The 576,716-nt window shown below is 40.9% G+C and overlaps 1 protein-coding gene and 1 long non-coding RNA gene across 10 annotated transcripts; one reads left to right on the top strand and one right to left on the bottom strand.

The window, feature by feature from the left end:
• Positions 1-147,528: 147,528 nt before the first annotated feature.
• LOC144306261 (uncharacterized) lies at positions 147,529-153,285 on the bottom strand. Of its 5 annotated transcripts, none has more exons than XR_013373340.1 (3): positions 153,029-153,285; positions 147,916-148,012; positions 147,529-147,725 (listed from the first exon to the last, which is right to left on the bottom strand). It is a non-coding gene; the product is annotated as an uncharacterized LOC144306261 (long non-coding RNA). The 5 variants fall into 5 exon arrangements; XR_013373339.1 differs by lacking the exon at positions 153,029-153,285 and adding an exon at positions 150,427-150,690; XR_013373333.1 differs by lacking the exon at positions 153,029-153,285 and adding an exon at positions 150,256-150,297.
• On the top strand, positions 150,655-508,654 carry LOC144306243 (cadherin-8). 5 transcript variants are annotated; one of them, XM_077885704.1, is made up of 12 exons: positions 150,658-150,741; positions 165,326-165,777; positions 269,398-269,692; positions 309,664-309,783; positions 344,433-344,600; positions 348,009-348,196; positions 351,411-351,664; positions 373,886-374,022; positions 440,972-441,093; positions 454,210-454,327; positions 504,960-505,211; positions 508,097-508,644. In XM_077885704.1, exons 2-12 carry the CDS (start codon positions 165,526-165,528, stop codon positions 508,588-508,590), a joined length of 2,400 nt encoding a protein of 799 aa, XP_077741830.1. In that variant the 5' UTR covers positions 150,658-150,741; positions 165,326-165,525; the 3' UTR covers positions 508,591-508,644. The 5 variants fall into 5 exon arrangements, with proteins under 5 accessions (XP_077741832.1, XP_077741830.1, XP_077741834.1 ...); XM_077885706.1 differs by lacking the exon at positions 309,664-309,783 and having other exon boundaries at positions 150,655-150,741; positions 508,097-508,646; XM_077885708.1 differs by lacking the exons at positions 504,960-505,211; positions 508,097-508,644 and adding an exon at positions 468,842-468,990 and having other exon boundaries at positions 150,663-150,741.
• The last annotated feature ends 68,062 nt before the right edge of the window (positions 508,655-576,716 follow it).

Below are 576,716 nucleotides of genomic sequence, written 5' to 3'. Positions count from 1 at the left end.
GCACACGTTACTGTGTACAGCATGGCTCATAAAGCCTAATGAGAATAAGTTCATTAGATTAATCCCAATAATTAACAAACTTGCTGCTTGCTTCTCAGATGTCTAATTTGTGACACAAACTTGGCAAATGTTTTCGACTGTGAAAACAGAATTGAATCCAAAAAACCTTTTTGAGGGAAGCTGAAATTCATCTTTATTAGAATTTCTTCATCAAGTACACAATTCCTGATTATATATATCAAGAGAGAGACATATCTGCAAATTAAAGATAAAATAATACAAAATGTTGATCAAATGAGAGAGGGTTAATGATAGTGATTTTTCCCCTCCTGGAGGGTTCTTACAGTGGAAAGAAATTATTTTGTTTTCATCTGTCAGTAATTCTACTTTTACGTGCAAAGGCTTAATTCTTTTTCATTCCCAACTGCCACCTACTTCCCAAATTGCCGGTTCAAATCCTTTCCTAAAATGTTCCATTTATCCAAGTTCTGTGTTGATATGACCAAAGTAGGACTGTAAGTACAATAGCAGATCATTGGTAGTTTCTGCAGTCCTAAATCAAGGGGCAGATTCATTCCTCAAATGACCCTAAGATCATAGATCTGTTAAAGCCATACCCCACTCAGATGAAAACCCACAAGTAAAGCGTGGAATGCAATTTAACCCTTTGCTTCCTTACTCTTGTGGCTTATTTTAAGTTCCTGGGGTGTGGGAAAGATTCTGGTGTATGGTAGGCTCTCATCCAAGTCAGTTGAATACATTAGAGGGTAAATCAATAATATTTTTAATGAATTTATTCTAACTACTCTGTTTTTAAATAAGTATCTTTTTCTTTAAATTTTATATATACCTTAAATGTGGTACCATACCCCAGAAATATACTATCTCAATACGTCCTAAGCTGATAGTAAAATGTATTTGAATCTCTCCTGTCCAGCTTCTCCTCGAGGGCCCTTCCCTGAACTAATGCTTTTGGGGTCATAACTGTAATTGTGTTTATCGACAATCCTATAGAGCCTCTTTCTTTCTTTTTTTAAAATTATTTTCACTTTTTATACTCAGCGGGAATATATAAGACCTGGTCATATCATGGGATACTCGATGGGGCTCTGACTCAAGGAAGAGCCCCTTGACATGCATAAATAAAATTTACCACCTACTAGAGCAGAGTAGAGGTTAGATGACAATGGCATATCTGTTTTAGTCCCTTTTTAAAGATAAAGTTGTTGCCTTTGTTTATTTATTAGCATCCTACAGTCCAGTTTTGCATGACTATAATGAACTTGAAATTTCTCCGGGGGCCTTTGTCTATATCTTTGTGGACTGGCTTTGCTTAAAAATTGGTATAAGTGCTTAAGAATATGGGCTTTGTCATCAAACAGGTCTCAGTTTGAATCCTGGTTCCTCCATGTGATCTGCATAACCCAGCATCTCTGATCATGCACCCATAAAATGGGGATATGACTAATACTGAGCTTGTGAGGTAGATAAGTTATTATATTTATAAGAAAGTGCTCAATCCATGTAACCATTTTTAATATGACTATTTAATAATGAATCTTGGTCTGTCGTAAAAGAATGATGGGGGCACTCCAATCCTATACTTCACCTACCTTTGAAAAGGGACAGAAGAGGGGACTGTAGATTGTAAAAATAAATCATGGTGCAAATCCCAGTTTCATACTAAGCAGGAAGTCCCTGGTTAAACCCCAATTCACAAAGCCCTAGTGTTTTATTAGATACAATATAGACAAAAAGAAACTTACTTAAATATAAGATTTAAGAAAACTGGTGAGAAAATCAGCTTAAAATCATTCATGAAACATAGGCTGTGTAAACCAAGGGATATAGTGTAGCTGTATAAAACATGGTCTTTGAAGTCTATGTAACTTTTATTAATATTCCAGATCTTAAAAGTCCATGGCCTTGGGCAAATTATCTGACGTCTGAAAGCCCGAGATGTCCCACCCAAGGAATCAGAGTAGAATATGCCTTTTCCACTGAAATATTTGAGAACAGAAAAAAAAAAAAAAAAGGACCTCCAAATAGAAGGAAAACTCTTACTTGGTAAGTGAGATTCATACTTTATTTCTGAATGAAAATTAAGTAACAACTAATTTGCAAAATCTAAAACCGTAAGATTGCTAGCAAAGCACTTCTGAATAGACCTTACCTCATTTTATTCAAACAAAATTCTTTAAAATGCCATAATGGTTCGCAACTGGGGGAAATTTGGCCCCACTGGGGACATCTGGCAATTTCTGGAGAGACTTTTGGCTGTCACACTGAGGAAAGCTGTTGGCATCTTGTGAGTAGAAGCTGGGGATGCTGTTAAATATCCTAAAATGAATAGGACAGCCCCCTGCAACAAAGAATTATCCAGCCCAGAGTGTTAATGTTGTTGAAGTTGAGAAACACTGATCTAGAAGAACAGGAATCTTTTTTTTTTTTTTTTTTCCAGAGAGAAAGAGAGGTGGGAGAGGGAGAGAGAGAACCTCAAGCAGACTCCACATCCAGTGCATGATACTTGATCTCATGACCACCTGAGCTGAAATCAAGAGCGAGATGCTAAAAAAAAAAAAAAAAAAGAGTGAGATGCTTAAATGCTGAACCACCCAGGAGCCTCAAGAACAGGAATCTTCTTAATACCGATCTATTTGCGATAAAAATATGTTCTATTTCCTGTGGTCACCTTTTGTGTTTGCCCTAGTATCAGTCTAGCAGAGAAACAGAAATAATACTTAGGTGTTTGGGTCAGCTGTATGAACTAATTCCACCACTTGTTAGGAATGTTTTTCTGGGATCCCTGGGTGGCGCAGCGGTTTGGCGCCTGCCTTTGGCCCAGGGCGCGATCCTGGAGACCCGGGATCGAATCCCACGTCGGGCTCCCGGCATGGAGCCTGCTTCTCACTCTGCCTGTGTCTCTGCCTCTCTCTCTCTCTCTCTCTCTCTCTCTGTGACTATCATAAATAAATAAAAAATTAAAAAAAAAAAAGGAATGTTTTTCTGTTAGACTACTAAACGTACATGGACAAATAACTGGAAAGGCAGCACTGATTTAAATTCGGATCTTTATAGAATATTCATAATCAAGCACTAGTGGTCGTATTCTTCAGAATATTAATTAGGCATAAAAAATAAAATATATTTAGTACTTGTGAATTTGCAGAAACTATCTTCATGCATTAAATGCTGGCATCTATGTTGAAGTAGGCCCTGGCGATAAAGGAGGTAACGGGTAGGAGGCCGAAGATAATCCTGTAATCCTGTGGTACGTAAAGGACTATTTAGTGAGTATTCGGGACATCTAGGATGCTACCTGGACCACCTGGACCACTGCCTTCAAATCGGCGCTTCTCCTCCTGTAGGATCCAATGGGTAAGTTTTGATCCTTCCTGTTGTTTTCATGGCTGTCACTCTGCTTAGAAACCAAAGCTACCTTCATCCAACGCACCTTTCTCAAGTCTCTGTGTCCCTGGGAAGGCGCCTTCTAGCTTTGACTCAAACTGGGGTTCACGTTATACTCTACTCTGCAATGGTTGTGTCCACAGTAGGAATGTCACCTAGAACCCACTGGTCTCAAGGCCCTAAATCCTGCGGCTGGGTTGTGACCGCCCTCCAGTCTCCTTCACCACATGGCATGCTGCTAGCTCTGTTTGGATAGACTCCACATGCCACATCGGGGCACAAAGGGTAGCCAAAGGAGGCCACACCTCACGCCCCTGCTGAATTTGACTCATTAGAGAGATGTTGAAATGTTACCGGATGATGACGTACAGGTGGTTGTGGTTTGTGATACTGATCATATCAAACAGGAAAATGAGAGAGTAAAATCGCCCCTTTCTAAAGCCCCCTTTCAGGACAATATGAAGGGAAGTGTTCTGAGCTCTTTAAGGAGAAGCAGAAAGGGCACAGCTGAGGAAAGAGGGTCAGATATAGATCTCCGGGCAGATCACGACAGAGGAAACGGTGTGTGTGCAAATGCACAAAACAAAAAGCACAGGTTGGCAAAATATTTAAAATTGTTAGAGGGCAAACACATGTCAGCTGGTTTGGAAAAAAAAAAAAAAAGAGACGAAATAAAGGAAGGAGAACCAATTCCGAATAGTGTGGTTTTGTTCCTAAGAGGGAATCATGGCAAAATTTTAAAAGGAGAGTTAATGGTTTGAGGTAGTATTTTCAAAAAAATCTGTCTGATACGTATATGAAGAAAAAGGGATCAGAGGGAGGTAAAGCTAGTTCCTGGAAGACGGGTTAATAAGGGAAAAAAGAAATTGCGGAGTTTTCATCGAAGATTCTTAGCAGGAAAAAAGAAAGTCAAGATAAATAAGGAATACATTAGTTTCAAATAAATTGTTGAATAGTCTTTGTTAGAGTACCTGAGGGATTGGACTTAGCCTCGGATGTTGAATTTTTTTTTTTTTTTTTTTTAGTACTATCTGTTGATACTGTTGCTAAATCTCTAATACTGACTCTGACATTTCCCCCATATTCTGTCTTTGTTTAGAACTACTAACAGACCGTGCTCACAAAGATAGCGGGGACTCACCAGGTCTACTTTTCACAGATGGTCAGTGATACCAGGAGTGACCACAGAAAGGAGAAAATATGATGATGTATCTGTATTTTGGCAAAGAAAGGCAGCATTGATTAAATTCTTGCAGTTGAACAGAATATTAACAAAAACTCTCTGGCTCATTTGGAGAGGACGGGATTAATTCACAAAGGAGACGGTAGCTATAGGCAAGATTCCATGGACACGGAGAGAGACAAAATGCAGATTATGGTTTAAAAAAAAATTAACTAGTGAATGGGATGTTAACCTCCAACTGGGGAAGTAATTGTGTTATAATGGTGATGGAAAAAGCTATCAACCAAAGAAATGAACCTGAACCGAAATGTCTCTAAATGGCAAGTAACTCTGGTTACCTTTTTCAGTTCGCGTGTGTTTCATTTTGTAAACCACCACCCTATGCTCTAAAATCGCAGCAGAGAGTAGAAATGGGAACTCTTCAGATTTCGGCCTTACTAACTAATAAAGCTTTGTCCCCCGATATCTGGCTTAAGCTCAAAACAGGAATCCACACACAGTAAAATCCCTGCGTTCCGTGGTGGTTCCAACCAAAGCACCTCACTTGACAGATTGAAAGATAAGAGAGAACTTTGAAATACCCTGGATGTTGCCTGACACGTTGCAGGTTTTTCCAAGTCTGGTTCTTTTTCTACCATGCTGAGCCCGTGCAAGATTACCCTAAGTAATGAATCTGAGAGAGAGAAGGAAACTTTGACAGGCAGGGGAAGAACATTCTGGGCTCTGGAGCTCGGTGACTCCAAGCGGTAGTGATGAGAAATAAGTAATGTCACTTCTCCTTTGGTAGCTGTCACGACTAAGGTACAGGGAAAATTGAGTGGTCGGGGCTTCCTGTAAAATACACCTCTGAGTAACACTATTTAGGGGAGGCCCTCATGCCTGGAACTGTAGGATGATTTATTGAGACCACAAACTGTATTTTGAGTATAAATGCATTTTTATGCACTTTCCCAGTACATGAAGGCAGCTGTGTCCTTTGTCTTCTTGCCCAGCGGGATTCGTGTTTGAGAACGTCAAGTTGAAGGACCCTTCAAACAGGACTATTCCTCATTTAACGTTTTGTTCTGTGGAAATTATGCTAGTGTATGTCACATAGCAAGGTAAAATAGCTAAAATTTTTAATGGACCTCTTTTTTTCTAGAGTGGTTTTAGGTTTACAACAAAATGGACTCAGGAGTAGTTTCCAAATGACCCTGGCCCCATATAGGCATAACCTCCCCCAAATATCAATATCCTGCCTCATATCAGTACATTTGTTTGCAATCAATGAACCTACATTGACCCAACATTGTGGGATTTTTTTTTTTTTTTTTTAGTAAAATAGAATTTTTAATTATGTTTTCTTTTGGTGCATAGCTCTACGAATTTTAATACATGTATGGATTCATGTAAACACCATCAAAATTCAGATAAGTTCCCAAAGACCTCCCTCATGCTGCCCCGCTACAGTCACACCCTTCCGTCACTCCGAGCCCCTGACAACCACTGATTCGTTCTCTGTGGCAATCATTCGTCTTTTCAAGAACATCATGTAAATGACATCATGAAGTATGGGATCTTTTGTAACTGGCTTCTTTCATTCATTCATCAATGATGTCTTTGAGATTCATACAGATTTTTACGTGTTTCAATCATTTGTTCTAGTTCACTGCCGAACAGTATTTCACTTTATGGATGCCCCTCAGTTTGTTCTTCTATTTTACCCGCAGAAGAACACTTTAATTATGTCCAGATGGGGGCAATTATGAATAGAGCTGTGGTAGGCATTAGTTGACAAGTTTCTGTGTCAGCATTGTATTCATTTCTCGAGGGAAATACTCTGGGGCAAAGATTGCTGGGTAACATGGCAAGACTATTTAACCTTGTGAGAAACTGCTAACCATTTTCCAGAGCCGTAGTTCTCTTTTGCATTCCTGGTGGTTAGAGATGAGAATCTCTAGTTCTCGGGCTTTTCAGCTTTTGTTGGTATGTTTGTTTGTTTCCAGCCACCCTAATGATGATATATGTGGGACCTATCAAGCTTTTTGTTTTATTTCTTTAATGGAAAATGATATTGAACATTCTTTCATGTTTATTTGCCATCTATATACGTCATTCCCAAAGTCTGTTCAAGGTTTTTATCCATTTTTTGTTTGTATTCTTGGTGAATTGACTCTCTTAGTCTTATGCAGTGTCCCTCTCTATTCAGTTATTCTCTGACGTTCAATTGAAAGGTTGGACCATTTGCATTTGATTATGAATATGTTTGAATTTAGGTTTAATGCTGTTATGGTTTTCTGTACGTTACTTCTGTTTCCCATTTTTTTGCCTTGTTTGGGCTTCGTCCTTGTTCATAATAGGGATAGAGGTTTGGGATACAGCAAACTGAGAGTCCTTATGACCTTCTCCCATTTATCACCTCTGGGAGGGTGAAGATTTCAGAGAGTAATGGCCTTCGATGCATTTTGAGAGGCTGAATTTTAGGTCATTGGTAGTACAGAATCAGTGTGATTCCTATTATATAAGTTAGCAAAATCTGAAGAAACCTCAACCATCAGAATATACACTTCTTTCAATTATGAGCATATATCAGTGGTGGCTGGCATGGAATAAAGACTTGAGATATTTCCCGAATGTTCTATTTAAGACCCACTGGCTCTTCAAATGACCCCAAAAAGAAATAACAATTACTGCCAACCAGATACATTTCTGGCACAAACTGCATGTAGATTGAAACCCACACCCAACTATTCTTGCCCAGTAAGGAGGAAAAAAATAAAGTGGATCTGAGCAGAGCATTTTAAAAGAGAATGCTACCCTTTAGCCTCTTCTCTGTCTGGAAATAATTATTCTGGTAATAAATTTTATCACTGGGATGTGACTATTTGCTAAGGGACATTATTGTACTTTAAAATGGGGGGGGAAGAACCCTAAGATTTGGGGGTGGCCACAGATTGTTTATTTGTTTTTCTATTTCAAATTCATTATTTAGTTCCATTAAGAGAAGATTTACAAATCCTCTGCTTTATAATAGGGGTTTTGTCAAACATTAGAAGATAGACATAAATGTGATATCTTCATGTTTTTGGAGTACGGTATAACTGAGAAACATGTATTCACCCAGTATATTGTTTTACTATCTCCTGCAACAAAAACTTCTGACCATTCAAGGGAGTTTAGGTACAAACCTAAATGTACCTAATTCATGGCTCAGAGTCAAGGGGAAATGTGACTTGACTGTGCTTGAAACACTAGTGGTTTAGGATGAATATAGAAGGTCACAAAAAAAAAAAAAAAAAAAAAAAAAAAGAAGGCCACAGCTGTTTCCCCATTTTTTTGAAAAAAAAAAAAATGTTTCCTCCTTTGCTTTGCAATGCTTTAGTCTCAAACACATGTCCCTCCCCTCGGGAGGAATCACGGGCACTGGTGGCGTCAGCATCACATGGTGGTACTTGAAGTGGTAGCGGATAAAAAATAGTCTTACTCAAAAGGTTCTTCTTGAAGAACCAAATTAACCCAAATGAAATCAGATAACCATCCCTGGAATGAGAGGAAATTGAATGAAGAAGCCATGCTTCCCCAGTGGATGAGATGCTTGTCATCAACTAGTAAAAACAAAATGCATTACAGATTTATTTTAAAGATTTGAGAGCACTATGGTCATGGTCATGAATAATCCTATACAGATTTCTAAAGGAAGTTTCTACCTGCATATAAAAATATCCCCCAAAGAAAAGGGGACATTCATTTTATCTTACAATGTGCTCCAATGAATATTCCTTCCAGCAATCACAATGTTATTATTTTCTTCAGCTTCATGACAGGGCAAATATATCCTTAAACACGTAAGCTCCATATGTCCTATTCCAATCCACTAAGCTGTAATATACATCTGCACTTAGTGATAAACACCAATACTCTTATTTCAGCTTTAGACAGTTATCGCTTTCGCCTTGTTTATCTGACATTTAAAAAAATCTAAATCAGAGAACTTGATTTAGCAACATGATTATTCTCAAAATTATATCAGAGCAGTAACACTGATTCACCAGGTGCTATAAATTACTCCAAGAAGAACTACCTTCCAAATATAAGTCTGTGCTACAAGGTGCAATCGTGAATCATGTGTGAATGTCAAAAGGGCAGTGATATTTTAATATGTCAGGGGTGGACAGGATTAATGCAATGTATTATGTGGAGGCTGCGGAGCCATTCCTGACCAGAAGGCTGGTTTGTCATATGATAATGTCTATTTCACATGGTTAACATATACATTTTTATATGGGAAGTGTAAAATATTCAGAAGCTCTGAGCTTCTTTGTATGATACTAATTGGTTAAATGAAAGCAATCTATTTAACTCCTTTAGAAATGTCTGTGGAACATGGAACGAACACACACACACACACAAACACACACACACACACACCTAACCAGAAAAGAGAATGTAGGAAAAATCCTGTAATAAATGAATGTCTTAAAATCTATGAACACTCAAGAGAAAAAGGAAATGACTCAATTTCCTGTTATGAAATAGATATATTAGGTTACCAAATATTATCTTACTCTCAACACAATATGTATTAAGTACATCTATGAACTAACAAATTGGCCTGTTGTATCCCAAAAATATGGCTGACAGAGGAGAGGGAGAGGAAGGCATAAATAACATTTGTTAATAGTTGGCATTTGACAAAGGAGTTGACATCATTTTATACCTTTTAAGAATCGTTTAGATATTTGACTCATACATAAAGCCATGTGTTTCTTTTTGTGTACTTGCAAATATTTAATCATCTTTTACCTGCCAGGCACTGAACCAATTGTAGAAGATCAACAGAGACGACAGTCTTGCCCTCATAGGTCTTACCACACAGTGCACAAATAAGTCAAAGTTAGCTTTGTAATTTTTTTTTAAGATTTTATTTACTCATGAGAGATACAGAGAGTGAGGCAGAGACACAGGCAGAGGGAGAGGCAGGCTCCCTGTGGGGAGCTGGATATGGGACTCGATCCCGGGACCCCAGGGTCACGCCCAGAGCCAAAGGCAGACCCTCAAACACTGAGCCCCCCAGGAGCCCCAAGTTAGCTTTGTAAATTAAAACACACACACACACACACACACACATATTTTTATTGACTTACAATTAACATACAGCATTGTATTAGTTTCAGTTGTACCACCCAGTGATGTGACATCTGCGTGTCCTGCAGGAGGTCCACAGCCAGTCCAGTTACTGCGTGTCACCTTACAAAGCTCATACAACGGTATTGACTATGCTCCCCATGCTGTCCATGGCATTCCCATGACTTACTTCTTTTAAAACCCAGGTTGGTGCTTTTTATCCCTTTCACCCCCATTTCATGACACCCCCTCCCTCTTCCCTTGAGCAACACCGATCTCTTCTCTGTGAGTCTAGGATTTGTGCAGCGTTTAGATTCCACATATAAGGGACAGCATATGGTATTTGTCTTCCCCTATCTGACTTACTTCACTTGGCGTAATCCTCTCAGGGTCCATCCACGTTGTCACAAATTGGCGAGATTTCATTCCTTTTTACGGCTGAATACTACTGCATGGTATTAGATACCACCTCTTCTTGATCCACGCATCCAACCAGGGGCACTTCGACTGTTTCCATGTCTTGGCTACTGTGTATGTATTTTCATTGCAAGAGGATGTGAAGGATTCTGAATGATTCATCCTTAATAGTGTTACTTATTCTATACCTGAAGCCAGTGGAATGTGATCTCTCCTCTTTAGCTACTAGTCAATACCCGATGGCAATGAATGAGTTTTGAGCTAGTATTTGGGGGAAGCCTTCGGAAGTCTCTCAAAAGCTTCTCTCAAGACTCAAGCCTCCTGGAAATGGGGTCTGCATCGTGCTGTTGTAAAATGTTCGTCCCCTTCCATGCCTGCTCTGACCTGAACACCCTAGCCTGTGAACTTGCTCTTTGTATTGCACTTGTTCTTTTCTGTTGTATGAATGTTTCAGGATATTTCTAAACCTCTTGTGCTTTGTTAAATTCAAGGACAATGAAACACATTAGTTGTAACTTCAGTAGAAAGCCTTGATATAAAAATTAAAAAAAAAAAAGAAAGCCTTGATATATCTTTAAAATATATATATTACCCAGAATATTAATATCTCTCTCTTTCTCTCTCCCTCTCTCTCTCATATGTATATATGAGGAAGAAAGTAGGGAATGGTTACCTTATCACCAGATACTTTACAAGTGGTGGCTAATTTTTCACATACTTCAATCTGTAACACCAATAAGAGCATCACATTGTTCCTGTGAGCATTGAATGGCATTCGAATGGCATTCAGAATTTCACCCCAGTTCATTGGCTAGAGGGTTGTAGGACAGGGATTGAACTCCAGCTTTGATTTAGCATGATCACCTGTGATGGATTCTGCTGCCATAGCAGTCTGAGATATTTTCTTTTTTTTTTTTTCTTTTTTTTTTTAGTCTGAGATATTTTAAATGGAACAATTAAATGGAAAGATTTACCATGAGCCCCAGGAACTAGACACCCATATGGCCAGAGCAGACCACTCCCGGTTCTTGCTTAGCCTCTGTTGGTCAAGATTTTGATTTTTTTCTTCTGAGATATGACACAGCGTATGGTATTTTTCTCTTCTTCACCAATACCATCAGACTTGACTATTACTTTGATGTTGTGTTGAAGTACAATATTTATACAGACAAGTGTATCTGTCAGACATCTACAGATTGGTATATCTTCATAAACGAACACACTTGTGTATCTAACGCCCAGATCAAGGAACAAAACATGACTGGTCCTCCAAAAGACTTCCTCATGCTCCCTTCCATCATTTCCCCCCACCTCCACAATAAAGTTTTTTCTAACTTCTAACAGCATATGTGAGTTATACCAGTTTTTGTACTTCATGTAATTGGAATCATCCAGTATCTGGCTCCTTTTACTTAACATTATATTTCTAAGAATCATCCATATAATTGTGTAGCTGTACAATATTTATACTAAATCGCCGTATTCCATTAAACACCTATATCTATTTACTTATTCAATATACAGATGATGGACATTTTGGTGATTTCCAACTTTTAGCTATTATGGAATGGCATTATGAACATTCTAGAATATATTATTAAATAAATAGTTCACAATTCTAAGGGGTATATACCAAGGATTGGAACTGCTGTATCACAGTGTGAGCATATGTTACATTTTAGTAAATACCATAAATGACTTTCTTTAGAATTGACTTTTGTTGTGTAAAGATGACATATTTTTCGACTCTTCCTTCCTGCTTTGAATATAATGACTTTTTCTAACATACTGCCTCTCAATAACATACAATTCATTTCCTGCTTGGCCAAGCTCATAGTTCTAGGCTCTTAGAAAGATTTTAGTCTCATTACATCCCACTCCACTGAGTATCTTGCTGATGTTGCATTGGTTTTATTTATGCATAGAGAATTTGTCTGCTGTCCCAATAATGGGCTGTGTATGGAAGGCATTGAATGGCTGAGCAAGACAAATGAGGCTGGAAAAAGCTTGCTTATTGAATTACAGTTGTTTGGTCTTAGAATTATATCCTACTTATTTTCCAAAACTTCCTTTGCACCTTGATTCTTTCCTGGTAGGCAGCGACTAAGCCTCAGAGAGAATACAGCTTGCTAGGTAAACCGCAAAATTGCATGCTGGGTTGTGTTTCTACAGACTGGGAAAAACTCTGTAAATATCAGCTACTTGAGTCTTCCTGCAATTGAACTTGAAAAAAAAAAATGTGCTTAAAAACATGCAGTGAGGGGCAGCTGGTTGGAAGTCACCTTTCATCACGTTCAAGGAAAGGCTATATCGCAGCAGGTGGGTAAAAGCATTGCAAAGTAAAATTTAAACCAGTAAATCACAAATATACAGTAAATTGTACCTTGGATTCCTTCTAATTCTCACTCTCTTCAACTCACATGCTAAGAATTAAAGACAAATAACATTACATAGCAATAGCAATTATAAATTAAATAATCTTGACAAATTGATTTGAAGCTGTACTTTATCTTATAAAGAGACAGATTAAAGTTACTTAATTCAAATACATGGGGTGTTTTTAAGATTTTATTTATTTATTCATGACAGACACAGAGAGAGAGAGGCAGAGACACAGGCAGAGGAAGAAGCAGGCTCCATGCAGGGAGCCCGAAGTGGGACTCGATCCCAGGACCACGCCCTGAGCCAAAGGTAGATGCTCAACCGCTGAGCCCTACAGGTGTCCCAATGCATGGGTATTTTTAAAGATTTTGTTTTATTTTAGGGAGAGAGAAAGACTGAGCAGGGGAAGGGCAGAGGGAGAGGGAGAGAACCTCAAGTAGACTCTGCACTGAGCCCCATGGACCTAGCGTGGGGCTCCATCCCATGGCCCTGAATTGTGACCTGAACCAAAATCAAAAGTCAGACTCTCAGCTGACTGAGCCACCCAAGGTGCCCCTATTACATGTTTTTTGAGGAAAATGGAGATTACTGAAATACATGCCTTCAGATAACTTCTCATCTAGCTCTGATAGACCAAAATTCTAGTGTCTACATGACTAAGACTGTTTGAATTAAAGATGGGATGCAAACAGATGTTATAAGGTAAAATACTATGGCATAATTGGAGCACTCTTCCCGTATAATTTCCAAAATCCTTTATATGAAATTGCTAAAAAAAAATGTCTGTATTTAATATATGTTGTCATTTAATTCCAGAGATAGTATATGTAAACCTTGGGTTCTGATGTCAATTGCTTGGGTGTAAATCCAATTCCTTAAGTTGTTTAGGCTCTCTACTCTCAGTTTCCATAATAATCTGCCTATTTGATTGTTCTTAGGTATTGAGCGAGGCAATGCAGTTGAGCGGTTTAGCACAGTGACTGGCACATAATCTTACTACAGTCATGAATGACAAAGACAAGAGCAGCAGGGAGGATAACAGCCATCCAAATATGGGGATGTTCAAGTGAGAGCCTATTTTTTTTGAAAAAATAGTACTTAGCATAACGTGGTGTGGTATATTGTTTGTTATTGTTTTGATGTTGTTTTGTCGTTATCATTACTTCTCTTATAATTTTTGAAGTGTGATGACTAGAGCGTAAGAGGAGACTCTTGGGCTATGGACATTGTCCCCCTGCCCCGGGGGTGAGCTAGGGAGAAAGCATTCATAGCCTGAAGTTTTATACCAGTCCTTCTTTCCATGACCAGGATTCTGGCAATTATACTGCTAGGATGACTTTGAACGGAGTTGTAAGGCTTTTTTTTTTTTTTTTTTTACCACTAATATCTAGCATACTCAATGAATCAAAGTACCCCCTATAGACAAATTATAATAGTGCAAACAAAGTTTTGAGCAACTTCCATGAGCTGAATGTAATACAAGGTATTTCACATTAAATATTCCAGCTCTCACATAAACTTGCAATATTGGCATTATCTTCATTTCTCAGATAAGAAGTCTGAGGATCACAGAGATTAAAAACTTGCCAAAGCATGAGATGAATCCACATTGTTCGCTGAGTATTTTTCCATTAGATACACTAGACTTAGCTTATCTATCCACCAGTTGACATTTGGGTTGCTTCCAGGTTTTTGGCAATTATGAATGACACTGCTATAAAAATTCAAATACAGGTTTTTGTATAAACATGAGTTTTTATTTTTTCTTTGGTATGCCTTTTTCTAAGTGAAAGAAGCCAAACTCAAAAGACTACATGTGATTTATTTTATTTTTTAAAGATTTTATTTATTTATTTATGAGAGAGAGAGAGAGAGGCAGAGACACGGGCAGAGGGAGAAGCAGGCTCCATGCAGGGAGCCCGAAGTGAGACTCAATCCCAGGTCTCCAGGATCACGACCTGGGCCGAAGGTGGCGCTAAACTGCTGAGCCACCTGGGCTGTCCTACATGTGATTTAATTTAAATGACATTTTTGAGGGGCGCCTGGCTGGCTCAATTGGTTAAGTGGTGGACTCCTGATTTCAGCTTGGGCCATGATCTCAGGGTCCTAGGATCCAGCCCTGCATCAGGCCCCATACTCAGGGGCAAGTCTACTCGAGTTTATCTTCCTCTGCCCCTCCCTGCCCTCACCCACGTACGCTCTCTTTCTCTTCCAAGGAAATGGATAAATCTTTTTTTTTTTTTTTAATGACATTTTGGAAAAGGAAAAACTACAGAGATGGATGGAAAACAGGTCATTGGTGACCAGGATACGAGAGAGGCATGGACTACCAAGAGGGCAGTACAGTATTTTGGGGTGATGGAACTTTCATATATCTTGATTGGATTGTGGTGGTGGTGGTGGTGAAGTCGCACTAGGCATTTGTCAAAACTCACAAATCTGAATGCAAAAAGGGTGAATCTTACTGCATACAAATTTAAAGATTGATGAAGAAATAAATAAAAACTTTGCCAAAAGACACGCCACGTGGAAATGGCAGAGCCAGCTAGTAAACTTGGGACGGTTCGTCTCCATAACCCATGCTCATTCTGCTACTAAGATAGTCCTTCTGTCAAGTTTGCATTGCCTTATCAGGGATTCTTACAAAGTGAGCTATTATTAGAAGGTTCCTCTGTTGGCATTAGGACTTCCAAAAGGGAATATTTTATCTTATATACCATCAGATAGAATATGTCTTAATAAAAACAGTGTATCTCTATTCCCATGTATAAATCCACTTTGAGGGGCATCTGGAGTACTACTTGTTTTCAACGGGGACTTGAATACATTAATGCCTTGGATTTGTTAATTTTTTTTAGAATCAGAACTTTTTTAACATTTAAAAATATTAATGAAATCTATTCCAGTGTTCCCATCTGTTGCCCAAATCAGACTCTCTTTAAGATAGCAATTATGACTCTAACTCCGTAATGCTTTTCTCTCCAAGAATACGGGTTGATATATGCACCATCCCTTCTTCTAGTCCATTAATCAATAAGCATGCACAGGCACTTAAAGTTAGAGTGATGGGGAGTCCTGTTAATACTAAAAAAGTTAATGGTCCTTTTCATCAAGTGCAGGTTAATCAGGAAATTATTCCCCCCCTCATAATTGATGACTATTATAATTCTCTAGAGATTTACTGACATTAATGGGTTGAAATTCCCTGGTTCTATGGAACAGCAATTTAGAAATCTAAATAGTAGAATAAAAACATGGGATCAGAATGTAACAATGTTTTCTATCATAAATTGTTTAGTAAATGAACATGCAGATTATTCCAGGCTCACATTGCTTACTTGGATATTTAAAACCACTTAGAAATTCAGTACTTACAATTTATCTATAAATACATTAAACTCTCAAAGAACCTGCAGTATTAATTGTTGACTGGGGATTTCATCAAGCAAACAAATTATTCAGACAGAATAATGTGTGTCCTTGTTTGCTGTATTTCCCTAGGAGGTAAAACAATAAATCCCAAACCTTAAAGCCACCAAATTTATTTATCTTCTGGAATAAGTACTTTTTTTTTTCTTTTCTGCAGTCACCCAGATGAACCCTGCAAAAAATAAAGTGCACTAAAAATTTGTTGTTATAAAAAGAGAAAATACTTTCATAAGTAGAATTTGAATACTCTATTTCAAAGATATTGAAAGTTTTGTTTTTTTTTTTTTTATCAATGAAAGGGTTTATTTATATGCCAAAATATTTGAGCATGAGCATACTGGAATGAGTTAAAAAAAAGTATTGTCCTGTTTCAAGATCTGCTGTGGGAAATGCGAACTTGTAATCGAGTGATTTATTTATTCTTTCTAAAGATATTTACTGAACATGCACTATACGAAGGATACATTCAAGAATCAGGAGTCACCAAGACAACATGGACTAGAACATACCAGAAAAGACAGAGAACTTCACCAGGTTGTCTGCAAATATCTGGGGCTCAAATATAGTTAATGTCCAAGCCAATACTGGAAACCATTTTTCCTGCACTTTCCCAGGAATTTCCCAAAATACTTTGATGCCACAAATTTCATTCAGCAAATGGCAGGTTCCATCAGAGTTTAATATATTTACTGGTTAATTCGTTAAGTACTGTATTTCTGAGTTGTTTTAAATATACTGGCAAGCAACATCAGACTTGACCAGACTAGAGAGACATTATTGCCAAGGGTAGGTGCTCGAAGATTTGAAAGGAACACAATTTACAAAGAATCTTGAGAAGGACATTCTCACGCTGTCTAGCAATTTAGACAGTGTTGTGTTGAGAAAAGTGATAAGGCACTTGAATTAGACAATTCTTAATTTGAATCAAAGCTGTGAGATTTTGTAGGGCTGTGACTTGAAGCAAATTACTCGATGCATATGTTCCAGTTTCTTTATCTGGGAAGTGGGATTAATATAACAGTAGAGTTCAGTAAGAGTTGGCTAATCTACTGTATTAGTCACAAGCAGAAACACCTCATATGCAATCTACACACCTATTTGTGATGTAGATAGTATTATCACCTTTTTACTTTTTTTTTTTTTTTACCTTATTGACCTTGTTGTCTTTTTATCTTATTACCTTTCTGTTGTCATTGTTGTTGTTCAGACTGAGGCTCAGCGACATTCTCAAGATTACCTGGTTGTGAAGTGATAGGGATAGGATTGGGACCTAAGCCGTCTGGGGCCACAGTCTGCACTCCAGACCATTGCACTGCACTGCTGAACAGAGGGCGCTAAATAAGACCATTGATGGGTCTGCCTAGTAACCCTCCTGGCATATGGCGGACATGCAGTCCACTGGATAATATAATAATGAAGGTAATAATCTGTATGTGGGATGGCTAAGAGACTGCAAAATCAGCTTGAGGAAGAATAATTACGGGATAAAACTGGTCTGAATGTTTAGAGACACCACAGACCCATCTTTTTATCTATGCCAGTGATTCCCAATGGTGAACGTTTCTGCCTTCCCCTCCAGGGGACATTTGGCAATGTCCAGAGATGCCTCTGATTGTCACGACTAGGGAGATGCTGTTAAAATCTCTACTGGACAGAAGCCAGGGATACTGCAAATCATCCCACAGTGCACACATAGTAGCCATCAACCCTCAGAGCAAAAAAATCGTGCAGTCCAAAATACCAATTATATCACTGTTGAGAAACTCTGATATATGTCATTTAACAATTTTAATTTGTCATGCTAGGTTAGATGCAGGCCCTTGTTTAAGGGAGAGTTTATCAAATTTTTATATTTACCAGAATTGTCTCAAAATTGTATTAACACAGGATTCCATCAGGGATTCTGATTTTAAAGACTTGGGTCCATTCTAGAAATTTACGTTTTCAGCAGTTCTCACCTTCAGGTAATCCTGATGTAGGTGGTTTCATTGGCCCCTGTTTTAGGCGGAAAATCTCCAGTTGTAAGTCTGCTCTATCCACACCGTGGGCCAGGAAGCATAGAGGTTCCAGAAGTAGTCAGCTTAATAATAGCTACCGTCATAAACACCATGCTTCTGTTTTGCCACGCCTTTGGTTCTTCTCAGCCAGCTTCCGTATTAGGCTAGCACCCTGCGGTGGAAGAGCAAAGACATATCATAGGCAAGGAAGTGTGAGCTATGGTCTGACAAGGAGGTGCTAATAACTCCGCTGAAACTCCGAATCATTCCCCTCTCTCTGTGCCCAATGGGGAGGGGAGAGAGTGGAAACAGGTGTTAAAAGAATTCAGTGTGAAGCCAAAGTCTGTAGTAACGCCAAGACAGTATGTGCTTGAGAAAGAGGGACAGCAGCTGGCACAGAGAGGAGCATGGAAGGAGTCAGAGCTGCAGAGAGTTTAAGAGTCTATAAGGGGTAAGTATGGAGAAGGATTCCAGCTCCATGCATTTGAAAACTTTTCAACAGGTTGCTTCAACTCTCCGAGGCGGTAGTTTTCTATGCCGGCTCTAAGTTGGAATCACCTGGGGAGCTTTAAAATAAATACCAATATCTGGGCCTCACCGTAGGCCAATTAAATCATGATTCCCTGGAGGAGCGTGCAGAGTATCAATATTCTTACACGGTTCCCAGAGTTATTCTAATATGCAGCCAGGGTTGAAAGCCACTGCTCTAAATGTTATTTTTGTTCTTGTGCGGAAACAACCACACAATCAGACGATGCACGTAAAGATTTCGGCAAGAGATCTGGGGCTAAGCACATCAAATGTTCGCCGCTGGTGCTATTTCTGATTGTCATTACTGTTGCTGGCGATGCTATTGTTTTCTTACTACTATTTCTTATTTTATGATCTCAAGCACCTTCTTCATGTCTGTGTCCTCATCTGTAAAATGGAAATAAGTAAGATTTATAGCCCAAGTTGCTATAAAAAATAATGTGATATGATTGTTTTTTTGGGTATACAATTCTCATAAATACTAGTTTTTTTTTTGTTAGAAACTACCGCATTAACTTGCATTAAAAGGGAATTTGAAAATCTCCCTAATAAAGATGATATCCTAAGGTGCCAAATGCACAATAATGTCCTAGGAGGGAAGGAAATAGTTCATAAAATAAGCTATTATCACTATTATTACCTTTACAAGGAACAGTGTGTGTTTGTGTTTATCTTATTTAAATTTCTGAACAATCTTATGAGGTATTATGTTTCCGTTGAATAGATGAAGAGGATTGAACGCACAGTAAGTGATAGGATCAGAATTTGTACCCAGGTCTTTCATGCTGAGTCGTTTCCTCTCAGCAGCATTCTTAGTATTCAGGAGAATAATGGCCCCTGAGACAGAGCTGAATGTGCAACTGAATGTGTGATCATCCTTTCTAAATGATTTGGCCTGGGAGCTGGCAACCCCACTCTGCAGGGATGGAGTTCTGGGATTTTGCGTGAAGCACCTGTTCTTTGTGGTCGTGGTGCACACAGCTACCACGAAATGGCTGGAAACGAGGCCCTGAAGTATCGGAGAACATAGGGTCTGAAGTAGGAAAGCGCATCATCACCTGGACACATTCCCAAGGCCACGTGCAGGTACGCTTGGCAATCTTCTGTTGCAGACAGGGCTACATAAGCCAAGTTGAGTTAATGGAAAAGAAAAGAACAGGTGATAGAATTTAGCCAGCTTTATTTTTCTCAAACATGATATCTCTGCCTTTTACATGTCATGGTCACTGGCATGGCCCTTGGTTAATGGATTATATCAGGAACTTCTGGTTCAGAGAAATTCTGAGTCTTATCTAAGATCTTTCAGTCAGCTGGCATTCAGGAAACTTGAGTATGGCCTTCTTTTCACTCTGACATGTAAGGTCCCGGGCTCTCCTTACGCAACCCTTGCACTTAGCGTTGAAATGTTATTTATGACAGCTGGGCAATATGCTAGGCCTCATAACCGTTGCCAATATTAGCTTAGTTTTAACTTGATTGAGATTGGACCAGGGATCCCTGCTGTTTTTTTTTTTTTCTTTTTTAAAAAAGATGATCACAGTCTCGGTGTCAAATATTCAGAATAGGGTCACCCAGATCCATCCAAATTTAAGAAAATTTGAGAATAGATAGTATACTTCTATACTGTAATATTTTTGAGGCCTAGGATACTTCTATCACATATCTAATACTAAGAGTGCCTCGGTCCTTGAAATTACTCTTGGAGGAGGACGAGATCCCAATCCCCATTTTGCAGATAGAGGAAGTTGAGGTTTCAAGAAGTTCAGTGACTTGTTTGAAGCTACTGAGCTTAATTAGAGGGAAGATAGAGTAAAAACAATAGTGTTTACTCCATGTCTGGAAAGCTTGTGATGGAGACACACCTGGAAGTGATATAGCAATGTTTTCTTAGTCATACAACACGTTTTTGTGTGTTATCTGATAAATACTATATATACCAAGGTGTGTGTGTGTGTGTGTGTATACACACAATATATATTTCTATTTAGCAGGAAGGCTAGGGAGGTTACCTAGTTATATCTATATCAATTATTCATCTATTCTTGATTTTCCTCAAAAAAGAAGAAGGGCATATTAGCCAAAATAAATAATAGCACCGTGGACAGACATGAGGAAGAGATAGTAAGGTATGGGTACTGCTATTTTGCAATTTTTCCATTTCCATGCTTCACCTGCCCTTTATTGGTACACAGATGCTTGCATCTCTGTCTCTCTCTTTTTGATCACCACAATAAGTTAATTAACATTCCTCGTTTCACATACTTACAAATTTTTTTTTCCCCTAGTGGTGAGAACTTTTAAGATCTACTCTCTTGGCAACTTTCATGTACGACGTAGTATTGTTAATTATAGTCACCATGCTACTTACATGGACATTACATTTCCAGAATTTATCTCTTTTTTTTCATTGAGGTATAGTTGACACACAATGTTATATTAGTTTCACGTGTATAATATAATGATTTGACAATTACGAACATTATGAAATACTCAGTGTGATGAGTGTAGTCACCATCTGTTATCACACTAAGTTATTATGGTAGTTTTGACTGTATTCTCCATGCTGTACATTTTTATCTTTGTGACTTTTTTTTTTTAATTTTATAACTGGCAATTTATACCCTTTATCTCCTCCACGTTTTTCATGCATCTGGGCACCCCTCTCACCTTGGGCAACCACCGGTTTGTCCTCTGTGTTTATGAATCTGTTCCTGTTTTTTGTTTCTTCTGGTATTTGTCTTTCTCTGTCTAGCTGACTTAGCAGAATACCCTTTGGGTTGATCCATGGTGGTACAAAGACTAAGACTTCATTCTTTCTTATGGCTAAGTGTATATATAGCACATCTTCTTTATCTGTTCATCTATCAATGGACATTTATGGTTATCTCCATGTCTTGACAATTGTCAGTAATGCTGCAATGCACGTAGGGACACATGTATCTTTTCAAATTAGTGTTTTCATTTTTCTTTAGGTGCATACCTGTAAGTGGGATTACTGGGTCATACGTATTTCTATTTTTAAAAAAAAATTGAGGAACCTCCACACTGTCTTCCATCGTCGCTTCACCAGATTTACATTCCCACCAATAGTGCCTTGAGGGTCCCCTTTTCCCCACATCCTCAGAAGCTTGCATTCTTAATCTTTTATGTTTTGGAAATGTTAGATGGTAATAGCCATTTTAAACTGCCGCAAGCAGTCTTTTAAAAATGTATCTCAAACCCAATTCTCTCATCTCTCACGCTAGACCCGAGAAACACTCATATGCTTAATGGCGTCGATTTGCAAGGATGATAAATGGGCCCATCTGTCCACACCAACTGGTTCACAAAATTTAAGTGGGGAGTAAGAAAAATATAAAGGGAACGCAGGAGGCAATTGTTTCTACTTTTTGAGCTTGGCAGACATTTTCAAGAGGGAGTCCCATATCACAACGAAATCTGACCCCTGTTAACATGTGATATAAATGTTATGTCCTTTATGTGAGTGGTACAGTCCCAACTCCAAAATCTCAGAGAGTTCTCAAAGTACTTTGGATGTGTTATCTCTCTTAGCCCTTACAACCAGGGTTAAGGCTTGAGGCTGCTGTGTATCGGCATTTCTAATTTACAGAGGTTTTCATACTGGAAGTCCAGAGTAGTAGGTGAACTCTGGAATCTCTAATATAGATGGACTTTGGTCCTTAGGAGAGAGCAACAGCTAACATGCCTCATGTTGGCATTTTCCACATATTTTAGTTCATAGGTTGTAATTCTTATTCCTCCCACACAACTTTCTGAGACTATGCGTCTGAGGTGTTTGTGTGGGAGGGAGGGTCATACCCTTTTTTTTTCTCATTTCAGCCAGGGCATGAACTCTACTTTTCAGGCCTTGGAAAAGGCTCACTCAGCAGAGGGATGGGTACTTGAGTTTGGAACCACCTGCATTTATACAATTGAATTGCATTTCACACTCCAGGGTCAGGGTACGGTCTCAGCCATATCCCCCCCTGGGACCACCCATGGTGTGTGCCTCCCAAGCTACCCCTCTGCAACCTCCTGGCCTCCCGACAAAAGATCTTTTGAGGACGGGAAGCATCTGAAGATGAGCCTTTATAGCCTTGCATTGTCTACCCACCATAAAATAGTCCCGGAATGTTCTTTACACTCCAATCAATAGGCTGAGCCATGGTAAGAGCTGACCAGATAGAGTTTTTGACCTCCATATGATAGCAATCATCTGCGTGTGACACATGGTGGTTCAAGGAAGTCACTTACTTATTTAACCCACAAACTTTGAGTAGTTTCCTAGGTGACAATTACAAGACTACACAGTGTTATGTTGGTTACATAGAGTAATCAGGTAGGTTTCCTTCCCCTGAGAAGCTACAGACCTATTTGTAGTGTGTGTAAGTGTGTGTGTTGGGAAAGGGAATGGGATATTCGTAGCTGAAACATCATGCCATGCTATTATTTTTAGGTTCATGGACCCAACCCTAGCATACACAAGGGGCTTCCCCACCTACCACCAAGCAGTTCTCAGACTCCTGCTGTTCGCCCACTCCTCTGGGTGTGTTTGAGAATCCACCTCAGTCTTTATACTCTTTACCTGGAGACATATCCCACAATTCAAAGGCTCAGTCCCACGAGGCTGCCCTCCACTCTGTTCCAGATGGCATTTGCAAGCCCAGGTTGTCACCTATGATTCTGCACTACCAGCCACAATCTGGCAATTCCAACAAACCCCTCTAGCTTAGGATGCAAACTGGTTCAAGTTGTGACTCGTACTTCTGATCAACTAGCTATAAATCAGAGGTTCTTATCACCCCCTCGTTGGTTGGATTAATTTGCCAGAGTGGGTCACAGAAGCCAGAGAAACATTTTATTGACTAAATTACTGTTTTATTATAAGAAGATAGAACTCTGCAACAGCCAGGTCACATGGGGCAAGGTATGGGGGAGGGCCACAGAGCTTCCTTGTCTTCTCCAGCTATATACAGCTCCCCCCAAATCTCCAGGTGATTGCCAGTGTGGAAGCTCCCCAAATCCAGCCTTTCTGAGTTTTTATGGAGGCTTCATAATAGAGGCCTGATTGATGAAATCATTGGCCACTGGTGGTTGAACTCAATGTTTAACCCCTCTCTCCTCATAGAAGGTTGGGGGATGGGACTGAAACTTCTAATCTTGTAATCACGTGGTGATCACCAGACTCCACTGGTGACCTGCCCCCATCCTTAGGCGCTTTCCAAAATCACCTCATTAACATAACAAAATGCATCTTTATCATTCTTAACACCTAGGAAGTTTCCAGGGCTGCAGGAAACTCTGTGCCAGAAAACAGGGCAAAGACCAATATATATGTTTTGTATTATAAATCCCAATATCACAATTGTATGATCTCTTTCTTAAAAAGTGATGCAGGAATGGGGAAAGGGCATTTCAAGCAAATCAAACAGTAAGAAAAAATAGAGGTGCATAGGTATGAGGGGCACAGAAGACTTTGGGGGAGAAAATAACTCTGAGCTGAGTCTTGGAATTCAAGTGGTATAGATGGCAAAGTGTGGCCCAGCAGCAGCAGCAGCAGCAGCTACTGGGAACTCACTAGAAATGCCAAGTCTTAGGTTCTACTCAGGACCTGTTGATTCAGAAAATTCTGGGAGTGGATACCAGCCATCTGTGCATTAACATGTTCTACTAGTGATGTTAATACAGGATAGCAGGTGAGAGCCCCTGGGACAGTAGATGTTCAAGAGGCAGGGAATAAATACATGCTTAGAAATTGGGTGTTAGGTTCCTCAGCTGCAAAATAATACCACCCTACTTGGCTTTTGTTAGAGTGGAAGTGGATACTGTAAACAAAAGTCCTTAATTCAGACCTCTCTAAAGGATATTTCCATAAATACTACCTTGATAAATTATTTCATATGGATCATATTATAGATAGCATGCCTACCATGTTTTATTATGCAGAGAAATACTCAAGAAAATGCAACTATAGATAAATGAGCAAATATATGTGGAGATAGACATATTTATATGTACGCACATACATAGATTACAAAGTAATCACCCAGATGAATATTACCTCCTTCAAAGAATAAACACTTATAAGACTGCATGTTTGTCTCCTATAATTGTGTTGCCCAAAAGCCCAGATACCTACAGAGCTATTTATAGAGGTAGGTAAGAAGGTAGGTGGGTAGATAGGTAGATAAATAGGTAGATAGATAGGTAGGTAGACAAACAGACAAATAGATAAAAAAAAAAGCACATATAACAAAACACTAGCTTCTGAATTTAGTTGATGGGCTATGGGTATTTTTTTGTGAGTCTTTATTTCTGTATGTTTGATGGTTTTCATAATAAAGTTTTAGAGAGAGAAAAAAAAGCCCATTGATTTCATCTTTGGAAGCTATCTCCAGAGCATTTTTCTGTGATATAAAAATCAAATTCACTGCCTCATTTTTTTTTTTTTTTTCAGAGCATTTAGGTGTTGTGTAGTGGCAAAACATCCACACAAGTCCTACAGCCCTACTACTTAGGGCTTTCAAAGGATACATCATAAACCGTTTATAAAACAGTGATTCTCAAAATTGACTTCATGTTAAACCACCAATTTTAAAAGTTTCTGATGCTCAAATTCCACCCAGAGAGATTCTAATATATTCAGTCTGATGTGGAATTCAAGCATTGCTTCTTTTAACCTCCCCAAGTTATTCCAAAGCATACTCGGTGTGGCAAAACATTGCTCTCAGTGCTATCCAAAGGCTATTAAAGTGCTAAAAAATAGAACGCTTCAGTTAAACACTAGGTTCTAGAGATAAATACTTCAAAATGAGTGTTAGGGAGTGCTCACTGGGAGCAGGGTTGGTCCCGCCAAGTAGAATGAGGGAGGGGAGCCATTCATTGAAGAGAGGTCATCCTTTAGATTTAAGACAATAGCCACTCCATGCTATGGTTCTTCCTCTACTGGATGAAACATTGAGTAGAACAAAAGATAGTTCTAAAAGGAATTGTTATGTCAAGAGCTCAAAAAGGCTTTAACAAGTCCTCTTGGAGCAATAAAGTTAAATATCTAAAGGAAGAAAGGAAAATAATTGTCTAACATAGTTTCAACGTCTTTCATATGCATATAAACGTAGAAACGCACTTGGCTACACCCCCCTCGCCACTTACACACACACAACATTGACTTATAGAATGAACATTTCCATTTATTCTTTTAAGCACTACTTTTGGTTAAATCTTGGCTCTCATGTGTATTCTTTAACCTGGAAACCATTATTTTTTATATAGCTTTGATTCAAAATTCTTTGAAGCAAAGATGTAATTTATGAGCTCTTCTGGGTCAAAAATATTAGCAGCACGCTAAAAGGACACACCTCTTGATTTTAATTAATTGTGCGGCATATAACATGACATTGGTTGTACACATGCAAGCTTTGTTCCATCTATTTTTTTGTTGTTGTTATATCGTTAGTTCCCCTTTATGTGAAGATTCTGAGCGGTATTCAGTTGAAGCATATTTTAGTACTTGTAGTGATACATTTTACCAAAGTTATTAATACTTCATCAAAAATTAGCAAGAAGATACAGCTTTGGGTAGTTTTTTACCAGTCATTCACACCTTCTGCTGAAGTATAACACTCCTGTACATTCTGTTGATAGTAAAGATGCCCAGTCATGTTTAAACCACTTCCTGTAATATGGAAAGATACAAGAAAATCTTAAAAAGAACAGAGAGATCACTTCCAAAAATATGACCACAGGGAACCATTCTAGGCAACACTTTCAGCTATTTCAGGAGAGACATAGTTTGGGATATTACAAGTAGCAGGAGAAGAAAATGGAGTGCAGGTGAAGGAGGGGAGACAATTGTGATTTTAGGAGGCAACAGAAAAATGCCATCTCCTCCTTCCCTCCTTTCTTCCTTTTTTCCTATCTTCCTTCCTTCCCTCCTTCCTTCATTTTTATTCAAGATTATTGAGGTCATTCTTTGTCAGATATTAAATCAGGTGGTCTTAAAAGTTTGCCAAAATCATGTCTAATATTAGCCACAGGTCACATTCTTTTCATAAGTGTCTACTGAGCCCCTTCTATGTCGTAGGCGTGAGAAGGTAGAGCGTATTTGAACCCACACACGATGCCTTGGAATCTTTGCTATGGATCACCCCCAATTGCAAATGCCCCCAAATGGGCATTTTCAAAGGAGAAATGCAGCTTAAAATTCTGAGATCACATATTCCCCATATCAATTCAGGAAGGATTACATACATGAAAAATGATTCCAAGAAAATACTGATGAGCTCTGCCACTAAGGATCTCCAGGAATATGTTGTCTTGAGTGACGCAGTCCTAGGTACAGTTTGCTTACTCCCCCCCTTTTGTTCATAATCCTTTCTTTCCACTGTCTTATGTTCTTGCCACTGTAAAGTATCTATTTTTAACCTCAGCCTTCAGAAGGTTAAGAGGAAAAAAGAAATATGAGACCATTTCAGGGTAATTTTGCCCGTTGGAAGAATTTTAACACCAAACTTTTAATCTTGATCCACTGAACAAATATTTAATTATAATAATAGCTAACATTTAATATGTGGTTACTGAGTGTCACACAATTTACATGCTATATTAGTTTTCTATTGCTGTGTAAAAAATTGCCATAAACTTAGTGGCTTAAAGCACACCCTTAGATCAGCTCACAATTCTGAGGGTCGGAGGTCTGGGCAGACTCGACTGGGCTCTCCACTAGGCATTCCCACGGGCTCAAGTCAAACCCGAGGGAACACACAAAGCTGTTGGCCAAACCCAGCTCTTTCCATGTGGCCGTAGATTTGAGGTCCCTATTTTCTTATTGGCTTATGGCTGAAGGCTTTTCTCTGCTCCTGAAGACCTCCTGAATTCCTTCCTATGGGGACCCTGTTCATCTTGCTGCAATAGGGTGTCAAACCCATCGCATGCCTCAAACCTGCCTGATTTCTCCTGCCAACAGTAGGAGAAAACCCTGCTTTTCAAAAAGCTCATGTGAGTAGATTAGACTCTCCTCCACACCCCCAATAATCGTTCTATTTTAAGAACAAGTCATTAGTAACCTTAATTACACCTGCAAAATTCCTTTGTCACGCAAGGTAACAATCACGGGGGTAGCACCAGAGAGTAAAAGGCGTCTAGATTACTAACGACCACACGTTTGTTAACTCTAGTCTTTATCACGACGCTATTAAATTAAATATCACTGTTCCCAGTTTTCAGAAAGATCCAAAGTCATGCAATTATTCCATACCATAGCAATGGTCTGACCCCCCGGTCTTTTCAATTCTAAAACTACTGCTTTTTTTTCACAATTGCACCATCAACAAAACCCTTATGAACACCTTCCTATGCTGTACTGTAATCTAGGGCTAAAGAAATGAGTAATGCTTTCCCTTGCCCTCCAGGAGCCAAAAAATGAGCCAAAAAAATAAAATTATTTAATCACTTAACCGGTAATTAAATAATCCCTAATGTTTACTATGAGCCCTTCTAAGAGCTTTGCATGCATTAATGTGTTTAATCCTCACACAACCTTATGAAATGACGACTGTTAACATCCCCAAGATCAACACACTTGTACCTGGCAAAGTTTAATTTCCATCACAGGTACTTGGGCTCCAGAGTTCATGTTTTTAACCACAACATATACTTCTTTTGAAGGATCCATATTTAAGTTCTATATACAGGTGCCGATCAGATAATACAAATGGATGTTCCACACACCACACTATATTTTGTTCGGGATAAAAAAAATCCGTCTTTATGTTATATTTTAGTGTAAAAGGTCCTTATTCTCAGTATGGACTTACGCTTAAGAATGATCAATAATTGGAACACCTGAGACCTTAACATTCTTTCATAGCTACAATCCCCTAGAGCCAGAGTCTTGTTTCCCTGCCTGCCCCTTAGATAGAAATCCTAAAAAAAAAAAAAAAAAAAAAAAAAAAAAGAAATCCTAATTTTCCATGATCCCTGCCACTCTCTATTGTATCCCATATATTAAAAGGGTTTATTACCATTAAAAACCCCGCTAATGCAGTTGTTTCCTTCTAGTAGAGATATTTTTTTTTTCTGTACTTACTAGAAAGTGGGAGATCAGAAAGTGGAAATCGCCAACAGCAAACTCTAAGTCCTCCTTTGATTTTGTTAGTTGCCTGGTGACCTTAGACATTTACACTGGTGGGCAACCTTCTGTTTTACCTAAAGGCCATCCTTTAATTGGTTTAAGAAGTCTGTACCATCAAGTCACAGGACTTGAAAGAAAATATTGGAATAAGCTCCGTGATTGTAGGGTTTAGAGAGACAAAGGAGCTATTTTAGTCCTATATCCAGCCACTAGGAGGAAGAAAACTGCTCTCCCAATGTAATTGTATGTTATTATATCTCCTTTTAAACTCAACTTTACATTTTAAACGTTAAATTTCAGCTCACGAGTACTCACCTCCTCTGAGTCTGCGGTGATGTTTATCATTTGTCTCTGCAATGTTGCTTTGTGAATTAGTCAATTCCCCTACATGTCCTCCTTTATTTCTAACACTTATGTTTAATAATCTGCGCGTTGCTTTCCAGAAAGCATTTTGCCCATGAAATTTGAGTCGCATTCAGGGAAAACAGAGGTAGTAACCCAGTGGCAGAAGCAGTAGGCTTCGTGGCTGAGAAGCCCACGCATTTGTGTTGGATAAATGTCCCCCTACCTGGTTTTTGTTCAGCCCGTCCACCGATAGAAAACCTCACAGCAGCCACATCTGTATTCAGCCACAACTCTGTGAAAGGGACAGCTGGAGAACCTATTAAAAATACATTGTTACTATGAGTATTTTGTTCCTCTTTGCTATATAATAAGCTGAAAACTACAGTAGGTGAGCGTTCTACGGGGAAGACCGCTGTTCCTTTTATTGACTTTCTAGCCACACAAACTAATAGAAAATGCATTTTATATCACACAGCTGAACTCGGTCACGCTGAACTCAACAGGATGGAATATTTTCCCCACGTTTAAGTTGTAAATGGCAGGCTGGTTTACAATAAATATTGGGGACAATAAAATGTCACTTCTTTCCAGAGTTTTATTATGAAAAATACCTACGTTGCAAATAATATTTGGTATTTTTGACTATAAAGCTAACGTTCATTATAGAAAACTTGAAAATTCTTAGAAGTCAGTATCTAGAAAATGTACATTTATTTTTCATATTTGCATAAGCAAAGATCTTTGTCATTACCATTTTTTCAATAATTGTCACTATGTAAACATAAGATTCCATGATTTACTAGCATAAACGTAGTGAATACTTTTCCTACTCGAGACATTCAAAGTTTTTTTTTTTAATTTAATAATATGCTTTCTTTAACCAAGACATCCAAAATAGCATCCCACCATGCAATAAATATTCACATTATTAGGCATATGTTTACATTCTTTATTTTACCTAGTCTTTGCAATTAAATGGTCATGAAAATTGCAAAACGATCTGTGAAAATTGTGAGAGATGTGATGTTAAGAGAAAATATAGGCACAGATGTAAATGTAGACTGTGAATCTAACTATGTCAATCTATTTTTCATGTATAGGGCAAAGGACTAAAATAGAAAATGAGCAAAAGGAGCAGTGATTGGTTGAGGTGCTAAGATTGTGAGGGATTTATTCTCACCATTTATTAATGTGATAAAAAAAAAACCCAGATAACATAAAATTTGCACCTCAACAGATCAGCTGTATTAACTACGTGCCCCTTGCTATGTCACAGGTCTCCAGAAGTGTATTTCATCTCTCAAAACCGAAACTCTATACCCATTGAACAAAACCCCCCATCCCCATCCAGAACTTGGCAACCAGGTCTCTGGTGGCGACGGCCTCCAGCTACCTCATAGGAGTAGAATCATGTAGTATCAAGACATTTAAAGTTTTTATTGAGTATCCTGATGCACTTACTTTCTTTACACTCTCTCTTCTTTCCTGTCATTTCCCAATCCTTTTAGAAAATATTCACTGTGATTCACATTCCCTCAAAAAACTCCTAGTGTGCTGCTCTGTTTTGTTTCTTCAGTTGAAATTCTAGATAAAGAGCTATATGCGACTGGCTGGTCTTGCTTATGTTGCTGTTGTTTGATTAAGTATTGATACTTATGGTCATTCCAAAGGAAAAATGATCATTCCAAAGATAAGTGCTGAATGAGGAAAATAACTGTTAACTGAACATTCCTTCTGAATTAGATTCCCATGCATGTCTTTATATAGTTCATCCTTTTATTTGAGGCTTTAATATTTTTCTAAATAGTCATATTGTAGTTTTTTACACCATATTTTTAGAGTCTGTATCAAAACATTCCTGAAAAATCAGTGAGGCAGTTTTGTTAGGGTGACTACACAATTTATAGTCCAGAATTATGAGGGAAAGGGGACACCATCATTAATTACACCGGAAAAATAGACATAAATCAAAATTCTCCCAAGATGGTTCATGCTGAAGAATGATCTCCTTCACATTTGCAAAAAAAAACAAAACAAACAAACAAAAAAAACACCCTATTATGACCTTTGCTTTCTGGTGTTGCTATTTTTCAATGTAAGAATTTTTGCTGCCCCCCAGCCCGTCTCCCCACTTATCCCACCACACCTACACTGATCACGTGACACCCAAGATCCATCGTGCAGACACGACTGCAATTTCCAGGAGAGATAACAGACATGTACATTCCACAAGATTCTATAAAATAATTATTCTACTGTTGGCATTTAGGTGATTTACATTTTCTTCCTATTAGAAAATGTTTCTAAAAAAAAGAAAATGTTTCTTAATGAGCAGAAGAATTCACCACAAAAGTAGAAAACTCTGTAGTTTCTCCCATAAAAAAAAAAAAAAAAAAAAAAAAAAAAAAACTGAGATAAGATCCATATGTTAGACAGAATTATTTAAAAGCCCTGGCTTTGGCTTAAATTCACATCTTCCATTGATTTAAAGTAACTCTTTATGTCTTTTTCACTTTTAGCTATAAACATACTCTGATAGGGACCTAGAACCAGATACACAAACTTTTAGAACCAAGATTAAGATCTTGATTTCAAAGAGTCTGAGTTTCCTGAAATAGTGTTTAGAGGCTACTATTTCACACTGATGTAATTAATATATGGCCCCAGGAAAGATGAACTATAAAAAAGTCCCACACACCACTTTCTCCCCTTAGATTTGTCATATTTTTTGTAATATGAAATAAGGGGAAAAAAGAATAAGAAATGGGTGGATATTATATTATTATCATTATATTAAAATGATATCATTATATATTATTATTATCATTATATATAATTTATAAAAATAATATACATTATTATTATCATTATATACAGAAAATATTTTATATATATCATTATATAAAAACATATCTTTATCCTTTTTAACAATAAAATTCAATGATATAATTGAATAGTCATTATTACTCTCTTCATTCTGGATTGTCATTTTTTTTTTAATTTATTTTTTATTGGTGTTCAATTTACTAACATACAGAATAACACCCAGTGCCCGTCACCCATTCACTCCCACCCCCCACCCTCCTCCCCTTCTACCACCCCTAGTTCGTTTCCCAGAGTTAGCAGTCTTTACGTTCTGTCTCCCTTTCTGATATTCCCCACACATTTCTTCTCCCTTCCCTTATATTCCCTTTCACTATTATTTATATTCCCCAAATGAATGAGAACATATAATGTTTGTCCTTCTCCGACTGACTTACTTCACTCAGCATAATACCCTCCATTTCCATCCACGTTGAAGCAAATGGTGGGTATTTGTCATTTCTAATAGCTGAGTAATTTTTTCATACAGAAGTTCTCTACCCTATTTTGGGTGTCTTGAATTAGACTCATCCATCAGTTAGCTGGAGTAAATATTTCAATTATCTGTTGGCTTTTTATGTTTTATCAAACATATTGATAAGGTTTTCTGAGTTTTTGAAGGACTTAGAAATATCTTTGTATCACTACTGTATGTGAATTGAAAATTTAGGGCAGCCCAGGTGGCTCAGCGGTTTAGCGCCGCCTGCAGCCCAGGGTGTGATCCTGGAGACCTGGGATCGAGTCCTACATTGGGCTCCTTCCATGGAGCCTGCTTCTCCCTCTGCCTGTGTCTCTGCCTCTCTCTCTCTGTGTATCTCTAATGAATAAATAAATAAAATGTTTAAAAAAAAAAAAAAAAGAAAATTTAGCTATGACAAGACTTGGAGTCCATAGCTTTTGCAGCACAATAATCAATAATAAAATAGTCACTCCATTATATTGTGACACGTGGTAGTGCAGACGGAAAGTCTGAGGCGAGATTTTTTTTGATATCTAATATTTTCTACATAGTTGATTTCAGATCATTCTTTCTACAAATTGGCAATTTTCTTTAAGAGGTACACACGTGGAGGAACCTGGGTGGCTCAGTCGGTGAGGTGACCCACCCTTGGTTTTGGCTCAGGCCGTTGCCTCATAGGTGGTGGGATCTATCCTAATTCCCCGGGGCTCTGTGCTCAGCAAGGAGTCTACTTGGGATTCTCTCCTGCTCCTCCCCCTACTGGTATGTGGGCACACGCGTGCCCACATAAATATATGAGTAAATAAATATATGAATCTTTAAAAAGAGAGAGAGAGAGAGAGACTGAATACTCTTGTTTCAGTAGTGTTACCAAATAGCCTGTGGGATCTTTCAGTCTGTCTATTTGAGTTTGCTGTAGCAAAGGAACAATCTACTCACTACCCTTCCAAATAGTGAGAGTTTTTTCATTTTTTGAGTATAATTGACACACGATGTTATATTAGTTTCAGGTGTGCAACATGATAATTCCACTTCTCTGCACTTTATGTCATATTCACCGCAAGTGCGGCTGCCATGTGTTCAATCAGTGAGTTTAAGTAAATTTACTTTATTCTATTAAGTGAGATAAATTATGAACTATTTTTTTCTGTCTTCATTTCTGATTATTTTTTTCTCCATCTAAGCTAGGTCCTCAAACTTTTTCTCCATATTCCAAAGTCAATTATGTATAGAATTTGTGCCACCTGTAAACATGTTAATGTACAGTAAATATAATGTTTAATTCCTTGGTGTCTTTTTAATCTGTATACCTCTCATCTAGATCTTTTTATATCTTACTATATATTATCTTTTAATTCAAATAAGCCATGTTTTATTTATGTTTTATGGAATAAACAAAACAGACGTGGCTGAACTACATTTCTATTCCCTGCAGACCTTTTTTTAATGATTTTTTTTTCATTTTTTGAACTCTACATTCATTTTTATGCTAAACATTTATTTTCCTTTTTTACATGGAAGTAAATATTAGATCTTAGTTATCTAGGTCTTAGTGATCTAGAATGTTTACGAAATAAAGAACTTTGATCTGTTTTTAATCATTTCATCTCACTTGCATGTTGTTGGAACATGTTGAAGAGTATTCTTAGTACTCAGAATAGAAATCTATTTATAGAATAAAGATGCCATAGATCTTGGAAAGCCAGCATGGCTTGTTACTTCTTTTCATGTATATTTTTGTTTTTGTTTTTTAATATGTCTGTTTATCATCATCATCTTCATACTGTCTGTGGATGGTTGAACTGCAACCAGACAATGATGTCATCCATTCATCTAGAATGAAATTATACCTCGATATCCCATCAAAGAAATGTCTTTTTTTTTTTATAATCTTTGCTGATGCTGTGATCAAGCATGATCTTTTTGTGAATTCTTTGTGTCAAGTGCCTGGCTAGTCATCTCTCCTGCTATTAGGATAAGACTGCTCTTTCAGATAACTTTTACAACATTCGAATTTTAAAAAAATAGTTCTATCATTTCCCAGTTGTTTCTTCTAAAACCACTGCCATGATGGCTATCATTCTAGCTTGGTGGCAACCAAATCTCTTTGAGAAACCACTTCTCAGGAGCCCTTGTCACCAAAATGGTCTCCTTTTCAGTGTCATGCACATCTCGGCCTTTTTTGGCTTGGCTCATTCAGGCAGCCACTCCTCTGACAAATGACATGCTCTCACAAGCCATTCAGAGCAGTTTGTACAATGTCCTAGCTCCTTATGATCATCTCACAGATTTCAAAGAACTGTAATGACCAAAGGAAATGCAAATATATTTTAATTTTAAATCCTAGCCTCAACTGTAGTCTTCATTTGCCTGTGGCTGGGTGCTCACAGCTTTCAGAAAGTCTTCTGTTTACATGTACACTGTCCAAGACTCTCTTTCCCTGTCTCTCCTTCTCATTCTTTTCATTGATATATATTTGACGTGTATATAACATGTTGATTTAATACATTTATATATTGCAATATGGGATTGTCATTGTAATGTTAACTAGCACTTCTATCAAGTCACACAATTGAGGATAATTTCCTAGTTGGTCTTTAATCTGATTTAATCTGAATGAAGCTGAGCTGAATATTGTTGGATGAATCAACCAATTCAGTTAGAATTGGTGATTGGGAAGGAGAACAAATTCAACCGTTAATGATTTAGAGACTTAAAAAAAAATCTGGTAGTGTGTATAAATGTATATCTGTGAATATTTGTGCTTTCCTTCTGCTAGTTTCAAATTTCTTAAATTACTACATATTTTTTGAAATATTCTATGCTGCTCTTTTCTTTATTAGTTTTGTTCTGAAGAACTAACAGTCAAATGTGTATGTTGCGCAGAACACTTTGACAGGCATTCTTAAAATCTGATATTCTTGTTGCTTTTACCATCCATTCTAATGATTTGTATTCCCTATTTATGACTTTTTAAGTTAGTATGTATAGATGTGGAATTGATTGTACATATCCCTAGACATCTTCAAATAACTTACATAAAATGGGTCACAATTAAATAAATTAATATTACAAATAATTTGAAACATATTTTTATTAAAAGAATAATCTGTCCCTTAGATTCATAGATTGTTCCAAAAGGAGGATGCTTAAGAAAGGACTTAAATTATTTCTTCCAATTTCAGCATAGATTCCCATTAAATAAATCAGAAAGCTAAAGCCCAAAGAAGAGAAATACCTCCTCCATGTCTACTAACTTATAAATTGGAACACATTAATCTTCACTACTGATTTATCATTCATTTTATACCTGACATTAAAATGACTGTAGGAATTACAACAGCCAAATAAACTGCGGTATATATTATTGAAATATATGTGGTCATTAGGAGGGGACTCAATAAACCTTTATACATAAATCCAATGGAATGCTATGCAGAAAAATAGATGCTCTAGCTAGTTACACCCTGATAATTTAAATTCAATCTATATTGTAGATTAGACATATAAGATATGAAATAGTACATTAGTCTAACCCCATTTATGAGAATCATGTGTTTTACACACACACACACACACACACACACACACAACACATAAATTCTGATATTTTTATCCTTAACATTAGTTTTTCTTTAGGGGAGTATGAAAGAGAAAATAGTTTACTCTGCTTTATTACTTAATTGCTTTTTTGGTTTTCTTCCTTTTTTAGAGCATTTCAGGGATTGTCTTTCTTAGTTTTCCCTGAATCACCACCGCTTGCATATGGTAGCATTTCAATATTGTTTTGCATTGAATTAATATATATCAATTGCAAATAAAGTGCATATTTGGGAATTCTGTGTGCATATTCACTCTGTCGTCCAAAGTTTATAATGAACCTCATTTTGGAAGAGAACATTAGGTTTTGAATAACAGAGTAATGTATAGTGTTTGTAAGAAGAGGTTATTTATAGGGGAAGTGTGCTTATCTCCATACTTTTGCAGTTCTTAAGGGGGAAAAAAAAACAGAAGTAGGTGAGCTGAGTTATTTTAAGTTTTATGTCATAAGCCATCCATTGGATTTACCCTGGAGATTAGCACTTGCCAATAGCCATCAGTTTAAATTAATGAGTCCGTAGAACTACTGGCTTTGTATGTAGCAGGAGAAAACTTAGTTTCCCCTCAATGATGTCATCTTGTGCTGTAGTAATATAAGGACCAGCTTAGCCCTACGGACGATTGAAAATCATGGAAAGTATCAACTCTGCTTTCTGTGTCTGTGTGTGTTTATGCATTCATATTATTTTTATATTTAGTTATCTTTAATTTAAAGTGGTTGTAAAATGCAAGTAATGAATTGCACTGGCTGGATATTCCACAGTGATCATTTTTGTTGTTACATCAGCCTTTTCTATAATTTCCATTGCAATGCATGTTTCCCCCATATTTTATGCCAATTTTTTATCTGTTGGACATCATAGACCTTATCATCAGAAAACATTGACAGTTATACAGAACATTCACCAAAATATCAGATAATGACATTATTTCTTCATATGTCTTTATTTTTATTGATCCTTGTAATAAAATATTATTTCTATAAAAGACTTTCCATTTTTATAGAGCTTTACATATTATAAACTATTTTCTTATGTGGCATCAAGTTTAATCCTCAGAAACTCTGTAAGCTTAATAAATCAGTACTACTGCTGAATTAATGAGGTTATAAGAGCTCAGAGTATGACTCGATGAAAGTTATTCAACTCACACATCAGGAAAACTGGGGCCACGTCTGTGCTTTTCTGTAATTAATAACCACCATCATTTATGCAATACTTAGCACTTTACAAAGTCCTTGGCAAAGATCGATTCATTTGGTTCAAAACTACCCCATGAGGAAGGAATTATTAGTATCCCAATTTCATAGGAACTGAGGCCAAAGTACTTTGCCTTTGGTCACAGATGTAATAGTTGAAGGAGCCAGTGTTCAATCCCAGAAATCCTGCTTTCAGAGCCCACTGTGCATAAACAGTAAACTATAAGCTTACACTTGTAGATTTTTCAGTATTCAATACTGATCATTGGTTAAAACAGTAAATAAGTAAAAGCTGTGGTGGTACACTACTCTGATTATAACATCATTTAAGAAATAAACAGTTACTAAAGTGAAGCATAAATAAAGAGAAGTACAACAATCTTAAAATGTGTATCTTGGGAATTATTCACAAAAGAAAAACACCTGTATTAATATTGCACTGAAAAAAATTAGAACATTATCACACTCCACATCTCTCCTTACCATCCCTGGTCATCATCATCTCTCTTGAACAATAACTCCTTTCTAACTCCTAATAAATGATTTTGGCTTGATATCCATGGACTAATACAGTATTCTTTTTTTGGCTTTGGCTTCTTCTCTTCAATGTTTTTTTATTATATCTGTGCATATAGTTGCAGAAAGCCATGCTTTTTTCATTATCCTTCTTGTATAGTGTACCAGCATGTGAATAGTCCATAATTTATTTATCTGTTCTATTGCTGATGGACATTTTGGACATTTTCAGTTTAGGACTATTATGAATGGAATAGTTAGTTCTTTTCATGTCTTATTTAATAAATATAAATCTTAGAATTCACATTATGTACATATAGAAATATATAGTTAAATCTCTATGGCTATTGACTATAAAAGTAGTAACTATATTATTCTAATTATTGTTATTATTTTTAAAGCCAATAGTCTCGGAGATTTCACTGTATGTTTACTCTTTTTCTCTCTCTCCAATCTTCATGCATTTGCATACGTCCCCACTTCTGACCAAAGGATATCTATGAGTATTTCTTTCAATTCTCTGGCAATCAATTCTATGTTTTTATATGTCTGGGAATTTTTAAAAATGTTTTTCTTTATGTATTGAAGACATTTTATCTGTATACACAATTCTAGTTTGCCAGTTATTTTCCTTCAGCACTTAAAATATAGCAACCCATTAAATGGCAGCTCTCATTATTCTATTTAGAAGTTAAATGTCAGCCCTTTTATTGCTCTACACGTCTCTCTTGCTCCCTTCCTGTATCGCTTTTAAGATTTCCTTTTTGTCTTTGGTGCTCAGCAGTAGACTGTGCTGTGATAGGGAGTGTTTCTTCTCCAGTTTATCCTGCTTGGATTCTCTGACTTTCTTGAACCTGTAAAGCAATGTCTTTAATCAATTTTATATTGGCAAATTGAATTTAAATAAAAAAAACTAAAAAGGGAAAAGAAAAAAAAAATCAAATTTTAAAAAATATCATGACCTTTACTTCTTTGAATAAAGTTCTTGTTAATTTTTTTTTTATACCCCCAGATGGGCCTCCTATGACATAACATCTGTTAGAGCTTTTCACTGTATGCCATAGCTGTCTTACACATTTTTGGATATTTGCTTTTCCCCTTTTGTTCTTTCTCCGTGTGAGCTTTAGTATATGTATATTCTACTAGTTTTCTTTGTATTCACTCATCCTCTCTTCAGGTGAGCCCAGTAAGCTGTCATTGATTTTGATGTGAGAAAATGTGCCAACTACATTACCAATAACTGTTTCTTCATTTGTAAGAAAATTCAGTTTGAGTCTTTGTTTTTTAAGGACCCCAGTACTTTGATAAAATTCTCCATCTTATTTCTTCCTTGTCTTTAATATATTAATCAATCACCTTTTAAAGTTCAAGTTCATTATCTGGATCACCTAGCCATCCATCTTTTGGTTGTTGTTGTTGTTGTTGTTGCTAAATTATGGTCCTGTTTTCTTAAGCCTTGTAAATTCTGATAGAATGCCAGACATTATGTTTAAAATGTTGTACAGGATTTGAATATCATCTTTCTACACAGAGGATTTTATTATCCTTGACTATTCTCTGGCAAGTAGTAAACAGGAAAATTAATATAGTCTAATGAGGGACTTAGCAGGCTTACAGCAGTAATTCAAACTTATAAAGAAAACATGTCTGTCAACCACTGGTCCATTCCTACTCCCAGCACATTTATCTGGATCTACCTTCACTGACAGAACTTGAGCTCCAATGATTGTCCTAGCACCCTGAGATCAACCAAAAGCCCCACTGCATTCCTCAGCCCTTCTTGGCTTGGTCTCTGTTCCTGCTCCTCAGTGTAGCTAAAGAATAATCAAATGTCTCCAGGTGGAACCTGAGACAGAATGAATGACAACAAGGCAACTGTTGACTCCGAGAGTCTCCCTTCTCTCCTAGATGTTCCCCTCTCCAATTGTGGGTGTCCCCAGCATCTTTATACAGTTTTTTTTAACCTAGTCTTTCAATATTACCAGTAAAAGTGTTGATCTTACCACGTATATCTGGTAAGAAGAAGATAAGGAAGTCTATGGTATTACTTTTCCTTTCTTTTGTATTGAAATGTAATTGACATAACGTTATATTAGTTTCAAGTGTACAACGTAATGATTCAATATTTGCTCAAAACGATCACAGTAAGTTTAGTTAATATGTTTCATATGGTATAGCTTTAATTGCAAAGCTTGTGCAATTCTTATATTTTATTTCATATGATAAATGAAATATCTATTATGTATGCAAAGGGTTGTCTTCATAGTTTGTGTTTCTATCATTTTCCATACAAAAGTAAGTTTCAGACAACCGTATTTGGCTATGTCAAAGTTATGATCTGTGAACGAGTGGATGGAGGAAAAAAAAAGACCTATTAAGTTCTAAAGGAGGGCTGAATTGGGGATTTTTGAACGTTAACTCCTAATTTTAGTTAAGCTCTAAGACACTGCCACTCTGTGGTAACTGTGAGACATAGCAGCATCCTCTAGATATCTAGAGACCAGGATGCCCCAGCAAGTTGCTTCTTAATTCCCTTCCTCTGTTGTTCAGGATAGTAAAATTTCCCCACTCGGTGAGCAGTGTAACTCCTTTATACTCACTTCCCTCCCAATCCAGTGTTCCAAGTCTGGAGTCTAGCCATTGGGTCTTCTTCTTTGCAGAAACTTGAGCAATAGTGGAGTGTGAAGGTGCCTGAGTCACATGAGCCCACATTTAGACTCCGGCATCTGTGAGTAGTATGGTCTTAGGCTCGTTACTTTCTCTCTCTCTCTCATCAGTGTTGTTATATAAAATAAGAATTTTAGCAGGCATGTCCCCTCTGTAAAAATCTGTTGAACTGTGCACTTCACACATATGCTAGATTGTAGAGGAATTAATTTTCCAAAGCAGATTAATAATACATATGTAAATAGGTCTCTTAAAGGATTGGCCTCTGCATTTAGATGTACAATGTTACTTTCTCAGTGGGGTCTACACTGACTTTCCTTTACAAAATCCTAATCTTCCCTCCTACTATTATCCATACATATCCATACATCCATCTCTTTTATTCTGTTCAGATGTCTGGGTTTTTTTCTATAGCACTTAGCATTGACTGGAATGTATAATTGACATAATGTACATCTTCTAATATCACTTTGTGGACTGTATCTTCATCAAAGCATGATTTCTGGGGGGTTGGTTTCCTGATTTACAACAAGTGCCTAAAACAGTGTCTTGCACATGGCAAGTGCTCAAAAGTATTTGTTGAATGCGTGAATAGGAACTGAACATAGTTATTGGCACCTAGTGATGACTCATGTTTAAAGAAGTTTTGTTATGCTCAGGGCTTCTGATGGAGGCTTTTGTTCTCAGATTTTTAAATATAGCTTGTGGATGAGAAAGGTGCTGATAAGCATGTGCCATGGATTCAGATATGGCAAGGAAGGGACAGGTAAAACTTGTGAATTGTACACTTCAACAGGGTAAATTCTATCGTTTGTAAATTGTATCTTAACAAAATGGCTATTTTTTAAGTAGAGATTTCCCTCTTCAGAGGGAGAAACATGATTAGCTCCTGGTTCTGACACTGACTCCCTTTTTGACCTCAGATAGGCCAGTTTTCTCTAGTTCTTAATCTTCCATATACAAATCGAGTATATCCATTAACTGAAATTCTAAAATCACCTCCAATTCTTACATTCTGCGTTTTAAAGAATACAGACTTCAGCAGAGATGAAGAGAAAAGAAGGTAACGTGAGCATCGTATGCACCATCATTGTATGGCTCTGCAACCTGATGCACGCACAATTCAGAAAGCATGGAGTTTAGAGGCTGAGCCCTGTTGGCATCACTTACACGTGTGTATAGACATGCAAGTGTGTGTTTTCACGCGTGCATATAAACATTATCTAATTTTCTTGGACAGGAAATAAGACAATGAGTACCAGTTTCTTGGTTTCCAAAAGACTTCCCAGGAAGCTGTTTTCCCAGCCCCCACAAGTAGACGACAGATCACAGAGACACTGATTCCTCTGCCTGCTTACCGGAGTGTACCTTGGGGGCCATCTGGTATCTCAACGCTTCACAAAATTAGCTTGGTTTAATTTGAGTGAGTTAGAGAACTCTGTTGTCACAATGAGAAAATGTTCCTGTTACCTAATTAACTGGGCTTATTAGGAGAGTGGTAACTACTGAAGTCCACTGAACACCCAGCCATATGGGCATATGAAGTGTGGATCAAACAGGTCTTTTTGTAATTACGTTAATAGTTACTCTTTTAGCTTTCCCTCATTTTCATCTAAGCCCAATGCAAAACACATTTCCTGGATTTTAAACAGAGTGTCAAATAATAGGCCCTGTAAATGGATTTGAGTTATCAGGGCCACCATTTACTGGACACATGTCTGCTGACCGGTGACTAACCCCTTTGCCACTTCCCAGAATGTCCTTCTATATGCCTCGTCTGAGACACCGCAGGTCATCTGCTCTATTGCTGTGGCCTTTTCTCTGCCATATGGCTACGCTGCACCCAATTCCTCGTGGTAATATGCTCCTTTGATATACCTTCAGCACAAGAACCTTCTAAATAGGAAGGTACAGCATGTATAATTTCCTCATTAAATCAAGAGACAAGGTCATTCTGTGTTAAATGGAATAGGAGACACATTCCCACATGTTATGTACTGGCAGGGAAATATGATGCACTGACCTTTCAAAATCATCCAAAGGTCACTTCTTTAGCTCTCTTGAGTGAAAGAATAAATGGGTGAATCTTAAATTTTAGGTTGACATAGATTAAGGGACATGATACTTATTCAGGTTCCCATAGTATAAGGAAAAAAAGGGCATCAAAGGAGGCACTGACCCTTGATTTTGCACACAAAGAGGTGACCCTTCCCTGATAGCAAGTCCCACAACACCCACTATAGACAAAAAAGTATTTAATAACATGATCACGTATTTCCCTCTTAGTAGGTAGTGTACAAAATGGTATGCATACTCTCAGAATCCTGGAAGTCAATCATGTACTTTTTCCCGCATTTTAAAAGTAAGAAAACCAAGTTTTGCAGAGAGCAGGGAATTGATCTCAAGTCAGACACACTTTGGTGTCTTTTAAGGGCTGTCAGGCTCCTGCAATGTAAGAATCAACTCTATGACTGGTGAACAGCAGAGATTCAATGAATCTTTTTTGTTTTTTTCAATGAGTGTCGTTGCAACCCTTTTTACATAGGTTGATCATTTATTCAGAGTGTTGACTTAACAAATAAATGTCTGATGAAGTCTGAGGAAGGTAAATCCTAATAGCTGAAAAGAAGATGAACTTATAATATAGATTTGTAATTAGAAAACAAATCTTCCTGCCCAATGCGTACATGAATGAGCTGTCAGTAAACTGAAAGGAGCACAGAAAACAAGTATTTACAGTCCCTTGGGGTTACTGCTATACACAAAAGGGAGAGACATGGATTGATCCTTATCTGTGTAATTCAGATCCAAATACACTCTTTCCTGAAATATCCAAAAATTGGGGAGAGTGAGGAAATAAGCTCTGACTCTACTTGCAATGTGTAAAACACATCTGCACATCTTCAGAAACCAGGATCCAAAAAGAGATAAAAAAAAATAAAGTTCATATTTTCAATTTGAAAATCACAATATTAAAAGCAAACTCTATATGCATGAGTCTATCTTGACCTGGGGAGTCCTCCCTTGCTCTTCTTCCATCCTGATACCCAACTGGAACCAATAAATATCCCAAATCTGGTTTTATACCGAAGCTCCTTCAGTTGGAGCAGTTGTAATGAGACCATTCAGTATCAGCCATCAGTCAGGTTCTATCTTCAGTCAATTGCCTATGTGACGAGTCTTCTTTTCCATTTGTGGTTGGCACATATTCCAAAGACAGGAGCCATTGAGTGTAAGAAAATATTTAGGACCATGCTTACAGTTTGGGTCACCGAGTCATCTTATTTGTCGAGTTGCATCACTTAATATTCCTCTTAAGAAGAGAAAATCTACATTTTTTAAAATGAAATACACTGACTTATCTATTAGTACTTTTGTCTTAAATAAATGTTCATTAGAAGACTCTGAAAAGGAGGGGCACCTGGGTGGTTCAGTTAGTGAAGTGTCTGCCTTCGGCTCAGGTCATGATCTCAGAGCCCTGGGATCGAGCCTCATTTCAGGTTCCCTGCTGGGTTGTAAGTCTTCTTGTCTCCCTTTCTTTTTGCTTCTCCTCCCACTCATGCTCTCTGTCTCTCTATCAAATAAATAGATAAAATCTTAAAAAAAAGCAGACTCTGAAAATGAGAGATGAGAGACCTGCTGGATATACAGATGGATCCTAAATGGAAACATTACTGCTTCTTCTTACAATCAGGATAGCCATGTGTGTATTTCTCTAGTCTAGGGGTCCCTGTCTATAGAATTGTACATTTATTACATTTTTAAACAGATGATTGTAAAAAAAAAAATCTTGAGGGATAATCTTAGTTTATTTTTTACTAATTTCCATAAAGGACATGGTTTAGTGACTGCCAGCATTATTCTAAACTATAATTTTCCTCCCGAGAAGGTGTTCCTGGATTACTCTTCTGTAATCCCATGTCATTCCACATAGAGAATTTCTCACACTTTGCCATAATTATTTGCTTAAGGATATATCTCTTGGGGAGTTTCTTAGCATCAACGACTATGTCAGATTCACCTCTGAATCTCCAGTTCCTGCGACTGATGGGCCTTGAGATATGTTGAATGATTAGGTAGGTTTTAATGAGTTACCACATCTTGAAATTTAGTTAACATACATAGAAAATCACCTAGCGCTTGGTTTAGAAAAAGAAATAACTCACAAGAAGATGTAAATTCAATTAACAAAGTAAGCTTTCATTTGTTTATACCCATATTTCAACAAAACTATCATCTGTTCAGCCAATAGTCAAGTATACCTCTTCTCAAAACTCTAGCTTATTTAAGAATGCAATGCCTCATTGCACACCAATTTGATATGGCCCATACCCTTCAAGATACAGGAAGGAAGGGCAATGTTATTATATTTATTTTAAATTATGTATACTTATTTTGGGAATAGCTAAATTTAGATGGTTCAGACTCTGCAATGTGTACAAAGAGATATACTGTAAAAGTCACCTATCCACATCTGTCTCCTGCCACTCAATGCTTGCTCCATGGAAAGCAGTGTTACCAATATATTTTGTATATTTATAGAGGTAATCTGGGCAAATAAAAGCAGATATATATATATATAAACATATATATTTTATACAGTTTATTCATTTTCTATTGCTGCTGTAACAAATAAAAACAAGGTCAAAACAGCATCTACTTATTACCCTACAGCTCCTTAGGTCTAAGTTTGATACGGGGCGGGGGGGGGGGGGCACACTAAGCTAAAATGAAGGTGTCTGCAGGGCTGTGCTCCTTTCTCAAGGTGCTGGGAAGCATCCATTTCATTGCCTTTTCAGGATTTTAGAGACCGTCCACATCCCTAGATTTGTGGCCTCCTATCATCTTCAAAGCTGGCAATGCTGGTGGAGTCTTTCTCGTGCTGCCATTTCTCCGGTTCTACAGCCAAGGAAGGTCCTCCTTTTACGGATTTATAGGATTTGATTGGGCACAGAGAGATAATCCAAAATAATCTCTGCATCTCAAGGCCGTTAATCTTATCACATCTGAAAGTTTCTTTCATTATGTAAAGTAGCAAATGCACCAGTTTCCGGTATGATTAGAGCATGGACACCTTTGGGAACTGTGCTTAGCGCAGTGTTTCACGTACACACAGAAACACAGCGTTTTCCTCATGGAACAGCGCACTATGATGCTATTCTGACCTTTGCTTTTGTTATATAGTTTTGGATAGTTTGGATATTTTTCCATACTTCTATATAAAAATTTCTCATTCTTTAACCAGCCGCATACCTTTTTTTTTTATTAAATGAATGTACCATAATTTATTTCACTAGCAACATTTTGAATCGTTGTATATTTTAAAGTTCATGTGTCTTTAGGTGGGCCTTCCTGGCTAGACAGTCACATTTGTGCAATAATTATTCCACTTACTACCGTCGGTTATTCGAAATATCATCCTGGTAAATGCCTAGATTTTGTTATTAGTTATCAATTCCCTTCTTAAGTTCTGATGCCGTGTGATTTAACCACTTGAAACGATACCATCTATCTTTTCCTATTTCAAGTATTCGCTGCTTTTCATGTTGGGTTCTTTTTACCCCCAGAAACCATCTTACTGGGTTTGAGGAAGTGTGGTGAGCGTACCATCATCTTCCTTTTTCCTTTCTCTTCTCATTCTGGTTCCACTGGTCCTGGCACCCTCTACAGGTCACTGACTTTATTGTTTTCCTCTTTTCTTGCGGGCCATGGGGGAGGCCGTTGTTTTTTCTACATCACTTCCTTCCTCAATAGCAGGTATCGCTGCACTACATACATGTGACTCTGTCTGGTGTACTGAGATCAAGGCTGCTGATCAGTACCCACAATGCTATGATTGATTTCTTATCAATTAGCTTTACATAATTTTCCTTTGTCAAAATGTGAAACTATATGGGAGCACAAAACAAATCCTTCCTATCATTGTGTAAAGAAGTTTGGGCATTAGTCACCAAATTTAATCGCCCGACGAAATGTTATCATGTGGAATTCATAGACATTTTCCAAGATACAGTTTTTTCAAAGTTTCTTGATCTGTGCTAGATTTGACCTTTGATTATTATTTATGAGATTTATCTTTTCTACCGTTGTAGGTTTTTTTTTTCTTCTCTGTCATTTGTTTTCTGCATGAGTCTGTTTAAAAAGCAGTTATACAGTTTTCTGGGTTCTTTTTTTTTTAATAATGCAATAAAAATACCACCTTCTCTCAATAAAAACCATAACAGAAGCAGGAAAGAGAGAAAGAGAGACAAGTTTCAGGAGAAAAGAGGGTATACAATTATTTCAAAAACCTTTCTTAAACCACTTATTTGATATGAGCAAAGAGGTACCAATAAATGTTAGACATTTTCATACATGGTTTTATGCCCATGTGCGCATCATATCCAAAGTCTGTATTCTCTTTTTTGAAATTGCATTTAAAAAAACATTGCATATTGAGAAAATACCATAAATCGAAAAAGACAGGCTTTTGCTCTGAAAAAGAAAAATGGAATCCAACTAGAACATTAACTGCTCCATAGGACACTGAGGTAAAAATGGAATAAAGGAATTTGTTAAAAAGCCAACAACTGAACATATAGCTACAGTATTTCTTCGCCATAGATGTAGGGCTCATATTGTTTTCCTTTAATGGTGTTTGTTTTCAAACTGCATGAAGTCTGAATAGACCCAATCTTCAAATCCAAAACACATATTTCTATAAATATTGCTTCAGGTTGATCGTATTTCGTTACCAGCAGGAAGAAAAAGCCTCCATTTCCATGTGCAGCGAAATTGTGCCACAGGGGATGGCTGAGTACAATTAAGGAAGCTGGTGTCAGTTGAAACCAAGAGCTGAGGTGTCTCAACCACCAGAGAGCTGGAAGGGGATTTACATAATAGGCAGGAAGTGGCAGGATCTGTGCTTCCATTAGATCCCTGTTCACAAATCTGTGTCCACATCACCTGACACGTTCATGAATGCACCATGGCAGGGTGTGCAAGAGGGCATCTTGGGATGAGGAGATGACAACTTTCTGTCTTTAAAACAACGAGCCCGGCTTGGCAAGAGGCTCAGAATTTGGTTCAACCTCGTATGAAAAAGTCCAAATTAAGGAGATTGTCTGTGAGTTGTGTGCACTTGCTGCCTTCAGCATCTGAAAGCTGTTTTCCACTAAAAGTCTGACTGCTTAGAATTCAAGCCCTATGCAACTAAGAAACTCCAAAAGAGGTAATGAACCATAAATTATTGCCGTTAGATATTTAATACTCAATCAGTATGTGCTCTCTCAAGCATATCCCACCGGCATTGCATTCATTCTGACAGTGTGGTACTGGTTCAATTACTTTGCTCATTTACAATAAAAGATTAATGAAAAGAGGTATATTTTAGTTCACAGAGATTAATTGCATCCCGTACTTTCCCTACACTAGAAATATTCAACCCATAATCCTGATAGCTTTTGCATCAACAAGTGCATGGAAAATTAATAGACTTTCTGCTGCTGGAAATCTCAGAGGGTTTTCAGATAGAAATATCCAGGGAAAACAAGATTGAAAGTTGGCTTTGGGCTGCAAATGAATTAATTTACCTGCTTCTTTAAATTTACTTCTATGACATTTTTGAATTAGCCACCCTAAAGATATGTGTGCTGTAAGTATTTTATATCCGCACATTTTTTTGTCAAGTATTTGCAAAGCAAATTCCCCTTTGAGATCTAATTCTACTGGATAAAGCCAGGTATGTCTATAGTTGGTAGATGTTCCAACATTTGGGGAGACGTTGGCTATTAACATTTGACAGGTTTTTGTTTTTTCCTCAGAGGAAATAGATGCCAAGTGTGCTAGCACATTCATTCTGAGTATTCTTTTAACATAAAGTTATTTGCCACTGGGAAATCTGGAATTTAAAATTTCAAAGTGCCTCCCTGGTAAATAATTCTTAAGTTCTTACTAACTTTGCTAAGTGAGGCACTCTATCTCCCGCTGCCTTGAAGATAACAGACACACATCTTTGCCCGGTGGAAAGCTGGAATAGAAAATGAATTTAAATTTAGTGGGTCTTATTATATTCAGGGTTTTTTTTTTTTTTTTTTTTTTTAGATTTTATTTGACTTGACCCTTAAAACCATTTGATCGTATTGATGTTTCCATTTCTAAAAGGATAAACTGGGGCTCAAAAGAGTGACGTTACCTGCCTATGATCACACAGTGGCTAGAACTGGATTTGGGGTCTTTCTGTCTCAAAGGTCCATATTATGTCATATAAATCAGATTAAAAACAAGAAAACTTCTGTGGCCCAGAATCATCTTTTCTCTAAGCCTACTTTTGTTTGTTTCTCAAGTGGTGGCCATACATTTACTTGATACAGATACTTAGATGATGCAATAAGGCAACCTTTACAGATGAAAACTAGGAAAGCAAACGTACTCTATGTGCAGATGAAAATGAAATATGGTTGGATTGGGGTTGGACTGTGCAAACCTGGCCCTTCAGTCCTGGGAAAATCAGTGCCTTGACAGGTCTGTGTCTGAGATGCTTCCCCCAGTCCAAACGGACAGTTGAGGGGCTCCTCTCTTCCTGTCTACAATGCAGTTTATTAATCTCTTTCTCAGTCAGAGCTATTCAGAAAACTTCCAACTGCAGAGATTTCTAGTGTGTTCTCTGCAGATTGTTTTCCTATTGTTACAGGAGGGATGTGGGCCCTTCCACATGTCCTTAAGTTTCTTTCTAGAGAGAGGAGTCAGAAATTAGGCTAATTTCTGTTCCCCATCTCTTAGGCACTTTCCAGGAACCCTACCCCAAAGTTCAGTGACCTCAGCCTTGAAAACTAAACTGCTCAGCAGACCTGCCATTTTTTTTTTCCCAGTGGCTTGTTAGGAGGGAATTGGTGAACCAGAGATAAATCCACTACTTCTGAAAACATACATAGACATCATAAAAATTAAAGACGAATAAGGCTGAATTAACTCAGAGCAACAATCCATCCTCTTGGTTATAAAGAAAATAACTGCTTTTGTAGCACCAACCAACCTGTTTTTCTGATCTATTTCACTGAGTTTATTTTATTTCTTGGTAGTAGTTGTATTTTCTTTTTTTTTTTTTTTTTTTTAGTAGTTGTATTGTCTCAAAAATAACAGAGCCCATCCTTGTGTTTCCATGAAGTGGAATATTTTGTAGCAGTTTTAAACTGAAGTGGTTTTGTGGTCTCCTAGTGAGCTCATTGGGAAAAAAAATACATTCCATTTTAAGAAGGCGGGCTAGAAGCAGTGACCACAGAACAGGTGTTTTTATGTTTGTTTTCATACTTCTGGGAGTTTTGGATGAGAAAGAACTGGTTGCTTCCCAGTGAATTTGTTGTTTGCTTTACAAATGATGATTATGTTTCTATTCCACATAGAAGCCACTGCTATTACGAATTCCTTACATGTTTTGCACCTGTACAAATAATTTATCTTAATACAGACTTTGTGGATTGTCTTTTAGAACTTTCTATTTAACAGCTATTAGGCCTAATAACCCACCTGTGTAACCCTGGGCCAGTCTTTTAACCCTCTTAGGCCTTAATTTCTCCATTTATGGAATAATGGAATTTGGACAGAGCCTGAGCCAACAAACACTATACCTCTATTAGGATGTGTTCCAAAGGGCCTGGAGCTTAATACTTCATAAAATACAGACTGTGCCTTCAATAGCCTCCCCGCGTAGTGAGAGATGGAGGCAAGCAACGAAGCAAGCACAAAACAGTCATCATCGCCACGCTGGAGAGATGCATGAGACTGTAGTAGAATAGGATGAGTGATGCTCGGGTGTGGGAGGTGCGGAAAGTCCGGAGAACCGTCCCACAAAAAGCGAATACTTGACTAGTTTGTGGGTAGATGTTGGGATGTGGATAGTCTAGAAAAGGAAAGGAACAAAATCAGTGAAGAAATTCATTATTTAAAAAGTCATGAAGAACAGCATAGTGCTGTTTGGGGTTGGCAATAAGCAGGAGGAAGTGTCGGGCACCTAGAGACTCTGGAGCGGGCCAAATCCTGCAAGGCCTTCGGCCTAGTGGGATTCCCGAGCTTTATGTCAAAACTAAAAGTGAATCACTGATGAATATTAAGCAGCATTAGACAATACCACAATGTAGTTAATACGTGTTAATGCTAAAGATTTCTCCGATACATTTGCAAACTGCTGAATAAAGGTGAAAGCCAACTAAAAGCATGAAGGAAGTAGGGTAACAGCCTTGAAAATGAGAGGGGTGCTCCGAATGTCTTCCGTCTCATGTTGATGTGGAATGACCTTAAATCTCCTGAAATCTGCATTTGGTACCTTTATGTTTGATTTGTAGCAAATCCCTCCCTTGACGCTTGCTGAAAAAATTAAAAATACTTGTTTTTGGCCTGTAACCTACTAAATCCTTGTGATAGTGTACAAAGAGCATTTACATAGATGGTGTTTCCTTGTTATAATCTCTCGCCATCGAGTTTGGCTAAATATAGATTCACTGAATTTTGTCAGGTCATCTCTTATCTTCAAATCCTAGGGTGAGTTCTTCATTTTGTCTTCTAAGGAAGATGGCTTGACTTCTTCCGTTCTCAAAAATTGAGCGGCTTCAGGCTCCCTTTGCATCTTTGTTCGGCAGATTGCTGTGGGTTTTCCCAGCCACAGTAAGAACACCTCAGGTTAGGGGCTCCTGGGGGCTCAGTCAGTTAAGCATCTGCCTTCGGCTCAGGTCATGATCCCGGGGTCCTGGGATCGAGTCCCGTCAGGCTCCCAACTCAGCCGGGAGTCTGCTTCTCTCTCTGCCCTTCTCCCCACTTGTGCTCCCTCTCTCTCAAATAAATAAACATCTTTAAAAAAAAAATAAGAGAGAGAGAATATCTCAGGTTATAGCTCTTTTCTTGGTGCCTTGACTTTGCTGTCATAATCATTCTCTTGGCGTTTCAATCCACTTTTGTCTGCTCAAAATCTCATTCTGGTATTCCTTTTATTTTTTTTTAATTAATTTATTTATTTTTTTTATTTTTTGAGTGCTTTCCTTTTAATACACATCCTTGTCTTATCTCTCTGGTGCTCAGGAGCCTAGCTATGGGTTTTATTTACCTAGCATGATACAGAATAGGGACTGCTAAACACAGACCCGTACATTGTAGATCCATCCTTTTCTCTTTATTTCCAGGGAGTTTTTCCTCTACAGCCTTCATTTAAGGCATTCGTTGTGATTCACAGTTCCTTTAAGTTAAAAAGAAACACAGTCTCTGGGCACCTGGATGGCAGAGTCGGTTAACCATCCAACTCTTGGTTTCCACTTAGGTCATGATCACAGAGTCGTGAGATAGAGCCCTGCGTAGGGCTGGAGGATGCTCAAGGCTCTCTCTGCCCCTGCCCCCACTCTTGTCTCTCTCTCTTTGTCAAAATAAATAAATAAATCTAAAAAAAATCCTCTCTGCTTGTTGAAAATACATTGTTCAAATTGGTTTTTAGAGTTATACGATTCCTATGGTAAACTGAACGGGCCACCGCAAGACGTGAGTTTTGAACATGGACAGCAAAACTGCCAATTTTCTTAGGGGAAAGTTGTGAGGTTATGGAAAAAAGATTCAGAGATCAACCCCTATTCTTTCATTTTTAATGATTCTGTGACTTTGGGACATTCAAAGAATCTTTTCACATAAGTACCATTAAATTGATTTATAAGCGAGTCAATGAAGTTTTGTTTTTTTGTGTTTTTTTTTTTGACAGAATATGTTTAAAAGGTTGAAAAAATATTTACAAAGCACCTTGTGCCCTATGCCTGACACATGTTAGGGACCTGATAATTGGAAGTTATAATAAGTCATGCCTTCACTCATCAGTTATCAATAGAGATCCCTGCTATATGAAAGGAACAAGGATATTTCTACCTGATGAAACGCTTGAACTGGAAAGTAAAAACCAGGTAGAAAGTTGAGGATTAAAATTGGAGAAATACTCTTTTAAAAATTGTTAATGGTTCTCTGGTTCATAAAAGGAGAAGAATGGTTCATATAGACTTCAATTTGCTAAGCTCTTTTTAGAACCTTCCAGAATATTGCTATAAATGAAGAAAAAAAGAGAACTCAGAAGTTTGATGACTTGAAAAGATTAACGCCTGCCCACCCCAATGTTGTTCCCATGACAAGCTCAAATCCCCTCCTCAGTGCTCATTAAGCTCAGCGCTGACATTTGTCCTCCAACCCTCCTCTGATTGCTCCTATGTGATGGAATGGTGAATCCAAGTCTGAGTCGTGGCTAATAACAATATTTTAATGCCACCCAGCATTTTAGTATGCTATGGTCTCTAGAAGAAAATGAACCTTCATTATAATATAAATGTCTTTTATACACAGCCTCAACCAGATTCTTGACTACTATTTCAATACATTTATTTCAAGCATAATCAAATTCTGAGAAAATTGGTTGGTATAGTGAGCAATGACTGAGTTATCCGTCCTGTTGAATTTTAATTCATTGTCCTAAGTAAACCTGAAATTGGCGATATGATTAGAGTGCAAAGTCAACTACTGAAATGAACGTGTATAATTTGGAATTATTCCTATCACAGTGTCTCCCTAAGAACATTATGGACAAAGCAGTTACCGAAGGATTTTACTTTTAGAAGCATCTGAGTGTTAAGAGGACTACTGCGTGCGGTTGATATGTGTATCCTTGTCAGGGCATTGATTCAATGATTCATTTTTATCAGATAATGGAATAAAAAATAAGTAGTTGTTATTTTGTTAGCATCAGGATGGCAATAATTTCTTGTGCTTAATTATTCACAGTATGCTTGCAGATACATTGTACCATTATAAAAATCCACGAGGAGAACCAATACGCTTACTTCTATTCATAGATAAGGAAATAGATACAGGGCAGTGAGGACTTCTCGAAAGGGATTATCAAACGGGGTGAAGCATGTCCCCAGAGGTGGGCAAATGCTGCTCTCCTTTTTTTCTAAATAGATGTATAGTTGGCACACGGTGTTACATTAATTTTAGGGATACGGCATGTGGCAGGGTTGCAGGGTTCTTGTACCGTGGAGAGGAAGAATGAACCTGGAGGACACAAAAGGATCAAGTGAAGTGAAAGCTTATTAAGTGAAGGTGCGAACGGAAATGAAAGAAAAGGCTCTCTAGAGTGAGAGAGGTCTTCAGTGGGTTCCTCCTGGGGGCTTTTACTGTCCATCTTTTATAGAAAACCGCCCCGGGAGCTTGGTAAATATCTTGTCTATAACATTTAAGACAAATAAGGTGGGGGCACCTGGGTGGCTGTCAGTTAAGTGTCAGGCCACAACCCCAAGGTCCTGGGACTGAGCCCTGCATCAGGCGCCCTGCTCATTGGTGGGAGGGGAGGAAGGAGGGGGCCCTGCTTCTTCCTCTGCCTCCCCTGGGTGCACTCCCCCTCAAATAAATAAATAAAAATTTATTTAAAAAAACAAGGTGGATTTGTGACTATCATATAATTATCTCATCTATATTTAGGACAAACAAGGTGGATTCTATGTTCCCTTCTCTCTGGTTACTATCTGGTCTATAACATTTTCCACGTCTGGGATATCTGTGAGGCTGTTGACATGGCCCCCTGCCCCTGTCTCCCTACCTAGCCCTGCCTGTCCCTTACTCAAACATAGTGATCTGACGGGTCTATATGTTCAGCTGTGCTCACCACAAGTGTACCTACAATCTGTCACCATACAGCAAACACTACTACAACGTCACTGACTGTATTCTCTGTGCTGTACCTTTCATCTGTGACTTATTCATTCTGTAACCAGAAGTCTGTGTCTCCCATTCCCCTTCACCCGTTTTTCCAATCCCTCTATCCTTCCCTCGGGGAACCACCGATTTGTCTCTGAAATACTAGCATATTGTCATAGGAAGCACTTGGATCAAATCACTCTTATTTGACCAAGACACGACTTGCAAATAATCACACTTGACTTGGACTCATCACTGTAAATAAAATAAAGCCCACATATCACTGAGGGAAATGACTTCTGCACTGCATAGCACTCTATCTCCAGAAAATTAACATCAGGGCAATAAAAGTGAAACGGTAATATTGCTAGAAAAAAGGGGGGAAAAAAGATAGGTTATATCAGATTGTTCTGACAACAGCCACAAGAATAAACGGATCAGAATGTACAATGTGACCTGTTACACGCCCCCGAAGTCCCACATTATTGACGTAGGCTGCACCACGTCTGAAAAAGAGATGTGTTCATAGTTAGTGCATTCATCTTAGCTCCTTACAGCGTCTGGCCTGTCACAGTGTAATACCCATCCGTTTTGATGTGAGGTACTTAGATTAAATGACTCAGTTCCATACAACGCGAATCAGAGCTTTGCTTCTTTCCATGCTGGTGAAAGAAGGGAAAAGACAGAGCCACCTTATAAATTAACCGGGTCATCAGGGGAAGGAAACGTTGAGTGATGCAATCAAAAGATTGAATCAAATGACCAAAAATGTTTTCTCCTGAGACATTTTACAGGAAATAAGAGATTTTAACAGGTTGTATGTTCTCAGTCTTTATTGTTTCATTTATTTTAGAACAGTAAAGAAATTTTTTTAAAAAAAGAAACTTTATGAGGAATTCCACAACTTGAGAAAATCATAAAAAGGAAAAAAATCCTGACAGTAAAGGAACTTAAAAAAAGAAACTTTATGAAGAATTCCACAACTTGAGAAAATCATAAAAAAGAAAAAAAAAATCCTGTGTTATGGCCTTAATGCCCTGCCTCTGTGGCTGTCTGTAGGTGGAACCTCGAGAGCCTGGTGGACCTCGGAGTCAGGAACCCAGGTTGGAGTGGAAGCTCAGTCACTGGCACGTTCACTGACCTTGAGAAGCTTTACTAAACCTCAGTGGGTCAGAATTTTCTTAACTGGAAGCCAGGGATAGCAACCGTGCCTCTCATAGGACCGTTTTGAAGGCTAGGTAAGCTGATATGTTTGAAACTTGGAACAATGACAAGCGTATTGTAAGAAAGATTAAAATATCTGCTAAATGTAATAACAATAATGAGAATAATAGTAGGTACGCTACGTTACAGGATCAGCACTTCCAACCATCCTAAAGATCCGCTCCTGAGTTGGGGAAGACGTTACTCATCCCCGCTCCCTGCCCCAGCCTGTCCTCTCTCCTGAGGGGAGGCAGGGCTACCCCACCCGTCAGAACTTGTTTCGACCAGTGAAATGTGAATAAGACCCTGAGAGGCATTGTGTGTTTATTCCAACTCTTCTTATTTATCCCTCGGTTGTGATAATGGCATATCTAAGATAGGGACAGCTACTTTGGCCCAAGCCCATTTCAGACCAAAAAAAAAAAAAAGAAAAAGAAAAAAAATAGTACTAAATAAATATTTGTTTTTACACATCACTGAGATTTTTTAAAGACCTCCGTTACTCCAGCAAGGTTGACTAACACAATAACTAAACAGATAAATAAATAAATCAACAAATAATAAGCTCTGTTAGCATTTATGTAAATTTTTAAATGTCATCCTTGATTATTTACATATCCAATTTCTGTAATAGTCTTCAATTACCTATATGTATAATTTTTGACTCACATTTTTTTTTTTACCTAGCTTATAAGTGTACTTTTCCCATATCATAAATAGCCTGGCAAACGTTAGAACTGATAGATTAATTGAAGTAGCCACCAAAAGCCTGTAAGTGAAAATAATAATAATAACTGTAGTAATAAGGTCGCTCTCAAATAATGAAACTATAAAATATGCACATGATGTACTTAAAGTCATGGAAAGCCATATTGTGATGTGTTATGAGGTAGTGGTGACTCTACGGTCCACACAATTTGATTGTAATAATATCAACTGTATTAACGTGGCTAAATAAAGAAGGACGGGGAATGCACAGAGGCTGAAATAATCAGCGCACAGCTAAGGGGTATTCAATGCTTATCCAATAGATCCGAGTATGACACTGTGTTTGGCAATTTATCCTGAGGATGAATTGTGTGCATCTAAGACCGGCTACTGAAATCAGCCATATATCTGTGGTATCAGTTAACATGGGTATAGGAAAAAAAACGACTTGATAATTTTATAGAGATAATAATCCATCATGGCATATTTATAAACTCATTATAATTTTTATTCTTATTTTACCTATGTGAAAGTAGAGCATATTATGCTCATTCGGTGTGTTCATCTCCTAAATGTCATAACACTCACTGAAAGCAATGGCATTAAGTACATCTGTTGCTATTAAATCAATATTTTTGAAGCATGTTCCATGAAACCCTTATGTATCACTATGTACATCTGTATCTATATATATGAAACTATGCATATGACTATATATGGAAAGATAGTCACATATGTAACTCTATGTAACTATGTGTATATAACTAAATATAATAAAATTATATATATAACTAAATATAACTATATAGAGAGGGAAATGAAATGAAAAAAATGAAAAAAATGGAATGAAAAAAATGAAAAAAAAACCAACAACTTACTGACTTCCTACTGTACGATAGGCACTGGCCATAATTATTGGATCATCAACCTCCATCTTTAGAGTCAGCATTATCTCCACTGGCAAACATATTAACTGAATCTCAGGGAGGCTAAACACCTTGGCCAAAATGCATCAGATAACTGGGGTGCCATCAAGATTTGGACATATTGTGTCAAAATACCCACAGCTTTTCCACTACAGTTATAAATATGAGATTTATACATAATGGCAACCTGAGAGACATGTCTTTTCAAATCATCAAATCTGGCACATTAGTGTGGAACCACTTCCTAATAGGAAAGAGTGTGAGGTGCTGCGATCAGAAAGTGTACACATCCATTACAATCTGTCACCTGCTTCTCCCAACAAAACCATTTTATTAAAGTCAGTCACGATTCTAAGTGTGTCTATCCCCATCTTTGAAGGTAGGCAAAGAAATAACAAGCTATGATGACCCAAGAACACGCTAGACTAAATAAATAAATAAATAAATATATAAATAAACTGATACAAAGATGGGGAACATGTATCCATTCTTCTATTTTTAATAGCTCCATTTGGGTTTGGTTTTAAAAAAAAAAAATTCCAACAAATAATTATCACCAAAAGTCATGCTGAAAATGTATTTGTGTGTGTTTTATACACAATACATTTGTATTATTTAGAGGAAGAATATTCCTAGCTTCTCTTCTGAGGCGTAATGTAAGTAACATGAAATTAATTTTTTTGAAGTGTATAATCTGAGGAATTTCAGTACATTTAGGCAACCATACAACCCTAACAACACTCTGGTTTTTAACTATTTCTGTCATCCCGCAACTTTTCCACACCTCCTTACAGTCTATACCCATTCATTCTCCCAGCTTCAGATAACCATTGATGGGCTTTCTGGACATTCATTTAAAAAATGAGGTTTATAGTATAGTATTCCTTTACTGTTTGGCTTTTCCAGTTAGCATGTTTTTGAAGATCCATTTGTAGAGTGCAGGAGTAGTTTTTTTTTTTCATTTGTATTGGCAAGTCATATTCCATTGTGTGAATATACCACATTTCATCTATCCAGTCTTTAATTGGTGGACATCTGGGTTGTTTCCTTTTTTTGACTCTTATGAATGATGCTGCTATGAATACTTACATACATTTCTTTGTGTGGACCTAAGTTCTTATTCCTCCCGGTTATAGCCCAGGCATGCAATTACCGAGTCGTATGGTAAATTCATGTTTAATTTATGAAGAAAAGTGCCAAACTCTTTTTCGAAGTGTCTGAACCATTTTGCATTCTCAAGAGTAAAGCATGAAGGTTCCCACTTCACATCCTTACCAACACTTGTTATTTTTTTTTTAATTTATTTATTCATGATAGTCACACGGAGAGAGAGAGAGGCAGAGACACAGGCAGAGGGAGGAGCAGGCTCCATGCTCCGAGAGCCCGATGTGGGATTCGATCCCGGGTCGCCAGGATCGTGCCCTGGGCCAAAGGCAGGCGCCAAACCGCTGCGCCACCCAGGGATCCCAACACTTGTTATTATTTGAGCATATCTAATAAAGATTTTGGCAGCTGTGTCATTAGAAGTATCAGTTTATAGTTTAGTGGTGATGGCTTTGTCTGAATCTGAGATCAGGGTAACGCTGGCTTTATAGAATGATGAGGGTAATGTCATTTCCTAAAATATTTAGTGAAGGACTATTATTATTTGTTTTTTAGGTGTTTGGGAGAATCCACTAGTAAATAGTGAAGCCATCTGGCCTGGACTTTTCTCTGTGAGTAGATACTGAATTCCTAATTCAGTTTCTTGAATTTTTGAAGGTCTATTCCGAAGTGGAAGAGTAGATGGAGGCATGAGAAGTTGAAGAGGTGCTTTCAAAATACGGGGGAAATCATGTGCACATGTCTCGAGGTAAGAAAGTACTTTACCTGGATTTAGCATTCCAAGTAGTTGGGTAGCCCATAAATGGGATAGAATAAAGTAAACCTGTTTTGTTCATCATCTAAATTAAAGACGTTGACAAAATATATTCGGTTATCTTCAGTTAGTGAAATATGTCACTTACGCGTAAGAAACGTATCAGCAGATCATGGCGTCCGAAAAATCCAAACAAGAAATGATTAGAGATTAATAAGTCACCATATTATTGATTATTTTTAATAATGAGAATATTTAAAGGTAAAAATATGAATGGTAACCCAAAACATTAAGTCATATTTCAGAAACTGGTAGGCCCACAAAAGACTGACCTAATCCCCAGAATTTATGCTTTCTTATGTGGCATCAGACACTTTACAGATGTGATTAAAGTTAAGGACCTTGAGGTGGGAAGATCACCATGGATTATTCAAATGGGCACAATGTAATCAAAGGACCCTAAATTTCTGACCTCCCAAACTGGAAGATCATAAATTTGCATTGTTTTAAGCCGCTAAGTTTGTAATGACTTGCTACAGTGGCAATAGAAAACTAGTATAGTGCTATTTTAGAACTATAAATATCAGTCAAGATGCTTCTAGATTTGTTGCTGAGAGTGGTATGAAATACATATAAAACTTGTGATTACTCAAAATATCAAATGCCATCAGCAGAATTTGTAGGATCTAGTCACATAAAGTGAAGCGTTTATTTGCCAGCCACTACCAAGAACATCCAGCAATAAAATTATGACTACATGTATGTCTATGTAGATATTTTGTCCCTTCTATTAGAGCAACAGTTTAGATCGCTCCTTTCACAGACTCTCCTTCCCTTGTTTTTCAAAAAAAAAGACTCATTTTCTTTTCTCTTTATCCATAGCTTGGGTTACTTGGGCTCCAGAGTGGACTGTGTATCTGCAACCTGACTCTGAAATATCTTTTAAGGTCAATTATAAAGTATACATCTTCTCATTCCAGTATTTCTTATTTTCCATTTTAAGATTAAGTTTCTTTGACCAAATTGTGAGATGCTGCCAAATACTAATCCCTGTACTGGTTTCTCAGATGTTCTTTCTCTCTCTCTCTCTTTCTTTCGGCAAAAAATCTTCCTCTGGTATCTCTTTTTTTAAAGATTTTATTTATTTATTCATGAGAGACACAGAGAGAGAGAGAGGCAGAGACACAGGCAGAGGGAGAAGCAGGCTCCATGCTGGGAGCCCGATGTGGGACTCGATTCCAGGACCCTGGGATCACGACCTGAGCCAAAGGCAGACCTTCAACTGTTGAGCCACCTGGGTGCCCCTCTGGTATCTCTTAGTTTTCTCTTGCTTCCTCTTGACCCTACTACAGTCAACTTAACCTGTGGTCACTTACCTTGATATCCTGTCTAATAATGTCACCCATGACATTTTGTTTTTAAAGTTTGCAATATATTTGTTTTTTGGATGAGAGATGGGACATGCCGTTCAAGCAGCACAACCAATTTATTGCCCATAATTCACATATCAAATGGGAATCTCAAATCTGCCAAATACTTTTTGAACCCCGACCAACAAAAAATGCTTGACATAGTTTTTGCCGCCACTTTCCTATCCAATATGTACATGTCCGATAATGTTATCAGATCAATAATCTCTTAGTGTGCCTAACAAATTGCCACAAGTTGGGTAGTGAAAAACAACAGAAATTGATTCTATCACAGTTCTGGATAAGTGTTCAAACAAATAAGAAAGTTTGAAATTAAGGTGTCATCAGGGCATGTTTAGGCTTTTGCTCCTAGTGTTTGCCAACAACTGTTGACATCCTATGACGCGGAGCTGTAACACTCAGTCATCATACGGCCTCTCCCCTCTGTCTCTTCTGTGTCTTCACGTCTCCCTTCTTATGAGACAACCTGTCACTGGATTTAGGGTCCACCCTTATCTGGTATGCCCACATCTCAACACTGCAAGAACTCTATTTCCAAATAAAATCACATTCACAGGGTTTTAATGATATACCTTTTGGGGAAAAACAATCCAACCCAAAAATCACTATAAGAGAGCTTTAGAATACTCAGTAGACTATTCCAAACAATAACCTGCAATCAATAGGATGGCATACAGAATCAAATGTGTTTGGGAAGGCAGTTTTGAGGGGTTTTTAAAGCACGGATTCTGGAATGAGATCGCCTTGGTTGGAAAGCTAGTGGGACTTATAAAGATGTGTGACTTTGTAAAAGCTGCTTAGCCTTTCAGTGTTTAGATGTCAAATATGCAAAATGAGAATCATTATAGGATCTTTCTCATAGGGTCGTGGCAATTAAATGAAATAATATATGTAAAAGCACAAGGTCTGGCATATTAAATAATAAATATAGGATGGCTATTAAATTATTAACTTTCCTGAAAATATTTTAATTGGTTTGTTATTATAAACACTATTTCAGCTGTGACATATGATTAGCCTTGTGAAAAATATCAGAGTAATGAAAACAGCTTTGACTTTATCTCCTAAAAATATATCTAGTCCATATTTTGTATAAATTTAAAATTTACAAAAAATTGAACTGCAGTGGCCTTTATTATTAAAGTAATAATTGTTCCAAAATATCAAGCACAATTCTTTTTTTGGTGATTTCTTTTGATCTACCCTTCGCCCTGTCACTGTTCCTTTCTGTTGGTCACTCTTACTTTCTCTCTCCCTCCTTTTCTCTCCTAATATGTAATTATATATTATATAAATATTTTTATATATGTATATAATTATAGTGTTTTATTATATTGAGATCTCCAGTATGCATAGTATCCTACATAAGCATTTTTTCTAATCTTTACAAACCTGGGAAGCATAATTGTTAGAATTTTGTGATATTCTATTAAGTGTACTTATTAAAATTCATTTAATTTTATGATATATTTAGCAGTGTATTCACTCCCATTTGAACACTATTTTAATGTTAAGATACCTAACACCTTAAGAAAAAGAAAAGTGATATGTTTTTAAGATTGAGTAAAAAATATGACATAAAACATAGTGAATAGGTAGGGGAAAAGTACTACTTAAGTACAATTGAAGTAACAGAAGTAATGGCTGCTAATTCTAGAGGCTTTGCACAGCAGATAAAGATCACATTTCACATGTAATAAGCAGTTAGGCTAAAGTTAAGCTCTTATAAGAATTTCTTCATGTAGGTTTTAAAATTTGTGAATCCATGCATTTTTTTCTATGTGGCATTGGCTATGATATATTAAGTAAAAGAGTAATGCTGATTTTTTTCACTGTTACATTAAATCAACTTACATTTATGCTTCCGGTTTATTTTACTGGGTTCTGGGTTTATGGACGCAGTATTCCTGTGGGTAGCAGTAGGACAGGCAAGAGCTAGATCTGCAAATTCCTTGTTTTTTTTTTCCCCCAAATGTTAAATTACTTAAGTATTTTTATTCAAAAATGAGAGGGAAAGGCATTGGTATTTATTTACATTTGCTAAATTAAACGTGATGATGCACAGAAGGAACTTGAAGCAGAGAAGGATCCTTTCTATTTTACTTTCTTGCTTCGGTTTGTATTTCCCCCTGTGCTATGGAACCAGCTTTGGACTTCAACATAAGGAAGGCCTCAGCATCAGGAAGAGATATGTTATATTTAGATACAAATTATTAATTTGTATTAATTTTGTAATAATTAAATTAAAATTTGTAATTAATTTTGTAATAATTTGTATTAATTAATTATTAACCATGCCAGGGGAAGAATAACTGCTCTATTATGGCAGACAGATACCTTGAGTTTCACGACTAACTTGATAGTTCAGCTGTCAATGTCATCTGACATTAAAACTTTACACTTGTCTCCGCTGCACCAAAATTATTGTTCAAGATTATTTTCCCTAAAAGAAGGTTATGTGAACTCTTGTATATACTTAAAAATACTTCACCTGTAAGTTTTCTAAGTATCGTGAGAATGAGTAAGAAAGAAACGCATTGATATATCGACTTAAACTTCTCAGATGAACTTGTGCTTTAAAGAGTCAATGACACTTTTGCCCCTGGGGTGGGGATGGGGAGTTATTTTTATGTTTCTCTTTAACAGAAGCATAATATCTGAAACCAGCTGAGCATTTCTTGTCACCTGTTCCAGGTATTTAAATTTATGTTGCTCTTTCCCTACCCCCCCATGCATAATATATATTTATCCACTTCAGCTGAAAACAACATCAGACGAAGGGGGGAAAAAACCACCAAACCAAATTAAACCAGCAGGATTAAGCCAAAATGTAGTTGGAGGCAGCTTGATCAGTGATGTTTTATTCATCAATCACCTGCACCTACATCGGATTGTTTACGCACAGATTTCAAGCATAAATAGCAAACGCGTCACTTCATTTTACTCGTGTAATATCATGGATTAATGTGGTGCCCATTAGTGTGTTAGAGTCCCCCTTCAGTGCTCAGGTGCTGCATAAAATGGCTTCCTATCAGTTGTATTAAACTTTTTTTTCCCAAACAAAATGAAAAGAATTTTCAGGTGTTTTACATAATGAGGCAGATTATTTAAGTACTTAGGCTACTTTAGGAAAGCGAGTTAGGCATGACTGGAAGCAGCATTAATGCATTTATGTCACAGAAAAATTACTGATGCAATTTATGTATTTTTTCAAAGCTTATGTGTCTTGTAGCCTAAGTATTTTCCAGTATTTCTCCAATTTTGTGATGGAGGCTATCGGAATTGGCAAGGTAAACTGAAAGTATGTGAGCAGCCTCCTTTAGACGGGCTGATCTGATAAAATGTCCACGAAGAGGGAATATTTAAGCAGAAATCTGCAAAGGAGTCAAGACTGCAGCGGTTGTAGGGAAGAACATAGCAAATACCCACAGAGGCATTGTCAAGGCAGAGACCCTGAGTGGAGGACACGCATGGCATGTTCCTGGAGTATCATTTAACATACCCAGTCCTGCTGCATTCCAGCCCAATGCAGTCCAAGAGCGTTCCACGCTCCTTTACACTACACCAAGGTGCCTTGACGGACAAACAAAATCATGGAGAAAGGTAGGCATGTTCCTCCTTCCTCTGAGCAATTGCTTACTCTCCTGTGAAGGGTACTAAGTCTCCACTGATCATGCTTTTCTCTTCTTCCCAAGGCCTTCACTTACAGATGATTCTCAGTTTTCCAGTTTAACATACTATTGCTAAATATTGAAGGGAAGAGAATACGTAGTTGACATGCTTTATGGGAAATTTCATTTCAAGGAAGGATGGGGAGGTAGATAGCTGGTAGATTATCCTTTAAAAAAAAAAAAAACTTTTAAGAAATCCATGTCCAAGAATTTTATTCTTGACCACTCCTGGGAAACTTAAATTCACCAAGACTCTATATTATGCATTATTATGCAATATTCATTTCTTTAGTCATGACTAATAACTTCTATCACTGGTTTGATAAATTGAGCCTATGAAACCTTTTTCCCTTATTATTGCTATTATTAGTAGGTTCAGTTGCTTGATTCAAGAATGGTACTATTCCTACCATTATTTCTGTGTTTTATTTAAAAAAAATACAATATACAGATAATAACATGAGTCAACTTTGTTGTAAAAAGTAAAGAAGAAATCAGAAAACACATAATTGGCCAATTGGTTGGTTATGAGATAGCTTGAAATATACATTAAACAGCTTATTTTTAAAAATCTAAATGCATTTTAAAAGGCATTGAGGGTGACAGAGTGCAACATTCAGCAGAGTGATATTATAAAAGACCTTTTATTTTCCTTTTATGCCATGTTTCTTATCACTCTAAGTAATTTAAGCTACATTTATAAGATATATAGATGTCTCTTTATAAGCTGTCAAACTGTTTGCTTGTTTGTTTAAATAGGATTAAATAAAATATCTTAGAGTAGCACCACAGTTTGATCCTAAATAATAAGACTGTAGGTAAATTCTAGTAAAGAAAGAAGCCACAGATGGAACAAAGGCTCTCATATTGAGAGGACTGAGGGAAAAGGAACTTGGTATTAGAGGATCCATACCTTATTCATAAATAAGTAGAATCCATTGTTGCTCATCATATAGATTTTTCATTTTTGTTCACTGTACAAAATAAATTGATCTTTTCCCTCATTTAAAAGGCAAAATACTATTCAAGTAATTTGACATGGAAAAAGAGCATCCATGTGGCGTTTGAATGTTCTTCTGTGTTCTAGGCATCATTTTCAAATTAAGGAGGGCAAGTGATGTAAGCAGGCGATCCCTGTGATCCTTCTAATTTTGACCTCCCCAGATTTTGTATCAAGCCACTCCCTAAAGAAACTGTCCCCTCAAACGATGACATCGTTTTGTTTTTGAGCTAGTGATTGTTCCTCGTCCATACAATAGGACACGTAGACGCGGGATAGAGCAAAATACCTTGGAGAGGAGTCGGGACACTAGGGTTCTTCGCCGCTGACGAGCCTCCTTATATTAGATATTTCACAAAATTCTTGCAGTCCTCATTGAAAAACTGAGATGACTCCCAATTGTCTTTCTCATAATAAATGCCAATGAGAGATAAGTAAGTTGCTCTTACAATGAATCTTAAAAATAATTATAGCCAACATGAAATGAAAACATTCTCAGCAAACAAAAGGCTCTGTAAAGTCTTCAAATCTTTATTTGTTTTTTTTCCTTTTTGAAATGTGGAGTGAGTTATGATGGCCACTTGGCATACTTGAAGCCCTTCAAATTGTCAATTCTTTGCTCTTTCTAAAGCTCTGGAGGTCTGTTTTCTCTGAAATGTTTGTTTCTCTCAATTTGTAGCTCTCTGTAGGGTCCCACACTCAGAGCATAAACCAAAAAAATACAAAGAAAAGTGAATAATCTTACCCTAAATTTATTACAAATAGCAATTTAGAAGACTCATTATCACAGTATGAGACATTAAAAAAAAAAGAAGAATCATAATCAAAGAACGTGAAAAATCATAGAAAATGTGTGGGTACATATCTATCCAGCTATCTCAACAACATCTGAATGCGTGATGTTGTGCTGCTATGCGTGAATCGATAAATACATTTCTGTACTCATTTAACAGTGTGTTATTGAAATTAGACCATAGTTATAAATACTAATTAGAATTAAATCATTAGAAATGAAATGTGCCCAGCATCTCCTGACAGGCTGCTGTAAATGAAAACACTTAAACTTGTTCAAATTCATCAATTTTTGTTTCATACTTTTATCAGGGTTTTATAAGACAAAAGTATGGGGGTGGGGGAGTCCCCAGGCTTCAAGAGACTATAAAATCTCATTGAAGTCGGTTTCCTGCAAGTCAAATAAAAAGAAAAAAAAAAGCCCCTTGGTACTCATGCACTGCTGAGTTGGTCGAATTGAGCCAATTCTAATTTTTCAGGGTTGTTGAACTCACCAGGGAGGACACGAGCAGCCAGACAAAGCGGAGTATGCTCTGTGCACCAGCTTCAGCAGAGTCCCAGGAACTTCCCAGCCTGTGCTTTTGAACCTCCACGTCGTGGGTCTGAGTGTTCGCTAAGGCTCTTCAGCGAGTACCTGTGGTGCCTCGCTCTCTCCAGCTCTGGGCTACAGAATCCCAGGCCCGAGGAAGGCTGGCCTTTGACTGCAGCATCTGCAAGGCAGGTAGGAGGCATTGGGGTCCAGAAGCTCTATGGAAGAGTTCGGTGTGTTCCAGGATGCAAGTAGCCACACTGGGAAACCAAGGAGAGCTGGGAGACACAGAGACAGGAGTCGAGGAGAGGTGAACATTGAAGAGTGGGATGGGAGGATGTTGCTGAGAAAAGTTACCTGGGTTCCCCAACCCCCGCACTATTGATGTTTGGGGGGCAAGTAATTCCTTCCTGTAGGAAAGTCGTGTTGTTGCGGGGCAGTGTGTGTTGTAGGATATGTAACAGCATCCCTGGCCTCTACCCACTAGATGCCAGTAGCACTCCTCCCGAGTTGCACAATTAAAAAAAAAAAAAAAAAAAAAACGTATCTGGACGTAACCAAATGTTCCCTGCTGTGGGTGGGGCTGGAGGCCAAGGTGACAAACTCTCCGATGGTTTAGAAATCTCCTGCGGTGCATTCTCCACTCCTATGGTTTGGATTAACTACTTCATACTTTAACTTTTAATAATTATGCCCTTTCATCCAGAAAGCTTTCCCTTACTCTCTGTGGAACTTCAGCGCTCACTCCCATGCACCTTTACTATCCTACTGTGGGTTCATTCAACAAAAATACGTTAGACACCTACTGCATACTCTGTAGTCCTAGAGTCACAGTAGTTAATAAAATTGACACGGCTGCTATTCCTATAAAGCTTCCATGTTTGAAGAGGCAAGAGACGATAACATGCATATCTACAAATCAGGGAGATATTTGTGGTGACCAGGAAGGAAATTAAAGAGATATGAAGAGGTTATGACTTAGGAAGTAGAGAGATGATTTAACCCGAGTGGCCATGAAAGCTGGCGATTGAGCAGACACATGTGAAAAGGAGTCCTAACAAGCCAGCCAAGGGGCAGCAAGGGTGAGAGCCCTGACACAGAGACCCGCTGGACTTACTAGAAGAATTACAGGAAGGCCAGGGGCTATGGTGCTACGAGCAAGGGGAAGGGCAGACCTGAGAAGAGAGAGGAGAGGAAGTCATGGCCAAGGGACAGAGCCTTGGCCATGAACTATGGTAAAGTGTTAGGTTCTACTTCAGTGGTCTATCATAGCTCTTAATATACTATCTCCATTTGTCAAGGGACTTTGGTCTTTCTCCCTTTTTATTCACGTGGCCTTAAACTATTCATTTTTTTTAAAGCTATTAAAATGGGTAACACTGTTTGCCTCAAATAATGTAGTAGAATTAAATAAAGTGTTGTGATACTAATAAGTGTTAGGTAATGAAATTGCAGTCACAGTGTGACATGCATTGTATCGCTTAATCCTCACAACGATATGCTTTATTCCTATTATGAGGATCAAGAAAAGACACTTGAACTCAATGTTGAAGGCAGGGTAGGAGATTGTTGTGCAAAAACGTGATGGAGAAAGCAAAGCACTTCAGAAAATGGGAGCAATATGTGCAAGGCACAGTTATCAAAAATCCTCGAGTAGGGAAACCTGGGTGGCTTGGCAGTTGAGCAACTGCCTTGGGTTCAAGTCATGACCCTGGGGTTCTGGGATCGAGTCCCACATCTGGCTCCTCACAGGAGCCTGCTTCTCCCTCTGCCTGTGTCTCTGCCTCTCTCTGTGTGTCTCTCATGAATAAATAAATAAAATATATATTTTTAAACTCCTCAAGTAGAGAGTGACGATAAATAATTAGATATGGTTGGAGTGTCAGGAACAAGGAACAGAAGGAGAAAATCCTAAAGAAATACATTCTTATTCTTTTTTAGATTATGTGATTTGCTAAAAGTAACTTTTCTCTTTGATCCTCAATTTCCTTGTGTATAAGATGGGGCAGCAATGCTTCTTCCATGGAAGTGTGAAATAATCTTCTATCATAGAGCCCAAAACAAAGTAAGTTTTAAAAATATTAGATGTGTAGCCAAGCTAAATATATAAAGGATGCTTATTAGTGTGCCAATGGCCTTCCAAGCTCATTTCCAGTAATAAGCTAGTACTCTGTTCTCAGATCTTTCCCATTTTACATCTTGATGAAAAATTTGATTGAGATCAGATTTTTTTTTAGATCGCCAAAGTTGGAATGGGACAATGACAAATGACAAAAATCATATCTTGACAGGCTGAAGTGATGAAATTTAACACAGATAAATGTATAGTCCTAAACTCATATTCAGGGAAAAAAAAAAGGATCTATTGAGATGAGACAGATGTGGGTGAAGAGCCATTCATATGATGTATCAAAGGGCATTTTTGGGTGAACGAACACTCATATGAGGTAAGAATGTGATATATTTGCTCAAAAATGCAGAAGCAATGGCATTTTAGTAGCATTCATAGAGGTATGTGTCCAGTATAAGGGAGTAATTAACTCAGTTCAAAAAAACCAAAGAAACTCATCATAATGACAGAAAATGGTTGGCTCGAATACATTGTTTGAATGATTGCATCTTTGAAACTAATGACTAAAGTGGTTGGTATATTAATGCTATAAATCTATCTCTAGTTAGTGTCCATTTAGGATGGAAAGTGTGAATGATTCCCTGAAAGACGTGAAAAGCAGTGCCCTGAAAGGAAATGGAGCCCATGATACTGACCTTCATCCTCTCTTTTGATTCCTGTAATTCCACTACTGTTAAGGAGGCCAGTAGACCAGTTGGCAGATCTTTTCAAGGAAGCTGACCCTGAATAGCTTGCTCTTGACATATGGCCAATGGAAAGTCAGACTGTAATTCATCTGGGGAGTCTGGTTGAAATGTGTAATGATGGGCATGACATGTACTCAGCAAGAGTGGCATGAACCATACAAGGAAACTGGAATGCTTACAAAGAGGATGCTCCGAAAAGAGGGTGCAGAGAAAAGCACAGCCCTCATTTGAAATATACTCTTAGTGAATTTCAAGAGACTGGAACATGTTTTAAGGAAATCTGGGCTTGCTTTCAAAAACAGGATCCATTTATAGTCTGAGGGGAAAGCCACAGGAGGCTAAGGGATGCTGGCTGAGATTTACTTTGAATTCCTTGATTTTCCAAATCTGAAGCTCAAAGTCAAGTTCAGGCCCTGCCAACTACTTGAACCATGACAGGAGTTAAAAGGTTTTTATAAGTGCTTGAAAAATGTAGCTATAGCCTGATGACTTCAATTCTACAACATCAATAATGGTAACTGGGTTGGGTAATCCTTGTGATACTACTCAGTTTCACTCCCTGGTGCAAACTGCATCTATTTCTTGTTTTGGAAAGGTATTACTCATACAGGAATGACTGTGAAGTGATTTATGTAAGACGATTCTCTTGAAGTCCTGACAGTCATGACTTGCTTGCATTCTTGGATTGGATTTGACCTTCTGCAGCCATGAAATTTTGCAAGAAACATTAAAAGTCTTGTTAGAAATAGGTACAAAGAATTCTACAGGGAAATGAAGAGCGCAGATTAAGGACAGGTGCACCGTATTGACAGTATCATATCTGGATTCAAGAGATGGTAGACAACAGATAGGTTAGATAGATAGAATGTTTAAACTGGATAGTGATTTCATTTACCAGTCCCTTTTTTGTTTTCTGTGGAATTCCCTCTTACATCACTCATCATTCATTTTCAGCTAATTAGCGCTGGCTCTCAATTTGAGAAAGACTGTTTCTGACTAAACTGGTCTTACCAAAATATTACTTTTCAGTTCTTTTCCGCGTTTCAATGCTTCTTGCTCATGTTCACTTTTACCCTTTTTATAACGCTCCGCTTACTAAACTATATGGCCTGGATTATGGTCCAAACAATCCCCAAATGCTGTTTGCATACTGTAAATGTATTTCAGAGGCATACCGTGTTATAGTTGCACCATCTGTGACGCTAGTAACAGTGACAGGGGAAGATAAATAGAGACTTGTGCAAAGGTTGATTAAAACCTCCTTCTAGAAGTGCTATAAATCAATTGTATTCATACCTCAAGGTTGGAACCCAACTGCCACCTGGCTGTCAAGGAGCCATTGTTCAAACTTGACCTGTGATGGACTGAGATGTGATACCATTAGACGGGACATACTAGCAAGAACAATTACCAAGGCAATTGAAGGAGTTGCAGAAGAGTAGCAAGGATAGCACTATAGGACAGTATGGTTGTTTTTAGGAAAAAATAATACACTAAGGGATCCCTGGGTGGCTCAGCAGTTTGGTGCCTGCCTTTGGCCCAGGGCATGATCCTAGAGTCCCAGGATCGAGTCCCGTGTTGGGCTTCCGGCATGGGGCCTGCTTCTCCCTCCTCCTATGTCTCTGCCTCTCTCTCTCTATGTCTATCATGAATGAGTGAATAAATAAATAAATAAATAAATAAATAAATAAATAAATAAATCTTAAAAAAATAATACACTAAATAAAATAAAAATAGGCTGCAGATGAGTAATCAATGATTGAAGGCTCAGTGAAAGCCAATGGATTGTGAAAAAAAAGCAACAACAACCCAGGCTTCCTTCTTGTGTTTCTCTTTTACTCTCTTGTGACTACCACACTCAGAATACTCTGACACCAGATGTGTGTTCCTGTTGGTTCCTCCTTCCTTCCCTACACCAAGCAATTCTCTGCAACATCAGCTGAATAGTCTACAATTCAACTCAATTCTGATGCTATCTTCCTGGCAATATCATGAGATCCCACAGATAAGGGGGTTCAGTCCCATAATATTGCCTTCCATTTCAGATTCAATAGCAAGAAATAGGTACCCAAATTACCCACAATTTCTGTCTAATTTGGCTACCAATTGGAAAGGTTTCCATGACCTTCTCCCCCTTAGATACAATTATTTCCTAGAACAGAACTCAAGGAAACATTTATGTCTACCAGATTGTTCTTAGAGGATATGATAAAGGATAGTGATGAAGAGCCAAATGAAAAGATGCATAGGGCAGGGTCTGGGAGGCATCTAAACACAAGAGCTTCTATCTCCGTGGAGTTGGAATGTATCACCTCTTTATAAATGAATAGGTTCGCCAACCTGGAAGTTCTCCAAATCCCATACTACTAGAGAGACTTCGTCGTCTAGGTGTGATCAATTATTAACTCCATTTCCAGCCCCTCTCCCATCTATAGAGAATGGGGGGTGAAACTGAAGATTCTAAGCTTCTAATTGTGGTTTGGATTTTCTGGAGACCAGCTCCTATCCAGGAGTCATCTAGAAGCCCATAACCATAGTCACCTCATTAGATCAAAAGATGTTCCTAGTGCTCTATCCCTTCAGAAATGACAATGGTTTTAGAAGCTCTGTGCCAGGAACCTGGAACAAAGATTATAGATGATATAGATGTGTAGATGTATAGATATATTTTTTTCTGTTATCTCATAGCTAGTGAACTTCCATGGTAGCATATAAAGAGACTCATTTTGTAAATTCTGCAGCCATAATATTTTGAAGTTTAGGGCCAGAGCTTATTTACAAGAACATCTCAATTCCATAGGAGGTTGAATTTTCCATTTTAGCTATACCAGTATCTGGTCCTAATTGGGAAGGAATAAAACCAGAACATGCAATGTAAATTTATGAGTCATTCATATAAAAATCTTGAATCCCAGGTCTTTCTGAAATCCCTGGAACTAGAGAAATCACCCACTACTTGTGAAAAGCTAGTGTTTCTTCCTCTTCACTTAAAGATGAGTTAAAAGACTTGCCTCACAAGAAAATAACCATATCCTTAAGAATACTCACCTACTTCTCATCTGACACCACCCATTAATCATGGTTGAGTCACAGATGGCTTGGTTCAATGTGGGGTGTGTGTGTGTGTGTCACTTAAACACTGATGGACATATTGAAAGGGCAATCAAAATTTACCCTCCCAGTGGATTAGCCTTAATATAGAGCAATGTTTGGGGGCCTAGGGTAAAAAAAGGATGGGAAAATCAAAGGATAAAGGCATAGAGATGGATTTATGGAAAGTATAAATGAGAATATCTTTATTTTTTTTAGAATATGTTTATACCACATGTTAGTGCCCAACAGAACATATCCACCTTTGAATTAGGCAGAATAATGCTCCCCCCACTACAAGATGTCTGCCTCCTAATCCCTGGAATATGTAAATCTATTGCCTTACATGGCAAGAGGGACTTTGCATTAAGTTAAGGATCTTGAGAAAGGGAGATTATCCTTGTTCATCTGGTTGACCCAATGTAATCACAAGACTTCTTATAATGGAAGGAGTAAGGCAGGAAAGTCACCATCAGACAACTTGAATGAATGAAGCAGTAATTGGAGCAGTGTGATTGCTGGCAGGTGGTCTTGAGTCAAAAAATTCTGTATCTCCTAGAATCTGGAAAGGGCTAGGAAATAGATCCTCTCCTAAATCTTCCAGAGAAAACCATACTGACACTGTGATTTTAACCCCATGATGGCCATTTCAGACTTTTGACTTTCAAAACTATAAAGTACTAAAGTTGTGTTAAGACAATAAGTTTGTGGCATTTGTTACAGTAGCAATAATAGACTGATACAACCACGGAAGAGGCCAACAAAGTAGACTGCATGACTCACCCAGTTGACCTTGGCCTGTTTCTGTCATACTATCCCAGCACTAGAATAACGATCTAATGAATTTAGACATAGTGGCAGAGGTGGAAGTAACATATGGACTCATTGACTCCCACCAACCAAAGCTGATGTAACTACACCATGAAGTACCTATATCGCCATTAATTGAGACCAGCGCTAAGCCCTTAGTGTGGCATCCATCACTCAGAACGCCAACCAGTCACTTAGTCACAAGCCTTCATATTAGATCCTTCTCAACATTGGAGAGGTAGCAGTTCATCTTTTCTGAAGTTGGCAAATACTCTGGGTATGGGTTTCCCTTTCTTGCCTGTAGAGCCTCAGCCAGCCCCATTGTCTAGAGCTTACAGAAGGTTTAAACCATCAACATGAATATAATGGAGTATTCCTCAGCCATTAGAAATGACGAATACCCACCTTTTGCTTCAACATAGATGGAACTGGAGGGTATGATGCTGAGTGAAATAAGTCAATCGGAGAAGGACAAACATTATATGGTTTCATTCATTTGGGGAATATAGAAAATAGTGAAATGGAATAATGGGGAAAGGAGAGAAAATGAGTGGGAAATATCAGAGAGGGAGACAAACCATGAGAGACTCCTAACTCTGGGAAACAAACAAAGGGTAGCGGAAGGGGAGGTGGGTGGGGGGATGGGATGACTGGGTGACAGGCACTGAGGAGGGCACTTGAAGGGATGAGCACTGGGTGTTATGGTATATGTTGGCAAATTGAACTCCTATAAAAAATATACAAAAAACAAATAAATAAACCATCAACATGCGATTTACATAATATTGCATCCAACCAAGGAGCCCATTTAAGAGCAAAAGTTATGGGGACACCTGGGTGGCTCAGGGCGTGATCCTCCCACATCAATAGTAGTATTGATGTAGTCCCACATCGAATTCCCTGCAAGAAGTCTGCTTCCCTCTCTGCCTATTTATCTGCCTCTCTCTGTGTCTCTCATGAATAAATAAATAAATATATATTTTTTTAAAGCAAAAGTTATGGCAGTAGGCAAATACTTGGGATCACTGGTCCTGTTACATGTGCACAGCACAAACTGTCAGACCGATAGAGCAATGAGAATGATTATTGAAATACAGCTTGGAGATGATCCCTGAGTATACAGGACAGCATCTATCAGCACAGAGTAAATACTCTAAATCAGTGACCATTGTCCTTTCCAGTGTTCCTGACAGACATAACATATAGGCCTGAGAAACATGGGTTGAAAGTAAAAGAGGTCACAATGTCACTTTTGGTGATCCACTTCGGAGGTTTGTGCTTCCCATACTACATCTCTTAACTCTATAGGTCTGGAAATTCTGATCATTTGCCAGATGGCAAATTTCATTCAACTTTTACTGTAAACATAATCTCATTCAACTTTGACTGTAGCTGTCATCCAGTTACTTCAAGATATGTGTGCCAAAAAATCAACAGGCAAAAAAAAAAAAAAGGAATTACTGACCTGGCTATGGTGATTTACTCTGATTATCAGAAGTTAGGGCTGCTTTCAGACCATGAGGTAGCAAAGAATATATTTGACATCAAAAGATCCATAGTTACCTCTCTCAGTACTCCCTTGCCCAAATTTCATAGGAAATTGACAAGCAAAGCATCTGTGGCCTGAGAAGGGTGTGGTGACTAGGAAGTAAGACCCCTCAGGATGATGGTCTGGGTCACTTGACTAAGTAAGTTACTAAGACAAGCAGAGATGCTAGCCAAGGCTGTGTGGAATCTAAACTGTGTAGTAAAGGAAGGAGACAGTGAGTATAAGTTGTAAACTCAAGATCTGCCAAGGTAATGGCAGCCATGGAACATCTACTAGCATTACTCTTATGAATCTACCTAAGAAGACAGACCAACCAGAATGCTGGAGGAGTTGTTTCCAGAATTAATCATATGACAAAAATAGATCTATTGGTACAAGGTATGCCACCCAGCTGCGTCCCCATACTTCCACTCTCCAATTATCATTTCAGGCCTGAGTCACACATTCTTGAAGCTACTGGAATTGCTGGTGGCTGAAGGCTCTTGGGTGAACCATTCTCTAGGAATTTCCCTCAAAAAAAAACAAAACAAAACAAAACTGCCTTACACAAACACATAATGTATCCCTGGGATATGCCACATACAGTGAATTGTTGAGAAGGAGGTATAAATATCTCAAAATAGAACAGGTATGAAGACCCATCCCATCTCCAGTGATAGCCTTGGATTGTGGTGACTGTATGCATAGGTCAATGTTTCTTGCTGTTCAGGGTTACCTCTTTGACTTACCCATAGATTTTGATCCAGAGCATATTCCCCAATAAATGCCTTATTCACAAATCTCCATCTCAGGTTCTATTTGAGTGAAAATCTAAGAGTCTTTATTCTAAGATCAATGAGGCAGCTACTGTTTTTTGTTTTGTTTTGTTTTGTTAATGCAATTATGTGAATTGGAGCAACAAGTATGATATGATCAGATTCCCATCGTGATTGGACCTTTCTGCCTTCAGGAGAGCAGCAAGAAAAGGTGAATACTGCGAATGGGAGAAACGGATGCGTAACCATAAGGGTCCAGGTAGAAGTCAGTGAGGACACACAAGGAGGGACATCTAACCCAAAACAGGATCATCATAGGTATCAGGTAAGGCTTCTCACTAGAAAACACAACTAAGCGAAGTGGGAAGAGCTGTAAAATTGGAGATTTTCAGGCAGAGGAGAGAAAAAGAGGTTTTTTAACTGACAGAAAATGTGTGAAAGCCTCTGATGAAGAGACGGCAAGCTTTGCCACTAGCACTGTAGCTTGATAGTTATGTGATGCTGGGAACAGGAGCACATGAGCTGCAGAGTTGAGAGGCCATTTCCTAAATGGACGTCTGAGCCAGAGTCTAGACACTGAAGTGAAGGCCCAGGGAACTCTTGCGCAGTGTTAAGCAGCAGAGGGGCGTGATCAAGATTCCACTTTAGAAAGATCTCACTAAAAGCACCTTAGAGGACAAAGTAGAGAGACTGAAGAACCACAGCGAGATTCTCACACAGGTAGGAGGAGTCTGTCATCTGACTAGAGTTTCAAATCAGGAGGATCACCCTCTCGGCTCTATGGAAGGGGGTTTCCCGGGAGTAGGATGTGGAGATTGATCACTAGAACCAGAGAAAAGATAGCACAACGACAACTGTATAGATTATGAGAAGATAAAGACTTCAATGCACATGGCGGTAGGATGTACATGAAACCCTTGCCTCGTGTGTCAATGGAATTTCCAAAGACTATGACACGTGTATCATTAAGGTACAGTGAGGTAGAGGAGGCTTCAGCTGGTCCTAAGAAGAGCTTTGGAGCTGGACTGGCCCTTCCAGAGTTGTCCCAAATTGAGGCACGGCGGCTGGGTATCAACTCTCCTACGTAGATCACTCCTTGGATTTCAAGTTGTCCCCAAAGAGGAAGAAGACACTTGGGAAAGCTCAGGGTTGATTTCTTGGTTAGGGACTCAGTCTGGAAGCCAGCGGGAGTCTACCCTCAGGTTCTCAGCAGCTGGAGAAACCATTGCCTTGGCCCTTACTGGCAGCATCGGGCCACACAGTACAGAATCCACTAGAGGAAGCGATTCTGCAGATGCTCCCTGGGAAGCTCCCTTCGGTTCTACAATGGGTTCCCGCTGCAACTCGCTCTCGAGGGGGACTTGCCAAGTTTTCAGTGAGCCAGCGCCTCTCCCGTTTTCTTCTGGTGTATTTTAGATGGTGTTACTCAGCTGCTTAGGAACACTTGAGTAAACACATTTCCATCTAGTAGCAAGAGAAGTGCATATTGGGTATCGGATAGATGTGCTGTTCACGTCTTTACTTAGACCTAGAAATTGAAGCTCCCCCTTTACTTGCCTGCCCTTTTCCTTCTGCCTCTGCCACTAAGGGAGAAACTTTGCCGAAATCCCAAAGCAATCTAACTGTGGAGAGCTGAGTTGGCCATAAAGCTTTCTCATTGCTCTGATACCCGTGACCTTTCCCTTTTGCTGTCACTTACTTCTGCCCCCTCCGCTTGCTTCTAAGGTACAGAGAAAGAACCAACTCTCCGTACTTCAAGGAGAATGCCTTTCTTCTCAAATTATCACTTGAAGAGATAAAATGATCCCTCTCAGACTTCAGGTTACCCAATGGGCTTCCAAATATGAGAGGAGGCACGGGATATGCCTTCCCAGGTTCTCGGCCTCCTTGTGCCCAAATGACTGGAAGAGAAATGCAAAAACTCATTGCTAATTAAAGGCATCTGGGGAATGTGTTGACGTGAATTATCATTGATACTATTTTAAGTTCACAAGATTTTATCGTTAAGGCATTTTATTGATATTGATTAAAAGCTTCAACTTTGGAGTCAGATAGTTGTGATCTCCAATTAAACTGCTTTTGTTTATTGGCAGTTTAGTTAATGATAAATAACCTGTATTATTCTGAGCAGATTAGTTAAAACACGCTGATCCTCAAATATATCATTTGTGCAAGGGGGTCTAGGATAGGAAGCACATTGTTGGTGCTCTATTCAACCCCCTCTTCCCTGACAGCAAGTCCTCCCCCTGCTGCAGGTGTTGACTGCTCCTAGCACACACCTGCACTTTCCTTTAGAGGCTTCCCCTTGACTTATGAGGTCTACCAAGTGCCTGGAAGGTCCCCACCCTCAACTCAACTGAGTAGTTACTTCTGAGGTGGGTCCATGTCCCATTCTGACCAAAGAATTATGAAAAGTATTCTACTGGCAAATTTTTCCTCATTAGGAAGATACAGTGTTTTTAATCCCCTGTGTGTTGTTGTGCTTCCATGTAGTTCATAGAACATCTGCAGTTATTAACACACTACACTGAAGATGAAACAAACATTGAAGTTGTCAGAACAGACTGAAGGGGGAAAAAACCATAGTGCTTGGTAACATTGGTATTTGAAGCAAACATTCTGGAGACTTCTACCCCTGTAGTTCCTACTGTGTTAGTTAATGCATGTCGTCACGATTTAGTGAGATTTAGTGAGTTGTTTCAAGAGTTGTTTTGATTGCAAGTAAGAGTTGTTTGCAAGCAAAAGCAAGTTAGCAGATACACTCTGTGTGTATGTATATGAGACAGAGATGGAGAGGGAGGGAGGGGAAGAGAGAGAGAGGAAAGGAGGTGAGAGAGAGAGTAGAGGGGGAGGGATGGTGATAAAAGGAGAGGGAGAGAGGGAAAAAGGTTGAGAGAGACAGGAGAAAGAAAGAAGAGAGATGCGAGCCCCGATATCCACCTTTATTCCTCAGTCTTGGTCCCTGAGGAAGCCTCACAGTCTTCCCCCATACCCTGTCCAGCTTTCTCTTTTACTTGAACTACATTGAATTGGGCTTCACTAAAGGGTACCTGAAAGACTAATATTGATTAATTCATATTTCAAAGTGCTTTGAACAGTTACAGTACAATAAAGACTGCACGACTACTAGCTATTTATAGCATCCTTAATTATCAAGATAATCATTATATTCTTTCATCTTTTCACTCCTTGTGAAACCAAAGCAATGGTTCTTAAAACTAGTTTCACATTAGTATCACCTACAAGGCTTTTAAAAATTAGCAACACTCCAATTTTCCACTTGTATAAGAGGGTAGCTTATTCGGGTCTTCAGTGTAGATAATTAGACAAAATATATAAAGCAACTTTTGTCAGTACAATAAGTGTATCTTTTGGTTTTCACCCTTGGTTGCTGGCATAAAGCTCCTAGAACACTTGCAATCTCCAGAGTGATAGGAACGCGTTTTGTTCTACTGCTCTTAATAGGACCCTAGATAGATTCAGGTTGGGGCCTGGTTGCCAGAAAGACCAAGGCATGATTACAGAACTGGACCTTTCAGCCCTACCCTCTCACCTCCAAAGCGGGAAGAACTGGAGATTGAGTTAATCACCAATGACCAATGATTTGAGCAATCATACACTCATCATGAAACCTCCCCCCAAACCCCTAAATGACAGGGTTCGGAGAGCTTATGGGTTGCTGAATACATGGACGTGCTGGAAGGACAGAGGATCCATCCTCTCTGTGCCCTCCTCTATTCCTTGCCCTGTAAGTCTTTCCCATTTGGCTCTTCCTGAGTAGTAGCCTTTATAGTAAACCCATAAATAAGATTCTTTCTGAAGTTCTTTGAGCCTTTAAGAAATGATCAAACTTGAGGAGGGGATAGTGGCTAGTTGCTCAGAAGTACAGATGGCAACTGGGATTTGCAACTGACATCTGAGTTTTTGTGGGGACTGTGATAACTTCCAGCCATTGGTGTCAGGATTGAACTGAATTGTATGACATCTGGTTGGTATCCAGAGAGTTGGAGAGCTGACTGGTGTGGAGGAAAAAAAGCAGCCCACATCTTTGGTGTCATAAATGTGAGTGAAAACAATTCAGTCAGACATTGTAGAGCAGGCCACATAGGTTGATACCTGAGAGAAAGGAAATAAACAGTTTCCCCCATTTTTAGTCTGGAGGAACTCTCTAGACCTCATAACAGCGAGAAGGAACCCCAGACATGCAAGTGGTCTTTTTGAGATTAGGAAGCAGATATCAGAGTTGACATAGTCTAAGGTAGCCGCTGTATTCAGAGTACTGGATAGGAGGTAGTTATGCAGAAAAAGAGCTGCAGATGTCTGCAAGAGGCCCCAGGAGTCTGTTATTGAATGCAAAATTGAACATGTGTAGGGGATGATTTCATAAGCCCAACGGCACATTACCAGAAAAGATATTAGATGAACGATTATTAGAGTTCACAAGTCTGGCAGTCTATTGATTTCTGACCAGTCAGATTGGAGATTGCTCATTGAACACCAAGAATATGATAGTCGTAGATGGTTCATGTCTTAATAGTAGGGAAAACCTATCTCTAGAATGAGAACTGCTATAGATCAACACTAACACAGTTTAAAAAGAAGCAAGCTGGAGAAGCCTCAAATCAACCCACAAGCAACTTAACTGCCAAACAAAACAAAATTTAGCATTTGTAAAATATGGCAACAGAACCCAGATACTAATGTGATGTCCACAATGCCTAACGCCTACCAAAAATTAGGCAGGAGCACTGGACGGCTCAGTCGGTTAAGCCACTGACTCTCAATCTGGGCTCAGGTCATAAAACCTCAGGGTTCTGGGATTGAGCCCTGTGTCACACTGTGTGCTCAGCATAGTCTCCTTGAGGCTTCTCTCCTTCTCCCTCTGCCTCTCCCCCTACTTGCACTCTCTCTGTCTCACTCTAAAAATAAATAAATAAATACATCTTAAACAAAAATTAAGCAGATAATTTTGGGTAGTCAAGACAATGTTAGGTATGCGAATTTGATACCCCCACCCATGTTCTCCGACAGATAAACAGTAAGGGACAAGAACAAATAAAATGACAGAAATCCAAGCTGTTAACTTCACATGAAGATTTGGAACAACTAAAATTAAATTGCCTGTAACTAGAAAAATAAACACCAAATAGTGGCCAACTTTCTGTGTGTATCCTCCCACAAAAAATTTGGAAAGCAAATACAGTTTGGAGAAAACTCTATTGAAGAGAAAGTAAAGGAGCTATGTTTGGGTCTTTTTCTTTTTTCTAAAACCATATCAGAAAGAGAAAGTCCACCCTCTGTTGAAAATGCTTAGACCAAAAAAACCGAAATGCTTAGAGCATACAGGTAGATCAAAGCAGGAAAAAGGCTAAAAATTTTTGTGTGTGGGCATGGAGAGAAGGGAGTGAAAACAAAAAGAGGCATTCTTTAAAAGTACATAGTAAAGGAAGAAAAAGCAAGAGGAGAAAACTGAGGATTCTGCAAGATAAAGTAAAAGATAAATATCATGCAACCACTCCCCACTTTCTCAAAAATAAATAGAAGAAAAAATGCATAATTTTCTACTCTGACAGAAGAGGGCACTCGTGAACTAGCAATCTTATAAACCATTACAAACTGGCAGATCTGACCATCAGATTGCAGGGTGATCTTCATCTATTGTGTGTGTGTGTGTGTGTATCTAAATAAATAAATAAATAAATAAATAAATAAATAAATAAATAACAACTTATGTCACACAACATTCAAAATTCAAATAATTATATGCAAACAAGCATTAAGGGATATGAAAAAATCTGAATCAGAATTTTTTTAAAGATTTTATTTATTTATTCATGAGAGACACAGAGAGAGAGGCAGAGACACAGACAGAGGGAGAAGCAGGCTCCCTGCAGGGAGCCCAATGAGGGACTTTGTCCTGGAAATTCGGCATCACGCCCTGGGCCAAAGGCAGATGCTCAACCACTGAGCCACCCAGACATCTTGTGAATCAGAAATTTTTAAAGTACAAATAGAAATAGATAAAAAAAAAAAAAAGAGAGAGAGAAGAATGAAATAGGAATGAATGATCTTTGGAAAGAAAGAGAAAAAAAAAGACAAAGTCATGTTAGAAATTATGACCAAATTACAAAGCACTCAAGGAAAAAGATATTTGAATGAAAGCATTAAAAGGCAAAATCAATGCAATGAATGAATTAGGTAAGTAAAATTGTATGAGGAAAGAATGGTTGAAATTGAAGAACATCAAAGAAAAAATAACATCTGTATAATTGGAGTGCCCAAGGAACCTATGGTAAGGGAACAAAATTCATATGAAAACTGTGGCGCAAGAACACTTCCAAGAATAAAATAAAACCTGTATTAACATATTCACAGGATCCATTATGTACCTGGAAGAAATAACCAATGATGATCAATTCTATGATATGTACTAGTAAAAATTATAGTCTATAAAAAATTTTTAAATGATCCTTAGGACTTCCCTCAAAAGGATACAATATCCCACAAAGAATAAAGAATGAGACGGACTTTAGACCTATCCAAAATAATATTTTATAAAAGGGCAAAATGGAGAAGCATTTTCAGTAAATTGAAGGATAAAAAGCATGAAATAAAATGGCTTTATATTGCTTTTTTTTTCCTTCAGTTATTTCCAAGAAAGCTATCCTTCAAATATCAAGGCTTTAAAAACAAGAGTTCCAAGAATTTCTGAAACTTTTTCAGAAGTCTACTTGAACATGAACTTTTTCCAACTTTTTCCAAGTATTCAACGAATTTATATCTTAATTAGCAGTGTATTTAGTGTTAGACCTTGCATTTGTAACTCTAAAACTAAGGCAGGCTGAGGGTGGAAGAATAATATGCTTTATGACATATAAATTATTCACTGTGGGTTTTGACAAATGGCAATATTGCCACTTAAAAGATGCAAGAGGAAAGCAAAGAATGGAAAGTGAAACAAACTGTTTTATAAGAAATGAGTGTGACTTAAAGTATGCCATTAATAAATGACAAACAAAATTTTAAAATACTTTAAATATAAAAACTTGGGGTAAAGGACATTTAAAAAGGTGTAAGAAAAAGGCATCCAGACAACAAAGCTTCCTAAATCCTGTAATAAATTAAAACTTAAAGAGCAAAGAAAACATATCATGCAAAGAAAGAAAGAAATATAAAATGTAGACACAAGTACTAATTATAAGATAAAATTATATAGCAAGGGACACCTGGGTGGTTCAGCAGTTAAGTGTTTGTCTTTGGCTCAGGGCGTGATCCCGGGGTCCTGAGACAGAGTCCCACATCGGGCTCCCCACAGGGAGCCTGCTTCTCCCTCTGCCTGTGTCTCTGCCTCTCTCTTTCTCTGTGTCCCTCATGAATAAATAAATAAAATATTTTAAATAAATAAGAATAGTATAGCAGAATTGAGACCAAGCCCATCAATCTTATCAATGAATGTGAATGGACTTAACTCATCTATTTTTTTTAAGATTTATTTAATTTATTTATTTATGATAGTCACACAGAGAGAGAGAGAGAGAGGCAGAGACATATGCAGAGGGAGAAGCAGGCTCCATGCACCGGGAGCCTGACGTGGGATTCGATCCCGGGTCTCCAGGATCGCGCCCTGGGCCAAAGGCAGGCGCTAAACCGCTGCGCCACCCAGGGATCCCAACTCATCTATTTTTTAAATATTGATTGATTTGATGATTGATTGATTGATTGATTGATTTAAGAGAGAGAAAGCATGAGACATCAAGGGGAGGGGCAGAGAGAGAAGAATCTTCAAGCCGACTATGTGCTGAGCTCCGAGACTGATGCCAAACATGATCTCAAGGTCTTGAGCTCATGACCTTAACTGAAACCAAGAATCAGATATTCAGCCAACTAAACCATCCAGTTGCCCCTTAACTCACCTATCTGAAAAAAAAAAAAAAAAAAAAGTCTCAATCTGACTCACAGAGACCTAGCTATACGTTTTTTACAAAAGGCATACTTAAACTGAATGCTAGGATTGGAAAATCCTAAGAAGAAAAAGTTGAATTAAGATATATATAGCAGGCAACAATCGCCACACTGTGGAAGGAGCCTCGGTGTCCATCGACAGATGACGGATAGAGAAGACGTGGTCTATGTATACAGTGGGATATTCCTCAGCCATCAGAAAGGATGAACACTCACCATTTGCTTCGATGTGGATGGACCTGGAGGGTATGATGCTGAGTGAAGTAAGTCAATCGGAGAAGGACAATCATCATATGGTCTCATTCATACGGAGAATATAAGAAATAGTGAAAGGGATTATAGGGGAAAGGAGGGAAACTGAGGGAAAAATTAGGGAGGGAGATAAACCATGAGAGAATCCTAACTCTGGGAAACGAACAAGGGGTAGTGGAAAGGGAGGTGGGTGGGGGGATGGGGTGACTGGGTGACGGGCAGTGAGGAGGGAAGAGCACTGGGGTTTATACTATATGTTGGCAAATCGAACTCCAATAAAAAAAATATAAAAAAAAAAAGATATATCAGGCAAGACAAACAAACAACAACAAAACAGTAAGAATGCTGTTGCAGTACCATTGATATTAGTTAAAGATTGTATTTACAAACCTAAATACATTATGCATGGCAACATATTTTGATGCTAAACATCACAATTCACAATGATTAATTACAAATATCTATGTATCACGTAACACAGAAACCATCTTTATGTAGCAAAAACTATAAGAGTTGTAAGGATTCATAGATATAAAACACTAATAATGAGTCTTAAATAAACTTTTCTCAGCATAAGACATATCTAGTAAACCAAAAAAATGAAGCAAAAATAAGGATGACCTATATCAGCATAATCAATACAGACATATCAACCCTTATACCCTAACAATAAAGAATATCACTTCTTAAGCATACACGGGACACTCACAGAAATTTAACATATTTTAAAATACAAAGCAATCAACAATTCCTTAAATATTACAAATATTAGTGTCTGATCATAATCTAATAGTTAAAAATCATTGGGAAAAAAAAACTAGAAATCAAGTAAGTTTTTGGTTTTTCAAAAGGTTCTATCAACTATTGGACATAGTACCTGCAACTTTCCATAATCTCTACTTCGAGTCACATGCGTCTGGGCTCAAATTCAGCCTGAAATTTTTGGTCAGATGCTATGTTAAGCGAAAGCCACAGCTCTACTAGTTTTCTTTACAACTCTGTTAGTCAGAATCAGATGATTCAACCTCTTTTAGCTGGTCTTGCTATGTCCCTAGGATACATAGCGCACAGCAGCCTGGTCATCACTTCTCCACCTGCAGCTGATATTCAGACTCCTAATGGGAAAGATGTGTATGAGCGAAATCTCTCAACGCGTACTTTTGGAAATAACAGTACATTGCAAGTTATTGAGAAGGAAGGCTTTTCAGCTCACTTCACTATCTTTGGGCGGGGAGGGGGAACACATTTCTTCCGAAATTAACTGAAAAGATCCTCTACATCACGCTTCTGTTGATAAGAAACTGACATTCCTACCGATTTTTGAGTAGGTTTGAGGTTCTCACCTTCCTTCTAATGAGGAATCTTGCCAGAACAGTGAGTAGCACATTGAATACCCAGATGGAAAAAGCACATCAAATAATAGAAAATATATGGATCCATGTAGTTATTCAATCATTCAGAAAAGCGTGTGTAACGCCAGCTACCCAAGGGGTGCTCTGACAGGCAGTGACCCCCCCTAGTCTTATGAGACACAACCCTTGCCTTTCAGGAACGTATCCTCTGATGAGAGAGATTCACAGATAAGATATTTCAGGAAAATGCGATGGATAGGATGGTGGGTATGGCAAACAGGAAAACGGTGCTGGGGATAGAGGAGTGCCTCAGAAAGCAGGGGAAACTGAGGTGCAACCTTGCAAATTAAAAGACAGTTTATTCAAATATAAACATCCGGATGGTTATCCGTTAGCTATTTCTGCAACACTGCTGCACAACAGGCGACGACAGCTCTCAGTGGCACGCGACAGGCCGCTATTAGGTCAGGTGCACCTGGGTAGGCCGGGTCAGCTCTGATGCTCTCGGCGGGCCTCCCCTATAAAGCCTCAGGCTGGCTGTGGGCCCGTGACCCGGGCCGGGCCTAGATGGGCAGCTGGGCCTCGAGCTCCCGACCAGGCCACCCTTGGCTCGTCACCGTGCGCTGCGGTTCAACCTCGCCCAGGTATTCGCTCTGGGACTCATGTCGAGGGACACCCGGAGAGGAGCACCTCCCTTAACAGGAGCTAAAGGGCCAAGGGCTGAGCAGAATGCATGGGGCCTCCTGGGCTGCAGAGCGATGCCACAGCGTCACTCCCTCCCGCATCCCATCCTCCACAGCACCGAGCAAGTCCTATGGACAGTGTGACTGAGGGGGTGGGAAAGCCAGTGCATTCCTCCCTGCGGGAAGTGTCTGAAAAGTGAGCAGAGAGAGAAAATGTATGATTCTTATGTAGGGAAGAAGTGAATAATTGGGAAAGAATGATTCAATCTACAAGTGTACTCAGAGCTGGTATAACAGCATGAGCCAGAATTATTTTTAAAAACGTCCAATATATAAAAATATATTAAGTATACAAATTACAAAAATATATTAAAAGGACTGCTATACATATGTTGTTTTAGGGAACCTTTAGTAGCTCCATTAGGTCAAATGGCATTAGGGGACATTGGCAAATGATAAAGAGAGAATCTGAGCTCTTTTTGCCCAAAACAAACATTTAATTTCCTTTTGAATTAATGTTTCTTTAATGATCAAATATGTTTTCTTTTTTATTTATCATCTGTCATCTCTTACCCACAATTACAACTAAGTCTTATTGTCTGAAATCATCAGTTTGACATGCAGGAAACACAGACTAGATTGTAGGTTTTCAGTAGATGGTGAATCCTTGCCACATCCTAGTTAGCATTGAAATTATTCTTGATTAAAAAAATGCTGCATATCGATTTGTACCTTACGGGATGCCATGGGGAAGACATGGACATAAATTGGAAATGGAGTAAGGTACAATATTTAGGATTTAGACAACAAACCACTTCTAGTATAGCAAACACTGCACAGCGTTCTGTGAAATGGAAAATTCTGACATCTTTACCTTTCATCAGTTGCTTACAAATGACACATGAGGAATGCTGAAATATTTAAAACCAGTATAAAATATATATATATATATAAAATTAAATAAAACCAGTATAAATGTCCTGTTTCACTTCATTTCTAATTTGCACCAATATACTCTACCTCTGTATCTCTCAAAATGAAACTTCGAGTTTACCAACCTGTGGAGAAAATTTGATTAGCGGTACTGTTAACAGGAAGGAAAGGAAACATTAACTATCTGAGTCTGTGGTTTAGGGAGTAAACATGACCCTACAAGAGTTCCCTGTTTATTGGTTCTACATGGAAATATTTGTGTTCAAGTGGGATTACTGTTCAAAATAGAATCTTGCATTGCCGTTTTTGCAAAATCTCTTCGTCTGTAATAATAACTTAAAGCCCTCCTATTTGAAGACCTTGAACTATTATATTTGGAAGCTGCTAACACATTTTTAATCATATGATTTATATAAGAATCCTCAAGAAAGCTAGCAAAGGGGCCTCTGGCCTCCTTCATCGTCAAAGCCAGTAACAGCTGGTCCATCCCTTCCCATTCCTTCAATCTCTCTTATTTCTCCTCGGTCTCATCTTTTCTGCCTGCTCTTCTGCTTTTAAGGATTTAGGTGATTATATTGGGTCCACCCAGATAATCAGGATAATCTTCCTATTTGGAAGTCAGCTGACTAGTGACCTTAATTCCACCTATAATCGGTAACCTTAATTTGATTTACAAAGCCCCTCGACAGCAGTAGCAAGATTCATATCTAAGACTGTGTTTTGGGGAGTGAAGAAGGTAAACTTAGATTCCGTCTCCCATACTGCCTCCCCGGGTTTTTTGTGTTTTTTGTGGGTTAAATAAAAGAACTCATATGAAGTGCTTTGCACAGTGGCTGACACATAATAAAATTTCCATAAATAATAGCTGCTATCATTGCCGATTAATCAATAGAAAGTCTAATGTTTGGGTACATTTGACATCGGTCATCTTACAAGGACTACAAAAAGGGAATTCACATTTTGAGGAGTGTGTGTAGATTAAAATTGTTGGGATGATCAGAGTTTTTAATTCATGCCAGATTTGGAGTAAAGCTCTCATTTTTTACTTCAAAGTTCAGACATGTCATTTTTTTAAAAAGCGTTTCAATAGATAAGGATGGCTGCAGACTTGGATACACCATTTATCTGTCATGTGACCCTGGACTATTTACCTTCCTCATCTCAGCACTCAGGGATTTCAGTCATTAAATGGGCATGATAATACCTACCAACATTTAAAAAAGGATAAGGAAAGTACTATGACATCTCCCAAATAATAAGTGCTCGATAAATGTGAGTTTCCTGTACCCTTATCCCCATTTAAAACAAAGGTTTTGGAATTAAGATAAATGAAGTCTTATTTTTGGTTCAGTCATTTATGATCTTTCATCTTCTTAGTCTGTAAAATGGTCTAATTGTTCATACCCGAGAGGGTCATTGGTGAATTAAATTAGAAGGCTCCATGATTTAGTGCTTACTTAAGTTTCCCTTTAAAAGGCTGAAAAATTTTAAAGCATTTCAAATCCTTTTGATTGACACACGTCCATCTGTCAGGTCAGCTGTTAAATGATATTAGTGTTCCAATTACTATATTAAGATTGATTGTAAAACAATTCCTTTTGGGAAACGTGCAGTTGCTACCACTGGGGATTCACCTCCTGTGCTTTTGTTAGAACACATTCACCTGTAAGCCTTTAGCTGGCAAATCTGAAACCGCAGTGGTTTGGCCCTACTATTTATTAATATGTGTTATCTATATTCTAAAAGGAATCTTCTATATCTGTGTACTTTGTGATCACTAACAATGCGGTAGGCAAGGTCATGGAAGATTAGCTGGGATTTAATGTAATTTGATGTTTGACAATGATAATGAAATGTGTAGTGTATTGAAACTTTGCTTGTTAAACAGTGATAGTTTTTAATCTGGAAAGTTTCATTCAAAATATAATTACAGGGATACCTGGGGAGCTCAGTGACTGAGCGTCTGCCTTTGGCCCAGGGCGTGATCCTGGGGTCCTGGGATCGAGTCCCACATCGGGCTCCCTGTGTGGAGCCTGCTTCTCCCTCTGCCTGTGTCTCTGCCTCTCTCTGTGTCTCTCATGGATAAATAAATAAAATCTAAAACAAATAAAAATTAAAAAATAATAATTACAATACCAAACCCTAAAACCAGAACATTGAAAGAGAAAAAAAAAAGGTTACTTGATCTATTGAAACATTTGCAACTTTGGAGAATATATATATTCTTTCAATGGTCCTAACAACCAGTGTGTGTGTGTGTGTGTGTGTGTGTGTGTGTGTGTAATAGTGGGTAAAAATTATACACCTCTAAGGAGTGCTATATATACATGTATGCGTAGGATTAGTAATGATATATATATATATATAAATGATATAGTATACATAAAGGAGTAGCATAAAACATAACATATTTATAATATGAATAAATTATATATATAAGTAATATATATACAATAAATATGTGTGGATGTGCACACAAGTAACAAATGGTTACTTAGGATAATGCCCTGTTACCATACTGTTAAAACTGCAGTTTCTTTGAGGGAGGGGACAATAGGAAAGTTTTATATATATATATAATATATATATATAAAATATATATATATATTTGGTCATTATATATATTCATACATATTTGGTCATTTCACTTCAGGGAGAAATTTTTGAGCATCCATAAATGGCCGATAAACTGTGCTCACGTACACAATAGGCTTCCACTTAGGGAAGGAAGACAAAAAGAAAACATGGAAACCCATAAGGACCCCTATCATGTGCCAAATAGGTCATTAGGTGCTTTCAGATGAAATTGCACACACCTTCTCATTTATTATTCCTGCCGAAACAGTGACATAAATACTGTCCTGACGTGGTTGATTATACTGATAATTTCCATACTGAGCTTACCGGGTCAAAGTGTGTGAACATTTCTTTGGTTCTTATGTGCAATACTTTTTTACAAGATTCATTTCCTTATTTAAGGGGGGGGAGGAGCAGAGGGAGAGAGACAATCCTCGAGCAGACTTCTCCCCTGAGTAGGGAGCCCGAGGAGGGGGGCTCCATCTCACAGCCCTGAGATCATGAGCTGAGCTGAAATCAAGAGTCAGATGCTTAACCTACTGAGCCATCCAGTCACTCCCTTAAGTGCAATAATTTAATTTTAGTAACTCCCACAAAGAAAACAACGAAGAAGTGTTTTTAATGTCACTTAGGTTATCTAGTGCTCTTCACTTCGGTTTTCTTTTCCATAAAACCCTTTGGGTGATATTAATTCACTTCTAGATAGCAGGGGTCTTTTCCATTTGATTAAAAAAAAAAGAATTACGAATCATTCTCCTTTTACTAGTAGATGTTGTCAGGGTAATTGGGTTTTACTGTATGTGGAGACACCTGTGGGTAAGGGCGAGGCTAGCACACCTTACAGAGTCAGCAGGCAGTAACTTGGCCTACACCGGGGCTTTCGATCCAAGGGCATCCCCGTTTAATCCAACAACCTGCTGTATAGAAAGTGTCTCCTGAGGTATTCTCACTTAAATGTGGCATCCAAGAAATGTCTCCTTGAAGTACAGCACCATTGTGTTTTCCTAAAATACTTCTCACAAGGGATGTGAATGTCAATAAATGAGAATATCCTAAGAAACTAGAGAAAGGTCTTATTTTAGAAAAAAACAAAATTATCCATGCATTCAAAAAGCATTGTATCCTAGACTGGTGCTGAGATCAGGGATACAGGAATGGAGAAATGAAGAAAATGTGGTTCCTTCCCTCAAGGAATTTGAAGTCTCATCAGAGAAATCGCATGTAAACGAGTCATTCTCACGTGGTGCTCATCAGCATTTAGGGCAGTGGTCTGTGTGGTCTGTGTGGTCTGGGTTGTTTGGTAATCACGATTAAAAGAGCAAGCATTTCCTAAGCGTATCACCTGTGCCACACCTTGAATTAAATGTCCACAAAACCCATCGGATGCTCACAACGGAGTGATGTGGCAGGTATACACTTTGATTAGCCTTATTTTCCTAGGGTGACCTGGGGTTGGAGACGCTGACTTGCCTGCCTGAAATAGTGAGAGGAGGAGGTCGCTCAGTCAGGAACAGGGCCTGACTACAGTCAGGGTGCCTCACTACGCTGCGTGGCCTGAAGGATGGTGGGATTATGTCTTTATTCAGCGGGGCTGGGAGGTGGTTAGTGGTGGTGGCAACCGATGATCCTTCAAGGAGGCACAAGAGAGTAAGATATAAAACAAACATTAAAAAATATGTATATGTTGGGCTGCGTGGCTGGCTCATTAGGAAGAGCATGCAGTTCTTGATCTCAGGGTCATGAGTTCAAGCCCCATGTTGGGTGTGGAGATTATTAAAAAATAAATAAACTTGAAAAAATGTATATGTTTTCCAAAGGGACTTACACACGGGAACTTCCAGGTGGAGGATACAGCATGTGCGCAACTGGAGAAGCCTGAGAAATCGTGGCTGGAAGAAGACAGACAATTCTTCACGGCTGGGAATGGGCTGCAAAAAGAGTAAGTGGCCTTATATGATTCTGGAAAGGTAGTCATATGCCATAGCTAAGGCTGTTACATCGTGAACTGCCATTGGGTGCCATAGGAAAGGCTCAAGCAGAAGAGTTCTGGAGTCGATTTAGGTTTCAGAGAGATCGCTGTTCAGACAGACTGAGGTATCTGAGAGGCAGAACCTGAAAATGGCCATCCCTAGTAAAACACCATTGAAAACATCTAGGACAAAACTTACAAACGGAGGCAATGACATTGGGATGGAAAGGTCAGGCAAGACTAGGGAATGCCTGATGGATGGGAGTCCGAATGGGGAACAGGGTGGATGAGGCTTCACATTTCTAACTCAGGAGTCTCCTTGAGAGAGAGGCTTGACTTCTGGTGTGGAATGGTTGGGAGGTAGGAAGAAGAATAACAATGGGGACATTTTGTTCCTGTGGGACCTTAGTTATGGCAGATTGTGGGGTTACCTCACCAGAATGAAACATGAGAGCTTTCAATCCATTTTATTTCCAAATAAACAGCAACAAACACCACCGCATAGTAATTTAGCAACTCTTCAAACTGTTGAACTCTAACTGATAAGGCATATTTTATCGAAGCCCTGTCTCCCGCTCAGTAGGTTGAGGAGCTATACCCAAATCTCTAAGTCTATACCTAAGTCTCTAAGTCATATTAGATGCTCAGGGGAAACAAAACAAAAAACAGAAGCACAGAAACAAAACAAAAACCCAGCAACAAGTTACCCCAGAAGCACATTTGCATCTTTTCTTCTCACCTAGACCTTATTGATGAATGATCTTCCCTTCTCCACTGTTGAGAAAACTCCCAGTCCACTCCTCGTACCCGCTGTTAGCTACTGTAGTTCTGTTCCTGGCTCCCATTCATGTTAATTCCCTTGACAGTAATTTCCTGGCCACCAAAAACTCATACAAAAGTTTTCTGAAGTTTATTAGGCATCAGTCTGCCCACCACCAGGCACCGTATAGACTGGTTGACACATGGCTCTGTAAAATTTTTTTTCACCCAAAGACATTTTGTTGAGAAGTTTTGAGAGCAGAAACCACAAGCTTCATTAGAAATTAAAGATACAGATAAAGAGTAAGAGTTATTGAGAATCCACTCTATGCCAGGTGCTGAGCTTCTATAACCTTTTATTCTCCTAACTCACACTACAAGATTGGTGTTTTATCCACATGTTTAAGGAGAAGGGTATAATGTTTAATGAGACTAAATACCTGTTAAACATGCCACATCTTGCTGGGATTCAACTCAGTCTTGTGAGAAGATAAAGCACCGCTGCTTTCGTTTGCTTCCTTCTGGGGAGATACTTAAGAATTACTGTGTTTCTTACCCCCTCCCATCAGTTCCACCACAATTTCTTCTAGGTATTAGAGATGAAAGGAGTAGAGAACTGTCCGAGATGAAATGAAGACTTTAAGAAAACATTTATTGTCTCAATTTTTTTTTTTTTTTTTTTTTTTTTACTGATACATTCTAAAGTGATCAGATTCTCTTGCTGTGGAAAAATGAGGCAGGTATTCATGTTGTCCTTTCTCATGGCCCCTCAGTCATAGTCCAAATATTTGCAGAAGAGTTTTAAAGATAAGTTACAAATGCTTAAATATATCTCCCTGCCTCTTACCTGAGGGAGAATGTGCCTTTCATCATATACCAACTACGTTGATCTTTTGGATTGTATGGAATTCAGATATTGATGCATGCATGGGGGCAAGAACCTTGAAATACATATAACAACTCAAGTAATCTACATAATAAAATGTTGAGCCAGAAAGTGAAGGAAGAGAGACAAGAACTCTGAGTTTGATTTAATGACCTTTTACATATTTGGGGTAAAGGAAGGGAAAAGTTTCAATGTAAGGAAAGTACTGTGGGGAAATGGGGAAAGCAAATTCTCTGTAAGTGTTTAGATTCAGAGATTACTGTATATCATTTAGTCGTCCTTTATTTTTTTATACAAGATTAATATCTTTTTTTGGTTGGCATCTTACTTAAAGGTGTTCATTTATTTAGTAGGTGTTATTAATTCATACAAGATCAAAGGAAAAGGAGGGGAAGTGATAATAAAACCCTTAGATACTAAATTTTAATTCAGATTTGACTATGATTTCTTTCTGTGATAATAAAGAAGACACTTTATTCTCAGAGTTTTAATTTTCACCAAAGAGAGAGAAAGGGAGAGAGAAAAGAAGAGGAGGAGGAGGAGGAGGAGGAGGACAAAACATATTCAAAAGAATTGCAGAGTTTTAGAAGTTAAGAGTGGGAACAATTTCATTGTGAAGCAAATTATTAAGAAAGAGATGCAAATGTAAGTTGATTCCCATTTCAAGAAAGTATCTATAAGCATCTGGACAAAGCATCATTTGAGAAAAATTGGGATATCTATAAAAATAGTGGAAACTGAGGTGTGGTGTGTAGAAGATGAAGATAGAAAGATAGTTTGGGGCCAGACAAGAAACATTTCTGGGCCCCTTAGGATAGCCTTCCTTTCCTTTTTATTCAATTCTGTGTGATCTGTAAGTTTCTTATTAGTGGAAACTTTGAATTACTTTTCAATACATGAATATTCTAGTATCTCCTGGAATCAAAAAGCAATATGAAATGATTCTAAGATAAAACCAAAATAAAAAAAAAAAGCGCTCTTTATTCAAGCCGACTTTGGATGGTATCCCTCATAATAACTGTAGACTCTTTACCTTCAAACCTCAAACTCCCTCCCTCCACTCTAGCTGTCATTTGTGGCTAAAGTGTTGCTGATTGGCTCAGCCATCACAGAGTCTCATTTTGCCTTTCTTCCCTGAACTAGTGATGTGATAAAGAAAATTAGAGTCTCAAGCTGTCTGTAAAAAAAAAAAAAAAAAAAAAAAAAAAAAGGGAGGATAGGGACATAGCCCATTCCAACCATTTTTTTTAAATCATGAAATTATCAGTATCTTATTGTTACAGAGGGAATTTAAAAAAAAAAGGCACAAAAATGAGAATTCTTTTTTTCTGCGTTCAATTTTGAGACAACTGAACATGGACACAATGGGAAATGCAATAAAAATTACATAGACTATTTTGAGTTTGGAAAGATTAAATTTTTCAATAGACCATCAGTTGAACATGTTAAGATTATTGTCCATGAACTCCCTGTTGTATTTTTTCCCCAAATGGGATGTTTGTTTCTTTGTTTGCATTTTCTTTTTAGCTTTTAGGTGATGTGTGTAAAGGGAAAAGCATTGGGGAGAAAATCAAAACTCCATCATTGTTTTGAACAATCTAAATTAATCTTGAGATTTTAAATAAACTACCCAATTCTCTGACCATGAGTCTATAGTAAAAAATAATTGATCAATATAATAAGGTGGTTAGTAACCTTATCTACCTTTATTTGGTCAAATATTGAAATTAAAAAATGTATTGTTCCTCTGCTAGCTTTGTCCACAAGTGCTAAGCTCTCTCAGTATACATCTCTGATGCTCTGGGAAATCCCAATCGCCCCAAACCCAAATCCTAGATTATTCTGCTCTTTCTGGGGAGTTTTCCATGTCAGCCCACTGATAGGTAGTGTGTCCAAGAGAGCCATGTTCAAGAATTGGACAAAGGGTGCTGACTAGATGCAGCAGGTCCAAGATGCCTTCACTTGACTTGCAGGAGCCTCCTTCCCTGTACTTGGGGCCCAGCAAAGGTGTCTTTTCTCTTTTCCCTGCTTCAACCCAGGACCTTAGGGTATCTGTCCAGTTATCTGGAGTTAACAGTGCTAATGCGCATCTGTTGACTGTGTTCATTCTATCAGTATGTTCCCTTGACTGTGTCTAAGTCTTGAGCAAGCCCACAAGTCACCACCAAGAGGAGAATATATGGGCCCCTGGGTAGCTCAGCGGTTTAGTGCCGCCTTCGGCCCAGGGCGTGACCCCAGGGTCCCAGGATCGAGGGGTCCCCACAGGGAGCCTGCTTCTCCCTCCGCCTGGGTCTCTGCCTCTTTCTCTCTCTCTCTCTGTCTCACATGAAGAATAAATTAAATCTTTAAGAAAAAGAGGAGAATATACAAAACTGAATACAACTGTAGTTACCAAGTGAACACTTGGTAGAGGAAATGGGCATTCATCACAGATGGTTAGCAGTGGCCACTGGAGAACAGAAGGCACTCTGCTGCCTCCAGAAGGCCGGAGACTTGAGCGATCGTTTTGTCTGTTTAACCGAGCATTGCTGAACAACACACAAAGAGGCAGATCATCTAGCTGTTTGAGGTCTGAAGTAGTGAGGCGGCAGCTACATTATCCATTGTTCATGCCTTGCTATAAGCTTGCTTTCGCTGATAAGCTGACTAATACTTGGTCTGAATGGCTCCATCTTTCTCACTTAGAATGGTTATGAGAGCTACCTTTGCAGAATATTTTGAAATGGCAAGATTGATTCAATGAGGACAAGCTTCTAGAAAATCCACATGACTTTATGGCTCTGCAGAAATGTCATAGTCTGTGATCTTCAGAAGGCAAAGCCAAGCCCTCCAAAACACACGGAGTATCATCAGAGACAATGATCTCACTTGTTATTCTGAAAAACTAATACATGTGAGGTTCTGGCATCTAGAATCTCCCCCGTCCCCCCAGCTGATTGGAATCAAATGAACTGAGACTTCATTTTGTGGGGGCAGGTAGAGGGCTGACCCCACTCATTCTGCTTTGAAGTGCTCAACAATACAGAACGTGTAGGGATGAATCCAAGAAACCCTAAAGACGGCTTGATCCTCTTTGAACTTGATCTACCTTAACCATAGCTGATGGAACTGAAAAGACGGATGTATAGGCAGAGCTAAGGTAAAATATTTCTTTTATTATTTTTTTTTCCTGACCAAGTGAGGTTTGGTCCTTGGGAGACATGGTACTATATTAATATGTTTCGCCATCGTTTTCTGGGCTGAAAACCGCACAATATTAATGAAAGAAATTCAAAGGCTATATGAAATAAGATATAAGGGGCATAGTACGTTCATTGATTAGAAGACACACTTAGTAAAAATGTCAGTTCTCCCCAAATTGATATACACGTTGGCCACAAGTCATATCCAAATTCCAGCAATTTTTTTTTTGTGGATATACACAAGATCATTCTAAAATACGTATATAAAGGCACAGAATCCATAATGGCAAACACAGTTTTGAAAAGAATACGGTATGAGGAAATCAGTCTAATGATTCCGAGGATTATTAGACAGCTACATTAGTCAAGATTATGGAAATGGTGGAGGGATGGATACATAGGTCAGTGGAGTAGAGAACCCGCGCCTACATGCATACTCTTTTTAATAATTTGAACTAAAAGAAAAATGTTCCTGAATCACTCTGATGGCGGTGATCAATTGATGAAGGAAAAATCACACACAGAGCAACACGGGAACCAGGATTACAGAAAGTGGAAAGGACAGACCAGAGATTTGGTGAGGTTGGGGGAGAAGAAAAGAATATGATTGATTTTTAGCTTAAGTACCACAGGCTTCTAGAAACTCCCCATTCCTTCGGATTAATCCATTTTATCCGGGAGCTGATTAGAAAGTATCTTATTGTCACCGCTGTTCCCGTTGTCCCACGCTACCAGCAACCAGCAAAGACAGCGAAGACAGATGTAGACTTGGAAACAGTTCCACAAACTCAAGAGTGAAGAGTCTATGAGCTGAGGTTTGCTGAGCATTTCAGGTTTCCAGGACAGGCTTTCATGCTTCCACGCAGAGAGCAAGAGAGCAGCAACCCCCCGGCCCACATCGGGACACGGAGGTACAGGACTTTCAGGCGCAGGATGAAATTTAGAATTCCGAGGTGGCAAATACGGGGCCGTAAAACCCGTGCTTTAGGGACAGGGCAGTGGTGAGGGTTGTTACGTGTGTAAGCGTCTCCCTGACCAGGCCTGGACACCAGCTCTGAGACTCACTCACCCTGGGCACGTCACTAAACCTCCCCAACCCTCAGTTAGTGGAATGCGCCTACAGCAATAGGTCTTCCACCGGGCAGCTGGAGAGTTAACCTACGGCACGGGGCTCCAAGGGCTATACTGAATATCCAGGAAGGGGTTCCTGATATTGACGTGGTGGTGCCTTAATTTTTGTTACCTGCCATCTGGACAGGCTGGAGAACATCTAGAGGTGAAGACACCAAAGCATCATTTGTTACAATTTCCCAAATGCATGTCCAACGTACAAGATGTCCTTTGACACGTGAGACCCTTGAAGTCCCATGAACTAGGGGGCGGGGGAAAGCCCACGAATGTCTCATGCTCCTGTTTCAGTGATTTGCTTGACGCCAACTTTTCGGAATGTGAAGTTATTAATGTAGACTTGTAGAAAGTAATGATTTGGTCCTCAGAGATGGATCACCAGGATGAACAAATAAAGTGCGCATTCAGTGATTTACAAGGTTTTAAATACCATATGACTATGTATGCTTACCTGTTTTATTTTTAGGTCCCTAAGGTGGTAAGGAGCTAAATGAGTCTGAAAGAAATTTTATTCTGGTAAACTAATACCTTCCACAGTTTGTAAGATCGAACTTCTCAGCAGTCATTTGGTTTACGACCTATCATCTGCATTAGTAGAAGTAAGAACACAAATTATTTATCACTATTAGATAGTTATTTGCTAACTGGCCTAAGGAAACCTAGAGAATATCAGGGTTCGAGGTAAGGAATCAAAATGCACTGACTGTCTTTAAAGGACGCAACTGTTTAGCTATCGACAGTTTTATTTTTTATTCTATTACGTGTTGTTAGACAGCTAGATACATGCAACTGATTCTGAAATAGTTAATTAAATTAAGCATAGCCCTTAAACTCGCCTACCATGAGTCCCCAGAATGTGATGCAATTGAAATCAAGGTTTCCATTTGCTACAGTTCACCGCGGGTGAGCTTCCTTGCAATCTCCGCCAAACAAAAACGAAGTGAATAGAGGTTACATATTCAAGGCCCCTTTTCTTTTATTCCCCAAAGCTCATCCATATGTAAACCCCCGGGGAGCTGGCTTTCTCAGTTTGTACAGGAGGCCTTCACTCCTGTGGGGGTCACAGTTCAGTGAGCTCTGTAAAAGGTCCCTGCCACCACTCCCCATCCTACCCTCCTACTTTCCACCCCCCAAGATAAGCTGATTAAATGCTTAGGGTATAAATGGGGGAGTGGTGGTGTTAGGAGCAAAAAGCAAGGCAGAAAGCTTAAGATGCAGCAGAAAGAGATAGGTAGGTAGGCGGATAGGTAGATAATTAGGATATTGGGAATATTTTATCTTGGAGATAAAATTCTATACCTTGGCAAATAAATAACATCACCGTGGACTAAAACCGACTCTGGGGTGGGGGGCGGGGAGAACTACACAAAGATTTTACATAAAATTCTAAATTGCAATGACTTTCTAGTCTCTTCTCGCTGATTCGAGCTACCTGTCCACCACTCACTATAATCAATCCTCCAAGTCCACACCTTGGACCATGTGTCAACTCTCCCGGTGCCCTAAATCCTAATTTTCATCACGTCTGTAGCTATTGCTGGTCTAATTTGCTCTTGCGAACCAGAGGCGTGGCTTCCTGCAAAGTTAACTTATTCACATGCTAATATCTAGCATTTATTAAAGGGGTTGGGATTGTTTAGATGCTCAGTAAAGATTGTGAAGCGAATGATTGCATAAACAAATTAATGGATAATAGATAAATGAATGGGTGTGGATAAACGGAACAAATGGACGGATGAACAGATGGATGATGGACAGATGGATGGATGGAAGCAGATGATTGAGTTTCAGTCAAACAGACCTATCTGGTTGTCATAAAAATAAAAACGTAAAGCACTAAAAATAAATACCCCGTATTCTAACTTTATTAAAGGCTTCTTCATCATCTACTTTGTTGTTCTTCAAATTCAGGATACTAAGGTAAAATGTCTTTCTCTATAAAATTATCAAAGAAGGAATTTGGGGGAAAACACTTTTTTTTTTTAATTCAAGAAATATTGAACATCCTACAAAGCCCCTACACAAAGAAAGAAGAAATCAATTGATGCTATCATCAGTGCATTTAAACATAGCTTCTAAAAATGAGACACTGATGAAAAGGAGTTTAAAAGCTGTTCTCTTTACACTATTCTAAAATAGTTGATGTTATTTCATTTTTTTTTCTCCTCTGAGCTTTCAAAATACTCATGCTGAGATACTGAGATTGTATTCAGTTTGTGAAATTAGTGACATAAAGCTTCTGCAGCCACCCCTATTATCTAGCACAAAGATGCTAAAGCAGAATTGAAATCCTATTATATATATTGCATTAAATTGGTTCCCAGCGGGGCATCTTAATTAAGATGTGCTTATTACCTGGGTCCAGATTAAGTGGCATGGACTGTATCACAGTCTTTATAATCAGACAGAAAGCAGGGTGAGCCCAGGCCCTGATTTGCTAATGAAGGCTAATGGCCCGTCGCCTTCCATGGTACAACTGTGGTGTGGGGGCTTTTTAATACCACACCAGACACTGTTTTAATTTAACGCTAAGAATGCACATAACCGGACTGCCCTTTCTTAAGTAAATACTTGTAGGTCTTTAAGCGTGACTCTCCTAAAGAGAGATTTGCATCAGACCCTCACCTTATGCTTTAGGGCAATAAAGTGGTTCTTCTACAGAACCTGCAGACACTGGAAATTCTTCCCTAGTTTGACACCCGGGGCTTCCTCCTCCTCCTCACTTCGTATATACGCTCTCCAGACAGGTCTTTACCTTCCTTTTTAACCCCAGAGCGCCAAATCTAGGATAGTCCAAGAAGCTATCTATGATGTTATAGTACAAGTCGGGGTACAATTTCCAAGGTCCAAACTGGCTAAGAGATGGAGTTCCAAACTTCCAAGTGTATTTAACGTGTTGTCGGTGACATCACCCAGAGATAGTTTCATCTGGACCATCCATACAGCTACGTATTTTTGCATTCCCCCCCTTTCCTTGTGCTAGAAAGTCATCTTTCTATTCTGAGATGCATCTGGATGCCAGTCAGGGGAGGAGCTCTCCCACCTGATTATAGGAAGTAGGAAAAGTAGCTGATCAAAGTAGCAGGAGGCCTTCCCGTCCAAGTGAACACCCTCCGGTTTATCCGCATCGACCTGCGAGTGAAATCTTACCGAGCGCCCTCATTTTCTTCACTCTTGAGTGCCTAGGAAACCCACATAGGAATTAGGTATTCAGCTGGGTGGCCAAGATCCCATGAAACAGTCCGCCAAACACATTTAAAGTCAGCACTGCTGAAAGAATCGGCCTGGGTACATAAATATTTGATGAAGGGTCCTCAGTTATTGGTGCTGCAATAATTATGCAGACTGTAATGCTAATCTCACCCTCCCTAATACCTTTGGAGGTAATGGCATTAAAGACTTCACTCACGGAGAATAATAACAGTATTAGCCCAGCACTGGCACTCGGCGAGCCGGTATCTCCCAAGCTGGGCTCGCTTGGCAATCGGGACAGCAAGGAACCTTAGCAAACACATAATTTTTGGCTGTCGTTCAGTTACTGGAGTGTCAGAGAATATTTGGCATTTAATGCTATGCAAAGTGTTGTTCCCGTTTGATTGTTGTATACTATATAAGCCTTGGAGCATGACGTGAAGTAATTTAACAACTGGAATAACAGGCATTTGGGACAAAACTAATTTCATAGGAAGGCTGATCACAGACACTTAACTTGTTCATAAAAATGTTACCTTGTCATATGATACAGAGCTGAAGATCAAGCCATGGGGGGAGGAAGCCGGAGTGAGAGGACGTCCCTCGATGCCTGTGACACGAAGTCTGTGTTCACCAGAACGTTCCCTTGGCTCTCAGCGCCCAGGGAGCGGCCTGCTCGCGCGCCCAGCACAGCAGTCACCCCGCCGGGCCGCTGCAGGAGGGGCTTGGGGTGTCCTCCTCATGTGTCACACGTGTGCACAGACACGGAGGCACCCACGCGGGGCGGAGAGGAGCCCCTCCGAGGCTGGGGCTCTGCTTCCCTTCCCTGGGCAGCTCAGCAGGTACAGTTCCTTCAAAGACCGGCCTAGTGCTTCTATTCTGAAATGCATCTGGATGCCAAGGATCAGTGAATCCTTGGAGCACAAAGCCCGCAAGTTCCAACCACTTCCGATACTGTTCCCCATACACCCGCTGCCCCCCACGCTCACTCCCGACAACCTGACTCATGCCACCGTCGCCTTTCCGGGGGATTGATTGTTGTGACAACTCCTCTTGGCAGCCCCCTTCTCCTGTCGCATCCCTTCTGTCAACGATCTAGCCAACAGCCAACGTGATCCGTAACACGCACACATGCACACACACACAGGTGTGTTCAAAACGCTATCAGGTGTAGACTAAATCAGTGCATGTTGGACACAAAGCAAGCCAGCGACGTGTACCGTATGCGTGGATGCACAATGTCTCTCTGTCCCCCGTGCAACGGGCGCAGGAAGGAACGGAGACCAGGGCCTCGGTCCAACTGACTCATTCGTACGGTCCGCGGTCACTGGCTCAGCTCCTAGCATACCGTAGGGGCGAACGCACACTCGCCCAATCCGTCAGTTCGGAAGCGTTCTGCACCCTGTCTGCTTCTCTGATCTCATAGGAAGTTCTGCGTGTCACCCTCAGTACTTGGGTCTTGCCCCGTGTCTTTCCTCCTATAAGGCTTCTCCCCATTATGAGTTCCGTGTAGTCCCCCCAAAACATCAAAACTAAAAACTCAAAGGGATCCCTCTTCTGGACGGTTCATCCGGGTTCTAGTGATGCAAGCTCCCCAGAAAGCTCCACCCTCGGTGTGCGTGCTCTGGGTCCCCCGCTCTCCAGGGGGTGGTTGAGTCACACACACACACACTCGGATGTGGATACTGACGGGAAGCTCACCTTGGTTCTGCAGAGAATTGGGAACACCCGGGGAACCGAAACATGACCCTACTCTGTCTTTCCCGTAGAGAGAAGAAGTCCAGCTAAACCTTTGAAACCTTCGAGGAACCTCATATTTTTTAACCAGGGGCTCCTCTTCCCAAATTCGGTTAGAGAAAGAAGATGTTTCTTTCGATACCAAGCAGAGTGTCAGCGTTCTAGTGTCCGATGCTCTCATATTTAAAGGGAGGTTCTGTACCTAAAATCACTGGAAGGAAATCATTCTTTGTGGACGGGGAGGGGGGTAAGTATATTTTGTTCAATTTTCTATGTCTTATTGACATGTCTCCTTGGACCACACAGACCTGGGGAGACATCACTCCCCCCCCCCGGGGTAGCTAATTGCGGGGAGGGGTACACGGCTTGCCTGGGACACGCGTCCCGAGTGCAGATTGGCCCACGGAGGCCATGCCCCCATCTACCTCCTCCTCTAACTCTCACACACCAAGCCAGTATTTCCTCTGCCCTAAATCACACCAGCGCCGGGTACCAGACCACCAGGAACAGCCTCTGCACTCTAGAGCCCATAGGGTTATTCAAGCTAGCTAACCCCAAGCTGTTTACCTGCCGTGCCCTGCCTTGCCTTTCCTCCAGAAGCTTCAGGGGAGCCCCTGCCCTTGCTTCCTCCTTGCTTCTGCTCCTGCCCAGCCAAAATGGGCGGAAATAACACTTTTTTTTCTGTCTTCCTCTTGCCTTACCTCTTTGTGTTGGCACTCAGTCACCTCCGTGAAGATGAGTCACCGCCTTTAAAACCCCACTGGCGTAATTTTAATCCAGGGGTCGATCTGGACTACAGGACCCTGCTCAGAGCACATTTGAAGGGATTCTTTAACGAATTAGATCATATACGTCCTAGACTTGCCCATGACTTGGCCAGGAAATTAAACTAGGGCCACTCTGTTTGAAACGGAATAGATAGTCCTTCTGCTGTGACCATTGAGGAAGGCTACTTTTCAAGAGAGGAAATGGGCAGGTGATGTTCATGTGCAATTCAGAACACTGGTTTTTGGAAGCCCCTTCTTTCACACGCATTTGGATCATTTTAGTCAATACACCTTTAACAGGACACAATACAATACACCCTTAACCAGAATAAATTCCTGGTCTCTGGATCGTGAACTTCATTTCCTATGTCTATTTTTTTTTTCTTTTAATAGCGCCTTTCCTTGCCCCATTAATTCCACTTTTGACACCTTAAAATAAGATAAGAAAAGAAGCAAGAACTTAGTTCTCCTGCCTAGTCATCGAGTGTTTCAGATGATTGATGGAAGGACAGAACTATTCATATGTGCCTGGCAGGAATCAGGTTTGTGCTCCAAGAATCAGGAGATTGAAAGTCAGGAAGGGCCTTGTGATTCATGACGGAGGGCGGCAGGTGTTTGGATGAGTGGTTTAAAAAGTGGGAAAACATGAGGCAGGGAATGGGAGGCTGGCGCAGTAACAATGTTAAGGACCAAGCCCTCACGAGAATAGTAAATGCATTTGTTTAAAGTCATCGTAAATAAAACACACTGCTTACATCCCAGGACTTGGGTCAACCAGGATATTAGCCGTTGTGCATTTGCAAAAGAAAGAGAATTTAATTATACAAGAGGAGCCACGTCTGGCTGGCACCAAGCGTTTCCTCGCGTTGCCGAGGCTTCCTACTAGCTTTAAAGGAACCGCCCGGCAGTCTAGCTTGACAGATGTGCTAACACAGATGGATGGGACATTACATTCTGGGTTTTGTTGGAGTCGCTGTTTTGGATGAATACAGACGTAGTTCTATGTGACTGATATCCTAAACTTTTGGTGTCCGGGGGTTTCGTAGATCTCATAGTAAGATAGACCCAATTTTATTTAAGACTTTCAGGCGGTTTGTCTTAATCTTTTCGCCATGAATGCGTAGAGCAGAGATGAAAGCTGGGACGTGGTCTTGACGACGGAGTGGGACGTGCAAAGGTGTGATTCGGCCCTAAGGCCTGGGAGAGGGCAGGGCCGGGGGCTGGACCCCGGGGCAGCTGAGAATCAGCTGATGACCCTGCGATGGAGAGCTGCATGCCCAAGGCTCCCTGGGCACCCCTCCTCAGGGCACCCCTGGAGGCCAGCGCTGGAAGGCGGACACGAGGACACGAGCGGAGAGGGGCTGCCTGAGGAGTCGGTTGCAACAGAAGCCTCGGGAGCCCACACGGGGCCGAAGCCGCACCTGCCCTTAGGAACTGGCCCACGGAGATTCGAGGCGTCGGGCCTTTGCATCCCCTGGGGCTGAGACAAGGCCCGGGGACAAGAGCCGCGAGCTGTTGGCAGCCGGCACTGCCGGGACCCAGGGATGGATGCTTCTGCCGTGAGCAGGGATCTGGGCACAGCGCCTTGGTGCCCACAGGCTCAGCCTGGAGAGAGAGCCAAGGAGGAAGTGCAATCAGGAAGCAGGGAGAACAACGAATTCCCAACGTGGGACGTCGACTTCCAACGATTGATGGATCCCAGGCCCGCGTCCAGCAGGGACAGTGAGGCGCCGCGGCGTGGGGACCAGGCAGGCGGAACTCGCGGGATCGTGGCCTGGATGAAGGGAGGTGAGTCACGAGCGGCGAGAGCCTAACCGCAAGCCTGTAAAGTCTCCAGCCCCCGGAGCTCTCTTATAGGGCGAATAGGGGATGCTGGCACAAAGCCGGGGTAAAACCAAACCGAACCAGATGTTTCAGTCCTAAAGAAGTGAAGGCTGAGTTCATCCGTGGTGATGCCAAAGGGGCAAAAGATGTATTTTCTTCACGAATAAGTATTCCCCGACTTGAAACCAAAATGTTTAAAAGAGACAAACTGGGCGGAGATGAACTTTGATCAAGGATGCGCAAAACCTTGCAGCGCACCAAAGCATTTTAAAAATTCCCAAAAAAATAAAAATAAAAATAAAAATAAAAAAATAAAAATAAAAATTCCCACCAAGGGTTCTCCAGAGTGGCCCTTATTGGCGTTCTGGACCGGGCGGTTCTTTGCCGTGAGGGCCTGTACCTGGTGTGTGGGACGGTCAGCGACAGCTCCGCCCCGAGCTCTCACATGCCCCGAGTCACGGCAGCCAGAAATGTCTCTAGACGTCATCAGGCATCCCCTGGGTGTGAGGGGCTTGGAAGAGGTGACAGTGCCCCAGTTGCGAATCACTGTCTAAATACACTCATGGTCTTTATTTCCAGTTAGGGTTACCAGCTACCCCAGGGTGCGCAGAGATGAGGCGTTTCTCCTGATATGAGAATTTTAGTGCTAAAACTGGGCAAGTCCCAGGAAAACTGTTCGAGCTGGTCACACTAATTGGCCTCCGTTTTGGAGTGCAGGGTGTTGGAAGGAAAACGCTGACATTGAAGAAACACACGCCCGAAGGTGTGTGCTACCCGTTTAAGTAGAAACAATATGCAGCAGAATTTCACAGCAAGAATGGTCTTTTGTTTTGTTTTTAAGATTTTATTTTATTTACTCTTGAGAGACACAGAGAGAGGCAGAGACCCAGGCAGAGGGAGAAGCAGGCTCCCTCTGGGGAACCCAATGCAGGACTCGATCCTCGGACCCTGGGGTCACAACCCGAGCCGAAGGCAGATGTTCAACCCCTAAGCCACCCAGGTGCCCAAGAATTGTCTTTTGCACCTAAAATGAGCTTCTAATTTCTTCAGGACAACACTGGGGGGTGACATTACTGCAATTCACAAAGGTGAATTCAATATAATTTTACCTAATCTGGTAAAAGATATTTCACTAAAATTTGATCATAGGTAATTTTTTTTTTTTTTACTTATGATGTATTGCACCTAAGTAAAAAATTCTATTTGTATTTTTTTTTTATTTTAGTATAGTTGACACGCACTGTTACATTAGTTTCAGGTGTACAAAGCAGTGATTCACCATGCTGTGCTCACCAGGGCAGCCGCCATCCAGGACCGTACAATGCTAGTACAATATCACCGACTACCTCCCTTTTGTTGTGCCTTTCATCCCCTCAACTTTACCATTCCATGACGAGAGGCCTGGGTCTCCTACTCCCCTCCACCCATTTTACCCGCCCCCCACCCGTTGCCTTTGACAACCATCAGTCTGTTCTCTGTATTTATAGATCTGATCCTGCTTTTTCGTTTGTTTATTCCTTTTTTTTTTTTTTGATTCCACATATGATTGAAGTCATATGGTATTTGGAATTGACATTCTATTTAAAAGTTCTTAAGAGAAAATGGTTTTCACAAATACGTTTTAATGTCCAAAATTCAAACGTTTAAGTAAAAATAAAAGTCCAGTGATTTGTGACTGACTTTTCGGCAGAGATTTCTCAAATAAATCACATATTTATCCACTGCATCCATTTGCCTCAGTAAATTGAGAAAGTTGAAGAGAAAATGACTTAGTCCTGGGCACACAACTAGCATTATGCTCTTAATATGTAGTCATTCTAAATATAGTAATGGAAACTAACTGAAAACTTACTAGTGAGAGTACAACTAAGTTAAATATTATCTCTGCTGTTGAAAATTCAATGTTTAATCATTATACAAGTCCTTATTGAGATCCTATTGTTTGCTAAGGGCACTGTTAGCTGTTGAGAGGGAAAAATTCAATAATACTTTCCCCGTAAGATAGCAACTCTGATGAGCACCAATAAATCACTGATTGCTGTACGTTGGATTATGAGCAAAGATTAATAACAATAATAACCTTTATTGATCACTATGTGTCAAGCAGTATGTTCAATACATTTGTATTTTTATTAATAATCAAAGTAGTCTTACAAAGTAGGTAGAAGCACTATTTAGATTTCAAATATTAAGTGCCATATATGCATATATATATATATATATATATATATTGACCCTAAGTTTTGATGTGTAAACTGTCCAAGGTCACATGGTTTACAAATGCCGAGTCTAGATGTAACCCTGGAAAGTACACTTTTAACTTCCTTTCTGATTTTTGGCAAAATGCTTTACTTCTATGATTTTATTTCTTTGTTAATTATGATCTATTGGTATTTTAAATGGACAACTATGCATTATTGCTTTCACGACTATTACGGCAGGGTGAAGTATGTGTGCAATAACCTTTCTTGGGTTTTCAAAATTAGCCTCAGTTTCAAATATTTCATATTGTTCTCAGACATGTTTCTTTATTTACGACTTTAAAAAAACATGAGTCCTTTAAGAAGCATCAGGACGGCTATTTGTAAGCCAGTGAAAGAAGTCCAGGGCACTTACTTGGCCAAAGTCTCAGAGCTGGTAACAAGGAAACACGAAGTAGAAGCAGGATATCTGATTGCAACAAGCACTGTATCAAGTCTCCTGCTTCATAAAGTCGTGAGGTGGAAGAGGAAATACACCTTCAAAAAAGAGCTTTGAGCTCACATCACCCAAAACTTTTCTCTTATGGCTTTATTAAAGATTGGAGGTCTTTTTTATGCTATCAATGGGAATGGTGTTGGACAACAAGCAAAGAAGACCTTCCCATGGACACTAAAATCCCTCCACCCTCTTGTTCCTTATTAATCAAGGAAAAACATGTCCAAGTTATCAAAACATGAAAGCCTTTTGTGTGGCTTCCCTTATTTCCTGGTACTCTTGGTATTAAATGCCTCTACTGAGTATAAATTCCAGATCTAGAAAACCTATCTATTGCTTTGGCTTTGATTTATGTTCAAATACAAATATTGTCTCAAATATCGTTTAAAGTGAGCTGCAATCTCTTTTGCTTCTCGCAGCTCCTTAGCCAGGTCTTCATAGGGAGGGAAGAAAATAGATCCTCCATGTTTCATGAGTTCATCGCTCATGGAACATCTTTTCAGAAAAGATTATTGGATGTAGAGGTAAGCAAGACACTGTTTGTCTTGTTTGACCACCTCTTGACCTAGCAGTTCACTATTGTATAGAGAGAGCAGAAATCCTGTTGCCAAACATCTGCTGGGTTTATTTTATTTTATTTTTTATTTTTTAATTAATTTTTTATTGATGTTCAATTTGCTAACATATAGCATAACACCCAGTGCTCATCCCGTCAAGTGCCCTCCTCAGTGCCCGTCACCCAGTCACCCCCACCCCCCGCCCTCCTCCCCTTCCACCACCCCTAGTTCGTTTCCCAGAGTTAGGAGTCTTCATGTTCTGTCTCCTTTTCTGATATTTCCTACCCATTTCTTCTCCCTTCCCTTCTATTCCCTTTCACTATTATTTATATTCCCCAAATGAATGAGACCATATACTGTTTGTCCTTCTCCGATTGACTTACTTCACTCAGCATAATACCCTCCAGTTCCATCCACGTCGAAGCAAATGGTGGGTATTGGTCGTTTCTAATGGCTGAGGAATATTCCAGTGTATACAGAGACCACAGCTTCTTTATCCATTCATCTTTCGATGGAGGTTTATTTTATTTTTAATTTTATTCTGGTTATATTACATTTTTAAAGCTAAATGAAAGTAATAGTCAAGGTTCTAGAAGATGTAATTATAAGACAAGCACATGTACTGTTGAGAAAAGGCACTCTCGAGAGGTCAGGAGTTTGGCTTATTCTCTGCGTCCTGGAATCCAGCTAAGTAGTTGCCACATGGTGAGCGCTCAGCAAACTTCAGCTCCAGTAGATGGAAATGAGTTTCACGTTTCACAGCAGAACCCGCTGAATTACGTGCGGGTAGAAATACTATCGTTACTCTGGAACTGCTGTTGTTAGAGTCCTTCGGGCTGTATGCAGGCACCTATGTGTGTGTGTGTCTATCTGTCCCCAGGTCACCCTGAGGTTCCTGCGTCTAGCACTGTACCGTAGCTCGGCCGTAATCAGAGGCACTTTGCATCTCTATTGGAAGGCACATTCCCTTTAACGAGTGACAGTGATGCGGAGCAGAACGGACGGGGACTTGCGTCTCAGTGTCCAGGTTCTGACATTTACTAGCCGAGTGAAGATGGCAAACCTTTTTGCCCAACTGCGCTTCGGTTTCCACGCTCGTACAATTTACCAGCGGAGGTTTCTTTCCAGATCTAAGGTCTTACGGTAGCGAACCCAGGCTCATCTAGTTTTATGATGAGAAACCAGTCAGACACTTTCTGACTCGAGAGCTTTCAAGAAAATTCTCTAAGCTCTTTATTTTGAGCTTGTTGTAGATGCAAAAAAAAAAAAAAAAAAAAGCAATCACCTCCATATTTCCCCCCAAATCCTCAGCACCATTCTGCAGATGGCACCATATGTTCTATTTTATAAACTCTGTTTTATTTGGTTAAGGTGTTTTTTTGTTTAAATGCAAAGTAGTCATTGCTCTCTGAGACCTTAAAAGGTAGAGCCCCTCTTTCACAGGGGCTTTGTATTTTAAAAATTAGGAAGAGGATATACGGTGCCACGTATGTCTAAAAATACAGAAAGAGAAAGAATGGGAAGGAAACAATCCCTCATTACGCATATCTGCCACTGGATTTTTTTCCCCCTCTTCTTAAGGCGTTCCAGTCCTCTGTCAACCTCCGTTGAAGTGACTGTCCCTGTCAATTGTCTGTCACTGCTTAATGTCATTCTTAAAAAGACTAGCAAACTTTCTGAGTGACACTGTAACTTCAATCAATTTGCATTCCTGCCACAGTGGAAATTATTTTTGAAAACTTATGCATCCTTCCTAGGCTCTTTGAGGCCCTAATTGCCTAGAGTGTCACTTGATCTGTAGACTTTCTGCAAGTGGTTCCATCTGAAAGGAAGTCTGTGTGAGCATAAGGAGCATCTTCCTTCACAAGACGTTTTTAAACAAGTTCTAAAATCTTTCCTGGTAGACATTGTTATGGGATATTGAGAGTGACCTATTGCCATAGTCTGTTGAATGATTTTCGGGCGTTCCAGACTCGGCAGAGGCAGCGCGGGACCCCAGGGTAGTCACTGCACGGACTTTGAAGCCAGACTGGGTCACAATCGCAGGATCCCCTTTTCCCAATCTCGTGGTCCACACAGTACCTCGCTTCAACTCTTAACCTTGGGTTCCACTTTGCAAAATTGAGGGTTGAAAGTGCCCAACTCACGAGGTTACTGTGTTGAGTGCGACTGTACTTCATACTTAGGGATTGGCGCCCTTCACGGGCCACTTTTCTTCCTCTGATGCCTGTCCCCAGGGACACTTGAAGGAGCACCTCCTGGGGAGCACAAGTCATAGGTGTAGTGATGAAAACACCCTGGATATTGCTACTACGTCCTGATTGGAAAGATTCTGTTTGCTGTCTTTGCATAGTGTGCATCCGCACCCCCTTCCGTCTTCCACCCCTTCCTCCCTGCCTTCCACGTGCGTGCTTCAGAAAATGGGTACAGGGAATTGAGGCAGAGCAACATATGTCTTGATATTTATGTTTTGCAGATGAAAAAAAAAAAACTGAGATACAGAGAGGGTTGGGAACTTGTCCAAGGCACTCAGCTAGAAGGTGCCAGGGTGTGGGCATGCCAGTCCCGGCTACTCTTTATCGGGCACCGGGCAGCTCCGTCACGGCGTTTCATGGCCATCCTACTAGTTTCTCTGATCGAGTGACACTAAACCTGCACTTTTGTTTCCCCCTCTCAGGGAAGGGCTGATTCCAAGCCTAATAGCAGCTATTAACATTCTCATACAAGGTCCTTTTAAAATGTGGGAATAGCTTTGAGATTAATTTCTTTTAAAGCAAACTTGAACTAGCTTTTCTATTGATGCTATGAAGAGGAAAATAGTCTTGCCCAAGGTCGATAAAGAATTGAAGAGTGAGGTTAATAATAAAAGCAGAATTAGAAGCAGTTTCAGTGGTGATATGTCATGTGCGAGCCTATAAAATAAATAGCAATTATCACATTAGAAAAACGAGTCTCTTGGAATGGGAGCTGTTTCTGACAACTCTATCTATGTACCACTCTCCTCTGCCTTGCTCACTTTGTGACTTTTATTGACTAAATAAAAGCATGATACTCCCCACCCCTGTACTTAAGATGAAAACTATTTTGTTCTGTAAAAACTCAATGACTAGAGACAAAACCATGCCATTCCGAATGCACCCCCTTACGTATTAGCTTAACGTATTAACAAATAACGTGTGTATTATGCTTCACTTGTATATGAAAAAATAGTCCTTGCATATATATGGATATTTATAACATATCACATATATAAATATATGCATATATTTATAACATATCACAATAAATTCTTACTAAATAGTAGTGGATATCACATACAAAGCAATACATGATGAGTGCTTATTTTATCCTCTACCTCTTAATCCTTACAGCAGGCCAGTTCTTAATTACCATTATTGCATTTTACAGAGCAGAAATAGAGTTGGCAATGTGTACTGACATGTTCAGGTTTATGGTGCTGCAGAGAGGTGGAGACAAAATTTAAACTTAGTCGTGCAGGACTTAATACTAAGTGTACGTCACCTCCTTAAATTCAGCACGTCAAATATCCACATATGAACTATGGTATTCACTACCCCTGGTGAAAATTCACAAACTGGTGTCTCTAAAGCTTGAGAGCATTATTTCTGAATTTTTAGTTAAATGAGATAAATGTCTACCTGAGTATAACTCGACGATCTCCACTCCTAAGTCGTGCCCACCAAGCACAAAAGTCCTGGCTGCTTCTTGAACCCCTTACGCGGGACCTGCTTATTTGTTCCGGAGCTCACGCAGCGGTAAACTTCGTATCTATAGCAAAACTGTAGCCCTCCAAGTCGGGCAAGTCTCCCATTAAAGACAGTCTCTACTCAAGCTCTTTTTCCACCGGATGTCCTGGTGTCATGACGGGCACCGCCAGACGGACGCCAGGGCGTGCTATCCAGGATGCAAATGTAAGTCTTCTGAATAATGTGACTCCACCGATGTCTCAAGGACACATCATCAGGAGAGATAAAATGGTTTTCCAGTGCTCAGAGATAAGTTCACCAAAAAATGCATTTGCGTAACGGAATACTTTCTGCAGAGCAACTGGTTTGGCAGATGGTTAGATGAGAACAGTGAAAGGAAAGTTTAGTGGTTGATGCTATTGTGGGAATTGTGATTGTCATTACAGGCTGCAGGCCCACCTGAGTATGTCTGGAGGCCACTGGAGCACTCGTACCTGGGAATTAAGTACATGTGGACCAAGAAGCATTTCTGGAAAAGCTTAAAAAAAAAAAAAAGTGAAAGCAGTAGAGTCAAGAACAGTGTCTCGAAGTACAGTTCCCAGACCAACAAGATTAGCATGACCTGTGTACTTACTTGTTCACGCCAAGTTCCCAGGCTCCAGTCAAGACCCATTGAATCAGGGATCCCTGGGTGGCGCAGCGGTTTGGCGCCTGCCTTTGGCCCAGGGCGTGATCCTGGAGACCCGGGATCGAATCCCACGTCGGGCTCCCGGTGCATGGAGCCTGCTTCTCCCTCTGCCTGTGTCTCTGCCTCTCTCTCTCTCTCTGTGACTATCGTAAAGAAAAAAAAAAAAAAAAGACCCATTGAATCAGAAATCTGGAGAATAAGACCTGGAAATCTGTGGGGTTGTTGTTGTTGTTTTTTAAAGATATTTATTTATTATTTATTTATTTGTTCATTCATTCATTCATTCATTCATGAGAGACAGAGAGAGAGAGAGAGGCAGAGACACAGGCAGAGGGAGAAGCAGGCTCCATGCAGGGACCCCGACACGGGACTCAATCCCGGGTCTCCAGGATCAGGCCCTGAGCTGACGGCGACGTCAAACTGCTGAGCCACCCGGGCTGCCCTGGAAATCTGTGTTTTAATAAGCTCCCCTGGTGATATTGTTGTGCCCTAAATGCAAGCTAATCTTAGTGCAGAGCTTCTCAAATGTGGTTGTATCCTTAAATCACTTGGGAAGGTTTGCAAGTGATTATAATTAAGTGAAAATATCTCGAGATAGAGCATAAGGATTTATTTGGTTTTGTTTGTTTGTCTGAGACTTTAATTCTGAACTTCTCTCAATCACTGTCCTCTTGGTAGAATGATTTTTTTTTTAACACGTGTTACGAGTCAGACACGAATAATGGTTTCGCAAGCCTATCACACCTTCAGCACATAGGCACTGACCCTACTTTGCAGACGAGGAAACTGAAGCATAGACAAATTAAGTCTTTTTTTTTTTTTTTTCAAAATCACGATGTGAATAAGTGGCAGAGCCAATATCTGAACTTGCCTTCTCAAGCTCAACGCCGGCACTGTGATCCGCTCTTCGGCATCAATCTAGACACTCAGCAGGTAACCAACACAAATTGGTTCTTTTCCTCCCCGCCAGCACATCAAGGTACATTTCTCTTCCCACTTTCTTGTTCTTTAGTGGAAAAACATGGAGCTGATGGATTTTCTTTGTGACTCTGCTTTGTAGGAACTAATCGCTTCTGTTCCCCGCCCCCCACCCCCCCAAAAAAAGAAAGAGACTATTTTCAGAAGAAAAGGAGGGAGGAGTGGGGACAGTGTGATTTCATGAAAGACCTTAGGGTTTGGGATTTCAAATGTAAATGAAATTTAAAAAAGGAGAAACTCTTAGTATTCTATTCATTATACACTGCCCTATAATCTTTTCTAGTGTTTTTTCCCCCTCTTCCTCAATAAACTTTCTTTAACATTTTTATTGTGAGGTGTAACCATCATGATGTGCAGCTGGGAAACAGCCTTAATGTGGGCAGAAGGATATTACTCTATTTGAAAATGTCTCTTTGATCCCATTTCTAAGTAATTGGCAGCGGTTAGCAGCTCAAGGTATTTCTATCCTCATCCCGCCGCACATACCCTTCACCTGTAGCCTACGGGTGGCTACTGGACGCTGCCACTGAAGAGGGGGCACTGGGCGCCCCAGACCTAGCCCATGAGGCTGATCTACAGGAGCAGCGTAAGAAAGAGGCCGCACTTTTTATGTCTGTCCTGGAAAAGCATAAAATTTATGGAGTGTTTACTCCATATGTCGTCTCCTCTTCTGTGCCTCCACCACATGTCATCTGATTTGATCCCACTGAAACCCCATTAGGATAGAATGGGATAGTTTAGGTCCCATTCTAAAGAAGGTTAAATAACTTCCCCGGAGTCGTTCAGTAATTGGGAGAGGTAGAAGTCAAGCCCCAAGGGTTTGCCTTCAGAAACTGGGCTTTCATCTTCTGTGTCGTACAGGCTTCTGGGATATCCTTTTCTATGAGACTGTTCTGCAGCTAAACTTCTACTTCACTTAATCGACAACAGGTTTTGAATGTGTATCGTGTGCTAGAGACGGCTAAAGGTCCTGGGAGTTCAGGGGAAATTGGGTGATACGCATCTTGAAGGGGCTCCTAACGTTTCATTTAACCTACTGAAAATTTCTCCTCTACCACACTGCCGATAAACTGGGCCTTAGGCAGCGCTGAACTCACATCTTTTAATGAATAAGTGTACGGACGAATACATGAAGCCAGCCTGGGAGCAACGGCCATACAAACACTCCCTGCTAACACATGTGCTAATGATCTCAGCTCAGACTGTTACCTGTTCCCCCAAATCCAGTCCTCTTCCTACCCCTGGTATTTGTGCATATTAGGGGTCACCAGGAACTCGGTTGCATTTCCTACTCACCTGTACAGTGAGGTATGACCATATAACTCCTTTAAGTTAATTCACTCGGTTAAATATTTTTAAGATTTAATTTTTTTTATTCATGAGAGACAGAGAGAGGCAGAGACACAGGCAAAGGGAGAAGCAGGCTCCCTGCGGGGAGCCCGATGAGGAACTCGATCCCAGGACCCTGGGGTCACACCTTGAAGCAAAGGCAGACGCTCAACTGCTGAGCCACCCAGGTGACCTCAGTTAATTAGATATTAATTAATATTAAAATAATAAATATTAAATAGATTAAATATTAATTGATATTAAAACAATAAATATTAGATTAAATATTAATTGATATTGAAATAATAAATATTAAATAGGTTCTGTGTTCAGCAGAGAAGCTCACTGTCCTTCACACAGTGGGACCAGTCCAGCTCTCCAGCCTTGCATCCTGCTTCTGAGCCGACTTGTATTTTATATGTATTTAATGAATTAGGAGAGTGACTTTTAACACGCCGTGCTTATTTTGCATCCATGCTGTTAGGGTTACCCAGAGTTCTTCTTTCCAGTTTCAAGGTCTGTCAAACCCTTTGACTCCACCTTCTCTTCCTCTTATCCATCCCATCTCCTCTCTTCCCAGATAACTCAGGTGAGACTGAGGAAGGGAGGTGTGCACGTCGGGTCCAGGCTTGCCGTGTGGTCCAGCACACTTTGTAGGAGTCCAGTCGGGTGGAGAAGAACATAAAAATGAGTCTGGAGCATCTAATATGAGAAAGCAAAGAGTCACTAATGGATGATGGGGCATTTCAGAGGAACAGAAGTCTCATTGTAGGGGCTCTGGCCGGTCGGGGAAACCTTGAGACTCGAAATAGCTAATAATAATAACAAATGGCAACCTATTGAATAAAATATAAAATAACTAGGGCAGCCCGGGTGGCTCTGCGGGTTAGCACCACCTTCAGCCCAGGGCGTGATCCTGGAGTCCCGGGATCGAGTCCCACGTTGGGCTCCCTGCATGGGGCCTGCTTCTCCCTCTGCCTGTGTCTCTGCCTCTCTCTGTGTCTCTCATGAATAAATAAATAAAATCTTTTAAAAAATTATTTTTAAAAAATATATGAAACAACTAATCTATGCTCTTATTTAACTGCATGAATATATTGGAAGTTTAATCAGAATTGGAGTACGTATGCAGTCTCAAAGGAGCTCCCCATAAGATACTTGTCAGTCGTAAAGCAAAACTGAATACAGCGGAGCAGCTTGCGAGCCGCCGTGTACCCGCAGTGTTCCAAGGGGCAGGGTCGGCCCACGTTAGGACAGGGAGCGTCTGGGCAGCGTGTGATGAGACGCAACGAGGACAACGCGGCACCGAGGTTGTAGAGCCTTTGCCAAGGATGCACAGACCGAATCTGATCCTAAGAAGTCATCACGTTAGCTCAGGTGGAGGCACATTCTCCAATGTAACTGGCTTGTAATCTTCAAAAGCAGCAGGGCCGTCAGAGGCCAAAGGAAGATTTAAGAATGCTTTTAGGCTATCTGGCTAATTGAATTTAAATTTAAAAACATTATATAATACTCCTAAGGGGGAAAAAAATAAAAGGACACAAGAAGTGAAGTCTAGACTGCTTCCCCTTGTTATGCTCGGGCGCCCCTGAATCTACTAGCGGAGCTTGAGGGGAGTCTGGTTCCCCCGTGTCAGTGTAATTTTCTGACGGGTGCCCCTTTCTGTGACCCTGGGAAGCATGTATTTCCTACAGGAAATGCACAGGAGGGTGCGTGAGGGTGTTGGGGCAACATCTCAGCGACGTATGCACACACGATTTTAGGAAACAGAAAAAATCCACACGTGTACATGCAGTTGTGCTGCAAGGTTGGCGTCGGAAGATTCGCTCAATGAGCACGCGGAAAACGGAGTGACCGCAGGTGCCTCTGGTTCTTGAGCATGTTCCCGGGGGCTGAGCGGCCCCTCCCGCCTCGGTTCTCTGGGCCAGACAGGAGCCCGGGCTCTGAATTCAGGCTGGGGAGGGTTTTAATCCAAGACCCACCATCTCTGCTATTTTCCGTTCGGCTCTTGGCGACTGACTAACTTTCTCGTCCTCCGTAACGATCTCTGCAAAAGAGGACACGTGGCAGTGTTTGCATTTCAGGGTCGTTGGAAGCACTGCACCCGCTGCAGCATGACGAGCGCCTGCCTGGTGCCTGGCACGGGGCGAGGGGCCCTCCCGCATCCTCCCGGGGACACCTGTCGCCCGGCTGCCTCGGCGGCGTCTCGCCCCCTGCGGTGGCCAGCGAGGCACCCTCCGGGAGGCGACATATCCCAGCCTCCTATGATGTGACCCTTTCATGTGCCTCAAGCTCTGAGATCTCAGGCGTCGGGTGCAAGCGCGCAGACCAGCTGTCGGGGGGGCTGACGTGCCATCTCTGGGCTCATTTGGTCCTCGCAGTCCTCCCCGGGAGGGACCGTCGCGGCCAGTCCCAGGAGAGGGGCCGCAGGCCTGGCAGGCCGCCCCCTGTGCCCCCCAGAGCTGGGGAGGTCGGGGGGCAGCACAGGAGCCAGGAGAGGATGGGAGGAGCTGGTCACCTGTTCCTCCACCTGCACAGGCTCCACCTGCACAGACTGGCCCGAGTCACCTGCAGATGCAGCTGGGCGGGAGGGGAGGGGTCACCTGGTGAGACATTGTCGTTCCCACGTTCCCCTGACCTGGATGCCTACGTCTGTGGGAGTGAGGCTGCCCGAAAACCACAAAGTGGGAGGAAAAATAGTGGAGGGTGTGGGCTCAGGATCCAGGAGTGAGTGACAGGCACAGCCGGGCTTGTGGAAGGACACAGGGGCGGAAGGAGGAGCGGTCCCTGCCTGTGGCTGTGCCCCTCCAGGCCTGGGCCTGGGCTCGGCTCCTGCGGCCTGCTCCTCGGATTTCCCGGGCTCCCCCGGCCCACAGCCCTGGCCTCTCCTTCTGGGGCCAGATTCCTTGGTGGGATGAGGCCGCTGGCCCCCCTCGAGGCCCTGTCTCCGAATACAGTCACACTCCAGAGCGCTGGGCGCCAGGGCGCCAACTCGGACTGCGTGGGGGCACAGTGAGCCCCGACTCGGCGCTGCCCCCGACTGTGTCTGTGCCCGAGAGCTGGCAGAGCTGGCAGAGCTGGCAGAGCTGGCAGAGCTGGCAAGCGCCTCCCCTTCCCTGCTGCTAGCGGAGCGCCCGGCGTCTCTGATGTCCCCGTACAACTTCACCAAGTGCCCTACGAGCCTTGTGGCCCTGAGGCCCCCACCGAGTTTCAGGAAACCGGTCATCGCCCCTGTGCACAGAGCAGAAACCAGCCACGGAGACCTCAGGGCCTCGGGCCAGGTTCTCCCAGCTAAGGAGGAATCCTAGCGGATATCCGGGCCCACGGCAGCCTCCTAGAGTCCTGATCGTACGCGTCCCTGCGGATCCCCAGGCCTGCGTGATAATCTGCTGACACTGGGCTCCCCGAATATCTGGTCGATGAGAGGTTTCTAGCTAAGGTCACGCGTCTGTGACCCTGCTCTTCTCGTATTTGATAAAAATACGTGCGAAACTACTAACGAATGAATTACACATGATCATACGTGCGTCCATCCATATACCTTCAAACACACGGTGATAGAACGTGCAGATGTTTATACCTAAGAATCAGCTGTCCAGGTGTCCCGTGCAATGCCTGAAGCCTTGTCAGAGCCCAGCACTTGTCCTCTTGCTGGATCTTCTTGTTCCTTTTTAGCAAAACAAAGAGCAACTGCAGTTATTATGAGAAGGCCTATAACTGACATTTATGGAGGCTTCTCTGTGCGCCTGGGCCTCTGCTCACTTGCTGGGTTCCATCCTCCCTGCAAGTCTTGGGGAATTAACAGCTTACAGGTAAGAAAATGGGTTCCTGGAGAAATCAAGTCACAAGGGTCTGCATCAGGGGACTTTACGGTTATTTGCAGCATCTCCCGAGAGATCCAAAGTAGGGAGGTGAAGAAAGCTGGCCCTGCTGGGAGTGGGCTGGGCGAGGGCCTCCAACCCCCTGAAGAAGTGTCTTCTGACATTTTCCCTGAAGAGGGCACAACAGGCTGCAGAATGAAAAGGGAGCTCTCCGCTGAGTAAACCTTGCATCCCGGGGGTGAAGACTCAGCATCGCCAGCCCCGCCGCTGGAGGTGGCAATTTCAGACCTTTGAGGGCACCGACTACCCACCTTTGTGGCCCACAGGCAGCAACGAGCAGGCTCCTTCCAAAATACTTGTCCCCTGAGCGCCCACTCTCAGAAACTGATTCAGTAAGTTTGGCTCGTGTCCTGGAATTAATATACTTCATGAACCACCCCCCGGGTGACCAAGGTAGTCAGCCCGATTCTAGTTCGTAAGGACGGAGAGTACATTTTGAGAAACATATATTTATATTAGCGGTTCCTCACCTGGCTCCCTAGTAGCATCAACTGAAGAGGTTTGGTTTTGTCTTTTTTTTTTTTTTTTAATTTTTTTTTTAGCTCTCATTGCGGTGGCCCATACCCAGATTCTCAGTTAATTGGTCTAGGATGAGGCTGAGGAATTAGGCTATTTTTTAAAGCTCCCTAAATGTTTCTAATGCTTCCCGGGAATCAGGAGCTGATGGCGGTTTTGCAGATTCAATGCAGTGGAGTCGGGAAGATCTCACAGACCGGCCTGATCCTCCCAGGGAAAACACCGTCGCTGAAGAGTATTTCCTCCAGGTCAGGTGTCTTCTCCAACCTCTACAACAGGATCCTGTTATACTTAAAAATGTCTTGTTAAGATTCTTACAATGCAAAAAGTCACAGAAATCTGGGGAGGCTGGGGCAGGGGAGTCGGTTTTTGTTGTTTACTAAAAGGGAACTTGGTGAAAAGGGGCCTCAAAGAAATTGTCCAGAGGAGATCATCACGGAAAATCATAGAAAAAGAGAAGAATTTGTGCCATTTGGAGCGGCCCTGCCAGGTTGTATGGGAAACTTTTAATGCATATCACATTATTCAATCTTTAAAAGAATACTATGGTATCTATATCGTTATTGAATACATTTTTTAAAGATTTATTTGTTTGAGAGAGAATGGAAGGAGAGGCAGAGGGAGAGGGAGAGGGAGAGGGAGAGGGAGAGCGAGAGAAGCAGACTCCCTGCCGAGCATGGAGCCCAAAGCAGGGCTCTACCCCACAACCCTGAGATCATGACCTGTGTCTAAATCAGGAGTCAGATGCTCAACTGACTGAGCCACCCAGGCGCCCCATGGAATGCATTTTTATAGCTAAGAAAACTGACCACATCTACAGAGAATATAAAATGACCCAAGGGGGAACACCTGGGGGGCTCAGCGGTTTAGCGCCTGCCTTTGGTTTAGGTCGTGACCCCGGGGTCCCGGGATCGAGTCCCACATCGGGCTCCCTGCATGGAGCTTGCTTCTCCCTCTGCCTGTGTCTCTGCCTCTCTCTCTGTGTGTCTCTCAGGAATAAATAAATAAAATCTTAAAAAAAAATAAAATAAAATGACCCAATGGGACTAGAGCTCAAGGTTCATGACATCAGATCAATAGTCTTCCTTTTGTAAGACACTATTATTACTGCGTAATAATATTCCCAGATAAATGTGTAGGGGTTTTCCACAGAGAAAAAAAAAAAAGGGAGTTGGGCTTTGAGATTCCAGGTGTGATGAAGATATTCACAGGAATCAAAGTAACAGAAAAGAACTGATCATGGGGATGTGAGTTCCATGAAACAAGACTTGTGGCCCAAATGGGAAAACCTTAACCTCCCCACCACCATCCCCACCAGCCTCCGGGGAAGAACCAATCCCACTGGAGTCCTGGTTCCAGCAGGACACGTAAGAGACATGTGGGTTTCCTGATCCTTGCTGTATTTTTGTTCTAGATTCACGTGTCGCTTTGCCACATCTGAGGTGTGCCGCGCACCATAGTCCCACTGAGAACACACAGTGGGATGCCTCCCTTGGAGTCACCGACATAACCAGGAGGGATCGACAAACGTGCTAAAGCAATGGAGTGTTTATATTAAGGACTATGGGTGAAAGAATGTTTCCTCTAGGGGGATGACAAACTCGGAGGGTGGAAGGAAAGAAGGAAGGAAAAAATAAAGGAAGCAGAGAGAGAGACAGACAGACAGACGGAGAAATTGATTTTAGAAACATAGAAGAGCTTTATGGGCAAAAACGCTGGACATTGAAAACAGGGGCCTGAAATATGACACTTCCACAGAGGATCCCCCAGGCCTTCCTCTTGACTTGTTGTCCTGAGCAGATAAAGAACCAGTGGCTTGTTAAGCCTTACTGATGACATACAGCGAACCTTCCCTTCTTCATACAACCACTCAATCCTTCAGAAAATTCCCAACGGGTAAGGAGTGCTTTTTAAACCACCTATTTTCCTCTGAGTGCTATTATCATGGGCCAATTTCTTTGAAAGTGTTTCCTAAAAAAACATGATCTACTGACTGGTAGGGACCAGTCGGTCAATAACAGGAGTCCCGTGGCTGCTGTCGACCAGGACTGCAAGGACACAATGCATATGCACCTGTTTTTCTCTTCTGGTCTGAATGTCACTTTTTCTGGAAAATAACAAAATATATACATACAGACCCCCCCACACACACACCCAGTCAGCTGAGGAGCTCTCTTCTTCCATTCCAGGAAAACATTTTCCTCGTTATTCCTGTTAGATTGGGGTGTTGAAAGTGCTAGCAAAAGTAGAAATTCTCTTCTCCTTCAATCCATCCCGAGACGTCTGCCATGGGGCACGAGAGCCCCAAATTGTTTGCTACTCAGCCGTGTACAGTTCAGCGAATCTACTCAGAAAACATACATCTCTTTATACATCTTCTATTTCACTATATTTTCATTTTGATTGATTTTTATATTTCTTTCTGAACTTTATAACTTGGAGATAAAACAAGCTTGGCACTGACCACTTGATATTAAAGAATGTACTGAACAGTTGCTCTTAACAGAAAATTGGATCCGTGATGTGACTATTTCTACTTAATGTCAGGTAGTCACAACTTGTTAAGACCTGCTTTTCTTAAAGCTCTGAAATTGCACTTATAATGAAAATGCATTTTCAATGTTTGGTGTATGCTTACAGCAGGACTTCATCTGTAAATTACCTATAATTTTCTTTTACTAGGCTGGTTCCTAATATAAAATCCTGATACTGCAATGTAGTTTGCTTGAATTTATATCGATATGAATTAATAGAAAAAAATAACAGTGACTGAATGATGTCTGTAGTGTAGCCGACAGTATCATACCAATGTCAACTTCCTGGCTTTGATATCGATGGGTTACATCAGATGTTACCATTGGGGAAGCAGAGGGAAGGGTACATGGGACCCTTTGTCCTAGTTGTGCACATTTCTGTGAATCTATAATTATTTCAAGCTCAGATTTAAAACAACAGTAAAAGGAGGAAACAGGGAGGCCTACAGAGTAACTGATACAGACTTTTTGAAATAATTAAATTTAGGCTCCTGTCTCCATCACTTAAAAGCTGACTTTGGGGGATACCTGGGGGGCTCAGCAGTTGAGCGTCTGCCTTGGGCTCAGGGTGTGATCCTGGGGTCCCGGGATCGAGTCCCTGCAGGGAGCCTGCTCCTCCCTCTGCCTGTGTCTCTGCCTCTCTCTGTGTGTGTCTCATGAATAAATAAATAAAATCTTAAAAAGCAAAAGAAAAAAAACAAAAACAAAAAGCTGACTTTGGGATAATTATTTGATGTCTCAAAGCCTCATTTTATTCATGTCTAAACTAGCAGCAATACTCTCGGTTATAAAAATAAATAAGATAATTTCTGTATGAACCTTGCCCGGAGAAGGTGCTAAAAATGGAATGAGCCATTGGTGATGCCAGATAAAATCAACAACAATAACAACAAAAATATATGCTGCATTTCTTAAGTGTTTATCTGTACTGCACACGCTGGGCCTTAGCCCAAAGGTGGGTTTTAAGGTAACCTGACCCATAAGTCCTTCTACATCTCTGAAGTCCCTACCATCTGTATCCCTGTCCTGTGGCTTCGAGGTGGTTGGAGGATACATGACTAATGCAAGGAAGAGGAATTTAATCTTTCTGGCTTCCTCTCTTCATCATAATACCTCCCTATTGACCATAGGGTCAAGACCCAGACACGCTAGCTAAACAGATTAGCACTCCAAGGCCCCCTGACATTGTTAAGGATGATCTTTCAAATGCCCTCTCCTACAATTAAAGCAGATAATCCATTGTAATCAAAGTAAGCAATCCATTGGACATCATCTTTTGCAGTGAAAGGGGGAACTGTTACTTCATAATCCCAAAGAGCTAAGAAGCCACCATTTTTTCCTTGTAATGGTAGGATATACCATCATCAAACACCAGTTGGAGAAAGACATCGAAGCTTCTCAGCCTTTTTTTTTTTTTTTTTTTTGCTTGTTTCTTTTCTGATATCGAGTATGCCAGTGCATTCCCAACGAGTATCAGAGTATCATCATTATAGACAGATTTCTCTGAAAAGTACCTTTGAAGCTGTAGTGCATGCTAACAAGGAACACTAGCTACAATAAATGGTCTAACATCTATCCTATAAATAACTTTAAAAAAAAAATTCTATGTACTACTGCAAACATGCATAGCACCTTCAATTTCTTTTTAAAAGAAGTCATCCCTTGCAGAAGAATGGATCCCTGCTCTTCATCGTCACCACGGAATTTTATGTCTTTGTGCAGAATTTCCATGTCACGGTTTCATCTTATCAAATTCTCAGTGAGGTATTCACAATCAGCTGCGGACCAGCGGCTGAAAGTTGAAATTGATGTGAGTCCAAGATGCACATGTTCTTGTAAGTTATGTAGAGCTCACTTCTAAATGCGTATTTTTGGCCTTGATTTCTGTAAGTGTTCTACACACATTGACAACTAGCTTCCGAAGTTTTAACTGAGAGGACCGCTGATGAATAAAATGATAGCTCCCGCACGAACAAAAGAATGCTGATGACATAATGAACGGCCAGATGAACACTTGTGATCTTCTCAGAGGACTAGTAGAAAGGCCGAGATTCCTGGAAAAAAAAGACTATCAGGCACAAAAGGGTGATGCAAAAGTCTTATCCAGCGTTAAAGAAAAAAAAATACTTTTCTCTGATAACTAACAACTTTGACAATATAACAGAATCACAACTGAGTCGCTAAAATGTTGACACCTGTACTTTCAGGCCTGTTTCCTGACTGGTCTCAAATAAGTTGTCTTTCCCCTGAGTCCACAGTTTCATCTGTAAAATGAAGGAAATTTTAAAATTTTGCCAATTTTTGTGTGGATGAAATGATGTCATGCTTCAAAACCATTCCATACGACTAATACTGTAAGTGAAGCATGTAAGTCTATTGTATTGTGTTTTGCCACTTAGAATTGTACAGTCCATCTCCTTTTAGGGAAGTAAATATCTGGGACTCCGTTTCCAAGTCTAGAACGAAGGAGATTCGTGTTGACATTTCGATGCTGGTCAATACTTTGACAAAACAGTAGCCAAGATATTTCTTCAAAACACCCTATGCCCAAGCATCCCTTAAATGAAAATGCCAGCTTGAATCGTTTCATCCCGTCTAAGCAAAACTATTCAAAAGGTGCAGAGCATCAGAACGGACTACCTGGGCCGAGCTCTGAAAGGCCGGCAGGAAGTCGAGGAGGTCAGAAGGAATAAAAGCAAGTTATTCACCATCGCCATAACCATCGCCACGGCCCCCCTGGGCTAACCTTTCCTGAGGCTCTGACCCCGCTCTGCCTGGAGGAGGTTCCTGTGCACATGAGGGCTCCCTCTGATCCTGGCTGTAGCGATGGAAATATATCTTTGGGAGAGATCCAGGAGGTAATGAAATGAAGAATCATAAATTCCATGGGTGCTTATGCCTGCTAACAGAGAAAAATACTGGAGCCTCTGAGTGTTGCAACTGTTTCCATCTGTTCTCTTTATGTGTAACTGATGTAAGGAATTAGTGACTGCCAGAAGTCGCTTGGTTTGCAATTACAGTGTTTCATGATATTAGTATAAACTAGGAAAATGAGCTACTCCATTCTAGAATGGAAAGCACAGATGAAGGTGAAAGCTGCTTTGGAGATCCTACATCACTCCCCGCATCCTCCGTCATTACCTAACGAAAGGGATATTCTCACTCGACTTGCAGAGCGGATGGAAAATCCCAAAGACACGCTGATAAAAATGTGGAGGAAACTTACCTAAAATCTCCTGAATTCTCATGATGGATCCTAGGGGTGGCTTTATTGGTTTCCTATGGGTCAAGTGGGTGGGTGAAATAGAGCTTGGAAATCACAAAGCCAGTCCTGTTACGAATTAAACTTTGACCCCCTGGTGCTTGTTCTGCGTCAGAGTGAGGCCCTAGAATATTCATCTTCGTTTTTAGTCTGACGCTAGAAGCGCACACACGTTCTGAGGTTCTGGCTTTCATTAAGCTTCCCAGCCAGAAGTATGACCTTCATGGTAATTCGGTTCGACCCTGGATAAAGCATTTCAGTAAAATGAGTCAGAAAAATGATCTGCGGAATGGGTTTATTAATCACTGTCCTGAACAATGCACAGGAATAATGCTACGGTAAGAAGGCGGAGAACGGTCTCGGTAAAACAAACACTTGCAAATTAAACTGGTCGAAAAACAAATAGTGTGTCTCTTAAAGCATAAGTGCAATAAATACAGAGTTCTCTGTACAAAATATTATTTAGTCAACAATGGGAGAAAAATAAAAATCCACAAGACAAGCAACTGTTTTAAATACATATCTTATCTGTGGGTGGCAGTAGATTTAGCAGAAAATGTATGCATTTTGGAGAAAGATGGATGTGAGTTTGAATGCCCAATCTGTCACTTACTAGCTATATGACTAAACAAATCCCAGAACTTCTCAAAGCCTAAAATTCACAATTATAAAATAGAAGTCATTCCAACCATCTCATTACACCACAGTGAAAATGATATGAATTAATGACTGTAAAATTCTGGCAGGCAATGGGGATTAATAAACGCCAGTCTGTCTCCTCAAAGCATCCTCCGCACCTTACATTTTAGTAAGATTTGAAGGCCCCCTGGAAGTCTAATGAAAGCTGTCTTATAAAAAATCGTAGACAAATACAACTTGCCATACATTTCTAAAGGTCCACAAATGCCATCCTTGAGCTATCCGTGGACCCCTGGCTTACATATGATTAATAGATGCAAAGAAGACGAAGGGCAGGGTGTTTTGAACATTCTTGAGAGAATTTAAACAAGAACTAACAGACTGTATTCTATCAAAATACTCAACAAAGTGTATTCCTTGGGAGTCTGGTCGTATGGCAACTATCACTTCCTTTCTGAAGTGAATTATAAGATTATAACGAAGAATCCAGATGCGCACGTTGGCAACCAGACATATTGTTGTGCTGCACATAGGTTAGTGTTGTCCAGGTTAGGATCACTGGCTTGCATTCCCAAAGGTAGCGATCCCCCTGCTGCCAAATGCACAGAGCATCTGGAAATGGTAGAAAACTGTGAAGCCATACAATCGGACACTTGGGAAATTCCTGCTCTTGAACCCCGAAACTGATATATGGCGTTCTGTTAAAAATGTGCACCACTGACGTCTCTAGACATTGAAAAATATCTTACTACGTGTGCGTGCTTACCTAGGGCGCGTAGTAATGTAAGGATCCTTCAATCATTGTTCCTTTTGAGTTATTATGAAAACAAGCACGGGGAAAAATAAGCCCATCTTTATATACAACCTAGTTTCACATTCATTGCAATGAATAATTGTATTATTAATAGCTATAATTGCTGCAGTTTTGCAAAAAAGTACTAACTTGGGGATTTACAGAGGATTATTTATAACTATCTTTTGGAATAAAATGTTTCCAACTTAATATTTATCTTAAAATATTAAACTATGCTTATTTCTCTTCCTCACAAAGCTTTGATATTTCTTAAAATCTCATACCCCAGGTGTACCTTTTAGCATATGGTAAGAACAAAAACAACCATAAACAAGTCCTTGGGAAAGAAAGGCATGAATTAGTTTCAGATTAGATAAACGGGGGTCACACATAACAAATATAAGGAAAAGATGTAATGTAAATCAGTGACATAAAGTAAAACACTCTTCTTCTTTGCTCAGAAAGTTGAGTTTACTCAACTTTCAAAATGAAAGTTGAAATAAGTTCACTCTCAAAGACCCATTTAGTCAAGTTGGTCATAGAAGAAGGTGCCGGGCACCCGGCTGGCTCGGTGGTAGAGCACGCCACCCCTGATCTCAGGGTTGTCAGAGCCCCACGGTGAGCGTAGACTACTTAAAAAAGGAGACGAAGAAGAAACCACCAACACGTGCATGGTCCTGCTACATCTTTAAGAGTCGATAGCAGGGTTGCCTGGTGACAGTAGCTACAGCTGTCGAGGTGAGCGCTGCGTGATGCATAGTTGTCCAGCCGCCACCTCGTACACCTGAAACTAATGACCTTTTATGTCAACTCTACTTCGAGAATGAAAATCTTAAAAAAAGAAGTTAGCTGCATGTGGGACGGCATAGAGCAGCACATGGCATGACGTGGTGGCCCAGGGATACTTTGGCAAAGAGAGGTTTTGAGCCCAGTCATTTTTAACATGTGCTCCTCCCAGTGATGGCAGTGTCGCGTGACAACGGCTCGCTGAATGGAGGAAGCCAGTCCTCGTGGAACACCCAGGGGCCCACTGAGAAATGAAGCCTCGCCCCACGCCTTTCGCTTCCCGTGTTGTGGGTGGCAGATTTTGTTCTGCACCGATCTTTCCGATTGCAGGGTAGATTGATATGTGTGTCTCTCTAGGGGCGCGGAGCAGGTAAGGACAGGAGCGGAGTCGTCCTTCCGAGAGCATGCGGGCGCCTCCAGCACGTTTGGCCACGGGCAGCGGGCAGCAGAGGCGGCACAGAACCCCAGCTGCACGGGCCCCCTCCTGAAAGAGTTCTGGAGAATTTGATGCCTCAGCATGTTTCAGAGGTGGAGGCTGGTGGGATGGAGGCTCCAAGCACTAGGTCAACTATCCCCACTTTGTCTTCCATGTCAGCTATGTTCTTCATTTATTCATGTTTATATCAGTGCACAGCATATATGTCGAGCACCTTTTATATGTCAGGTGCTTTGCTGAGAATCCTGGGCCCAAGGACAGATAAGGGAAAACCGTTGCCCATCAGGAAGCTGCAGACTTCTGCTGGAGGACTCGCAAGCCGACTTCCAGAGGCCGGCCGGTAGCAGTTCTGAGGGCGGCATCGCAATGGTGAACTCAAGAAAGGGGCCGGGTAAGTCAGCCTGGGAAGGCACAGGGATAGGAAGTGAATCATTCAACGTCAGGCCTTCTCTGGAGGTGCCCCTGGAAGACCCAGCTCACGTCGTCTACTCTGGAGAAATCTATGGTCTCCACGGCCACCACCGCCGCTCGGTAGACCATGGTGGTGGCAGGGGCACAGGACACACAGTACCTGCCAAGTCGACGCAGCCTCTCCAATGACCGCACGGAGCAAATAACCCGCACCTGTCTCCCTGGGGATGTAAGGGGGTGAGGGAGAGCCGCGTGGAATGGACTGTACTGGGTTAAACATGGAAGGATAGAAAGTGGCCAGGTACGAGAAGAAGGAAGATCATTTCAGGAAGAGGGAGGCCCGAGGGAACTGAGCATCATGTCTCTGTGGTTCCAGAGCGAGTGGCCCAAGCTGCCTGTCTCTGCAGGGAGATGCCGATTCCGACCCGGCGGGTTCACCAAGGGCCAGGACTGGGAAATGTGTCCACGGAAACAGCAACCGGTTTTGGAAAAAAATGAAGAGGTGTGACGGGAAAGACTCAGTGGGATGTGGATGCACCCTCCCTCAGGAAAGGGGGGAAATAAGACGTGATCCTTGTCTCTCCTACGAGGGAAAGGTCAATATTCCATCGCTCATGGGGTTTTCAGGAGAAGCGAATTAGATTAGCTGCTTCTCCGGATGCCTAAGAACTCGTTAGCACTTTCTAAGAACAGCTTCTCCTCTCCCTCACTCCTCTCCCAAGCATTTTTTTTTTCGTTGAATATGGTTTGAAGAGCTCATTTGCATGTCTGTAAACATCCTGAAAAAACATACAAAAACTGTCAGAAGTAAGATATTAAATACAAGAGTAGGATGTTGCTTGGTGTAATAGTTTCATTACACTCATGGCCCTAACAGCTGACTTAGGGAAGAAAAAAACCGGAATTTCTTGCCTCTTACCTAACTTTCATGCACGTGATACATCATATGAGGTAGAGAGGTGAATTGTGTGCTGGCTGGTTGTCTCTCTCTCGTTCATTTCTTCGAACCTTCTTAGAATTCCAAGAGCTCCGTCATTGTGTTGTGCAAACAAGACCGTGTTAATTGCATCTTCAAGATGAGTAAAAGCTTCACTGAAACGCTAGCTGGAACCCACGTAGCGTTTACCATTCCTGGGCGCTAGGAAACTGCGTCCACGTAATCTTCATGACTACTCCATGCGTTATGGTCTGTTATGGTTCTCGCTTTAAGGAGGAGCCTCCACAATTCTCAGATGGTCTCTCACTCATATGGGGAATATAAGAAATAGTGAAAGTGGTTATTAGGGAAAGGAGGGGAACTGAATGGGAAAAGTGAGGGAGGGAGACAGACCATGAGAGACTCTGGGAAGCAAACAAAGGGTCGCAGAAGGGGAGGCGGGCGGGGGGTTGGGGTGACTGGGTGACGGACACTGAGGGGGGCACTGGGCGGGGTGAGCACTGGGTGTTAGACTATATGTCGTGACAAAAGAGGAGTCACAATACATGAGCAGTATAGGGTCACGCATCAAATAGGCAGTGTAGTCGGGACTTGAACCCAGGCAGCGACGCTGGAGTGCCTGTGCTCCTGTCAACTATTCTAAAGGAAGAAACACATGGTGGAGGCATCGGCAGAGTGAATATTTTTAATGCCTCTCTTCTCTCCAAACTCAGACGACTGAGGTTAGGTCTGAAAAAAAAAACTGTCTAACACTCTCTAGGCATAACCTCCGGAAGAGTAAGAGACTAGGGCGCGTGTGTGCATGTGTGCGTGTGCGCGTGTAAGTGCTTGGCTGTGCACTGCAGATGCGGGTGTATCCAAGATAAAACAGCAAACACACGCCCAGCCTCATGTGCTTTCTGTCCCTTGGAGAGCACACGCGTCCACAGTGTGGATCGCCTCATCCCCACTCTTCTGGCAAAGAAACTGAACTCCGCGTGGCCAGGAGGCTTCTCCCAGGTGCAGGGTCGCGCCTGGCGGAGCCGGGATTGGAGGGCCTTGGAGGGCCGCGTGTTGACACAGAAGGTGAGACGCTGCTGTAAGGCACTTAACAGAAAGCATTACGTTTGCTGGGAACGAGGTGCAATTCAGAGAGGGCTTTCCTGACGAGAGTACGTGCACAGGCCCCAGTCTGGAGAGTGCATGGGATGGGAAGGGAGCAGCACTATTGCTCCAGTCGGAGAAGCGCGCAGGGGCCACAGAGGCAGGCCCAGGACTCCTCAATGACGCGGAGAAGCAGCAGGAGGCGGGTGGTGCAAGATGACGATGTGTAGGATATGTAGGTAGCGACCAGGCACCTGGGGTCCTGAAGGCATGGGCGGATGGTGCTGCGCTCCGCGCTGAGAGCAAGGGCAACACACAGGGCTGCACGGGCTGCAAGCAGAGGCCCGGGCTGGCAGCCAGCCACGCAGCTGCCCCGAGCACGTGTGCACTCGGGGGCTGGCTCTCCAGGCAGGCCTCTGGCACCGTGGATTTAGGGGGAGCATTGAGCAGACTCCTGTAACGATGTCGCCCCGAGACACAGGGCTGTTAATGGAGCAATGGCGAGCGACACCAACAGGTACACTTGAGAAATTCTAGAATCTAGCTGGGCTGGCTGGAAGAGCAGACGGGGGGGGGGAGCGTGCCCAAGGGTCCAGGCCTGACCTCCGGGCTGCACCACGTGCAACAGACACTGCCCAGGGGCCCGAGCAAGACGGGCTCGATCGTATTCAAACATTTTGACACAGCCACCTACAGCCATTCAAGAAGAGGAGAAGCATCCCGAAGCAAGCACGGCGACATCTGGGTGACCTGCTCCCCTGCGGTCACAGGAGGGTTACAGAGAAATATCCCCTGACTCCAGACTCTGAGCGGCTGATGCATGAACTGCCCTGACGCAGAGGTTCAGGAAGCACGAGTCCTCCAATCCCTCCAAGAAGTCAGGAGTTCTTTGTTTTTCCTTCTGTGACACTTGAACTCCCGAGAAGGAAACAGGTTAGAGATGCTCAAAATGGCATTTGCCATTCAAAATTACGCCCTCGTTTTGCAACCGGGAAAATGGAGGCATAGGGAGCAGAGTCGCATGTATCCAGGCCCCACAGCCTCCTTCCCCATCACAATCCTACTGACCTGTCAGCAGTCATGCAGCGCAGGGGCGGGATGTGAGGAGGATCCCTTATACCTTCCTATGCCATTCATCCCAAGGCCAAGCCACCCCTAGGAGCCAAATACAGTGTCCTCAAGCCCTGGCACCCACATGGGACACCTCCAGGAGCAGCGTTTTGCTTCCTTATGGAGTATTTGAGGCTTTCAATAATGCCCTGGGTGTGAGCCGATGCCGAGTCTAATATCCCATGATTGAACTTGTTCAAACTCATCATATCCAGTTCTTTAAACTATGATTTTTTTCCTATTATTATTTTCATTGTTATTATAAATCACAGCAATTGGATTTTGCTTAAGGTCAAGATTCATATCGAAAGGAAGGCGTGTTTATTTATCCGTCTCTCTGTGCATGTGTATAAATTCCACTTTAGGAAATTTAAACTCTTCTACATGATTAGGAACAGAAGCTAACATAGACCGTGGATATTGGGTGATCTAGCAGTCGAGTGACACTCGATCTGATGCGATTGGTCTTCTTCTTTGCACACTCGTTTTGGAGAGTCTGCAAAACCGAACGCTGAAAACTATGCAGAAACAAATGGCACAGTATTGCACTGTATACTATTGAAGATTTATTTCAAATTTTTGAAAGGGAAAACCTAGATACTCAGATGACAAAGCCTGTCCTTGTAGAGGGAGTTTAGTATCGACTGGGGTCTTGGTCCAAGTTTGGGAGAGAAGTCAGGAATCCTGGATTCCAGTCCCCATTATCCATGTCCATTCTGTGTGGCTTAGGGTAAAAAGCTTAAGGTCTCTGAGCCTAAGTCTCATCTGCTTTTTTTTTTTTTTAATAAATTTTTATTTATTTATGATAGTCACAGAGAGAGAGAGAGAGGCAGAGACACAGGCAGAGGGAGAAGCAGGCTCCATGCACCGGGAGCCCGACGTGGGATTCGATCCCGGGTCTCCAGGATCGCGCCCTGGGCCAAAGGCAGGCGCCAAACCACTGCGCCACCCAGGGATCCCCTCATCTGCTTTAAAGGGGAATAATAAATAATAATTGTTCCGACTTTGTGGTGCTCTTTTGAGGACTAACTGAACAAATGTAGTGAAGGGTTGGGTGTGGTTCCTGGCGTAAATGTTAGCTACGCTAGGGATGATGATGAATATATGCAATAAAAGTTGGGAAATATTGGACGGCTTAGTTAATGCTCCACAGATGGAGATAATTTGTCACCATGCTATCAGAAAATATAATTTCTTCATACGTCTGGGCCAAGCAACACCAGATCTGTGATGGTATTCTGAATAATACCTAGGCCACTTCTGCAAAGAATATCCAATTTCTTTTCAGGGCAGAGATTGTCTTCTGTATGTCTCTCTCTCTCTAGCCCTAGTTTACTATTATTGATTAACCTCAGGAAAAAATATAATAAAATATGTCTTAAAAACCAAATCATCGTATGTATTCGCATATCATTCATATATCATATATATTTAAACGTTCGTATTAAGATCATCAACCTTAGGGACTAGCCATTAACACTGGGAAAGCTGGCATAAGGGGACTAATTTTATTTTGAGCATTGTCATGGCCTTGCTTGGAAGATTCTGGCAGAAGAACAGTTTGGTGGAAATGATGTGGGTTGTTAAGTAAAACTAGGCCAAGCCAAATTCCAGGTCGTGTTCTGTGTCCTTGGGATCCTTCTGTGATCCTCGGTTACCTTGTAAGAACTAGGGTCCTATAACCTATCGTATCGCTTTTGAAGTAGATGATAAAATACATAATATATATCAAGTACCAAGGGTGCAGGAAGAGCTCAGTGCTGATACGCAACTCCTCGGAGTAAATACATGACACAAGGAGGCAAAATCACTTGTCTTTTCTTTTTAATCAGCTTGTTAACAGGCTAATTTGAGAACGTCAATAAAAGGGAAGATCTCTGAACTGGAAGTCAGGAGCCCCAGATTCTAATTTTGGCTCGGAGCTGTTGTATTTCCAAGCAACCATCACCGTCATGGAGTAGAAAGCACGTGACGCGAAACTTTCGTGCCAAAGCCCAGCCGGAACCAGGATTTCCAAACCCCTCGTGTGACCCAAGCAAGTTCCATGGACGACACAGATCTCAGCTTGCACACCTGTAAAATAAACCAGTGACCTAAGTGATCTTTAAGTGCCCTTCTAGCTCTGAAATGGTATCATTACTAACAACTAATGTATAAAAATACTTACAAACGGATCTCACCTTACTTTCTCGCTGAAAGTTGATGTGAAACTGGTACATAGAGGGGGTAGTTGGGAGGAACCACGAGGGCAAGCAGCTCCTCTAGCTTTCACTGGTGCTTGAATCCTAGTCGGGGGTGGATTTTCTATTAGAAAGAGTTACCTTGTAAGAGCCTGTGGTGATTGTGCATCTTTTTAAAATTTTTTTAATTTTTTTAATTTTTAAAATAAAAAAAAAATTTTTTGGTTGCGCATCTTTTAAAAACAGATCTTTTTTTTTTTTTTTTTTCCTTTCCCTGTCCTCAGTGAAAAGAAATGTATGTCCCGTCAATGGCTGTCAACCACCGTCGGGAGATTTGTCTGTGGCTCACTGTCCCTTTCACATTTGCGGCATCATGCATTTTAATTAGGAGCCCTTGCAACCAGGTGCCCTCTCTACCTGCCACGTATAAATGAACGTCAAGGTGTTGCAGAAGATGGTTGTCCGAGATGAAAAAAATCAAACGGATCTCAGAAAATGGACTGAGGTTCATAGAATCGGTTAAAAACCCGGGGGATGACAAATAAAGGATCTGATTTGCATTGAGCCAGCATAGATGCCCCAATGACAATGGCTCAGTTCCCATATGCAGTATTGATCAAAGCGATCGCTGTTACCATCTAACAGTCTTCCTATGCACCAGTTACATAATGCACATGTCATTTTTACTGATGTGGAAATTTGGATTCGGAGAAGTAAAGATATTTTTACCTAAAAATAGGGACTACTGTAACTTCATTCCCTTCCAACACATGGTACGGTGCTTACTGTTATGGTGGCCACATCATCTCATGGAGGAGGGAGATCTCTCTGAATAAAAAGGAGGAAAAAAAGTGAATTAAAGGAGAAGGGGAAAATACAAAATGTGGTGCAAAATTAAAAAAAAAAAAAAAGAACTCAAAGTAAAAAAGGCCTCGTCAAAAAAAAAAAAAAAAAAAAAGAAAAGGTGAAAAAGAAGAAAGAAGCAGAGAAAGAATATAGGATAAAAGGCAAACAAAACTATTGCAGAGGAGCTGTGAGCCAAAAGGAAAGTACCAGAGAAGGGATTTTGGGTGACAATGCAGAAGAGGAAAGAAGGAGCAAGGGGATCTGCCTGTACGCATGTTAAAATCTAACTGTTTCCCTTAAGGAGGGCGTAGTAGTGTCTCTTTTGATCAGTAAGTCAATGTCTCAACTGTGTTATCACTGCCTTCCTTGTGGCTTTTAATAATCATTCTTGAAATTGAAGTGTTTTTGCCGACATATTGGGAGACGCTCTTCTCACTTGACTGATTATTTGATCCACCCTGAAGCTGTCTGTCTGTCGGTAGGACTAGGTGTTCCTGCAGATGGAAAGCCAAGAGAGCCAAGAATGGCGCTGGCGTTTTCGAGCACATTAACTTACATAATGGCCCTGTCAACCCGCCCTCCCCTCCAATTCCGTCTCGTTGGTTTAGACTAAACTTGATCAGTCTCTTATTGGATTTGCTTTTCTTCCCGTACATCAGTCCGTGATCTCAGCCTCTTTGAACTGTACCAAGTGCTCGGCCTAGAGGAGTCGCCGAAGGAACCTAAGGAGCACCCCCGCCGCCGCTGCCGCCGCCCCCATGGGGAGTATTCGGGTGTTTTAGACCAGATGCTTCTGTCCTGCCGGGATCCGTATGGCGGAGCCCTAACTCCTGGTGTGATGGTGCTTGGACTTGGGACTTCAGGCCCTAGACAAGGTCATGAGGGTGGCGCCCGGACAGTGGGAGCACTGTCCCTACGCGAAGGGGAAGGGACATGAGGACGCTCCCTTGTGCTCTCTCCCTCTCACCTGTCGTGTGTCCACGTGCAGGCAAGGCCGTGTGAGCACACAGATGGGTGGGAGCCATGAGGACACCCCCTAGTGCTCTCTCGCCCTCTCTGTCCCTCTCTCTGCCCTTTGCAGCCTCTGGAGCCGAGCGAGGGGAGCGTGAGCTGCGCCCGCCTGTCCGTCCGGGCTCTTCTGCTCCAACCATGATGTTGGAGCCCGGGTCGCCGTGCCCCTTTCGGGGTGTGCTCTCCAGGCGCCCCGGCCTAGGCGACCTCGGGTGGAGCCGAGGACACCCGGGAGCGCCCCGAGGCGGGGACCTGGCCTTGCTCCTCTCCATGAGCCCCACGCAGCACAGCGTCCGCAGCCGGAGGGAGCACCAGCCTGCTGGGCACAGGGGCGATGCAGGGGCCCCACTGGGGCTGGTCTTCAGTGGCTGCGCTCAGTGTCCCCCGAGGTCCCCGTAGCAGGGGGTGCCCGCTGGGCCTCGGCGTCGACCCGCCCGCAGGAGGGATGGAGGCCCGTGGGGTTGGGCCGCGGCCATGGGTTTGCAGTCTCCTGGGAGCCGAGCACCAGGGTAGAGGCATGGACGGGCCGCCTTGCACGGGCCTGGATGGCTCAGCGAAGGGAGCTGGGCAGCCGGGGAGGGCGGGGGTGGCAGGCGGAGGAGGCTGTGCACGCGAGGAATCGTGCCCTCGTGTACTTGGCGCTCACTGTGGGACGGGTGACAACCCGGGCACCAGCCTCGCTCGACTTTAGCCCACGGTCTTCCGGCCACACGGTCTAGACGCTGCCAGTCGTCGATCCTTCCCGAAACGTTAACAGTCTTTGCCCTATTTTGTCCTCCCCCCCACCCCGGCACCGCCTTGCGTGCGGTCAGCGGTGCTCCGAGGGGCGCTCCCTGATGGCCCAGGTCCCCGGAGGGTGAGGAGGACAGCCCGGAGGGACCCGCAAGGCCCTGTGGCGCTCCGGGCTCAGCCGCCGGCCCGGCTGCCTGGTGGTCGAGCTGGAGCTTGGTGCCCAGGCAACATGTCCATCTGCACCAGCTGCAAGGCGGGGCTGGGGGGGGGGAAGAGGACATTGCCCAAGACGTCAGCACGAGCCGAGACAGGAGAGACGATGGTCGCTGCCGCCTGCCTGCCGGCGTGAGGTCACCTGTCACGGTGGCACGGGCCCTCGCGGTGGTACCCGGGCCCACGTGAGCCGCCGACCCCAGGACCCCGTAGACGATGATGAGCACCTGCTGCTGGCTGGGCCCTAGACTGGGCTCCGGTAAAACGTAATAAAAGTAATGACGTACGTGGAGGTGAGACGGCCTGTTCTGGAGCCTGTGGCTCTAAAGGAAAAAGGGAAAAGAACGACAACAGAAAAACCAACTTACTAGAAAGACAGCAAGTCCCAAATGGAGAGTCCAATCGAAAGCAGATTTTTATGGTGCTCGGGCTGGGTGCGAGGTGCGCGCCTGGTGGCCTGGCCCGCGGCGGGCAGTGTGTGTGGAGCCGGTTCGTGTGGTCGCCGGGTCGCTTGGCCTCTCCCAGCGTGTGGCCCGTGAGCCCCGGGTCCTGAGGTCGCCTGTGCTCCAGGGGTTGGGGCAGGGAGCTGCCCGGAGCCCAGCGTTTCACGTGCTGCTGCTGCTGCTGCTGCTGCTGTGCTCCCGTCCAGCCGGGTCCCTGCCTCCTGCACCCGCCACCCGGCCAGGCCCCCAGGTCCCCGGCAGCGCTGCTGTGTCCACGTCCCCGGGGCGTGCTCCCGTCTGCGGGGCTCGGGAGCTGCCGTCCACAGCTCGCTGTGTCACCCCAGGGCCCCCGAGCCCCAGATAAGCGTCGGCACACAGGCCCGGCGAGTGTCGCCCTGCGCTCTCCCCACACCCCTGTCCCTCTGGCACCTGAACACCCACCCCGGCCCGATGACTTGCCGCGTCCCTGGCCTGGTCGTGCTCCTCCCTGAGCACCTGCGCCGGGCTCAGCAGGGCGGCGGCAGGAGCGTGAACGCCTGCTGGACCATAGCAGGGGCCCGCGGGGGTCGTCCTGGGGTGGAGCCCTGTGGGTGCATGGCCCGGCCTCGTGGCCCTGAGACACGGCGCAGGGCCAAGCAGCATCCTGCCAGCACGTCGCGTGCCTTAGCCTGAAAGGGGCTCGGGGTGGGTGCTTACAGGGAGCGGCGAGCTTGACCAGGGTGTCCGCCCATCGGGGCGAGTCTGGACCCCACGCACACGGTGTGGGCTCCAGCCTTTCCCTCCGTGACCATGGAGGGGGCCAGTTAACACGTCAGCCTCAAAATTTCCATAAAACAGGGAGTTCTGCTGCTTCGTTTTCTTGACTTTGACCTCACACATTAACATAAAAGATCGTCACACGGTGCGTGTGCGTGTGCGTGTGTGCATGTGTGTAATGCCGCACTGGCACATGCATCCTGCAGCGCTCAGGTTTCGCTCCGACCAGGGACGACAGACGAAGCAAGAGTCGCTCCTCTCGGGTGATGCTGGGGACCCGCAGCCCGGGGAGCTCTGCCGAGGAGCCGTGGAGGTGGCAGGCGGGCCCGGAAGAGACGGGGTCTGCGCAGACGGCAGGGGGCACTGGCAAGGCCCCGTCACAGACACTCCAGAGGCCTCACCTTGCCCGGCCCGACCTGCAGGAGCAAACCCACGGAGCAGGTATTTAGCACCTGGCCTTAAAAAGAGACAGGTGTGTGCGTGTGTGTGCGTGTGTGTGTGCGTGTGTGCGTGTGTGTGGTTTAAAATCGCGACCATCCCCACAACGGTACGCAAATTCCACAGACCCGGCCACACCTGCAAACCCAAGGGTCAAAAGCATCTTCAGCAGGTAATTCCTTTTACTATTTTTCTCAATCTCTGTTTTTTTTTTTTTTTTTTTTTTTTGTCTTTTTGTTTTTCTCTCCACTTCTTTGTCAAGGGTTCTTCCCCCCCTTCACACGGTAGAGTGCTAGTCAGTAATTCAAACAAAAGGAAAACATAAATGGTGCTTCAGTATTAAGTCCTGGGGGACTTAAGTGATTTATATTCTCTTTCTTCAGCAATATTTGCTATAAAGCTACCGAAGGTAATATTTAGAGGAAGCGGATATTTTGCCACAATTCACCCCTTAATCCTTAGAGCATTTCCCTGATATCTATCAGCAGTTCATAAAGACGTTAACACTTTATGAGCGATATGTTGACTTCCCTTTACAACGGCAAGGAAAAAAAATAAAATAAACGCAAACTCTCACTGAAGAGGACTACAATGTCTCCTCAAATGAAATTGGGTGATAAACCAAATAAAATAGGCACCACACACACAAAAAAAATGGTAGCAAGTTTGTGTTTGTTTTCACATTCTCTGCTGCAAATGTGCACACTGGGAAGATTTATTTGATTTTATTTAGTTCAGTCTTTTCTGAAAGAAAAAAAAAATACGGGAGATTTTTATCAACCTAGGTCGAGGGTGTTAACCGAAGACGATGATCATTGTTTCAAAATATTAGTGGGGGAGGCAGAGGGAGACACAGCGATATTATACTGTTTGTACCTGAAACCTAAAAGCATCTCTGCAACGTCCACCGGAAGAGGTTATCCTGTTCCCAGTGTTTATAACTCCCAGACCTGACATCTATATTTTTAAGACTTGATTTTATGGGAAATCAAAGTAGAGAAATCTGGAACATTTGATATTGAATAAAAACTTTCAGCTCAGGAATAGTACTTGAAATGTGTATACATCCAAGTTTAAGGGGACGATTTACTTGATAATAGGACTTCCAAAGGCTGCTGATTGATGCAACGTGGGCTTTTCCTCTCCCCGAGCTGCAGTCACCTCTGTAGTTCTGATGTCGTTTTTTTCTAAATGTCTGTGCACCATCGTGTGACGTGATTTTTTGATCAACTACCTTCCTTAAGGACATAAACATTTGTTCTGAAAGGGAACTTTGCATCCTCACCTAAGAATAAGAAAATTATTTTCTCTTGCCATAAATGCGAGAGAAACTTGGAAATGCAACACACGAATGCAAACCAAGGCTGCCTCCTTCTAACCAGGCGCAGGCCGTGGGCCGGGGCCAGCATGCTGCGTGTTAGGGCCGCCGATGGCAGGGAACCCGGACGTTCCCCCTGGACCTAAGGAGAGGGCTGGAAGGAGAGGTGGCCAGCCAGGAGCTTGCCCACTGGGCCGCGGGGGACCTACCTCCGAGTCTGGGCCCATCAGACTCATCGCAGGGGTGCAGCACCTGCAGCGCGGCAAGCGCCCGGGGCTCCCACCGAGGTGGGGCACCCGAAGGTGCAACTCCTTTTGGAGTCTCACGTTCTGCAGCTGCAAATTGGAGGTAGGTCCGCCGTCTGAGCGGGGAGGGCCAGTCTGGACCCATCGCTCAACAGCTTCTGAGTTTCCATGGGCCTCAGTCCCTGTTATTCTTTCCTTCTCTCCTGCAAACGTCAGCCCCCATGGATTCCAAGCCCCTGACCTCGCTCGTTCCCTATCTTTTCCTCACCCAGACATCCTCTTAAACTTGTGGAATTCACCCCCTCGGGGTGGCTAGAACGTCCTGAGGCTTTTGTAGTCCCGAGGAAATCACGTATTTCCTCAGACAGATGCCGTAATGTTATCAGCCTGTTAGGGTGAAAGCAACGCTGGCAAAATACATAGAGAAATGGGGGAAAAATACTAGTAATATAATAAAATACACGGGAGGCATCTCTGTGTAGGGCAACGTGGAAAGATTTTGAGAGCAAATGAGACTTTGAAATCAAAATGAGACTATGAAATCACATCATTTGGGTGTAAGATCATGGGAAAAAAAAAAAAGCTCCTCTTCTTAAAGCAAAAACAGCTTTAAAGTCCCATTAGGCTCTTTTAAAAAGGCTTCTTGAACATCAAATATCTTTTCCAAAACACTTCATTGATTTAAGTGTAAATTAATCAGTAATGCATGGTTTCCATTTCCCTTAGAATACACATGGATTTTTACATCGGATGCAAAATGCCTTTCCTGTTTCTCATCTCTTCAAAATAGGGAAAAGGTGCTTTAGGTACTCAAAACGGACTCAAAAGTGCTAAGCCTTGCCCTTGATTCTTGCAGAGCGTTAAGTGGTGATTTGGGCGTGAGATGTCTTTGGTCCTCCGTGTGAATACTAAAGGCACAGGCTTTCTTAGGATTCTGAACAGAAAAGAAGCAACTCATAAGCAATGCAGCCTTGGCTATCTTCCTAGACAGTAGCCGGGCATCACAGGAAAAGCCGACGTGTTCAAAGATCTCCGATCGCCTTCCCGGGCCTCAACTCTGACTGCATATTTCTGGTTTCCTCATCTGAAAAATGGGGGTATTGGACAGGGTCTATGCATCCTGGCGCTTGCTGTGGGATAGCTCTGAGATGATAAATCAACACACATTTATCAAGCATCTCTTCTTTGCTAGTGGGGATTCAAAGATAAATGGACAAAATCCTCATCTGTGGTCTTCAAGGGAACTCCTGGCTCTGGAGGAAGAAAGCAGTCTGGGCATTTATTTTAGAGTTCTATCTTTGGGATGGGATGGACACCTGTGAGCCTAAAGGCTACGGAGACAGTGCCCAAGGGGTCACGCATCTCCCGCATGGAAATTTGCCTTGTAGACACCAGGTACTAAATTATGAAGCACTAAGGAGCAGATGGATTCTCAGGAATACTTGATGCCATTGTAATCTTTATTACTACTGGTATTACTACTATTATGCAAATCGCCAGTTGGGATGTGAATTATTTCCTGATGTTCACTCTTAATTGTGTCAGTTGGAAGAATTAATCCCTCCCCCCCCCACTTGTTCAGCCTTAGTCTGTTATCTTCACTGTTCTATTTCTGCTCTAGAAGATTGAGTTTCCTGATTTTGTTTCCTTCAACTGTGTTTTGCCATCCCCTTTTCTCTCTCTCTCTTTTCCAGTGAAATCTGTTATCCTTGTTGAGCTCAATCTGCTGAGCCATCTGATTTTTCTAACTCCAAATCTGGGTCTATTTCTAGCTAACTGTTGACAATAATACCATAGTTATCTTTGCAGTCATATTCAGTTATGCATTATCTTAAATAATACAATTCCTGGACACAGACTGTGTGTCAGGCTCTGGGCTAGGTTTGCATACACAGATAGGGATAGGCACCAACCCCGTGAGCAGGGCAGACACAGAAACGGAAAATGATAGGATGGTGTGTTCAGCCTCCAGATGTGGTCACGGAGGAGCAAAGGTATATATATGGGGAAATGAGTGAAGACCTAAGAATGCAAGTCACATCTAGACAGAAGAGATCCATCTGGAAAGAAAAGATGGTTACTATTTACTGAAGAGCTCCCCAAGAGAGGAAGAAAGCCTTTTCTCCATGCTTGGAGTCTGTCCAACAGGCAGATCCAAACCGCCTCCCCAGAGTATGGAGCCAAGCCTTGTGGCAATGCCAGGCAGCGTCTCTGGGGAGCTTGAACTCCTTTATATTTATCAGCAACACCTCAAGAACATGACCTATCATCTACGTAGAAACAGTGCTCCCGATGCACAAATTCATGTTCCAGGCAATTTCCCCCGAGGAATCATTCCATCTTACTCAGCCTGACCCAGATATTTCTCAACCCAGATTTCTTCCCCTGAGACCTTCCCATGTATAAGGAACTTCAGGCTCTAGTGTCCAAGGTCCATGGCTTCCAGATAGTTGGATCGATCGATGAAAAATCCCCAGAGTCCATCAATGAGGACACGAGTATGGGGTTGACCCACTGTTTGCAGGGTGCTTCTCCTCTGCAGCCCTCATCTGGCCAAGGACTCACAAAATGTTCTGAACACTACTATGAAGCCTAGTGGCCCACCCTTTCGCCTCTCTGGAAATCCCAACACCCTCCTGATGAAAACTGAGCTCATTTCACCAGAGAAGTAGGAGAGCTCTCCTTCCATTAGGACGTGGGCCCTCACCCTTTCTTTCCTCTCATTTCTGCCTTGAGACACTATTATTCCTCCTCTAACTAAATGCAAAATTTCAGTTCGTATTTATCAGATCATGAGATGGAAGTGGGCCTCTTTCCAACATTAGCCACCTTTCATCTCTTATTACTAAGGGGGGAGGGGAGGCAAACTAAAAAAAAAAAAAAAAAAAAAAAAAAACACCACCACAATTCTAATCTTCGAGAAGGAACGTAGTTGCATGAACAAGGTATAAACTGTTTAAAAAAATGATGATTTGAACATGCAGGGCTGGTTTGCCTGGAGCTCAGAATGTGTTGGAGAATAGCGGATGATACTACTTATAGGGTGGGCTGGGGTCTGACTGAATGCCCCGCGTAGCCCCAAGACAGCATTGTACGATTCGGAGGAGGAGTCTCACTGCAGAGATCTTGGAAGGATCTGATTCCTGGTCAACTGCTCTTCTTGGGTAGATATTGATAGGCTGGCTGGAGAGGAAATATATATGTATATCTGCTGAGAACTAGACATTTTTTCCCCACTGCATCCTTTACTGCTACAAGTCTGTGAATCAAACGCTTCATAAAGCATACTGCACCTCACGCACAAGGGCCCATGAGCCTCAAGAGTGATTTTCGAACTGGTTAACCAGCCTACAGAACCAGTAGTATGTTCAGCCAGGATTCGAAGCCAGATCTGTGACTGGTGTGTCCTACTCTTTCTTGCAGGCTTCATACCTCCTACCCCTCAAGGGTGTTAACATTTTCAAAGGAAGGAGAACCAGTTTAGCTAGCGCACGCAGGACCAATAGGTTGCGCTATGAAGTGATAGTGGAGGGATGAGCAGGGCCAATTGGGATTCAGAGAAGTAAAATACGCTTCCCTTCACAGCTTCTGCATCTGAAAAATCAGGAGGTGGTTGTAAATGATACAACATACGCCTTCCAGTCCCTAGAGTGCCCAGCGAGACATTAAATACTCACTGTAAGAACCCTTACCGCAACTCCTAGCACCACTTACTATCACTTTCTATTCCAGAAAAGTGACTATGTAATTTTGGGGAAGAAAACGACCGGGTGAAAAATAAGGTGTTCCCTACTCAGGCACGATGAGATAATTTGGTGGCAGAAAGCCAGCATAGCATCATGGAAAAAAAAAATATGTAGAAGAAGAAGGAGGAGGAGGAGGACAGGAGGTAATAGGCTCCTTCCTTTTGGCAAGTCACACACATTTGTTTCCTCTTCTTTTGGTTCTAGAATGCGGAAGTCCGTCTTTTAACGCCTGCATTCGAAATGAGTGGTTTCTGTTTGGACATCTATCGGGAGACACCAGAGAAAGGTTTAGGGTCCATCAGCCCCTAAGAGCACGATTGTTGTTTCACCTGATTCCCCAACAATCCTCACCCCTCAAAATCTGCATCACACAAGAGCTGCTTTGAAGGAGACCCTGGGGCTGCATCAGTGAGCTAAACTCCAGGGAACTAAAATAATTCAAGCAAAACGAGACAGATTATTAGGATGAGCAGATACTAGGTGAAGGGAGTGAACGTAATCTCACCAGAAAATGGAAGTAAACCTTTATTGGACTGCGTTACTTTGGACCTAAGTGCCTGAACTATTTTTTTTTTTCTCCAGTCTTCCAACTTCTTATCCTGAAGACTATTCAGATTGTTAGCTTAATGATTTTTCCCTGGACCATATTTACAGGGACAAGTGACAACCTGACATATCTTTTAATGACCAAAGACTTGGGATCTGGTGTTGATGGTCTTTTTTTCTTTTTTTTCTTTTTCTTTCCTTTTTTTCTTTTTTTCCTAAGAACTGGTTACATAAACTTAGGCTCAGAAGTCAAAATTCTTACCCAATTCTTTTCCTATAAAATGAAAAAGTTGAACTAGATAGTCTCTAAAGGACCCTTTTGGCTTTGGAAACGTGTGACTCTCTAAAACTGAGGAAATAATACGTCTTCTCGCCTCATCAGATTATTGTTGCAAGGATCAAATAAAAGAGCTGCTGTTTTTACAGATGTATGAAGTGCTACTCAAATCTAAAAAGTAATAGCAGAAGTAAGCGGGCCTTAACCTTGGACTCCAGTACTAAGGCGTAAGCAAGACCTTGGAGGCCATTTGATTTCATTATTCTTAAAAAGGTCTTCAGAATGGTGTTTGTTTTGCTGAATTGGACTCACCTTACTTGCTTTTTAAAAATACACATTCTCGGGAGCCTGGCTGGTTCAGTCGGAAAAGCATTTGACTCTTGATCTCAAGGCTGTGAGTTCGAGCCCCACGTTAGGCGTAGAGATTCCTTAAGTAAAGAAAACTTAAATAACACGCAAACGGTACAATACGTTCTCCCTGGAAAGCCACTTAAGTAAAGAAAACTTAAAAAAAACAAACAATACGTTCTCCTTGGAAAGCCTGATTTCGTTGGTTAGCCATGGAACCTGGGGATCTGTACTTACAAAACCACATGCAATGAAAGATGCTGATTTGGTGTGGGAGCCTCTAATGTTCAGTTCATCCTGCGTTGCGGTGTGCGGGTCCCTTCCACTATGGGATCACACGTGCCTCAAAAATAGTTTTAGTCACTCATCAGTGTTGTAATACTGAGAGGTGGTACTAAACTACATTTAAGATCGACGTCTCTGGGTTGAAATTGTATTCGTTCACTGGTTACCTGTGTGACCTTGAGCCGAATCACGTGACTTCTCTGAGCCTCAGTTTCCCCATACCTTAAAGGACACCAGCGACGCCCTTTCCGTTCACAGCGCCTCCACGGTAAAAGAGATACTGCAGGTAAAGAAACGGGTGGAGTGTGTGTGAGAAGGTCGGCTCACCTTGCTCTTGACTCGCCCCCTAAAATATGGGAGCAGTGAGGGGAGTGGGAAAGCACAGGCTGCAGAGTAATCATACTCCTAGTAAATAAACCTCTGAGTTGCATAACAGGCGCTCAGACATTCTAACCACCTGAACGGACGCCAACCTATAGGTTTGTTTACAGGTATCGGCTTCTGTCTCAGAGACGAAGTGTTTAGTGGGTGGCGTTTGGGTGAATAAAGCTACCTTCTGTCATTGTCAGCTTATTTTAAAATGTGCGGAGATGGGCCCGCGTGTAGGTCTTGCAGGAATCTCGCCTCACCGTCCAGCTGCATTCATTCACACACGGGCATGTTTGCAAAAGCAAGTACATTTGTCTTCTCCGAATAGCCTTCCCCATCTCCTACCATTCCAAGTCTCCCGAGCAAATCCGCTATTGACGACAGAGTTGTTTTAACGACACGTTTATGAAAATACAGATCCCGACCACAGCTTCCCTCTGGGCGACCGAAGAGAATTGGAAACCCTGTTAGTGGATGCGAGATAAAAGGCGGGTTCAACTGTATATCAAATTGTATCCGAGGAACTGAAATTGTTTTATAAACCTCAATTAGGCCTCATACCACCCCCCTGAGGCAAGAAAGGAGTATTATGCACTTTTATGGAGACACAAACCGAAAACCCACGGAGAGGTTAATCAATCTGCATCGCATATCTTAGAGCCGGGCTGCGGTGAGTCAGGAACAAAACGGAATTTCCTCCCAGGGAGCAACTTACCTTCTTTTATTTGCCTGATTACTACAGTGTATGAAACTTCTGGAAAATTATGATGAATGTTCAAAAGAGACCCCTGAGAAAGGATTAGCATTTGCTTCCCAGTTTAGTAAATGAGTGATTTGTTTTTCATGCAAAAGCAACAGCACCTTTCTTCGTTGTTTTGGCAAACACTTTGGTAGAAATGACCCCTTGGAGGAAGGAGCCAAGGAAAAGCAGAGCAATTCGGGAGTTAGGAAAGCAATCGGCGGGATATTTCTTTTTCTCTTTCTTCCTCCCGTCTCCTTCTACACAGCGACCTGCGCAGATACTGCACGCTAGAGGGCACTTGAGGTAGAGGAAGAGAGCCCGGACGGGCTCGGCCAGGGCAGCTGCCTCGGCAGGCAGGCGGGAGCGGCGCCCTGAAGGCGCTTCCCCTTTCCACAAGGCAGCGGGGCTCTGACTCAGGATCACCCGCTGCAAACGGAACCCCTCGGTAGTGGCGTGGCCTCCTGCAGAGATCCTCTTCCCCTTCCCAGCAACGTGGTTTCCTTGCAGCTTCTTGGAACACGTGTCAAATGCATATATGACATTCCTCTCTCTGACACCCAGCTTGACAGCAAGTAACCCGAACCATAAATTCCATCATTTTAGGCATAATAAGAGATGCCGACGTGCCCCCCCACCACTGCATCCCCCCATGTGTGATGATACATTAGCCTACGTGTGCAAATTGCAATGATAACCTCAACCAGTCTTAAGATAAAACGTGACTATCATATTTTAATACAGAACCTAATCCCAGACACCCAACAAGTGTCACCCCGTGGGGGGTGCAGGGAGAAAGTCTCCTTTCCATTTCTTCTTCTCTTCTTCTTCCTTTTTTTTTTTTTTTTTTTTTTTAAATCACAACGTGATTTTCTTTTTTTCCTCTTCATGGCCCTCGCTTTAACAAGAGGGGTCTGGGATCTGAATCTGGTGGCTGCTCCGTTTCGGAAAGCAAAAATGAAGAAAGACGCACCGCAGCAAAACCAACCCCAAAATGCTAAGTGTCTCATCCGCGGAGCCCGGTTGGCCCGCCTGAGAGCTTTGTACCAGTTGCCCTGCATCCATCTACTGGCCCCTCAGCCTCGGTGGGTGTCTGTGTAGAAGCTGAAAGGGAGCTTATCTCTCTTCCAGCACCTGGGAAGATGGGAGATAATGCCATTTTGAAAACCTTCTCCAAAATGCTCTCGGCACAGATGTGGTTTTCAGAAAGTGTTTACACCTCCATTTACTGAAGATATAATGGCAAGCTCAAGATTAGCAATTACAGTTAATATTAAGAGATCCAGGCCTAATTCCAGGGACAGCCAAACCCAGGCGGAGCGTCACAGGTCTGAATAGCAAGCTCACTGGTGATTCTACGCCAAGAATCTATCGCCACTTCTAGAGAGCTCAGTCTAGGTTTTCAGATCCTGTGATAGACATTGGTGGAGTGATCACATTATTTAGGGTGCACGCACTTTTCTTCTTCTTTATTTTATTTTTTTTAAAGATAGTATTCTGTCTTAGGATATTCCAGTACAAAAACAATAAGTATTCCTACGATACCCCACTTTATTTTTATTCTTCTCATTTTTTATATATACCACCTGAGAAAGGAATAGCCTAAGGCACTGGTTCTCAAAATACAGCAAGCAACAGAATCCCCTGGAGCATTTGTTAAAACCCAGATTGCTGAGCCCCACCCAGATGCAGGGTACGGGGATTTGCATCCCTAACAAGCCTCTGAGAACAGGGAGGCAGTATCTGGTCCAGAGATCAGTGGGAGAGCCACTGTAATTTGAGCACTAATCACATCTTTTCATGATTTTTAGCAAAGAGGCTGATTTAAAACAAACTCGTAAAGGAAAACTTTCCTGCATATACTTAGACATTTACAAACTTCTTAAAACTGCCTTCTTAATTTTTTTTTCATTCTTATGATCTGTGTTCCGATATCAGACGTCAAAATGAGACTTCAAAGTGTCTTTTGCTTAACGACACGGTGGTTATTAATGGCGACCCCCACCCTCCAGGAAAAGGGGACATGGTGGTTTTCAGATCTCTTCATTAGGATTTCGCAACATCAAATCTGAGGTAAGTGTGCTGCATTCCTGGAAAATATTACATATTAAGTCGTATCACACGTATGGTTTGGTCTTCTCCATATTTCAGATTCTTAAAGTACTTAAATCTTTATTGTAAAATACCCCAGGCAGGAATTACATTGTGATATATTTACATTGGTGGAATCCACACTTTCAACCTCACCTATAGGAGAAAGCCCGCAAATTCATCAATTAATCTAAATTTAAAAGCAAGCCAAGAAACCTCAAAGTTCTCACAATCCTATCATGGTGAGCACCTGTTTTTGTTTTTGTTTTTTTTCTGTGTGTGTGTGTGTTTTAGTTTATTTCAATTTTTCACTATGTACTGAAGAATGAGAAGAAGAGAAGTTTGCATTCTATTATTTTTTTTAAGTTTGCATTTTAATACAGCGGATAATAGGTTCCATTCTACCATTTTCTGCTCCAATGAGAGAAGGCGAAGCCTCCCTGTTCCCCCGCCTCCAGCCAGCTCATCCTTCGCTCTCCAAGAGCCAGTCGCCTGGTGTACTGTCTCCTTCAGTCACAATTATAACAACGAGCTCTACCTGTAGTAGCGGAGAATCACTGGGTTCCTCTCCGTGTCAGTCACCTGCAGTACAGTCCCCGTCTGCCTGTCACCGGGCTGGTCGCAATTGCAGGCTGGAGACCTCGTGGCCCACCCCAGCCTGAGCCGCAGCCCCCCTCCCCTCGGCACCCTCTCTGCTTATACCCCTGCCCTGCCAGGTCATTCCTCACCCTTCCTCCCCGCAAAGCTCCACAGCGCAGGCGATCTCAGTCTCCATTCTCAAAAGCCTGGGGAGCGCAGTCCTCTTCCTGCTGGAGGGCTGTGACCCTGGAGAGGATGTTGAAGAGAAGACACTTCCTTAAGGAGTTAGGCTCTCTCCGTGGTGACATGACACTGCATCCTATTAAGTGTGGGTGGAATTGTTAAAGAGGCAAATGCCTTGTCTTTCAGCATCCCTGATTATTTTAGAAATATCCTTATAGGGCTTTTTAACATTATCCTAATCCTCTTTCACACTGCTTAATCACCCAGACCTCTCCTAAGAATTAGGAGAAAATTATTAGGAAATTCCTACTGCAGTGCTTTGAGCAGAGATTAGCACCGGCAGAGAGGGCTACCTTGAGTTCCAGGTGCCAACCTTCAGGGAGGACGGGGCGGTGACTGCTCCCGAGAGGGCCTGTGGCTAGGGTGAGGCCGGGCGAGCTCAGCCAAGCCCCTGGGCTCTGGCTCTGTTCACTTTGTCAAAATAACTGCTGCTGTTGTTTTAGGGAAATGCGGTTTGGCGATGCCCCCTGTGTCCACCGTAGACCTGGCTTTCCCGGGAGGCGAGTTTGCTCCTGGAGCCCATGCCCAGCCTGAATTCAGGGGCACAAAACTTTGTGAGTTCTCATACATGTAAGAAAGTGCCCCGCGAAAGGTGTGGAGCGTTGGTTCACAGGGACAAGGAAGGCCCTAACGTCAAGCAGGCCCCCAACACCACCTGCTTCCTTGCCACTGGGGCTGCGGCGCTGTCTGCAGGCGGAGCCCTGCAACTCCTGGCACCCCGGCGGCCCCCGCTGCTCCCCATCGCCCCGCGGGGCGCAGGGGCGGGGCGGGGGTGTCTCTGGCCCTCTTCACCCCCCCCCCCGTGAGATGACCCACTAAGGTCTTTTTTTTTTTTCCCCATACGGGGTTAGAATGTGAGACCTGTTAGACCCACAGTTCTTTTAAGCGTCTCACAACGGGATGTGGGGTGCGGCACCGCCAGAGTCAAGTCTCCCAGAACCTCGGGAGCCCACGGGCCGCGCCCTCCTCCGTCCCGCGGGGTCAGGGTTTGGGTCGGCGGCGGGGCACGGGCCGCACCCACCTCGCCCGCTCCTCCGCACCCCGCCCCTCCCCTGCTGGGCCCGGCCCGCCCCCCCCACCCTGCGCTCTGTCCGCTCCGCCGGGAGGAAAAGTGGGGATGCAGGGGCCGCCCTGTGCCCGGGACCTCCTCTAGCGGGATCCGCGGCTGCCACATGCCAGATGCCCGCCCGCCCGGGCAACCCCGGCCTCCTGCTCCCCCCCCCGCCCCCCTGCCCCGCGGGGGCTGCAGCCCCAGGGCCCACCACCCGGCCCCGCGGGGGACCCGGACGACTCGGCTGTCGGGCACCCCCCCTCCGGCCTCCGGGACCCCGCAGCCCCCCGGGATCCCGCAGCCCCCCTGGCCTCCCGGAGCGCACCGCCCCCCGCGCCCCCCGCTCCCCGCTCCCCGCTCCGACGGGCGCAGCTCTGCGGGCGGGAGGCGCTCGCAAGCCCAGGGGAGACCCCCCCCCTGCGTCCGCCCACCCGGAGCCTCCGCGGGTCCTGGACTCGCCGTCCGCCTGCTCCCCCACCCCCTCCCCTCTGCTCCCCCCCTCCTCCACCCCCGTCCCCCCTGCTCCCTGTCCCCCTGCTTCCCCCGCTACCCCCAACTCTGCTCCCCCCGCGTTCCCCCCGCTCCCCCTCCCCCCCTCCCTCCTGCTCTCCTGTACCCCGTCTTCTCCTCCCCCCTGCTCCCCTCTTCCCCCCTCTCCCCCTTGCTCCCCCCGCCCCCTGCCCTCCGCTCCCCCCTGCTCCCCCCTACCCCCCTGTCCCCCCGCTCCCCCTCTCCCCCTTACCCCCGTCCCCCCTGCTCCCCCGCGGTCCTTCCTACCTCCCTGACCCCCGCTCCCCCTCTCCCCCCTGCTACCCCTCGCCTCCCTGCTCCCCTTGCCCCCCCGCCCTCCGTTCCCCCCTCCTCCCCGCTCCTCCTTACGCCCCTGCCCCCCTGCTCCCCCCTCTCCCCTCTTGCCCCCTGCCCCCCTGCTCCCCCCCATTCCCCCCGCTCCTCCCCGCCCCCTGCCCGCGCCCCCCTGCTCCCTCCTGCTCCCCCCTGCCCTCCTGCTCCCCTCCGTCCCCCCGCCCCCCTGCGCCCCCTGCCCCCCACCTCCCTGCCCCCTCCGTCGCCCCCCTGCTCCCCTCTCCCCCCCGCTCTCCTTCGTCCCCCCGCCCTCCCGCTCCCCCCTGCTTCCCCCTGCCCCCCGCCCCCCTGCTCCCCTCTCCCCCCTTCCCCTCCCCGCGGCGGCGCGCACCCAGCGGCAGGGCAGCGCCGGGGGCGGAAAGTTGGGCGGCCGCGGGGAGCGGGGAGCGGGGCGGGCGGCGGCGGCCGGGGGCGGGGGCGGGGGCGGGGGCGGGAGCGGGGAGCCGCGGCCCTGCCTCCGCGCGCCGCCCAATGAGATCCGTCGGGGGAGGCTCCGGCTCACTTTTCCACATCACTTCACAGTTGCGTCTGGCAGGCGGGCGGGCTCGCACAGGGAGCGCTCGGCCGCGGTCGCCGGAGCCGGAGCCGGAGCCGGAGCCGGAGCCGGAGGGAGCCGCAGGGAGCCGGAGGGAGGGAGCCGCCGGGAGGCCGCCCGCAGCCCAGCCCGCAGCCCAGCCCGCACCGCAGCCCAGTCCAGCCCGCGCGGCATGAGCCGGGCCCGCAGGCGCCTCGGGGCCCGCCGCCCCCCGCAGCCCGCCCCGCGCCCCTGCCGCCGCCGCTGAGCCCGGAGGCCCCCGCGCCCGCCGACCCCGCAGCAGTAAGTGGCCCCGCCGCGCCCCGCCCCTCCCGGCCCCGGCCCCGGCCCCCGCCCCCGCCCCCGGCCCCCGCCCCGGCCCCCGCCCCCGCCCCCGCCCGACGCGCACCGCCCAGGGCCCGGGCTCCCGCTGCAGCCGCGCCCGCCGCACCCCTGCGCGCCCCCCTCTCGCCGCGGGGCTGCGGGTCCGCGGGGGCCGGGGAGGGCCGGGCCGGGGCGGGGCGGGGGGAGCCCGGCGGGACGGGGCGGGGGCCGGCACCCTCACCCGCACCCGCCCCGCACCCGCCCCGCACCCGCACCCGGACCCGCTCGCCCGCCGCGCCGCCCGCTGACAACTTGCCGGCTCCGCAGCCGCCCCAAGGGCCCGGTGGCCCGGACCCCCCCCCCGTGCCCGCCTGCACCTGCACCTGCACCTGCACCTGCACCCGCCGGGCCCGGGTCGGGACCCCCCCGCCCCGCTGCCCACCTGCGCGCCCACCTGCGCCTGCACCTGCACCCGCCGGGCCCGAGCCGGGACCCCCCGCCCCCCCCAGGCCCCGCGCCCCGCGCCCGCCGAGGTCGCAGCCGGGGACCCCCGCGTGGCGGCGCCGGGCCCTCGGGGTGCGCTCCCCGCCGCCGTGCACCGCCCCCGCCGGGCTCTGGCTCGGGCTCGGGCTCGGGCTCCGGCTCCGGCTCCGGCTCCGGCCGCGCGTAACAGGTCGGGGCTCCGCAGGCCGCCGCCGAGCCGAGACGCGCCGGGACCCCCCGCCCGCAGGGACCGCGGCCGCCCCCCCCCCCGGGAAGCCTCGGAGCGCGGGGTCGGCGGCCCTGCCCGGGGCGCGGAGAGGCTGCGGGGGGCCCCGTGCGAGCGGCCGGACCGCGTTGAGCGAGCGTCGCGCCGCCGGGGCTGCTGGAGACGCGGGGTCGGACCGCTCAGTGCGCGGGGCGGGGGGCAGGGGCGCGGGGGGCAGGGGCGCGGGGGGCGGGGGGCTGCAACTTCACGCCGCTCCTCGCCCGGGGCCGCCTCGGTAGGAGCCGGAGCCCACGTCCCTGGCGGAGCTGCGGGTCCCGTCCTGGCCGCGCGGTGAGCAGGACCCCGCGGGGGGCGGGGGGCGGGGGGCGGGGGCGCGACCGGGGAGACTGGGGCGCCTGGAGCCGGGCTGCGGGGGCCGGGTGCGGGGACCGGGGAGCCGGGGTGCGGGGACTGGGCGGACTGGGGGGACTGGGCTGGGCTGCGGGGACGCGGTGCGGGGTCGGGGTGCGGGACCGGGATGCCTGGAGCCGGGCTGCGGGGACGGGCTGCGGGGACCGGGGACCGGGTGCAGGGCTGGGGGCACCGGGTGCGGGGACCGGGGACCGGGCTGCGGGGAGCCGGGCTGGGGGGACCTGGAGGGCGGGGGCGGGGGGTGCGGGGACCGGGCTGGGGGCCTCGGCCTCTGCGGTCAGCCGCCCCCGCCCCGCCGCGCCCGCGCCCCGGCCCCGCGGTGGGAGCTCTCCAACTGGGAAAGTCTCCGTGGGCAGAGCTTTACGTAAGATGCCGGAGCCGGCTGCCCGGCCTCCCGCCGCCCGCGCCCGCTGCGAGCGCCCCAGGTCCCGGCCCTGCTGCGCCCAGGCTCGCGGGGACCCTGCGGGGCGCGGGGCGCGGGGCTCGGGGGCGCCCACCGGGCCGTGGCCGCCGGGGACGATGCTCTCGGAGGGCCCGTCCCTCCCCTCCCCGCCCCTCCCCGCCCCTCCCGCTCAGGCGGCTCCCCGAGACCGCGCGGTCCAGGCACGTGCTGCAGCCCCCGAGCTCCGCGGCCGGAAGACCTGCTGGGTCCGCCCGGCCCAATGAATGATAAGATTCCGTGATTCCGCCTTAGCGGACTTGAAGCTGCCGGTCACACGGCCCTTGCACGCTGGAGCACTTGCAGGGCTCTAAGCCACCTTTGAGATACATACGTGTGTGTGTAATATGGGCATTTCCTCCCCCTGGACTCTGGGGAGGGCTTGGAGTTGGGAAGAATCTCTGAAAACCGAGAAGAGCTGCTCCAGCGACTGGGGGCATCGCTGCCTCCGGGGCTGCTCCATCCTCCCCCCCCACCCGCCCCCCATGACTACCTGCGCAGGTGATGCTCGCAGGATACCCTATACCTTAGGGACTGTGGCTAACGTTCTCCGAAGCGCGGGCTGTGATGCTGATATTGAAACTTTTAATCCCCCCCCCCAATCTGGAGCTCGGATTTCCAGTCATTATTACTCTTAAAAACCACTTCCGCTTTAAAGTCCACAGTCTCCCCAGACTCTCGGGATATCAGCCGGGTAAATCTCTTACCATTTTTTTTGCCTGCGTGTTTGGTGCCCAGGTTGCATGTTTTGAGTTCCTGGAAGTGTTCTGGATTTTGATGAACAATGTCATAGCAGCCCTCGCTAGAAGAGCGGCCCCTTTATGCCTGCTTGACACACACCAGCTCCAAAGGAAAGGAGGTCTTTAATCAGAAAGTGACTTTATCGGGGCGTTCTGTAGCACTCGGGGCCTGACAACTCCTCTAAGGCATCCCCTAGGCCAGTCCTGAACTCGCTTGAGCCAGCGGTGCTGTGCTCGGTGGAAAAAACAAACAACCCATAAAACATGCTCAGCAGGATGGAAGGGAGCACGTGAGACAGCATTTGTAAAGGCTGCCGTGTGAGCACACTCGTGGTACAACGCTTCCTTGTAAACTGTGCACAGATTTAAGGTCTGGGATTCCTGGTTTGCAGGGAGCATCGGATTTGGGAGCAAAGCAAGGGAACTCCAAAGAATGAGGGTACGGTTCTTTTCAAGACTGTACTTCAGGGCTTTGCTTTCCAGGTGCCGCTCATGGCACTGGTGAAGAGAAAGGAGCGATGACAGATAGGAGAGTTAGAATCCCTACGTCACCCATCGTTCAGAAAACCTTGTAAGGCAACTAAGGCTTTTAGGGAAAAACAAACAAACAAACAAACAAACACAAAACAAACCTTCATTCTCCTACTCCAGGTGGCACACCTCGCGGCTTTATCAACATTCCAGTCTGAGCAAACTCTACATGCAAAACCAGAAGCTTTTCAGGGGTAAAATGACATTCAATTTATATTTCCGACCACGCTTTCCTGGCCCATCAGCACAGCCTCTCATTTGACAAATCAGGGAACAGGCATAATCAGAGTAGCCTTTTAATTATGGATGGAGTCCAAAGTCTCAAGACTTTCTTCTGAAAATCCTGTGCTCAGTGATGCTGTTGGTGGTGGCTTCAGTCATTTTATATTGCTTACAAAGTTATTCAGAGAAGCAGGAAGAAGGCTTTTTTTCCCCCCCTTTGGTTGCAGCACTGTTGCTTTCATAGCCACAATGCACTGATTTTGCTTTTCAGTTTAGGAGACGGCTCCTAACTTTGGTATATTATGCAACACCTACGGAGTGTCCGGATTAAAGCACGGCTGGTCCTTGCTGCTCTGTGCCGTGTGTGGTGCACGCTCACCCTCGGAAGTGAGCACATATGCACACAGATACACAAAACTTCTAGAAAACCCTCAGAATGTGCCCAACTAACTCATTTGCTGGTTCAAGTCTAATCTTAGAGTTTTATTATGTTCCCTTTGCCATTTCGTCTGCCTTAGATTGTTTGATTTCCCCTCCTGGCTTCCTAAATCTGTATATTGACCACTTAAAAAAAAAATGTCGTGCTGGATTTTTTTTTTTTCACCACAATCCCATAATTGTATCTTTGTGGAATAGAATGATATTTTGATGGGACAAGGCTGTCATCTGAACTCGTGGGGCTCAATTAACCAAAGAGCTATTAGTCTTCTGTCATTCAGTTCCCATCGAAAGTTGTGATGAGCAGTATATTTCTGCTGAACTGTTGGTTCTTGCCTCTGGAACCTGCTTCAGATATAACCCTGAGGAGAAAATGAGTTGAACCTGGCAACTTCAAAAGGTCAGAAAAGAAATAAGTTCAAGGGATGCCATTCAGCCGCTTCTCCCATATGCTGCCTCTAGCGAAATCTCCAGTGCGACTTCGTGGCAAAACACCAGGGCCAACACTGTTTCCTTTTTCTATCATGTCCCAAGCTTTTATTTCCTGAGTTTTAAATGTCATATGCTCTTCCTTATCATAAATACCATCCATCTTCTTGCCTTTAGAAGTCTTGCTATTAAGTCCTATTAGTTTGTAGAAATACATAGATGTGGTTTTTCTATCTTTTTGGAAAGCGTCATGAAACAGTAGCACTTGTATTCGGAACCTTCATACTTTGCTACCCTTTTTGCCAAAGACCCGCCCACCGGGATGTTGCTTCGTGGAGGGCTAAGCCCAGAGTCGGTGCTCGGGATACATTTGTTCGATGCATCGACAATTAGCAAGTTAGCCCTCCCTGTCTACTACAGGATTCTCAATAAAGGCTGGGAGGGGTGGGATACGATCATATCCAAAGTCCAGTATTTGTCTACCTCAGTCTTCTCTACAGACATTGCAAAAATTCTCCTAGGTTGATCTTTAGATAGAACTCCTCTTTTTTTTTTTTTTTTAATCAATTTGTTCATGTTCCACAAAGCATTTTTTTTTCTCCCTCAAAGTCATTTGTTCAATAATATGGGAACATAAAAGCGGCATAATTCAGCTTTGAGAAGAGGAGAATCCTTCCAAGACCAGACTTATATCGAAAATGCTATTAAACTGTGTGGGCTGTAAAGCTGTGTTTTATGGGGGAAAATAAATTATGGAAGTGTCACATGTGTGACTCGGTGTCCACACCTTCCCTTGTTGGGGATGTATCAAATAACTGAGGGAAGGGCTTTGCCTTCTTTGCTCCTTCTCTCTCTCCCTCCTTTGCCTCTCTTCAGTCTATTTTATATTTGACTGGAACAGTCCACATTAACCTCACGTGAACTGAAGTCTGGGTGTCTTAGACGACAGTTCCGTGCTCCTCTATATTATCAGCAGGATCCCTGGCACTCACGTGTACACGCAGGAAAATAATATGTTTTCCATGATGAGGTCTTTCTGTGGATCTATTTATATTTTAAGCATGTTGAATATATTTGCAAAGGACTATTAAGCGGAATCTTATTCTTTCTGTGTATGTTATTAAGTGAAAATGTCATCACAGTATGTTCACGTTCTGTAACGTGCTATAAGGTTGTAACACGTTGTTTCTTCGTAGGTAGATTAATGCGTAAAATAAGATTATCGGGTTCCTGATGTGACACAAATAACACAAAATAAGCAGACGAGGGGGTGATAGAGATATCATAAGGGAATGCTTTTCTTATGCGTGCAAACTCCTCTCCAGAATTTGATATGAAAATTACAAGGATGCATCCCAATCCTTATTTCTCTATTGATGTTGCACCCTGACAAACAGAGTTTAGGTTTCTGTGCTCAGGTACCTCCATCTTCGTATTGGGGATGCTCAAAAATGCAAAAAAAAAAATGTGTACCTATTTTGGTCGAATGGGAAGACATACTTGTGTTTGTCTTCTTTTTGCATCTTACCAACATGTAGTAGGGGAAGATAGTATAGAACAGTATCCTGCAGATGGTTAGTTAGAATCCGTATGAGCATTTTAATTGGTTTTCATCACCTATGCATTCTGCGTTATATCTCAATATTATTTTTGTTACGTGATTGCTTGCTGTCTGTCTGTCCATCCGTCATCGGCGTCCGTAGTTCCTGGTGATAGTGTCAGTGGGTGGTTCTTAAGCTAGAAAGTCTTTGCAACATGAAAGGATGACAGTAGGATGCCCTCGTGAGGGTGGCTACTACGCACTATAATCCAGCTGGCAGGGTCTTGACCTATCAGGCCGGGACACTGGGCTGCATTTCAGTTTCAGTATCACAGGCTCCGTGGCCTCGGTTATGTGACACGCCTGATTTTAATCATTTCCACGTTACTTAAGAAGGGAGAGGTTCTAATTCTTAGCCATCATAGTAGTGCTGAAATTCATTAAAATAAACGGAAAACATTTGTTGAACGCTTTTGGAGGAAGGCGCTACCTGAACCCAATCTCTACTTAGATTATCTTCTCTCAGAAGCTTCCTGAATGGCGTTTAGGAATCATTTTGGCCTCATCCCTGGGTCGGTAGGGACTCCCTATTTGGGCCATTTCCTTAAGAAGGTAGATGAGTATGGAATGCAATGGGATTTTTTTTTTTTTTGAAAGTATCTAGCCAGTGAAATGTTTGTCATTGAGTGATTAAAACTGGGTTGTGGTGCTGTTGTACGATACGACGTAGCGGACCGTGTTTTCATGGTTGGGATCCACGTGGATCTTGAAGGCTTGTGCGTTGTCCCCTCAGCAGAAAACAGTGAAGGGCAATGCCACGTGTTCCATGGAAGGAGACATGGTTGGCTCTTGGGAAGGGGCTAAAAATACTGCCCTTTAGAAGCTTAATAAAACTATTTGAAGTCATTAATTGTGTGTTAGTTGTGGGTAGGGAAAGCTGTTTATGAAAGGCGTCATTCATATCCAACATGGTAACTGTCACTTAAACCACGAAACGAGAATGAGAAATTCTTTTATTGACCTGTCTAAATAGAATCCTGGGAGTTTCTCTAGTGACCTACACAGCAAGAAATTGAAATAAGATACTTAAAAAAAAAAAAAAAAAAGAAATCAAGAGTCTTTGTAAAGCACATGGAATAGTTGATAAATAGTAGCTGTTCTTGCTGCAGCGTAGAGTTTTAGGTAGCTTATGGGATTTTCCCACGACCCCTCAGGTTAGAGTATGGAGCGCAGAGCACCTGTTCTCTCGTCTACCCCCACTGAGATCCGCGTCCCCCTCTGTTGGGAGTGAGGGAACGGTGGCTCGAGCCACTCCTGACACCGGACTCCGTGCTTTCTGCCAGGGCGCCGCGGAGCCTCCCTCGGCCAAGGGTGGGGGTGATGTCTGCCGGTTGCTGTGATTTAGAGGCTCTTGGGTCCCTGGGAATCCCTGGGGTGGGCCTGGAAGCTGGCCCCGGACGCGCCGGGCAGCGAGTGACCAAGGAAAGGCAGGCTGGTAGGTGGCAGTTGTAGCTCACGAGGGCACTATGTGCTCACATAGTGAGCCTCTCCCTCGGGTGCCCCCAGGGTGGGGACATCTGCACGCCTCCCTGCGAGAAGCTCAGGGTTTTATCTAGAGGTCCCATGGGGTCAGGCACCTGGTCAGTCCGGGTGGTCTGCACAATGCCTGCCTCCTTCCAGGCTGAGGTCCTGAAGTCGCTCCCGGCAAGGGGCGGTGGGAGAATGTGGTGCCCAGGCCGGGGAGGGAACCCGAAGTCTGAGCCCTGGGGCCGGGCCTCTGACCCACTGGAGCTCCCATCCTCACCAGGACCCTTTCCAATAAAGGGCAGGCACCTTGGTGGTTTTCACTCCTTGGGTCTCTGACCATTAAGTTTTGAGCAGATTATTTAAAGACCATGAAGGATGTGGCTTTCCAAAGGAGAAGGGGGGATTTAGAGGAGGCCCGAGACTTCTGGCCTCGTGTTCATCTTTTTTGAGATGATCTCAGTCTAGTTGTGCCTTAAGGGAGCCCAATAGAATATTTATGTATCTTCGAGATCTTTAGGATTTCAAGAAAGTTCTCATAAATACTTCTGGATCTATGTTACTAGCAAAGGGGTCTTATTTTGACTTCGCCTTAGTCACAGACCTGGTCCCCCCGGGCCGAAATTTCTGTAACAAATAGAAGCGCTTCTATGGGAAGAATGAGGTTTTACCCCTTGGGAGAGGAGGAGGCATTTATGTTAGCCAAGGTCACCAAAACCTGTGGGGCTTTAAGGGGAAAGAGTAGCATGTCGGTCACAGAGCCAGATGGGCTTGGTAGGCATTCTGGGTGGCAAGTTTAGCAAATGATGCGTGCTTCTGGATGGAGGAGTAGCGGGGTTGAGGAGTCGGTGTGGCACCGCAGGGCCATGGTGTTGGGGGGGTGGGCGGCGCATGGTGCACAGGAAACCAGCCACAAATCCAGAACCCTGCCCTGCCCAGGGAATCCGATCGGGGAATCCCAAAGGCTTTGGGAGGCAGAGCTCCCTTGAGTCGCATCTGCACACCTGCAGGTGTCACCCCCCTCGGAACCCCAAACATATCCCTGCCGGTCGTATCCGAGTGCCCCAGAGCCTGGCGTGAGTCGCCGGGGGCCACGCGCGGAGCAGCGCAGGCATCTGTGTTCCTGAGACACCCCCTGACCCCCCCCCTGCCCTGTGCATTTTTCGTGTTTTGAGGCCGCCTGCTAATGGTTCTAAATTCAAGGTCAGAAACACGTCTAATGGAAACTCTCCGGGCCTGTGTGTCACTTTTGCTTCTGTGAAATAATCGTGGCCACTAAGCCCGCTGGATAATAAAAGCCTAATTTGCTGTCAACCACAGTCATCCGCTGGATTGGATCCTAAAGTGTCCGTAAGAGCCCGTTTTTATTTTGGGCTTCACCCACGGTGTGCGGCCGGCCCTTCACAGCTTCCATCCACGTTATTTCCCGAATCGACGGCGCGAGCTGACCTCGCAGAGCTGGGGCCGGCGGGGGATGGGACCCGTGTCTCAAGTGCTGGTGTGAAGGAAGGAAGAGTCCACGGCCGGGACGCTGCCCGGCGCAGGAATTGGCTCACGGGGACGAGTCCAGACTCCTCTAGTTGCGAGAACTCCAGAGAGGCTGTAAAACCCCTTCGTCTCGCTATCTGGGTGTGTCGGGGCCGCAGCATTATAATAACGTGCATCGCTTGGCCAGACGTACGTACTGCGGTTGGAAAACCTAAAAAAACATTTTTTTTTTTTTTTTTTTTTTTTACCCAAGCTTTACAACCCAGCTCAGAGTCTCCTTCCTTTCGTGGAGTCCCGCAGTCGGGGTGTGTAGTCTCTGTTCACGATGGCCCTTAATCCTGATAACGGTGACGGTTCCCATCGAGCTCTTTTCCGATCAGCACAAGGACACAGGCTCCCCATGCACGCGGTGTCCGTGGTGTGACTCTGATCGTCACACTGGAATCTCCTTTGTCCCGAGCGAGGCTCTCTGAGGGGACGTCGCCGGAGGAAGGCCCGGCTCTCAGCAGCCCCGGTCCCGCTCGTGCGACCCGCCTTCCCCGGGCACGCGAGAGGCCCACGTGGAGTGTGCAAATGGGGGGGGCATCACGGAGCATCCCGGGCATCCCGGGCACTCATTCCCGGCGGGGCGGCCGGGGGCCCCGGGTCTGAGACGCCCGTGCTCCTGTGCGCAGGGGGCGGTGGCAGCGCGTGCACCCACCAGGGCATCCCGTGAGGTCTCCGGGGAGAGGCCTGGGCTGGGGGATGAGCTGATCTGCTCACACCCAGGCTGCCGAGCCCTGGTCCCGAGGCCCGCAGCACGTCTCCCCCCACGGGGCAGAGGTCCGGAGACACAAAATCACGGCCCTGCCCCAGATTTTCTGGGTCATAATCTGCACTTTAGCGGTGTTTCCAGGTGATTAGTGTGCGCGTTAGGGCTGAGAAGCGCCCCCAGGGGCGTCGGGGGGGCTAGTGCTAGGTTTACGGGAGCCGCTGGGTAGGTTTTCAGGAACTGCCACAACTCGTTAGTGGCCACACGGAGGGCCTGGAATCGGTGCGAGTATTTACAGTATGGAAATTGGGAACCAAGCATCCTTTTTTCTTTTTTGTCTGAGACCCACTGAGATGTGTAACAGCGTGCCTCTGCCTCTAAGCTCTGCTGCTCTTCCTTTTTCCCAGAGAAGTGACCTCAGGCTTTGACAGTATCTGATCAAGTGCGAATAAAGCATCACTTAAGATAGCGTCTCTCTGTGTTTCAGTCTGTGTCTCCCTGAGATGGGAACGATGGTCGCAGAGTGACGCTCCCATCACGGTCCCCTGGGGAGCAGGTTCAAGGGCCCGGGGAGCTGCGCGTGTTCCTGCGACGTGTGTGCACGTGCTAGTGTTTCTTGGTGACTCGCCGTGTGTGGGCACGTGTGCGTGCATGACTCGGGGTGCCTGGGGGCTCGGTGGTGGGGCACCTGCCTCCGGCCCAGGGCGGGACCCCGGGGTCCCGGGATCGAGTCCCGCGTCAGGTCCCCGCAGGGAGCCTGCTGCCCCCTCTGCCTGGGGCTCGGCCTCTCTCTCTGTGTGTCCCTCAGGAATAAATAAATAAGGTCTTTAAAAACCCACCACCCAAACGCTTCCTAGGTGCCCACTGTGCATCTCCGTGTAACCAGCGGCTCTGGCTCCCCACTTTGGAATGGGCACTGAAGGAATAACCAGGACCTTGGGTAGCAGTACAGGGGATGGGAGAGGGCGCAGGGGCGGCCGGGGTGCCGGGGTGTGTGCGGGTCCTCCACGTCCGGCCGGGAGGCTGGTGTGGGTGAGGGGGTGTCCCCGGCGTTGGGGCGACTCCTGACCTCCGCAGCAGCTGCGGGACAGGAGCCCGTCCTCCCGTCCCCGGAGGTGAGGAGTGCCAGTGAGCGGGGCTTGCCTGGTCCGGCCGCCGGGCCCCTGTACTCAGGACCCCCTCCCGCCCTGGGGTTGGGGCGCTGGCACCCACCACCCATCAGGGTGCGCTCGGGTCGGGCAGGGCTCGGGGGATGGGCGGCCTCGCCGGGGATGGTTGGCCGCCGCTGCCCTGGGTGGGCCGGTGCTCGTGCTCCTCCGAGGCCTCACCTGCAGGCCCTTGCACAGCTGCCCCAGCGGCTGGGCGATGCCTCCTGGAGCCGGCCGGCCGCCACCTCTGGGGAGCCTTCCCTGGTGCTGCGGGATGAGCATCCAGGCGCGGCTTCCCTCGCCTCCCTGTCCCGCACTGACGCTGTGCACCTGCCCGGGCCCTGGGACCTGGGACCTGGGACCTGGCACTGCCCGCCTGGCACAGGCTTATGCTGCCGGGCAAGGGCTGGTGAGCGCAGGGGACCCTGGGTTCATCCCTAGATGCAGATGACGGGCTGTTCCCTGCCGGGGTGGTCATTTGTCCGCTCGTCCCAGCAAGTCCCTCGGTGGCTGGGCGCTTCGGTGTTGGGCAGGCCGCACGAGCCCTGGTGGCCCTGGGCCGTGGACACTGCACGGGGACCCCTCATGGCCTGTGACCTCTGGCTGCCCGGGGCGAAGTCACAACGTGCCATCACTTCAGCACCTGGGCCAGTGGTCGCTGCCGGCCCGAGCCTGCTGGGCTCAGCTGCAGAGCCAACCCCCATTGCATTCATCCCGTGCTGGGCACCCTCGGGGCCAGCGGAGGACACAAGCGGCGCGCGTGTCAAGCGGAAAGGAGTTTTCTTGCCCCAGAACCGCTAACAGCAGAGCAGAGGCCCCGTCGACTTGCAGAGTATGTGGCACAATTTAAAAAGAGCTGTAGGTTCCAGGCCTTCCGCGCTGCTTGAACGAGGTGACCCCTCTGAATGCTCAGGGCCGGCCAGGTGGGCCCACGTTGTGAGGCTGCTGCTGCTCTGCGGGGGGGTGGGGGGGTGGCCCCCGATGCAAAGCCGGCAAGTCGACCTCAGGCCCCCGGAGGCTGGGCTCCGCACCCACCGCCCAGGAAGGCCACGTGTGGCCCTGAGCCCCGAATAGGGCTGCTCTGTCCTACACAAGCTGTGCTTGCAGAGAACAGGCCCTTTTCCTTTTCCTTTCCTTTCCTTTCCTTTCCTTTCCTTTCCTTTCCTTTCCTTTCCTTTCCTTTCCTTTCCTTTCCTTTTCTTTTCTTTCTTTTCTTTTCTTTTTTCTTCTTTTTTCTTTTCTTTTTTCTTTTCTTTTTTTTTTATTAGATTTTATTTATTTATTCATGAGACACAGAGAGAGTCAGAGACACAGGCAGAGGGAGAAGCAGGCTCCATGCAGGGACCTCGATGTGGGACTGGATCCCGGGACCCCGGGGTCACGCCCTGAGCCGAAGGCAGCCGCTCCCCGCTGAGCCCCCAGGCACCCCTGACCCTTTTCCTTGAGAAGTGTTTGGGCTGAGGCTGCAGGGACAGGATCAGTTCCACGTTCCCATGCCCCCAGCACCACCTTCACCCACTTACACCACTGCTGGAAGACCTGTGAGTGCCCCATGTCACGCCTGTGCCTTGGGTGCTCCTCCTGTAGAGGCCACACAGCTTAACCCTCGACTCTGGCATTTGACTTTCTGTTTTCTGCCTCCCAAGGGCAGGGAGCCTGTCCCCGCCACCCTCCCAGTCCCACTTAGGAAAACCACAGGGCCACGGCTGGGGGCGTGCTTACTGTGTTCCCGCTGTTTTCCAGGACTTTGGGCTCTGACTCACCCTGGGGCCCGGAGGGAAGTGGGAATTACTGCCGCCGTGTTGCAGAAGGGACGATGGAGCTCAGAGAGCTAAGTGGCATCCATCACGACCGGGGCAGCAAGTGGGGCGCGCTGGGGTCCCGACCCAGGCTTGTCTGCCCCCACACAGGCCACGCAGCTACTGGGGTGTTCCCGCGGCTCGTCCCGGCCGCTTGTGCGGGACAGGTCAGGGCCCGCGGTGGCCCCGCTGCAAAGGCTGCTCAGATAAGTAGGTGGTCCTGGCAAGTCAGACAGAGATGAATACTTTGAGGTCTTTTCATGCAGAGCTTGCAAGCTTTGGTTGGCTTTAAATTTGAGGCCTGCGGAGGTCTGCTCTGCGCTGGACCTAGAGAGGTGTTGATGGAGATCTGCTTTAGGGACAGCTGGTCCTCTGTGCGTGGCAGCTCCAGGGGAGGGATGGGACGGTGCTCTTGCCTCTTGTACTTTCCTATTGAAAGCACAGGCAGGGATGCAGGCGGCCCCAGGGCCGGGGATGCAGAGGGGCCCAGGGCCTGGGATGCAGGGGGGCCCAGGGCCGGGGATGCAGGGGGGCCCAGGCCTGGGGATGCAGGTGGGCCCCAACCCGCAGATGCAGGGGGGCCCAGGGCCTGGGATGCAGGGGGGCCCAGGCCTGGGGATGCAGGTGGGCCCCAACCCGCAGATGCAGGAGGGCCCAGGGCCGGGGATGCAGGCGGCCCCAGGGCCGGGGATGCAGGTGGGCCCAGGGCCGGGGATGCAGGTGGGCCCAGGGCCGGGGATGCAGGGGGGCCCCAACCCGCAGATGCAAGGGGGCCGTCCCCGGGTCCCCAGCTGGGTCAGAGCAGAGGCAGCCTGCATCTGAGGCCCATTGGCTCCGCCTGCAGCTGCCTGCGCCCCAGCCCTGACCCGTGTTCCAGACGTTGCTGCAATCCTGCCCTGCGCCATGCCGGGCCCAAGACCTGGAGGCCAAAGGTTCCCTACCCCGTTACAGATTCCCTGAGCCCAACCCGTCCCGGTGGTGTCTTGAAGAATTATTTTCCCGTTTAATCTAATTTGGCAAGGCTTCTCCCTGGGATCTGCAGTGAGCATTATTTCTTTAAAAACAATTTTTTTTTGAGAGGGAGGAAACACATTTTGCCATGCTGAAGGTAAGCAAAAAATGTATTTGACACCTCAGGTAATGGGGGATTTTTTTGCCCATCCCTTTCTGGATCTCCTCAATTGGAAATTGTATTTTTACCATATTTCATTCCCAGAGGAGCTTTTCATAATTTAAATCTCCTGTTCAACTGTACATTTAGAATGGGAGCCCTGACACCATCCTGATTACAGCGTACATGCTGGACATTACCGAGTTTCTCTCTGGGAGCATTCTAATTTTATTCACTCTTTATTAGCATCGTGGCACAGAATTGCATCCTGTACCCTGAACGGGACCGTCCCTCCTGATGCCTTGTGGCAGCTAGGACTGTAGATACGGGAACTTTCCTTTCCCAGTCTCGTGTTAAGTATATATATTTTTAATTACTCATTAGAGGCTAGTGTCTTCACATAGCTCAGCAGAGAGTGAACTAGGAACCATCTTTACATTAGAGAGGGAGAGAGAGACAGAGAGAGGAAGGGTAAGAGTAAGGAGGAGGGGGAAGAGGGAGGAGGAAGGGGAAGAGGGAGGAGGAAGGGGAAGAGGGAGGAGGAAGGGGAAGAGGGAGGAAGGAAGGTTAAGAGGAAGGAGGAAGGTTCAGAGGGAGGAGGAAGGGGAAGAGGGAGGAGGAAGGGGAAGAGGGAGGAGGAAGGGGAAGAGGGAGGAGGAAGGGGAAGAGGGAGGAGGAAGGGGAAGAGGGAGGAGGAAGGGGAAGAGGGAGGAGGAAGGGGAAGAGGAAGGAGGAAGGGGAAGAGGGAGGAAGGAAGGACGGGTGGAAGGCAGGCAGGCACTTGCGTTCTCTAAGGGAATACAACAGGGCCCATGTTCCAATTTGCGTTACACTTTTTTTTGAAGATTTTATTCATTTATTCATGAGAGACACAGAGAGAGGCAGAGACACAGGCAGAGGGAGAAGCAGGCTCCATGCGGGGGGCCTGACGAGGGACTGGACCCGGGGACCCCGATCACGCCTGGACCCAAAGCAGATGCTCAGCCGCTGAGCCCCCAGGGGTCCCCCAACCTGCATCACAAAAAGAGAAAGAAGGGAGGGATGGTGACGGGGAGGGAAGGAAGAGAGGGCAACAGGGAGGAAGGACAGAACTTCTGGTGCTTAAGTGGGTTTTGATCAGCGTAGACCCGGAGCAAATACTGAAAGGCCATTAAGGCCTGACCGAGCGGGGGGCCCACGGGTGGTGATTCCTCAGAGGCCCCCCCACCGCTGGGCTCTGCAGAGGCGGCCCCGAGCCGGGGCCCTGCCGCGGGACCCTCACCCCTCTCGTCCTTGTTTTGCAGGGAGCTTCGATGCCAGGAGGCCCGCGGATCGGGGTGCTGGGGGAGCGGCCCAGGCGATGCCCGGTTCCTGAGCCCAAGGCCGCCGCGGAGCTGTGAGTGGACGCTGGGCGCGGCGCGGTGAGCTGGATGGCTGCGGGCCGGAGCCCCAGCAAGTAGTCGTCGGGCTGTGGGGCGCCTGCCCCGGCGGTGGCGGCGGGACCATGCCCGAGCGGCTCGCGGGGATGCCCTTGGATCTCTGGACCCCGCTCCTGGTACTATGGATGGCGCTGCCCCCTTGCGCTCCTGCGGCTCCCACGGGCCCGGCCCCGGTCTTCCTGGGCGGGCCCCCTCTGGAACCCAGCCGGCTGAGTGACGAGCAGCGGGTTTTGAACCGCTCCAAGAGAGGCTGGGTTTGGAATCAAATGTTTGTCCTGGAGGAGTTTTCTGGACCTGAACCGATTCTCGTTGGCCGGGTAAGCTGCGTGTCTAAGATCCCGATTTCGGGGTCTGCTTCTCCTTCTTAGGTCTGTGACATCGGACTCGGCCCACCCGGTGGCACGTAGCTGTGGCCCGTTGGCCCGGCGGCTGGTGCAGTTAGCCTGGGCCCCTCGGGGGTACGGGCAGCCCCACGGCCTCAGGTGTGTGCAGTGACCTCGCCGAAGGCCCGCTCCCCGCCCCGTCCCCCTTCAGGTGCCAGCACGTGCTCAGGCGCGCTCAGCTGGGCCTCTGCCCCCCTTTCCCCCCGGGGCGTGCGTGCCAGCCGGACTTGCCCTCTGGCTGGAGCGTCCGTACGTTTCTGTTCACTCGGAATTTCTGTGGCCTCAGGTCCTAAGACGTCATCTGTTGCATTTTGTTTTGAGGCCACGCAGCTTCCCGTTGGAGGAAGATTTGTCTCCTTTTTTGGTTTCAGTTTTGTTCGTGGCTTGTTGTTTCAGTTATTAACCGGGATGCAGAACGGGAAGTTCTTGGCGTGCGCGCTTCACAGAGCTGCGTGCCGTGGTTCAGTGAAGTTTGCAGTAGGAGACGAGCCCTTCGGTGTCCGATGGGGTCAGAGGTGTGCAGAAGGAATTTCATACGGGGCTGTGTGCGGGCGGGTTTGCACTTGTGCTGCTGTCGGCAGGTTAGACCAACCTTCCTTGTGTAGGGGAGTGGTCCCCCCGAGATCACACCACTGGTTATTGGCGCTCACGTGGTTGTCCCTCCGAAGCGTTCACAGGCTTCCCACACCGTCATCATAGGAGGAGTCCGAGTATTCGCCTGCACTGGCTGATTTTCCTGTCTAGATTTTTTTTATAATAAATTTATTTTTTATTGGTGTTCAATTTGCCAACATACAGAATAACACCCAGTGCTCATCCTGTCAAGTGCCCCCCCAGTGCCCGTCACCCAGTCACCCCCACCCCCCGCCCTCCTCCCCTTCCACCCCCCCAGTTGGTTTCCCAGAGTTAGGAGTCTTCATGTTCTGTCTCCCTTTCTGATATTTCCCACTTATTTTTTCTCCTTTCCCCTTTATTCCTTTTCACTATTGTTTATATTCCCCGAATGAATGAGACCATATAATGTTTGTCCTTCTCCGATTGACTTACTTCACTCAGCATCATACCCTCCAGTTCCATCCCGTCGAAGCACATGGTGGGTATTGGTCGTTTCTAATGGCTGAGGAATATTCCAGTGTATACAGAGACCACAGCTTCCTTATCCATTCATCTTTCTTTTTTTTTTTTTTTTCCATTCATCTTTCGATGGACACCGAGGTCTAGATTAAGAAGTGAACCGGGCCAATGGTACTCATTTCCCAAAAGCAGGGATTTAAAAGAAAAATAGGAAGAGCATTGAATATTGATCATCAAGACGTGGGTTAACTCTCTGTGTCTTGCTGGGAACTTGCGAGGGCCCTCCTACCTCCACCTCGCTGTCTTGCGAGGCAATTGGAGACCCTCCAAGGACTGTCTTCTCACCTCATGTAGTTGGTCTGCTTGGACACGGGAAGCCTGCATGAGGGGATGCCAGCAATCACCAGGATTCATCAGGCCCTCTCTTAGGCACACGGGAGTATATATCCGAGACCAGAACCATGATCTCCGCCCCCGTTGAGTGTGTGGCCCATCCTGGCCAGTACCATGGGGGCACCTGGTGGGCACCACCTTACTTGATCTTGATCCTAGCACTAGCAATAGCTTGCCCTCCTGTTTCTGCATATACGTGTGTGTGTGTTTGTGTGCATATACGTACATACGTGCGTACACCAATCATATGTGTAAAATAGGTCTGAAGACCTTTATCAATGTGTCTAAAATACAAAAATCTCCGAAAGTGTGTTTGTTGTTGTTGTTGTTGCTGTTGTGGGTTTTTTGGTGTTTTTCTTGTTTTGTTTTGTTTTGTGTTTTTTTGTTTTTTATTTTTATTTTTTTATTTATTTTTTTTTTTTTGCTTTGCCTGATACAAACTCAGGTAGCAGACTTGAGGTTGTTTGTAGACCTAGCGCGTCCCATTGCCACGACCGTGCTGGAACACAGGCCGCGGCCCAGTCGTACTGACGTCGTGGTCACGGTCCTGCTCCTCCTCGCCGTGCGGTGTACGTGCCTTAATGTGTGTCTTGGTGTGAAAGCTGCTCAATTGCCAAACACCTCAGGCCCAGTGGGCTTTGAATACGGGCGTCTTGACCAGCATGATGCTCTTTTTGTGTTTTAAGTACGGCAGCCGTGAGCCTTAGGAGGATCGGTAAAGCAAGAGCAGAGAGCTGGGAAGAGCTCGGGGTTTGAATCGCGTTGGGCATTCCCAAGGCCATGATCTTACCCACCGTATCCTGTTATGCTTTTGAGATGAGCTCCACGTGTTTGAACCATAATTTGCACTCAAGAGTTCTTGCCTACGGGGATGCCTGAGTCGGTCGTAGGACGTGAGCCGCTTAGATCTCAGGGTTGTGAGTTCAAGCCCCACATCAGGTGCAGAAATTACTTAAACATAAAACCTTTAAAAAGCAAATAATAAATAGTAAAGCTCAACCTTTTGTTTTTTTAAAGGAAGTATTGAATATTGAATTCAGAGTCCCTAAAGTCCTCCCTCCTGGATATTTAGAACTTGAGCCAGCCCCCAGGCAGTTCGTTTTCCTACCACAGGAAATTCTGGATCTACAGGCTCATGCATGTGTAATTGAGTATTTTCTTACCGTTTCTATTAGTTGATTCTTTATGGAAGTATATGACTGCAAATAGTATCTTATATAATATAAATAACTGAACATGCTATGCCCAGGAGAACTTTCCATATTTGTCTGAATAGAAAAGGTAATTAAATTGGGGTTTGTTTTGGATTCATAGGAGTCTGATGACTAATTTTAACTCTGTTCTTTCAATTAAGTGATAGAACTGGAAGCAAACAACCAGGCATTTAGCATCGATTTGTGATTTAGTAATGCTCAAAAAATTCTTGCTCGAGTGACAGAAATGTCACATGTGAACCCTAAGACTTTGAAGTGGCCAAAACACCCCTGAGTCTTTATGACTATTTTATTTTGTTTTATTTTATTTTATTTTAATTTAATTTTATTTATTTTATTTTACTTTTTTATTTTATTTTATTTTATTTTATTTTACTTTATTTTATTTTATTTTATTTTTTATGAATTAGCTCTTTCTCTCTTCTCTATCCTGGCCAGCTCAACTGTTAAATCAGTCGAACTAATTTTATGAAGAAATTCCAGCAAACATTTCCAATCCTACATATTTCCCCTTAAAGAACATTGCTCCTGAAATATTGTAGCTTCGGGTTTGAGGCTCTTGGGTCGTAGCGAAGCCAGAACTACATCTCGGGTGACGGCTTCAGATTCTGAGTCAGGCTGGGGGAGAGGAGGATCCGCATCAAGGTGCCCACCGGTGCTTCAGGTGTTCTGTCTCCGTGCACGCTCTCCCGTGTCCAGCTGCAAGCCACTTCATTGCCGAGCTTCCCCCAGGCTGAGGAGCATCCGTCACGTAGGACCATACCCGCTGTCCTAAAGGCCCTCCTGTGATCGCTGGGCTGGGGCCTCAGCACCCTGGGCTGTGCTCAAGCTCACGGCAGAGCCGGGTTTTGAGCGATCGGCTTTTCAGAGCTTTACGTGCACCCTCCCGTGATCCGTGTGTTTTCACTCTATCGCTAGACAGCTGAGTGCAGAGGAAGAGCAAGCCCTCGAGATGCACTCTCCAGAAGTCCGAAGTTTGGCTTTGTCACTTTCTGAATGTTAACTCTGCAGAAATTACTAAAAAGTCTTCAAACGCTCTCCAAGTAGAATAAATAAGAGTATGTCAGAGTCCATACCATCATGTATGCATAGTCTCTGTACATAGTAATTGTAGCCACGACTATATTCTTTTTTTTTTTTTTTTAAGATTTTATTTATTCATGAGAGACCCAGAGAGAGAGGCAGAGACACAGGCAGAGGGAGAAGCAGGCTCCATGCACCGGGAGCCCGACGTGGGATTCGATCCCGGGTCTCCAGGATCGCGCCCTGGGCCAAAGGCAGGTGCTAAGCCACTGAGCCACCCGGGCTGCCCAACTGTATTCTTTTTTTAATGGTTTATGTATTTATTTTAAAGCCGGGGGTGGGGCGGTGAGGTGGGGTGGGGTAGGGGCAGAGGGAGGGACAAGCACACTGTGCGCTGAGCACGGAGCCTTATGCAGGGCTGTCTCCCGGGACCCTGAGATCATGACCTGAGTGGAAATCAAGAGTCTCTGGCTTCACCGATGGGGCCGCCGAGGCGGCCCTGTAATGTGTTCTTAGTTACAGGTGTGTGTGCATCCGTGTATGTGGGTGTGTGTGTGTGTGGGGGGGGGGTGTCGTTGCAGTGATGGCCAGAGAGTTATGCTGCCGGGTGAGCACAAGACATCGGGAGCCCAAAGAAGGGTCCTTTCGGGTGTCCCAGGGCATGTTGCTGGAGGTGATGTTTCAGTGTGTTTGGAAGGATGATGCGTCACTTGGGTTGAGGTGGGGTGGACTGGAAACCCAAGCTATGGCAGCAGGACAGAGGGGCTGTGCGGTGTCGTGGGGACACCGTGGCCCTACTCAGGGTCGCCTTGCCTGGAAGCACTTGTGTTTCTGGCTGAATTAAAACGAGGTTGAAAGTCCCATTCACAGAGAAGCCTTCCCTGTCCCGTCCTGCCCCAGAAATAACTGCCCTCTCTAATATCTCACAGCCCCTGGCGGTGCTTTACTTTTTCGTCTTCCTGATGATCATTGCCTCACATACTCTATACTTTGTCTTGTTTGCGATTTGTTTCCGACGACAGTGCATGTTCCACGGACGAGACAGGTTTCCCCTCCTTTGTTTTTCACTGTTTCCCCAGAACCCAGAACACTGCCTGTAAACAGGGGGCGCTCAGGAAGCGTTGTGCTCAAATACCTGAATGGGTCACCTAAATAACGGGGGAATTGATTAAAAAGTATCATAAACCCAATAAGATTTCATACGAGTGGCTTTTTCCAATGAAGGGGGCTGTGCAATCCTTTCATGTTCCCCTTCAGCACTTAGAGAGAGCAGCTCGTAGTTTGAACATTGTTTCTACTTTGCGATTTTAAAGGTCATTCTTGGGGCGCCGGGGTGGCTCAGCCGGTTAGGTGTCCTGCCCTTGGTTTCAGCCTCTGTCGGGGTCTCACGGGTCCTGAGACTGAGCCCTGCCTGCCCTGGGGTCGGTGGGGGAGTTGGCCTGAGAGACAGAGCGGGAGAGCACGCGTAGGTGGGGCAGAGGGGCAGGGAGAAGCGTGGGGGCTGCTGGCCGTGGGGCCCCGGGGCCCTGGAGCCCCGTGACCTGGACGGAGGGCAGACACTCAGCTGGCTGGGCCACCCAGCTGCCCCTCAACTAAGTAGATCCTTTTTTTTTTTTTTTTTTTTTAATTAAATCAAAGTGTTTCTTTGCGTTCGTGCTAATGGGTAACTTGTTAACCCGGCTTTTGGAGGAGGCTGTGCCGAGCGCTCTGCAGAGGCCGCCCGGACCCCTGTGGGCTGGTTCCGCGGTTCCCCATCCATCTGCCAGCTTAGGTTTGTGCGGGCGGCATGGGTGCCCCCAAACTCCTCTTTCTGGATTTCTGTAAAACCAGTGTCAGCCAGAGACTCCGCTCCTGACTCTAGTTCTTTGTGGAACAGGTGGTGCAGAGCCCGCTGTCCGCGAGTACCTAGCGTGTCACGATCCTCAGGACCTTCACGTTGGCTTTCTCTGCCGGTGCTGGTGCAGGATAAGGTGGTGCCTGGGACTCTGTCCTATGTGCATATGTGTTCTTGTCTTAAAAAGAAGAGAGAGAGGAAAAAGAAAAAAATATGATGGTTTTCATACATCTTGCAACTAAGACCATAACAGTCATGTCCCTTGGGTGAGACGCACATGAGGCGACCCGCCCGCTGTTATCCTGGGAGCCCTGTGCTGGGTCACGAGAGTGTTAGATGAAGCCACCCGACAAATGCGCACTGAGCACTTAGGATCCCCCAGGCACCGTGGATGAGACATTGTCTGCCCTGAGTGAGCCCCGAACCCCGACACCCACCCTCTGTCACGGAACTGGTGGGGTGCTGTGGGGGTGGACAGGCAACGGGCAACGCCGCCTGCTAGCAACTGCCGCACTCGGATGGAGACAGGGACCCCGAAGTAAAGGAGCCTGGCTCCGTGAGGCACCTGAGCGGGACGGTGGTCCGTTGGGTGGGATGTAGGCTCCTCCCTAAGGAAACCGCCTGGGGGCCAGACCGTAACCGAGCTGGGAAGGGACGATGCTGCGGCGGTGGCCGTGGCGTGCAGGGTTGGGGGGGGGGCTGCTCAGAGGCTGGAGACAGGGCCTGGCACCCCGGGGGGGCTGAGTGGCCTTGGGAAGGTGGGGAGGGGCTCCTGGAGACCTGGCTGCCCTCTCCGCACCTCTGCCGCGGGGGACCCGTCAGAGAACCTCGTGCGCCTGTCGTGTGCGGTTTCCTCACCGGTGATGGGATCGTGGATCACGAAAGTATATTTAAGATACGAATGAATCCCCGTGGAGCCGGCAAAGAGGGCGATATGAGAGAAATGAGCATGGGGTCTATTAATTTTCTGCCCAGGTCCCTTTAGCTCTTGTTCTGTGGTCTGTGATCCTCGGCTCCTCATGTTGCTTTATTTTGGGAGAAACCAGTTTGTTCTGCAGGTGGTCAGAGTCCCACCCTAATGGGCTCTCTTGCGTCAGCTCCCTGCTCTCTCCTCCCTCTCCCCCTCCTACCTGGGCCTCGGAGCAGTTCCTTATTTGGATAGAACTCCACTGCTGGTGATGCTCCGTCTATTTATAATTCTCTCCCTCCACGGCTCTGACTCATTTTCTCTCTTTAAATTTGCCCTTCTAACCTCCTCTCTTCTCTGTAACTTGGAAAGCCTTTGGGTGGTGCTGAGTGCGAAGGCCCGGGTGCCAGGCGATGACGCTGTCCGCAGCCGGCGACGAGGTGGCTCTGGACAGGCCGTTCTGTGGCCGGCCGTGTGCACGCAGGGTGCTGGGCTACGCGGCCACCATCTGCCGTATCCTGGCCCGTGAGGCCCACTCGCTGTCCGGTGTGAGAACCCTCTGCCCTACGCAGCCCGGGCCCCAGTGACGTGGCAGGCACGCAGGTCAGCATCGCGTGTCCCAGCCCGGCCAAGGCCACGGGAAGAGCTTGCCCCTTATCCAGTGGCCCGGCTGGGACATAATGGGCATCCCGGAGCTTGGGAAGTTTTCCGACACTGATAGAGAGAAATGAAATGGTATCAGTCGCGTGGATCAGAAGAAACCCTAAATGCACACACGCGCGCAGACTCGCATGTGTGCGTGATCTATCAGCAGGGCTTGTGCACCAGTAAAATCCCTAATCACCTCCTGATCCCTTCTCTCTGGCCCCAGACATTCACCCTGTTTGCTTCAGTCCATACCCAGGGACCGGGTGAGCGTACCGAGAGTCTGTGCTTATCTCGCAGAACCCTCCCCGCCCCAAAATACACTCACTCAAACCTCTTAAAAGTCTTGCATATATTTTCAGTCTCCTTAAGGGTCATCTCGTTGAGGCGGGTATATTTTTCCCACTTGAAGCAAGTGATAGTAGTCCTATGGTAATGGATGAAAAGCCGGATCATGTCATCTACTTTATGAATAAATGACAAGGTAATCGGTATCAAAAAATTAAAAAAAGCAAACGCAACACTGATTTCGATCGCAAGTATGGAGCTGGAGCTCACGGGGAAGACTTGGTGAAGCGTAAATGCTACTCAACCAGGAAGGCCTTCCCGGTTTATTCACGTTAGCGGGATAGTCTGAATCATTAAAAATCACTAAGATTTGTAACACGGGGACATGGCAACTGAATAAATACCCGAAACAAGATGCAAAATGTGTGTAGACTGCGTGTGCGATATGAACAGAGTGCCTGGCGTATATTAAGACGTGTGTGCATGTGAAAATAATACATATATTCAGTCACTTACAAAAATAATGAACTCCTGCGTACTGATCCCCCGATCATTCGTATGCAGAGATGTTCACCATTCTGCTATTTGTTTTCTTGAGTTTTTCTCCTTTCACCCCTGAGAATGCCAGTACTCTTTATTTTAAAAATCAATGTAGGAAGAGTCCTATTCATATTTATAAGCACCACCCATTGTTTCTGAAAAAAAAAAAATTCCCGATTGAGAAAAATATAAGACTCAATGATAGGTATGTAACCCCCGTGAAAAACAAGTAAGTTAAATTGTGATATTGATGCATATTAATACGTCAAATATCAAGAAACAGGAGTCTGTAAGGAAATGTGCCATTACAGTCAACCTCCCCCCCCCCCATTTAGGTGATTAGATTGTCAGTTTCTTTTCTTTATAATTTTGCCCATTTTATTTTCTACGATATGCTATTATTACGTCATAACACATTGCAAAACAAAATGAGAGGAAAGTAAATGGCGATGTTATATCATTCAATTTTTCTTAGAATCAATGCTCTCTATTCATAGCATATTCTTGGAGACTGTTATTTAGTTTGAATCACATTTGGTAAATGTGATCTTATTTAAATACTTGGAAGGACAATCTCATCAATTAATAAATTAAAGAGCTAGAAATATTCGATCGTTTTTACAACACTATGAAGAGAGCCAGGGCAGCCATAGCCTTGCTGTACCGCTAAGTGTACTTAAACGACGTCCATTACCGTGGGACAGACCAAATATGAACCAGAAATAAAGGGTTTGTATCTGGCTTTGAAATGGGAACCTGTGTTTGTAATGTTCCGAGTATTATGGTCAGCCTGCATGCTGCCTGTAGCTTTTCAATAATTAAGAATAACCTAGGAAAGGTATTTATGGTCTCATGTTGTTTAAGAAAGATAACAAACGGTGCTGCAGCATTTCCTTCAGCCTGGCTATGTGTGTTTTCTAGACGGTAGTTTCTTTAATATTTTAGCATTTTCCTTCCATACATATCATTAACTTTAAAAATAAAACTCCCAGTTATTTCACCAGCCAAAGATGAGCTTATTGGAGAATAAAAGAGAATTGCCATCTGGGATAAGCAAGCTGCAGCAACACCATGGGGGAGTCTGGAGAAGGAAGGAGAGGTAGCTCTCATGGGGGGTGGGGGGGATAGAAAGGCTCTTGCAAACAGAACGTCCCTTGGAGTCCTCTGGGAGTTAAAAGCTTTCCTTAAGAGCTCTCCCTCTCATTGGCTGAGCTGTCGCTGGGACAGGAGACAAGCCTGCCTTCCCCTGCTGGGCCAAAGAGTAGCATCCGCGTGCAAGGCCCATCTCTTCCTTTTGAGTATTCAGTAGGGTGTAAACTCTCCCTGCGGAGCCTCTTGACTCCACTTTAGTGAGCTTTCCTTTCGTTGATTTTCACATCCTCTCCTTTATAGCTAACTTAAACTCGCCCTCTATACTCTTTCTCTCTCCCTCCCTCCCACCCTCCCTCACCCCTTCGCCCTCCTTGTGATCGTTTGACCGTGTGTGTTTCTGTCCCCGACTCCTTGAATGTCTTGAGATATAGTAAAGGCAGTCTTGTCAATATTCACGTATTGGAATATTTAGTTAAGATGTGGGTATCTCAGTAGCTATGGTAACTTTTCAATACTTTTAGAAGTACTTTTAGATCTTACAACTGGGAAGAGAAATAGGATTCGCTACATTCTTGGTACTAAGAGTGAGGGGTCTGCAGACCAGCAGCAGCCCCTGGGAGCTGGTCAGAAATGCGGAATTCCATTCACCACCTGTATACCTGATTTACTGAATCAGAATCTGCATTTTAACGGTTTCCCCCAGGTAATTCCTATGCACATTAAAGCCTCAAAATATAGATATATTCACTCAGTTGTCAGTCAATCCCAGGATAGCTTGACTCATGCTTTCCGTTCTCTGTATCCAACCTGAGTAAATTTGGTGTACCGCTTAATTAAAGAAATGGGTCATGGGCACTGATGTTTGGAAGAGCTCTAGGCAAGGTATAGGGTAGGAGCCACAGCTTATTTCATTTGAACCCCATGTGGTAGGTGCCGGGTACCATAGGCTGCGACATCAGTTTGCAGCTGGAACTCCTCCGTGCTGCAGGCGAAGGCAGAGGCAACAGCCTGTGGACAACCCCCCCCCCCCTCCCGGCTGGATCAGTTAACAGGAGCCACCCCTTGCTCAGACCCATGGAATCCTTTCTTTCTGCATGTATTTACCACAACATGGCAGATGTGCTCTGAAATCTGCAGAGTCTCAAATGTCACTGGGCTTCCATGGGAGGCAATAGCAGAATCCAAATGAGCCTGATGAGAAGGACTGAAGGATATTGGGAAACAGCAGGGAATAAAAGGCTAGATGCATACTTCTGCTGCTCTCTAATCCTAAAAAAGCCCAGCTGTGTTGCATAGATCTCTTTTTGTTGTGAATATATGTCGGAGACTATGAGATTGATGACATCGTGCAGAGAGACATTCGGGTGGGGGAGAGAAGGAGGTTTTTAAGTGACCGAACTAAACTGATCATATCTACTGAGTGTTTGCTGCATGGTAGGCACCTTATAAAGGCTGCTTGTTCAGTCCTCACAGAAACCCTGAGCAAGGCATCACCATCCCCGTTGTCAGGCCGGGAGAGCTCAAGGGAAGAGTCATCTCTGTTAGCAGCTGCAGGTTAGACACACGGTGAGTACTTGATGCAGCCCGGAGTCAGGCCTGGACACGGTGACCCCAGGGTGTGTCCCTGTAACCACAGCAGCACCTGGCCTCGTTTGAACCCCATATGGGAGGTGCTCAGTGGGCTTGGCTGCCACCCCAGTTTGCAGATGAGTAAAGTGAGTCTCGCTGAAGGTACAACCAAGTTAGGGTCTCATGACAGGCGTGTAAAATCTAGTAGGATTTGAATATACGTTTAGAGAGTCTAGCTAATTGCGAGACCACTATGCCTGTTCATCGGCAGGCATCTCTCTATGCCTCGCTCATGGGGGAGAGAGGCACGTATATGGCCCTTGAGAGAAGAAAAGTGTGCTGGAGGGTTAGGCGTATGGTGGCTCAGTTATATTTCCTTTACGGGGAGGTGAGATTGCGACAATGTGGGTCTGGGTAGAGCTGGAGCCGCGTACAAAGGGATTCATGGGAGAGTCTCCAGGTACAGGGTAGTGTGCCCTCTGTCTTTTTTTGCTTTCTCATTTAAAAATATACATTTCAATACTTACGATAGTGAAGTAAGAGAATAATGATGTAGAGGGAGTAGCAGGAGAACGTATGTCCTGACCACTTCGGGCCTCTTGCTTGGTTTTTAAAGTACATTTACAGGTGTCATTCTCACCGTTTGGCAGGTGAGAAAATTGAGACAGTTGCATTGACTTACCTTTTCATTGGTTGGGTGACGGTAGTGCAAGGTCCCGACTTTTTCTTCTGATCTGGGCAGAGTTCGGCATCACTCGAGCTGTAGCACTATGCTAGAGAGCCCGCTGGGACCTTGGGCCGTGACTGGGCAATTGCGTGGGCTCCTCTCAAACGGAGGGTCCCCAGACAACAAGAAGAAGGAAGAGGGAGGGTTGAGTGGGGCACAAACCCAAATCCTCTACTCCAGACAGGAACTAAACGAAGACAAAAAGCTTGTCCCCTCCAGCTGCTTGAACTAATTGTGTTAATGCTGAATAATTCATTCGCAATTCCCTGTACGCTTGGAAACCGAGCTGGTGACCAATATCCCAAAGGCTCCAGAGGTGGGATCTATAATTTACTTTTCTCTCCGCGGTGACTTCCCTGATTCCTCTTGCGACGCCGAGGGTCTTCTTCCAGAGGGATATGGGCTCCTCTGTTTCATCTCTTCCTTCCGGACTCTTACTACGGAGGGGGACGACCTTCCTCTGGACGGTTCTGGTCATGTCCTTTGCTACCGGCGCACTTTGGCCGCGGAGAATAATTCCCATGTGCCTGTGGCAGATTCTCCGAGGAGAAGTAATTTGGTGAGAAAGCAAACACAGCTATTGAAAATGACCAAATCCTATAACTCCTTGAAGCAAGTGAGACTCCCCAGCCACTCAAGGGCTTTATTTAGAATGTGGCAGGGTTATTTATAGTGGGGTTTTCTTTGCTTTTATTTTTCTATGTGCTTCTGGGAATCTAAAAGTATAAATGAATTTCTCATTGCAGTTTGCTTCTCTGTTATACTCGTGTGTGTGTGTGTGTGTGTGTGCTCACATGCGTGTGCGTCCGCGTCCTGTCGCGTTTCCCTTAGAGCAGGGCTGCTTCGGCAGGGCTCATCCTCTAATTATGTCCCTGCCTTTGCAGGAGCGTTTACAATCAGCCTTGTGAGGTGCTTTCAGAAATCATTAGACGTGTGCAATGGCTGTTCCTGTTGATCACAGCCACTAGTTCGCTCCTCTTCCCTGCTTTTCCTGTCATTAAACTCCTATGTAAAGTTCTTAGTTGTTCTGTTTGGTGGTTTGTGTTATGGCTGAAACCAGATTCCACATCCTGACTAGATTATGGGGAATGCATCTCAATGTTTGTGGCTTTTTCTCCATCCCACAAGTTGGATGAGAGACACAAGTTGAAGCCTGGGAAAAAAACCAAACAGTAAACGTGGAGACAGCCCCTCCCACCCACACAAATGGGTCGAGATGATCAGAGAGTCAGAGAGGGACAAACGACAGCGCCAAACAGCAAACGTAGCGTAAGACCAAAAATCCTGAATGACAGAGAGAAAGTCACGTTACAGATGTCACAACCTAGGAGACGGGTTTAGACACAGAAAGCAGAAACTGAGAGACTTTCACAGGAGCCAAGGATTCAAAAACCACACAGGATCAGAAACAATAAGAGAAAAAATAAGACGGGGTGATGACGAAGATGAAGAGAGAGTAAGGGAAGGATAGTGGAGGGACAGGGAAAAAGAGAGATGAAAGAGAGAGAGAGAAAAGGATTTGGGTCCACTGAGTGGCTTTCACCAGGAAGACACTAATTTCCTACAGGAAATCCTCTGGGCCCATCCTCTGGGCAGATGGTCTTCTGCATAGTTTCATGGCACTTCTGGTCACTCCGCTCTGCTCTCTCTTGACGAGGAGTGGGTTTTGTTGGGGACACGCGGCGTTCGCCGAGTAACCGAGGCTGGCACCACTGGGCATGAGGTCAGAACAATCTGGGTGAACCAGCAAGCCAAGATCTTCCTAACCTTTCCCAGAAACATGATTTTGGCTTTTAAATTGATACACTTCCTAGCACTTGGTGCTAGAACCCGAATGGGGCCCATGTTACGTGCAATCAGATACAATGAGTGAAGAGGGTCTTTATCACCCAGTTCCTCCTGAGGGGCGCTGGCTTCCAAGAGAAGCCGGAGAGTGGGAACGGATTATAGGTAAGCCCTTGGGACCATTCGCATCTCCTAACCCTCTTTGAAATTATAGAATGGGCTTTTGAAACACTGGAAGGACAAAAAATTCATTAGAATTTCTATTTCTTTTTTTTTTTTTTTTTAAGGTTTATTGATTTAGGTTGAGGGGGAGGGAGGCGTTCCCGTGTGTGTGGGTAAGAGCAGGAGCAGGAGGAGGGGCAGAGGGGGAGGGGAAGGGGGAGCTGAGCATGGAGCCGAATGGGGGCCTCGATTCCAGGACCCTGAGATCATGACCTGAGCTGAAACCACGAGGTGGACGCCTAACCCGCTGAGCCCCCCAGGGGCCTCTAGAATTTCTGTTTCTAGTATAGAAATGATCTGACTTATGTATTCAGTTGTGAATAATCTGAAATGTCCATGGAAGAGGCTAAGAGTGTTTTCTGTCTCTGCTACTTGACAAATGTATTTGAATCAATATATTCGTCATGGCTTAAGGAAAAGTAGGCAAAGTGAAAGTTGAAGGACGCATGTAGGCAGGAGCAAGGGGAGTATTACACGGTACAGACCCGATGCCTTCCGGGATATCCAAGGTCTGACTTAGCCTTCGTTGAACCCCGCGGGATAGAGCTGTTGACATCACTGCCCCCCACCCCACCCCTTAACAGATAAAGGGATGTGGGGTCAGAGAAAGGTAGCCACTGTCCCAGAATGACCAATGAAGTGGGGGAATGGGTCCTGGAATGCAGAACTAGCTGATTTCAAAACCTATGCTTCTTTCTGCCTACACTGTACCACCCCCACCCTCCCTTTATTTGGTTCTTCCTTATGTTTCTTTGCACATGGGTATGCTCTTATGGAATATGGAAGAGTTCTTATTTTTACACAACACAGTTTGCTCTTCCAAACACATATTTGGATCATTCCAACAACCCAGAGGCCCAAGTAGGATGACTGGAGTAGGGGAAACCCAGGGCTCCTGATCCTTTGCTCGGTGTTTAATATCACACTGCCCGCTCAGGGTCCTCTGTGCGTCACTCCGCGCTGAACGAGATGGGCATTTTCCCATGGTGACTCCTCTCTACTAGGAAGTGTGTTGAGATTACTACTGTAATTCCAGTTTGTACTACAGAACCTGACGCTTAAGACGTGGGCTCCTTGATCCTGTGACATGCCCCTGCCATGATGGGATGGGGTCAGGATGGCATTATGTTTTTGAAGACTACCACCCAACCATATGGTTTATGTGATCTCTCCTCTCTCTTTTTTTTAAAGATTTTATGTATTTATTCATGAGACACACAGAGAGAGAGGCAGAGACCCAGGCAGAGGGAGAAGCAGGCTCCATGCAGGGAGCCTGATGGGGGACTCAATCCCAGAGCCCCTGGATCACGCCCTGAACCAAAGGCGGATGCTCAACTGCTGAGCCACTCAGCTGCCCCTATGTGGTCTCTTAAATCTGAGGAGTCAACTGCTTTCCTACTGATGCTGCAGACGGAGACTGAGAACTTGGACTGTAATAGCCATTATCCCAGGGGATATTACACAAGGAGGCTCTCAGAAATCTTCACTGCCTTGTGACCTCCTCGCTTCACATTATCCAAGATGGTGTTCCTTACTACAGCCTAGCACCCCAGGTTCTGGATGATGCATGGTCCAGTCCAGGAGCCCAAGACTGTTGGATTCTGTTAACATTTGAGGAAGTCCTTCGCCGTTGGGTTTTTTCCTCTAGAAATACTCACCAGGTTTGGATTGGGGTAGGGAAAGGTAGAGCAGCTCTGTGTCGTTTGGCATGGCAAGCCCTGGGTTACAGTTTGATCCTATGACCTGGCAAAAAAAAAAAAAAAAAAAAAAAAAAAGCTTTGTTGTATTTGCAAAGGAAATCAGCATGCCTGGGGACTGCTGGCTGAGATGTGATAAGGAGCTGAAAGTCTGTATCTGAAGGCTCTGCTCTCAGGAGAGAACTTTTGAGGTAGATGAAGAAAGCACGCCCACCTTGGAGTGGAAGAGTCCTTGCAAATGCAAAGTCCTCAGCTCCGTTCCTCCTTCCTCCGTGAGCTCCCCGACCTTCTGGCCTTTTCTTTTAGATTTCATCCAAGTGTCAGCACAAGAAAAACTCCTCTAGCTCATCAAGTAGGGGGCTAAGTCTTTGCTCTCTCTCTCTCCCCACTGCCCCCAACTAAGCATGAAAGTGCCACATGCAGATTTTCAATTCGAATCTCCTTCCTCTTAAAGGATTAGAGTTTTCTATTTTACAATTTACTCTTCAAGGTATCCTGTTCCACCCAAGACGTACTTTCTATGAGCTATAGGCTTGGGTTTGCAGCTCCAGGAGGCATAAACGCTCACATAAATGCAGAAACAAACATTTAACACAAAATTAGCAAACCGTATTTAGCACCCGTCTCTGAAGCCTCTAGAGGGCTTTCAACCCAACTTCTGTCTGTCGGGTGATGACTGCATGGCTAGCTTGCTTTTCTCCTGTGGTTATTGCTTTTCTGGGGCACTACAGGCTGCAGCACCGCCGTCGAACCCTGCTAGTCCCAAGTTGAGGCTTGTTTTTGTCGTAGCTACAGACACGCTAGCCTGGACTGCTGTGGTCAGGAGCTCCGGCTCTCAAGTCGGACAAAGTTGGGTTTCAAATCCTGTCATAGCAGACACACTCCAGCTTGCAGCCTCGTTTAATTCTGTTAAGCCTCTGTTTCCTCATCTAGAATATTGGTTTGTAGGATTTTTAATTTTTTTCCACTAGGGATTCGCCAAGCCATGGGTGTGATCCGTCGTAGTTCACTTAGAGGGGACTAGATATAACGGGAGGTGTTACTGTCCTAAGCACTTTACACTTGGGAGTTCTGTTTGTCGTTAAAGCTCTAGCTGCCGTTGCCCAGAACTTTCTTTCTTAGGTTGCGCCGTGCTGCGCCCGTGTCACTCAGCCGCAAGGTGAGGTGGGTGACCGCAGGCCTCTCTCGAGCCTCTGCAATGCAGCGCCCTGTCTCCGGCCCCCGCGTCCCCTGCCGTGCTGGCCCGCTGAGCTCGGGGTGGAAGGGACGGCCCCGCTGGGAGGCTGCACCCAGTGGTGCTTGCCTCTCCCAGCCGGAGGAGGCCGATCGGAATGACACCGGGCATGCTGCGTCCCAGGTGACCGGTGACCTGGTGTCGACGCCTCTACGTGTCACGGGACCCAGTGAGGACCTTGAAGAGCGAGAGGCGGGAGAGGTTAGGGACGTTCCCCACCTTTGGGTGCTGACCCTCAGGCACTGCTGGGGCTGGAGAGGGGGTTTGAGTTGGGCCGTGAGCCCAGCACCCCGAGGTGAGCCTGGCGGGGGCTGATTCCCTCTGAGCCGCGTGGGGAGAGGCTCAGTGCGGCCTTACCTGGGCTCCAGGTGGTCAGGTGCAGAGCCCTCGGCCCCACGTTGCTGTGACCGGCAGGCGATGCTGCAGCCAGTGCACCGGGCTGGCCCGGGCGAGGACCGTCAGCAGACGTCCCTGGTGAGAACCGTAGCTCGCAGTAGCTTAGGGCTGCTCACGGGCTGTTTCCTTCCCTGTGAATTTTCGAAAAAGCTTCACCTACCAACTCTTGAACATGCAAAAGAAAAAAAATCATAATATCTGGAATTTATTGACATAGAAACACATTTTATAAATATTGAAGGGAAGGAACCTTTAGATTCATAATTAGATGAGCATTTTATACCCTTCTACACACGCATACCCCATACCTACTCAAATTATTTTTAAAATATTTTATTTATTTACTCATGAGAGACAGAGAGAGAGAGAGAGAGAGAGAGAAAGGGGCAGAGACACAGGCAGAGGGAGAAGCAGGCTCCATGCAGGGAGCCCGACGTGGGACTCGATCCCAGGACCCCGGGGTCACGCCCTGGGCCAAAGGCAGGTGCCAAACCACTGAGCCCCCCAGGCGCCCCCCAGACCTACTCAAATTATTACATTTCCCAGTAGTGGATGATTATTGTGCTGATAAGTCTGATAAGTATGTTTTTAGATACGATGATGGTTAAATCTGTGATCTAAGTTGTATCACTCTATACATTCACCTATGATTTGCCCTGAATGTCATTTTTCTGAAAATGAGGTGTTTTGTAGGAAGAAGGTCTTCTTTAGACTAATATTGTATCACGTGTATTGAGATTTCCATTCCAGGGTTCTCAATTAGGGAAAATAGGAGATGTGACTGCTGTTAATGAAACAAATGACTGTCATTTTGAACCCTTCCAAGCTAGCACCGGAATGAATACTGCCTGATACTCACAAAATCTGTATAAGGTACACACGGCAATATATTTCAATTTGTAGGCATAAACAGACTTAATGAGGTTGTATAATTTGCCTACAGTGAGCCAGCTGAGAGTCGCTGAATCACATTTCAAACATAAATGTATCTGCCATCAAATTTTGTCCCTCAAAAGTTTCCGATATATAGTCTCTTATAAAAAAAAAAGTTTAAGTTCTTAGATAAAGTAGTCACGTCATGTCATTTCATCAAACACGCGCACAAACACACACGGAATTCAGAAACTAGTATGACGTGCCACGGGTTTATTTACTTTTCATTTTCAAAATCAATACAGTTGACTGAAATGTTATTCTTTTTATTTTTTTTAAATATTTTTTTATATTTATTTATTCTGAGAGATAGAGAGAGAGAGGCAGGCAGACAGGCAGAGGGAGAAGCAGGCTCCACGCAGGGAGCCCGACGTGGGACTCGATCCCGGGACCCCGGGGTCACGCCCTGGGCCTACAGCAGGTGCTAAACCGCTGAACCCCCCGGGCTGCCCCTGCTGTGTTGTTCCAAAGTGCTGGGTAAAAGTAGATCAAAATATTTGTCCAGCAGCATTTATCGGGGACGTGCTATGTGCTGGGACCTTTGCTGAAATGAGGAAGACACGGGCGAGGGCTCCGGGTGACGTCGACGTTCACTTTGAAGAAACGAGGTGGGGCTCTTCGGGGTGGGGGGCTCTTTGCTCTGTGAAACAGCCCCCCCTCGCCCTCCTGCACGATGATCCATGCGTTTCCTTGGCGACAATATTGCTACCAGTTCACCCAAATTATCCAGATTTCACATCACCTCTGGGAAAGAATCAGGAATCAAACCAGCTTGAAATAGGAAGGATTTCTGTCTTCCCGACTCTTAACAGAGCACATAGCTGGAAGCTAGTGGAACTTTCCAGTCAGGAAGAGAGAGGCTCACTATGTAAATCATTATCGCTGACAAGTTAAGCCTCCAGTCAAAAGCAGAGCGTACAGTTTGTGTATTTACCTCAGGCTATTTGTCTCCACAGGGTGACTGTTTGAGAAGAAACACTTGCAGCAGGTTGGCTTCCACACACGTCCAGGCAGACACACACACACGCGGTAACACTCCCATGTCGCCTTGGGTCGCCCGAAGTCCAGGGTTTAAATTATCCTCAGAATAAATAAATAAAATATTTTAAAAAATAAAAAAAAAATAATAAATTATCCTCAGGACTCTTGACAGCCACCACCCTGTCCCAACCCAGGAATCCCAAGTCCGCGAGATCAACTGAGCGATCCGTAAAGAACCAGTTGGAAATTATCTGACACCTTCTGCAAGTAGGAGGTGGAACCCGCTATCCCCACCCAAACTGCCCCGTTTCCTTCCACTCGATTGTCTACATCTCGTAACTAGATGTGGTATTATCCTGCACGGAGCATTTCTGCGTCTCCGTCGCCTCGCGTAGATGGGCACAGAATCGCTGCCTAGCTCAGTGCATGGCGGTCACCCTTGTGTGACCTTGGGGGAGTCCCGTAACCTTCCACCGTGGGTTTTCAACATTCAGTGAGTCATAGGAAATTGTTGACGGTTGGGCTAGTGCAGAGTGGTGCCATCTAATTGTTAACTATGACAATGATGGTGCAACTAATTATTCATATCCACCAACAAATAGCTGTTACTACAGATACTACTAGAATAATTACCGTTGCTCTTAAAAATACCTCAGGATTTGTATCTCCAGATATTACATGAGAAAAAAAAATGTCAACTTTGCTCAGCAACCATGTGATGAGCTGAGCTCAGAGACTCGAGAAGTAAGATTTCAGCCAACTAATTCAACCAAGATGTGAGCCAAAGGCTTTATCTTTTTTTTTTTTTTTTTTCTGTACCATGTTGTCTGCAGCAGCCTCTATTTTGGTTTCTTTGACAGATTGGGGGTAAAACTTTATTAATTGAAATATCTGTGTATCATTTCTGTTGCAATATTAAAAAAAATACCCAACACTAGTAAATGCTAAATAAATGCATGTTTTCTTTTCTTCTGTCTGTCTCTCACACAACGTTTTGAAAAATTCATCTACTCTAAAGAAGTGAAGCATGAACTGTCTTAAGCCATGTGTTTCCAAGATAAGGAGGAGATTCATTATGACCTTATAATTATTTTGTTTGGAAAACATATTTAACTCGGGTCCTTACAGTTTACCAACAATCACAATAAGAGCATCAGAAACACATGCAAAGCTCTATGTATGTACATTAGCTTTTTTTCCAGTGTCTTGTTAAAAAAATTCAGCTGAGTAAATCTTAAAGATCTTACAATGCATGGCTTCATGAATTGGGCAGCATCCCATCTAGCAGATAGAAAGGAGCCCCAAGGATGTGTACAAAGTGAAAGACTTATGGGCAGAAGAGACTGGGACAAGGAAGACGCATCAGTAAAAAGTAGACTGGTTGTGGCAAGGCTGCTTTCCTTTAGGGGACGGCAGGGGTCTATAGGACAGATCACCTCACTAGTGCTGACCAGATGGCTCCCGATTGGCTGGTTTCAGATTCCATTTTTAGGAGAAGCTGAAACTGTAATCAGGTCTCCATTTGGAGGACGCCCGGGTGGCTCAGTGGTTGAGTGCCCACCTTCGGCCCAGGCTGTGATCCTGGAGACCCGGGATCGAGTCCCACATCGGGCTCCCTGCATGGAGCCTGCTTCTCCCTCTGCCTGTGTCTCTGTCTCTCTCTGTGTCTCTCATGAATAATTTTTTTTTTTTTTGAAGTCTCCATTTGGTGAAATGAGACTGAGCCCAAGTGACTCCATGTTGGGTCTGTTGTCTTATTTGTCATCACGAAATCATGATCTCTCCCTGCCACTCTCATACTTCTCATACCCACTTCTCGAACCTAAAAGTTAGAGGTTATTATCTTAATGTATTCTCAGTGATAAGAAACCCAGATGCACCAAGAGGTTAGGTAAATTCTCCAAAGAGAGATCTAGATCTGCTCATACCTGATATGCGTCTGTCTAGCTCCAAAGCTGTGGTTCAGTCATCAGGCTGAATATGCAGAACTAGCCTAGAACTTCCACGACTCTCTTGAACCTGTTACTGTGAGAGTTTTGGTCTCCAGATCTCGACCCTTCATTCTAATAACTTTCTGCTATTAGATGCAGTAACCTTATAAAATTTTGTTGGGGTTGTGTCACACCCCCAGATTCATGTGACCGTGAAAAAGCCTGTCCAATCTCTCTGAGCCCAGTTGTAATTTGTTGTTGTTGTTGTTTGTTAGTTTTCCATCTGTGAAATATTTCCTTATTTTACATTCTGAATTAAATGAAAATGCAGATGAGAAATACTAGCACCGCATCTTTACACAGTAGGCCCTCAGTAAATGGTAGCTTCTTTTTTATTTTTCTTACTCTTCTGATTATTATTAATAATCAGATCATGTAGAGGTAGCACTAATCATTATGAGTTTCATCCTTCTAAGGCTGTGCATTGGGCTCTGTTTGCTAATGAGACTCTTGGACTTAACTGATTTTATCTGCTTTGTCATGCCCCAGTATCTTAGTTTTAGCTTGATGTAATATTTTCTCCTCCTGATTTCTTAGAACCGAATCTCCGCGCTCCCTCTGCCCCCGACTATTGATTTCATTAAATCCTTCAGCACAATGAGTCATTCGTTTGAAAGATGTGGTCTTAGAGAAAACAGTCTTTGGAACCAGAAACTCAAAGTTTCAGTCCTGAGATGAGTAGAGGACTGGAAGAAGCAGGGACCTGAATTTCCTTTCCAGATGACAGGTAGCTTCTCTGTAGGTGTCGGTGCTGCTACCCATCGCAGACGTCCTTTGAGTCATGAACTCAGGTTGGGTATCTCAGCCTTCTCAGTAATGCCAAATAGATGATGGGCATGACTCATTTGTCTACAAGATGAGAGCTTATGCATGGCTCAAAGGAAGCAAGAAAGGGCTACACCGAAGTCTACACCAGATTTCTCTGTGCCTAGAAATAGGAGAGGCTGGTTGAAGGCCACATGATAGACTGGGAAGTCTTAGATTAAGACAGTGCTGGGTTAAAATTCTGATTCTGTCACGATATTACTCAGGGCTGTCCAGAGAAACTGAACCAGTAGGCTATGTAGAGATGTGTGGAAAGAGACTTATTATGAGGATTGGCTCATGCGGTGGTGGAAGCGGCAGAGTCCTACCATCTGCTGTCCATAGGTTGGAAGCCCATGAGAGTCACCGGTGCAGTTCGGGTGACTGAAGCCTGAAGGCCTGAGAACCGGGAGTCAGTGGTGTAAATACTAGTTCAACCCTGAAGGCCTGAGAGCCAGGAATGCTGATATCCAAGGGCAGGAGGAGCTGGATATCCCGTTTTAAGTAGAGAACGGATTTGCCACTCCTCCTCCTTTCTGGTCTTTTCCAGCTCTCCGTGGATTGGCGGATGCACAGCTACTTCTTTATTCAGTCTCTCCCAGAAACACCCTCACAGACACACCCAGACATGATATGTGTTCTGTTTGTTTTTTTTTTTTTAAACTGTGTGCCCAACGTAGAACTTGAACTCATGACCCCAAGGTCAAGAGTTGCATGTTCTGCTGACTGAGCCAGCCAAGCACCCCCAGGAATAATGTCTTACCAGCCTGCTATGCATTCCCTAAGGTATTAATTTCTTAAATAAAATCAACCATCACAGCCACCAACTAGTCCTGTATTCTTATGCAAATAATCTGATCTCTTGGAACTTCAGTTTACTTAACCTATCAAATGAGATGACACTTTGTAGAAGTTTGATGCACAGATGTAGTGATTATTTGCCATAGAGGGTCACCTTTTATTGTGATATAATTTCAATTTTATTAGGAAAATTAGCAGAATAATGCAAAAATCTCCCCCATATTTATCAGTTTTTGCATTTTGATCCATTTGTTTTATCATTTGCTATGCATATACCTATGCGCATTCTGTTATTCTTCGGAATCATTTGGCGGCAATTCGGGGACATTCTATTACCTTAAAATACTTCATTATATTTTCTAATCACAGGATAATTATCATTAGCAGGAAATGTAACATTGGCCCAAAACTATTATCCTATCCATAACTATCTAAAATTTCATCAGTTTTCCCAACAATGATTTTTTTTTTTTTCCAACAATGATTTTTATAGACATTTGTATTCCTTGGTCCGGGTCATGATGCCAAACTGCAGTTCATGGTACTATCTTTTTTGTTCCCTTTGATCTGGAACCACTGTTTCAGTTTTTCTTGAAATTTATATTCTTGAAGGATTCTAGGCCACTTATTTTGTTTAATGTTCTTCAATTCGTGAATCTGATATTCCCTTGCGAATACATACATGTTATGCATTTTTGGATGAAAAACCTGGAGAAGTGATACGGTGTTCTCAGTGCAACATATCACAACATGTGTGATACTGATTTGTCCCAGTCTTGATGGTGCCACTTTGCTCATCTGGTGACGTCTTTTCGAGTCTCTCCTCTCCTAGAAAGTGACTGTTTCCCCCTTAGTAATTAGTAATTTGTGGAAAGATCCTGCATAACAATTCTATTTCTCATCATACTTTTATCTAATAGTTTTAGCATCATTGGCGATTTTGTATCTCCATTATTGCTTGCATATTTCTTAATTGGCCTTCTACTCTAAGGAAGTTCATGATCATTTGACAGCTGCTCTCTATTAGAAGAAAAGCACAGTAGGCATATGAGAAAATATAGGGATATAATAGTGCATAGACCTAAGTGCCTACATAAATAACTGGTATATGGGTTTCTGACCAGTCATTTTGATGGCATGTGTAATATAATACAGGTAGGACCTCAAAGAAATATGCATTATATTCTCATTCCAATAGGATGTCTTCATTTTACTTCAGACAATATAAACAAAGCAAGGTGGTGGAGTAATGAGGGAATTCTTGGTAATCGGCAAAGTAAACGCTAGGAGACTCTACATTGGAGAGGGTTGGATTTAACATTCGAGATTATGACTACTATTATTTATTTATTTGAGAGAGAGCGTGCACAGGGCAGCGAGTGTGAGCGGTGGGGAGGGGCAGAGGGAAAATGAGAGAATCCGTAGCATACTCCGCACTGAGCATGGCCTGGTGCAAGGTTCGATCTCACAACCCTGAGATCATGACCTGAACCGATCAAGGGTCGGAAGCTTGACCGACTGAGCCATCCAAGTGCCTCTGTATTTGACATTAGAATTATGAATGCTTTTTTAGAAAAATCCAGATCTTAAGAACCAAGAGATTAGACAATTAGATATTATTCTTAAAAATATGAAAACCCTATGCTGGTGAAATACTTGTTTGAAGATATTAACTTCGTATATGAAAGAAAGTAAAGTGGGGATCAAACTACCTAATGTTTCAAGATTGTTTAAATTTTAGAACCCATTAGGGATCTAATCAACAACCTTCATTGCCATTATATATAATTCAGTTTGTCTTTTGGAAATCGTTCTATAAATTAAATTACCTCCATACTATGGATTTAGGTGAAAATATTGCCTGTGTCTTGGCAACAACCTTGTCTGGCTTTGTGTTTGTGGGAAGCTTTCAGACTTTAGAATGAAAGCTGTTATAGCTTTAGGAAATATTAATATTATATGACTTCATATATTCCCAAGGAAAAACTATTATAGATGAGCATTCTTAAGTGTGCTGTGTTATGTCTCCTAGGAATGTACCGAGGCTCTCTTAAGAAGGGAAAATTCGAGAGCGTGCCTTTGCTTCACGTGGGTACAGGTTGTCGGGAATCTTTACGTGTGGTCATTCTTGAGGAAAGCCAAATTCGCCTCCAAATGCGGTGTTTGCCACTCCCTGCAGTGGCAGTGAAAGAACTGTGTTGTTCAATCAGAATGCCTGGTTCTTCCCTTCTGGGTTCAACCTCAGCCCAGATGCTATTATTTTTATCCCTGCTTCTGGGGATTGGGTTTGGATGACCTGTCAGGTCCCTTCTAGCTCAGATATTCCAAACTAAGAAATAGAGAACCCACTAGTAAACATTTCCACAGGCCTTGAGTTTTGATGAATTTATCTGCAAGGATGGATTAGGTTTATTTTTCTTTGTCTTGAGGCGAAGGAGACATATGTCTTTGAAGCTGCCTAGCTGGACTGTCTCTCCAGCATGATTTGAGAACACAGGCAACTTTCACATAGGATTAGGGTCAGTGTGAGCCAATGAAAGATCTCACAAATTCTTTTTGGTGGGTGAGTGGATGAGGAGGCCAAGGGTGGATGGATTATGACTACTGAGTTGGGCAGGTAGGATGAGAGCTTGTGAGTTTGAAGCATGTTTTCCTCTATCTCTCTAACGTAATTTGAGTGAACAATAACGAGACAAGATACTGTTGAATATAATTACGGGCGCTCAGTCTGCCTAGCAGAAGCTATTCTGTTCCAGTTTATCGGAATGAAGAATGAGACGTGTGGAAAGTCAAAGGAAACTCCAACATGCTTGCCCCCAGCACAAGCCTGTCTTTGTCCTTAGAATCTGAGGATTAGATCATCTTTTGTGGGAAAACAGGAATTGCTTTGAGTAACCTCTCAACAATTGGTTTGATTTAGTATTTATTTATTTATGTATTTATGTATGTATGTATGTATTTATTTATTTATTATTTATTTATTTATTTATTTTTCCTTCTCTATTATAGTTTTAGGTGAGTTCAAACCTGGAACGGTATATCTCATTCATAATCATCTATCCTAAGAAGTGTTTCCGACGTCTTACAGAGCAGAGTGTTTCCTTTGTATGTATACGAGGCCTAGTCCCTCTTTAATCAAACGTTACCCGAGAGTGCCTTGGCTGGGAACAAGAGCGCTAGCGATGATTTCACATAGTAATCACCTTTTTTTGAAACGTGGTTCATTGTTCTTAATCTCCCTGGGACCCAGAGTTAACCTTCACCCAGTTCTGTTTGCTGGAACTAGGTATTGTGGGACACAATTAGAGCTTCAGTAGGATTCAAAAAGGGGAGAGGTGATATTTTGCTATTTTTCCCAATGGGTGGTTCCAATGTGAGGAGCAAAATGGCTGTGGGGGGATAGATGATGTGAAGAAATTGAGAATTGAGAAAAATACCTAACACAGTGCCTCTGAAAGTAGAGTGCACATCGGAATTACAGAGAGGGCTTGCTGCAGCCGAGTGGTGGGCCCTGCCTTCAGGGTTTCTGAAGGGAGGCACGAGAGTCTTCATTTCAGACGAGTGCCTACATGATGCTGATGGTGCTAGTCTGGAGATCATACTTTCAGGACCGGGGCTCTAAGAGATCTGTGAACTAGATTGATTTCAGTAGCTTTGGTCTGTAATAGAGAGAGCATTCAGTTGGAGTCATACAGCTTTGTGCATTTTATTAGTCATTTGATGAATTTTCCTTGGCCTGTAATAGGTAAACTGTGGGTTATGCCCTGTGGATATAGAGATTAATAAGACATAATCTTTGCATTCCTGGAGGCTGATAGTCAACTAGGAGAGACACACAGTAAGGAAGTCCATCCGTAACCTCAATACAGCATAATAAACAATCTAATGGAAGTCAGTACTGGTCACCGTGGAAACATATAGGAGCTGTGCCTGAACCCGCTTGCACCCAGGGCCTGCAGTCAGTGTAAGGTTCTTGGGAGCAGACCCCGAAAACGAGTTTGACCACCATGTATAAGTCCTATTAGATGGAGGGGCAATATCACAAGCAGAAAGAAAAGGGTTACAGGCACAAATGAGTGGAGTGACCATGCAATTTAAAAATAGTTCAGTAAAAGTAAAAGGTACTTTCTTCCTCCATGGCTTATCCCTACTCACTTCCCACCCCCTGACTTCTGACTGGTATTCTTAGGGGCTTGCACTCCACTGTGTATGTGACGGGCTTGGAGAGTGAAGTCGGGCATTGGAGTTATTATGCAGAGGTGCAATAGATTCGATTTCTATAATGAATGCCTAAATCAATTATGATAGTCCACTCTTTGGAATACTATGCAGCCGTGAAAAAGGATGTGGCCGCACCATATAGGCTGTGGACTGGTCTCTTAAACAAGATACAGAGTAATGCTCAGATTACTCCTGTACAAGTTAGAATGAAAGCAGTATCTGCATGCACAAATCTTTGTGCGTGCTTCGAATATTTCTTTGTGTGTGTGCACAGGTCCATGCACAAATGTGCAAAGTATGACTTGATAGCAGCACTTGCCTCTGGAGAGCAGTTGGAGGACAGGGCTCTGTATTGGGGAGGACACTTTATATGTCTTGTGACCTTTTTTGTGTGTGTGTGTGTGTGTTATTTATGTGACGTGATTTAACGCGCACGTTTTATTTCTGATATTATCACGCATATTTACTATGACTACAACTAATAACAGATCGTTTTAGAGTAAAAAGCTTACTATTATACATAACTTTAAAACGGATGCCGGGATGAAGGCTGAGGAAGGACCAACAGGTGCCTCCTCTTTTCCTTTATGCCCTGAATATATTTAAAGTTTGAAATAAGGTGGTGCTAGGGTATAAGGGAAGAAATTGATCTGGGAAAGTTAATAAATCCCAGCTGTTTTCTAGAGTCACTGTATACACACAGCAGTTTATGTTTGAACCACGTGTATGCACATGAAATAAAATCTGTCTTCCCCGTCGGACGGGATGCAACCTGAGGGCAAGGGATTTATTTTTCCTGTTCACTGCTGCATCTCCAGCACCTCCTGGGTAGGTGCTCAGTAAATATTGTTAGATGAATGACTCCCAGGGCTTTAATTCCTTGCCTCTACTGAATTTTTATCTCTGAACCACATACTAAATATATTTTCCCCCTCACGGTGGTGTAGAGCCCAAAACTTAGTATGTTTCTTCCTATTACGGAGCTTCTAAATAGGGGATATTGCTTCCTACAGTGGCCTCTCCTTGTCCGTGGGGGGATATACCTTCCGAGACCCCCGGTCAGTGCCTAAAACTGCAGGTAGTACAGAACCCTATATAAATCATGTTTTTTTCTTACCCATGCACACGTGTGGTAAAGTTTAACTTGTAAGTCAGGCACAGTAAGAGATTACCAACGACAGCGACTAATAAAATAAAGCAATTATTGCAATAAATTGTGATGAAATTTACGTGACTGTGGTGTTTCTCACACCTTCTGTACCATATGCACTCTCCTTGTGAAGGCGTGAGAGGATAAAATGCCTAAGCGATGAGATGAGACGAGTGAATGGCGTGGGCATCGTGGCAGCATTAGGCTGCTACTGACCCAGTAATATCTATCATATGCATCAGGAAGAGGCTTATGGGCTTTGGACCTCGGCTGACTGCGGGTAACTGAAACCGTGGAGAGCACAACCATGGACACGGGGGACTGCTGTATTTTGCTTCCTGCAAAGATGACACCACTACAAAAAGGCTTCACGTGTATTTTGCTGGAAGCAGGTGGTTGTAGAGATACGTTCAATATATTGACTGGCCAACAAGTGAGAAAAGCAAAGCATTAGGCACCCCAGTGTTTCTTAAGGGCAGCTTGCATCTCCAACGTGGTAAATACATTTTGGGATTGCAGTTTTAGGAATCAGGTTAGATGAGAAAGGCAGCGAGGGAGAGAGAGAGAGAGAGAGAGAGAGAGAGAGAGAGAGAGACTTGGGTAACTCCCAATTTTCTGACGTCTCTAAAATGGTTGAAAGGGCTTGAGCAGCATCTTTGGCTCTAACTTGGTTGCTTTGAGCAAAACTCCCATCTTCGTGGAAACCCTCCTGTCCTCACCTGTAACATAAATGATGATCTGTCCTTCATCTGTCTGCAGATGTTGTTTTCAGTAGCCAGGAAGGTGAAATGAGTGAAAACATTCTGTACACTTCTTCTGTGCTGCCGAGATTGAAGTCATGCCATTGTCTGCCTAAATGGAGTCTTTGCAAATTTGCATTCGGTGTTAAGAGCCACTAGAAGGTTATGATCACTTACGTTCCTGCTACTTTGGGTTTCTGTGGGGGAAATGAGAGCAGAAGTTTACAAAAAGGAAGATCTGTAGTACAGACGGAGTGCACAAAAGCGCCTCACACTCCGCCTGGCAGATGGTAGTGCCTTCATGGATGTGTTTCCTTCCCTTCCGCCCCTGCTTACCTAAAATGTCTGAGAGATGCTAACTCTGGCAGTTTGTAGAAAATTGGATTCCTGGACTTGCCAAGCTGGTTCAGGGTATGAATATACGATTTTTATCAGAGTATTGTTAGTGAAGACGTATTGTTAGTGAAGTCACAGAGGCAAGGAGTCAAGTCCTGACTACTTAGGATTATTCAGCTAACGCGTACCTGGACACTTGGCTCTCTCAGCTGTTCCTGTCTGTACAATGAGAATACCTTCCACTGTATCGGGATGTTAAGAAGGTTCGAGCAAAAATATGCAAATTGCTTGTTAAAGGATCTGGCTAATAATAGGTAAACTGACAAACAAGAGTGTGTGGTATTCGCCAAAATAACCTGGATTAGCGGCTCTCTTCCTAATCTGTGGGACTATCCGCTCATGAGAACGCCCACGGAGTAGGGACGTAGTGGTTACTGCTTCGCCGTGCCAGCCACTGAATCTTGGTTTCTGTATCTTGTGATGGAAAAATACTAGCACCTGTCAGTTAATCATGCGCTTTAAAGAGAGTGTCTACGCTGCTCATAGTAAAAAATCGAGTAGTTTGAAGCATAGCCGTTGGACCTATTCTCGTCCATCTCTAGAGACTTAGCTGGCTTCCAACTAGCATGTGATACTTGCGTTTTCTAAGAGCGTTAGAAGAAGGACGAGGAAGGCTGCATTCTGGGTTCCCTCGCTCTTCGAGAAGGCATGCATCGCAGGATCCCGAGCTTAAAACAGACAGGAAAAAAAAAAAAGTGTATCCTTAGCACGATCTCAACAGATGACGGGAAAGACCTAATTAATGTTTATGGAGGGCTTCCTTGTTGGAACAGGAACATGCTTTTTGGTCCCTGAGCTCTAAGGATCCCGTGCAGTTAATTTATCTCAGCCCCTCCCGGATCAGCCCCGGGGCTGCGGGTGGCCGGCCGGGGCTCACCTGGAGCTGCCTCACCTGGAGCTGCAGGGAGCGGGGCTTTGGCTACGCGAGCGCATCCCCGAGGAAGGTGTCCCAGAGATTGGGGATGGGGCCTGGCCCCGATGTCATCTCTGGGTGTGGACGCAGCTCTCCCAGGTCCCACATGTGGGACAGCGCGTTGGACCTTACTAGCCCCCGCAGCTTAGGGCCTCACCCTTCCCGCAAAGCTGGCTGTCCAAACGCTGACGTCGGCCCGTTGCCCCTACCAACGTCCCTGCATGGGGAAGCCCATTCAGCGGATCATGGTATTGATTTATCTGGAGTATTTTGAATCACTCTCTTTGTCTAAAACTAACAATGCATCAATCGCATGTAGCCCCACCTGCCAGAGGTCTCCAGATGTGTGAAATTACAGTCTCGGCCTCCCTTTTATTTTTCTTCTACCTAGTTTATCTTCCTCCATCTGACTTGAGGAGTTAGAACCAGTCTCCCCGCCCGTTCACTTCCAAGGGTTTGCAGAGATTCCAGTGACTTGCAGATCTCACATAACCAAAGGTCCTTTCCCTGCCTGTGAGCCCAAATACAGACCAAAGAACGAATTGCTGGAGTGTTCTTAGGAAGTCTGTCCAAGTCTCATCTGTACCCTGACTCTGTTATTATTTTTTTTCCTGCCAAAAAAGCCAATTCTTTTTGGAATGAAATTATATGGATGCTGTGCTTTCATGTGTGAATATCACTGGCCTCAGCAGCTTCCTTTATGTTGTGACTCAGCCTAACATTGGGATTTCCTAGATCACATTTCAAAAATTTAAAGGGTTTGGAACCACAGAGTTAAAGATTGCTGACGAATGATTGGCTGACAGCATTTACTACTTATTTAAACTAATAATAAAATATCATTTAAAAACTTTCCATCCAGGGATGCCTGGGTGGCTCAGTCAGTTAAGCGTCCAACTCTTGGTTTTGGCTCAGGACATGACCTCAGGGTCATGGGATCGAGCCCCAATCGGGCTCCGTGCTCAGCACAGAGTTGGCCTGAGATACTCTCCTTCTTCTACTCTTCCATAAATAAATAAAATCTCTTAAAAAAAAAAAAAAAACTCTTCCTATCTAAACTGTAAACTTCCCATCCAGTGTGTTACAACAACCTGTGTAATTTTTTTTTTCACATGTAGTTCATTGCATTTTGTGTCTAGAAGATGCTCCATTATTTGCACATGTTGGAGTTTCTTTCTTTTTTTCTTTCTTTCTTTCTTTCTTTCTTTCTTTCTTTCTTTCTTTCTTTCTTTCTCTTTCTTCTTTCTTTCTTTCTTTCTTCCTTCCTTCCTTCCTTCCTTCCTTTCTTTCTTTCTTTCTTTCTTTCTTTCTTTCTTTCTTTCTTTCTTTTTTTTTATTTATAGTTCTTAGAAACAGGCCAGGGATGGATGCTGGATTGTTTCTAACCGCTACATGCTTTTAGGAGTGGTTTCATTTTGTTATTACAAAAATATTTACAATTAAAATGCAGAGCTTGGTTTAAAGAGCACCTGTTTAATCAAGGGTAGAAGTCATATTTTGTATATGCCACTAGGTGAATAGCTGCTTTGCATACCAATTCTGTCCCCTGATGATGGCTTTGTTCTTGTGGAGTTTTCTCTCATTAGAAGATCATTCTTTGTAGAACCAGTGATTAAAATTTTAGGACAAATATTTCTGTACTGAAGGTTGCATGGGCACCAAGTCAGGTATTTGTTGTTGTTGTTGTTTTTAATATAACTTATGTGTAAGCTCCCTTTTGCCTTTAAAAATAATCTCATATAGGAACATCTTACCCAGAGGAACAAGCAGCAGATAACAGCAGTGTCCTGAATCTTCTGAGTGTTGTGATGATCGAATGTTTTTGTAAATTGAGCAGTATTGTTTTCTAAGAATAAACATAGAGTAAGTTGATCACAGCTTGGGCTCTTCATGTTATGAAGTTAGAGAGACTTGGGCCATTTAGTAGCAATGTAAACTTAGGAAATTTACTAACTTAGATTTTCCCTATTTGGAAAATTATGAAAATTATATTACATACCTCATAGTGTTATTGAGAAAATTAAATGAGGCAATTCATACAAAGTGCCTGAAATGAAGCTAACACTTAGTAAATGCTAACTATTAGTGTTATGATTAATATCCAAGCAAAAACTAAATAAGAGGAACGATTTTCAGAGACTGAGCATTTTTGCCAATCTAAAACACCAGACCGATTAGAATGTGAGTAATGGGGAAATTTGTGTTTTTGACATCATATTGTAATGAGAGAAGCAGAAGACTGTAAAACAGGCCAGATACTTATCTGGAGTCTGAGATTTACTACTTAATAGCTAAGCTTTACTTTTCTACCCTACCCAATGGGGGTAATAATCCTTGTCTCTGATGATTATTGTAAGGAATAAGTGACATGATATTTCCAAACTGTGTGACCTGTAGTGAAAACACAATCCATTTTCTTTATTTTTTTTTAAGGTTTTATTTATCTTTTATTTGGGGCCGGGGGTGTGTGGGGAGATTGAGCACAGGCGAGGGGTGGAGGGCTAGGAGAGGGAGAGAAGCAGACTCTCGGCTGAGCGCAGAGCCCAATGCGGGGGCTCGATCTCACAGCCCTGAGATCATGACCTGGACACCCAACCAACTGAGCTACTCCGGCGCCCCAACCCCAATGATATATTTTCAACCCCTTATGCATTCTCTTTTAAACTCTTAATTATTAATTAGTACCACAGAATAGGTTAATACAGTGGGAGCACCTTGTTTCCCCCCTCTCTTAAGTGACGTGGCTTTAACTCTGTGGGGGTTGGAAGCAGGATATATTGTTTTAAAAGCCCAGTGTTAGGTTACAATTTCCCAGCATTTTTCCACTGTTGTAAATGATAGGCAATCTACCTCACCTGAGATTTGTATCTGAAGACTCTGTCACAAAACCGGAGTTAGAAAACCTGCATTAAAATGCTTAGACAAATTCCATATCTTGATGCCTCTTCTTCATCCTTTGAATTGTAAATGGCCTTTCCAGACAAAATCATTCAATATGTGCTTGAAAGCTCTTTCTTAGCTAGTAGCCTACGGAATCCTCCTTTACCTGGTCTGACTTTCTAATCCATCTTCACATAGTCCTGGACTCCCTGCCTCCAGTGCACATAGAAACTTCACCTGTGCTTTGTGTAACCACCTCCAAACCCATTACTATGATGACTCGGTTTGGACACATGTCTCCAGTTTTTACTATGATTCAGTTCTCGTTATTTCAGGGTTGGGTCACGGAACACTTTTTGTTAAACCCCTGTTAAAGAACAAAATTCAGTTGAGTAAGTCATAACGACCTTGTAGGCTTTATTCAGCGGTTTGTGAATTGAGCAGCATCCAGTCTAGCAGTTAGAAAGAAGCACCAGTTGAGTTGTACGGTTCAAGACGGTTTCACAGCCCAAAGTGAGCAAGAACAAGAAAATACTGGGCATTTATTGATGGGTTGGAGCAGAATTACTTCCCTTATATGGAAATGTAAGTCTTAGAGCCAAGTTAGGTAATTAGTGCTAAGTAGGCAAGTGCTGATTGGTTGATGTAGACGTCTTTTTCTGGGAAAGCAGAACACTAAAGCTTAGTGATGTTTTTGTTTCCTGAAGTGGGGCTTAGCATGGGTGACCCCATATTGGGCCCAACCTGGTTATATTCAACACCTGAAATAGCACATGCTCTTCCTTTCGCTTTCATCTATATACGTATAATAGACCTTCTTGCCTTTTATAGCTATTGTAAGATGAATAGAGAACCTTAGAAGATAATGAGTTTTTTGTCACTAGGCAGGTTCAGAGATCACTTATCCTGTAAGTTACCCACAGATTCAAGTATCCAAAGGGTAAAAGAGATAAGAAAGTTGCATATCAGAACTCTGAGGTCCAACCTACCCTTGAGGCTATGATAATTTTTTTTTTCTACTCAGTACACCATTATTTTTCAACTGCTCATCTGTCGGATGAGCTAACTATTCTCAAATAGTTATATTCAGCAACAAACACATTACATGTGAGATTTTCGAGAAATCCAAAGTAGAGAGTAAGAAAAAAACACCGAAAATCAGAAGACCTTATTAGGCTTATTGTTTCAGTGTCTTCTTCAAAAACAAATAAATCAGCTATATTTTATCATTTTGTGTTAAGGGTGTGAAACAGCATTATCTGATAAAATTTTCTGTGATGATAGAAATGTACTATATCTGTGTTTTCCAATATGGTGGCACTAGCCACTTGAGGTATAGGGAGTGCAACTGAGTTAACTGAATATATGTATGTAATTTTAATTAATATGAAATTGTGCATGTATGGCTGGTTATAGTATGGGTTAGTTGTAGGTCCAGAATGTAAAATGGCTTTGTCAGAGAGATGTTTAACTCCCAGACAGTATTTCAGAACCCCCCTCACCCCCCCGCAGAGAGACTGCAAGCTTGCCATTTACAGAGGATAGAGGAGACATCCTTAAAAGTCTCCACATTTGAAAAAAATAATCCTTCTTGGAGAAGCAAACAAGGTAGGGGTAGTTGCACCAACATACATTGAGACTCATAGTGAAAGGAATATAAATTGTGTCATTGGCTCACTGATAGCCAAGTAGACAGTGAGGCTGGAATAGGGGTCCAGAAAGAGGCTGTGCATATACCAGAACTTGCTGTACAACAGAAAACAAAACAAAACAAAACAAACATTATAGGTCAGCGAGCAAAGACTGGTCCATACTTGATAAATAGCTCAGGAACAGTTAATTGTCCACAGGGAAAAAAAATGGTTTTCTATTTTAAACCATCTTCTGCAAAATTAATTTCAGATGGAAAAAGGCCTAAGGATAAAGGATACATTTTGGAAGGCATATAAGAAAATATCTTCCTGTCTTTTTAATAGGGAGGCATTTATTAAGCAACGAATAAGAGAAAAGCTATTTGTTACATGTAACTGTCAAGGGTTTTCATCAGAATACGTACCAAGTAAGATTAATAAGTAAAAGAACAAATAAAAATGAGCAAAAGATGCAGAAAAAGAGACAACGTGTGTTGTCTTTAAGCATCTTAAAAAGTGTTCAGCTCACTAATCATCAAATTAAAAATCACAGATAAGTAATGTTGTATATCAACAAATTGCAAAATTAAAAAAAGTTGAATAATATCAAGTGATGAAAACGTAGAGCAGAAGGAGTTGTCATAACTGATAAGTAGTGTAGGAGCTCATAAGATTGTTTCATGAAACAATGCGATACTGCCTTGTATGTATATTTTAAAGTAGGGAAATGGAAGCTACGGAGATATTTCTGTTCCCCATGGGTAAATGCTGTAGGAACCCTCTTGGGCATAGGCACTAGAGTCTAAGGCAAAGGTATAAATCAGCATTGTTGATATTGCTAAAAAATGGGGGAATAACTCAAATTTTCATCTGATGTGGAATGGCTAGACTTGGTATCATCTTTCCATAATTTCCTGGAAATGAATGAACAATAAGGTAAAGCATCAGCAGGAGTGAATCTCAACGACAGAGTTGAGCAAAAGGAAAGTCACAGAAGCATTTATGGGGCTGAACTTAAAAGAATAGAAAGGTGTGTTAAATGCAACATTCAGGGTACCAGTTGCCTTTATTGATGAAAGAAGGGGATGCTGTATTATTGTAGGGTCATATTTAAGGCTTCAAATATATTAGGATTGTTCAATTTTTAAAATTATTTGTGTATGTTTTTTAATATTTTATTTATTTATTCGTGAGAGACAGGGAGAGAGAGAGGCAGAGACACAGGCAGAGGGAGAAGCAGGCTCCATGCAGGGAACTCGACGTGGGACCCGATCCCAGGACCCCGGGGTCACGTCCTGAGCTGAAGGGAGATGCTCAACTGCTGAGCCACCCTGGCGTCCCTCAATTTTTTTTTTTTTTAAGATTTTACTTGTCTGAGAGAGACAGCGAGTGAGCGAGCATGTGCGCCTGACCGGGGGGTGGGCGGGAAATAGAGGGAGAGGGATAAGCAGACTCCCCGCCTCACAGAGCCCCAGCCTCACAGAGCCCCAGCCAGCTCCACCCCAGGGCCTCCGGAGGTCAAAGTCCTCCTGGGCCAAAGTCAAGAGTTGGATGTTTCACTAACTGAGCCACCCAGGTGCCCCATGATTGTCCTATTTCTTTAATCTGATTGATAGATTCATGAATGCTCCTTTTAGCATTATTTTTTAACCTGACTTATACATGTTATAGGTATAATTTGCATGTAGAGAATTTGTTTCACAAGAAAAGTGAACGTTAAAAAAAAAAAAAAGGAAACAGTTTTATGGCAGCATAGAAATTGCTTGATATACATCTACATTACTAACTACAGAAATGTTCTTGGCTCGCTCATTAGCTAAGGGTGTGCAGGTTCAGTTCTAGAACGTGAGGGCACGGTGACAAGAAAATTAAAAATAAGATAATACCTTTCTTTCCTGAAAGCCAGCAGTACTCAGGCAAAAGAGAGGGACCAGAGAGGGGGATGGAATGGGGGAGAGGGAAAGAAAGAAAGAAGGAAGGAAGGAAAGAAAGAAAGAAAGAAAGAAAGAAAGAAAGAAAGAAAGAAAGAAAGAAAAAAGAAAGAAAGAAAAGAAAGAAAGGAGGAAAGAAGGAAAGAAGGAAAGAAAGAAAGAAGAAAGAGAAAGAGAGAGGAAGGAAGGATGGAAGAAAGAAAGAAGAAAGAAAGAAGAGAAAGAAAGAAAGAAAGAAAGAAAGAAAGAAAGAAAGAAAGAGAAAGAAAGGAAGGAAAGGAGAGGGAGGAAGGAAGGATGGAAGAAGAAGAAAGAAAGAAAAAAAAGAAAGAAAGAAAGAAAGAAAGAAAGAAAGAAAGAAAGAAAGAAAGAAAGAAAGAAAGAAAGAAAAAGAGAAAGAGAAGGGGCGAGAGAGAAAGAAAACAGACAAGGGATTAGGAAGGAATTTAATTCCTTTGTGGGGTAAACGACCTTAATAGGACAGACAAGGCCCTTTATTTCTGCTTCCTCCTTACTCCATAACCTGAGATTCTTAATTCACCGTATTACTTCGCAATTCCCGACACGTTCCTCGGCTGCCCCTTCTGCCCAGGATACCTGTCTCGTTTGCCTTTCTGTCCCGGGTGCACACATTCCTCACCACCACCACCACCCCACACATCCTTTGAGAACTTCAGCTCGGAATGTATGTTTTTGTTTTTGTTTTTGTTTTTTGTAGTTTCCTGGCTCCCCTTGATCCCTGGGAAGGGCGGATGAATTACTGTGTTTACCGCATTTAGAGACAGGGAGAGAGACCGCCTGGCTCCCCGGAGTGGTCTGGAGGCCCTGACCCGCGCTGTATAAACCCAACCTTCGACCTTAGATCCCTCCAGGCGACCAGGTGCGAGCCCAGGAACTAAGAGATTTCAGCCTTCTTGGGAAACATAGGGAAGAAAGCAATGTTCACCGTGTTTGTGACAGTTAGAAGAACGTGCCGAGCCAGCCCAGGAGGCCGAGTCGCTGACTGTTGTCACACGATGCGGCCCTCTTGTCCTTGGCCAGCCGGCCCAGGGGTTTCGCTGCCCAGGGACCGTGAGCCTGCTGCACAGAGGCGCGCTGCTGCGGGTGCCGGCCCCTGGCCCCCCGCTCCCGGCCCCGACAATCCTGCGAGCCCCCGACGGGAGGACGCTTGCTCAAGGTGACCCAGCGGGCCAGCGCCACAGCTGGGGTCCGCGTCAAGATCCTCCCAGATCCAGCCTTCCTGGTGTTGCCTGTTTGTTCTGTTAGACACTTTATACCTGGGGGGGGGGGTGAGGGTACCTCTGGACTATGTAATCTTCTGGTCTGATTTGTTTTAATAAAAGCTTAGATAATAGACAGTGCTGTAGGCCGGGACTTCAGGAGTTATAGACTTTTCTAGAAAAGGCGAAATAGTAAATGTCCTAAGTCCTGTGGGCCAGGAAGCCTCTGTTGCAACTCAACTACTTGACTCCGTGTTGTCAACTGAAGGCAAACAGACATAATGCAAATGAATGGGTGTGCCTGTGTTCCAACGAATCTTTTTTTTTTTTTTTTTTTTTAAAGATTTGGTTTATTTATTTGAGAGAGAGAAAGAATGGGGGAGCAGCAGAGGGAGAGGAATAGCGTAATCCCCACGGACCGCAGAGCCTGACACGGGGCTCAATCCCAAGACCCGGGATCATGACCTGGGCTGAAGGCAGACTGAGCCACCCAGATGCCCCCCCCACTGCCTGCTCCCAAATCTTTATTGACAATACTGTTAAAAAAAAAAAATACGATTGATCATAATTGGCCTGAGGGTAGGAGAATGTGGACCTTGGTTTTAAGGGCTTTATAAATACCTTATAAATAATCCCTAAAAACAAAAACAATACACTTCAAGTGCCATTGACTCTTCAACTACACGGGTTTGAATCCACTCAGTTGTGGATTTTTTCCCCCCCAGTAAAAGCGGATCAGTCCTGCAAATGGGTTTTCCTTGTTACTTTCTGAATAGCATTTTCTTTTCCCTAGCTTACTCTAGTGTGAGAATGTAGTATCTACTACATGTCATGTAAACGATACATGGTCACTGATTCTTTGCGTTACTGGTCAGGCCTCCTGTCCACAGTGGGCCGTTAGCTACGTTTTTGGGGGGAGTCACAAGTTACGTGTGGATTTTGCTGTGCGTGGGAGGCTGGTTGGTGCCTCTAAGTCCCGTATTGTTTGGGGTCAACTTTATTACTATTATGATGGCAACCGTTGAGCATAAGAGGAAACTGAGGTAAATAGGTAAAGTGACCTGCCCAGGGTTACACACTTGGTAGTCAATAGAAGGAAGGTGTGGAGTCAGTGGGACTGCGTTCTTCGTCGTTTGCGTGATGCTGCCTGCATTTTGGCCCAGAGGGTCCTGGATCCTTGGATTTGGGAGGCAGTAGGAGTGACTCACCGTCTCTCCAATCCTGGTTCCCTGCATGAAATCTCCGTGCTGTGAGCCCTTCTAACGTTCATCACTGTTCCCGTCCTCGCCTTCTCCTCTTCCCCGGAGAGCCATGTGCTTTCCTTCTGGCTTCGACAAGGTTGCAACGCCTCATTATACAATCCCGAATGCCTTCTGCCACCTTTGTAGGCTCCTCTTTCAGCATCTATTTTCTAGTTCCTATTTTTGGGTCGTCTCTGGATGGAGTGGATCAAATGTTGCGCATCCTCCAAGTAGAATCTTTATAGGGCTTCAAAGGAGAAGGAAGGCACATTTCTGCCTGCTGGAATTACAATAAAGGAAGGCATAGATGGGTAAATTAGTCTGCCTTGAGGGTGGAATTTGACAAGATTCATCTCAGTTTCTCCAGCAGGTACTACAGGATCCGGCGTGAAATAGATGCTTCATATGTTTGTGGGATTAACTGACGGCTGAACGTCCCCTCTTATTTGATAGTCGTAAAGCATTTCTGAAACCACGGGAGTAGTCACTGATGAGAGCGGTGGCTGACTCTAGGAGTACCTGTAATTAAATATTGGGGACCCTTGAGAAAGTCCCTTCTGTTTCCACAGATGACTTCATCTATCTCTCATTTTCCTTTCCTTTTTAACAGATTTATCGAGGTATAATTAATATATAAACGCTGCACACACTGAACGTGTACAGTTTGGTGGGTTTGGACATATGCAGACGCTTGTGAAACCATCGCCGTAATCAAGTCAATAGAAATATCGGTCGCCTCCCAAAATGAAACAAAACAAAACGGAAGAAAACGCAGAACAGTGGCTGATGTTATAGAAGAACCTGAGGGTGAATAAAACAAGCAAATAAAAAAAAAAAATGCAGTCATCCATATCCCCTGTCTCCCGTGTTCGGGTTGGCCCGACGACTCTCTTCCTTTGTGCCTACGCCAGTCGATTGATAGAGGCTGCCTGGGATGGTAGGTTGAAAAGGAGGATGCTCTAGCGCTGCCAGGCCAAGCCCCCTGATGCGCCAGTGATGCCTGCGTGTGATGTTAGAGTTGAGGCCCCATCCAAGTGTCTGTTGATCTTCTCTAAAATTTATGTTGCTCTTTAATGAAGGTTTTTATTTTACTGATCAATGAGAAAACCTTTAATTTAATGACACACTATGAAATGGGCCTTATTAGTATTTGCCAAGTCTTTTTTCACTCTGTTTATGTCCCTGGATCCACAGGGGATGGGGCAAGTCTCTTACCCTACCCTAGTTCCAGAATTCTATATGATGTCCCATCTTTTCTAATATCTGATACATGTTGTCGGTAGCTGACATTTACTGCAGGGCCCACCTTACTGAAGACACTTGTACTTTGGGCCTGTTGTTCCTGGCTCTGGCTTTGGACTGGGACTCTTTATTTCTCTCAGCCTTTTTTTTTTTTTTCCCCCAGTTCCAAAGCAAATTGCTCTTCAAAAGTTTGAGGAGAAACCAGAGCAGTTTTGGATGGGTTAGAATTGGGGAAAATGGCTCATTTCATGAATAAATATTTGCCTGTGGTTCTCCACTTTGCAGCCTCAAACAGGGATTAAAAGGTAAAGATTGGCAGGAGGGAGGTGAGGAGGCTTTTAGGCAAAAACCAGCATGTGTGCTTCAGCTCCACACACAGAGAATGCAATTTTCCCTTTGTTATAAGTAAAATCAGCTATAAGTAGCCCTTTGTAGCTGCCACTACAAAGGGTCAGTCTACAGGTAAAAGCACAGGCTTTGAGCCCAAAATATCTAAATCTGGATCACTTGCAAGAGATGTGCACTTATGCAGGTGGCTTACTGTCTGCAAATGTCAGTTTCCTCATCTGTAAAATGGGGACCAATACATGTAAAGTGCCATGTCCAGAGCCTGACATGCAGTACATAATCACCAGTAAGACTTGATTTTCTTATTTTTGCCGTAAGGAAAAATTGGGAATTAATAGGATATGACTAATTATAGGAGCTAGTCAGAATTACTCAATTTTAGAAGAGTGGTGTGAAGCGAACCTCCTCAAGCATTTTATTTGGATAGTGTGTTTGCCATACGAAGACTTTACCATCACCACCATCATGACCACCAGCACCACCACCGTCATCACCATCATCACCACTACCACCACCACCACCAACACCATTACCACTAACATCACCACCACCACCTCTATCTCTATCACCACCACCACCACCACCACCACCTCTATCTCTATCACCACCACCACTACCATTACCGCCTCCAGCACAACCACCACCTCCATCATCTCCATCAGCAGCACCACCACCACCACCTCTATCTCTATCACCACCACCATCACCATTACCAACTCCAGCACCACCATCACCACCACCACCTCCATCACCACCTCTATCTCTGTCACCACTGTCATTACCATGACCACCTCCTGCACTACCGCCATCTCTATCACCACCACCATCACCTCCATCAGCACTACCACCACCACCACCTCTATCTCTATCACCACCACCATCACCATTACCATCTCCAGCACCACCACCACCATCACCTCCATCACCTCCATCAGCACCACCACCACCACCACCACCACTTCTATCTCTATCACCACCACCATCACCACTACCACCTCCAGCACCACCACCCCCATCACCTCCATCACCTCCATCACCTCCATCACCTCCATCAGCACCACCACCACCACCACCATCACTTCTATCTCTATCACCACCACCATCACCACTACCACCTCCAGCACCACCACCCCCATCACCTCCATCATCTCCATCAGCACCACCACCACCACCACCTCTATCTCTATCACCACCACCATCACTTCTATCTCTATCACCCGCACCATCACCTCTATCTCTATCACCACCACCAACACCATTACCACCTCCCATCACCACCACCACCTCTATCACCACTACCATCATCACCACAACAAAGCAGTAGCAGCAGCAGCAGCGAAACAGTCAGTGGGGAACTTCCCTGAGCAGGTATAGTCAGGGAGACACATCTTAGCCTTCTTATTAAATTGGCCAAGGAACTCATGATTTGTGCAGAGAGAAATTCACACACACTCACGCACACATACACATAATGAGAACATTGTGTTTCAGAACCACGAGCCTGATATACTCCCTAAAATGCTGGCAGAGCTTTTAAAGTTGTGTAAAGATTTTAATAGAAGAGCAGAAGAAAATTTTGGAGTAGGCAAAGATAGTATGGCTTCCTTGCCAAAAAAGAAAGAAATTATAAATCAATAGATTCTGGACTTAAACTGAGCATGGATGTAGGTGGAAAAGCTGTTTAAGGTATTGGCACATTTTACATGATTCTGTGCTGCAGGAACAATTAAAGCAACAACAAATATAGCTGTGATAAAAATAACGATCACTAAAGCCAATATGTCCTGAAAGCTTACTAGTGCCAGGCATGTGCCAAGCCCTTTAATATGCTTATAAGCACCTATGTGCTGTGGTTATGCAGGAATAAAAATGAGTTAATAAATATAGTTTGTCCGCGGACACACAGTTCGGACGTGGTGGATCTAGCCTTGGAAGGGAAGAGTTCAGATGTCATGTGGCAATGTTAAGGGCAAGCATAATCCTAAATGTTATTCTCCATTTCTGTACCTTTAACCTTAGATATGAGAAAACTTACCTTGATCCATTCACTTTACCTCCCCAAGTTTCTTACGGGGATTCTAGGGTATTTTTTTTCTCCCAAGGTACATTGTTTGGTTTCACACTAAGAAATGCTTTCATTATGGGTGTTGCATTCGTGAACTGATTTCAGTGATCCTTTACCTTTCTCATCAGGAAAAATTTATCATTTTGACAGTTAAGCCATCGTGTTTTTTTGGGAAACGAGGCTCGGGGAAGAGGCACTTCTCTTTGAAGTTGTTGGGAAGAAGCCTTTGAGATGAATGGTCTTGGAGAAATGTATAATAAGACCTTCTTATTATGGTATTTTTCCCCCAGTGTGTTTCAAGATTTGGCCTCCTTGGCTTCCTGCCTCTCCCTTTCTTTTGTTGCTTACAACAGACATTATTGAGCATTTATTATGCTCTAGACACTGCTTGGGGCTGGAGAATCAAAAACAAATAAAGTGTTTTTTCTGCCCTGGAGGAGCTGCCCTTCTAGCACTTCTCAGAAGGTTAACTGTTGCACGAGTGGGAGAAGATAGTAGAATCCTTGAGAAGAATTTAAGTGACTTAACCCCATAGCAGTGAGAAATCACGGTTTTGTTTTGTTTTGTTTTGTTTTAGATAAATGTTGCCAGAATTCCATGCTTGTGTTTTTTTTTTTTTTTTTTTTTTTTTTGCAGTTCAAGAGCCCATTAATTGCACGTGCTGTTAGGTGTTCTGGAAACTGATATTTATGCTGCGTGTCTGTCCGCATTCTTGACTATTTTCTCAAATGGATTCATGTGCATTTTTTTCTATTATATTTGAATTGTTTGCCGAGTGAAGCCCCCCAATGATAAAAAGAAAGTTACCACTGGCTTGGATATCAAGGAGTCATGCTTATGAACCATTCAGTTGCTCGTACTCTTCCAACTTTGACTTGTGATTAAGGTCTCCATCAAGGTCCGTTATGCTGTAGTTACGTGCTGTTGTGTTCTTAGTGTCACTATCATCAAATTATAAGCTCTCATTCTCAATACTGTTTCCATTCTGGAATTCCGATCGATAACAAAGTAAAATGCTTTCCACTGGCTTAAGCCTAAAAAAATGAGAGAATATGAGAAAGTTCGTAGAAGCCATGAGAAATCCATCGAATCTATCTCAGATAGCTGGTAAGCTTTGTAAGAGTCCTGCTGCTGCCCCCTCCACCCTCCTTGCTGAAGTCTGGGCTTCCCACCTAAATTCAGCAGTGGTGGTGGTTCTACAAGACATCAGGGGAAGACTCGGGAACTGTGCCACCTGAGAGAAAAGGACGGACAGACAGAGACGCAGAGACAAAGAGAGGAAGGGGGTGGGTCCTCTGCAGAATCAATCTGCCCTATTAAACTATGTACAGCTCTTTGAATTCACATTCCCAGCCTCCCCTGGTCTTTATAGATCAGATATCTTCCGGAGCCGCCTCATTTTACCGTCATGCACTCAATGGAGCTGGGCTGGCACAAGGACTTTATGGGCGTCAGATGACATTGGCCAGATGTTCTCCTTCTACTTGCTAGCTCTGTGACCTTCAGGAAATCAGTCTTCTACACCCTCATGGTACCCTTAAACAGGAAGGCTTCGTAAGTGCAGGGCCAGATCTAACTTTTCATGAATGTAGAACATTTAATGAATAAGCGAATGAATGACTAATTCATTTGTTAATTCAGTTATTCATAATACAGCTATTTACCACATTGAAAGTGTTTTGAGAACATTTGTGTCAATGATATACGGTTTCCATGCTGTTGTATTCACGCTATTTGGTCATTTTTCTTATTTCTGTACATTTATTATTTTCACCACTAGTGTTCCTTACAAATTGTCAACAACATGCCAGTCCCTATGCTTGGCCTATCGTATACACTAGCCCTCCTACGGGAAATGGTCCTTCCCCGAGCACCGAAGAACAAAGAGTTCACTTACCTAGGTATTAGGTGGAGCTAGAATTTAAGCCTATCTCCTGTATTCATGGTCACTTCTTTTTTTTCCTACTCCAGCATTCCATATCTGACGGTAAATGCCACAACAGTATAGATTTTCCACTTTGGATTTCCAGTGTCAAAATGCTGAGCAGCCTTTTTCTTGGCAGGAGGATGATCACTTTTTTTTTTTTTTTTTTTTTTACTTTTTCTTTCTTTCTTTTTTTTTTTAATGTCAGTGACACTTCCTACCAACTCCATAGACCATTGCAGAACCCTGATGATCCAAAGGAAGACAAAGAGATTTATGGCTTCTTGAGATTGTCTCCTGCTTCTCTGAGAATAAAATGAAATTCTTTGTACCACACTTCAATATACTTGACATCTTTTATTATTTTCAGGTCATACACATCTTTCTTCCTATAAAGAGAGTCATTCTACAAGCATTCATTCATTACTCTTAAGGTCATGTCAAAAAGAATCATAGACTTATTGTCAACATACTCAGTGTAAAAATACAAAACCTTTTTTCCCCCAAATCCTCTGTACGTTCTTATCAGGAAATCAATGTGCTGATGGGGCACTGAGGACTGGGAGACTTGGAGAAATTCAGTGCACTTTGCCATCTGCCCAAGCAGATGGAATTGGGATTGAGTGCTCTCACTCTGATCTCAGATCTGCTGGGTATTATCATCCTGGACGTCATAACTCCTAGACTTACTGCCCATGAAAAAGATACCACTTAAGATGCTGAAAAAATGTGTAGAGCATACTTTGCTGTTATATGGCTTCTGTTTTTTATACTATTTAACTTATTGTGTGCTTTGGAAGGTTTTTTTTTTTTTTTTTTTTTTCCAGGGAATATCTACAATCTCTTTCTTTTGAATCTGCTTTTAGATTTCCCGAAAGCTATGAGACCAATAGTAACAATGTCACATAATGTTCTGAATGGCTTAACACTTTTAGAACTGGGGGTCTTTGATTTCATGGTACTTATTACATTTTTTTCTCATATTAGTTCTTGATGTATGCGAGCCAACTGTACCCTGCATTCCCAGACTTAATAGCAGATGCTATTATATATCCAGACCCTTTTCCCTGACACAGGTTGGCACCCACTCTCATTTTCATGGTAATACCAGCCTGGTTCACATGGGGCTGTCTATGCACTTAATACAAAATTCCACTGTCTCATGGGTGGCTATTGTCAACCCAGTATACTCCCCATCCTTTTCGAAAACTCTGTTTTATTGAAAGCCAAATATATTGTCTCATTTCATGAATGCATTTCTTCATATGGTTGTGCTGTTCATAGCCTCTTGAATTATTATGTAGAGGTGTCAGCTAGACCCATTACTAGCTGCATTCATCAAGTTATTTACCCTCCCTAAACCTCAGATTGTTCCATTCAAAATGGGACTAATTATGCCTCCACCATAAAACTCTTGTGGTGGTTAATACATGCGAATTGCTTACTGTATTTTAGGCACTGGGCTAGTGACTCTCTAGATGATGAGTCTGAGAATTAGGCAAAACTGATGGAGGAGACTGAAGAGAAATAAGGCAACTATGTCCATTTTCATATTTGTGATGGAGGCGTCAGGATATATGGAGTTCTTAGTACAAACAACTTGGAAAAGTGTCATGTAAGTATAGAATGGTTGGATATCAGTTTACAAATTAGAAATCTGATGGTAATGCCACTACAACTTGAGACTGAAGAGTTATGGATATTTTCTCTAGGTCATTCAGGAAATTATATTTCTGGGTTTATTTAGTTCCACGACATGACACCATTTTCGTAGACTACACTTTAGTTTCATAGCAACCTGTGGATAATTCCTCTGTATTTTTGTGCATGTGGCTTTATGGGATGATGGGCTCTGTGGTTTGAAGAAGAGGTGGGTAGGTCTTTAGGGAATATCATAAATATATTTATGATCGTATATAAGCTCTTCCTTCAAACTCAAAAGAGTGGGAAAAATGATGTCCATTATCACTGAGCACTCATGTCATTCCATGGAAGGATTGTGGTCAGCCTTAATTGTGTGATATTTCTGCTCATAGTTAAATCATATCGTCATGGAAAAGGATATTCTAAACATCCTAGGAACCAAGCCCAATTAAGAAAAAAAAAAAAAAAACATGGAAAGAAACATGAACACACACACACACACACACACACACACAATGTTCTCAGAAAAAGTACCATTTTTCTTGCTAACGGAGTGGGGGAGGCCGGAGTTCACCATGGCATCACTCTCTGCGTCTACACCAACCCCTTCCATTGTCTGCAGGAAGAACACAGGAGGCTTACACTGTCCTCCCCAGACTAGATCACTACAAAAATAGAATCTTCTGCATGATGCTCCTCAGGGAGTTTAAACAGGTTGTCTTCATTCTCCTCTTATGTTGATGCGCTCCATTCTTCTTCTTTCTTTCTCGATTTTGGGGTGTCTGCATTTTTCCCGTTGTTGGTGCTTTCTTCCTGATTTTTCTATGACTTTAGTAATCTCTCTTCAAGTTCCATTTACAAAAAGAGACATTTTCCAGTATTTCCTGCTTAAATCTATTTTTTTTCATCCTTCCCTTGAATTTGGATTTCACTTAGATCAGGATAATACCCAAATATACATCTCTAAACAGATCTCGCTTTTAAGTTCCTAAAATACATGGCTAGTGGCTCCACCTAAACATCTACATCAATACATTAAGCTCAAATTATCTTGGTACAATTAAAGTACATGAATTATGGTGTCTTTTAGACTTTGTGTGGAAAGTCCAGCATCCTAAATTTAGTAGTGGGGCGACCTTGTAGAAAATAGTGTGTATTGTGTAGCATGCTTAATATCGTAATGTTAACAATAATACATGCCTTTAAGAAATACCTTGAAGATCAGAGATGCTTTATATAAGATATTGAGCAGATGACCTGGCATATGGTGTTAAAGGTTACCGATATCATTAGGGCCTCTTCCCTTTCAGGATCCACATATCAGTCCTAGGGAAGCACGTTAATTGGAGGCTTTGGCTCCTGTAACTCTTTCTCTGAGTCAAAACAGTGTTATTCACATGGTACATGGCCGGAGTTCACCATGGCATCACTGATTTACGGTCTCCTATCAGAGGCCAGGAAAGTACTTCCGTACACCAAGGTTATCCTCATGCCATTCCACACAAAGAGGATGCAGTATAGGGGCACCTGGGTGGCTCAGTCATTTAAGTGTTGGCCTTCAGCTCGGGTCATGATCCCGGACCTGGGATGGAGCTGCATCAGGCTTCCTGCTCAGTGGGAAGTCTACTTCTTACCGTCTCCCTCTGCTACCTACCTCTTACTACCTTCCCCTTGCTTGTGAATGCTCTCTCTCTCTCTCTCTCTCTCTCAATCTCTCTCTCAAATAAGTAAATAAAATCTTAAAAAATGCAGTAGAGAGTAATGGCATCAGGAGTGATATCACACACATCCTACCCCACCGTGGCCTGGTCCACGTCGTATGCTCAGTCTTTGTTAGTTAATAAATGCATTAGGAAACACACATATTTGGATCATTGTCCGGCTTGCAGAATTATAGTCTGTTAAAGCTAGAAGCAAAATCCGAGGTTATTCAGTACATCCTGCAGGCAAACCCATGCAGCATCTCTGTGCACGCGGCATATTCTTTTACAGATTTCAGGGTCAGTGCGGACAGTATATGAGGGGCCTGCTATGTGCCAGGACGACAGTGGCTCCAGGACCCCGAACACTGTTCCATCACGTGTCTCGGTCAGTGGTGCCTCCGGGTAAAGGGAAGGAGAACAGAGGCCCGCAAAATCGGGTCCGGCCTGAGGCTCTGTGCCGTGTGCCACCAAGTGTCCCCAGGTCACAGGGTGCGCTTGCTCTTAGCGCCTGGCACCGGGGAGCCCCTTTCAACATTCCTGGTCCTGGAGGGAAGATGCCTGCTGGGAGGGGTGCACCCAGCGACAGGGCGGTGCCGGGCACCCTGTGCTAGTGATTCTCTGGGTTTCCTGCCTTCGTGTCTGGGGACGTTGCACGGGCTCGAGAGCATCCTTGTCGTCTGCCAACCGTCCTTCCGACTGTGCGCGGCGCCCGTGGGGAGCATGCTCACCGGGTGCTTCAAGGCATCGGGGCGCATCGGAGGGCAGGGCAGGTCGGCTGCTGCCCCGGGCCACGCGGCCACCACTCTCGGTCGTCCTGAGTGCAAGGGCCCGTGTGGCTGGGCGGCCTGGCCTCGCCATGGCCTGCGGTCCTTTGCCTGGCACCGTCGGGCCCTGGGGCGGCCCCTGGAGGCGTGGGCCGGGCCGGGACACACAGACCCTCAGCAGCAGCTGCAGGCCGCTCAGTACGGACCACAGCGTGCCGAGCTCGAGCTCGGGGTCCCCGGCGCGGTGCCCCCTTCGGTGACCCCAGCTGCACGAGCCTTGTCCGAGTGTTAGCGCTGCATTTGCTCTGAGCTTGGCTTTTCCCTCAGTGACTCGTGCATGTGACCCTGTTGTCTTAACGCTTGCGACAGATGGAGAGCGAGGTTTGGGGCAGGCGGGCCCTGAGACCACAGCCGGGTAGGACTGGCTTTGAATGCAGGGACACCCTCGCGGGCTCTGGGTGCCCAGCGGCCCGGAGACGCTGGGTCACCCTCCCAATGGGTGCAGCCACCCGGCCGCCCGGCGCGGGAAGGAGACGAGAGGGCAGATCAGCAGCCTGCTATGAGCAAGCGGCACAGCTCATCCTCACAAGCACGTCTCAGCGGCCCTGGGCCACATCCCAGGACCCCCTTTCACTCATTCACTCATCCATTCATTCATGTATTCATTCACTTGGTGGGGAACTGATTGGAGGCATCTGCATGAAACCATCCTCCAAGTAACCCTAAGTCTTGGTCAAGAACCACTAACCTTAAAGCGAGGGTCTCCATCTAAATCCAACTGTGAAATAAGCAATGGGAGCATATTTTAACCCCAGCGTGAGAGTTCTCACTAGGTTGCTAATGATCAGTGTCAGCGCATCAGGTGGGAGGGAGTGTGGTGAGGTTGGAAATGGAAAACTAAAGTTTGGGATTTTTTTTTTTTGAGGGGGGGGGCATGTTTATTTTTCACTGACTATCTGACTCAGGCTAGTATTTCATTTCTTCTGAGACTAGTTTCCTCCTCTCTAATGTGAGCAAGTCCTTGTGTATTTGCATGATTGCTTTGATTAATAAATGAGATAATGCACGTAAAGATTCTAGCACAGAGTTTTGTACGCGACGGTCGTTTTAGAATGCCATTCTTCTCCCTACCTACATCCTAAAAATTAATAATTGCTCATTGTTTATATCTACAGTTCGGAACATAATTGATTTGATTGATTTAATTTTACTGGTTTGACTCAATGTCTTCTTGGGGTTCTTACTTGTGCACGGCTTTTATAATGATAAGTTAATTATACAGTTGGATATTTAGGTTCTCTGCGTGTGTGTTTGTGTTTCTGAATTATCGTACTGTTCTTTTTTTTTCTTTTCTCATTGCCAAATTCTATCAGTATACAAGTTGGTTTGCTCTCAAATTACTGCCGTGCCATGTTTCTATAAAAGAATCCCAAGAAATATGTGGACCAGGGCAGTGTTTTATGCTCTTTGGTTCAAAGCAACCTTTTCAATGAAGAGGTTCAGCCTAATAAGGCCCTCTGTGATAAAGCCGATGAGCGTGTGTTTTAATTGATAATTCTTCCTGAATCTTGCAAACATGGTCTTTCATCCTAGGAAGCCGATTTTGCTAACCCTTTAATGGTGTCACATATGTGATCAAGGCATAAGGTGTTCCAAGAACAATTAGCTGTTAGGATTCAGGTGTAAACAGAAGGATAAAATCACAAATGCATTCCCCATGCATGCGATGCTAAAAAGCCCCTGCAAATGAAAAGAATTAACATACGTTATGGCCCATTTTCATGAAAGTGCCCGCTTGCAAATTAGTATACCTAGTTGGAAATGTACAGTCACAGTGCTCCCCAAAGTGCACTAACACCACCTCTTATCCTCGTCAGCATGTTTCATCAGGAAGGCAAATGCTGTAAGGTGATCTTGTGTGTATGTTTGTTTTAGTTCTTACTTTTGTTCTTTGGTTTTCCTTTACTTGGTATCAAGTATGTTTGTTAGGAGGGAGGAGTTCTTTTGAGCGGCATCCTCCAGATGGGAGCTCATTTTAGGATTTTATGTTTAGGTTTCTGAGAGCCATGACTTAAAGACAGTTGGGTAGCTGAATACTCAGGATACCTTGCTGTTAGAGACCTTGGAAGTCATGAATGTGTCTTTCGCTGGAGACGTGTAATAAATATGTGGGAGACAGATGAGCCATTCAAGTCTTGTGCTGGCTCTGGAAGTTCAACAGTTACCACGTTGAAATGATTCTAGGCTTTTTGATCTTGCTTTCCCTACGAGAATGTAAGCACATTACTAAATTAAGCATCAGAATAGGGATAATAAGCTAAGCACCAGAATGAGACATCAGCTGAGAAAAAAAAGAAACAGGGTAGTGACAAGAAATAGCAGATGGGTAGGGAAAGTCTACTTGAGATGACTTGGTCATAAATCGACCACTTTTGATATTTAATTAAACCATGATGCCCACTTGAGGGAGTTCGTGCTTGTTGTTTCCTATATTTTGAACACTCTTGTCCCCAACTTGAACCCCATGAGCCAGAGAGAGAGAAGCGGATGTGGGAAATGGAAATTGTTTCATACTTAAGGAGCATCTTGCAGCAAAGGCCTCGAGGAAGATGGAGATGGGAAATAACCAGGTGATTTGAGGTACTGAACAACTGTGGTAGAGGTCAGGTTAGGCTGGCCAAGTCGACCACTGTAAGGAGTTTGGATTTTATAGTTTTTGCCCAGGAGAGCCATTGCAAGGTTTTAAGCCAAAAAAGGATACAAATTAAAAAAAAAAAATCTATCTTCTACAGAGCATCAAGGGAGTATGAGAAGAGAAAGGCAGCCGGTAAGACCATCTGGAAGGTCAATATTTAAGGCAGGGGAGCAGTGATGGTATTTTATAGAGAGGATGCGGGCAGACGTTGGATTCACTGCATATTTGGGGGCTGATTGAGGCCTGCGGAGGGCACTGATTTGCCTGCGGCCACTGACCCAGTCAAGAGTTGGTCTAGGATCGCAGCCAGGTATCTTTCGCCTCTAAATCTGTGCTCATTGTAAATAGGTGAGGTTTGAAGGACTTTCTAGAGAGAAATGCCCAAGGGTATTATTGTGTTGCCCTTAGCTACCTCTTGTTTGGTTGAGATAAGCAAGACAGGAAGGCTTAAAAATGAGTTTCTAAGTATTCGTTTCATACGATTTGTTAGAAGGTCCTCCATGAAAGAAAACAACAACAAAAAAATCAGCGAACGTTGCTGGTGTGTTTGGTTCCTTGAGTTTCAGAAAATGTAGGAACTTGGGAAATGCTTTGGACACTGGGTGGTTTGTTATTTCCCAGGGCATTCCCTCTTAGTTTTTGTTTGTTTGTGTTTGTTTTTGTTTTCCCAATCCTTATCACAATGGAGTAGAAAGTCTCAGTTTATTGTTAGTCTTTAGTCAGTGTTAAAAAGAGAGATTAACACTTCCCGGGGCCTGAGGCCCCTTCTCTCTTTCTTAGTGCCTTTGGCAGGCAACAGCATCTAGCCAGAATTTAATAACATTGCTTTGTTTTCATTGAATTTACTTTATGATTACATTTATTTATGGCCTGTGATATAGGTTTTCTGTTGTGGTAGTGATATAGAGTGTTCTTTTGAAATAAATTTGAGTAAAAAGTCAATTTAAAGACAAAAAGTAAAAAACGTAACGGATGGCACGTTACAAACGATGCAACATTTTCGATGCCTTTTGTCAGTTACCTCATGATGGTTATGGTGACCTAGTAGGGCCCTGGTGATGGGTGTGCTAGGGGCCAGCTTCCTAGATCTGCCCCCCCACCCCCAATTCCTTTCCCTCTGCCTACTTTGCTCTTCACTCTGGGGGAAAACTCAGTTTTCCTTAGTAACGCAGGGCGTGCAAGATACAAAACAGCCCTAATCTTCAGAAACCTACCTCTTTATGGGAGTGCGGATTGGGAGAGAAGAAAGACTTAATGCTGTTTTACACAATTTTATACCAGTGTCTCACTTTAGCACATTATACCATACTTTTTCTCTCCCAAACACAAGTAACAGCACATGTTCAACTTGGGAAGGAAAGGAGAAAGCAGTTATTTTAAGGCAAAGCCCTTTGAGTCCAACGGTGTGTGAAGCCCCCCTTCAGTCCAGCAGCCCCAGGCTACCTGGGCCTGCAGCAGACATGCTCCGAGCTCTCCCGCAGCAACAGGTGCTTGCACATCACGTGATGGGAGCAGGAAAGGCTGCATGTAGCACAGTCTCGGGACATCCTCCTGTCTCTTTCTCTCCCCACCTCCATTGAGGATTCAACGCTGCACCACTCTTAGGGAGATGCTCACTTAGGATTTGTATTTTTCTCGCTTTCAACGATGACATACTGAGTTTCTGCTCTTTGCTAGTCCCTGCTCCCGTTGTAGTGCAGGAGACTGCCTTACCTAACATGATTAGGGCGTGGAAGAAACAATTTACATTTGAATAGAAGAGAACCATACTCATTTACGTATGTGCTACATATAAGGCAGGGTTAGGAGATGAAGAGAGGAATACAGTTGGGGGATCCCTCTGTGAAGCAGTAACATCAGTGTGGAGACTGGAGTGAAAGAGTCTTGAAAATGCTCTCCCTGAACTGGAAGGAGCCAGGCGGGTGTAAGGGGAAGGAAGAGTATGGTGAGTGATCTTATGAGAGAGACCTAGAAGAGAGGAGCCGGAAATCCCCAGGGCCAGAAGCTCAGACTCCATGGATGAAGAATAAACTGGGAAGTGTGTGATGGGGATTTGCTGCCACTGGAGATTTTGAGTAGGAGAGTAACATGAGCCAATTTATGTTTTCTTAGGAGACCATTCTGTCTTCATTTTTTTCTTTCCTTTTTTTTTTTTATAAGATTTTATTTCTTTATTCATGAGGGACACAGAGAGAGAGAGAGAAGCAGGCTCCATGCAGGGAGCCCGAACGCAGGACTCGATCCCAGGACCCCAGGATCACACCCTGGACCGAAGGCAGATGCTCAACCGCTGAGCCACCCAGGCGGCCACTTAGGACACTACTACTCTTATCTTCTTTGAACTTTCATCTTAGAACTTTAAGGAATGCAAATTATCAGAGACTATGGAAAAGGAAAGAGAGCAAAATGGGGTGAATGATGCTAAAGCTAGCATAGAGAGCTCTGGCAATATATTTTTAAAAATAGGAAGTGTATTGCTCAGCTTGACCATGGCGACCCAGTCACTCAAGGCTGGGATTGATGATGGATATAATGAAGGACAGAGGATGCAGGGAAGGAGAAAAACAGGCAAGGCGACTCGCTTAAAAAACAACAACAACAACAACAACAACAACAGTCTGAATTAGCAGCAATTCATCCATTTCTTCAGTTATTTATATTGTGTTTCTTTCAACTTTGGAGTATTTCTGAACCCTAGGTTATAGGTTCTTTATACTATGCCGCACTGTTAAGAAAAATAATCTTTGAACATTCATTGCATGCTACGAAGTGATAGGCTCTGTGCTGAAGACAAAAAAAAAGAAAGAAAGAAAGAAAGAAAAGCAATATGGCCATTATGTCCTGGGAATTCATGTTCTAGAGAGACAGAGCTGGCTCCTTGTGCATGCAATTTGTGGGATTGCATGGGCATCTGCTGCTCAGAAGATCCCCATGGCTGGAGTATTGCTCTGCTGTTGTTGTCTGGAAATTCTTAATTTTTGTACGTGAAATCCAGTGAAACAAAGGAGCATGCACGTAAGTGGAAGAGTTACATGGGAGAATGGAAAACACTTTATTATATTTTAGTACCTAAGTGACACTTTCTTCCTGCCCTTTTTCTACATTTTCATTTTGCACAAGGCACCGCAAATTATATAGCTGGCCTTGCAGCCAGGCATGTGGATATAGAAACCAATAAGCTCTAGGAGACCATGACTTTTCCTATATGAGAGATGCCTGTGAAGAGGCACAGAGTAGAGGCACTTAAATCAGACAGAGGTGGGAGGTGCCAGTGGTCAGAGAAGGATTTCTGGAACCAGTCATAATGCCATTGGTTTTTGAAGGAAATCAGGCCAAATGGGAGAAAGGACTTCGGGTAGAGAGAGCAGACAATAGGTGTGAATGCGAAGAGTTGTGAAGAGGCTGTGCCTGGGGGTTCCCAGTGGTCATTAAGGCTGTAGTCCAGGGAATGGCCTGGGGGTCATACTGACCGGAGATGCAGCTGGAAAGAAATGGCTGGACTCCGACTGGGGAGAGCCTTCTGTTGAGTAGAGAAGCAGATTGTCTCTGAAATACTGCTCTTAGTGGAGAAGCTCAGGTGTCTACAGGGTACCGAAGGTGTTGGAGGAGAGTGGCAGTTGTTGTTACGAGGTATTATAGGGCACTCCTTGTGCAAACCTTTCCCTGTGCACTGTCTTCCTTCATAAGGTGGTTCTGAAGGTTCACGAATAATCTCTGTCCTGGATGAAGAAACTGACATTGGGCCTGAGTTACTCTCTAGACGGGTGTCTTAGGGATCCCTGGGTGGCGCAGCATTTTGGAGCCTGCCTTTGGCCCAGGGCGCGATCCTGGAGACCCGGGATCGAATCCCACATCGGGCTCCCGGTGCATGGAGCCTGCTTCTCCCTCTGCCTGTGTCTCTGCTCCTCTCTCTCTCTCTGTGACTATCATAAATAAATAAAAATTACAAAAAAAATATATTAGACAGGTGTCTTAGACCAAGTGAGCAACTGAGATTTGTGCAAAGTATTTTGACTCCAGAGTCCATGCTCTTAACCTTCCTCCTTCTCTTCCTCCTCCTCTTCTTCTTCTTTCCCCCTCCTCCTCCTCCTCCTCCTCTTCTTCCTCTTCTTCTTCTTCTTCTTCTTCTTCTTCTTCTTCTTCTTCTTCTTCTTCTTCTTCTTCTTCTTCTCCTCCTCCTCCTCCTCCTTCACTATGGAATGCTGGGTAAACAGCAATGGTGGTAAATCTGACAAATGGACAGAGCTGAGTCATAAGGATCTTAGATTATTATCGCGTTGTTATTACGGATGAATGTGACAATATTGCTTTCTTATATTGATACAGCCCTGCTTTGTTCAGCTGCTTTCCCCCATATCACTGCACTTACAGAGAAATTCAACTTTCAACTAGATCAAGAACTCTCATAACTTCAGACTTACATACTTGCTTTTCTTTTGTCTGGAGAGCACTTTCAAGCACTCTTTTACTTAACTCAGTCTCTCAGGGCCCACCTGAGCTATCTACAGCCTCTGGAATCTTCCGTGCCTCCAGCAGACTCGCTTGGTTTTCCTTTTCCAGATTTCCTTAATGTCCCATCTTCTTCTATCTCTTCCCTTCCACGTAGTTTGCTCAGATTTCTCACCCTCTCCCACAACACAGGAGGCTGTTTGATCTCTGCATACCCTAGTCAGTCCCTAGACCAACGTATTATGTAGTCGGTGCACAGTTACCTTCTGGCATCTGTTGCCATCATTTACCCAAGCGGAGTTCCTCATTGAGTAGAGCACCTAATATTAGCAGAAAACTGTACAATAAGTGCCTACAATAAGGCAGACACTGTGCTAGGTTCTGGAACTAGAAAGGTAAAGGAGAAGACATGGCCAAATTGAAAGGGGAAGAGGAAGAAAAGAGGATTTTAAAGATGGTGGTCAGCAAAGGTGGGGTAATGTTCCAACCGTACCCTGAAGGGCAAGAAACCAGCCAAGTGAAGATTTGTTTGGAAAGCATTTCATGCCCCGAGGAAATAGCAAGTGGAAGGGTCTGCGCCACGAGGAGATCTGCCGTGCTCAGAAGCCTGTGTGGCTAGAACAGAGCAGGTGAATGTGTGTGCACAGGTGAGCGTGTGCGTGCTTGCGTTCAGGTACCTGCATAAGGTCCTTCGCGCGTGTTGGAGTGAGTCCATCCGTTTCCATCCTTAAAGCCTGTGCTCTCCTCCTCTGCGCCTGTGCTGAATGGCTACTTAAATAGTTTGGAGTCTCTTGAAGTCACATTAACGGGTGTTCTTTTTCACAGAAACGGTGAACCTGACAGATAGGGAGGGTTTCCGATGTGTTCCTTTTAAACTACACTTAGCTGCTGCTAGTGGCTCTTAAATCGACATTCTCTCCGGCTTCCTTGAAGGGAACAATCAGATAGTCTGTAGGTGGTCTTGCTTAGACATTTGAAGCTTTATTCTTAGACAAATAGTGCCAGGATGTGCTTTGATTCCTGAGAGCCGCTAGAACCTTTCAAGGGCCGTGCGTGTGCGCCTGTGCGCGTGTGTCTGTATGTCTAAGGGGTGGAGAAAAGGACTATTAACTTGGATCTCTTGAGTCTCTGATTGTGTAATTAAGAATCAATTGGCCAAGACCTAATTTTGAACATTTAACCACTTCCACTAACTTGCTTCTGCTGAAACGATGTGCCGGGCAGGGTAGTACATTAACACCTAATTTACTCTGAAAGTCACAAATACTAGATTCCCCAGCTCGCCCCGTGTTTCCCAAGGAGTGTGCGTGTTGTATTAAACACCCACGTTGACTCCTCCACACTTACTCGTGTGAGAATGGATCCAGGAACGTGGACTGTTTGGGCCACGAGTGGAATGAAAGTGGGTGGGAGAGAGAATGCGGGCCCTCCTGTCACGTGCTGCTGTCAGGGTCCCCCCCCCCCCCACCCTGTAGGCTGGACCTCCCGCCTCAGGTACTCGCGTCTGTTCTTGGGGGCACATGGTGAGAAAGAACCAATCCCGGTGAAAACACTATTGAAATCGGAATGGGTCGTATAGAACTGAGCATCTCGCTTAGCTTCTACTCTTCTCTTCCCCCCTCTTTCTTCTTTTTCTGTTTTTCACTTGAGAAGTAAAATAACTTCTTCTTGCCAAGGAAGTACAGACTTGTTAAGCGGCATCATAAAAATGCTGTTCAGGGACTTGGTATTTTTACTGTAAAAATAGATACTGCTTTGTGCTTATGCAAACTAGGCTTAATTTGCCCTCATAAAATAGAATTTGCATTACCTTGGGTCTGCTGTTTGGAAATTAGATAACATTAGAGAATATAATAAAACACAATGTAAATTTACCTCCTCTCCATCCCTTTTTCCAAGATGAATTTTATTGGAATCTAGTGAATATTTGAGTCCGGCCCAGACATTTTCGCTAAGTTTACCTTAAGATTTTGCTGTGTGCGGCTTCTGCTTTTTCAAAGGCTGTCTTGCCTGCTTTAGAACAAAGTAAACAAACACTTCTGTTGTGCAGTGAAGACTTTCAAGGAATAGGATCAAATTAGATATACTGTTTTTAAGTTTCAGAGTGTAGGTATTTATAGTTAAAGAGTGTTTGCGTGTGTGATTGCACGTGTGGATGTGCGTGGATGCGTGTGTATGTTCACGTATTCCTTTCCGGCAACTAATTTACAGGATTGACGTTGTCCATCTAATGATTAAAGTACACATTTGGACGTGTGTATTAGAGAAAATCAAACGCATTTTATCCATTTGAATATTTATTAGTGTTCAGGTAAATATTTGAGCACAAATGTAACTTAAGTGAGCATGTGCAATTATTCCCATGCTTAATGGTGTTGGTGTAGGGAAAGAGGCTAAAATGCTCCTTAACACAGGACTCATTTCTGCTCGCGGGCTTGAACGTGGGCTAGCGTCTGCTCTGCGTCACATGGCCGCGTTGGTAACAGCACTATGCTTATTTGGGCGTTTATCGGTCAAATGGCACTTTCAGTATTTACATATTTGCCACGGAGTCCAATAATTTGGGGTCTTCAAGGAGCCTCCTGAGACACATCATTACAAGGTACTAGTGCTGTAATTGGAGACGGTCTGACCTCCTACAGAATATCAAAAAACTCTCCCCTCAAGGATTCTCCAATCCCAAGTTAACCATAGGTCTTTCTTTGCAGCCGCTTTGCAATCACCTTATGGTTAAATCTTTCTCTTAAGTTGCCAGTCAAAAAAAAAAAAAAAAAAAAACCACCACCACCAACAACAAAAAACAAAAAGCCCCAAACCTAGGCATTGGTAACCACAAAATAGAAGAAGGCAATGTGAGACAGTAGATGAAGGTCTTTGATACTAGGACATCCGAATGGCAAACTAGAATCCACTGGGTTCTGTGCACGTGAATATCCCGCGGTGCAGGATAGTGTGGTCTTTATCAGGTGGAGTTCCATTCCTTCGCCCCTGTGGGCTTGGTTTCCTAATTTCCCTAACTCTCTTTCACTTCCTCATCTGTGAAAGGGAGCCAGTAACCAGTTTAGGAAGTTATTGTTGAAATACAGTGAAAGTTATGGGTGAAATACAGTGATAGTTCCTTACGCGTTAGCTTTTACTACTGTTGCCCCCCAAAAGAGTTCATAATTAAAAACACATGCATTTCTGCTTAGACGTTTCACTTCCCATAGTTAAAAATTGGGACCAAATTCATAACAATCAGTTAGTTATGGGAGTTAAAACTGATTCTCAGAAGTATTTTTGTCGTGCAGATTCGTTTAGAGCATTTATCATGACACGAGTTTAGTCCTAAGGACTAGGGATACAGAGATGTTTCAAGCCTTCTCCTCGTCCTTGTAGAAAGCTTAGTGTTACGGTCGGTGTTGGCCGTGGAACGGGAGAAATTGTTTTAACCTGAGCTCTTGAGTAGAGAAGAGGATGTGTAACCAAGAAGGACAAACATCCCATCTTTTTTTTTTTTCCTTTTCTTTTAATTTTAGTTTCAGTAGGGTTAACATACAGTATTCCACTACTTTCAGGTGTATACTTAGTAATGCACACTTCCATATAACACGGATGGTCATCATGACAGGTGCCCTCCTTAATCCCCATCATCTATTTTACCCAATCCCCCCCGCCGCCAACTCTCCTCTGGTAACCATCAGTTTGTTCTCTACAGTTAAGAGTCTGTATCTTTGTTTCTCTCTCTTTTTTTCCTTTGCTCTTTTCTTTTGTTTCTTAAATTCCACATATGAGTGAAATCATATGGCACTTTTCTCTCTGACTGACTTATTTTGCTTAGCATTATGCTCTCTAGTTCAATTCATGGTGCTGCAAATGGCAAGGTTTCATTCTTTTTTTAAGATTTTTTTTTTTTTTTGAGAGAGATAGAGAGAGAGTGAGCGTGAGCAGTGGGAAGGGGCAGAGGGAGGAACAGTCCCTGCTGAGCAGGGAGCCCTGTGTGGGGCTTGATCCCAGGACCCTGAGATAATGAGCTGAGCTGAAGGCAGATGCCAAACTGAACCACCCAGACGCCCCAAGATTTCATTCTTTTTATGGCTGAATCATGTTCCATTGCATACACATACCACATCTTCTTTATTCATTCGTCAGGCGATGGACACTTGGATTGCTTCCAAAATCTGGCTGTTGTAAATAATGCTGCTATAAACATAGGTGTGCATACATCCTTTTGAATTAGTGTTTTTGTGTTCTTCGGGTAAATACCTAGCAGTGTGATTGCTGGGTCATAGAGTAGTTGTATTTTGAACTTTTTGAGGAACCTCCACACTGTTTTCAGAGTGGTTGCAGCAGTTTGCGTTCCCACCAACAGTGCAAGACGGTTCCTTTTTTCTCCACATCCTTGTCAACATGTGTTGTTTCTTAACACACACATTTTTTAAATTTTTTTAAAATATTTTATTCATTTATTCATGAGAGACACAGAGAGTGAGAGAGGCAGAGACACAGGCAGAGGGAGAAGCAGGCTCCATGCAGGGAGCCCGACGTGGGACTCGATCCCGGGGCTCTAGGATCAGGCCCTGGGCTGAAGGCGGCGCTAAGGCACTGGGCCACTGGGGCTGCCTTTTCTTAAACACCTCCTTTCTCCATAGTGGATAGATGAGAAGTAGACAACCAACTTAGAAACGTGCCCTCCTGAGTTATGCGAACTCTGCTAAGGAAAAGATTTGAGCCTAGTGGAATTGTTGAGAAAGTGTTCCAGGTTACTTCCTTCTGTCCGTCGGCCCCGGTTCCCTATCTGTACATTACACTTAATCATAGAGGTGTACGATTTGATTTGCACTTTGGAAAGACCATGCAGGACACTACCCCTCAGTTATTTTTCATTGCTTACAGGAGATTAAATCCTGAGGATCTAGTAGCCATTGCACGATTTTGCCCCTCAGCCTTCTGTACACCGCGCACCCTCCTCAGCGGTATCCGTGTCTCTCCATTCTGGCCTCTTTCCATTTCTTAATGTTTACATGGGTTGTTTTCTCTGGGTTTTTGTATAGGCTGTTTTTTATTCATTTGTTTTTATTGGAGTTCGATTTGCCAACATACAGTATAACCCCCAGTGCCCCCCTCGGTGCCCGTCACCCAGTCACCCTGTCCCCCCGCCCACCTCCCTTTCCACCGCCCCTTGTTCGTTTCCCAGAGTTAGGAGTCTCTGTGGTTTGTCTCCCTCCCTAATTTTTCCCACTCAGTTCTCCTCCTTTCTCTTATAATCCCTTTCACTATTTCTTATATTCCCCGTATGAGTGAAACCATAGGCTGTTTTTTCTATCTTGAATTCACTTCCTATGTTATCCCAACTCCAGACTCTTAACTCCTAGCCTTTTTGAAACTCTCAGTTAAATATTTATTTCACTTGGGAAACCTTCCCTAATACCCCTCCGTGAAGCCAAGTGTCTTTATTCATTTTCACATGATCTCCCATACTTATCTTTTATAATAGGTAACAACACAAATGCCAAAAATAAACACACATATAAGTACAGCCGTAAGTCTGTCCCCCAAATCAAACTGTGCATTATTATTTTCTTGGTGTTCACCATTATAGCTTTGCTACCTAACACAGTGAGGGACCTCAAAATATATTTATTTTTGAATTAATTATTGAATGGAATTCCCCTGTGGTATTCTTCAGCTGTGGTACATGTATTTTATTTCTGTGTAATCAGCTCATACAAGAAATTATAGTTTATTGGCTTATTTTAACTCATATTAATGAGAACAATTTTCACAAATTTCAAAAAAGATATTTTATTTCACCAGATACTTATTAAACATCAGCTCTAAAGAACTCTGCTTTGGAAACCACACAGATGAACAAGAAGACATGGCCACTGCCTTCAGGGTGTCTAATAATATTCAGTAACTGATTTGGGGTTTATTCAATTTCTCTCTACATCAAAGGTTTCTACTAGGTTATGCAATGAATGAATTCCAGCAAAGTTGGCAAATTCCTGTGAAGCAAATCCCATTTCCCATCGACTTCCATTATTAAATTGGAAATGCATTTCCTCTTGTGAGGGACCTGCAGTATTCTATTGCATAGCACAGTGGCTCTTTGGGAAATCATATCCCTTTAAAGGAGTAAAGAGAAAAGGAGGAGCGATAGGCATGGTAGGAATTGTTAACGTTCCTATAAAGGTGCCGCGGTTAAAGGATAATGGGGGTTTAGAAGCTCTTTCTGGCTTTTAGCTTCAGTATAGTATGATGTGAGGCTCAGTGGAGGAGATAAGCAGGACCTTTTGATTTTGGATCCCAGTTTTTCCACACTAGTTGAATGATCTAAGTCAATTTACTTAACTTCTTTGAGTTCCATATATCTCAAGTGTGAAAAGAGGACGATATGCAGTCTCTCACAGGTGTATTGAGAGGATTAAACGAGGTATAGGTATATTGCTTAGCATGATGTCCAGTACAAAAGGAAGCACTCATTCAAATATATTTCTGTTAATAAAGTAGTAGTAGTAATAATAATAATAATAATAATAATAATAATAATAAGCCAAAGACTGGAGTGTGGAGTTTTAGTGGAAAAAGATTTAAAGAATAAGAAATTATAGTTCAACTGGTGTTGGGGAAGAAAATAAGAAAAAAGTAATCTCACATCTTGATGCTGTATTTCTTAGTATGATCATTTTTGGCACTAAGCCATTTGAATCAAAAGCAATAGGGGGGAATAGACACCCAGTCACACTCCTCATGGTACTCTGCACTCATGTCATTTAATCTTTTTGACATCGATTCACTCAACAAACAAGTATTGAACTTCTATGCGCAGTTGCTAAATAGAGTAAATCTAGCTCCCACCTGCAATATTTCCCTAAAGGTGTCTTTCTTATGAAGAGCTGCTTCTCAGCTAAAAATATCCTATTCCCTGTCTTATCTTTACTACCTTCTCTCTACGCAGAAGTCAAAGAGGGAAAAAAAAATCCATTTGGGATCAAAAGGTCTTTCCTTCTGTATTACAACCTGTATCACTTACCAGGGAGTGTGCTGGGCTCATCCTTTATAGACAGAATGTGCTTTATCAATAATTTTGCTCTACAACCTCATTTACAGGTCCCTGGCTGTCTTGATTTCAGGATTATTCAGCCTGTACATGCTGTAAAAAGCCAGGCAGTAGCAAGGCACCAGTGTGATGTTGAGGTTCACTGAGCTTGAGCTGTCTTAGCTCTAACATGTCCCTAACTGCATCCTGTGAGGTATTAATACGTGTCATGTGAAATAGTCCCACTGTTGACCACAAAACCCATGAGTTCATTATATTTCAATGTGTCTCTTTGCTGAAGGGGTACTCAGAACTTTTAGCAGGCTGATTTGTGTATCTCCAAATTAGGGATATAGTATAAAGTCAAAATAGCAGATATTTTTTCCCCAAAAATTTGGATTACTTTTTGTACTTAAGATTATTTCTAAAAATAACCACTTTCTCCATGGAAGGAGTATAATCCCCTACCCCACTTTTCGTCAAAAATGTCAAGAGGGGAAAGAATTTGTCTAAAAAGATGCTGTCTTGAACAACTAGAACATACTCTTATCTGTAGCATATTCTCGAGAGGGATTAAAAATATGCATTTGCTACCTATGGTTGGACTGCTGACTGTTTCACTCAGCACGAGATAGGCTCTATGCCACTTGGAGCCCCAGCTGTATTATGGTTACACATTGGGAATATTTGGTGAATAATGAGTGAATAGCATGTCCACTGTTAGAGAGGCACTGTGCTACCTGTTAAGTTCTGGCTATATTCTAGACCCCCTTTGGGTGCTTCTTTCAATTTTGTGAGTTTTCGAGACCTAAATGATTTAATCAGAATTATCAGAAAATCAAGAGATCTGAAATTCTCAGAAGCTAATTCTTATAGAAAGCTTAACTCTTTCCTACATATCTTGATGCCTCCCTGTTTTATTACATTTTTCTTTACAGTGTCTGCTCTCCCCAAACATCTTCTTAGATCTCCCCGCAGTGTGATGTCGTGAAGCCTAGCTCACTTGGTCAGTACTGATTTCCAGTAATTATCACATGGCTTTCTCATGACATTGTCGTTATCCAAGCGTGGTTCTTAATGACCTGATAGCCAGGACGAGAGTGTGGACAGGGAAGATTGAATGGAAACTGTTAAGTCCATGTGAGCAGGAGCCTCCGTGCTTTCAACCACTTGGTTTGCCTGACTGCCTCACTATAATACTAATTTCATCAGATGAACATGTCCTTGGATTATTTTCCTTTCCTTGTGACATCTGTTATTTGAGAACAGAAGTGCAACAGCCTTGTAAGTTGACCAATACTGATTCCATATTGAAATTTAAGTACATTTTAACACTGTTTGACATTTATCTTAATCATCGACATAATTTGTAAGACTCTGGAGTAATGAGTAAAGCTTTTTAATGAATGAATTGAAATAAATATGTAGAATAAGAAAAAAAAAGTATACCCATATATCAAGTCTGAATAGGAGTATGTTACTTCGTTTAGAGGAAAAATGTGATGTATTTTCTCCCAGATTTATAATACCTGAACCTCAAATTCTATTCCACTTTTATTTTCTACTGAATCATGTATTTCAGGAGGAGAGAATTCAACCCAGAATGAGAACTCCTTGAAGGCAAGGGCCTTGTTTTACTCATCATCCTTGTATGTAACTCCTCTGGAAATAATATGGACTCAATATGTTTATTGCATCTGTATGACTAAAAAGGAGCTGAATCTATCCTTGAACGGGACAGTTAGAAAAATATGTGCTTGGGGAATGGTCAGCATTTTCCTTGACACATTCAATACACTTTTTATTCATACTTTTAAAATATTTACAAAAAATCCTTAATACCTTACAGAAAAGTCGTATTTGCCTGTTTCCTCATAATCATTGTAATAATAATCATACTCAAGCCTAAAGTCAAATATGCTTCAATTTAGAAATAATATCTATAATAGTATTTCTGCATGGGAAATAAGTGATGGTTTGGAGTTGTTTTGATACTGTAGTGATACTGTTTTTGAGCAATCTTGAAATTTATGGCTTTAAGAAACAAAGAGCTATTTCAAACCCCCTAGCAAGAGAATACTCAGTAAACAAGTGGAAAGACTGATTCAATCCCTGTGGAATATTTCACCCAGTAAATAGAGTCGAGCACTTATCTGGGAAATAGACAATGAAAGTTGGTCGATCTTACCCTATAGTGTGATTCTAGATTTCACCTAGATGATCAATCACTTGTCTTCTCCTCTCTGAATTCTTCACCTAAGATTTTTTTGTACCATCCGACAAGAGAAGTTTTGCCATTCAGTTCAACTCGTGTATATTAAGAGATACCAAATTGTCAAGATCTGGAGTCTGCAGATAGCATTTATAGGCCGTGCCTCCTTGGGCAAATTACTTAGTGGCATTGAACCTCAGAATAATCCTTGTTCTCCCTAAATTGCATCTTGTCTTTAGGGCCAACAGGGCTAATTTGTGTGAGAGGTAAAGGTGGAAGAAAACCGATACGCTGTACGTACTTACTGTGTACCAGACAGTGTCCCTTTCAAACCTTAGCTTCTAATCCAGTCAATAAGTATGCTGGTACCTGCCTACTTCAGAGAAAACAGATGCTTGAACAAGCATCAGCTGTTGGAGTTCTTGTGCCCTGGTTCAAAATGGTGAGGCAGGCCTTTGTGCTGGCTCGATGGTTCAGCCTTCAGCTGAAACATCAGCTGGGTGTGTGTGCTTGTGTGTGAGAACACACGTGTGAATATTAGGGATGCACCGTAGGTGGTAGGAGCTTCAAAGTAATAGAATGGCCCCAAATTTTTGAGAATCCTTTGACAGGCAGTGATTTTGAAGATGCTGAAATCCATTCTGCCTGTGACTTATTAAAATGAAGGGAAATCACAAAAGCATCCTTTGATTCAGTGGCGTTTCTTTTCACATTTTACAGCCATTTATTCTCCAGCCTTCCAAAGGATTTAGAAGAAAAATAGGAGGAAATAATGAAACAAAACAAAACAAAACAGAATCACCATGCCTGAGAAAGCTGTTAGAAAAGCCTCGTTCTCTGTAAACAGCTCGCTTTACCACCTTTTAGCAAGAGTTCTCTTGATTCACACCAGCTGCTCATTTCTGGTTTCCCCTCAGTGTCTTGGAATAACTACTTTTCCTTGAAGCAAATTATTCAGCCTTTGCAGATGACTCCCTGAGTTTGGAATTCCTGAAGAAGGTGTTAGACCTCGTCAGCTTCCTGCCCGATTCTGTTCTCAATTTGTTAACTCTTCAGCAAATTTGGCCTTCATGGCTCACCTTGGAGGAGGGAAGCTACCAGGGATTTATGCTGCCTGTGAGTTTGGGTGACCTTTGAGAGTAAGTATGGTGGCGTAAGGGGCTGGAAAAACCCGAATCTCTGACTCTCTATCCTGCACCTACGTACATAATGAAATGGACTCTTTGGCAGGACTGATGGAGGCCAGAGTACCAGGCCACCTACCACCTGTCACGGAGCAGTGACACCAGTTTTAATGGGGAAACTGACTTTATGGTGGTTTAGATGCAAATTCGGTTAACAAAGTAGAGCACATTTCTCATGTACTGTTGCATTTAATCTTTACAAGGATCCTGTCAGGTGGGTATTTTCATGTCTTCTTTAAAAGTAATTTTAAAAATGCTCAGAAAGCCTAAGAAGTTGCTAATATCACATTGCCTGTAGGAATAAAAATCTCATTCATACGCAGACTGTTAGACTAGAAAGCCAGATTTTTATTCCCAGTGAACAATGATGTCCAGTCCTCCGTGGGAATAAATCTGACGGACTTGCTGTTTTTTAAACCTATTTTTTGAACTTTTTTTTGTCCTCCCTTTGTCATTGGTAGAACTTTAATTTTATATGTACATAAAATTAAATATGAAATATAAATACGTAATAAACATATATAAATATATAACAATATATGCTTATGTACATATAATATATATAAGTGTGTGTACATATACACATATGCTTTTACTTGAGTTTTTGTTCTTGTATTATTGAAAGACTTCTGGAATTTGAGAATCCTTCTTTAGGAAATGAGGAAGTTATAACCCTGCCTGGTACATTTCTCTTATTTATTGTGCATTTAGAGATATCATGCTTTTTAAAAATATAAGTGCTTGACATATATTGGATTCATTTAATATAATTAATTACTGTATTTGCTATATTTAATCCTTATTACCTAGTAAGCAAGCTACTGACCTCATTTTTGTTTTAAAAGAAGAAAGGGAGGGGATCCCTGGGTGGCTCAGTGGTTTAGCGCCTGCCTTCGGCCCGGGGGCGTGATCCTGGGGCCCCGGGATCGAGTCCCATGTCAGGCTCCCTGCATGGAGCCTGCTTCTCCCTCTGCCTATGTCTCTGCCTCTCTCTCTCTCTCTATGTCTATCATTAATTAATTAATTAATTAGTTAAAAATAAGAAAGAGAGGGAACTTCAATAATTTGGAAAAGGTAGCACAGCTTCCAAGGCAATAGACCACCATACTGTGTATCAAAGGGACAGTGGCCCCTCCCCCAGCAGGAAAAACTGAACCCTTTGAATAGAGGATTATTTTTTTGTTAAAAATGTCTTAGCCTAGAGTCAGCAAGCATTATAGATTCTTTCGTAACCACTTTCAACTATTTTAACTCATTTCTTGTCACTGTGCATTTTGTTTGGTAGCATTTATTGGTCACTGGACATGGATGTTACGTGCTGTGTACCTGCTGTTGTCCCATTCCAACCTCTCAATGGTCTTCTGAGGTGAGGGCAATGCTCTCAAAGCCTTGATTGTTCTCCTAGTAGAAGGAGACAGTAAGTAACTTTCTCAAAGACATAGGACTCAAGTATAGTGAAGCTGGAATGCGAACCTCCTTTTGCCTGATCTTAGAGCATCTGCTCTTCACCGTTACGCTGTGCTGTGCAGACTCTGTCTACACCCGTCTACTTACGGTGTCCTTCGCAGGCTTTGGTGATCTAACACTTTTCTTTGGTTGCCGCTATCCCTGATTCTATTTTTCAGGATTCTCAGCTAACTTTTATGTGGCTTTGACAATTAGATCCGGTCTTCACTTCTTCAAAAGAGACCTTCTCTGATAGTCACCCTGTGGGCTGCATAACATTTCCCGTAATATAATTTTACTTACTATAGTGAAATATTTATATTCCATTGATTGTTTTGCCACTCCCATTAGAGTGTGAGATCTGAGAAAAGGGGCTTTGTTTTAACCATATTTATATTTACCCAATTCAACCCAATACATGAAAAATAGACTGTCATTCAATAAACATCCATTAAATGCCTTGTATGTCTGAATAAGTCCAATTCTGACCCAGATAAGGAGTGGGATTATTTGGCATTCATGTGAGCAACTGGGTTTTGAATGAAACAATATTAGAATGACCACTCTATCAAAGGCTTTGTACCATTTTGACATGAAATTGATCTGCAGACACTCATCTTGAATCCCAGAGTAATCCAAAGGACAGAAGATATCCTCTGAATTTTACCTTTCCTGTCCGGAATCTAGAAGATAGAAATCCATTGTATTACTGCTATGTTCTTTGCCAATCACCTATTCGCCCGTTCATCAATTTATTACATGGCACTTAATTTTAGTAAGATACTCTTCTAGATTCTGAGGCATAGACTGGCAAAGACAGATAAGTCCTGTACTCTCATGAAGCTCATGCTATAGTATTGAGGCTTGGGGAGTAAGAAAATAAGATGAAACAGTGATCTAATATGGAATTTTCGATGATTAAACTTATTTGGGTTGTCTGGAAAAGCTTTGCTGATTAGTGATTTTTTCTAAAAAAATAAAGAAATATAATTGACATACAAGGTTATAGTAGTTTCAAGTGCACAACGTGGCAGTTCAACAATTGTATACATTGCTCAGTGTTCACCATGGTGAATATAGTTAGTTACCTCTGTCACAGAATTGGTGATTTTTTTTTTAAGCCAATGTGTGAATGACGAAAAACCAGCCTTGGAGGAATTAATGGAAATGCCTTTAGCAGGAAATACAGTGAATTTGCTTTATTCCAAAAGGAATGTAGGGTGGCTGCAGAGTGGTGAGCTAGAAGTAGAATAGTATGAGACGAGGTTGGAGTATACGACCAAAGTCGGTAACAGATGCTTGTGGCCTGAGATAAGGAATTTAGCTTAAATTCTAAATGTGATGGACGGGTATTAAAGAGTTTTAAGTGAGGGGCAGAAGCATATATATTTTTTCTTTTTCTTTTTTTAATTGAAATGATCACCCAGTTTACAATATGCAGAGTGGACATTAGGGAGGTAAGAGTAGAAAAGGAAGATCATTTAGGTGGCCCTTATGTGGTCTAGTCAAGGGATGATATTTCATTGGTCTGAGGATTTGAGTCACAAGGGAGATAGAAACTAGGATAGTTTAGGGATATTGTTGAGAGAACAAGCCAACACTTTTTTTCATTTGGATGTAGGACTTATGAGAAAAAGGGTCAAGGAGGACTTGTTGGTTTTTGCTTTGAGCAAGTGGGTAAATGATATTACCATTTACTAAGTGAGGAGCAAGTTATCAGTAGGGAAGGGTTCAAGGTATGGAGAACTCTGCTTTGTTCATGGTAGCATTGAGGTTTCTTTGAAATATGCATGTGGGAATGTCAAGGAGAATATTGGATATATGAGCTTGGGGATCTAGAGGAAGGTCATTCGTTAAACATGCACATTTTTGTGTCATTGACAATGAAGATAGGATGAGATCACCTAAAAAAAAGTGTGAATAGCGACAGAAGATTGAGGAGACCACTGTGGGAACTCCAGCCTTTGAGTTCTGGAAAAGGTAGGCACATCAGCAGAAGAGAGGAAGAGTTTGGGTGTGGAAAATGACGTGTTCTAGAAAAAGAAGTGTTTCAAGGAGAGTATGACTCTTTGTTGTATTTGCTGGTATCATTATTTTAATTAAAATCATTTTGAGTCAGAGCAGGGAGCTATTTGAAAACACTCTTTGAAGAAATCTTAACTTCTTGGAAAAGGGGAAAAAAAAAAGTATTAGCTGCATTTATAGATCACCTCTTTGGAAATTTCACCGTACAACTGAACTGTCTTTTAAGTCTGCACATGCATAAAATGAGAACCAAACATGAGCGTAGTCTGTCAAAAGTGCTTATTTTTTTCTTGTGGATTATGCTATAATTATTTGAAAACAATGTTGTACTGTCAAATCATTGCATATTTTTCTCTGTGTCAAGTTCAACTTGACTGAATTTTGTGTGCCCTTTGATGGGATGAGCACTGGGTGTTATTCTATGTGTTGGCAAATTGGACACCAATAAAAAATAAATTTATAAAAAAATGAATTTTGTGTGCCTTTACAATGGCACTAGATTAATCTGCTCACTTATGGTTCCCATATCTCCCAACATTTTATCATTATTAGCATTATTGTTACTTTTCTGGTTATTTTTATGCATGTGTTTTGCTTGTCTTTAAGATGTGTGACTTCTTAAAACTTGGATTTGTAATTCTTGAAAGATTGACAAAGACCGGGAAAAGAGAGCCTCTCTTGGGGTGTTCAATATAGCATCTTCTTGCCAAGAAATTGTTGTTGAAGCAGCCGTGGTTACACTGGACCGAGGGAGACTTCAGGGATTCCAGCAGCCTGTGTTCTGGGCCTTTTTGAAGATAAAAGAACCCATTAGCACAGTTCTCCCAGCAAGGCTGTAAACTCTGGCCCTGGTAAGGAGCACACATTCAAAAGCCAATTTGGGCCAGTAATGAGATCTTTAATGTGCAAATAAATATTAGCTGGGGCAAGAAGCACGGTATGATTCCATCCTGTGGTGGCTCATTTATGTTGATGTGCACCATTTGACATAAGAAAGATGTAAAAGGAGATAAGAAGGGCATGTATTATTTTTAATGTATTCTTCATTTGTGTAAACAATCCATGAACTATCGAACGAAATATAACTCAAAGACTGAGTTTTATTTTCTCTTTGATGTTTATTATTTTGGATGTGGTAAAAATTGGTGAATAAGAGGCGAGGCTGAGCAAGGGAATGCACCTTGTTTATGTGATGTTGGAAGAGAAGTATTAGGAGGAGGGTGATTGGTGAGCCAGGCTTTTCTTGCTGGAGTCTCAGCCTCATCACTTAAAGTGTGAAAGTCTCTTAGACTCTTTGAGGCTCAGCTTCTCATTGATGAGAGGGGAAAAAAAAATGCTGATGTCCCTGGACATGGCAGATACTTACAAAATTTACAATATTGTTTCACATCTTTCTCTAAATTTCTAACCCATTAGCCTTTTCTTCTAACTTTATATGTAGCGGGAGAGGCAGATCTATTTGCCTAGCCCATCATTTTCAGATTATGGTAGGAGATGGTATTTAGCTTTTTGATATTAAAGTCAATTACAATTGATTTATTAGCTACTAGGAAGGTGCAGTATAAATAATAAACTTGAAGGTTATAGATAAATTATGTTTTTAATTGGCATGCTAATAAATTATAATGTCATGTTATGAAGAATGTAGATGAATTCTTCAAACATCAGAGTAAAAGTCACCTGATGAAAATGTACCCAGCAATGGCATAAAATTAAACTTAGCTGTCATAATAAAATATGCCAGGGAGGAAAAAAAAATAATCCTTTTCCATCTCTATAGATAGTTTATTTGAATTCAGAATGATGTCTACAGATCTATACTTTCATAAATCTGGAATCCAGAAATCATTTTTTTTTCCCGGTTAGGTAACAATAAACTTTTTCCCCCAGAAAACTGTTTTCTCCTTGAGATGAGTAAGCCATATTCTGTTTGTAAGTATCGCCCAAAATTGAAATGTGTGGCTTAACTCTTAGTAGAAATGACTTGAATTGTTACGATAAATGGAAGCATTTTTCTAGTACCTCTTCATGTTTCTGGATTCAATACCAATATCCATATTGAAGCAGGATTCTAAAAAGTGTTTGGTATTTGAGACGTAGCATCACCTCTGGGAATTGAGAAATTCAGATTCTGAAGAAGAGATGAGTACCTATGGAGCCTGGGCTTATTTCTTCACTTTCCTTGGCTTTCCTTTTCCTGAGTGACAGACAGAAATGTTTATGGTACAGCAACGTGTAAGAGTAGCACGACTAACCCTTACTAAATGCTGACTACCTAGCGTGTACAAGGCTAAACACTTCACATGTATTACCTCATTCAGTCTTCACAAACAACCCCGGGAGATCTGAACTAGCACCATCCCATTTTCAGATGAGCAAATTGCTTAAGGTCTCACGGTATGTAGCTAACAGAGCCCAGGGCAGAAGCCGTCTACCACGCTTAACCTCGATTCAGAACCTCCACTTTTTGATGAAAAGCCCTTGGAGACAATGATCTTTGGGCACTTGAGTGATTTTGCTCACCTGTGATTGTCTAAAAGAGGTTACCAGGCGGTTGCATTTCATATTTTTATACCCAGTTTAGCTATTTGCTATTACCTTACATTTTAATATTATTCTTCAGATGCGTTATTTACTAATTGCAACGTTTGGGAGATTCGTTTGCAATTCTTAGAGATGTGGCCAAGGTACAGAGCCTCTGCTTCTGTATCATGCAGAGCAAAACAGAAAACAGGGATATAGATCTTCTGCACTCAGAGAGAGATGCCAACCGAAGTGATGGGGCGGGGAAGGGGGGCTCCTCATTAATATCTAACTGCAAGGAGTGAATACTTCCAATTTTATGGTATTCTTCTCCCTGAATGAGCTTCTGCAGTTCTGAGATGACTAGTAAGAACATGGAAATCATGTATATTGTAAAATAAGTGTCATTTGGGATAACTGAGTAATTAATTCATTCCTCATCAACTTGTCTGTAGCTACTGATGTAGTACACAGATCTGTGCTTTATTAGGGAATCGGTGAGATATGCACTCAATGAAATCATTTTACATATGATTGGGGAATTTTTTTTTTTATTCTGCATTACTTTATCTCGATGATGCAATGTGAGGTGTTGCACTTTTCCAGGGCATCAATGAAATATGGAATTGTACCATTTGTCTCTTTTAAACCGATTTAATTCCATTACATTTAATAATATTTAGTACTTATGGAACATCATCTCCTTTCAAATGGAAACATTAACTGTTGTAATTAATTCTCCCAGTACTTCTCCAGGCTAAAAATATAAATAGACATAAAGAAAGCAATTAGGAACAGGTGTGGCCTTGATAAAGGAAGGGAACACAATTGGATGTTCAGCCTCAGGCTCAGGACTCCTGGGTTCAGTTACTGCCTGTAGTTTGTTTGTTCTTCAGGGAAGAAGCAGTGTCCTCCGTGGAAATTGTAGCACATACCCACCTGAACCTCGATTGGTTGGGAGCAGATATCTGGGTCCCTTTATAGATACTGTGAATAAAGCTCTATTGTGAGTGAAGAAGGTTCAAAGTAGGTAACGTGGGCTCGTCTCCATGCTGAAATGCTATGATTTTCTTTTATTTGTATGTGAAAAATTGGACCACCAGGTATCCGCTGTGCACTGTCTCTTGTGGCTTATGCCAGTTTTCCAAGATCTGACAAAAAGCGTGTGTATAGGGGGTAAGGGGACATGCCGGCCCGAAAGAATTAACCAAAAAATGTCATTTTCTTTGGTCACTTGGTGTCCCGCTCTGAGACTCATCATCTCTCAGTTGAACGATAACTCAAACATGATTGATTTTTTTTTTTATTCCTTCTAAAACGTGAACCTGAACATTCCCTATTGTCCTTCAGTGATTTCCTTCTGTCCTCAGGAAAAAAATCCCAGCTCCTTCTCATGGCACAGGACATGTCATAATAAACAACTCATTATTTTTTGTTGCTAAGTTTTTGAGGCCCGTAAGTCTAGAACCATGGTTTAAAGTTTCACACATATGTAAGTATGCTAGTTAAAAATTCAGATTTCTTGAAGAACACTGAACTAATTATAGCTGGGCAAGCGGCGCCCCACCAAAAAGCAGTGTGACACGGTTTTCAACCCGAGCAAACGTTAAAATTTCCTGAGAGGTTTTAAAAATACCAATCCCTCGGCCCCACCACAATTTGCTATTTCAGAATATAGGGAAAGGGTTCCGGGGCGTGGGTATTTTATAAAATCCCCTAGAAACAGATGCCTTCAAGTTACCTCCACATTTTAAAACCACCCCAGTATAATAAGGGGCAGTATTGCTTAGCAGTTAGGAATAAGGGCTGGGGAATGAGGCAACCCTGGGTTTCTCCGTGTGTTCCCAAATGAATTTGTAATTCAATATGTTTGTAGAGACTTAGCAGGACATTGAAAATGGCCAGAAAAGTAGGACGCCTGGTGGCAGGCTTCGGGTGGGTCTTGCTGGCACTACCAAGCTCCTGGCCTACACTGGCTTGTGCCTGCCGCTCAGCAGGACGAGAGCCTTCGCTTCACTGGGCCTACCGACCTCAGACACCAGTAGGGAGATGCTCCATTAATACTGGGAGGGTCCTCTTTGGGGGGGCGGGTCCCAACTGACTTCTCACGTTACTCTTTCCTGCCACAGTCATCCTCTTCCTGATAGAATTGTGATAAATCTGGTGTTTTCCCCATCTTGTTCCGAAAGCCAGTGATACTTTGTCAGTCCCTCTCTCCTAGCCCTCCCCGCGAGGATCAAATACAGCAACAGAAATATAGCACAGTGCCTGACGTTGTTAAATGTTAAATACACGTGGGCTGTTGTCATTATTTTTATTTTCAGCGCTGTGTATCTAATTACCAGAGTGCCTCATAACTGCGATTCTTTCATTGCTCATCATTTCTGAAATGCCATTTTCTTCTTTTACCAGGGAAATATACAAAGTAAGAGCTGGCACACTCTAAGTAGAATGTAATGGGCACTACTTTAAGTACTTAATATGTATTATATAGATTATATAAATATATACTTATATGCATAAAATATATGTAAAATATATTTACATGTATAAATATATGTACAAAATATATATTTATATATAATAAATTATACAAATTATATTTATATATAATAGATTCTAGATCATAATATAATAAGTTATATGTATTTAGCTTATTTAGTTTTTGTACCTATGAGGTAAGTCTTGCTATTACCCCCATTTTAGAGATAAAAGCACTAAGTCACCAGGGCATGTACCTTTCTTTGGGTACAGCTAATATATGGTGGGTCAAGGATTTGAACTCAGGAACTCTGATCCTCCTAAGATTTAGCTCCCAACTATTATGACTATGTAAATCCATCAGACATCTCCCTCCGAAGGACAACAATCCGTTCTCTCCAGTGTCTCTTAGACCAAAAATGTATATATACTGTGTGCATTCCTTTTTTGAGGAGCACATTCCTTTTGCAAGGAACATTCCTCCAGTAGAGGAGCACACGTGTCTAATTGAGTTGGGTGTCGTTGGTCCACAGTGAATTATCAGGCATATACTAGATGCTCAGCAATGTTAACAAATGTTAACAAGCGAATAGTGAACTCACAGGAAACAGAAAATGATACCAATATCCACGAAATAAGAGGTCCCTTCCTCCCTTTCTTTTTTTTTTTTTTTTCCTTCCTCCCTTTCTAATCAAAGGTGTACAAGTAGGAGTTGCTAGTCAGGATGGGGATGGAGGTGAGGAAATTTAAATATATATTTTCATTCTTTTTTTCTTAATTGAAGGATAGTTGATACACAGGGTTACATTTGTTTCAGGTGTAGAGCGTAGGGATTGGACAACTTTATGCTATGCTCACCCAAGTTAGCTACCATCTGTCATCATACTGTATTTTCATTCTTGATGATGCATTACCAAAGTCCAGACATAGTTCTAGTTATATATTTTCAATGATATGCCACTGCCATTCATCTACATACAGCTGTATTTGAGCCTAATGGAAATTTAATGAAAATGTATAGGTTACTTCATTTCATGAAAAGTCGTATGATGACTGTATTTTTCTAGTTATGCACCATGCATACACATCTTAAAGTTAACTGATGCATTCAAAATACAATAATTATATCCTACTCTTACATCCATCGTGCTAGCTTAAAGCATATAGACTACAACCGTTTTACTTTAGGTTCTTCTGAAGTTAGCCTGCAGAGTTTTGGCATATTGTCATCAATGATGTCATCTAAGGGGAAATCCGTATGTAATCATCACCCTCCCACCCCCCTGATGTCAAGATGGCATTCCCTGTGGCTACGGGATTTAATGCAAAAGATGAACAGATAGTTGATATCAGTGTTAACAAATTCAACATGTTGCCAGTAGGCAGTCCTCTCGGCAGTTTCCCATCTAGACTGTGTACTGGGGACGTGGTGCGGGATCTAACGTTAATACCATGACCTGAAGTTGTAATTATTGCACTGGAAGCTGAAGCTCACATTTTTATCCTTGAAAAGCTTCAGGTGACAATCCGACTTAAATTTTCTGGTGATTTGAGTGCTAGAGATCATCTGATAATTCTACAGGCATGTCTTGAATACCAACAATACGCTAAGTCTTACGTTCAGTGCCGTGGATACAAAGAGGAGTGGAATGTGGATAGGAGTTCATGTCCATTTTGGGGAAGGAAAAGAGTCATGGTACTCGTAGTCAGGGAATAATAACTGCAGCTTCCATTGGGTAATTGCTACGTGCTAGACGCTTACCTCCCAGAGTTGACGACAATGTGCCAAAATTCTGCAGGCTAACTTCGGGTCCAGTCTGGTCACAGGAGATGATTTCTGCCCCGGTTTAAGCAATGTTACTACAATCCCAGGCTTGGTTGTGTTCGTTGCCCTTTCCATTAAGAGAAAAAGCAAACCATACATTTAAAAATTGTTTTCTCTACACAACTTAAAATTAATTAGCCTCTCTCTCTTTGGGAAACACAGACTTAATACAAAATATGCTAGACCCCATAAAATCTTAAAGTAGGAGAAAAAGTATCCTAGAGTTCTGTCCCATTTGCTACATGCAAAAGTTGCAAAAAAAAAAAAAATACAAAGCAAAACCCCAGACATGTAGAGTTAATTGATATCCCCAATAAAATCTTATCCCAAGAAATAGTTCTTAAATTTTACCATGCCTCTCCATTTTTGTTGTCACCACCTTAAGCCATATTTCCATCCTTTCTCACCTGATGTATTTCACCATTTTTTAAAAAATTTGATATCTAAAAATTTATTTCCTGAGTTTTGGATCACACTCTTTCAATCAATTTTCAACAGCATAATGAGTGATATTTTTTAAAACAGATATCTGGCCATGTATTGTCCTACTCTAAATCCCTCATTAACTTCTCCAACCCCCTTTGGGTAAAAGTCTAGTGTCCTTAATGTCTATAAGATGCCCACTCGCATACCACTGCCTATAAATTTAGCCCTCTTTCTTGACACTCTCCTCATTATCCTCTGCTCCCCAACCGTATTAGACTTATTCAGGTTTCTTGAAACTATTCAACTAATATTGATCCCCTTACTTAGGTCCACAGTAGGGTTGGTTGTAAAGAGAAAGAGCTTTAGACCTAGATTTGAATTTGGCTCTACACTTTCTCTTGGTCTGTTTTCGTGTATATTTCAAGTGGAGATGAGGAGGGTCTCACTCTCAGTGTCATCATGAGTAAGAAAGAAGGCAGCGTTCTTAGTAAATGGAACCCCTTTCTTCTAAAGCAATTGTACCTTATCCTCACCTTCCAAAGAATAGGTTCCTGCCTTGCTCTTCTGAGTGTGTGTAATGGGTTCCCTAGATCATACAAGTCTCACCTGGGAGCTTCTTAGAAATGTAGAATCTCAAGCTCCATCACAGAGTTGCTGAATCAAAATCTGCAATTTAACAAGTTTCCCCACATAATATGGGTACACACTGAGATCTTAGTTTCCTGAGGAAGATTCTATTTCTTAACTACTATGTCTTCTTTTGGAGAATTCAAATCAAACTATCATGTCAGATAAAATATATGTCACTGAGGGCAGGAGATATGTCTGACGCATTCATTGCTGTAACCCCAGGGTTTGGCACGGTGCGATCAATGACAGTTTTTTTTAAAAGTGAGAGTAGTAGGGCCCAGAAAGTAAGGACTCAATTTTCATCACTCTGAACTATTGTTATATCTTAATCCTGATAGCTCGTGGGCATCCAGTGGCATAATATTCAAGGACCCTCTATATATCACAACTCAAACAACTCCAGATTAATTTCCCTCAGGACGTAAATATACTCCTGTGTGGAGAATATTTGCAGAAGCATTTACACACATATATATATATATGCCTCAAGTATATCTTTGGAGTGCAACATCCAAAACCCTTGAATTGCATTTTTAGACTTTATGGTGGTTTTTTTTTCTTTTTTTCAGTTTGTTTGTTTCTAGCATTCTCTCTAATAGCTCCCAAGTGTTTTCCTCTACATTAATAATATATTTTGTCATGGAGATGTTTTGTACCTTTTCATTATGTTTTATAACATCTCATTTCTAATTTAGTTATTGATTGGATATGTAAGTATTAATCTGGTTATTGATTATGTGTGTTTGTGTATGTGTGTGTGTTTTCAGCTCAAATCCCAGGACTGTACACATTAATACCGCTGATTTTTTTAAAGTATATTTTATCATTGCAGGTTTCATATTCATGCTGTTTTTTGTTTAAGGTTTACCACTATTATAGTAAGCAAAACCCCTCATGACCTTTCTGATGGACCCAAATGGCATTGTGGTTCACAGTTACTGACAGTGGAAAGTGAGTGTTTCTCGTATCCAGAAAAAAATGGCACAGCATTGTAATGAGAGCCCAGTACAGTTTGCATCCCTCCCTTAGCGTGCCCCTAGACTGAGTGATTCCTAATGATGTCTTCATTATTTCAGCTTTTGTTTTCATTTTGAATGAGACATATATATATATGTAATATTACTAAAAATATACATACATATATATATTTCAAATTGGTATAATTGAACACAGAGAAAAATATTGCAATAAGTACTGTCTTTGATGTAAGTTCTAGCAACTTTTAAATTTCAAGGGTGTGGTTGTATGTACATTTAGCTAGTCAGGCCCAGCAGGTAGCGAGTCGGGCTCTTTTGAAAGCTTGCAGTTTGTCTCTTGGGCTATTCAAACCAATGAAGAATAACACCAGGAACTTCATTGAGGGTGACATTTAGGGCCTTCCATTTTGTTTTGTTTTGTTTTGTTTTGTTGCACTCAAATACCTAGAGACTACTTTTCTTAACTAGACAAAATTGTAGCTAGAAAATCCTTAATGGTCCATGGAGAAAGGAATGATATAGTACAAAGTCTTGCTCTAGATGTTATTTTAAATCTGGACATTATTTTACCAGGATCAAGAAAGAGTTTATAGTTTGTTTTTATGGAATAAAAGGTCCACACAGTTCTCAATACATATTCTATGCCCAAAGCAAGTGTCTCTTATGGTTTGTGAATGATGACTCCAGAATTCCAAAGGTCAATGCAGGGTTATAGACTTACATTCTTTTTGGCATTAAAGAAATAAGCTGGTTTTAAACATTTTTCAAAAGTGCATTGACAAATAGGCAATCTGATTGTAGTGCAAAGGTCAGCAACTTAATGTGCTAATTACGAAGCATTTTAATCCTGTTCTCAAATTGGAATGAGTCCTAGCAACAGTTGGTTAACTTGCATCTAAAGATGATATGCATTTAAATGTAATAAAAATGAATTTCTCATTTAAAAATATATATGTAGAATATATATGTATATGTGTGTATGTCTTCTCTCATTTTGCTAATTAATTCACATTAGTGATTTTTTTTGAAAGAGATTTTTTTAAAGGTTCTTTTAAAATTTATTAATTAATGAGAGACACACAGAGAGACAGACAGACAGACAGAGACACAGGCAGAGGGAGAAACAGGCTCCATGCAGGGAGCCCAATGCGGGACTCGATCCTGGGTCTCTGGGATCACACCCCGGGCTGAAGGCGGCGTTAAACCACTAAGCCATTGGGGCTGTCCCACATTAGTGATTTTTACTTTCACTATTCATACTTCTTTCTTTTTTTTTTTCTTTTTACTTTAAACATTTCTCTTTGTTCTCAGTTCTGCATAAAACATATTTAAGTAAGCAGTTGTTTTTAGACACTCATTTATAATCACCACTGTGATATAAAATGATTAATGACTGCCTTTCTGTTTAAAACTAGCCCTGTAGGGATCCCTGGGTGGTGCAGCGGTTTAGTGCCTACCTTTGGCCCAGGGCGTGATCCTGGAGACCCCGGACATCAGGTTCCCTGCATGGAGCCTGCTTCTCCCTCTGCCTATGTCTCCGCCTCTCTCTCTCCCTCTCTCTCTCTCTCTCTCTGTGTGTGTGACTATCATAAGTAAATAAAAATTAAAAAAAATTTAAAACTAGCCCTGCAGCATATAGGGATATAGTGATAGGCATGTATTTGTTGTGGAACAGAGTCGTTGAGCACATGGCTAATTTGTAGATATTAAGCTGACCTATGAGTATACTTTATTGCATTTTAGTTTTTGTCTAAGTCATGTAATTGACATAAGTTTTATATGTATTAATCTATTGATTAATTAATTGATTCCTTTCTTATTAAAAATAAGGTATGCTTTTGATTAGATCTTTCCTTTGGTGGACTCATTGGAAATCTCTGCTGGCAAGCTCAATACAATGGGTTTCTTCCCAAGAACCTCTGGTTTATATGGGTGAACAACCAGCTGGTGAGATATTTGGGAATGAAAATACCTAGCTCAGAAATTTTTTGTTGTATTCACTTGGTTAAGAGCAGGAGTTTGGAAGCCAAGTGATTGGCTTAATATCAAGTCAACCAGATATGTAAGCTGAGCCCCACTATACCCATTTGGAAACTGAAACTCAAGATGCTTGTATGAGTTTATACATACTACATAGTACACAGTACAGTAGCTGACAACAGGTAAAAATCTGAAAACAAATAGGAAAAGCAAACATAAAACCAACCTGTATGTTCTATTAAGGAACTATTTAATGATTATAGCTCCAAAAATTGTTCTGCTTCTTCATAGATGCCCCTATTCTAAATCTACCAGGTGCCATCTTGGCCCCAAATATATCTGCCTGTTAGAGTATGGGCAGAAGGGAAATTTTGATGATGTGATTTCTACAACAGCACCGGTACCTTGAACGTCTTCAGAAAAGTCCTAACACTGATTTTCATAGGGTCTCTAAAATATAATGCTATTTTCATTTGCTCACTCAAAAGGATGCTAACCCTTTTTTATTGACCATTGTTAGGTTCATTAATACTGGGGTGGAATCAGAGTGAGGCCACTCATTGGGTGTGTAGTCTGTCTTCATTAGAGGTGGACAAGAGGTAACAGGAAGTAGTGGAGGAAAAGAGGTGTGTAGACATGCAACAGATGCAGTTACTTGGGACAGTCGAGAGTCCCGGTAAAAACAAGCTTTCTTACCAGTTTTTGAAATGACCAGGTTCCTTGATGGAGGAAATTATAAAATTTTTTTTAATTTTTATTTATTTATGATAGTCACAGAGAGAGAGAGAGGCAGAGACACAGGCAGAGGGAGAAGCAGGCTCCATGCACCGGGAGCCCGACGTGGGATTCGATCCCGGGTCTCCAGGATCGCTCCCTGGGCCAAAGGCAGGCGCCAAACCGCTGCACCACCCAGGGATCCCCGGAAATTATAAATAAAACATTTGTAATGTGCAGTCGCCCCTGCATGTGGTATGTGTGCATTTGAGTATCTGAAAAGCAAGTTTTCTGTATTCACCTAAGCATATTAAAGCTTACCATAGATGAAAATACAAATCTAAAGAATTTAACCAAAACCTAACATAAAAGCAATGACTGGCCTTCATAAACTTGTAATAGTTGAGAACCAAGTCATAAAGATGGAAAACAAATTGGAGCAAAATAGTTAGTTTAGCCAGTCCACAAAATTGCATAATATACTTCCTACACATTTGTTAGTTGTTGGGCCAACAGGCTGACTCTTGGCTTGCTGGTATCCATTGTGAAGCATAGAAGATGATTACTAGTACAAATCAGAGTGTCCATAAGATAAAACAAGCCAGTTCATCTGAAGAGATTCGGTTACCGGCTCAGCATTGGGAATAGTTATTTATACTTCAGTGTTTTCTCCCCGAAGGACATTAGGCAATGGAATGAGCAACATCCCTGATGCTAGCTGTGTAATATCACACTGAGGTGTTTCATAAGGCTTTTAATTTCTAGCATTCCTTAATGTAGGTCGCAAAAGTGCAACTTTGCATGTAAAGTACAATTCATTGGAACTAACTCTACTAACTCGACTGAAGGGAAGGACTGTTCATAGGGATGGTTTTGCTCTTGAAGCTGTCAAGTGTTCCTATATAGTTTATTTAGCCATAAGGTTTAGACTATTCAGAGCAATGATTTTCAAATATTTTTAAATTAACTCACCTTCTTGTCAGACCAGTTCTTAAATTAAAAAACATTTAAAGGTGATAAATTTGAGGCTTCAGCATTATGCTTTGGACCATGTAGGTCCACGTGGTTCCTCATGTTGCATCTCCTGAGGCATCTTCTAACGTGTCGCTACAGACCCTGCCCTTGACACAGAGTCATCCGTGTATTATGCATGTGTGTGTGTGTCTATCTATCTATCATCTATACCTATCTATCATCTATCTATCTATCTATCTATCTATCTATCTATCTATCTATCAATCATGCTTACAATTTAGCATTTGTTTGTGGGTGTGTACGTGCACATGTATGTATGTGTTTAATGACACATCTGTATTAGAAGAAATAAAAGAATGTTTGGCAATTCTAGACCCCCCAGTTATACCTTGCACATATATAATCAGTTAACAGACATCCTTCTAGTTAACATAAATCTCGCACTGCCTTTGGGAGATATTATTGTCCCTATTGTGATGTAGAAACTGAGGATAAGTAAAATGATTTGTTTAAAGTCACATGATGTTTAATTGCAAAGCCAATGTTGGGGTTGAGGATTGACTTCAAAATCCATATTATTTCCACTCGACTGTGTTGTTGAATTACATGGCAAGGCTAAATGGTGAGGCACTCAGACCACAGGTGCTCTTGCAATGCCTTCTAATGTGTCTGTTGTGTCTGTGTGTGTGTGTGTGTGTGTGTGTGTGTGTGTTTCTCTTTATCCTTGAAATTGTCATAAAAGGTATTAATGGCAGAGTTCAATGGCAGTAATTAGCCACTTGAAATAAAAAGTGCATAACAAATGAGACCTTTTGTAGCCATTTTCCTCTCCCATCTCACCATTAACTCAGCACACCCTAGATGCCAGTTTCCAGTGTGTGTCTACTATAGTTGCTATTACTATTAATGAGACTTATTTGAGCTCACAAAAGAAATAGGGGAATCTATTAAATCAAAATTATGAATCCTTTAATAATCCTTGTGAGGGAGCACATTGCATCCTGGTGATTCCTATTGCATAGCCAACAATTGTTTAAATGCTGGGTCATTTGTGGGCATATGCTCCATCTGTCAGGTGTCACAGAAACCTAAGGACATAAAAAGCCCTTCTACCACCTAATGGTTTTCATCTGGTGAATTCAAGAGTTGACCCTTTAGAAGAAATAGCTAACAAGGACACAGATCGGGGTGTTAATTTGGAAGGTGGAACAGAGACAGGAAGCAAAACTGTCTATAAATAAGTAAGAAAGGAATGTGAAGTATTGGAAATTAATGGGCCGATGTCAGGCATACGTGGGTTCAAATATCTGTTTTGTTGGTTGTCTTCTGATATAAATAACCTACCAAAGGATCAATTTTCAATAAGTATTCTATTTCCTTCTTATATGTAGGGCATAGATGCTATTTAGGGCATAGATGGTTTGTCCCCCCCTACTTTCCAGGAGGTATCAACAGAATTCAGGAGAAAAAAATAGAATATTTATTTGACATGAAGAAAATTGATTGAAAAATTTTTATATGTTTTTTATTGGAGTCGATTTGCCAACATATAGTGTAACACCCAGTGCTCATCCCGTCAAGTGCCTGAAAAGGAATTGTAAGGAAATGTATAGCCCCCCACACAAGCACACGTACCTTTGGAATTCAGGACCAGAACTCTATGATTCTGCTTCTAATTAGCTTGTGTGTCCTGCAGTAGTTGATTTAACTACTCTGTGTTTCAGATTTCTTGCCTACAAAATTTAAATAATAAAAACCACCATGGAGAGTAAGAATGAAACACTCCTGTTAATCAATTAGAACAGGTTTTTTTTGTTTGTTTGTTTTTGTTTTTTAACAACAGTTTTTTACATCCTATCAGCACATGGTAGGTTCTGTGTTCAGAACATGGACAGGTTCAGGTTCAACTTCTCCTGCCACAACTTGACCTGATCCTGGTAACAATCATCTTTGAAATAATAATGTTAGAGGTTTTTTACTGCTCTGCAGCGGCACCTGCCTCCCCCCTGCCCCAAGAATACTTCAAAAGCCAAGTCATTTATGGGGTAAACAAGTTATTTACTGTGAGTCTTAATGTTAACATTTCATTTCATGACATACATTTCCTCTAAGGAACAGTATACTGCACTTCTGTAGAAGAAAATCCTTTTAAAATTTATGTTTTATGATGCTTTGGAATACATGTGGGATGATTCCTCTGTAATTAGGTAAGATGCATTAAGTATTTCCTAATGAGGTCAAATGAAGAAAAAATAAAAAAACCAAGGTAAGGTAATATCACATTATTTTCTTTCCCTAACTAAAGCCATCAAAAACACATATCTAAGAAGTAGAAATACTTATTCTCCTCCAAATGGTAGCTTGGTCTGGGGAAAGGTGAGCCTTTTGATTTTGAGCTATTCAGTGTTATCTATAATAACACATGATTCCATTGAGATTTGGTCTTTCCTGGGATAAGGAAAAACTGTGACTCTCCTGGTTGCCACTCGCTCCTTGAGGTTCTATTAAAACAGCAAGAACGGGATCCCTGGGTGGCGCAGCGGTTTGGCGCCTGCCTTTGGCCCAGGGCGTGATCCTGGAGACCCGGGATCAAATCCCACGTCGGGCTCCCGGTGCATGGAGCCTGCTTCTCCCTCTGCCTGTGTCTCTGCGCCTCTCTCTCTCTCTGTGACTATCATAAATAAATAAAAATTTAAAAATAAAAAAAATAAATAAAAAAAAAATAAAACAGCAAGAACGACAAAAACTTCTTTGCTCTTTTTATTGTGTTTTGTCTTGTTATTTAATCAGCCTGGCCACGTCTGATAGGCACTTGACAGTGTTGCCGCCCCACCGTCTCACGGGCTTTAATTGGACAGTGGCAGTTTTCAATTAGTGTAAGCTCGGCTTCTTGGACTGCCTTTGCAATTTCTCTCACACATATATTGTAATTATGTGTGTACCTCAATGTGTGAGACTATAAACATATGCTATATATTTGAATAAGAGTGCTGTCAACACTTTATTTTAGAAGTGTATTAATTATGACTGAATAATAATGTGGATGCTAATGCAGAGCAATATCCTGTGCCTGGTTGATATTTACATTACCAAATGCGTCTCATTCTCAGAAGAATGAATTTTAAAGTAAGGAACAATTAGCAACTCTATGGAAATTGTGTATTAAGAGTGCCTTACAAATAATCCTTCTCAAGACAGCTAACAGCTTTTTATTTTAAATTGTTTCTTTGCCAAAACAGGCAGAGATGTTAAAAATAGAAGGTTGAATTGTATTTAGAGTTGCAGCAACTAAAGATGACTGCATGGCTAGATAAGATTTTTAAGTGTGTATAGCTCATTTTTTTAATGGAAACTAATATCCATTTATCTTGATTATATTGCTGCATCAATCACCAAGATCCTGTATATTTATGAGTGCAATTTTTGAGGACGATGCTCTTTGACCTTCACATGAGCACACAAAGATGATGCTGGGGAGATGATTATTTTCAGCAACTTTCGATAGAGTAGATGTCAGGGGTGGGAAAAGGATTCTTTTATTAAACATCTCAGGTACTTGTGTATCTGGGCGAGCTGTTAAATTTGACCTGATATTTAACTCTGTAAGAACACTATGAATCTGCTATGTCCCATCACAAGTGGTTGGGATTGGAACCTATGCACTGGGCATCTAGTAGAAACACTGTAGTTGTTGGCCATATTTCCCAATAGACTATAGGGACAAATATGAATACTCTATTTCTATATAAATTAAGTGTTTTAGGATTCAGGACATGGATGTCTGAATGTCCCTAAAAAATGTTTGGAACCTAAAATTGATTATTGCTGGCAAAAAAAAAAAACCCAACTTGAGCCGTTTATTAAAATTAGCATTTGTTGTTATTGGATAAACAGTTCCACTTAGAATTTTTCGGGATTTAAAAGAAAATCACAGAAATAAATTACTTTTTGATTTCTTAATCAGTGATTTTCAAAGCGTGCCTGGACCAGTAATATTAGTATCACGGGGAAGATTTTTAGAAATGCACTTGTTTGGACCCCAACCCCAAATTGCCAAATAGGATCCTGAAATGTGTGATTTACTTACAATTGTGATACTAACTAGTGTTTGCACTGCTCAGGTATATATATGAAAATATGTTCATTCCTCTTTCGTCTAGCCATGTGGATTGCCAGGGCTTTAGAATAAATAACCTGACATAATATTCACCTAAAATTTCAGATGAGTGCCCCGTGTCTCAGATAGATTGCTGTAATATGCAAATTATTGTTAAGTTTGCTCCAAACAAGGACATTTTGGGCAGGGAACTTGAATGTGCTAGCTTTGTGCCATGTATAGTATTTCATTTAATATTCACAAAATTTCAAATAGCTCATTTCTCCATTTGTGAAACTTGCCTCAAATTAAAACAAGATGAGTTTAATTTTCCTATGATTGTCCATTAAAACTTCCAAACCTAGATTTTGTGATGTTAACCCTATAATTTAAAAAATATATATTTATTTATTAAGATTTTATTAATTTATTTGACTGAGAGAGCATGCACAACAGGGTAAGCAGCAGAGGGAGAAGGACAAGCAGGCTCCTCACTGAGCAGGGAGACTGAACTGGGATCCATCCCAGGACCTGGATCATGACTGGAGCCAAAGGCAGACTCGACTGAGCCACCCAGGCGCCCCTGTTTATTTATCTCAGAGAGTGAGCAAGCAAGCAGGGAGTAGGGGCAGAGGGAGAGAGTATCCTGAAGTAGCTTCCCTGCTGAGCACAGAGCCCAGCTGGGGGCCTGATTCCAGGACCCTGAAATTATGACCTGAGTTGGAATTAAGAGTTGGTTAGCTGCCTAACCAACTGGGCCTCCCAGGTGGCCTGTATAATTTTCTTGTTTAATGTAATTTTAAGTTAGCTTTTTTTAAAAATAAACTTTGTTAAGGTAATTGTATTAAATTTAGATAAGTGGTTTTCTAATTTCTTTTGGTCATAGGATTAAAAAAAAAACTTATTGAGGACTCCACAAAGCTTTGATTTATGTGAAGTATATTTATTATACTTGCATGCTTGTCATTTTAGAAATTTACACTAAGTTTAAAGATTTAAGTCATTTAAAGATAAAAATAATAAACCTATAACATAAGTAACATTTGAGTGAAAATACTTTTTATAGCAAAGAATCCTGAGAAGAGTGTTACTGTTTTACTTTAAAAAGAAAATCTCTTCAATTTCTGGGTTTAATAGAAGATAGCTAGATTCTCCTATCTGTCTCTACATCCAGTCTATTGCAATGTGTTGTTTTCATTAAAAATATATGAAGAAAAATCCATTCTCAAACAAATATGTAGTTGAAAAGGCATGGATATTTGAATAATCTTTTCAGATAATTGTAGATATTTTCCTTTGATATCATATCAAAGTCTCCACAAGTGGAAATGTCTTAAATCTAGCTTTAGTGTGGAATCTGAAACCATATCAATACATTTTTGTACTCTTCTACACTAAGACTGTTGGCTTCCCTTGTGTTTAGAGTGGATCTTTGCCAGTTTATAATTTTCTAACATCATGCATTTGGAAAATATTGTTTTGCTGAGCTATAGAGATCTTTCCAATTTTATTATAAAATAATAAAAAAATTCACATCAAAGAGTATCATCAGATCATTAATCTCACAAAAAATCTTTAAGTATCCTGAACCTTCAATCTCACAGAGACAGATGCCCATTTTCTTATATTCTCAGATTTACTATAAAGCTCAAATTCTCTCATGGACAACAAATAGCATTGCTTATCTTTGAAGTGATGAGCTCATGTTACTTATAAATTTTTAAATTTTATTTTATAAATTGTAAATTTTTGGTAAAATATATGGTAAACACTCAACTCAGAATAATTTATCCATTCTCATAAAAAATGTGACTTTTTAGCTGGCAACTGAAATAATCATCTATGATATTCCTTGAGTCAGTCATCGTACCTCAGTATGGAGCAGAAGTGCCATATGGGTATTGCCCATTCCATTACACAGAATACTAAAAATGTGTGCTCAGATCTGAGATTTAATAAAATTAATATTTTGAACTGTCTCATCAAAGACATCCTTAAGTGAAACTGGCTTTGTTTAAAAAAAAAAAAAAAGTCCTAAAAGTATGTGGTAGTGAAGTTTGACTCTGACTCTTATAGTTTGGTGTCGCGGCCTTGATTGGTGCTAACATGGTGACAGTTTTGTCTTGATTATACTTGTACTCTCCATCCAAGTGTCAATACGGTGAAGAAAGCAAATAACTTTGACCACCCAGAAGGGGCTCAGACATCCCTAGAGGTATATGGACCCATACTATGAGAATTTCTGCTCTAGCCCTTCCTGTTCGTTCCAGTGCTCAGGTGGAAAGTGCTGACAGAGGTGTCCTCTATCCATAGAAGTAGAAGAGATCTCTTCACCAGCCTTGCAGCTTTGCTTCTTCCCAGGATTTTTCTGGTACTTTGACAACAAAGACTAGTTACTTTCAAACATAACTATAGGCTATTAAATGTGCCCACCAGGATTATAGCTTTCATTCCAATCTACCCATTTCCCCACCATTGCTCCTGAACTGCCAGGTTACACACACACACACCACACACACGCACACATATAGCGTAATTTGTGCAATACTGACCTATATGAAGTCTATCTCAGTACATAGTCACTTAAAAAAATTATTTATACATGAAAGACACACACATACACACACACACACACACACAGAGCCAGAGACACAGGCAGAGGGAGAAGCAACTCCCATGGGGCGCCCGATGTGGGACTCGATCCCAGGACCCCGGGATCAGGACCTGAGCCAAAGGCAGATGCTCAACCACTGAGCCACCCAGGCATCTCACATAGTCACTTTCAAAAAACCCTCAGTCTCACATCCAAAGATAACTGGAAAGCGATCTACTTCTTTAGTATAATCACTTCATAATACGCCAAAGTGAAATCTTTATTCTATTGTTAAGTGAAACCTCTTAGCAACCTGGTTCCCTTCTGGTATTTCTGGAAATCTTTCTCATAAGTGTTCCCAAATCTCTTTTCTCAAATACACCAAAATTGAAAGTAAATAAATAATACACAAAAAAGCTAATCTTTTCTTCTAACCCCTGCTCATGCAAACTCTTTGTCACTTTGATTCCCTCTCCTGTCCACATTTATTGCTTCTGTATTACTAGCTCTTGAACTTGCCATTGCAAATAAACTAGCATGTCTGATTAATAGGAAGGAGGTTAAAGGGACCATTTGATCTATTTTTAATGGCCAAAGACTCCACTAGGCTAGACACACCTTTTTTCATGATCAAAGAGGGTGAAGAAGTTATGACTGCGCACACCCATTATAGTTTCTTATCACAAATACATAGAAATAATAGGAAGAAGACATTAAGTGGGTTAGAATTTTTTCCCACATTCCAAATTACTCAGCATCCATTATGCACCTCAGTGCTGTTCTGTTATCAGTGTTGTTGAATGTACAAAGAAATATATACATATCTATCTATCTATCTATCTATCTATCTATCTATCTATACTTATGGGAGGTGTGAATACATGGTCATTTGAGAAAATATTTTCCATTAAGAGATTCAGAGTTGCAAAGTGTATCTTATAATTCTCTAGTTTGACACTGTTTTCTGCAAATTCCCCATCTCTTCTCCCTATGTCTAGCTCCTAGACTTGCTCGATTTCCCAAGAGCTAGGGCAAGTTCTTTCTCTTCCCCTGCCTGGGGAGGTTTCTATCATTAGGCTCCTTCCCACAGGGAAGTTGGGGGATCTAAGACTCTGAGGTGTTAATTGGATGTCATAGGTTTCCAGAGTTCATTTGATCTGGAACTCTGTTTCCTACTCGGTACTCAGAGTAGGACCCTTACCTTGACTATAAATCTCTTAAGACTCTTTTTAAGCAAACAGGTAATATGTGAGATGTGTGTTGTAAAAAAAAATCCCTATTTTTGTTTTGTGAACAGTGAAGTATTTGGTTCCTGGTATTTTCATTTTTCTTACCCTGTGTTTGGTTCTCACACACAACATTAAAACAATAAAATGATTATGAGGTTCAGAACCAGATAGACTTGGGTTCAGATCCTTTCTCCACTGCTCACTCTATATGATACTGAGCCATGACGTAAAAATCTAATCTTCAGTTTCTTAATCTGCAAAGTGAGGAATCTAGTATGAAACTCATAGTATATTGTAAAACTGAAATGAAATAGGGAATGGATGTAGCTAGTGGAAACTCATCAATGTTCTTGAAGAAATGGCTGGATAAGTAAATGAATAGGTTATCCCCTTATTTTTTAAATTAAGGAAGATATCATTAGAAGAGGCAAGATCAGTAGATATCTGATATTTAAACTTAACATTCCAACATTCCAACAATTCTGTAACTATATTGACCGAAATACAATATTAGTTTTCTGTTGTGGCTATGACAATTTGTCACAAGCATAGTGGCTTAAACTAAATGAGTGTATTATCTTATATTTCTGTAGGTCAGAAGTCCACTAGAGATGTCACTGGGCTAAAATAAAGGTCGCTGACTGTGTTCCTTTCTCTAGCCTCCAGGAGATTGCCTTTTCAATCTTCTAGAGCTCACCCACATTTCCTGTTAGTGGCCCCCTTCCTTCATCTTCAAAATCAGCAAGCTTGAATCTCCGACCCTTCTGCAGTCATGTCTCCCTCTGACCACAGACAGAAAAGGTTCTTCTAAGGATCCATGCAATTAGTCTGGGCTCACCTGGATAATTTTGAATAATCTACCTATCTCATGTTCCCAAAATTAATCACATCTGCAAAACCTCTTTTGACAGATAAGGTAACATATTGATAGGGTCTGAGAATTAAGATATGGGTATATCTGGGGAGGCTCATTTGTGTTCCACAACGGGATTCGCAGCACATCATTAGTACCATCCCAAGTCGCAGCCACCATTTTGGATAAGTAGGGTATTCGTAGATAAGTGGCTAGGATGCTTTAGGAAGACATAGTAGTTTACTAGGGTTGTCAAAATAAAGCACAGATCGCTGGGTAGGTTAAACAACAGGTCTTTATTTTTTCAGAGTTCCAGAGACTAAAAGTTTAAGATCAAGGTTTTGGTGAATTTGGTTTCTGCTACTACTGAGGCTTTTCTCCTTAGCTTGTAGATGGCTGCTGTCTCGCTGCATCCACACATGGTTTTCCTGTGCACAATATCCTTGGTGTCACTGTGTGTTTCTAAACTTCTTCTTATAGGGATATGAATCAGATTGGATTAAGGGTCATCTTAACCTTATTTTTAACATAATCGCCTGTTAATGGATCAGTCTCCAAATATAGTCACGTTCTGAAGTATTGGGAGTGAGGGGTTCAACATATGAATTTTAGTATCTAGTAAATATATTTTTTAAAGATTTATTTATTTATTCAGAGAGAGAGAGAGAGAGAGGGAGAGAGAGAGAGAGGCAGAGACAGAAGCAGGCTCCATGCAGGGAGCCCGACGTGGGACTTGATCCCAGGTCTCCAGGATCACACCCTAGGCTGAAGGTAGTACTAAACCGCTGTACCATCGGGGCTGCCCTCAGCATATGAATTTTGAAGGGAAAGAGTCTATCTCATAATACAGAACTTGAGAGGATTATTCTTGTTTCTGTTTAAAAGTGTAATAAAAAGGAGCACCTGGTTGGCTCAGTTGGTGGAGCATGTGACTCTTGATCGAGGGGTTGTGAGTTTGAGCCCCATGTTAAGTGTAGAGATTATTTTTAAAAATCCTTAAAAAATGTAATAAACCATTTTTATAAAAGTTTGCTATGTTGATGATGATGGGAAATTTACAGATTTCCAGCAGATCTATAGATCTGTGGTAGGAAAACTGAGGGCGTTTTGAGTTTTCAGATTTTCTTTCAAGTTTTGTTGTTGCTGTTTGGTATTTTCTCAGCTAATTTCTAGGTTTTGTTAGTGGAATGGAGACAGAGATGAGAGACACACATTTGGAGCACTGCAAGCTATGTTACTAGTATTTAATTCTGATAATTTTATTGTATATTGGGCTCCATTTTCAAATCTTTGCTATATAGATGATTGTACTTGAGAAAGGAAGAGTTTTAAAAAGGCAACTTTCACATACATGCTATCCTTATAACAATCTGAGTTAATTTTTTTGTAATATTGCTGTTTGCCTTGTTAGAATCATTTTAACAAGTAGAAACTAAAATAGAGAAAATGTATTATTTATTTTTGACAAGGTGTGAGCAAGCAGGGTTGGGGAAGGGGCAGAGGAAGAGAAGGAGACAGAAGCTTCCTTTAAAAAAATATTTAATTGGGAGAGAAGATGGGATGAGGAACAGAGGGAGAGAGAGAATCTCTCAAGCAGAACCCCCTACTGAATATGGAGCCTGCTGTAGGGCTTGATCCCACAACCCTGAGATCATGAGCTGAGCTAAAATCAAGGGTTGGATGCTGAGCTGATTGAGTCACCCAGGTTCCTCTAAAATAGAGAAAATTTAAATTAGTTGTTCAAGATAATATCTAGTACAGTAGTCTTCCCTTCTATGGGGGTCCATTTCAAGTCCCCCAGTGGATGCCCGCAACCTTGGTTCATACCAAACCCTGGATCTACTGTTTGTTCCTATACATAAATTCCGATGATGAAGTTTAATTTATAAATTAGGCACACTAAGAGATTAACAATAATAACAAATAATAAAACGGAACGATTTTAACCATATACCATAGTAAAAGTTTAGTGAATGTGCTCTGTCTCAAAATACCTTATTGTACTGTGCTCACCCTTTTTCTTGTGTTGATGCAGATTGATAAAATGCCTACACAAAGTGGAATGAATGGTATAGGCACTGTGATGTAGTTATAGGCTACTGCTGACAGTCTGATGATAGTTCCGAGGAGGATCATGTGCTTCAGGACTGAAGTTGACTAAAGGTAACAAACCAGGGGCACCTGGGTGGCTCAGTGGTTGAGCATCTGCCTTCAGCTCAGGCCATGATTCTGGGGTCAAGTCAAGTCCCACATTGGGCTCCCTGCATGGAGCCTGCTTCCCCCTCTGTTTATGTCTCTGCCTCTCTCTCTGTGTGTGTCTTTCATGGATAAATAAATAAAATCTTAAAAAAGAAAAGTAACAAACCATGGAAAGGGAAACTGGGATAATGGGGAGCTTCTATAGTTGTATTTTAGGTCTTTTGATTCTCTTCTGTCTGAAAGGAAGGGTATTTGGGAATCTGTCCAGGTAGCAGTCCTCTCATCCACTCTTTCATGCACCTATATATTGTCAAATAAACCATTTATCTACCCACCTTTCTTCCCTTAATTCTCTTATCAACACATTTATCCATTCACTCATCCAGCCATCAACCCATTCATCCACCCACTGAGTAGTCATGGATCAAACTTGAAATTATGATTATTTCTGTTAAATCTGAGCTTTGATCATGATCCTCTGCTTTCTTACAAGACTTTGAATGAGACAGTTTCCAAAGCTCAAGGGGTAATACCGGGTAACACAGCTGAGTTATTATTAGGCATTTTGATCACAGAAAAAAAAGATGATTTGCCAATGTCACACCCTATTTTATGACCCAGACTAAACTCTAGGTTCATGTAGTTCTTTTTAAACTTCAAATGCAATGTTCTTTCAAGGTCACAGCATTTTGATTATCCCAGTCACTTTATAAATATAGAATTTTGGAGAGAGGAGATGACTGTCATTTGGTTATCCACTGTGTTCTTTCCCACTGTGCTCTTGTCAGTTATTTGGATAACAAGATACATCCTGTTTAGCAAGTAATTGTGATTAGCACATCAGAAATCTAACTCATATTTTTGACTCCTCTTACTTCTCTGGTTAATCAAGTTCTTTTGAAACATAAAGAACACTGGCACAACGTTCTCTTAACGTTTTCCTCCTTTTTCACAGTACAACTGAACGTTCCACTGTAAATTGACCTTTTGAAAACATCCTGGATGTTTTAAATATCCATATCTGTTTAGAATCTGCTTGTTTTATATGACTAATAATCATGTTATTGTTTGTTTCATTTCTTTTTTACTCTTACCTTGCTTGTATTGTGTATTATCACATTGTATATTGATTTGGCACAAAATTTTCCCCTCCCATATCTCTATATCTATCCATCCACCATCCTTTTAAAAATATTTTATTACTTTTTTTTTTTTGAGAGAGAGAGAGAGAGAGCATGAGTGAGGGGAGTGGGGAGTGGCAGAGGGAGAGAAAATCTCAAGCAGACTCCAAGCTTGGTGCAGAGCCTGATTCAGGGCTTGATCTCAGGACCATGAGTTCATGATGTGAACTGAAATCAAGAGTCAGACACTTAACTGATGTAGACAGACACTTAACTGTAGCCACCCGGGCGCCCCCATCCATCTTTCTAATTGAGGTAGATAGGTTTTCCCAGGAGATTTGTGAAGAGTGATTTGCTAATTGTTGAAAATCATGTATGTGCCAAGAATCTTCATACAAGAATCTCTTACAATCTGTAGTTGAACTTCCAAGGACTATGTCTTGTTTAGTTTGAGACAGGGACTAGTAATCTGAGAGAGAATAATTTGTTATGTTTTTCCAAAATCAATCTTTCAGTGAGAAACTCTGTGGTCCTTTTAGCCCGCCCACTCACTAACAAGTCCATCTGTTCATTCATCCATTGATTCATAGTATTTACTGTGTATTGGAATCTGAATAGGGATGGCTTAGAATCTTATTCAGTCAACCAGTTCCTTATTCTGTTATTTCCTTTATTCATGAATTCTCCAATAAAACCATGTAGCTACTCATCCTCCTTTCCTTAATTATCTTATCAGCAATTCAGCAATTCATCCATCCATCCACTCATTGTGCACCTAAATCTAGTTTTAGTAATTGGTCCACTGTGACAATTCACCCACACTCTTGCCAACACTAGCATTTATTCAATGGCCCAAAGCACATCGACTACTGTCCCCCTACTTCTAGGCTTACAATTATCAGGTAACAAATTTAAATGATGTGCCCTTTAATTTTATTTGTTAATTATACCTCAATAAAGCTGGAAAAAAATAACTTCCATATGTATCTACTATTTTTGTTTATTAAATGAGTGAATAAGTATTAAAAAAGTGATTGTCAAGTGCCTTACCCAACGGAAGAGTGTTAGCTCAGATCTCATTATACCCAGATTATTTAACTCAAGAGGTGACATTGTTATTTTTACTATAAATCAATGTTGTATGTTGAATTCTGACTCAGAATATGAAGTTAGGTACATTTTTTCCTGGAAAGCATTTCTAGGTTGGGGACCACCTATCATTATGATTCCAAAATTCCATCTTCACAAGAATTTTTATTTTAATATTCTAATTCCTAGAAGATATCATGCCTTTATCAGCATTATTTTTGTCACATTTTAGTCATTACAAAAACCTACAGGCAGAGTGCTAAAACTATAATTAAAGCCCTTTTCAGATAAGAAAACTGAGTTTTGGGGATGGTTAAGTAAATTCCCAAGTATCTTATAGCTTTTTCTAACCTAGTTCTGTTCCTTATCGACCCCTCATTCTAGATTCCATAATCTGGACTACTACTCCATAAATCTTTGGTTGCCTTACAGAAACATATTGATTTCCAAGCTTCAAAGATCTAATATAGTCACCAGGCTGTTATCAGAATATATTAGAAAAAAATGTATCTAAGAGAAGGGAAGAAGGGAGTCAGTCCATTGTTTGGTTTAGTTTTTTTCTTATGATTGCTTGGTGAATTGTTGGACCTCCAACACAGTACTTAGAGGGAAAGAGAAAATCTGAGAATATAAAAGTCCATCCTGCTTAGAGCATTTTTAGACCATTTTTGGAAGATGAACATACTTAATAAGCTAGTTTTTGTATGACATCGTTACACAATTAATCCATCTAATTCTCCTTTCTCTGAGTGCTATCAGCACAGATAATTTGACTCCATATGTGTGTGGGTCTTTCTATAAAGAGAAATTTTGCTCAACATGATAGCTTAAATATTTGAAATGCTATTTATCATCAATACGTTGCTCTAAAAAAATGGGAACTTTCTTCATTAGGGTTTGGCAAAGAGATATGAATTTGCTCTGGGGCTGACACATCATGTCTCCAAACCTGTGAAGTCCAGAATGAAGATAGGAAATTCGCCAAGGTCATGAATGTTGGCTTGGGAAGTCTCTTGGCAAACAGCCTGCCAGCTTCCTGTTAATATGCTCCTTTTGCATTCCCATTTCATGGAGCAGCCTTCCTTCCTGTGTCTATGTCTATTCCATTTCAGACTTACAAGTTAGTTCATAAAATGTGCTTGTACTGTATAGTTTCATGCACATGACTTGTAAATATATATATTAAATATTGTCATTCAGGAACAAACCAGGGAGGCTTTCCCACTCTGCCTCTTTCCAGCTAGGAAAATGGAAGGTCCCCACCTAACTACCTATGCACTCCTGAGGATCTCTCTAGAATCCTGCTAAAGTGTATGTGCTCTGCAACCCGATTTACTAGGTTTCAGTTGGATCTGTCATTATTGATTATATGTGCTTGAGAAAGACAGATGAGCCCCTCCTCAATGTAAAGCCGTTGCCAAGGTGCAGGATGTTAAGATAGGTCTTGTGCAGACAAAAAATTAAAAGAAAATAAATAGACTTCAATGAACGTTTACTTTGTGCCAAGGATGATGCTTGTTGCTGGGCATAGTGTTGAATATTATATATATAGGTCCTTCCCTTGTGGAAATATCTGTCTATCTACCATCTAGGTCTATTCAAATGAGTAGTGTAGGCAACACATTTCCTTTTCTGACTGTATTTTTAGGTCCCGGCAGCCAAAAAGGAGTTCATTTGGCCTTGCTTCCAATTTTCTGTTCCTCTGGACACCGGTCCCCATGGCCAGGTCAAGCTGTTCATTGCTCACCCCAGCAACTGACAGAGAATGCAGAGAACACATGTTTGAGATACAGATACAGGTGCTTTAGGAAAAATAACATTTTTGTGAGGCAGGAATCATTTTCAGTGTGGGATGCTATGTTCTATTTAATCAGGGACTATTTCTTCTTTGGCTTTTTTTTTTTTTTACCTCTTAAGACAAACTTAATGGTAAGTTGGTTTATATGAGAATTCCTTGGAGAACTATTATTTCCCTGAATGCTTGTTTCCTTAAGGTGTATGATCACAAGGGTAACTGCATATTCCCAGCTTCATTTTATGAAATGTTGGGGTGCTATTCCGCCCATTACCTAACTTTAATCCCTGCTCCTTATTGGTGGAGAGTGACTCAGAAATATGAAAAGAATCTATGGCTTTTTGCTCTTTCTCTTCACCTGCCTTTGCAACCTCCCAGCAGCCTAAATATGTCTTTTATTTCGATTGAAGTCCTGCATTCTTATCATTTTGGAGACTTAGGCCAAAAACTTAGATTGTGTCAAAGTCCCTGATGCCATCTTTGCTATTGAAGGGTTATGACCCAGGATGAGAGTATCGGTCTGCTCGCGGATAGGCTCACAGCCGTAGCTCAGTTTCTCCTTGACACGCACATACTAGATATGGGGAATATATGCTGAGGTGTAATTCGACCCAAGAGCACTAAGCTTGCTCTCTTCTCCAGAGGTGAGCAGACCCCTGAAAAACAGGGACCAGTAAGTGACAGTTTTATGGTTCATTGATCCCTGTTAACCCCTTCGGGTTCCGAGTGATGAGGATTCTTTCTTAGCAAGCAACCTGGATACTTCTTGAGGGCAAGAGTGGAAATGAGACTCTCTTCCACGATGTCCTTCTGGAGAGACCAGACCTTCCGATTAAGCTCCGGTGCCAGAGCTGACCGATTTTCAGTTGATGAAGAAGTGATGAGTGAGTAATTTCCCTGCAGTTCACCGGATGTCATCCGTCATCGCTCTAGAGGAGAAGGTGGCAGAGTGGTAATTAAATATTCTCTCGCATTCAAATAGGCACTAAGAGAAGGATTTATCTTTTCTAGACTCCCTTGTCCCAGGAGAACTTCAGTGTCCTCAGGGGTCCTGTGTGAGAAAGTTGAAAAGTCCTCTGAACTGCTTATTGACAGCCACAAAAGAAACACAGGTGACATTGAAGACTGGGGGGCATGGGGGGCTCTTGTTCTGAGAATGGTGATTTCTGGGTTTTGGATGCTTATTATCTGTTATCCACGTAGCACGCGGCCAGTACCCGTCCATCCACCATCCTTCGGTCAGCATTCCCATGTGCCGTGTTCTGGATCTTATGCTGGATGCTAGGGTTGCACACATATTTAGGGAAGTCCAGGGCTTTGGGTTTAGAGCAGATTAGAGTTTAGGTCACTGGGCCTGATTTTTCTAAATTCCTTTCTCTGTCCTTTAAATCATTGTTTTGGAAATAGTTATTGTCTTCCTTGCCGTCACATTTACTTTATTCCACAAAATCTTTTTGAGCTTCGACAGTCTGACAGATGCCTTACTGAGCAGTGGGAATCCAAAGGACAATGCAAATGCAAGTGATTCTTTTCTTGACTTTCAGAATCTAAACTGCTTTTAATGGGGGGGGGGTATTATGCAAATATATGGAGGATGGTGAGGGTGTAATTATACTGATACTCAGAGTTCAGCTGGATTGTGCAGTGGTTCCATTATGGTCCCTGAGATGGAAGACGTCATGGGGGAGACCGAGATCACCCTCGCACCCTGACACTGCCTGCGGGGAGGGGCCGGTGGGGCAGTTTGGTCTGGTTGTGGATGTGACAGGCTATGGGCATCAGAACTTGAGAACCCAAATCAAAGTGCTTTGTGCGTTGGTGTGTAAGTGTTCTCCGTGACCTCCTCTCCTCTCTCTTTTGCCTGCAAGACCTTTGCTTATAGGCACACACCAGCCTCTGTGAGGTCACTGAGACAAAACCATGACAGTGTCAGGCTCCTAACCGAAGCCTTGTATCTAGGGACTCTTCCTACTGTTACAGTCAAATCTAAACTCCATCTCTTGTTTTTAGGACTCCATAAAATCAGGCCCCTGCCTTACTTTCTATTCTTATTTTTTTGCCACATTTTCTCTCCTTAACTCAGTGCTCTAGCCATATTAAATCATCTTTACTTCCTCTAACGTAGTAGGCCCTGTCTTTTCCCTGGATCTTTATCTGTGCCATTACCTGTGGCTGGCTTGCGTTCTCTCCCTTCTTTGAGATCTGAAGTTTTAATCATTACTTCCTTGGGGAGGCCTTTTCTGAGTTAAGTAAAATTTCTGTATGCTGTTATAGGCCTCCATATCATAGCCTTTAGAGCATGCATTTGAATCCAGGAAATTGACTCTAAAGCTTATGCTGTGAAGATTGCCACTCGCTGATAGTGCCTTCTGTGGAAAAGTTCCCTAAAAATCTCTGAATCGCAGTCATTTCCTTGGCAAAACGGAGAAATGCTCTCCAGTTTGCCATGAGGATAGCACTGCATTTATACCTGCAAAATGTTTATCAGAGAATAATGATGAGTAATAATACTAATAAGTCTGCTTACCCTAAATTTTCTGTTTGCATGTATCTCCCACTAACATACAGGCCTTTGAGAGCAGCGACCATACCTGTGTTGTGTGTAAACATCTTCTGTTCATATTTAGTAAATGAGTGGCTGAGATCTTTCTGTACCACAGCCAGGCCAACAAGCCCTACCTGTCAAGGAGAATTTGCAGGTGTCCCTTATCCTGCCCCTTCTTTCTTTCAGGAGCAACCCCTGGGAGAGGTGGTTTTCGCACTTCCAGATGATACACAATATGTGAAACATTTGGGATATATTGTGCATCATGATCTCACAGAGAGGGTCTTGAGGAGGATAAATTGATGGGAGCAGTGAAGTTGCATTGAAGTGAGCGGGTTCTGACAGACATATGTGATGAACAACAAAGAAAACAGCTTGTCTTCATGTACCTCGAGTCCTTTTGAAGTCCAGACCTGGAGTCTTATGAGCATTTGTTTGCTGCCCGTAAATTGTTATTCTTGCATACTCACAAGTCTTTTATTTGTAATGTCAAATTGATTACTTGAATAACCATATGCCAGAATGTGTGTGTGTGTGTGTGTGTGTGTGTGTGCGATACAAGCAATAAGATGAACCAAATAAGTAAACACAGTTTTCTGTTTCAAGAACACCATTAGCCGAGGGATCTGGATTTTACTCAGATTTGCTAAAAAATGAATTTCTGGAGGAAAGAAGGAACATACAGTGTTTACTAAGGGTTTTCTTTGGTTTGGTTTTTGTTTTGTTATTACCATTTTTTCAAGAGAGTCTTGGGAACTTGCTTTCACTGGAGTTGCAGCTAGGCTTGCTGCAAGGTTTTCAGAGAGCTGCGCATGGTTGAATATGACATAAAAATAGTTGTAGTTATTGTACGCTTACTCCGTCCATTCCTTTTTCACTATTTCTCAAATATTATCTCAGGATTCCAAAATTGAATCTGCAGAGTAGATGCTTTATCCCTAAATTATAGACAAAGTAACTGAAGTTCAAATAAATGCATTCATCTCTCCATTCCATATAGAGACATAAATATTAGCTTTGTTTTACTGTTTTAGAAATCTATGCTCTTCCCTTCCCCTTCTGTTACTTTTAAACACAAGAAACCATCAAAACCTAACTTAAGACCCTATGCAACTTGCGTATCAGAGGCTATGATAAATTAAGAAAATTATGACACAAATAAGTTTGAACATAAATGATGATAACCCCATTTTGAATGACTTGAGTTTTCATAGCAAAAATGGTGTGCACAAGAGTTGACACATACCAGTACTCCATGTCTCAGGATTGCCTTGTATGTGGATGGAAACCTCTTTGAAGGATATATTATTCAAATTTTCTTTTTTTAATAAAAATGCTAATGGAAATGTTAAAATGCACATAAATTAAAATGATCATAAATTAGGATTAATATCACATTAATGAATTATAATCCCACATTCATTAAGATAAAGTGGCATTTCAATATTTGCTCTTGTTAATAAATTTAATACAATAAATGAAAGGGATACATTTGGAGATTCAATAAATATTTGATGTAATCTTACGCTTTAACTTTTTAAAATATTCAAAAGTAAAGTAGGAGATCTAGATGCATTTGGATTCTTTGTTGCTATTTTATGTCTTTTTTTATATTCTTTTCTTTTCATTTATTGAAGCGCTAAATACAATTTAAATTGGCGAAGAAAGCAATAGAGCCTGTTCTGAATAAAAGTGATCCCAGGAGAACACAATGTCTTTTAAGTTTCTAGGAGTTTCTTTCCACACAGCATTTTTTTTTTTTAAAGGAACAAGTATTTGAAATTCAAAATCATATGGTGCAGTGACTGGTCCCGAGTCCTGTCCTCCACATGCGCTCCTTCTCGGCTGGGAGCGCCACATGGTCCTGAGCAGCCTCCTCCCCACCCCTGCCCTACCCCAGGGTAAAAAAAAAAAAAATAGATATATATTCTTGACTGAAGTCCAATTGGGAAATATCTCCTGTCTTTTATTTTAAGCATCAGATTGTTTTAGTTGATTTAAAAAGGAAAAAAAAAAATACAGAAAATAAAAAAAAAAAGGCTGAGGGTGTTGTTGAGTGTCTGTTTAATGTGGAGGGTCTTTTTTTTGAGGGTCTCCTAAAATAAAGTATTTTGATAAGCAAAAATCTATATATATATATATTTATGTATATATATATTTTTGTTGTTGTTGTTAAACATGTAATTCAAGGTTGGTACAAACAGCAACTAAAAATGTAATACCTTTTTTTTTTTTTTTTTCTTTTGGTGCATCCCCATGAAATGTAAAGTAGTGCATATTATTCCACTGGAGACTTCTTGGACATATAGAAAGTCATTTCATTAGCAGTGCAGGATGTTTAAAACACTTATTTTACAATGGGAAATGTATAACCCCTACCCTCATAAGGTTTTAGTTGCATGAGAAAGTTTAGCAGGTTGCCATGACTCTAATGCTATGGGTTTCAGACCAGTTTAATGTGATTACAAAGTTTATTAAATAAAAAAAGTTGAAAGACTTCAGCATTCATATATATATATATATAATATATATAAATATAATATATACCAAATATATAATGTATATATATGTGTATATATATATATATATATATATATATATATATATACCAAAAATATGTGCATGTAGGTACTATTTCACAGCCTAGTTCAATGATTTTTTCTTCGGAAAATGCAAGCTATATATATATATATATATTAATATATAATGTATATAATATATATATGCAGTTTTATTTTGGTTTTTAAACAGGAGTCAACAGAGCATAGAGAAGATGAACTATGTGTCAGAACACTCCTGTCTCCCTCTTGAGGGTAAACTGAAAATTTTAAAGCAGGGCTTCAGTTTTCCCTAGTACTTACCAAATGTTTCAGGTAGAGTAGGAGTTTAGTAAATTTTTGTTGCCCTTATAACTGAACTAACATGATTTCGGTCCTTGGTGAAGCACAGACAGACACTACACCAGGTGGTGTTGCCCAAGGGACCTTTGTTTGTGGCAGGTAAGGAGACCCTGGGGAGTAACCGAAGCTGTGACTTGTCAAGCAAGGGTGACTAGGTTCCTTTTATTTAGGGTTAGGATGAATATTTAGAAAGGGGAGCCTTGTCACTGGATGTAGAGGCAGACATAAAGAAACAGGGTTAGGCGGATATGTGTATGTCATGTAAATGAGGCTTGTGCTCCTCCTGGGGAGGAGATTTTACTATTATAATAAGGTAAAGGTAACTGTCAGTCACTCTGTGGGTCACTCCATGGTCCATCTTAGGTGTGTGTCAGGGATTTAGTTCAAACTGGGCTGGGTGGTCCGGGCTCCTGGAAGCTTCCTCCAGGCAGTTCTTACCATTTGAGAGAGTTACGGTTTTCATCATGGGATGTTATGCCCATAGGGTCTATTGCCCAAGCTAAGAGATAAGCTGGAAAGAGAACTTCAGCAAAGATGTGGAACAAAGGTCAGTGGATACAAGCAGGTAAGCAGTAAAGGTCAGGTCTTGGGGTCTAGCTGGTGACACCCCAACCTGAGATGAGTCTGTGTTTCTGCGGCAAAGTTTGGATTTTCCAAGGGGACCCATGTTTTTTGGCCTCGGTGCTCTTTGTGAAATGGAAATAAATTTCCTGGACAGAAGAATTGTACAAATCAAAGAAAAGAGGGTACTAGAGAATATATTATCTTAATATGCATCATATTGAGCATGTATTTATTTATTTATTTATTTATTTATTTATTTATTTATTTATTTATCGATGCAAATGTAACACATAGATCTGAGTTGAATTCTGGGTCTACTGCAGTTGATTCCATTAGATATGAACTTTGGAGAGGTTATTATGTGCCTTGTCAAGCCTCACTTTTCTCATGTTTCATGTGAACTACTGTAGCTCATCAACTTTTGGAAAAACTAAGAGAATTATCATATAAGGGAAGCAAATCCCTTAGTTCTTGGTGCACAGAGTGTGATCCATCAAAGGTAGCTAAGAAGAACTTTAAATAAATGTATTAATAAATGGAAAATAATACATACATTTTTGTGTTTTCCTCTTGATCTTTTTATCACTCTAAATGCACGTTAGTTTACACCAAATAAGTCAGAGTACTTCTTATGCCTGTTTTAACTGATTTGTATAAATTTCATTATATTGTGTTTTGATTGATGTGCACGCAGAGCAAAAACTCTTTGTGCAGTTACTCTTAGCGGAGATTGATGAAGTTAGGATGAATGTAGAAAGAACCAGCTTGATATTCAAACAGGAGATAGTTAAAAAGTAACTTTGCAAATTGCTCCATTGCTAACCCATGTCACTTTTCCTTTTAGCTGCACACAGACCTGGATCCTGGGAGCAAAAAGATCAAGTATATCCTATCAGGCGATGGAGCTGGGACAATATTTCAAATAAATGATATAACAGGAGATATCCATGCTATAAAAAGACTTGACCGGGAGGAAAAAGCTGAGTATACTCTCACAGCCCAGGCCGTGGATTGGGAGACGAACAAGCCTCTGGAGCCTCCTTCTGAATTTATTATCAAAGTTCAAGACATCAACGACAATGCGCCGGAGTTTCTTAATGGACCCTATCATGCCACTGTGCCAGAGATGTCCATTTTGGGTAAGTATGCTTCCAATTTCACAGAACTATTAAGAGTCATCTTTAAAATAGCTCCTGGCATCAGGGCTGGTGTGTTGCTGAATAAAAGACATTTATTACCGTCTTATCTCTAATTTGCATTTCCAAATCCCCTTTTTTGGCCTAAGTTCCACAGCTCAATAGCTTTAGTCCCTTAGTAATAGGAACTGACGAAGCAGTTTTTATTAAAATATGTCTCCTTACAACGACAGTACCTCAATAGGCTGAATTTGTATTCCTCTCCTAGACGTGGAGTTTGAGTATTGTTACTGAGATGGATTTATCAAGATTTGTTCCAACATGCCAGACTAATCCTATTGATATTTGCTTGATGTTTAATTATTTGTTTGTGTATATTCACATGCAGATGCAGTGCATAGAGAAATAGAAAACGGTCTAGATCTGTAGTCAGCCAGATATTGGATTGAGCTGATGGGTCAAGTCAGGAGTGAATTAGGAAATCACAGTTGCCAGAGACTTCTTCATAACTGAACTTTTTCTGGCAGTGTATATTTCAAAACATGATTTTCTCCCTTTCTTTCTTCCTTTTGTGGAGATACTTATCTATTCCTCAACCCCTGGCGTTGGTCTGGGAAAACCTTGTTCCCAGACTTTATACAACATGAGAAGAGGGGTTTTAGGGCTCTTCCTTATGGGACAAAAATAGGCAGGATCCAAAGTTCAGAGTATAAGACCACAAGAGAAAATAATAATAATAATAATAATAATAATAAAAGACCACAAGAGTTATTCCTATGTGTATAGTATGTACCCTAGTTTGTTTCAAATTGCATTTAAGACAAACTACAAGAATACATGTTATGCAGCAAAGTCACAGAAATTCAAAGCAGCTGAAATGATGAGGCAAATAAAAAACACAAATAAACATCTAAGTTGAAGGCCAGCATTAGGCAAATAACCTGGCTTCAATGAATTTTTTCTCATTTTACTTACAGTATAACTTTGGTAAATATATCCACTGCAGCGGCTAGGGAGGACTGATTTTAGGTCTTCACGTGTTCCCCATGTATTTCTCTTGTGGAGACTCCACTTTGCCTATCTCTTCTGCAAGGAATACTACTTGTTTTTCTTGTTGTTGTTTTTGTTTTGTTTTAATTTATTCATGAGAGACACAGAGAGAGGCAGAGACACAGGCAGAGGGAGAAGCAGGCTCCATGCAGGGAGCCCGATGCGGGACTCGATCCTGGGACCCTGGGGTCATGCCCTGAGCTGAAGGCGGACGAGCTGAGCCCCCCTGGCGTCCCCTTGTTTTTCCTTCTTATCAAAATTCAGTTGCTCTTCTACAGCTGGTGGAAATGATACTTTTTCTAGGGAAACTTCTATGGCTTTGGAGCAGGCAGTTGCCTTTCTACCATCATCATCACCACCAAAAGAAACCCGTAAATGAGCAAAAGCACCTCCATGTTTATAATCCCTTGAGAACCTGACATGCAGACAGGAACTTTTCTTTCTTTTTCTCCCCGCTTTTCTTTGATCAGTGCTTTAAGGGCAGAGAATTTCCCTAATTCATCTTTTTTTTTTTTTTAATCCAGATTAGAGTCAAATGGCTTTAAAGGACTATTGATACCTACAATAGAGACAGAACACTCTATCTTAATTGCCAATAAACAATGAAGTATTATTTTCATCTCATCACTGTGATTTCTGCATCATAATGACCAAATCTATATCCATTTATTGTAAATGTGTCAGAGGTTTCCATTTTTGTGTAATGTGAGTCATGTACCTGATAAATATGTTGAGATAGAAAACCCCAAAAACTTCTGCAGACTTCAAGGTCATTCAGCTAAGAAAAGGATATTAAAGATATTATTAGCTACCTAATGCAGTGTATAAATATCTACCTGTAAGAGTGTATATATATATATATATATATATATATATATATATGCATTTTCCCTCTATTAAAAGATTTTTCTTGATAAGAAAGTAGAAAGTAAAGGAAATAAACTATTCTAACATATACACAGTTATTTTTTTTTTAATATGAATCTTGTGACATCTCTTCCAAAAAACCTGTGGTTTGTGCTACAATTGCAAGTGTGGTTTTTGAAGTTAGATAGATGGAGTTTTGAATCCTGGTTCCATCCCTTATTATCTGGTTGACTTTGAAGTTCAGGGAGGTTAAATTACTGCTTATTTTCCTGAGCTACAATGCAAAGATAATAATTTCCATCTTGCTCTCATTGTGTGAGAATCGCATGATAAAATACAAGGTAAAGATATGCCATGAAGTAAGTAAGTGTTCAAAGTCGGTTGTTGTGGTTTTTAAAATTATTTTTATTAATCTACTTTCCACGTTACCTTTGGACCTTTCCTCATGTATTGATTTTATGCATTGGGTGTCTGGTTTCTGTTTGACTCCAGCCTCTCTGGTTAAAGGAAGCAGAGGCAGCTGCACTATTTTATTGTCAACTGTGAATTATTCCCTTCATTTCTCCTGAAGGTGAATATCAGGATGAAGGTCAGCTACTATCTCCTTTCTCTCCCCATTACCACTGTTCTCTCTCAGCCTGTCTCTTCCCTCCCCTCCTTAGTTCTTTCATTTTTCTTCGTTTGCTACTGCAGAAATGCCAGCACTTGCACCTGTACGCCCTGAGGAATGCCAGCAAGGACTAGGGATTTCATTGTGCAGAAAGTGAAGAATAAAAATTGTAATTGAGAAATTTACCAATATTAAATTGAAATGAATGTGATGTTCAAGAACTGTCTGCCAGTTGACAAGCTGTCAAGACAAAACACACATATATATTTGCCCAAATGGCAGCCAAATTATTTTAGAAATATCTTACTTGGAAGCTGGAGACACAGGTCTTTTTTATATTCTACTGTGAATTTCAGAACTTGATGAGAATTCACTTTTATAGCAATACCACATAAAGAGTGGCATGTGAGCCTGTCTGATTTTAACTGTGAATCCCAAACTAGCATTGTTGAAGTTGGTTTTCCAATGCACATTTGCCTACACTTATTGAGCTCCAGACAAAATAGATATTTTTAATGCCGTTGTACATTGGGGCGAGGGGGTGTTTAGCCCTGACCATATGCCTACACCTGTGCTCAGATAAAATAAAGTTTTTATTTGAGTTGAAAATAGAATCTCATATTATTTGGCTGCAAATGTGCTTTCTGTTTGTGTAAGTGACATAATCCATCTAAGCCTTACTTTATCTGTATAGTGTGCACAGTGATCTCTACCGAAATAACCGTGTTTGGAAAAATTCAATGATTATATTTAAAGTACTTAGCAGAGCGTAGAGTTAGTGACCAACATATATTAGCTTCTTTACAGCCACCCATTTGTAAATTACTTCTACTGGTAAGATTCAGTAAACTGTTACGAATGGCTTCGCCAATGAAAAATCTCTCAGCGAGCCTTACCTTTGTATTTCAAAAATGTACATGTTGGAATGAACCCCATTTATTCAAAAATTTACATGTTGGAATGAACTCTGTTTCATTATATTAGTGAAGGGCTGAGGAGCTAAGTAGTGCTTAAGCTGGTAGGCATTACTGTGTTGCAGAGTACACAGTTACATTACACGTAACACTGAAGGTTTTTTTAGTTTTCTTTGAGACTCAGAGCTTCTCTAATGATGATCAATGTGTATTGAAAAGTTGCTATATGGCAAAAGCCTTTAATATCCGTGACAACCCTGTAACATCAGTACTGATATTAACTTCCTTATATCTCATTATTTTTAACCAGAAAAATGGGGGAAATAATAGCTAATCCAAATCCAGATATTAAGTAGAGGAGCTGGGATTTAAATCCAGACATCTGGCTCTATCTCTCGTGGGTTTAACCAATATGCTGTACTAATCTTTGATAATATCTCTAGAGAATTTTGTTTATACGAGCACTCCGCTTCTGCTGCATATTTATAATAGTTCATATTTTTTCAAGGTGGAAGAGCACTTGAGGTCAACACACTTTGCAAATTAAATTGAAAACTAAGACGGGATTTGGAAAGGAAAAGTTTAGGTAAAGTATTACACAATTTTCAAGATAGGCACATAAGCACTTGAAAAATGTAAGAACAATACATCCCATAGAAATTCAAATAACAATAAAATTAATTAGCAGACATGTGGTGAACACTGGCATTGAAGTGCTGTTAATATAATAGAGATAAAGACTAAAGAGAGGAATTGAGATTGACTCTAGATTTCCCGGTTGTGCATGCAAAAGGAGAATTCACTATCCACAAAAAATTCTGCGTCAAAATATCAGAAAAAAGTTAATAGATGATTTAATAAGCTATATATTTTAAAAAGAGTATATCTGACTGCTTTCCAAAGGCTTATAACTGAAGTGGTTATGGAGGTCAGTGCACGATGCAGGTGAACCTACTCTCCTTGAACATGAACTCAGCCAAAGGGAAATGTAAAAATTTGAGAATATTTTCTATCTTCTTCTTTCTGTCTGTTATTCTTACTCTGTTTTATTTTGTGATTAATATTAAGCCTCTTCCTTATGAATATCTTCTTTTTTGATAAACATCCTCCACTCCTCTTGAAGGAAGGCCCGTTTAAACTACTTGTTATTTATTTTATATCTTCATTATCTTTGATTTGGAATACATTTAATCATGGAGAATTTCTCTTAGTCTTCAAAAAAATAAAGTGAAAACATTAAATCTTAGAGAAAAGGGGGAAATGTACTTCAAGTTTTTTTTTTTCCTTGAACCATTTGAGATTGAGTTGCTGACTTGCTGCCCCATCACCATGGAAAATCTCAGGAAGTCCTTCCCGCGTGGATGTTATTTTCCACAGCCATCACTATCAGAAATTCACATCAATGTACCATTGCTCTTGAAAGCACAGACCTCAGTCAAATGTTTCCAACTGTTGCAGTAATTTTTTTTATATTAAAAAGATCAAAGCCAAGGCTGTATGTGCATTACCGTTATGTCTCTAGAATGCTTCCATCTGGAATGGTTCTTTAGTCTTTGCTTTGCTTTTATGACCTCTACACTTGGAGATTATAGAAGAAATAACCTATAGGATTCCTTAGTTAGGATTTGTCTTGTTTCCTTGAAATCAGATCCAGAATATGTTTTTTAGGTAGTGCTGTCACAGATAATACTGATATTTATCAGGTGGTAAAGGATTTTGATTTATTCCATCATTGGTGATAATAATTTTTGATTGTTTCATTAAGTTATCCAACCATGTATGTCCATTGCAAAGTTTTTTTTTCTCTTTGTACTTAATAACAATTTTGTCAGCAGATACTTTGCTTCTGAGTAAATATATTTTTCTTTATCAAATTACTACCCCCCCCAATTTTAGCATTCATTGAAGCATCTTGGCTGAATTATTACCATGACAGCTGCCAAATGGTGGTTTTGCTAATTCCTTCATTCCATTTGCATTTATTGCTTGACATTCTTCTATAAGGAAAAGCTTTCTTTTCTTTCTATGTATTTGCTTGTGTATTTATTTATATTAGTTTGCACTTTTGGAGTTCTGTTTTATTTAATATTTGTTACTTTCACTATTTATCGTGATGGTCTTACAATAATTATGAATATCATTTATACCAGACTTGGCCATGTCATGCCCTTGAAGCTGATTCTGTGTCCTATTGACATGCCTCATTATTCTTTGGGTACAATCTTATCACTGGCCAAAGTGTTCTGGGCTTCTTTTGCACTTTCCCTGATCCAGCCCTGGGATTTGCCATCTATCTATCTATCTATCTATCTATCTATCTATCTATCATCTATCTATCTATCATCTATCTGAAGGAAAGCATGAACAGAGGGGAGGGGCAGAGGGAGAGGGAAAGAATCTCAAGCAGACTCCCCACTGAGCATGGAATTGGACTCGGGCTGGATCTCATGATGCTGAGGTCATGACTGGAGTCAAAACTGCCTTAGACAACCTACTGAGCCACCCAGGTACCACATGGAGTTTGCTATTTGTTCAAAGAAACCTGGTTCCCTTTAAGTGAGACTGGCATTTGGTAGCAAATTCAGGGTACTGGTGGTATTTATTGCTACCAGGGTGTTGCTACTCTCAAATCCTTTCAGTGGACAGGACAAGACAAAGTAATGTGTGGGAGCATGCACACATGCACACACACACCCATTTATCTCTACTGAGTTGAATGCTGTTCCCTCCAAATTTTGTCTGCCCAGTACCTTAGATTGTACCTTTATTTCAATATAGGATTTTTGCAGATGTAATTAGTTATATGGAGGCAGAGATTGGAGTTGTGCTCCCTTAAGGAATGCCAAGAGCTGCTAGTAGCTGGAAGGGGCAAGGGAACATCCTTCAGAAGAAACGTGGGCCAGTCAACACTTTGATTTTGGACTCCAGAACTGTGAGAGAATAAATTCTTGTCATTTATTCCCAAGAATAAATCAGCCCAATTTGTGATCATTTGTTATGGGAGCCATAAGAAGCTAAAACACTATCTATCGAAAACCATGAGTTGGTCTCTGAACCTCCAGTTCTAAAGCAACCTGAGGGGGTTCATTATGTACCTTTTTTTTTTTCTGCAACAATGAAAAAGCTGAGTTTCTTTATCCTGAATATATTTGTTATTTGGATTACCCTTTACGTCCTGTAATAAGGGATTTCTATTTACTCCTTCCGCCCAATCCCTGACCATTCACACGCAGGTTGATCTGCTGTCGTATCTCCCTCTATCTTCCTGTCTTACACAGATTCCTATCTTGCCCAGCCACACTGAATGGCTTTTGTACTACATTGGTCAGATGGTAGACAGGAATGGAATCAGGAAGCTCCATAATACTCTCTACTTTTATTCCCCTGTATACCTCAATGGTTTCTTATGATACAATAGACCTATAGCGACATTTTCCAATCTATATTCAAAATAGGTTTACTAAAAGGAAAAAAAATCAAATTCAGTTGATAAACACTGAATTAATGAAAATTAAATGCTTTTTGTGCTTCCTGGTCTTTAAAGTATTAATATATCGTAATATGATGAATTTGTATTTTATGCTTTTTTGGAGATTCAGACATTTATATGGCCACAGAAACTATTTTTAAAATAAATATCTTGCAGCACTAACATAATTTTACACTACAAAAGCTTTCCAAATGCATGTCTGATGAGAAGACATTTTTTGATTCTATGCAAGGCCACATGTTGGTTTAACATGCAGCTAAACAGTAAAATTTGCAATTTCTAAAGAGTGAATTAAAAATCATGATGACTGTAGCTTACATGGATTAACTTGTCATTCTTGTCACTGCCCAGTACTTACTTTAGTCCCATATAAAGAAGATTCCCAAAGTAATAAGGAGATTCATTTTCACATTCTTTTTTTATTAAGGAAACAATTTTTTGTCACATAAGCTTTAAAAGATCAAAGAATGTTTATACTAACAAACAGTCTTAAACCTAACCTTCTCTTTTCTTAAAATTTAGAGGTTGTGGATTTCTTTCTTTCTCTTGGCTAGATTAAAAAAAAAAATTGGTACCGTTTCTCTATTTTAAAGGAAAGAGGCAAAATGAGGAAGAGGAAACACATATCTTGATGGATTTGATTATATTTTTTTGTCTTGTTTGATTCAGAGTGATGAACAAAACTTAGATTCTTTAGGAAAACATGGGTGGGAAATCATGGGGATTGAAATAAATACTCTCAAAAGAAATCCAGCTGCTCTACCTGGTATGAATGCCTGTAACAGCTGTGGTTCCAAAGCTCTAGGATGACGTCAAGATTGTGTGGTTTGTGTTTTGCATAAAGAGTCTAACCTTCGTTAGGGATACATATTTGAAATACTGAAATATTCTCCTATCAGTAAGTCTGTATTTATCATAAGGAAATCTAAAATAATCTAGAAAACCTTAGTGTTATAGGCGAAGGGTTGAATGGCCAAGGTCAGGTTCCACCCAGACAATCCGATGATCCTGTTGTCTTCTTCGTCTCTTCGCCCTCATGTGAGAATTAATATTTTAGGACTCAACATATTTATTGATTCCAGAGGCAAAAGGGCAAATCCTCAGTAAGTTATTCAAGCCATGTTTGTGTCCAGAACTCTGTGAATTACCATCAATACCTACAGTTTTATGAGTATTTTTGTTACATTGTGATTATAGGAAATCATGAATTAAAAGGGACCAGAGAGTAAAAGCTCATAGAGTTCAGCCTTTGCTCACATTCGCCTGTTAGAGAAATGAATCAACTGCATGTCAGGGCAGCTCCAAAACACACATTTGTGAAATTCTGATGTCTTGGCCGAAAATGAATGTTGGACATCTTTGTCAATATATTTTTGGTGTCAGCATGCTCTTCACAGAACCTTGCCTCTTGGAGCTTGGGCCGGGGGTGGGGGTGGGGGGTGCAAATTCCTTAGGGTCTCTGTGCATGTATTAACATTATTTCTTTAACTTTGATGTTTGTGCATAACGGGCTTAATAATAGTACTTCCCGGATTCACTGGACTTTAAAAATTACCATTTGATTTTTTTTTTAGATCCAAATACCTTTATTCCTTGGTTGATTAGCAATCACAGTTGTATAAAATATGTCTTGTTGTTTTTCTGTACTTCTTACCAATAACTTCACCTAGAGAAAAACAGTAAAATTTATAGGGCAAGATAGCTACATGTATAGATAAGCACATAGATTAAGAGATAAAATATGGTAGAGCCGTTAAAAGAAGCAAAGGAAAAAGATATTTAGATAGATAGCAAAAATAACTGTGTGTGTGTGTGTGTACTTGATATAGAATTAGATATCCTAAAACAAAACAAAAAATAGTTACATATGAGGCTGTAGATGAGTATATACAGATTGTTTCAGATACATCTCCCATAGTAAGAAAACAAGTTTTCATCCCTTGTGTCTGTATTTGAAGAGTCAAAGTCTATATAACTATATTTGTGTCACCGTTGAAGATGATTTTATTCATTTTCTTTTTGCCGGTGAGCATGACACCAAGGAGTATTCCCTTTATAACCATGTCAGATTTTTCAGGTCCCATCATTATCTACCAATTATGAATCTTTGCAAACCACAAGAGTCATGCGAGTTCAAGAAATATATTCAGAGTGGCAGAAGAGGAGAGGGTTTTGGGAGGGGGAGACTACAGAAGTAAAGGTTCCATTTTCATCGCCTTGTATCAAGGGTACCTACTATTAATAGGATTTATTCAACTCTTGATGTTAACCTTGGCCACCTGGCTGAGGTATTATTTTATCAGGTTTATCTACTGTAGACTTACTCTTTTCCTCTCCTTTCCATGATATACCCTTTGGAAGGAAGTCTCTTTGTGCAGCATTTACTTGAAGAGTGGGAAGTTATACCCGCCCCCGCCAGCCACCACACCACATAATGACATTACTCATGTGGATTTCTCATTTCTCGTACATAGGAACTTTGTCTCTTTCCTTCTTTTTTTTTTCCTCTTTCATTTAATCAATATGTACTCAAGGGTTATTTATTTTACACTTTGGTTTTATAATCCAATACAGCTTTATTTTCTTGCTCAATGTTTTTTCAGTGTTAGCAACTGGCAGCCCTTTTGGTTGTCTCCAGTGTTCCTTTGATGTGCATCCATCATCATTGTTATCATGATTAGTATTTGGGTTTGGACTTTAGCACTTATTTACTTCCTTACTTTCTTGCACTGCATGATGCTGCAGGCTTATCGTATATAATTGTTGCTCCAATTCTAGAATTAACTCTTTATCCAGGGAGTTCTACTGGGGTATTGGAAGCCAAGATGAGTGTTGCTCCTGAGTTGCCTTTGCTTCTAGGCCCTCTCAGCTAATACAGGGAGAACAAATGAATGTGGGTATAGGAATTTATATGCACCACACATATATACATGCATGAATAGATATAAGAAGAATATATTAGTGCATGTACTCATAGTATACTAGTCCATATATTAGTATGTTAGGGTTTGTGTGTATATCATATGCTTCTACATACACACACTTAGATCTTCTCCTTCTCCTCCCACCACCCTCAGTAAGTCTTAAAATACATATATAAGATTATTGTATTATTTTGTCACAGTTTGCATTTTATCCTGAGAAACTCCAACTTCCTAATTTTAAAAAAATGTGTATATTGAGATTTACTCATTGTGCTATAAAGTTTAATGGTTTTAACAAGTACATTGTGCCATGGGCCCATCATTTCAGTATTATATAGGATAGTTTTAGTGCCTTAAAAATATGCCTTGAGTTTTACCTATTGAACTTTTGTATTTCCTTAACTCCTAGCAATCACTGATCTGTTTATTGACTCTATAATTTTGTCTTTCCTAAAATGCCATATAAAGGAATAATGTAGTATGGAGGCCTTTCACTTAGTAATATGCATTCACGATTCATCCATGTTTTTGCATGGCTTAAGAGTTCACTCCTTTTCATCCCTAGGTAGTATTCTGTTGTGTGGATGACCATAGTTTGGTTATCCATTTACCTGTTGAAGGATATTCTGATTGCTTCCAGTTTGGTGTGATTGTAAATAAAGCTGCGATAAACATTCATATGCAGGTTTGTGCCTAGAAGTAAGTTTTCATTTCAGTTGGATCAATATCTGAGTATGACTGCTTGACCACATGGTAAGCTTATATTTATTTTTGCAAGAAATTCAAATTGGTTTTGCCAAAATACTGACCACAAAGCCCTACCTATAACCTATAAAACACTGTCAAGATATCCCTCTTTGGTTATCAGGAAGCACAATGGTAGAAAACCTAGAACAGAAAGCAGTTAATATCGAGAGGAACGTAAGGACTTGAATGAGTTCCAGTGATCACATTATAAGCAGGAGCTATCTTAAAATGTTGTCAGACCTCTGGGATATGCTGCTTAAGAGGATTTTTTTTTTTTATCTTTTCTTTCTTCTGGTGAAATTGGGTCCCTGGGTTCTTTTCTTTGACAGTGTATTCATGGACACTGTTCACCAGCTTGCCACTAACATTACTCCGCCTATCCCTGCGTTTCAAAAGTTTATGTGAAAAAGGGGATGAGTATAGGGGTGAGTGTGTCACAGTCAGTAACCACCTCTAGAAAGCATACCTCCTTCCCGGTGGTAGTGAATACCCATGGGGTGTGTGCCTAACTCATGTTTGGTTAATTCTCTACCAACTGCCCATCTCCCCATTGATGGTGTGGATAATTCGTGGTCAGTTTATATAAGGTTGCTTCTGCTCCAACACAGGTAGACATTTCCTCAAATCTAATTCAGTCAGTCTCTACCCCAGCTATTTGCCATGAAGACTAAGAAGATATTGAAATAGTTTCTTTCCAAGTAGCTCAACATGGAAATGGGTGAATGTGGAAACCCTGAGGTAGACACCATCTTTTCACGGTATATAGTAGAGAAATGGAAAAGCTATACTTCACAGTGCGGGGAAGGAGAGGAGACAGGTAACAACAAGGAAAAAAAAAAGTGAGAGACTGGGAAACTTCTTTTTGGATTTTTTAGTCTCTGATTTTAGAAACATACTGAGCTTTAAACAGCTCCCATCTCTGGCTTCCATGATACTCCATCCATCCATCCATGACACCCCCAGAACAGGAGGGAGCATGGTGTATTTCTTAAAAACAATACCATCTCTTGAGAAATAGAAAATTGGCCTTTGCGTGCTGTCAGCACCTATGAAAAGAAGTTATTAGAAGAAAGTTTGGTCTATTAGTGAGGGCACATAGAAGCATTTTTCTTCCTAGATATGTAAACGGTGTATAAATATATGAAATATTTATGACCACTCAAATTGTATGCAGTTTTTTCATTATATGGACCTAGGGAATAGACCTCCTGTGTCTTCTCTTTGAAAGATCTTAGTCCTTTAGCACAAGGCGTGGTAGGAGTAATACGTAGTACTTATCTTCATAATATAATAAGAGTAAAAGAGGACGTTTTGTCTTTAGCTGGCACCAACTGCTGCCCATATAGAAACAATGAGCTGGAATGTTCTATTTTGGGGAATGTTTAAACCAGAATTGGGCAGGCATGCCCAAGGAAGGCAGGCATCCCTTCCCCCAGGATGTGTAGAGAGGATCATGCATCTCCTTGTCCTGGGAAAGAAAGAGAAAGTGAGAGAAGGAATATTCTCACTTCGGTAAGAAAAAAAAAAAAAAGACTCTTGATGCCAAGCTCAGTGTCACTCTTCCATCCATTTATATTCATAGATCCTATTAATGGATGTAAGATAACCTACAGTCTTCTGTGCTTTGTTCTTTTGAAAATTACTATTAAAGAAAAGCTGGATGATCAAGACTGAAAACAAAGGACAAAATTCATTCCTGAGTATGTCTTTATTGTCCTTTTTCTCACCTTGACAGAATCATCTGAATGATAATCACCCCAGGATCCTTTTTTTTTTTTTTTGTATTGTTATTCCTGTATAATTATTAGGGCTGCTGATACCATTAGGTGACAATGAAATAATATTAAACAATCCTCACACATTTATGTATATGTAACAAGTTACAATGTCAGAATTCAACGAAAGGAGAAGCACCAGGAACCCCCTTAGGAGCGGCTCTTGCGGCGTCTCACTGCTCCAGGAAATGCTCTGCAAGTACCTGCAAGGCCAGCACCTTTGAGGGGGACCACACAGGAAGGGAAGTGAGACCATGTGTCGCGAAACCCGCTTGGTCTCCCTTGCTTCACTGAGCGCTAAGGGCATTGGTGAGTCAGGATTATCGTAGGCATGGACAACAATTCTTGTTCCTATGCAGGCTTTTCTACATTCTCGCCTTTTCGTGTCCCTTGTACATATTTTTTACATTACGCATCAAAAAGGGAATATCCACACAGTAGACTGCATATGTCATAAGAGCACATGGTCACAAGCTGCACAGATTCATGTAATTAAGCACCCAAAAAAAAAAAATCAGAATAGTACTTGCCTTGCAAGATTCATTCTTGGGCTTCTCTCTTCCACCGTTCCCGTAAGGGTAACCAGTGTCCTCACTTCTAAAATGGTCACATTTTGCCTCTTTCGCACTCTAGACAAGTGGAATCATACCCTAGTTTTTGCTTTTGTGTCTGGTTTCTTTCTCTCAATACTCCAGTCGGGCTTGAAACCAGTTCTACCAAATTTACAAGATATGTGAATGAGTCAATGAATGTATTGATTTTTATATTCATTTATCCATTTATTATATATCATTTATTCATTATTTATATGGGTTTGGTAAATCTGCATCCATGGACACAGAAGGGGTCTCTAATCTGCGCAAAACAAATATTACTTATTTGTAAAAGGAATTTAGTTATTACAACTACCTTTGGGATCCCTGGGCGCTAGGCAGCGGTTTAGCGCCTGCCTTTGGCCCGGGGCGCGATCCTGGACACCCAGGATCGAATCCCACGTCGGGCTCCCGGTGCATGGAGCCTGCTTCTCCCTCTGCCTGGGTCTCTGCCTCTCTCTCTCTCTCTCTCTCTCTGACTATCATAAATAAATAAAAAAAAAAAAATAAAAAATAAAATAAAATAAAATAAAATAAAATAAAACTACCTTTATCCCAGGGGCTCATGACTGATTCAGTCAGTGGAACCTGCAACTCTTGATCTTAAGAGTAGTGGGTTTGACCCCCTTTGGGGCATGTACCTGACTTAAAAAAAAAATCTTTAAAACTACCTTTATCCTGCCATTGAGGGGGAAACAATCCTGCCATTCTGCTTTTATTTTTTGTGAATTATACCCCCTTTCTCTATTTTCTCTAATGTCGTCATCAAATACATTTAACAAACATTGATTGAGCACCTACATTTATAGACAGTGAAGTCACAGGAATCAAAACTCTGTGTGCAGATATAAAGACCCAGTGGTAGGGATTCATTCTCTGGAGTCAGCAGGCCATGTTGCAAATCCCCGGTAGTTTCCTTAGAGCACCAAACTCCCCTTAGTCCTTTGAAATCCACCCCTTGGATTTTTGCTCAGTATGAAATACAACATTAACCTCCATGGAGGCTATCATGTTAGAGAAAAGTATTTTAATTTTATTTATTGATATAAATTATTATTTAAAAAGGGGACTTTGTCACTACTATCACTTGCCACAAATAGGAGATAAATGCCAGATAAATATAGTGTTAGATAGATACAATAAAATATATACATAATATTAGGTAGACAGAATGTGAACTCTGTGTAAATATATAAAGTCAATGGCTTTCGTATAGACACTGTCGCCTGCCAAACGCTTTTACTTCTTTTTTTTTTTTTTTTTGGCTTTTACTTCTAAGCTTTCTTGTTCCTTGATATATAAAGGGATATTGGTGAATATCAGAAAGCTGTTAAACGCACACAAGCATAGAATGAGAGAATGCCGTCAGTATAAAAGAGCAGTGGAGTGGCTGTCCAGGTGCTGATTCCTTGTACACCCACAGCGCCCTGCTGGATCCCCCCTCCCCGCCCCATGTTGGAGACCAACAGGGTATGCAAGATGCATGCTCGCGTTCTGGTGGACGCCAAGCAAGGACTACAGAGTGGATGCTCTCTCTTAACCATACCTGGCTCCAGGGGCACATAGTTTGGCAGGGAAGGTAACCTGCTTCCAAGGCTTGCTGAGGGTGTGAAAGGGGTGTCATAGGAGAAACCATGGAGCAGAAGGACCCAGAGCTGCCAGGAGGTGTCAGTGGGAATCTTGTGCACCTAAGGTCTGCACGGCAGGGCATCCATCACACTTTCAGGTTTCCTTATGACTCAGAGGAGCTGCAGCCATTTCTGAAGATCTTTGGAGCCGATGAGAAATAGGCCCATAGCATCATCCGCCTAGAAGTCAAGTCCTGAGAGTAGGTCAGAGGCTGTGCTTGTGGGGCTGTGTGGGCTCTGCTAAAGGATCCCTTCCTATAAAATGGAATACATTTTAGCATCATTTCTCCATTCCTAGGCTTAAGCAATCCAGCCCATTCAAGCAATTAACATGGTTTCCAGTGACCAAGCAGGTGCATGACTTTAATAAAAGACTGTGATTGTTTTAAATATTTGGCGGGAGCTTTCACATCGTAAGGATCCAGTACCACACACCCGATCAGAAGATATTTCAAGGTGTCATGATAAAGATGAGCTATTGCTGTGCTATCAGCAATGGTGAAAAAGATGGCTTGAAGCTGCCCTGTTCCCCACCAGAATGGACATTCTGGCACATTCGACAGCATCTGCTTTGAACAGAAAAGATATCCCTGATTAAGTTTAAGATTTGCCTGACTCTTTATGTATGTCTGTCGCTCTTTAACATCTGCAGAGCTTCTGATACTGGAAAGGCCAATTTGAGCAGGGTGGGGAACGCTCAGATACGTGGGATTCAAGGTTAGGCTTAGGACTGCAGGGAGAATATAAAAATCTGCTTCCCTGTGTCTGATGTAAGCCTCCTTGAAATGTTCAAAGATAAATGCTCAGGCTTTGAAGCCAGACTGTGTTTGAATTGAGGATCTTCTCCTAACCACTGGGTGACCAGGGGAAGGGAATTTACCTCTCTGAATCTGAGATTCTTTTTCTTTAAAATGGGATCTAAAAGGGAAAATTATGTGAAAGGATAAAATACTCCGCCTGGCGTGCAGTATTCCAGTAAATGTCAGCTGGCCCCGGCTCCGAGGCGCTGAGCGTGTGTTGCAGAGATCACCCGCCCTGGCCCTCGAAGGCAGCAGGCTCCTTCTGAATTCTCCGAACATCAATGTACATAAATTTGAGTCCCCCCCTCCCCGTATTTTTTGGTTTGGGGTACATTTTTGGAATTAAGCTAGTTCATCTGTTCAAATAGTAGATCATTCTGTTACCTCTTCCACAGATCATATTTTTACCTTGTGTTTCTAGGATGCTGCCTACCCTTTAAAAGAACTTTTAACATCTGATTTCTGGACTTTTTGCCGAGTTCCAGGCCTATACCTCAGACCACCCACGTGACGTGGATGTGTGTGATTGGGGGGCGTTTTTAACAACCAGTACCTTCAAAACTAAATGAATCTGTTGTTTGTTGCTCTGTTAACAGTGTTGCCACAAACCTCATGGCTTTTCACAAGATTCATTTATTATCTCATATGCCCTGTGGGTCAGGATCCACCTGGGAGGTCCATAGGTTCTCTGCTTCTAGAACCGTATGAAGCTATGATCAAAGTGTCAGCCGGGCCGAGATCTCATCTGAGGCTCGACCGGGGAAGACTCCCGGTCCCAAGGCCTCATGGTGCCTGGCAACGTTCAGGTCCCGGAGGGTCTCCGTGTCTCTCCCGTCTGGTGACCATGCCCCCTTCCTCCCTGCATGGCCTTCCCATGTGGTGGCTCGGGTTGAGGTGGTGGCAGCTGGCCTCTTCCTAGTCAGCAGGAGAGGGGCTCCCGACCGTAGTCCTTATGGTCTCACGTTGCATGTCATCACTTGCTCCCATCACCTTCGCCGTGTTGTATGGGTTAGAACAAGTCCCAGGTCCTACGTGTTACCTCCTCCCCCGTGGCTCTACCGGGGCAAGAGTGCTCACCTCTAGAACAGGGTGTCAGGCCTGGCAGTCCCTTGCCGTGCACCCCCGTGCGCTGTCCCGTTCCTCTAAGGAGTGAACGTGGGCAGATGGTAACCGTCTTACTAGAAGGAAGGGCCACCTTCTACTTCCCAAATGCCGTGTCTTCTCTCACCGCCCTGGCCCAAGAAGCCATGATGCGTCATCCAAACCCCCGTTGGCTTCCTTCCTGGTTGTCAGGGTTCTGTGAGTTCTATGCGTCCTCTGGCCACCGTGCTTTACTCAGTGTCTCCCTGTGGCAGGCCTCTGTGGTGTCCCACCCGGGCTGGCCTCAGGGCCCCAGCATGTCCCAGGGGTCTTGCCCAGGACAGCAGGTGCCTCTTCATCTTCCCAGTCCCGGTTGCTCACCGCCTCCTCCTGGTGTATAGGGACTTCCTGTCGTGCTGTCTTTTCCTCGGTCCACTTAGAGCCGACCAACCAGCTCCTGGCCTGGGTGTCTGGCCAGTCGCAGGCCCCATGCAGGTGGCCATGCCTGGACTGTCGCCGCTGCCTTCCTGTGCCTGCCGAGGCTGCTGTGCAGCTGAATCAGGAAGTCAGTCCGTCCTGGGCCAGGAAAGGGAAGATGGGACTGAGTGATGAGCGACGTTCCCTCCAAGTATGTCAGCTGCAGTCGGAGGGACAGGCAGGGGGTCCAGGCCTGAAGGGCAGCCGCATGCTGGTGGCCAGAGGGCCTGCGGCAGCGGAGGAGCTGGGCAGCTCCCGAGAAGGGCAGCGGGGGGCCCGGCTGGTTGGCCCCCAGCCCCGGGCTGCAGAGACACAGGAGGCGTCCGGGGCTCACTGTTAGCAGGCCCCGTCCTGCCCCTCAGGCTCACAGGCAGCGGCCTTGAAAGGTGACCAGGCCGGAGCTTCTCCGACTCCACTCTTCCCACAGAAACTACACCGACATGGAAGTGAGGACAGTGCTGTCTTCACTTAAGAAAGGAGATGTCCACGGCCTCCCTTGTTGGCCTTTCTTTGGATATTCACATTTCTCCCACCTATTTAGGAGAAACTCATCTGAAACAGTAACATTCTTTCCTTCAATGACTCATTATAAATAAAGCTGATTTATATTTATTTCCTTTTTTAAAAAAGATTTTCTTTATGTATTCATGAGAGACACAGAGAGAGAGGCAGAGACATAGGCAGAGGGAGAAGCGAGCTCCCTGATGCGGGACTCGATCCTGGACCCCGGGATCACATCCTGAGCCAAAGGCAGACGCTCAACCGCTGAGCCACCTGGGCTTCCCTATTTTTTTTCTCTCTTTTTAAGATTACTTATTTTAGAGACAGGGAGATAGAGATGCACGTATGTGGGGGAAGGGTGTGGGGCAGAGAGTGAGGGAGGAAATCCAAGCAGATGTCTTGCTCAGTGTGGAGCCTGAGGTCGGGCTCAATCTCACAACCTTGAGGTCATGACCTGAGCCAAAACCAGAAATTAAATGCTTAACCGACTGAGCCACCCAGGCGCTCCTCTTTATTACTTTTGATTTTTGGTCATCACAGGCAAAGGTATTGTGGAAAGCTGGGGAAGAACAATGTGATAGTCTCCTTTCAAGGAAACTCATTTGTGTAGGATTTAGAAAATGAAATATAAGATTCACTGTATCGTCTTTTAGTTTTCTGTGGCTTTAGGAACTTAGGCAGAACATGGAGGTGAATACATTAACCTTACCCACGTGTAAGGGATCGGAAACTGCAGGTGGCAACTTAGCCTCTTATAAAGTAGGATTTAATGTGTAACATGAGATGCTAAATGGAGACTCCAGTGGGGCAGTGGGAAACATGTGGACTCTGGAGAGGAAATCCTGGATCTCGAGGCCACTCGCCAAACACGCACATTTGGATATATTGATTCCCTTCGCTGCACGTCCAGTTTGTGATTTTTAAAATGATGTTCTTCTACCGTTATTTAGAAAACTGACATATATGTTGCAATGACACTTGGTAGACCTTCAGTAAGTGTGCGTTAAGAAATAAAAACGTCACCCATAGAATTCCTGGGCTAGTGTCTTAAACACAGTAGGTGCCCAGTAAATCTGTGCTATTGACATCCTCATTATCAACAGCATTATCATTACTAGTCCCGGAGAACAACACTACACGAGGCAGTTTCCCATGATTTGATGCGCACACTGATCTTTGAGGTTTATTTATTTATTTATTTATTTTGATCAAGACAATACAGCAATTGGCTAAGAGTCTTTCAGCAAATATGCAGTGAATCTGGGGCTGTGTTCTTACCCGTTGTACCACCAACACTTTAACTAAAACATGATTCTCTGCATCCCGATGGAGTACATTGTATGTTAAATATATAAATAAATATTTATAAATATATATTTATATAAATATAACTGAATATTTATATATTCTATAAATATTTTTATAAATATCTTATAAATATTATATATTATATAAAATACTATATATTTTATATAAAAATATATGAATATATTTATAAATAAAATATAAAAATTAAAATATATAAATAAAATATAAATATAAATAAAATATAAAAATTAAAATATATAAATAAAATATAACTATAAATATGAATAAAATATAAAAATTAAAATGTATAAATAAAATACAAATTTATAAATATTTATAGATATATAAATACTATATATCTATATAGTATATACTATACTATAGTATATAGTACAATATAGTACATTGCTGTATGTTAAATATATATATATATATTTAATTATGAAAATCACAGCTGCTTTTAAGGTAGGTGTGGTTTCACTCACATCCCATCGTTCCCACACTAAGGCCTTTGCAGTTATACTGAAATACCTAAATCCAGGTGAGGAAGCCCAAAGTGTTTCTTCTATCTGGGCAAAATTATTCAGGGTACTCCTTGAGCATGTTTTTCGGGATGCTCTTTCTAGGAATAGAAAATGAAACTGAATACTCAGTCCTCCATCCTTCACTAATACATGTAAAGAGATCTTCAAAGGAAGATCCAAATTCTTCTAACATCTGACTAGGTGCTCAGCTCCGTGAAGGCCAGATCGTTGCTCACACACTTTGGCATGACATTTCCATGAGTGGTTTGTACGCAGCAAGCACTGATCTGTGTTTCTGTTTGCGATTATTATTATTATTATTATTTTTTAATTGCGATGAAGAAAAACTTCATTGTAACCCTCCTTCTTCTTAGTTTTTAACTTACCGTTTATGAACTGTAGGTTAATGCAGTTTCTAAAAAGAATGTTCTCTTAATCCTTGAAGGAGGCAAACATCTCTAATATTTTCCTTTTTCTGCACACCTTCTCTTCCTCCCCCTTCCCTCCTCCCCTCCTGCACTGTCTCTGTCTCTCTTTGTCTCAGGCACACACATTCCCTCACCCTTCACTCTCTCTATATGTTCCAGCGTGTGTGTTTGTGTGTGGATTTGTGTGATATATACTGTGTAAGTTGGAGGGAAAAGGCTGCTTTCTTTCCAAATCAAAGAGAAAAATGCGTAGAGTCTGGAACAGCAACAAAAATAGCTGGCTTGACTCACAGTCTCTCTCTACTCTGAAATATAAATTCTATCCTGAAGGGAATTCTCTTTGCTGTCTAGTGCAGTCTACTCTCCGTACATACGCACATAGTAAAATACGTGCAGATTCTAAAGTCTTCATAGGAACATGGGAGATCATTAATTTTGTATTATCTTGGCAAAAATGGGGGTGAGAAATTATTTATATTGTGGGCTCTAATTCGGGGCAGTCCGAGTTCCAAAGCATTGAGTTTCAGCAAACGCTGAGGAAGCCTCTGTTTTAAGAATCCCACATTGCCCCCTTTTACTTCTTCGTGAGTTTGCCAGTTCCAACCGTATTATGCCGTACGGGCTAGTCTTGTTCTGAGATGATGACATTACTTCTTTATGATGGCGCTTAAAGTAATTGTGTTTGATTTCTGCGGGTTTTATCAATGTAGTGGAAGGGGAGCTGAAACGGCCCACTGTGCTGGTGGCGGAGATCGAGGCTCAGATGTAAGGGGACCGGCGCCGTGCGTGTAAGTCCGGGTCACAGTTGTCTTTGCGGATTCCTTGATGTGCGTGTGAGACTTTCACATGTCAGGTGTTGCTGTTGTGAGCCCTTCGGATCCCATTGCTTTGCATTGCATTGATCCATTGCATTGATCCAGGGTAGCACAGTCATGTGAGGGAAGCGGGTAAGTATATATACACCCTATTCTCAACGAAGGGCTCCCCTCCATTTTCCAGATCTTTCTTGCAAACAGTGAAATGGCGCTAAGAGATTCAGAGATTTACGGTTTGCTTTAAGTCTGTCTGTTCCAGCTCTTATTATTTATAAGCCCCCCAGAGACAGATCATCTATGCCAATGTGCTTCCCGCCAAATCTAGGACAGTGCTCGGATGAGAAAGAAGGGGCAACAGGACAGACACAGAAGGGAAGTTGAGGTGAACCTGCTCTTGGTGGTTGGCCACCAGGTAGTCATCTAATGAAGAGAGAGGGGAACGTCATTACTGTAAGAATATACTGTAAGAGGATTCTTCTTTTTCTTTTTTTCTGGTCCACATCTCATAGTCTTGTTGCCTCTTTTGTTGCCCGCACAAGCACGTGCAGAGGAATGGGCTGAGCCCAAGCAAGCAGGGGCCATTTCTCTGATGATGGATTCAAGCGCGCTTAGACCTAGGTTTGAAGGCTATTTGAAAACTGTCATCTAAGCAAAATATCTAGATTTCTTAGTCACCCGAAAGCCCCGAGGTATGTGGGTGTCTTCTATAATAAATGGGGGCCAGGGAGTTGTCATCAAGATTCTGAAGTCTTTTAATGCACTATGGGAGCTCGGAGAAGCAATTTCATTTCTTAAGGGGTTTGTGAAATTATGCCTGGAGATTTATTCTTACTTAATTCTCGTTCAACAACTTTCACAAAATATATAATTTTAATGACTGTGCTTAGCTGTATTATATTAATTTGTAGAAAAAAGTATAATTAACATGAAAACTATACTGCATCCTCTATTTCTTAACTTGCCATCCTAAAAAAAAAAAATCTAGCCGTTCTGATCATGACACCCTACCATTTGGTGGTAAGATACCATAATTCCTGGAAAGCAGTAGATGAAAACAGGAGGATTTATTACTATATCCTTGCTGACACTAAACTAAAAATGTATCCCATATGAAAAGATTGAAAAGCACACCTACGTATATTCCTGGTATCGGTACTTCCCGAACCACTTTCGAACACAAGGACGTTAGGGGGATTGTTCAGTCTAATTTTCTATAAAATCAGAAGCTTCAGAATTGTCTTACTTTACTCCGAAGGTAGTGGGGTGGTCAAAAGAAGCTAAAGCATTATGAGCACGTTATATGAGGGGTTTCTTTTCTGACTCATAGACGCCAATGTTGATCTGATGTAATAGGACCGCTATTAATCTCTAATATGGGTTCCATCATCTGAGTGTGCATCATGATGAAGGACCTGGGGCGCTGGTTAAAATAGTGTCACAGCTTCACCCTCAGAGTCTGTGGTTCAGTAGATTTCGAATAAAGCTAGAAACGTACACGTCTAACAGGTTCTGGAGGAGGCTAATGCTGCGGGCCTGGAGACCACACTTGAAAACCGCGTGCTTGGTGGGTGGCTATCATGGCATGTGTCTCTACGTGGAGCCCATGGTGAGTGTGCCAGGAGATTCTGAACACAAAGTAGAGAGGTGTGACACATCTTTCTGAGGTGTTACCGGAACATTTGCAAGGCTACTGCATATTTTAAAGAAATATGTTGATATATTAGGGAATGAAGCGCAGCAACAGCATGACATATTCTGAGAAAAACACAAAAACTCGGCGTTGTTCCAAGCTTGCGATTGTCTGCTTCTACCTATGAAAGCTGTCACCCAACCTGACTCCCTACCTTGCCAGGGCTTTTCAAGCATGTCCACGCAAACACGGTAAAATCAGAGGTTCCATGGGGCAAGGACTGTGCCTATTTATCTAATCTGTATCCTTAGGTTCTGGCATCAGGTCTGGCAAAAAAAAAAAAAAAAAGAGGCCCAACGATCTGTGTGGTCTTAAGCAAGACTTCTTTTATTTTAACCTCTCTTGTGTCCAGTTGCTTCAAGATGAAAATTAAGGACGATGATAGAACCACTTCACTGGGGGACAATATCTTAAGTTGGGCCTGTCATACTGGTTCAAGACGATATTTGATATTCTTTATCAGCTACAGTAAATGCACTGAGAACTTGCTGTGTGCCCCACAGCTATGTAATGACAGTTAATAGGCAAGTTGAGGTGTGCTATTCCATGTGAAATTCTGTGTGGGGGGGACCTGAGGATTTCACGTGAACCAGTTCATAGTGCACTTCCTGACAGGGTTTGGAAGACGCCGCTATAGAGGTTTTTATTCCTTCTAGAGACAATGCCTGCCTGGGGGATATGCCAACCAGTAAAGGTCGGCTGAAGAATCCAGCCTCCTTCAGGCTTCTTTGTGTAAATTAAGAGTCTAGTGGACGCTTACAATTGTCTAAATGACTACTCTTTTTTATTATTTCTATATCAGCAACTGTATTCATCATTGACTTCCGTTAATAAAAACACATATTCATAGAGAGAGAATTAGAACCGTCTGATGCCTTCGTACTGCAGGAAAAAAAAAATTACAATATATAGGTTTAAATATTTACCAAAGTAAAGCGTAAGCTGTTATCTCTTGCAATTTGCTGGGCTCCCCTGGATGCTGTTCACAGGGTTTGACCCCCTATCCGTCCTACATTGTACTCACTGCTCTTTAGAATGCAGGTGCTAATTAACTTCTTAACACTTTCTGCACAGTACTAAAAGCCCAGCCTTCGTGTGTCTGTGGCTTCTCAGGTGTTTCTTTGAGTTACCTGCTAAAAAAAGGTGTATTTCCCACAGTGAGCATGTATTACTTTTGTAATTAAAAACTTGAAATAACATATAACTTTTAAAAGGGTTTTAGCACCCCTTCCTCTTCCTAACTCACAAATAGCTTTTTTTTTTTTTTTTTCCAGGGGCCAGCATGTGGTGGAGTGAATTCCTTGCTCCCTCCTCTGATTCTCTGATTCAGAATTGGTTTCCCAAGGGGTAGAACCTAGGGATCCATCTGCATTTTAAACACCACTTATCTAGAGATTCTGGTCCTGGTGAAGGAATCATTCACCCAGAGCAGAGCTCTTCTCAAACTAGATACGTTTATGTTTTCTGACATACAGTGCTTGGTTTGATAGTTTCAAAATATGTCTAGTGAGTGTCTCCACATTGGGATTCTCAAACAGCTGCTAAGTTCTGGGTGATTTTTTTTTTTTTTTGATCCTGTAGGAATAATGTAGTACGTGTTACGTAGTGTGCAGTACACAGCACGTAAGGCATAGCCTAGGACACGGTGTGCAGCCCCGGACAGTAGTGCACAGTACATGCCCTTTGCTGCCAGTCAGTCAGCTTCTGATTGTAGTTGGTTATGGAAACCCATGGTAGAGACCTAAACACTTTAGTTTCTTTTCTTTTCTCTTTTCTTATCTTCTTTTCTTCTATACTTTCCTCTCCTCTCCTTTCCTTTCTTCTTTTGCTTTTTTTTTTCTTTCAATAATATTTTTCTTTGGTTATTTTCATATTGTATATCCTACTTTAGCTTTAGCTTTTCATTTTCTTTTCTTTTTTTTTTTTTTTGGACTATTTTAAGGTTTGTTCTTATAACTATTACTGATGATATTCTAAATGTATGTATGTAGTTTTGAGTGAGAGAGCAAGGAGGAGGGGGGGGTAGAGAGAAAGGGAGAGAAAATCTCAAGCAGGCTCCACACCCAGTGCAGAGCTCAGTGTGGGGCTTGATCTAATGACCCTGAGATCATGACCTGAGCCAAAATCAAGAGTCAGGCACCGACTGCCTGAGCCACCAAGGCGCTCCTCTAAATGTTTATAAATAGGTATTCATTTGTTCTGTCAACATGTAGCCAAAAAAAGCTTACTCGTATTTTGGATTCTTTCTCTAAGATAACTTGAAAGAAGCGGAATTACTAAGTCAAATATTTTGACTATATATCTATCTACATTTATGCATTTATTTATCAATTTTCTATCTCCCTCCCTATCTATATATCAATCATTTGTTTTGTTTACTGTACTGTACTAATTACTGGAGTACTTGCTATTATAATTATGAATCAATTATCTGTAATTGAGCAGATGAATGAATTGAAAATAAACATTTATTGGGTATCTATTTATTCCTATTCTTTTTCAGGAAGCTAGAAGTGAGTTATTTATTTATTTATTTATTTATTTATTTATTTTAGAAGTGATTTAAATCTAAGTTTTAGGGTTTAAGTGAAATCTAAATGAGGTAATCCAAGTAAATTCTTGGGCCAAAATATAGTGGTTCTTCTATATTTGAAGGTAATTATCAGTATCTAATTAAAATAGAAGACAAATATTTGGAAGAAAAAGCCATTGACAATGAATGGGAAATAATGGTAGTTAAAATGATGTGGAATTTTCTAGAAACTTGTGGATTTTCCCCGTTATGCTTTTCCTTTGAAGGAATGCCATGAGTGAAGTTTATATTTAATGACCATCCAGATTCCCAATTATTTTCCTGGAGAATCTGGAGAGCTACTATAGGTAGCTGTACATCCTGCATGAAACAGTTTTGAAAATGTTTCTCTGGAGAATTTAAAAACAAGAAAAGCTCAGAGTCCGCTGTTTTGAGACATATCCCGGTGCTCCTCATTTCACACATTTATACTCAAACATGTACAAAATCCTTGCTGCCACATTTTTCTTTCTGCCTGGAGAACAGCTGTAAAGATATTAATTGTGCTTCAGTTATAAATGGATTGCCAAAAGGGACAGAACGGGTTGTGTATCTCATCAGCATGCCCTGTCTGGTATAAATAATGAGACAGGAACTTGGTAAATTGGAAATTTGTGATAAAAACGAGATGTGATATTATAAAGTCCCACCAGTTCCTTCTTTGAACACATTGATTTTTAAGGCATTCTGGAGGACTGCTAAATCAATGATGTCTGTCACAAAATGTTGGTTAAAAGGGCTCTATTACTGGGGTCAACTGCAAATTAGCCCAAAGGGTAAACACAAAGGTAGTATAAATGTTAAAAAGAAAAAAAAAGTCATAGATGTTGTAAAATAGAGTTGGAAAGGCACAGCTGTAAGAAAATGTATACAATCTTTTCTCCCATTCCACTTAAGTTTCTTAACTATGTTAAGTAGGAAGAATTGAAGAGTGGAAGTATAACTGAATTGAATGAGGTACTTTATCATTTCACTTGTTGTTTTTTTTTTTTAAACAAAGTTGGGATTTTCTTTGATGTTTCTCCAAATTCTCTTTCAAATCTGCTGATGTTCACATTTACCTTTTGTGAGCACCTAGCAAAGCTACTATTTCTCAGCATGATATCAAGATTAAAATTTAAACAAACCTAAGAAAATATTGATGTTTGTACAAATCCATTGTACAAATAAGTGATTGTGTCTTGACTTCTTATTTCTTAAATAAAACCCAACTTTGGGAGGGGTCTTACTTTAAAGTGGCAAAAAATGGGGGATAGAATTTAAAAAATCCTGTGGCTATACACAGACATGTATGTTCTTGTTGATTTCTTTCCGTAAGCTTAGAATTCTGAAATCACAGGGTACCCTTGAAGGTGAGCTGCCTGCCTGTCATGTTATGTCGTCAGGGGAGGTCGCATCTCCACACCTCCGGTCCGTCTTCCACCTTTCCCTAGGAGCCAGTCTCCTCTGCGCACACACTGCTGAATTGTAGCCTGTGCAGCGATGTCTCTTTCTATGACTCCCCTCCTGTTAGACTACGAGCCCTCCTCAGAGACTGTGGAAAACCTGTATTCGTTTTTGAAATCCCAGGGCCAAACATGGTTTGATGGTGTCCAACAACTGATAAACATCTGTAGAGCAAGAAGAAGGAACTAAGGAAGGGAGAATAGAGAGAGAGAAGGATACAAACAAAAAGAGAAGAATAAGACGAAAAGTTAATTCAGTTTCCTCCTGCTTTTTTGTTGAACTATTTAAAGGTATGGTCCGCATCAAAATCAGCTTCACATCTTCAGGACTAGAAGCATAATCAATCAGTTTCTGTCTCACCCTCTCTCCCTCTTTGTTCCTCTTTCCATCCTCTCAATTTGAAAAACACTCAAGATGTTGGCAGATCCTTAATCATTTTTTTTTTTTGTAAACTCAATGCCTAGTCTTTCACATATTCTTTTGTTTTTGCCAAAATTTTAATTAAGGCAGGTAGACTTTTCAGTACATTTCCCCCCACCCCCAACTCTCTCCAGGCTTACAGGTGTTGAGGTCCCAGTACATTCTTCTAGTATTTTTGTTTCCATGCTACAGTCTGCTTATTTAACATGATCACATTTAATGTCTTCATGTTCCACTGTGAAAGTCTCTTTATTTTTCTCATATATCGTTTAATATGAGCTAGGGGAAAGAAAACAGGCTCGTAAGTGCCAGCCACGAATTCCTGCATCCAGGAATGAGCTGATGGCACCAGAGCTACAAAGGATGGGGTTAGGAATTGACCTGAGTTGACTTGATTTCAAATCTGATGATTAGTTTTCCTCAAGGTGAAGTTTTCTCGCCAAGGCTGGTTATTTGTAAGGATTATATGTATGTGAATGTCTTGCTTGTATGGTTAGGTTTCAGCCACATGGCTAACCTTGACTATTTATGCTAAGGCGCTGCAACTTCAGAATTGAGTTCTTTGGGTTTGAGGAAAGAGGAAGAGTAAGTTAGAATAGTATCTCTTCACTTGCTGTCTGCCCCAGTACACGCATTTAGCTTTGTTGAGTGTCATTTCTCACACTCTTGAGTATCTCGGAGGCAGCAATATCAGCTTAATATGTATATCTGGAGTCTAAAAATGAGCAAGGGAAGGACACTGCATAGTAAGTATGTAGCACATAGTTGAAGATAATTAATAGCCATGCTGTCTCTGTCCCAACTGGAATTTGAAAATAGGACCAGTGATATCTAACTCTTTTAGATTGAAAGTCAAGATGTTTATAAGAAGTAAAGTTTAATTTAAAATATACGAGTACCAGAATAAAGATGCTGTATGCTTCCCTCCTCCCTCCCCTTTTTAATACAGTAAAAGAAGAGTTGGTTTTGGGTCGGATGGAACTGGACTTGAATTAAACCTGAACCCTGGTAGTAAGAGATGGTGATATTCTGTGTTTTATAGTCAGTTGGGACAATTAAAACAGATATCCGCAGACTGGGTAATAGCAAGCATTTATTTCTCGTAGTTCTGGAGTCTGGGAAGTCCAAAATCTGCCAGCAGATCCAGGATCTGGTGAGAACCTGCTTCCTAGTTTGCAAATGGCTGCCTTCTTGCCATGTCTTCACATGGTGGAGAGGAGAGAGAGAGGAGCAAGCTCTTTTGCCTCTTGTAAGGACACTAATCACATTATGAAGGGCCACCCTCAAGACCTTATTACCTCCCAAAAGTCCCATCTCCTAATAGTGTGCCTCTGGGGTTTAGGATTTCAACATAGACATTTGGGAGGAACACAAAGATGCAGTCCCTAGTGCCCTGTTGCTGATTTCTACCCCAGTAAGGATTGAAGAACTTCTCTACTTAATGGTAGTGGAACAGCAAGCGATGAGTAGCTAAGGTTCAAGACATGCTTTCTTTATTCATTTTCTCTAGTTTAAGTAGAATTTCCTTAAACACATTCTGGTAAGATAGGCAGAAAGTCCTTGTTTTTCTTTGTGAATCATAGGCAAATCCAGGAAGATTTACTTATAAGAGAGAAAGGCCTTATCAGACTTCAAGCTCCATCAGCAGGGAAGGTGAGGTTAGCCTTTTTTTCATCTGATGCCATAGTGTCCTCTTGCCCATCACCCATCCCTGTCCACTGCTACTGCACTTTACTGTCAGATGATTTCGTTGATTCATGCTTGATTGAGTCAAATCTCCTAGTCCAGTTCTCTGCTAGGACTACGCTTGTCCTGCCTGGAAGGTAGCTTTGAGGCTACTCATTTACTCCAGGTTAAGCTAGTCTGTGAGGTCTGATTTCCAGACCTGGACTCTAACAGATTAGCCTTCATGGGTCTGACCGCAGCCTTCCTCTATGCAGGGTTGTTGAACCTAAAGAGGCTTCATTTTGACATCCATGGAACTTAACATCATTGCCCTTCTTCCTAGTCCCTCGGAGGGATCTTACCTCCTCCTATTTCCACCTTTGCACCCCTGAAGTCAAGTCTAAAGGCCATCAGTTCTTCTACAGGAAGTTTTCATGAGCTCATATAAGGGTTTGATATCATATTGGCTTTGGTTTACAGCCACAGAAGTGAGCCCGTCCTAGGAAGACAAGATCAAGACTCGCCTCCTAAGAAGAGGAAAAATCCCTACTGTTTATTTTCTAATATATTTAAAATATGAAAATAAGATAAAACAGTGAAAACAACAAATCAGAATATCAACGGATCAACCTACTCATAATCTTTGAATATGTCTTCCTAAAGAAAACAACCGTTCATTCAATTAGTCATTTATCTATTTGACAAATATTTATATCACTTTCTGAGATGCTGGTGAGAAAAATAAAAATATTAGGCTATGTTCTCTGCACTTGAAGATCTAAAATCAGAAGCAGTATAGCAGTTATGAAGGTATAACCGGTTTTGGATATTAGTTTTATCCCTTTCTGTTTGAATGGAGATGATCTTAACAGATGTTCAAAAGCTTGTTACAAAGATTAGAAGAATAAATATTTTATACCAGGCACTGTTCTTAGCACTTGTACCACTAGGATAATGCGGAGGCTTGCCTATGATATAAATAAAGGGTGAGGCCACATTACAGAGGAATGGGTTAATTCTAGAGAGGAGGATTAGATGGGAAAGTTGAGGGAATAAGAAAAAAAATATTATTTTCCAGAAACTTTCAGTCTGCAGGGAAAAAATCTGTACCCACTGCAATTTATATATGAAAGGAAAAGAAGCCCCCAGAGACAGTCAAATAAAGTGTTTTCAGCATTGAGAAGAGAGGACAATTCAGCTTAGAGACAGCTAATTCTTGAACCTGGATGTGAACGAGTTAGGCAGATGTGTTAGGGAATCCTAGGAATGTACTTGCTTGAGCAAGTGTGTGGGGGGGAAAAAAGTCATGGGGAAGATTAGGAAGATTAGAAACCTTTGGTGTAAAAGAATGTATAATCCCTTTTCTAATGTTCTGTTTTCCTGAGATAAGCTCCAAACTTACCAACCTCCTTCCTGAGGGCTGGGGGTTTCCTGATTTGCAACCCTGCCTCTGAACTTTGACTCCAGATCATCCTGGTTCTTAACTGTCATCTCCCTATCAATGCTCTCTTCTCCCCGAAAACTTGCTTTCTCGGTTTAGCTGCCCTTCCCGGGTTACTCACTACCGGTTCTTTCCCCTACATCCAACACTTATCACATCATTTGTCATTCGTCATGTCATTTTCTAGCCTTCCCCTTGTCTGCCCTTTAGGAAAGCAAGAATCTAGGGCACCCGGGGGGGCTCAGCGGTTGAGCGTCTGCCTTCAGCTCAGGGCGTGATCCTGGAGACCCAGGATCGAGTCCCACGTCAGGCTCCTGGCATGGGGCCTGCTTCTCCCTCTGCCTGTGTCTCTGCTTCTCTCTGTGTCTCTCATGAATAAATAAATAAAATCTTTAAAAAAAAAGCAAGAATCTTGAAACTGTAAATTCTCATAGGTGCCTAATAAGAAGGCTTGGCACATAATAGAAGCTCAGTACAAATATACTGTAATAATTAAGTGCCCAAATAGGAGATACCCGAACTTTCCTCTATTTTAGCTACAGACATCATGGATGGTGGCACATATGGGATGGCATATTTTGTGTGAGTTAGTGAATGCTTTTAAAAAAAAAAAATCTTCTTGAAATCAAAGGTCTCTAATGATTCTGATTGCCTAATTAAGCCTTTTTTTTTTTTTTTTGTCTAAGACTTTGACTTCCCATTAGCTCAATGCTCAATGGCTCAGTGGCTTTTCACTTGGCCAGGTATGAAATTTGGTAAGAGATTTACTCATTTTGTCTCTCAGTTAGGGAGGGGAAAAAGTAACCATGTGAGATGAGGAAAATATATTAATTAATTTGATCGCGGTAATCATTTCACAATGTGTCCATATATCAAACCATCAAGTTGTAGGCCATTCTATGTATATATTATGATTTTTTGGTCAGTTGTATGTAAGCAAAGGTGGAGGGGGGTGGAAAGGAAGAGGTTGTAGTCACACTACCTGCCATTTTTAAAAGTCCTGGCTTTTAACTAGGGAATTGAGCTCATTCTAAAAGAATAAAAAATGAACAGCCGCTGGAGTGGTTATAATTTTATTCTCATGCCTCTCAAGCTCAAATTCATCCTTCATCAAACATACATAAAGTCGCATGCCATAGAGAGCCAGGGGCGCAGCTCAATGCAATGTCCCCGCACCCAAGGAATACCGACTGTTTATCCATGGGGAGCAGAGTAAGAATAGGATGTGGGTAATATTCCCATTTCTTACTTAGGAAACTGAGTCTCGTAGATGTAAAGAATAAAAAAGAAAATCCTTGCTGTGTAGCAGTGACGAGTCATTAGTGAAGAGTATTATCTCAGTCTAATAATAAGAGGATGTGAATTAAACCTCTGACGTCTTAAGTAGAGCACATACCTGTTTTCTACTACACCATGCCGGTGACTTCTAGAAACAAATTTAACAGAGATTTGCAGTTTCCTGTAGGACGGTGAAGCCATGTGAAAACAGTGCTGCAATAAACTTCCGACGCTCTTGGGACAGAAGCTCTGAGTACTGCACATCCCTGTACCTTCCACACCTGACTTAGAGCTCAGCACACAGTGCCTACGACGCAGATGGCCTTTGTGTGAGTGAACGAAGGAGTTCGTGTGATAAAATACAGTGAAGGAAGCTTCCACCCCCTGCAATCCTGACACACTGTAGAAGGCACCTGCAGAGCCACCGGTAGCATAATTTTGCAAGGTCAGGATGGAAGTAGCTGCCAGTCTAGAGCATAAATGATGCTAGTTCACTTCTTAGGTATTTATAGGATTTCATTCCATAGGTAACGGATCAGCAAAGGCTTGATTGCTGGCAATAGGCAGCCTAAGAAAAGAAAATACACTTTTTTGGGTCCCATTGTATGATAAGAATCATTCTGATTCTGAAAGGGTTTAGTCATGCACACGGAACTATCACACAGACAGCTTATTAGTTTTCACAACCAGGCCTCCAATCGTCCTCATTATCTGTTTGCAAAAGCAGTGGGTAGGCCACCGTACTGGCGCTGTTTGTGGGAAATGCAGAAGGTACTTTCCTCCGGTGCATAGTAAACATGGCTGAGGTTTTACAGTCACACATTTTCATACAGTATCTTTCACTTCTCTCACCCAGTGCGCATTACAGATGTTCGCTGGGATGATGCATGGGTGAATGGAAGACATCTGTGTGCTCGAACGCGTTTTCTGAAGTGTTTTAATTGTTCCAGAAAGTTTCGGGCTCGTTTTATAAACACGATGTCAAGTGTGGATGGGCGTTTCATTAAGTCACAAGACTGTTTATACCTCTGAATGCTCCAGAATGAAATATGGAAACGGGATTTTATTTCCCCGGTTTATGTCCCAACTCATAGAGCCAGAGAAATGACAGGGTGCATTTCGGTGCTGTCCATCCGCCTGACTGCAGTTAAGAATCTGTCCCGGTTCCCATAATAAATTCAATTTGGAGCATGTAGAGTTTGGCAGCCACGTCGTACTACAGGCTGAGAGCTGGCGCGCGAGAAGAACACCCAGTGAGTGATGGTTGGGCCTTTGCAGAAGATGATGGAGGGGGACGTGGTGGTTTAGGATTTCCTTGTGAGGTGTGTGTCTCAAAGACCAGTTTCTGAAGTGAAATGGCAGGCACGTGCTGCCTTTGCCTCCTGTCTAATTGGCTTTTATGAATCGCAGGATTGATCACCAAAAAAAGGAGAAGGGTCTGATCTTCTATTATCACCCTGACCGTAACTTCCCTAGTGAACCGATGGTTGTTCAGAGCAGAAATTCTTAGAAGGAGGTAAAATCCTGCCTTTCTGCTTATAGATGGAACATTTCACTCTTTCCCCTCAGAGCTTGCTTGAGAAAGAATGCTCCATAGGTAGGGTTAAAAAAGCAAGCCATGAATTTTACTGATCCACGTTTAATCCTCCTCATCCTCCAAAGATCCTCTAAGGCGTCCCTTGGAGGTTTGGCTATTTGGCATGTGTCTTCGATAATTAAACAGCAAAACTGAGGGGAAAAAAAAAATACTGGTAAGGATTTAGGCCATCGTTGCACTGGGAGGATTCGCTCGAGGCCCTTCCGGAGAAAGTACTGACTCCGGTGTCACTTGGAGGGATGCAAAGGGAAGTGCATTTATCGTCCGCTTTCCCGTAAGCATATCAGGTCTGTGTCCTCGTGTTACGGGGGCGGAGGTGGGGGGACAAAACAAACCAACGACCACCCTCTAGAAGTGGCCCGCCAGTCATGGACGGGGGTGTCCCAGAGCACGTTTCCATGAAAGTAAAAACCAATGGATTTGGCGTGTGACACGGCGACAAACATCCGGGGCCGGACGCCGTAGCTTCTAGTAGGCGATGATTTAAACGTCAACAAGTTACGCAGAGGCCTTGAGAAACCGTTGCTCTGCTATTCAGCGACAACCAAAAAAGGTTGCCATGGCAACACCTGGGCCCCACTACCTCCTGCATCGCCTAGTACTGGGGGAGCGAGCAAGGAGGATGAGCGAAGATGGGCCCAGGGCTTCGTTTCATTAGATTAACGAATGCCCGCTGCATCGCTGCTGTGGCCTGGTCGGGCGACGGTCTTTGGAATGTGTGAATGCTTAACTGAGACATCTTCAGATGATAATGCCAGACACTCTGTCCGCAGACGGTGCACAGCGAACTCGGACCAGGGTAGCCGGCAGGTCAGATCAGAAGTTTGAAGATGATAGCAGGAGGCCAAGAACATATGCCTTCTGAATTCCAGCTATTGCAAAGGTTCTGCTGCTTTATTTTCTCAGCTGCTAACAGAACGCTTATTCTCCGAAAACGTATTGCAAATGACTCTTTGCAAATGGGGTTTGTGTCGCTCTCGTCATAAGAGTCTTAGCTTTTCCAGTGTGCACATTTTCACGCTGCACCAAACCTTTGTTTTCCTGCTCAGGGTGTCAGCACCAGCATTTTTCTTTCTGAATAATGTGCAGAATTGGTGTGCTGACTTGCTCATAAAAAAGTATAGTCTAGCTAACGGAGCTGCACTACCCAGACCCAACATCTTATTTTCCCGAAGGCCTTTCATCTTAGTTTGTCAGCAAACTGGAACCTCTAACCTGACAGTGTAAAATTTTTGATGGTTAATTTTGCTTGTAGTGTTGGCTGTCATTACAGGGGGAAGATGTGTGGGTCCTGCTGTTAATGGGAGGGAACCTTCAGGTGTGGCAGGAGGCAAAGGATACCATGAGCCCTATATTAATTAAAATCCAAGCGCGCATTGGCAAGTCTCACTTACCCAAGAAGCTAAATGCAGAAAAATGGGCTTATTAAAACCAGAATTCACCTTGGAATTGACGTCGTCGTACTTGAATTGATACTAGCAGGATGCATTGTGGTGACAGGGATCATTTTTGTTGACAACAGCTGGAAATACAACAGCTATATTATTATAATTAGGATCAGCATCAAGTTGGATCATAATAGGGGCTTTCTTGGAGAAATGGCACAGTGTCAAATTTATAGTCACTGGCTAAATGAGTCTCTTGTATCCTCGACAAAGGGACAAAAACAGTTCCAAATGAAAACACAAACAGAGAATCCTGTTGTTATATTTCCTGGGTATTACGCAGGGTCCTATTTATCACACACCAACACTTGCCGCTTTGAAGGAACATTATCCTGCAAGGTTTACACTGTTCAATTTGCCTCTGTGGTCTGCATTCTGCATGCATTTCCACGGAGAAGCCTACACCGCGGCTTGCCTAGCAATCTTTTCTGCTGCAAGATTAACCTCAAAGCATCCATTTTCCCCCCTCTGGGTAATCACTTGACAAATGCATCCACAAAACCTCTCCACGCATCTCTTCCAGCGTACAGGTGCATCAACAGTCTTGAATCACTATTAGGAGAAATATTATCCTTGACGGGAAGGAGTGTTGCCTTTTCATTTCCAGAAGCCTGAAGGGTGAAGGATGCGGGTTTCCCAGGAAGCCGGGCATCGGGCAGAGATACGACGGGTGAGGATGCGGGTAAAAGTCCCCTTCGCCGGGCCGCGTGGCCCAGCGGGGCTCGTCAGTCCACCCTGGCCAGAGGGTGGGACTCGCGTGGGCTGAGACACCTGGCCTTCATCGGAATGCCGCCCCTTCAGCTGCCGTCGAGACACTTGCGCTGATGGGGCGCTCGGAGCCTGGCCTCGTGCTGGCTGCCTGGAGGCACGTTTTCTCTCCGAGCCCACCGCCGTTGTGTACCATCCAGTTGAGATGGCCTGGATGGGAGAAAGTGAGCTTGTGTGTGTGTGTGTGTGTTTTCTGATTGACTTTCTTATTAAGGACACGAACGTATTATTACATTTGGGAACATCTTTTTGTGTTTTCCCCTCAAATTTAAGGAAATCCACCGCGATGAAAGTAATTAGGCAAAACTACACCATCCACCTCCACTTAAAATGATCAGACTCTGGTTGTTATTCAGTCCCTCGTGTACACACACGTGGTGTCCGTGGGGTAACAGCGACAGTAGGCTCTCGGAAAGGTCCATGGTCAATAACTCTTCATTACTCTTTGCATGACTTATGACATTCAATTATCTCAGTCAGCCTTGGGAGGCAGCAGTTACCGCCAGCTTCCTTTTTACAGATTAAGAAACAAACCAAAGCTTAGAAAAGTTTTGTTGCTTTGGCCAAGGACACAGGACTGAGAGAAGCTGAAGACAGCTAGGAAGCCAAGTGTCCCAGGACCTTGCCTGGGAGGCACAGTCAGTTGAGCATCCGACTCTGGATCTTGGCTCGGGTCATGATCAGGGTCATGGGTGGGATCGAGCCCCATGTTGGGTTCTGCCCTCAGTGTGGTGTCTGCTTGCACCTCTCCCTCTGCTTCCCCCGCCCCCCGCCATAAGTAATAGATAAATAAACTCTTAAAAAAATAATACACGTTCCCTGGTTTAAGATAGTATGACTCAAGGCATATCTTCTTAGTCGACTCATCTCTACTTAATAGCATCATCTCATTTAATTCTTACACAGAACTTTGAGGTGTGCAAAGGAGAAGCAGTCGTCTTTGGATGTGTAAAAAAAAACCCTGAATCACAGAGCCTGGGAGTGTTGGAAATCTGGCCCTTTACTCCTGCCTCAGTGATTGGTAACGTGATAGAACAATAAGATAACATCAAGTTACGGTAAACGTTGATAATAGGATCATCCTCTGCCTTAGTAGTTTAAATAGTAAACTTCCCAGGAAGCATCTCCAGCTTCCATTTAAGGAGAAATGATCTCCATGGGGTTTATGCGGTATGAATGATTTAAAAATATATATTTTCCCTTTCACTATAGTAAATTGAACACCAATAAAAAAATAAATAAATAAAAAAAAATAAATAAATAAAAATATATATTTTGATATAGAAATATATCTTCAAAGTAGTTATGATAGAAATGAATGTTTCTTTGGAGAAGGGTGAAGTGACGTCTTAAAAATGTGCGTTACCCACGTGGTCATTCTGAACTATGGCTTTGCCTAAGAGTTGTCTGAGAAGACATCTCTGCGTCACCATCCCCGTGCTGCCGTGCTGTAGATCTGAAAGGCGCCCCAAAGACCTGAGTGTTTTTTGAGCTAGATTCCAAAATGTAGGCACAGTTGGTACCCAGGGGCTTAGCGTGTGGCCATTTGTGTGCTAGGCCTTTACGTATATTATTTGGTGTAACCCTCAAAATAATCCCGATATATATAGTAGATTAGAAGTTTGAGGCTAGGGGATCCCTGGGTGGCGCAGCGGTTTGGCACCTGCCTTTGGCCCAGGGCGCGATCCTGGAGACCCGGGATCGAATCCCATGTCAGGCTCCCGGTGTATGGAGCCTGCTTCTCCCTCTGCCTGTGTCTCTGCCTCTCTCTCTCTCTCTCTCTCTGTGACTATCATAAAAAAAAAAAGTTTGAGGCTAGAGCAAGTTAAACGGGTAACTCCTTCAGCACAGGCTGGAGGCATCCCATCTGCAGAACCGCGACCCGCACATCACTCTGCCCAAACGCGCCCGCAGCACACACACATGCAGAGAGTCTATCATTGCTCAGAAATCTGATTTCTTTTTTTTTTTTTTCTAAGTGAAGGTGTTTCTCAATTTCAGAGTCACCCACTAGTAGGTAATTTTAGTGATGATAGAAATTTCTAACTCCTTGTTCACCTTTTTGTTTCCGGTACCTAGACAGTGGCTACAAGAGAATGCTGACTTTATTTTTCTGATGATGTGTCATTCCATAATGAGGGGGAAATATTTCTCCTAAAAAAATAAATAAATAACATGCGAAGCAAGTCAATAAAGCAAAGCCGTTGTTTCACGGTCATCTGCATGGACGAGTTCACCCTTTCTCTTCAGTCTCTGAACTATGAGCTCTCAGTAACTCCTGAGTCTGTTTCTTGCGATTCAGTCTTTTTTTTTTTTTCTTTAAGTTCTTCTGAACTAATCTGAGACTTAAGGAAATGCTGCAAGAAGAGTTCCATTTACCTCTCAGCCAGTCTACCATCATTTGAACACCATATGGACAATTAGTGCAAGAATAAAAACTAGAAAGTGAGCGTTGAGATCCGTATTGATTGTTAATGGTTTATCACCCGTACCTGCCCTACTGCTGTAGCCTCAGAGCTGGGCCCAGTGCCGAACCCCCAATGTCTCTGCCTCCAATCAGATCCAAGGGCGCGAATAGAGGGGAGGCCCACGGCACGGGTCTGATCTCTAACTGAAATACCGTCTCTGTTTCCTACAGGATAAGCCAACATTCCCCATCCTGGCGTTCAGATGACTGCTGAATTCTGGGCTCCAGCTTCCCTCCTCAAAACTAGCTCGGTGACTGATTTTTTTTTTTCAATCATCCCTGCTCCTAAAATTTATTCCCTTCACTTTCTTCCTCTTACCTGGAAGATTTTTCTTCCAGTTCTTCTCCATCCCACACGATACTCCAATAGCTACAAATATTGTACTTCCCTGTGTTCATCTTCACCAGCTAGTTGATGAGGTATTTGTGAGGATGAGTCTTATTTTTTTTTTTTCTCCTTGATACTGTTCCCAGTGTCTGGTGGAACGTGGAATGTGTATTACATACCAACATTAGGTGCTTTTTTTCTTGCTTGCTTTTTTTTTTTTTTTTTCTTAACGGTAGATTTTGTAAAACCTCTGAATCATCCTTCTGAGTAGAAATTTCAATTTTACAGGACTATCCACTTCTCAACAAACATTATTACTCTGTACAGCGACCATAATTTAATATCCTTAAAAGTGTCTTGATTGGCACAATCTTGCAAAAGCTCTATTCTATTTCAGTAAACAGGGAGCTCTGCTGCCCAGACCCGCCTCCACCTCCATGCCCTTCAGGTTGGGAACACTCTTCCCCCATGCTGCTTGAGTGTTGATTGTTGACATCTCAGGGCTGATGATCATCCAGCTGAAGAGAGCTGCCTGGTAAAGGCCAAGGCTCCATTCTCAGAGGGGTTCCTACATCCAATAACTGGTCAGTATCCGAGTCTAAAGGTCAGGCCCCGTTTGCTCAGTGACCATCCCCGCTGTAGATTGTCCAGTGGAGTCTGTGAAGGCATCACAGCCCAAGGCCTCCTTCTGCCCAGTATTGACCTGACTCCCCGCAGACATCACTGGAAGAGACCTCCCCTATACAAATTCCTCAAGAGATCTATCTCCAAGTCTATTTATTAGGGAACTCGTCTGTGATGCTTACCCACCATTTCTCTTTAAATCATCAGATTATTCATTTGCCCACTCGTTCAGTTATCAGTATATCTGATAGTTATTATGTGCCTGGCACTTCCTGGATGAAGGACACTGGCCCTGCCCTCGCAGGACTTGAAGCCTGTTATCATACAAGACATCTTCGATTTCTCTTAGGTCCAGCAGTTCCCAGGATTTCACGGTGTCTCAGATGACTTTGCCTTTACTGATGCCTGACTTATTGCTTGGAGTCCCTTCTCTCCCCTTCTCTGGGTTAAACTCTATCCGTTCTTAATAATGTAACCTGGGGGACACCTGGGTGACTCGGTCGGTTGAGCATCTCCCTCATCCCAGGATTCTGGGATCTGGTCCCACATCTGGTCCCACATCTTCTCCCTCTGCCCGCGGCTCCCCCTCCTTGTGCATGCCCATGTTCTCTCACTCTCTCTCTGTCAAGTACATAAGTAAAATCTTTTTAAAAAAATAATATAACTCAAATGCAACACGTCTCCGAAAGCTATCCCTGACCCCACTCTCGGTGGAGTGAGTGAGAGGTGGGAATGTAGTGCTCTTGCATTCAGCTGAATTTCTATCTGCATGTGTGTCTGTCCCCTCCTCTTCTCTTTCACCAAAAAACTGCATATTTCTTTTCTTTTTTTTATGATAGTCTCTCTTAGAGAGAGAGAGAGGCAGAGACACAGGCAGAAGGAGAAGCAGGCTCCATGCAGGTAGCCCAACGTGGGATTCGATCCCAGGTCTCCAGGATCACGCCCTGGGCCAAAGGCAGGCGCCAAACCGCTGCGCCACCCAGGGATCCCCTGCATATTTCTTAAATGTAGATTTTATCTTAGTATATGTACGTCACATCAGGCAAGCTGTATGTGTTCAGTTGCTGAATGAATGAGTGAATAGCAAATAGAAAATGAATCTGGAAAAAGTGTTTTTTTTTTCCTGTTATCCATAAGACCTAATTACTTAAACATAATGATTAATTGGTGGCTCCAATCTAATTTTATATGCTGGGAATTTAGGTGAAATGGATAAGATATATTCCTCTGATATTTTCATGCAGCTTTTCTCAGCAGCCATTTTTTTCCAGGTATATTCAGTTGTACTTCTGCAAAACTTAAATGCTACATATTGTATCGTATTATTAACCTGGTGTTTCATGTTTCTCTGATATATTTCCTTTTCCTATTCTCCAAGCTCACATGAATCTGATATGTATCTTTAAAATGGAAACTACACAGGATTCTTAAGTAATACAGGTTCTAAAAGGGTTATCTTTATATGGTACTCCAGCCTAGCAGTACTCTTCTTTTAAAAGACTTGGATATTTCTGAAGTTATGACAGAGTAGTTTATCTCCATATTTTTGAAGAGATTTCTCTTTTTTTCTTTATTCCCACACATGGATTTCTGTATGATATGCTTGGCAAAATTTAGCTGTTGGCAAAGAATAATGTGTTAATTATTATCTTTTTCTCTCCCTCTTTTTTTTTTTATTTTCTTTCCCCCCCCCCCTTTTTAGGTACGTCTGTCACTAATGTAACAGCTACAGATGCTGACGACCCAGTTTATGGAAACAGTGCAAAGTTGGTTTATAGTATCTTGGAAGGGCAGCCTTATTTTTCCATTGAGCCTGAGACAGGTTTGTGGCCTAAATTTTGAATTCTATTACCATGTTATTGCTTCAGGGAAACACTTTTCTTGGGATTTGGATTATGAAATGTTATGGTTAAGTACTTCGCTGCCTGTATCAATAATATTTGAATGTGTTATTTCTGTGCAGTATGTAGTACATGGCAAGTCCAACAATCATTTTGATACTGATTAAAACAAATTGCAGACCCTTTGTAGAATATCACCTATTTAACAGATGGCCTGGCACCATTTCTCATCCCGGGGTGGTGGGGGGAATGTGCTTATACATCAGGCACACTCAACTATCAGAATGAAGAATAAAGTCAGGTGCTTATTGGTTGTGTGATGCTTGGCAGGAAACACTTATAAATCTTTTTTAATGGAATGGGAATGGAATCTACTTACTAATGTCATGATGAAGATCAAGTCAAGTAATAAACATCAGCTATATATAGTGCGTGGCATGTGGTAATTACCCAGTAGGTGGATATTACTATTTGTGCTATTAGATTCCTTATTTATAAATCAGGATATTGATATCTGCCCATTAGAGTTCTTCATGAAGATAGTAGCAGTAGCAAGTAACATTAAACCCAGACAGTATCCTGAGCCTGGTGGTACAGACTTTAGAAATCATTAAGGTATTTTAAAAAACAAAACTTTTTTTAACTGATTAGAAAAATAACTCCATAAATTATAGTTTTTGCAAATGAAGATATATCTCCCTATTGTTTGATTTTGACAATACATTAAGAGAATAAGTCCACTGTATCAGACTTTTTATAATCCTATGGGATTTTTTTTTTTGTAGCACATATAAAAAAAATACTACAAATAACATTATCCTTTGTGTGTCTTCGGTTTGGTCTGAAAAATTTCAAATTGAAAGATTCAGTATACAGCTGTATATACGTGTAATTTCTTCAATTCATGAGTTTCCAGTATTATTCAGATAAATTTCCATGTCTTACCATTAAGTCAATTATTAACTAAATTAAAAATTTAAAGCCTCTCTTTGTTTTTTTTTTTTTAATTCAAAGAGTAAAATTCTCATGCATTTAAAAGTGAGAAAAAGTGCATTTATATATAAATAGGTCATGGCTTAAAATTGAATTTAGATTTAGGAACAGGAAAGAACTCTTCAAAAACACATTAATTAGGGGCATAATTACATATTCGTCTTCAGTGAAGAAGGAAATCTGTCATAAACTTCATCTCATTTGGGCTCCTTGATGACCCTAGGGGAAGTGGCAGAGAAGGTAGTCAGCTGAAAGGGAGGGAGGGAGAAAAGGAGGGAGGGAGAGAAAAAGAGAGGGAAAGAGAAAGAGAAGAAAGAAACAAAGAAAGAAAGAAAGAAAGAAAGAAAGAAAGAAAGAAAGAGAAGAAAGAAAGAAGGAAAGAAAAGAAAGAGAAGAAAGAAAGAAAGGAAGAAAGAAAAGAAAGAAAGAAAGAAAGAAAGAAAGAAAGAAAGAAAGAAAGAAAGGAAACAGAAAGAAAGCCTGGAGAGGTTCTGATGTTCTTTTGGCCAACGTCACAGAGACAGAGTTGGAAACAGAACTGGGACTCATACCCAGGTCCTTAATTTCAAAGCCATCTTTGTACTTCACTTTCCCTAGGTAATAACTATGGCATAGGGGCTCCTGTAAAACAGAAATTGTTGATTGCTTAAGTGGACTTAAATCATTTTCTCCTTTGCTCCTTGCCTATTTGTTCACTTGGATCTTTTTGTTCACCAGGCCCACTGTAATCCTGCAAAAATTCACTCATCATTCACTGTGTGCCAGACATTGAATTAAATATAAGGGGAAAAATTCACAAAGGCTAATGTCAGCCTGCAAGTATCTCACAAGCCATTTTGGAAGACAGAGTTTTGCTTTCAACATAAGCACAAGGAAGCATGGTGATACCATTTAAATAATTTATATATCGAGAATATATTACCATGAGGTATAGATAATAAAAACCCCCACTAAGCCAGAGGATTTGGCTACTTTTAAGTCTCATTGACATCTATTGCCATTTGCTTAATCAAATGTCAGCAACATTTAATATTTGCATTTTTGCCCAGCATAATAAGTGTCTGTCTCAACATACATTTATTTTAGCTTTATCATTTCTGATTTGAAAGTTACAAAATTACCTGGTTTATATTTTAGAAGGTTTATTCTGATACTACTGTAGGAAATGTAATGGGGAGAAATGATACTCGAAGAATATATGTAGTTATTGTTTAATAAATATTGGGTGAGTGAAGTTGAGATTTTTAATTAAAGCAGACACAATGCTGAAGGAATTAGAGGAAAATTTAGTAATCAGTAGTCACCCTAAATTCTTTTGTTGCAACATAAATATGTACAAGGGAAATATAAATATTTGTGTGTGAATGCCTACACAGTTACACTTGAGTGTGTTCAGATGAAAGCAGAGTATAAGTCGTTCCTATAGAATCTAAATTTGACTCTATCTGTGAGGCCTCTCTTTTTAATTTTTTTTTTTTGAGACTGGTATGAATGTGTGTGTGTGTGTTTCTAAGTGTTCTGCATAAGTGTTATGCAGAAACAGATTAAGAGCACTTTCTAAAATTTTTACATTAAAAAAATAAAATAAAATAAGATTTTTACATTAAGAAAGTACAGGAGAAAAAAAGTGCAAAGACCATTGAGCATTTGGGTTTTTTATTTTGTAAGCAAGTGGAAAGTAAATATATTTTCTGGTGGCCAAAAGATGTGTATCAGTTACTGTGTCCTCTGGAAGACATTGAGACAGGGTTAGGAGAACAGGTGGCTTAGCATTTAAGGACTATAAAGGATAAAAGAGGCACTGTCTTAGTTCTGGCTGCTATAACAAAATACCTTAAACTGGGTGGCTTACAAGAAACAGCAATTCGTTTCTCCCAGTTCTTGAGGCTGGAAGTCTGAGATCAGAGTGCCTGTGTTGTAGAATTCCAGTGACGGCCTGACTCCAGCGTGCAGAGGGCTGACTTCTTGGTTCGCGTGGAAAGAGACTGAGCTAGCTCACTGGCTTCTTTGCATGTGAGCACTAATACTGTTTTTAAGAGATTTACTCTCATGATCACATTGCCTGTTAAAGCCACTTCCCCCAACTACCATCACGTTGGGGATTGTATTTCAACATATGAATTTTGGGAGGGACATAACCCGTCCATAAGAGGCATGAAGCACCACACTGTGATGCAGATCTGATACCCATGCAAGTTTAGAGGAGAGGAAGCAGGATAAGGCAATGCACGTATGACGACATCTTGGCCAAACTTATGGGGATCCCTGGAGCAAAGATTTCTCTTAAAAGATGTCCCGTATGTTACGTACATAGCCAGGTTTTAATGCTGTCATGCCATGCTCAGTCATTGGCTCCAATGTGCCTGGGAAGAGTGGTCCTTTACTTGAACAGTAAAACTAATCCTAAAGATGATTCAGCTGGGAGATGTTAACTAACTGCGCTCCTAGGCAAATTCTTTGAAACCCCAAGCACAGTGGGTCTCTGTGGCTGTCACAACATGTGGCAAACACAAAAGAGTAAATACATTTTTGCCCTATCAAGTCAGCAAATGTGATGTTTGAGACACTAGCATGTAGGATTAGTAGGTGTTGGCAAATTACTTTGTCAAAATCTGGTAGTTAAGAGTATTAGTAAGTACATTTATTGAAAGAATTTGAAGGCTATATATCAGAACCACTAAGAATGTCCACTAATTTTGACCTAGGAACTTAAATTCTAGCAAAATAAAGCAAATTTCAGGAACGAGCACAGAGTCATTACGAAGACCTGTCTACCTCTAAGACAGTGCCTGCAAGTGCTCCTCTTTGTGGTTGGTATGTCTGTGTGTTGAGCAAGTGACGTAAAGTAACTCAGTCAGAAAATGTTGGCTTAAATACCAATACGCATTTCTAGTGAGGTGGGATCATTCCTCAGTTCCTTGTTTTGGTTGTTATTATTATCATTAAAAGAACCAGGATAGTGGAACTTATATTTTGGTAATAATTTTGAAAGATTGTTTCTCTTTAAGTTCTCAAATTTCTTTTATGACTTGAATTTTTTAGAGCAGTATTTGGTTTAGAATATAAGAGGGGACTACAGAGATTTCTCATAGATGTCTTGCCCCACAAATGCAGAGCCTCCCCCATTACCAGCGGCCTTCGCCAGCTTGGTACACTATTTACCAAGAATGAACCTACATGGGCATATAGGAATCACTCCAAATCCACAGTTTGCCTTAGAGTTCATTCTTGATGTCATTGTACGTTATACAGGTTTAGACATGTGTAAGGATATATGTCATTATAATATCATATGTGGTATTTTTACTGCTCTAAAAATCCTCTGGGCTCTTTTGGTTCATTTCTCCTATACCCCAACAACCCCTGGTAACCACTGATCTTTTTATTGCATCCACAGTTTTGCTTCATAACATCATTTAGTTGGCTTCATAAAATATGTAGTTTTCTTTGATTCCTTTCTTTCACTTAATGATATATATTTAAGGGTCCACCATGTCTTTTCATGACTTGATCACTTACTTCTTTTAAGGGTTAAACCTTATCCTTTGTCTGGATATATCACAGTTTATTCATCCATTCACCTATTCTAGGACATCGTAGTCACTTCCAAGTTTTGGAAATTATGAATAAAGCTGCTATAAAATTCCATGTGCAGGTTTTGGTGAGGACAGAAGTTTTTATAAACACCAAGGAGTGCAATTGTTGTATTGTATGGTGAGAGTATATTTAGTTTTATAAGAAACTGCCACACTCTCTCTCAAAGTGTCTGGAGCATTTTGCATTGCAGTCAACGGTGAATGGAAATTCCTCACCTGAATTTGTCCAGATTCTGGCCATCCTAATAAGTGTGTAGTTGTACCTCATTGTTTTAATTTGCATTTCCCTGTTGGCATATGATGTAATGAATCTTGTTATAAGCTTATTTGTTGTCTCTATGTCTTCTTTGCTGAGGTGTCTGTTCAGGTCTTTGACACTTTTTTTTTTTGTTTTTTAATTAGTTCCTTTGTTTTCTTATTGTGTAGTTTTTAGAGCTCCTCAGTATTTTAGATAACAGTCCTTTACCAGATATGTCTTTTGCAAACATTTTCTCCAATTATGTGGTTTATCTTTTCATTCACTGAAATGTAGTACCTTTTACCCAGCAGAATTTTAAGGTTTAATCAAGTCTCACTTATCAGCCTGTTCATGGATTGTGCCTCTGCCATTAATCTAAAAAGTCATTGCCAAATGCAAGGTCATGCAGATTTTTTCCTATGTCCTAGGAGTTCTATAGTTCCTTGTTTTACATTTAGGTCTGTGATCCATTTTGAGTTAATATTTGTGAAGGATGTAATTTCCATGTTTAGATTCCATTTTGTTCTGTTTTGTTTTTGCATATGGATATTTAGCATCCTTTGTTGAAGACATTATCTTTGCTCCACCGCCTTGCCTTTCTTTGCTCCTTTGTCAAAAGTCAGTTGATCTGATTTATGTGATTCCATTATGGGCTCTCTATTCAGTTTCACTGGTCTTTTTGTCTCTCTCTCTCTCTCTCTCTCTCTTTTTTTTTTTTTCACCAATATCATGCTGTCATGATTACTGTAGCTCTGTGGTAAGTCTTGAAGTCAGGAAGCATAAATCTTTCTAATTTGTTCTCCTTCAGTATTGTGTTGGCTATTCTGGATCTCTTATGTCTCTATAAAACTTTGGAATCAGTTTGTTGATATCCATAAAATAATTTGCCAGTGTTTTGATTGGGATTGCATTGAGTCTATGGATCAATCTGGGGAGAACTGACATCCAGATGTTATTGAATCTTCCTATCCATGAACATGGAATATCCCTCCATTTATTTAGTTATTCTTTTATTTCTTCTTTCTTCTTTTTTTAAAGATTTTATTTATTCATTCATGAGAGACACAGAGAGAGGCAGAGACATAGGCAGAGGGAGAAGCAGGCTCCTCGTGGGAATCCCAATGTAGGACTCAATCCCAGGACCCTGAGATCACAACTTGAACCAATGGCAGATGCTCAACCACTGAACCACCCAGGCATCCTGGTTATTCTTTTATTTCATTCATCAGAAGTTTGCAGTTTTTCTCATGTAGATCTTGTACATATTTGTTAGATTTATATTTAAGTATTTCAGTTTTGGGGTTACTAATTTAAAGGGAAAGCATTTTTCATTTCAAATATATCATTGTTATGTAGGAAAGCATTGACTTTGTATCCTACAATCTTGCTTCATTTGCTTATAAGTTCTAGAAGGTGTTGCTGTTGTTGTTATTTCTGTGAATTCGTTTGGACTTTCCACATAGATGATCATGCCTTCTGTGAACAAAGAGTTTTATGTCTTCCTTCCCAATATCGAACCTTTTATTTCCTTTCCTTGTATTAGTAAGGACTTCCAATATGATTTTGAAAAGAAATGGTGAGTAGAAACAAGGACAGTGAAGATCATGTTTTGGATCTGATCTCAGTAAGAAAGCTTCACATTTATCACCTTTATATATAATATCAGTTGTTGGGTTTTAGTATATTCTTTATGGAATTGGAGAAGTTCTCTTCTAATTCTATTTTTTAAAGATTTATTTATTTACTTTAGAGAGAGAGAGAGAGAGAGAGCAAGCAGAGGGAAAGGGCAAAGGGAGAGGGAGAGAGTGTACCAAGTAGACTCCATGCTAAGTGCAGGACCCAATGGGGGGCTAGATCTCATGATCCCGAGATCACCTGAGAAGAGACCAAGAGTCCGACACTAACTAACTGAGCCATCAAGTACTCTTCTTCTATTTCTATTTATTATGAGTTTTAAATCATGAATGCGTGGTTAGATTTTGTTAAATGCTGTTTCTTCATCTGTTGATACGATCATCTGACTTCTCTTTTTTAATCTGTCAGGGTGATGAATTTCATTAATCGGTTTTTGGATATTGAACTAGCTTGGCATATCTGGGATAAATCTCACTTGATCATGACATCTAACTCTTCTTATACTCTTTTTTTGGATTCAATGACTAATATCGTTTTGAAGATTTTGCATCCGTGTCTCTAGTTACTGTTTCTTGGAATGTCATCTGATTTTGGTTTTAGAGTTATGGTGGCCTCATAAAATGATCTAGGCAGCATTTCCTTGACCTTTGTCCTCTACAAGAGATTGTAGAGAATTGGTATAATTTATTTATTAAGTGTTTGGTAGAATTTATCAGCGAACCCATCTGGGGCTGTCCTCAGTTCCATTTTATATCAGGATTTTGGCCTTAACAGTAAGAGCCAGACTTGTAGCTATAATGATCAATATTGTGACAGTAAACATTCTCTCAGCAGGCTATGGAACTTGAACATATTTATGATATTTATAAAGAAGATTGCCCATTGGCAACTGTCATCAAGTTCTTGATACTAGAATATTTTTAATAAAAAGAAACCAGAGCATAGGAGACAAAAAAAAAATCCCATATGTGTCTTATTTTATCCTCACAAGAATGCTAAGAACAGCTCTGGACTTTGGAACAGATAAGTTCTTCCATCCTCTTACTTGTTACATTTCAACTTAATAGAATTATTTTCTGTTGCCATAACACATCAATCTCTCTACCTCAGGGAGAGTTCCTTCTCTTGTTTCAAATATAAATTTAAGATTACAGAGAGATTTGCCATTTGTTCTGCTTATTATCTCCTTTGAGCTTATCATAGTCAGCAATTACCTTGCATATTGACTTGTTTATATTTTTATGTTCTAATGCTAGAACGGATAGTCCATGGAATGGAGCTTGTCAGGTTTGTTCCTTTTACAACCCTATGCATCGCAGAATTTTTGGCACCTAGCAGTCCTTCAATAAGTCTTTTAAATGTGAAGACAAGAAGGAAAAGAAAAGCAAGGGAAGGGGGAAGGGAGGAATGGATTAGTAGAGGGAAAGCAAAAGCTTGCCATAACTCATAGAGATGTATGATGAACCAGGTAGGGAATACAGCTTAGTTTCCACTCTGTATTTCTTCTGTTTGTTCCTGTGGTGAGAATAACCCTGCTGTAACCTTAGATGGAGTTTTGTGGTGGTTGTTGGTGAGATTCACTTAGAGCTAAAATTCATGCCATTTCCAAGTCTCATGCTATGTCTTAAGTGTCTAGCCAACACAATGCTATTCTTGTACTTGCAAAAATGAGCCTTGAGACTGTGACAAACTCTTGCTCAGATTTAGTTCTAGATCATATGTTGAGATAGAAAAGTTAATGGGCCACTGCACAAGGAAGGAATGGTTATTAACATATCTTCTTGTTCCAGAGGTCAGTGTGATGATGATAATAATAATAATAATAGCAGCAGCAAAAGGAAAATATTTTTGTGTTTCTACAGTTTTCTAGGTTTGACAAAACACTAAACCAAATTGTAGAGGGAAGAATTTCTGTCCCCACGCTGCAAATGACAGAACTCTGTTCCAGAGAGAGTGTAAGGCAAAATGCTTTCTCCATCTATAAATAAAACTCCTTGTCAAATTATAACGCCAAAAATATAAACAAAAAAACACCCCTTATTTATTGAATACTTATTATGTTCTTGGCATTGACTGGGTTTGTGTGCATTATCAAATTTCTTTTAATTTACTGCACACAATATTTTGAGTTAGTTTCTCACGTCGTCTCAGTTTTACTTATGAGAGAACAGAGGGTCAGAATTGATATATTTCTTACACGAAGTGCCTGAAGCAAGATTCAAAGTGAATCTGTCTAATATCAAGTTTCAATTTTTCAACAGTCTCCTATACCCCAACTTGACTTCCCAGTAGTGTAGCTGATCCCTTGGCTATCATTGGTTTAGAAGGGGACTTTTAAAACTTTGAAGTAGGTCCACGTATACTTTATACTAGACATAGGAGGCGGTTTGGTGTGAGAGAAGATGTATGCCTTAGTAACGGTAAAATGAATTTTCATTTTTTATGTATAGCTTTAAAAGACTAAAAAAGAGACTTATTTGTATTCTATAAATACATTTTTGGTTGTTATTTTCCCCTTCATGCCACCCCAATACCATATGTTTGCTTGTGTCATCTTGGGCACAGACAGGGAGAGATGTGGCATTTATTTTAAAAGCACTAATTTGAGGACAGCCGTGAGGAAACAGTTGCCTTCCATCCCAAGTGATTGAAGATGGAAAGTCTAAATGAAACACAAGGCAAGTGAATAATAAATGCTTAATTATCTACAGAAACCAGGATAAAGTTGCAGGACAGTCTAAACTTTGCTCCAAGCAAGAAAGAGTATGAAAAATGACCTGCTTGAAAATAAACTAACTTAATTCATTGACCTTTTTTTTGAAACTCAGAACATCATTCTTCACTGGATGCAAATAGCATTTGTCTCAGTAGACCCTGTAAATTGATCTAAGGAAAAAATACTCCTTGGGAAAAAAAAAATCCATGTAATGAATTGTTCCCTTTTAGAAAAATCACGGTAATACATGGGGGTCTTCATGGAATGCCTTCATGGAATTGAGTCATTTTTATGTATTCTGAGTCAAAGTGATAAATTGCAAACACACAGGATCTTGTGTTTTTTTTTTTGTTTTTTTGTTTTTTTGTTTTGTTTTGTTTTGTTTTTATCAGTATTGCATGGATTACCATTTTCACTGCCAAGGGGTCTGGCTAAAGAATATTATTAGTGAAGATCTTTGAGAAGAAATATTCAGATAAATTCAGGCAGACCAACAATGCTATGATATGCATTGATAAGTGAGAATGTCTTTGTAATTCACATCAATCAATGGAATATTACTCAGGCATCAAAAATGAAATCTTACCATATGAAATGACCTGGATGGAACTAGAGGGTTCCAAATATGAAATAAGTCAGTCAGAGGAAGAAAATTGCCATAGGATTTTGTTCATCTGTGGAATTTAAGAAACAAAACCAGATAACAGAGGAAGGGAGGGATAAATAAAGTAAGATGAAATCAGAGAGAGACAAACCATAAGAGACTCTAAATTGTAAAAAACAAATAGGGTTTCTGGAGGGGAGGAGGGTGAGGGAATGGGGTAACTGGGTGATGTAATGAGCACTAGGCATTATATACAACTGATGAATCTACTGACCTCTACCTCTGAAACTAATAATATACTATATGTTAATTAATTGAAATTGAATTAAATTTAAAAAGTTGCTAAACTTATAAAAAATTATATTTAGTCAGTGTCAACACTGACAAGTCATGTTCTTGGCATCAGGGGCACACTGTTGTATATGATAGATCCTAAAAGGAGATACATATGGGCAACTTACATGATGTGGTGACATAGAACACATGCCAGAATTTTTGTTAAGGGATGGAGTGAAATGCCAGCAAAGCAAACATGTAGAAAGAGAAGAACAAGGGAGCCTTATTAAAGGTCATGACACCAAAGGCCATATTTATTTTTTTTAATTTTTTTTATTATTTATTTATGATAGTCACAGAGAGAGAGAGAGAGTGAGGCAGAGACACAGGCAGAGGGAGAAGCAGGCTCCATGCACCGGGAGCCCAACGTGGGATTCGATCCCGGGTCTCCAGGATCTCGCCCTGGGCCAAAGGCAGGCGCCAAACCACTGCGCCACCCAGGGATTCCCCCCAAAGGCCATGTTTAAATGGGCACTTTAACGAGTGATCAGTGTGAGGTGGGGGAAACAGTTAAATAAAGCCTTACAGCAAGAGACAATCAAAAGGATAGTGGTCACAGGAAAAAAAAAAAAAAAAAAAGGACATTGGGGTCATATTGAGAAATAGTTTCCATTTACTCAGTGATATGAGAAGTTTTATTTTTGTTTTCCTTTTAAGAGGTTATTTTGTATAAAATAAATTTAGACTAGAATTTAAAAATGGAAGCCCCCACTAATATTCTGTGTGAATTTGGTTGGGTACTATCACCTCTTGGGACGAAGTATCCAGTCCTAAAAAACACTGATATAAATGCTTTTTCCAGCCATTCATAATATTGGGGGGACACAAGAAGCATATATTCCATACTTTGCTTTTGATCTTTGCAAAAGAATATCTTTAATAATTATTATTTTTTATTTTTATGGAATCAGGCAAAGTATGATTTCTTTTTTTTTTTAATTTTTATTTCTTTATTTATTTTTGATAGTCACACAGAGAGAGAGAGGCAGAGACATAGGCAGTGGGAGAAGCGGGCTCCATGCACCGGGAGCCCGATGTGGGATTCGATCCCGGGTCTCCAGGATCGTGCCCTGGGCCAAAGGCAGGCGCCAAACCGCTGTGCCACCCAGGGATCCCTGATTTCTTTTTTGATAGGACATTTTCACTTAGAATAACCCAAAGTGTTTGTTTGCATTAATGGCAGGTAGATAGAAAAGTAGGTCAGCAATATTAAATACAAGTCGCATTTCTATTAAAACTGTTGGATTTCTGAAAGTGATAATACAATACATGTTAATTAACTGAATTTAAATTTTTAAAAAAAGTATACATAAAATTTTAAAAGCCCTGCTGGATTTGTAGTTGAATGTTTGACTTCAAGGTCGGAGTGCTATGGAGAGGAGGAATGCTGATGTGACCAATTACCTAGGCAAGTTACATCATAGAGGATAAAGACCTCTTCTTAAGCGCTGGCCAAGGGCTGAGGCAGCTCCACCCATCACACAATTGACTTGCTTTCTGACGGGATGAGCACTGGGTGTTATTCTGTATGTTGGTAAGTTGAACACCAATAAAAAATAAATTTATTATTAAAAAAAAATAAAATTCCAGAGCACCCTAGATCAGGCTTCCCCGTGATGTGGGTGGCCAGTAGTGGGGAAGGAGCAGTGGGCAAGGATGGCTTCTTACGTAACACGTGGAGTCTCTTCTAGGTCTCCTGGAAGGACGCAGGCTCTCCCTGGAGAAGTCAGGCCTGAAGCCAGAAGACAGGAGGATTTGGACAGGAGCCACAGAGTGATTCTCTCACCTGGGGGGATATCCACCTCCTGTTGCACTCTTCTTCAGTTTATGCTTTCTTTGACAGTGAAGTGCATAGATTTCTATAATTTTGGAGGAAAGGATACACGCAGACAGACATCTCTTTTCAAACATAATGCATGCACACATGCACACATACACACACATTCGGAGCAACTAAAGAGGGGAGGAACATATCAGTGTGTGAATCTGCTTGTTTTAGGCCAAAAGAGAGGACGGAGAAAAACAGTTAGTTGCCTTTCTTATATTTCTTACATTTCAGGTAGAAGAGCCACTAGTGGACACAAAGATTTTCTAGGCAACAGCAGACTTTGTCCCGCTGTCTTTATTGTCTTATTTAATTCCTATATCATGTAATGTGGCTATTCTAAGATAAATTATTAAAGATGAGGATTATGGGGATTTTTGAGGTTTGATGATATGGCAAAATCAGACAGGTAAAGTGTTTCGTACATATAGCTCACAATAAATATTTGTGGAACAAATGAATGGATGAATAAATTAAAGTGTGTAATTCCACCTATACCTAACTTTATTTTTTTTATTTTTTTAAAAGATTTTATTTATATATTCATAAGAAACAGAGAGAGAAAGAGGCAGAGACACAGGCAGAGGAGAAGCAGGCCCCATGCAGGGAGCCCAACGTGGGACTCAATCCCGGGTCTCCAGGATCACGCCTTGGCTGAAGCAACGCTAAACCGCTGAGCCACCCGGGCTGCCCCTGTACTTAACTTTAAATCTCACAGTGTTGAGATTCCTGGGTGGCTCAGGGTTTGAGCATCTACCTTCAGCTCAGGTTGTGATCCCAGAGTCCCAGGATCGAGTCCCACATCGGGCTCCCACAGGGAGCCTGCTTCTCCCTCTGCCTGTGTCTCTGCCTTTCTCTGCGTATCTCTCATGAATAAATAAATAAAATCTTAAAAAAAATAAACCTCACTGTGTTGATAATTATGACAAAATTTAATTTTAAATATCTAATAGATCATTATTCTAATCTACTCAATATGTATAGATAGTATTCCCAACAAAATCATATCCCTCCCCAGTTTCACTGATGATTAAATCCTAATATCCCGGTGAGCATGACAGCTGGCTGCTTGCATATACTAACCTAACAATCATTTATTTTTCCTGCTTGGAATCTCCTGTGGGAGATAAAGTAGGTTGAGTAAGCGTTGTGGTCAGATTAATTGTTTTATGATTACTAAAAATAATCTCTCTACCTCAATGGCATAGAACAATTAAATATATTTGGATAATTAAAAGTAGTGCTATGTCATGTTACTTACACTTTTGGACGGTTTAAGTCCAGAGAGAGCTGTCCAGTGCTGACCGTAACGGAGGTTGAGGGATGCATTTTTAGAGAAAGCGAGGTCTTTGAATGTGCGTAGTGAACAGAAAGACTATGAACCACACAGACTCCACAACATGTAACATCTACTGTCACACTGGGTGCTTTGGGATGGGTTTAAGTGGAAGCGGAAGCAAATGCTTATTCTCAGTGGCATCCATTCAACCTCAGCAGATCTACTAGGATCAAGGATTTCCCCAGCTTACTATGTATCATGTCCCTAAAGAATTAAGTTGTAATCTCTATCTCTATGGTGATATCCTTTCTGTCCTTTGAAATAGAGCTTTGAGTTTTATTTGGACTAGTTCATAATAACTTGGTGAAGAAAGACAAAACTGCATTTGCATGGATCTTATGGTAGAGGATGGTTTATCTAAGAATATCAGAGATTAATCAACATCCAAGAAGAGTACATTTTGACAGCCCTTATATCAGAAGTGTGTATATATATTAGTATATATACACATATACAATCTGGTGTTTTATGGAAGGATAGCAGTAAGTAAGTCAGTATGGCATTGCTGATAACAGACCAGGGACAAAAGGTGTGCCCATGGGTCCTACCTAAGCATATACCACAACACCAGTGTACCTTTTTTAGATAATTTGTGTCTCCCCTTCCAGAAACAGTGATCTTTAACTCATTATAGTGGCACATAACTCTGGACATTATAGCCTGTTCAGAAAATCAAACAGAAGGTAAGTACCATTTATTGATCATCTAGTATATGCCATTTCTCATAGTTGTCTCAGTAACCAACCATGTGAAGTGGATGATAGGATCCTTACTTTACATAAAGGAAATGAGAGCTCTAGGCAAATTAATTTCTGGAAGATACCCAGATTGTAAAAGTCAGAGCTGATTTCCTGACCTCATCTGCCTGATCTCAGCTCTGCTACATTAAGCTATCTATCTCCTAATAGAGTTAAGGTTGGTAGGTGGGGTGAGGAATGATGAAAAGGCATTGTGTTCAGGAAAAAAAAAAGAAAGAAGGAAAAATAAGAGAGAGAGACTACAAACAATTTAATGCCCCTTTTAAATTATCATTTATTTTAAATTCAGTAAATAAATATTTATTGATCACCTCCACTCTCGGGGACAAAATGATGTATGAGGTAGACATGCCCCTGATTTCATGGAGCTTATGGAACAACTAGAGAGATGTCAACATAAATAATTATGTTATAAATACATCAATTGGATATTTTCTTATTTATTGTCCAAAGTGTCATGAAAAAAACATGTAAGGGAATGAGATAGTTGATTTATTATTGTTGTTTGAAAGATTGGGCTGAATTTCATGAAAGGAAAGTAGAAAAAATAATATTCTTGAATCATGAGAATAATTGGTTCAGATGAATATGATTATGGGTGGTTCTAGACTATTGGATAAGGGAGTCTTAAATAGAGTTGCTTGCAAAAGATAGTCTCAAGAGAATCAGTCTTTAAAATCAGGGGGACTTTCCACTTGGGGCAAAGCCCTGATTCAGAAGGAGCTTTGATTATAAGTGGTGGCCTTTATTCCCTTGCAGTCAGAAAAAATTTGTGGCTATAAGTAGGAAATAAATGGATATTTCTACTTCAGGTTTAGTCGATATTTATAGAGCAAATGGATTTTTCAAATTCGTATGTCCCTAATTTAACTGTGCTTAGATCAAGTGAAAAAGACACAAGTTTTGAGTTCTCATAGGCAGCGGCTAAGGAGCATGTGGCTACATAAATAAAGCAAAGATAAAACTTTTTTAATGGTTTAGGAGTTATACTAGAGTCACTTCATAATTTGTGATTATGTATAATTTCCCATTCAAAATCTTATATGTGATTCTTTTATTATAAGCCAGGCTGTTTTATATGACCACAAGGAGCAGCAATATGGAATCCAGTAAATTAGTAATTTTAGTGTTCATAAGGTTAACAGGGTTGAACTGGTTGGTAAATGTAAGTGTAGCCATGATTAGATTATTTATTTATTTATTTATTTATTTATTTATTTATTTATTTAACGTCTGGAAGGTTTCCTTAAAAGTAGCTTCCATGAGCGGTAAAATTTTATTGTGTGTGACAGAGTACTATTGGCACTTTATTTTCCATCCCATTAACTTTAATAACGTTGCTGTGGTATTATCTACTTTAACAGCTACCTTTGCACTCTGACACCTGTGGATCTCTTAAAGACAGGAATTGAAGTTGCCTAATTGTGCTATTTAATAACAAATACATTCAAGGGCTATAAATGGAAATAATAATAATGACTATATTTACATGATGAAGCAAAAATGCAAATTAGATTCCCTTGCTCTCATTCTCAGCAGAGTATAAATCAGCAACCCCAGACACAAATAGTAATAATAGAAAACACTATGTACTAGACCTTGGATAATAGAGGTAGGATGTTTAGCAGTGAAAGAGTTGGGATCAGACCTCACTGGCCCTCAGTTCCTCATTTTTACAAAGATGGGCTCAAACAAACAAGTAGCCCCATAGTGTTCTAATAGGAACTTACAGGAACTTGCAAGTTCTTCAAGGAACTCTCTCTAAAACTTTAGTTAAATCATTTGTGTTTAGATAACTCCAATCAAAGTAGCAATCTTAGTAACCACCTTCTAATAACTTCACAAAGTCCTATTTTGAAAATGTTTTTCCCTTTTGAGGTAACAAGGATTTGTTAATAATCGGGTATCAAGAAGATATTTAGAAGTGTGGTACTGGTTGTGTGCTTTTCTTACTGTGTGTACATATCTATAGTTAGTCTGTGGTAGACAGAGGGAAGCAACCTCACTCACCACCGTGTTCTATTTTCTGTCCACGAGGTACGCCAAACTGCAGTAATAAAACATTAGAATTGTCACAACGGAATCTATTCTGAGATGACATCACTTTCTATCACATTTAAAAATAGATAATGGGGGAAAACACATTTAAAAACAGCATTTGTCTTATTTACATTTCATATGAACTCTAAAGTAACGTGCCTCCTACACTCTGGAAGATAGCTATTGAAGGCTGTCATCTAAAGTAACTGAAAAATATGCTGAAAGAAAGCCAAGAGACAAACAAAGGCTGTGTTACGTATAAACATTTATTTATAACAAAGCTAAGCCTCTCAAAGGTCACTGTGTTTCTGAGAAAAAGAGATTCGAGATGGTGACAGTCTGGCTTAGAGTTTCAGGGGAGACAGCATGGTGTATGAAGTCCTGCGTGTGAACTTTGGAGTCAGATTTAGGTTCGACTCCCATCTCCAACATTTACTACTTTATAATCATCACACAGATATTTCATATCCTTGAGACCCTATTCTTTATGTCTCAAGGAGGATGGATGAGTGTAGCTACGTTTAGAGCTCTTACAAGATTCAGATGGAGACATCTGTAGTGTGCACAGAATACAATTTCCATTGAACTCGTTGAGTTGTCTTACCTGACATAGCTAGATTTTTTCTTAAAGTGCATTAACCCAACTACCGCCCCCTTGGATCTTGAATTTATCAATATCGTGTCACACCAACTAAAGTTTTTTGGTAATGTAGGCCATTGATTTGAGAATGAATTTGGGTGGTAAAGTGAGGTCTGTTTGTGTTTAATACACACACACACACACACACAGCCCCTCCCTATTATCTTGGCGGAGCAGCCCTAGAATGCAGGGCCAAGAGGCCCAGGTGTATGTTCAAATCCCCGAGAAACTGATGGAGAAATGGCATCTTCTGAGCCAGTTTCCACTCCATTTATGTGACATCCTGGTTTCTGCATGTTTTTTCCATCGCTCGTGGTTGCTGCATTGACAAAGGACTGTCTTCCTTCGTGCTGACTGTCAACACCTGTCTCTGAGTCAATTTGTCTCACTCTTCTCTGCAACCATTACAATAAATGTCAGGGTGCTGAATTTTTACGTGTGCAAATATTTATGTAAGAGGGAGCATAAGCACAACAGTAATTTGATCCTAAGGTATTCAGAATGTTTCATAGGCATAAATTAATTACACCGTGCAGCTCCCTGTTAAGTAGAACTGTACTGCTCTGGCTTTTGAGCATTCTGTGGGCAGAATTTTCCACCACAGAAAGGAAGAAGTGGAGAAAATCAGCTCTAACTAGGCCCCCGTACATCTTCAGAAAAAGGTCTTCAGATAGTCATTTACTTGTATGTATTTACTTTTAAATAGGATTCCTCACAAGTTCACATGGGGAAAAAATCATTCATGCATTGACTTATTGAAAAATATTAAAGTGTATTGAGAGACTTCTACTTGTCAGGTACCGTTGTAGGGCTGGGTGGACATCAGTGGACAAGACAAGACCATTTGTTTATCGTCTGCTCCCACTGGCTGGCATGTGGGCAGAGACTTTGATAGCCAGATAAGGAAGAAGGGGCATGCCAGCCAAGCATGGTGATTATTTTGTAAAGCTGGACAGGGAAGCCTCGCTGATAATGTGACGTTTGAATGGAGATATCACAAAAACGCTTCTATAAGAGGGGGTCAAAGAGAGGAAGTGACTTCCCCATGGTCATGCTACATATCACGTGTACCTGGGACATAACATTGTGCTGGAAATGACTTCCATCTGGTCTTATGGTATTTATCAAAGTGTTCAGGGGATTAAACAAGGAATTCATTGAATATATTTTGGAATGAAAAAAGATTAGAGCAGGAATACTTTTACACAAAAGAAGATTCTTAAAGCCTCAGTAAAAATTGACAGAGGGACAGGCTAGTTAGATGTTCAAATAAGAACAAAAAACACATTGAAAAAAATTTGGTGCGATGAGTGTTATGATAGAGGAATTCATAAAAGGATAGCAGGGTTTAGAATGGGAGAGGATGAATTTGCATTTTATAGCCATTTGCTTACGCCGGCCTCATCTTTTGGATTAGGAACTATTCCAGTGCAGAGAACTGTACCTCTCCTTTATCTTTGTGTCTCCAAACCTTAGGACAGTTCCTATTTCCTTAGAGGTTCTCTCTCTCTCTCTCTCTCTCTCTCTCTCTCTGTTTTTAAAAAGATTTTATTTATTTATTCATGAGAAACCGAGAGAAAGAGGCAGAGACACAGGCAGAGGGAGAAGCAGGCTTCATGCCGGGAGCCCCATATGGGACTCGATCCTGGGTCCCTGGGATCACACCCTGAGCTGAAGGCAGGCGCTTAACCACTGAGCAACCCGGGCGTCCCAGAGGTGCTCTCTCAATGGCCATTGATTTGAATGACATTATCCAAGGTTTTGCAAAGATGAGGAATTAAGGGCCTGGGAGTTTGGTGGCATGGCTTCTTTACTCTTGCCCTGCTGTGGGCATGCGAAGAAATTAGAGTTAAATTTGGATTTTTTTTTTTTTTTCAGAGTTAGCGTAAGTATGGAAGACCATTCAGGAAAAATGAAAGGTTGACTTTATTTATCATCTTCCTGATTTTCCCACATGAGGCTTCTTTGGATATTAATATCACCCACACCAGAAATGGACCCCTAGAATTTCTTCCTAATAACATATCATTTGCATATGTGAATCTAGTGAAGCTTGTGAAATATTATTCAAAATCACCTAAACATAAATGTCAGATTTGAAGACAAATTTATTCCTGTGTCCTAGTCCAAAAAGCTTTTTTGAATCATGTGGTTTCTCTTAAATACATTGCACTGATGCACACTCAGAGGTTACTTCTAGAGGTGGTATTTCATTCAGTATAACACTGCATAAAATGGCACCATGCAAGTTGCGATGGCAAATTTCTCAGAATCGGTGGCTTGCGTTCTTTGTATTTTTGGAAGATTAAAAACATAAACATATAAATGTGTTTCCTACTTAACTTACCATAAGCAACAGATTGAGAGTTTGAAAGAAGCCACCTTTCACCTACTGTGGGTACATCTTTAGAGAATCTCAGCGCAGGCCCTTTCACCAAGCCTTCTGCTTGGCACATAGGAGGTCATCACTGGGTGCCAATGGAATCGAACTGTGGGAAATGGAGATGTTGAGAAGGTGGAACTTCACCATTCGTTTATGCATTCATACCAAATATGTGTTCCCATGCTATGTATCTTCACTTAGATTTGTTGGAGCAAAGTCATTAAAGGGAATACATACAGCCACAAGGAGGAAGAAATGGAGAACAAGAAGTGATTGATAACCAGGAAGGGAAGGAGAGGGAGTGTCATGTAACAGTTAAGACTAGAGCAGGAAAAAGAAGACGTACTTATTTGTTAGCTTTTTTTTTTTTTAATTTTAATATAGAGAATAAAAATCGTGAGCCACTTAATGTATTTGGAGAAACAGTTCTGATGTATTGTGACAACTGTCATGAAGGGAACAATAGATCCATAAAAACCTGCTCTTACTAACCCTCCGTGTGGTAACTCTGCTAACTAGAACATCTACCTCACTTGCTGTTCTGACTGGTTTTGCCTCTGGCTTGCCTCCTGGGGAGGTCAGACAGCCTCCTGTTAATGCAAGTCTAATTATGTCTGTCCTGGAGGGACGCAGAGATCCATTCCCCTGCGCTTGCCTTTCTGTGATAGGCGATAATCATACGTGGATTTCAATACTCGACAAATGTTCTGGGTAATCATAGTTAAAATACGGCCTATGTATATGAGGACCACTGGTAATAGCTCCTGCGGGTGACATCTGTCGGTTTCGGTTTCTTTCCTATAAGACAAATTTTATTGTCCCAGCCTTACAAATTAAAAGACTGGGGCCCCGAAAGCCATGGGGTTGTGAGCCTGGTTGCCCTGCCTTGCGCAGCTCTGCACATTGCAATACGTTCCCCAGCCTTTATACTTGGAATGCAAGAATTGTGAAGTCAGCCTGCTTATCTGTCTTCTCCGCGGTATCCATAGTACCTGAAACAGTATTTGATATATATTAGGTCCTGGAGAAACATTTGTGCAATGACAGATTTATTCCTTGTCTGTTATTTTGTCCTATGACTTCTTCTCCCTTTTCTGTGCAGAATAGAGCCCAGGGCATTTTGTGCCACCTGCCTTCTTAGGTCCATGAATGGGAGCCGAAAGGTGTTGACTGCATGAGTACAAATCATTTTGGGTGGGGAAAAATTTTTTTTGGGGGGTGGGGAAAATTTCAAAATAAAAATAACAAAGCCCCTTATAATAAACAAGGGTGAAAAGGTATTATGCCCATGGAAGGGAGCTGATGGTGCTTCTTGCACAGACGCTGATCTGATTAAGAGAGAATCACACAGCAGTGTTTTTCGAGAAGACGCTGGAGGGGAGGAGGAGGAGGAGAATTCTATTTTGAGAGAGAATGTGAAGGCAGAGAGAGAAGTCACTCCGCTGGGAAGAAAGAGCTCGCATCCCCAAAGAAGGATGTGGGAGGATTTCAAAAGCAGACCTTGCAGAATGCAACAAAGAGGTCAAAGAGAATCTCGGATTGAAAGGCACAGAAGGAATGGTGGGAAGATTATCCAGGGTTAGTTGTGAGATCTGTGCCCCTCCAATGATTTTAAACAAATCCAGTTGTCAGAATTTTCAGTGATTCTCAGATGTGACTCCTCTAGGTACTTGAACACTTTTCACTCTGTACATCTCAGTGTTTCAAAGGAGCCTTTGGCTGACAAGGGAAATGTAGCAGACGCGCGACAGTGGTAGGAAGCCCTAGAATATTTCTTTGAAGCCCAATCTGGTTCCTGATTCTTACTTTAAAGGGAACTGAGGCAAGTTCTCAGCACATTTTTTGCCCATTGTGGCAGCCACCATGATTAAAGGAAGACCCACCCTTTGTGATCAAAGGTGAAGTTGCTGTGCTCCTCTGACCTGTGTTAAAGCAATGGAAGCAAATTGTTGGCCCATGTTCCTGAAGTCTTGGGTTCTGATTTTATGTGTAGGAACCTTAGTCCTACCTAGAAATCGTCCATTTGTTGTGAACATGCAGTGACCTCGCGGGGCAAAGGCATGGTTTATGAATGAGAAATTTGTCTAAGAATGTGCGTGTGAGGATTTAGTTAATTGGGAAGTATTCGCGACAGGCCAGTCTTACTGTCTGTAATTGTATAGATCCCTCAAATCAGGGTTAACGGGTCACTGGAAATCCCCTGAGGGGGATCACGGAGTTGGTTTAGCATCTCTGAGTTAGCGATCATGAAAAGAGGAACAACCCTAAGTATCACCTGAAGCCAACAGGCAGGCTTACCAAGCAGATGACTCTCAGTGGTCTAGAACCTCCAAAGTGCGGGGGAGACAGGTTGGCATACCGGGGAGTGCTGAGAGCAGCAGGAGGTCTATCACCGTCTCAACCATGTTGAAACTCACAGAATATACATAATTTAACCAAGACCGCAAAAGTTCGTGTTTCTTCATGTTTTAGTGGCGACTGTAAGTCACCTAACAGGACGGTCGCGAAGCGTTAAGATGAAGTGATGATGGTGATGTGATCGCTGTGCCGGCGGGTGCGCCTGCTTTGCCAGGCACTGCACTAGGCCCGTGTCTGTGCCTCACCGGTGTGCCTGTGGAGGGTCCAGCGCAGAGAGGGCTCACTGGGATATGAAGCGTTGCCATTTTTATTATGAGTGATCCTCATACTCATCCAGCCACAGTGTGGTATTACTGGTAGTTCTAGTAGGGGTAGCGGTAGTGATCAGCTAATTACTGTTTTATTATTGGCCAAATATTTGCCATCAGCAATAATCATCTTAAGGAAATAAAACACCACCAACAAAAAACCATGGGGTAAGCATTTATTTACATATAATAGATGTAACAGAGGAGATATTACATCTCATATGTGATGATGTAATACATCATCACATTTGAGCTCTCTGGATGTTAAGGAGCTCAAAGATGTTAAGAAGTCGCTCCAGTTACTTGCCGTGCTTGGAAGTGAAGTGGCCAGAAATCAACCCCATGGTCTGAGATCAAATCCTGAGCTCTAACAATGCCCGGTCCTGCGGGTCTCCATTGCCAGGCCTTGTTCCATGTGACAGCTGGATCTGACTGAGGTCTGAGGTCACAAGTTCCAATGGAGCATGAGCCGAATCAGGACCTTGAGGATCATATCAACTCAATTAAATTTTGTTTTGAGTGTCTGTGAACAGTGTTAGATGTTATTACGTATAATGTCTGTTAGGCGTTACTATTTCTAGTGCACTTATTCATGAGAGACACAGAGGGAGGAGGAGACACAGGCGGAGGGAGAAGCAGGTTCCCCGCAGGGAGCCCGATGGGGACTCCTACAAGGACCCTGGGGTCACACTCTGAGCCAGAGGCAGAGGCTGAACCGCTGAGCCCCCCGGGAGCCCCCCAGGGGTTACTCTTTCTGTTTTACAGATGAAGAGATAGAGGTTCTGGGTTGAAGAGTTGCATCACTTTATTTAGACTCAGGTCTCAGTCCTCGCTCCATTTCCTAGGAGGCAACTGTAAAGCCTGTGCTTCATTCGCCCCACAACCCTGTCCTGTCATTCTCATCTGCTTAAGTTCTCAATTGCTAGGAGAAAGCATCCATTTTTTTTTTTTTTAGCGACTTTTACTTTGCTTTTTAAAACCACCCATACTTATTATGCGTATAATTAGTTATTGGAATTATGGCTTAAGGAAAGAATAGTGCCATCATGCTCTTCACAGAAATAATTCCACTTGATTGAGGAATCCCTGGAAGTGTTTTCGTTTAGGGGAAAAGAAATTTCACCTTAATTCTGAATAGGAATAATTGCAAGCATTTCAGTGTAACTCAGAATTGGCAATTCGAGTAGCATCATTTATTGGCTAGCCATGTGTTGATGCTGTAAGTGGTGGCCTGTGCAGAATTATTTAATAGGAGGATCCAGGAGCAACAGAAGGGACAGTCCATACCCTCCAGTCACTCTGCACAGTGCATGTAAAATATAGAGACAGGATAGCAGTGTTAATTCACTCACAGCTATTTTATATGCTCTTCCATAAGGAAATGGGTATAGATGTGACCGCGATCCACACAGTGGGGTAATTAAGTGATAGTTATTTAGTCAAAGAACATACTGCTCTACAAGACAGGAAATTCACGTATAAGGACGCAATTTGTACACATCGAGACACTTGAATAATCCTCCGTGTTCTGATTTAAAGCTTTCAAGCTTGCTGTTCTCTAGAAATAGTTTTCAAACACAAATGGGGAAGGTCAACCAGAGGTTAATATATAAAATCTATGTGAAGAAGTCATGTCTGTCAAACAGATTCATGTTAAGATGCTGTAATAGCATAGGAGAAGATTATTAGACAAATGTCTCACTAAGTACTTTGTAGAGATTTTTTTTTTGGCAGAAGGATGGTATATGACTTTATTAACACATCATAACTAAGATTCTAGAGGCCGAGATGTGGGTCTCTGTTCAGCCACAGTCTGTGTGACCTGGCGTAAATCCATTTTCATTGCTGAACTACATTCGGAATCCCCAATATTCATGTGACAATAGATTTTCAGCTGTTTTCCTTTGAATTATTTTAGGAAAAATCAGATGTCATTTCTCTCCCCCCCCCGTAGATGATAGATAGATAGATAGATAGATAGATAGATAGATAGACAGACACATATGTGTGTGTATGCCAAGAGAAATAAATAATAATGCAGTTTCAGAAATAACAAGTATGACTAGAACATCATTGCTAGAAGCATGTAGATCCAAGCAATTGTCTCGTGAATTCACCCTCGATTCATGAAATGTTACTAGGATACATAGTTCATAAGTATCACCCCTTTTTCTGAGTAATCCTGGGAATTTCTGAAGTAGTAGAACACTGCACCACAAACATATACCGAGACATTTCATAGATATAAATGTCAATTATGAAATGGATAAAACATCTAGAGAAACAGTGAGAACCCCTACGTTCTTTAATCTGAAGAACACACTCTCCTCACCGGCCTTCACTCAAGTGTTGTGCCCATGCTCTTGGCACACTGATCATGACCCTTGAGATGGTATGGAGTAGCCCCTGAGCTTTGTAGGCAGCAAGACTTAAGTTCGAATCTTGACACCTTTTCCCCACTTAGTGGCTCTGCTACCTTATATTTGGCCTTTTTTTTTAATTTAAATTTTAAATTTAAATTTTAATATTTGGTAATTTTTTTAATTCAAATTCAAAATTAAATTAAAATTAAAATTAAAATTTTAACATACAGTGCAATAGTGGTTTCTGGGGTAGAATTCAGGGATTCATTACTTAACATACAACACCCAGTGCTCATCACAAGTGCCCTCCTTAATACGCATGACTCACCTAACCCATCCCCACCTACCTTTCTTCATCAACCCTCAGTTTGTTCTCTATCTTTAAGAGTCTCTTATGGTTTGTTTCCCTCTCTCTCTCTCTCTTTTTTTTCTTTTCCCTATTCCCATAAATTCATCTCTTTTCTTTCTTCAATTCCACATATAAGTGAGATCATATGCATTTTTCTTTCTCTGACTTATTTATTTCACTTACCATAATACACTCTAGCTCCATCTACGTCAGTGCAAATGGCAAGATTTCATTATTTTTGGTGGGTAAAGGAACATTCTTCCATTCCACGTCCTCTTTATCCATTCATCAGTTGATGGACTTTTGGGCTCTCTCCATAGTTTGGCTATTGTTGATAATGCTGCTATATACTTCGAGGTGTATGTGCCCCTTTGAATCTGTTTTTTTTTTTTTTTTGTATCTTTTGGGTAAATGCGTAGTAGTGGAATTGCTGGATCAGAGGGCAGTTCTATTTTTAACTTTTTGAGAAGCCTCCAGAGTGGCTGCACCAGTTCGCATTCCCACCAGCAGTGCAAGAGGGTTCCCCTTTCTCCACATCTTTGCCAACACTTGTTTCTTGTGTGTTAATTTTAGCCATTCTGACAGGTGTGAGGTGGTATCTCATTGTGGTTTTGGTTTGTATTTCCTTGATAGTGAATGATGTTGAGCATCTTTTCATGTGTCTGTTGGCCATCTGGCTGTCTTCTTTGGAAAAGTGTCTGTTCGTGGCTTCTTCCCATTTCTTAATTGAATTATTTGATTTTTGAGTATTAAGTTTGATATTTGATAAGTTCTTTATAGATTTTGGATACTAACTCTTTATCAGATATGTCATTTGCAAATATCTTCTCTCAATTTTAGTTCTGCTGTTTCCTTCACTGTGCAGAAGCTTTTTATTTTGATGAAGTCCCAATAGTTCATTTTTGCTTTTGTTTTCCTACCCTACAGTGATATGTTTAGTAAGAAGTTGCTGTGGCTGAGGTCAAAGAGGTTTCTGCCTGTGTTCTCCTCTAGGATTTTGATGGATTCCTGTCTCACATTTAGGTCTTTTACCCATTTTTAATTTATTTTAATGCATATGTAACAAACTGGTCTAGTTTTCCCAACACCAATTGTTGAAGAGACTGTCATTTTCCATTGGATATTCTTTCCTGCTTTGTTGAAGATTAGTTGACTAAACAGTTGTGGGTCCAATTCTCAGTTCTCTATTCTGTTCCATTGATCAGTGTCTGTTTTTGTGCCAGTACCATAATGTCTTGATGACTACGCTTTGTAATATAGCTTGAAATCTCTAGTTTTGTTTTTCTTCTTCAGAATTGCTTTGGCTATTTGGGGTCTTTTAGCTCTGCAAAATGCTGGTGGTATTTTGATAGGGATTGCATTAAAAGTACATATTGCTTTAGATAATATAGACATTTTAATAGTATTTGGTCTTGCAACCCATGAGCATGGAATGCTTACCACTTCTCTATGTCCTCTTCAATTTCTTTCATAAGTGTTTTATGGTTTTCAGAGTACAGAACTTTTACCTCTTTGGTTAGGTTTACTCCTAGGTATCTTACTGGTTTTGGTGCAGTTGCGAATGGGATCAATTCCTTTATTTCTTTTTCTGCTGCTTCATTGTTGCTGTATGGAAATGCAACAAATTTCTGCATATTGATTTTATATCCTGCAACTTTGCTGAATTCATGAATTGGGTTTAACAATTTTTTGGTCTTTTGGATTTTCTGCATACAGTATCATGTTGTCTGCAAACAGTGAAAGTTTGACTTCTTTCTTGCTGATCTGGATACCTTTCTTTCCTCTACTACCTTTTAACATACCTAAATGCCTCTGGTCCCCGAGACATGACGATTATTAACACTGAGTTCTTCCATAGTACGGTGCTAAGCCCCCAAAACAACTAGAAAAGCCCCCAATTACCATTTTAATTTGTCTTTCTTCCTCCCTCTTCACTCCCATCTACCTTCTCTTTTCCCCTTTGTATTGTTTTCTTCTGTACTACTTTTGTTCATACTATGTGCGAAGATTAGTTCTGCGCATGTGAGAAAGAATGAGGCATGGTTCCTGTCTACAGTGATTTGCTATCAGAACAGGTTGAAATCATGGGGGAAGTGATGAAATGAAGAAACATGAAAGTAAATGCTGTGCGAAAGTGGCTAGCAAAGGTGAAAAGCTCAAAAGGGAGAGAGTAATTATTTCTACCTGGGAAGGCTTATTAGCTTCTAAAACATCAGAGCTGGGCCTGAAGGGATGGGTGGGATTTTAAGAGGTCCAGGAAAAGGCAAGGATGGTCTAGATTGCATGATCCACACAGAGTAGGGAAGGCGCTACAGTCTGTGGAAGAATCTGAAGAAAGGTAAGTATCCAGGGATTCAAGGGCATATGCTATGCAGAATGTTGTAGTAAAAGAATGAATTTGTGTACAAATTGTACAGAGATTTGAATACAAAAACTAAATTTCGTCTATCACCTGGAAATCACTGTGGGGCTACTATTATTTTGAAGTTGATGAGGGATGTTCGTACTTTGTAGCATCGCTGAATATCATTGTGTTTCTAATTTTTAAAATAAGGTGAGTTTCTTTTAATTATTACCACTAAATTAACAACTAAATTTTACTTACATACCCGTTTATATGTATATACTTATAAAATATAAATGCAAAATTACATATATACATCTGTAAGTATACATATTTGTAAATATATGTAAAATAAATATAAAATATATATTTACATATATCTCTGTGAGAGTATCATCTGTATTTATAGCTATATATATATATATAAATATAAAGAAAGACATCTGGCTTTTTACTTTTCACATAATAATATTGACTTTAAACTGTTGTTTGGCAGTTAATAACATTTTACATATAATGTTGGTAAGCCTCAGAAAGTTTCAGTGATTTACCCAAGATCACGTGACTGATAATCTCAGATCAAAATAAATTCTCATCTGCATAACCTCAGAGTTCATGTTCTAAAACATACAGTCCTATGCTTTCCATAACAAAGTGCTGAAAAATATGAGGGAGGGGGCAACCTTCAACTCCTTTACAAAAACATGTCATGTCATCTTTGTTTATATTCTTTGCCAAATTTTTATAAGCACATTACAATATAGAATGATAATTTCATGTTATTTTTCAAATTTAAGGATTGTTATAAACATTTTATGTTGCTACAGAATTTATATAGCACAGTTTTTAACATCTGCTTAACATTGTATGCCTTTGATCTCTGTAACCTTCACACTAATTTAATATTTCCCAACTGTTGCATGTTTAAATTGCTTGGCTTTTTCAAAATATCATACAAAAAAGGGAACATCTTACTCTAAAAATCTGAGGTATCTGGAGAAAGGAAAATTTATAATTTCCTTAGAATAAGTTCTTAGTTTCAAAAATACTAAATCAAGGTGTATAAATAAGCTGATTGGTTCCTGGTACATTTAACTCACCAGCTTTATAATCACATTGTAATATTTTACAAAAGCATGAGAGATATATGAGAAATCTCGTTTTTCCAAATCCAGACCATTGTTTGTATGTCTGTCTTTCTATTTACCTATCTGTCATCCATCTATCTATCATCACCTCTCATAAGCTATAGTCACAAAGGAAGGGAGATGCACATTTTTGAACCCTAGAGAGGCTAAAGAGTTTTCTGACGATTTGCTTTCTCCTTTGTGATATATCTGTGCAAGTTGGACATTATTGCAGTTACTCTACTGAAGCTATTATTTAGGGATAAGTTGGGCATTTCTGGTAATATATTCTTTACCCCTCATTCATGGTAGCATATAGTACCAATCTCATGGTTAGCAGAAATTGTGGGTACAATATATGGTGCCGAAAAGGAATTTATCCTGGGTGAATTTGTATCATTTAATCTCATAAATGAGAGGCTTTTTTTTTTTTTCCGCAGATAGTAAAATGATAATTGCACATTGAATTGGCAAGAGTTTTGGGGAATGACAAAGCTAGTGGTTTCATAACTAGGATAATGTGTTCAACAAGTCTTATTCAAAAGCGGAGTCTAGCACAGCACTTTATATCAACTGCAATCTTTGAACAGCACAATCTGGGAGACCCGCAAAGAGTGAATTACAGTAATCAGCCTTCAAAATGACAAAGGAGTTAATCAGCAGCTCCTTGCCTTTCTCGTGAAGCCTCTCAATCTGGTGATATCACAGAAATTATAAAAAGAAGTCTTCATGACGGATACAAAATGCTTCTCAAATGATAACACCAAAGACAATGGTAAACACACACACACACACACACACACACACCTACAAGTTTTAAATTTTTGAGACGACTGAAACTGGATTCTAATCAGAAGTACTCCCTGGATAATGAGACAGAAGGAACAGCTGTTTAGCACGTAGGAAGACCTTAAGGCCAGCCTAGGACTTAAAATTTTAAACTACTGCAACAGGGAAATCTCCATTTGATTGAATAAAGTTAAGGTAAAAGCATGTCTTTTAAATACAGGAGAGTCTACTCACAGTAGGTTAATGAATGCCATTTACAGGACCAGTCAATTCCCTCTTTCCCTCCTTAGTTATCCTACTGGGGTTCACCTCCCAACTTACACACTCCCACCCCACTCTCCACGGACAAGTTCAAAATCCCCCATTGAATTAAATTCATGGAGAATGATTTGTTTTCATTCATTTTCATGAAATTTCTGATTAGATTAGATTTTCAAAATGAAGTTCCAGGGAAACTCTTCTAAAATATGACTGCTTATGTTCCCCTTTCTGAATTTACCGTTAACGGTATTGAGAAGCCAGCAGAATAGGCTCATCCTCCTAAACACCAACTATGTTTTTGTTTTGCTTTGCTTTGATTCTCTTTTACACTTTAGGGGCTCCTATTTTCAAGGAAAAAAACCTTGTCCCAAGGATGCCCCATGATTTATCCAAGGGTAACTCGGAGAGGATCTAAGTATAAATACTAGGACCGTTACTGAGTTGGAAATTTATAAACGTCAAAGACAAAAGATGTAATATTTTTTAATTGTATCAACTCCAAGTCAATCCTGACATTATTACCATGTTTAATCAGCTAAGCTGATTTTCTTTTTTTGTGAGGCTATTTATCAAATGCCTACATCAGAGAGTTTCACTGACTGCCCCAGAAGAAAGCATTTTGTCATACTGCTTGCCATAAAATTGAAAACTCTAATTTGTTGCCAAGCTGATATAATGGAAGTTTAAACATAATATTTAAGCTTCCAAGAACATTACTGGGCATTGAAAATGTGTAACTATGATCATGTGGGAAGACATGAGTGTTAATTTTGCTTCACCACTTTGGTGAAAAAAGACGGAGACAATTCTTGTCTTGAGGAGTGGGAAGTTGTTTAAAATCCGCACCATCGAAGGTGTTTTAACTTGGTTCATTTTAGCAGAAAGGGTGTAGGCATCTCCTGTCTGCTGTTTTAAAATGAAAGTTGGAAATGGATAAAAAATGCTATTTAACTGAGGATTTCAGTAACTTTTTACATAGGTCAAAATTTTTGACTTCTCGAATCCGAGAGGAAGAATAACACAGTATCTTCTGCTCTGCTCTGTGCGAGGTGGTATTTGATAGCAAACAATACTTTTAAAGTAAGGAAGTTCTTTCTTTTTTTCTATAAAATAAACAGCCTAAAGCATGGGAGAACATGTGAGCCAAAGCAAATAATTCAGGGAAGAAATAGAGGCAACTTTTAAGGAAATTTTAAGTTTCAGTATCAGGAGTTTATCATCGTATTGCACCATCTACGCAGGTGAAATGATCTGCCTTTGAACAGGAATTTTAAAAAATACTTTAGTGGCATGTATACATATGCTCCTAACATGAGGAGTGGCATGTATACATATGCCCTAACATGCACCATCTACGCAGGTGAAATGATCTGCCTTTGAACAGGAATTTTAAAAAATACTTTAGTGGCATGTATACATATGCCCTAACATGAGGCATATGTATACATATGCCCTCCCAATGGGAGGGCCAAGGGCACTTGAGGTTTTTTCTAGCCTGCTTTTATGGCTATAAGGTAGCTGGGAAAATGTTCCAGAAATTCTTACTTGAATTTTCTAATGAGTCATTCATTGCTAGTTGTAAGGTTGAGACTAGAGGCAGCTCAGGAAGCAAGAGCTGTTCATTATACAGTTTGTGCTGAAGCCAATGAAGTGCGCCACGTGCCCTAAAGACAACTTGGAGAGACTCCTTGCTTCCCTTAGAAATCAGAAAACCCACGCCCAGTGTTGTGTAAGAAAAGAGAAAGTGTGAAGAGTTCCATGTGCAACTTTCCAGCTGGGTCATCATGAGCAACTTCACTTAACTGGATACCTGTTCTCTTTTTACCGATGGGGAAGCACATACCTGCCCTGCCATGTCCAAGGGAAGTCCTCTGGGCAAGAATGTGTTATTGCACTCAAGACTTTGAACTGTGGATGTCTATGTAGGAGTGACAGGCTGGAAACATGTTTGGCCTTTGGATAATGAGCCAGTATCCTAATTATATTTTTTAGGTTCTTGGCAGGAAAAGGATCATTGAGGAGAGTTTAATGAAGGAAACATTGACAAATCTTGGCCAGATTAAGAGAGACCATCAATGGATAGAGATGCATCCCAGGGCTAGCAGCAGCAGAAGTGCCATCATCACCTCTAGGCTTGAGAACAAGGGATTGGGGTAGCTAGTGGACACTAGAGTTTTGCTCTAGCAACATCTGAAGGTCCTAACCATAAGGTGGCCTAACATATGACTGGGGTCTGTGGGGAGTCCAGAACCTCAGTCTGCTGCATCCTCACAGTCTTCTAGGGTAATGTATGTTGGTTGAGTCTAATGTAGAGACAGAAAGTAAGGGAGTTCACGGGTGCCTGGGTGGCTCAGTCAGTTGAGTGTCCGACTCTTGATTTCATCTCAGCTCAAGGTCTGGGAGTCTTGAGATTGAACTCCTTGTCAGGCTCCCTGCTCAGGTGGGGGGAGTCTGCTTGGTATTCTCTCCCTCCCTCTGCCTTTGCCCCTTCCCCTATTCCTGCTCTCTCTCTCTCTCTAATGAATAAGTATACAAAGAAAGAAGAAAGAAAGAAAGAAAGAAAGAAAGAAAGAAAGAAAGAAAGAAGGAAAGAAAGAAAGAGAGAGAGAAAGAATTCATTAAGGCAGTCCCTTAAAGGTCACTCTTCCATGTCAAGAGTAGGTGGAAAAGGCTGGAAAGTGCATCTGCAGGTGAAATTGGAGAATTCTTAGCACTCTATCGTTCAGGTAAACATTAAATGAATTCTGGTTGGGAAGGAAAATAGCATCGTTGAGTAACTAGTGTATGCCAAGGACTTTGCGTGAGTTATCTCACACACTCTTAGCATATCCACAGTGGAAGCCTGGTTACTGTTTCCATTTGGCAGGGCAAGATGTTGAGTCATGATGAGTTTAATAACTTGTTCGTGGTCACAAAGCTAGTCAGTGTGAGAATAACATGAGAAACCAAACTTGCTTGACTTCAATATGAAGCAGCATTATAAGGGGACTCAAGTCTGTCAATAGATTTGCATATTAGGTAGTAGGAAGCTGTAGACCTCGATGATGCAAAGCATAAACATTTCTGTAATGAGACCTGTGGAGCTGTTCTTGTCCCATTTAATCAAGTCCATCATAATGCTGCTCTCATATTTTGATATAAGTCATAGTCATTAAACCCTGATATGCTATTGTAACTGAGCCTCAGAGCTGTTTTAATTCCAAGTTGTCTGAGAGACATCACAGGTTTTTGTTTTTTGCTTTTTTTTTAACCTAATCCTCTCACAGTACATTTTTTTTTTAATGATGAGAATAATGCATATCACACTTTCTTGGGTCTGAGGAAATTGTAAAAATTCTTCCTCTGAAATAACCTGAAAGGACTCATGTGTAGACTTCAACCCATCTGCTTATTTGAAAACAAAACAAAACAAAACTGCTACACTCCTTGGGGGATTATATCAGTTTCCTCTGATTATTAGATGTTATGTGCCAAATTCCAAGGTCCAATGGATGGCTTTAATTCATGATGACCTTGGAATGTGATGGTGCCTAAACTTTACAAACACTCCTGTAAATATCACAGGAGTAAAACAATTTTCAAATCCTCGTTGAATTGGGCCCATAATGAGGATGCTCTGAGTTATGCAATACATATCCATAGCAGAGTAGCCCTATTGGCATTTCATCGTGCTAATGACGAGGTTTTGTTGTTATTGTTGGTTTTTGCTCATGTTTGTTTTCCCTCACAGGACTTTAGGTCTGGATGATTATTATATTTTTTGTTTTCTCTTAACTCTGTTTTTGTTTAGAGTCCTATAAGTATGGTCTGTTGAGTCATATTTTGATATGATCAAGTACTGAAACAAGCCATTTGACTGAAAGATATTATGTTACCATCGATATTTCCTAACAAGCAGGGTTATCTGGTTATTGCTCCCAGAATGAGAATCTCAGATGTAAAAGTGGTGTCAAGGTGTAATAAAGGACATCGGAACTCAGCTCTTCCTGGAGCCTGCCCACTGTCTGGGTGGATTAGATTTCTCCGGGAACCCTTGTGCCCCGCCTGCTACTTAAGTGATTCAGGGACTTGAACTCCTTGCAAACCTTTTACAGACAGATGATTTAATTAGAGCATCACAGTAAAACAAAACCAGAACAAAAGAAACCCCAACCGGGATACCAGCATTGCTTCAGAAATGGCCAAGGGAGTGGCTCATCTACAATTTGAAATGAACAACTCTGATGTCCCTGAGGTTATCAGTGAGGGGGGATTTATCTTCAACCCAGACAGTTTTCTTTAATTTGGGCCAGAGATGTAACACACATTCATTTAACAGGAATTTTTTTGGCTGGTCACCGTACTTCTTGTTATGGGCAATACGGTGGTGGGAGGTGCATGTTATGAGAAAGAGTTAAGTAAAACTGCAGGACACAGAAAAAATAATCGCTGTAAAATATCACGTTGTTCTTTGAAATGGGAAAACTGAAATAACTGCAATATCCATTGTTATGGGAAAGCTTAAGTTACTGATAGCGTATTCACAAATGAACATTCTACAGCCGTGTGAAGTCACGGGTTGGATGTCTACATGCTGACCAAAAAAAAAAAAAAAAATCTCAAAGATTTCCATTCTGTGATAAAAGAGAGTCGTAGAGCAGTGCCTATATCATGGCCACGTCTGTGGTTAAATGTTCATATGTACCTTTGTGTGCATGTCCCCGTAATGGCTTTGGAAATGTACCCATCCAAATGTTAGCAAAATTTATCCATAAAGAGATGTGAGAGTAGGGAGAGGGCTAAATAGAATTTTTTTTAAAAAATAACTTCAAAAGTATGTATCCAAATTTTGAGTCTTTAACAAGAATAATAAATTGCTGGTGAAACACATAAAGCAGCAGATGGATGAAACCCTGAAAATACTGCAAAAGAAAAAAAAACACGAACATTTTTGTGCTGATAATATTATGTTATTTTGTATGATTTTATGTTTTACCTCCTTTTTCTTCTCTCCGTCTTTTCATTTTTCTCCTAAATTATTACTTTTACAATATAGAAAATATAACAATTAAAATGTAAGTGTGACTGAACAGCACCTTAGTATATAGACATTTGCCTGTATTAATTCTGATCGGTGTTTTATTCATCTGAGTTGATCCTAATAATGCATCTATTTCTTCCATCTCTCTGATGTATTTGTGAGCTTCAGAATAATTTATCTTTGACCTCAGAGCCTTCAAGCTATTTATGTATTTACTCCTCTTGTAGGGGAGTTGGAGTCTGTGATAAATTGTAAGATTCTTTCACTTCCAGGGTTTTCCTGGGTAGATGAGGCTATGTTATGATTTATACTTTAATTTGGTAGGCAAGAGTATGCCATTCAGTTTACTTTCTAATGTATATTTTTGCAAGTTCTCTTTTTTTATACACTATAAAATGTATTTTTGCAAGTTAGCCACTAATGTCTGTGACTAACATCTTTCTCGGTGTTGGCATCACAGATGCACACCAGCTAACAGGCAAAAGAAAATAAAATTATCCCAGTGGGGACTTGACGTGTGCACGTGTATGTGTGTGTGAGAGAGAGTCACACATTCATGTCGAAAGAGCCGTCTGTCTGAAAGTCCTTCTCCCATTTTTCGCCCTCAGCGATTATAAAAACTGCCCTTCCCAACATGGACAGAGAAGCCAAGGAGGAGTACCTGGTTGTTATCCAAGCCAAGGATATGGGTGGACACTCCGGGGGCCTGTCTGGGACCACAACACTCACAGTGACCCTTACGGACGTTAACGATAATCCTCCAAAATTTGCCCAAAGTAAGTGAGTTCCCTGCACTGGGTGCAAATCTCTAAGTCCGATGTTTTCATTTGAACTTACGTTCTAATTTTCAGCCACATCCAAAAAAAATGGATAGCAGTCATTGAATGCTTACTATATGCAAGGTATGCCAATTTATATGTAGATATGAAACAATCAACTCTCCTGTCCTTTTGGTATTAGATGTATCCCCACTTTACAGACTCCAAAGAAGTCGGGAAAATTTCCAGATAGTAAATGTGTAAATAATGGAACTATTTACTATACATCGTATAAAGGAAACCAAAATCTGTAGTGCTGGAGGTGGGGGAAGCAGATACGCAGTATACTTGCTGCAAAAACAAGCGGTTCTCCTTCCTGGGACTTCCTGGGACTCCTCCTTCAGCCATCAGGAGTCACTGACCTTACTCATCCCTATGAAAGCCATGCTCTACCTCAGAAGCAGCTCAACAGAATTGTAGGCATCCACCATCCATGAATCAGGGAAACAAGTATTTTCCAACTTATTTTGTGCTCTCACAGTACACGTTCCCTTTCTTGTGAACACTTATCCAAATAATCTGACTTAGATGATTTGGGAGGACCTTTCCGGCCCGGAGACTCTTTAGTTGAGATATGAACGATGAATATGAATTGGCTGGAACTAGGTGAAACCAGGGGCGTGGGGGTGGACCCTGCAACTGGAGGAAGAGGATGTTGAAAAGCCCTGTGGAAGAAGGATGCATGGCCCTAGATGAGAATTAAGAGAATCTTACTATAATTGGAGTCTAGAGAGTCAGGTTAGGCAGGGGTTAGCTAGGCTTGGATTTGTAGGCCCTTTTAAGTACCATGATCTTTTTCCGAAGGTCACTGGGAAGCCATAGTGGTTTTACATTGTAGGGGAAGTAATAACGTTGGATTCCAGGGCAATCGGAGAAAATGAAATTGGGCGCCCTTCTTCCAACGTGTTCCCCACACTGCAGCCGCTTAAAGGATGTTCATAAGCATTCGTGTAAAAAGTGAAATCAGAGCTAGCGAGCAAGGGTGGGCTCAGTGGACCTGGAGAAAGTATACGGGTGTGACAGACACTTAAGAGTTAATGATTACCAAAAATTCAAGGATACCTTGCATCTTTCAATTGAGGAAGTGAGTTATCACACTTCTGCCTTAAGAGGTTACATACAGGCTGATGCTCTTTGCTGGGATAAGGAAGCCATAGGAGGAGCTGTTTTTGAAGAGAGAAGAGAGGGAGAGGGAAGGAGACGGAGGGAGGGGGAAGGGGAGACATATGCAGGACTTGAAAATGGCACATTTGAGGTATCTTTGAGGATTTATCTACAGAAAGAAATTCCAGGGTAGAAAGAACAGGAAGGATTCATTTTCATTAGTAATTTTAGAATTTTCACTTCTGGCCATGCATAAATCAGGTAACAAGGCCACCCTTTTTAACCAAATTATTGTTAACGGGGAGCACTATTTCTCCTGTCCCTTCCTCGGTTCTTTTATTTGCTTTTCAGTGGCCATTACAGTTCAGGCTCTAGTATGCAACTCTTCTTTCTCAGAGAATGATTGTTTCAATTCAGCAGTGGCAGGTGAGTTCCAAAAATGTCCCCTTTCTTAAGGATAATAACTATTAACTATGATCACACTGATAGAGATGATGAGTGAGCAGAATAGGAATGGATAAACGTTCCATTTGCTTGGCTTCCCAAGGCTCCCTGATGTAGGACTAGCAGTAAGGTGAAGCCCCTTGCTGGCTTATTTACTTAATAAGCATACCTAGAGGGATCGTCTCAGACCTTACCTGGGATATAAAGTTTGAAGGAAATAGAATCATTATGCCAATTATGAGAGAATTGGGAGACTTGCGTTTGACATGAGGATTTTCAGTGTCTACCTTACGGTGAAACTATTTGGAAAACATGTTTGTTCCCCAGTCCCATAATTTCATGATTCTGAGACATTTTTATTTCATCATTAAATAAAAGTCTGTTAGTGCTACAAGAAAATCTCACCCATCATCTGAAATAATCTTGTTAGATCGGGTAAAATGAGCCTTAGTTTGTCCAAGGGACTCAGTGATTGAGTTCCAACTACAATTAGGTAATGTTCTCCAGACTTAATTTTTCCTTTTGGTTTATAGCTCATCGAATATTTATCTTTTTTTCCCCTTGTTTTGGTTGCCATGGGACTGAAACTTCCTGGTTGTCTGGAGTTTGGGTTCCCCAGAAACAGGCACTGAGACAAGAATTTGATTATTAAGTAGGTTATCTTGGAGATGATCCCAAGACTTGCCAGTAGCGAGGTGAGCTGTGTGAGGCGGAAGGACAGAGAGCCAATAATGTGCATTATCAAGGTAGCCAGGACGGTGGGGAACTGGAGCTTTATCCTGTTGGGGAAACTCTGAAACCCTGTGAGTAAGCAAAAGAGAAGGAATAGCTCCATGTTACCCTATCAGAGAGGGAAGGAGCCTGGGATTTTTACCTCCTAAGTTGTGTGAGTCATTGAGGGCTGCTTCTGTGGGGACATTCATTTTCTGGTAGTTCTGGCCTGACAGGCGGTGGGTGAAATGGGTTCTGAAGTCCAGAAAAAAAGCCTCAGGCAAAGCAATGCGGGATTTGGCAGTTAGATGTAGGGCAGGTGTGTACTGAAGGGGTGATGGCCAGGGGTTATGGTTGCCTCCCTCCCCCCGTGAAATGAGTGACACCAATGCTCCAACTAAAGCCGTTTGAGTAAAAATGGGACTAATACCACTAATTAGACACGTTTCACTGGACCCATGGGAGAATAAGCGTATACTGTAATTGTGTTTTGCCTAGAGAGTTTTGGAGGTAGGATTTCTGGTCTTCAGAGCGATGAGGACTTTAGTAACAGGAGGGCTGTTTCATGTGTCTGAACAGCTTGCTGCAGGGCACAGCAGAAGTTTAGTAATTGGATTTTATCAAAAATGGTCTACAAGTCTGTAAATATAAAGGTAACTTCAAAAGTGACTTTCAGTGTGGTGCACATTGCATCTCTCTGTGCTGAAATTAGCTTAATATTTTATGTTGGGCAACAATGAATATCCCCACAGGCAGCCAATGTGATTATACAGCAAATGGGACAGAACATTCCACGTAGACTTTCTAATATCCTGATATAACTCTGCTCCAAATGTATGTTTGGTAAACATATGATTGAATAAGCTTCATATCTCAGAAGAATCTCGAAGGGAGGTCACTTCTTCTTCTGGGAACTCTTTGTCTCTGATTCATGTAAAGGACTGTACATTTTGCAGCAAAAGGGATTCTTTTGTCTTTTCCGTCCCTGTATTCTTGATATCGATAGGCTTGCTCAGAGCAAAGAAAGGGCCCGATAAGTATTTGCTTAAATGGATTAGTGGTTGAATGGAATGTATGCGATGCTCAGTGCTTCTTTCCTTTCCTAAGGTCTATATCACTTCTCAGTACCCGAAGACGTGGTTCTTGGCACTGCCATAGGGAGGGTAAAAGCCAACGACCAGGACATTGGTGAAAATGCACAGTCATCCTACGACATCATCGACGGAGATGGCACAGCACTCTTTGAAATCACTTCTGACGCCCAGGCTCAGGATGGCATTATAAGGCTAAGAAAGGTAAGCTGAGGAAGGGTGTGTCCATCCCCCGAATACCTTTATGAAACTTGAGTTATGAAGTTTGCAGGAGCTGGGTAGCCTTCCTGACATGATCTTAGGGCTGACCGACGTTCAATTTCCTTAACTGTGAAAAAGTCGAGTCTTTTCTGCACCTCATACCCTTGGCCCCACTTCCTATTTCAGCTGAAGCTGTGCCAGCCTGTTACCAGGCTGTTGGCGGCTTCCCGTCTCACCCATTATTTCTCTCTCCTCATCTGGTCCTAGTGTTCTTCCCTAAGCCAACGGAATTTGCTCCGTTCCTTGCCAGAGTGCTTCAGGCACAAAGGGAAGTCAACACTCAGAAGGGGAACTTCAAGCAACGAGGGGCATAGATAGGGAATTTGTATTCTTCGAAGACATTATTCAGAGGCATATTTTCTAAGGTTCTTAAGAGGCCAGTAGGAGGAGGACTCAGTTGCCCACAGAGGTGGCAAGTCCAATGGCTTTTAATCCTTCTCCTATAACTCTCCCCCTTCCTGCACGCCTGCTTCCTAGAATAGCTCCACACCGAAGATCCCGGAGTTTTTCGTGCAGGCCCTGCTTCCCGGTAAACTCAAGGATAGAGGACGCAGTCTGCCTCGGCTGCTCTGGCCAGCTCTAGCGCGGGAAGGGCAGGGCCAACCCTGCTTCCATCGCATGCTCCGAACCACACGTCAAAAGTCTGAGCGTTATGGTAAATGCGGCTCCTCTTTGCCGTGCTCCTGGGTGTGGGGCTTCCGTCGGAGAAAGAACTATCTCCATGAATAGAACAGATAATGTACAGCGATTTGCATCTACTTTTGCCAGCAGCCATTTCTTTTGTGATAGATGTGAAAAATTCTGCACAGCATTTTCCATATTTATCTATCATCATGACATACACATTCCTAAAAAATGTGTAGAACGCGTTTCATTATTTTATGGGCACTGGCATTTGCAAGGAAAATGTCCTTTAAAAAGAAAAGAAAATGCCCTTGTATCCTCATCATGAGTATCTTTTTCGATATTGCTCTTCATATCTTTTCCATGAAATACTACCAGTTAATTTCAATTAAATTGTTGGTTCGTGAATAAGAAGATAGATGGCACAGCACGCTCCCGGGAGCCAACAATTCTTCGGTCTCTTTGGCTCAGCATTGCAGTCACATGATTCCAAGCTTCCTGTCTAGTCCTCTCTGTCATGTCGCACAGGAATGTGCTCCCAGTGCTCATGCTCTTTAAATCCCCCATCGGAGACATAGTGACAATGGGAACCTTGAGTTTTCTGGGTGTACTTTTGTGTGCAAAATCAACTGTTTTAAGTGGATTTTGAGGGGGGAAGATGGCCGCCTTTACTTTGACTCTGCGCACAGGAACACCAGCTTCCTGCCCGGCTTGAGTTTAGGTTAAGAGTTGCAAAGCATTTAAAAACTCATGTTTAAAATAGAGTACAGTATAATTATACGTGAGTCAATTATTGAATAACCCAGAGCCACATTTTCCTTGGTTAATGATTCCTAATGTCATTTTTATTGTTATTATTAACTGCCATCCTTTGCTACCATAAGGTGCTTTTATAAACTGAAGCAATTAGCCGTGTGTTGTAGTTCGATTCACTGTTATTCATAAATATGGAACTATATACTACATGTTTTGACACCAAGAAACCCATGTGTTTTACTGTAGAGAACAATGTGTAGGGAGTCCTATTTCTACGACCCGTGGGTCTTCTTTCTCGTCTGATAAAATCCTGAGGACCCGGGGATGTGTTTGGATACATTGTCATTATGCGGAGCTAAGAAATAAACAGAACATAATCTGCTATACTTAACAGTGTTTGTGAAGAATTCGAAATTGCAGGATTGTTACAGTAGGGGTGATTGGCAAATTATGAAAATGCTGATGTTGAATCCTCTATTCATGGGTACATGTGCCTAGTAATTTCAGAATAGACGGGGAGGTGAGTATCTGCCTTGTTTACTAGAAAATATTTCCCCAGAAAGCCAAGTCCCATTAGAACGGAATTCAAGTAGAAAAATCAACCCCCAATTTTGAAATAAGAAGACATATTTAAGCTTGTACAGGGGCTCTGAAAGAGTTCACTGATGCCAGGTTGTCTTGCGATTTAGTTTTTAAAAATCTGCATTGCAGATTGAAAGTCCCGTTTCTTAGGAGGAATTGCAGCGCCCGCCTAAAGGGTCTCTCCGAACCTTGACAGACGTTGATTCTTGAAAAGTGGTGTTTTACGGGTTGCCAAGAATTGCACCTTAAGGGTTCTGCTATGGGGCGGGAGGGGGCTTCTGAGTCTTGAGGGGAACTCTTTGCTTCCACCTGCGTCTGTTTACGTAGGTCGTTAGCTGAAGTCTCGGGGGCTTTTAAGGGATGAGGTATTAATATGTCAGAAATGTTGTCAGTAATGGTGCAATGAGGTCATTTCAAATTGCTCTTAAGTGGCTGGTGGAGGCAAGGCCCGCCCCGGTAGTCTATACGTGCAGCGCTCCCACCGCCCCGTCTTCTAAATATACACACAGATAACCCTGCATCTGTATACATATTTCTTTAGATGCCCACCTGCTTCATAGCCCAGAACGTGTAATAGAGACCTTCGAAGAACGCCCTAAAAAATAAGAAGCCTCATTTTAGCCACATGATCAGTGGAGCCGCGGTGCTTTTCGACGCGGAATCAGAAAACCCTCTTTGTCGGGATTAGTGCTAAATGATGCTTTATAATGTCTCCTCGGACTAAACAATGATTATTTCTAGTTCCTTACATTTCACACACGGTTGCGGAAATGATAAAATATTCTTCCCAGATAGAGATTGTGTTCGATGCCGCCTTATCTCCCACCAGCAGAGGCCCGATTAACTGGCTGATTGGTATGCGGGTCATGCCACCACTAGTAAAATTTTATTATGACTCTGAAGTGAAATTTTGATGGCACAATTCATGACTGTGAATATTTTGTGAATTCCAAGTGAAATGAGCAAAACAAAACAAAACAATAGGAGATTAGATTCACTGAGCTTGTATAATAAACAGATATCAATAAATGCCTGTAAAATTTACAGGTCGAATCTGAGGGAATGCAGAGTGATCCCATTAAGGCTCACAAATGGCCTTAAATGCACACAACTATCATCCATCAGCGTTAGACTCATTTGTTCTTGCTGCTGTGGTCATTAGCGAGGGGCATTCATCTCTGTCATTTCCTAACAGCCTCTGGACTTTGAGACCAAAAAGTCCTATACGCTGAAGGTAGAGGCCGCCAACGTCCACGTTGACCCACGTTTCAGCAGCAGGGGGCCCTTCAAAGACACGGCGACGGTCAAGATCGTCGTGGAGGATGCTGACGAGCCCCCGGTCTTCTCCTCCCCGACGTACCTCCTCGAGGTCCACGAGAACGCTGCTCTCAACTCCGTGATCGGCCAGGTGACGGCCCGGGACCCCGACATCACCTCCAGTCCCATCAGGTACTCCTTCCTCTTAGAGGCAGGCGGGCCGCCGCCGATGCCCAGCACATCCCTACAGGACGTGCTCGTGTGTGCATGCTGCGTGGCAGCCTGGGCGCCGTGGGGAGCAGGGCGCGGGTGTGCACGGGTGTGCAAGGGCGTGCAAGGGCGTGTGCGGGTGTGCACGGGCCGCGTGGTCATGCTCGCCTTCCACAGGCCGTGTGCAGCCCCAGGGCCACGGTGCCAGGGGAGCAAAGCTCCTGCAGCTCTCAGACTCACTGCGAGCGCACCCCTATATTATTTCTCTGTTTGGTGTTTGGTTTTAAAATTATTTTCTTATCAATTTATGGGCATTTCTGATAGGTCAACATATCTGGGTTGGTGCCTTTTTCTGCCTTTAAACAAACAAAAAAAAACCTTCTGTTTATACTTCCCTTGCTCAGAATTTTTTTTCCAAGATGAAATAGTCCTTTATTAAGACTTTTCTGCCTTTTTTTATAAATGAGGCTCAATTCTTTTTTTTTTTTTTTTTTCTGTTGAGCTGTGTACATCTTTTCTCTTTTGCCAGTCATCCACATGACAGTGTAGGTGCTTGAGCTCAACAGCTTTCTTCCGAAAGATCACTGAAAATCTATACCTTGTACCCTGGTCTCCAAGGGTGAAGTGTTGGCTAATGAGGTGCCTGAGTGTGGATTTCAAATGCCGTCTTAGAAATGTTTGTCAGGAGAGAGACAGAGAGATGATGGAATATAGTTTTAAAGGGTTGTCCATTTAATCTGTGAACCAAATGTCAGTTCATCCCAACCTATTGAATGGAGGCATTTCCAACTATTTTCATCAAGGAAACTCTGGACAAGTGAGTTTTCTGGAAGTTTTATTTATTCACTTTTTTGTGTACTAAATCCCTGTTGCGAGTCCAGAATCGAAACCCACAGAACAGAGAGTGTCCTAAATAACTTTAGTTCGGACAAAAAATAACTATTTTGAGATGCAGAAAAGCTGGTGTTCATACCAGCCACTTCAGAACTCAGGCTAACGTTGAGTGTGACCCAAAAGGATACAAAGATCGTTTCCCTCAAAAGAGCCCAGCCTCTGAGAAGGTAAAATCTGGCCTACGGGTTTCGAAGACGGCCGGTTGTCCGTTGTGGGTTCTCAGCAGTCCGACAAGCTGCGGCCCGCAGGGTGCCCATACCTGCGAGGGGACTCCCTGGGCTCAGGGCCCTGGGTGGGTGCAGGTGTGCTCGATGCCCAGGAGACCACGGGTGCACAGCTCCCCATTGCCCGCCCGTCTGCGGAGGTTGAGAAGTGGCTCTGCAGGGAGATGCCGACATGTGGGTACAGGCGGGGTCCCCCGAAGTCACAGCTGCTGCACCTTGTGTGACAGGGCCCGGGACAGGACAGGACAGGATGCTGTCGAAAGCAGGGGGCTCAGTGAGGCAGCAGGGAGGGGCCCGGCCGGCCCGGGGGGAAGGATTTCTGCTCCTCCAGCAGGGGACACGCGATGTCCCAGTGGGGCTGTGCCAGGGCCCTGGGGACTGGGGTCAGTCCGCGGGGCCATGTCCCACGAGGGCCAAGTGTGGCAGCGGCAGCGACCCAAGCCCTGCCCCCGGGACCCCAACACGGCAGAGCTGCGGGGCCGAGGCAGGCGACTGGCCACGTACCCTACATCCATTGTCACCTGTCCACTTACTGGCACAGCCTGGAGGTCTCTGGACACTGATTCCAGTGCCCGGGCAATCGGGCGATGACAGTCATTGGAGCAACTCCTGCTGTTACTGCTGTTTGTATTTGTATTATGACCAGTGCTTTGCATTCATTTTATTTTAGGTTTTTAGAAAGGGAGGTGGGGAGGGGCCAAAGTGGGGAGTCCCAAGCAGCAGGGGGGGAGCGCAGACACACGCGGGGCTTGATGGCGACCCCAGAGCACGGCCTGAGCGACCTGGAGACTCGGATGCTGAGCCCACAGAGCCACCAGGCGCCCCGGCTTTCAGAAGCAGGTGGAGGTGGGGGGCCTAAAGCTGCTGAGCACCAGCTGCCCTCTTACAGGCAGCCTAGCGGGGACTGCGGCTGCCCCCAGGAGACACGGGCAGATAAAGCGCCTCCAGTGACACGCACGTGTCTGTGCCTCTGCTAGTCTGCGGGCGGGCGAGCGAGTGCTCCGGGGCACCCGGGGCCCCACCCAGCGGGCGGTGGACACGGTGTCAGGGCTACCACAGGGCCCTGCTGTGTGGGGTTCGGAAGGCAGGCCCCACCCAGGCCGGAATGCAGGCGGGGCGCTGCGCGGGGGAGGATGCCGCAGTCATCAGCTGAGCCGCCAGCACCGGTCTGCTGGCCTGTGGTTGTTGCCCCCCGCTCCCCCCCACAACCCCAGCTCATTGGGTTTTGGAGAGCAGCTTCCTCTCTCTTTACACAACTGCTTAATTTCAGTAGAAAATTAAATTTCCTGAGTAGCCAGAGCAATGCACGGTTCCTTAGGAGCCTAGCAGACAGATTTAGAGCCGTTTAACCTTTTTAAACAGAACTAGAGGACACAGATATTCAGGGAATTACTGAGTAACAAATAGCTAGGCCTCATGGCCTCTTCACAACTCTTGTATTTCGCCCATCTCGTAGGGGAATGTTTACCTGCCATCCAGCGGGAGACAGGCATTTACTGTGGCATTCGCCCCCTTACACGGCCAGTCCCATATGGGCTCGCCCACTTCCCAGACGACTCAACTTCTTTCTAGAGCACCTTGTCAAGCTGGAAACATCGTGTGCTTTAAAATTCTTACACTTAGACCTCTCCCTCTCCTTCTTCCTCTCCTTCGCCCTCTGTCTCTCCCTCTCCCTCCACCTCTATCTCTCCCTCTCCCTCTCCGTCTGCCTCTCCCTCTACCTCTATCTCTCCTTCTATCTCTCCCTCTATCTCTCCCTCTACCTCTATCTCTGACTCTCCCTCTCCCTCTATCTCTCCCTCTATCTCTATCTCTCCCTCTCCCTCTCTCTCCCTCTATCTCTCCCTCTATCTCTGTATCTCCTTGTATCTCTCCCTCTATCTACCTCTATCTTTGTCTCTCACTTTTTCTCTCCCTCTTCCTCTCCCTCTATCTCTACCTCTATCTCTCCCTCTATCCCTATCTCTCCCTCTTCCTCTCCCTCTCCCTCTATCTCTCCATCTATCTCTCCCTCTCCTTCTATGTCTCCCTGTCCCTCCCTCTCCCTCTCCCTCTTCCTCTCCCTCTATCTCTCCATTTCTCCCTCTCCCTCTATCTCTACCACTATCTCTCCCTCTCCCTCCCTCTTCCTCTCTCTCTCCCTCCCCCTCTATCTCTCCCTCTCCCTCTCACTCTATCTCTCCCTCTATTTCTATCTCTTCCCTCTCCCTCTCCCCTTCCCCCTCCCTCTCCCTCTGTCATCTGTATCTGTGTCTGTACCTGTATCTGTATATTCCCTTTCGGGAGAGAACAGACAGTGACATAGAGAGCCTCACCCCCCCCCCCCAGGAACATTTATTAAACATTTGCTACTTTTTTCAATATCATATATCTCTCAGTAATATCAAATAATGACGGGTAAATTATTTAAAAGATGATATGTTTTGAACTTGCATAGACTAAAGCTCAAATCCTATCATTGCAACTTCCTCCAACAGCCGTTCTCTGGACTTCTCTGAGACTCAGTCTCTTCATCTGTATTTTGGGATAATATTGTGTCCCTCACACGGTTCCTGAAATAAATGAAGTTACTGGATTTAAAAATGTAGCAGCTATCAGCGTTGCCGGCTAATAAAGCCACGGTCGATATATATCACAAATGTAAATGGAAAATCCAGTGCTTATTTGGACAGAGATTCTTCTCCTAGGGTTGCTGACTGTGCAGCATTATCTGTTTTCCTATAACAGTTACTGGCTAAAGAGGCTACTTAACCTCAGTTACTGTAATTTGCTGCTGCTGCTACCGTGCTGTTGTTACCAGGGAGTGCCCAGCCCGTGTCAAGGGTGTGCCAGATGTACTCATCGCATCCCCTAACACCTCTGTACAGTAACATATATACTCATTAACCTAACAGATGATGAAACTATGGATAAAAAGACCAATTGCTGAGTATCACACAAATAATCAAGAGTGGAACTTTGCTGCATGCCTGGGTTTTTCTGACAACACAATGCCTGCCCTCTGTCCCTCTGCCACACGCGCTCGTCCCCTCTGATCTCAGTGACAGTATCTCCGCTTGTTGGAACAGCTTAGCAGGACCGATTTTAATTGAAACTGTAAACTTCTCATTCTCTAAATGGCCTCATTCCATTCCATCAACAAGGAAGGAGAATATCCCAGGTCTGTGGCATTAACCAGAATATGGATGGAGTGCTCCTTGCTCATCAGTCTAGCGCCTTTGTATGGGTTTTGTTCCTACTGGCTGTAAACCCAGTTGTGGTTAAGGAGGTAAAAGAAGAAACAATGGTCTAACAATAGCATAAATTCGACATTGTGCTAAGTTCCTGCTGTGCATCATTTCACTTATTTTTCACACACACAAAAAAATGCTGTGAAATAGTATGATTTTAGTTTTAGGGAGAAGGAAGCTGAGGTTCTAAAAGGATGGATTCCCTGTGTATGATTTTACCGTAGGGGGTGCAGGCCCAGGATTTAAACCTAAATTTCTTCTAACCGTTCGCTGCCATGCCTGTGCATGCTTCGCTGTGCTCTGGCGTTTCCATGTGGAGTGGGATGATAACAGCTCAGGTTTCCTGAGCCCATACTTTGTGACAGACACTTTGAAATGCTGTTCTAAGCGGTTAACTGTTTATCTGTAAGGTAAAAATCCTCAGCACAGAGTAAGTGTTAAAATATAATTCAGTGCCTTCATGTCAGTCTTCTATGGTTCATTTTGTCCTTTAAATAAATTTATTTCAAGTGTGTTTTTGGTGTTACCATGGTGTTGAGATGACATGTGACTGGGCTTTTTTTTTTTTTTGGTAGTTGCTTCCTGTTTCTTTCATAGCATTCACCTTAAGTAAGACTACACGAGCTGCTTAAAATAAAAGTGGGGATGGTGGCCATTCAGCAGGCACAGTAGAGTGACACATGACCATGGCAGCCACAGTGCTCTGTTGTCCTAACTCCTCTTCTGAATGGAAGTGCCCACTTAGCATAAGAGAGTGCATTGTTTTCTTCCTACTTGTACTCGGGCACTTTTATGATTCACTGTAGTTCTCTGGCTTGCTGTTAATGAGCTCTTTTCCTGAAAACACTCTCTTTACAACCCCATGTCCAATGATGCAAATGTGGGAGTATTTCACACAGTGGAGAGCCTGGCACCAGGGTAGACTGTGTATTGACTGACTTTCTTCTCAGTCTTGTACTAACTCCCATTTTTGGTAAGGACCTAGGTTTTTTGTCTGTTTTAATTTAATATTAGAATTTTTTTTGGTGATAAAAAGACTACATAAATGCTACCCTTTAACAGATTTTTAAGTGCATGATATAGTACTGTTAACTCTAGGCACGGTGGTGTACAGCACCTTTCTAGAACTTACCCATCGTGTGTAACTAAGACTTTATACCCAGTGATTAGTGACTCTCCATTTCTCCTTCCCCCCAGCCCCTGGCAACCACCATTCCATACTTTTATGAATTTGGCTCTTTTATGTATGTATGTATTTATTTATTTATTTTGAATTTGATGATTTTAGATTGTCTCCTGTAAGTAGAGGCATGTGGTACTTATCCTTCTGCAACTGGCTTATTTCACTTAGCATATTGTTCTCCAGATTCACCTGTGTTGTGACACAGTATAGAAATTCCTTCTTTTTAAGGCTGAAAAGCGTTCCATTCTATGTATATACTGCATTTTCTTTTTTTTTTTATATATATATATTTTTTTATTGGTGTTCAATTTACTAACATACAGAATAACACCCAGTGCCCGTCACCCATTCACTCCCACCCCCCGCCCTCCTCCCCTTCTACCACCCCTAGTTCGTTTCCCAGAGTTAGCAGTCTTTACGTTCTGTCTCCCTTTCTGATATTTCCCACACATTTCTTCTCCCTTCCCTTATTTTCCCTTTCACTATTATTTATATTCCCCAAATGAATGAGAACATATAATGTTTGTCCTTCTCCGACTGACTTACTTCACTCAGCATAATACCCTCCAGTTCCATCCACGTTGAAGCAAATGGTGGGTATTTGTCATTTCTAATAGCTGAGTAATATTCCATTGTATACATAAACCACATCTTCTTTATCCATTCATCTTTCGTTGGACACCGAGGCTCCTTCCACAGTTTGGCTATCGTGGCCATTGCTGCTAGAAACATCGGGGTGCCGGTGTCCCGGCGTTTCATTGCATTTGTATCTTTGGGGTAAATCCCCAACAGTGCAATTGCTGGGTCGTAGGGCAGGTCTATTTTTAACTGTTTGAGGAACCTCCACACAGTTTTCCAGAGTGGCTGCACCAGTTCACATTCCCACCAACAGTGTAAGAGGGTTCCCTTTTCTCCGCATCCTCTCCAACATTTGTTGTTTCCTGCCTTGTTAATTTTCCCCATTCTCACTGGTGTGAGGTGGGATCTCATTGTAGTTTTGATTTGTATTTCCCTGATGGCAAGTGATGCAGAGCATTTTCTCATATGCGTGTTGGCCATGTCTATGTCTTCCTCTGTGAGATTTCTGTTCATGTCTTTTGCCCATTTCATGATTGGATTGTTTGTTTCTTTGGTGTTGAGTTTAATAAGTTCTTTATAGATCTTGGAAACTAGCCCTTTATCTGATATGTCATTTGCAAATATCTTCTCCCATTCTGTAGGTTGTCTTTGAGTTTTGTTGACTGTATCCTTTGCTGTGCAAAAGCTTCTTATCTTGATGAAGTCCCAATAGTTCATTTTTGCTTTTGTTTCTTTTGCCTTCGTGGATGTATCTTGCAAGAAGTTACTATGGCCGAGTTCAAAAAGGGTGTTGCCTGTGTTCTTCTCTAGGATTTTGATGGAATCTTGTCTCACATTTAGATCTTTCATCCATTTTGAGTTTATCTTTGTGTATGGTGCAAGAGAGTGGTCTAGTTTCATTCTTCTGCATGTGGATGTCCAATTTTCCCAGCACCATTTATTGAAGAGACTGTCTTTCTTCCAATGGATAGTCTTTCCTCCTTTATCGAATATTAGTTGCCCATAAAGTTCAGGGTCCACTTCTGGATTCTCTATTCTGTTCCACTGATGCATTTTCTTTCTTGATTCATCTGTTGATGGTCATTTAGTTTGTCTCCACATCTTGGCTCTTGTAAAGAGAGCTGCGGTGAACATAGAAATGCTAATCTCTCTTTGAGATCCTGGTTTCAGTTGTTTCGGATAAATACCCAGAAGTGAGATTGCTGGATCATATGGTAATTCTATTATAAATTACTTTTTAGGAACTCCCATACAGTTTTCCATAGAGGCTGCATGTCTTTGCATTCTCACCAATGGTATGAAAGGATCTGGTGCAAGGACTGAGTCTTTTTAAAATAATTAAAACTTGATCATTTAGTTCCTGCACACCCTTAGCCAGATAACAGTTTGACTGGTTCCCAATTCGGAAGTACCAACTCTTCAAATCATTGTTCCAAAAAACTGACTGTACTTGCTAATTCAACTATCAGTGATTAATGCATAAATTAAGTCATACATTTATTTAGTCAGATAGCTATTCAGTCATTCACACACATATATATGTTGAGCCACTTGCAGTTGGCTCAAAATTGCATCTTTCTATATATTTTCCATATAAAGCCTGCAAACCAATGTTTAGCAAGACATTTTTTTATTTTGTGCCGTGTGTTATATAGGGTTTATTTATTTTGTACAACTAATATCATTGTAACTCACACTTATCTAGGGAATTTCTGTGAAGACAAAGCCTCTGCCCTCATGGACCTTATTCTATATTAGGGAGGCTGGTGAATAGCTATGGAAAACCCAAGCTCTTCACATTTCTCTAATTAGATGCATGCTATCTAAAAATGATAAATAAAGATAGACAATGGAACTTTAAGGTCACATGTAGGAAGAAATTTCCAGTTTCATAATGGATTTGAATAGAAACAACTGTAGATATCTAGTGATGCTAAAGTGGAACTATCTCACACTGTAGAGAACCTCATATTAATTTGGATAGTGGACTATGTGTGTGTGTGTGTGTGTGTGTGTGTGTATAGATATATATCTATATATATCTATATATATATTTCTTTACTCTCATCCCTTCTTCCTCTCTCTATTTCTCTAAAGAAATGCTTTGGGTTGAAACGGGCTCCTTTTTCTCCTTGAGGAATAATAAATAACATGTGATGCAGGGACCTTAGAATCCTGGGACTAGCAGAACCAGATAATATTATTTATTAAAGCAGTTAGAGCAACCAGTGGAGCAATTAGAGGCAAAAAGCTGAAAACTTGTAGATGGAATTTTTGATACTAAAAGTGCATGTGAGAAAATGTTAATATGGTTTCTTTAGGCATAATAACAAAAGCTAGAATGAAATTAAGCAGTGAGAAAGAAACAGTTGGAGTTCAGTGAAATATAATAACTGATTCATAACTAAGGGGTTTATTTCATTATAAGTGGCTCTAAATAGCATCTTCACTTGCAGTTGGCTCAAAATTGCATCTTCCTATAAATTTTCCATATAGAGGCTGCAAACCAATGTTTAGCAAAATATTTTTTGTTACGTAAAAGTGCATTTATGCCTGTTAAATTTGAAAAGTAGATATACACTGCCTTTCTCCAAGAGCAGCATCTCCCTAACTGTGTTCTAACGGACACTATTGGGATTAAAGACACTGTGGCCAGATCACTTTGAACTCAAGTTTCTTTACACTAGGACTTCATAGGTACATTAATTTGCCTAAGTGCATTGCACTTTTTAAGAAAGAAAAAAATGAAAGCAGCACATTCAGTCTTCGAAGTCTGTGTGGTTTTCCAGAGCATCTGGAGCATACGGTGTGAGGGAGGGACACTCAGGCTCCGGCGCTGGTCCTTGCCCTAGATGTTAATGCAGTGAGCTTTGCACGGATCACAAGACTTATTCCTCCACGTGTAGCAAGATATGTATCTTTTTTGTTACTATATGAGGCTTCCTCCCCCCACCCCCCTTTGTTTTCCTTCTGTAGGACATGACTTTAGTGAATACTTTGACTCTATCCCCTTAGGCCAGGAGTCAGCAAACTGTATACCCCGTGTGCCTAAGCTGATCTACTACATTTTTTCTTTTTTTTACATGAAATCTTATTGGAATACAACCATCCTCATTCTTCTATGCCCGACAACTGCATGGTTGAGTAGCTGTGGGAGAGACAGAATGGCCTGCAGAGCCTAAAATACTTACTCTACAAAGAAGTTTGCCAACCCCTACACTAGACAAATAAGGGTTTGGATTCCCATCAGGAATTTAAATAATTGGTTCCCATATCATTCTGGGGTCTTATTCTATCTCAGAAACTCCCTAAAGATAAAAAGAGTTTTTTTTTTTTTTTTTAACCTGTAGCAGTCAAAGAAATTCTTTGTATGAGAATCCAGCTATATGTGACGGGAATTGGCATCTCCCACACTTTCCTGAGGGCACTTGGGACAACGGTCCTCATGGGACCCCCAGTGCTGTATACTCATGTTGAATCTGCCAGAAAACTCAGGTTTTGTTTAGTGCAGCTTTGGGGCCCATCCTCATAACTACCCTTACAGGCTACAAAAGGTATCCTGAAAAGTGCTGTGATGCTTGGAGTGGGGCATTTACTTGTTTCTTGCATGAGTTTATTATAAAACCCCATTTTTTCTCCATTCCACAGACCTCAGTATTGACTACAATACAGGGGTTTTCAGAAATGAGGTTGGTGACTGCCTTAGCCAAACCCTGGTCTCTGCATAGCAGTGTCTTGGAAAATTCTCTGAGTAGCAATGTTTCTCTATTTAAAAGTGTAAGACGGCATGAAGTAGAAATTCACTTGGACTAGACTGGCTGTGGTCCGCTCAACAAACTCTAACATGCAGGCTCCAATGCCAGAGCAGATACTCAGTGAGTGACACTGGAAGTCATCTGTGGATCTTTATCCTTGCCTATTTAGGAGTTTAGTATAGTGCCCTTCATACGTATCTCATTTCTACTTCATTAACTCTTTGAATCTTCACGTATTCTGTTTGCATGAAACAAATTGTTATAGATGGTTTTCCCTGGAAGTAGATGGGGTCTGAAGTACAGGAGGTTTGGTAGGCATCAGCACCTGTGGATGGAAGGAGACAAAGAGCAGGATGAGCGGGGGGGAGAAATCAGACTGCATCACAGACCCAGCAAAAAACCGTAGCCCAAAGCACTGGGTCTCTCTGGAATGGATGTTAGTCACCAGAGGAGTGCTGCATCATGCCAGAAGGGCCTTTATCCCTGTCTTGCTTCATCTCCAGATAAACTCTGAGCTTAGGCTCCCAGACTAAGGAGTGGATAGCTGAAGGCGGCCTACTGACTCCTCTCCACACCACTCAGGGACCCTTCCTTGAAGGAAGAGCTGCACGGCGTATTGCCATGTCAGTCGTGGAGAAGAGCACGAGGCCTCCTTATTAGTGAGGTGATTTGACTGGATTCATACTGCTAGCCATGTAGCTCCCAAACCCATGTTCCCACCACACTACGGCATCTTCCTTTAGGCAAATATATCTCTGCTCTGCATTTTGGGATGCAAACCTTGAGGCGCAGATGGCTCAGCTGAAATGCTATCGCTGTGGTAGGGCAGTAGGTATCCAACACCATGGAGCTGCATGTATTCATAAAATGTCATCAAATATTGTAAAACAAGTGGTAAAAATAGCATAATAATCTAGAAAGAATCATTGGAAAGTGCTGATCTTGGGTTTACAAGTTTCTCTGATTTTTTTGTTTGTTTTCGTTTTCTGATTGGTGAAGTCTTTGTCTCCTCTAGGGAACAAAATTTGATAATAATGTTTATATTCCAAGAGAGACAAAGATAGCAGTATTATCTAACATTGTTATAAAGCAAAATAAACCTTCTATTTTGCATCCCAACAAGGGGAGATTGACATCCTTATCTGATGTTCAAATATTTATGGGAGTCCTTTCAACCGAGCCATTATTTTTTCTTATATTTCTACACTCTGATTTGACACCGGGTATTATACAACCTTGCTTTTGATAAAGGACAATCAGATTTGACTTAGTGTTATAGAGGAAAACATTACATCGCATATTTTAGAAGAGAACATCTTAAAAATGGAGAAATGCCATTTCCATCCAGCTATCAGAAGTTTATTAGCTTTAGTCTATGTGTCTGGAGCCACTTGGCTGGGGAGTGAAATAGTTCAAGTTGAAGTGCCTTCCAAATGGGCCTTAGGGTTCAAATCAAGTTTTGGGATGGTCTGCTGAGGTGAGTAGCTTCACAGAAAATGAGAATAAGATTTAGGAAAGTCCTTAATGAGGGTCAAAGTAATGGAAAATATGTTTAATAGTGCAAATGAGTAAAAAACCTAATTGTCGTTCCAAAGCCAAAGGCCTGAAATTAGACATAGCAGGTATGGAAAGGGAGCAGGACCTGGAGAGTCCTGACGTGTGGGAGATGTGCTCACTGGAAAAAGAGGAAGCCTGTCTGGATCACCTCTATTAAACACCAAGTGTTTGATATTAGACTTTACACTTGCTTAGATGCGCAAGGCAGGCATTGTGTCTAGGGATGAGTCTTTTTGGTGGAAAAGACTTTTGTTTCCCTAGAGAGAATTACATCAGCTTGAGCAGTGGGATGGTGTGCTTGTGTTAGTACTATTGTATGACAGTTAGGTAAACAAGCTCTTTCAGTATAAATGTATTTTCAGCCCATAAGAGTTAAAGGCTGCATCTTATCTGCTTGTTAACTCCCAGCATTTACCCTAAGTCCTTAGCATTTCCTAAAGGAGCCTAAATGTACTAAATGTCCAATGAAATTTTCAATGCATATGTAACTTTATGACATTAAAAAAATACTTACTTTAATATAATTATGTACCACTCTTATTACTCCTTGGGCATGCATATTTCCCATAAACACTACTTTTGTTTTTCACACTGATGATTTTGCCCAAAATTGGACAAATATATAATCAAATACCACTATCCTTATAGCTGTCTAATGCTCAGTGTTAGATACTATGGTCAGGATATGATACTTAGTATCTAACTTTATGACTGAGGAAAAAATGGGTATTATCTGCATTTTACAACCACAGACATTGAGAGTCAGGACAATTTGTATGGGCTACTCGAGTCATTTATATGGAGGATCAAATAAGAAATTAATATATGGGGTTTAGCAGAGAAGCTGAAAATTAGGAAGTCAAAAGTGCTAGAGGAGGTGCTTTTTTTTCCCCACACTATCTCTGTTTTATTGTTAATGTAGCTTCATCAACTTTGAATATCCTTTCATATAGAGAAAAGTCATTATTGGCATGATGGGCAGCCCCAGAAAGGTATAGAAGAGAATTCAACAGATGTTCTTCACTCTGGATTCCCCCTGAGAAGAGGAAGAGGCTGTGAGCCTTCCATAAGGGCATTTCTTCAGCATTTCTCCATCTCCTTTACTTTCCACATCCAAATAATCACCACATTTTGTTTATTTTACTTTCTAAACTCCCAACACCATCATCTCTAATGTCAGCACTTACAAACATCCCATTTGCCTGCCTCCGACCCCTTGATATCCACACAGCTGCCAAACTAATCTCTTAGTCAGTGTAGATCTGTGTTGTCTGACAGATTAGTCACTAGTCACATGTGGCTCTTTGAATTAGAATAAAATTAATTTAAATTAAACAAAATACAAATTTCAGTTGCTCAATTATGCTAGCTAGGTTTCAGGGGCTAAGCAGCCACATGTAACAAGTAGTTAACATGTTGGTCAGCTCAGAGCATATTTCTACATCACAGAAAGATCTATGAAATTCAGCTGTGGCTTAGATCCTACCAGTTTCCTGCTATATTTCTTCAAATGGTTGACCATCCCTACAGGTACAAAAAAAAAAAAAAAAATCCCCCCCCCACACAAAAGGACTTTCTAACATCCTTCATGATTGATTCTTTTTTTTTTTTTTTAAGTTTTTATTTATTTATTCATGAGAGACACAGAGAGAGAGGTAGAGACACAGGCAGAGGAAGAAGCAGGCTCCATGCAGGGAGCCCAATGCAGGACTCAATCCTGGGACCCCGGGGTCACGCCCAACCATTGAGCCGCCCACGTACCCCCTTCATGATGGGTCTCTTGATGTCCTTCCCCTGTTGAATCTTGAACTTCAGCTACACCATGCTTTGTTAAGGTCTTTGAGCACAGTGAACATATTCCTAACTCAGACTTTTCACATTTGCTGCTGCTTTTGATATGAATAATTTTAATATTTTATGCATCTCAGCCTTTTTCTTTGTTGTCTTCATGAATAGTCACTGTAAGCTTTGAAAAGACTTACTTTCATTGTCTTTCTTCATCTATAGACTCAGTGACATGAGCATGAGGCCATACCTGTCTTTGCACCTAATACAATGCTGCCTTCCTTGTACATGCGATACTCAATAAGGAAGTAAAGGAAGGAAGGAAGAAAGGAAGAGCTGAGATGGAAGGAAAGGATGGGAATGAAATGATAGAACACTCACCTGTCGGACATGAGCTCTTCCCACACTTGTCCTTTAATTTCATAGATTCCTAGACAGACTTAAACTCAAGATTTTCTGCTTGCATTTCTTCTGCTGAGGATGCTGTGCCTGCATATCCTACCTAGAAGAGTCCTGCTCATTCTTGTGTCCCCAGACAGGTGCTGCACCCTCCTAGTGTCACCTCTAACTACACCTCACTCGGTCCCAGGCTGGCTTAACTCACTTAGCTCACTGCAGTGTGAACATTACTTCATTACACAGCTTGCCACTTTTCATTGTAAGCAATAAGGTCACACCGATGTGTCCAAGAAGAGAGTTTTTATTCAAACATTTAGCATCTCACTTGGCTCCATGAAGCAGCCACTAAATCTTTATTGAAATTTTAAAAAGGAATAAAAATGTTGCCTTTAATCCCTTCACATTGTGTAAAGCTGCATTCTACTTTTCCCCCATATTTTTACAATCATATCATGTTTAGAGTTTTCAGTTATGAATGATTATTTTGATGACTCAGACAATTAGAATTTCTCCAAAGAGATTATATAAATATTGAAGTATTAACCATGCATCAAATTTTGCCTGGGATTTACTCTAAAGAATTATTTTGTTGTTGTTGTTGTTCTTTTTGGTTCTGTGACTAAAGAAAGTTGTACACAAGACTCTGGCTTTTGGTCTCTATTTTTCCAAGATAAAAATGGAACTACAAAACAAAACACACACACAGAAAACAGGATCTCCTATGAACTGACAGATTTGGAATCTGAGATTTCTATATTTGACCCTAAATTAAGTAAAAGGTACCAGAGGATGATTGTGTTGGGTGCATCTGCTTCACTCTTTAGGTGAAAACAAGCAAGTCGAAATATGACAACATTGTGTCTTTCTCCATACCAACACCAAACACCAGAATCTTTCAAATATGTCGCTATTGTTTAAAAATACCTAGAGATTTGGCAGAGTCCCTTCTGGAAATAATGATAAAGGCTCAGTGTAAAACCACTTTTAAAAGGTGTGAGTAAATTTAGAACACGTTACCTAATTTGGGACTCACCTTAACCTTTAAAAAAAGACAATCGTGTTGTTCTCATTTTTAGATGAAGAAACTGAGGGTTGGCTATATCACGTGGCTTCACAGAGAAGTTAGGAATGGAAGCGCCATTTCCTGGGAAAATCAGCAGGCGTTTCACAAATATTATAGTGGAAAGAATACAGTCTGGGCTAATTTTTTTAAGGAAAACTGTTATCACTTTATCTGATTGTCAAGGTAATCGGTGGAGCTCCTTGTGTACACTCCACAGTTTACCTTGCACAGTTTGCTCATGTTGCACCGAAGTCACTGGCAGAGAAACGGAATACTCCCTGGCTTTGGGACCTTAGTTATAAAAATGCTTAAAATGTTCTTGCCATTGTTACAGACCACGGATCCACAGTTGAACGGGGGATAGAGGGCCTCTGTACATAGTGTTGGTGGTGCGATTGGTAAGAGGAGGTTGAAGATGCTTTAGATGAGCATGTAGGTAAAATATTTGGATATGGACAACAAAACACACAAGTTGGATTTTGGTGCCTAATGTTGGTATGGAGTATAAATAGTTGAACTGTGTTAATGGAGGAAACATATTACTCAGGTGATTTAATGGCCATTCAATATAAAACGGGAGCAGCATGCAGAATAGGATGCTGTTTCCCACACAAGGCTATCCGTTGTCCACTTTGATATATTCTCAGCCCCTTCACCATTGGTATTTCCTTATATTTACTTCTGAACCCTACAAGATCCCTTTAGTTGGATAAACTGGTGACACAGTTTGTGCTCATGGTCAGAATACTGTAGGTTGAATGAATCTCCACACAAGATGCTATGCATCTAGGTAAGTCTTTTCTTGCATCTGTAGCCTTAATTTCACAGAGTAAGATGATAGAAGTTCTTGCCATTTACTTGCAAGACATAGTACTGTAGGTTAGTGAAACAGTGCTGTGGAAGCAAACCAGGGAATTTGTTGGAATAAAATGAGAAAGTTTAAATAGGGCTTCTAAAACATATTCATTGTACTAGACGGAGAATGTCTATTTCCAAAACTTCCATCATTAGAATTGATGTTAACATGACCCAAGGAGCCCATTTTCTCACATGCCACTTCCCACTGTGTTAATAAGAAGTTCCTTCTTACTCTGGCAGGAAGATGACTCTCCAAAGTGTATTCTATTCTCAAAAAACGAGATCTTTTGTCTAACACATTTTAAGTAATTCTGCAAAGGAACAGCAAATCCAAAACATGCATATTTTTGAGAAATTAGAATGGAGACTTCAGTACCAGAGATACAGATCCTGTGACTTTGAAGACATGAATTAGGAAGCATTGAATTTTTCAGTAGATATAACATGAACAAAATAGTTCTTTCTCATTTTTCATTCTTTCCCTAACCCATGGATTCTTTTTCCTTACATTTCCTTAGCGCCATATTTCACACATAGTAACAATCCGTGCTTGATAGATATTTGTATTGTACATCCTTTCCACAATGAGTCATTGAGTAACTGCAGTGCAAGATCCAACCAACGTGATACTACAATACATGAATCAAAAATTTCTCCTTGTCCCAAGGAGAGTGAAAGTCCGGCAGATGTTTAACTGTAGAAAATAGAAAGGACATCCTTGAGGAGACAGTGGCTCAGGTCACATGCAGAAGCTCACATGTGGGTGAGCTGTGAGCTGTGAAACCCAGAATAGCCCTTCATTCCATCAGTCGAGAGCCTGTGCTCCATGGAGGTACTCAGAGGAGTAGCAGGTATCGTGCAGAGGTGAGGACTGGTAGCGATGGACATCGCAAAGGGTTCTAGGATAGCTCTCTAGTGTCACGTGTGAAATTCCCCCTTTCCAGAGGGATGTGAATGATCGTCCTTATTTATATATTTCCACTTCCAGAAATTTATGTCTACAGTTAAGTCTGGGCTTGAAGGCATCTCTTACAGATTGAAGAATTGGTTCATCATTTATTTTATTGCTCATTTATTTATTTGCCTAATGTGAGTCATATATCAACTCATTTACTGCAAAGCACCACTCTGTGAGGAAGATATTCCCTCCTATTTACAGAGGAGTCTGTGAGATTATGAATAGTTACATAATTTGAGTGAGATTCTGCTAGAGGTTCTCATTTCTCTGATTTTGCTTCTTCCACTTATGTGCTGCTGCTCAGATACTCACAGGGAATCCCAGGAAACAGAGTGGCTTATGGGTCTACTTCCCAGATGTCTAGCCAAAACTGTGGCATTTTGAGACTTTACAGAGTACACTGGATCCTCAAGTTTCAGTTGTTACCCCAAGTTTGCTTTCTTAATTCACTCTGGACTTTTTGGAATGATTTTCCATTAATCAACCTAAGGAAAGAGCCTGTATTAGTTTCTGATGTGAGTGTTGACCTTTATTGCTGCTGATGTGACCATATCGTATGGTGGAGTGAGTGGGTGGGAGGAGAGGCGATGATATGGATGCTGGGAGCTCAGAGGACCAGAGGCAAGCAAGCTGGTTCTTTGCAGCCAGAGATGCAGTGGGTGGCCCTGGAATGTGTGTGTGTGGTGGGGACGTAGGGTGGAGCAAGCACCTCCCGAGAACATTCCTGAACGTGGTGTGCTTTCGGTTTCTTTTTAGTGTGATCGTTAGCTATGTAACAAAATTATAAAAATGTCAAAAATGTAGTTAATCTTAACTGCCATTAAAAAAAGATCATATGTTGTTTGATGTTAATACAAAATTGAATGTGTCCAGGAAGTCTTTGAATCTGCAATGGTGAATTCATGAGACAGAGAAAAGTTGGTAAAAAAATAAACACCTAAACGAAAGGTGCCAGAGGTGCAGGTATGATGCCCCCACTTGCTCTCCCTTCTCGGCTCTATTTTTCATCCCTGAAGCTGACATCTTTTATGTGTTTGCTTCTACTGACATGAGAACCCGGATGAACTTGTTGAGGGACAGGAGAGCCAAGAAGTGAAAGGGGTGCTACTTTGGACCAGAGGGGGGATAGGGAACCATCAGGAGAAACTTATTATCATGTCCAAATAAGTAGTGAAACATTACAGATGTTTAAATACAGATTTATTGGGCAATTACTATGTGTCAGGTCCTGTAATAGTAAGTGCTTGGTATGCATTACCTCATTAAAACCTATTGTAATTCCCATTTTACAGATTAAGTAGCAAAGACACAGGCAGATGAATGGCGTGACTAACTTCCACCTATGCAAGTGATGAGATCAGAACATGAACTCAGGTAGTGAGACGAGGGCCCATGTTCTTTATGATGAGATGATGAATGGGTGTGGACTTTACCACCTTGGACCGTCTTGGTAGCCTAAGAATAAACAGCTAGAAACTCAGGGCATGCCCTTAAGCGGCAGAGCAGAGTTTTCTAGAAAATAAAGTGGGTTGAACACTTATCAGGAGGTTTTGGGGCATCTGGGTGGCTCAGCCGATTAAGTGTCTGCCTTTGGCTGAGGTCAGGATCCCGGGGTTCTGGGATCGAGTTCTGCATCAGGCTCCTAGCTTAATAGGGAGCCTGCTTCTCCCTTTGCCTGCCGCTCCCCCTACTTGTACTCTCTCTCTCTCTCTGACAAATAAATTAAAAAAAAAAAAAAAACAGATGGGAAATGGAGGCTTCTTATTCCCTAGCTTCCTGGAGAGATCTAATTCTTTATCATCTTATTTAATAAATCATATTTCCTTAGATATATTTCAGTATATGAAATCATATATATTGTAATACATATATAATATATGCTATACTAAAGAATTCTATATATATGCATATATATAATGTAGACATCTGTAAGATGTTCAAACTGGTTGCATTCTAAAATAAAAATAATCACAATTTTGGGTTCGGAAAATTGAGTACACAGGTGACATTCGATGATGTCACTGTTACACAGAGGGTGTGAGAGCCCTTGATCCCTGATATTTAGAGGTCCACACACACAAGTGTTGACAAAGCATGCCACACTAACCATCTCTTCCCAGTCTTCACAGCAATCCTATTATCTAGTACTAATATCATCCCTATTTTTTTAAAGATATTATTTATTTATTTGAGAGAAAGAGAGGATGAGGGGAAGGAGGGGCAGAGGGACAAGTATACTTCCCACTGGGAGGGAGCCCAATGCAGGGCTTGATCCTGGCACCCTGAAATCCTGACCTGAGCCGATGCCAGATGCTTAAACTAACCACCCAGATACCCCATCACCCCTATTTTATATGTGAATAAGGTCGGCCCTTCCTGTACTAGCTGACGTATACATGGACTTCAGAGGGAATCAAACATGAATATTCATTCTGGTTCTGGTATTTACTAGTTAGGTTACTTGAAATGTCCTCTAAGGGTTTCATTTTTCTTTTCTTCATTCTATAAGAAACCAGAGAGAGGAGGACAGAAGAAGGAAGAGGCATCTAGCCTGTGCCTGGTCTACACTTGGTGTTGAATGCATTCTTGTTGATTCTTTTTTTTTTTAATTTATTTTTTATTGGTGTTCAATTTACTAACATACAGAATAACCCCCAGTGCCCGTCACCCATTCACTCCCACCCCCCGCCCTTCTCCCCTTCTACCACCCCTAGTTCGTTTCCCAGAGTTAGCAGTCTTTACGTTCTGTCTCCCTTTCTGATATTTCCCACACATTTCTTCTCCCTTCCCTTATATTCCCTTTCACTATTATTTATATTCCCCAAATGAATGAGAACATATAATGTTTGTCCTTCACCGACTGACTTACTTCACTCAGCATCATACCCTCCAGTTCCATCCACGTTGAAGCAAATGGTGGGTATTTGTCATTTCTAATAGCTGAGTAATATTCCATTGTATACATAAACCACATCTTCTTTATCCATTCATCTTTCGTTGGACACCGAGGCTCCTTCCACAGTTTGGCTATCGTGGCCATTGCTGCTAGAAACATCGGGGTGCAGGTGTCCCGGCGTTTCATTGCTCTGTACCTTTGGGGTAAATCCCCAGCAGTGCAATTGCTGGGTCGTAGGGCAGGTCTATTTTTAACTCTTTGAGGAGCCTCCACACAGTTTTCCAGAGTGGCTGCATCAGTTCACATTCCCACCAACAGTGTAAGAGGGTTCCCTTTTCTCCGCATCCTCTCCAACATTTGTTGTTTCCTGCCTTGTTAATTTTCCCCATTCTCACTGGTGTGAGGTGGTATCTCATTGTGGTTTTGATTTGTATTTCCCTGATGGCAAGTGATGCAGAGCATTTTCTCATGTGCGTGTTGGCCATGTCTGTGTCTTCCTCTGTGAGATTTCTGTTCATGTCTTTTGCCCATTTCATGATTGGATTGTTTGTTTCTTTGGTGTTGAGTTTAATAAGTTCTTTATAGATCTTGGAAACTAGCCCTTTATCTGATAGGTCATTTGCAAATATCTTCTCCCATTCTGTAGGTTGTCTTTTAGTTTTGTTGACTGTATCCTTTGCTGTGCAAAAGCTTCTTATCTTGATGAAGTCCCAATAGTTCATTTTTGCTTTTGTTTCTTTTGCCTTCGTGGATGTATCTTGCAAGAAGTTACTATGGCCGAGTTCAAAAAGGGTGTTGCCTGTGTTCTTCTCTAGGATTTTGATGGAATCTTGTCTCACATTTAGATCTTTCATCCATTTTGAGTTTATCTTTGTGTCTGGTGCAAGAGAGTGGTCTAGTTTCATTCTTCTGCATGTGCATTCTTGTTGATTCTATTGAGTCAGGATTCTGGGAACATTTGGCAATTCTTAGGAACCGTTATCATAAAGTCTACTAGGCAATAAAATGTCTGAAATGTCTACACAGGCAGCAAGGGGCTGGCTTCTTGAAATAGTTGAGGTAGATTTTAAACTGAATCTCAACAAAGCCATTTTTCCCCCATCAAGTTCTTCCCATTGTGTAATCTCATAATATTATGACATTCTTACCTGTGATCTTACTAAAGGGCTGTATTTATAGCCTATTTTATAAATTCTCATGACTCACCCCATAAAATCAGTCATGAACTGGAACTTTAGAAAATGGGAAAAATATCTGCACCTGTTAGAGTTATGAGACTTAAACGACACCCAGATGTTTCTCCAGTTTTATGCTATTTACAAGCTGTTAAAAAAGGGGCCTTCTCTACCCCCTCCCAAGTAGGAAAGTTTGTTAAAGTTTCATGTAATCTGACATGGTGATTCCAGTGAGTGTGATGATGGTAATGATAAACACATCTCTGGTCCTTTTAGAACGTATCTTAGAGGTTTATTTATGCTTATTTTTAGTCTGTAGCCATATTGGATCAGTGAAAAAGTTGAGGTTCAGTGAATCTATTAATTATCCCCCAAACAGCAATACATAAGTGATAGAGATAGAATGACTGTCTTCTCATTGTATCCTCATTGGTGGAGAGCAGAGACATCCTGTGCCTCCTCCTTTTTTTCATAAAGGCATTAATCCTATCATGGGGCCTACCCTCATGACCTCATGTTACCCTGATTACCTCCCAAAGGCCTCATTCCCAAATACTATCATACTGCGCATTAGGAATTTAACCTATGAATTTTGTGGCGACACAAACCTTCAGTCCACAACACCCTTCCTTCATTCTATGAGAAAGCAAAGAGAGCAGGACAGAAGAAGGAAGAGGCATCTAGCCCTGTGCTTGGCCCGTGATAAGTGGTCCCGTTTCCATTCTATCCTGTGTTAGTTTATTTCACTGCTTATATATGGGCCGTTTTTTTTCTAAATATGTCTTGTGTTCCTCAAGACGCTTAGCTTACTGGATTCAGCATTGCATAACCAAAACACAGATCTTGATGTATAAAGAGGATAGCTATAAATGTTGGGGAAAAAATAATTCCTGTGTTATCTTGATGCCTAGTGTTCATGAGAAGCCATTGGTTCTAGACACAAAATACCTTAATGGTGTCTTATCTGAAAGAGTTTCCTCAAAAGGGGAACAACTAACCTGTGCACTTAAAAACTGTTAATTTCATAGACTGTAGTGTAACAAAGATGCTCAAATATCTATTCCAAACTTCAAAAATTCTTACTAGAGAATCAGCCACCCTCTTATGTCTATGGACAGAAACTAGTAGAAATTCTAAATATGTACTTAACGTGAAAACAAAACAAACCAGCAGCCACAAGAACAACACATACATGTTGTCTAGTCAAATATGTGTTTAACATAAACACACATTTCCTTTGAACTGCCATAAATAAAATGCTGCCCAGCATCATCCTGCTTTGGGCTTGAGTTTATTGTTTTCTGTGATAGTTTGTGGCAACTGCTAATTATCATAAGCTGTCCAATAAATGTGATGGATTGTCCAATTAACTCTTCATCAGCATCCGTTTTTGAAGATGCTACCTATTGAAACTGATGGCAGTTTATGACCTCCACGTGGCATATGTGGCTAATTACTCCTTGGACAATAATTATTAAGTTTCTTGTGCCTCATTCAGTCATTTTATTTCACAAATTATGATGCCACCGAGTTTCCCAATCCATTTGACTTCACAACTATGACTCTCCAAGGATTACTAAAGGTCTGCTGTGGAATATATGGATCATATAAACATTGAAGTAGATTACAGATGTATCTGTTTTGTAGGTTTTCCATCGACCGGCACACTGACCTGGAGAGACAGTTCAACATTAATGCAGATGATGGAAAGATAACGCTGGCAACACCACTTGACAGAGAATTAAGTGTATGGCACAACATAACAATCATTGCTACTGAAATTAGTAAGTGCCTGGATTTAATTTCTTCCTTGTGTGACCGGGTTCAATTTTTGCCTCCTGATCACATGGTTAATGTGATCCCTGTTTCCATCAGATATTTTGACATTGGAACCTATTTTATTGTTCCCACGGAGACTTTGAATGAAATATCTCAATAAGAAATAACTTGCCCAGTGGTCAATTACCAAAGGTCGCAATGTATGTGGGAAGGAAACATTCTTATATCCAAATAGTCTTATATCATGTATCTATTATTCAGCCATTACAAGTAATGTTTTGGGTATTGAAATACGGGGAAAGATTTCGTATGACAGGGTAGGTAAAAAAAAAAATAGAACTTAAAAACTGTACACCACAATTTAAACAAATGTACCAAACATAAATGTTATATACAGTATAGAAACTATTGTTTGTTTGTTTGTTTGTTTATTTATTTATTTATTTATTTATTTATTTATTTATTTATTTATTTATTTTGGTTCACGTATTTAGACCACATGCCTGCATATGTGCCTAGGCAGACAGAAAACCCAGAAGGAAACTTTGTACTATTGATACATATTATTTTGAAGAGATGAAATTATAGATGATTTTTTGTTTTGTTTTTAGGGCTTAATACACAATAACCATGGACTATTAAAACTGTGACTTCAATATAATTGCTTTCGTAAATTACATGTGAAACTGTGACTTTTTCTATTATTTTTTAGAAGGATGTTCTAGGGTTGTTAAAATAACATGTTAGCCTTTCAGTCAATTTTCAGTGAACACACCTTCTTTGCCCGGTAATGGCGTTTCTGTTGAGTCTCTAAACAATAGCTATATGGTGGAATTTAGGGCTAAACCATCTCTGGGAATCTGCACTCTGTCTGCCTCACCAATATTTTATTATACCAAACATGCAAAAGGAACATAGTATTCATTTTATTTCCAAACAAAATACATTTTGCATATTTTCTGATGTTCTTTCCATAAAGGACCTGATAAGACCTTTACAGTCGACACCGATTCAAGGGAGACAATACATTCTTAAAGGAGTTGGAGATATGAATAAGGAAATAAAAATCAACATTAAGAAAAATTCATGGGCATACATATAATATAGAGTGTAAAGATGACAAATGTAAAATGTGGGACCTAAAATCTGCTGTTTATTCTCTCTAAAACCTGCTCTGTTTTCATAGGTAATGTGAAATCAGGGCACACATCTCTGAGACACCCAGTTAATTTTGCTGGACATACAAGAGTAATCCATGCTTTGAGGAAGAGCACAGCTTTTCCTTGTTCTTGGATATGAGGGAAGTGTCCTCTAGGGAGCCTTATTAAAAAACAAACAAATAGAAACACTGTGCAAAAAAGTAAAGATTTAAGAGTTAAAAATATATCTTTTTTATAAGAACCTTGCATGCAAGCAGAGAACATGCAGTCAGGTTGATTGGTAACTTCAACTCTACCAAGTAGAGGGTTGTAGAGAGAGGATGCTCTTTGGAAACTGGTATCTTTCCTGGTTTAGAAGTGGTATTCTCTTCCCTGGCGTGTTATTCTGGTTGCAGGTTCCTCTTGATAAGATTAAGGGATAGAACAACCTGTTTATTAGAAATGTTAACCCCATCTGGAGAGGGACAGACATGAAATTTTTGTAATTTACAATGTTGAAGACATATTATTGCCTTATGCCTCTGAGAAAAACGGTATACATTTAGATTACTTTAGAGCTTTATACAAATGCTCTAAAGGATCACTTTTTCCTTAAAATATGTAGGCAGTAATTACTTTTTAAAGAACCTCCTCGTATTGAATACAACCTAGGTGAGTTAGCCTTAATCCGCGACACTTTTTTTTTTTTTTAATGAGATGGATGCTTTTACTTAATATTCATCGAGGAGGTCGTAATTATAAGGATCTATAGCAGTCCATCCTGAGGAGTAAAAGTAAATGAATATGCAGAGCAGGTGGGTAAGACACATCTCAGGGACAATCAGGAAACTAAAGACTCATTTGCAAGGAATCATAGACCAGTAAGAGGACAGACACAAACGCAGATGCTCCCAGGGAATGAGCTGTTAACTCCAGGGTGACAGGGCACCAACCCAAGTCTGAGAAGACATCCGCTGGCTCGTTCACTCCATAATTATCTATTGAGTCTGTACTACTTGCCAAGCACTCTTCCAGTGACTGGGGATATAGCAGCGAGCAAAAGAGACAAAATCCCTGTTCCTCTTGGAGTTTTCCTTCTTGTAGCTCCTGGAAGCACCTGCACATGAAAGGGTAAGTGGAAATCTGCTGAGATATCCGTAAAGAAAGACAGAGGGGTGAGGAAGATGACGCGTGTCGGGACCACAAGCAGTTCCGTGTGGAAACGTACGATGATGGAACGCCTTCCATGAACGTATGATCACACTTAAAAATGGATCATGATAAACATGAAAAAGGAAAAACAAGCCTCCATGTGTACCAGTAAGATAATTAGGCAAGGTCATTTTTAAAGTAGAAATGATTTTTGTCATTAATAAATGCACTATAATAATCAGATTACAAAATCTATCAAGTGTAGACCGGTTAATTTTCTTTGTGACTTGAGATAAATCACTCAAATATGTCCCAGATTCAGTTTTACAGGTGGTTTCACGTAAGCAGCAAATACAGAATGGCCCTGCCCACGTAAAGACCCTCGGCTTGTCTGTGAACCTCACCGGGTTTAAAATATATCAGACTCTGTTGAAACAATGAGAGTCATCGCCAACTCTTAATTCATGACCTAATTAATTTTTACCCAGAGACTGAAAACTAAACAAACCACATAGGCATATTTTGGCCAATAAGGAAGTTTAACTCAGGAGGTCAAATATCTCAAGAAATGTGGGTCTGTGAACTTAGATATCAGTCTGCTTTCCTTGGAATGTTTGCCTGTAACCTCTTTAGCACCAGCAAGCAAGAACATACCCCCCCAAAAAAATAATAATAAAAAAAATAAAATAAAAAAGAAAGAAAGAAAGAAAGAAGAAAAAAACCTTTAATTATTAGCTGTAATATATAAGCTGAGGTGAGCATAAATCAAGGAACTTTAAAAGCACAATTAAGCCATTTTTTCCCTCTAAATCATAAAAGAAAATAGAAATAAGATCACAGAGAACTTTAGGACAAATTGGAGTCACATGAAAATGGCTTAGAAACTTGTTTGATTTGGTTTTTAGTGTTTAGCCCATCATGTAATGTTTATCTTCCAAAGCCGCAGACCAGGTCTTGGGGTAAAAAAAAAAAAAAAAAAAATTAAAGGGAGATTTATTGTATTTGGACAAGTCAGAGATTAAAATCACCGAGGACAACAGAATCTATAGGGAGGAGGTCCTAATAAAGAAAAAGAAATAATCATTCCCAGGAGAACAATTTAAATCATTCTCAGGATGCCATCTCATCAGACAAAGATTTAAGCAAGTGAAATTAAGCTTAAAAAGAAAAAAAAAAAAAAAGGATCCTAGGGAAGTCCATCTGTTATCTCTTAATGAGAATGGAGATGTCGTGCTTTATCCTCTTGTGTCAGATGCACTTAACCAAGGCTGAGATGCTTCGCCGTGGCCCTCCACAAGCCCCTCAGTGCTAACAGGCCCAGCTTGCCATCAGTCGACGGGCACAGCTCCCCGCGTGAGCCGGCAGGGAGACGTCCTTGGGCTAAGGGGGAGATCGGGCCTGCGCGGCGTGTCTCTGCTGCTAGCAACCCCGTGCTCTGCGACTGTGGTGCGTGGCTGCCGTTGGCCATGGTGGGGGAGGTTGAAGGCAAACGTAGCTGAGTAACTAAACACTGGGAAAAGGATTATGGAAGTCCTATGACGCATTAAATTCTCACAACACTCGGAGAACTTAGGTGTCCCTCAACAACACGGCTTATGCCGCGCAGGTCCGCTCGTATGCAGACTTTTTCCAGCAAATATAATACTGAAAGTGTGTTTTCTCTTCCTTCTGAGCTCCTTAATAACAGGTTCTTTTCTCTAGCTTACTTTATCATAAGACTATGGAATACGATACACATAACCTACAGGACGCGTGTTAAAAGCTGTTGATGTCATCATAAGACTTCTGGTCAACAGTAGATTATCAAAAGTCGAGCTTTTCGAATATCTGGATTTTCAGCTCTGCAGGATCGGGGGTGTGGCTGGGACCCCGTAACCCCCACATTGCTGACAAATCGACCATATGCATTTTTCAGACGAGGAAACTCAACACAGTTAAATAACGTGCCCCAGGTTTCATCGCAAGCGGGTGTTGGGTGAAGGGGCAAGACCGGCACCCATGCCACTGAGCTGCAGACGGCACGTTCTTGGACGCCCTCACGGAAGACACCTCTCTCAGATCTTCTTTCCTTTCCAACTCATGCTCTAATGGAGCTTCCAGGACGGCCACGTCGTTTGCTGAAGCAGTGAAGGAGCAGGTCCTGGGTGTGAAGCCGAAGGCCGCGGCCTGGACGGGCTGCGGTGGAGGAGCGCACACTGGGCCGCAGCAGCCCCTCGACTCCAGCCCGTGTGGCCGGGGCTGGGCGTACTGCCTCGGGCGCACAGCAGGGCCCTGGGGTTGCTCACACTGCCGTTCTTCAGCTGTTTCAGAAATCGGGGAACAGAGGAACAGAGAACCGAGGACGGTGCACAGTAGTGTGCATTAGGGCACAGCGATCCTCGGTGACCACCGCAGAGAAGGCAGCTCTTGCAGCAGCCCTGAGTCCCCTACACTGGAAGCCTTTGTGTGAGGCCATCGCCTGCCGAGTCACACGCTCAGGTGACAGCTCAGGAGCCTACTTTTCTGAACAAAACCGCATCTTCTCTCCCCCCAGTCAGTGGTGTCTCGGCGCCCTACAGTGCCTCGGAGGAAGATGGAGAAAGCCCAGGTGTTCTTTTGTAGGTTTTTGTATCTGTTTGTCGTTATTGCTGCAGTGATGAGGTTATATCTCGGTGAGCTGCGGTGGGCCTGGCGCCCGTCGGACAGACCGAGCATAGGTTTCTTCTAGGTTGAACGGGGTGCCGAGGCCTACCTAGCAGAGCGGTGTGCTTCACAGGAGGGGACATCAGGAACACTGGGGAACAGGAGGGGAATCCACTTGCTTAGAAGGGTCTCCACGGGGGCTTTTTCGGAGGCACCGAGTGCCGGTCTTAGGGCGGGGAGACTGGTGATGTGAGGGCACAGTGCGAGGGAGCTGGCACTTGGCACGTACAGGAAGCACCCCCGTTGCTTACCTGAAAGCATGTTAAAGCAGGAACGTGCAGTTGCTCCTGGGTTAGTGATGATGCATCGCTCTGGCCCGCGACGGTGGGCTGCACACGATATTGCAGACGAGGCTTTTCACTAAGGACGGCCGACTGTCCCGGGGAAAGCGCTAGCTCGGTGGCACTCGAGAAGTGTTCCTCCTGGCGTGGGGCCCGGTTGCCAGGATAATCACTGTGTCCGACCCAGGATACCGAGGAGAAATCTACCTTTGTAGCTCGTGCTTCAGAGAAATCTCGAGTCGTGGCGCTGGCCTTGTTCGATGGCCATACAACTCTGGCATCTTAGGTCTCCTCAGTCGCTCTCAGTTTTCTCATCTCCAAAATGGGAATCATAATCGTTCCGTAAAAACGATTGGGTGTAGTGAGAATTGAATGAAAACTGAGAGTCGCGAACCACCTAGCTCAGAATGCATCTGAAACCTCTAGAAGTTGATAGACTGTTGCTGTTACGGCAGCCCTAGTCCTGGGCTTGGAGCCACTGCTCAATTTAAAATGGTTTATTTGGTTTATACCGTGTGTCCCTCCATCTCCTGCCACGACAGCGAGGCTGGCACTCAGGGGCCGCGTGTCCCTGCGAGCGGCTGTTTCTTCCTTGTGCTTAGATGCCCAGTGGCGAAGGAAAGGCCCTCACGATGAAGCGCGCGGATGTTCGTTGGTCCTGCTTGGACCCCAGACACTTCAAATTACGTCTGGACCCCGTTCAAAGTATTGAATCTGTCTTGCTGTTGCCCGAGGCTAGAGTTCCATGGCGCTCAGTGCCACTCTCCAGTGTCCGAGGGATGGAAGCACATGGACGGTCGTGGTTGTTCAGTTGTCCAGCTAGACGACTCGGACAGGGGGAAGGGGTGCTGGGAAGCAGAGGGGGCCGTGGCACCCAGGTGCAGGGTGCGTCAGGGGCTCCCAGGGATCGGGGGCCCGAGGCCATGTGGACACCCGAGCACTAGGCTCCACGGGGAACGAGCTCAGCAGGGCTGCTAAGAGCAGGGGTGAGAAGAGGTTGTGGGTGACAGGGTGCGTGCAGGCCAAGGAGAAGCTGCGGCGCCTGGGGAAGGGGCGGGCTGGCCCCCGGGGGGCCTCCAGTCGGTCCTCGGGGGCCCGGAGGCGCCGATGACCTTATTTGCTTACGGTTCTGAGGATACATTTTGCAAGGAAGAAGCCAGTGGAGTTCCTGCTCCCATGAAAGGTCTTATCACCGCCTGAGTGCGGGCCAGCTTTCCATCCGGGGAGGCCGCCAGCGTTCCTGGCGCGCCCAGCAAACACCTGCTAGGTCAGTGAGGGAGTAAAGGAATGTGTCACCCCACTCTAGAATGCCCGATGAGCTCCGGCTCCGAATGGACACTATTCACTGCTGAAGGGGAGGGATCTCTGCCTCAACACACCCCCCTCCGCTCTTTGTTAGAAGTCGCAGGCAGAAAATAAATAAATAGATAAATAGATAAATAAATAGATAAATTAAATAAATAAATAAATAGCAAGCAAGCAAATAAATAAATAAATAAAATAATATAAAAATAATTTTAAAAAGTTACAGGCAGGGATCCCTGGGTGGCGCAGTGGTTTAGTGCCTGCCTTTGGCCCAGGGCGCGATCCTGGAGACCCGGGATCGAATCCCACATCGGGCTCCCTGCATGGAGCCTGCTTCTCCCTCCTCCTGTGTCTCTGCCTCTCTCTCTCTCTCTCTGTGTGTGTGTGACTATCATAAATAAATAAAAATTAAAAAAAATAAAAAATAAAAAATAAAAAGTCACAGGCAGGCCGACCCGCGCGCTGTGGCTCGTGGGTTTCCAGAAGTCGCTCTCGTCGGTGACTGAAGCCGAGACACGCAGGGCGGGAAGAGCTGTGCTCGCCTTGCATGAAGGTGCTGGGCCGTTGACTGTGCTCGCAGGGAGGGGATCCCACAGAAGATCAGTCGATCTTCGGAGCCGGTGCCAGTGAGAAAGGTGCTGGCAGAGAGGAGCCTCGCGGCCCGTCCGGTCTCCTGCCCCAAGGAGCCCTGAATGGCCCAGCCCAGCTGCATCCCCCGCAGGCCCCTTTCTCACTTAATCCGACCCGATCCATCGGATCCGTATTGAGCAACCGGACGCAGGTTACTCAGCAGCGAAGCCAAGAATGAAAAGGCGGCGGTGTGTTTCCTGATGGCAGGACTCCCCCATCCAGAGCTTGGAAACTGTGCCTGAAAATAGGCACCGGTTGTGTCCCCCTCACCTGGGGTTTCAGTGCCAGCTCAGGGGACCCTTGAGCCAAGTGGTAGGCGACGCTCAGACTGGGCCCCCTGGCTTCCACGACGTTGGGGTGGTAGGCCCTCCCCGGCTCCCGCGGGCCCTGTGGTCACGGATGCACCTGCCGTGTTCCCCAAGGTCAGAGGTGGCGAGTTTTCCCCCCGAATTCGTTGTGCCTGTTCCTTTGACGCCGTCCTCTGTCTCCCTGCGACCTCAGATCAGCAAGAAGCAGGGACCCCCTCCTGCGCCCCCGGGCCCGAGCACGTGCTTCACCAGCACTCATGTGGGGCCTCCGGGAGCCCCGGGAGGGTGCAGGCAAGTCCCCGAGACGTGTCGTGAGCGTTCCTGGCCTGCAGAGCCCGAGTCCAGGGAGGAGGTCTTGCCAGGACACAACGCTTGCATGTTCTCGTACCAGTGCCGCTTTTCTAAAGTCTCCAAAATGAAGAGACACCCAGCGCCCCAGGGTGCAGCTGCTGTCAGCAGGTGCTCCGCGGGCCCCGCCACGTGGGGGCCCCGGGAGTCAGCAAGGCAGGACTCCCTTCTCCTGGCGCCCCGACGGGGTAGGGGGGAGGCCTTTGCCCCAGGCTTGCGAGAGATGCCAGCACAGCGCTGCTGGCAAGCAGGCGCCCGGGAGCGGGTGCGGCTCCCACTGCACGGGAAAGGCCCTGTTCAGGATCGCGAGTGACCGCAGGCTTTCGGTCAGGGATCTTACAGACACACATCTCGAGCAAGAGGGGAAGAGCTTCGAGTGTGTCCCGCGGTGCTGAGGGGGACAGAGAGGGAGGAGGACATACGGTTGGAAAATTAGAGGCAAAGCGTGGTCGCCTTCTGGTGACAGGTCGAGGACATTCTCTTACTCTGTGTCACAGGGGCCCCTCGTACACCTAAAAAATATTAAAGTAAGGGGAATCTAGGACACAAACATTCGGATCCAGATTTAGAAGAGGCTGTTGAGCGGACAGTCTGCATAGGAGAGTGAGGGGGAGGCAGGGGGAGGCAGGGGTGGTGCTTTTCATTCCAGTACAGTCGAGGCACAGAGCTAGGCCAGGTTCAGGTGCACGGCGTGCTGGCTCGCTCCAGGCGCTACTCCGTGCCCGGCGGGCTGTGCGAGCTCCTTGATCCGTTCTCCTGTTTCACCCAGCTCCCCCCATACCCCCGCCCCCCGCAACCACCAGCTGGCTCCCTGCAATTAAGAGTCTGTTTTTCTCTTTTCCCCCTTGGTTCATTGGTTTCTTAAATTCCACATATGAGTGAAATCACCGAGTATTTGTCTCTCTCTGACCTATTTCACTTAGCGTTACACTCTCTGGATCCCGACGTGTAGTTGCAAGGGGCACGCTTCCATGCTTCATTATGACCAGTTAATAATGCATCGGACCCACGTACCACACCTCCTTATCTACTCATCTATTGAAGGACAGACCCGGGCAGCCTGGGCGGCTCAGCGGTTTAGCACCTGCCTTCGGCCCAGGGCATGACCCCGGGGCCCGGGATCGAGTCCCACGTCGGGCTCCCTGCATGGAGCCTGCTTCTCCCTCGGCCTGTGTCTCTGCCTCACTCTCTGTCTCTCATGAATAAATAAATAAAATCTTTAAAAATTAAAAAAAAATAAATGAAGGAAATAAAAAAGGACAGACCCTTGGGCTGCTTCCATAATTGGGCCGTTGTAAAAAAAAATGCTGCAATACACATAGGGCTGCATGTATCTTTTTGAATCAGTGTTTTTGTAGTCATGGGATAAATACCAGGTAGTGGAATTGCTGGATCATCTGGTGATTCTAGTTTTGATTTTAGAGGGACTTTTATACTGTTTTCCACAGCGGCTGCACCAGCTTGCATTGCCACCGGCAATAGACAGGTATTATTTTTCTTCATTGTTCTCATGAACGCTTGTTGTTTCTTGTGGGTTTTTGTTTTGGTTTTTTGTTTTTTTTTTTTCTTTTTATTTTTCTTTTTCTTTTTTTCTTTTTTCTTTTCTTTTCTTTTCTTTTTTTTTTTTTTTTTTTTTTTGCCATTCTGACAGGTGTGAGATGATACTGTGCTTTTGATTTGCATTTCTTTGATGAGTGATGCTGAGCATCTTCCCACGTGTCTGTAGAGCATTTGTATATCTTATTGGAGAAATATCCATTCATGTTTTCTGCCCTTTTTAAAAATGGATTACTTATTTTTCTTCTTTCTTTTTTTTTTTTTTTTTTGTGTGTGTGTGTTGATTAGTATCCATTCTTTATATATTTTGGATACTAAGCCTTTATCAGTTATATCATTTGTAAATACCTTCTCCCATTCCATAGGCTACCTTTTAGTTTTCTTGGTTGTTTCCTTCACTGTGCAGAAGCTTTTTCATTTTGATATAGTTCCAGTAGTTTATTTTTACTTTTGTTTCCTTTGCCTCGGGTGACATATCTAGAAAAATGTTGCTACAGCCGATGTCAGAGCAATTACGGCCTGTGCTCTCTCTCCTCTGGGATTTTTATGGTTTCAGGTCTCACATTTAGGTATTTAATCCATGTTGAGTTTCTTTAGTGTGTGTGTGTGTGTGTGTAAGGTGTAAGAACGTGGTCTGGTTCCATTCTTCTGCGTGTTGCTGTCCAGGTTTTTCAACATCATTTGTTGAAGAGGCTTAATTCCCCATTGTGTGCTCTTGCCTCCCTTGTCGAGCATAAATTGATAAGATCATGCATTTATTTCTGAGCTCACTATTCTGTTTCATTGACCTACATGTTTGTTTTAGTGCCAGTACTGTAATGCTTTGATTACTGCAGCTTTGTAGGATGTCTTGAAATTGGGGATTGTCAAAAAATAATAATAAATTGGGGATTGTAATACCTCTAGTTTTGTTCTTATTCAAGGTTGCTTTGGCTATGTGGGGTCTCGTGTGGTTCCATATAAACTTTAGGATTACTTGTTCCAGTTCTGTGAAAAATGCTGTGGTATTTTGAGAGGGAATGAATTAAATCTGCAGATTGCTTTGGGTAGTATGGCTATTTTAAAGATATTTGTTGTTTCGATCCATGAACATGGATATCTGTCCATTTGTGTCAGTTTCTTTCTTTAGTGTTTTCTAGTTTTTGAAGATCAGGTCTTTTACCTCCTTAGTTGAGTTTCTTCTTAAATGGGATTGTTTTACTGTCTTTCTGCCTACTGCTTCTTTACTAGTGTATAGAAAGGCAATAGACTTCTGTATATTGATTCTTCTATTCTGTGACCTTAGTGAATTCATTTATCAATTCTGGTGGTTTTGGTTAGAATCTATAAGGCTTTCCCAAATATAGTATGATCTCTACTTCAAAGAGTAGAAGTTTTACTTCTTCCTTACCGATTTGGATTCCTGATTTTTGTTGTCTGATTACTGTGGCTAGAACTTCTAGTACTATGTTGAGATACAAGAAGACATCTTTGTATTGCTCATGACATTAGGGGAAAAGTCCGTTGTTTTCTTTTTTTTAATATTTATTTATTTATTTATTTATTTATTTATTTATTTATTATTTATGATAGACGTAGAGAGAGAGAGAGAGGCAGAGACACAGGAGGAGGGAGAAGCAGGCTCCATGCCAGGAGTCTGACGCGGGACTTGATCCCAGGACTCCAGGATTGTGCCCTGGGCCAAAGGCAGGCACTAAACCACTGAGCCACCCAGGGATCCCCAAGTCCGTTGTTTTCTTGTTTAGGTGTTTGGGTTTTTTTGGGTTTTTGTTTTGTTTTGTTTTGTTTTGTTATTTTACCATTGAGTATGATGTTAGACTCAATGATGAGTTTTCATATATCGTCCTTATCATGTTGAGATATGTTCCCTCTAAACCCACTATGTTAAGAGTTTTCATCGTGAATGGATGTTGTACTTTGTCAGGTGCTTTTTCTGCATCTATTGAAATGATCATGTTTTATTTTTTTTCTCTTGGTGATGTGTTGTACCATGTTGATTTACTTGCAAATATTTACCCACCCTTGCATCCCAGGGATAAATCTCACTTGATTGTGGTGAATGATTTTTTTTTAAGTATTGCTGGATACAGTTTGCTAATATCTTGTGGAGGGTTTTGTAAACATGTCAATCAGAGATAGTGGCTTTCAGTTTGTTTGTTTGTTTGTTTGTTTGTACTGTGTCTCTGTTTTTGACATCAGGGCAATGTTGGCCTCATAGAATGAATTTGGAAGCCTTGCTTTGTCTTCTGTTCCTTGGAATAGTTTAAGAAGAATTAGGTAGTATCACTTCTTTAAATGTTTGATAGAATTCACCTGTGATACCATCTGGCCATGAACCTTTGTTTGTCTGGAGATTTTGTTTACTGATTAAATTTCATTGCTGGTAATTGGTCAACTTAAATTCACTATTTCTTCTTGATTCAGTTTTGGGATGTGATAGATATAGGTTATTTCTGCTCTTTTCTTTTGAGATTTCTTTTGGAGTCCCCCATCACCACTTTTTTTTTTTTTAATTAGTCTAAGGATTTATCAATTTTGTTGATCTTTTCAAAGAATCAGTTGCCAGATTCATGTTTGTTTTTTCTGTAAGTTTATATTTGGATATTTCTACTCTAATCTTTCTTTCCTTTGTTCTACTGGTTTTGAATTTGTTCTTCTTTTCTAGTGCCTTCAGGTATAAGATGTATGGTATGACTATGACTTTAGTCTTTTTTTAATTTGTTGAGACTATTTGGTAGCCTGATATGTGATCTCTTTTGGTGAAGGTTCAATGGACACTTGAAAAGAATATGTATTCTGCTGTTTGAGGATGGAAAGTTCTGAATATATCTCTTAAATTCATCTGGTACAATGTCATTCAAAGCCACTGTTTCCTTGTTGAGTTTTCTGCTTGGATGATGTGTCCATTGGTGTAAGTGGGGTGTTCAAGTCCCCTACTATTTTTGTATCACTATTAATTACTACATTTATGTTTGTTATTAGCCGCTATATATAATTGGTACTCCTGTATTGGAGCGAAAACATTTACAATTGTTAAATCTTCTTGTTGGACTTTCCCCTTATGATTATAATGTTTTTCTTTGTCTTTTATTAAAGCCTTTGTTTAATTTTGAGACCCATTAAAACAAAAGTTTAATGGAAAAAAGAGAAGCCTTTGTTGTAAAGTCTGTTTTGTCCAATGTAAGTGTTATTCACCTGGATTTCCAATCATTTCCATTGCATAATGAATGCTTATCATGCTTTCACTTTCACTACATGTTTGTCTTTAGGTGTGAAATGAGTCTTTTGTAGGCAGCATCCATGAGTTTGATATTTTTATCCATTCCATCACCCTGTTTCTCTTGGAGCATTTAGTTCATTTACATTCAAGTTATTGGTAGGTATGTATTTATTGCCATTTTGTTTGTTTTTTGTTGTTTTATGGCTGTTTGGATTCCTTTCTCTTCATTTTTTGCTAGCTATTATGGGTTTTTGATTTGTCGTTACCATTAGGTTTATACATAACATCTTACACATCTAACAGTCTGTATTAAGTTGATGATCACTTGAGTTTGAACCCACTGTTTACTCCTCTCCCCATTATGTTTTAGGAATATGGTGGCATATTCTATATTATTTTGTGAATTCCTTGAGTGATTTTCATAGATACACTTATTTTTAGTGTTTCTGTGTTCCTACTTTTTATTCCTGCTTATGGTCTTTTTCCCCAGCTCAATATGTCCCCTTTAACATTCTTGTAGGGCTAGTTTAGTGCTCAAACTCCCTTAACTTGTGTTTGGGAAACTCTTTATCTGTCCTCCTTTTCTTTTTTTTTTTTTTTTTTTTTTAAATTTTTATTTATTTATGATAGTCACACAGAGAGAGAGAGAGGCAGAGACACAGGCAGAGGGAGAGGGAGAAGCAGGCTCCACGCACCGGGAGCCCGATGTGGGACTCGATCCCGGGTCTCCAGGATCGCGCCCAGGGTCAAAGCCAGGCGCCAAACCGCTGCGCCACCCAGGGATCCCCCTGTCCTCCTTTTCTGAATGATAGTCTTGCTGTATGGAGAGTATTCTTGACTGCAGGTTTTTTCTTTTGGCACTTTGAATATATCATTCAAATGCATAGTTTGCTACATAGTTTCTGCTAAAAAAATCAGCTGTTTGCTTTATATGGTTTCCTTTGTATGTAATTGTTCATTTGTTTTGTTTTTCTCTTAGTGCTTTAAAAATTCTCTTTATCTCTACTTTTTGCCATTTTAATTACTATATGTCTTAGTGTGTACCTCCTTTGGTTGATTTTTGTTGAGGGTTCTCTGTGACTACTGGCTCTGAATTTGTTTTATTCAGATTAGGGAGTTTTTAAAATACTATATTTTCAAATAAGTTTGGTGTCCTTTTTTTTTTTATTTTCCTCTCTTGTCCTTCTGGGATCCCTATAATGCAAATGTTATTATGCTTGATGATGCCACTGAGTTCCCTAAGTCTATTTTCATTTTTATTATTTTCCCCCCCTGTCTCCTGTTAAGCTTGATTACTTTGCATTACTCTGTCCTCCAGGTTGTTGATATATTCTGCTTCCTCTAGTCTACTTTATTTATTCTGTCATCTGTATTTTTAATATCAGTTATTGAGTTCTTAATCTCTGATTGGTTCTTTTCTCTATTCTGTCTCTTTGTTAAGGGTCTCATTGATGTCCTCCATTGTTTTCTCAAGCCCAATGAATAACTTTATGATCATTACTTTAAATTCTCTAGCTGTCATATTAACTTATCTCCATTTCATTTGTCTCTCACAATGATTTAGGGCTGATCATTCATTTGGGACATAGTCCTTTCTTTCATTTTTTTTTTTTTTCTAATTCTGTGTTTCTGTGTATTAGGAAAGTCACCTATGTCTCCTGCTTTTGAAAGTAATGACCTTATGTAAAAGAGGTTCTATAGTGTCCTATTGTGCAGTGTCCTGTGTTCATTGGAACCTGGCCTTTAGGGGTATCTCCCAGTGTGTGTTAAATGCAGCCTAGTTGCTGCACTGCTCTTTGCCTTCAGTCTAGTTGTCTACAGTGGACTATTTGCCTATTATAGATATGGGTTGGTCCCTGTGGTGGTAGTGGGCCAATTTGAGGCTACCATTGGCTTACATTGAGTCAAACCAGATGTTTACCAGAGATGCAGTAGCATCAAATTGCAGGGCGTTTTCTCTGTGTTATCCCCTATGAAACTTTGTTTGGTGGGTAGGCCCTGTGGTCAGATCCAATGTCTGCCCCCAGCCCACAGCTAGTTTAGCAGTCAGACTGCTATCTGTGGTTATCTTCTTTTCTCCTTGGGGCACGAGTTACTGTGGAGTGGTGCTGGAACCTATCAGGGCTGCCTGCACACTGCTGGGCTTGTGGCACTGCTTTGGGTGGGTTCAGGCCAAGGATGTATTGGTGGAAGCAGGTGTGCAGGAAAACGTGACAAGCAGGGCAGGCTGTTAGCAAGTTATGAAGTGAGTGTTGGTGTTGGCTGGTTCCCACATGTGTCCCTGTGTCTAGGCTGGCAGTAGGGGAAGGAAATGGTACCCGAAAGCCCTTTTGTTCCTGGAGAAGTCTCCCAGTGATCCCTGCCCCTCTTGTACACTTTAATATGAGTATATAACTCTTCTTCTCATGTATCTTAAGTGTTTTTCAAACTGCTGCTTCTATGCTATGTCCCCACGGAGCTGTTTGTTGTACTATCTCTTTAAGGGCAGGTATTCAGTTTCCAATTGCTCTGGGCTTTCTCAGAGCTGTACCTACTGATTTTCAAAGTTCTAGGTTTTAACCCCTGCTGATTATAAAAACTCTTAATATTTGGACCCTCTGGTTTTCAAGGCCAAAAGTTATGGAGATTCATCTTCCCTATGTGGGTTCCCTGTACCTGGGGAGCTTGGTGTGAGGGTCTGTGTTTTTCCCCTTTCTGTGCTAGTGGTGTCCTTCCTTTCCATGGACGGTTCTTCTGTCTAGCTCTCAACTATGTCTCTGCCCTTTCTACACTCTTTGATGTGGTCTTTTCTCTATAATTAGCTGTGGAGAGTCTGTTCTACCAGTCTTTGGCTCATTTTCTGGGTTATCTACACTGATGTGAGTGTTACATTGTTTTATCTGTGGGATGAAGTGAGTTTAGGATCCTACTAGCATGCCATCTTCCTTGGGAGTCCACTGTGAAGATGTTTCTGAAACTTTATGGTGTATCAGAGTTTGTTAAAACAGATTTCTGGGCTAAGAACTTAAATTCGTAACAAGTTGCCATGTGAAAGATGCTACTAATCCAGGGACCGCACTTTAACAACCATTGCTATAATCCGTGCAGTCCTAATTCAGAGTAAAACTAAAGCTGCATTAGATATGGAGTTTGAAAGAACAGAAATTGGCATCTGATTAAAACTAATGAGCAGAAAGGAGAAGCAAATACTCTTGGTGGTTGCAAACCTTGGTGATGAGTAAGAAAGTAAGGATATAATTAAAAGTATTGTGCTTGCTATATGCTAGACTGTGTTCTAGCTCTTTCTCTGCCCTTTATCACATTTAATTTGCACAATAACTCCTCAGGTTGGAACCATCAATTATCTACTGTAATAAATAATAAAGTATTCAAAGTTCAAACTCCCTGGATTTAGGTGGCTGAGTTTGGATTTGATCCTAGGCTTTTCTGTCTCTGTACCCCCAATCTCTGAACAGTTAGCCTCTAACCTCTCCTGATAACCTAGATGTTATTGAGACCTACCATGATGCACATTAACAAGCCAGAGAAAGAAAAGATGGCCTATTGCTTCCAGTGTTGAAGAATCCACAGCTTTCCTTTAACCAGCTTTTTATAAAAGTGGTTGAAACACAACAGCATATCATTGGTAGGCTTTTATCCCCACTAAAGTAACTGAATGAGATGAGTGTGGGCAAGTACAGATGAGGGTGATAAATTTAAAATTTACACTTGTGAAGTATCTATTATAAAGGAATTTGTATTTTTAGGAACTTCCAGCTCCTTACCTCAAGAAAAAAAATGAAGTCTAAATGAAAGGCTAACATTAAAGTTTGAATGTTCCTACAAACCCACTGAGATAAGCTAGGAATGATGAGTTCTGCTGCATACCCGCTATTGTAATTTGAAAATTAATGCTTAATAATAGACTGAAGAAAAAAAATGTGAAGTAAAACCAGGGATGACAAGTGAGTGAAAAAGCATTGACTTTACAGTAAAATAAACATGATTTCAGTGTAGGTTCCGTTAACAACTATCTACTTGAACATAAACAGTTTCCTTGACCAATCTAATGTCTTTTCTTAATGATTAAAAGGAGACTGTAATACTCAATAGGGAGCTAAATCTCAGATGATATAGAAATATATATATTACATTATTATATTTACTATAATTATATCAACATAAAATTGTTACATTTTATTACATATAATATTATGACGTATGATACACAGTTAAACAGTATATTCTCTATATCTGTTTTTAACAATGGTAATAATAATAATAGAAGCCTCATCATTTGTTCTTTGAGGCACACTGTTTTGAGCATGATGTTTAAGAACCACTGATTTTTTTTTTCTTAGAACCTTTTCTCTCAGCTTTATTTACTTGTTTAGCAAAAACAAAAAGGAACAACTCTAATGCACTATTAAGAAAATGTGTTTTGGGGAAAATGTTCTATTTGAGCTTTTTTTTCTTGGCTTTTAAATAAGGTTTGTCATTAGATTGCATGTTAGGCACAGTATCCAAATCTTTTTGCCGGTTCATATTTGAGTATCTGTGGATATAAAAATACCCATACTGAGCCAGCATTTGATTTCCTGCTGAACTGTTTTTCACATTTCCAATATAATTATGTAGCAGTTACAAAGAAACAAAAACTGAACTCCAAAGAATACCATAGAAACCCACACTTGTTTATTTAAGAAAAGATATAAAAAGCATTCAAGACAGAAACTGATGTGTTGGGTGACTTCTCAGGGAAACTCATACCTAAAATAAATCTGAACATATCTGGATATTTATCAGAAGTAATTGGTTAGACATGGGTTTTAAAAGGCCGTTAGATATTCTACAGATGGCTTTCGGCATATAAATAGGAGACCTTAGTGAAAATGGGAAGTGATGAATTAGATGTTTATTTTATTTTTTTCTTCTGATTTTGTTGTTGTTGTTGTTCCTCAGAGTGTCCAGCATAAAGAGGTTTAAGGTGTAGAGTATAATCAGTGTACCGAATAGTTGCTGATTGAACACATAAAACATTAGTGAGTCAAGCACATTTCTGCATGACACTGCTAGGTACTGTGGTCCAGTTGTTGAAGCCTGAGTTCCCGGTCTAGAGCTGGGCCTCCTTTAGTTGGGAGACAACTCCTGGATTACAGCCAAGTCTTCTAATGGAAACAGAAAGCATTCAAACAACACAGATGAAGAAGAAATGAGTTCTATATGATGCCTTCCCCAATTCCCTTCCAACCAAGCTACTATGGGACAAGTGAAGAAGAAAAGCAAGGGTGTCACAGCCAAAGGAATGGGCATGAATCCACTCGTGATGTCTTGGGAACTTGGGGATACCACGGAAGGATTGTTGATCTTGTCCTGTTTCAGTCCTTGTTTTGGTGGCCTAATCCACTGTAGGAGCATCATATTTCCACCTGACCTTTCTGTTGTACTTAAGGAATGCATAGAGGGCCAACGGGAAAATATAAATGAATGCCCAAGGTACATATTTTTGGCTGCAGAAGGGCTGGAGATGCTTACAGTGTTTTAGACTTTGTAAGAATTAGGATTTAGGAAATTTGCATAGATGCAAAGCAAGCTGTAGGTAGTGCACCAACTCTCTCATGATCTCTATCGACTCCGTCTTCCAGATAGAGCATTGAATGATATCTCAGTGTGACAAGGAAATAAACTAGCATTTGAGATGCCACAGGATCTCGGGCAGAATGCTACTCACCGTGTGTAAATCTTTGTTTCATTTACTCTTTCTCACAGTGTTGAGATGGCTGTCTCTCCAACATTGTTTCAGAAGCGGGTGAAGCAAGATATAGGGAAGTCAGGGAATGTATATAAGGTCACCCACCAGGTTTGATGTCGAAGACTGGGCTCTCCATGCTACTAAGGATGTGGCCTATGAGTAAACATCCTTTGAAAAACATTAATCTCAGCACAAATTTTCAAATATGTGAATGATGGCAGGCCTTGTACTAGATATTATACGGAGCGGAACAAAAGTCAGGAGAATGGAACTGCCTACAGTTGATGTGGGATAAAAAGCATAAAAATAAATAATCATAAGGTAGTACATTTATTTCATTCAGTGTAGTTCTACCATGAAATACAGCTCCCTATCATCTTACTTGGTCTTTATAATATATACACATACTAGAATAACTCCATCTGCAGTAGGAATATCAACTTTTAAGAGGCATGATAGGGAACTTAGGTTCAATTATTGGGCCCAGTGTAACTATAACACTGAACTTCAGAGTTCTCTGTAGTATGTGTGTGAAACCAGACAGTTATTAAGTTCTCATTCATCTCTGGTCGATATATTTTTGGTGGCTGTGGTATAGCATGATAATGAATAGTATAGGTTTGGGGACAGAAAGGAGATAGTAAGCTAATTACAAAACTTATAAGTTATGTGCTGTTTAGCCATAACTAAAGCCACTCATCTTTCCTAAGCCTCAGTTTCATCACTTGTAAGGTGTGGATAATAGTGTCTTTCTATATAGTTGTGTGACACACTTACAATAGTGCCTAGTCTTAAAAAGAGTGGTTGAAATATATGGGGGAGGAGGACGAGGGCAGCAAAAAGTATTATATATATATATATATATGGGGGGAGATTAGGATAGCATAGTCAAAGTGTAGTCCAGAGGGACTTAAAGTCTTTTAGACATTTTTAAGGTATCCACAAGGTCAAAATTTGTCTGATATTATGACACTATTTGCCTGAGTGGACAGTAGAGTTTTCTAGTGGCTGTGTAACATATGTTGATATCATTATTCCATGGCCAATAAAATGTGTTTGTGTATTGCTGTGTCTTAAAGAAAAAATTAGTTGTGACTTCTAATTGGTAGGTATTGAGGATGATAACCCTGTAACATACAGTTTTTTAAAAAAAAAGCTTTTTCAGTTTCTTCAGTTTTTTTTTTTTTTTTTTTTTTTTTTTTTTTTTTTTTTAGTATGAAGGAATGAAGGAGGCCCTGAGACCAAATTGTTGGAGAGCTATAACTTAAGGAAGACCTTTATTTTCTCAATTGTTCTGAGATGTAGTAACAATCTTTATTGTTACTATCTGTTTGATATCAGGTTGATACAGTAATTTATCACCTGTAAAATGCAGGTTGGATATTGAAAGAAGTAATGCATTTAGTAGAATTCTTGGTATAGATTATATAGTAAGAACTCAATAGATGCTAGTCATTGTTAAGAGGAGAATGAAAATCAAGGTAGTTCTGATGAAAGTAGGTTAATGTTATAATTTATATTTCTAAGTTCTCATCAAATAAGGATGCCTTCTCAAGAGCAAAATTGTTTCAGGCCAGATTGAAACTTGACTGCGGCTGAATCCTTGCTATTACCGTTTCAGAGAGCTCTATGAGCAGGCGTAGAGAATTACGATGGCCACAGACATAGAGCCTGTGGGTACTCATCCTGGTTCTGCCAGAGAGACCAAGCCCCAAGACTGAAGTGCTCTTTCAGGGACCAGCCGTGTCTATGGAAACAGACACAATGTCAGAGCATTCGGACACCAAGATTTAAATTATACACCTACCACGGTGCTCTTCATGCTTTTTAAGCTACCTTCTTTGTGATTATTTTGTTCAACTTTACCAATAGCTGCAATAAAATATGCTGACCCAGATCATCATCATCATCATCATCATCATCATCATCATCATCAATCACTGCCATCTCATCACTTCATGAGATTTACTCAGTGCTTAACTCAAGCATTTGGCTAGAATTGCCCATGTACCTTACAAAACTTCTCAGTGTGGTCATGAGTCATCTTATCAACATCGTGTGAATGAGAGAAAGCAGCCAGGTATTATATGTTTCTGGGCTTTCAGGACTTTATATTAATATTTAAGGCTTTTCATTATAAATGAACATATTAGCTCTCCTAGGCAAATGTCTTCTAATAGTTTGAATAATACGTGTGTGTGTGTGTGTGTGTGTGTGTGTAAGTAACATGCACTCCAGGGATGTGCTGATAGACTGAAGTTTGTTTCTGCAGAGCTGAGGACAAAATCCTAAATCTCAGTGAACCTAGCAAGGTGAATGAACTTTTGGAAAACTTGAGTCAAAAAATTGAAGCCCTTGCCAGATAAAGATAACTGTGGCCTCTAGACATCATTTCTGCTAGTAATTGGAATTCCTTGCTTTACTATTATATATTTCATAAACGGATTCTTTATGCTTCACTACATTGAAAACTCAAAATAAATAAATGAAAATAGGCCAGGGCTGGTAATATTATCCTGCATTTTAGGTGATGCAGCTGAAGGTCAGAAAGCTTAGGTTGTTTCCTCAAGATCATGCAGCTAGACAGTGTGAAGTCATTTTGCCCTCCTAAGACTTTTCATGAATTCATAATTGGAGAGTGCTTCACTAATACTCATTTTGCGAGAACAGATATTCACCAGATTGGTTCTAGTAACACAAACTGTGACAGTGGTAACAATAATAGCATCTGTTGATCACAACGTGTATTACCATCAATTTTGTGCAGTAGCAGTTTTACCTGGGAAGTGTGTGACTAGTGTCCTAGCCACTTGACGAATGATGCAGTGATTGTCTTGGTGACTACGTTGATGACTGTCAACATTTCAGAAGAGACAGAATTGAGAATGTGCAGGTCTCTGTTCTCTACAAGGGAAGCAGATGCGGGCTGGCTTGCTCCTTACAGAGTACCCATCCTCTCCTCTCTCTGCAGATTGTCTTCTCCTAAGTGCACAAATGCATTTCTGGAGTTGTATATGCTTTGCGCTTCAAAGGGATGGTCCTGTACCGAAAAGTGGCAAGATACACTTGGCAGGGGGCTCCTATTCATGAGTGATGTGCACAGACAAATAACCATTTGACTTTTTTAGTACAATTTCTTTACATATAATAACGAGATATCGAGATAAGAGACTGTGAAGTAAACAGGTTACATTATCCTCAATTTATAAAATGGAGCTGTAGAGAGGTGGTTCCTTCAAGATCACTGAGTTGGCAACGTATGGATATAAAACGTTCACCAAGTCTGTCTATATTAAAAGACTATTCCCAAGTCAATATCACATGGGCTACTTGTGGATTTCATGATTTATTCTGGATATATTCTGGATCTGGACTTTCTCTTTTGTCTCCAACTCCTTTCCCTCATGGTGTGGGATCAACCTGCAGTTTCTCAAGGAAATGTAACTAATTTAAAAAAAAATATTCACATCCATTGTTGAAATCTTGGATCAAGAGAGCTATGAAGTTCAGATCACAGTTCATATTTTAAAGCAATAAAGTTATTCTATTTATCATTATGGTTAAAGCCTAGAAAGCAGAAAACAGTAGAACGCTTTTGCATTAATCCTGCATATTTTAACAATCATACACCTGTAACTATGGGATGCCAAAACATCTGGAAGGAAAAGTGAACAATCCAATCAACTGGCATTTTACCCACACGTAGCAAGCAACAGATGTAGGGGAAAGGCTGCATGAGTATCTCAACTAATTCATGAATTCGAGGAGAAATATGCCCTAATTATCCATTAAGTAAGTCACTAGAATCACGGATCTAATGACCGCAATCTCATCTGAGATTTAGATGCCAAACCAAGTGTCAGCCTGAAGCATTGGAAGGTCATACCCTTCTCAATTTCTCTATTCTCAGATGTGTTCAGTCTTTTTTTTTTTTTTTGAGGAAAAAAAATCAGTTACTCAAATAATTTTGAGATTTAGAAATTTGATTGCAGCACTTGACTTAAACAACAAAGACAGACTTCTTTAAAAGTTACATTATTGCCACATTCTCATGTCTGCCTTATTCACAGAGGTTGAAGGGTTATGGTTCTACTGGAAATTTTATTAGAAGAATCTAATAGAATAGTGGTGATGCTCTCTTAATTTATCCAGCTTACAAATCTTAACAAATGTTTCATTAATCCTTGCAGTTTTTTCTCTGAGGTATGAAAAGGGCAAGTATTATGAGACCCATTTTTCAAGTGTAGAAAACAAATGACATAGAAAATAATTTTCCCAAGACAGCAGCAAGAGCCTTGCCCAGACTACTCCATGTTTGTCATTGCTTTGTTGTTTTGAAAATATTACAAATACTAGCTAATTAATTCACTTGTAAATTTTTTTTTAAGATTTTATTTATTCATGAGACACAGAAAGAGAGGCGGAGACACAGGCAGAGGGAGAAGCAGGCTCCATGCAGGAGCCCGATGGGGGACTCTATCCCAGGACCCTGGGGTCACGCCCTGGGCTAAACCACTGAGCTGCCCGAGGCCCCTGTTAAAATACTCATGTTGCGTGTTTCTGTGGTTTCCTCCTTGGATCTGTGCTTGTGCTCCAGGACCGAGGCTGAAGAGGGAGGGGGGTGGTTTCTTGCATCAAGAGGAGCACAGGAGAAGCCAGGATGAGTGTCGCCCATCGCTGCCCACATCATGCCACCTGTTATGTTCACCCTGTGTGGGTCGCTTTCCTCCACCCCGTCCGTGAACCCCCAGGCAGAGGACTGAGGCTCTCAGGTGTCCTCCGGCGTGGGATGCAAACGAAGTGCGGGGCAGCACCTCGCCCGAAGGCTGGAGCTGGGGGGCTGGGGGCTGGAGCTGGGGGCTGGGGGGCTCAGAGGCTGGAGGGTTCGGGGGCTAGAGCTGGGGGGCTAGAGGACTGGAGGGCTTGGGGGCTGGAGGGTTTGGGGGCTGGAGCTGGGGGGGCTGGAGGACTGGGGGGCTCTGGGGCTGGAGGGCTGAGGGCTCTGGGGCTGGAGGGCTGGGGGCTGGAGCTGAGGGACTGGGGGGCTGGGTCTGGAGGGCTGGAGCTGGGGGGCTGGAGGGCAGGGGGCTGGAGCTGGGGGGCTGGAGGGCAGGAGGCTGGAGCTGGGGGGCTGGAGGGCTGGGGGCTGGGGCTGGGGGGATGGAGCTGGGGGGCTGGAGGGCTGGGGGCTGGGAGGCTGGAGCTGGGGGCTGGAGGGTTGGGGCTGGGGGGTTGGATCTGGGGGCTGGAGGGCTGGGGGGCTGGAGGGCAGGAGGCTGGAGCTGGGGGGCTGGAGGGCTGCGGGCTGGGGCTGGGGGGATGGAGCTGGGGGGCTGGAGGGCTGGGGGCTGGGAGGCTGGAGCTGGGGGCTGGAGGACTGGGGCTGGGGGGCTGGAGGGCTGGGGGCTGGGAGGCTGGAGCTGGGGGCTGGAGGGCTGAGGGGCTGAAGGGCTGGAGCTGGGGGGCTGGGGGCTGGGGGGCTGGAGCTGGGGGGCTGGGGGGCTGGAGCTGGGGGCTGGAGGGCTGAGTGGCTGGGGGGCTGGAGGGCTGGGGGGCTGGGGGTTGGGGGGCTGGAGCTGGGGGGCTGGGGGCTGGGGAGCTGCAGCTGGGGGGCTCGGAGGCTGGAGCTGGGGGCTGGGGGCTGGAGGGCTGAGTGGCTGGGGGGCTGGAGGACTGGGGGCTGGAGGGCTGGGGGGCTGGAGCTGGGGGCTGGAGGGCTGGTGCGTGCAGAGTCCATGGCCCCATGGGAAGCCCAACACTGGCCGGCTCGCTGGGCCCAGTGCCGCGGCCTCCCCGCCTCCGTCGGGCAGCAGAGGAGGGGGTGCCAGTCGAGGGCCATCTGTCCAGCCACCTCCCTGCCCCTCCCTGCCGGGGGCCGGGCAGAGGTCGCCCGCGGGCTTCCTCAGGCCCTGGGCTTCAGGCCCCTGCTGTGTGGCCGTGCCCCCGTCCCCCCATCCCCCCCCCCGTGTCCCCGGTGTCCCCTGGAGCCCCAGGCCTGGCCGCTGGAGCCACCGGGAGGTAGACCAGCATCACCTGGTCATCGTGGGTCCTTGAGGCCCAGAGCGGGGGCAGCCGCTGCTCAGGTGCCAAGGACGGCTATCGGCCCAGGTTCACCTCCTTCCAGTAGCTGTTTGTGTTGCTGTCACGGATATAAACCTCTTTTTATTTCACTTCTGAGGATCCCTCCAAATACACGGAATCCCAGTCTGGGCTCTCACAGCTTTGCCCCCAGCCCTGCATCCCCACTGAGTCAGCAAAGGGCTTAAAAGCAGCTCCCCCTCCCCTGGAAACCCCCAAAACATTCAGTCAATGTGAATTTGGCTTTTTTTTTTTTTTCGTAGTTAAGCCCTAGACATAAAAATGGTAAATGATTTTTTCCGCTGCCAGTTGTGCATTCGGATAACACTGCGTCCTTCCACAGAACTGAAGTCTGGAAGGTAAATAGGCAGAGATCCCCCTCACCTGCAGCCCCCAGCAGTGTTACTTTGCAGCTGGGGGGCTGGGTGGGAGGCTCGGGGGGGGGGAGGAGGAGGAGCACCTGCAGAGCCTGTCCCTTCCTGAAGCCGAGGGGCCCGGGGGAGCTTAGGTCCCCTGGCCGCACCGTCGGAGCCACCTGGTGAGGCTCGGGCCGGGCTGACCTGGCTGCGCACCTGCAGTGCCCACCTTCGCGGCCATAAGTGGCTGGAATCAGAGCTGGCCCTCGGGGGCGGCCCAGGCCAGGACAGACTGGGCAGGAGCCCCGCACCTGCAGACACAGGCCGGAGGGACCCACACCAGAGGGCCCTCTCCTGGTGTCCTATAGGTCCTGGGCGGCGCAGCCCCGGGTGGGGCTCAGGAGATGCGGAGCGGGGACCACTGGCTTAACGCCCCTGCCCCAGAGGAGGGGGCGCCCAAATCCTCTTGCTCCACTGGGAACACAGCTGCGTGCTTTGCACGCTTTAACGTGTCTCTGAGGTACGTGGAGATCTTGTCCAGATGCAGATTTGGACGAGCTGCGTCGATAGGACAGACTGTATTGCTTCGGAGCTGGCAGGCGACACTCCTGCTGGGGTCAGTGGACCCACTTTGAGCAGCAAGGCTCTATTCACGCATTTAACGGTCCTCACAAAACCGTACGGTGGGGGTTTCTCAAAGGTCAGCTTGCATTGCAGGCCCCGGAGAGCTGGTGGAACGGACGCCAGGCTGCTGGGCCTCACGCTCAGAGCCTCTGATCTGTTGGGTGTGAACGGGAGGCTTAGACTTTGTATTTTCCCAAGTATCCAAGTGCTCCTCCCACTACAGTGCAGACCGTAAGCGGAAAACCCCTGACCTATAGCAGTTTGTTCCCTAAGTGAAGACTTCTGTTAACAGCTTTGGAAATCCGTCAATTTTGTTTGTTTGTTTGTTTGATCTTAGATGATGACAGTCAGGAGGTTAGATCTGTTTGAATTTTTATTGTAGATGATTATATATTTGCATCCAGTTGTAGCAAAAAAAAAAAAAAATGAAGTGTTCCTAAGAACACTCTATCCAGTGTCTTCTAATGGTGACATCTTACAGAAATATAGTGCGACCTCACAGCCAGGACGGTCCTATTGGTACGACGTGCCCAACTTAGGTGCCTCCAGTTTTACTGGTACTGCATGCCTGTGTGTGTCTGTGGTCTTGTACATTTTTAACGTTTGTGTGTACACCACAGTCAAGATATGGAAGTTTCATGATGTCCTGCAAGGATTTCTCTTACTACACTTTTGTAACAAAACCATTTCCCTCCCAAGCCACACTCTCCATCCCCAGCTCCTGGCATTCGGGAATCTGCCGTCCAGTTCTATCATTTCAAGAATTGTATGTAATTTGAATCACACAGCATCTGACCAACAGGAAGTTTATAAGGATTGTAAGTGCTCACCATTACAGCACAAGACCCATTTATCTGTTTTTTTTTTTTTTAAGATTTTTAATTAATTTATTTATTCATGAGAGACACAGAGAGAGAGGTAGAGACCCAGGCAGAGGGAGAAGCAGGCTCCATGCAGGGAGCCCGATGGGAACTCGATCCTGGGACCCCGGGGTCACACCCTGAGCTGAAGGCAGACGCTCCACCGCTGAGGCACCTCGATGTCCTTTATCTGTATTTTCTGAAGCTTTCCAAGTGAACCCAATATTCAGAGTTTAAAATTTCCCTCTCCCAATAAAGAAGGTCTTTAATTTTAGGGATTGTTTACAGCTGAGCGCTCCAACAGCTCTAGCCCCCTTCTGAGTGGCCAAAGACAAACCTGTGGCTGAAGTGTTTAATATTGAAACCATTTAAAATCAGAAATCTTCTTGGGATGCATTTTCATCATTCCTTAGACCTTCCATTTGTTATGACAATCATCTGTGGGCACTTGGGCCGCTTCCATAATTTGGCCGTGGTAAATAATGCCGCCGTAAATAGAAGGGTGTGTGGATCCCTTTGAATCAGTGTTTTTGGGGCTGTTTGTATAAATACCCCGTAGTGCAGTTGCTGGATTGTAGGGTAGTTCTATTTTTAATTTTTTTGAGGCACCTCCCTACGCTTTTCCACAGCAGCTGCACAGGTTTGCATTCCCACCAATAGTGAAAGGGCTTCCTTTTCCTCCACATCCTTGCCAGCACTTACGGTTTCTTGTGTTTTTTTTTTTTTTATTTTAGCCATTCTGACGGATAGGAGGCGACTTCCCTGAGGTTTTGGTTTACATTTTCCTGATGATGAGGGGTGTTGAGTACCTCATCATACAACTACGGATCACTTGTATGTTTTCTTTGGGAGGAAAATACCTGTTTCTGTCTTCTGTCTATTTTGTAGTTGGATCATCATTTGTGGGTTGTGTTAAATGGTGTAAGTTCTATGTTTTGGAGCTATTAAAATACATATTTATATATTTTACTGAGTATGTCATTTGCAAGTAACTTCTCCCATTCCTCCGTCGGTTGCCTTTTAGTTTGGTTGTTTCCTTCGCTGTGCAGACGCTTTTTATTTTGATGTTGTCCCAAGAGTATATTTTTGTGTTTGTTTCCCTTACTTTGGGTGACATATCTAGAAAAATGTTGCTACCACCGATGTCAGAGCAATTACTGCCTGTGCTCTCTCTCCTCTGGGATTTTTCTAGTTTCAAGTCTTACATTCAGGTCCTTAATCCATTTTGAGTTTCTTCTTATGTAAGGTGTAAGAAAGTGGTCTGGTTCCACTCATCTGCATGTTGCAGTCCAGGTTTTTTCAACATCATTCGTTGAAGAGACTGTCCGTTGCCCGTTGCATCCTCTTGCTTCCTTTGTCGAAGATGAATTGACCATAAAATCGTGGGTTTGATTCCGGGCTCACTGTTCCGTTCCATTCATCTATGTGCCTGGTTTTGTGCCAGGGCCATAGGGTTTTGATTACTACAGCTTTGTTGTAGATCTTGAGACTGGGGCCTGTGACACCCCTGGTTTTGTTCTTTTCAAGATGGCTTTGACTCTTCGGGGTCTCGTGTGGTTCCACACAAACTTCGGGATTTTTCTCATTCTGTGAAAAATGCTGTGGAAATTTGAGAGAAAATGGGTTAAATTGGTAGATTGCTTTGGGTATTGTGGATAGTTTAACAATATTTCTTGTTCCAGTCCGCGAACGTGGATATCTTTCCATTTGTTTGTGTCATCTTCAATTTTTTTCCACATTCTGGATGATGTTAGTTGTGGGTTTTTCATATGTGGCCTTTATTATGTTGAAGTCTATTGCCTCTAAACCTACTTTGCTGAGGGTTTTTATCACAAATGGATGGTTTACTTTGTCAAATGCTTTTTCTGCATCTGTAGAAGTGATTATATGAGTTTTACCCTCTTATTGGTGAATTGATTCGCAAATATCGAGCCACTCTTGCATCCTGGGAATAAATCCTACTTGAACGTGGTGAAGGATTTATTTAATGTAAAATGGGGTTCACTTTGATGCAAAAATCCTCAACAAAATACTGTGTATGTCAGAGACATTGGCCTGTAGGGTTTTATTTTTTTGCGTGTGGGTTTTTTGGGGGGGGGGTGTCTTTATCTGATTTTGGTATCAGGTGATGCTGGCCTAGAATGAATTTGGAAGTGTTCCTCCTTCTTCTAGTTTTTGGAAGGTATTAACTCTTCTTTAAATGTTTAGTAGAAATACCCTGGGAAGCCATCTGGTCCTGGACTTTGTGTGGTTGAGAGTTTTTGATTAATGATGCAATTTCATTGCTGGCACTTTGAAGCAGGAGGTAACAGAAATTTTGAACAGTTTTGGTAGTTCATATATTTCCAGGAATGTGTACATTTCTTTTAGATTATCTGATTTGTTGTTACATAGTTTTTCATAATATTTTAACCTTTTTATTTTTGTGATGTCAGCTTATTTCTGATTTTGTTAGTCCTCTTTTTTCTTTTTTAATGAATCAGGCTAAAAATTGAGTTTTATTGGTCTTTTCAAAGAATCAGCTCCCAGTTTCATTAATCTGTTAAATCGTTTTTTGGATTCTATTTTATTTCCGCTCTAATCTTTATTATTTCATTCCTTCTATTTTTTCCAGCTCTTTTAGGGGTAAGGTTATGGTTGGGATTGTTTCTTGAGATTGGCCTGTTTTGTTATAAATGTCCCTTTTAAAATAGCTTTTGCTGCATCCCAAAGATTTTGGATCATTGTGTTTTCATTTATTTTCATATATCTCTGTAGTTCCTATTTTATTTCTTGGTTGACCCATTCACTGCTGTATGTGTGCATTTACAGATTTTCCGGTGGCTAAAAAATTTGTGATTTGAAAAGTTAACATGGTATGACTTAGAGGCTTGTTTTGTGGCCTAATATGTGATCTATTCTGGAGAATGTTGCAGGTGCACTTGGAAAGAATGTGGATTCTGCTGTGAGGATGGAAAGTTCTGAATACATCAGTTAGATCTATCAGGTCTAATGTGCCATTCAGAGCCACTGTTTCCTTGTTTTTCTATTTGATCTGTCCATTAAGTGGGGTGAAATGAAAATTCCTTACTATTATTCCATTACTATTGATTACTCAGCTGCTTTATATATTTGGGTGTTCCCATATTGGTTGCATAAGTATTCACAATTGTCTTAACATTGGTTTTATTTAGGAAAAGAAGCATGGGTAAGTTATAAATTTGCAATGTGAGACTTTTACTAGAAAGTTTTCTTTTTCTCCATTCCTGTCTCTACTTAGAACTCACATTTTAAAGGTTTATCTTTTCCATGTTTTCAAATTGATACTAACCTACACTTAATATTAAATGTATAAGGTGCTTTGATAGTTACTGTGTTCCCTCAGGTAATCATGTTTACATTATTCATGACTAATATGGCAAATAGTGTTACTTATAAAAATATTGAGGTAGGATGTCTATTTTAGTAAGTTTTAAATTCAGAAGGAATTGTTAAAACTGTTTAAAAATGTTACTGCACTATAAATATCCTCAAACTTAGTAGCTTTAAATATTAGCAAACATGAATTTGCTCACAAATCTAAGTGAGGAAAGCTTATTTCTGATGTGCATTATCAGTAGAGGTAGTGGCTTGACTGGGGCTGGAATATCCGTATGGCTCCCTCAAATAGCTAGGAAACCTCTGTTTTTATCAGAGAGTAGATTGAGGCCTGGGATCCACTGTGTCTGGATTCCAAGAGCAACCATCCCTGGAGTGATGGAGAATAAAATCTGCCAGTTTTTATTTTTCTTTAATGCCCTGCACACCTCTAATACTGACAAAGCTGTACTTGTGTCTATTTAATTCCTATTAAACAGTATCAGCCTCAGGCTTACAAACAGGTGTGCTTCTGTTCAGTCAAATTCCTACAGGAGTTCTTCTCTGTTGGAAGACCTGAGAGAGAGAGAAGAATAGATACATTAAAAACCTGAGAAATAAAGAATAGATACCTTAGACCATTTTGTTGTGGGTATGTGGACCTTAAGGATAATTTCTACATATGCCATTATTCAGATGGAAGTTATATAGCGATTACTAGTCAACAGCAATTCTTCAGTTCAGTCGGACGCTTATCTTGGGTTTGTTTATCCAGTACTTGTCTTAAGGACCTGACTCTTCCAGACTCTGGACTCTTACCCTACAGAGCTCTTGGTTCTGTCTTTAGAACCAGAACTTCAGAAAATCATTCCTTTTTTCATTAACTGTGCATTTGTAGCTAAGATTTCCTCATCTCCTTCCTGCTTATAAGTGTTTGAGACTCTAGTAAACTCATCTCTTTTAAAGACTTCATAAATTTATTTTTAAAACCATTTAAAGTCCACTTCTTTAGTTACACTCAGGAATCTCTTCAGGTTGAGCCCTTATTGACCTTGGCAACCTAGGTAGGTAGGCTGCTATGGTCAGGGCTCTTAATCATCTTCACAAAGAAAATCTTTGAAACATGCTCTGTTTTTAAAACCTGACAGGGACTTTCATCTCTCTGAAAGTTCCCATGAGGAAAAACTGTAGATATTTCTGAGATATTAACAACAAAGGATCACATTGTCCCATTCTGTATTTACTCTATGGAGTGAAGCATCTCTCTCTCTCTCTCTCTCTCTCTCTCTCTTTTTAAGCATCTCTTTAATTTAAAAACTTTCCTGTGGAGAAGGCACAAATGAAAACGTTTTGTTTTCAAGTGCAACCAACTTGGTGGAAGAGTTCTTTTAGATAATTTCTCTCCATTTGCATTTTATTTTGGTATAGAAGCCATGTGACACATAGAAAAAAAAATGCCTCTCCCAGGAAGCCCTTAATTAGATAGAACGTGCTAAGTACATTTCCTTTTCCCTACATGACCTCCAGGTGACATAATGAAAATTGGAGCTCCTGCATTCGTGGGCTCCTTTTTTCTGACTTCCAGTAATACATGGATTGTTTTTTTTTACTATAAGACCTTAGCAACAGCCTCCTCACATTCTTTATTCTTTCAACACTTGCCCTGGGCCCCTGTAGGCTTTTACTAATCTGCTATGTCCACCTACCTCTTTTTTGCCACTTGGTCCCAAGACCGATGCCACATGTTAAGTTTTCATGATGGTAGCACCTTATAAAATCTGTCCTGATTATCTACTTTTACATTAAACAAACAAACAAACAAACAAAAAACTACTCTACACCCTAATGACCTAGAACAAGCAACATTTATTTTGCTCAGAATTCTGAAATTCAGCAAGGCTTGTCGGGGTCAGCTGATCTCTGCAGAATGTGGTACTAGCTGGGATAGCTGGAACATAGCTGACCATCAATTCCAAAATGGCTCACTCACCTGGCTGGCCAACTGGTAGTTGTCCTCACCTGCCTCTCCAAGAGGCAGTGTGGACTTCTTCATGGCCTGGAGTTTACGTTCCATCAGTGAATATCCCAAAAGATAGGAAGTGGAAGCTGCCAGCTTTTTAAGACTTGAGTCTAGAAACTTTTCCTGTACTATTAGTAACAGATTATAATTTCAAGGAAAGGGAACATATACGCCCACTTTGCAGTGGGAGACAAGTCAAATTTGAGGCCATGTTTCCAAATCACCACATTGATTTGGCCCACCCAAAAATATTATGTTGCAGAAGACAGCTACAGTAGTCTCAAAGTACATTTTAAATCTTCATATGAAATACTTAAGTACTTCCGGTAGTTGAAGTCCAAAATCTTGAGCATTCTAAAAGTTAAGCATTCACATAGTTTTCGTGTTCCTTCATAAACCCCTTAGATACATTTTCTGTTTTATCTCTGGATAAAATAAGTCCTGTTTTAAGGCTGGCCTTTGCAATCTAACCAGCTATGTGAACTTGGGATTGTTTTCTATCCACTGAAGCTCTTTTTATTTTTCTGTAAATGAAGAATATTAATAACATTCGTCCTACTTAAATCAGAGGGAACATGACAGGCAGTAGAGCCGATGTATTGGAAATGAAAAAAAAACAGAACGTAGACACTAATGCAAGGTATATGTTTCCTTATAGGAATGACATTTTAATTTAGAACTCCGAGAAGCTAATAAGGAAGTCTAAAATACTGAAGTACAGGGGTCTGCAGAGGCCCAATTACTGGAAATATGGTTAAGTGAAGATTTTTTCGGGAAGAGATGAATTTAGGCAGACAACAAGCTGGAGCTATGTTTGTCAAACTTCCAAGAAACTAAGAATCCTCAGCCCATACCATAGATTCTTACTCACTGGGATATTTTTGGATTCAATTTTATATGCTTTTTACAAACACCTCAAATAATTTCAATATGAATGACTTATACAGCACACTTTGGGAAACGTTGTAGACAGGGAAGGATGAAGAGAAACTAGAGATTCCAAAAAAATATGTTCTCCATTTAACCGATATAGCACATTATGTTAAATATGACACTACCATATAATCGCTATCTTTAGATGAGAATGTTGATCTCGATATTACATATGTAATGCACAATTGCAATAATGTGGCATCGGATGATTATACATTGTAGTGTGTGTGTTGCTATTGCCTCCTAAAGTCTAGAAAAGAAATTATCCTTGGGATTTCTCTTTTCTAATAATTTTCTATGCAATGTTTTAATACTAGGAATTTCTGGACAAGATTTTCAGTGGTTATGGAAAGTAAGAGGAAGAGGCAACATGTGATTAAAAAATAAGAAAAATCTTAGGTTTTATTGACTCGTACTAAATGTCATTGTTTTTGAGAGAGTGGAAATAACCTGACTTACTTTTGTAGATTTAAAAATATGTATGGATAACATAATATAAAGGAAAGAAAAATCATTAAAATCCTATGATTGATTTTTTTCCAAAATTTTAACTCTTCCTACATGCCTACATGTTTATATTCTCCCTACTATGCCAGAAAAAATCTTTACATATATTTTATTAATAACTTTTAAATATGTGAAACTTACATCCTCTGATTTTGAAATGTTTAAGTAGAACAAAAACATACCTTCACCATGAATACAAATAAGTACTAATAATCAGAATCACATGGATCACCTAATTGTTTTCTGATTGTTCTGAATATTTTAATTGTGAATCTTCATGATAATTTTAAGACCAGTCCTCACCCACTGACTATATTTGGTCTTCCACCTATAATTTGCACTCTTCACTAGGCTTGAGCTTATCTACAAACCACATCTTAATTCTTAGGAACTGAGCCCAACATGAAGCTTTATTTCTGAGAAGAGTTGTTATTTGCTTTATCTCTCACCTTAACTTGAGCTTCTGAATGACTTTATTTTACTGTAAGGAAATATTCTGCTCCTTGTAAAATTCTTTAGACTTACCTGTCTGCTCCTTCAACTGTTTACTCCTCTATCATTTACATTTTTATTTACTATTGATTTAATAACCATTTATTGACCATTATATGTAAAACACAGGGCCATGTTTTGTGCGAGGTATGAAGGAAATCAGTAGTTTGTTTCTCAAAGATAAAATTTTCTACTTGAGGAACGCAGAGGGATTTTATACTTGGAGAGAACTAAGTTTCAGGCCACACACCAAGATCCAGAAATGTGTGTGTGGGGGGGAGTCCTGCCTTTATTTTTCACAAGTCCTATGTGTCATTTCTACATCTTAAGTACAATTGTACCGCTGTAACTTTTGCTGTGTAAATACATAAAATGTAAGAGGTAGTATATTCTAATATCTAATGTGACACCACATCGATGATAAAGACATGAAAGCTGTTTTTAACATTACAGTATTTTCTTATCCTACAGATATAAGTACCTTACATACTCTGATATTGCCCATTTGTATCCTATTGTTTACTTCTGGCTCCATGAGCTGAATATGAAACCATAAAGTGTAGTATTTACTGATCATAATGTGAAGATCAAAAAGACAGGTTATGAAAACTAAACTTGGAGTTTCTTACAACATATCCTCTAAAGGCCTCTTTATGAATAAAACAGTTTAAGTGAAGAATAATTCCTTTAGAAATATCACTAAATATGTGGCTGTGGTTTTAAAATGAAGGAAGTGTTTTGAGATTAACTTTTCCTCCACCCCAAAACCACATCGATGCTTGTTGCTCATCACACGTCCATCAGACACAGAAGGCAGTGGCCTACTTTGGGCCATTTCCTCATGTTATTTTTTTTTTTTTCTTGCCTTGAATATCCTGTCTTTTCTCTGCAATTCCAAGTAGTACTCTCCCTTCACGGTTCAGATCAAACATTACCTCTTTTTGGAAGCTATAGATGTTACTCCAACTACATGGGAGATCAGAGAAGGCAGGAATGATCTCATTTATAAATATACTTCTCTGTGTATGTGCCTTCCATTTCCTCCCAAACTAAAATCATCAAGGGCAGAAACTATCTTTATCTTCTTAGGCTTTTCTGTAATCCTCGTAGCATATCAAGTATCACATTATAAATGAGTGGCAACTATTTATTAAATGAAATACTCGTTGGATGCAGTGACAAGGTTTTAACCACATGCTCAGAACATGCTAAATACCATTCAGAAAGAGAAAAATTCAAGATGAAGGAAAGAAAAGGGGCATAGGATTCCTATTTTCTGAGGTGGGGGTAGAAGACAAGAAAGGTTTCCTAAGCTAATAAAATATCCTTCCAAAACACAGCAGTTGGTTGTATATTTTAAAGTTAATAACCCACGCCTAATTCTTTATTAAAACCCAGAGTAGTTTTGCCTTACGTTATCTCAATTCAGTCATCAAGAAAAGGAGGTTGCTTAATTCTCTTCGCAGTCTGCCACTATTATGTGCGAGTCTATTACTACCCCTAAGAAAATAATTTTGTTTGCTAACCATCCAGAAATCTGTGACTGAATACTTCTAGACTCCCTTTGGAATCATTACAATAACTGTTTCCTCTGCCTGGAATATGCATCTTCTTGCTGCTGTCATGATTAACTTCAAGTCTTTGTTACCCCTTACCAGTGCCACCTGTTGCTTACTCTACGGGATTTGTGTTATCAGCGTTTCATCCTTCCTTACCTACCATAGAATTTACTTTTCATGTCTGTTATTCATGAATTCTTTCCCTGGAGTTAGGCCCTCTGCTGTAAATTATTAACTCCCCAATAGCACAAAAATGTCTGATAATACTAAACCTTTAGTAAATATTTATTGGCTAAAGGAAGACTTGACTGAATAAATGAAGAGAACATATACACCAGGACTAGACTATCAACGTTTGTCACTTGGCTTAAAGAAGATTGCCTGACACCTAATTCCATTAGATGATTAACTGGTGGTATAATAACAAGCTTAGTCTTCGTGGGCATCTTCAAATATTTAGATTACAATGAGCTGTGGTAAACCTTGCAATTTTATAAAATGTGGTGTGAATTAAGCACAGAAAGAAGTGTGGCCCGCTACATACAGTTAACATATTATCATATTTCCTCCTTTCTTGTCCAGAGTTCTTGTCATTACGCTCTTTATGCAGCTACCCTATACATCAACTTTTGACTCTTCTTATTCACTATGTTAATACCCTGTGCCCATTTGTACCTTTTGAGTGCAAATGTGATAGGAGACTCCTAAAATAAAACCATTGGCTTAAAGGAAACTGGATTATCTTTTATCTCTCAGAGTTTTTAAACTGAGAGAAGGTAGTGTATTTGTGGAGAATTATTTTGCGTCAGGTAGTAAAGGAAAATCCTTTTCAGCTAGTATAGGACTGAACTCCATTTCTAATGGTGTCTATCAAGCTAATACTTAGAGCAACTATTGTAGAACTGTAAGAGATAAGCACTTTGGAATGAAGCATACATGAATTTTAAACCCTGTGTTATATCAGGTTTTCTCAATACCTTTGGGTTGCCATCCGTATAATGGATGCTGACACTAACTCAGCATCCACCATCATAAGCTTCCTTTCTTTCCTTTCTTAGCCTTCATTTTTCCATGTTACTTTGAAACTATACTCATTGTTATTCATATGATGAAATGATTTGTTTAACTGCCTTAATACATTAGGCAATTAATTCTTTTTAGTGTTGAGCAAATTCCAACAATTTCCTGAGAAGAAATTATAATGAAGGTTTATGTGCAAGAAATGAAAAGTTATAGGATCTTTTTGTTCTCACAGCCATAAAAAAAATCACCTGGGTAGGCATTATTTGAAATTGCAAAATTCTGAATTGCTCTTACGCATTTAATTAGAAATAAATATGGATGGATGGGATGAGAAACTACACTGTGGAACATATTAGTAGAGTTCTTAATTGGTTTCTTTCTTTCCAGTATGGAATTCTGGGAGCAACATCCTCACCAGTCTAAGGATTTAGTGGGGGAAAGTCCTGAAAGGATGTGTAATAAATCAGAGTCAATGTGCTTATGGGAAAAACAGGTATTTGTAGTACTGTGAATGCATGATCTGGAATTTCAATGTAGCAGCAAGACGAGACATAAAATTATTTTATTTTATTTTTTTTATTTTTATTTATTTATAATAGTCACAGAGAGAGAAAGAGGCAGAGACACAGGCAGAGGGAGAAGCAGGCTCCATGCACCTGGAGCCCGACGTGGGATTCGATCCCGGGTCTCCAGGATCGCGCCCTGGGCCAAAGGCAGGCGCTAAACCGCTGCGCCACCCAGGGATCCCTAAAATTATTTTAACAATTCCTAATTTAGTTCACTGAGTCAAATCTAGATATAACTTTACAGGATTTATGTGGAAAAACATAAGTCAGAATAAATAGCAATGTGTATTTTAACAATCAGAACAGATCTTAAAACCCACCTGCACTGCTACCATTGGGTACCCCACTTGCTTCTACCACTGCCCTATCTTGTGATTGCATACTGGCAGTGGTCAGAAGCATATGACTTTTTGGAGACTTTTTTTTTTTCTTCTGAGTAGCTGTGTCAGAAAGCACTCGCTTACAATGAGCCAAAATGTGCCTCCACGTATAAACAAGTCTTAATCACTCCCCTTTTGCCTATTAGAACACAAAGTTTGTTCAAAAAAAAAAAAAAAGTCTATGTGACATGCTTTCAGTTCCCTGGAAAAAACTGGTCGAATTAGGTACTGAAGAACCAGGACCTCAGCAGAAGTTGAGTCAGGAAGGAGGGAACTTGAAAGAGTGAAGCAAAATTCTTTTAAAATCCTACAGTTTGCTTCAGGTTTTTTTTTTTTTTTTTTTTTTTTGCTTCAGGTTTTGATGTATGGTTTCATCCTATACTCTCAATAACTTCCTCAGATAGATATTTTCTTGACTTTGGGGTGACTTGCTATGAAGCAGGTACCGTTCTCTAGGCAAGTTAAACAGTCAACAAAAAGGACCTAAAATTCCTACCCAGGTGGAATTTACGAGCTTGCCAAACCATAATACATGCTTACTGGTTGGCTTAGAGTATCAATTGCTAACAACAGAGGGGGGAGGTGGACAGATTCTTTCTTCCTAGCATGAAAGCTTCAAAGAAAATGTGTAGGATATGGCAGGCGTGAAAGCAGTTTTCCAAACCTTCATGAGATCCATGGTATAGACAAGGAAGATTCTTAAAGAAGGATTTTCTCACTATAACTTTGATCATATTAAGTCTGAGCAAAGCTCTGGATTCTTGATTTTTTTTTTCTAATAAAAGCTTCCAGGCTCAAAATTAGACTGAGTCAAATTTTAACAAAATTTCTGATACAGAATTCAAGAAAAACTTCCTACATTTTTATTGTAGATGTTTCAAGTGAAGTGAATGTACTGCTCTACACTGATTTGTGTCAGTTGGAAATAGAAGGAAAATGACATGTTTCCCACAAAGTTGACTATGTCCTAGTCATAGCATCAGTTGGCAGAAGTACACGAGGGTGTCTCTGACCTCTGAAAGCCATTATTCTGGTCATCACTGGTTACTAACAGGTCTGTGAGTAGACAGATTTCTAGCTATAATCAAGGAGAAAGAGCCAGTCTTATTTCCATATGGGGGATGAATTCTAGTGTTCTAATTGTTGTATTTGTAGGCAGAGAATTGAGATAAGAAAACTGAGAAATAAGATCAACACACCTATAACTTGATTCTGCAATCCTCTATTGTAAGCACAGAGGAAAAGGACTTGGATGGTAAAATGACACTTACAAGTGCTACATACTTCTAACATTTTTTTTTTCTCTTTTACTTTACCTGGCTTTATTTTTGTTCTTAAGCTTCCATCTCTATGGGAGAGCACATCCTCTTTTACGTATCAATAGAATATGTTTGTTTTCTATTTCCTGTGCCTAGAAGAGGACCTGACACCTCCAAGGTACACAATCAATGTTTGTTGAATGAATGAAAGTTGTAAGAGTTACTTTCAAAATTACCATTTTAAATATTTGAGAATATTTTATTTTCTCTCTTGGATTTCATAAGAATGAAAGCATGTTACCTGGAGAGTAAGTGTACCCTAAACACCACATTGTTTTAAGATGATGGTGATAGTGATGATGACATTCCAATGTGGCAAGCATGGATTATCAGTGGAGTAGGGATTCAAGTAGGATTTCCCTGTCTGAGGGTAACAGGTCAGGCTTGTGTGAAGAATACTCAGAGCTTAGACTTCAAGTGCATACTTTTTTCTAAGATAATAGTATTGGAGTTGAAAACTACACTAATGTGGTCTTCTGATTGATTCAAGTACTTTGATGGAGAAAATCTACATCAAACTCATGTTCTAAGAGGGATATTCCAATATATAATGATAAATGAGGCTACTTTTTACCCACACATCTTTGTTCATGCCAGGCCATACCTGGAAGGAGACCACCACAACCAAGTGGTTTATTTGCAGCAGCCAAAATGTAGATGCCAACAGTAGAAGTTAGCATTTTGCTGGCAGCGCAGTTCTATTGCATCTTTGTTTCTTGGGCTGGTATGTTAAGCAAAAAAACAAAAAACAAACACTTTTCTTTTTTGTCTTTAACCTCATATATTAAAAATGGAAGCATTTCTGTAGCATCTTAAGGCTTATTGTCATTCTCCATAAATTAAGTAAAATAAACCTCTGGCAGTTTTCCTTTGCACTATTGTTTGTAATTATTTTGCGAATAACTTTGAAGACTTTAATATTGGCCTTTGTCCTCTCACTTTGTCCTAATGTGTTGAAATAAGCTTGACAATTTGTGTCCCTGTCAGTATCTCTGTGCTCTATATTGCAAGTTTGCATGATAGATTTATTGGGCCCATAAAGAGTTTATTAATATTCCTTTAACAGGATAAGTATTCTGAAATTGAGTTTGTCCTACTAGCTCCTAATTTTTACCTATAACCAAAAAAAGACATCTTGAGCTGCACAATGGCAATCTATAGCAGTGCTTTACGCTGCCTCTGCAAATACATTAAAAAAAAACCAAAATGTCTATTATAGATTTGCATATTTCATCCAATATATCATTTTAAGATTTAATAAAACACTACCTAGCTTTCTGTGTCTAGTTACCTTTCTGACGCACCTTGATAGATGGTTTTGTGGATGCAAACACAATTGGACAAAGTAATGATATCTACATGTATGTATATCTAGATTTATACTCACACTCAAGCCATTTAATGTTAACATCTGAGAATAAATCAGCATCATCCATTTTATTATTTACATCACACTGGTGGTGGGTTATACTGCTATCAGCTCAGTCACCTCTGCTGATCATTTATCTTGAATTTTTTTAACTTAGTATCATAGGATAGATGCAGAATTTTGTTGGCCAACACATATATTGAGCAAAGGCAGTCTCTAGATCAGTCTGCATTTATAGTCCATATTCATTAAAGATAACCCAATCTTAATTACACTATAAACTCTGCTGGGCACTAGCTTATAGAAGATTAGAGTCATTTTATAGTATTATTTTGCCCTTTGTTCAACAAGTTGAGCATGACTTACAGTTTAATTTTTAGGAGGAAATAACTGACCTAGTATATACTCCTATGTGATGGGGGAAAACATGTTTTTCTTGTGTCTATGATAGTAGCTTATGTTTGACTAACTCTCTCAGGGAGAAGAACTATAAAGTTAGAAGAAACACGATTTGAAGACAGCCAGTACTTAAGCCAAGATACTGGGGTGGGGAGGCGGGGGGTGTGGGGGGATTGAAAAGACTCCTAAATTTATCTCTACTTATTCCCTTAAGGGCTTTAACTGATTCAACTCATGGGGTATAACAATTAAGCAGCAATTAGTGACCTGTAGTTTACGGTGGTTTCATAGGACTGTGGAGGTAAAAGTTAGAGTTCAAGGTTAGCGAGGTGTCTAGAAAGCAAGAGGCCAACTCTATACTGAGAGGGTAATTGAAGAGAAGCATCTGAGCAGTATGGATGACTATTTCCTACAATGCATTGACCAAATCTTAAAATGTAGAGGAGTAAGATGATTTGCAGCCTATCAGAGAGCATGCACTAGGAGGAAGATCTAAATAAATACTTTAAGTAACTCAACAGAAAGGATGGGCTCTAAAAGTAAGAGAAAACCAGAACTTAGATCATCCCCCACAAATTCTGTAATCTAGTCTTGACAGTTTGAAGATCTATACTTATTTCCCTGTGAGAAAAAAAAAAAAAATCAAACTTACTCTGAGGGAAGATAACACCTTTTCATATCTTCCTATTTTTAATTTTCAAATTGCAATTTTCATTTTCAATTCACATCGTAAAATTTCCAAAATTAAATTAAATCAGCAAGCATGGCATAAAAGAAAATTAAACCACCAAAACTCAGAAAATAGCTATAGAAAAATATGTGAGCTGTATTGGAATTACCAGATGAGGACCCAAGAATAAAGTTATTAAAAAACAAACAAAACAAATGAGATCGATACTTTGACCAAGGAACTAGAATCTATAAAAATAAGTAAGGGAAAACCATAAAGCTAAACAAAATCAGTAAAGTTAATAATTTATAATTTGAGCATGAGGCTAGCAAAAGTATGGATATAGATCCAGATTTAGAATGGTAAATTAAAGTTAAGGGAAAAAATCACAAAATAATGAAAAATAAGTATCCACTAAATATAGAAGTCTGTCATAAGTAACTAATGTTCTAGAAAGAATCAGAAGAATAGGGAAGTAATATTTTGAGAAAGGGTCACAAATCTTTTGAGTATAAGACCTCAAACCATGAATGCAAAAAGTTAGCCAACTATCACCTAGACATGTAATAGTAACACTGCTAAAAAACAGACAATGAGGATCTAAAAATCAGCACGCGCACACACACACACACACACACATACACCTCCTCTGAAGTAAAGTATTTGGATATCAAAACAGCTGATTTCATGGCAGAAATTGTGAAGGTCAGAGAGGGAAAAATTGACATTAAAAGCCCAAGAAAAATAAGTATCAAAACTAGATTTTTAGGAAAAAGAAGTTCAAATAAAAATAATTTTGTTAAGTACTTGGTATAATTTATCTTCTTTTCTTTCCTTTTCTTTTCTTTCTTTCTTTCTTTCTTTCTTTCTTTCTTTCTTTCTTTCTTTCTTTCTTTCACTGTGAATCCACAGTGAAGAGGGCAGGCAGGGCAGAGACATGATAGAGAGCTAAACTGGCCTGGGGGATGGTACACATATAGGAGGAAGACATGGACACAGAAAGAAACAGGCCCCTCACTCAAGGGAGACCCTGTGGGAAAGACTAATCCACATAATGTTTGGCTTTGATAACCAGAGGGGGCAAATTGTGAGTTCTTACAAGCAATGGGACATAAAACCTGGAGATTTAAACATCAACATGCTACTCAAGTCCTGGTGCAGCAAGGCTCCTCCAGTGGCACACAAAGCTGGCTAGTAGCAATGCCCTGACACTGCCTTCATGCTGTGTCTTGGGATGTTGGACCTCCTCAATATGCTCTTGGCCACAGCCCATATAGGGTGGTGCCGCAGGCCTGGCAAGCAGTCCTTACAATGGCCAGCACGCACGGCTCCAAAGTGACTCCTGTACCATCCAGAGGAAAAGATAACCACATTCACCACTCACAGGCCACAGCCATGGGCTGGAGGCAGACAACTCATCTGGCCCACCAACCAAGTTTTCTTGGGAAACAACACAAGGAAAGGACCCTGCAGTATGGGGCTAGTGCATCTCAGGTGAACACATGGTATGACTCAACTCAAGCCGAAAGCATCCCCAGAAGTCCACTAATACAGAGACCAAATACTTCCCACACCAGGCATAAGGGATCCATTGCAGAGGACTGAAGGACAAAGTAGCTCATTCAACATAGGGCACATGCATCACACATAGTAGATCCTCGTGAAGCGCCATGTTCTGGTGAACAGGGGGCACTACCCAGCAGGACACTACAGAGCCTCATAAGTCTGCTACTTTCCAGCACAGGAGTTATAGCTGCCTTTCCTAACACAGAAACAGACACAGAGAAAATGGGCAGAGAACTATGTCCTGAATGAAAGAACAGGACAAAACAAGAAGAGACCTAGGTGAAATGGATGTAAGTGACAGAATTTAAAGTAATGTTTGTAGATACTCACATGACTAAAGAGTGGACGATATCAATGAGACAACAAACAAGAAGATGGAAAACAAAAGTCCAGAGGTGAAAAACACAGTTAACAAAACAAAAAAATACACTTGATAGTAAACAGGCTAGAAGATAGAGGGGTGAATTAATGGCCTAATAGAGAAATGGAAATTTTTTTTCTCTAGTGTTCAGCTCAGTTAATCAAAGAAAACAAGATTAGATTTAGCAAACTCAGTCACTCCGTTAAGCATAGTAACATTTGCATTACAGGGAATCCCAGAAGGAGAAAGAGAAAAGGGGACAAAAAAAATATTTGAAGAATAGCTGAAAACTCTAATCTGGGGAAGATATCCAAATCCAGAAGGCAGAGCTACACCAACAAATTCAATGAGGGCCACACTAAGAGAGTCATTTACATGGCAAATAGTGATAAACAGAATTTTAAAGACAACGAGAAACAACAGTTACACACAAGGGAAACCCCATAAGCTGATTTTTTAGCACAAACTCTGCAGCCCAGAAGGGAGGCTTGATACATTCAAAGTGCTAAAAGGGAAAAATCTGCAGCCAAGAGTGCCATATACAGCAAGGCTATCGTTCAGAATAGAAAGAGAGATAAGGGGTACCTTCAGTTTGCCCTTCAAGAAATATTAAAAGGGACTCTTTGAAAGGAAAGGAATGAATATACATGAGAGTAGGACAGTTTATCTATGTAGTGTGTAAAATATGACAACATATGAGGTAGAACATGGTGGGGTATAGAATGGGCTCAAACTTAAGTGACCATCCACTTGATATAGAGTGCTATATGCAGAAGATGATATGCAAAAAAAAAAAAAAGAAGAAGAAGAGAAAAGAATCCAAGTATATAACTGAACAAAGTCAATTGTAAGAAGACAACAACAGAACCAAGCATCAGAGAAAGACTGTAACCAATTGGCAATAAATATAGATCTTTCAATAATAACCTCTAATAAAAATGGACTAAAATAACAATGGAAATGAGCACATTTTAAAAATGAAAGATGACAAAATCATGACATACCTAACCTTGTGAGATATCGCTAACACAGTGCCCAGAGGAAAATAAGTCTGAAATGTCTATACTGGAAAAAGAGAAATGCTAAAAATCAGTTACCGAGTCACATAGGTGACAGACTGAATTTAAAACAAAACAAAACAAAACAAAACATATACTGCCTATAAAAGACAATTTCAGACCTAAAGCCCCCTGCAGATTCAAAGTGAGGGGATGGAGAAACATTTACAATTTGAATGAACATCAAAAGAAAACCAGAGTAGCAATGCATACATCACACAAAATAGAATTTAAAACTGACTGTAACAAGAGACAGAGAAGGGTACTATATAATTATAAAGGACAATCCAACCACAAGACCTAACAATTTTATGTATTTATGCGCCCAACAGGAGAGTACCCAACTTCTCAGAAGAAACAAAGAACAGATCAATGAAACCAGGAGCTAGTTCTTTGGGGAAAGAAAAAAACAAAAAACAACTGACAAACCTCTAGCCAGACTCATTTAAAAAAAAAAAAAAAAAAGACTGAAATCGGAGACTTGATAGCTAACACCAGAGAAATATAAAGGGTTTTAAGAGCATATTATGAAAACTTATATTTCAACAACCTGGAATAAGTAAATCCTAAAAAATATAACACTTACCAAAGCTGAGAAAGGAAGAAATAAAAATTTTGAACACAGTAGTTACCAGCAATGAAACTCAATCACTACTCAAAAAAACACCCAGAAAAGGGACACTTATGTGGCTCAGTGGTTGAGCATCTGCCTTTGGCTCAGGTCATGATCTCAGGGTCCTGGGATCGAGTCCCTCATGGGCTCCCTGGAGGTAGCCTACTTTTCCCTCTGTCTATGTCTAGCATTCTCCCTGTGTCTCTCATGAATAAATTAAAAAAAAAAAATAAAAGAAGTTAAAAGTCCCCCCCCAAAAAAAAATAAAAATAAAAATCTAGGTATAGACAACTTCACAGCTAACTTCTTCCAGACATTTAAAGAATTAGTATCTCTTATCCAACTATTCCAAAAAATATGGAAGGAAAATTTCCAAATTCATTTTATGAGGTCAACATTATCCTGATACCAAAACCAGATAAAGACACTACAAAAAAAAAAAAAAAACTACAGGCCAGTATCTCTTATGAATGCAGCATTTTGTTGATGATTTTTTCATCTACCAAAGTAAAATCAACAACACATTTTAAAAAAATTAAACACGATCAAGTAGGATTTATTCCCAGGAAGCAAACAGGACTCAATATTCCTCAATAAATCATTGTGATCATCACATCAACAAGAGAAACAAAACCTATATGATTATTTCCATAGATGCAGAAAAAAAGCACTTGACAGAGTACAATAGCCACTCATGATAAAAACACTCTTAACAAAAAGTTGGTTTAGAGAGAACTGACCTCAACACAACAAAGGCCATCTATGAAAAATCCACAGTGAACATCATACTCATGTTTGAGAAAAACAGCTTTTCCTCTGAGGCCAGGAACAAGATAGGGATGTCCACTCTCATCACTTTTTCTCAACATAGAAGTCCTAGCCCCAGAAACCAGACAACAACAACGAAAATATATAGAAAGTATCCAAATCTATAAGGAAATAAAACTTTCACTATTTGCAGATGACATGGTATTATATAGAGAAAACCCTAAAGACTCCTCCAAAAAAACTATTTCAACAGATAAATGCAGTAAATTTGCAGGATACAAAGCCACTGTATAGAAATGTTGCATGTCTGTATACTAATAATTTTTAAAAAATCATTTAATTGCACTAGAAATATAAAAAATGCTGAGTTATAAACTTACCCAAAGAGGTGAAAGACCTGTAGTCTGAAAACTGTTAAACAGTGATGAAAGAAATTGAAGACAACACAAATAAATGGAGACATATTCCATGCTCATGGATTCCAAGAACAAATATTGTTAAAATATACATACTACCCAAACAACCTACAGATTTAACGCAATCCCTATCAAAATACCACCAGTATTTTTCACAGAACTGGAAGAAATAATCCTAAAGTTGGTATGAAACCAGAAAAGATCCCAAATAGCTGAAGCAATCTTGAAAAAGAAAATCAAAACTGGAAGCATCACAATTTTGGACTTTAAGTTATACTACAGAATTTTAGTAATCAAAACAGTATTGTACTGGCACACAAAAAAGATACATAAACCAATGGAACAGAACAGAAAACCTAAAAATAAACCCTCAACTATATAGTCAATTAATATTTGACAAAGGGGGCAAGAATATGCAATGGAAAAAAAGTTTATGTTACAAATGATGCTGAGAAACTGGACAGCTACATGCAAAAGAATTAACCTGGACCATTTACTCCGTACACAAAAATAAATTCAAAATGCATTTGGGATCTATATGTGAGACTTGAAAGCATTAAAAAGCTTGAAGGGAACATAGGCAGTAACTTCTCTGATTTTGGCTCTAGCAACAGTTTTCTAGATTTGTCTCCTAAGGCAAGGGAAGTAAAAGCAAAGTTTAACTATTGGGACTACATCAAAATAAAAAAAGCTTCTGCACAGCAAAGGAAACAACTAAGCCAAAAGGCAACCTACGGAGTGGGAAAAGATATTTGCAAATGACCTATCAGATAAAGAGTTAGTATCCAAAATATATAAAGAACTTCTACAACTCAACACCCCAAACCCAAACAATCTAATTAAAATTGGGCATGAATAGATATCTCGCCAAAGAAGACATGCAAATGGACAACAGACACATGAAAAGATGCTCAGTATCACTGATCATTAGGAAAATACAAATCAAAGTCACAATGAGACATCACCTTACACCTCTGTCAGAGTGGCTAAAATCAACAACACAAGAAATAAGTGTTGGCAAGGATGTGGAGGAAAAGGAACCCTTGTGCACCGTTGGTGGGAGTGCAAAACTGGTGCAGCCACTGTGGAAAACACTGTGAAAATTCCTCCAAAAATTAAAAATAGAACTACTCTTATGATCTAGTCATCATACTATTGAATGTTTACTTAAACAATAACAACAAAAAAAAATACAAGGGCACCTGGGCAGCTCAGTTGGTTAAGCATCCGACTCTTGATTTCAGCTCAGGTCATGAGATTGAGCCTTGAGTCCAACTCCACACTCAGTGTGGAGCCTGTTTAAGATTCTTTCTCTCTCTCTGTCCCCTTCCCAACCTGCTTGCACTCTCGTGCTCTCAACACACACACACACACACACACACACACACACATACACACACACGCATGCGTGCACGATGGACTACTATTCAGCCATAAAAAGGATATCTTGCCATCCGCAATGACTTGACGCTAGACAGTATAAAGCTAAGCTAATCAGTCAGTCAGAGAAATACAAATACCATATGACTTCAATCATGTTATTTAAGAATCAAAACAAATGAGCAAAGCAAAAATTAAAAATGAGAGAAACCCACACACTAAACCAAGAAACACTCTTAAGCACGTAGTACAAACTGATGGTTACCAGAAGAGGAATCGGTGGGCAGATGGCTGAAGTAGGTGATCAGCTCCGGGCGAGCTGTAGGATTACTGAGTAACTGCTGTACCCCTGGAACTAACGGAGCGCTGTATGTCAGCTACACTGAAATTAAACTCAAAACTTAAAAAAAAAAAAAAAAAATCAATCAGGCTCAGCTCTGGGAAAGGCAGGGTGGCCTGAGGAGACTGAGTCCCTGACCTTAAAGAGATTGCACGACACAAAGCCTGCATCCCTAAGATGCAGCATAGAAACAGACGTTTGAAAAACGCCTGGGGCATAGGGATGTGGAAGTAGTTCACTAATCCTAGCATATGGTAGTGGGGCAGGGATTCTTTCAGGACTTCTCCAGGAACAGAGGGGCTGCCAAGCACCATTTCCCACACAGGACCACCTGGAATAACCAGCCCAGAGCAGATATCTGCTCCTAACTCGCTAACACCCGCACTGCCGCTGCCCAGCCCCCTCTGGGGGCGTTCCCCCTCCAGCCAGGTGCGCCTTGGTCCTGGTGCTACAGGCCCCTTCTGCAGAAGACCAGCGCCAATCTTGACAATGTCATGCCTCCTGCTCTACCTCCACCTGCCACCCCGAAATTTTGCAGATCTGCCTCTATGAACAGCTGGCCTAGGCCAGGGCAACAGTAGGTCCCCTCTCACAGAGGGCTGGCATGCAAACAATACTGCTGCTACATGCCCCACCCCCACACACATTGTGGATGCACGACCGACCGACCGACCGCCACCACCGATATGCTTGTGGCTGGAGCCTGCCCAGTGTGGTGCCGCAAGCTTGGGAATGTGCAAAGCTCCCTACAGGGGCCGGCACCAATCCAGAGTGACTCCTGCCCTGGGATGAGAGAAAGATCACCACACAGACCAGACCAACTATGACCCCAGCGACCTGCTGGTCTGACTACAGGCTGTGTCTACCAACCAGAGTTCCTCAGAGGACAACACAGGAAAAGCATCCTGCAGTATGGGGCTACTGCATCTCTGGCTAATACCTGGGCTCATTCAGCCAGAGCCCAAGGCAGTCTCAGACTAGCCCACAACAGCCACAGGGAAAAATCCTGTCCATAACCGGCAAAGAACCACTGTGAACAACCAGACTGAAGAGAAGCCCCTCATCCACAACACAATGGTGCACGAACCCTACATGGGAGATACCCTTGAAGTGCTAGATCCTGATAAATGAAATTAAAAACATACTTGGTGTAATAAATAGCAAAGTAGAGGAAGCACAGGAGGACAGAGGACAGAGCAATGGAAAGTCATCAAGCTGAACAGGTGAGAGAACAAAATCATGTAAAATGAGAATAACCATAGGAAATTCAGTGACTCCTTCAAGCATAAGAACATCCTCATTATAGGGATCTTGGAAGAAGAGAGAAAAAAAAAAGAGCAGAAAATTCATTTGAAGAAATAGCAGCTGAAACTTCCCTAATCTGGGTAAAGAAACAAATATCCAGAAGCGGGAGGCACAGAGAATCCCCAACCAATTTAACCCAGTGAGGTCCACACCAAGACATGAAATAGCAGAAAGTAGTGATAAAGTGAAGATTTTAAAACCAACAAGAAAAACTTACATACAAGGGAAACCCCCTAAGGCTATCAGCTGCTTTTTCAGGAGCAACTTCGCAGGCTAGAAGGCAGTAGCAAAATACCTTCAAAGTGATGAAAAGGGAAATATTGGCAGCCAAAAACACTTGATCCAACACAGATATCATTTAGAATAGAAAGAGAGATAAAGAGTTTTCCAAACAAACAAACAAAACCCCACAGCTGACAGAGTTCCTGACCACTAAACCAGCCCTATGTGCCATCTTAAAGAGGACTCTTGGAGTGGAAAGGAAAGACCTTTCCTGAATAAGAAAAGTAGGAAGCAAAAAAAGCAGTGAAGGTAAGTTTATCTTTAAAAATCAGTCAAGGGCGTCACAAAGTAGGAGAGTGTAAGTGTGGTGCAGTAATCCAAAACGCCCATGTCGGGGGCAGACGAGTGAAGTACGGGTTCAAACTTCAGCAACCATCTACCTAATACAGACGACAGTGTGCAGAAGATGTCCTGTATAATCCTAATGGTGACCAGAAATCAAACCAGTAAGAGCAAGAAATGAAGAGAAAGGAATCAAAGTGTATCACTAAAGAAAGCCAACTAATTGTGAGAGAAGACAGCAAGAGAAGGAAGGATCAGAGAACTACAAAAACAAGTGGAGATCAAGGGACAAAATAGCAGTACGTATCTTTTAATAATTACTTTGAATGTAAATGGACTCAATGCTCCAAAAAAAAGGACATTGGTGACAGACTAGATAAAAAAGCAAGATCCATGTCTCTGCTGTCTACAGGAGACTCAGTTCAGATCTAAAGACATGCAGATTGAAAGTGAAGAGATGGAAAGCATGTATTATGCAAATAGATGTGAAAAAAGCCAGGATAGCACTACTGACATCCAACAAAAGAGATATTAAACAACGACTATCACGAGAGAAAGAAGGACACTTTGTTATCATAAAGGGGACAATCCAGCAAGATGACGGGACTCCTGGGTGGCTCAGCGGTTTGGCGCCTGCCTTCACCCCAGGGTGTGATCCCGGGGTCCTGGGATCAAGTCCCACGTCGGGCTCCCTGCAGAGAGCCTGCTTCTCCCTCTGCCTATATATATCTCTGCTTCTCTCTCTGTGTCTCTCATGAATAAATAAATAAAATCCTTTAAAAGCAAAAGATGATATTGCAGTTGAAAATATTTATTCACCCAACACGGGAGCACCCAAATACATAATGGAATTAATAACAAACATAAAAGGAGTGATTGGTAGCAATACTAGTAAGGGGCTCTAACACCCCATCCTTCATCAGTGGATAAATCATCCTTGCAAACAAGGAAACACTGACTTTGAAAGACACCTTGGACCAAATAGAGCTAATGATTTATTCAGAACTTTCCATCCTAGGTAGCAGAATATACATTCTTTTCAAGTGCACTGGAGTATTTTCCAGAACATATCACATTATTAGGCCACTAAAGATGTCAAAACAAATTCAAAAATATCCAAGTCATACTGTGCATCTTTTCCGACTACAGTGCTATGAAACTGGAAATCAACCACAAGAAAAAAGTCTGGAAAGAGTACTAGTACATGGAGGTTAAATAACATGCTGCTAAACAATGAATGGATCATCTTAGAAACCAAAGAATAAATAAAAGATTACGTGGAAACAAATGAAAATGAAAACATAACAGTCCAGAATCTGTGGGATGTAGCAAAAGTGTTTCTCAGACCTTTACAGCAATACAGGCCTACCTCAAGAAGCAAGAAAAACCTCAAGCAACCTAACCTTACACATAAGCATCTAGAAAAAAGAAAAAGCAAAACCTCAAACCAGGTTAAAGGAGGAAATAATAGAGTAGAGCAGAAACAAGTAGAAACTAAAAGGACATTAGAATAGGTCAATGAAATGACCTTCTCAAAGAACCATTAATTAACTTTTACCCAGAGTCATTCAAAGAGAGAGACACACAGAGAGAGAGAACTCAAATTCAAAAATGAACGAGGAGACATAACAACCAACACCACAGATACACAAAAGATTCTAAGAAAATATGAAAAAATTATATGCCAACAAATTCAACAACCTGGAAGAAACAGATTCCTAGAAACGTAAGACCTACCAGAGCTGAAGTGGGAAGGAATAGAAGTTTTGAACAGACCAGTTACCAATAATGAAACTGAATCAGTAATCGAAAAAATCCCACCAAACCAAAGTCCAGGACCAGTAATTTCTACCAAACACTTAAAGAGCTAATAACTACTTCTTTTCAAACTGAGAAAAACAGAGGAGAAATAAAAAGTTCCAAATTCATTCTATGAGGCCAGCATTACCCTGATACGAAAACTAGGTAACACTACTAGAAAAGAGGCTGGTATCTCTGATGAACATAGATACAAATATCCTCAAGTAAAATACTCTCAAAGTGAACCCACCAATACATTAAAATTCACCACAATCAACAGGGATTAATTGAATATTTTTCAACATTTGAATAATTTGCCACATCATACATGAAATCATAAAGAGGATAAAACCCATAGGATCATTTCTGTAGATGGCAGAAAAAGCAGTTGACAAAGTACAGCATCCATTCATGATAAAAACTGTCAACCACATAAGTTTAAAGGGAATAGACCCGAACATAATAAAGGCCATCTCTGAAAAACCCACAGTGAACATCATTCCCATGAGGAAAAATGAAGAGATTTTTTTTTCCCCCTGAGGTCAGGAACAAGACAAGGATGTTCACTCTCACTACTTTTATTTAGCATAGTATGGAATGTCCTAGCCACAGCAATCAGATAATAAAAAGAAAAAGCATCCAAGGACCACGTAAAATGTTCACTATTTGCAGTTGACTTGATACCGTAATAAAGAAAACCCTAAAGATTCCACCAAAATACTGCTAGAATTGAGAAATGAATTCAGTAAGGTCACAGGATACAAAAAAAATCAATATACAGAAATCAATTGCATTTTTATAAATTGATAATGAAAGAGTAGATAGAGAAATTAAGAAAACAGTCCCACTTATAATTGCACCCAAAATAATAAAATGCCTAGGAATAAACTTCCTCAAGGAGGCAACAGACTTGTACTCTGAAAACTATAAAATATTGTTGAAAGAACTGAAGATGACACCAGTAAATGGGAAGACATTTAAATCCTCATGGACTGGAAGACCAATGTTAAAATGTCCATACTACCCAAAGCAATCCTTAGATTTAATATAATCCCCATCAAAATATTGCTAGCATTTTTCATAGAACTGCAACAAGTAATTCTAAAGTTTGTATGGAACCATGAAAGACCCCAAATAGCCAAAGTAATCTATTTTTTTTTCTTTTTAGAGAGAGAGAGTGGGAGGCAAGGTCAGGGGAAGGCAGAGGAGAATCTTAAGCAGGTTCCATCCCTGCGGAGCCTAATATAACCCTGAGATCATGACCTGAGCTGAAATCAAAAGTTAGACACTTAAGCTACTGAGCCATCCAGGATCCTCATAGCTGAAGCAATCCTGAAAAAGAAAAAGCATAACTGGAGGTATTACAATTCTGGACTTCAAGTTATACTACAAAGCTGTAGTGATCAAAACAGTGTGCCACTGGCACACACACACACACACAGTAATGGACAAAAAGATCAATGAAACAGAATAGAAAACCCAGAATTAAACCCACAATTATATGGTCAATTAATCTTTAACAAAGGTGGCAAGAATATACAATGGGAAAAAGTTTAACAAACGGTGCTGAGAAACCTGGATAGCCACATATAAAACAATGAAAATGGACAATGTCTTTCATCACAAAAATATCAAAATGGGTTAAAGGACCCATATGTCATACGTGAAACTAAAAATCCTAGAAGAGAGCATAGGTAGTAATTTCTCTAGTTATATTTTCCTGGATAGATCTCCTAAAGCAAGAGGAATAAAAGCAAAAATAAATTGTTTAGACTATGTCAAAAAGAAAACCTTCTGCATAGCAAAGGAAACTATCAACAAAACTAAAAGCCCACTGAGGGGTAAATAACATAGCCGATACAGGGTAAGTATCCCAAATATAAAAATAAGTCAACACCCAAAAACAAATGCTCCAATTAAAAAAAAAATGGGCAGAAGACATGAACAGACATTTCTCCAAAGTACGAAATGCAGATGGCCAAGAGGCACATGAAAAGTTGCTCAATATCACTCATCATCAGGGAAAAGCAAATCAAAACTAACGTGAGATATCACATCAAGCCTGTCAGAATGGTTAAAATGGAAAACAAACAAGTTTTGTTGAGGATGAGAAAATGAAAAATGAACCTTTGTGCGCTGTTGGTGGGAAGGCAAACAGGTGCAGCTACTGTGGAAAAGAATATGGAGGTTCCTCAAAAAATTAAAAATGAAACTACCCTATGACTCATCAATCACACTACTGGGTATTTGCCTAAAGAATACAAAAACACTAATTTGTACAGATGTATGCATCCTTATGTTTACTGCAGCATTGTTTACAGTAGCCAGATTTTGGGAGCAATCCAGGTGCCCACTGATAGATGAGTGGATAAAGAGTGGTGTGTGTTTGTGTGTGTGTGTGTGTGTGTGTGCTTATTTGCATGCATTTATATTATATATATAATTCATTTTTATATTTATATGTAATATACATTGTACATAATATATAATAATGAAATCTTGTCAGTTGTAACAACATAGATGGATCTAGAGAGTATAATGCTGAGCAAAATAAGTCAGAGAAAGGCAAATACCATATGATTTCACTCATATGTGAGATTTAAACAAAACAATCAAAGGGGAAAAGAGAAAGAGACAAACCAAAAACCAGATTCTTAACTATGGAGAAGAGGTAGTTAGTTACCAGAGGCGAGTTGGGGGTAGGAGGTGGATGAAATAGATGAAGGGGATTAAGAGTACATTTATCTTGATGGACACTGAGTAATACATAAAATTGTGGAATCGTTATATTCTAAATAAAACAAACAAAAACTATGTTAACTTAACTAATAGTAATATAAAAAATAAATATGGTATTTAAAATTACAACTGAAATAATAATATAAGTCTATGTAACTAATTGGCTAATGGGGAAATGGAAAAATTAAGGCTTATCAATCTAAAAAAATATAGAAAGGAAAAATAGTAAAAAACTGATGAAGTATAAGAAATTAAAACCCAGATACACAACCAATCACACTAAATGTCAGTAAGCTACATATTTCAGCTAATAGTCTTTAATTTTTAGACAATAAAAAGCAACTTTTTAAAATCACATTTATCTATTCTGATAACTTTTTTTTTACATTTAAAAAATTTCTAGTTATTTAGTATATAGTGTATTATTGGTTTCAGGACCAGAATTCAGTGATTCATCACTTAAATATAGTATGCAGTGCTCATCACAGTAAGTACCTTCATTAATACCTATTACCCCATTTAGGCCATCCCCAGCCCACCTCCCCTCCAGAAACCCTCAGTTTCATCTCAATATTTAAGAGTTTCTTATGGTTTGTTACCCAACCCCACTTTTTTTTTTCTTCTCATATGTTCATCTGTTTTCTTTCTTAAATTCCACCTATGAGTGAAATCGAATCAATCAAGGACACCAAAGGCATCCGAGGATTAAAAGAAGCTCCATCATGCCAATTAAAACCAAAGCAAAATAGTTCAGCTATGGAGTAAGGAGAAAGAAATATTACCAAAACTAAAGAGAAAATTTTAATTGTCAATGATTAAATTCAGCAGGAATATATAAAAATCTTAAGTTTATTTGTTCTTAATAATGTATTTGTGAAGTAAAAAAATTGACAAGAACGTGTCTCAATACATGCAGAGAATGCTTTTCTAACACAATAGAATTCAATCAGAAAACAAACAACACCCCCTACACACACACACACACACACACACACACACACTAAACCAGAAGTATCCCCAAGTATTGCAAATTAAGCCATACACTTCTAATTAATCCACGGGAAACATAATAAAATCACAACGAAAATTAGAACAATTTAAAAATGAAAGATAACAAAATCATGACATAGTTTGTGAGATAGCTAACACAGTGCCTAGAGGAAAATAAGCCTAAAATGTCTATATTGGAAAAAAAGAAATACTAAAAATCAGTTATCTAAAAGGGGCTTCCAAAAAAAATTAAAAAAAATAAAATAAAATAAAAGGGGCTTCCAAGTGGCTTAAAGTATCAGAAGTCTAAAAACTAGTAGAAATGTGGAAATAAATATAGTATAGGGGATGCCTGTGGCACAGTCTTTTAAGTATCTGAGTCTTGGCATCCACTCAGGTTGTGATCTCAGGGTCTTGAATTCTAGTTCCACATCAAGCTCATGCTCAGCACAAAGGCTGCTTGAGCCTCTCTTTCCCTCTCCCTCTGTCCCCCACCACACACACACACACCCACAAACACACTATCTCTCAAATAGATCTTATAAATAAATATAGAATATAATAAAACTTAAAATAGATACAATAGTGAAATTCAACAAAATCAAGAGCTATTTATTTGTAAAGATGAACAAAGTTGACCGAATCTTGCAAGGAAAAATGAAAAAGGTACAAATTACCAACATCGGAAATTGAGAAGGAGACGTTACTACAGACTCTATAGATGTTAAAATACTAATAATTGGACGTTATCAACTTATTTATGCCCATAAGGCTTAATCTACATATGAAATAGGCTAATAAGGTAAAAATATAGTCTTTGCAAACTGGCATTATTAATAAAGTGTAAAGAGGTTTATCATGTTCTCTACTGAATAAAATAAATCCGTAATTCCTAACTTTTAACAAAAAATCATCATGCCCAAATGAACCAGACACAAACTTTATCAGAAAGAAGGAAAAAAGGGAGCATTTTCTACCTTACGTCATGAAGCCAGGCTAATCTTAATGGTAAAACCTGATGAGCATATTACAAGAAAGGAGAAGACTTAACAATTTGCTTCTCAAACAAAATCCTATGTAACGTATTGGCAAACCAATACCAATAATACAAAAATTTAATACTACAACCAGGTATTACAAGGACAGGTTATAACATTTGAAAAAAGCTATTAATGTAAATTAAAATATTGAGAGGAAAACTATAAATTCCTAGCATCGATCTCAATAGATGCAGAAAAGTATACATATGATTTTCTTGTTCATGAAAAAAAGCTCTTTGGACCCTAGAAATATCAAGGAATTTAATCTGATCAAGGGTAACTTCCAAAAAAAAAAATTGCAAATATGAGACCTCATGGTATAAAAGAGTGAAGCTTTCTCCCTGAAATTGGAAATGACACAAGGTTGTCTACTATTGCTACTTTATTCAATTATGCTGTAGGTTTTAGCCAGTACAGTAACATAAAAGTAAGGAATTACAGTGAAAATACTGGAAAGATGAAATAAAGTTGTCACTCTTCATAGACCACATGATTGAGTTGAATGCGTAAAAATGAAAAAAAAACTACAGTGAAACTATTATAAGTTTACATGATTATTAGTTATAAAGTAATCAGATTTCATTTTCTAGTAATAGAGAAAACAACAGTACTGCTCTAATAGTTAAAGGACTTCTATTAAATAGTAATAGAACCTAAAGAATGATGTGTGAGACCTCTAAACAGAAAACCACAAGACAGTGAGAGGAATTCAATAATTTGTGTCTACTAAAGTGGAGAAAATTAAGCCACACAGTGGGGGAAGGGGCAATGATAGTACATCTAGCGCAGGACTCCTATTCATAACGTACAACGTGCTTGACACATAAACATAAACCAACCGCATCACAAAATGCAAGAATCTGAACACGGACTGCACCAAAGAGGATATCCAAGTAGACTTATTACCAACAAAGTTTCTTAGCATCAAACCATCAAGATACTGTGAATTAATACCTAAGTGAAATACAGTTGCACATCACTACGATGACTAAAATCAAAAAATCATAAATAACTAGCTTTACCAGGTGTTGGTGAAGACTTACAGCAGCCTGAGCTTTTACACATTGCTGGTCAGAGTATAAAGTGCACATCCTCATTAGAAAAATATTTGGACACACACACTAAAGTTGAAGCAATGCATATCCTATAATCTTTCGCTCTATTCCTAAATATGCAATGTAGCTCAATTCATTTATCTATGCACCCAAAGATATACATGGAATATTTAGAGTTGTACTTTTCAAACAGGCCTGAAACTCAAGTACCCAAATGTCCACCAATAAGATAATAAACAAATAAATTGTAGTATATTTATATTATGAAATTATTTTCCAAACAATGGGAAAAATTAACTCTGATTACATACAACCATGGGAATCATCGAGCTAAAGAAGCCAGTGTACAATCTATTAATTCAATTTTTAAAATATCCTGAAGAAGGCAAATTAATGTAGTATTAAGTTACTGAAGATGTTACCCTAAGTCTTGACAACTGGGTACATGACATGGGGTCTTGACATGGGGTACAGGAGATGCTTTTGAGGAGCTAGTGATGCTAAATGGATATATCTGGATGATAGTTACATGGGTTTGTTTGTGTTATAAGATTCTATGGGGATAAAACCTTGAGCTTTATACACTTTGTTTGCATAACTGTCTTCAAGTACAAAAGTTGACCCCACACAAAAAATTTAAGGGAGTCCCCCCGGGATTGTGTTTTTAATATGGCGACTATATCTATATATAAATTCACTAATAGAAAATTGCATGTTAATGGAAAAATCAAACCTTTTGAAGTATTGTTTGTTGATTTATTATGGTCTTGTATTGTTTGGGAAGAGATTTAGATTGAAAATGTTCCATTTTAAGATAACGTTTTCTATGTAGCGTATTTTAGTAATTAGTTTTGTTTCTGTTTGTTTCCTTATTTGTTGGCCACACTGCCCACTGCCGTGGATTCACATTTTAGCTTTTCCACTTCTTAGCTTTGGATAAATATGGACAAGATGACTGGAATCCATATAACATACCCGTTTTTTTTAGACTCACTGGATGTTCAAGAATGGCCACTTCTATACTACGTGCTATGATTTAACTTACATCAGTTGATTTCAGTCCATACCTACTCTGAGATCATATTTACATTTGAGAGAAAGTATCTTCACAGTAACCCAACAAAACCCAAAGGGGTCGTACATAGCAGATCATGCAACAAATGCTGGGCAGTTCACGGTATTAGTTTCCTTTTTTAATAAAGTGTATTTGTTCTTGTGTGCATGCACGTACACGTTTTGGAGCACAGCTGTTATTATAAGCTGATACTGAAGGAACACTTAAACTGAATATTGGGAACATCTTTGCATTAATCCCTCCAAGAGTAGGAGTCTCCCTAATTAAGATTTGAATATATAGGGGTTTAAGCTGAATTGCCTTGTCAAAGTAACTTCAAGATATTCAGTTCCAATAATCTTGAATCAATCCTATTTGAAATAATTAGAGGGAAAAGAAAAACCACTGAGGATTTGGTAATAAAGGCATAATGCAATTTTGTTGGCAGAGTAGAATGAGAGATTTTTGCAAAGAGGACTTACTTAGATTATCAAAGAGGACATGGGAGTTATAAACTCAACCCAATTTTATTCCCTCATCTGTTACAGTTGGGAGAAAGAGGAAATATGTAACAAAGCTAGAAACTTATTTAGGACTGCACAAGAGAGAGTCAATATTTGAGGGGCGCCTGGGTGGCTCAGTTGGTTAAGCGTCTTCCTTCGACTCAGGTCATGATCTCAGGGTCCTGGGATCAAGTCCCTTATCAGGCTCTCTGCTCAGTGGAGAGTCTGCTTCCCCCTCTGCCTCTCCCCCTGCTTGTGCATTTGTGCGTCCTCTCAAAAAAAATAAATATCTAAAAAAAAAAAAAAAAAAAAAAAAAAGCACAGCACCTGCTGTCTTCCAGAGATGTTAAATAAAATTGAAGAAACAAGGTACCAGGATTGCCACGCGGGGAGGTCAAGTCGACAGCCGTGAGGGTGTGTGTGTGTGTCCAGTGTCTCGGGCCGGCATGAAGCAGCTTTCTTCCCCTGGGGTCTGTGCGCTCACGGACACACACACCACTTCTGAGGTGAGGCCTTGACTCCATCTACACCTTGGGCACCATTTTGGGTGTGGATGTGTGCACATGTCTCATGTGCACGCGAGGGGAGTCTGCTTCACCCTCTCCTCCTATCCCTCCCCCTGCTCATGCTCTCTCTCACGCTCACTCTCAAAATCTTGAAAAAAAAAAAAAAGTCACTATCCGAGTCAAAAATTGGGCAAAAACAATACTGTAGAACGGAGCAGCACACCTCAAACAAAACACACTAAAAACCACACATGCACACACACATACCTGCGGCAACAAGTATAAGGACAGGGAAACCAAATTTGTAAAGCCTCCAGAATTAAAAGTACGTAATATTTTATTATAACAGGTATTAATAGAAAAGTGGAAAATCTAACTCTGTTCTCATTATTATTGATTTTTCATTATAAACCATCATAGATGCTGTCTATTTACAATGTGACTGTTCAGATTTTACGGTTAATAAAAATATAGGATGCAAGAGGTTCAAAAAGTTAGTTCACACCTCAGCGGCTTGAAGATTTTTTCCCATGGCATCAAAAGAGTACAACCATAAATTACTTAGTTTTAAGGACCTCACCTCTTGATCTGAGGAAAAGGATGAGGGTTACTGTGGAGAAGAGGAAAATGGTGGAGTGGAGGACTTGCCACGTGGGTATGCAAGACTCTCCAATTTCCAGGTTCACGTAAGACGAATGTACGAAAGGAGAACGACGCATTATCTCCCCATTTGGAGAGCATCTGAAAAAGGTCTAGCCACGTAGCATGCTCTTCGGCAGTCCGCTAGGAGACCCAGACAGGGGCCAGTGAAGACTTGAACCAGAGTCACCCTTAGGAGCCATTTTCCCCTTGGAGCCTAAACCATTTTGAAATATGTCTAAGTCCACGAGTTTCTCGGGGAAAGAGAGCATTTCTCTCCCTTTCTCAAGAGCACTACTATTTAGGTAATAGAAAAGTAGGACTTAGGAGCTTTATTTATTTGATACTAAAGCCCCCATCTGACTCAAGTTCTAATTTAATTCTGAAGTACTCTCTGTAAATAGGACAGGTTTTAAGAAGTAAAATAGAATGCCTCCTCTTTATAGTCTGGCTTGCTGAAATTCTCATAATACTACAACAGAAAATCATGAAAATCCTGGTGGTCAGCTGCTCCCTGGGTGCATTTTAGAAGGCAGGAATGTCTTGGTATGCATTGGAGGGGATCAAAAGCCTGAACATCAGCCATGACAGTGAAAGGGTAACACATGAGCATACGTTGTCAAGAGAAAAACCAAACGTCCTCAGGAGCATCTCTACCCTGCTGGTATCCCTGGTTATTTACATTCTAAGTTGTTCCTGTTTAATAATCTATAGACTGGTAAACCATCTAGTTTAACAATTTAGAAATTATCATGTCATTGGTGGGCATAGTAGATCTCAAAAAGTTTTATCTCTAGTCACTAAGGAGCTGACATCTGCTGCTGAAATTATTTTCCAGGACTTTCACATTCTCAACAGTTTTAAGTTTCCGAACTCGCTGTCTTTTTCCATCACATATTCAGTTCACATCTTCCTATTTTATAAACCTCCACTGTTCCTCTCATCCCTATTCAATTATAAATTCTCTTATTTTGCATTCCCCTGTTGACTATAATTTACTGCTCATGGCTTCCACCCTTCTCCTTGTAGAAGGCTCTAGAATTATTTATTGAGCCCCACCAGTATATCTAAATTTGTCAAATCATTTTTTTTTCTCTCTTACAGTCTGAAAGGAGAGGCTGTTTATTTCAATCGATGCCTGCAAAAACAGCTCATGGAAACTAGTTAGAAGCAAATTCCCAAGTAACTTAGACTTGGCAGTATGCCATTACCTTTGATTATAAAAGGGCAAAATTAATGGGCAATTCATGAGGCTCTGTGACACAGAGGTGACAGGAAGTCACTACGATTCAAATGGTAGAAGTCAAGGAGTTGTTTACACTAGGTGCCATTCCATTTTTTTCCTCCCATCGTATGTGAAAACGGTCTGACTTTCGTGGCCAATTGAAACGGGTTTCTCCTTCCAGACCACTTTGTCGCATCTCTTGTGTTTAGAAAATTAATCTTTAATGAATGCTAATCAAGTTTCTAATTATAATATCTTTATATTTAATGTTTGTGTATCAGATGAAAGGCAAACATTTTGGGGCCAGTCACAAAGGACATGAATAATTTCCTCAGAAGCTTATCTAATTAATTTTATTGCTCTATAATATCTTTAAAATTTGAACTGCCATCATTTCATTAGTTTAGATAAAAGTGAATCTTCAGCACTTAAATATGACACTCGCAGTAATTTCAATCGTGCGTGTTCATCTAATGTAGATAATGTTAACACGTTTGGGGGGTATTTGGGGGACATGAGGGACTAGTTTTCTGGATTATTTTATTGTTTTTCTCCCAGTTTTAACAGGTTCAAGAAATAATCAGTACATTTCTGATATATACTTAGGGAAACAAAATAAAACCAAGCGTCTTTTCTTACCTGTCTTCTTTAAGCTAATATTTTAAAATTGTAAATCTCACCAAGAATATTTCTATGGCTTGACCAAGATCACATGATATAGCCTATACTCATTAGCATAGAACAGAAGACTCTTCCTGAGTTGGCCTCAACTCTGTGTCCTGGCATCACTACCAACTTCTTCTCTGGACGCTCTCACTATTGGGGCTACTGATGTATTGGTGATGGCATCGTCTCTGAGCTTCTGGGCCTTTGCAGATGTGGCTAACTCTATTTGAAAGATCTTTCCACCTTCCTTTACCTAGGGTGCTTCTATTCATTATTTAAAGTTAATTCAAAGGTCATTTCTTCCTTTAAATCTTTCCTGTGACTGCAGGACAATGACTTCGCCTCCTGTGTTGTTCTGCAGCACTTTGTAAAGTATTCTGTAGATAGATAAAGGTATAAAAAATGATTGTATTTCCTAGAATACTGTGGATTCCTTGCTAATAGCTTTGTCTTAGTAACTGGGAATACAAATGAAATTATTTACTGGTTAACTGAAGAATGATGAAAGAATAAGTGAATGAATGACAAAAGGGTATTATCAAAAATCTCACAAGGGAGTTGTGAGCTTTTTATTTTATTTATTTATTTATTTATTTATTTATTTATTTATTTATAATAAATTTATTTTTTATTGGTGTTCAATTTGCCAACATACAGAATAATACCCAGTGCTCATCCCATCAAGTGCCCCCCTTAGTGCCCGTCACCCATTCACCCCCACCCCCTGCCCTCCTCCCCTTCCACCACCCCTAGTTCGTTTCCCAGAGTTAGGAGTCTTCCATGTTCTGTCTCCCTTTCTGATATGTCCTACCCATTTCTTCTCCCTTCCCCTCTCTTCCCTTTCACTATTATTTATATTCCCCAAAATGAGTGAGACCGTATAATGTTTGTCCTTCTCCGATTGACTTATTTCACTCAGCATAATACCCTCCAGTTCCATCCACGTTGAAGCAAGTGGTTCTAATGGCTGAGTAATAGTTGTGAGCTTTTTAAACCTCCTTGAGCTTTTACCTTATAATATGCTGAAGAATGAATTCAAGGAGCCATGTACAACTAAATTAATTTCATATATACTTGGGTTTTTTTGTTTTGTTTTTTTTTGTTTTGTTTTGTTTTTTGGGGGTTTTCTTAGGACAGGAACTAGTTTGTGATAGTATTATCCCATCCTTGTCCAATGTAGAACCATGAGTAGAGACTTGGTAGAAGAAATCCAGTCCCACCTGCAGTTGCCCAAAACCGTCTCTGCAACAGAGATCTGAGCAGGATGAGAAATGCTAACATCCTGCCCCTCCTGGGCATAGAGCCCTTGACTAGCAGCCTGGGGGTGAGGGAGCCCTGTGTTCATGATTATTTTAGTCCAGAGGGTATTTTTGATCTTCCTGAGCTCTAGGAGTAGGGGGAATGAGCAAATATTGGTTCAAATAACACCTATCTTACCAACGTTTTGTAGATTTTCTAGAATAAATGTTTTTATTTGCTATATGTCCTTAGGACCTTTTCCAAAGACTTCAATTTAAAATACATGTTTTTTTTTTAAACCAGTTTTTTTCTGGGAAATGGGATGGTGGTGTTCCTCATGCTGGCATGACACAAGTCAAAATATAGAAAACAAAAAAAAAATTTTTTTTTCTTAAAAACCTAAATTGTTTGTTAAAAAGGCTTTGGGAGAAGAAATGTAATTTGGGCCCAGTCTTAAAGGCTAACAAGGAATTCAACAGTTATAAAGAGAAGGGATTACGTTACATTGTTAGTTCAGGTTAACTGACCAGTATGTTTTAATCATGCTGCTAAGGCTACAGAAAGCCTGTCTTGTCATAATCCACCAGCATATCATTTTTCAGTGCCAAGATGTACAGTTTAGGTTTAAATGTTTTAGTCAGGCATACTATAAACTACTAAATTAAAAGGAAACACCTAAAAATATATCCAAGTCCACTGTATAAACAATTAATTTAGTACATTTGGGCAATTATCAAGAGTAAAAATACACTAAATTTCGGTAAACATAATACACAAAGTACATAGTATGAGATTACAGTTATGAGCGGTAGATTCCACATTGAGTTCTCAGTTTTCCATAGGCCAAAGCAAAGAAGAATACATAATCATTTCCAAAATGCCCATTGTCCGTCCATTGGATTACAAGACATTATTTACTTGTGGAAGTGCTAGGACCTATTAAGTATCATAACTGGCACAACATTCTGTCATTCATGATCTTCTAACAGTACTTACAGATCCCCATCCCATGTCACTTCTAACCAAAAAATCAGAAAGATGTTATTCCAAGGCTCTGAGCCCCGGAACAGTTAAATACCACCTTATCTCTGACACTACACATGAGGAAAGGTGTGGCACTTAATGTTGAGAGTCAGCCCAATAAGCACCTTATGGAGTGTTTATCGTATATGCTGGAGTCTTACCAACTGTTGGCCATCTAGGAGACTATTGCAATTATTTGCAGCTCTGAGACCAGGAAAAGAGGAGAAAAGAACACAGGCTTTACTCTAACCGTCCCTTGACAAAATGGGAGAAAAGCGAAATCTGTGTATGCGTGTTTGCCTGTCAGGTGTGTGTGCAGCGTAGAGGGAAAACAAAGGCTATTTGTTGGTAGACTTGACCCAATCAACCATTGCCTGTGAATCTGACTCCTCAAGGTTGGCATCTTCACTTTACAAGGAGCAAAATCATGTTTAAAGACAGCTTTTCCTTGTACTTAACAGTTTCCAAAGACTATGCACTTATTTTTCACTGTCTATACTGTATATATAGTTTATGAAGCCTATGTTGATCATTGGCTATCTGTTCATTGAAGGGTAGAGAGATGGAAGACAACCTAACAGAAGGCTCCTGTCATCATTTATATATAAAGGATGGAGAGTTGGTCCAGGATGTGGAACAGAGAAATGAAGGCTAAATAAGCAACTTACAGAATGGAGATACAGAAAAAATTACAAAATAAAATTCACCAGTTGAAGGGACTCTGCTTGGGTTAATTAGTATAGTACTTGGGCTAAAAAAATGACATTTAAATTGTTCAGTCTCTTCAGGGAGGCTTGCAGATTATTAGTACAGTTCTGAGAATGTTAAGGATATAACCATTTTGGCATTTGATATTTAGACCCAAACTTCAAATAGTGGCCATTCATAAGTATTTTTAAGAAAACTATGTATTCTCGAAGAAGTGGCAGTGATTATTTACCTTTAACAACTGTACTTTGTTTTGAACTTCATCAGTATTATACTGTGCAAAGGTCTCATGTTTGGGAGGCCAAAGCTGCATCTTGGGGTGAATTTTTAACTGAATAATATTGGTAAACGCGTACATTCCTTTGAATGTCAGTCTCCCCACCTGAAGTATGAAAACTACGTTGAATTGAATGTGATTTATAGCTCTATTCGATCTAGCTATAATTTACATAGGATTGTATGATACACTAATGTATATATATATTTTTTTTAATTTTTTTTTTTATTTATTTATGATAGTCACAGAGAGAGCGAGAGAGAGATGCAGAGACACAGGCATAGGTAGAAGCAGGCTCCATGCACCAGGAGCCCGATGTGGGATTCGATCCCGGGTCTCCAGGATTGCGCCCTGGGCCAAAGGCAGGCGCCAAACCGCTGCGCCACCCAGGGATCCCCCACTAATGTAAATATCCCATTGTATATACTCAACAGTATGCTTGAGCTCATCACGTTGACAACCACAAAGGGTAAAGGCTGAAGTCACCTTGACTTCGTGCTAATACTGTCTGAGCACTTGATGTTTTTTCTTAAGTTTTATGATTCTGGAAATAAAGTTATTCAGTTTCCATTTTCTCTGGAATAAAAGGAGGTTATGTAACTTGTTTAGGATCATGTAGGGAGTAGAAGGCAAAGTAGAACCCCAAACACTGCTGTTTAGGGCAAGCAGTATATTCCCTTTTATGCTCTAGCAGCTGCTATTCAGGTAATGATCAGGCTAGAAAAGAAGTATAAATCTTTAAGGATATAATTGTACTTTATCTTAAAAACCTTATACCATATTTATCCATCTTATACAAGTGAATAAACATAAAATGTAAGTTCCTTGACTTAGGATCCAGTAATTTTTTTAAAACTTCCCTTTCCATCAAAACTAGAGAGGTCCACGATTCCTCTCTAAATGAAGAATAAATTCATTTATTAGAGATAGGATAGTAAAAGAGAAAGGGTTTATCAGGTGAGACATTTAAGACCATTGGCTTGATTTTCAGGAAGCGAGGTTATGTTCCATGACTGAGGTGGTAGGGATTCCACAGAATAATATTCATCCATCTATAGTTAATCAAATTAGAATATTGGAGAGTAGCCATGCTAGTTAACTAAATTCAAATCTTGTAGCATTGCCAGTAGGTTTAACCAACTATAAATTTATAATATGGCTAAGATTATTTTAGTGCGTAATTTAGAAATATTTTCCTATATCACACACACACCAAAAAAAAAAAAAATGAGTGAAGGGTTTTAGAGATCTGCATTTAATCAATTACCACAAAGACGACTTTGATATATCAAATAACAAGTCTGTTTCTTCATATTCAAAAGCTATACACTTCCCCCCCCTCTTGGTTTACATATAAATATTCAGTGCCGTAGAAACACAAATAAATAATTGGCCATCACCAATGCCTTCTGTGTAATTCATAAGAGATCAAAAGATTATTACATGGTACAAACTGTATTGCATATATCACAAATGAAAAATCATCACATGGCCAAAGTCAGCAGTGGATCAGTGCACCAGATTTCTGTGCAGGCATGTGTGTGCGTGTGTGTAACTTTTAAAATTTAAGGACTTAAGGATTAAGGATTATATATTAAATTCTCTTGCTATTGGAATTGACCTGGAAAGATGAGAAGATTATTATTATCTGTTTACACTGATGAAAATCTTTATGAAAATGACAATATTAAAATGACTTAGGCTTATCTTATACAAAAAAATCCCAAGGTCAATTTTTGATTAAAAAAATAAAATTCATAAAAGGTATGATTCCCCATCTTTAATATTATCTTTATCATTATTAAGGAAACACGCTCAACAAGTGATTTGGTTCTGGCCTTTTCCTGGGTTTTTGATGTTCACCTTTAATATATGGCCGGTCAAATATGGCAATAGCACAAAAGTGGCTTGAGTTCTACCCAAGATAAACAAAGAGATAAATCTTTGTTGCATAGGGCATTTTTTTTTCTTTTCTATAATGGATTTTAGCATTAAAATAAAGCTCTCTTCATCTTGGAAACCTCTAAATTTTTCAGAGATGGTCTTTGTCAAGTTAAGCTCCAGCAAATGGGGTTTGAAATCCTAACTTAGACCTCGAGCAGTCAAGCTCATGCTGTTTTTCCCTATTGAATGGTCAGATTCCATCATCACTATGTTGAAAACACCCTAATTAAAGGGGAGTTGAAACAGACACACATGCTTTCAAGAAGAAAGTTGAGTTGCACGTTAAAAATGAAGTACCCTCAATGCTGATGTTATTTTTTCCTTCCCATAGGGAACCACAGTCAGATATCACGAGTGCCTGTTGCTATTAAAGTGCTGGATGTCAATGACAACGCCCCTGAATTCGCATCCGAATATGAGGCATTTTTATGTGAAAATGGAAAACCCGGCCAAGTAAATATCTCCATGTTGTTAATGCTGAATATGTTTGTATACAACTGTCTCATATTTGATTAACCTGCATTATAGAGAGCATCTCATCATTTATGGTCTACAAAGTCACAGGCAGGAAACATCCCAATGGGAACAGAGAAGGAGCATTTTTCTTCCTGAGATGTTAATTCTACGTACTTAGGACCAAATTGACTCCTGAAGTCGAACCACCTGCTGTGCCATGACCCTACAGCCAAGTAACTATCTTAAAATAGCTCGGGCTACGGCTACAACAGGGAGGTCTGGGGGGGGGGGGGCGTAAGATTTTTGCCTTCACATGACAGGAAACAAGAGAAAAGCTCACGGGGAGGGCAGATTGGTTTCATACCAACCATAAGAACAACACCTAAGAGTGGAACCCTTAGGAAGACCAGTGGTGGAAAGTGATTTTTTGCAACCTGTAAAAATGTAGATTTAGATAATCATAGGATGAACAGCATGTTTTAGACGTGCAAGTAAAGCATCTGAAAATTGTGTATTGATGAATTTTTTTAACCTGTCTTATTTAGCATAGATAGGGACAAGGAAAACAGACAAAAAAAACAAAATAATAAAGAAATAGAGAGACAGGAAGGAAAGACAAAGGAGGGAGGAAGAGAGAAGAACAGAAAGAGAAACAAAACCTGCTCTACTCTGAATGTCAAAATGGAAATAGTCTATGTAAAGTTCTAAAAAACACAAATGTAATACATTTATTTTAACAAGGTGCCAAAGTACTGTATGTTTAAGAAATTTATCGTTTTTCAACTTCCTAATTTATTTCTGGATGGTGACATTTTAATTTAAATAAACAGCAGCTGACAGCATGACACTGGAGTTGTTAATCCAACTATTCTTGGGCCTCATGTGGGTGTTAGGAATTAAACTTACTATTTGCCAAATAGCTTACCTGACAAGAGTCAGATTTTTTTTTCACCTAAAGAAAGGAATAGCACTGTAGCCCTATACTTTAATTATTACAAAAGATCAATGTGTTACCCTCCTGTGAAACAGTGGACAGTTTCCCTTAGACTACTCTCCTAGATCTGAAGGATTAGCCTCATTTTCATCTCCCAAAATAAGACACTAATACGTGCGTGCACACACAGCAAGTAAAGCTAAGATTCTAGCAATAAAACTGATTAATTTCAAATACCTAGGTCTCATAAATGTTGTTATAATCAAAATATTCATGTTTAGCAGTGATACACTCTTAAAAATATTCTAACATTGACTTAAATGTTGCCGATTTCATCATGTGGAATTGCCGTCTATCATATCTTTTGAACATTTTCATTTGTAATCTTTTGAGGGTAGAGAGTGTATGTGTATGTGGGGGGTGTGTGTTTGGCAGTAATTATCATCTGGCTAAATTGGCGGATGAGTTGGCAAAGAGAGTTCGATTTACACAGGTTAGTTTCAAGGGTATGGTTGTGTGGGCCAGATTGTTCCCCGGGTAATGTAGCCAACCACAGACTTCTAAGCCAGACGTTTTTGATCACACAGAATCTGTCAAATGCTTTAGAATTTAAATAAAGCCCCATTTTCATGCAAAACTCATCACACAAGTTCAGAGAGTCAATGGCATTGATATTTCAAAATTCCCACATTGGCTTCACTTGTGATATTGACATATGCGTGCCTTTGGACCTCCAGGAATCTGGAGGTTTACCCTGTGGATTTTCACTGTTTCCAAGGTTTTAATGATTCCTCAGCAGTTCTTATCCTCAGAAAAAAAAATGCATTGTTTCATCATCTTTCCTCTGCAAGATCAAAATAAAAAAAATCAGTTGATTCTTTGTTTTATGATTTTTGCACATCAAAATGACTCATTCTGTGAAGAAGTGTTTGTTGTGTATCTGTACAATGTCATTACCTTATCCTCCAGTGAATCTATTTAGTTATGTTTATCAGAGTTCATATTTACATAAAAGAACAGATTTTTGACTGTTCACATAAACTTTGGACATATGACTGACTGTCCAAACTTCGTCGATACACACAAAGCTGTTCCGACAACTCCTGCAATCCCTGCATCTTCTGTGCTAGTCAGAACTCATGTGTGATTCATTACACCATTTCTAGGTCACTTTTAATGGCTCAAGTAGCTCGTTTTTATATTTAACATTTTCCAAAATTCATACTTGTTATCGACACTAAATAGTGTTTATGAAAGTTCAACATAGATGCACTTTCAATCATCTCTCATAACACCACAAAAAACACTTACTCACTTTGAAATCAGAATATTCATTACGAGGTGATCACACACTCATCAGAAACAAATGTCAATAACTGAATTAGCACTAAATTCATAGTTCTATCGCATTTTCAACCATTAATGCCTGCTTTGAAACAGCCTCAGGGAAGGGAATGTAGGCGACTCTAAAATGTCTGGTTTGCCTGGAAGGTGCGGATTTAAGGCTGAACTCAAAGAGGATCAGCTTCCTGAGAAAGGATGCAGCTGGAGATCGCTAGTCATAATCAAGGGCAAGCCACTAAAAAAACTCAGTCTGTAAAAACCTTCTGGACTGAGAACACCTCTAGGAGGAGGTTTTTAAAACATCTCACGAGATGAAAACCACCATCAACGTGAACACAGAGAATCCTACTATGCTTGATTAGCCTTTTCCACTGAACTGGACTCATTTAAAGAATCAAGTAATAAATAATAATTTTAACACGGAAGGAAGCACGCCACTTTCCTCTTCTCCATTCATAGACCTCCAGTACGTGATGCATCTGTGCTAGAATTGTCATAGGTTCACTTTGAAAGTAGAATTGGGATTCCTGGCTGCTTTTCCCACCTTTTCATTATTGTGAAGGGAAAGATGACATTTTCTTGAGTTTTTTTCTTAAGTAACAACCACCCATGACAGAAATAGTTCATAGTCCGTATTATACAGAAATCTGTGTGAATCGCTTTTCACTAGAATCATTTCAAATAACCTCTCCATTACATAAGCAACATTAATATGGTATTTTCTGTTGCTAGTTATTTCTATTAAAATAAAATTTTCCCCAGTAGTTATAGGTAATTTATCTCAACTCAAAGTCTTAAGATACCTTTAGTCTCCAACTCAATCATGGGATGATCTGATCATCTACTGACCATTTGATCCTCAGTTTAACAGAAAAAAAAAAAAAAAAGATTTTTTCCACTGACTCCTCCCTACTGGCCAAGACAGAAATGATGTTTTGGATTAAAATTTCAAAATTAGAAATTGAAAAAATTTCAAAATATGTAACTACAGTTTATATGTCTAATAGGTTGGCAGGCTTGGGTCAGTCAGTACATTTTTATTAAACTCAAGCTATGTACCAGGACTTGGGGAGGTACTGGGGATTTAGTGGCAAACAACACCCTAAACAACTAAACAACAGTCTTTTTCCCTTCTAGAGTTTTCTCTCTGGCAAACACGTAATAAAATTAGAAATCATAGAATTGCATGAACATGCCCCAAATCCTCCGGGCAGAAAGGAGGCTGAAGAGCTGAAGGGAAATGGAGCTCTCTTTCTGAAAGAACCTCTTAATATAGGACCCGTCCCACCAGAGACAGGAAACATCTATCAAGAGCTGAAAAGGAGTCAGCTGGGGATAAACCGGGTTCTCTCTGAAGAGAATGGTAATCTGGCTGGACGGGTGGAGGAGCAGGTAACAGCTGTGGAGAGACCAGCAACTTCCTTCAGTGTGCTTGACAAGAGCTCACTCAGAACCAAACATGCAAAAAAAACAGAGAACTTTAGTGACCAGTATTGGCCGGAGGGCCCTCCATAACCTGTCCCCTTAGTACAGTCTTTCTAGGATTTTGTTTCAGATGCTAACCCCTTGCTTACCATACATATGTAATTAGGATAATTTGCTCCAGACGGTTGCTTGATGCAAGGACTACACCGAGAATGTATTTCCAGGTATGAGTCAAGGTCTCTTATTTAGCCACAGAGAATATTGTATTGTTTGGGAACTAGTTCGATGACAGACTGCTTCAGCTCTTTTTTTTTTTTTTTCCTTCAGGAAGGAGCTTCCCCTTTTACTATAAATAAACCCAGTGGCAAATAATTGGAGCTTTATCACTCTCTAAAGAAGTTGAGGTGTGCTGTTTGGCATCAAGTTAATGACGTCTGGGTTAAAAAAAAAAGGCTCTAGTTTACCTCTTTTAATCAATCTCTTTTGTCTCTGACCAACATGATGCTTGCTTATCCTAAGAATACCATAGGTCCAACAAAAAAAAAAAAAAAAAGGAAGAAAATAACATCTTATATTTCTAGATATGTATCTAGCCAATGCTTGACATGTAATGAATATTCACAAAATTTTAGAATCACAGTTCTAATTCATTTGATTCAGCAGTGGCAAATATCTCAATAACTAGTTTCTCAGATATTACCATGGAAACCCTTCTTTTACTCACACATAGTGCACAAACCAACCTCTTCAAATGAAAGATCACTTATTTATTTACTTGTTGAACAGTATTTCTTGTGCATCTACAAGATGCTAAGTATTGTAATATGACCTGGGGAAACAATGTAAAAAGGACAAAAATGTTCTCCCCTAATGGAACTTAATGAGGAAAAGGGCTTATTAAAAAAAAAAAAAAAGTAGAATGAATCTGTAATATAATTTCACTTTTGAAAACTAGATTGAATGAAACATTAGCACAACTAGACAGAGGGGAACAAAGAAAAACAGAGATTTGCTTTATATAGCGTTGTCAGAGAAAGTTACTTTTTAAATGGGTATCATTTAAGCTGAAACTGAAAAAAAAAATAGGTAAAGGTTAGGTATTTAAGACCTGGAAGCAAGAGCCTTCTAGCTAGCAAGATAAGTTTGTACAAAGACCCCAAAGGGAGAAAGACTTTGGTGGTTTTTTTTGTTTGTTTGTTTTTGCTTTCTTTTTTAAGAATTGAAGACCTCTGTGCTAAGTATAATCATAGGAGTGCAATAAGCAAGACTGGGTTTGGACAAAGAGAATCTTATTTTGAATAAAAGGCACACACATGCAATTAAGCAGGAAAACATTGAGGAGGCTGTAATTGCAAAAGATGGCAGTAGCCTGATCTAAGGGGGTGGCAGGGGGGATGGAGACTAGGAATTGTGAAAGCTGTGCGCTTACGTGAATGACATAATATGGACAGGTGTCCAACATGCAGTCACATCATAGCTTCGCGGGGGGTGTGGCAACCACATTTTACAGATAAGGGTGCTGAGGCTGAGAAAGGGTGAGGGGTTCCCCAAGGCCATTAAAAGTTGCACAGATAGGTTTCCCAAGTCCTTGCACTTTCTAGGATCTCTCGGTGCTTCCCAAGGAAGCAGACTTCGAGATTCCATTGCCTGTGTGGCACACTTCTTAGAAGTAAGATTCTGATTAAGAGTGAGCAATTTTCAAAGAGGAAAAAACCCAGCTCCTGTGACCAATAAAGACACTTTATCCACAAGCATTCCACAAAATCTCCAGTGAAAATAGATAAAGCTTAGGGAGAAAAGTAAAAATAATTGTCCGTTGATAAACACCAGCAATGAATGAGTTCGCTACTTTATTTTTAAAATTTCTGTTGGTCTTTTTCTAATAAATGTGAAACAGTGAATCTAAAATATGGCATTTTATAATACTCATGAAACAATAAATTTAGGAGATTTAATTTTAACTTCCCTGCCAGCAGGCATCTTTCAGGAGCTATCTGCATACACAAGAGGGAGACAGGATTGATTTTAAAACAGATGAAATTGATGGCCTCAACAAAATGCATAAAATACTATTTTCATTTTTGGGGGATGGAGAAAGGAGATGGTAAATTAGTAGAATGCATAAAATGCTTTTTGGGAAAAATTATATGTAACAAAACGTATTCAAGATAGTCATTAACAGAAGTATGACTTTTAGAGCTCACCTTTGACAGAAGGGAAAACATAAGTAAAAAATACAGTGGAAGGATTTGAAACTAGAACAAACTGTGAGTCACAGCGTTGCCATTTACTAATTTTGTGACCGTTAGCCTTAACATCTACTAAACTCTCGTATTTTAGAAATATCTAGTGCAATATCAAGTACTTAATAAGTAATTGTATTATTATACTTATTATTAGCATATATTTTAGCAAATCTCATAATCTAAAAAGCAAAATATAGTTCATTAGCATTGTTTTGTTATTTTGCTCTTATTATATTTACATGAGTTTGATTTGGAGGAGAACATTATAAATAGTCCCTCAATGGGTCAATATAACAAGACAATCTAGTTCCTTATATTGGGATAACTCTTCCTCTGATAATTTCCTACTATTTTATTTATTGATTGAAGGGAAGGCTTGTACTTTATTCCTCTCCATACGAATTTGTGAGTTGACTTTTTTTTTTTTCAAATATGTTCGAGTCAACTTACAGGAACACATACAGTCTGAATCTCTTTGTGAAGTCATGTTTGCAGCTGATGTACATACCGGCTGAACCTCTTCTGGGATTCCGAATTCCATGTGTTTTTTTCTGGCCCCTAACCTAAGTGAGATCAATGATCCAAAGAGACAATGGTATCAGGGCTTGTTTAAAAATCTTGGTCTATTTCATACAAATATATTTTCTTTGTACTATATTCAACCTCTAAGTTACTGAACGAGAATTTGGGATGGAAGCAAGGCGGGCGCATGGGTATGCTCCTTTCCATTTGTTCTTAGAAGCCATGTTGATCGTGTTTTTGAAGAAAGTAAAATCAACACCTGATAGTACATGACCTTAGGTCTAGGCTTTGTGCTAGAGACAGATATTGGTTAAGATGTGGTACCAAAGGAGCTGACGGACTCTTGGAAGGGCAAGGATGCACATGCAAGCGATGCAGTGACCACCAAGCTATGCAGACACGATGCCTCCACACAAGTGGGAAATCCTCCAGGCCTTTAGGTTTCAGATGGAGTTTTGGAGGATAGCATTTCTCAAAGGGGTGCCTGAGAAAATCTTGTAGGGTGTAACACATCCGTAATATGGCGCGGCGTGTGGGGTGTGTGTGTATGTGGTGTACCTCGTAAGGTTGCAAAGCACTTGATTAAAACATTCACAACATTGCCTTCTGCTTATTTTGTTTAACTCTAAGATTCCCTTGCATTTATAGGTGCATATGAGTCATGAAGGGCTATGTGATCTTTGGCATTTAGCAAACGCCGCTGATTATAAAATCTTTCCAACTTCCTTCAGAGGAAACTTGTTAATAGTGGTATATGGAACTCGGTCAGAAAAATCCTGCTCCAGGAGGATAAATGACACCACACAGGCTCAGCCTAGGAAGTGATGTTTATGATGTTAAGGAGGCATCAGGAAGTATTCCTGCAAAGTAGTATCATGGAAGATGGAGAGAAAAGATTGAAAGGAAGCGGAGTCTTCTCAGTTATGTTAGAAACGGTGGGTTTTACCCTGTTATGGAGGTTTCCAAAGCAGAGCAAGTGATGGAATATTTTTTTAACATTAATTCAGAGATGCACAAAATACACAGGCAATATACAGAGTCCAGAAGAAAAAAAAGGGCATGAGAAACTGGAAACTCCAGACTTTGTATAAACACATTCTTCACTTCACCTTAGCTTTAGGAAGAGAAAGGGCAGTGAAGGAAACAGAAACAGAAGAAAATATCAAAAGGCCTATAAATGAGTTTATGCAGGCACAGCCCCCCAATGTCTGCCCAAAGGACTAAGGATTTCACTTAGTCTTTAAAAGAGACATATCAAATCATAGCTGTAGCCTCCTGTTGTATTTTCCATAGGTCAGGCTCCCATGGTATATGCTTTGAACAGCCACCTAATGGTTTTTAAAGACAAGAATGTCCTCATGGGGAAAAAAGGGGGGGGGGGGGCAGGTGAATGGAAAAACACTCCAGGTAGGAAAAAAAAAAAGTCTTGGTAGAGATTGGATTACCATGCAATTATAAAACAAATATCCAGGAACTATCCATTAAATAGCTATGCACAGTGCTTATATTTGAACTATATTATACATTTTTGAAATAATGGAACATAATTGGGTCATTGTGTGGATTTAATATAATTTCTGAAATTCCAGTATTTCCTTTTTTTAATTTATCATCATTGTTATGACTTGACTTCTCTTGTGTGCATAACTTATCTTCAAGGACCCCTCGTTTAGGGGATGGTACTTAACCTATTTTATTTCATTCAGTTATAGAAATCACTGATCATCTGGGAAAAGCTATGGACCTTCCCCTCCTATGTGTGCTTTCATTCAACTTCACTTTCAAGTTGAAAGGTTTGCACCATAGGATGGTCATTCATAGATCAACCTTTCCCAAGTTAAAAACTCCTGCTCTAAGAAACAAAATTAGTACTCCAGGAAAGCTAATATTGGTAATCAGGCGTAAGCTGGCAGTAATGGGCAGACGAATAAATAGAAAACCAAAGACCATGCTGTCCTTCCTGCAGCAGCTTTGGCTCCCTCTCATTCACCCCACTTTCCACACCACCTTCCATTTCACACCTCCACAGAAAGACTTGCCAAGAAACAAGGAAATTAAGTTCTATCTGAGAAAGTGACAGTGTGCTGTGGTTGCAGATACTACCTTGGCTATCAATGTGGAGTGTTCCTAGAGCACAGGTGTATATTCCAGAAGCTTTGGAAAGCATTCCTAAAGCTGCAAAAGTCCTCTCTCACCTTGTCGACACTCACAGGGAACTCTGACTTCTAAGTGTTCATTCTGTGGTGCCATGTGTCAGAATCAAAAGAGGACCTTTATCCCCGCAAAGCAAAGTGCATGAGCAACAAGAACAATAACGGATGAGTGCAATGTTATGTGCTCTCCAAGATATCGAAGGTCTAAGCCCCGATTTAACTGAAATATGTGTGCAGAATGTATGAGTGTCTACAAGATTTTGAGGCAGCCTCATGTATCGGGGCAGGAGGGTGCAGGTAGTTATTAGATACATCTGGGATCAAATGTTATATATCAAATTGTTTATGCACTAGGGTCCCAATCATCTCTTCATACCTACTTCTCAAGGTTATGTGAGAATTAGTGATGATGATAAAATATGCTGACATCGTTTATTCACTCATTCATTTATGCAATACATGTTAAATAGTTATCATGTTCTGTTCTTACAGCTGTGAGGGGGATACAGATCCAACCAATCATATATAATTATGCCTGATACCTAAGAATAAATCAATTAGTAATATCTGTAGAATCTTATGAGATTTCTAACAGATCCCATGATAGTTCTTTTTAAGATTTTATTTAATTATTCATGAGACAGAGAGAGAGAGAGGCAGAGACACAAGCAGAGGGAGATGCAGGCTCCCTGCAGAGAGTCCGATGTGGGACTCGATCCCAGGACCCCGGGGTCACCACCTGAGCTGAAGGCAGATGCTCAACCACTGAGCCCCTGGGCACCCCCGATCCCATGATAGTTTAATGGTTGTAAACAGATCGGATCATCAGAAAGGTATTTGTTTATTGGATGTTTGCCTTTCAAAAAGTTAACACAGTGATAGCCCACTGTTATTTAATATTTTTGAAGTAACATAAAATAGTCTAAAGTTTATCTCTGCTAATGAAAACAATCTAAGGTTTGATGTTGATAAACAACAAATCCATTTTTAATAAAATGGTCAGAATTATGATGTGGCCCCATAATGCTCAAAATTTTTCTTCTTTTAGTTCAAGCCTTAGGTTATTTCATTTCAAACTAGTAATCTCAAGAAATAGGATAGTCTGCTCCCATAGAATTCAAAGCTTGACCCTGAAATCCATTTCCTTATCCCAACATTCCAGATATATAATATATATATATGTAATATGTATACCAGTTTATATATGTATATAGATACACATTATATATATCACAAATATATATAATATATATACACATATATATCAGGGTGTCTCTCTCTATATATAAACTTTCAGCTTCCCTTGAAATTAGTTCACAGTAAATTATTAAACATTAGATTTTTCAATTGCATCCTAACTTTTACTGGCAGAAAGGAAAAATATTTACACTAAATGTTATATACATATTCCTAAAAATCTCTGACTTCCCCAGAAATTTTTATGTCATTTCCGTTGAAACAGTATTCCAATTATCTAAAAGTTAACTGACATCATAGCAGCTCACCTGGGGAAATGCGTGTGATTTTCATTTGCCATCTACTCAGTGTGCCTATAAAATCTCTGTAGAGTGTACTTCTTTGAATAAATCTGTTCTTTTTCTCCCATTGTTTAAAGTTAAGTGTATTCAGATGTTATTACATCAGTGAAAATTTCAGCCTTTTAGATAGGAGTATCTTCATGCATTTTAATAGCATTAAGTCCTTCAAGTGATTTACCGAGTGTCCACTTTTAGATAAAATGTCTAGACAGTAGGCATCTGCATTAAGATAAAATGAAGTGTCAAAAATGGTTTAAGCCAAATTCTTAGCTTGTTCATGGGTTATTTGGAAGTTGATTTTAAGATTCACCATTTCATCACTTTTTCCCCAACACAATACAAACTCTCCTAATGAATAATAATAAGGAAGCTGTAAACACCAATCTTCTCCCTTAGTGAAAAACAGTTCCTCTCAGACTTCAGCATGCATCAGAATCACCTAGAAGGCTGTTTACAATGCAGATTTCTGGGTCCCACCCCAAGGCTTTCTGGTTCAGTAGGTTCAAGAAGTTGTATGTCTAACAGAGTTCCTGGTTTAAATAGATGGTGAAAAAAAAAATATCCATTGCAGGTATAATGCTTAGACCAAACTTCTGAGACCTGGCATGACAGGTAATTATACCCTTTAATGCAGGTAACCTAAATTATTGCATCTATTATTTTGGTCCTGGTAGCTTAATTAATGAAATAATTCACAAAGATCCACTTGCTGGCACGTATGAGTCTTTTTCATGCAGATTATTTAGAAGGATTAGTAATGGTATACAGGAGATCTATCCACTAAATACACCATAAGAATGCATTTAGCCATGAGTGGTTTTCACTCCAGGATATCAAGAAGTGCTCTTTGCATTGCCCTTCACTTGTGCTCACACACTTCAAGAGTTACTTTTTCAACTGATGCACCTGAACATTGGAGTCCTTTTGAAGCAAAATTGGATAAAGGGAGAAGGGAATGCTCCATATGCTCACAGATAACTTTTCCCACTTCTGTTCTTTATAACTGCCTCAAAGAAGATTCCTGTCCAATCCTTCTCTTAAATATGTGTACATGTAGGCTAGCCATGAAAGAGTTCTTTGTGTTTCTCAGCTTCTCCCCTTGGGTTTCCATTCTTTTTTTTTTTTTTTTAAACTAGAATCCCAGGGTATCTCTCTGCACTTAAATGTCAAGGCAAAGGTGCTAGGGTTCAGATACAGTAAATATAATTATATTGCCATCTAATCTGATGAGGTTAGCTAACTGGGTAACAAAAGCCATTACACTTCTCATGGGACTATGTCATGAATAAATGGTAGTGACTCTAATAAAAAAATGACAATAATGATAAGGACAATGGCTGACATTCATTGAACATTTACTAGGAACCAGATTCTATATTAAGAGATTGACATGAATTTATGTCAGCCCGATGAGAAAGGTACTTTTTATTTGCAATTTTAGGAATCCATGAAAACTAAGTTTCGGAAAGACTAACGTAACTCCCTCAGTATCATGCAATGAATAAACGGTAAAACTATGGCTTCTATGAGGGCTGCTCCATTTCAGAGTCCATCACTTTGATGACTGCTTCACTGTCTTAATCATAGGTTATATTTCGCACTACTTTTTTGTTATATTTTTACTCGAGCTAAGCACAATGATAAGACATTTTACAAGGTCCTTAATAAAAGTAAAACACCTACCAGGTAAGAATATGTCCCAATTTAAAAATGAAGGAATGGAAGTTGAGAGAAGTTATGTCTTTATGCCTTAACCTTAATGCACCACTCACCATATAGTATGTGCTCGATACAATGCAAAAGTCACAGCTATTGTGGTTCTCACAACTACTTATATGATCAGTTACAAGGCAAAGATACCCTTTTCTCAAAAAGAAATGATCTATTTTTTTATCTTTAATGAATTGGCAAAGTTGAATGGGACCTTGTTGTTCAAACAGTCCTAATATATTAGATATTGTCATTATGTTCTCTAAATTCCATAAACCTGAGAGCATTTCCCTGTTAATTCTTTCTACGGTATATCTGATATCACCTTAACTGTCATGTTTTACAGGCCTTTTTTTTGTTGTTGTTGAAATTATGTTGTAGCTATTTATAGTAGTAGTATAAACTATAATTTTTACTATATTAACTGTTGTCCAGTGTTTCATATTGAAGTGATTAATATCACAGAATCATAAATACGAATTATTAAGCCGATTCTCTGACATCCCAAGAAACAACTTAGCACTAAGTTAATGCAGCTTTGCAAATGAAATAAGCACATTCAACCGGCACCAATTCCAAGTATGTGTATCTATCCAAACAGTTCTCTGCACAGTGGTAATTCTCCTAATCCCTATAATTTATTCATCTCAGGATACACTCCAAAGCATTGTTTGCATGTGTTATCCACTCACTTTAAAAACAGTATTCATTATTGGGAGGGAAAAGATGCAATTCTTCAGAAAGGTTTGTTGCAGGGATGTTTGTGCCGAGGAACATTCTATTTGGCAAACATTTGTAGCCAATGAGTACAAAGAGATGTTTTGAGGGTTCAAGATTCAAGTTCTTTACTTCCAAGATCCTCCCAAGAGCCACATTACAATCACTGTAACAATTCCAAATCTCATTTTAGATGCCTGTAAATACTCAAATTGGAAAGAAACCTGTAATTACCCAGTGGAATTTTCAAATAGTCTTAAATTTGCTATTTTGAGCCACAGACACCAAGTGGACACAAAGGTAATGACTTTAATTCTTATCTATTTATCAAAGCTGAGGTTTTAATGCAATAAATGTTTCTCCTTGTTCTTGGCACAAACCATCCACAACAACTCAGAAAAACTGAAAAAAAAAATAATATTGGACCACACTAATAGTCCACTAAAGAGATGTCACTCACCTTAAAAGTCCGTATAAGCCCTCTGATGTCATCAGAAATGCTGACGTCAAGTTTTATGTTACAGGTTATTCAAACAGTGAGTGCCATGGACAAAGATGATCCCAAAAACGGACATTATTTCTTATACAGTCTTCTTCCAGAAATGGTCAACAATCCGAATTTTACCATCAAGAAAAATGAAGGTAAATATATTAGCCCTGTGAAACAGGGTTGAACATAAATTGGAAGATAGGATGTGATTTGATAATTTGACTGAACATATCAGTAAAATAACTTTTGTTCACCCATGAGCAACTGAAACTTAGCTTATCAGCCTAGCGGCTCGGTAATTACATCACTTCCTCTTTCCAATATTGAAACAATAGATAAGAAAATTGTTAATGTGAAAGTTAATTTTATCCTAGGGAATACCTCAATCACCTTACTCTGAAGAATGAACAGTAAGATTTAACCCCTGGGAAAGTTCCAGGAATTTTTAGATACTGAGATATCTGTTAGAGAAGGAACTGGCTTATACTTCGCAGTCGTTAAGTTTTAATTGAATGTTTACCGAGTCTTTAGGGAAAGCCTATCCTAATTTTGCCTGATTTGTGGGTACACATTAGAGGTATTTGTTTTAAGCCTGTACCAACTTTGATAATAGCAATTAGATCAGGAAATCCTTCTTGAAGGACACTCCTTATCAGTATTATTTTGGAGCTAATATAAACTGATTTTATTGTTAAGTCTTTCACTCGTGGAGAACATTTAATCCATTTCATTATTTCTTGAGAACCGAGTTTGGATTAACTATTTCCCTTAACTATTGTCTATTACACATGAAGGTCATAGATCTCTCTCTCTCTCTTTTTAAAAGTCTATCTCATCTGTATATTTTTTTGTTTCCTAAGCTGCTGTATATTCAACAAGCATTTTTCACTGTTTATTTTGGCCCAGGTATATGTAAGTCTTAGTTTCAGCTGATTTGGAATGATTAGCAAAATAAATGCATTGTCTTAAGCTGTCTCTCGGCTTTACTATAGGTACTTGTTTGGATTTCTGAATGGTCTCCATAAGAGCTATAGCCAATTAGAAGAATAAAATTTGGTTCATGACATTTGTTTGGGTTATTTGCTATGTTCTGTTTCAGGGAGGTAGTGAATTTTGCTAACATTTCCTCCGTGAAATAAAATAACATTTTATGGCTCTTGTTAAATACATTATGACCTTACCTTTTAACAGAGTGCTACTTAGTTCTTTGGGGAATGCTCTGATAGGTGTGAATGCATCACCAAAAATGAAATGACAAAGTCATTATACAGATAGTATTCAGCTGGCTTCCACTATTCCAAACGTTAAGGAGACAAAATCCTGTTCTCTCTCCTCAAAATGGAGTACTCCTTTGTTAGCCTCCCCTAATCAGGAACTGTAATCCAAATACATTGTCTTTGTTTTTCAGTTAACAACATTCTTTTTTTTATGGAAGTCACATGGATATGTCTAAGATGAAAGCCAACTCAGAAATCCCAAGCTGCACTAAAAGTCTGTGCATAAGTGTGGTCCATTCTCACTTTGATTGTGAGCTAATAGGTATCAGTCATTATTTTTGCATATGAAATGCCCTACATTTAAAAATTCTCTATGAAGGAGTGTTTTCCCATCCCAAAGGTTCTGAGCTTCTTGGCATTTTCCGTGCATGCAATATCAAGATATGCCTGTAACATAAGTATGACCCATCAAAGGCACTACATAAACATGTGTTGAGTGAAGGAGAGGTTTGTTTGGGGTGTATGGAAAAGTGTGGTGTTGTAGTATATCTGTTATGCCCTAAACCTATTAAAGAGGAGATTTTAGTTCGACAGTAAATGAGTTTTGCATGCTTTCACTTAATTTTGGAATCAATAGAAAGTAAACAGTTTACACACTTAGATAACCTCTTTTTGGCCTATCACATGTTTCGATAAGCCCTTTAATAGAATATTTAAAAGACTGAGTGTTATCTGTTTTGTTTTGAAACTAGAAAATGGAAGTTCCACTTTTATTTATGTCACAGGTTTGTGTGTGTGTGAAATAATTGGGAAAAAAAGATGCCAGGTGTTGCAAAAATTTTGTGGAAAGAGTACTCTCTGTGCCACAATTGTTTATTTTAAGTTGTGTGTTTATTTTGCCGAGACTGACCACATAATTTATTATTCCAACTGGGACATTTTTTTCAAAGTGAAAGGGGTTGCTGTGGAAACCAGGACATATGTTCACTGTGATTTTGGATTTAGGATCCAAATATTCAACATCTCCATAGAGTAAATCATGAGCCCACTGGTCTTTGGAATAGATATGTATAATTTATATTCTATCTTCCTTTTCCTAGATCAGGAATTCATGAGTTTTGCTCCTTAGACCTCAAACTTTTTGGCATCTGGATAGTTACTATAAAAATAGGAAAAAAAAGTGGTCCCTTCTTCATATGTAGAAACAATGAAAATAATGGGAAAAAGTTGTCAGATTTAAAACGTCAAAGATATATAGATAAGTAGATAGATAAATGACTATTTTGTTAGCCTATTACCCATTCCCTGTTAATGATAAGAGAATATAAATACCAAAAAAAGTCCAAATACTAGACATGATTTATTTTAAAACTATGGTATATTTTGTGTTTGAAAGATGGAGAGAATTGGGAAGTCATCAGAGAGGGAGAAAAACCATGAGAGACCTTTAACTATAGGAAACAAACTAAGGGTTGCTGGAGGGCAGGTGGGTGGGAGGGTGGGGTAATTGGGTAACGGACATTAGGGAGGGCATGTGATGTGATGAGCACTGGCTGTTATATGCAACTGATAAATTATTGAACACTACATCTGAAACTAATGATATTGGCTAATTGAATTTTAATAAAAAAAGATGGGGAGAATGAAATGGTATAATCATATTTAGAATTGTTTTTTTCTACATAAGATGGACTTTAAAATGGGCATCAGCTGATGTTTCTCCACTGGCAGTGTCATGATTTACAAGTACCAAGGTAAAGATTTTGAGAGAGCCAATATATCCAAATTCATAATTGATGAGTGGACGATCCCACCATTTAATTAGATTCTTATGGGAGATGGTTTTAGTATTTGGCATTTTCTGAGGAACTTGTAGCCATGTCATTCAACTTGAAGTTACTGTGATCTTTCTCCTCCCTCATATAGATTGGGCCTTCTGCAATTTTCAGCTGACTAATTTATAATCAAAGACAAAATGAGATAGAAATTAGCTGTCTCTTATCTCCTACACAGTTGAGTGATTTCACAAATAATTCTCTTTCTGAATGTATGAGATTCACATTTCATCCACATTAAGAAGGCAACTTTCAATACTGATAAAGTTGAAAGCAAAGGTCAAAAATATGATGAGTCATTTATAACATATATATATATATATATATATATATATATATATATATATATATACATATACACCAACCATAGCACCTTAAGTTTGGTCAATTATATGGCCCAGTCATTGGTTTTTCCACCTTCCAGTTGGGTGAATTTAAAAGCAAGAGGAGTTTTGCTAACCATATGTCATATTGGCTTCCATTCTAACTGTGAAAATGTAAGATACTCAACAATTACATATAACAAGACAGGGAAGATAAATGGACCTTCTATAGATACAGAAATATCTTGCTTACAGAACATTTCAGGTCTGCCAGAAACCTGATCTTCTCCAGCCTGGACTGCAATTAAAAGATTTGATTGGAATTGCCAGAAAGCAGTCTAGTGAAATGGGAGTCTTCATGTTTTATGCCGAAATATTTTAATCATGTGTATAGAGAAATGAGGAAAAACATAAAACTTTGCTCCTGAGAGGATATTATGGAAAGGAAAGATGTAGATGCTAAACTTGAACTTAATTACAGCTTGGTAGACTTAAGAGAAGAGAGCAGGGGAACCAGGGTACCTGATACCACTAATATTTTTTTCCCCTCTTCTTGGTATCTCCTTTTTGACCAAGACCCTATTGATAAGGACCTCACTCTAGAGATATCATTGGGACAGTTAATTTGGATAATGTTAATGCTGACTAGAGCTTTGGAATAAATGCGTCTTGGGTTATCTCAATGTCTATAACATGCTTACCTGTTTAAAATATAATTCATGCTTCGTTTTGTGAGGTTTCTATCTCAACTGACTGGCCAATTTCAAGCAGTGTGTTTTATGTGTTTTTATCCCCTCAGTGCATCCCTTAGAAGAACATGGACTATAGGCCAATAATCTTAAGTGCTAGTTGCCTTATCAATAATATCAGGAAACAATACCTATTTACCCCACAGGTGTGCTGTGATAGATATGTGTGACCGATGTGCTAGACAGCTCTTAGCACAATGTCTGGCACATGAGAAAACATTCATCAGTAAATGGAACAAGATCCCTATTAATCTATTAATTCCTAAATCCCCATGCTATTCTCAACTAGGTCTCCTTGCAGTTTGAACTCTGTTAATTTTTGAATGTTGTAAGGTAATTATGAAAGTGGTCTCATTGGTAGCTTTGAAAACCTTCATACTGACTTGAATGCATTGCAAGAAACCTGCGTAGTAACGTGTTACAATCTAAAGAGTATTATAATAGAAAGACAAAAGAAAAAGAAAAAAAAAATAAAGGAAGAGGAGGATAAGGTGGGGAAAACTAAAAATATTTGCTAGCCATGGAAATAGCTGCCTGATTTTTGGATCTGTTTTTGGATATAAAAGATTTCTTTTCTGTCTGCTTTGCCAACATGAAACTTGGATTTCTCCACACAGAAGCTGACCCCAACTTCCAATCTGAAGGGATTACTTTCCATTCTGGCATGTCAAGTGCTTTCAAACACTCACAACCTCCTAACACACATACCCTGTGGAATCGTGTTGCAAGGAAGATTAAAGACAATCTTCCTTTGCTCTTTTGAAGAATGTCTACTTAGCTCTCATTGCTCTCACCACAAAACTGACATTTGCAGCCTGAAGGTGGAAGTGGATTCCCCTGCTCCCAGGCCAGCCAGAGTTGGCCTTCTGTCCTCCATCTTTCCTCAGGCTGAATCTGCATGCACGCCTCTGTTGTACTGAGGATATAGGTGCTGAGGCGGACAAAGCCCCTCTCTCATCTTCCTTAAGCCAGATGTGCCCTGAGCTGGGCAGAACTGGATTTGACAGGTCTTCCCGATGATCCACAGCGCCAGGGGTTCCACTTTGTAAGCCAATCGTCCTCTTTCCGGCCTCCTCGGGGCTCCTTGAGTTCTTCCATTACACCAGGCTGCTTTGAAGCTAGCACAGGACTTTCCAAAATAACGCCTTTCCTCAAGTGGCCTTCACAAAAGCCTCTATCCCTCAGTCACAGCCCAGCCATTATTGTTGGGTTTCCCAGGCAACCATACCTAAGCAACAAGTGAAAACCGTGTGCTGGCATGAGTGCGATAATGAATACCTACATATGTATGTTTGCAGTATGGTGACCCTGTCTGCTCTGCTCACATAGAGGACTTTTCCACAGCACCACACAGCGCGAAACATTGACTAGAGATCTTTTCCATATAGGGTGTCAGCTCTGACCCATATGAGGCATGGCAGTGTTGAATCACAAAAGGTAGAACTCAATTTGCATGAAACAGGAGGTCCAACTGGGATCCCAAATATGCAGAATAGCATTATGCATACATGATCCAAAAGGCTTCTGCTTCAGTAATTCATAATTTATTGTTTATGCTTCCAGCAATGTTCCGTTGATAAAAAGCCATTTATGTTTCATTTTGTCGTCTAAACTGTAATTAAGGATGATGTGCAAGCTAAGAAAAATAGATAACAGATCTGTACTTCCATTCTCCAAGTTGCATATGATTGTGGAGTTGGTTCAGAAAACTAGATTTTCTTTGCTCAAATAGTTTTAATAAAACTCTTGTTATTTTGTATAGTTTCCATATCTTTTTGGATTGCTTTCCTTTTAAAATCATAATTCGAGAGTGTTTTCAGAAGTTAAGAATTTCCTTTACAAATATTAAAAATCCTAAAATTATTGCTCTATTTAGATGTAGAACTGCTCTTAGCATTTATTTTTTTTTTTAGTGTATATTATGGGAGACAATTTAATGCTGAGATTACTGACTACCAGGGATATAACTTAGATACATGGAATAGACATATATGTGGTTGTCCATATGCTATTCAGGGTGATAAATTAAGTCAGAACTCTTCAGTCAATTTGTTAGATCGTTTCTGGTCTGTATAGAGCATTCTAATTCTGAAGATTTTTGAAAGAGAGAAACCAAGAGATAAACTGGCATATGCTTAGTTACCTTAAAGTCTTCACAGTTATTGTAAAGATGCCTTAGGACATAGAATCTTTTCTTTGAGAATTTGCTTTCTGAGACTTTTGCTTCAAAAGAAAAAAAAATTGAAAAAAGAAAGGGATCAACAGAACATCAGGAGGAGTAGAAAGAATTACTCAGAGAAATGGTTCTTATTTATCAAATCTTGTTTGGACCACTTTCTTGTTTGTGCCATTAAAAAATAATGCTGTTTACTGATTTAGAATCTACTTACAAGTATAAAAATAGGTCTGGGGATTTTGTGGGTGCCAAATAAACATGACTGTCCTTTTGGTAAGCACAAGCAAATATTAAAATTGAATGTGGAAACAAAATGAGCTGTCAGGAGATGCAAATTCTCCTTTTCTAAAAAAGTATTAAATGTAGTTGACAATCATTTTATTCCTTTCCAGCACAGGAGTTTGAATTAATTTTGAGCACTTCATAGACACAGCATTAGGCATACATGACATTCTATCTAGGGATGTGACCTGAATAACACATATCATGTGCTTTGGATCCTTTGGTTTATTAAAGTGGATAGAGAAAGCAGAGAAAGAATTTGGAAGCCGAAAAGGGGACACTCACATAGATAAACATCTTAAAAGTTGATTTGGGATGAATTACAATGAATACTAGGAGAGAGGTGCTGTAGAATAGAGAAAGCACAAGCTTCATGGTTGAGTATTTTGCTTTGAATCCTAGCTCTTTTGATTATGATCTGTGAGAACTCTCACAAATAACTGAATAATCTTGAACATCTATCTATAAAATGGAAAGAATAATTACCCATATGTTGTTTTGAACAGGAAAATATTAATTTAAGTAAAACAAAACAAAACAAAATGTGCTAAGTTCAGTGTCTGGTAAATTGAAGATACTCAATAAATATGAGTTTCCTTTCCCCCCTTTTTCCTCTTCTTCTTACAATTTTCCTGAATCTCTCTCATCCCAGTGCAACAAACTCATGCCCACACCCAATGCAACAAACAAAAATATTAATAAACTAAAATAAGGCATTTGGGTGATAATTAATGCTGTGCTATTTAACTGCCCCTTACCTGAGTGGCCAGTGATTGAACATGTTGGCCATGAGTAAAGCAAAGAGAGAAGAGAAATGGTAAAGGAGAATATGTGGGTAACTGAAGTTGTTCTTTGAATATAATCCTCATTACCATAATATACATAATCAAAGGATAGAAATAAAGAGGACTTAAAAATTATAGGTCTCCATAGGGCTGGGTTTTCTATCTCTAGATCCGATGGCATACAACTCTCTATATGCAGGCAAATGAAACATTTCAGAGTTGATACAATGATAGAATTTTTGACCTAAGAGCACCTTAGTAAGACAACAACAATAATAATCCAGATTGTGAAGATCTTCAATGCTAACTATGGAACATTAAATGTATTTTAAAAATCAATGATGGTGTGCTTTAAAAAAAGGCAGTGATGAATGGCACTCTCTCTCCTCAATTCTATTATCTATCCCTCTCTCCCTCTACCTTGTTCTCATCTTCTATATTCCTTATACATTATTTGAGTTGAACATGCAAAACCAATGATGCTTTTTAAGTCCACTCTCTTGGGCACCTGAGTGGCTCAGTCAGTCAAGTGTCTGCCTTTGGCTCAGGCCAGGTCCTGGGATCCAGTCCTATATGGGGCTCCCTGCTAAGCAAGGGGTCTGCTTCTCCTTTCCCTCTACCTTTCCTCCCTGCTCATGCTCTCTCTCTTTCTCAAATAAATAAATAAAATCTTAAAAAAAAAACTTTAAAAAATCGACTCTCCTTCCCCTTTATCTGCAATACATATCTTCTGCTCCCTCCATTTTCTATCTAGCTAATTTCCAATCATTCATAAGAACTCAGCTTCCCCTCATCTGTGAGCAGAGCAAGGGAAAGTTTAACAGTTGCTACAAAATGTGTTTTCTTTGCTTTTTTTCTACAGGACAGTGTGGTAACTGTGAAGGCAGACACACGAGTCAAGGACTATCTCCCCCATTATCCTTTGAGGTTATTTGTAAGAGACATTATATCCTAATTCACTCATTCATTCAATACCTATTTATTAAGTGCCTACCATGTGCTAGTCACTCCCCTGGAACTGCAAACAAAGTAGTGAATAAAATAGGCACTGTATTTCTCCTCCCATACAGTGTATTTTTGTTCTCACAACTCAGTCTTATACTAATTTGAATTCATAGAAAGGAAGGCTATAATTTAACATGGATTTTTGTCATATAGTGGAGAAATTCACAGGTTAGCCTGCAAAATACTGTGATTTAGGGAGGAATGATCACACACATTCCAACTTCTATACTGTCATAAACAAAGTTCCCTCTTAGACCTTACCCAACTTGTAAAACTGGCCCTACAGAAAAGAGAGTTTTCATCTTTACAAAGTAATGGGCTGGTAAGAGTGGCGATAACATCCATAGTCATAGATAGCTAAATCTCTCTGGGAGTTTCAGGCTGGTGTCCTCTCTATGGCTGTGACAGACAAGTTGAACCTCACTACTCAATGTGCTTCTGGCTACAGTCAGATCATGATGGTGAGTTCTTTCCAAATTCGAGTTGATCCATAGGCATCACTATAATTTGTACAGCAGCACTGCCAGTGAACTGGGGCTAATGATTCTATTTTTGCAGGTTTATTAGATTCCATTATAGTTCTGATGCAAGCTTTGTTATATATTGTTTATGTCTTTTTCAGTTCCTATGCATCATTGGTTCAGATACTTGTCAGTGACCAGGTTTTAGCTGTCAATGTTTAATGTTTATTGAAGGCCCCAGGCAACTAGAGGATAGTATTATGTGGATTTTTGGACATGGCATTGGTTTCATTTTCTATCTCTTCCCTAACGTGCCACCAGAATGAATGTACTGATGCACTTCATAGAGAAATATAGTAATTATTGTCCTTGGACCTTTCTGGGTCACCTATTGTCTCTACTTTCATCCTAATAGATTGCTTACTAGAATTTTCTCTTTCTATTGCTTGAGTATATTATTCTCAGTCTTTTGACGACTGTTTATCTTAGGGCAGTCTGATAAAAAAGTGATATTGAACCTGGTATGCTGAGCACAGTCATCTTTCTCTGAGCTTCATGCTTTCACTTGGCCAGACTGTCATTGCTAGTTCCATCAAGGTCACATTGTGATTTACTTCTCCGTGGACTTCAGCTCCCTCCCCTACAAAATGAATGGGTTAGTGCTGGAGACCTAAGGATTCATCTATTCTAATATACTGCGTGTGTAAACATGTGGTATTTGGAGAAATATCATAAACTTTGAAATCAGACAAGTTCTGCAGCCACCAATTAATGAAGATGTGACTTTGGATGGAGCTTTTAGTTTTCTGTAACAGACTGTGTTTGATAATGTTAAAATGAAATTGCTGTGATGAACAAATGAAAGAATATAGGATAAATGCCAAGGGCAGTACCTGGAACTTATGAGATAGTCTAGGTACTTTGTCTTCTTTATCAACCTTCAAAAGGAATAATGCATATGGAAGACATCTTTACACCAGAAATTATTATACCAAATCTCATTCATATTAAAATACTAGATAATATTACTAAAAGATATGCTTCTACAGTATCACCGGTTCTCTTTCTCAGTATGTTTGGGCAGATTTCTGGACATATTAAAGAATTAAATCATCCCCATACATCAAAAGAACTCAATAAACATATGACATATGGTTCTAATAGCTCAGAATTTGGTAGTCTTACTTATCTTCTAAGGTTAGAGACAGGAAATACAAGAGTTTTATGAAGATATGTAATTACTGGATTAGTTTCATCAGGAAGGTCTCTCAAAAAAGTAGGGCTCGAATAAAGCTTTGCAAAAATGAAAACACTGTTATGTGCAGAGGTACTTATCACAATTAAGGAATAATGGTCAGATATACAAGGAATTGACTTCCAGGAATGATAAGGAATGGCCACAAATATGTTTGAAGACAAATGCAATGAGACATTTTGTGGAGATCCATAAAATCTATTATCATAAGACTATGCTTGGTTCGAAAAAGATATTAATGATGTGGCTCTTAGTGTTTTGAGTATGTCTGCACACATTCTTGATGTTTTTCATAACATAACAAGTATGTCCTACACATTTAGGAGGTTTTAGCACACATACACACACACACACACACACACACACAGATCAACTAATGGAACTGGAAAGTACATTGATATAAACACATACTGTGTATAACGGTAATATATATGTATATATATGAAAAACTTTGATCAGTGCATAGATTCAAATCTTAGAAATAAAAAAATAACTTGGCCATATTCTGATACATATATTGTAAATTGATCTGAAACTTGCCTTTCTTATAAATGTTGGTAGGCTACAGTTCAATGAAGAAAGTTTTAGAATGGTTAGGAGACAATTATCTAAAATTCATTATCTTTTTTCCCCAAAGTAAGATGACTAAAATATACACAGGAAATTATGCAAAGTTCACATCTTGATTGTGTAGGAGAGAAAGAAGAAGAAAATCTATGCCCCTATATTCATCCTGTTTAGCCTGTCTTTCTAAAATATGTATGTATTCCAAAATGGATGTTTAATTTTGTAAGAAGTTATTTTCAAGGAATAATCTAACATTGCCTAGAAATATGATCGCTTATAAAATATCCTTAATTGAGAAATATAAAAAAAGATTATAAAAATTAGAAAGTATGCTCACATCTCTGCTGAGGATTTTATTTAGAAGTCCTGCAGTTATTTTAAGATAAGTCTGTATTTGATTACTCTGCCTGGGTGAAATGTCAAATCACAAGAAAAAAACAATAGTTTGTTTTTCTAGCACCTACTATATCATTTACAGTGTGTCTGTCTATCCATCTGCTTCTAAATGCATACACTCAGGGTAAGGATTATCATTGCCATTTAGCAGATGGGGAAACTGAAGCTCTGTTATGTTAATTGACTTGCCAGGCACAAAACGGGGCTCCAAGCTGCTGAATCTGCCTTCGCGCCAGTCGCACCTACTGCCTTTCAAAGCCTTGCACTTTACTCCTAGAATATTGGTCCGGCAAAACTGCTGATATTTCATGTATAGTTTTCAAACACTTGTAATTCCCTTTCTCAAACTATAGAAGGCTAGAAGCTATCAGCTAAGCCTTTAGAGAAGACCATCAAAATATTAGTTGGGTAAACCCTGGCAACTCTAATCTGATGCCTTTAAAACTTTAATATCATCAAATATACAATATTGTTAAAGAGATATACCATTAATTTATGTCCAACTGAGAAAAATAACGTCCCATTAAAAAGCTGACAATATACATGCCTTCAACTATAAGACATGGCCTTATTTCATAGATATTCAAACATTAAAAAATAAATATATGCATATATATGTTGGAATCAATAAAATACAGTATTTCAAATAATAACTCTGAAGGAGAACTGCAGGGGAAAAACAAGAACTGAGGCATAAAAATAGTGCTGGGTGCAAAGTGGAGGTAGTCTAGACCAGCACTCCCCTGAAGTCAAGTACAGACACACTGTGAGGGTCATTTAAAGAAGCACATTTCCAAAGGCAGTCATTGTTTTTATTATATTACTCACTTGCTTAATCTCTTAAAAGAATGCCTTCCAAAATAAGCCAACGGCCATTAGCAAGGAATTACTTATTCATATCTCTCAAAAGCACAATTTCCAAGGTTGGAACTACAGTGTGAGAATCTAAAATCCAAGTGTTGGCTGCACAAGATCTTCCTGGAGATGCATTATTGGGGTATGTGCTGGGTCTTGTTTGTAAATACAGAACATGGAGTTTTAGTATCAGCCATTTCTCTTATCAGGGCCCTTCGTCCTCAGAAAGGTGATGGTAATACAGAGCGGCCGAGAACAGAAAAGTAGCAAAGGTTTTTAGCATATTATTCCAGGGGACCTACTAGCAAAGTCCATGGGACTTAAAGAGAAAAGAAGGAAGCTGACATCAGGTAAGGATGGACTTTAAAGGATAAAGCTAGCTATAGGAAACCTACCCTGAAATGTATCGTAGACTTCAATATGCTGATGGTAAAGAGGAATAAGGACAGTCAAATTAGTGAGGAGAGTATATATATTCCAAAACATTAAAAGAAAAAAGGAAAAGGAAAAAAAAAATCTCCCTGCTAGGGACATAGGTGCTCCTACCTCTGACTCTCCTTAAGAGCACTACCCGGCCAAGATGCTTAATACACAGGCGACACGTGGCTCTGCCAAAAGGCAAAGATGAGAAGAACAAAGTAAGATGAGATGCAGGGAAGTTATCAGTATTTTTAGGAGATCCAGTGAAATTCAGGAAACCAAGGCCAAGAGCAAAGGAAGTCCACTGTGTGCTAATCAATCCCTGGGTCCCTACAAAGTCCACTCTTTTAGATCCCTGAGTGTTAGGCTCACAGGAGCAAGACGACTCACAGTGCAGGGGGCCTGAGCCTCATGCTGTACAACATGCACCAGTCTGCTCTCCTAGAGGATGGAGAAGGAAAATATTATGATGCAAAAAAAATCATGGGGGCGGGGAAGCATGGGCTTGCACCACTGTGATCCTATTATCCTCGATCCCACACAATTCTTGTCTTCCTCAAGCTTCTATTATATAAAGTATTTTCAGTGGCAACAGTGATGAAAGTGAGAATGACAAAGACCATCACCAGGGTGGGGAGGCCATCATCTCCCACAGGTTGAGGACGGACTGGGCTCCGTCCCTTGCTAGCTGATCTCTGGTGAGCGATTGCCTCTCTCAGCCTCTTAAAATGGTTACATCCAGGCAGTACTTACAGCGTTGCAAGGAGCTTTTAAAGATTATGCAAACTTAGGGTATCATACCTGGGCTCAAAGGGAAGTTCAATACATGGTGGCTGAGTTTAAAGAAGGTAAGAGGCTGGTGAATGAATGAATGCATTTAATGTGCACTCACACAAGAGAGCTCGTGAAAAGCTTATCTTCCAAGTCTTAGACAGGAAAAAGTAAATGGAGAGAGTGCCTATATCTAGTAAGACTTACTTGCAAAACAAAACAAAACAAAATAAAACAAAACCCACTCAAACTACCTGCGCTATAAAGGTAAATGGGCCCAAATAACAGGTCTAGAGTTTAACTATCTTCTCTAGTGAGCAGATCGAGGTGGCCCAGGGATATGAGAGGACTCTGTCTTTCCCTAGTACTTCTACGTTCTTTCCCTGTGTTAGCTTGCCCTCCCTGCACAGTCTTTAAAGAGAAAGAAAGATTGCTCGTGGAAGGATCAGTCCTACGCAGATTCCACAGCTTGGTATTTTTGGAGGAGAGATCTTCTTTATCCTCGGCTTCCCATCAATTCCTGTTTTAAAAGAAAAAAGGTCCATGCTTGGCCTAGGAGATGAGCATGTGACTCAACCGAGCCATTCTCTGTGTTTATGGAGGTGAAATAGCCTCCGGGCTGCCGTGAACAGTTTTGTGAGCTGTTCCCTGTACAAGGCCCCTGGCCCTGGGATGAACAGCGACTGAAAACCAGTTCATTCTCCCCTTGAGAAGCTATGACCCCAGCGAGGTCTTCTTTCTCTCATTTTCAGAAAGGCTTCATTTCATCACCAAGCCCTTGAACCCTTTGAGGCTTGGTAGCTGCCCAAAGGTGAATCCATCCTTTAGTTCATACAAGTGCAACCTCAGGCTAGCAGCAGTTGGAGACCCCTATGGGTCAGCCTGGATGAGTCCCCACTTTCCACAGAGGCAAGCCACTTGATTGACAGCTCCATCACACTCAGAAGAAATACAGGAAGGTCAGTTTTAAAAACGAGGTAGGTTGGAAGAATCAAGAGTAAAGACAGAATAAGAAGAGAAGAGTCCCACGTAGGCCAGGAGCGTCAGTGCCGTGAATGACCTCAGGAGCGGGAATCCTTCGCTTCCCTTGGGAAACTTCTCAGTAAAGAATGACTCCCTGTTCAGAAAGTTATGAATTGCAGTTGTCTATTATGTGACTTACATTGCACCACATTGCAATATGTCATTGTGAGATGTGATATAATATAATGTAAGTGACAAGCAGCTAAAATTTTACAGCAAGAAAACTTTTTTTTTATATCCAGGATCTGCTATCAAATTTGATAGCAGCTATCAATTCATTTTTTTTTTCCTGCAGATAGATCAAAAATTTGATGTTCATGAAAAGCGGGTCATTTTGAAACATCCACAAACACTTCAGGGCCTGCACAACTCGGTTACCATAAATCAGTTAAAAAAACAAAACCAAATGTTCTAAAAGCTGCATTAGTCTTGGCTCAAGTTCTGTTTTTGCTTTCCATGACTAGTGCAAATATCATTTTAGATTGTGAGTTTAGTTTTCTTTTGGATGACACTGAAAAGTGATGATCAAATTATTTTCGTGCCTAGATCAGACCAGTGGTTCCCAACTGAGAGTGCCTTTGAAGGCCAGGAGACATCTGATCGTGTCTGGAGCTGTCCTAACTGGGCAAGTGGTGGGGGATTACTGGCCTCTAGTGAGCAAAGGTCAGAGATGCTGCTGAACATCCTTTGATGCACAGGACAGCGTCCCCAAGGTCATTTGGTCTAATGTCTTGGCAATGCCTCTGATCCCAGAGGTCACTGTAAATTGGCCTACATATGGTCAAACATAGTCCAAAGGTGGCCCAAATAAAATTATGATGAAGCTAGAACTAGTTTCTTCCATTTGCTCCATCCTCAAAACAGGCCGTGGTAATTCATTATTTAAATATTCAGCTAAATCTTTTGGATCTAAGGGACACTTAAGAGAATCTCCTTGCACATCAAAATTGACTGGGGATGTCATCTACTAGTGGCCTCACAGAAGGTTCTACAAGGGGAAGAAAGCCAGACTTTTGAGGTCTAATCTTGTCTCTATCCTAAGTCTACCTTTGAGAGTCTTTATAAAAGTTTCCACCTTTGGGCCCCACGGGTCTTATCTATACTCTGGGCATTTGCATAAAACAGAAGTCCTCAACTTTGGTGCTGCTGCTGTTTTAAAAGAGGAACACTTCTGTTAAGCTATATTTTTCAATGTACTGCAATGACATAGAACACATAGACGTGAAGATTCCATGACTGAAACATAGGTGGGGGACAGGGCCAGACACATTGTCCATTTCCCATAACCCCCTCACTCCTAATATGATAGAACCCAAGACAAAATTTGAAAACCAGTGATGCAAAAGGCACTTTCTAGGAGTCAATTCATTTGGTTTAATGCGTCATGCCCGGCAAGGACCCTGGAGAGTCCATACTGCCCATGTTAACACTCACTAGGGAGTGTGGACAGCTTCCCCCAGCCTTCCCCTTTGCTTCTAGATAAGCACTTCTGAGAACAAAGCAGACAATAACCCACTGTCCGTGCTCATGTGAAGCTGACAAAGAACTCTCACTACCTAGGATTTTCATCTGCCAAGATGCAGAGTGGCACTAGCTAAAAGAACATAGGTTTTAGATTATGACAGACCCAAATAGGAATCCTTGCTCTGCCACTTACCAGCTCTGTGTGTTTGGGTCCATTATCTAAGGTCTGCGTGCTTCTGTTGCTTTATTTGTGAGGTTGGGTTAATAATGCCTATCATAGAAGTGATTTTAAGGATTAAATGTGATAATGCTATAAAGCATTTACACAGAGTGTGATGCATAATAATAGCTATCATTTATCGACTGCTTAGTAGTATAATTGTAAGAATTAGAGATAATGTGTGTAAAGTGCCTGACATGCAGAAGATGCCCCATATATAAGAACTACTGTTATTATTCAGCTTGAACGCACAACCAGAAAAGTCCCAGAAACATTTATAAAATGGAGATGGTTTAATTTCACATCCTTAAATCAAACTTCATTTACCTTTTCCCCTTCTTTATGGCAGAGGATCTCTAGGCTGCCCCTGGGATTTCACTGCTCAGCTTCGACACTCAATAGAGCTACCTTACACATACCTCATAACAAGAAGACCAGAGTGCCTACCACTGGTTTTTTTTGGGAAGGGGGGGAGTGTCTCCATTTTGCAGATGAAGAGGTACAAGCAGGAGGTGGTTAAGTACCTTAGCCAAGGTCAATTAAACACTAGTGAATCCAAGACTCAGGTTAAGTCGGTCTGCTCCAGAACTCGGTGTGAATCGTAGAGTTGAGTGTTGCCAAATCAAAGCCCTCTTAATAACGGTACCCAGTAATGGCATAAAACAATGGCCCTTTAACTTTGTCCCAATTCTGTGCATGCGCAAGTCTGCTGCTGTGCTTGCCTTCATAGCTTGTCTGGTCTGACTAGGCTGAGCTAGTCGCAGCTTGGTTCACACACCTGCCTGGGGCTTTGGCTCAGACAATTGGGAACTCACTCCACATGGTTTCTCCACCTCTAGAAGGTTAATTTGGACTCAGGCGATAGACAGTTCCCCAGATCGAGAACAGATTCTTCAGGTTCTCTTGATTCTCAGCCTTGGACCTTGCACATTGTTACTTTCGCTAAATGCTTTAGTCAAAGAAAGTCATGGGGCCAACCCACATCTGGGGTTGTGAAGAGACACTCTGCTCCGTGACAGAAAAAGCAATAAATATTCTGTGCCCATTTTCTGTAGTCTACAATGTCTACCTTCTATCCACAAACCCTTCACATGTTTCTCACATTTGATACATGCTCACCCTTAACCCAGGGCTCCCCAAAACCTCTTACCGTTATAGCGTCAGCTTTAATGACCCATAACAGATCTGAGTGCCGACTGCAGTCTCAGTCTCAGCTTCTCCCAATCAGGAGACTGTGATCTGAAAAAGCACGTTATCTGAACCCCATATACAGCTAACATATAGAGGGGAACTCAAGAAAGACAGTTGGACTAGAGATTCACATTGAAATAGGGGAGGAATGCTAGATCCAGAGAGGCACTGGGCCAAGCCATTCTGCAGTCCACCTGGTTACCTGTTGACAGATCCTCTTACTCTAAAGGTAGGGAGTGAGCCAGGTTCTGTTTCTGGGCATGGCTCCCACTTCATTGCCCACTACTGCTCTTGACTCTGCCCTTTAGATTCCTAGGTCAGCCTTGAGAAATCCTTTGTTTTCTACAAGAAATATTTCATGTTTTCAGCTGTGTCTTATCTGCCAGGTATCTGAAGCTTCTTTTTGAACTACAACTGTTTTAGCCAATTTTAGCTCATGCTAAAGATGTGTTAAGTTGTAAAATTGTCTTAATACTTTGCAGGCTTCCCCTAAGTTTAATCATAGTTTCCACTAAGAAGCTGATAGTTTCCTTGCTGATTTTCCAGCATTTACTAAACATCTCCTGCCCTCATCTCCCACCTGTGCACCAACCTTATCCCAAAGCTATTGCTACATGGTTTATTTATTTATTTGCTTATTTTTAATATTTTATTTATTTATTCATGAGAGAGAGAGAGAGAGAGAGAAGCAGAGACACAGGCAGAGGGAGAAGCAGGCTCCACGCAGGGAGCCCAATGTGGGACTCAAACCCAGGACTCCAGGATCATGCCCTGAGCCGAAGGCAGGCACTAAACTGCTGAACCACCCAGGGATCCCCAATTGCTACATGCTTTACATTTTTGCTAAGACAATCCTATATTAAAGTAGCCATGTCTTCATCAGTTGGCTTGTCTAACAAACTAAGTTTGAGTAGCAAACTAACTCAAAACTTAACAGTTTAAACAATAAACTTAAAATTTCTTGTGATTCCATGTATCACCTGGATGATTCTTCTCATCTAAGCTACTTCAGCTGCGGCTCATGGTCTAACATGGCTTCCTAACATAAAGGTTGATTGCTTTAATATTAGGTAGGCAATAGGGATGATTTAACAACGTGTATCTCATCATCCATAGGGACAGTCCACACTTGTTCATATGGTATTGGTTACAGGATACTAAAGTGTAGAAAAAAAGGGCAAACACCAATACTGAGCCATATTTTCTGTTCCCCCATTTGCCAAAATAAGACACAGGATTAATTCCAGACTCAGTATGGGAGGGGATTATCCAGGAGGCACAATTACAGAGAGAAGAATTATTGCAGATTTTTTTGCAAAAAAAAAAAAAAAAAAAAAATCTGTAACCAACCTACTCATTATTCAGCACCCATTTTCTCCAGAGAGAAACAGATAAAGGCATTCTATAGAACAATACAACTTTCTTTCTTTCTTTCTTTCTTTCTTTATTTCTTTCTTTCTTTCTTCTTTCTTTCTTTCTTTCTTTCTTTTCTTTCTTCTTTCTTTCTTTCTCTTTCTTTTTTTGTTGGGGTGGTGGCTTCTACAACTTTTTGTTAAAATTGTTTAGTCTTGGGATCCCTGGGTGGCGCAGCGGTTTGGCGCCTGCCTTTGACCCAGGGCACGATCATGGAGACCCGGGATCGAATCCCATGTCGGGCTCCCAGTGCATGGAGCCTGCTTCTCCCTCTGCCTGTGTCTTTGCCTCTCCCTCTCTCTGTGTGACTATCATAAATTAAAAAAAAAATTGTTTAGTCTTGTGACTATGGCCAAAATCTCAGGGAAATCAGGACCGAGTCTCCTTCAGTCAAAAATGAACAGGTATTTCTCTTCTAAGCTACCAACATTAGGACACAACCCAACAAATGTGTGCATACACACACACACACACACACACACCAATGCAGGAATTCCAGCATAGCCAAAAGATATATGCATATTCTTTCCAGATTCTCTGAAAGGGGAAATACAGAAGAGCAGTAACGCAGTATATATATTTTTTATACAGATAGGTCTGCAGGAAGGAATCCATCAAACCGTAGTAATAATGCATAGCACGAGTGACTATGAAAAATATCTAATAGGTTTATAGGCAACTTCAGACACTCAGATAAAAGTCTCTGATGGGGAGGATCTTCATACATTTGGCTATCACATTTGCCTATGGACATTGAAATTTGTGTCAGCAGAATGACATTCATAAAAACACTGTCTTTTTCCTCGTAAGCTTTCACCACTGTTTGCCTGGTTGATTCCAGGTTTATGCCTATATTGTTCTAGCATTATAGCTGTTAATAATGGCATCTTTTGTTTCCAAAGTATTTGGATGATAAGTTATATGGTCGCCTAGCCTCTAGACTTCATTTTTGTACCTATGATGGAAAATCACTCGTTTTACTACATATCAATAATTTCCAAGTAGATAGCAATGTGCTTCCCCTGAACGTTACTGAATCTTTATCTGCACGGCCAAAATATTCAATGACTGTCAATGTCTGGGAAGGTGGTCAAGCAGGTGGTCAAGGTGGTAATGGAATGTTTGTTGAATGGTTAAATGCATATAAGTTGTGCATTTTTACTCTTATTCAGTATGTTTTCAAAGAGTGTTATGACCAAGAACTACAGAAGAAATCCTTCACACATTTTCCTTTTATTCATCCATTCATGCACATTTAACACAAGTTGACTGAGTTCCTGTAACTTATCAGGACTAGGTCCTGTGACAAATATAGGAAATACAGAGATCAGTGTCATGATCCATATCCTCAACAATGCTGTTGGAGTTCTTACTCAATCTTACATTCATTGGTTTGCTTGTCTTAAGCCTGTGGTTTTCAGAGGACACAACAAGATTACAGACAAAGGGATCCCAATATATCAAATAAGAAAGGGGGGCAATGAGGATTTCTAGAAGAAGGAGACACCTGAGCTTTGTCTTAGATGGATTACCAGATGGAGAAAGACTCAATGGTGTTTCCATCCAAGAGAAGAAAACTGGGAAAGAAAAGATAAAATAACAGTATAACATATTTATGTGCTGACCACAGTGCCTAGTAATGTGAGTAGATAAATTCAGTTCAGTAATGGCCCAGGTATACCTAAAATAAACGAGGCCTTTTGCCTTATTAGAGGCCTCAAGAGTAGAAAACTGATAAGCAAGGCAATGAGATGACTAGGCACAGAGAACTTGAACACAGAAAAGAAGCCCTGATGCTCAGTTCTGAAAGAGGTAGCTCTGGTATGATTCTTCAAGGAAAGTGTATTTATCAAAGGGCAAGACTTACCTAAGGAAGCAAAAGTGGGACTCATCTAATACAGAGGGAACAGCTTGGCTAGGAAAGAGAACCATAGTCTCATTGACACTACTAGAACTATATAGTGAGGGGGCAAACAGGCATTGGCAGCTGAAATTGAGGCTAATAGGGGAGCCAGAGACATTTTGAGGAATTATAGGGTAGAGGTGTTAAAATAAGAAAAAAAAAAAAAAGGAGGTAATTCTTATAATGATTTTGTATACCACAATCAGCCTTCAAGGAGGACTACTTACCTATAGTCAGCTAGCCCTTCTAGGAAAATTAAAAATCCCACAGAATCCAAATATGAGTGACATAGATATAGTCACTCTATCTCTTCATTTTCCTGATTGAAGTGTTCTTAGAATAAACATATGGTCCATTAATGAACATGTTACTTGGCACAGGAAAAAAAATAACCCAAGTAGAAAGACCAAAAGCTGAGAGATTTATTTCAAATGTTTAATCGATAGCAACTGTAAAGGTATGTGTGCTTATCGAAGGAGCATAAATATTTTACAATTCCCATTCCTGCAAACACTGACCAAACTCTGCAGATCATATCATGCATATTGATGATAATGGTGTTCTTCCAAACCTCATTTTGCTCACATGAAATAGAAGAGCTTAGATAGATGAGAGAGACCATTTTAAGATCATCTAAGTGCGAGAAAACTCACTGAGCAAGGGAGTTTATAACTTGCCACCACTGTGCCAAACTGTTCCGAGGTTTCAGAAAGCCAATAATGACAGATATGCAACAAAGATCAATAAAGAATCCAACATTCTAGACTAAGAGGGAGAAGCATGATTAATCTTCAGAGTATATCTTTATATCTCCCAAGAATTAGATCCCTACTTCAGAGACCCTCTTGACCTAGGCAACTTGATCATCTAGATCCTTTTAAAAAGCTCCATGAGGAGGTATTATTAACTCCATTTTAAAGCAACAGAATCTAAGGCTCAGTGAGGTTGAGGTTAAGTATTGCCTTAAGTCAAAAATGCAAAAATGTGGTAATTCCTTGGAGGAAGTAGGATTCCATGTCAGTGTGCTGGGCATAGCGGGTAGTTCGAGGGAAGAAACAGGGCTTGGCTAACATTAATTGTGTGCCTCTTATCAGCCAGATACTTTATATATCTTACCCCCTTTTAATCTTACGACGATCCTAAAAAGGGGCTATTACTTGCTCTGCCTTACATTTATGGAAACTTCAGGGGTGTGAGGGGACATTTCTCAGTCCACAGGAGACCTAGATTCAATCATCATTTACTTTGATTTTAAAGCCCTTAGTATTTCATTGAGAAATTGTGTTTTGGATGATAGAGATGACGCCAGTTAAACTGTCAAATGAAGAGGAAGATCGCACCCCCACATTTTGGGGCAATCTGACAGCCCGTGTGTCAATAAGGGGCTAGCTGCCCTGTCCCGCTTATGTTTTTCACCCCCTGGAGGGTGTACTTTAGGCTATTATATACTGGAGACATCAGAAGTGTGTGGCTCGGGGGTGAAGAGGTAGGCAATATTGGGAATTAAAGGTAAACATAAGCTCACAGAAGGTGATGCTTCCACCCACCAAACCCCGAAAGCCTACCTCAGGGCTTTGACTGAAAAAAGTGAGTAAGAATACAGTGGGTTTGGGACATCTTAGGCCTTTGAAAACTTCACTTTCAAAATAATAAGAGCCATTGGAATTGGTGCTAAGGGTGGCCCATCAATGAAAGGCAGAAAGAAGGAAAATGCTCTTTTAAAATGGGTTGCATTTTCTCTGTCAGTCACCCTAAGATCCCTCAATACAAAGCACTCCCTTAGCTGGGGACAGAGGAGAAGGGAATTCACACTGTTCAAATCTCAATCTCCCCACTGCCACCTCAATGGAATCATTCTGCAGAAACCCAAACCGCAAGGGGATACTAACAGTTACTTTCAGACCTCGGGCCTGCTGTGTTTGGGGTTACCCCAGACAGTTAAGTGCATTGCATTTCCTCCAACTGCTCAATGACCCACCAACAACATGAAAAAAGAAGTACTCGAAAAAGGAGCAAATCTCTTCCTTTTTAGACTCCTTTGAAAACAAACTGCTTTGCAGGCAAGTCTGAGCCCTGCAGGAGGTTAGGGGCAGAGAGAATTGCTGCTGCTCTACATGTCTTGAGTGTCTATATTCATAGGTGAAGAAAGCTGGGCTCTTGCATTAGAGTTTCCAAGGGCACATATGCACTCATCACATGCTTGGCTTGCATCTGACCTGAATGAACAAGATGTAAATTAGTTGCTCTGGCAGAGAGGTTGGCTTGATGGAGGCGACGCTGGCACATGACATACGAAAGGCATAAGTAAGTACAAATAGGCGTGTCTCTTTGCTTTTCCCTTTCCTGGGTCAGCATAGTTTGGAAGTTCCTTCTCGGAAGAGACTTCCAAGTGTTCGGGACACCCGTTCTGGGGACAGAGAGACGTGGATATATAACGCTCCCCGTGCCCATTTTATGAGCCTTCAGTAGCCTCATTTGCCAAAAGGGACTGAGGGTCTTCCTCGGTGTAACATATGGGAACTGCTCAAAATGTTGCATGATAAAACCAAATATGATGAGGCCAAGTGAGGTGAAGGTTAGGAAGATCCCACCATAGTTCCTGGCGTATTGACTGATCACACGTACTCAATAAAAATCATTAGAATTCACTTACGCCGGCACTGTTATTTTCTGCATTTTACAGATGAGAAAACTTAAAGCATGGGTTAAGCAATGTGCCTGAGGCACTTGGTTGATGCCTGCAGAGCCAGAGTCAAACCCAAGTGGTCTGACTCCAGGATATGCAAGCAAATGCACTCACTGTGTTAATCAGTGTTTCTTCTAGTGTAAGATTATGATAGTAACTCCTGGTGGGAAGGGTTGAGTGAGAACTAATGGAGTCGTATGTATAAAATCACCTCGTAAGGGGTTTAGGTTGATAGTCTCCTCATGATAATCATCAAGGCCTTCTTAAATGCACCTTAAATTCATGAGAACAACGCTAAAGCCAGAGGAATCCCGGATGCTCAGCGCTATTGCCAAAGAACAGAAAGACTTAGAAAGCTACTTAGAGTATCTGAGCCTCAGAGTCTTGATCTATAAAATGGGTAGATGAGGATCCACAGCTTCATGTATAGTGAAGATGGTCGGGTAAAGCCTGTGTATGCACAGGGCATATTAAATAAGGAAGTGACCTCCATGAACTCTATGAAATATGAGAATTTTTTTTTTTTTGGCTTTGGAATGGGGTGAAGACTGAGAATTGCCAGATTTCACTCACAACCACATTTCATCACTTTTTCGTTGTGGCACAACTGGAAGAGAGAAAATAAGCCAGGCTCCAGTGAGTCCATTCCAACCCATCCTATGAAATGTTTCATTTAATCTATCCTAATATTTAAGGAAAGTATCAATACCATTTTATAGTTTACAGCAGTAACGGGGAAAAAATGATGTAATTTGCATCCAACTGTATAAAGCTGAGGAGCTGGTCTACAGGATCCCACTAAAACCCATGGTCACGGCGTTCTTCAAAACTGCGGTTCACAAACATTATATTCCCTCTTGTTGCAAAAGCTATTTGGTTAAACATAGATTCTGCTTTCAAGCCTCAAAAGGACATACATGTATATGCAGAGATGTCCTTGTAATTTCCAAGCACACTCTGCCTAACCTAAAACGCATTAACTCTAATAAATATAAAGAAACACAAAACCCCAGCCCTGTCGAGGTTTCCAGCTGTAAGACTTCCAATTAAAAATTTCTCCTTTTCTTTACTCAAGTAACATTTCCAGCTTAGATAACAATTTTACTGCGACATCTTTAATACCATTAATGATTTGATCTTTCTGCAGAGAGCTTAAAAGCCTGCAGAAGACAGAGACAGACTCGAGGTAGGTAGGTGGAAGGTTACACAGCAGGAGTATCTAGTGATCTGAACATAATAAAGAGAGTGCACCAGAATTAAAGGAACCAGATGAGGGGCATTTACAAAGTAACACTTGAACACAAACCAACTGCTGATTTTTTTTTTTTTTAAATAAGAACTTTGGAATGAGAAAGTAGATTTTCAGTATCTCTTTGGTTTTATTTTCACAGGTAAAATCAAATGGATAGATGAGGCAATCAGTACTGGGAACAGTGCCCTATACAGAGTAGGTGACTAATACATTTGTAAAATGAGTAATTCAGACCAAAAAAAAAAAAAAAACCCAAATTCTTGCCGTCATAGAACGGAGTGAAAAAAAAAAAATGAATGCATTCTTGCATGAATAGTGATCATTATTTAAATAATTATCTAAACATTTAGATTGCTGTGGTGTTTGTAGATGTGCCTTTACTTCCGCTTTGAGAAATCAGATTCATAGACACAGAAATATCCCAACACGAGTAAGACCCTTTGCTTCAGTGACGCATGAAGGCTGGCATCTTCACGTTCATTTAACTTCCCCAAATTAGATAATCTGGGTGGACCAGAACATTCATCTTCCATTCTACAACCATTAAAGCTTTACTCACTGCCCCAGTGCTAGAATCTTCAGATATAAAGTCATCATTTAAGACATAACCGCTCTCCTCAAAGGAATCCACCATTTGACTCCAATGAACACAGTAGAAATTAATTAGGCTAGCTTCTTTCCCAGTTAAAAGAGCACATTCTGCTTTGGTTTAAAGCCACTGATTCTACAAGCCAACGATCGCCTTCCAAGGGAAGTACATGTGGAGCAAGGTAGACTCATCATCTCCACCGAGGGGAGAGAAAACACAGGAAAAATAAGTAAAAGTAGTAACAACGACAATAGTGACAGACATCTCGTTATGGGTCTGGTCTCTGTTAAGCCTTTTGTATGCCCTGTCACGTTATCCTCACTATTACAGTGTGAGGTTAGTCATATTATCCCTATTTTATAAAAAAAAGGAAACTGAAATTTCGGTGTTCTACAAAGTGTTATAGAAACTATGTGATACTAAACATAAGGTCCTTTCTTCATCTCTTGACTTCATCTCCTTTTACTCCGTGATCCTCTTCACTCCAGCCACCCCCCAGTCACACTGACTTCCCTCCAGTTGTACTCACTGAACTCATCACAGGCATGCCTGCCTGAGGGTCACTGAATTTACTACTCCACCTCTTGACACACTGTCGTCTGCCCTCCTCCTGGCCTGGATATCCCAAAGATTGACTCTCTCCTCATCTCCCTCACGTCTGCTCACATGCTGTCTTCATTGAGCGTGCCTTTTCTCTACTTTCCTCCTCAGTTCTCCAAACCTGCTTCTGTGATAACTCATGGGCCAAGCTCTGGCACCCAGATTTGCTCTCCAAAATAAGTTGGATAAGACTTGTGGCTTGTTCTTTATGTTTGTTTCTTTTTGTTTTGTTTTTTTTTTTGTTTTTTGTTTTTTGTTTTTTTTTTTTTCCAGATAGGACACTTTCTGGACCCCAGAGAAAACAAATCCTTTGCTTTCAAATTTTCTCTGTTCTCAATTCAAAACTCTGTATTGACTCTCTACCAAAACAACAGAAACCACTCCCAAGTATTTAAAACAGGAAAATTTAATACAAGGCAATGATGACAGAGCTAAGAGAAGATGCTGAGAAACCAAATGGGGGAAAGGAAGACAGCCTAAAGATTGGCAACAGGAGGATGTTACTGCAACCCCAAAGCAGACAGACAAAGGGAAGATGCAAAATTCCTGGAACTCTGGGTCTAGAGGTTACTAGGAAGACTAGAGGCACAAAAGAAGCCATGGGAAGGGAGGGACAACTGAGGCCACTGAGGAGGGCCAGCTGCTGCAAGAAGTGCCCACCTTGAGATAGAGAAGAGGCGAAATGAATAACTTGGAGTTCTTTTCTCCAACCCTCTAATCTCCAGCCACTATCTCCCATTAGCTGAACCCAGAGGAGCTCTGGGTGACACAGGAGTGGTCAGGTCAGCACCTCCCACAGTACAGAGCAGCACAACTGACAGGAACCAAACCTGAGTATCAGCAGTCGGATAAATGTCCCAGTCAGAGGGATGCGTTGGGCTTCAGACTGGTTCTAAGACCGTCTGCTGTAGCCCTACCACGTCCCCTGGCTCCCTTATTACCTAGCACATGGCACAATTATAATGAAAGAAATGTGTGTGATTTCTGCATTTGCCATTATTGTTGTTTCGCTGTGTCTGCCACTAGATTGTTAACTCCATGGAGCCATCTGAGTATGTTTTATTTCTCTATCTATAATGTCTAGTCCATGAAAGAAACTTTCAAAGAGTTCTTCACAACAAATACCAGGTAAATGGATAAGTGACAGTGAATGACCCGACTTTTAGCAACATTGCGATTTACACACACTTTATCGTCACATTGCAATAACCTGTTACTGCTTTGGGTTCCACTGTTTAACCTGGTCTTCTAACCCCAGAAAGGCAAGAAAAAACAACTGATCTCAAGTTCTGAAGCACATGTTATTGCTTACTCACAGCACCGTCATTCATGCCAAATCTACAAAATCCTACTATGTAATTTGTGGGAAAGTAGGAGGGAAGGACAATAGAGAAGACGCAAGTCTGTGATGACAGGAACCATCTCTGTTGAACACCAGCAGTGTGGTGGTGACTCATCCTGGAGGGAGGGTATCTTCAAAGATCACTTTGCTCTGTGTTCCATTGGCTTTTCAGAAATTACCAATTGCAGGTCTTACCCTTCTTCATAGCTGGTGAGAGTGGTTGAGATCATGTCTTTGGTCAGAAATTGCAGCTGTGCAGAAAGAAGGTCAAGTGGATTTCAAAACCTTTCTATCTATAAGACTCCTCATTGGAGAACAGCTAGAAATTTTTAACCATGAACCCAACAAGGATATGCATGGATACAATGCATGATGGAATGAATAATATCTGGGGTCAGCACCTCTGAAAAAATACTTAATGATCCCCTCAGTGTCCTTTAATACTTTAAAAAAACCAACTAGCGTATCTTCTGAGGGCCCTATGTCTTTTAAGATGCTGGTCAGATATTCTTTGATTGTGGCTAAAGCATACCAAAGAGAGGCGGCAGTCCAAATTATATGTCAGTGACTACGAGTGACATTGTATTTGGGGGTAAACATACATTATATTATCTGCTTCTCGTTTAAAAGTATAAATGATGATTTCCAAAGGTCCATGAATTAAACCATGGGTACCATTGATTGACTTCAGGTTTTGTGCTGTGCTCTATTTTTTACATATCTAGTATTCTTTCTGATGTTCTTTTTTTTTAAGATTTTATTTATTTATTCATGAGAGACACAGAGAGAGAGGCAGAGGGAGAAGCAGGATCCCTGAGGGGAGCCTGATGTGGGACTCAATCCTGGGACCCCAGGATCATGCCCTGGGCCGAAGGCAAGTGCTCAACTGCTGAGCCACCCCGGCGTCCCCTCTCTCTGATGTTTTAATAGTCCTATTGGTTGGGTGTCATTATTCCATCATTCAAGTAAGAGAATAGAGATTTCACAGAAGTAGAACATCTCGCCTAAGTCCACAAGGCCAATGAAAAGCAAAGATGTATTAGAAAATATGTACCTCGGCTATTTTTCAGTGTTTCACTATGGAAAATATCAAAAATCAAAAATATATAAAAGTAGACAAAACATCTTATTAAACTCTATACACACATCTTAAATTTCAACAATTGTCACCTCATGCCCAAGCTTATTTCATTTATTTTCTTACCACCTTCCCCACTTCTGTTTCTTCGAAACAAGTCCCAAATATGATAGCAGTCATCCAAAACATTTTGATATATTCTATATAGGCTCTTTTTAAAAATGTGCCAACTTTTTTATGCTACATATAGATGGAATAGCTTAATGCAGAACTAGTTATTACTAAGAAATGTTAACTTTCACTTTTCATTGTCACTGGCAAACCACCCATTTCAGCCTGTACACGGATGGCCAATCATTATTCTAACAATTAAGTAGTATCATTACAGATGTCCTGTTGGCTTCTTGGACAAGAACAAGAATTTACATAGAAACAAATGTACATCAAAAACACATCTGTTGTACTTTTCTTTCAATGCTTTTGTCTTTAAATAAGGGTTGTGGGAAAGGAGAAGAGTAATCAAGGAAAAACATCATGATTGTAATGAAATGGAGGATTTAATTGAAGATATTGTAAAAGAAATTTTGAAAACCCGAAAAATATTCAACTGTAAAAACATGGTAACAAAAGCAACACAGGAATTTAAGCATCACTTATACATACTGTGGTGGGTATTGAGACCTTGGCAAATGCATGTTTAAAAGTAAGAATGCGGAGCAATTAGCAGAAAATCCACATATGACATCTCTTGGGAGTCTTTTGGAACCAGTTTCATTTATCTTTAGATTTTTAAATATTTTCCAACTCAAATTAAAAAAATAAAATAAAGTTACTATTTTTTTTGCCTAATAAATAAACTCTCATTGCTTCTGATCACTAAAAATTAATGAGCTATTAAATGTCCACAGAAATTCTTTTGAGTCTTAAATGGCTTCTTGTAAAAGGAAAATGCTATAACTCTTTTCAGAAGATTGGCTTAGATTTCACTTTTCAACAAGTTTAAAAAAATTGAATAAGCTCCTTTCTGTTAAAGGAGGGCAAGTTAAACAGTAGAACCTACTTAGCAAATTCTGTGAATATCAATTTTTCTAAAAATATGGAATATTTTAGGAGCTTATTCTTCTTTACTTGGGAAGATTATTTTCCCAGAGATTCAATGCAGTTTTGCAAAGCATTACACCTACTGGTAGGATCATCTAGGTTGCCATATGGGATTCTCCCAAATTTAGGAGCCAAATATTGTCAGCTGTCAATCCATCTACAGTGTTGCTCAGAGGAACATTCTATGTATAGGTCTTAGGGTCATGATTGCTTTTGCAACTCTTCTTCCAATCTTCCTTTTTTTTTTTTTTATTCTTCCAATCTTCCAAGGGATAGTGCATATGGCTCTCCTATGTGAATGCTAAGACAAAAGTGAGAGAATCCTTTTTGTTTTCAAAAATTTAAGTAGTTTTTTGAAATATAATATACATTCCATATAGTCAATCCACCTGTTTTCTGATGCAATTTAATGATTTTTAGTAAATCTACAGAGTTATGCAATGATCACCACAATTTAATTTTAGAACAGTTCTATCACCTCAAAAAAAAAAATAGACAGATGTGCTGATATGGAGGCTAAAATGCCATCCAACTATGTTTGCAAAGCGAATCACATTTTAATATTCCAGGATTGGGGGTTGTTGCAATTTATTCACTGATGTGTGGTGCTGTTTTCTAATTTGTATAAAGTCGCAGCTGAATGTGGGATCATCTTAAAAGAACTCCCAGTCCTAAAAGGGCAGAAGGATGCAAATAGAATAACCCTAAGATCAGTTTGGGAACTTTCAGAAAAAGGCTCCATTTATATCAAATGAGTGAAAGTCAGAGGGGTTGCCAGTGGGAGAGTCTCTAAGGAACACATGAAAACTCCCAGTAAGCAAAGGTACCACATTCATAGGGCACCTCTCGAGGGCACCAGCGACAGCTGATAGCTATATCAGTGATGCAAGATCGTACCCTTTTGCTTGACCCATGTGTTCCCGGGCAGATCATGGAGCAGTCAGAGGCAGAGTCAGGTACAGCTGAAGCCTGGCCGAAAAAAGAATTAGAAGGATATAGAGAGAGGACAACTAAATATCCCACTTTCGGGAGGCAATCTTCACCCCTGAAGCAAAATGAACTGTAGAGGAGGAAGATGTTTTAAATGAATTGAGAAATTTTTAAAGTCTTTGTCCTATAATAAACACTCTTTTTAACTGCGCAGGCCAAAGACCTTGACAAATGCCTACAGCCATGTCATTATCATATTTTCATCACCCCACAAAGCACCCTCATCTCTCTTTACAGTCTATCCCTTGCATACACATGGCACCAAACAGTGAGGGCATTTGTGGGACCATGAGACTATCCTACATATTAATTAGCATTTTTTATGTTCAGTATTATGTTGTTAGTGAATAAATAAGACAAGTTTTGTTTTCTCTTATCATCTGCACATCTTTTATTTCTTTCACTTCCCTTAATTTTTCGAACATTGAAAACAAATGAGTACAACCTTGCCTGTTGCTGATGGTTGGGAAGAACTATGCATATTTTTCAACATTATGGATGATGTTAACTGCGAGTTTTTATGGATGACCTTCATTAGGTTGAGGAAGATCTCTTACAGCTTGCTGATAATTTTTATCATGAACAAATGTTGAATTTTGTCAAGTTCCTCTTACTGAAATGATCGTGTGGTTTTTCTCCTTTCTCAATCTGGAGACTAATTTTCAGAGTTAAAAGAAAAACAAAACTGTATTCATGGGAGTAGCACCACTGGGCAGTGTCAATATTCTTACGTATTTCTGGATTTAAATTGCTAAAATTTCCTTAGAATTTTCCCATTCAGGTAAACAAAAGATATTTGGTGCTCTGCTGCTCTTCTTTGTAAGTAGCGCATGAGACCAGATTTTTAAGATTTCAGGAATTAGGGAGCTGGTTGGTACTGGATTGTTACAAGCTTGGAATCAACCATATCTGGAATATCTTTATCACAACAATTGGCAAATGCTATAGATCAGTATCGTTTTCCTACCTCAGAAGAGGTTGTGAGACATTTAACTTTATAGGACTGGGGATATTGATGTGTGACGTGTCTGCGTGTGTTTGTAATAATTTTGCCTGGTTTAGACATCAGAGTAATGCTGGTCTCATAAAGTGAATTGAGAGGTGTTTTTCCCTTTTCTATTTCATGGAAGACTTTGTGTAGAATTGGTATAATATTTTCCCAAAGTGTGTGATAGAACTCCCCAGTGAAGCCATCTGGGATTGTGGTTTTCTTAACGGTAAACTTTTTGTTAGTATAGTCTCTTTAATTGATATAAGGCTATTTAAAACTTCTGTTCCATCTTGAGGTGGTTTTGGCACTTTCTTAATGTCAAGAGACTTGTACGATTCATCTCGTTTATGGAATCTGTTGTTATGAAATTGTTTATATCACTGCCTTACTTCATATCTCAAACTCATAATTTATGTTTTCTCTTACTTCCTGATTAGTCTAGTTAAAGTTTTATTTTTAAGTTACTTTTTAAGATTGATTGATTGATTTTTAAATTTATTTGGGAGAGAGAGTGCACGTGCACACATGAGCAGGGAAAGGAGCAGAGGGAGAGGGTTAAGCAGATTCCTCACCGAGCAGTGAGCTTGCTGGGCTTGAACCCAGGACCCTGAGATCATGACCTGAGCTGAAATAGAGTCAAATGCTTAACCAACTGAGCTACTCCGGCACTCCTATAAGTTTTGTTGATCTTTATAAGTAAACAATATTTTATTTTATATTTTTTGTTTATTTACCTCTTCATGGATACTTATATCTTTGTTAAACTCTTTCATTTATATATTTGAACTTAACTTGCTCATCTTTTTCTAGTTTCTTCAGGTGAAAATTGGGTCACTGATTTTAGGACTTACTCTATGTCTAATATAGGCATTTAACACTTCTAAATTTTTCCTAGAGGGATCCCTGAGTGGCGCAGCGGTTTGGTGCCTGCCTTTGGCCCAGGGCGCGATCCGGGAGACCCTGGATCAAATCCCACGTCGGGCTCCCGGTGCATGGAGCCTGCTTCTCCCTCTGCCTGTGTCTCTGCCTCTCTCTCTCTCTCTCTCTCTCTGTGACTATCATAAATAAATAAAAAAAAAAGAAAAGAAAATGTTTAAAAAAAATTAAAAAAATAAATAAATAAATTTTTCCTAGATATTTCTTTAGCTCCAACCCACAGATTTTAATGGATTGTGTTTACATTTTCATTCAGTTCCAATTATATTTTCTAATATTCCTTATGATTTCTTCTTTGACTCGTGGATTATTTAGAAGCATGTAGCTTTATTTCCAGCTTTTTTGGTGATGTTCTGCATATACTTTTGTTACTGTGTTCTATTTTAATTGTTTCGTACCAGGGAACATAATTTGTTTACTTCAATTCTTTGGCTTGGAACTTTTTATGGCCCAAAATGTAATCTATCTTGGTGAATAGTTCCTATACATTTGAAAGAACATATAGGCTTTCTCCTGTTGTTAAGAGAAATCTTCTGTAGATGACAAATTATAACTGAAATTCTCAGGTTCAGGTATTCTGTGACCTTATTGTTTTCTTCCTAATGTTCTATTAATTACTGAGAAAGGAGTGTTGAAATCTCAAAGTATTATGGGGTTGTCTATTGCTACTTTCAATTCTGTCACTTTATGTTTTATGTATTTTTCAAGGTGTAGTTGATCATCACATATTATACCTTCTTGTTGAATTGACTTATTCATAATTATGGAATAGCTCTCTTTATCACTGATAGTTTTCATTGTTCTAAAATTCATTTTGTTGGATACTAATCTGCATTTCACTTCTCTTATTGTATTAATATAGCTAATATTAACATGGCTTTCTTATATGAAGAATTTGCACAATATATTTTTTTCTTTTTTTTCTTTTTTATTACTTTCTTCAATCTCTCTCTTTGCATTTATTCTTCCTATTTGGTACTTACTACAAATCAAAACCCATCTTTGTATCTTCAGCTCAATGAGACTATCATTCTCCCTTTGGGCTTTTCTCAAGTTAAGAGCTTTCAAATTACATTGAATAGTACTTTTTAAATATTAAAATGAGATGTCTCATCATTAAAACTCACCCGTAATGTTGCAGAACATGCTCCAAATTTCTTCCAAGAACAATGATCCAGTTGGGTTAATATTCCTAGATAAGAAAGAGTAAAATTTGTATATGAATGAGTTATACTTGCTATAGTTGTTGTTTGACACAATAACAACAAGAACAAAAATAACAATGTAAGGCTAGCACCATCAAGGACTATATTTAAATATCATTCTATTTGGAAGTGACAGGGGGAAAATGTTGTATATCCTTTCTGGAAAATTTTTGATTTAGTTAGATAAAGAATGAAAAAAACCTAGACCATTTTAAGGAAGTGATGGATAAAATGCTCTCTCCTGATGGATAAAATGCACTGTAAAATGACATGAATAAAGCTTCCGAAGAGGATTCTCAAATTTTCCCCTTAATTGTTGGAATATTTGTGTTTCCAGTCAGTAGAGAAGCATACATGTGAAAATACTGTAAGGAAGGAAGAAGAGGACTCAAGACAAAAATCAATCAATCAATCAATCAATCAATCATCTTTCAAGTGATACCAGTGATCTTGTGTTAAAAAGGCTTAAAGGTAAAATAGAAAAACTGTGCAATTTAACATCACCTATTATGTGCACTAGACGCTGGTAATGTAAGATGGAAACTTTAATTGGACAGTCTTCTCTTTAGGAACTGTCATCAATAGATTTTCTGAACCTAGCTCAAAACTGTAGCAATTTCCTAGTGGTTCTTAGCTTTTTCTTAGGTGATACAGGAAGCTGTGAGTTAACTTGCGCCTGTGATTAAGATAAAGTTTTAAATCAAAATCTGGATTACCAAAACCAGTGACTGATTTTTGTTATACTAATTAAGTAGAAGTCTTCTTTGGATGCCACTTAATATTGCATCTGGATTCCATAAGAATCAAACCATATTCCATCTTGGAAACTCTTCCTCAGCATCCTCGAGAGTCTTACTCCTTAACACGCATTTTTCGTAGTTCTTTACTTTATATTTTACTTTATATTCCAACTTTGAGGCTTTCAGGTAGAAATTCACTGTAAAGTATAAAAGTATGAAATCCAAATATTCTTAAAAGATTACAGATCTTTGCTTCATTTCAAAGTTAAGGTAACCGATAGCCTTACATATATTAATAAAAACCACTATTATTTTAAGTTTTGTTAAACACTTTATACATGACATACCCTGAAAATACACTGTCGGTGGAAAATCACATTTGTTCCTCAAAGACCTTCTGACCCTCAGTTCCTTAATTAGTACTTTGGGTACAATAAGAGTTTTTGCTGTGACCTTGGGGAAATTATTTTAAAATGCAACCAGGTAAGTAATGAAATTGAGATGGAAACACAATTAGGAATGATTCCAGAGCCCGAATATTATCTAATATGATATTCAGAAGGATTCTGAAATAACACAGCCTAAAGGAATTATACCTAAGATAAGTTATTCAAGAATTAGAACATTGAAAATTGAATAAATCCCCCTAAACTTATATTTGTGAAGCACACCTATTACAGTTCCAAAATGGGGAGTATTTGATGGTAGGGATCTTTAGATCACTGCCCAGTATGAGAAAATACCACACATACATTGTCAACGGGGGATGGCAAGCTTGGAAAATCAAATATCATCTTGAGGATATTTTAAAAGACTCATAAAAAAAAATCCCTTTTATTTTAAAAGAAAGTATTAAAATGAAATCATGCATGACTTCAAAATGTATTCAGATTTCTCTATAGTGTATAACAATAGGGAATTTTATCAGATTACGTTTTCAATAAAAAGGGTTTGAATGAGTTTGATGTGATTTCTATTTCAATCATAAGGGTGACCTACACAGGTATCTTCTTCTTCGATCATTTTATTTCTGCTCTCTCCATCTGTATTTTAACCTGTTAATATGTGGGTGAATTTGAGGAAAAGCAAATCAGTTTGACCTTTAATGTAAAGTCATTTTTGTATGATCGAAACAGTACTATTCCAATACTATAAAGAATGTGGATTTTAAGATTCAAAAGCACGTGCCATTCTCAGCAACCTGGGAAGAATGATAATGTGACCACTGCTTGAATGATAATTTTATCTACATAACTGCCTTCCATCCTCTTGCCTTCACTGTATATTAAGACTTCTGCCCAAAGATATATGTTTAGCCAAGCTGTTTTAATATAACATATTAAACTTTAAAATGATTCAAGGACAAACACTGGACTTCAGCTCGCTGTAGGATGCCACATTTTCTTGCATCTTTCCCTCCCTTTTTTAGCAGCTATTTTACCACTAAGCCAGAAAAGAAGGAATTATGCAGGAAAATTGCTATCAGCTGCTACCCCTGCTGGATTACAGAACCCAGAGCATAATAGCTTCCCCAGTGGAGCCTCTAAGGGCTTGGGCCAAGCCATTAACCACTGCAAACACCTAAGGGAAGAAATGGAATAGAGTAGAACGGCTTTCAAGCATCCCAGAAGATTTTTATGCAAACAAAATTTATTTGAAATGCAGATGTCCAGGGCCTATCCCCAGAAATTCTTATTCAGTTGATTTGGGGGAAAATCCAAGAACAGGCATTTTTAATGCACTCGGATATCTGTATCTGAATTACTGCCTGAATTTTAGAGTTGGCTTCTGTTTGTGTGAATATTTTCAGAAACAAGTTGATAATTAAATTGGCTTAAAATTTATAATGTCAGGATGGACCAGATATCTCAGAGCCTAGTAGATAACAGAAACTTTATTTTTCAATAAAAGACTAGTGACTATGTTTCTCTCACTGCATTCTATTTTTGTAGGGTTAGACATATTTTGGACTTCTCAAGTTTCTGCTCTGCATTTTAAGTCTCTTGTTACAAAGTGACTCACTCACAGTCACTGATGCCTATCATGTACTTATTCAAGAGACCAATTGAAACCATTATATTTACTTTATAGTTATAATTTCTTTATACTTCAATCTCCATTACACCTCTGAATTAGAAGTCGGTTTCTACTGCCTCCTTCATAAATGAAGTAGTAGATTTTCAGCTAGTTACTGAGGGATGGCCAGAACTTTCAAACATGGAAAAGAAAAAAGGGAGGTTATTGGATGTGAGGGAGAGATGCATAAAATCATACAGCCACAAAGATGATGCAAGGAATAGAACCAAGAAAGGGATTTTTGGAAATGGGGAAGAATGTGATTAAATATTATTAATTCCATTATCGAAAGATTGAATTTGTGCTACTGACCATCCAGGTGCATATGCCCAAGAGGCAAGTAGAAGAGACGTAGGGTAAATTTTAGAAAGAAATATTGTCTGGTATTTGAAATCAAGTAAGTGAACCAAATTCAAACAGTTCACAAGGAGGTGTTGAGTAACAAAAATTCAACTAAGGAAATCTGAAGATCTAATCGGCTTTATTCAATGATTCATGAGTTGGGCAGCATCTCATCTAGCCAACAGAAAGGAGCTCCACTGAACTCCAGGAAAGAAAGTTTTTTAAAGTCAGAGAAGAACCAGAAAAAAAAGGAAATTATAAGCAGAGAATGCACTGTTAGGCATTCTAAGGGAACCGAAGGGTTCTAATAGTGGACTGCCTCCTAGTGCTGACCACACGATTCCAGGTTGGTTGGTTAAAGGTTGCATTCCTACAAGATGATGGTGCCAGCGGTGGGGGCAGTTGAAATTGCAGTTCGCTTAGGTATCAAGTCAGTTTGCTGACGTGGGATTTCAACACAGTGACTCCATTTTGAGCCTGGGGTTTTCCTTTTAACAGAGGTTAGATGAAAAGGCTGAGAGCAGAGAGTGCTACTGAACAGAAGTAGTAGAAAAGAGGGAAAAGATGGAATGCCATTCTCTGTATTTCCACCTTTCACAAACCAGCTGTGTCTTTCAACCCAGCCCAGGGGTGCCCCCTTCCTTAAGGCTTCCTCGTATCTGTATCTGTGATGGTAGAAGTAGAGGTCAAGGTAGGGATGGCGTAGTGGACCACAGGTGAGAGCTAAGACAGGGATCGCAGTTAGAGAATGGACCATCAGCTGACTGACATTTTGGCTACTTATATGCTATTTTTGTCTCCCCTTCTGGTTCAGAAGTTCCTTGAAATCAGTAATCACATTCTCACTTACTTTAGCCACCCACCCGTTTGGTCATTCAACAAGGATTAGTTAACATCTTGCCATAGAGACTTCCGTGTAGTGACACACCTGACCAACAAAAGGATGCATTTGCTAAAGAAGAGAATATCTCTGCATTCAAGGATCATTCCGTTGGTAAGAGAGAAAACCAGCGTATCTGATTATATTGCAGCATGCTGGGGAGAAAGTGTGCCAAAGAAGACTTTCCTCTGACAGTGAGGTCTTGGGGCAAGGGGCACTGAAAACCTGAGGACTGAATATACCAGAATAGATTTGAAATAAGATGGAGGCGTGGGTGATGGCAAGGGAACGTGGATGTGCACCATTTTTGGTGGCTTTCACTTGATGGCTTATTTTCATACGTGCAAATTCAAAACATTCGGGGAGCTGATGGTATCTAACAAAGTGATGATGTGCAGGGATATTTGACCTCCTTCAAATCAAAGCTGGTAAGCTAGATAAACTACTTTCGGTAATTCCTTTATTTTATAGCCTCAGCTCTCCATTCACTGTATTAAATGATTTCAGTATCTTATGTGCGATGTATACCTCACTTAAATTGTTATTTTAAAACAGCCTTAGAGGGCACTTGGGTGGCTCAGGGGTTGAGCATCTGCCTTTGGCTCAGGTCATGATCCTGGGGTCCTGGGATCGAGTCCCGCATCAGGCTCCACTCAGGAAGCCTGGTCCTTCCTCTGTCTGTGTCTCTGCCTCTCTCTGTGTGTCTTCCATGAATAAATAAATTAAATTTCTAAAAAATAAATAAATAAAACAGCCTTACTCTCTGGTCCAACTACCATATATATCAAGTATGTTAATGAGCACAAATTTATCAGCTCCCGTGCAAAATGAATTAATCAACTCTAGTGCAAAATGAATTAATCTCTGACTCTCAGTTTCTTAAATATTTAGAGATATGTACTCAATCAATAGAGATGTGGTGCAAGTCATTCTCTTGACAATGCTAGCTTTCTGATGTCTGGATTTGTCATCATTAAGAGGTTGTTTTCTGGAATTTTGTCAAGAGATTCCACTAAGGGCCTTAGTATTTCTTATTTTCTTTTCTTTTTTCTTTCCTTCTCCTTTCCTCCTCCTCCTCCTCCTCCTCCTCTTCCTCCTTCCTCCTTCTCCTTTTTTTTAACCTAAATTGCTTGCACACTCAAAAAAATGTTTTTTTCACATCTGCATAAATCCAAATAAATAAAAAATATTCTTTTGCAGATCTGTTGATATTTATAAAGGCTTTAACATTTCCATTCAAACAAATTAGAAACTGACTGTTGGTATAGTTTTCACTTTTGGCGGTTAGTTAATACAGGTATTCCTGAAATAAAATGGTCATATTAGTCTTCATCCCTCGTTCCCCGGTGCCTAGAGAACAATAAATCTGCTTTTCATCTAAGCATTAAGGGATCTGCATAAGTTTCATGGAGCATTTGTGTAAGAGCAAGTACGCAAATTAAGTACCGGCAAAAAATAATCAAACTCAGAAGACCTTGGGCAGTGTGATTGTATCTAGCATGGGATTTGGACCTATAATACTTCTGTTTCTCTCTTGTACCAAAAATAATCACTTTTAATAATTAATTCATGGTTATATTATGCTATGCTGTGCTGTACTCTGCTCTGTTAGGTGGACTTTCAGGATATGGGATTTAGATCTATAGAATATTGTATTGAATACCTTTTGATCTTTCTAAAATACTAGATTTTCATCTCATCTGCCAGTGGTATTGACCATTTAGTTTTTCCTTGTCTCTGAATGAAAAAACCTCCCTCTGCACACTTTCTCTTTTTTATCTTATCCTTGAGCTTTAATATAACCTTCTTAGAGCTCATTTTCCTTGTTTTCCAAGGTGACTTTTGTTAAGATGGCAGAGTATAGAATATGCATTGGATTTGGTTGTTAATTCTTAGCTGCCAGATGAGAAACCTTGAACAAGTTACTTTTATCTTTCAAAAACCCTGTTCCTCATATGTAAAATGGGTATAAGTATGCCCTTCTCTGTTTCTGTAAATCATATTTAATCAGATTTACTAATTATAGTAGTTTATTAGGGCTGCCATAACAAATTATCACAAACTAGGGGCTTAAACCAACCAGAGATAAATTATCTCACAGTTCTGGAAGCCAGAAATCCTAAATCAATGTGTTGACAAGGCCCTACTTTCTCCAGAGATTATAGAGGAGAATTCCTTCTTTGGGTCTTCCAGCTTATCTGTTGGATGTACACATTTCAAGGCTTATGGTTATATCATACTAATGTCTGCCTCTGTGGTCACGTTACATCTTCCTTTACCCTGTGTCAAATCTACCTCTGCCTCACTCTTATAAGGACACAGGTTTTGAACTTAGTGCCCACCAGGTCATCCCAGATGAACTCCTCATCTCAAAATACTTCATTTCATTCCAGCTGGAAAGACTCTTTTCCAAGTAAGGTAACATTCACAGATTTAAAAAAAAAAAAAAAAAGGACTTTTTGGAGATCACCATTCAAACCAATATACTCAACACCATCTTCATATAATCTAAAAAAAAAAGTCATTTTATAAAAATAGTTAACGTGCCCTCTCAAAGAATTTTAGAAGATGCTTAACTTTTATAAGCTACTTGATGAATGCTAAGGATGGCCCAGCCTCTCTACAGTTCCTCTGCAAAATGAAAATCATGCAGATATTTTTTTAAAATCTTTTTTTAAATTTTTATTTATTTATGATAGTCACAGAGAGAGAGAGAGAGACAGGCAGAGGGAGAAGCAGGCTCCATGCACCGGGAGCCCAACGTGGGATTCGATCCCAGGTCTCCAAGATCACGCCCTGGGCCAAAGGCAGGCGCTAAATGCTGCGCCACCCAGGGATCCCCATGCAGATATTTATAGAATTCTAGTGCTGCATGGTTATAGTGGAGTAAGTTTTTCTGTTAAAAAAGTGTTAATTCATTCTATGTGTACTTGCAAATTTTTTGACTAAACATTGTTTGGTGTTAGTCTAGGAACTTACAAAAGAATTCACAATGATTTTTTTTTTTTCTCCTAAAAGCAAAGTAAACCTTGGTTGATGTTTTATGGCTAGATATACTTATTAAGTATTAGGAAATTTGATAATGAGTTAACACTCAATAAACATTGGAATTATTGACATCTGGTGGTATTGTGAACCATCTAATGAGAATAAAAAAAAAAAAGAAAAAGAAAAAGTAACAAATGATCTAATTAGGTGGCTCAGAATATCCAGTTGCTTGTTGCAGATTTAGTATGTTAGTACACTTTCAATGAATTATGTAGGAAGTTATAATGGTACTGGAAAAGATTGGCTTCACAGAGTCTTAGTTTTTATTAATTCATTGCAGCCTGATTGTTTTCAACAAGATTTAGTGTTTAGAGTAAAAATGTATACATGAAATATAGATGGTATGATCTACACTCCGTATTCTTAGATATTAGGTATTGCATATACATATATCTATACTAATTTGCTGAAAGCCCATAGATTTGGTATCTTTATTGCTTTTCTAGGTTTTAGAAATAAACAGCAGATATGACATAATGATAGGAACTTAATTAAATCTCTTGTCCATACCTACTGAACAGAGTGCCAGTTCCCCTTTGTTTTGACCTTCTTGCCATTTTCATTCCATTTTACTTACCCAAGAAAATTTGAAATAAATTTGCAAGTCAAATGCCAGGAGACATTTCTCAAAAAGACAAAACATCTAGTGATCTTCTCTTTATCTACTCTTTTTGTCATAAATATTTGTCTGGCGAATGCCTTCATTAACTCTGGCTCCTTGTTGCTTTTGCTTGCATGTAAGAGGATAAACAAAAGCCATAGCTCCATGATTTCTAATAAATAGGACTTAGGCAAAGGAAAATTTCTGCATCGGGGCAACAATAACAGAAGAACTACAGTAAAAACAATAGAGAATTTAATTTGCCTGCTTTATTTTATCTGGGGTGGGGGAGACAAAAAAGGACAATGTGGAAAGAACATAGGATATTTAAATAACAATAATGACCTTTTTTTTTTTTCTATTAAAAATACAGAGAAAGTAAATGGAAGGAAAGAAATTAGTTACGATACGACTGTGGGAAAATTACACAAATTAAGTTAAAGAATTACCCAGGTAGACACAGTCTACCTCCTTAGATAGACTTTGTATTTTTCATGGAGTATGCATACAGAATTAATTAGGGACTACGATGCTATTTTAGCCTGCTCAGGTTGCTATAATAAATACTGCAAACTGGTGGCTTAAGCCACAGACATTTATTTCTCACAGTTCTGGAGGTTGAGAAGTCTCAGATCAAAGTGGATGCAAGGTACGTTTCATTCTGAAGCCTCTTCTCCTGGCTGCTTGTAGGGCGCCCCTATCTTGCTGTGTGCTCACATGACCCCTCCTTTGTGTAGCCCTGGGTGAAGAAGGAGAAGCAGGCTTGTGTCTCTTCTTATAAGGGCACCAATTCAAGGCCCCACCCTATGATGTCATTTAACCTTAATTCCTTATAGGATCTGTCCTATAAGCCTTGGGAGGCAGTGGGGCTGGAGGGGGTGGTTAGGGCTTCAACATATCAATTGCAGATGGGGATAGGAGCACAAGCATTCAGTCTATAACAAATACTTACTGACTTATTTGCAAAAGGAAACCTTTTTTGCAAGGGTATCGATGTTCCATGAAGGAAGCCCCTTTGATTGTCAACTCCAAATGATTCAAAGACTGAATATTAACAATCAAAGAAGATTGTAATTCCTCCTAAATTAACTATAGAAGATACTAATTCGGACTATGCACCGCCCTCTGAATATAAGACTAAATCATTCGATTTCAGCTCAGTAAAAGGGAATTTTGGTATGCACCTCTTTAGCATGATGATAGTTCACATATTTTAGATACCTGAGATGGTATTTCAGATATTCTCTCCTCGGTCTTCTCTATTTGAATCTAACCTCATTCTTAGTCTATTGCTCGTATTACATGATAAAAGGTTTGCCCAGAGTAAAACTAGAAACCATGAATATTTGTCTTAAATTTCCATATGGGCTCAGGCTCTATATCCTTTCCAACAGCCTAAAATCAAACCTTCTCATGGACTTATTCTGAATCATATATAATTCCCTGTGACAAAATAACATGAAAGGAAATAAATACGAGACCCACAAAATGTGGCTAATGATTACTTAGTCTTTCATTCACTTAACGAATATTTGCTGAGTATTCATTATGCATCTTAAAATGGCTATTTATACTTGGAAGTTCCTCAGTTTATTTCTGCATCCCCAAGGTCTGTCACATTCCTATTACTGTTATTTCTTAGTAAAAAGTGCTGATGAAAATATAAAGTTTGTTTTTGTTTTTGTTTTTGTTTTTTGTTTTTTTTATAAGATTGCATAACCAATCTATCTGGCAAGGTTGGGACAATTAATAAAGGAAATTATTCACAACAAAATGGCATTTAGGCACAGACATAAAGAATGCATAAATATTAATTCAAATTAGGGGTGAGGAAGGGTAGAGAGATTATCAGGCAGAAGAAAGAGCAATTACGAAAGTCTGAGGAGTGAGGATGCTTGACTCCTAATAGGCCAGGATGGCGAGCACGTAGAGGAGTGGTAGGACCAGCCGCTGGAAATGAGGCAGGGGCTAACCATGCAAGTCACCTGGGGAGAAAAATAATCTGTAACAGAAATTCTAAATGGATTTAGCAAGCTTCTAATGCATGGTTATTTGATCACTTCCTTAAAACTGAAACATTCCAAATAAAAGTGAATAAAATAACCCGATTTATTTAGTATGAGGGTCTTTGCTCCATGTCAGGTCCTGTGCAGAAGGCTGGGAATAGAGCCTTGACTAAGGCTAGTCTCCCTAGAGGGGTTTAGACTCTAGTGATATAATACACACATTTTACAGAGTTTATCTATGTGTCTCTACAATATCAAAAACATTACATAAAAATTCTAAGACTTTGATTTTAAGATGGCTGTATTTGTTACAGCCTCTAACAACTCCCGGTAACGCTCTAACAAGTAAATCTGGAGGGGAAAAAAATGGCAGAAACTAAGCACATAAGTGAATATACTTATTTACAATGAATCTGTTATTAGAATCTTAAAGGAATAAAATTTAAAAATAAATAAATAAATAAATAAAAGAATCTTAAATAAAAGAATCGTTTCACACATAATGGCATAATGTAATGTGCTATCTGAAATAAAGCAATCCTATATACCTACTGTTTATCTGGTCCCTACTTTACTGTTTATTTGGTGTAGACCTTGTATTTCTCAGCCCAGGAGTAAGGAATCCAGTGATACCACTATTTTGGGAATACTGTCATTTGAAGTGTGCCTGGTGCTGCTGGGCCTCTTTAACTCCCCACCAAGATCTTTCCCTTAATAGTCAGTCATAAGCAGAAACAAATGGGTTTGGAGTAGGAAGCAAGATTCTGGAAACAGTCATTCATCCTCCTTGGTGTAATGCTCATAAGCCAAACGTTCCAGGAGGATGAGAAAATGGGAAAATCCCTAACTGGAGGAGACATAGGGAATACAGATATTTGACTACTTCACCTACTAAGTCTATAAGACAACCAGGTGATACGGTTAAGATATGTTGCAATCTCAGCGCAACACAAATGCATGAGATGGGCGGCAACTGGACTTTGCTCTCCACCTGGATATCCGTCCTCCCTCCAGAACACCAAATGCTTTCATTCCACCTTCTTGAATAGATCTTGATAAAATACCTTTTTTCCCGTTCTCAAATCCTGTTATTATATGCTCAATTTCAAGAGATTTAAATTTTAAAAAAATCATTACATACATGTCTATGGGTTCTCAGTGATCATACATTTTTCCTCATAGATTTTCCAGTTTTAGAAAATGTGTTTTCTCCAGTAAGTCATTATAAGGATATGCTCTTCTGTTTGCTCAAAAGGAAAAAAACAAAATAAATGCAATAAGTGCAAAAATCAGAAGCAGAAGCCAGGAGGATAGAATAGGTTACAATGCAGAGGCAAGATGACAGAAATTGGAAATGCATGAAAATATGAAGGACTGAAAAGAAGGTTTTTAAATAATACTATAATGCAATTGAATCCACGTTTAGAGGTATTGAAGAACTGTCCTTTATATGACTGTCTTTTCCCTTTGAAGCATTGGAAAGAAAAAGAAAAGAAAAGAAAAATTAAAGAGAAAAAATGCAAGCAAACCGACAACAAAAAGTGCCTTCTAATAAACACCATCAATCATCTTAATGTTGAAAGTCAAAAGCTGTTTTCTTTTTTAGTATCAAGAACAATGTACAGGTGTTGCCATAATTTCTTATGTTCAGGATCGTGTCAGAGGGTCTAGTTACAATAGTTCAATAAGAAATAAATTAATATAGGCATTTAAAACTATAACTTTCCCTCTAAGCATTGCTTTAGCTATATCCCTTGCATTTTGATTTGCTGTATTTTATTTGAACTCTTCTTTTACAAGAGTAATTATTAAAGAATGAGTTGTTTAATTTCCACGTTATTTGTGAGTTTCCCAAATTTCTATCACTCACATTTAACTTCATTCCATTATGATCAGAAAACAGATTTTGCGTTATTATCCTTTTAAATGTACTGGTTTATTTTATGGTCTTGCACATTGTCTACACTGCAGGATGTTCCATGTGTACTTGAGGATATTTATTGTGCTATTGTTGAGCGGAGTGTTCCATGGGTATCTCTTAGATATTGTTGGTTTATACCGCTTCTCAAGTCCTCTATTTCCTTGTTCATTTCTGCCTAGTTGTTTTATCCATTATTGGAAGTGGGATACTGGCATAGCCAACTATTGCTTTTGAATTTCTAGATATTATATGCTCAACAATATATTATGTACCTACTGTTTTATGCAATTGCTTTTTAAAACAGAAAAAAAGGGAGAAAAACTATGTATTTCATTTTTATAATGACATAATTACTTTCCTGATGCTCTTTGTTTTTAATGTAGATTTGAATTACCGTCTGGGGTTATTAGCCTTCATTCCAAAAAAGTTCCTTTAGTGTTTCTTATAAGGCTTTTCTGCTGATGACAAATTCCCTCAGCTTTTGTTTACTTTCAAAGTCTCTATTTCATATTCTTTTTGTTTGTTTGTTTTGTAAGAAAGCTTTGTTGAATATATGATACTGGGTTCAAAGTGTTTGCTTTAAGCACTTTTGAATATGTTTATCCCACGTCCCTCTGGCCTCCATTATTTCTATAAAACTTCAGTTGGTAATTTTATTGGGGGGGGGGTCTCTTGCAAGTGATGAGTCAATTTTGCCTAACTTTAAAGTTGTTCTCCCTGTCTTTGGCTTTCAGTATTTTTACTATGATATATCACTTGTGAGTCTCTTTGTGTTTATCTGCTTCGAGTTTGTCGGGATTACTGAATGTGTAAGCCTAATGTTTTCAAACATTTTTTAAGCCAGCTTTACTTTTTTCTTTTTTCCCTCTTGATATTTTTCTTCCACATGTATTGGCACACTCAATGGTATCCCTCATTTTTCTGAGGTTCTGTTCATTTTTCTTCATTATTTTTTCCCACCGTTCTCTAGCTTTCATATTTTCTATCCATCTATCTTCAAGTCTGTGGATGCTTTCTTTTGCCAATTCAAATCTACTGTTTAGACATTCTAATTAATATTTTATTTGTTATTGTGCTTAACCCAGAATTTCCACTGTGCTCTTTTTAAAAACAATTTCTATCTATTATTGATATTCTCTAGTTGATGTGACATTATCACCATACTTCTCCTTTTTTCCCTTAATCGTGGTTAAGTTTAATTTATTAAACACATTCTTATAATGGCCCCTTAGAAGTCTACTTCGTCTGATATCTGGTTGCTTTCAGGAATAGTTTCTTTTGCATGCTTTTATTTTTTTTCCCCTGGCGTATGGGTTTCTTGTTTCTTTGTGTGTCTTGTAATCTTTTGTTGGAAACTGGACATTTTAGAAAATTTATTATAACAAATCAAGGTATTAGCATCTCACCCAGAGCTCGTTATTGCTATTTACTCATTTATTTGTTTAATGACTGGCTGGACTGCTTTCTTTAAGTCCATTTCCCTTCTGAACTATTAAGCCACTGATATTTTACCTGAGGGGATCGCAGCCTTAGGAATGCTCACAGTCACCCTTAAATGACAGTGGTTGTGGTAGGGTTCTCTTGGTCTCTTTCCCTGACCATGCCCCAGTTTTTAAATTCCACTAATTGCCAGATGATTTCTGTACTGTTTTAAATTTTGGGGGCCAAGATTTGCCTACAGACCAATCCAATCCAGTTTGGGCTCCTTCTAGAATGTTTCTCTAGATCAGTGTTTCAGATTCGTTTTTCCCAGGCATGTTCCTCCCCTAATCTCTGTCTCAGGTTCTATGCTTCCACTGAGGCAAAATCTGTGAGCCACTGGCTCTAAAGCTGAGTTGGAAACTATAATGTGTTTCTCTTAGCGAAGCATCTGGTTTAGACGATGAGCACTTGGTGCTGGGGGATGGTAGCCTCAAGTCTTTTTTGGCTTGCTGCTCCCAACGCGCAATTGAGGCCCTATATTCCCAGCGGAACCCCGCCCAGGAAGATCCTCTGTCACACAAGAAAGGGCTGTGAAGAAGAAAAGAGCCCTCTCTTGGCATCACTCACCCAAAATTCAGTTTCAACAAAAGATATCTAGGAGTAGGATGAAACGGTTGGGTTGTCAGCTCCTGTCTCTTGGTAAGACAGTACTTTACCTGCTAGCTGAGGGGAAAGGGATTCCTGTGTTCCTGGCTGAGCCAGTTAAGAGTAGAATTTCCATCTCACTCACCGGGGAGGAGGGAGGAGAGAAGGTTCTGCTTGACGCACCATGGTCTCATTATTCTTACCAACCTTTGGTAGATTCTCTTGGATAAATGTTCCTTCCTTTGCTGCTTGCCTCCAGGACCATTTCCAGGGATGTTAAATAGTTGTCCTTGTATGATTTTCACCATTTTCACTAGGAAACAGTTCTGTGGCACTCCTTACATTGTCTTGCTGAAGTGGAACTCTGTGTTGAGATATAATTTTATAAGTAAGAGGAAAGGTTTAGAAGATTGTTAGAATTAAAATCAACGTGGGGCACCTGGGTGGTTGAGCGTCTGCCTTTGGCTCAGGGCATGATCTCGGGGTCTCGGAACCGAGTCTCACATCAGGTTCCCCGCAGGGAGCCTGCTTCTCCCCCTGCCTGTGTCTCTGCCTCTCTCTCTGTGTCTCTCAGAAATATTTTTTTTGAATCAATGCATAAAACAAATTCACTTTATACACTAGCAAGAATGATTTGAAAGTGCACTTTCAAAAAGGTAATATTATCAGGCAACAAAATATATACAGTACTAATGACAACTCTACAGAAGATATGAAATTCTTGTGTAGCTAAAAAAATATACTTTATTGACATATATGAATCACTGAACTCTACCTCTGAAATTAGTAATACACTATATATTAATGAATTGAATTTAAATAAAATTTAAAAAAGAAAATAAGGAAACTAAGATCTTGAAATAGAATACTAAAGATCATAAAGATGCCAATTTTCTCAAAATTGACTTATATTTTAATATAATTTCTACTGACACCTGGGTGGCTCAACAGTTGGGTGTTTGCCTTCGGCCCAGGTCATGATCCTGGGATCTGGGATGGAGTCCGGCATCGGGCTCCCTGCAAGGAGCCTGCTTCTCCCTCTGCCTATGTCTCTGCCTCTCTCTCTCTCAGTCTGTGTCTCTCATGAATAAATAAATATTAAAAAAACAAGAAATATAATTTCTACTGAAGTTCTTATAATAATTCCCATAGGATGTGATAATCTGATTCTATACCAGAGATAAGAAAGTGAACAAGAAAAGCCAACATACTCTTAAAGGAGAGCACGGTGGGGAAAATTACCTACAAGATTACAAAAGCAGAGCATTGGAATGTAATAAAGAGCCCCTAAAAGATGAGGTTGCACAAAAATTTGACTTGTGAGAGACTGAGTGTTGAAGAGCAGTAGCTAAGAAGTAAGGCACTCAACAATTAATCTTGGGAAAATCAATTACCAGTACAGAAAAAAAAATCCCTTACAATCGCCCAAATGTGAAAGATAACATTATAAAAGTATTTTGTATATTTCACAATTTAAAAAATAAGGTTAGGAGCACTAATCAAAAAGAGACTGGTAAAATTGACTATATTAAATTAAAACTTTTTGAAATTAAAAGGCACCCTAAGTTTTAAGGAAATTAACCACAACTTGATAAATGGTGTGCAACATGTAAGAAAAAAATTATTTCATCTTTTTTATAATAAATATATTTTTATTGGTGTTCAATTTGCCAACATACAGAATAACACCCAGTGCTCATCCCATCAAGTGCCCCCCTCAGTACCCGTCACCCAGTCACCCCCACCCCCCACCCTCCTCCCCTTCCACCCCCCCCAGTTCGTTTCCCAGAGTTAAGAATCTCTCATGTTCTATCTCCATTTCTGATATTTCTCACACATTTCTTCTCCCTTCCCTTATATTCCCTTTCACTAAAATAAAAATGTATTTCAAATACAGGATTTGAACTGTGTGAAACTGCTGATATTTGTTTTTAAAAAATATACAATAATGGCAATTTCATTTGGCATAATAACTCAAGTAAGTCAATAATAAATATGGACACCAATCAAAAATAGTAAAAAAAAAAAAGGGGGGGTGAATAAGCAAATAGGGCATTGACTTGCTTGAGGTAGCAGGTAAAATCTGGCAAAAATGACTCACAGACTTCCTCTATTCAGTCAATAATTCTCTGTAGATAGGAGGGTAACAACATACGCATATGCCAGGAATAGTAAAATAATATGAATTCAGCGGTGGACCCACCAAAGCTTTTCTAAGTACTAATGAGCAATATTCCCGCTGCAGTTTCTAAATTATCATTATAGATTGTTTTAAAGAGAGAATATGCAAGAATAGCTTCCCATATAAATAATGTCAACCACAAAAAGACAAAAAGCCTCACTGTAATTTTATTAATTGCATCTTGAGGAACAATTCCCATCTTCTGTTTTGAACTATGGTATATGAAATCATCCACAAATGTTCCTTGCACTAATTAACTGTACTCAGACTTGTCACACACTTTCTGAAAATATAACATGGCTGTATATTCTGTATCTGTTTTGAGATAATGTTCTCCTCTTTTAGTTTAGTGGTATTTCCTTCTAGGTCATGGAAATAAAGATAACTGGATCATTTGGTACATCACTGCTTAATTCTATTAGAGACCTCTTTTCACTCCTTAAATTACTAAATAATGAGGCAAAACCAGAAGAAATTTAGAAAAAAATACTGTTAACTCCATCTGGTATTTTCTTCTTTGCTTACTAGCAAGGCATTACAGATCCACTTATATCTTAAATAAAACAAAAATAAATATAATTTATACATCTATTTTGGGAGAATGGCTATAAATTTTAAAAAATTATAGTCTAGCACTGCATGGCACAGGAAATGTAACACATTTATTTAAAGTCATTTGAGTGGAATATCTGTTCATGTATTTGAGGGTGCTGGAAGCCAGAGGACACTGATGATCAGGAATTGGACAACAGTGGTTTAGAATCCCTGCTTAATATGCAACAGTGAGGTAGCCAAGCGTTCCGGGGTCTACTGACTTGCCAGTACGTGAAAAGAATCCTAACCGAAATCATCCTTTTGCCCAAATAACATCACACACATTAACCGATATTATGTTTACTTGCTCTTGCCTAGAATATCCGTAAGATAATGTGTCCCCATGTTGAATAGATGTAGGTCTTCCGTTAACGAAAAATGAGAAAATACTAATAATTAACATATACGATGTGACTACAGTTCAGGAGGTGGGCATGGATGAACACAAAAAATTTATTTTGGGGGTAAAACTGTGAGAACCGTCGGGCTAGCATGGATCCAGGAATTCCTCACTGACAAGTTTTGCCTTGAACTGACATGTGCCCATGAGTACTTCTTAAATCCCTTAAAGTGTTGCTCTAGATGACCAACGTATCTCTCCATGTTAATTGATTAGCATGTGATATGGAACATCTGCTTCTACAACTTCTCATTTGATTCTCATTTGTGTAACCACTACAGGTCTTTCTGCTTTACAGAATTTTAATACGTGTGGCGCATCTCCTGCAATGGAGGAGGGACTTTTGTTATATCTTAGTTTACATGCTCAAGGGCATGAAGGACTCCTTTTAGGTACCTGTGGAAATCCACCAAGTGCCCTGTTTCATGTGCCATATTGTCATACGGTCTACCTTTTAATGCAAACGTGCCTTTCAAAGGTGGTGAAATTCTGTCCAGTGAATTTTGCATTATCAGGATAAATGAGAGAAAATTAAACTTATTTATGGAGGTTTGGCTTCGTTTTTGTCTTCCGAAAGGACACTTGAAAATTATTTTTATAAAAGAAACTGTTACACTTACGAAGTGATGGGAAAACGTCATTTGCTCATCGTGGGGCCTATTCATTAAACCCGTAGGGTGTGGGTGTTTCGGTCCACGCCGACTGGCAAAGGGGGGAGAGGGAGGTGGAAAGAATCTGAGCGGTCCAGCGGACTTGGGATCGTCTTGAGTTTCGCAGAGGACTTTTGAACTAGAAAAAGGCGTTGTTTGAAGTGATGCAAACTATTGTGATTTTCACTTTTTCCAGATAATTCCCTCAGCATTTTGGCCAAGCATAATGGATTCAACCGCCAGAAGCAAGAAGTCTATCTTTTACCAATCATAATAAGCGACAGTGGGAATCCTCCTTTGAGCAGCACCAGCACCCTGACCATCCGGGTCTGTGGCTGCAGCAGTGATGGCGTTGTCCAGTCTTGTAACGTTGAAGCTTATGTCCTTCCAATTGGACTCAGTATGGGCGCCTTAATTGCCATATTAGCATGCATCATTTTGCTGCTCGGTACGTATTTCCCTCATAGCTTGATAGTCGTCGTCTTTCTGGTTCTTAAATGACTGTAAATAAGGACAGCAAACCTGAACCCCAGTCAGGTGTCAGCATTCTTTTGGGGGAAAAGAAACTTTCATGCACTTCTCCAAGCTCCTTAATGGAGGGGGGAAGGGAGAAAAGTGCTGTGATAGCCAATGTCCCGTCAGAGAGGAAAATTCAGTGTCTTTTTCAAGCCCAGTGCGAAGGTAGGCTAAGTCTCAAGTACAGACTAAGTTGGTGGACGTTTTCTGTGGTTAAACGGCATCTGTTATATCAGAAAGCCTGCGGATCTGACGTACACCAATTTGCTGCAGTGGGAGGCTCTCCTGTGTCCAAAGTACTCTGTTGTCTACAAAAGGTTCAGAAAAAATATCCAGTTATAAAAATGAGAGGAGAATAGGAAGATCTACAAAAAGAAAGTCGTACCTTGCTGCGTCCTTAAGCCAAATAATGTCAGTTACCCTGTCTCCCGTGGCATCTGTCCTGATCACCCGGAGTCCGCATTGACGCTATTTCTAGACATGTCCCACCCCAGGAGCCCCACCGCGTGTGATGTGGCTAGCTTGGCCTGTGGGGTATGGGTTTCTTGCCCTGTGCCCGCCTGTAGGCTCCCCTTTGCAGCCGGGGAACCCGCTTTTCTGTGGGAAGAAAATCCTCCACGGCGACCTGACATCCATCTCGGTACATCGCTTCATCTGTGAAGGAACATAACTCGATCAGGGAGGGTTTGGAAGAGCTGGCACGACACGGAATATGCTAGCTATCACCTCTGCTGCTCCTTTCGTGTTTTAGAAGGGCATGGAGTCGAGGGGCCTTAAAGGGCACCCTAGGCTCTCCAGCAAGAAGCTGTGTGGTCTGCGCTCTCCTTTGTCGGGTGCTGTTCGTTCCGGAGCCGGGAACTGGGTCACCCACAGCCTTCACCACGGACGGGTGCAAACTCGGTTTTTTAACCCAGCTCCGTGGCTACTTGGTGCCCAGGAGGGCCTGGGACGAGGGTCCTCCCGCGCAGTCCCAAGTCCCGTCCTTGGAGGGTGCTGAGCTAACCGAGCCCCATATCAGGAGAGTGCTGAGCTAACCAGGCCTGGTCCTCCGGAGGGTGCTGAGCTAACCAGGCCCGGTCCTCCCGAGGGTGCTGAGCTCACTGAGCCCGGCCCTCCCAAGGGTGCTGAGCTCACCGAGCCCGGTCCTCCAGAGGGTGCTGAGCTAACCAGCCCGGTCCTCCGAGGGTGCTGAGCTCACTGAGCCTGGTCCTCCCGAGGGTGCTGAGCTAACCAGGCCCGGTCCTCCAAGAAGGTGCTGAGCTAACCAGGCCCAGTCCTCCCGAGGGTGCTGAGCTAACGGAGCCCCATCCTCCCGAGGGTGCTGAGCTCACCAAGCCCAGCCCTCCCGAGGGTGCTGAGCTCACTGAGCCCGGTCCTCCGGAGGGTGCTGAGCTCACCGAGCCCGGTCCTCCCGAGGGTGCTGAGCTAACCAGACCCGGTCCTCCAGGAGGGTGCTGAGCTCACCGAGCCCGGTCCTCCAGGAGGGTGCTGAGCAAACCAGGCCCAGTCCTCCAGGAGGGTGCTGAGCTAACCGAGCCCGGTCCTCCCGAGGGTGCTGAGCTCACCCAGCCTGGTCCTCCCGAGGGTGCTAAGCTCACCCGGCCTGGTCCTCCTGAGGGTGCTGAGCTTACCACGCCTGGTCCTCCTGAGGTGCCAAGCTCACCCAGCCCGGTCCTCCCGAGGTGCTGAGCTCACCAAGCCCAGTCCTCCCCAAGTGCTGAAGTCACCCAGCCCGGTTCTCCCGAGGTGCTGAGCTCACCCAGCTCGGTCCTCCCCAGGTGCTGAGCTCCCCAAGCCCGGTCCTCCCGAGGTGCTGAGTTCCCCGAGCCCGGTCCTCCTGAGGTGCTGAGCTCACCCAGCCAGGTCCTCCCGAGGTGCTGAGCTCCCCAAGCCCGGTACTCCCGAGGTGCTGAGCTCCCTGAACCCGGTCCTCCCGAGGTGCTGAGCTCCCCGAGCCCGGTCCCCCTGAGGTGCTGAGCTCAGCGAGCCCGGTCCTCCTGAGGGTGTTGAGCTCACCGATGCCCGGTCCTCCCAAGGGTGCTGAGCAAACCAGGCCCAGTCCTCCAGGAAGGTGCTGAGCTAACCAGGCCCGGTTCTGCAGGAGGGTGCTGAGCTAACCAGGCTCGGTTCTTCTGAGGGTGCTGAGCTAACTGTGCTCTGTCCTCCCGAGGGTGCTGAGCTCCCCGAGCCCAGTCCTCCCGAGGTGCTGAGCTCACCCAGCCGGGTCCTCCCGAGGTGCTGAGCTCCCCGAGCCCGGTCCTCCCGAGGTGCTGAGCTCACCCAGCCGGGTCCTCCCGAGGTGCTGAGCTCCCCGAGCCCGTCCCCCCGAGGTGCTGAGCTCACTGACCCCGGTCCTCCCGAGGTGCTGAGCTCCCCGAGCCCGGTCCCCCCGAGGTGCTGAGCTCACCCAGCCGGGTCCCCCCGAGGTGCTGAGCTCCCCGAGCCCGTCCCCCCGAGGTGCTGAGCTCCCCGCGCCGGGTCCTCCCGAGGTGCTGAGCTCCCCGAGCCCGTCCCCCCGAGGTGCTGAGCTCACTGACCCCGGTCCTCCCGAGGTGCTGAGCTCCCCGAGCCCGGTCCCCCCGAGGTGCTGAGCTCACCCAGCCGGGTCCCCCCGAGGTGCTGAGCTCCCCGAGCCCGTCCCCCCGAGGTGCTGAGCTCCCCGCGCCCGGTCCTCCCGAGGGGGTGAGCGCGGTGCCGCAGGGCGCCGGGCGGGGCTGGGCGGGGCTGGGCGGGGCTCCCGCTGGCCGCTGGCCGCTGGCCCTTTGCACGGCCGGTGCCGCGGCCCCGCTCGCCGACTCGTGTCCGTTTCCCCCGCAGTCATCGTGGTGCTGTTCGTGACTCTGCGGCGGCACAAGAACGAGCCGCTCATCATCAAGGACGACGAGGACGTGCGGGAGAACATCATCCGCTACGACGACGAGGGCGGCGGGGAGGAGGACACGGAGGCCTTCGACATCGCCACGCTGCAGAACCCGGACGGCGTGAGCGGCCTGGCCCCGCGCAGGGACGTGAAGCCCGAGCTGCAGCTGCTGCCGCGGCGGGGCCCGGGCGCGGGGCCGGGCGGCGTGGACGTGGACGAGTTCATCAGCGTGCGGCTGCACGAGGCCGACAGCGACCCCGCCGCGCCGCCCTACGACTCCATCCAGGTGTACGGCTACGAGGGCCGCGGCTCGGCGGCGGGCTCGCTCAGCTCGCTGGGCTCGGGCGCCTCGGACTCGGACCAGAGCTTCGACTACCTCAGCGACTGGGGGCCCCGCTTCCAGAGGCTCGGGGAGCTGTACGCGGGGGGCGCGGCCGACGCCGACACCTGACGGAGGACCCGCGCGGCCCCGCCCCTCGCCCGCCCGAGGCCCCGCCCCGCCAGGCCCCGCCCCGCCAGGCCCCGCCCCGCCCCCCGCCCCGGCCCCGCCCCCGGCCCCGCCCCCGGCCCCGCCCACCTCCGGGAGCTGTACGCGGGCGGGGTGGGGGGCGCGGACACCTGACGGCGGGAGCATCCCGGCCCCGCCCCACCAGAGGCCCCGCCCCCGCTCCGGCCCCGCCCCCGGCCCCGCCCACCTTGGGGAGCTGTAGCATCCCGGCCCCGCCCCGCCCGAGGCCCCGCCCCGCCCCCAGCCCCTGCCCCGCCCCCGGCCCCGCCCACCTCCGGGAGCTGAACGCGGGCGGGGTGGGGGGCGCGGACACCTGACGGCGGGAGCATCCCGGCCCCGCCCCACCAGAGGCCCCGCCCCCGCTCCGGCCCCGCCCCCGGCCCCGCCCACCTTGGGGAGCTGTAGCATCCCGGCCCCGCCCCGCCCGAGGCCCCGCCCCGCCCCCAGCCCCTGCCCCGCCCCCGGCCCCGCCCACCTCCGGGAGCTGAACGCGGGCGGGGTGGGGGGCGCGGACACCTGACGGCGGGAGCATCCCGGCCCCGCCCCACCAGAGGCCCCGCCCCCGCTCCGGCCCCGCCCCCGGCCCCGCCCACCTTGGGGAGCTGTAGCATCCCGGCCCCGCCCCGCCCGAGGCCCCGCCCCGCCCCCAGCCCCTGCCCCGCCCCCGGCCCCGCCCACCTCCGGGAGCTGAACGCGGGCGGGGTGGGGGGCGCGGACACCTGACGGCGGGAGCATCCCGGCCCCGCCCCACCAGAGGCCCCGCCCCCGCTCCGGCCCCGCCCCCGGCCCCGCCCACCTTGGGGAGCTGTAGCATCCCGGCCCCGCCCCGCCCGAGGCCCCGCCCCGCCCCCAGCCCCTGCCCCGCCCCCGGCCCCGCCCACCTCCGGGAGCTGAACGCGGGCGGGGTGGGGGGCGCGGACACCTGACGGCGGGAGCATCCCGGCCCCGCCCCACCAGAGGCCCCGCCCCGCCCCCAGCCCCTGCCCCGCCCCCGGCCCCGCCCACCTCCGGGAGCTGTACGCGGGCGGGGTGGGGGGCGCGGACACCTGACAGCGCGAGCATCCCGGCCCCGCCCCCTCTCCGGCCCCGCCCCCAGCCCCGGCCCCGCCCCCCTCGGGGAGCTGTCAGCAGGGGGCGCCGACACCTGACGGCGGGAGCATCCCGGCGGCCCTGGCCCCGCCCCCTCCCGGCCCCGCCCACCTCGGGGAGCTGTACGCGAGGGGGCTCGGACACCCGACGGCGCAGGCATCCCGGCCCCGCCCCCGGCCCTGGCCCCGCCCCCGCCCGGCCCCGCCCGGCCCCGCCCACCTCCGGAGCTGCCCTGGGGGCGCGGGCACCCGACGGCCCGAGCATCCCGGCGGCCCCGGCCCCTCCCCGGCCCCGCCCCCATCCCCGACCCGGCCACGCCTCCTCCGCGTCGGACCCGAAATCAATGACAAACGTCCCCAGTGTGTTAGGAGGTCACGGTGTGTGGAGTGTGGAAGTACGTGCAGCGTCTACGAGTCCTTGGATAGTTGCCGTTTACCGACCACCGCAGACAGAGACGGGGATCCTGGCCAACCCTCCGAGAGGGGGCTTCCAACGAGGAAAAAAATCGAGATCACAAGGTGCTTTCTTAGGGAAAAGAAACGAAACAAGCAAACAAAAAGGACCTGCAAGAAACGTGCTGCTGAGCGGTGTCTTCTGCGAGGGTTTTTATAGCTGCAGACGGTGTTTTCCCTTCTCCAATAAGGATCCCGCCACAAACGATAAAGCAATACTTGGTCCGCTGTTCGCTGGACTGGGGTGCGGGGAGGCCTCCCGGGTCACGGCGCGGTGACCTCTCGGTGACCTGACTGCTGGCCCCACTCATCAGAGACTCCATAGCATCTCTAAACATTGTGTCGAGCCTTAAAATATTCACGTGTGCGTGACCCCACCCCGGTGGTGGGAGGAGAGAAATCCCCCTTCAAACAGGCTTGTTTTCTGGAAGCAGGATTCCTCGTCCCCTCCACCCCCACCTTCTCCCACTAGGACACAGAGACCACCTGGATCACACAGTGGACTACACAAGAGACAGATGGTTTTATTGCTAGCGCGTGAATTTATTTGTTTAATCCTCGAAATAAATATTTTATTGATGTCCATTAATGCTTTTATTTATTAAGGTTGGTAATCTATAGATTAAGGGACTATACGGAGAAAATCCTAAATTATATCCATTAATAATCCTTTAGATTGTTTTATATAAATATATATATATATATACACACAATGAATGTTTAATACATGTACATTTTGATGAGATGAGTATGGCAGGCAATATTATCAAAGGGGGAGCTAATAGTCTCTTTAGAGTAGAAAGTGTTATTGTGGCTGGTGATGGCAGGAGCGGCATTTTCCCAGAGAAACTTTTGGACTGTTTTCTATTTTGTTCATAATCCTAGTATTTGGTGTTTTTACTACAAGCACAAACATCTGAAGGTATATTGATTCATGTGAATATTTAAACGCTAGACTTTTAGATACCCACACGATACCCTGCCCAACAAACACGCTTCAAGTTGCCCCCACTGTTTTAGAGCAGGAACTGGTTTGTACATAATTTTACTGCTTTTTGTTTTTAGCACTTCTGTCCCTGACCTTCATGGTGATGCACAGAACGTCTTAGACTCCAAAAAAGGACAGCACTAGAAGATGTGAGCATATTCAATTTGTAACACGACCCTGCCATTTAGAAGTAGAAAATGTATGATAAAAACCAAGTACTACATGCAGATCATTTTAATTTTCTACTTTGCTTTAATGCAATATTGTTTATTTACTTCATGTATTGTATTCAGAGAAACTCCTGTATTGTTTCCTACTTTGTGAAATATATTTTTATAAATACCTTTGTTGTCATCACTTTTTTTTTTTTTTTTTTTTTTCTGATCAGATGAGGATCTGTTAACAGAGACATCAACTCTAATCAGAATTCTGGAATGTTCAACTAAGTCATCCCAAGGATCACTTTTATTTGTAAGGGTCTTTATCATAAAGCAGCAGAGAAGAGAAATGACCTAGCAATGATCACACGGCAAGTTACCAGCAGGGACACTAAAGGAGCGTGGTATATGGGAAGGCCACTCCGGTAGTGTCGGCTGGTGCTCCTGGCAGCAGAAGCTGAAACAGAGCTAAGAGTTAAAGAAAGAAGCAGCAGGAATGCGCAGGGCAAGGCTTCAGGCAGGGACACGGGTCTAAAACGTAGAACTAAAAGGGCCAGTGAGCAGGACTCAGCAGCAGAGATCTAAACTCCAACATGCCACATGGGTTCGGAGTGGAAGATGGCCTGACCAGGGGGTCTCTCCTCGGGGATAAAGCATTTGGGGTCTAGGGGAACTAGGCCCATCTCAGCCCTTGGCTTAGGGCTGCCCGGGAGGAGCATGGCTTTGGCTAGCCTATGGAAGATGCCAACTCCTAAGGAGCGCCTCCACTGTGAAAGAAACATGACACTTGAATATTAGAATTTACAACGATCCAGGCACTGAGTTCCTGTCGCCTGAGAATAACTCATGTTTTATGCTTATCACTCTGGCCACTGGACACCTTGTTTTGAGGTCAAAGCGATGGTCCAACGTGACTTCGCGCCACGGCCTAGCGCAGTGTCTAAAACAAATATTTAGTGAACACAGATGATTAATAGTAGTCGTGACAGTGATCGGGAGTAATAGTCTGACTAAATCAAGGTGAAATCATTACCGTGTTACTTATCTCTTGCTTATTAGACCCATCTCCTGTGTACTTCACAGTGAAGCGCCACACATGAGACATACAGACACGCCTAACAGAGAAATTACATTATTTTTCAGGAATATAAAATCTATATCCTCCAGTCTCGGTGATCAATAGGATAATATTTATACGATGATTTTTGTGGGCAGGACATGATGTCTCGCATATTAGTTGCCTAAATCTTACCTCAAGAAAGGAGAGAAAATGAGTGAAAATATCAGTGAGGGAGACAGAACATGAGAGACTCCCAACTCTGGGAAACGAATAAGGGGTAGTGGAAGGGGAAGTGGGCAGGGTGTAGGGGTGATGGGGTGATGGGCACTGAGGGGGGGCACTTGGCGGGATGAGCACTGGGTGTTATGCTAAATGTTGGCAAATTGAACTCCAATAAAAAAAAAAATTAAATCTTAGCTCAAAATTTACTTTGCCCAGGAAGGGAGAAAAAAAAAAGTGTTACTCTCTTGGCAATTTACTTTGCTGCCACACTAACGTTTGTGTTTATAAGTCCATTTAAGGTTTTGTAACATGGAGTCAAGTGAATCACACCATGTTCAAAGATGCATTTAGAGTACCCTGAATTTACATAAAGATCTGAAGAACACACACACACACACACACACACACACACACACAACTTGCCTTAAGCACCCTGTATTATAGCAATAGAGTTGCTAGGACTTCCTCAACCAAGAGAAGGTGATGGGATTCCCAGCGTTTTTCAGGATTTGAGTGACCGATGCTCAACTCTTTAAGACATTTTTTTTTTTTTAGTTCTATCAAAGTGACTATTTTTGTCTCTGCATTGTTTTCTCTTGCTGCAATACTGACCCATGTCTTCCATATACGTGTGCGGTTATTTTCCAGATAAAATGCTTATTCAGTCCACAGGCATTTTAATGTGACTGTAAGTCTTTATTGGGTCCTAAACATTAGTCATTTTCTATTCTTGAAATTTACCCCTGTGCAAGGTTTCTCTGCCTAATGGAAAAGAACTGTTGAGTGGGAGCCAAGTGAGAGAGAATTCTCTCCCTCTGCCTACCTCACAACTCCAAGTTCCTGTCTGGGGAACTGATGCATCCTTGGGTGACTGGATACCACATGGAGCCAATTCAGCCTCAACCCTTGTACTATCTGAGCAAATCAAATTACAAAAATGTCTCTTGAACATCCCTGTATGTATACTCAAGGGTGTTAAAAGGACACTCCTTACAATAATATTTTATTCTTAATCTTTTGTTATAAGATTAAGGATGGTTTATAAGAGGATGATTGAAATATGCTAGAAATTATACTCAAGTATTAACCTTGCCACACACAATTGTGGTTTCTGAAATATAAACTTGACTGTGAAAATGATTTGGGAAAATGTGTGGGCAAGTGTTTGTGCTTATGTAAAATAAGAGAAAAACGTAGATCCGCTGGCATCACCAGTGAAATCAGGATGCTTAGAAAGAGCCAAACATGTTTTTGGGAGAGTTTCCTTAATCAGATGCTTAGAGTAAGAGAAGTCTCTGCGTGAGATTTGGAAATCTCCTAGGAGCAGCCAAATTCCACACTGAGACTCAACAGAGTTCTGGGCTGTGCTGTATTTTGGAGAAGGAAAAGCGGGTGCTGGGAGCTAAGTAGCCAATTACTCTTTATAGCCACATAAGGACTGGAGGCAAGCAGGCCCTTCCAACAAGTTGTGTTATGCGATCACTGGCTTTGCAGGGAATCTCACGAATGTATAACCTTCTGATTGCCTTTTTGATTGAAAGTTCCATCTGAGATCAGGACAGTGCAACCAGTAATAAGATTTCAAAAAATCCCATCACTGGCACTGTTGGAAAGGCTGAGTGTGACTGAAATCCCATCATTGTCAGTCAAAAAGATAACAGTGGGCATCACTATAAAAGACATATAAATGCACGACTTAAACACGAATATCAACCTAGAAAGAGAACACACGTTTACATTCCTCTTTATTTTTCTTTATTTTTTAAAGTTATTTTTTATTTTTATTATTTAATAAATTTATTTTTTATTGGTGTTCAATTTACCAACATACAGAATAACCCCCAGTGCTCATCCCATCAAGTGTCCCCCTCAGTGCCCGTCACCCATTCACCCCCACCCCCCGCCCTCCTCCCCTTCCACCACCCCCAGTTCCCCTCCCAGAGTTAGGAGTCTTTACGTTCTGTCTCCCTTTCTGATATTTCCCACACATTTCTTCTCCCTTCCCTTATATTCCCTTTCACTATTATTTATATTCCCCAAATGAATGAGACCATATAATGTTTGTCCTTCTCCGATTGACTTACTTCACTCAGCATCATACCCTCCAGTTCCATCCATGTCGAAGCAAATGGTGGGTATTTGTCGTTTCTAATGGCTGAGGAATATTTCATTGTATACATAGACCACATCTTCATCCATCCATCTTTCGATGGACACCGAGGCTCCTTCCATAGTTTGGCTATTGTGGCCATTGCTGCTAGAAACATCGGGGTGCAGGTGTCCTGGCGTTTCATTGCATCTGTATCTTTGGGGTAAATCCCCAGCAGTGCAATTGCTGGGTCGTAGGGCAGGTCTATTTTTAACTGTTTGAGGAACCTCCACACAGTTTTCCAGAGTGGCTGCACCAGGTCACATTCCCACCAACAGTGTAAGAGGGTTCTCCTTGCTCCACATCCTCTCCAACATCTATTGTTTCCTGCCTTGTTAATTTTCTCCATTCTCACTGGGGTGAGGTGGGATCTCATTGTGGTTTTGATTTGCATTTCCCTGACGGCAAGTGGTGCCGAGCATTTTCTCATGTGCTTCTTAGCCATGTCTATGTCCTCTTTGGAGAAATTTCTGTTCATGTTTTTTGCCCATTTCATGATGGGATTGTTTGTTTCTTTGCTGTTGAGTTTAATAAGTTCTTTATAGATCTTGGAAACCAGCCCTTTATCCGAAATGTCATTTGCAAATATCTTCTCCCATTCTGTAGGTTGTCTTTGAGTTTTGTTGACTGTATCCTTTGCTGTGCAAAAGCTTCTTATCTTGATGAAGTCCCAATAGTTCATTTTTGCTTTTGTTTCTTTTGCCTTCGTGGATGGATCTTGCAAAAAGTTACTGTGGCCGAGTTCAAAAAGGGTGTTGCCTGTGTTCTCCTCTAGGATTTTGATGGAATCTTGTCTCACATTTAGATCTTTCATCCATTTTGAGTTTATCTTTGTGTATGTTGTAAGAGAGTGGTCTAGTTTCATTCTTCTGCACGTGGTTGTCCAATTTTCCCAGCACCATTTATTGAAGAGACTGTCTTTCTTCCAGTGCATAGTCTTTACTGTTTTATCAAATATTAGTTGACCGTAAAGTTGAGGGTCCACTTCTGGGTTCTCTATTCTGTTCCATTGATCTATGTGTCTGTTTTTGTGCCAGTACCACACTGTCTTGATGACCACAGCTTTGTAGTACGACCTGAAATCTGGCATTGTGATGCCCCCAGATATGGTTTTCTTTTTTAAAATTCCCCTGGCTATTCGGGGTCTTTTCTGATTCCACACAAATCTTAAAATAATTTGTTCTAACACTCTGAAGAAAGTCCATGGCATTTTGATAGGGATTGCATTAAACGTGTACATTGCCCTGGGTAACATTGACATTTTCACAATATCAATTCTGCCAATCCATGAGCATGGAATATTTTTCCATCTCTTTGCGTCTTCCTCAATTTCTTTCAGAAGTGTTCTGTAGTTTTTAGGGTATAGATCCTTTACCTCCTTGGTTAGGTTTATTCCTAGGTATCTTATGCTTTTGGGTGCAATTGTAAACGGGATTGACTCCTTAATTTCTCTTTCTTCATTCTCATTGTTAGTGTATAGAAATGCCACTGATTTCTGGGCATTGATTTTGTATCCTGCCACACTGCCAAATTGCTGTATGAGTTCTAGCAATCTTGGGGTGGTGGCTTTTGGGTTTTCTAGGTAGAGTATCATGTCATCGGCAAAGAGGGAGAGTTTGACTTCTTCTTTGCCAATTTGAATGCCTTTAATGTCTTTTTGTTGTCTGGTTGCTGAGGCTAGGACTTCCAGGACTATGTTGAATAGCAGTGGTGAGAGGGGACATCCCTGTCTTGTTCCTGATCTTAGGGGAAAGGCTCCCAGTGCTTCCCCATTGAGAATGGTATTTGCTGTGGGCTTTTCGTAGATGGCTTTTAAGATGTCGAGGAATGTTCCCTCTATTTCTACACTCTGAAGAGTTTTGATCAGGAATGGATGCTGTATTTTGTCAAATGCTTTCTCTGCATCTAATGAGAGGATCATATGGTTCTTGGTTTTTCTCTTGCTGATATGATGAATCACATTGATTGTTTTACAAGTGTTTACATTCCTCTTTATGTACACACATATACCTAATTAAGTTATTGGGGTTAATTTTATATTTGTCATTTTTCATCTCACAATTCCATACCCTGGAAGGGGGCTCCTTGTTCTTCTGAATCTAACCTTGAATCAGGAAGAAATATGATTGAAGGTAAACAGTTTTACAAACAATTATTTTTATTTGAGAACAAAATAATGGTTCATAATACCTGGGATTAGAATGAAATACATCACATTGTGAAGCTAGACTGAGATGTTTTTATATTATTGCGTTTTTGTGGAGAAAATAGTTGTAGAATGTGCTTTAAAGGTAATAGTTTTCAGCATATTTTTATTTTCCTCAATTCCAGTATGGTTTTATTTACTATACTAAGTTTCTTTGCAGAGTGACTCAGTTGGCCAAACAGTGCACACATATTGCTGTCACTGTGGGCGTTGTTTATTTAAGGATTGTGGAAAACAGAAATTCTATCATTAAAACAGATGTTTATTTTTTATTATTTTCTTCTTAATCAACACATATTTGTGTATTACATGGTCTACTTTTTTTTTGCTTGTTTTTGTTTACATGATACAATCCTTATAGTAAAGATATTCTAGTCCTAATATTTCTGGCCACTCCAAGTATCAAGGATTTAAAATCCTCCTGGCTTTATGGACTATCTTCAAGAAAATAATTGTGTTTCCTACATGTATTAAGCAACGACCATCTCAGGAAATAAGTTATATATTTGATATATGATGAATCTCATCTAACCTAAATGTTGAAACACTCTTTCTCTATGGTCTTGTATATAGTATTTTGAGTCTAGGTTTAAACTTACATTTGTCTGACATTAAAGCCCATAACGTTGAACTAAGTAACATTCTCTATAATTATAATGTAAAGCTTGTAATGATAAGAAATAGAAACCAAGTTTTGTAGGGTGATATGGAAGGACTGAGGAAAACTAAGTGACTTTACGTGAGAACACTCAATAAGTCTTCAAGAGTTTTAAAAAAATTATAATGAAAGAATGGGTGGAACAGAAATCACAGCTTTTCAAACATCCAAAACTAAAAGGGAGAAATTATAAAAAGGTTACATTTACAGATTAACCGACAACGTTTTGGACCTTCAGAAAGATCCAGAAAATGGATGCTCATAGGACACTCCAGCTTTGCCTAAAATATAGTATGTTTTGTGGATAAGAAAAACAAGACTCAGAGATGTCTTAAGGAATTTCTCAGGGTTAAGTTACACATGGAAGAAGAGAAATAGGAATTGAACTCTGGTCTGTTAGTTCATTACCAGGATCGTGAAGTTGTGTTTTTGTGTATAGGCACCACCCCCTCCACTTTATTTATGTAAGCTTCATCTAGGTCACAAGGCTAATAGGCATTTGTCGGAAGAACCAATGTCTGGGGCACTCTACTTCCAGCCTGAGATACGTGCCATCATGTGACACACATCTTGATTGTAAGTATTATCTCGCACAGGTAACCTTATTAGTAGGTAACGGTTATCACTATTACTATCCACAAATGACAGAAGGAGGGTTGTTAGAAGGAATAGCACGGGATGCTGTCTGAGGAGAAAAACTGTAGAAAACAAAGGTTTCAATGAACCTAGAGACCAGGTAGCAAGAGAAAATGAGAGATCACTGAAAGTAAATTTTAATTCCTTCGGGTCTCCTCTGAACATGCGAAGATATCCAGGGCCATCCTATGAGTCTTCATAAATATGAGCCAGATTTTAACAAGTATATTTTAATTGAAAACAAGAATTTAGGAGTCATTGGGATCATTCTCTCTTCCTTTTTTTTTTATAAGATTTTATTCATTTTATTCATGAGAGACACAGGGAGAGAGGCAGAGACACAGGCAGAGGGAGAAGCAGGCTCCCCATGGGGAGCCCGATGCAAGAACTCGATCCCAGGACCCCAGGATCACGTCCTCAGCTGAAGGCAGACGCTCAACCGCTGAACCACCCAAGTGTCCCCCATTCTCTCTTCCTAATATATGCATTCCTAACTACAACTTCACCTAATGTTTTTCTTTTCTTAATTCAACCTCTAAATTTTGAGAACAATTCTGTATTTGTGAAGTCTAATTGTTGTAGGAGTGAATGGATTACCCAGGCTCAAGCGAAGAGCTATAAATAACCATCCTTCAAATAAACTAGAAAAAAAAAACTTTCTAAATTTATTTTCTACAAAATACGTGGTATGACAGTAAAACACTGTCTTGCCTTTCCAAGACACAGAGTCTAATTGGATAAATTATAGAAGCAAATAAATGAAAAAAATATTAGATCTGCCTGTGCAATGGAAAAGATGAACAGATAGTTTAATGAAAGGACAGAGAAGTAATATCTAACCGTGCCAAGGCACATCATCCTGCTAGAGACTATGTTACGGTGAATCTTGGGGAGAGCATACCAGTAGAATGTGAGTATCAATAAGTAATGTCAAGCTGGGGTCCTGGCACTTGACAATGAATTATGCTGCTGGGCTAGGAGACCTCTCAATGGACTTTACTGTTGGTGTTTTTTATCATATGAATTATCCATGTGACAAAACTTCCGATGCTCTTACTTATTTCACAAATTCTTGCTTAGGATTTCCCATAAATCTAGGTGCTGGGAATATAGCCGTCAACAGGACAGGGACGTCTGTTTCTTCAAAGGCCTGGTGGTACGGGAGAAGTAAAGATGGGTGGAAATGAGGAAAAGAGAAAAGAGAAGATGATATTACAAAACACAAAGTGGATGGAAAATTAAATATTTTACAGGGTGATATTTCAGTGTCATGTGAAGTTGCCATGATAAGAGCAACCCATAGCAAGGGTCTTGGAGAAGGTTAGTGTAGTTCACTGCCGTGCTGTACTAAACCAGTGGACGTCTATATGAAATGAAATGCATAGAAAATGCATAGAAAAGGCATAGATCATATTGGATGAGGGTAGGAGGGGCATAATATGAAGTGGGGAGGTAGTCGGAGACCATGTCATATAAGTCCTTGGCAACCAGGGCGAGAAGCTCGGATTGACTTTGTCTCAGAGAGGACGTGATTGAAGGGTTCTAAAAGCAAAAGGATCATATGATCTGGCCTATATATTTAAAAAGATCACTCTGGATCTCAAATGGAAATGGATTATAGGAGACAAGGATGAAAGCAGGAAACCTAGATAGGAGATTGCTACAGCAGCCCAAGCGAGAGGTTATTTTGGTTGTGACTACTGAGATGGTATTAAGATGGAAGAAGTAGAATCCAGATATATTTTGATATAAGACTGGCAGTAAATCCTTAAATTGATGAAGGATAATCTATCCAAATTTGGTAGCAATTTAAATAGTTAATAGAGAATTTATAAGGTACTGGCGACTGGACTGCATGTGCAAGATGAAGGAAAGATGGATTTAAGGGTGATTTCTAGAGTTTTTTACTTGAATAACTATGTAATTAGTGGGGTCATTTATAGGGATTGGGGTGGTTGGGAGAGGGTCTATATCAAAAACAGACATCCTGACTCCTTTAATGGTCCATAATAGAAGGGATAACAGAAACCAGAGTCACTTAGAATTTCCCAGATGACATGTATAAAGGACTTCTAGAAACTGTTACTACATACTGATTCTTCTATATATCAATACTGAATCAATACATACTGATTACTACATACTGATTCTTCTATATATCAATACTGAATCAATACAGATCACAAGAGACATGATCAATCTCAGGCAGAAAAAGTCCAGCTGACATTATTATTATTATTATTATTATTATTATTATTTTCTAGAAATGGGAAAAATAAAAAGGCTCCATATTAGTGAGTTAATTCTTGGCTGGAGTAAGATGGATTCACTTATGTTTCTTAATGGAAATGAGAAATGATAGTCTGAAATATTTATATACTAAGTTACATATGCCATTTCCCCCACTTTAAGATAATTATAGATAAATGCTATGTTATTCAGAAAGCATTCCTAAGCTGTGTCCTTTCTCTTTGGACTGAAAGCTAATTCTCAAGGGAAGAAGTGGTTTAGTCTCTAGTGGTTTAACTATGATAAAATATATATAGCAGGAAAAAAAAACATACTCAAGTATTTTGTTTATTGCCACTTACTGATAAAGTTCATCTGGTTGTCTGGAAGTTGAGGAGACAGGCATTGAATAAGTTCTGGCTACAGAGAATTAAAGTGATGTCAGTCTGGAGGTAAACATCTTATACAAAAAAGTAAGAAATTTTTATATAAAAAATAAATTTGGGACACCTGGGTGGCTCAGTGGTTGAGCATCTGCCTTTGGCTCAGGGCGCGATCCCGGGGTCCTGGGATCAAGTCCTGCATCAGGCTCAGGGAGCCTGCTTCTCCCTCTGCCTGTGTCTCTGCCTCTCTCTCTGTGTCTCTGATGAATAAATAAATAAAATATCTAAAAAAATAATAAAAAACAAATTTAAAAGGATACATCTTGGGACACCTGGGTGGCTTAGTGGTTGAGCATCTGCCTTCGGTTCAGGGCGTGATCCCAGGATCTGGGATCAAGTCCCACATCGGGCTCCCCACAGGGAGCCTGCTTCTCCCTCTTCCTGTGTCTCTGCTTCTCTTTCTGTGTTTCTCATGAATAAATAAGTAAAATCTTAAAAAAAAATAAAAGGATGCATCTTCCTTGTTACACCCTTATTATATTATAAGCCCTATACCAGATGTTTGGGGGTTGGTGAAAGATAATAAGATTCAATCTCTCTCCCTGGGAGTTTCCAGTCTTCAGTGGAAGTATGACATATTATTCTTTTTAAATCACAGCATTCTGTTTTGATATATACATTTTTGCACTTTCAAAGTACTATAAGAATATGGAGTCAAAATAATTAATGTGTTGAGACTTTAGAGAAGGTACAAAAATAGTTATTGAACTATGCCGTACAGAAAAAGTCATCTGGGTGAGAGATGGGACAAACAGGCAAAGATAATACCACATGGGAAAAGCAAGAGCCCGGAAAAGACAGAGTGCGTCTTAAAATGTGGCAGAGTAAACGAAAAACTGAAAATTACAGATGCATGTATTTTCCTTATAGAAATATCAGTGGAAAAAAAAAGAAATATCAGTGGAATCTAATAGTATATATTTTTTCTAATAGTATATTAATAAGTAATGCCTCTTATTTAAATGTGGCTCATCCTAAGAATAGAATTTAGTATTATTTAATTGACTATCAAAAATAAAACTATCACTGAACATTTCAATAGATGCATTAAAAAAAAGTCTGAGAGAGTTCATGACCTGCTTAATATTTATAGAAACCCCCCAAAACAGACAATCATGTAATAAGCACAGATGTGAACTTCCTTAAATTGATGAAGGATAATCTCTCCAAATTTGGTAGCAATTTAAATAGTTAATAGAGAATTTATAAGGTACATTCCCAATATGGAGATAAGAAAAGAATGGCTATCCTCACTGCTTTGGTTCAGTATAATCCTAGAAGGCCTGGCTACCACCATTGGACAAGGAAAAGCAAAAATAGAAACAAAAATTTAAGATGTATGGGGAAAACAGAAAAAAAAAGTATCAATATTTGCAGATGGTATTGCCATAAACATAGAAAAGTTATCAGAAAAAAACTATTAATACTAAGCAGAGAATTCATCAGCATAGCCAAATCTAAAATAAAAGACTTTAAAATGTTAAACATGTCAACTGCGTCTAAAATTTAATCCATAACTTCCATTGCAATCAAAATTAAAGCAGAATTTTGTGATCAACATTTTTTTCTCAAATTCAATTTTAGTATTTACTGAGCTCCATTCTTTAATATAAAATAATTGAAATAAGGCTAGTGTATTCCTCACACTACCAGATAAGGAGGACTTGCTGCCACTCTGTAAAAGTAAAACAAGAAAACTAAAATAAAAAGCAATAAAAAGAAAAACTGCGGCATTCCCGTTGCAGGTGCAGAAGCATATTCAAGTACACTAGCTAATAATCACACTTAGTAGGACAAAAATTACAAATGTAGAAACAGCTATCGCTGTAAGTAGTAAGTTATTACCATAAATTCACAATGTCTAAAAAAAGGTGGAGACAGCTAAATGTTGGTGAAAATATTAAAAGTGAGAAGCTTCATCTACTGCATCTATCTTGTGATCCAGCGCTGACGTACCATAGGTAAGTCACAATGCCTGATGCTGGTTTTTGTTTATTTTTTTAAGGAAGGTGCTCGAGACACTCTACTAATCTATGCAAGGAGAATGAACATTAATTATGACTATTTAATAAATACTGAGGGCTTCTATTGGACATTTAGAAGTAATAAAATAAATGCGTGTAAGCCAACTTACATCTATTTTGAAAACAACGTCAAGTGAAAAGGCCAAATACAGAATGAACTTTACAGCAGAATAACATCTGTATTAACTGAAAACACAGTCACACAAATATGAATTTCACAAAGGATATTTGTTATTGCATCGTGTAAGAAGAAAGAACGGCCCATCCATTTCACTTGAGGTTCATAGGTGAGTACATTATGTAAGTGCATACGTCAATAAAAGTAGAACCTAAACAAGTAATATAAGTGTGTTTAGGGAAAACAGTAAGTAATGTATGTTGTGGACTTAGTACTGAGTTGAGGAGAAGGAGCAATAAAGATAGGATGAGCGGTGCTCTGCTGATGGGACTTACGGCTGCTAAGGGGCCCAGACATACACGGACACTCCCACCCACGCAGTTTGTTGTATAGAACAAGACCCCATGTGATCTTAGTAAGCATTCCTACTAAAAGTCCGAGTTTCAAATATACCTCACAATTCGTGAAGTGCCCAGATTCTCCATCCCCCTGTTAGGGGTCACAGTTCACAGTCACAAACCAAAGACCCTTAGGAATCCTACTGCAATGACGACTTCTTAATTTGTTTATCCCAGGATTTCTCAAATGCAATTATATTTTTGTTTTGTTTTGTTTTACTCAAATTCCAGTTGCATCTTTCCAGATACATCTACGTGGTAAAATAGAATATGAGCATTTCTTTGTGATCAGTAGACAAGAAGGATTTTTAAGAAGCAAAAGGATACGGTCAAATCTAATTTCGTCCCTTTCCTCTTGATGGAGACGTATTCAGGCTACCATCTACTCTGTATTGAACATCTACACTGCACACGGCTCTGTGATAAGTGTAATTAGGAAGGAAACAGCGGAATAAATCATAGAGCTTACTCACACAGAGCTAATTGAAGAGAGAAACTCAACACATGGAGATAATTAGGCGAAGTGACCTACTGTATAGGACAGTATCCAAGGAAGTGATAAAATGCGGGGAAGCTGTCAAGTCAATTGACATTCAGGAAAGAAAAAGCACAAAGAAGGTCATGATGGCTAGAGAAGGCCATGTGAAAGAAGTTAAACTTGTTTGTTGAGCTTCCTTCCCTATTTAGGAGAGGGGGGCTGTCGACCGATTACCTTCCGTATGGGTTATTGCAGGTCTACTAGACAGTTCCTTCATCTTTTAACCCTCTCTCTGCTCAACCTTTAAAAATTTCTATTATCAAATAAACTCCCTAAAATATCACAGCTAACTACTCATTTTTCCACCATTAATTTAAGTGGCTCCCTAATCATTTTCTTCTTTTAATTTTTTTAGGGGTGAGGTCAATACACACTTGCAGAGCTTATTATGTACGGCATCCTGGTAAAACAGAGTCCCTGAGAAAGAAACTTCCAGGCTTATGGAAAAGGCAATAGTGAAAAATGAGGGCTCATTATATTGAAGACTGACCACCATGCCCACAAAAGCCACTCAACTTACTCATTTAAAGTCTCCGCCTTTGCTTTCTAGGACTGGATTCTTCCTCTTAATTCCCTTGCTGTAGACATCCAGGGACGCTCTACCCGGGGCCGCTCAACTACACACATTACATTTATCTTCCAGGTTCCATTTTCAGTGTGGGTTTGTGATCACAAGGTCGGATACGGACAGCCAGTACTTGGGCAGAAGTTCTGATAAAGGCGAAAAGGGTCCAGGGTGCATTAGGTTGTAAATAAAGAGAAAAGTCCTTGAAGGTTCAAATGCTGGAAATGAAAAATATTTAAACTAGTTCAATATTTACATTGTCTTTTTTTTTAAGATTTTATTTATTCATTCATGACAGACACACAGAGAGAGAAGAGAGGCAGAGACACAGGCAGAGGGAGAAGCAGGCTCCATGCAGGGAGCCCGACGTGGGACTCGACCCCGGGACCCCAGGATCACGGCCTGGGCCGAAGACAGACGCTCAACCACTGAGCCCCCCGGGCTGCCCTTTACATGGTCTTTAGATGACAATAGTTAACTGCGGGGGTGGTGGTGGCATCTAATACAGCAGTGACCTAATTCAGGGGAGGCAGTCCTTGGTCATAATTACCGAGCATAGAAATGAATGAGCACTTTGAGTTAAAAGAAAACCTTATAGGGCACAGTTTTTAGATTGCATTCCCTTTTCAATTGTCTTTCTTGAGTTCATTGTCATCCTCCGTAAAATGAAGAGAACTATGGAACATCATTTTCTTTCAAACAGTGCTCCCCAGAGCCCTGCCCGGCTGCGGCTGATGGAGGGATGAAGAGAAAAGCCCGTGAGCAGGGTCGTAGACTCCCCATCATCACTACAGCCATCACTTGTTTTTAATCACCCAAATAATGTTTTACGTGGTGAGGTTACGGGTAAACTACACTTGAAGGAAGCTTTTTTTTTTTTTTTTTTTTTTTTTCGCCTGAGAAACTTCATGAACAGTTTGCTCAACAGTTTTCAAGGTTCTCTTCTTGAATTTTATTTTTTAAAGATTTTATATTAAATGATCTCTACACCCAATGTGGGGCTCAAACTCAGGATCCTGTGATAGAGTTGCCTGCTCTACTGACTGAGCCAGCCCGGCGTCCTCCACCCTCCTTGCGGCTTATAAGTTGATGTGTTTCATTTAAAAAGCTGCACATTTAAATATGACCAATAGAACTTCATGACAAGGGCACCTGGTGGCTCAGTGGTTTAGCGCCTGCCTTCGGCCCAGGGTACGATCCTGGAGTCCCAAGATCAAGTCCCGCGTCGGGCTCCCTGCATGGAGCCTGCTTCTCCCTCTGCCTGTGTCTCTGCCTCTCTCTGTGTCTCTCATGAATAAATAAATAAAGTCTTAAGAAAAGAACTTCATGAAAAAAAAAGGTAGAAAAGTCACTTGAAGTTTTCTAAATAGGGTAAAGATAACACCAGAATACTTACTTCCCAGTAAAAAGAACGCAGAATTTTTGATCTGTGGTATTTTGTCTACACTTTCAGGGAGTCCATTCATTCATTCATTCATTCATTTTAAAGATTCTATTTATTTTTTTATGAGAGACCCACAGAGAGAGAGAGAGGCAGAGACACAGGCAGAGGGAGAAGCAGGCTCCATGCAGGGAGCCCGACGTGGGACTCAATCCTGGGACTCAATCCCAGGACTCCAGGATCACGGCCTGGGAGGAAGGCAGGTGCTCAACCCCTGAGCCACCCGGGCTGCCCCAACAGAGAGACCATTTATATACAGGAATGCAGATGTTGCTATAAATTGTTATGGCCACCATATCATTGACTTGAAAATCACCAATCCCATCGATGTTTGCAGGGGGAAGAAGTGTGTCCATGTTACTGTACTTCCTACTTTCTGGAATGTCCCTGAAAGCTCTATGTTGAATAGATGGAGCAGTAGTCTTTTAGAATCTGTCATTCCTGTAAGTTAGGCTCATAAATTCTGGGATTGCAGAAGGTAGAAGCTAATTTTTCCAGCTTTTTAATTCATGATGGTTTTATAATCACACTGTAAAATAATCACTCTCTTTTATCCAATGCTGATAGTGCAGGAAAAATGGCACAGGCTCAGACCCAAGATTCTCAATGAAGAATTATAAACACTCTTACAAGGGCACTTAAGGGACGGTGATGAAGATATTTTTAAGACTCTTTCCTAAATGAGTTAGGTATGCCGTATGTAGAAAGGGATATATAAATACCGTCATTAAACCAATTTCCCACACTGCCCACCTACTTATCACTTTATTCAAGTCATCTTAAATCCCTCTGATCAATTGGGGGAGAATGTGGTAAGTGGTACAGAGTTAAGGAATTTAAAATTGTCTCTTCTAACCACCCAGCTTACTTGTAACCACAAATGTTCACTCCATGGCCATATGAAAAAATAGAGACTTTCCTCATCCACACTGAAGCAACTAATCAAGAGTAATAACAACTTCCTCTGATCCCACTCTAAAACGGTCCCATTCCTACTTTTTCTGATCATTTCCTTTGTGACTAACCTACTCATGGCTCAACCTTCTCTGATATCATGCTTTGACCATTGCATTCCTTTCTTCTCCCTACTCTGAAATTGAGTGACCAACAATGTGGGAAACTCCAAAGCTAACCACAGAAATGAACGCCCTAACATTCTTAGTCCTGACTAGACAATGAGAATAAAGTTATTAGAACTTGGGGAGGTGATGTTTTATTTGCAGAACGGGACACAGGAACTGTGGCAAAGAGGTCTTTGTTCCTAAGTGTCTATCAATATCAATCAACAGATACATAATATTATGCACCTGTACAAAAAGAGCTCTTGCCGTTTGTGACAACATGCATGGACCTGAAGGGTAATATGTTAAGTGAAATAAGTCAGACCGAAAAAGACGGATACCATACGATTTCACTCATATGTGGAATCTAATAAATAAAACAAATGAATAAAGAAAAAAAAGTAGAATCAGACATGTAAATAGAGAACAAATTGATGATTGCCAAAGGGGGGGTGGGGTAGGGGCATTAACAAAATGAGTGAAGGGGAGTAGGGGATATAGGTTTCCAGTTGTGGAATAAGTCTGGAAATAAACAGCACAGCATAGGGATAACAGTCAATGACATTGTGATAGTGTTAACTGGTGACATATGGTGGCTACACTTCGGGGAACATAGCATAATGTATAGAGAAGTTAAACACTATGTTGTAGACCTGAAACTAATGTGTGCCGACCACACGCAAGTGAAAAAAAAATTAAAAAGGCAAGAAAAGTGGTTGTTCTCTTTGATTTTGTAGAATCTCATCACTTTTAGAGGATTGAATAAGGATATAGAGAGAAATAACCAAGAACAAAGAAAGTAGAAAACTGTTGAACTGTTTATTGATTAGGCATTATGGGATATTGTGTTCACGTGTTTGTAGGAGACGTCAAAGAAATAAGTGCTATTTTTTTATCACCATTCTACAAATTAAGAAACTGAGACTCCTAAATATAAAGTCACTGGACCAAAATTTTATTTTCACCTGATTACATAGCCTGACGTTTCATAGCCCATGGATGGTGGTGGTACATTGTCATCAGATGACATTTCTGGGAGGAGCCCAGAAATATGATTGCTCATTTGTAGTGACGGGTTTCTGCAAAATTCTTGAATCGCCTCCACTGTTGCAGTTTTGCAAAGTTCTACGTTCAAATACCATTGACATATCCCTTCATTTTCATGGAATCCTTAGCCTGCAATTTTCTCTCACCTCTAAGCAAAATCATGACCTATGAACAAATTGAACTCTGTCACTTTTGGTTGGGACTTCTGTTTAAGAGCAATGTTTTCTGGCTTACTCTTATTTCCTGTGCATGCATTTGGAGAAAGTCCTCTTTGCAACTACAAAATTCAATCTGATTCAATCCAATTAATCAAATTCAATTCAGCAATCAAGAATGTTTCCATGCTACTAATACTCAGGATGTAGGTAATAACTGTGACATCATGCTTTCCAGAAAACGTGAACCTATGCTCCCCTCACCTACTGGGAGGAGATAATGTTTCCTGAACACACGTGACAGGAAAACAGCTACACTTGGCCCAAGATACTAGAAGATACAGTCTATTAAATTCTCTTTCATGGAAGGGGCAATAGCAGATATATACACAAAATAATTCTCTAACCATGTGGTACTAAAAACTTTTGTAAACCTGTCCACCATGCAAAAAAAGAATAAAAAAAGAACAAATTCTACCTGTGATATTGTTGCTTATTCAGCTGATGTTTATTGGGTGCTCCTGTTGGGGGGTAGGAAGCAACAGCTTAAATGTCCACGTAAATGCATATATATATACACACATGCTATGTAAGTATAACACACATGTACACATACCTATATATTAACTTTATAATATGTTTAAATATTATTGAAAGTGTTTTCTGGTTGGCAGTGTAATGAGCGGAGGTGTTCAGCCCAAAGTGCCCAGGCAAAGGGGCACAAGTGGAGGCAGAAACTGAGGCTGACTGCACAGCCATGCCATGCTCCCAGTGCGGAGCTGTGCCAGCTGGGGGGAAGGATTTTTACTTGTTCATCCAGAGAGGATGCTTTTTGCAATCCATCTCCTGGAGAAGGAACATTTTTCTAAGTCATTCAGAGATACTCTAAGAAATAGAGAGCTCTGAAGTACTCTGAAGAAACATTTTAAGGATCCATGAAAGAAAATAATAAGACAGCCCAACTTAATTGGGTTTTGGGAAAGTCCTCAAACAAGAAAAATGGCATTTCAGCTAACCATCAAAGGCAAGAAGACATTAACTAGGTCAACAGAAAAATAGGGAGGGTAAGGGAGAGTCACGGAGAGAAAGCCCCCGAATTGGGAAAGCGTTTGAGTAATTTGGAGAAAGGCAAGAAGACTGTAACTAGCCTGTCTTGGGACAAGGGGAATTTAACAAGAGGTGAAGCTGGAGAGCTAGGCAGGTGGCAAATCATATAGGATCTTATAGGACACTATGGTGCATGCTTTTATTGTCAGTCGAATGAGAAGTCACATCTTAATGGAAGGATGAATGTAAGGGCTGATATTGAAGAGGTGGATGCAGAGACAAATGTGGAGCATAACAAAGTTTTCTCCTGAAGATGTAATTCTAGACATTATCAGCTACTTAGTAGTGAGATTGCATAGCGGTATCAGTACAAAAGAAGGCCCAGAATTGAACTAACAAAGGAAAGAAGAAAGTGGGAGCGAAAGCAGAGCTACGGAAGAAAGCCCAAGGGAAGGATGTGTCCTGGAGGACAAGAGAAGAGAGGCTTCAAGAGTCATCTACTTGATTAAAGGAGCTGAGTGGCCTCGGTGGATGAGGACTAAAAATACCTACTGAATTTCTCCTTGGTGACTCTTGTAAGTGCACAGGGCAATAGAGGGAATTGAACTAAGTGGAATGAACCAAATGCAGTGGATGAAAGAAATGATGCAAGTTTAGGAAATACAGACAAGAGATATGCAGGAAAAACTCTTTTCTCCACTCACCGAATGCTTCTGTACTCCAACCGTGCGGGGGATTTCCCACACCAGGCAACCCTTCAGGTCTCAGGTGGACACCAACTGTACAAACCAGGTCGGTTCTGGTACTATCTACCCAAAGATAGCATGAGACCCGCAGACTGCCTGCACTTCGGATGTGAACGGCAAGTCCAGCTTGTTACCTGTGCTTCTCACCAACCAGCCTTCAGCTGGCAGTTCCTACAACCCCCTCCACCAGTTGGATCGTAAGTTGGAATAGCACACAAAACTCAGTAAAGCAGTTGGCTTACCGTTGCTGATTTATAGGAAAGGATATTCAAAGGATACAAATGAACAGCTAAACAGAAGGGATGCATAGGGCAAGGTTTCGGGACTAGGGTACAGGGTTTCCATACCTTTTCCAGGTGAACCACACTCCCAGAACCTCCATAGGTTCAGCAAACTGAGAGTTCTCCAAAGATACCCAACTCCTGTATTTTAGGACATTTAAAAAAATATTTATTTATTTATTTTAGGGAGAGAGAGCGAGCGAGCATGTGCGTGTGTGCAGGGAAGGGGTAGAGGAAGAAGAAGAGCATCTGAAGCAGACTTCCCACTGAGTGCAGAGCCTGACACAGGGCTTGATCTCATGACCCTGAGATCATGACCTTGACCTTGATATTGTAACCTGAGTCAAAGTCAAGCAAGTCGGAGGCTTAACTGACAGCAACCCAGGTGCTCCGTATCTTAGGTTTGTGTTTTTATTATTATTATTTTTTTTCCCCACAAGGCTTCATTTCTTCGATTTAATTGGTTAAATTTCTGGCCATAGATGATCGGTTCAAGATCCAGCATCTCTCCTCCCTCTAATTACATGGTTAGTTCCCCCTGGAAACCATCCTCCGCTCTTAGAGCTTTCCAAAAATTACTTCAGTAACGTGAACTCAGGTATAGTTGGAAAAAGCTTATTGAGTATATCGAATTATATATTTGTTTATTTAAATATTGAAGACTTTGGATCCTATGTTATGTTATTCAAGATAAGCTAGCTGAATAAAGATAGGTGGAGGCTGCAATCCAGAGAAGCTATGCATTCATTCATCCAGAAAATAAAAACAAAATAATTTGAAAAATCTTACTCTTTTATAGCCCCTGTGATACATTTGGACACGTGGAGTTTCACAATATCAACGTGGTCACAGCCCTCATAGAGCTTTCATTCAGTGGCATGAGACAGATGAAGGAAAACCCATCTCAAAAAGTGCCTTGGTGGCATAAGGATGATTTTAGGCTGATTATTTTTGAGAAACAGCAGATACATGGAAAGCTACCAAAACGGAGTAGAAGTTACCCTTTTATAAATTCACATTTATAAAGAAAATCTCCTCCAGTAAGTCTCCTCTGTACCAGGAAGAGAAAATGACTAAATCTCCAGAAACTCTTATCATTGTAGAAGACAAGGATTTAAATCTGCCGAACAACCACACCCTTGTTTATTGTCCTTTTCCTGGAAATTTCCAATAACTACCCTCCACCTCCCCCCACCAAAAATCCTCTTTCCTTTGTCTTCTAGAGATGATATTGAAGGTGGGGGGCCTGGGCCATTTCAAGGAGTTCCTCAGTTTTCCTGGGTCTCTCTCACGTGTACAGGACACATATAAATACATATTATAATATAATATAATATAATATAATATAATATAAATATAATATATTAGTATTATATAATTATATATATATTAGGAAACTTTGTTTTGCTTTTCTCCTCTTAATCTTTTTTTTTTTTTTTTTTTTGAGGGGGCGAGGACAGGGAAGAAGGAGTAGAAAGTGTCTCAGCCAAGAACATAGAACTGTAGAGGTAAAATTATTTTTCCTTCCCCCCGTACACAATAAAGAAACAAAAAGAAACAAATAAAGGGAATGACTTCCAGAAAGAAACAAAACCAAACACCCAGCAGGTTAAATAGAGCGAGAGGGATGAGAGAGGCCAGCTTAGAGCACGCAGAGAGGCCTCCCTCAGGAGGCAGCATTTGCACCCAGACCCAAGTAGAGGTGCGAGCCGGGCCAGGTCTAAAGGAGGATGGAGGGAAAAGCAAGAGAGGGGAGATCAGAGACGTTCTTCCTACGCAGAAGCACTTAGGTACCCCAGCAAGGGGAAGATGCTGCTGCAAAATCGCTTGACGTCAGCCGATTGAAGGACGAGATCTACTGATAGCCCGTCCTGGGGCATCTGGCCCTGGATTCCCTCATATGCTACTGTTTCCCTGTGCATTTGGGGGTAAGTCTCGGCCTGGTGTACCCCTTTCTGCCCATTTCAATGCTCTGTTTAATTAAAAAATAGTAACAGTAATTAAAAAAAATCCTCTGGATATCATGCAAAACTTGTTCTCAAATATATATTAAAAAAACACTTGGGTCTCCAGTAACCAGCCGGTGAAATGCTGTAACCTGATGGTTCAGCTGCCGCAAAGTTTCTTGGTTCCTTCAGGAATGTTTTACATTTCATTAGTATAATGATAGAGTTTACAGTTATCTACAGTATGTAATTACATCCATTAATAGTAACAGTGCATTTTTACATTAATTATAATGAGAATTAATGGGTGGTTATACGGGTTTTCAGCTCCATGGAAAAGTTTTGCTACCAATTACTCTTGTACGGCTGAAGATGAATTCATGCACAAATTTATTTTGGTAATTATTTTAGGAAGCGAGGAGATTTCAAGTTCCGGTAACCATGAATTACAAAAATTAGGGGAGGGAAAAAAAGTATATAGGGTAGGAAATTAGCGTTTGGAACTCTGAAGGGAAGGAAGGAAGGACGTTTACTGTAAGAGGAGGCAGTTTCTCGGCGCTTGCTAGCTCTTCTTTAAACTCTCCCACACTTTTCTTCCACATGTTAGGGCTCAGGGTAACTACCGCCCTGGGCTGTATCAACGTGAAAAGATGATTTAATAAGTTTTTAGCATGCGGCCTGCGACCTCATAAATAATAAATGCCAGTTACATATATGGAGAACAGGGAGGCAGGGCTTATGCAATAAAAGCTTAGGAAATACATAGGTACTTCCTTAAAGATATAAGAGAGGGTACACCCATGGCAAGTGGAAATACACTTTTTTGGTAATGCGGACCAGGGGTGAAAGTGAGGCTGAGAGAAGCAGGAGGTGGCCGTGGAAACTGCATTTCATGGCCCACAGAATCAGAAAGGCATCGCAATTTTGAACGCAAGGCCAGCCACGGTTAGAAAATCCATTGCCTCCTGGCATGCATATTATCCATAATAAGGTAAAATGAATTTACAAGCATCCCACTAAACACGCGGGAATAAGATACCAGGACTCCTCTAGGTGTCCAGGGCTGGGTGAAGAGAAACTGATGCCTAATACGCATTATTACTAATTTAGGACTTGCAAAACGCCTCCGCAGGTCCAATCAAGTAGCAATTCCCTCTCAATCTGTCTCTCCCTCCCCTATGTTTCCCTTTCCCGGTCTCTCTCCCTCATCAATGTTCTTCAGAGGACTGCTTTCGCCCAAAGATTTGCAGGACATTTGTCCCCACGATGGGAAGAGATGGGAGTGTTTTATACCCCTTAAAGCTCTCAGAATCTTAATGGTCTCATTTTTGTGTATTGAATCATCCAATCCTCATGACAACCCCTGCAGTAGTTAGGGCAGGGGCTATTATTGCCATGTTTGCCACTGGCAAATATTTGCTTCTGACTCTATTAAGCTACAGTCCCCTTTCCTCATCCAATTAATCACAAAGGTGATTTTCAGACCATAAAAACAGGAGGCACACTCCCTGAACAACCCGTGTGGCCAGCAACAATCTGTGTGAGTTGGTCTCTCTCTTATCTACTGCCTCAATTAAGAACACATCAGCAATATGGGGAAAATACCTTGACATTTTCCAAATCTCGACAAGGCACAGAGCATTCAGTAACGAGATTTCCGTTTCCTTCTGTATTTCCTAGCACGGGATCTCCTAGTGTCCCGTGCAGATGGCTGTCAAGCAAGCCTGGGAACAACATTACAGACAAAGCTGCCTGATGGAGCCAGAAAAGGAACCCTCTGTCCTCTGCCTGCAGATGTGAAATGACCTCTGCTTGAAGCCTTTGTCTTCATTAGTGGAAAATTCTTCACTTCACATTTGGAGACATGGGCTCAAGGGATGCAAGCTAATGTTCTCTAAATTGGGTTTAAAATTAGACCTCAGTCCCAATATCCTGCCATATAGGGAGTCTTAGAGGACCCTCAATTCCTCCAGAGGAAGTCTAATTTAATCCCTCGTCCAGGTGGGCTGGAGGAGATGTGTGCCACGGCACAGAGAGATCCTGGACCCCTCTTCTGCCTCCAATACCTTCAGTTAATGGGCATCCGAACAGCGTCCCCTCCCATGAATCAGCAAGCAGCGGGGAGACTTTCTTTTGGCCTCATATGGCACCATGTCTGTTAGACACATGACCCAATAAAAAAGCTGGGCCCATTCCAAGGAAAAGGGTTTTGAATTCATTAGACAAGCTGCTGTCTTGCTGAATTCCCAGCTGCGGGGAAGACAATAGGCTGTGTCAATAATAAGAAAGGGTGACTAATCAGCTCTTAAACAGAGGAGGGGCCAACTCGAAGGTCAGTGGGCAACAGAACATCAAGGTTCACGAGGAATCTCCATAATCCACCTCAAAGTGAACCTAGGGAGCACTTGCCTTGACTATGCCTCCTTCCCTTCCTACAGTAAAAAGGTAAATCGGAGCCTTTATGATCATTGACACAAAATCATGCACATTTTAACAGCATAGAATTGTCATTGTAAGCCAAGTAACAGAGCAAGGAGATGATGTGATTTCAGTAGACGCTGCTTTTATCGACTCATTCACTGGCTCCGAGCATTTGCTGTCACCTTGCCGTGTGGTAGGCACTGTCCTAGACGGCTGGGTGGCGTCCCTGCCAGGAGAGCCTTAGCACCCGCCGCCCTGGTAACTAGAGTAGGTGAAGGAGACGGACAGGAAGCAGGGACTATAAAGAATATCCTCTTGGGGACACATGTGGGGACACATGCATAGTCACTACATGGTAGTCTACTCATCCTTGTTTTTATCATGTTTCTTAAGCCTCTCATAATCCATTTATCCACAAAAATGCTATCTCTTTATAGCACTTTTAAAGTCAAATTGATGTGTGTGCCCATGCCTGTACGTGCATATGTGTGTGCACGTGTGTGAGTGTGTGTGTGTGTAGGGGACGGGGTGACACAAGTACAGGAGTTTGCCTGAATTCAGGTACTGACTCATGGATAAATGAGAAAACTGAGGAAAAGGATTCTCGCCAGTGTGTTTGACTCTAAAGTCATCCTGTTACCACTGTGCTATCCTACATCTAAGACATAATGTGCCCATATAAACAAATAAAGATGGGATTGGGCTTTTTAAATTTAATTTTAATTTATTTTTTCTTTCTTTGAATTCTGTATCCTGATAGAATTCAGTGTTCCCACATTCCTCTTTTTTCTTTCCCCCTCTCTTTTTCTTTCTTCCCTTCCATCTTCCTTCCCTCTAATACACTTCCTTCTTTCTTCTTTAAAACATATATAATATATATTATATATACATGTAAAACATAAAACATGTAATACATAATACATAAAACATATATAAACACACATATATAACATATATACATATATATATAAATTATGTATAAAATACGTAAACATTATATATATATAATGTTTCAAGGCTCCTGGAGTACTTAAGCTAAGAGAATCAGATATAGATTTTTATTTCTGTTTATTGTTTCTTTTCTGGTCTTCAACCCCTTCTTGTTATAGGAAAAGAAGCTGAAGAATTTTTGTTTTTGTTTTTTCCCTTTCTCCTATGATTATCCTTCCCCTCAAAAAACAAACTAACCAATAAAAAAAAAAAACAAACAAGGAGCCCCTTTTCCTTCCAAAGTGAAGTTCTTACCAAAAATTCTTGACTTTAGCAGTTGGGCTCTAACCTACGGTCATTTTCATATTAGAAAGAAACAAATATTTTCTACTTTGCAATGAAAACTAAAGTTCCATTGAGCTTAGAGATCTCCTAACGTAAGGTGACAGTATGTATCTTTCCCTGTCTCTACATGATGTATTTAAGTGAAATAGTGACCTCTTCTCATCGCATCTTCAGGAATCTACTCCAGGCATCTCCGTGTTTTCAGAGTGACCCGCTGCACACCCAGCTCTGCAGAGAACTTATAGTCTTCTGCAGTTGACTATACACTAGTAGGAGGTAAGGGCAGCTAGTGGGTAAGAGGTGGGAGAAACTATTTGGGGAAAAACTCTCCGTGAGAAAGGTAAGCAACTCCTGAGATCACACACATACACGTACTGTTCAGACCTGACACACTCTCCCTTTTCCCCATTCCGTGCACATGTAGGAGCTATGTACAGTTTATGCTAAAAAAAAAAAAATATACGTGTTTCGGGCATGTTTAAGTTGCTTACTGAGCTCACTGATCTTCCTTTCCTGGAAACCTATCTTATAATAAATGATCTTGTCAACACAAAACAAGGCAATTATAAACAAAATGACTTTCATTTGCAACATAACAGCCTTCAAAATAATTTTTTTTTAGGTTTTCAACTGTTTCTGTTCTGCAGATATTTACTGAAATTATGTATATGGGAAGCAATAGTTTTAGCATATGGCTTAGAGGCCTGAACTGCCCTCTTGGTTCTCTAAAAATATCTCCATAATATCATTGCACTAACACTGTGATAGCCTATGACTAGAAGTCTCCTATTTCCCTTCCCTCTTTGCTTTCTTCCTTAGACTATCCAGGTACATTTTCAGCTGCCATGTCACTACACCCATTTTCTTTCATAATTATCTGTAAATAATAAAAAAAGAGTGAAAATCTGCAGGTCAAGTGGTTTGCCATATTGTCAGATTTACGCCCATTTTCTTTCATAATTATCTGTAAATAACAAAAAAAGTGAAAATCTGCAGGTCAAGTGGTTTGCCATATTGCCAGATTTATGAGGAAATTCCCCACAGTTGATATGGACCTGAAATTTTTTCACGAAAACTGATTTCTGAAAATTATCTATTTTGGGATGCCTGGGTGGCTCAGCGGTTGAGCATCTGCCTTCGGCTCAGGGCATGATCCCACGGTCCTGGAATCAAGTCCCACACTGGGCTCCCTGCATGGAGCCTGCTTCTCCCTCTGCCTGTGTCTTTGTCTCTCTCTGTGTCTCTCATGAATAAGTAAATAAAAATCTTTTAAAAAGAAAAAAAAAGAAAACTATGTTTTATTTTCCCAGTTGGGAACCTTACAAGTAGTGTACATACAATAAAGGTTGCCCTTTTATGATCAATGCTGCCAACTTCAACACAGACCAGAATTCGAATGACAGCAATAATAATAAACTGGGAAGTACAGTAAGGAATCTAATTTCCATACTTACCACATCATAGTATTTAATTTGTCCAGTATTAAACAATAAAAAAAATAAAATATGCAATGAAATAGGACAATATGGCCTTTATACAAGATAAAGAAGTCAGTCAATATAGAATGTCCCTGAGGAAGCCCAAATTCCACTTAATAGGCAAAGACTTTAAAGAAGTTATTGTAAATATGTCAAAAAAAATTTAAAGGAAACTATGTCTAAGACTTAAAGTAGGAGAATAATGTTTCACCAAATAGGAATATCAATAGAGAAATTATTTAAAAAAACAAAAACAAAAATGGAAATAATGGAGTTCCAATCATGAAATGGGCAAAAGACATGAACAGAAATCTCACAGAAGAAGACATAGACATGGCCAACATGCACATGAGAAAATGCTCTGCATCACTTGCCATCAGGGAAATACAAATCAAAACCACAATGAGATACCACCTCACACCAGTGAGAATGGGAAAAATTAACAAGGCAGGAAACAACAAATGTTGGAGAGGATGTGGAGAAAAGGGAACCCTCTTACACTGTTGGTGGGAATGTGAACTGGTGCAGCCACTGTGGAAAACTGTGTGGAGGTTCCTCAAACAGTTAAAAGTATACCTGCCCTACGACCCAGCAATTGCACTGTTGGGGATTTACCCCAAAGATACAAATGCAATGAAACGCTGGGACACCTGCACCCCGATGTTTCTAGCAGCAATGGCCACGATAGCCAAACTGTGGAAGGAGCCTCGGTGTCCAACGAAAGATGAATGGATAAAGAAGATGTGGTTTATGTATACAATGGAATATTACTCAGCTATTAGAAATGACAAATACCCACCATTTGCTTCAACGTGGATGGAACTGGAGGGTATTATGCTGAGTGAAGTAAGTCAGTCGGAGAAGGACAAACATTATATGTTCTCATTCATTTGGGGAATATAAATAATAGTGAAAGGGAAAATAAGGGAAGGGAGAAGAAATGTGTGGGAAATATCAGAAAGGGAGACAGAACATAAAGACTGCTAACTCTGGGAAACGAACTAGGGGTGGTAGAAGGGGAGGAGGGCGGGGGGTGGGAGTGAATGGGTGACGGGCACTGGGTGTTATTCTGTATGTTAGTAAATTGAACACCAATTAAAAAAAAAAAAAAAAAAAAAAAAAAAAAAAGGAAATAATGGAGTTGAAAAAAATATAATAACTGAAATGAAAACTCTATTGGAGTGACTCAACAGTAGATCTGAACTGCCAGGAGAAAGAATGGTGCATTCAAAGATACATCGGTAGAGACTAAGCAATATGAAAAACAGAAAAATAAATAAAAAAGTATGGACACAGTGGGAACTAAGTATACTAAAAGATGGTCAACATCATATGTCATCAGGGAAAAGTGAATTAAAACAATGAAATACCACCCTATATCTATCAGAATGACCAAAATCTGTAACATTGACAACACATCCTGGTGAGGATGAGGAGCAGTGGGTGCTCTCATACACTGTGATGGGAACGCAAAGTGGTACAACCATTTTGGAAGATAGTTGGGTGGTTTCCTACAAAATTAAACGTACTCTTAACCACACAGTCCTGCAATAAAGCTTCTTGGTATTTACCCAAAGGAGCTGAAAACACACACAAAAAAACATTTACACATGGATATTTACAGCACCTTTATTCATAATTTCCAAAAATTAGAAGTAACCAAGATGCCCTTTAATATGTGAATGAATAAATCAACTATGAAGAATCTAGACAATGGAGTATTATTTGTTGCATAAATAAATGAGCTATCAAGCCATGAAAATACATGAAGAAACCTGAAATGCATATTACTAAGTGAACGCAGCCAATCTAAAAAGGCTATCTATTATATGATTCCAACTATAGGACATTCTGAAAAAGATAAAACTACAGAGATAGTAATAAGATCAGTGGTTGCCAGGAGCATGTGTTGGACAAAGAGAGATAAATACACAGGGCACAGAGGATTTTTGGGGAAGTGAAAATACTGTGTGATATTACAATGATGATACATGTAATTATACATTTGTCCAAACTTATAGATGACAATACCAAGAGTAAACCATAAAGTAAACTATGGACGTTGGGTAATTATGATTTGTTGATGTAGGTTCACCAATTATAACAAATATATCGTTCTGGTGAGTAATGTTGAGGATTAAAAAGGCTTTGCATATGTGGAGGCAAGGAGCATAAGGGGGATCTCTGTATCTCCCTCTTAATTTTATTAGAAATCTAAAACTGCTTGAAAAAATAAAGTCCTTTAAAAAAGTTAATAGGGTATCAACCTTTCAGAACAACATCAAATATACTGACATACACACAATGAGAATCCCAGAAGCTGAGGAGAAAACAAAGGACAGAAGAAATATTTGAAGAAATAATGCCTGAAAACATCCTAGAATTGGATGAAAAACCTTCAAGCATTCCACAGGTCCAACTAGGATAACTCGAAGAGGTTTACACAGAGATATATCATTGTCAATCTGTCAGAAGCCAATGAAATAATTTTAAAAACAGAAAGAGGAAAACCTGGACTCATTGTATGCAAGAGAGCAGAGGTAATATCTCATCAGTATCCATGATGGACAAAATACAGTGATATGAACTATTCAACATATTGAAAGAATAAGACTAAATAGGAATTTTCTATCAAAATTATCTTTGGAAATGAGGAAGAAATTAAGACATTTCAGATAAATAAAAACAGAGAACCTGTCACTGTCTGACCCACTGCATCAGACTTAGTGTAAGGAGTCCCTCAGATAAAAAATGGGAGAACACGAGGTAGTATCACAAATTCACAAATAAAAAATGAAGATAAATGGAAACATAATTACATAGATAAATATGAAAGTATTAGTGTATATTTGGAGATATTTTCTTATTCCATTTGCGATTTGAAACACAACTACATAAACTATAATTATAATATTGTGTTAAAGGTTTTATATAAAAAGTTAATTTGTCAGATATTAAGAAAAAGAAAAGGAAAGGCACAGAGTTATACTGAAGAAATTATATATAGTATATACTATTGAAATTAGTTTGATATTAATCCAAACTAAAGTTTTAAGATAGGATTTTAATTCCCACATCAACTAGTAAGAAATATTTTTAAGTAAAAAAAACAAAGATAGAAAAGAAAAAGAAAAAGAAATCAACAATGAATTAAGATGTTATACTCCAAAATATTTAATAAAAATAAAGTTGATACAGGAAATGTAGAAAACAATAATGTATAGTGTAGGAAAACAACAATAAGATATAATAGTGAAAAGGCAGACATAAAATGTAAACTATCAGTAGTAACACTAAAAAATAAATACACTCCAAGCTCCAAATAAAGGTAGAGATAGCCCCATCAGAGAGAGAAGTGCATAACCCAAATATGCTGTCTCTAAGAGACGTACTTTAGATTCAAATACGCAAATGGATTGGGAGGAATGGAATGGAAAAACATATAACATGCAAATAGGAAGTTTTTAAATGATGGGATAAAATCAATAATCTAGAAGTAAACCTTATAATTTGTCATTAATTCATTTTTAACAAGGAGCCAAGGAAGTCAATGGGGTGAGGGAGGGAAGATTTGTCTTTTCATCAGATGATTCTGGGACAGAGGCACACCATATGGAAAAGAATGAACATTTGAGTACAAAATGGTTTATAAAAATGTACTCAGAATGGGTAAAAGACTCAAATGTAAGAGCTAAAACTATAAAACTCTTAAGAGAAAACATAAACATACATTTTTAAGTATCTGGATTAGGCAAGGTTTTCATATATATGACATTAAACCACAAAGAGCAAAAGACATTGTGGCTAAATCAGACCTCATCAAAGTTAAAAAAAAATAGTTTGTATTTCAAAGGACACCATCAAGAAAGTGACAAGACAACCCACAGAATGAGAGAGAATATTTGCAAGTCATATGTCTGGTAAGGGACTTGTACCTGGAACATTTTTTTTAAAAAATACATGCAACTCAAGAGATACTGAGACATAAAATGAGATAGATAACAAAGGTTGCTAAGGACATGGAGAAGTGGAACCGTTGTCAAATCATGACGGGATTTTATAATGATACAACCACTTTGGAAACCTAAAGATGTATAAAACAACAAAAAAGTGCCACCATATAACTCAGCAATTCCACTCCTAGCTCAATACCCAAGAGAACTTTAAGCATATATCTACATAAAAATTTGTACTCCCATGTTCATGGAAGCACTATTCACGACAGCCCCAAACTGGAAACAACTCTAATATTCATCAACTGATGGATGGATAACTAAATGTGGTACATCCATGCAACAGAATATTATTCAGCATAAAAAGAAATGATGTTCTGATACATGCTACAACATGGATGAACTTTAAAAACATTGGTTGTGGTTAGGTGAAAGGAGACAGACAAATAAAACCACACAGGGTGCCATTTTGTTTATGCAAAGTGGCCAGCAAAAGAGAATCAACGGGGGCAGAAAAAAAAGAATTACTTCTTGCCAGGGGCTTTGGGAAGAGGAAGAGGAAAGGTGACTGCTAAATGTGTATGAGTTTTCTTCACAGGGTCATGAAAATATTCCAAACTCAGATAATTGTTATGTACAAATCAGCAAGTTTCATAAAAACCACTGATTTGAACATTTCAGAAGTAGGGGTTTTATGATCTGTGAATTACGTCTCCATAAACGCCATTAAAGGATAACACAGCTTGAGTTCCACATCGTTTTGGGCAATTATTTGATTAATCTGTCTTCTCCCTTCCAGGGAATCAGAAAAGAGCAGGAGCAGTATCTTTCTGCGCATTTCACGTTGCCAAACTGAATGCCCTGCATCTGATGTGATTCCTAGCACTTAGCAGACATGGAAGAAATGCTAAAATAGCGAAATGCGAAAATGTGTATTAAATGAATAATTTAAAATCATATTATTTTAAAATTATATTATTAAAAAAATCATGGCACTCAAGAGATACTAAGGCATACAATGAAATAGCACAGGTAGGTGAGGACACGGAGAAGTAGAACCCTTGTGAAATCATGATGGGGTTTTATAACGATACATCCACTCTGAAAGCTCATGAAAATTACCTTCTTCTATGTGCAACACCTACATATGCTAGACCATGTGTTCATCTATGGCCACACTGACGTTCTAGACCAAATGCATCTCTGATAAGATGCATGGGCCACATTTAGGGTATAAATGATAACTGCTGCATATAATTTTCGAGTAGACTCCCTCATTTCCCAATACCTGAAATAAATAGAACTCCCCTGATTAAGCAGTCAGGGCCCACATGATATGCACGGTCTATGTTACGAGTGCAAAATGATGAAAGAGACATATTTTCTAAATATATTGCTCCTTGGTAGATATATTCCATTTTGCTTCACTAACCGTTCCTACGATTACTCAGGTGACAAAAGTCAAGTCACGGTGATAGTCACTAACTACTCAGCGAGGGAACTGGGAAAAATGAATGTTGTGCTGGTTTGCCCTGTAAGAGGTTTTACTCTCTAATAGAGGCAATTATCTTTTGTACTGTTGCGATCTATGTATTATTCGACCAAGTAGTATAAAACCACTGGTTGGCACAGACATGCTTTGCTTTCACAACATTCCCGGTAATTGATAATTGAAGCTGACCTGTGAATTGCTCTCCAGTGACAGTGATGTCTTAAGCTGGATATCCTTGCAGTTTAGAGCAGGATCTGACTGTGACTTCAGAGTCTCTGTATCTTAGAATTCTAGCCTATTTTTAGAACAATTTTTTCTGTTTCTTTTTTTGCCAAGATTAAAAATGTACACATTTCAAAATACCGTGCAGTACTAAAAAAAAAAATCAAGTTTTCCCTCAATCATTAAAAAATTTGAAACAGAGTAATAGCCAATATTTTAAGCTACTTACTACATATCAGGTGCCTTACATACTTTAAAAGCTGGATTCCCGAATTACAGATGAACAGGTTAATGCCTCAGATCCTGAGATGGCTTATCAGTGGAGGAGAGCTTAATCCCACAGTGGTAGAAATTGGATTTAATCCAAGTGGAGTTTGTTTCTTTCCATTACACCACTGATTCTCAATCAGGGATGATTTTACCCCCAGGAGACAACTGGCAATGTCTGGAGATATTTTCCGGGGATATTATGTGGGTGAGAAGCATGACTGGCGTTTAGTGGTAGAGTGTGAGTGCAGCCCAACACCCTCCAATGCACAGGACAACATCCCAGGACAGATCGTCAGCTGGCCCAGGTACCAAGTTGAGAAAACGTGCGTTACACCAATAGTTCCTGACTTTGCACATGAGAATCAATCTAGGAAACCTAAAACACAATGATGTCCTCTCTGAGGTTTTGATTGAATTGCTCTGACATGCGATCACGATATTAGGATTTTAAAAAACACCTCCACTGAATTTCACATACAGTCAGATTTGAGAACCACAGAGTATACAGTGTTCCATCCACACACACTGGGGCTAACAGACTACTTACCGCAGGGAAAGGTCTATAAGCACGACCTGTAGCAGTTGGGAGAGGAGGGACAACACAAGCTCATGCTGCTGCAGAGCCAGTGTGGGGCCTGAGTCCACCTGGAAGGTAGACCACAGTGACTGCAAGAGTGGCTTGGAAGCGAACGTGAGAAGAGCGTGAGCCACCGCCTGCTGGATGGGCAGCGGCTGGCCACTGACAAAACCAGCCTCACCTGTGTAGCCTCCAGGAGCATCACTGTTTGCACTAGCTGGTCAAATTTTTCAAAGAGTTGGGTGACCTTCTCAACCTTCTCACTAACCTGCATGAGATGGAGGACCCAGAAGCCAGCCTGGCAGCGTCTTTCTCGACAAGCTCACCCTGGGTGCTGGCAGTAAGAGCTGAGGGTGGACTGGGACGCCCGGGTGGCTCAGCAGTTGGGCAGCTGGATGCCTTCAGCTCACATTGTCATCCTGGAGTCCCGGGATTGAGTCCCACATCGGGCTCCCTGTGTGGAGCCTGTTTCTCCCTCTGCCTGTGTCTCTGCTTCTCTCTCTGTGTCTCTCATGAATAAATAAATAAAATCTTAAAAAGAAAGAAGAAAGAAAGAAAGAAAGAAAGAAAGAAAGAAAGAAAGAAGAAAGAAAAAGAAAGAAGAAAGAAAGAAAGAAAGAAAGAAAAAGAAAGAAAGAAAAAAGAAAGAAAGAAAGAAGAAAGAAAGAAAGAAAGAAAGAAAGAAAGAAAGAAAGAAAGAAAGAAAGAAAGAAAGAAAAAAGAAAGAACTGAGCATGGACTGCCTTCCCCATGCGCAAGGGGTGGATTCCCCTGGTCACCATGCAGTGCATGCATATCTAAATCTAGATCTATCTATCTCTATAATATGCATATCCGTTTATATATCTAGATCTAGATCAATTTAGAGAGAAAGGAGTTTGCTATAAAGAATTGGCTCATGTGAGTATGGATCCTGAGGAGACCCCTCTGCAAGCTGGAGGCCCAGGACAGCGGTGGTGGCCTGAGAACCAAGTCAGTCCTGGTCAGAGGGGAGGAGAAGACCCAGTCCTCCAGCTCACGCAGTAAAACAGAGCAGATTCACTTTTCCTCTGCCTTTTTGTTGTGTTTAGGCCCTCAAGGGATTGGATGATATCTAGGCACTTTAGGGACAGAAATCTGCTTAGCTCTTTATAATTGAAAGGCTAATCTTTTCTAGAAAAACATGAAAAAAATATACATATATTTTTTACTGGCTCTAGAAATAATTTTTATTTTTTTATTTTTATTTTTTTTTTATTTTTTATTTTTTTTTAGAAATAATTTTTAGAAATGATTTTTACCCAGCTCTCTGGACATCCTTTGGCCCAGCCAACTTGAGTTTACATAGAATTAACTATCACAGTTTCCAAACCTAAAGTCACACACGTGTTGTGTTGTATCTTGGGACCCTCCAAATAAGCCCTCATTATTCTTCCTGCTGTGCCCCGGAGGGAAGAGCTCTGCAGACTGCTCCCAAAAGGTCCCCCCAAACTTTGTTTCTCTCCCTTCATAGCTTAGTTTTGCAGTGGCTGCTTCCAAGGATACATTACCATCCCCTTCTTGTGAACTGACTCTTCATTAAATTTTCTTTACACATCCCTTTTGAATGGGCCACCTTTATTTCCCACTGAGTAACTAACCAAAACAAAGTCTAATGAGTAAACCAAATTTTTGTTGTTGTCGTTTAAGTCTTGAATTGGCTTTTTTAGGATGAAAAATAATGGGTAGTCTATCACTCAGGTTTCCAGGAAAAAGATGATCTCAAGATAGGGTATTTTTCTCTTTATCTTTGGAATTTGCAAGCTTCAAATCATTTTGGTTACTATTGACATCTTAACAAAATTAAGTCTTCTAATCCACAAATATGGATATCTTTCCATTTATTTACATCATTTTACATTCCTTTCAACAATGTTTTATAGCTTTTAATATAGAAGTCCTTCAACTTCTTGGTTAGGTAAATTCATAATTATTTTATTATTCGTAATGCTATTGAAAATAAATAGAATTAGGTACTTAATAATAACTAAATAAATAATAAATACAATTGTGTTTTTTAAATTTCCTTTCAAGATTTTTTATGTATGTAGAAATGCATCTGATTTTATGTGTGGTAGTTTTGTATCTCACTGCTTTGCTGAATTTGTTCATTTGTTCAAATAGTTTTTTTTGGAATCTTTAAAATTTTCTACATATAAGATCACACTATTTGTGGGACAAAGATAATTTTACTTCTTCCTTTTCAATATGGATACCTTTTACTTCTTTCTCTTGCTTAATTGCTCTGGCTAGAACTTCCAGTATTAAATTAAATAGAAACAGTGAAAGTGAATATCTTTCCCTTGTTTTTTGATCTTAGAGAAAAAGTTTAGAGTATGTTGAGTATGGTGTTCATGATGAGATTTCAGATATAGTTTTGTTTTGAGATAGTTTCCTTCTACTCCTGGTTTGTTGAAAGATTTTATCATGGAAGGCTGTCGAATTTTGTCAAAATTTTTTCTGCATCAATTAAAGTGATCAGGTGGTTTAAAAAATAAAAGATAGGGTATTTTTAAGAAAGTTTATTTGCAATGGACTATACAAAAATAAGCCATAGAAATACACATTCTGACCTTAACTCCATACTCTGTTCTCCTATTGGGAATGCCACGGCTGATTACAACTAAAACTATAAGGACAGAGAAATTTATCAGCACACACAGGTGATCTTTCTGGCTTTAAGATAACTGGGAAGAAGGGTGGGAAGCAGATCTGGAAGGAAAAGGCAAAGCCATTTGGCATAGTGGTCATCATGCTATTGGTTCTTTCTCATTTATGCATATTACTTAGCTTATAAAATATTTCACAAGAAATATTTCATGAGATCATTAAATCCTTAGATCTTAAATTAGCCTTAAAGTATCTTTAGTGTCTTAGGAGTATCTTTAGTATCTTACATGCAGCATTTACAAATCTAATGGAAAAGGCATAACTCATAGTTTATGTTTTGAGGGACAAACTCTATAAAATTATTGACAATTACAATCTAATAAATCTTACAAAAATAATTTTAATTATATTTTTCTTTCATCCTTTCTTCATTTATATATTCATCTATTTACTCCTCCGTTAATTTAACAAAAATCTAACTAGCACATTCATTGATTAGCTACTGTATGTTAGAGCTTCAGATCTCACTAAACATATGGTCTCCGCCATTTAGCAATTAATGGGAAACAATTAAATTTGAAAACAAATGAAGAATATCTTATTGAGATATTTTTGAAATTGGTTCAATCAATGTTACCCTGTCATCCTTTTGTTAAACATTTTAGTTTTGCTAATTATAAATGATTCCATAGTGTTTAGTTTGTAAAGCAGAGTGTAGAACTCAAAGTTCCTGACACTGAGGCCAACATTTTCCTAAATTCAATTACTGACACTGGAATGAATTTTTCCATTAAGAATTAATCATTCTCACCTATAAATGCTAGTTGGTTCCTGCCCTCTTTTTTTCTTGTTTTAAAATGAAATCCCAGCCTTGACTTCTACCCTTCTACCAAATATATAAAATACTTGTTTCTCACAAGACCTACAATATCATTTTTATGAGAAAAAATCATGGGTAGAAGGATATCCTTTACTTTCTGACCATACTTAGCCAACCGCAGAATACTGATAGTTTAATGAGTACCTTAGATTTTCAATAATCGTATAAATGAAACTTAAAATTGTGAATCCTTTCAACTACCCAAGTTAATTCTTTAGTAATTGTTCTGAACTCTATATTTTGTTCAGAACTATTCAATCTGATTTAAATAAATAGGAAGTACCTATAAACTGTGCAGAGAGAGATTTCTTTTTTCAAAGAATGAAATCATTTAATGAACCTCCAAGAGTAGAAAGCTCTATTATGCACTTTCTAAATAGGTAATTCTTCCATTATTGATGCTGCCTTCATTTTAATTAATAATCTTGAGATAGGAACAGGGACCTTCAGAGTCTGTGTCTTGGTTTTGCACTTAGAAGTTGATTTGGGCATCACTGTTTAAATGAAAGTGTGTTTTCTCACGTAATATATCAGAATGTTAAATCGGACAATAGGTTAAGCTAGCCAAGAAATAAATAACCAGATTAATAAACATTCCAAAAATATGAAAGCTCAACCACTGGAAGGAACCCACCAGGACCCAGAGTGAGTAAGCATTCATACAAAAGCTGAGAATGACCAATAGAATTTGCGTATCGTGTCTCCCCTACTATGTTCATGGATACTGTTATCAGCTCCTTACCGTGACCCACTACATCATGTATGAATCGTTCTGTGAACACCTTTTCCACACTAACCCCTGCTACTCTTCGCTTGCATTCTCCAGCCGTACAATCCTTTGCTCTGTTCCTGGAATGTGCAGAGCTTGTTCATGCCTCCAGGCCTTTGTGTCTGTTGGCCCCTCTGTCTGGAATGTTCTTTCTTCCTCATAAGGCTGGCTACTCATTATCCCGTTAACAATTCATAAACCTTATCCTCAAAGCTTTCCTTATTATCATCTCATTTTATAGTTTTCTGTTGATTTTATCCCATACTTTATCTGAAATTATTTCATGTATCAGTCCACTTACCCACCCTTGTCTCTGCCACTGGGATTTAAGTATCAGGAGACCTGGATTTTTGAGTGGTTCAGTACTGTAGTTGTGGCACCAAGAATAGTGCCTGGCTCATAGGATGTGCCAAATAAACATTTTATGAAAAATTGAAGTAGATCACAAGAGGCAGTCTAACACAGTGACCAACCACGTGAGACCTGGGGCTGGAGGTCCGGAATTCAAAATCTGGTTCTGCTACTTCACAACTATGTATCCTTGAATGCTTCAGTTTTCTCGTCCCTAAAATGGTACTAACAGTATCTAAATTTTAAATTTTTATGAGAATTAAACATGTTTATATTTGTAAGTGTTTAGGATCATGATAGACATAGAGTAAATGTGAGATAGGTATTGTCAAAATGCCTGTATGCGAACGTGTGCCTATCTGTGTGTGTTTCTCATAATTTCTGCAGTTAGTCTTAGAATCTCTCTCAACAGAGATGTGCAGGCTTCCACTAAATATTCATTGTCACCACCTATGGTGAAACCTCTTTGCCATGTCTGATCTGAAAATCTATTCACTTACATTCATGTACAAAGGTATGTGTGTGCATATGTGTGTGCATGTCTCTGTGTGTGTTTCAACGTTAAAAATAGTGTATTTGATTTCTTAAATAGTGACTATATAAGAAAATGAAACACTTCATAGGAGCCATTATGCAGAATCTAGTGCCACAGATAAGAACCTAGGTACTTTTATAGCTTCAGATATAAAGGTTTGGTCTTGAACATCTTTTGCAATCCCCACTTACCCATCCTCCCAATAACACTGCCTCTCTGGATTCAGGTATTATCTACACAGGTTTACCAGTGCTCCTGTCTTGACTTTCCTTGGCCCCATCTCCTGGTGGTGACGTCTGCTTGAGTTCCCTCTGCCCTTTGATCCACCTACTCAGGGCTGTTACCAAGAAGAGCAACAGCCTTTTCTTGCCCTGGTGCGTTTAAAGGTCTTCCCTTCCAAGCTACTTGGGTCTTGCTCAGCTGCATGCTTAGCTGTCAGAGTAAGTTACTTTCCCGTAATTCCTTTGCTTAAACTCCCATCTAGGGGGCTCAGATAAGTAGAAAATACAAAAGAACAATTTGTAAACACATGTTTCTATCGCTCTGAACACAACTTGGAGGAACAAAGGGGGAACCCAAACTCCCTGATCTAATCTTTGGAATTGTAAAGAAGTCATGACTATTTTAACTTATTTAATTTTGTGGAAATAACTTTTGAGCTTAATGTGAATGAGGTTTTCGTTTCCATGTGTTAATTGTTTTAACATTTTCCTCATTTAATAACACAGAGTAAGCGATAGAAGCAAAATTATTTTGTATTTATGTTAGACGTTTTCCTTCAAAACTGCAATGTGAAACTGTTTAAGTTGTAGAAAGGGGCTCAGAAAACTCGTCAGTGAAAAAGAATAGTGAAAGAAACCTTGAGTAAGGACCTGGGGTGTATATTTTGTTGCATTTGCTTGTTCCCACAAACTGCCAAGTATTTTGCTCACTGTTGAGGAGATATTTTTAAAACACAATCACTGCATAATAGGAGCTTAATCTCCTGGGGAGCCTATAAAAGGCATACAAATAACATGAGATATGAAGTGAAAGATGATATAGAAAGAGACACTTAAAATTCCCTGAGACTGGAATAAACTGGTTTTAAATTTAAACATTCCCAGCGAGATCTCTTGTTGTCAAATGAAATCCCATCTCGGTATCTTGGTTAGTGTTCTGCGAGTAGGATCCGGAAAATAAAGGAACCCACATAGAAAAGAGAAATTTTGAAATCCCGAAGATGAAATGAATTTTCTGTTATGAGTTTCTGTGTCTTCATAGCCAATATAATTCTTTGTGGGGCTCAGAAAATTCATTTGCAAATAATGGATCTGGGCAAGAAGTAGCTAAGAGGTTTCTAAGATCTGATAGTCTATGTCTAGTAAAACCTGTTTCCCATCCCATCCTATTATTTTTCAATATATTTATCAGATTTGTTAACTCTCTACCTTATCTAAGGCATAAAAATACTTTTCTAGGCCTTAATGCTTACAGAGATATGTCAACGAATAGATAAAGTGCTTTAACAAGGGCAGAAAATCAAATAAATTGGGAGAAACAATGCACGAATACCTGGTTCCCAGAGTTTTACTCAAGTTGTTTTCTTCTAGGGAAGCATTATGAATCAACCGCATGGTGAGAGTATATAATTTATTTTTTGGAGCTATTTCGTGGGTATAGTGAAATAGATTAGCATAAGGTTGTAGAAGAGGAAAGAAAAGAAATGATGAATGATAAAAGATAGAGCGTTGTCCTGGGAACTAATTAACTTTTCTACTAAAACGACCATATAGCTGAGTGCCTTACCTATGGTACTTTTCCTGTATGTGTAACTGGTTCAAATCCATAACATGCTGCTAGTAATCAAAGCCAAATCTGACAGATCACTCTTCTTGTATTTGTAAGAACTTAATTGATGGTCAGAATTCAATCTCTTAAGCCAGTGCCTGTTACAACCTATACGATGATCTTGCATTACAAAAATATCAAGAGGGAAGGTCAGTTCAATCTTAAAGCTGAACTTCTCTTCCTTCTAAGTATTAGTAAGTCAACTAACATCGATTGACTGACTGTACTATGCAGCTACTTACTAGGTGACGACCATAGCACGTGCCAATTGAGAATGTTGTTCCTTTTACAGGGTTTATAATCTAATGGGGGAAGGTAAATGGGAAATGCACTGGGGGAACCCTCCTTGCTCATCATGATAAGCAGTGGTAGTTGGGCACAGTGGGGAATTTTGGAGATTTTACCATCCACATCCATTTTGGTTTTTCTTGCTTAAACATTTCATTTATTTAAGAGAGAGAGAGAGAGGGAGAGAGCACAAGTAAGGAGAGGGGCAGAGGGAGAAACAGACTCCCGCTGAGCAGGGAGCCCGATGTGGGACTTGATCCCAGGACCCTGGGATCGTGACCTGAGCCAAAGGCAGATGGCTAGCCAACTGAGCCACCCAGGCACCCCTCACCCACATCCATTTTCAATCTTTTCTGCCTTGCTGTAAGCCCAACAGACTGAAAACAATCAGACTGCATTATCCAGATTCCTTTGGACACCAGTTGAATTGGGCCACTGGGCAGCACCAACCAGAAACTGGAGAGTCAGTGGAAAGAGAAATCAGGATATTTTTTTCTCATCTGTTTTCTTACATGACTGTGGTTCTGGCAAGGGCTTAATTCCTTTACCTATTACCACAACTTATATTAAGTAGCTTCTCTTTCAAGCCTCCCGACCATGCCCGGCTCTTGTAACACCATTTGATTCTTTGCCTTTTTAGGTCTCGGTGTGGAAATGTCATCCAATGACCAGAAGTCAGATGTTTCACTATCCATTGTTTACTTCCTTAAATTTGCTCAACGTCTGCAAATGTCCCTCCGTTAAACTCTAGTGAATTAAATCATATTAGTATCCACCATTTGTTGAACCTTGGTAATATGGTTAGCAAGACTAAAAACATGTTTAAACTGGGAATCATAATGAGTATTCCACATCTCAAACACAATTTTTATTTTTATTTTTATTTTTATTTTTTTTTTAAATTTATTTTTTATTGGTGTTCAATTTACTAACATACAGAATAACACCCAGTGCCCGTCACCCATTCACTCCCACCCCCCGCCCTCCTCCCCTTCCACCACCCCTAGTTTGTTTCCCAGAGTTAGCAGTCTTTACGTTCTGTCTCCCTTTCTGATATTTCCCACACATTTCTTCTCCCTTCCCTTATTTTCCCTTTCACTATTATTTATATTCCCCAAATGAATGAGAACATATAATGTCAAACACAATTTTTAATTTAAACATTTACATTCATTAGTCTTTCAATGTGAGGAAAATATATTTTGCAAGATATATGCTTATTGATTAGACATCAAACTTACTTTTATTGCACGATTCTCCCCATCCAATTTCTTTTCAAATTTTAATGTAATCAAAGAGAGATGAGAACTTACACATGTAAAATAAGTACAGCATCAGTTTGGAATTTCTCCCACTTTTTGATATTGCTTCTTCCTCACCTAACATAGGACTATTTTTTTCAACATTCTTTATTGTGTCTTTATGAAATATTCCAATTTGTTTTCATAAATACAGCAATTCTTTCTTGTACTGTAATTAAATATTGCATAAACACAATGAAATATAATAAATAATTGCAATGAAAAGTGCAAATGGAATAAATAGGGCTGGAAACAAACATAACATATTTGAATAAACAAACAATGCAAACAGCAGTAACACATCACCAAGGCATTCTGGAGGAGTCCATTGGCTGTGTGTCTATGCTTTTACTCAGGAAATGTACAGTGTTGATTAAACCAATATTTTGGTTAATTAGAAGAGGATTATGAGAGTTTTACCATTTAATATGAACATTTATAAATAAAATTACTAAGAATATGAAAGCATGAAGACTGTGTACCTAATAGCCTAGGAGAAGGAAAACTAGGAACTGTTCCCAAAAGAAGTAATAAAGGAGTTAATACCTGAAGGATGAGTAGGAGTTATTAAGACAGGGAGAGAAGATTATTCACCTAAAAAGAATAACATACTGAGTACACTGATATCTAAAAGGGAGCACCAAATTTAGAACAAGACAGTAAGTTCAATTGAGATGCATTGATATACTACTTGGCCAGTGTTTTCCCTCTACAATTAGATATTAAAAACCACCTTATGGGGATAAATGTGGGTTAAGTGAGTTAGAACATATAAGAAGTTTTTAATAATGGTTGCTCTACTGAAAAAGTTAATCCAAGGGTCGCGGGTGGCTCAGTCCGTTAATGTCTGACTCTTGATTTCGGCTCAGATCATGATCTCAGGGTCATGGGATCAAGCCCCATGTCGGGCTCCACACTCAGCCGAGAGTCTGCTTGAGATTCTCTCTCTCCCTTTGCCCCTCCCCTTGCTCATGTGAGCTCTCTCTCTCTCTCTCTCTCTGTCTCAAATAAATAAATAAATAAATAAATAAATAAATAAATAAAATATTTAAAAAGTAAATCCAATCTTGCTTTTATCAAAGACAATGAGCTTGTCTCTAGTTGCTATTAAAGTCCTAGAAAGATACACTCTACGTATTGCTATCCACATCTGTCTCCCCACCAATTGGACTGGAACTTGCATCATTGTGATGCTTTCCCCAAATATTCTGATACCCCAGAGGACACTCCCATGCCCCTTCCTTTAATCAGATGCACCTCACCCCAGTGAACATGCTATTCACTTAATCTCCTTTCTCATTGGCATAGGAATAACTGCAGAAATTGGAACTGGGGTGGGAGGTATTACAACCTCATGCATCATCTATCATGATTTATATAGAGAGGTCACAAAAAGCCTAGAAACAATAGCTAAATCCATCCTAACTATACAAACACAGTTGGAGTCTTTAGCTGTGTTTGTTTTACAGAACCATAATGATTTAGATCTCCTAGCTGTAGGCCAGGGGGTATCTGTGCCATGCTAAAATAACAATGTAGCTTTTGGATCAATCAGTCAGGACATATCCAAGAAAATATTCACAGTCTGATTAAACAGGCTTCTTCCCTCTGGGACCATGCAACCCAGTGATGGTTTTCCAGGAAAAAAACAAACAAACAAACAAACAAAAAACTGATCATAGCTGTCCTGGCTTTTTCCCTTCTAAGGACCCCACCTTAATTCTTATACTCCTCATTATTGGTCACCCCTCTTTAATCTGTTAAATCTGTCTCTCCTATAATCTAACAATTCTACATAAAAAATGATGATCCAACAAGGATTCTAGCCCAGACCATCACAGAATCCCCTCTTGCTAAAGACCATGGACCAGGTCATCATGGAGTTTGACTGAAATTGCCCTTTAGCACATAAACATACCATGCTCTGATCTCTAACTGCGCTGAACCCCTGATGGACCAACAAATTTATATAGGGATAACATGCCCCCTCATCCAACATGAAGCAGCTGAAGACTTGCACCCGAGTGCCAGATATTTATTATTGTTGGTCTGTCAGGGGGGAACATAGAGGCCAGTTTTAGGCAACAAGCTTGAGCAATGGAAGCTTGAGCAAGATAAACGGGCCCACAGTGACCACCGAACTGAATACACAAAGGCTTATTAAGCAACCCACCTTGAAACCACCATAGGCCCTAACTCACCAATGGGCAAATTTACAACCAGGACACTTCCTAAGATGACCCAAAAAGGGAAGATTCCATGTATTTCTCTACTTCCTCACTCCACCCTATGACTATAGCCCCTTACCACCACCTCGTGGCAGACAGTCATTCCTTTGCTGCTGTGCCACTGCTCCCTTGCACTTTTTCAATAAACTTCTATCTCCTTTGTTTTACCATGGGTGATCTCTTTCACTGCCCATGCCACTGACCCCCACCCAATCAGAACACGTCACGCCTATTATTAGAGTACAACCAACCGCTATTTAAAATGTGGAAAATTCCATATTTCAATAAGGCAGCAGCTATTCATTTGGTCCTTATTCAATTTGTCATGAATGGCTTACTTTAAAATATGAAAAACACTACAATGTACTACAAATCTGAGGAAAAATTTTAATAGCACCCCTAAAATAATGATTATGATAATTACCAACAGAATGTCTATTATTTCTCAGAACTGTTCCAGTTGTTCATAAGTAGACCTATCATAGGTACGCATTACATCGTTCATTGTGACTTGGGTTGCCCTCTGTCTAAATCTACTCTGTTGTCAATAAAATCAGAGCTAAAAGCTTAATATTCAACCACTCTGGATTTCACTTCTTCACCACTACGGGCTTCCCCTCCCATCTACTTTAATTCTGTAGCTGTGAGAAAGGCAATATCTTGCTTGTGATATTGGATTGAAAAAAATCTAACAGGCTTGAGAACTGAAAATTTGTTTTGTTTTGTTTTGATTTTTAAGGCAATATACTGTGGTTAATTTTTCACTTCTGAAAAATATTGCTATGCAAATTCCTACAAATTATTCTGAACAAAATTTCCACATAAATTCCTGTGTTCCTTTATTTTGCAGCATTACAGTTTGAATGTGAGACTCAGATACTGATTTAAAATTCTTCCAGGTGAAGCTGAAACTGTAAGCTCTGTGTATAATGTGCTTCTGGGTGTCCTGTGTATGTGTGGAGTTGAGAGGAGATTGTTACCCCCACATCCCATCTTTGTCCAAAGAGAAGGACAAGGCTAATGTGTTTGGATAGGATCTCTAAGAGATTAGAATCTTACTAAGGTGGGGGGATGCTATCCCTTAAGTATATAAACGGATGAGCTTACATGTAAATAGATAAGATGTCCTAGATCTTCCTTAAAATAGTTTATGGCTTGATGTGTAGATGAAACATCAGTGTTTTTATTTTTATAATTGAAGCTCCATGATAAATGCACTAGAATCCATTTTACAAATCTCTCTGCTTTTATGTATATTCACAACTTTCCAAAATAAGTTTTTTTTTGTTTGTTTGTTTTTGTTTGCTTTGTTTTTAAGTTTACCCATGTGATTTTTCCTGGGGCTCTGTTGCTCACTGTACTGCCTGAGGTCAGACAGGGCCATCACATCTCTAGCTCATTTCTTCTCTCTCCTGTTTTCCTCCAGCCTGTGCAATGGCTATACAGGCACCTCAAGCTCTACAGAGAATCGAGGTTAACTCTGGCTTTAAGTTCAAGGAATACTTATCTACCTTCCGCCTCAAGTCCAAACTGTATCCCCTATCCCCACTCGTCAGAGTCTGGCACTGAGCAGTAATAATAAGAAAGTGATACTGGGATTCCCACTGGGCAAGAGTCCTTATGAATCTCTCCCTTGGGGGTATCAAAAGGGAGGAATGGTAGCTGGATTAAGGCAGATTCTGTATAGTTGGTCCATTAGCTTTACACAAAATTAATAGCACCAAACTGAACAATAGCCCTAGTAAACACTAAACACCTAATTTAGAGGGTCCTAACCTTATTCATCTTGATAAGGAGGATCACACAGGCCCTCACCGATAAAGCACTGATTTTGAGCTTTATCCCCATGTATTCTTTCAGTAGCCCCACTTTCAATTAACCCTCAATGTAAATAATTTTTCTCCAACATAAATGAGATCTACTGCCTCTTGCCTATCCCTGCTCACACCTCTTTTAATTCCGAACTAAGGATTTCTCAACTGGACTATTTTAAGAGCATACGTACTAGACTCTGCCTCTAGTCAATCATCAGGCTACCCATTCCCCAGATTGCTTGGGGAAAAGGTGGCCTTTCTAAAATTCAATACTGAATTCTATTATTCTGCTATTTAAATTGCTGGACACTGCCCCTCTCCTACCTCTGAAATACATCTTCCTCCAAAAAAGTAGTGGAATTCCTTATCAAGAGCACATTGTTCCAGCTACTGCACCAGCTCACATGTCATCACTTCTAAATTTTTGCCAGACTCAATCATGCTTCACCTTTCTCTCCACATTTGCACACTCTCCCCTTCCTCATAGTCCTGCCATCACCCAAAATGGTTATATTCTGCACCCTTTATTTTGCATTATCCCAAGTTCATTAGCTTATCTACAAAACTCTTCCTTATTTTCCCTTGAAGAAATGAGTCAATATCAAAATTATTTGCATTTCAGTATGTCTAGAAAATACTTAATGCACTGGACAGATGCATTTATGCATTTACTGTGTATATGTGCTTATGATTTAGTACATTAACATTTCCATGGCCAACATAGCTATGGGGGCTCTTGGCCAAGCCTTCTGAAAATCTGGTTATTAAGAACAACATTCGGGATCCCTGGGTGGCGCAGCGGTTTAGCGCCTGCCTTTGGCCCAGGGCGCGATCCTGGAGACCTGGGATCGAATCCCACGTCGGACTCCTGGTGCATGGAGCCTGCTTCTCCCTCTGCCTCTGTCTCTGCCTCTCTCTCTCTCACTGTGTGCCTATCATAAATAAATAAAAATTAAAAAAAAAAAAAAGAACAACATTCCACACTGCCTGAGACAAAGTCCAAGCTCTTTAGTATGGTATGCAAACTCTGCAGGGCCTGGCACCTGCACGCCTCTCAAGTTTTCACTCCAGTCAAGCGTGTCCTCCTACTTTAACCTTGATCAATAATGAACGACCCACCTTGCCCTTCAATACCATTATACCGGCTCATCATTCTCCCATTTTACCTTCGCTTACCAGCTAACTTCCACAAAGGTGGACTCAGTTTAGTCATCATCACCTTGTAAAGCCTCTCAATAGCTTTGTTCATGCAGTTCCCTTTTGCAGAGGTGTTATCATACCTCTCTTATTGCCTAATAGTTACATTTTCGAGAATTCATCATAGTTTGGAAAATAATATGACATCTTCCTTGGATTAGCTGACACTGGCCTGTCTCTTCAATTTGTTTACATCAAATTTTATAAGCTTGTGTGTGTGTGTGTGTGTAATCTTTTAAAATATACTCTCCTCAATGGGAAGGCTTGTCTTTGGGTCAACCCTGTGCCAGCCACTCTGCTAGATAGTTGCCACAAAGAGTAGGAAATTAAAAGACCTGAACTTTATCCTGTGGCTGGCTGATGGCCATCTCTATCATAGACAATCCCATCTTCGGTTGCTGTTTTTCTTTCTAACTCTTGACTGTACCCTCTGCCAGTATGAAGACAGACAGATAAAAAATAGCCTTGCTAAAATAACTGCTCAAAAAAGTACTTGCTTTCTCTCATTTTAGCCCTATGGAGAAGAGGTAGGGGAAGGAAAAAGACACCCTTCATTAAACAATGGAAAGTGGAGGATTCATCACCAAAAAGGCAAATCTTTGGTGGTGAAATTTCCATTAATACATATGAAAGAGACACTGGGGCAAGCTTGCACTTTGGAAATAAGGGCAGGAATGAATGCTTACCTTTATTGACCTTCTGCTATGGCCTAATCTACTGCTTCATTCAACAGCATAGGGTAGAGCTAGGTAGTGGAATTTTAAAAGTCACCAAACACATCCAGTCAATACTTTGTCATTGCAGAAAGTCCCAACCACCTGGAATATAGGTAATTACTTATCAATACACTGAAGCTGACAAATGCTTGGAGAGAGGAAATACTGGGGACACGGAAAAATGTTCAAGACTGAAGTTATTTTGCTTCTGTTGAGGTCATCCCACTGACCTATAGGAACTGGCCTCACAGAAGGAAAAACAAACACTACAAAAATATAATTTCTTTGTGTGTATGCAGTCACCTCATGTTAGGAACTGAGGGTCATCCTTGCTTACATATGAAAGGAAAGAAGATGGGATTTGATGACAAAATGATAAATATAAGCCCCAGGTCTGCTACTTTATTCTTGAGTAACCTTGAATAAATCACACCACCTCTGTGAACTTGGGCTTCACTGGCTGCAAAATGTAAGCTCTAATACTGGAACTTGACAGATTCTAAGGGCTGTGAGAGGTTCAATTAGGACAATTAGAGGGAAAATACTCTGTAAACCATCAAGTGCCATGTGGATTTTGTTATTAGTATTGCTGCTATGTGAACCAGCCTAGGAAGTCTGGGACTGAGCAGGATAAGACATGATATAAAAATTGTATGACAAACAGATGGATGGTTCTGGACATCTAACTTTCAGAAAGCTCCCTGCACTTCCATGCCAAAGTTTCTCTTATTTTAAAGGTTTGCCCTTCTCTTCTCTGAAAGGCTGCGTTTAGAAAATTAAGTCATTATTCTTAGACTTTGTCTAGGACTCTTCCACAGTGAAATTTTCATAGGGTAAACATGAGACAGGTCCTGGAACAAGCTTGGGTCTCTTTTGGGACCAGTGGTGTGCGCTGTCAATGCTCTGTGCAGCCCCAACCCCCAGGGACTTACTCTCTGTTCTCTGTGTCCCTCTGTCATCTGTCTTCTCTCTCGTCCTGCAAACTGCTTTCAAGACAGCCTTTGTGTATTGGAGCTGCTTCTCCCTGAAAGCACACAAACTAGAATTGTCTGGTTTTTTGTCATCCCTCTACATCCAACCAGGGATGGCTTAAAACCAATGATAGATTAAAGGAAGCTAACCTAGGACTATGAAAACCTAGCTTCCTTTCCCAGAGTTTGGACACTCCAGAGCTTACATAGGTATTGGCTGAGGCTGAAACTATGAAATGTCACCTTTGCTGGGCTTCTTCCTCATACCAAACTTTCTCCATTTCCTCTTGTCCCATTTTTTCACTATTTTACTTCTCTCTCTTAGAAGCGCTCTCTTAAAAAATGACCCTCATTTCTACAAATCTAACCTAAGGCAAGACCCTTTAATTTTAAGAAGCAAAGATAAATATACTCTAAGCAGTTGGTTAAGGACCCCCAGAATGGATTTGTCTAAGTAGATGGGAGAAAAATGGCTACAGAAAGGAGACAATTATTTTGGTGACAATAGAGGCATTATCTCAAAATATACCCCTTTTGAGACCATGTGAACGAAATCTAGTGTTATTAAGTATATTTAGTAGTAACTAAATAACTCCTCTGTGATATTTATTATAACAAGCATGGGGGGTATATAAGAAATGATTTATCAAACTATAAGAGGACGCATATTACTTGACAGCTGGACAGCCTAGAATTTTAAATTGTACTTAAAAATTAATACATGCTGTCTCTAAAATTTATGAAGTGTGAAGAAACTTACATTTATTCAGAATAAATTTTCTTTACATCCATTATCTCATTTAATTCTATCCCAACCTCGTGAAGCATTTATTCTCATTGGAAGGTGAAGTAAATCACGAAAAAGCAATACAATAACTTATGTAAAAATACACAGATTATGGGATTCATTTACTGCAACCCAAATCAAGTGCACTTCAAATCCTTCCTCATTGTACTGGGCCATAGAATTTCCCAAAACAGGGCATGAGAATCACTCAAAAACAAAAAAGCAAATAGCACCAGTATTTTCCTAAGTGATTTAGTAAGTTACTGGATGAGAGAAGATTTATATTTTAGCTCCATTAAATTGGATGGTGCAACTTCCTCACATTCACATGTATTGCACTGAGACAGATGCGTGCACACACTTCAGTATTCTTTTGGTATTTAGTGGTATTAAGTGCATGGAAATTTTGTCCCTTCCTCCTCTTCTGTTCTGAAGCCAAGACTCCAGAAGGACTGGCATACAGAGGATATGGTCTATGAATATAAAACACTGTCTCCATCGTCAGCTTAGAAAGTGAAATGATTGTTATCATTTCATTAGTTATAGAAGAAGATAGAATTAGTTCCAAATCCCAACTCTGACATCTACTAGTTATGTGATCTTGTATGAGTGAAACTTGAAACTTGGTGATCCTAAGATTTCATTATAGGTAAAAATAGTCTGTGAAGACTCTCAGGAATTGTTACTACATTTAAGGGAATATATATGTCTTAACTAAGAGAATTAAAAGACTACATATATTTGGTGAATAAGGGCTCTATCCGAGAAGAATGTATGCTGAAGTAATACTCATTGTTGATTTCCTTTACTCAGGGATCTTAGAAATGGATATTAAATCATAGTTCTTTGTGTTCTGGGTCAAATAGAAGATGAGAACCTTCCTGGCCATGGAAACATGGACACTGTCATGGGGAAGTTCAGAAGAAGGTAAGGGAACTTGCACTAGACTGTCAGACCCCTTTGAAATATAGGATTTATACAAGGTTTGTCTGGAACTTAGAGTACGGGGTATGTGCTAGTTGTGAGCATGTTCTAAGTTGTCAGATAGTGATCACACAGGCACAAGGTATGGCAAACAGACTGCCTATTTTTAGGGGTGGGGAGTGGGAGAGAGTTTGTCCATATTTTTAAGCAATTAGGACAGATACTTAGGATCTACAGTCACTTCACAAAAATAAAAGAGTTTTCTTAGACATATTTTCCGAGATTTGAATTTTAGTAGTTATTTGACAGAGATGAAGTCTAACACACAAGAAAGGAACAAAACAGAACACAACAAAAAAAACTCTGCTTCTTTGATTGTCCACTGAACAAAGGCCAAATGTGACAAAGAGGCAAAGGACATTCTTTCAACTCCCTTGAAGTAAAAACCTTTTGTGTATTTTCTGGATTTATTTGAACAAAGAAAAAAAAAAAAAAACCTGAATTGAGACAAGGGATGAGAAGTTTGTTTACTCCTATGGCTGTGATATACCGGGGCCATCTTTCATTTAATAACCCACATAGAGAAACAATTCCTCTTTGTTCTCTTCTCTACCCGCTAAACAACCTGAGGCCATGCCCTAAGAAGGAGATTAGCAGACCTTGCCTGTGATTCATTCAAAAGGCTGTAATTGGGCAACTTCAAACCCCAATTAAAACCTTTCTTTGGTCCTTGAAGGCCCACTTCTGTACAAATGCTTCTGTTAACTCCTTCCTAGGAGAGGACCTCATCATCACAACCTAACATTGGTGTGTTCAGAAAAGTTCAGCTTTAGGAGCAATTTTCAGTTTTAAAACACACGCATAGTTTAATTTCCATTGTGAAACAATACTAAGAGTGCATCAGGCCAGGCATTTTGCTCTCTGTGTTTCACAAGATTACTAAAAGATAAGAAATAGCCTACAACTCAGGGATACTGTTTTTAACACAGGGTTCTACACTGTCCCCATTCCTACATTAATAGGTGCCCCATTCCCAAAGCCTCATTAATCCTGACCAAGAATCAAGGATAAATAAGGAGGATTCCTTCCCCTGTAATGCCTCCTTTTGTGAAAGTGAGTGAGGAAAGAGCACTGTTAGGCTATCAGCCTCTCTCTGGCAGGATTTTCTAGCAAGGAGCTCCCCTTTCTCCCCCATACGTCCATTGTTCATTTTCCTAAATATTTCTTCTCCTTCTCTCTTCATTGTAGAAGATAACAAAGTCTATCAACCTCTCAACACTGTTCTGATGCTTTCCTGGCAGTTAGGAATTAGATTTATTTACATAGGCTTCAACAGAGTCCAATAAACTTTTTTTACAGAACTTTCCCCGAGAATTACTCTCCCTTTATTTTTCTTTAGTAGATGCATTATTATTTTTCTTCACTATAACAGACACAAATGAAAATTCCACGTCATTTTTAAAAGTAAAAAAATATAGATTAATCAGTCCCAACATCCAAAAATATTCAGTATTTTTCTAATAACATTATTCATAGTTCTAACATACTGAATATTATTTTCTGTATACTGCAATGTATATACTAAACATGTAATATATAATACATATTATATACTACATAATACATATAATATCACATAATATATATGCACTATGTTTGTATATATATACATACACATACATATATATATATAACTGTGATTTTTTTGCCTAACATACAAATAATGTTTGAGATGGCTTCATAGTATTGTAACATAAACAAAGTCTGTATGATAATATAATTCATAAATTAAATTTATCAAAACTCATGTAAACTAAAAATCAAATAATAGGTGATAATTACACAGTCTTTGTTGTAAATACATCACCATATGTGAATCTTTCTTGGTGCATATTTATGCATGTGTACTTGACATATATATGCAGGAAGTACTGTACAGTGCGAAATACTGCATATACGCACATATACAGTGCTGTATACTCTTGTATAGTATCTATAATATAATATGCATATATAATATATATTCGGTAATATATATTATTGGTAAACATGTCTTAAAAAACGATTTCTTAGCTTTAAGAATATGACATCTTCAGGATACTTGATACATAATCCCATAGAGGTTTAAAGAGGTTTTATTAACTTCCATCGTGTTTCATGTAGAATCTACCACATATTTCTTTATCTGTGCTAAATACTTCAGTTGAATTTTTGTAGGTAAGTATGCTTGGGATAATCCTGAATGTTCTAGAAATTGTCCTGGTGAGTGGCTAGATCCCAAATGAACTGGTTTTGGTAATGATTTACAGGTTCATGTATTTTGGGGAGGATATATATTCCTACATCATCTATTTTGTTCTTAGGATCTCAACTTTCAAGACACAAATAATTCTTGTACATGTGCTTTGTCAGAAGGACTTTGACACATTCATGCAAACACACACAGAATGTATCATGCTCCCTCACTCCCAATCCATATACACCTAAATAGAAGTCTCAATTTTATCAGAAGCCTGCTTAGACAAGCACCCCATCAGAACCATATGTCTACTTCAGTTTTGACACATCCTTCAGAAGCACAAAGCATTGCTCATACCTTGAGTTCTTTAAAAAAATGCTCAAGACAGCAGGGTTCCAGGTAGCAGTCAGCCATAGATGCAATTCTTTTTGGCAAGGCTATCAACTTGGTAAGTTATTTATTCTAAATAGTTTGTGGAGGATGTTATTCAGTGCAGTTTGGTCACTCATTGTTTACCAGAGCTCGAACAGTTGAAAAATTAGCACCATCTAATTTTTAGAGTATTACAATGGAATCCAGTGTATATATGTATACATAACTTCAGCTCAGTTTTGAGAAGAGATAATATTAAATATTTAATATAGAAACAGTAAATAACTGAGTGTCCACATAGGGGTATTGAAAGATAGATCTTCTAAAGTAGAAGCTTCTGAAATACTATCAAACTTTGAATACCTATCTACTGTCCAGCTATAGCGTAAGATATACGTGCATCCACAAAGCCAGTCACTGACATTCACTTACACATAATGTTTTTGTAGTCAAAAAAGTATTTAAGATAGGCATCAGATTAAAACATTTCTTTCTAAATAATAAATTCAAAGTTCTTCGAGAACTGGAAGTGTTTTATTTTATTTCTCTTATCTACAGAATTGAGCACAAGTCCATTCACATAGTAAACACTCAGTAAACAGTTTTTTGAAATCAATTAATGAGGACAGGGAGGAATTAAGGAAGGCGCTAATCCTACAATGCACAAGAGAACCTCCCCAAATAATTTCTCAACCTCAAATTTCAATAATGCCAAAGTTCAGAAACCTAGATGTAGATGGAAGCATAAAGAACTTATAAGAGTTGAACAACAAATACCTGTTTTTTGTTTGTTTGTTTTTTTTTTTTTTTACTAAGAGGAATTAATAAAATATTTTACCATCTTTGGAGAAAGTTATTAAGCTTTCCAAAAGAAAAGAGAAAGAGTAATTTTGTGTAGTTTTTAAAATGTTGGAGGTAAGAATTGATGAGTCTCAAGGATGCCTAAGCCACTGGATTGGATTGGGTTGGTATATACTTTGCAAAATGTGGCTGTCCACACAATGGCCTTCACGTATCATTCTCTGTCAGTCAGCCAGTACCGAGAAGTTTCTGTGCTCCATTTAATTGCCCCAGTCAAGGAGACGTTATAGAAGTAAAGCCTCATAGTGAATCATGTTGGCTCTTACTTAGACTCTTGAGAGGGAATGACCTTTTTAGTTTCTAATAAAATGGTCTTCATTTTAGCCAGTTTGTACTGCTTTAGTCTTTAAAAGAGAATCAGACTATGAACAGTCCATTTTCAATGAAATTAACAAATAGAACACTTTTGCAAGAGTAGGTTAGAGCTAGGTCTCTAAAGCTACATTAATTCAATCAGAAGTATTCTGTGCTTGTCTTCTTTTATCCAGTTATTAGGAAATTGAGATCCTTAATGCTGTGGAGAGATACATGAGGCTTCCACCTGCATTTAGAATTCCATCTCTAAGAACATGATCTTGATGACTTTAAACTTTCCTCAAAGAAACTTTAACTTGTCTTCAACCATCATGGTGATGCCCCTAGAAACAAATTCCATTTTCTGCCCACCTCTTAACTACTGGAAATAGAAACTGGTTGTACATCTTTTATTTTAAAAAAGAAAAAGCAATTCTAGACCTCAATGTTCTGATGGAGAATCCATGACAAGTCATGCAATCCTCTTTGCAGATGTTACAGCACAGAGATTGACTTAGCAACAGAGATGCAAGCTGTAGTCTTAGGAGAGAGAAAAAAAAAAGCATTTGAATCCTACTTCTACAACTTAATGGATATGGTGAGGGACATGAAACCTATGAGTGCTAATGTACTCATTTACAAAACAGGATGATTATCTTCCCTACGAACAGAGAAGTTAACTCCATAAACAAGTATTGCATGACTTCTAAATTACACAAAAGTTAACTCCATAAACAAGTATTGCATGACTTCTAAATTACACAACTATGCAGTGCAAATAGGAATGCAGAGTAGTACACAGCTATATTAGTAAGGTTCTTCAGAGAAATAGAATCAATGATAGAAATATATCAATTTATATATATATATATAATACATATATAGTATAGAATGCATATATAGTCTACATATATAATATATATAGAAAGATATTCTTTTTATGGAATTGGTTAATGAAATTATAGAGGCAGGCAAGTCCAAAACTTCTAGTGAGCTGGAAATGCAGAGAAGAGCAGATGCTGCAAGTGTGAAGGCTCTCTGTTGCAAAATTCCTTCTTGCAATGAGGTTAGTATTTTTTTCCATGAAGACCTTCAACTGTTTAGATGGAAACAGTTGGAAGGAAGACACCCACATATGGAAGGAAGACAAAGCACTTTACTGATTTCAATATAAACTCATCCAAGAATACCCTCACAGAAACATCCAGAATAATGCTTGACCAAATATCTGGGCACCGTGGCCCAGCCAAGTCGACGCATAATTAGCCTTTACAGCCACTTTCACACACCGCTCCTACTCTTAGTTATGTATCTACGTGAAAGGAAAGCCAGTGTTTACAAAGAAATCTCTATGAAAATGTTTATAGTTATTTTATTCATAATTGTCCCAATTGGAAACAACTCAAATATCCTTTAAATGATAATGTAGTCATCAAATAGAATACTACTCAGCAATTAAAATGAAAAAAAAAATTACTCTTACAAGCAGCAACATGGGTGAATCTCAAATTCATTGTGCCAAATGAAACATTCCAGAAAAAAGCTATACTCCATTTGTATGACATTCTGGAAAAAGAAAAATATAAAGAAAAAACCGGACCATTGGTTAACAGTGGCTAGGATGAGAAGTGTTGATCTCAATGGCAAGCAAGTGGACATGTTGGGGGGATGCTGAAACTACAGCATATCTTGATGTTTCACAACTTCAAGCAGTTGACAAAAGACAAATAGCAAATGTTGCTGTGCTAAAATTATATTCCAATAAAAGTTTTCAATGTAACTCTGCAAAAATGAAATCATTACCCATTTAACATATGAAAATTATGTTATATAATCTTATCTAAATATAGTTTCTGTAATATAACTAGATAAAACTTAGTAATACCAGGATCATAGGATGAAAATCATTACTTTTCTTTCTTTCAAATTCATTTTACTCAGACGAGGCAGTTTTTTTTTTTTTTTTTTTTTTTTTTTTTTAAGAGGCAATTCTGCTATGGACAAATACTCAAACTAAAAATGAATTATACATGTACTTTTACTATTTTTAGTCATTTGTGTTCTTATAGCTTCTAGTTTGAAAGATATCCCTCATATATACCTTTTTCCTAATAATTTCTTCCAGAGAAAACATGAATTGCCTTGGCCAGTCTTTCAAGAACTTTCAACTTAAACTTATATGCTTTTATATGCAACAAGTATTGAATGCCTGCTGTTTACGAGTGCTACATAGTCTCATTAAGTCATTTACTGCTAACAAGAAACATCAGGACAATTAGATTCTTTATTTAGAAAATGGAGATAGTGATGCTTAAAATGTTTGTCTTGCTCAAGATCGCTTAGCTAATAATCTAATGACGGAAGATGTTTACCAAAACCTGTTTGACTACAGATTCCAAAATATTTTTCTCTGAAGCTTCCCAAGGAAATGTTCTAAGCTGGAGCCACAGATACTTAGATTCCTAAATTCCCCATTTGGTTGCACAGGTTAAAGCAACCTCCCAGAAAATGTCTTCAAGAGAAGATAAAAACGTTGCATCCAGATTTACAAATAAGATGGAAGTGATTGAACAGTGGAGCCCATCCTCAGCAGAACGTGTTTTCTAACCCTTTATATCAGAATCCTCAAAATGCCTCAAAAAAAAAAAAAAAAAAAGATACAGGAAAAGTAGCCTGAAAGTCTGCCACATAGTATGACTTATGTTATTTCCAGGGCTATTTGTCCTAATCTAGAGTCTTACCAGTTAAATTTTCAACTTCTCCAAATGGAGAATACAACAGTTAAATAATTTGTTCACATAGTCACACACAAAGGGCTAAAATAAATAAAACTGCTTACTGCTTTGAAAACAAGTAAATTCTGTTCATTGTAGTTTTTTTTTTTTTTTTTTTTTTTTTTTGGCAGCATTGTGACATAGCTTTTTCCCAAGCTACACTAGTGCCTTAGGACAGAGTTGGAAATTATGTATTCAGTTAATATAGCAAATTATCAACAAGATAGAGTCTCCCAAACAGGAGGATTTTTGTTTATGGCCGATAACTGTGGTCCACCCTCTGGATTAGATAGCCACTTCCGATAATGACAGTAGGCAAATAAACAGAACTCTACGTGCTTCTACTCACAACAAGGCAATCAGTGTTGACCTTGGTTGGTCATGTCATCAGAAGGCCGAGGAGCAAATTGCCAAAAGAGACTGGAAATCATAGTGAATCTACTAACCTTCCAGTCATGCCAGGTATCTCTGTCAAGCTCTTCTTCTATAGGATGCCATTAGTGGAACAACAAAGAGATGGAAGTCAACAGCCAAGCAAAAGGGGTCATTCATGAAAGACGAGAAGAAGACAAGTGAAAATTACAGTTTTGACATTAGTAAGGGGGAGTAAATAGAGATGCTCTCAGAGTGTTGTTTGTAAGCAGGGAACAGGTAATTGCATATAATAAATGCCTTGGAATTGTCATTCTTGGGCAGGTATACACTTTCTCTATTTCACTGCCTCCTCAGATATTTTGTGAGTTTTTTTTTTTTAATTTTCTCTCGTCTTCACACTCTATGTTGATAATGAAGCCTCACACTTAACAAAGAGTTACTTCTGCAAACTGGAGTCTCCCTTCTCCTGGCAAAACTTCTTTAAGAATGTATGTTTGATTCCTCACATCTCTGTAGTAGAAGTTCCCAAGCTGTTTATTCAAACACACACTTTTCAGTTCTTTTATCAGCCCCTGTGATGGTACTACTACCTGCCCTTGGGTTGTCTAATGTTCAGTGGAGAAAACAGGAAAGAGAACCAAGGTTTACTAAAATCCATCATGCATCAGATACTGTATTAGATGCTTTTCATGACATCATGTATTATCTTGTCAATCAAAACTAACAGGAAATTCCAAATCTTAGAGGTTGGAAATTATTATACAGAGAATAAAACATAAAGTCAAAAAATATTTATGTTCTTGGTTATCCAGTTCACATTTATGTGTCCTACTTTTTGTTAATGAAGAAACCAATGGGATCATTGATACAGATCTTCCAAATCTTCCTTGTCTACTGTACTCAGTGTGACTTAATTTGGGGTTGGCTGCCTTCAAGGTTGCAAGAAGGATGCTGCGATGCTAAATGTCATATCCAGACATAACAAATCCAAGGGGAAGAAAAACAGCATCGGCCTGGATAAAATCCTTTCTCAGGAAACCGTGGCATCTTTCTGAATTGGGGAGAATTATATCATAGGCATGTTACTAAACCAATCATTGTCAGACAGGATAAGAACATTGTAAATGACCTCAACTAATAAAGGTTACCCTCAGAGAAGGGCTGGACAGCTTGGGGGAGGGAAGGCGCTGGAGCAAAACTGAGATTTTATAAAAAGTGGGAAGCCACAAACAATCCGTGTATTCTAGAATCAGTGATTCTTTTGACACTGACAACACAGAGCATCTAATGACTTGTGTGGGAATATGGAAACCTAAGAAGCAAAGACAGAAGTATTTAATTTAATCTCTTTATCCATTATGATATTATCCCCAGTGTTTTCTCTCTATTTGACATGATGGTTTTAAGCAAGGGTTTGAAGGGTAGGATGTGCGATTATAAAATCCTAAGTCACCATCGTGGCCCATTAAGCTTTTGAGAAATCTGTGCATCAAAATCTCATTCCTCCCAGGCCATGTGCAGTGACCTCAGTGCGTTGTGGTTTTCTGGGAACAAACATAACTTGGTCACTGAAATGAAAACTTCACTGGATCTGACAAAATGGATACAGAACAGCAAAAAGACAATAGGTGGTTAACCACAGACCATGCAGTTCCTTCTGCTTAGCTCTGCTGACATCTGAAACTCTTTTCTCCATCATTGCTGCTCTGTTGGATCTGGTCTAGGAGTCCATCATGTGAATATGGGGAATCATCGTGAGGCTAGCGCATTTTTGATGAACTCACATAGAAATCAATCTTCCCAAACCTGTTACATGCCTATCGTCTTGTTCCTTCTTTGTGGGTGAATGAAATGTTGAGTTTTGTTATATGCATCTTGAACAACCAAAGTGTGGCTTTCAGGACTGACTCTCAGTCCAAACATGGTGACCAATCTCTTAGTCAGCAGAGTGGGAGGTGGTAAAGTCAGCTCTTAGCTGCTGGACTTCTGACACTGTCAAAAGGCAAACACAATTTAGATCAGGTTTACCTTGTTTAAGTTATGAATTTTAGGATCATATGAAATTCTTCCCGTTTTGTAGATGAATGATCTGATAGCAGTTGGAGAGATTTGCCCAAATCGAAGTACAGTTATAAAACAGTAATGAATTTAGCATGGCCTATGGACTTTTGATATCTGGGTTAAGAGATGGCTCTGTTGATTTTAGAGCTTCAGCACAGCAAGTAGAAAGTACCAAATGAACTTGGATTTAAATCCTACTTTACTGACTAGTGGTTTTGTGACTTGCAGACAGTATTACTTAACTTGTAGGGTTATTGTAGAGATGATATATAATGCAAATGTGGCTTTAATATAATGATAAGAGTACAGTAGACTTAAAACTTCAAAGAATTTGTGAATACAAAGAGTGGGTATAATTTAATGTGTTAATCTTGTCCCGGTTGTCCTCCCAGCTGGATATCTTGTGCTCTTCTGCTCTGTTATGCATTGCAGGTAGACTTAAACCTGTAGGCTGTGTGTCTCAATCTTCCCTCTGCCTGATTTCAGTCTTGGTAAAGCTTTATGAGGAGATGTGAAAACAAGAGCAAATGAAAAACAAGTGCAATATGGCATCCTTCCTTGGATCCTGGAACAGTAAAAGGGGGTTAGTGGAGGGTTCGGGAAATCCATCTGAAGTTTGGAGATTAGTTAATAGTACTGTACCACAGTTATATTTGTTAACATTAGAGGGAACTTGGTGAAAGTTATGTGGGAACCCTCTGTAGTGTCTTTCAAATTTTTCTGTAAATCTGAAATTATTCAAAAATAAAACATATACTTAAAAATTCAGTAAATAAAAGGCAGGGATGCTTATCTTACAGGCCTTCGCCTGCCCTTTATTGAGAAGCTTCTCCAGCAATGGGGTGTTTCCTCCATGGCTCCAGTGCCCACTGAATGACACACCTGTCTCCATTTTCCTCTGGAATATGTTAACACTGCTTCCAATTTCTTTCTTTTCTTTTTCCCCTTTTAAACTTGAGATGAACTTCAGAACCACAGGCTTAGTGACTTGGACTCTTTACTATTTCCGGGTTTATGGGATTTGTAAAGATGGATTCAGGGTAATCATAGACCTTAGAGATGATCATAACCTAAACAATAAGTAGTCTCTTTGGACTTCTGGAAAGCTCATTTTGAAGTAATCTGTATATCCTCTCCCTATTAGCTTAATATATTCAATTTAAAATATAATAAGATGGCTTCTCGGTGAGCATAGACTAGAAACTAGAAGAGTTAGTCATAGGATTTTATTATTCAAGGATATCTGGATAAAAATGTTTATAATCTTCTACATAAGGGGAGTATATCTGACATGAAGACATGATACTTCTATAGCCTTTTATGCAGACAGTGCAAAAAAAGACCAAACAAAGCAGAGGGCAATTAAGAAGTGGTGCCACTTCCTCATAGATGACTCTCTTCTCCTCTATATTTTTATTAACCTTGGAGCTTGATCAACTTCTGTCTTATTGAAATATTTCATATATTCTAATTCATCCATTCATTTTATGCCCAAATTTTTAATTCTTTTTGCATATATTTGTGCTGACAATTGTACATAGCTCAATTTATTTCCAAGCTCTTACTGGGCATCATATTTACTTGATGAAGAGTTAGTAATATTTTATTGTGTTATTCTATTGTTATTGTCATTGTTGTTAATATTGTGTTTCTCCAAATAAAAATGCCATAAATCTGTTCAAAGAACTAAGGTGGATAGTTGAAATTGCTAGGTTCTCAGAGCTCTGGGATCAACCTTCACCAGACAAGTTCTAATTATTATTGTCATGGCTTTTTCCTACTCCTCTGGAGCCTACAAACAATTTCCAATGGCTGTCACACTAGCAACAGGGGGCAAGCCCAATGATTCAGCCATCAGCACAGCTCCCTGCCGTCCATGTCCTTACCCTAGCTAATGAGCACCCAGGTGTGGAAGGAGCATAGGCTCGGAAATCACAATGTCCTAGTTTTTAAAGCATTAGAAGTGGGATCTAGAACAAGTCACTTTGACCTCCAGTTTCTTCATCTGTGAAATGGGATGAGATTTTTATAGCTCTTAGTAAATTAAATAGGGGGTAATTTAAAACAAACACTACACAGTTTTTGAGATATGGTAGATATTCAGTGTTCATTAATTTCCTGTTATATGTAGAATAATCCAGTCTATTCCTCACCCCTTGTTCCAGGATCCAATAAGAATACAATAAATAAACATTAAAAAACAACCAAAATAATATTCAGATGGTATTATATGGCTAGTTTCTCTAAACATCTCATAATTTCTCATCTTGACAGTTTGTAACCATGTCTCTTAGGTTTCAAGGTCCCTGATTCTTGTGGATATGTTTGGGCTGTAACTTAAATTCAACTTATATCTGTCAAATGCTTTGATTTCTTTACTGGTAGGAAAGGAAGTAGGCATGTATCCATATTATTACAAAAAGAGATGTAGTGTCTGACAGATGTGGATTTGAATCTTGCTCCTGCCAATTATTATCTGAGCAGCTCTAGGATAAGTTTGATAATTTATAAAATTATAACAATAATTAATACTTCACAGGGTATTTATGAATATGAAGAAAACATGTGAAGAAATGAATGAAATCTTTTGACTTAGCAAATGTGTTAATAGTCGAGTCAGTTAATGCTTTTATTTTTGTTATTATTGAAGCTACTTTCTTAGTTTTCATTTTTTGGGGGGGGATAATTGGAATTATATGATTAGACATTGAGATGTATCCTAGATACTCTGCATCTCACACTGCTATCCTACAGCAAACTCATGATCTATCGCCCTTTCCTCCTACAACTGGCATGTCTTCTCACCATACCATTCCCTTGTTAGCCTATAGGAATCAGGAGTTAGGGAAGTATAACAATATAAAAATATAGAAGTAAAAATTAGTTAGCAAAGGCATACCAGAGTAAATTCTTCTTCAGGCCTGAAATTATGAACTAATGGTCTACTAACCAAAAAAAGTGAGAGTGTAGTTGGCAAAGAAGGATACATCTCACTATTTTACATTCATTAATTCACTTATACTTTTAACAAATATGCTTGAACACTTCTAATAAGATAACCCAAATGAATTCAGAGGAGAAAGAACAAGACTTGGAATGTAGGAAAGCTGGATTCATATCTTGCTTTGACCCTAGGAAACAGACTCAATATTTTGAGCACCAGTCCCTTGGATTAAACAAGAGGATTAGAGATACTATATTTAGCGTGTTTCACAGCATCTGGTATACTGTACATGCTTAGTAAATGTTGTTTCTCTTTGTTTATGTTGTTATTTTCTTGAAATAGATGGGCCATATTTAGAATAACTGAAAGCTCTTCACTTTACCATTATTAAAATAAGATTAAAACACTATTCATTTTGTACTCTATAATTATTATAATTAATACTTATCCATTCTAAGTATTAACAAGGGACCATGGCTTCAGTGGCCTTGACTACAGATGTGTCAAGAGAGGTCTTTGCCCTTCCATACAGCAGGTGTATATCTGTATGTAATGGGATGATGATGAATTTGGTAAATATTATTTCTAAGTGAAACTGTAGGCACTTAGAAAGGAAACTGGAGTTGAAATTTGGCAGATGAGTCACTTTTGAGACCTCGGTGTTGACAGAGGAAGGATTAGAGTGATGCAACAAGGAGGAGACCTAAGCCCTTATTCCTCTCATCATCACAGAGAATTAGAATCATAGTAATAGTATATAGATCCATGAAATAGTTGTCTTAGCTTTCAAAATAGTATATTTTTGGTAAAAACAAATACAAAAACAAAATAAAGAACATGGACAAGCAGAACTATTGACTACTGGGGTCTCACCAGTCTGCTTACAGACTAAAAGGTTTTAAATACTCAATCTAAGACGATATAGTCAATATCATAATCTGACAATTTGAAGAACTGTTGGATAGTTAGATACATTGTACCTACACTGAAGATTCACCCTAATAGTACATACTGATTTTCAATACGCAGAAGAGGAGATTTTATCTGTGGATGCTTTTATAGACCAAATGCTTGTGTTCCCCCAAAATTCAAGTGATAAATCCTTATTCCCAGTGTAATGGTATTTGGAGATGAGGCTTTTAGCAAAAGGAATAAAAACAAACTTAAATTTATACAAAGAAATGATGAAGAAAATGGTGTACTCTGGAATATACTATTTGTCTATAGTAACTATTCTACAATTATATTTTTCTACTTTTTTCTTCTCTGTAATAGGTAACTTAAAACACATCTCATGATATCCTTATCAAAGACATTATTACCACACCAAATCCTAATCCGTAAATTCTACTTTTTTAGTAAATGTTCATCTCATCCACCCAAATCCTAAGCGATCCTCCCTATCTTCTTTACTACTATAAATTTCCAAAATTTTAATTTTATTTTTAACAGCCTAAGTAGTCTTGTACTTTTTTAATACACTGGATAGTTAATAGTGATATTGAGAACCTTACTAGGAAAGACTACTGTATTATCAATCCCACTGTTTATAGGACGAACCTAAGAGATGTTAGTAGGTTTTCAGGCACAAAGACAGAAATAACTCTAGGTACTTCAGTTATGTATAGATAATTCAATTATCTCGTAAAAGATAAACAAATAGATACTTGTTTACATTAGTAGTGGAAAGACTAGAAGGCCCAACAGAGAGTAATTGAGGGATCCCAGAGATTAGCAACAGAAGGACGACATTACCACCTTCAGAACTGAATGTTCAATAGGGAGAGTAGGTATAACAGAGCTCATAGTGCAGTCATCCAAAAGGAGCCAGAGGCATGGCAGGGGTTTTTCAGTGTGAAGGGGAACCATGGATGGTGAGGCCATCTGATGGGAGCTGGATCCAGACAAGCAATGTAGCCCCTGTCAGAGGCAACATAGGAAACCAAAGGAAAGGTAAGAAGTAACATCACTTCTCTCTCACTTCAAACTTCTACCACAGTGACTTATTGAAGGAAGAACACTAAAAGTCAGAGAAAAGGGGATTCTGGAAACAAACAAACATACAAAAAAAAAAAAAACAGTTATTCTGAAAAGAAAACAGAATAAGGAAGAGCAGGCAATACATTGGAGAGTATATGGATGGTTCACGGGCACACTCTCTAATCCATCCTATAGAAGGGATGCATAGTCATTAGTATTACAATTGCATTTAACTCTGACATTATCCTGTCAGTGGCTTTCCCTTTACAAAGTTATTAAATATTTTGCACAGTCTTATCTCCCACTTGTCTCCATTCTGCAAACTATACTCCAGAATTACTCATACATTTACTTTTATAATATTTTGCAACCATAACATAGGCTGTTTACATCCTCAGCTGGACAGGATTCTCAAGACAAAATACTATTTAACTTGAAGTCTCTTATCAAATAACTCATCCTCTATGTTTAGTCTATAAGTCAACATAGCCATCACATAAAGACACAAGGGTACTTGTAAAAAAACTCATCTTGTGGGTTGTCATACTGTATGATCAATTTTTCCTACAATGAAACTAACCACCCTCATAGGCAGCAACTGCCAGTTTCAACTCTGCATCTCCGGTACCTAACAGTATATGTGACACGTGTTAAAACTCAATACATACCTGTGGAAAGAATGACTAAATAATCAAGACAAAAATGAATGAATTGAAACTCTGCACAACGTACTCTTCAAAATCTGATAACATTTTTTTTCTCCAACTCCATTATACATGTTATAATTATAATACAATATGTGAACTCTTCATGATTCATATCATGAGAAGAAAAAAAATGTAAGAGGGCATTATCAGGATATCAAAAAAGTGCTGAAAGTTTTGCCTTAAAAGCTTGCTAATGTGCTCTATATTCACCTGACAATCTTGGCTTTTTGACTACCCTGGGTTACCCAACAGGTTACCAAATAGTGACTGAACATGGTGGCCATCATGGCAGTCAGTCTTTGCGTTGTATCCCCATGAATACTAATACTCAAAGGAAAACTGGGTGGCACATATTCATGTTTATGTCCCTACTTATTTATGCCAACATACCATGTAGAATCCTAATTTATGATTAAATATTTCTAAAAAAAATATTATGCTTAAGCAAACATTCGGAAGAAACTGAGTTGACATTTAAGTCAATCACCTCATTAGCAACCAGTTTTTATAATAGCATGATATTTACAGGAAAAGTACTTACAAGTTGTTAGATTCAACATCAAATTTAATTGTCTAGAGGTCTTTGCCATCTGACAAAACTTCCCCTCAGGTGACAAATCAGTATTTTGCACTGAAAAATATCAAAGAAAATAATACTCATTGTTGGTTTGTATATATGTTTGTATGGTTTTTTTTTCCCCTTCTCCTTTCTCCTTTTGCCTGGCTAAACTTTATAGAAAAAAAGGAAAACAATCTGGGTAACATAGAAAGCAAATTTCTTTATAACAATACATAACCCAAGATAGATTTTGAAAAGTCTGTAATTAAAATTCAGAAGCTTCATTTTAGTGAATCTTAAAAAAAGAAAAATGCACACAGTTTGCTAATTGTTTCTCCT

The sequence above is a fragment of the Canis aureus genome, chromosome 3 (assembly GCF_053574225.1).
Source record: "Canis aureus isolate CA01 chromosome 3, VMU_Caureus_v.1.0, whole genome shotgun sequence".
In the NCBI taxonomy this organism is placed as follows: Eukaryota; Metazoa; Chordata; class Mammalia; order Carnivora; family Canidae; genus Canis; species Canis aureus.
Note: the sequence above shows the minus strand (reverse complement) of the source record. Positions and strands in the feature narration are given on the sequence as shown.

Excerpts from the sequence above, each read along its gene's own strand:
- LOC144306243 (XM_077885704.1), top strand. The coding sequence starts at position 165,526 with ATGCCCGAGCGGCTCGCGGGGATGCCCTTGGATCTCTGGACCCCGCTC. Across the intron at positions 269,693-309,663 it reads GCCAGAGATGTCCATTTTGG|GTACGTCTGTCACTAATGTA; the intron begins GTAAGTATGCTT and ends CCCCCTTTTTAG. Across the intron at positions 505,212-508,096 it reads ATGCATCATTTTGCTGCTCG|TCATCGTGGTGCTGTTCGTG; the intron begins GTACGTATTTCC and ends TTTCCCCCGCAG.